Source organism: Eublepharis macularius, chromosome 4 (assembly GCF_028583425.1).
Source record: "Eublepharis macularius isolate TG4126 chromosome 4, MPM_Emac_v1.0, whole genome shotgun sequence".
Taxonomy (NCBI): domain Eukaryota; kingdom Metazoa; phylum Chordata; class Lepidosauria; order Squamata; family Eublepharidae; genus Eublepharis; species Eublepharis macularius.
In genome coordinates, this window is record NC_072793.1 from 132,516,626 (window position 1) to 133,093,341 (window position 576,716).

At 41.6% G+C, this 576,716-nt stretch overlaps 3 protein-coding genes across 3 annotated transcripts; 1 reads left to right on the forward strand and 2 right to left on the reverse strand.

Moving 5' to 3' along the window:
• Nucleotides 1–72,800: 72,800 nt before the first annotated feature.
• On the reverse strand, nucleotides 72,801–355,614 carry ITPR1 (inositol 1,4,5-trisphosphate receptor type 1). Its single transcript, XM_054975949.1, has 57 exons — nucleotides 355,494–355,614; nucleotides 326,657–326,764; nucleotides 307,751–307,821; nucleotides 252,025–252,140; nucleotides 241,649–241,735; nucleotides 240,770–240,928; nucleotides 237,236–237,334; nucleotides 236,214–236,297; nucleotides 235,977–236,123; nucleotides 232,184–232,279; nucleotides 226,150–226,304; nucleotides 223,089–223,188; nucleotides 222,188–222,348; nucleotides 221,730–221,871; nucleotides 220,060–220,218; nucleotides 219,409–219,581; nucleotides 218,272–218,391; nucleotides 217,680–217,874; nucleotides 216,802–217,053; nucleotides 214,809–214,950; nucleotides 213,117–213,270; nucleotides 208,686–208,873; nucleotides 207,532–207,667; nucleotides 204,406–204,457; nucleotides 203,220–203,388; nucleotides 202,953–203,123; nucleotides 199,479–199,544; nucleotides 198,455–198,592; nucleotides 194,838–194,963; nucleotides 191,396–191,596; nucleotides 190,583–190,834; nucleotides 189,123–189,248; nucleotides 186,828–186,956; nucleotides 184,543–184,663; nucleotides 182,728–182,912; nucleotides 181,728–181,876; nucleotides 180,717–180,828; nucleotides 156,754–156,886; nucleotides 155,371–155,561; nucleotides 132,678–132,858; nucleotides 131,219–131,475; nucleotides 130,090–130,290; nucleotides 128,113–128,223; nucleotides 121,967–122,062; nucleotides 119,857–119,979; nucleotides 117,953–118,057; nucleotides 117,251–117,443; nucleotides 115,205–115,327; nucleotides 112,312–112,487; nucleotides 111,717–111,881; nucleotides 109,739–109,934; nucleotides 107,336–107,440; nucleotides 104,331–104,470; nucleotides 102,112–102,277; nucleotides 100,824–100,984; nucleotides 76,977–77,138; nucleotides 72,801–74,209 (listed from the first exon to the last, which is right to left on the reverse strand). Exons 2-57 carry the CDS (start codon nucleotides 326,746–326,748, stop codon nucleotides 74,123–74,125), a joined length of 8,097 nt encoding a protein of 2,698 aa, XP_054831924.1. The 5' UTR covers nucleotides 326,749–326,764; nucleotides 355,494–355,614; the 3' UTR covers nucleotides 72,801–74,122.
• Nucleotides 355,615–370,606: 14,992 nt separating this feature from the next.
• Nucleotides 370,607–464,605, forward strand: SUMF1 (sulfatase modifying factor 1). The gene is made up of 9 exons (XM_054976235.1): nucleotides 370,607–370,886; nucleotides 385,213–385,386; nucleotides 388,341–388,415; nucleotides 407,715–407,797; nucleotides 412,620–412,742; nucleotides 414,480–414,594; nucleotides 419,552–419,665; nucleotides 446,495–446,554; nucleotides 462,694–464,605. The coding sequence occupies exons 1-9, from the start codon at nucleotides 370,635–370,637 to the stop codon at nucleotides 462,808–462,810; spliced, it is 1,113 nt and encodes a 370-aa protein (XP_054832210.1). The 5' UTR covers nucleotides 370,607–370,634; the 3' UTR covers nucleotides 462,811–464,605.
• A 7,666-nt stretch (nucleotides 464,606–472,271) lies between these two features.
• On the reverse strand, nucleotides 472,272–482,893 carry LOC129327508 (histone-lysine N-methyltransferase SETMAR). Its single transcript, XM_054976236.1, has 2 exons — nucleotides 482,813–482,893; nucleotides 472,272–473,812 (listed from the first exon to the last, which is right to left on the reverse strand). Exons 1-2 carry the CDS (start codon nucleotides 482,885–482,887, stop codon nucleotides 472,997–472,999), a joined length of 891 nt encoding a protein of 296 aa, XP_054832211.1. The 5' UTR covers nucleotides 482,888–482,893; the 3' UTR covers nucleotides 472,272–472,996.
• Between the last annotated feature and the right edge of the window lie 93,823 nt (nucleotides 482,894–576,716).

Here is a 576,716-nt window from a genome sequence, read left to right on the forward strand (position 1 = left end):
GGAGGTGATAATTGCTTAAAAGAGGAGCCTCTGACTCAGAAAATGGAAAGAACTTGCACTTGCATTAGGTCATTCCAATCAGACTCTACTGAATGCAAGGTTTTTAAAAAGTTTCATGTCTCGGAAAAGACTATGAATATGCCCATGTTGAGCAAATGGGCGTGTCAAGATCTAGTTCCTTTTAGTGTTAAAACAACTTTATATGGTTTTCTGCAGGGCTTTTTTTCTAGGAAAAGAAGTGGCGGAACTCAGTGGGTTGCCCTCGGACAAAATGGTCACATGGCTGGTGGCCCCACCCCCTGATCTCCAGACAGAGGGGAGTTTAGATTGCCCTCCGCGCCGCTGCGGCAAATTCCCCTCTGTCTAGAGATCAGGGGGCGGGGCCACCGGCCATCTGACCATTTTCAAGAGGTTCCAGAACTCCGTTTCACCGCGTTCCTGCTGGAAAAAAGCCCTGGTTTTCTGATAATAAAGAGAATGGCTATGCCCAGGTTATTGTTTGTAGGCAGATGATGTAGTAACCTTGCTGCAGATTATCCAACGATTGGGTCACATCAACTTGGATGGGATACTGCAAGGGAACCCCTTGTATACTGCTTTGTGTTCCATCAAAGATACGAGATTTAAAAAAAAAACAGTTAAAAATGAACAGCATGACAAATAAATGCATTCATGCCTTTGATTACAAGATATAATGGGATTTGGCAAATTTTTGGGTGCTGGGTCGCCATGATGCCTAGAATTTCTATTGCGTTATATTTCTGACAAACAGAAATCTTTTAGCTCTTATTGTTTTTTGACTTGGCTGTTGCTACTTTTGAGAAATCTTGTCCACTCCCCTTCCTCTCTCCCCACAGACTTGGCTAACTTCAGAAACTTCTGCCCCACCCGTAGAAATGAGGATGGGGTGATGATTTCTGGAATTATACAATGAGACACACACTATGAACAGCTGACTTGGCTGCTGCTTTCATATCATCTTATTCAAAGGGAGCCCTCAGCACTAATGTGGCTGAAATCAATGAGAATATGGTTGATGAGACTACCTTATCACTAATGATACTCACCATTCATGTAGCATTTCGTACTGTTCAAAGAGATTCAGACATATTATCTGCAATCGTTGGCTTGGATCCAGCCAGCTTTTTCACTCAGTCTAGCCCCGTTTCCCTGTACTACCTTCTTCAACTCACACAGCTTTTGTGCATACAGATCCCACAACCCCCAACACAGCCCTTTTTGGTAGTCAAAGGGGGTATTTCCTTCTTTTTTCACCAGCAGAAAAGCTGGCTGGATCTAACCCCCCATAACAATCCTCTGCGTAAACTGGTATTGTTATCCTCAAATTTTAGAAGGAGGTTGAGGAAGCAGATTCTTGACGGAAATTGAATTAAGAAGGACTTCTTGACTTGACACTCTTGGTACTTATGCTACACCATCTTAAGAGTGCCTAAATATGGATTTCCAAAACATCTGTTCTCTTGATCAGGGTTCCCCTACATGGTGCCCTGTGCCCACTAGTATTTCACTTAACGCTCACAGAGTTTTTCAGAAAACGGGCAGGTCCTTTGTTATGGACTGCCATAATTCAAATGAAAGGGCTTTCTAAGGATGCAAGAACAGTAGCTCTCACTGGAGGATCAGGTTCCCTTCCTCTTTCAGGCTTTCTTTTTATTCCCCTTCTCTTTCTCCCCTCCCCCCACCCCGGGTTTTCCTTCATTTCTTTTTATTCTCCTATTATTCATTGACAAAGTGAAGAAGGATATATTGTGTCTGGCTCCATCTCCTGTGGCAGCTATTTGGGGTGGTACTCACCCCCCCCCCCTCAAAATTCCAAAGATCCTCACAGGCTCAAAAAGGTTGGGATCCCTGTTTTTTTCCTAACATCTTTGGTACTAAGTGCCTGACTTCATCCTTCTTTAAGTCTTAACATTTTCTGGGTTCCCCCCCCCCCCATATCCCAAGCTTCATTGATAGTTTATAGCATAAGTCTCTGCCAAGTTGCAGTTATGTAACAGTGTCATCATTTGAATGATATAATCCTTTTTATAAAATTCAGGAGGGTGGAAATTAACAGTAGTCATACTGTGCCATTAGACTGTAGATTTGGCAGACAAGGTTGTTTTTCTGCCTTAGAGATCCAATTTATGTAGAATCCAAACAATTAGTTACTATGATCATTCATATCAAATCATGAGGCTTTGGGGCTTCTTTTCTTTTAAAAAAAGTGTGACTCACTAGCATGTGTTGTGTTATGCAGGCAGCAAAAGTATATGTCTAGTTTTTTCCTTTTCTTTCCCCCTCTCCTCGTTGCCTACTTATGGTAAAATTAAGAATTAAGGTGCAAGAAAGGAAAGACTATCAGTACCACCCTAAGCAGTACCACCCTGAAGACAGAGGTTCTGTGTCTGGGTCCTGTCCATGGGGCAATTGAGCTGGGGACCCAGCTCCCAGCCCTCGACAGGGTACAATTGAAACCTTCGCCGACAGTGAGGAGGAGCCTGGGTGTGACCTTGGATGCCACACTTTCAATGGAGGCCCAGGTCACGACCGTTGCCAGGTCTGCCTTTTTTCATCTTCGACAGGCCAGGCAACTGGCACCCTATCTTTCACCCCGGGACCTGGCCACAGTAATCCATGCAATGGTTATCTCCAAGCTAGACTACTGCAATTCACTCTATGCTGGGCTGCCCTTGGGCCTGACCCGGAAGTTACAGCTGGTCCAGAATGCAGCGGCTCGCATCCTTACCAGAACGCCAATCCGAGCGCACATTCATCCTGTGCTGTGCCAGCTGCACTGGCTCCCAGTGGAGTTCCAGATCTGGTTCAAGGTGTTAACCTTGGTGTTTAAAGCCCTTTATGGACTGGGACCTGCATACCTGTGGGACCACCTCTTCCAGTACGTCCCCTGCAGGGTGTTGCGCTCTGCAGACAAGCAACTCCTGGTGGTCCCCAGCCCTAAGGACATCCATCTGGCTTTTCCTGCCCAGGCCCCAGCCTGGTGGAACGCTCTCCCGCTGGAGATCCGGGCCCTGCGGCGCCTGTTACAGTTCCACAGGGCCTGTAAAACGGAGATGTTCTGTTGGGCCTTCGGCTGAGTGCCACCGGGTGTCCTCCTTCTTCCATCTAAGACCACCACTTTTTCTAGGGTTGCCCTCGGCCATCTGCTATGCCCGTATACGGACTCCCAATATTTGTTTAAATAGCCTGCTCCTGGACTATTTTAATGATTAAAAAAATATTATTGATTTTATGTTTTTGTGATTTTAATGCATTTTTTAATGTTGTTAGCCTCCCTGAGCCCATCTGTGGGGAGGGTGGGGTATAAATCGAATAAAATAAATAAATATGCTGTGCCAATGAAGTCATTGAACTTAGAAGAATATCAGTATTCTGAAGCATTATGAGAGCGTGCAACTTTTTTTTTGGTCTCAAAAGTGAGGTCACAAGATCCTTAGTATTAAACAATATTAGAAAAACGGCAAGTGATTGCAGAATTACTCTTCTGACAGTAGAAGAGTGGGTTTTGGCTGTGCTTCTCAGACATTCTTGGTTTGTAAGGATAAAATCTTTATCTGATCCACTGTAATTTCTGTTCTGTGGAACGGCCTCCCTAAGGGCCTGATGAAGACTCCCACTCTGATAGCTTTCAGATAGGATTGTGAACCAGTTATTCAAGAGGGCATCTAGGATCTTTTGAGGGCATGAGTTCCTAATATTTATCTAGGCTGGCTCTGCATTTATTGGATTTTCAATGTGTATTTATTGTTTTTTAAAATTCCTGTTATCTGCCCTGAGTCCTGATAGTTTAAAGGATGACATATAAATATTGTACATTAATAAATAGTTTGTATGTAAGAGAACATTCTTCATGTGAACTGCATTGAGCTTTGCCCACATAAGTATTACAAGTGCACAAATAAATAACCTTGTGTCCTACTCAGAAAGATCTAGTCTATAAACAACATCCATCTGCACTCAGCTTTTGAAATTGCTGGTGTAAGAATGCAAAAAAATGGAACTGGAATGGGATGTTCAGCAGGGACAACTGGTGACTTAATTTGTTCAGATTATAAAGCCAAGTCTAAAGTATTGTTCACATCATTGTGCATTTCCTCCAGTGAATCCAGTGTGGCCTGCAGCCCATTTGTACTACCTGTCTGCATTTCCTTGGTTGCTATCCCACCATTGTATGTTTGTTGACCTTCCCTTTGTGCTATATCCTTTCCATTCGCTTTTTATGTGGCATTGCAAAGATTTCATAGAGATAATACAATGATTATGGTGACTGTTCATAGATATTGGGAAAGATTCACAAAGAATATCACAGGAAATCTTCATTGTTCACATACCTAGAACTACATTAGCTGTATTTCACATTGCTATATCTAATAACAAAGTGTCTGGTGCCCGTGTCACAAAAACCGCAAAACCAGACTGCCTACAAACAAGGTAGGAGCCTCTACACACTTGGGGAACACCCTGCGTATGCAGAAAAACATGCACATTAAAGAAAAAAACATGCTAATGAGAGATGCTCCTGAAGCACAGGATGTTGAGAGCAGTTAAGTCATTGAAAGGGGGGAAAGAAGTGCAATTAGCTTGTTCAACCTTATAGAACTCATCAAAATCCTGGAAGTGGAGATTTTGGGGACTGGGATTACCAATTTCTCCCCTCTTCCTATGATTCCTTACTAAACTTAATTTTCAGCCTTGGATTATAGCTATAGCTAAACAGAAGAGTCATTTTTCCTGACAACAGGGCCAATTGCAGAGGTACTCCCAGGGGATACTTGGTCATCGAGAGGGATTAGAGTTTCTTCAATAGTGATCTCCTTTCTGATAAGCTTTTGGGCTGTCTCAGCCCAGAATAAATTTGGAGTTTGCTTTACTGCTGTTTACTTTCCCATTCAATACAAAACAACAATGGTCTCTTCACGGTCCTTTTTGCATTGAGACTTTTAAGCTATTCAGTGCCTGTTCTGCTTCCCATATTTGCAAGGTAGTCATAGGACTACCTTGCAAGGTAGTCATGGGACGCAGTACCAATGTTTGCCCACAGTATCCCCGATTCCCCCCCCTGCAGATATACTACAATGTTATTTTAATAACAACAACACCAACATTAGATTTATATACCGCCCTTCAGGACAACTTAATGCCCACTCAGAGCGGTTTACAAAGTATGTTATTATTATCCCCAAAACTAACACTCTATGAGGTGGGCGGGGCTGAGAGAACTCCAGAGAGCCGTGACTAGCCCAAGGTCACCCAGCTGGCTTCAAGTGGAGGAGTGGGGAATCAAACCCGGCTCTCCAGATTAGAGAGCACTGCTCTTAACCACTACACCAAACTGGCTGCCGAGTCGTGTCTGGCCCAATTAATGTCAGTGCAAACTCCATACTCCCCTTCTGCTTCTCTTCTCCCCCCTCTTCTTTTCCCCGGGAGCTGATTGGTCTGTGAGGAATTAACCACTCCCACCCTCCTCAGCTCTCTGAACTCCTTTCCAGCCATTTTTATCAGTAAAGCGAGGTAAGGGTCATAAGTCTGCTTCTCCATTGACTTCTTTCCTCCTGGGTATGCATGCACTCTCTTATTTCTTTTTCAATTTCTAATGTTGCTGCTTAATTCCCTGATGACTTTAAAAGCCAAGAAAAGGTTAAATGGCTGCTTTTCCCTTCCTCCCTTGGGATATGCACACACTCTCTCTTTTTTTCAAAGGCAAGAATGGGTTGTAACATTGTACCATTGTAAAGTTACTGCAGATTCCTCCTGGGTTTAAAACCCAGGAAAAGATTAAATGGCTGCTTTTCCCTCCCTCCCAGGCACGTTTTGGGCTTTGCCAAAAAGAAAAAAAACCAAGCAATTTGCACAGCCCTTTGGAAACAAAGCGGCAGGGAATCTGCCAGGAGGGAATGAAGCAGCAGCATTTTAACTCTTTCCTGGCTTGGCTTAAAAAAAATAAGAGTGGAACAAGCACGAAAAGTACGTTTCCCCCCAGAACTTCACCACCAATTGCCTCTCCAGCGGGCATGGGACAGCCCAATCAGCAAATCCGGGGTGGGGGTGGGGAATGGGTTCCAACATTGCAACATTACTACACCTGCTCAAAGGTTTTTTTAAAGAAAGTGTGACATGAATTGCAAAGCCCCAAAAGTCCGAAATTGCACAGAGGCTTCAAAGCCTGTCTAAAATGAAAAACAAGATGCCAAACTGAAACTGCCTCAGACAGTGTGGAACGTGAGAATGCCATGCTGAAGCCATTGTGATCGTGGCTAATGCTCATAAGTGGCGGTTTAAACCATAAGTGCGAAAAGGACCCACATAAAGTATAGAAACAACATTTCCTGTTCCATGTGAGCTCTGCTACAATAATTTTATTATGTAACATGTTCCTCACGTCTCCAAGCTGCAAGACATTCAGGTGACACCTGATGGAAGAGGAGGATTCAGCGCTGTCCTTTTCCTCAGGTTTCAGAGGAGGACAAACCAAAGAGTTAGAAAACTAGAGAGGTCAAGGCACTCTGTTTACTGTTTACTGTTCTGACTGTCCTTTGATATGTAGATTGCTATTCTCAGGATTTCTTCCTCTTGACTTCCTCCCTCTCGCTTCTTCTCTTCTTGGCATTGTTCCAAGCAACATCTCTCTCCTTCTCCTTCTTCCATCTTGGCAGCATGGATGAAGGACTTGTGCTAGCATCCATGTCCATCCTTAGACTAGATAGGTAGTTAGGATCTATCTATCCTCCTTTCCTATCAGAATATGGAGTTCCTAAAATAAAGAACTCTTATTTCTTTTCTAAATATAAAGCAAGTACATGATTGGTTATTTTCTCTCCTGCATACACACCAGCCAGCAGAATCATCTCACAACAACCTATAATCATACTTCCTATGCCAAATGATAGACTCTGCTAATGGCTCAAAAAATGGAATCCTTCAATTAGGTTTCTGGGGCCTACATATGATTTATTTATCAATGCCCAGAAGTACACAGGTTTCATTTCCTTTGGATGAGATAGCACAGAAGATTTAGAGCATTTTTGAGCTCAGATAGATGTAAGCTCTCCTACAGGAAGCTGATCTACTACACCACATCAAAGAGAGGAAGAGGTGCTTCATCTTCAATTGGTCACCTCATAGTCTGTTTGCTCAACCTTTCTGTCTCTTCTAAACTCCAGACTTCTGTTTTTTCTAGGCACACATACGCACACACCTCTGCCCCCCTCTCCTAAACTGGATGTGTGTGTGAGAGAGATCCTTTCCAGGCTCTGACAGGTAAATCATTTAAACACACAGTCTCTCCACATATTAGGAAGCAATCTCTTAACATTGGCTGACCATTCTGGGCTGTTAAAGAAATGGTTCCCTCAGTAATTATAGTCACATTATAATACCATTTCCATTTATCCTTCATAAATTAATATTATCCAAGAAGTTCAGATTGGCATATATTGTCTCCCATTTTATTCTCACAACCATGACAAGCTTCAAGGCTGAGCAAGAACCAAATCTCCTAAAATTCTAGTTTAACCCTGTCCATTGCACCACACTTGCTCTATGCAATATATGTTCATATAGTTCATGTTCAACAAGCAACGTTTTCCATGGCTCCTTCATTTATTTATTATTCAATATATTTTCATTTAAAGCATTTCTGTGCTGCCTTTCCACCTAAATAGGGTGACGAACATCAAACGTTAAAACATTTCAACATTAAAAACATTTAAAATAAATTATATATACAATAATCCAACAAAAACGTATAAACAGACATAACCCCCAAACCACGGAAGTAGCCAGTCACAGTTATGGGGGATATGCCAAACAGAACAAAGAAGTCTTCACCTGCTGGCAGAAGATAAAAATAGTAGGAGACAGAAGAACCTCCCTTGGGAGGATGTTCCAAATTTGGTGCCATGACTGAGAAGATCCTTTCTCAGGTTGCCACATCTAGCCTCAGATGGCATGGGCACCTGAAGCCACATTTGCAGGAGTACCTCAGGGCCTAGCATGCATTGGCTGTCTTCTGTTTGTAGAAACGGCATGTAATATGTGGATTTTTTTTCTCATTCTGGACAAGCGCAATGAAAAATTCGTGGCTGTATTATGTATGGTGATCTACACAGCAACATGCAGCTATAATATCAGATTCAAGTTTTTTTTAAAAAAAACTTTCTTGAGCCCCATCTCTCTTTTTTTTTGTCAGATACAGTTTATAAAGAACAAAACTATAAATATCAGAACTAAAATGGAAGATGGGAGGAAAACTACAGCATGGTGTTGATTAGAAAACACTACAGGTTCTCATTAGAGTGCAGATCATGTAATAATTACTTGAGAAAGCATTATGGATGACAGGCACCATTTCCCTCAGGATCTCACAGTGCCTATAAACTTGTTCTGCTGTGTGTTTTCTGCAGGCCTTAAGTACTGTACAGTTAAAAAGATCCTAAACGCTAGTTCTCCCAACTCAAGGGTGCTTTTGGTAAGACAATGTGGTGAAGAAGGGCTGCTTCAGCTGCTTTCTTTCCCAAATGTAATGGGCAAAACACAGGATGATTGACTTGAAGAAAGCAGAAATATGCTGGGGAAGCCCTCAATGTCACTAAGGAACAACCTGGAATGTCTGTTTCAAGGTCAGCCATACGAGTTGTGGCACAAAGTGTTTACATGGAGTAACTCAGGGCAACGGGGCATGTGGTCTTCTTTTGTGGCAATCTCTAGTGGACTTAACAATGATTTTATTGTGTTCAACTCTTGATAACAAAAAAAAAAATGTACGGCTGTTTTAAGAGCAAGATTATTCAGTCTAGCCATGGTGACTCCTGTTTCTTCTGCTTATGGTAGTTTCCCTTTGTGACAAAGATGTCTGTTTTTAGTCCTTCATGCACAAAATAGGGTTTCGCACACCAGCATAAGAACATAAAAAGAGAGTTGCAACTGGACTCAAACAGTGGCTAACTAGGTAATCTGCAGAGCCAACAAAAGGGCATAGAGATTGAAGCTTCCCCTGAAGTTACCTCTTGGCACTGGTATTCAGAAGTTTGCCACCTCTGAATGTGGAATAGTAAAGAGTCCAGTAGCACCTTTAAGACTAACCAACTTTACTGTAGCATAAGCTTCCGAGAACCACAGCTCTCTTCATCAAATGCATCTGAATGTGGCAGTTCCCTTTAGTCATGGCTAGTAGCCACTGATAGACCTATTTTCCCTAAAACGGTCTAATTCCCATATAAAGCTGCCTGTGCTATCACAAACTCCTCTGGCAATTAATTCCACATTTTAATCATTCTTTGAGTAAAGAAGTATTTACTTTTGTCCATCCTGGATCTACTGCCCATCAACTCTACTTGGTGACAGAAAGTTCTAGTATTTTGGGAGGTGGGGGGGAAACATTATCTCTGTCCAAACCAGGCCAGGCTTAAACTTTTTGACAAAGGATCAGCCATTAACATGATGAGACTATCCTGTAATAATCCTCTTATTGGTAACAAGCTCAACTCTGTGTATAATTTTATAAACCTCTATCATATTTCCTGTTTTCTAAACTGAAAAATCCCATACTCTTCAGACTTCCTTCATAGAAAAGATGCTCCAACACCTTTGTTATCTTGGTTGCTCCCATTTATACTTTTTGCAGCTCTGCAGTGGCCTTTTTGAGATACAGTGATCAGAACTGCACATAGTATTCCAAATGAGCCCGCACCGTCAGGGTTGCCAGGTATTTTTACCATAGATTTTCTGATGATTTCTAGAGCTACCCTATGTCCCTTTTTTAAACCAGAAGTGATGTGATGCCAAACACAACACTGAATTTTATATATTTTTCTCCCACTGCCACTTTGAATGGTGGTGGGCAATGGAAACAGGGTTGGGGGATCCTCCCCCTGGGGGCCAGACAGCCCTACCCACCATAGATCTACTCAGAGGTATTATAACGTTGGCTGTTTTATTCACAATCTCATTTCTATTAATCCCCAACACAGAGTAACTTTTCACCACAGCAGTACACTGGGTCATCTATCCAATAATAATAATTGAGCTATCCAACAACAACAACAATAGTGAGCTATCCAATAACAACAACAACAACAACAACAATATTCGATTTATATACTACCCTTCCAGACAACTTAACGCCCACTCAGAGCAGTTTACAAAGTATTTATTTTATTTTATTTTATTTATTTATAGTCCGTCTTTCTCACTGAGACTCAAGATGGATTACACAGTGTGAGCTTAGTACAGTTAGTTTCAAGGACATTTCCATAAACAATGCCATAGGGTAAATAAACACAATTTTACAAAGACATAGCATTAATAAGAATCCAATACAGAGTTGAAGAAATGTTGAAACAGAATGTAAGCAGTTCTAGGGCTGACATTAGACCACATGAAGCACAAGTAGCTCATAGGAGCACATATTTAAGACAACAGGTAGTATGTAAGGCAACATAGTGATGAAATCTATGAACCTTAAAGTATCTGAGAGCTCCTCCCTACAATACAAAAGCTTTTTTGAATAGTTCAGTTTTGCATCGTTTGAGGAAAGCTAGGAGAGTGGGGGCTCTCCTGACCTCCTCAGGCAGGCCGTTCCACAGGGTAGTGGCCAGCACAGAGAAAGCCTGTGTATGGGCTGCTGTTGATTTCACCCATGTGCAAGGTGGCACCTGCAGGAGACCCTGTTCAGATGACAAAGCTGCCATGAAGGAGCATAGGGAGGGAGGCAGTCCCTTAGGTATGCCGGGCCAAGGCCGTGAAGAGCTTTGTATATGATAACCAATACCTTGAACTGAGCACGGTAGCTGATAGGTAGCCATGCAGTGACTGCAGAATGGAGGTGATGTTCATGCTTCTTCTGCTCACTCCTGATAGCAGTCGTACTGCAGTGTTTTGCACCAATTGGAGTCTCCTAGTTAATTTGGATGGGAGACCTATGTATAGTGCATTACAATAGTCAAGTCTTGATGTTATTATTATCCCCACAACAATAATCACCCTGTGAGGTTGGCAGGGCTGAGAGAGCTCTGGAGAGCTGTGACTGACCCAAGGTCACCCAGCAGGCTTCAAGCGGAGGAGTGGTGAATCAAACCCAGTTCTCTAGATTAGGGTCCCACCGCTTTTAACCACTACACCAAACTGGCTCTCCTAAAGGTCTCCCTCTCACGTGTCTGCCACATAGGGATTGGATTTTGTAGTTCCTTCATTGCTGGTGCAGCTGCAGATTAAGCACAACAAAAATGGGGCTTTCACGTGGCAGGTTTCACTGCCCCAATACTCTAGAAATGGCCATCCTCCCCCTCTCCTGGGTCAACAGTACTTTTGCAATTTTTTTTAAAAAAATCAGTACTAGAATATTGTTATATCAATATGCCATTGTAGCAATAGGTGCAGCTGGTTCTCTGAATTCTCAGCTTTGATTATATAAAAAAATAAGTGTCTAGCCCTTTTTCTTCCAAAGCTATACCTTTTTCCTTTTTATCTCCACAAGGCAAGGGGCTAGAGACTGACATTTTTATATAGTGAAATCTGGGAATCCAAAGAACCCACTGCACCTGTTGTTACAATGGTGTATCAATATAACAATATTTTAGTGTCAATTTTTAAAAAAAATAAAAAGCCATGGTCACGGGGAGGAAATGGCTGCTGTGGGGACAGTGGTAGCTGCCATGTGAGTTGGACTTCCAAATTTTCCCACACACATTTGGCAACCATCTCAGCTTTACTGCAGTCTTTCCCAAAACTTCATAGCAAAGCACGTTTGAGAAAGACTAATCCCAGGAGGTGCACGATCCTGGCTGATTCTGCACATGTTGGATAATGCACTTTCAATGCACTTTAGCTATCGTTTGGAAGTGGATTTTTTGTTTCTCACTTGAAAAATTCAGTTCCAAATGATCTCTAAAGAGGATTGGAAGTGCATTATCCAACGTGTGCGGAATCAGCCACTGTGGGGAAGCAGGAAAAATCTCACTTCCCAAAAGCAGTGAACTCAGGGCATATAACCCAAGTGGAAGACACCTCAGTCTCAGCAAGTTCAGCCCCCATAAGCACTGGATCTCTATTGTAAAGGGGGCTAGTCTTATGTACTGGCCAAATTGTGCCTGTTTGGGGTGACAAGACCTGCTTTCCTCACTACAGTGCTGCACAGCAAGAACATTAAAACACGTATGTGCATAATTTTCATCCACTGGGTAATTTTCAGTTGTTACAAAAAGTATTATAAATTAGCAATAGTTGGGAAGCTCTTGAACTTTGGCGCAAATTAACAATTTTTATCAACAAAACTCAACAGCAACAAGCGACATGTCACAATTCTGGTTAGGTGGAGGTGAAGTATCAGTTGAGTGTGGGTTGTAGGTTTGTTTTGTAAGGTCAGATTCATCTTTCTCAGAATAGAGAACAACAAAATCTTATTTCTTAAGCTCACCAAAATGAATGGGGCAGAGAGGAAGAGTTCCTCCTTTTTGCCTCTGTGGTATTTCTAGAAAGCTGCTGAATCACATCCTTATGGTTCATTCCCGTGGAAATTAACTCACAGAAGGTATTCCATTTAGAGACAGTAGTATTTTTAAAGGTTTTGGGGAGGATCACTGTGATGATACACTTTCATTTCATATTGTGTATATTACCCATAACATCTGTTTAAACTACCTTCCCCCCCACACACACACTTAAAACTTTTTCTTGCAGTGTGGCCTGCCTCTGTCTTAATACTGATGTATCTCAACCTACAATAGCTGACAGGTTACTTCATCTTGGACTGCTAGATGATGCTATATAGGGAACCGCACCAGAGAGACAGCCTCTCTGCCTAAACAGTTCTCCCCAACATACCAGCTAGCTAACTGTAACCCAAACAGGCCAGAACCAACCACAGTTAATCTGCTGAAACGCTGGGGCTCATATATACACACAAACACAGCACTGCTCTCACTTGCACTGATTGTTTAGTGGAACTGACTCTGTGGTGGATGAGGTCAACATTGCCAATGTATATAGGCCCTTAGACAAGAGGGGCTTTACTCTGTCACTCATTCTCCATGAGAATGAGAGTTGCTGGACTGGCTTCTCTGGAAAAATAGGTCATAAGGGGAAAGCAGGCATGTTTGAAACAAATTTCCAGGGCCACCAAGGGATAGGGAGACAAAATTCCAGGGGGACCTGGCTATCCTCTGGGGCCATACAGCCAAGCAAACCATGTGATGTTTTCAGATAATATAAGGGAGCCCAGAGGAAATCTTTGTCCAGGGAACCATGGTGAATCAGCAGCAGCTTTGCAAATTTTGCACAGGGCCACAAAATCCTGTTGGCAGCCCATAGTCAGTGTATCAGATAGTGATACTGGAGGTCTAAGGGTCAAATCAAGTCCCCTGGGAAGTATCACTTACCACTCCCAATTGCCAACACAGAGGATCAAAAATGTGTGGTGTAAGCAGAGTAAAGGTGATATGAAAGTAGTTACTGACCAGGTGGATAGGGTCCTCTTGGCAGCATGAGCTGAGTTAGGGAACAGTTTTGCAGACTTACTGTCATACATTTATGTTGAAAATTTGTTTCAGCAGAGATGACTCCATCAATCATTTTCATTTTTACTTCTCACAACACAAAATACCAGTGGGGGCAGGAGGTTTGGGTTTTTTTATTATTGTGAGAGGATATGTCATGTTTGCAATAGATACCATGTTGAAATTTGTCTGCCGGAACCATGGAGGAGGTTTGTTTTTATTTAGCTTGATCTTCCACCACAGAACCTCCTCCAGATTTCCAGTGCATCCCATGTCACAGCAGATGTCCTCCTGCTGACTCAAGGCAGCCCTTTCACTTCTTGCCTCTCAGTTATGCACATCCGAAGCCCAGTTAACTGCTGCTGTCCCATACTGCTTACAGACTAATCTCAAATCATTTTAACTGTCTAAAGAACCCCATACTATAGCGAGGATGCTGAAAAATTTCTGGTGAAGATCCCACCTCTCCCCCAACCCCCCCCCCCCGGCCGCACTCTCCAGCCCCACAGAGCTATAATTTCCAGGGTTCACTGAGGAGAGAACAGCGTGGTGATGAATCTAGTTACAATATAAAGTAGGCAAGGGCAAAATCCATCACCAAGTTTTCCTGCACTGGCCTGAACTGGAGACGTCCTAAAGCATTATTGTGTCAATTCACACATTTGGTGGGCCTGCTAAACTGTCAACAAGTGAACATCCTCTGGCTTGTGACTGCCACTTTAGGAGCCAGCATGGTGCAATGGTTAGAGTGTTGGACTAGGATCTTGGAGACACAGGTTTGAATCCCCATCCTGCCGTGGAAGCCTCCTGGGAATCCTAGGGCCCACACTCTGCCTAACCTACTTCACAGGGTTGTTATGGAGGAAAGGAGAAAGATGGAAGCTGCTTTGGGTCCCCATTGGGGAGAAAGGCGGGGTACAAGTGAAGTAAATAAATAAATAATACATCTGGACAAAGAAGAGAAGCAGAGGTTTCGGGGTGGTGGTGGTGGTATTTAAACATATAAAAGGTGCAACAAGCCCACAATCATGTCCACAATTATCATTTCTAAGCAAAAACATGTGTCTTGAAGTTAGGCGCTAATAAAGATTGGCACATTGTTCTATATTTGGATATTTTTACTTTACTAAAGCACATATTTCTGTTCTTTTTCCCTTATCTGAGTGAAGCAAATGAGCATGCTAAGACATGATGGGACATTTACTTAGGTTAAGATCACAGTGCAAGTAGTTGGATGGCAGTTACTAACGACCATTTTGAAAGCTGCCATGATTGCTAGAATCACAGCAACTGTACATAACCAGGTTTGCATGAACTTCCTAGTCACTCAATGGTGACTTCAGATGGCTCTGGGCAAGAAGGATCTTGAGGAAAGCACTCATGTTGTATTGGAAACTTCACAATGACACAATATATATTAAATGGGCCTGAGATCCTAATTGCTAACAGTCAGAGCTTCCAGTACTGGGCTAGATAAATTGATGAAACATTTGGCTGGGTAGTACCAGGCAGATTCATATATTATATTTATCAGTGCACATTCCTGACAAATAAATGCATGAGTCAATTGGCCCCAAACACTGCCATTCAACCTATGTTTTTAATGTAGTGTTTCCTGTATGTTTATTAATGCCATTGTTGCAAAAGCTAGCAGTTGTCATAACAATGGTTTGGTGCAGAATTATTTTGGTATAGGTTATAACACTGCTGAACTACACATTTCTCTTCCTGTATGAATTAATGAAACAGGCATGTTAAGCCATGTTGGGTTCAGATTCATAAGACTGAGGAGGGTCCATGGCTCAGTGGTAGACTGTGTGTTTGGCATGCAGAAGGTCCCAGGTTCAATCCCCAGCATCTCCAGTTAAAATTAGCCAATAGCAGACGATGTGAAAGACCTCAGCCTGAGCCCTTGGACAGTCACTGTAAGCACACAATACTAATCTTGATGGACTAATGGTCTGATTCAGCATAAGGCAGATTCATTTGTTCAACAATCATCCTGCAAATTCTTTGATTGAGGGTAATTCCAAGTTATTTAACACAAAGTGAGTGATTTATTGATCACTTACACTGGTGAACATCCAAGTAAGACAATTTATCTGCACAAGTGGTTTTTGAATCATTACCCCTGAACAACCAATTCACTTGTGAATGCAGATAAAAGACTCCCATTTGTTTTTCAGCAGCATACAAGAGGTTGGAATGACGGAATCTGAGGTTCATATGAGAGCAGGGAATGTAGATGGGTAGTGCCCTGCCTCCTGCTGCAAGGATCCTCCCTTAGTCTGAGATATCATTCCATTTCAACATTTGCATTCAAACAACAGGGAAAGGTTTTGAGGTAAAGCTAATGAAAGGAAGTGACTCAGAGGCTTGTGTGGAGGGAGAGACTACCAGACAGGGCAGTAGGAGCCAAAGGCCAAACCCTTTGCCTCACTGTGGAGAATCATGACCGGATGAGAAAGGAAGGAAGTGAAAATTAGGGTAATGGAGTAAGAAAGAGGAGTAGATGGCGCAGGAGCCTAATTTATGTGCTCCATTTACACCTCATGACATCTTATCGGGATAGCATCTGAAAATGGAGCAATATGATCACACTAATTTTCTTGCCACATTTATTTGTTATGTCATTGCAATCTTCCCATCCTTCCTCTAAGCACCATGAAGCAGTATCTTTGTTTCACAACAGTGCTATCAAGTAGGTAAGATTTCACCCAGTCAGCTTCATAAGTGAGTGAGAATTTAAACCTGGACTTTTCACATTCAGAGCCAATTTTGTAGGCTCTTCAGTACACTAACCTTTCACAGCAGTTTGAGGAATTACAGCGTTTCCTGATTTTTTTAAAAAAAAAAACCTATGCAAGGTTCAAGCAAAAGAGGAAATTATATCTGTATATTTCATTTTAATTTTGTTTTGTGTGCCATCAAGTTATACCAGGCAAAGTATTGCTATGAATTGCTAAAGAGTTGCACTTCTCTCCTCATATTGGTCGTTCAAAAATGTTCATCCTTGATGTTCTGATTTGTAGAGTTATGGTTAGAAAATAAGGTTCCTCTCATTGCCCAAATGCACATTACATGCAAAAATGTGTAATATATCAGTGTAATATATCAGTGCCAGATGCTTCTTTCCTGCAAAGCAGTGTTGAGAGGTGTGATTTGCAACAAAGATATGGGGGGAGGGAGTGTTTAACTCCTCCCTCCCGTCTCTTCCTCATTCCACTACACAGAGAGAGAGAGAGAGAGAGAGAGAGAGAGAGAGAGAGAGAAATAGCCACCTGTGTTTTGTTACATGCATTTGCCTATGGTGTTTAATTTGGCCCTCACTCCTGTGCATAATAAACTTGGTAGAGTAATAGCCCTTGAAGCCAAGGTTGATTATTTACAAACATCAGAAAAAAATGTCTAACTCTGTGTAAGGCAGGTCACCTCTACTAAATCCCAGCTACTTGGAGCGGCCAACAGTTCTGTTATTGCCATCTCCTCTAACCAAGAAAGCAAGAGAAATTTGCTTTCAAATAAAGTTATTTTACCCACACATTTGAGGTTACGGTTATTTTGTCTGCTCTTTTGTTTCTAAGATTTTAGGGCAGGCATTCCAATACATTTTCAGCACAGTAATGAATATAAGAAATGTTAGTTTGTGTACAGGGCCACCATAAGTCAGCTGCGATTTGACTGCACATATATGCGCGCGCACACACACACACACACACACGCACATGCACACACACTAACGTGGAAATATACAATCTTGTATTTAAATGCTCAATTACAGCTGTGAAGGACTCCAGATTAAAAGAGAGGCATACAAGATACACTCTTGCACGGTTCCCCTAACTGAAACCACCAACACTTAATGCTCTTATTAGACGTTAAAAAGATGTTAGCCTTGATGGCCTTTGAAGAATCTTTACCATGGCATACTGTTGGGCGGGGGGGTGCCAACCTCCAAGTGTAGCCTGGAGATTTCCCAGAGGTTCAACTGATCTCTAGACTGTGGGGATCACTTCCCCTGGAGAAAATGGCTGCTTTGCAGGGTGGCATCTGTGTCTTTATATCCTGCTGAGGTCCCTCCCCCTCTATCTCTCTTCCCAGGCTCCACCCCCATATCTCCAGAAATTTCCCAATCCAGAATTGACAATGATGACGTTCCCTTGACAATGATGATGTTTAAATAACAGAAATGGCATCAGAGGCTTTTTAAAAAATTCCAATAACTAATTTACTTTAGGAGGGAAAAGTCAGGTGAAATCAGGGGCTGAATATTTCTGAGGTAATTCAACATAGAAGTATCTGAGGTAAAATCAGAACACGCACAGACTTCAGTTCTTATGTTCTTCCCAGATACTTAAAGGCTTCTGTTTTGAGGCTTTGGTTTCCTTGTTTTTCTCCAAGCACTATAGTATACTTTTTTTTTAGTATTCACTTTCTCTTCTGGACTTAGAAATGCTGGTACCCACTTTCTAGTACCCCAAACTAGATCTTCACACATCAATACTTTCCTTCAGCCATTAACTGAATCTGAAGGTCTCCACAGGCAGTTTCCAACCACACCCAGCTAGGGATCTCTTCACTCTCCAGAGCTACCTCCCTGTTTTGACTGGGTAGGGAAATTTTCCTCTTCTTAGAAGATCCCCTTTCTTTGGCCCATTTGGGAGTCTACATCTACTTCCCACACCTCCTTACCAACATTCCCCAGTTCTCTTGTCAGTGTTAAAAACTGCTCTCCATTAGGACTTTGTCTCCCAACTCTTCATTTTTCTCAGCCAGGACTGAATACAGCTCTTAACAGTCCTGCAGCTGTGTGTGTACAGCCCTTCCAGACTTTTTAAAACATGCAATCATATCACTTGGTAAACTACATTGCAGTGATATCTAGTAATGAGACTCGTGTATATTGTGGAGGAGATATCTAAGTGGGCTACTGCATTATGCCAGCTTCCAGTCGTTGATCATCTAAACAGTATGTGTGTTATGTGCCTTCAAGTTGCCTCTGACCTATGGTGGTGACCCTGTGAATGAAAGACGTCCAAAATCATTAACAGACTTGCTCAGATCCTGCAGACTGGAGGATGCAGCTTCTTTTATTGAGTTAAGCCATCTTGTTTTAGGTCTTCCTCTTTTCCTACCGCCTTCACTTTTCCAGAGAATCTTGTCTTCTCATGATGTGACCAAAGTACAATAGCCTCAGTTTTGTCATTTTAGCTTCTAGGGAGAATTCAGGCTTGATTTGATCTAGTACCCACTTATTTGTCTTTTTGGCTGTCCATGGTATCCACAGAACTCTCTTCCCTCCAGCACCACATTTCAAATGAATCAATTTTTTTCCTGTCAGCTTTCTTCACTGTCCAACTTTCTTATCCATATATAGCAATCCATATTTAGATTATCTTGATCTTGGTTCCTAGAGAGACATCTTTAACTTTCAGGATATTCTCTAGTTCCCTCAGAGCTGCTCTTCCAAGTCTCAATCTTCTTCTGATTTCTTCATTGCAGTCTCCCTTTTGGTTGATGATTGAGCCAAGGAATAGAAAATCTTGAACGACTTCAATTTCCTCATTGTCAGCTTTAAAACTGTATAAGTCCTCAGTAGTCATTACTTTTGCCTTCTTGATGTTCAGCTGTAATCCTGCTTTGGAGCTTTCTCCTTTAACCATCATCAGTAGTCATTTCAAGTCTTCACTGTTTTCTGCCAGTAATGTGATGTCATCTGCATATCTCAATGATTAATGTTCCTTCCACCAGTTTTCAATCCACCTTCTTCTAGATCTAATCCAGCTTTCCTTTTGATATACTCTGCATAGAGGTTGAACAGGTAGAGAGATACTAAGCATCCTTGTCTGACACTTTGGCCAATTGGAAACCATTCTGTTTCCCCATATTCTGTCCCAGGGTTCATTTCCAGGGGGAATGCACCAGAATGGTGTTCTGGCAGTTCACCCATCAGGTGGCCCCGCCCACCTGAATTTAGGGCCATTTAGGCCTCGATTGGGGCCAAAATGGCCTGAATCTGGGCCAAAACGGCCAGGATCGGGTCGGTGCCAGACGGGGGAACTCTCCCAGCCAGCACCAACCCGATCCCGGCCATTTCGTCCCTGATCCAGGCTGAAACGGGCCCAAAATGGCCATTTTTGGCAGGTTTTGGCATGGATAAAAGCCAAAACGGCCCAGATCAGGGACGAAATGGCCCAGATCAGGTCAGTGCCAGGTGGGGGAAGCCTCCTACACCTGGCACCAACCTGGTCTCAGCCATTTCGGCCCCGATCTGGGCCAAAATGGGCCCCAAATGGCAATTTGGGGCCATTTTGGGACTGTTTTGGCCTGGATAAGGGCTGAGATGGCCTGGATCGGGTCAGTGCCGGGTGGGAGAACCCTCTTCCGCCCAGCACCAACCCAGTCTCAGCCATTTTGGCCCCAATCCGGGACAAAACATGCTAAAAATTGCCATTTGGGGCCCATTTCAGCCCGGATCGGGGCCGAAGCAGCCCAGATTGGATTGGTTATGGGTGGGGGAAGCCTCCTCCACCAGGCACCAACCCAGTCCTAGCCATTTGGGCCCCATCCGGGCCAAAATGGGCCCCAAATGGTCATTTTTGGCCATTTTTGGCCTGGTTTGGCCCGGATCAGTGCCAAATGGGCCCAGATCGGATCAGTGCCATGCGGGGGCAGCGGCCTGGCCCTGATCATTTTGGCCCCGATTCAGGCCCAAAAGGGCCATTTTCAGCTCTTTTGGGCCCGGATCAGGGCCAAAACAGCCCGAACCGGGGCAGTGCCAGGCAGGGGAGGGAATACTCTCAGAACAGACCACACATTTTAACTTTAATTGGTTTATTAATGAAACACAATTTGTTAAATGTTTCCAGTCAAGAAAATTAAATGATTGAAATTGTTCCAACTGCAAATACTTGCCCTAGCTATACAACTAATACAATAAGCAGAAAGGGCATATCTTATACAGCTGCACAGGAACTATGGCAAAAAATGCAAGTGAAAGAATCTCTCTGACTTTGCAGTAAATGTATCGTGGGATCCCAGGAGTATATACATTGCTTACTTACACTAAAATGGAGACTGTTAGGGACAAACTAGATGTTATATTGTCCCCAGATTTGTCCCAGGGGTGTGCATCCAACTGTAGAGTTAATCCATCTGTAGAGAATGCCTTTTACAAGCAAGGCAGGGGACCAATTCTGGTCAGAACCAACACAGTGTGGGGTGGGTAGGAACTTTCTCCTTTCCCCATGTCTTTTTTCTGACCCAGAGACAGTATCTTATCTGCATTGGACCTTAAACAAATACTGAGCTTGTCACAGCAAATCTGGGTTTTCATGGTCCATTAAGAGTTAATGAACTTTTCCTGTTAAGATTAAGGTTAGTTGGCTCATTCCAATATAATTATATGTACTACTAGCAACAAAGCTCATTATAGGAAAAAATACAACAGGCTCTAGAAAGTGGAGGGTGGGCAGGCGGGCATTGCCTCCTCCGTAGCTGATACTGGCCAGATGAAGGCAGGGGGTGGGCATTGCCACATCCTCTGTGCCTGATCCTTGCTGAATGAAGGGGGGCAGGCATTGCCTCCTGCTCCGCTCCTGATCCCAGGCAGGTGAATGGGGGCCAGGCATTGCCTCCTGCTCTGCACCTGATCCTGGTCGGATGAAGGCGGGGGGCAGACATTGCCACCTGCTCCGCTCCTGATCCCAGCTGGATGAGGTCAGTGGGCGGGCATTGCCACCTGCTCTGCTCCTGATCCCAGCTGGGTGAAGGCAGGGGGCAGGCATTGCCACCTGCTCTACTCCTGATCCCAGCTGGGTGAAGGGCAGGCAGGCATTGCCACCTGTTTCACTCCTGATCCCAGCTGGGTGAAGACAGGGGTGGACATTGCCACCTGCTGCACTCCTGATCCCACAGAAGCAAAAAAACCTACGTAAACTTACTAATAAAGCCTTTTTATCAAAAGTGAAACATATCAGGGCAATAATTTATTGAGCAACAATACATAGAAACTTATTACATACACAGTGGAAACTATAACACATAGCCTGGGCTTCCTGCTGTGGCACGTTATCTGGAGGTCTGGCTGCCTCAACTGGCCTTCCCTCCATAGCAGCGCCCTCTAGTAGCACACCAGGGTAGGAAGTGAGTTGTCTTGAATATGCTTAGCCTTTTATATAGTAGGATAATTTCACATTTCTATAATGCTGATGCTAGGTATCAAATAGCTACTGCTTGCTGATGATTCTAGATAGTGCCAAATCATATCAGATGTGTTTTGCCCTGTTAGTGCAAGCCTAAACTTGGACAGGTCTACAGTTCTACTTTCTTGAATTACAATGTGCCTGGGACCCATATCCTGGTTATTTTCCTTTAAGAGTACTGCTATGGATGTTGTTGCCTTCTGCTAAAGCTAACAGAAACTGTGATAAATGAGCTTCATGTGGCATTCACATAACCATATACATAATAATAACATTCAATTTATATACCGCCCTGCAGGACAACTTAATACCCACTCAGAGCTGTTTACAAAGTATGCTATTATTATCCCCACAACAAACACCCTGTGAGGTTAGTGGGGCTAAGAGAGCTCCAGAGAGCTGTGACTAGCCCAAGGTCACCCAGCTGGCTTCACGAGGAGGAGTGGGGAATCAAACCCGGCTCTCCAGATTAAAGTCCTGCACTCTTAACCACTACACCAAACTGGCTCAAACATGTGGCATGCCATACTGATCTGGTGTAATGATTAAAGTGTTGGACTAGGATCTGGGAGATTCAGGTTTGAATCCCTGCTCTGCGATGTAAGCTTCCTGAGTGATGTTGGACTCGTCGCACACTCCCAGCCTATCCTATCTTACAGGGTTGTTGTCAGTGTAAAATGGAGGAGAGGAGAATGATGCAAACTGCTTTGGGTCCTCATTTGGGGGAAAGGTGAGGTATAAATGAAGTAAAATAAAAACAAATTTCTGCTGAGAAAGTAGAGAAACATTTAATTTCTAATCCTAGGAACAATCACTCCTGCTATGGATCTCTAGTAACTAAGGCTGCTTCCACACAGGGACAGTTCTCCATTGTGCACTTGTTGTTGCAAATGCATAGCTGCAACAAAATGTTGGGGGGGGGGGTAGATTCTCCATTTTTCCATGGTACTCCCTCATGCCCACAAGTTCCCCCTCCCATGACACTACATGACTTTTTGCCAGATTTTTGTTTTTAGAGAAAAACAACGGGCAACCCCGGTGACTACAGACAGAAAAACAACAAGACCAGGGAATCACAAAGATGTACAAAATTGATATTAGTAGTTCAAAGTGCAAACGTGCAAAATTGTGTCAAATTTGAATAAATACAGTACAGAGTAACAGAGTCCATCAATGACCAATTCATACAATACAAAATAAATAGTCCATAACGTTCATTAGTCAATTGTAAAGTGCAAGATGCTATCAATGAAAAGCCGCCAGTAGGTGGAATGCGGTGCAAGATGTTATCTCTTAGCAGTCCATAGAATATATAAATGCGTAGAAAATCGCCGACGGGAATATGCAGGCAATTTTTCAATAACCCGTTTCGTGAGTACAAACTCACTTCATCCTGGGCGTACAACAATTAGGACTGGGCACAATGGCCTCACCCAGTACAGGAAAGGAGGGCGCCATTTTCGCAGCCCCCCAGCCGAGCGCTCCTGCAGCGAAGAAAGCGTTCGGAGTGTCCCCCACTGAGACGGCCGCATTCCACCTACTGGCGGCTTTTCATTGATAGCATCTTGCACTTTACAATTGACTAATGAACGTTATGGACTATTTATTTTGTATTGTATGAATTGGTCATTGATGGACTCTGTTACTCTGTACTGTATTTATTCAAATTTGACACAATTTTGCACGTTTGCACTTAGATTTTTGTTTTTAGCTGTAGTAGTTATAACACTATAGTGTTTTATCAATATAGTGAGTGTTATGGCAACTACCAATGATTTTTAAAGTCAGTAAAAAGACCTCAGGGGTGGAAGTGGGAAATGACAAGCATTATAGGATAATGAGGTAAAATGGTGTCAATGTTGGTGGGGAGGACCAGAAATCACATGGTGACTAAACTCACTTTGAATAAAAACAAGCATGGCTATTTCATTTATGGAAAGTACAAAGTTAAAAACAACATTCTGTTTTTTATTTCTCGGACTGCAATTTTATGATCCTTATATATGATAAATTAGGAGTCCCCAACTTTTTACAGCATGTGGACACCCTTGGAATTCTCACACAAGGTGGTAAACACGGCCACAAAATGGCTCTGAGAGAGGCAGAGCCAACCACAAAATGTCAGGAATAACATTAGATTTATATACTGCCCTTCAGGACAATTTAATGCCCACTCAGAGCAGTTTACAAAGTATGTTATTATTATCCCCACAACAAAACACCCTGTGAGGTGGGTGGGGCTGAGAGAGCTAGAAGCTGTGACTGACCGAAGGTCACCCAGCTGGCTTCAAGTGGAGGAGTGAGGAATCAAACCCGGTTCTCCAGATAAGAGCCCCACGCTCTTAACCACTACACCAAACTGGCTCTGGAAGTAAGGACATGCATATCTCTAGTAACTCTTCAACATTTCAAACAGAAGCTTGACTTAACAAGATGCCTTGTGAAATGAACAAATTAATTTAAAACATTTTCTTGCATACAAACAGCTTACCTTCAGTCACACAATGAAAATCCTTGTGCTGTGGTGACAGCTGCTGCCAAAGAATATTCTAAAGATCTGCATAGCCAATGAAATCTCCAGTGGCCAATCAGAAGCCCTACTGGGCAAAAGCTCCATCTGGCTCCACTAACTTTCTAAAAACACTTTGTGAATGCCAGGAAACTTATCTGTGGGAGCACAGGTGCTCTTGGGCACCACATTGGGGAACTATATGATAAATAATAACCTAACCATTTGATTACATAATCCATTATATTTTGTCATTATATTTTGATCTATGTGGATTGTACTAGATATATCTCACCCCATCTTAATACTGGCATTCTTTTGGTCGTGTTCCTAAGACAAAACCGAATAATCTTTTTTTCTAGAAATTGGGTGATGAAAGACTGGAAGGTGGCTTACAGTGCAACCCTAAGAAGAGTTACTGGAGTAACTCTTGCACTGATAGTTATAACTGGAAATGTAGATAGCTCTCTAAACCAAAGTAACTACTCCTAATACTTATTGAATCACTGTTACTTAATAAACCAGAAAGCAGTAACAGACTATCAGTTTATAAAGATTTGGAATGGATTTAATATCAAAAATAAATAAATAGATGTATCACTTCATGGAGTTTAGTATGTTGTTTCAGGTGTGCTGGGTTAATGAATGGGGTAAATATTCCAAGGAAGTCATACTGACCCAATAAATCTATTTCATAACCCCTGTTACATATGCTTATTTGATACTCAAACTGTTACCTTAAACTGTTACCTTCTAAAAACACTGGATATGATTCAAAGTGAGGCATATTTTGACCCATAGATTTCGATGGGACAGAGTGAAACATACTTAGGTCAGTGGGTTATATCGAACCAGCTTTTTTGCTTGTGAAAAAAGGAGAGATCCCCTTTGACCACCCAAAAGGACTATTCTGGGGACAAAAGCCACGTGGAACAGGCTGTAGTAAAAACAGGCTGTAGTAAATAATAAAACAAGGCAGAATTTAACGGAAAAAATAAATCTGGCTAGATCTTAAATGCTTTGGCTGGATTTTGCCTGTTAATATTTCTTGTCACCATTTTGAATTTCTATAGTTCTTTTTAATCTTCAAGCTCCTATCTCATTTGTACTTTACATAAGATAATATAAAAACAAAAGACTCAAAAAAATTTCTGAACGCTATGAATACCACATCCAGAGAGACATTGTTGGGTGATATGCATTGTGCCCTCAAGACTTTCCCATGGGGAGAGGTAAAGGTCTGATTAGTTTCCTGATAACCTCCGATCAGGAGAATATTTTCCTTCCAGTAAGCTATTCTGCTGAATAGGGTTGAATGAGGTTACCTTCCTCTGCAGATCCTAACTTGACTGGTTTGACTTAGCTTGAAATAATTCTGCAGAAATACTCTCTGTAGCAGCCTGTTCTTAGTGTGCAGCGCGCTGTGATCTAAATGCCTGCCTAGTGAGGACTACATAGGCTTCTAAGTAGGTCCATGAAAGATAAGATCTTTTTAGTCTGTCAGATGCCACTAAAATCGTTTTCAATTTTTTGTTGAAACACAGCTGCTCCTTTGAAATTATGATCTGTTTTGAATGTGTTAATGTGAGGAGGGAGGGCAGGGCTCACAGCAGAATGAAGATGTCTTCTGGTATGGTATATGGTTGAACCAGGTAGACTGTTTGCCCCTTCTATGCTTTTAAATAACAACAACAACAACAACATTCGATTTATATACCACCCTTCAGGACAACTTAATGCCCACTCAGAGTGGTTTACAAAGTATGTTATAATTATCCTCACAACAATCAGTCTGTGAGGTGGGTGGGGCTGAGAAAGCTCTGAGAATCTGTGACTGACCCAAGGACTCCCAGCTGGCTTCAAGTGGAGGAGTGAGGAATCAAACCTGGTTCTTCAGATTAGCATCCTGCTGCTCTTAACCGCCACCAACCTGGCTTTAAGAGAGATGTCATAAATTGTCTTTCTTCAGAGGACTGGTTCATGCATGCACTCCATTTCTTACTTCTTCACAACTCTCAACTGAATGTGTGAGTTACCAATGCTGCATTGTTACCAGTTCTGCAGGCAAAATATGGAAAATTGTTAATTGTTTCCTGCAAAATAAGTCCATTATTGAGATATTATTGTTAATTCCTGTTGAGATAACAATGACTAGCCTTGATTGCTTGGTGTTCAGTGCTTGGATGAAGGGATGTGTGATTTGAGTTCAGTATTTGGTAAAAAATACCGAATTTTTCCTGATTTGATAAAATTGTAAGAGTGGCTAGTCAGCCTACTCAGGGAGTGCTTGGTCTTTTGGGGGGCCATCAGTTTGGTTCTGTTAGACTGTCTGGTGTGGAGCTTGTATTTGGGAGTGTACCTCTGCCCATGGCAGCCTAGGTCCATGTGTTTCTGCAGGGGGAGTCAGCTTGGAGTTTTCCCCCACAATAGAAACATATGGAGTGGCTGAGGGCACCTTGTTCACAGTCCTACAGAACTGGCCCCCAGGGTCCAATCTCCCTGAAATTTTGGGTGGTCTTTAGAGAACAGCGATTATTAGGTCCCCTGCAAATTTGGTGGACTTTGCTTGCAAAATGTGACCCTCAGCCCCCTGGCTAGCCCGCAAATAATTTTCTCCATAGGGAATAATGGAGATAAGAGGTGGCTGGGGCACCTTCTTTGTGGGGGACATAAAATGCCTTCCGGGGTCTAATCTTCATAAAACCTGGGGGATAGTAAGGGAACAGTTAGGAGTAGGTCCCATGCAAATTCGGTGAAATTTGGTCTAAAAATGACCCTCCTCTCAGGCCACCAGATATTTCCAAATGGAGTTCGCCATAGGAAACAATAGCCAAATTTTACTGAATTTGCTCTTTATTACTGAACCAAACTGGAAAATTTGGGTAATACCATTTTTTTCCAGTTCAGCAATTTTTTTCCTGTGCGCATCCCTACTTGGATGTGCTGAACCTGTGAAATAAACATGTGCTTTGATGATTTCTTAAATTAAATGTCTTTGGGACATGTACAGTTCCCTCTATGCATTACAAGTTCATATTCTACAATATTATACCAGTTCTCTTGTCATCCCAAAATTCCACAGCAGTACAACTAGCTTGGCACTGCTAAACAAACCTTAGCTCTATGCCAAAAGAAAGTACTGGAAAAGTACAAACAAACAAAAAAGAAAGAAAGAAATCATAAGACAGAAGTCAAATATATCATGGGACCCGACCCTTAACAAGCATGTAAACTTAAGATTGATGTAGTGCTGAATTTGCCTAAAGCAAAATTACTGTAGAAATCCGTGTCACTTCTTAAATGCCAGCAGAGTAAAAACTGTAGTGTAATGAGAATATTTTAAAAACTATCTGGTACATTAACAGCGCAATCCTAAGCAGAGTTACTCCAGTCTAAACCCATTGATTTCACTGTACCTAGACTGGAATAACTCTGTTTAGGATTGCATTACAAGCATACAATAAAATTATGGACCCCTTAATTCTAAAGCAGTACTTTTAAAACTGAGCAAAGTCAAGCTTTCCTGAATGTGACCAGTGCTTTGATTTCATAACTTACTGTGTGGACCCTGTGGCTCTTATGACGAGGCTTAAAGTCCTGGCCTAGGAAAGCAAGAGCTGTTTGCTATCAAAGCATAGAAAACTACCTACACAGCTCATTGTGGTGGAGGAAAACAAAGGCTGCAATCTGTAGAATTTGGTACAAGCGATGTAAACCAAAGCCACTTTTTTGCAATAGCTTTTAGTTTTACTGATGGATAGAAGGACAGGAAGGATAGGAGGAAAATAAAAATGTTGTGTTTAAAATGAAGGAAAGACTTTTTGGAATTTACACTAGCTATCAGATTTTGTGCAAGAAAGCTACATTCTTCATGTGTGGACTAATTCCCTTGTCAAACTGACCTCTAGTTTACACTGGAATTTTACTAACCATTCCCTCAAATAGTAAACTTGGTGGAGCTGCACAGACCAGTAGTGCAAGAAAACAGAACCAACCACAGATAAAGGAAGGGCTTGTGCATACTAAGGTACTGTTTGTTTTTAAAAAGCTAACACACACACAAAACTCGTCAATGGGATCTGCACATGCACAAAGCCAAAGGAACAAAACTGTAGAAGCCCTGGCAGGGATGAAAACAATGAGAAGGGGCAATTGGCTCAGAACGAAGGCAGCCATTTTCCCCTCTCTTCTCACCTACTCAATTCAATAAATGCTCAAGCCCCAAACCTCCCCTCCCCATAACATTACAGCATGGGGAGGGGAATGGAAAATATCCTCCCTACAATGTAACGCTCAGTTTGGGGATTGTCCTCACAACCCTCCCTCTATTTTTCTTTCCCAATTATTGTTTTGGGGAAGAATGGTGGCTGAGACTGATGCATGTCTTCATGGGTCCCAGACTTTATACATAAAAGCCAGTCCTTCCATGATATTTTAGTATGACTATAGACCCCAGAAAGGACCATGGAAATATGCATAGGTGGGGTTCTCAATGGCTAGAGTACCAGGGAAAGGAATTAGGTTTAATCCCTATCCAAATGGCACACGATCTGAATACAGTCTAAAAACTGCATTTTGGGCTGTTGTTATGCTGAGGGAGGGGAAAAAAACCCTACTCTCCACACACCGAAGAATCCCTCAGGGAGGTACAATGCACCACTCTAACACAGACATTCCAGTCATCATCGGAATTTTTCTAGAAATACAGCATTGTTTCAAAATAATCCTAAACCAACCAAGGATTAAAGTATTCAGCAAATAGGGAGAACTGGGTCCTCTCAGCAGCCCACATCGCCTGACTCTATCACAAAAGTATTGCTCCTCTTCTGGATGGATTTAAAGCATCTCTTCCTTCTCCCACGCCTCCACATCATGTGCTGGCTGAAAGTGAGGCACCCCTCCCTCTTCCAACACAGCAAAGTGAGTTTGTCTGAAGAAGTTACAAAGAAGTAGGTATAACAACAACAAAAAAGAAGCTCTTTTTAATGCCACATAAATGAGCATGAAGAAATAATTGCCAGGTAACATTCAGATGACAGGTAATATTTCTGGACCATTGAAATGAAATACATTTTTAAAGAATGGAGTCATAATAGATTTTCAGACACAGAGATAAACTCTGAATCTGCCAGAAATTAGGAATGGCAGAAAGGCAAAAATTTGATCCATCAATGGCTTTATCTTTTTTTTGCCTCAAGTATCTACCTTGGCCAGGGTCTGAAGCAGAGTACTGAGCCATTTGTTATGAACTAACAGGAAAACACTGCTGATAGGACACTGATTTCTGCATCACTAATTGGCTGTTCCCTAAATTAATTGGTGTTTGCCAGTAATTATATAACTAATGAGTCCATAATATAAAACCCTGTGAGGTGATTAGCAAAATGCCCCATTAGGAAACTATTTATCATCTTAAAAATAAGTTGTGATCCTTAGTTCTTGATTTCTTGATTTAAATCGCATCACACAATGTGTAGCACAAAGCAGATAGGAAACTTCTCCGCTAAGATAGCCATGTAGATTTGTTAATAAGTTTTCAGGAAAAAAGAGTAATCCTTAGAATTTATATTCTTTGCCAAAAAAATTATTTGGCTGGCCCAGGCAAGGTCACCTAGTAAGTTTTCATGGCAGAGTAAGGATTCAACCCTGGGTGTCCCAGCTACTAGTCTAAGACTCTACCCACTACACCACAGTGTTACGTGTGGAGGCTTTCTGTGGCACAAGGAGTCTTCCTGTGGTGTAAGAGGCTCTTCAGCCAACTGAAGGCTCTGTACTGAGTGGAGTAGTAGGGTCACACTGTGCAGATTTAGGGTTTTCTGTTAGGACCCAATATATGTTTAAGTTGTTATCTCAGGGTTTTCTCAAATAAACAACTTTGGTTACAAAGATAAGCTATTCCAGGAGATGTTAACCCTACTTCTCATAAGATATGGTGTACTTGGCACAGATGCCCAAGTACAAAACTTGCTTATACTGCATCAGTTATAAGAGGTACATATGCAGCGTTCCACTTTTAAACTACACAGTTGCAGTAAAACTTTACTTCCATATATGTCAAAAGGAAAAGCTGCATTTGAAACATGCAAAGACGTAGAAGGCATGTATTTTGTTCTCAGCATCTTATGAGAACCAGTCCTCAGCTTTTTACTTACACATCGTGGTGTGAGTCACAGAGCATCATATATTTCTAGGGAATTTAGAACTCTTAACTAGGCATCAGATCAGATTTGTTTTATTGTATATGGCCATTGACCTTCACAATATCAAAACACTCTTGAATGTCAGTATAATGCATAATCAGAATGATCAGGAAATCAAACACTTCAAGACCATATAAAATGACCTACTAAAAAAAACTTTAAAATTAATAAAACCTTCTAAAAGCAATCACAGCGAATCAATGGCTGATTCCTCTGCTCTGATCTTAGTTTCCATCTACTGAATAACAAAGATAATTCCCACCTTCAATTTATTAACTACACTGTTGCCAGATATACTATCCATGATGATCTATTGCAGCCCTCAGGGAATAGCTTTGATCTTCACGATTGGGTCCATAGAGAAGATGCCCTAATTGATGCTTCTCTGATTTCTCTTAACTAGGCATGTGCGGTTCGGGAATCCAATTAGGAAAAAATGGCTCTGGCCCTGCACGCCACCTGCAGGCTGCGGAACAGCAGAGAAAGTGGAGAAAGCCCTTCCTGCCCCTCAAATGGCTGCGGTGCTGTGGCGGCCATTTGAGGGGCAGGAAGGGCTTTCTCTGCCTCCTCCGGCCCTTTCTGCTCCTCAAATGGCCAGCGTGGCACCGAGGCCATTTGAGAGGCAGGAAGGGCCGGAGGAGGTGGCTCCGGCCTTCCCCACCACCCTGCAGGCTCAGGAGGCGGTGTGGCAGCAGAGGAGCCGGCTGGCTCCCCGCTGCCGCCACCACTGCTGCCGCCGCCACCACCACCGCCACCACTGCCACTGATGACCCTCCCGCTCTCCCTCAAACCAGGTAAGTGGGTGGGGGTGGAGGGATTGCCCCCTTACTTCAGTATGCTCCAAATATTTACGGAGCATACTGAAGCGAGTAAAATACCATAATTCCAAAGTGGCTTGCCGCTTCGGAATCATGGTATTTCTGAAATTTTTTCCCGAATCTTTTCAGGCTGCACACCCCTACTCTTAACATGAAATTGAAAAATTAGAATTGATCAGTGTGATAGACAGGACTGGCTCCGGCTTTGCCTTTCCTGAGAGACAGCCAATGGGAGTGGGTAGAATGCTGGACCAACAGTCCATTGGAGGGGAGAAAGGGCTTTTGAGAGGCTAAGGGAAAGGAGGGTTTGAGACACTGCTCAGAGAGGCAGCAGGAAAATAGAGGGCTGTTAATCTGTTCTTTTATTTTGAAATCTTTCCTTTTAACCCAAGTATGTATTTTAGTTTAAAATTCATTCATTTCTTTGCTCCTTCTTGTAAATCAAGTTTGTTTTCTTTTTGTTTAACCCTGGCTGGCCTGAAGTTGTTAGCTGGGGATGAAATAAGACACACAAACACTCTGGTCACGTGGAAAGGGCCTAGTGCATTATATGGTGACAGCGGATATTGAGGGAAAGTAACCTTTAAGTTCCCTTTTCCCCAGTAGCCCTGGGCTGTGGCTGGGTGAGCGGAGACAAACACAGGGAACTGGCTGCCTGTCTAGGGTTGCTGTTTCCCCAGTGGGGTCACGATATCCTCTGCTCCCACCTTCTGCCCCCAGCCACCGCTCACCTGGCCGGCAGGGGGAAAGGCAGGGGAACAGGCCTCCAGAGCACACTCCCGGGGTGGTGCAACCACATCACTGCCAGGAGTGATGTCATCATGCCACACTAAGAGCACTCCTGCACTTTGCGCTGGGCCGATGTGGGCCCCAAACAAGCCGAATTGGGCCCATTTGGGGCCCAAATCAGCCCAGGAGCACTTGCACTTTGTGCATGTTCAAATAAGGTCAATGTTGGATTCCCCCTACCACCAGGATGGTAAGGTGACCTGGAAACACTATGCATGTCTAGTGGAGCCTCTGGAAGAGGAGAGAGGGGACCCTGTGAGGATTTGGGTCAGGTCTCTCTGCCTGCTATGGTGGAGGCTAGACAAGTGGTGTGTGGCAGAGGAGTCCTGGCCGTTACCTATCTGGATGGTAGGATTGTGAAAGGCTTGTATGTGTCTGTGTGAGGTGTGGAGGGGTCAACATATATAGGTTTTTTAGGGGTCAAAAATGGAAACTTATCCCATCATTTATGACTAGAATATGTCAAGGATATTTTTGGTCCACACTCTTCTTCTCAAATAGCATCCGAGTCAGAGCAGGTTCCAGTGACTTTATCTGCAAAATACCTAGCAAATGCATCAGAGCAGTCTGTGGATAGTTCCTTCATTTCACAGGGGGCAGGACAGATTGTAAAGGCCCCTCAGTGGCTGAAAGCAATCCACTGGATGACACTATGCAGATGGGATGATAGTGAAGAGGCATGATTAATTACCCCAGGAAAAGAAGCCTTTGCTAGGGCTTGTTAAGGGTTTTTTGTGTGTATCAAATCTCTAAAACCTTGATTATGTAAATAAATCAGAGATTAAACTATGTAAACAAATTTGTATCACTTTGAAGCGCTTGGACAGGAGGTGCCTATAGTACAAAGATGTATTTATACAGCTCTGATGGATCCTGAAGTGACTCAGTAGGATGTGCTCTTCAGGGTAGCCAAGGAGGTTTTAGGCGTACCCATCTGCATTCATTTTTGATGACCCCTTTTCTAAAGAAGCTTAATTGGAATTAAAAGTCCTTTAGGTGATTTATTCCCCCTCCCCCTTACTTCTAACATTTTTCTGCCTGCGTAAGCTCCCCTTTTGAAGCTAAAAATCTGCCCTCTTGGAGAGCAAGGTAAAAGAAATATAATTAATGTTTCCTGGATACCCTGAAGCTACCACCATGCTTTTGCTTATTAGACAAGTGACTTTCTCTTTCATTAGTCAGTTACAATCATTCTACGAGCAAGAGAAAGTAGGGGGAAGGTTTTCTTGATAAGAGTTTTTATATTTCCAGACAGACAGATGTCTCTTTCATGAGGGATCATGCACACATCCACTTAGCTTTTCGTTCCCTTCTTTTCTTTTCCCCTTGGTTTGACCTGTTCTTGGCTTTCTTTCTCTTTCTCCCCTTGTTAACTCTTGCCAACTGAATAAAGTCCTGCCACTAACCTTTATGGGCTTCTTCAGACTTTCTTTTGTTCCGGTTAACCTTCTGTTTCTCTAGCTAATTCTGCAGCCAGGAGGAGGTGTGACTCCCACGTTACAAGTCTAGCTGTGCTGTTGACTCATGCTCTGCGCTCCAACAGCCATATGCCTGCTAATGGGAAGGCTTATACAATGCTGCAGAGCGAGGTCTCCCAGAGCAATACACTCTTACAAGAGCGGGTGAGGTTTCTGCTTGTTCTCCCCATTAATTGAGTCTGGTGATGATGCAGTTCAGCACAGCAGACGCATGCAGTTATGTAAGCCTGTACTACAGTCCAAAAATATACATTCAGAGGAGTCACCTGTAGGCTTCAGAGGGCTGGCAAGAGGGGCTGTCAAGCTGACAGAGGCATTACTGAGGCACTTCTCCTCACAGCCAACTGGAATTAAAGACTCCAGGGCAGTATGAAGATCTTTCCAAGGGACAGTTAGGGAAAGCAAGTGGAAGATTCCTTCGCAATGTATTGGGAGCCAGTCAGCATGAGTCACCCTATCAAAAGTATAGCTCTAAATATCGAACGAGTTGTCTTGTAAATGGCGCAAGCCCTGATATGTAAACAGAGCCTTGTAACAACATGTGGGGACAAGTTCTGATGATTTCAAATGAGACTATTAGCCACAATAACTAAACCTACACATACAGAGGCAGTATATCTCAGAAACCAGGTAATTGAGGCAGGAAGTATAATTTTAAAAAATCATTACTTGTGCTTATGAGCAGCAAGAGGTTATGCTGGCAGAAACAGTAGCAAGAATTCTAAAGGGACCAAATCAAGCCCAAGAGACAATCAGTGTGAGAGATGTTTTTTAAAGCAGTGGAGTGAGTAAGGAGAAATGAGCCATTAAGCCATTCCCTGCCTGCCACCCCGCTCTCCAAACTGTCTCTCCAAAAAATTCGTCTCTTCAGACCCCCTACCCTCTCATTTCATACAAGGCTATGTTAAACAATACCCCATGTGAACTGACTGTGCTTTCCAGAATATGTCTCAGGGGTTTCTACAATGCACAGGGTTTGCATAACAACCACGCAAGGATTCCTTGGCAAGCAAGTAATTGTAGAATGATTCCGTGAAGATAAAAACTGTAAACCATGTTGTACTTGATAACTGGCCATGAGTGCCCCAGTTTTGGTCTGTGAATACATGAGATTGCTATTCACCCCTCATGAAATTGACACAGGACCGCTCTTAAATTCAAATAACATAAATTTTTCGATGAGATATAGTTAGTAAACAAAACTAAGACTTCTGCTCTATTGTGTCCCATCAATTTCAAACGGGTTACATGCATTTTATATATAAATATCTCTACATTGTAAGATGTTTGAAATCTGTAAGGGAAACATTAAGCAAGAATTACAGACTACCAAAAAAGTGAGAAAGAAATTGAATCTCCAGTGGTACTGAGTCACCAAGGCTGAGAATTCTCAGGAAAGCAAACTGAAATATTAACCTGAGGCACATTGAAATGTTCCCTGTGGCTCCCTTCCCAAAAGGAGATTAAGCCAAACAGCTGCTGATATGGAAACCAACTGTTTGAACTGCAATGCTCTTACATATGTTAATCGCGTCAAGGGACTGACTCCTTGCAAACGTGATGCAGGAAATGACTAAACGTTTAGTGCTTGTTATTTAGCAGTATTCCTGGAGACACGTAGGTGGTGTGGACAACATGGTATGTGCATTAAAGTGCAATTTAGGTCAATGATTCTTGAAAGGTCCAGTTTATCTTTCTTTTCAGAAGCAGACAAAGTACAAAGATCATCTTGGAGATGGTATATGTTCCACCACCCAGGCTAGCACAGATCAGAACAAATCAAAACACAGGGAACTATCATACAACATGAACTTCTTCATTTTCTCCTTGCCATTTTTAAATAGTTTTATTACAGAATCTATGGATACTAAGCATAAAGCATCACAAGCCTACTGTTTTTGCCCTTCTGCATTGGTGAAAAACAATAATATGAAAGTAAAGGTGCAATAAATTTGGGAGTAGGTGGAACAATTAAATAGTCCTCTAGCTCGACCCTTTTAAATGCCCAGCATACCTAAAACAGAGCATCTTATACCTAGAGACATGCAGTACAAGGTTGTCATGTGTTGTACTTGGATGCCCTGGATCAGATGACATTTGTACCCAATACTGGCTGGAGGCAAAGCTTTTAGCTGCAGCCTGTTTGGGAGAGAAGTTCCACAGCCTTCCCTTTGAAATTGCCTTTCTATGGGTTTTGGCGCTTGGTATCACATAGGCAAAATTGCTCTTCTTGGGGCCTCTTCTCCTCAAAAACAGCTGCTATCCCATGGGCATTTTTGAAAAGTGAAGGAGCAAGAACACCCAGGTTGGATTCTGGTGTTTGGTGGAAGGGCATCATTATATAACAAGCATGTAAACAAGTAAACTTTTAGAACAGGGCACTCCTGGAATCTGAATACATTTAGACTGAAATAAGAGAGGATTAGTGGTGGGTGGGACAAATTGTCCCTCCCTATCCTACGTATCATTCATATAAAGAAAAAAAACCACCCAAATTTTAACGTGTGCTCATGTTTGCATAGCCAGTTTGCTATAAACACAGTTCTATTCAGGCTGAAATAAAAGCCTGAGTATAGTATTTGTATAAACCAGCCCTTTCTGTCAACATTTGATACAATGTTGCAATGGCAATATCCCTTCTTCATTCTTTACTTTTGAACATTACCTTGACTTTCAATGGTAATGTCTATGGAACTGACAATTTCCCAGTTCACGTTTCTACCAACAAAAATTGAAATAATAAATGGTTAGCTCTTTTAAAATAGACAAGTGTATCTGGTGGGGAATCCAAGGACAACAGTTTTACAGGGTCAATTTCCTTGTCAAGAGTGAGTGCTGGGAAATTGGAGTAGCACAGGTCACCACGGGCCATGAATTAGGACACTCTTCTTCATCAAGTGTCATGCTATATCAGAAGTACCCAGAAAGAGGAAATTATTTTACATAACCTAAAGCACGCTTTGAGACAATTCACAGAACTGGGGGTGGGGTTTTGTGCTGCTTAGCCACTGTGAATGGTTTATTAACTACATTATTCCTTTCTGGGAATATAGACTGGTTTACCTGCCCTGGAAAGACACCCTTTAAGCTTGCCTCCTTGGCTGCCAACAGGGCTTTCCAGTGTTCTCAAGGTCTGCCTACATATTTGCCTTTCTCATGACTTTTTAATGTCTTGAGTGCCTGACTCCCAGCTTATCCTTACTCAACGGTGACCCAACAGTTAAGATTGCTCTTTTTTGGAAACTACTAGTTCTAGTCAGAGGCTAACCATTTCCAGAGAGTTTAAAGAAACACTGTGTTTCGATCATATGAGTGACCACTGTGACCATTTCACAGATTGCTTTTCCAGATTGCTGCCCCAGCATTTCCCATTTTACATTAGAAAAATGATTGCCCTAGAAGATGCACTGTAAAAAATATCAGCAATTATTTATTTGGACACTTATTAACTTTGGGGCATAACTACTTCTTAAAGCAAGCATGAAAATAAAATGTTCTCCATTTCCTAAAGTCTACTGTCAGACTCACAGCAGCATCTTGAACATTATTTATTGACAACCTGATAAGAAATTGGAGAGAGTATTTCATTGCCTTTCTTCTTCATCTTATGATGCTACCTACAAAGACACACAGTGATTCGACTCAGAGGGAAACTACATGAGACAGCCAGGCATGTGTCAGGTCCTGCAAGGTATTACCAGAACTGCTTCCATGGAGGCAGGGGGAACAGCACGTAAAACACAGTCCATAGCAGGGAACAGGCACGGTCCGTGGCAGATGTCAATGCAGGCACGGGGCACACTTGTAATAAAGTCCAAACACACACTGGGAGGTCTAGATATAGGTCTAGGCAGGGCTGCCCAGGAAGAGAGTCCTTTGTGCAGTTATCCAGACATGGTGTCAGGAAACTAACACAGTCTATTGCAGCAGCAAGGTAATCAACAAGCAGGCAGGAAACTGACATGTGTACCAGAACACGCACGTGCAGGGCAATCTTTGTGTAGCCGTAAAACAGCAATGCAGGAAACTTCAACACAGTCCATGGCAGGCCTTAAAGCAGGAGAGGGGGCCTACTTGGCAACAAAGGTTCCGTGGGTAGTGTAGCCTTACAAAGAACAGCTGCTCCATGTGATTCTCTGCCAGGAGAAGAGTGATGGGGGGGGGGATTCTTTCTCTGTCTCTAGCAAAAAGCCTCCAATCAGGTTTTCCTCTGGGAGCTCGGTGGCAGGATGAATGTAATAGGAAGTGGGGAAATCCAGGGTGGCTTTTTGCAAGACAGAAAGATAATCCATGATAAGAAGAGCAGGGAGGGGATTCTCTCCCTTTCTCTCTTGCAAAAACTCTCCCTGGATTTCCTGCCTCCTGTTATGTCCACCACCACCCTACCCCCAAACTCCCAGAGGAAAACCCGAATTGAGGCTTTTTGCAAGAGACAGAGAGAGAATTTCCCCCATCGCTTTTCCTCTGGCAGAGAATTGCATGGAGCGGCTGCTCTTTGTAAGACTACACTACCCAAGGAACCTTGCAGGACCCAAGACATGAAGATAACATGCTAGGTGTCTTGTGTAGTTTGGCTCCAAGAAGAACATGCATTTCCCTCAATATGGGGAAATGCACAACATGCATTTCCCACAATTCCTAGCCCTTTACTGTATTTCCAGTCATCCTAGAGCAGTACCTTCAGTCTGCATAAATGCCAGACTTTCTGACCTTTTTTGCATACTTTTGGTGCACAAAGCAATTAATTAGTAGCCCTGAAATTTGTCAGTTTAGTACCATTGATTATATCTCAGGTCCACAAGACTTGAGCTACACAAGACATTGCAGATCTTTGACTGACTCATTTCTTTAATTGCACAGGTGGGGGAGGAGGGACTCATAGGAGAACTGTGACTGTATTGAAATGTAATAATATGTGATGCATTAATAAAAAAAATTGGGAAAAAAAAGGTGGGGGAGGAGGGACTTACCTTAAGACCATGGTGCTGGGCAGGGGAGGATTTAACCTTATCCCAGTACACTTTCTGCAGTGCTAATCAGGCCCCTCCCGGTAATATTTGTTTCAGTGGGAAAAATGTGAGAAAGGCATAGATTTAAGCTAACCCATCCCATTGATTCAGAGTGTTTTGATTAATCTGAGTTAAGGGCTAGGTTGTCAAAAAAGTGTAATGCAACATTTCCCCCAAAGTGGGGAGATAAGGGAAAAAACAAGTATAATTTGACGTAATTAAATTATGAGCAACTTTTTTTCAGGAGGAGAATGTGACTTGCTTCCTAACCTAGAACAGGAGGAGTGAGCTCTTTCATCACTGATGACCCAAGAAAATGAAGGAAGACTCATTCCTAATCACTTACATTTTCTGCTCCTCAGTTTCTTGATTTGCAGTTGAATAAATACTCTTTCACTTGTTCCATAGCTACTGTGGCACTTTCTGACTCATAGTGCACTCTCTTGATTTTCACATTCTTTTCACTACAATCACTTATTTTGGGGTATCATTATCAAAAATATTAATCATTTATAAACTCTGTCAACAAGGGTCACACAGTTCAGGTCCTTGACCCTAGGACTGCTACTCATCCGTTACATGACTATGAAAGTTATTTTAGTCCTCTTATCAAATATTTTTTCCCTAGACAGATCTTCAGAATTTGAAAATTTAATATAACCTCATTTTCATCTTAGGAGACAAAGATTCTGGTTTATTTATTTGTATTTACAAATGCAAGCTACTTTTCAAGCATTTCAAAGTGGAGTGCAAAAAGAGAAAAATGAATAACATTAATAAAAATTATAAAATCAGAATAATACATAACAATGATAATAAGACAGTGCCAGTAAAAAGACAGGAACAAGGAAACATTATTTAATAGGCTATCCTAAACAAAATGTCTTTAGGGAAGGAACAAGGTAGATTTCATGGGGAAAGTGTAATCTCATGTTCTCGAGAGAAGGCCCTGCTACATGCAGAGGCCAGTCTGGTGACGGAATTTAGAGCAGGAACTTTCTAATTGATCTTAGGTCATATGGAGGTTCATATGACAGTGGGTGCTCTTTGAAATACCCTGGCCCCAAACTGTATATTCGTTTGTTTAAAACATATTTATCCCACCATTCTCTGCAAACAAGCTCATAGTGGCTAATAACCAGTTCCACAAATATTACATAAAACCAAGAATCACTCAACTATCAGGCGTGATGGCTCATGCCCCATAAAAAACTCCGGCAAACTTCACTGGGCCCCTTCTGAGCGTGAATCTCATGAGTCCCCCAACTAATTCTCAGCATGGCCCAATGTTTGAATCCTTAAATCTACTTATTAGGGTGATGAAGAGACAAGATAGATCTTTCTACAAACCTGAGAAAAACTCCAGCTTTGCAGAAAAATCAGAACCCTTAAAAATCACATTGCAGGGAAACTCCTCAAAATAATTGAATCAGCACCTGTAGGTTTAAAAATGAATGCCCTCTGAGATCTCAGAGGATATTGTGGAGGTTGCTAAGCAACTACAACAATATTGCTCTCATTCAAGCCTTGGTTTCTATCAGTTAAAGGCAGAGGGCTGAACCCTTTCCAGCACTGTTCGGCCTCCCAGTCCAACCCTACTCTCCTCCTTGATGGGATATGTCATCAGGGACAAACCCAGAAACAACCATAGGGAACTAGCCACCATACAATTTGAGTGACTCACTCAGGCCCGGTAGAAACAACCTGGGAACTTGCTACTATGTGACAGCAGCCATAACACAACTCACCTCAGTAACTTGCTGTCATGCAACTTGTGCAATTCAACCAGCTCCAGCAGTGGCTACCATCTGTCCTGATGTTACACAATGCTCCTGGGCCCACCAGCAGCTATCACAAAATTTACATGACTTGGTTGGGCCTGGCAGTGGCCACCACATAACTCACTTGAATAACTGCTACTGCACACTTCTGAAACTTGCCTGGACTTTTCGCAGGAAAAGGCTTCAAGGTAGAGGGAAGGAGGGTCAGCTGAGAATCAGTGTGGTGTAGTGGTTAGAGTTTCAGTCTAGGATCTGTGAGACCCAGATTCAAATCTCCACACTTGCCTGGAAGACTGCTTTGTGACCTTGCACCAGCCACTCTCTCTCAACTAAGCTACATCAGAGAGCCGTTGTGAGGATAAAATGGAGGAAAGAAGAACAACGTTAATTGGCTTTGGGTAGCCACTGGGAAGAAAGGCAGGGTATTCATGAAATAAGTAAAGAAATAATAAAGCTGAAGATCTAGTTCGTGGGTGAGGAGGAGGAGAGAAGGTAGCAAGGAATGGAGAGATGATATGGAGGCTGCTAGGATGGAAAAAGAAAATAGGGTAGGGAGAGGGATAATGCAGAAAGTTATGTGCACCCCTCAAATCTTTGGGGATTCCCCACTTGTTCTCCCAGTTATTATCCCAATGCAAGTCATCCATTAGAGCAGTGTCTATTCCCAAATCCAGGCTAAACCCAACTGAAATGGACATTGGATTTTATCTAGGAGTACTTGGAATTAAACAAATTATTTTCTTTACCATATTTGAAACTAGATTGTAGGTGTTTAGATAGGTCATATCTAAACATGAATTTTTAAAGACAAAGTCTGATGACTGCCTTCTTTAGGACAGCTGACAGAATACCTTCTGAAAATGAGGAATTTACCATTAAACTGCCCCAGGTTAACTTTACTAGCTTTTGTTTCTTCATAACAACTTATAAAGAGATGTTACATCAAGCAGGGATTTATATTGTCACAGCTAGGTCAGTTAACCAGGCAAGGAACACCATGAATGAATATGATATTCCAATGAATTGGAATATGAATATGAAAGATAACTTAGGTCATCTTTGCAAAATTTATTTAGTTATGAATTTGCAGGTTAAAGGAAAATAATGTTATGAAAGCACTGGAAGTTGCTATAACTGGAAGCAGTAGCCCCAATTAGGTACAGATCCCCCCCCCCCCCAAGTTCAGAGCATATTGTCACTTCTATTAATTCCCCCCCCCCTACAATTCAAGACAGCTAGTTAAAAATACTATCAATTTGTAGACCAACATCTGCAATATCCAGGATAACTTAAAAATGTATTTTTGCACGTGACATCTATCACCATGTCTTCACTTCTCCTGTAACCTTATTGCATATGTTTTTTAAATGTACACAAGTTTTCCCATGAGGTCTCTCTCTGAACCTTCCCCTTGCCTAGTCAATCCCTGTCTGAGAACACCCTCTTATTTTCATCTCAAAAGGAAGCTTACCCCTCAGCATTCCATAACTGCTGAACAGAAAAGCAGAATTTTCCAGCATCAACACTAAGTGATAATAAGATGACTTCACACCCTAAGTTCAAATATCAGACTTTCCTTTTTATACTAAAAACTAAGCGCGTGATCTTACTTTAGAATAGTGTTACTATTAAACAGATGTGAATCTTATTCTGTGTATGTGACAATTATGCTTAAACATATCATTAAGCAATGGCAAACAGGGTGGAGAAAGTGGATTGAGAGAGCTTTTCCCCTGCCATATACTAGAATCATGGGGCATGAAGTTGATGTGCAATAGGTTCAGGACAGCCAAAAAGAAATATATCTTTATTCAATGAAGAATTAAATTGTAGAAGTCACCTGGCAGTGGGCATAGCGATGGCCACAATTGTAGACGGCTTTAAAGGGAGTATTAGATTCATGGAGAAAAGGTCATCAACGGCTACTAGCCATACTGACTGAAGGGAGCCTCCCTATGCAGAAGAAGCAAACCTTTGAATACCAGTACTGGGAGGCAGCATCAGAGGAAGAATAGTCCAGTATGCTGAACTAAATGGACCAGTGGTCTGATTTAGCAAGGCTCTTCTTATGTTCTTATGTACGATACCTCATCCCACATCCTCCAGATCTTTTATTCTTTGAGCATGGTCTTCACTTTAATCAGAGAAACAAAACATATGGTTGGGATTTGTTTAAAATGGGTGGTAATATGATTTAAGCAATCTTTATCATAGCAAACGTTAGATGCTTGCAGACAAACTGGTAAGATCCACAAGTATATTTGTTTAAAGGCCCTGGCTGTCTTTACACTGGAAAAATGCAGATTGATTCATATTCTTTACCCTTACCTAAAGCTGTCAAGTATATGCCATGTCCCTTCCGAAGCATGGCAAAAACCAAACAGATATTTCCTTGCACTAATGGAGGTCATGTTGTTTTTATTGGCCTGTTATTGTAAGTAAAGTATGCATTATATCTTTGTTGAAAAGCCACCCTCTCCTGAATAAGACTGATCCAGTGCTTTATTTACATATAAATATTTATTGTTTAATAAAAGTTTTGTGGAGGAATAAAGGAATTGAAGAAAGGGATCTTGTTTCCATGGTAAACTTTACAGAACAGTGAAAAACAGGAAAACCAGAGGTACTGAAATGTATTTAATTCTATAAAGCTGTGTCTTTACACTCAACATCATACTTTGCCTATTTTACCAAAATTGGCCATAGTAGCTATTGGTCATATAAACTTATTTCATTGTAATCTTCTAGAAGTCTAATAATTTAATTGGAATCACACTCCTGCAATAGGGAAGAGTGATGGTAGTACATTAACTCTAGAATAATGGGAGGTTACATAAGAGTACAATAATCATTTACTGGTGTCATTTTTTGGCTTATGGCAAAATGATGAAACCTTATTGGCTGATTTTGTCTCAAGATGGCTTAACTTGGAATCTCATTTCAGCATCAACTGTCTCATAGACATGAGGGAAAAGTTCCTCAAACTTTTTGCTGGGACTTTCCATGAATTCATCAGTCACCAGAAGTTAATTACAATTTTGAATGCAACCAGTCCCTTAAGTGGTGTTACTGGCATACTTTGCTCTAGGTTAGTATTTATTTAATTTATCCCATGTCAGTGGCATCAAGGGAGCACCTTATGCATGTGCATGTATGATATTGTGAAAAAGTGTTCCAGCATGGATCAATGAAAGTATTTTCTCTAGATCATATACCTCTAATAAAGCTTGATAGATCTCTGCCTAGCTAGTTATGACTCTTTAAAGTGGGTTCTCTCTCTCTTTCTCACTCATACACACACACCATAAGAAATCTATTCACAGTTAAGTTCAGCAAATCCATTTATCTGGCCAGGAACTGACCTCTGATCATGCTGTTTTAACACAACTGCACACGACAAAAACATCAGCTGACAATCCCCAGAATCTTCCAATATATAAAGCTGAAAACAGTGTGGGATGAAGCCAGGCTTTCTCCCAATCTTTTAAAGTAAATATGCAAACTGTGTAAACTTTAGGTAACCATTTTCCCGTTCTCTGCCTTGCAAAGAGCAATCTTACAACTTTGTTGTGATAATCCACTGTATTTACAAAATAGCAGAAGGGTGTAAGGATAGTCTACATGAATTGAGGGAACAGTTGCCTCTGAAGAGAAAAGGGGAAACTAATTTACTGCTACTCAAGAAAAGCACTGTAGGTCCCATGGTCCTGTCCTATGACTGTCTTGTGTTAGATCATGGGAGAAACATCAGGGAACTGGGAAAAAGGAAAGAGCACCGTACGTTCCCATTCTTTTGAAATCTAGAAAATCATTTGTATGAAGAAGAATTCTATCTAACAGAACTGCATTAGTAACAGTGAAAACTTGGATCATTGAGGTTCAGAGAATGGCGATTGTGCTGTATTCCATAATTGCTCTGTAATTTGCTTTGTGCCCCTGAAACTTCCAAGACTGGATTATTACGCAGTGGCAGGAACTATTTCCAATACCCCTAAACATGCCTGGTCTAAGACATTTTTGTGCTCCAAAGTGGCTGCTCTGCTTTACCTGAGGGATATTGACAAGGATACCTTGCAATGCAATTCTAAACAGAATTACTCCAGTCTAAATCCATTGAAATCAATTGGCTTCAATAGGAGTAACTTTGTTTAGGATCGCATGGGCTGCCATGCAACTCTTAAATTGTGTGAAACTGCATAAAATCTGAGAGTCAAATTCTGGACATACCTTTCCCATTTTGTACTGCTCCATAAGCCTCAACAAAAATATTTTTTAGGTTACCTATATGACCTATATGATCAAGCTAGCCTTTCCCTTTTGCTGCCCAATGGAACACTGAGGGGGGAGAATTTTAACTCTGAAGAAGGATGTACTTTGGTATGCCTCATCAAAGTTCAATCCCATCCCAACCATTTTCTACACAATTCTCTACAATCAAATCAAAATCCTCCATTAGCCAATGATTTGTCTAAGTAAATAATATTTTGGAAATTAAAACCTAAATTGTGCAGTTCCTTAAAAAGCTAACCTCATTTATGCTGGAATAAAATTTAGTCTTTAAGGTGCCACTAGACTTCTGTTTTGTTGTAACAGATTACATGTAGGACTGCCAACGTCCAGGTGGGGCTTGGAAAGCTTCCAAAATTACAGCTAATTTCAAGACAACAGAGATCAATTTCCCTGGAGAAAATGGCTGCTTTTAAGGGTGGACTGTAGAGATGGGCACAAACTGGAAAAAAACTGAACCATGCAGTTCGTAGTTCATCGCATTTCACGAACCACGAACTTTCACAAACCTGCCCCAGTTTGTGAAACGGTTCATTTGGTTCGTGAAAACATCATAGCCAGGTCAGCAAAGCACCACTTCCAGGTCAGCAGAAGGTCACTTCCGGGCCAGCAGAAGGCCACTACTGGGTCAGCAGAAGGTCTGCAGGAAGTCCATCCCCTGTTGCCTAGGAAACACGCTGTCTGCAGTGATGAACCTAAAATGAACCAAACGAGCCAGCCTAAAGTTTGTGGCGGTTCATCAGAAATGGGCTCTAACGAACCACCAGTTTGTGAACCACGAACCATCCCGGTTCATGCTGAACTTTGGTTCCTATTTTGGTTCATGCCCATCTCTAGTGGACTGTATGGCATTATACCCAACTGAAGTCCCTCCCTTCCCCAAACTCTTCCCTCCCAACCTTTAGCTCCAAAGCGCCAGTCAGAAAGGTACCAAAATAATGGCTACATCTGAATGTTTCATAATGTTGCATACTATTATTATAATAATGATATTAAAGAATGGGATATATTTGGTTTGGGTTTTAATTCATTAAGGTTCATGTCTGCAAGCAGTAGGGTTCCTTCCTTTTCTATGAAATTTGGATTTTTCTAGAGTATATTGCAACCCGTAATTTATATGCTAGCTAGTTATTTGGGGTGGAACTGTACATTATATCAACCAACACATCCCTCAGCTTATGTTTTCTGATCTAAAAGAAATGTGAAGTACTTGGAGGGGAGCTTGTGCATGTATGCCTAAATAGTTCATTGCCCAGTGATTTTCCACTGCTTTCCAAAGCTTTGTCCCCATTGTTATGAATGGAGGCTGCTCTGATCTTAAAATAGTACAAGTATGTTGGTATATGCTGGAATGCCCTGATCTAGATGGCCCAAGCTAGCTCAATCTGGACGCTAAGTGGAATGGGGGAAGCTCTGGTTAGTACTTGAATGGAAGACTACCTGGGAAGTCCAGGGTCACTGTGCAGAGGCAGGCAATGGCAAACCACCTCTGTTCTTCTCTTGCTTTGAAAACCCTGTGAGGGGTCACCATAAGTTGGTTGTGACACGATAGCACTTCACACACACACGCACACGCACACACATTTGCCGGGATACATAACTGAATCGAATCCCCAGTGGAACTACAGGGGACAATGTTGCATTTTTAGTGTGACACATGACTTGGGAAAACCAGGTAGGGCCGATAAAGCATCCTCTACCAATCATTCTCATCTGCTGGAAGATTCAGCTTTCTGCTAGGGTGGAAATTGTCCAAACACCAAATTGAGGCGTAGGGGCCAAGTGGCCACTGATCTTTTACTGGAAAATTATTGGTGGATAGATTTGTGGCAGAAACTGAAGATTAAGGCTTCAGTTGTTCCCCATCCAATTGTCACTGGTCCAAACACAGGGGTACCCCAGTCAACGTTTCAAGATACAGGGCATGCAGTCAGGTGTTTTTTGAGTAGCCCAGCCTGGTCAGTCCAACTGAGTCCTAGAACCTTGGGGAAATAAAATAAGCAGAGACTGACACATCCCTCAAATAAGGAAGACAGGGAGATGCAACAGAGTGTAAGTTACCCGCAGACTGTACTTTTATATTTGTTTTCTCTAGCCAAGCCTGCTACATTTCCTTTCTTGGTAAGTTGCTTCCTAACTATTTGTGCTTCCTATTTAACTAGCTATTTAGTGGAATAAAGCTGTTTTAGAAATCAAAGGGCTTGATCCTGGGGGTGGGGTGGGTGGAATCACTTTTAGATCAACTCAGACTGCACAAGTACACATGTTCTAACAAAAACTCATTTCTAGTTGAAGAAACCCAGAAGGAAGCAAATGGAAGGGACTTGACAGGCACCATCTCTTCTGGTATTATACTGGGAAAATTCCAGTAACAGGAACTTTTCTGGTGTTGGTGGCCACTACCGAGTTTAGATCTAGCTGGATAAAAGGAGCCCAAACTGGATAAAGGTTTTCCCCAGGAATCCCATCACCTTGGTGACACAGAATGGTCGAGCTGGCAAAAGTAGGTGAAAGGGAACAAGCAGAGTGCCAGGGGAGAAGAAGTTCATGATACTCCTCACTTAGGCTTTGTTTCCTGATCTTGAAGCCCAAATGGAGCATAAACAAGTGTTAAAAACATGAGTGAGGACACGGGAGGGCTAATCACCCCCTACCCACACATCTTAGGTCTCTCCTGCAAAACTCTTACCATCTCATTTGAGAGACAGGAAAACATGGGATGGAACCTTGTGTATGTTTTAAGTATAACTCCACTTTGGGTCTCACCCTCCTCCATATACATTCTTAGTGTCATACCTAAGTAATTATTTTACTCCTATCCAAGTAGCTGCACTCAGAGAAGATCAGTATTTTTTTTCTGGAATCTAGAAATTAATACAAACAAAATACTGCAAAATCCAATCAAAATAAAGTAGCTAATGGAGCAAGGAATCAAAACTTCTATATTTACATCCCATTGAGCTGAAGTAGAGAAGTGTTGATTCTTAAGAATGGAAATCTAATTTTAGTTGGGTCCATTGTGAGGTGTGTGTGTTAGTCAGAAATGATGGTGTGATGTTACATAACCCACTGTATGTGCTGCATTTCTTAAGCACAAAACACTAGAGAAGATAGTGTTTTTGCTTCTTCCTTCATACCCCATGAGTATAGTGGTACTTTCATTTCGAGAAAGACCCCTTATGCCTTTCAAATGCACTTTAAAAATGTAATTAAAAATAGCAGTGGGCTGGTTATATAATGTGATTAATTGCAGCATTAGGAGAAAAAAAGCCATAGGCCTTAAATGAGCAGATGCAGTCATACGTGGGAGTAAGAGACGCAAGGGTGAAATGCATGACTTATCTATTTCATTATATACATTTCACAGGGCTTTGATTTATTTCTTGCATAATTTAATCAGTTTAAGAAGACCCTAGATCAGTCTATGTACTGCCAAAGTAAGCACAAGAAACATGATCAAGAGACAGAAACATAAACAACAGAATTCAGGTGTTATTTGGGTTCTTTACTAATGTCAATAGCAAAATAACCTTTTTTTTATCATATGAATTCCTGACTCGCCTGTTTTAAAAGAGGATCTGTGTCCCTTGCCTAATAGATGGAACTAACAGTTCTCGTGAACAGGAAGGCTTGCAACATGTCTGAACTCTCCCAGAACGTTTTCAGTCCCACTATCTGAAATTCTGGGATCTTTATTTTGCTGGGTGTTATCACAGAACTGAAAAGCTAGTAATCCCCCACCCCTGTGATTGTCACAAAACAAGTGTGTGGATTAAAAAATATAGTAGGTACAACATTCTGACATTTTTCTTCAGGTGTAAAAATGTTTGTAGGCACTGGGCCCCTTTCTATGCAACACAGCAAGTTCAAAATGCTATATAGTAGCTTTGCAGGGTGATGGCATGCCATATCTGACTAAAGTAGTTTTTTCCAATGTAGTAGTAGTGCTAACAGGGGCTGTTGAGTCCATGCAATATCCTTGAATGCTGTATAATATTAGTGCAGTGCCACAAGTCTTGGCTTCCCTTGGCACTGACTTGTTGCACTTAGATTATAAACAATTATTTGCCAAGCAGCAGCTCATAGGATTGGACAATAAAACCAGTAAAGTTGATCATAACAGACTCAAGGACAAATGTAAAGAGATCATTAAAATCTCCCTGCTTCAGCTGCTTCAGTCCATAGGACTTGCAGTCTCATAAATATAGTGGTATAATGAGTGTTCATTGAGATATTTTCCCCTGTACTTTTCTCTTCAACACTCAGCAAGGGTTATAGCTTAATTAAGTGATATCAGAAGAAAAGGACACTGCCCTTGGGATAATCACTGACTGGTGTTAGATAAATAGTGATCTGAAGACAAGCAAAAAAGGGCGATCATGAAAATGATAACTTATGGAGACTAAGGAATGGATGACAGTTAAAAAACACAACACTTTTAAAAAAAATTTATCAGGATGCACAAACTCTCTCTGAGAGCATGATCTGGGACCAATTAGCACCTTAAAGACCAACTAGATTTCCAAGGTATGACCTTTCAAGAGTCAAAGCTCCCTTTGTCAGGTAAGAGGAGTGGAAACAAACGAGTTAGTGAAACTAATTCTTTCTGAGTTGCCTTTTGCAGGTAGACTACAATGGCCCTCTCTCTCCGTTCTTTGTTACTCTCATATACGTCATGATAACTTTCAACTCTTATGTTGTTAATTGGAAGATGTTTTCATTTTCATTCATGTATATTTCTAACAGCCTTCTCAATATTTTCACATGAATACATATTCTACTGGATACTACATTCATTTACTCTCATTGCACATACACAAACACCCTGATCTCTTTCCCTAAACGTTGTGGGAGGTTATCTTACTTTACTTTAGTTTTAATCTAAAAATGCTGTAGAAATGCAAGGAAATTCTGTATGTTGCTTATGGTAGTTTCATACATTGGGCGCGTCACAGGGACCACACGTTCCAAGTATGCGCACTTGGTAAGCTCACAGTTCATGTGAACATAATTCCTGCAAAAGCTTCTGTGACTGGCCAAGGACACCCAGCAAGCTTCATGGACATGATGGGATTTGAACTTAGCTGTATGTTTTTTCCTACCCTTTCCTTACGCAAACCAAGTGTTTTATCATGAGAGAGCCAAATAAATGCTGAGAAAAAAATGTGAGCTGACTATAAATATCGCACATTTTGCAGTCAGTCTAAGCACTTTGTGGTTATTAAGCTTTCTGAAGTGGTCATTATACAACCTGAAATTCAGACCATGTCTCCAATTACCTCCTTTAGCGATGGCAATGCCCCTCAGAGAACTTTCCATAAATACCTTCTGAGGAGAGGAAAAAAACCCTACATTCATATTTTTCCCATTTTTTTATTTTTTCTAAATTTTTACAATTTAAAATATGCATTTTGCAACAAATTAAAGTCAATTGCCAGTTTTTATAGTAAGTTTTGAGGGTTCATTGGTTTGCATGTACAGCAGAATCTCTCGCACAGACACCATTTAAGATTTTGTAGACTCTGGTTTCCAGATGTCAATAGATACCAGAAATGTAGTGATTCCAAATTTTACCTAAGAACCTAGGATTTGTCTTGCCTAGGTTTGTCTTGCCTAGTACACGCCCTAAAAGTTCACAAGTAGAATATAAAGAAGGGCTTCAACTACTGTTTTGTCCTCAGCATCAGGCACTTAAATAATACTGACCAATGACAATGGACCTGTCATAGATTACCTGTCATAGATTATACCATTAGACCTATGCTCAATAAATGTCTATAAGCTGTTTTTAAAGCCATCTAAACCTGTAGCCATCTTCAAGCTTTTGGTGATTTTTCACAAAAGTGGGGGGGCAGGCAGCTTTGTACATCATTATCTTCTTGCTTAGTTTACCTAACAGGAAATCCTCATGAGGCTAAAATAAGAACAATTCACCTTGTATGTGAAATGCTGCTATGGAAATTAATAAATACCATGAAGGCCCTAGATTCTGGATGTGAGTGAAATGTGTACAACCACACAGTGTTACTCTGTGGAAGATTCTGCATACCAGATTATGGCATCATAAAAGTATCACACATCAATTAGACCAAAAAATTACAGGAAATCCACACAACAGTAGCAATAATTTAGCAATAATTTATTTGGACTGACTAAAATACTGCAAATGAGTGAATTCTTTAACTGATGAAAGTTTTTACCCTGGAAATCTAGTTGCTACTGGACCCAGATCTTGCATTAAAAATTTGTCACCACCACATAATTAATGACAATCACACCTTCCCCTTATATTGTTTTAAAACACTTTTTAGTTTTGAATTCAATGCATAATCTAGACAAAGTAGTATACTGCCTTTTGTAACAGTACTGATATCCTTACTTCCCATTTCCACCCCTTTAAAAACCAAAATCTTTCCCAGTTTAAATTTGGGAAGGAGGCTGTGATAGTTTACAGGATCCAAAATAGTAAGTCTTGCAACATTTTAAAGACTGATTTATTTGGGCATAAATGTCTGTCTTGAAGATGTGGGTTCTGGTTCATGAAAGTTGTGTCATAATAAATTGGTTCATTTCAGGTAGAGAGTTGTGTTGGTCTGCAGTCCAAGAATAAGATCCAGGTCTGACAGCATATTAAAGACCAACTAGATTTCTTGTCAGGTCTCAGAAACTAAGCAGGGTTGGTGTTGGTTAGTAATTGGATGGGAGACCTCCAACAAAGACCAAGGTTGCAGAGGCAGGCAATGGCAACCCACTTGTGATAGTCTCTTGCCATGAAAACCCCATCAGGGGTTGCCATAAGACAGCTATGACTTGAGGGCAGTCTCCACCACCAGATTTCCAGGGCATGAGGTTTTGAGTGTCAAAGCTCCCTTTGTCAGACACTGTAAAGCTCATACCTTGGAAACCTAATTGGTCTATAAGGTGCTACAGGACCTGAATAATTTGGTTACTTTTTAAAAGGTGCTACAAGACACTGGCAATGGCAAAGAACAGCTTTGTTACACTTTTGTCACCTTAAAGACTAACAAACTTCTATACCTGCATAAATCAGACGCATCTTATGCCGTCTGAAAAAAATGGGCTCCAGTCCCCACGAAAAGAAATGCAGGAATAAACATCTGTTTCTCTTTCAGGTGCCTCAACACTCCTTTTTTTCTTAACAAGGCTCCGTGCTATTGCCGTTTTGACGGTTTCGTGACTTAAATGTTTGATCACCTGCCTGAGAGAGAGGAACCCACACGAGCCTCTTAGGAAAAGGCAGCTCTCCTTAGTGATTAGCCTCGGCGTGTGTGTCCGCGCGTGTGTTTAGCGCCAGGGAGATAGAGGAGGCGGGGAAAGGTGAGCGCGGGGGGTGGGGTGAGACAGACTTGCACTCCCCCCTAAGTAATTCACCCCCCCCCCACTTCCTCCTCGCAGCGCGCCTGCGCCACCGTCCTCCCAGGCCTAACTGTTCCTCTCGAGCTCTGCCTGCAATACCCGTTGGTTCCGCCTCCCAGCGTGCGGCGCCGCGTGAGGAAGGCGGGGCCCGCGGTGCGAGGGGACCCACGCGGAGGGGAACGTGTTCGGGGCGCGGCCTCGGCACTTCCCCCTCCTCCTCGGCCTGGCCCGGGCCTGTCCTCTGCCCTTAGGCGGAGGAGGCCTGACCGCCTCGTGCTCTTCCTCTTTCTCGGTTGGCGTCCAAGTCCCGCCCCCGCCTAGGTGGCGTGTGGGACGGCTACGCGCGGGTCAAGCGCGGCGGGGAAGGGAGAGGCTGTCTGGGCGGGCGGAAGCAGACGCCAGCCTGCAGCTCGTTTTCCCTCGTGGAGGACCGTTCCATAATTTGAAGCGTTTATTTGCTATTTTAGGAAGAAATCTAGCCGGGCAGCAGTGGTGGGGAGGCTAGCCCCCTTCCCCCCCCCCTAACTGTTTACCCAAGCGAAAGCGTGACGTTTTGTAAGGGCTTGTGCGAATAATGGTGCTACGAGGATGACTGGAGAACCTCTCCCGCCGGTTCCGCGAAGGCAGGCACCGGCAGGGGTGACGTCGCATTCCCAGCGGCGGGGAAGGGGTGGGAAAGAGGTGCGTTCGCTTCTTCAAACATTGGTGTTTGGTTGGAAAATTCCCCGGGCGGCCCGTTCTTCCGTATTCCCAAGCCGCTAGTGTGGACAGAATGGGGGGGGGGGATGCGCGCAGGCGCTGTGTGGCGCCCGCCGCAGCAGCAAACTTGCCGCACTTCATTATGCTGCGGAAGCGCCTCCCGTGCTAAGCGTTAGCCCAGGCGCAACTATTTTTCCTTGGCACGCAGGAAACGGGGACCGTTCTCCTTTTTCATGTTGTGCGTAGTGGGCGCCGGAAGGAGGCGGGGCTTAGGTTTAGTCCCATTTCTGTCTACCTAGGGCGGTAATTCCTGACTCGGCTGTCCAGGGGATCTAGAGCTCGAAAACTAAGCAAGGTCGGCCCCGGTCAGCAATGGGGTGGGATACCTCCAAGGAAGCCCTGGCAGAGGCGGGCTATGACTAGCCACCCGTCTCGCTCTCGCCTTGAAAACGCTGCGCCTACTTGAGCGGCCAATGCGCCAGCCGGAAGTTTTTCTTGCGATGCCCTGGAGCCCTCGTTCGGCTCTCCCTCCGCCCTGCCGCCCCCCTGTCTGTTCCTGTTTCCGCCTTCTTGGCTCTCTCCCTCGGTCTTGACGCAGGCTGTGGCGTCGCTTTCCCCGCCCCCTCTCCCGGGCCTAGCCCAGCTCCTTTCCCAGTCTGTCCCCCGCCCTTTTCGCCCACTGCCAGTTTGGCGCTTTCTTGCCTTGTCATCCGTTCCAGGCCGCCCGGGGAATTTTCCAAGCAAACACCAATAATGTTAAAAGAAGCGAGTGCTGCTCTTTCCCACCCCCCTCTTGCCCGCCGCTGGGAATGCGACGTCACCCCTGCCGGTGTCTGGCTAAGGCAGGCTGAAGAGAGGGCTCGCGTTTGCAGGCGTCGGCGCTGGCTTCAGGCAGATCTGGAGTGGGAAGACCGAAGCAAACGAATGGTTTCAGAACCAGCCGGCCTAAGGCAGCCCTTAAAAGGTTGCAGTAGAATGTGCGAGGCCCGGGTTTGCATCCCCGCTTTGTCCTGGAACTCCCTGGGTGACTTTAGGTCGAGGAGCCTCTCCTTACTTCGTAGGATTGTGAAAACAACTTCGGGACAAGAGAGGCATGTATGCTGCCCGCAGCTCTTCGTAGGAAGGGTGCGGTAAAAATACACTCTTAAACGGAAGGAGATAGAGGCGTTCCTTGGATTTTGTTCAACAGCCCTGTAAAATACCTGAAACATTCAAAATTGGTCATGCAACCATTTTTTTCCCTAACCAGTTCCCACTATATAACTCAAATGGTCCCTAAAGTCCCTAAGGAGCTTTCTAGATAATACTCTTTAAAACATTTATTCACAAGTGTTTCAATATAGCCTAGTCTTCCTGTTGTGGGGCCTACTGAATTACCTGTCCCCACTTTTTTTAAAGGGGTTGTATGTTCAGGTAGCATACAGACCCATACTAAATTAAAAAAAGAAGGGGGGTATGGAACAGCTGAAGGAGTTTGCAGGAATTTAGGCTTCCTCTTTGCCCTGTAGTCTTTTTTAATGGCTACATAAGCTGGAATTGCACAGTAGGGAGCATCATTCTCTAAAGAAGAAAAAGATAACTAAAAACTACAAAACGATATTTGTAGGGAAGAGTTCTGTTCATCATTACCAGTGAAGACACAGTGATAACCTCTACTTTCCACACACCACTCCAAAGAGAAATTAATTTCCTAAAGGGGAGGAGGATAAAACTGCACTATAATGTTGCTTGAGTGCTTTGAAAAATAAAGTATGTGCCGCAAGTTTAGTTTTCAGGATATACGTGTCAGGTTCTGACAGGAGACCCCCCAGATACTTCTTGGCCTTTTGGCTAAGATCAAGTGTAAAGCTCTTTATTAGAGGATCACAAGTTCATGACTACAACTGGTCATTGACAGGAATGCAGATACAAAGCAAAGCATCTACGGTTATACTCTCCTCTTCCCCCTTGTCCACCTCCCTTTTTCTCAGCCTGGGCCATTAGCTCTGGCATGAAGCTTCTAAGCAGGAATTTGTTAGTCTGCCCCGTGGGAAGAGTTCATCAAGGCCACCCTTCCCCAGACATAGCAGGAAGGCATAAGCAACAGTAAGGCACAGATAAGATGGTAGAAACTAGCAGGAGGTTCCCCTTCCCCCACACCCACAGAGCCCAGTTAGATCACTTAGATGCGTGGCAGACATCTAGTAAGCATGTCTGACATTCGGCTCCCCCAAAATCTATCCCACCCCCAGTTTATTGGGAAAGCGTTTGTAAAAAGCACAAACTAATCTTCTAGCTTTGATATCAAGAGTATTTGAGCCATTTGGTTTGCCCCTTATCAAAATGCTTCCACTGAATAAGACAGTATAATCCCCCCTGTTTCCATTTAGAATCAAGGACAGAGTCCACTTCATGATGAGGCTGCCTGTCCACCATGATGGGGGGTGGGGGCAGTGTTTTGTTCAGGGTATCATATATCCAGTTCTGGGGCTTTCTTCAGGAGGTTGAAATGAAATGGGATGTACATGTTTCAGATTTTTAGGCAACTCAAGTTCCACAGTTACATCATTAATCAGTTTGCGTACATGGAAAGGGCCCAGATATTTCCATCTGAGTTACATGGCTGTTCTCTGAAGTTCTTGGTGGAAACATATACTCTATCCCCTGGCTTCAGGGCCCACTGAGGGCAGCGTTTACAGTCTGCATGTTTCTTATAGTCCAGTTTAGCTTTTTCCAAAGTCTGTTTAATCACATCACATTGCTTCACAATGTTGGACCATCAGGTGTGCAGATCCTCTCTACCTTGAAGAGATTCAGTCAGGAAGGGCATGCTTAGCCTTCAAACCCTTGGGTGGTTTGAAAGGAGGGATGCTCCAGTAAAGCTATGGATCGAATTATTATAACAGTACTCAGTGGCGCAGAGTGGTAAGCTGCAGTACTGCAGCCCAAGATCTGCTCACAACATGAGTTCGACCCTGGTGGAAGCTGGATTCAAGGTTGACTCAGGCTCAAGGTTGACTCAGCCTTCCATCCTTCCAAGGTCGGTAAAATGAGTACCCAGTTTCCTGGGGGGAAAGTGTAGATGACGTGAAGGCAATGGCAAACCACCTTGTAAAAAGTCTGCCAAGAAAATGTTGTGATGCGACATCCCCCATGGGTCAGTAGCGATTTAGTGCTTGCACAGGGGACTACCTTTACCTACTCAGCAAAAGGCAAAAAATCAACCCAATCTGTCTGTTGGTAATTAATGTAGCATTGTAAAAATTGTTCCAGCGCCTGGTTAACCTTTTCTGTTTGTCCGTCTTTCTGTGGATGGTGTGAGCTACTCATTCCTGCTCAATCCCTGTCACATCCAGGGCTTTTTAAAAGGGGGAACGCTCCAGAATGGTGTTCCAGCAGCTCTAGAATATGCCCGCGTGATTCCTTCCTCCTTCGGCCCCGCAGGCTCCGCAGAGGAGGTTTACCTGCTTCGAGTTCATTCTGCTTTTTTTCCTATTCGTGAGTGAGAGAGCGAGCAAGCTGGGGCCCAGCAGGGGCTCTGCAGAGGAGGCTTAGCTGCTTTGAGTTCATTCTGCTTTTTTTCATTTGTGTGTGTGTGTGAGAGAGAGAGAGAGAGAGAGCAAGTGCAAGCAGAGCTGCTGGGGCTGGTTCTCCAGAGGAGGTTTAGCTGCTTTGAGTTCATTCTGCTTTTTTTCCATTCCTCTGTGAGAGAGTGAGAGCAAGCTGGGGCCTAGCAGGGACTCTGCAGAGGAGGCTTAGCTGCTTTGAGTTCATTCTGCTTTTTTTCCATTCGTGTGTGTGTGTGAAAGAGAGAGAGAGAGAATGCAAGCAGAGCTGCTGGGGACAGCTCTCCAGAGGAGGTTAAGCTGCTTTGAGTTCATTCTGTTTTCATTCAGGGGTTTCTGTGTGTGTGTGTGTGTGTGTGTGTGTGTGTGTGTGTGTGTGTGTGTGCTGCTTTGAGTTCATACTGTTTTATTTTCATTCATTCTGTGTGTGTATGTGTGCTGCTTTGAGTTCATTCTGCTTTCTTTTCATTGGGGGTGGGAGCTGTGAGTGTGCTGCTTTGAGCTCATTCTGCTTTCTTTTCATGGGGTGGGTGGGGCTCTGCGTGTGTGTGTGTGTGTTCATTTCATTCTTTTGTTGACTGATGTTGACATTGTTATGGTTTCCACAGCTTTTGAATGCAGATTGGTTCTGGGTTAGTTAAATATATCAGTTATGGTTATTTGTATTAGTTAAAATATCAGTAGCTAAACCTCCTCTGCAGAGCCCGCAGGGCCAAAGGAAGAAGGAATCACATGTACAGATTCTAGAGCTGCCGGAACGGTGTTCCGGAGTGTTCCCTCTCAAAAAAAGCTCTGAGATTTCCCCTTTGGGTAGGTTTTGCCCTGGGATCAGCTCAATGGTGCAATTGGTGGCTCAATTGGGGGGTGGCAGTTCATCAGTCTCTTTTTCCTCAAACACATGGCTTATGTCCTGGTATTCAGGGGGTATTCCTTCCCTCTCCTCCTTGGTCAGGCACATTAGCTCCAGAAGGGGTGGGGATTCTTTCCCCACTTTGCATCCCACCCATGTTTTTGACACTCCTCAGCCAGGAAACATAGTTTGCCTTCCTTCTATTTTACATACGGATCATGATCATAGAGCCATCTCACCCCCAACACCAGTGGGCACTTTGTGGTGGGGCCCACCAGATCAAATACCTTATGAATTCTTTGTGGCTTTTCCGGAACAGCAAAACTAGGGTAAGAGCTAGCTGAATGCAGGTCATATAACCCAAGTGGAGTTGAATTCTTAATTTTATACGTATATATGTAATTTTATATAAAATAAGTAATTTTATATGCAACTGGAGATAAATTGTTAATTCAACTAATAGGCAGTTGCTAGCTTATTTTCAACATCATCACCACCACCATCATTTATTATTATTATTATTATTATTATTATTATTACTACTACTGCTGCTACTACTACTACTACTACTACTTGTTTTGGTGAAAAGGTACGAAGGCATGGTCACCTTGCATTTTTTATATGTATTTTGACACTAATGGATTCCTAGCCATTTTGGTCTGGCTTTTGACATGGATATAGCTCTGCAATTTTGCATGGTTAGTCTTGAGTTGGGGGGACATCCCACTGAGCTATGGAATTTGAGAACTTCCAGAGTCAAAGCACAAGTAGTTTCTTGGAAGTGCTGTAAGGACTTTTTAGCAATTGATGTGAAATACAAGTGGGAGATCAGCACCTCCATCAGTTAATTCTTGTTTTTGTTACATCAACATTCAGAAATCCCAGATTGTCCAGTAGTACTGCCCCCTTGGCCTCCTGGATACAGAGTATGCTGCATTGAGAAGCAAAAAACCCCATCTTGATTACCTAGGGTGCTTTCTTGGCGCATCCTTCCTCCTGCCTTCTCTCTATGTGCCATGCTAGCTGTGATTCATCAAGCAGACATGCATGGCTTCAGCCAGCTTCTCCTAGCTTCTACAGAGGGGGAATTTAAAAGGCAGCCGGACAAGAGATCTCAATTATATGCTTTTATTTAGTTTGCTAATACATGCAGAAGAAAATCCTCCTTACAAAACATTGCTACAGTCAAAAACAGTTCACTCTAGGGGATAATGAATTAGTTACCTTTCTGCACCCTTACATTTCTGAGAGAGCTTGATTGGGAAACATGAGAAAACAGCAAAAGAGATTGGGGGGGGGGCTGTAATTTATTATTTTTTTGGTTCCAGAGTAAAAAAAATAGAGAATGCAATGAAGAGACCACACAGAAAGACGGGAAAGAGTTGCTAATGCCCATCTTACCAAAGAGCAGCCTAAAGATCTCTGAGGAGACAGTTTCCCTTAGAAAATCTGATACCTTAGGAAGATTATTGGTTTCAAAGATGACTAACTTGAAACACAGAGGTAAGAGATATCCAGTACATTAAGTACTCTCAAGACAGTACCATTGAGTCCAGTGGGCCTCACATAGTCTTAATTTGGTAAAAGTTATTGTAGAATATAAACATTTCCATATGATAAAAATATCAAGGAAAGTTTGTCACATGGCAGTTTCAATTGCAGAAATGCTTCATTGGATCAGTTTAACCAAAAGATTTCTGTTGGCGAAGTATGGCTTTGTCATTTTGTACTGTTGCATCCCGAGAGCCCTCTGAAGTGCTGTTTCTGTGGGATCCTACGTGGGCTACATTTTGAGCTGCAGAGGTGTGAGGGGGAAGTAAGAAAGTCACTCTTTGCTGGCAGAAATCCTCATCAGGAGCTGTGGTCCATTGGATCTAACTATTATTTTCCACAGCGGTTATTTTCATACTGCTGTTCCAGAAAAGGCAGGCCTGCTTAGGGGAAGCTCATCCAAATTATTTTGTAACATTCCACAAATTGTTCTGCTTATCATATATTCATGTTTGGTGAGCTAGAGACGATTTTATTCACAAATTAACTGAACAAGACATTGGTGTTGGGAGGAAACATTTAGATTTGTTTGGCAATAGGAGCGTTTGGGGACAAGCTGATAAAGATATGTACCTGAACTGAAATGGAACCAGTACTAGTATTTAATATCAAACTCATCACAGGGCAGCCTTAAGCTGTCTTCGCAAGAACAGCTCATGAGCTGGAAAGCATCCGGTCTAGGATGACTCATCTCTTAGCAATGGTGGTATAAATGTTTCAGGTCTTCAAAGGAGACAAGGTTAAGCTTGGCAATGAACAAACAGAAACAAACAACAGCTGTTTAAAGAGATGCAATAATAGTGGGTAGAACTGTGCAGTCAGAAGGGGGCATTTGGACAGGGATACAGTGTGCTTATGCTAATGCCAGCAGCCTGAGAGAATGAGGAACTTGGAATGCTTGATACTAAAAGATGAAAATAGATATATGGTCATATGAGAACTTTGGTTAGCCCAGATTTAAATACTATACAAATTTGTCCTAGTTTAGGATAAATGGCTTGTAAATCACACTGTGTCCCCACTGGGAGGGGAGGAGAGCAAAGGAAAAGAAAGCAAAGCAAAGCAAAGCGAATCTATACAAAGTTCATGGGAAGGCAGACTGGAGAATACGACACACACCACTTAAGAGGAACAGAGTCTACAAAACCATTATGATTGGAAATATTAAATAGAAAGTAACTTAAACTTTTCTTAACAAGATTCTGGGAGAATTTGATATAGAATTTAAAAAGTCAGGGAGGCAGTCAAAGGAGCAAAATGTTATAATAGTGGGAAACTACTCATTCATTTGTACAGATATGACGTTTCTAGATAATGTAAATATAGGGATGTAATTTTTGGCTTAATCCTGAGTGGTACTGAGAACCTGATATAACTAGTAATAATTGTTGATTTACTCAATATTACAGTACTTTCAGATTCAATATGTATGTAGCTGAGATTCAAGACAAGGAACTTCTTAAAAAAAGACATTTAAGAGGCAATTGAAGGATAGAATCATGAGAGTCACTTCTCTTCAGATGCTCGGTATCTTTTTTAAAGCGTTAAAACAGATAAAAATGTCACATAAATTAGGAAAAAGAGAAACATGTTTGAGAGGATGCTAGCATGCTTAAGGAGCATGGTTAGGGAAGCTATAAAATGCAATCCAGTTTGGCTTTAAAAGCATGTCTTGCTGAAATGGCTATTAAAGTGAACAGAAACTATAGCAGGACAAATATAATTTGCCAAGGCCATAAAAAAACTGAGCATGTTTTTAAACATTAAGAGAAGCATTTTTCTTTTTAAACATCTTTAAATAGATCTAAGCTATGAACCTGGGGTAGCAGTGGTTTAATTATTAGATAACAAAGGTGTGAATTACTGAAGGAGGAAATAAATTGCAGAAGCAAAATAAGTTGTTTGCATCAGTCTTTGCTATGGAAGAAATTCTTCTTTCAGTATTTCTTTACACTGAGGTAGCTTACAATTATTGCAATGTGCCTGTACAGTAAAAGATTTTCTGTGCAGATCTGCAGATGCACTAATATCTTCTGCAGGTTTTCCTGACACTGTATAGCAAGAAGAGTACAAGGAACAGAGAATTTTCAGTGGTTCTGTCATGGGCTGGGCCAGCCCAAGCAGGGTGGTTCAAGTCCAAACCTTAAGGCCAAAGTCAAAGGGGAGTTCCAAGAGCAAAAGCCAAGTCAAAGCGGTGGTCAGAGCACGAGATAAAGCCAGGAGTGAGTCCAGAGTCCAAGAGCAAGGTCAGGCACAGTCCAAGGTCAGTCACTGACAGTGTCAGGTCCAAAAGCAGGCACGGGCAAGGTTCACAGAACACAGAGCGGCTGCAGGCAGTAGACACATTGCTTCCACACCCAGCAGTTCCTCCAGACTGGCTCTTATAGCCAGGCGTGGTTTTCAGCCAGCTGCTGGGGCTCTATCCTGCCACTACTCATCGTCACTCTCCAGCAGCTGGCGTTGGCTCAAGAGGCGAGCACTGCGCCGTCTCTCCTGCAGTTCCAGTCTCTGGCGCTGCCTGCGGCGTTCCTTGGGCGTGGGTGAACCTGGGGGGGTGGAGGCTCTTGGCTGCGCTGCACCTGTAGAAGTCCCTGGCTGAGCTAGAGGGTGCTGGTGCCTCAGCTACTGGCTGTAAGCTGTGATCAGCCTGCAGCTGTTGCTCCTGATTGCTGGCTTCTGCCGAATCAGGGCTAGGGCTGGCTACACAGGGCTCCTCTTCTCCTGAGGAGTCCTGGCTGGCTACATGAGGCTCCTCTCCTCCAGAGGAGACCTCACTCTCAGACTGGGCCACGACAGGTACCTTATTGGCTTTTGAATTTCCTGATGAGGGAAGTTCACTCAGCCTTATCCTTATTGGTGCTTAGAATGATGCATGATTAAAACTGCAGAGTCCAGTGGCACCTTAAAAGTCAACAAGATTTTCAGGGTATTAGACTTCAAGAGTCAAAGCTCCTTTCTTCAGAGCTTTGACTCTTGAAAGCTTATATCCTGGATTCAAAATCCTGATGTTCTCCTACAGACCAATATGGCTACTTACCTGAAACTATGTTAAAGCTGTTTCATGTGGGTATTTGGCAATATCGTTTTAAAAAAAACTTTTGTTTTCTTGTTCAGTTGAACTGGTTTTATTGTTGATTTAGCTTTTAGAAAGACGTATTTGACCAAAAAGCAGAGAAGATTTTTTTACATGCCATAATGATTAGAAAGCATCAGAAGCTGAGCAGTCTCACAGGCGGTGTGGATGGGGCGGAGGGGCAGGTTGTGTGTACATAAGCACTTTGTTTTCAGTAAGCATCATCTTATTTAAATTATGTCATAATAATTTCTAAAATTACGTACCTTACAGAAGGCTATCTAGTAGTTATATTTAGAAATATGAATTGATATTTTGATTGAGCATTGAATTATAGGCTTAAGTAGAAATTGACTTTTTTCCTCCTTCAGGGGCTTTCTTTGCTTGGGGTCTGTTTGTGAAGCTGTTTAGCAGTTATAAAATGAGCAATATTTAATGGACCTAGAAATCAAAGGCATCTTCTCATGAAAGTAGTAACTGTTCTTCACTAAGAAACTAAGTCATCCACATTAGTTTGGGTTAGATTTAATTTTGATCAATAATGTGGTCCCAGTGGAAGCACACTTTCCTGAACTAACAAGTTCTCACAACCCCACATTAGTCAGATTTGGTGAATTGTGTTGATTAAACTTTGCAGTCTTATTGTGCATACTTACCACCAAAAACATAATGACTTTCCCTCAATGGCTTCTTGTTTTGAAACTAGTCATATTTCACAAAGGAAATTCCCAAAACAATCTAACATATAAGCCTGGTAGAATAATCGTGGAAGAGGCTGTACAAGACATAGCTAAAAGCACATTAAGATTGACAATCATAGGGTAACCATCAAGTCAGCTGTGCATACCATAGTCAGTTCAACAGGTATAACCTAATGAACTTTGTATATCAAATGAGAATTCATTTGTAATGACTACTGAAACTTTATTTAAATTTTCCTAGAAGGGAAGCCAACTAGATCTATGCTAATTTTTGTGGAATTCCAAAGTCTTTGATGTCTTCTTTGTAAATAATGGGGTGATTTATTCCCCCTCCATGCAATCTGAGACTCATGTCATCCACTACAGCGTGGTTCTTACGACCATATCACTCCAGTCTCGTTCCAACTACTCTGTCTCCATATTTGCCTCTGAGTTCAATTCAAGGTGATTAAGAGCCCTATATAGCTTCAGCATACCTGAAGGACCTCCTTCTGTCATATAAACCTACCCATCCACTCCACTCATCTTCAGAGGCTGTGCTTCAGGTGCCCCAACCATCTGAGACTAGATGGGTGGCAATCCGAAAGGTCCTTTTCTGTTGCGGTGCTGAAACTCTGGAACTCCCTCCCCTGGGAGATTTGTTTGTCTCCCTATATTGTTGTTGTCCACCCGTAGTTGAAGCCTTTTTTTATTTTGGTTGGTGCACCCCTAGAAACTCTTACTGGCTCTACTCTTTGGTTTTGTTATGTGTGTTATTTGTCTATATGTTTTTATTGAATTGTTTAAATATATATCTTATTTTAAAAGTTCTTTTAAATGTTTTGATGTTTGCTGCCATGGAGACCATATTTGGGAAGGAAAGTGCCATAGAAATAAATAAATAAATATAGGAAATAAAGTAATGACAAAAACAATCCTCAATTACTGCCTACAGAAGAATGGAGTAGACGTTGATGGAATGTTGGATTGTTAAGCCTGAAGAAGCTCCTTAGCTGACAGAGAAGCAGCTTTTCTGTTTTGGAGGTAAATGTCCTAGGCTAGCTTGTTTTAAAATACTTAATCACTTTGTGAGGTGTCTGCTGATTTGAGCAGCAAGGAGAAATTCATACATTTATAAAATGATGTACCGGTGGTATATGTCTCCACTGATAAATTTGCTAAAACGGTATTTTGAATAAATGTTGGAAATGTGAACAACATTAAGAGACATTTTACCATCTTTGGTGAACTTGTCACAAAGCAAAAAAAAATTGGTTACAAATCCATATGATAATTCAGAAAATTTTGAAGATTAATAGCTGGAAAACAATCATGGCATCTTGTTTTTATATATGATCACAGCATAGGGTTGCCAGCCCCCCTCAATCTCCTGGCAGGGGACAGGGGCCTGGCACTTACCTTTGGGGAGAGGGGGGTGCACGCACCCCCACAGGCACGATGGCATCACTTTGGGGGGTTACGTCATTGCGTGGCCGGGCGCTGCAGAATGCGCCTGAAACAGCGTGTTCTGCCACGGATCAGGCCCGGTTTTGAGGTGCTGTGGAGTGCAGGAGCGTTCCTGCGCTCCGCAGCACCTCAAAACGGGCCCGATCTGTGGCATAAGGGGCCCGATTTGCCATGGATTGGGCCCATTTTGAGCACTGCGGCATGCAGGAGCGCTCCTGTGCTCCGCAGTGGCCCCAATCTGGGCCAAAACGGGCCCGATCACAGCAGCTGTGTTTACAACAGCAAGGCTTTTATATGCACAAAAATGGAAAAGTCCAACACTGACTTCAGTAGATGACTGGATTGTGAAAAGAAAGGAGTTAGCCAAGATGGCTAAACTTACAGCGTTGATTAGATATAGAATATTTTCTATGTTTATAATGAATTAGAAATCCCTTTTTGCCTTTCTGCATGAAACAGAAAAAAAATGAACTGTTGATCTGTGGATTTGATTTTTAAGAGAACAAATTTGGGAAAATTAAACAAAAGGGGGGGATACATAGGGAAGGTTAAGTTTATGTATCAATAAGACTACAAGAATATTGTTTATAATGATATTATACATGTTGTAGAGAAAACTGAAAATGGTTTATTATACATATATTATTTTTTTCTTCTCTTATTTTCTTTACTTATTATTTTCTGTTTCTTCCCTTTCTCTTTTTGCTTTTTTCTTCTTATACTTTCTTTTCCCTTTTTCCTTTTCCATTTAATGGGATTTTAATCTTTCTATTAAAATTAAAAAAATTAATCAAAATTGAAATTCATACATTTTTAAAAATGCTTAATATATATGGCAAAACAGGCCAACACCAAGTCGAATTGTAGCTGTAAAGCATCATTTTCAAAGTACTTTTTGCATGCCGAATTACAGTAGATTTCAGTGGGCTTAGACTAGAGTAACTCTGTTTAAGGGTACACTGTCATTTACTGATTTACTAATATTCTCAAGTCAAGTGTGCAATGGAGATGAGCATACTAAATTTCTATATAGCAGGTGGTTGCAAAAAGGCTATTCTTTCAGAGCTAGAAAAGGCGCTGTAGATTTGCATGCAATACTAGCTCTCTGTTAAGATGGAATCCTAAATTCTGTTCCTAGGAATGGAATTCATTTGAAATTAATGTGATTGGGTAGGATCAGTGATTGGATAGAGGGAGTACAGGAAGAAAAAATTCTGGAAGTTATCTGCATCCATCACTAGTACTTCTTTAATCTTGGATTTACTTCCAAATGAAGGTGCCTGTCCCTGGGGTGGTAAATCATGCAGTCCTTTGCTAGTTATATAATTAAGGCGTGATTCCAACTCATCCCTAGCTTTGATCACTAGCAACAACCACCAGAATTTATGGGCTCTTTCCAATACATTTCCTTTCATGGCTTTTTTCTGGGAAAAGAGGTGGTAGAACTCAGTGGGTTGCCCTCAGAGAAAATGGTCACATGGCTTGTGCCCCCCCCCCCCCGATCTGCAGACAGAGGGGAGTTTAGATTGCCATCCGCACCACCAAGCAGTGCGGAGGGCAAATCTAAACTCCTCTCTGTCTGCAGATCAGGGGGCGGGGCCACCAGCCATGTGACCATTTTCAAGAGGTTCCGGAACTCCGTTTCCCCACGTTCCCCCTGAAAAAAAGCCCTGTCTCCTTTCATTTAATTTTATTTCAAATTTCAGTTCTATACCAGCCCAAATTAATGTTTTCACATTTTCAGTAAACTTGCATTTCCTTTTCCTGTTTTTTCTTTTTTAAAATGTATAAACATCCAATTTTTGAGTTGATCTGCTCACCTCTATAACACTGTTCAACAAGTTCTGGTGCAAGATGCTGTAAAAAATGGTGGTGGAAGAAAGTAAGTCTTTGCAAGCTAGCTTCCTGAATTTTAGAATTGCCTTGTTCAAGGAACAGAAATATAAAAAGGAGCAGCATTTGGTAGAGGATCAGTGATTGGGGAGAGGGAGTTCAGGAGGACAATCTACTGGAACCTGTCCGGACCCATCACTTAATAAGCTTGTACTTTTTAAATCTGATGCATGGTTTTGTGTGAGAAAACTAAATATGAAGCAAGAAACAGTGCAGGATATTGAATGGAGTCTCCCACCCCACCTCACAAATACTAGCACCAGAGCACATGAAAATTTCTAGTCTGGGATCCAAAGAAAAGCAAGGCTTCTTCTTTATAAACACTGGGACTTTCTCCCTTCCCTTTATTTCTGGAAAAGTTATTTATGAACGTTGGAGAACCTTTCAGTGCAGCATCTGAGGAAGCTCACTGAGCTACAGTAGAAAGCAAAAACTAACAGTATCTCATATATGCACAAAAAGATAGCAGCCTGCATCCTACAGCTCAACAAAATCCGAAACCTTCCAGCCTAAGTGGCTTTCCTAGGGTTGTCGACCTCCAGGTGTTGGTTGGAGATCTCCCAGAATTACAACTGACCTCTAGGCCATAGAGATCAGTCCCCTGGAGAAAATGGCTACTTTGGAGGTGGCCTCAGTGGCATTATACTCCACTGAGGTCCCTTGCCTCCAAAACCCCTATCTTTTCGAGGTGCCACCCTTGAAATCTCCAGGAATTTCCCATTGTGGAGCTGGCAACCCTAAACATTCCTCAACTTCTTCCTCTGGTGGAAGAGCCACTGAGTTGGAGGAAGGTTTCAAACTTTGGTGAGCGGAGCAGTAGAAAACAAGCTAACAGCCCTCATATGAACATGTGAAGCTGCCTTCCACCAGATCAAACCATGGGTCCATTTATTCCAATACCATCTACTCTACTCTTGGGCTCTCTAAACTCTCAAGTCTTCTCTAGCCTTGATATCCAAGATCTTTTAACTGGAGATACCAGGGATAGGATTTGAGACAATATGCATTTAAAAGGTGTTGAGGGAGTGAGAGAAATACATCTTACATTTGTACTGTTAACAGACATTTTAATTTTATAGCAGGACATAAGGCTCCTCTTCCTGAAGATTACCACACAAAGCTACCTTACACAGAGTCAAGCCATTGATCTATCAAGGTCAGCATTGCCTACTCTGTCTCGCAGGGGCTGTCACAAATCTTTCATCTCACCGACTGTCTGAGCCTTTTAAACTGTGTGTCCGGTGACTGAACCTGGGAACTTCTCCATGCAAAGCAGATATTCTACCGCTGAGCCACACACCATCCCCTAAAACCATAGTCAGTAATGTGGGAATATGCCAGTGCTTCGGCTGTGCATTGAATTGTAATGCAAGCTGTCGTACACCCTGTAGTGAACACAGAAAGGGAAGAGGAAGTCCTAAGTCAACATTCAGAAGCAAGTAGTGGAGATGTTTTGCTTCTGGAAGAGAAGCCCTCAGTTCTGTGACGAAAATAATACTTAATGCATACCTGTAAAATGAAAGCAGTTGTTTATGGGAATATGAATCAAGAGAGGAATTAAAATAAAGAGCACCACTTTAAATGAGAGTTAAATATTTGCAGTATTCAGCCTAATTCATAATTATTCATCCTTTTAAATCTTCCAAATAAAGTAGGTGATTTGCCTTTTAAGTACCCTTGGGCCATTCAGGTCAGGGACTCAAAATATTACTTAAATGAGAACCATAGGCACAGCTGCTGTACTCAGCCAAGGACATCGGCAGGCATTACATTTGTGTTAACTATTCTCTTTTCTGCCCATTCATTTCACTTTGGGCCACTTATGCTTAGTGTGCAAGGTTAATAGCTTGGAAGGGTGGGGTATGCGGTTCAGTGTGTTAACTGATGGGAAGATATTTCTTAGCATAGATTTCCCTTGCCTCATTCAGACATGACATGCAGATTTCCCTTTTGATAGAGGATAAGTCATTTTGAAAAGCATCCACCCACAAAAGCCACAGACATCATGTTTTTACTCAAATCTTTACCCACTGCTTTGCGATGCAAAACTGGTGGAGTTTTTGGTACTTTCTGTTTAAAGCAAAAGTATTGTTAGGGGGTTTTCCAGCATCTTAGATGCATGCTAAAAAAAACAAATCAGCTGGGATTAGTGGAGGAGGGGAGAGACATAATTTTTCTCTGGTTATGCTTGATAATCCATTTAAAATGTTTAATCTGAAAGAAAGTACATGTAATAAAAACACTGGACTTCCATACTGGTGTCTCCAATCATCAGTATCACTCTGGCTGATTAAGTGCTGTAGTAGAGGAAAAATACTACAAGAAAAATACCACCAGCTTTGGAGTCAACTACTTTTTTGGAGGTGGGAGGTTTGGCACCAATGCTGGTGTGACCCTTTTACACACTGCCACCCACAGTAAACCTTCCTACAAGTTTGGGGCTTCACAGGCAGTCTTTGCTCCCTCTCTACACACTGCTATCATTTTATTAATCAGGTCCATTGGTCGTGACCAGAATGCTTGATGTTTGTGTGTGTATATTATTTTCTCTCAGCCAACAACTTTTAAGCCAGCCAGGATTAAAACAGAAACAAGAGTAACTTTTATTTATCAGATGTATAACACAGAAATCAATTAGTTAAACATATAGATAACATTGTAAGAACGGGATGGTTATAATATAAATTAACAAGTATCAACAGTAGGGTTGCCAGGGGCTAAAGTGGGGTACCCTGGCACCTATTGCTGGTAATGTAGAGTCCAAGTCAGTACAGATGCAAGAAACTTTATCTGGAAAGTGTTGAACAAAATGGTTGCAGTCCTCAGGGACTACTACTAAGCAGTCCACAGAGACTTTTAAACTCTCTAGCCTTTTTCATTGCGGAGAGATTGCTGGAATGAAAGGGGCTCGAGTAGGGCTGCCAACCTATAGGTGGGGCCTGGACATCCCCCAGAATCGTAACTGACCACCAGAGTACAGAGATCAGTTCCCCTGGAAAAATGGCTGCTTTGGAGGATGACTATGTGGCATTATATCCTGTTGAGGTCTCCCCAAACCCTGCCTTCCCAGGTACCACACCCAAATCTCCAGGAATTTCCCAACCCAGAGTTGGCAATTCTTTACCTTTAGAAAATGAAAGCTTAGAATTCAGAGAACATGACAGATTGGTGTATTAATATGCCAACTGCAGATCTTCTGGTGACAGGTGGAGACATAACTGCGTGGGACCGGGGCAGGAGAAATTGTGGGACTAAGAAGACTCTGTATTGTCGAAGGCTTTCACGGCCGGAGAACGATGGTTGTTGTGGGTTTTCCGGGCTGTATTGCCGTGGTCTTGGCATTGTAGTTCCTGACGTTTCGCCAGCAGCTGTGGCTGGCATCTTCAGAGGTGTAGCACCAAAGGTACAATACAGCCCGGAAAACCCACAACAACCATAAGAAGACTCTCATCCACATGGGTGCCAGTTTGTTTTTGCTACAATCTTTCTCTAAATATAGCAGCAAGGGCAGGTTTGGGAAAGATTGTACAAACGGTGGGGAAAGCCCTGGAGGTGCATGAAGCACCTCAATGCTATAGGGAAATGGGGAAAAACACACTTCCCAATAGCAGCCAAGCCAGGGCAAACAGTCCATGTGTAAGTGGCCTGAATCTAGGATCAGGTTCACTTACACGTGTGTTGCTGGATAACTTGCTTGCTACTGAATATGTGAACAGCCTCCACTGATACTTAAAAGTCATTGCTTTTTAAGTTGATAAGAAACCTGGCTGCGGTTTTTGTTTGGTGGTGGTTCTTTCACATGTATAAATCGCCACTTGTTTTTTTTGCTATTGCCTAACAATGACTCACCTATGAATTTGGGAAGGATTATAAATAAATTGGTGGAATTATAAATAAATTGGTGATCCTTCAGGCACTCTTATTTTTAACAGATTAAATAAGAGATTACAAGTCTGTGTCAGAAGCAAAAAGTATGTGTGACAAAGTTATGCTACGCTGGTTTACGCTTAGGAAAATATACACTCATATGGTACATATCTGTTTGTGTACACATGACAGCAAAAATTGTAAACAAGATCTAGGATTAAAACCTCCCCTCCCCCATGTCTTAGATATTCTACACAGAAGACAATCTGTACATATAAATGATGCTTAAAAATGCTTTCTGCACCAGTTCACCTTATCCATCACTGAATTTTTTTGCTTTCTAAGAGCCAGTCTACAAGTGATGTCTGACACAGGTTGGACACTTGTCAGCTTCCGTCATGTTTTGATGGGAAATGTAGGCAGCTTGGCGGAATGTTGGACAGGTGACAGTTGAAAAGTCCATTGGACAGCAGTCGGAGAGCCAAGCTGCAAGACCAGGATGCCTACATTTCCCATCAAAACTTGAGGGAAGCTGACAAGTGTCCAACCTGTGTCAGGTGTCACTTGTAGCTTGGCTCTAAGATAATACACTCTTACCAGCAGGATTTGAGTCCAGCGGCACATTAAAAGCACTACTCTCTCTCTCTCTCTCTCTCTCTCTCTCTCTCTCTCTCTCTCTCTCTCTCACTCACACACACACACACACACACACCCACACCCAAATACTCTTTTTACCTTTCTTGCAACTAGCCACTGTTAGAGCTGAAGTGAGCTGTTCAACTGGTCCAGGAGCAAGTTGACCTTGAGCAGCCCTGGCACAGGCTGCTCAGCATCTTGGACCCAGCCAAGCAGCCAGTAGCAAGTAGCAACAATGTCAACAGGAACAGGCCCATCCATCATCGTTCCTGCACTTCCAGATCCACACCAAGAGGTCCCTGCAGTGCTATGAATGCTGCTGGCTACTCAGTTTGCTCCTGAAAGCTAAGTTCTCCAGGATAGTGGCCCACTAGGAATATTCCCAGCTCTGGCCATGGTCAGCAAGATACAAAATATCCTGTGGCATTTATTTTCTTTGTTATTCAACACATAAATAATATTCCAGAAAGAATAAACTTATTAACAGGAAAAGTAAAACATGTATTGATACAAATTATGCCATATGGAATGTTTTGGCTTCTGACTGTCAAAGACAGATTGGTTGTAATACATTGTCTGCTGAACTCAAAGCTGGAAGTACAGAGTTCATATTCTCAAATCTTGGGATGATCTATGAATTGTCTGCCTTACTGTTTTTGCTCCACAAAATTGGATTGCTAACCATGGTGCAATGTGAACCTATCCATGAGTTGCTTGTTTCGCTCCAAAATACAGGATTCAGACATCAATGACTGACCCAAATGCTGCTGATTTTACAGGATATATATTTAAATTTTATACATATTGCCATTGTTTTAAATTCCAGTTTATTTTAATTGCTATAAGTTATATTTGGGTGTAATCTGCAAAAGAATTCTTTCGAAGCAGGTTTTCTTCTGTTCCCTTCCACAATGAAAGAACTCTCAATTTAGCTTGTATTGTATTTAATGTGTAAACTAAATAATGAGAAACTCAAATAAGGAAGGAAACCAGTGTAAGCTTAACTTGATTGTTAGACCTTTCAATGAAATTTAAATGATTTGCAGAAGAGGAACATAGTTATTTTTGTTTAGTAAAATAGCACCTAATGTAAGAGACGGAAAGCATGAAAAGCATTCAAACTTTTGCATTTCATATTAATACTAGTTGGTGGTTTAGAAGGCGGCACATCACCATTCTCTGTACGGATGATGTAGCAATGAGCAATCAAACATTTTTGAAGCTGAAATGCACAGCTTGTGTTTGTAGCGCTTTATTGGAAAATAGATTCCCCCCCCCCTTTTCTGGTACCCAGCTTGTTCCCAATGACAGCGGAAGCTGAACGGACAAAGGATTAGCAATGCATGCCTTTCCCATGATCTCCTCTTATCCAACACCATTCTGATTTATTTCATTATGTTAAATGTGGAGGAACAGTCTGTATGGTGGAGGGGGACACTGATAGTGATTCCACAGTGGTGCAGCGTCTCTCTATGTGATAGTGATCCCATGGGTCACTATCAGTTATGTCAAGGCACTATTTGATCCAGGTTACTCCAATTTTTGAGCCAAGGGTTAGGCTTTACCCACTCTCATCTGTATCCCAGATTGCAGCCCATTTACTTTGAACCAAGCTTGTCACTCTTTGCATATACCAGCTGCACTGTGTGGTTTACAGCCCGAGAGCACTAGCAGGGCATAATCTCAAGGAAACTTTTTTTTAAAAAGTGATAGCAGGTAAAAAGAAAAAAGCTAACAAAATGGAGGGCCATTGGTGATGTCAGAATCTCATCAACATTAGTCAGAACCACATTTCCACACAGCACTCACTTCTGCAACTTGCTACAGAAAGCCTGCATTTTCCTAATGGCAAAATATTGTGATAAGAAACCTGAGAAAATATCGCAGGATTGCCATTGTGTCAAATAATCTGTGGATCCCATCCAAAATGGTTGAATCACTGCCCACTAATTGAGAGAAATTTGTATTCTAGAAAGGCTAGACTATGTCTTCCTTATTGTGCAAGAATCAGCCTTACCTTCAAAGGTAAGAAACCCAACCCACTTACACATTTTTCACATAGATCACTGAAAGAATGAAGAGAAATGGGGGTAGATTAAGTGATTTTTAATCAAGGCAATTTATAAATTATGAGAGGAATTCAATACTTTTGTGGGCAAACAGGAGTTTAGGTAACTCCTTGCAATGGCTCTTGACAGTAAGTGAAGGAGAATTATTTTATATTGCTCATTTTACCTTGCAGATAAAACCCTGAATCCCAGACTTCTTTCCCTGGCAATTAAAGAAGTGGTACACAGCAAACAGGAATCCCGCCTAACTAATATTAAAGAGGTAGCTGATGGCCATCAGGCGCAAGGGTTTGATACCTACATGTTGGATACCTATATCATAAATAAACCTATATAAATAAAGTTGACATATGGAGTGCTATTTTTATACCTAATACTGGGGAGAGGCATTTGATGACAATGTTGTGTACTTTTGGTGGGTTCCAGTGGATTAAACATTAAGGACTGCTGGGGAGATAATAAAGTACTAGTAAGAAGAATGAGACTACTGACATTGAAAGCACTGTACATTATTCCATCATCATTTATTTAAATATCTTTGTATTTATGCATTTACAAACTTTAATAAGCATTCTTTTCATTAATTCTGCTTCTTTAAAAAAGCAGAGAGATAGCCTCTGTAAAATGAAGACCACATACAAAACTAGGTGCCAGATATATATATATACATATATATATATATATATATACACACTTACATGTATATAAAAACATTTCATATTTTTAGCTTTCCAGAACAACAAAAAGAAAGATAAGTGATCAAGATGGAAGAAAAACTAAAACATGATCCATGCCCAGTGGCTCTTTTGCAATGGCAAGTACTACAAAATCAGTGCTCAGCTAGGAATCCTAAAAGGAATAGTTCATACTTCAGTAGGTGCAGTGAATGGCTGAGAGGAATATTCTTCAGTAAAAACACACACACACACAATAGTAAAGTGTATAGATATGGTCTGAGGTGGTAGAGCCTGCCAGCTCTTATAAACCAATATGGCACAAAACCCCTCTAGAAGATTACACTGATCTGCCAGCAGTGTACAACCATCCCAGCTGTCCTTTATACAAAGAGAAAAAGTTTCCTTTGGGAATTCTGATTTCTTCATGAAAGGAACATGTAAGCCTCTTTCACAGTCTGTCTGGGATTTAAATGGAACTGTTGACTAAGCCAATGCAAACCAGGAGAGAAATATCACTAGAACATTTAGGGAATAATTATTATTGTTTTAAAGGAATATGATCTGGAGGAATTGCGGGGGGGGGGGGGGGGGGAAGAGAAAAGGCACAACTGCCACTATCGACAAGATATGTCAACCTCTTGGAATTCTATATGTTAAAAAATGCCCTGGAGAATGAGCCCTTCCTTGGACCATAGTTTGGCAGCAGCCTTGCTTGGCTGTCATTCGATGCCATTTATAAGACGACACCAGACTCAAAGATGTCCACTCCCTTTAGGACACACAGGAGTAAGTAACACATAGAGTGTGATTGCATAATTCATATTGCACGACTGTAGAAAAAACATAAATACTAGTTACCTGAAATTTAAATACAAAATACAGATCACATACTATTTTAGTCAATAATCTTCAAGTGCAAGTCAGGTCCACCCCACACTCATTCCTATAAAAGGTATTTTTGGCACGAATGTACCAGCCTCCCAGGATGTGCCAATATACATAAACCCATTCTTTCCCATGGTAATCCTATACATACAGTATAAAACCCAGGGTTATTTACATAATGAGCTACACATACACAGAAGCAGCTTTAAGGGTTGAATCTCAGCTCTTGTTATGAAGTGGGTGTGGAGGACAAGCTACCCATCCAATCTATGCTGGTTGCTGTGGGTTCACATTGATAGAAGGAGGATGTCCTAGGAGACCAATACGCTGCTTTTGCTTCCTCTGTTCTGTCATCTGGAAAATTGAAAGATTTATTCAGTAGGCATAAATGCTTCCTGTACGTCAGCCCACAGAATAAGCTACTGCTGTTATACTGTGGTCAAAGTTTATTCTGAAAGCAAATTTTCAATAGAGCAAACTCTTGTCTGATATGCTAAAGACTTTTAAAACATGTACCTAGCCCCATGTCTGGAAAATCCAAAGAGAAAGGGAAGGGACTGAGCAACCCAGTGTGAAGTTTAGTTTTAACTTTCCACATAAACAAACAAGCGATGTGGTGGAATGGATAGGCTTGGACATAGGGTGGCTCTAAACAAATCAGTAAGTGTCAAACTAGTTGAGATGCAAACATTTTTTTATTAGCAAACTAAATTGTGTGTGTGTGTGTGGCATTCATGGTAGATTCATAGCACAGGGAGAGGCAAATTAACAACCCTGTTTTCCTAACTTCAAATAGTCCTCTGGATTTGCTTTTTGAGTTGTTGTGGAAAACATGCAAGTGGACTTTCCCTCATCTTGCCAAACAGGAGCCAGGGCCAGAGAGAGGTAACCTGGGGCCATTCTTAACCCTCCCCGCCATGCAATCAACAGATAACATAATGTGTTTAAATATACAGAATATAAACTTCATAAATGTATTATAGTCTAGTAGTTATTGATGATAAATTCATTACCAATAATGAATGCTGGTTTACTAGATAAGCATAGGTTTATTTATTTATTTAAAATTTCTATTCCGCCCTCCCCACGAGCGAGCTCAGGGCGGATAACAACATTTGACTGTAAAGATCAAAGGTCAGACACGTGCAACTCTGCCCACTAACTTTAAGCAATATGAGTCAATATTGGGGGTCCTCAGTGTTGAGGAATCTGGGGCAGTTTGTCCCCTTTGCTCCCCACCAGCCTCAGGAAACCATTTTTGATCAGGAAAATACTACAGTGGGACTGAATTAAATGCCCTTTTTCCCAATAGCCCAGTGAACATTTGGGAGAGCCATTCAAAGTTCTTCCAAAGCACTGAGAGATAAACAAAAAGCTAGCTTGGTGGCAGGAGAATGCTAAACCATGGGGAAACTGCTTTTCGTGGGAGTTCTCGGGGTACAGCAGCTCACTATGCGAATGATTCAATCAACACAGGTGCAAGATGACAATCCTGTAGTTTGGTTGCTACAGCTCTCTAGCAGTCTCTGGAATTTCCTAAAAGCAGTTTCCCCAGTTCCCTGCCTGATGGGCAATCTCCCTTGGAATGACAGTAAGTTTTAAAGTAATAAAATACTGTAAATCATAATATAGAACTCAATGGGTTCCACTTTTGTGGTATTTATGACCTCCTCACAGTCAGAGGACAAAAGGTTCATCCTATTTCCATCAGAAGGGAACTATTTTAGCAACTTAGGGAAAATTCCAAAGAATTCTCTAACATTAATGAATCCCCCACTTTTTGTAGAAAAGAAGCTCTGTCAAAGCTAACATCCCTTCTCATATTCAGAAGGGCAGTACACAGTTTGAAAGCTCAGCCAGTAAAAAGTGGGACAATGCTTTTAAGATAAAGACTGCTGAAGCAAAGATGGGGGTTAGAGGGTAGGGTCTCCTACTGGCTGTGTATCAAATTCCATTCTGGATGATTTAAGTCAAATGCATAAAGGCACTGGCTACTAATCAAAAGAAATGGAGAGGCGTTTTGTTGTTTACACAGAAGAAAGAGAGGAAAAGGTGTGGTCCATGCCTTAAGATCTGAGAACGGTGGTACTTTTGTTCTGAGCCTTCACAGTGTTGTTGTTCTAAATGTCTTAAATAAATTATTTTTTAAAAACACCTTAATGGCATTAATGTGACTACAAAGGAGGCCCCATTGTAAGTCGTCACACTTGAAGCATGCCAAGAGACAGGTTGAAAGCACCTGAACGTGTGTGTGAGAGAGAGTGTGTGTGTGATTTGGTAAATGCCACAAATAAAGTTTACTAAGGAGAGGAGGAGTTTGGTCTCAGAAAAAAAAATGTCTTTGCTTATTTGCATTTGTCCACTGACTCGGGTGAAGTTGAAAAAAGAAAGAAATCTGTTTGGAAGCAAATTGGAACACAACACAACACAGAAAAACTCTTGCTGGGCCAGTTGAAACAAGCCTAGGGGATAGCAATCTCAAGCAGGGTGTGCGTATGCATGTGTTTGGTCTTCTACCTAGACAACTAATTGCAATGACACTGCCAAGCAAGCCAAGAGTACTACTACTGCTGAATATCCTTACAGTATCATATCAAACAGGGATGCTGGTGGTCTGCAGAGTTTATTCTGAGCTGATATATGCACAAACATGGCAATATATGCGCAGCACGGGAAATCTGAAGCCCCTGTAGACCACCACTGGGGGTTTAACTGTGGATTAGATGCTTTGAAAAAACACAACCAACACTATCTCTTTATATATCACAGGAAGTTATATTTCTGAACATTTAGAAAGGTAGCAAGGAAATTCTTGAATTTCTACCACTTGTGAACATTTCATAAAGAATGATGCACAGTAGCTTGGATCCACCAAAGTTCTTCCATGAGGAAAGAGTTTCTGCCTGCAATGTGCAACTATCTCACCTCCCTCCTTTCTAAACTCAAATTGTCTCCCTGTAAATGCTGTTCCTGGGGGAAGGGGCTTCCCAGCATTTTAAGTGGTATTTTGATCTGCACTGGGAAGAGGATATGAGAAAGGAAGAAACCCTTCCATCCACAGAAATGCTCCAGTGGATCCAAGCCCCTCTTTTCAATAACAATTTCACTGAATGTTCCTTACCTGATCTTTAAGCTCAGACAGCTGACTAGAAAGGTTGGATACCAGCTTCATTGTAGATTCAAGCTTTTCTTGCAAATTTCTAAGTTCATTCTGTTCTCCTTCAGCATCACTACTCACAAGTGACATGGCACGCATCCGTGGGAACCAATCCAGATTTCTTTCCTGAAATTCAGATATGGTATCAATGCCAGATATGGTTCTGTACCAGCTGGAGTATCCAAGTGGACTTTGAGGGAAGACCTATGTAGAGTGTATGACAGTAGTCTAGACTAGAGATGGGCACGGAACAAAAAAAAACCAACGGACCAGGAGGTTTGTGGTTCATGGGGTTTAAATGCCCCTTTCCGGCCTTAACAGCGGCAGGGAAAGGGGCATTTAACAGTTTAAAGGGCCCTATCCTGCCTTGTAAGCAGCAGGTCCCTTTAAACTATCAGCTGGCAGGCAGCAGGGGGGATCCCCCCTCATGCCTGCCAGCTGATAGTTTAAAGGGACCTGCCAGTGGCAGGGCCCTTTAAACTCCAGGCCCCCAGGGCAGCAGAAGAGGCCAAAAACAGCCTTCCCACCCCTCCTGGGAGGCAGGACACCGCACCGCAGGGAAAGGTAAGTGTGGGGCTGGGGCTGGGTCAGGGGGTGGGTGGGCTGGGGTTTGGGCAGCTTAAAGGGACTTGCCGTGGAAGTCCCTTAAAGGGCCAGTTTAAATGGCCATTTCCCTGGGGAAATGGCCATTTAAACTGCCCCTGTAAATACGACCCAATGAACCAGTATAGAGTTTGTGGAAGTTCCGTGAAAAGGAGCTTCTACGAACCCTGGTTCGTGAACCCCGAACCAGCCTGGTTCGTGGGTTTTTTTGGGTCCTATTTAGGTTTGTGCCCATCTCTAGTCTAGACTTGATGTCGCTATGCTATGAATCCAGGAAGCCAGATCGGCCATGTCAATCTTCCAGGCTAGTCTGAGTTGTAAGAAGGCCTTTTTTGCAGCTGCATTTACTTGCTTGTCTAGCAGCAGCGCTGGGTCTTAACTGAGTTAGCCAGGGTCAACGGAACCCTTGAATGTTCAAGATCTCTGCTTCTCATGCTGAACAGCACCCTCTTTTTGATTCCCTGGCAGTAGGTGTCCAATGTTAATTCCCCCCTCAACAAATCTATTGAGAATTCTTTTTGAGCTACCATAATGGAACAATATGGTCATTTTAATCAATGCCAATACATTTACTGTGGACAAAAATTAGAATATATTGGAATTTCAGCTTGCATTAGAGATATGAATTCCAGAGACTCAATCAAGTTTCTCTCCCAACTTAAATAAGAAGTCTGAACATAAACCATGGTAACATTCCTGTTTGCAATAGCCACATGTTCTAATGCCCTTTCAAAGCATGCAACTAAAATAATGACACACACTTTCAAGATAAACTTTAAGTTGTTTACTTATTCAGTAGCTTCAGAGATTCCATCCCAGGTGAGATGGAAGAGTGGATATAAGAATCACATGTCCTCTCCCACACCATCCCCCTCACACAAGGTAATCACTGAACTGGAAGATGCCACCTTTAATTGAGTGTGTAATTTGTCAAGCACAGCAAGCCAGAATCCACTAGAAAGGCAGGTTCTGTTTTGCAGGGTCAGAGGGAATCAGGTTCAGATAATTGTGGGGTTTTCTGTCAAACTCATTATTTTATTCCACAGGAAGATGTTTGTGAACACAAGGCCCCCTCTCACTGTTGGCCCACGTAGAATTCAATGGGCCAAGTAATGTGTTTGACTACACTGTCCAGCACCAGGAGTTATTCTGGCTCAGTATGTTGGGACTCAGCTATCTGCTGACATGTATATCTGTCTGTAAACATAACTTTAAATCATGTTTATACACATATTGATGCATCCTGTTAAGAGTTGCACAAGGAAAAAACACTGACAGGAAAAAAAACCATAGAAAAGCGTGGAAGCAGAAAGAAGGGGGAGGAAGGGGAATAGATTTCAGTTTCATAATTCACTGAAGGCTAGCACTAAGAACGGTTCAGTGCTACCATTCAATTTCCCTCTCCTCCTACACTGGGTGCATATTCTTTAAGTTCAAAGAACAGTTTGAGGAAGTGGAATTAAGAAAACCTGGGTGTGAACAGAGACGCACACTTAATACTACCTGCACTGGAACAAAAATAATCATGAGATCTATTTCGACATGACCGGGCATTAGGAAAGCTCTACCCATTTCTACTCATGGTACTCCCAGACAACCATAACCATTTTGAAGTTGCTTCTACTGGCCAGTTTATGCTTAAGAAACTAGGGTTTTATTATTGTGAAATCTCCAAAGTCAATTCCTAGCCCACCTACAGGCCCAACTACACATTAAAGGAGGGGACTAAGGTTACCAACCTCCAGGTGGGACCTGGTGATCTCCCAGAATGACAATTGATTTCCAGGCAACAGAGATCTATTATCCTGGGGAAAATGGTTGTTTTGGAGGGTGGACTCTATGGCATTATACCCTACTGAGGTTCTTTCCCTCCCCAGGCTCAACCCTCCAGAGTCTCCAGGAGTTCCCCAACCCAGAGTTGGCAACCTTAGAGGGGACCCAACTGCACTACCGTATCTTTTGGGTAATGTCTAGTGAAAGAAATGCCTGATAATGGCATCAACATTTGATCAGCATTTTCCTGGCTTCTTCAAGCCACAACAGTGAACATGATGTCACACCAAGCTAAGATATTTGTAAGCAAACATTACTGTGGTGGGATATGTATGTGTGGCAGACTCTTGTCTCTTTTAATGTGTAGGGAGGCCCTTGAGTTAGGCTGTGAGAGGAAGTTCCTATCCTCATTTCTTTAGGCAATTGATTCAGAGGTGCTAATGACAATTCTGACTTTAGTTCCTAAGGCTCCTTTGGACTCAATCCAAAGCCAAACAGACTTGAACTTGGGTATGCAATGTGTTTCTAAGCGTACTTAACATTTACGTAACATCATTCATTGTAATTTATAGAATTTCAAAAGCTAAAAAAGCATATGTCCTCTGATGAACAGGAACATATTTATTTACTCATTTACATTAATTTAGTCTGTCTTTCTCACTGAGGTTCAAGATGGATTACATAGTATAAGTTCATTTGAACACTGGCTGGGATATCCAAGGAACAATACAATAGGGTAAGAATAGCAGAAATTTGAAAACAAGCAGAAATCCAATACAGAGCTCAAAAAAACAAACCCAAAATCCTGAACAAAACATAAAACAGTATGGAACTATCTAGTAGAAGAATACTTACAGCAACGGATAATACACAATACAGTCACCATGGCAACCCTCTGAACCATTTCTTTATAGCACAGCCCTATCACCTGTGTAAAAACCCCTCCTGAGTAATTCAGTTTAACACAGTTTGCAGAAAGCTAGGTGAGTAGGAACTTTCCGGACCTTTTCAGGCAGGCCATTCCCTAAGGTGGAGGCCACCACAGAGAAGGTGCATGTACAAGCATCTGCTGATTTTGCCCATTTGCAGCGGGGCACCAGCAGAACTTTTCAGTATGTCTCTTTTTTAATATAATGAGCACTTTGAAGGGAGAGAGTACTGTATCAGAGTTCTATAACCATTGTTTCCATTTTCAGTCAGAAAATCCAACTTGCTTTTATTACATTCTTCTGCTCTAGAGCTAGCATTCTTTTATAAGGAGAAAAGGAAACTGGCACATCACTAACCAGTGCTTAAACTAATAAATGATAATAGAACAAATACATTTTAACAGAAATGCTGTAGTGTAACAACTCTTCTGAATTTGGAAAAAAAATTACTATCTACTCAAGCTAACTACCAGGCCCCCGTTCTAAGAAATCTTTTCACTTTCTAATTTAAAAAAAACTAAAAAAAAAACCCTATTAGGATACCAAATGGGACAATGAGTACTTGAGTTTTTGTTGGTTGTATTAAGCTCAACAGGGCTTTTCTTAAGGGTACCAAAGCACATAGCAGAGGGGAAGCTTCCTTGGTTTCTTAACTGTTTTGGCTCATTCCAGTGACTGTGCATATGGTTGACCTACAGACAGGGGCAGTGCTATCATTAGCCCAACTAGGCGACCGCCTGGGGCACAGACCTCAGACGGGCACAGAACTGACCCAAGGGGCACAGTATTATACAGATCAGTTTCTTTTAAAAATGTAACTGACAATTTATATTTTTTATTTTAAGATAAATACTACAACAGCACTGTGGAATAGAATTGATTATAAAGTCTTATAGAAGTTTTCTATATACTGCACCCTCTATCACTTGCAAAAGTCTCATTGGCACCAGCTACTGTAGTCTGCCTCCAGGGCAAATAGGGCTCATGGGCAGGCAGCAGTGGAGGAGAAAACTTACTGAGCACCCCCCTAACAGGGTAGGGGGAATGGTCCTCTCAACAGACAATCAAGCAGCTCAAAAGCTCATCTTAACATTTTTAACAAGACTTTTCCCAGTAGGTAAAACAAATACCCAAAAACTATACCATAAATGGGCTAGTTGATGTAAATTGTTAAGGTGAAAAAGATACTAGCAATTTGTTTATATTGTTCTTTGAATAACAGCAATAGGCAATATGAGATCATTAACTCTCAGAAAAGGCAAACCTTATTAATTACATCATCCTGCTTTGAGATAATGTTGTCAGTCATTTCTGCATCTCAAAATAATCTAGGAGATTCAAAGTTGTCCCAGAAGGTTCAATCAACTTGAGAGGAACAAGCCTCAGTGAAACTACTCCTTTTTATCTCCCCAAAGAGCTGGCTAAAAGAAGAAAGCAAACAAAATAAGTAACTGCAGAGAAAAAGTATCTCATTTAAAGTACAACATAATTCTCCCTCCCATTGTCTCATGTCAAGCATGAGAAGGGGATTGGGGGAGAAGTAGAAACCACTCTGTTGTGCCATCCAGGAAAAAAAAAGGCAGGAAAATGGCTTCCAATGCTAAAAAAAGAAACTTTTTATCAACTTGAGAAAGCAAAGCAAGAAGGGCGAAGGAAAACAAAGGGAAAAAAGGTGAGAAACTGCCTCCAGAGCTAAGAAAAGAAACCACTTCATACAGCAAACTGTACCCCAGCAACACCAAGAGAGCCAGAGTGGAAAATACTAACATCTCCACAGCTATTCTGCTGTGTCTGGAAAGAAAAGGGTGGAAGGACAGGTTCATGGCTTCAAGAAAGGGGAGGAAAGTAGGGAAATTCTACTGTAGTAATGTGCAGAGCATACTTGCTGCAGAGGAGCAAATGCAGAGAAAAAATACCTCTGCACTAAGAACTTTTCAACTGCTCTCATACCATTCCGTAAAGCTATATGAATGTCCTACTTACTAGTCAACAATAAACAACCCCTGGGACTCAGCAACTATGGCTCCAGTAGATGATCTCAACCACAGCGCTGGTTGTGATGGCAAGCTAAATTAATAAATGGTGGAAGGGCAACAGAAGGCAGACTAATACTCAGGATATAATTCTGGTAAAGTTTTCAAGGATCCTCCAATCCACTAGTGGAGCTGTTCCACCTGCAAAGCCTGGAGTGAAGGGTCATATGACATGGGTTGACATACTACTATAACCTCACTACTGTTCCCCCCATGATTGGCTAGCTTCATTCTCATGTAACATGCTCCACATAAACCCAACTATCTCCTGGTCTTGCTTGGCTTGGACTAAGTGGGTTTGTGCTAACTATAGTCCTGGCTTATCCCTGGACGAATCTTAAACTTATTTAGAAAATATAGTCATTTTTCTAGAGAGCTATGGGTGATAAAAAAAAAAATGACCATCTGGAGCTCACTTCCACAAACGAAAGACAGAAAGAGCTAAGACGTGAGCAAAGCAAGAGGGGTTCTTCCAGACACTTCCAGTGTTGATGGTAAATGATGAATGCAGTTTCTCAAAGCTCAAACTTATAAAAACGTACATATGCTCAAGAATGCTGCAAAAGAAACTAGTTGGTTTGGCAACTATATCAACTGAACATGCCCAAGCATCAGCACTTGACCTGAAGGAACTGGTGACAAAATCTGCAAAGGAAAAGGCACGAAAAATGAGACTTTGATGTGCTTGAAATGGAAACATTCAAGAGGCTTAAATTTTGACATCACAATTCACAGGATTATTCAAAATGATTTGTGATTTGTGTTCTAAAACTGTTTTGTATTTGAGAAAGAAAATCAAACATTGTATTACTTATTCTCATTTTTTTAAAAATAGTGATTTCAAGTTTTGTGCTTTTCTTTTTCCTACAATTCATCTGTTTTTGAAAATTGGTTAGCAGTAGGATGAGGGGGGAGGGTGCAAGTAGTTAGCCTTGCCTAGGGTGCAAAAAAGCCTGGCACCGACCCTGCCTACAGACTAAATGCCCCTATAACAACTGCGCTTGCACACCCTTTGAAATAACAGGAGATGGTTAAAGTGGTAACCACCCATAACCCTTTCTAGGACTTGGACCTTTCTTTGCACATTTACTTGTGCTGCAATGTCACCTTTCACTCCCCTTCCCCAAACTACTGGAGACAAGGATTGTAGATACCTGCTTGGTAACCAGTTTTTACTTCACTCTTCAAACACAGTTGGGTGGTGATCTATGGTTGCTGATTGCAACTGGTTACAAACCCAAGACAAAAAGGTGCTTCTCTGACAAAAGCTGCATCAGACTGGGCCTCCACAAACAAGTTGTAATGCTTGATGAAGTTGGAGAGTTCTAGGACAGGCATGACCTGCTGAAGGTTGTGGACACACTTATTGCACACACTGAGTGGGCTGCAACCCTGGTAGGAAGTAATTTGTGTGCAGGGGCATAGCAAAGTTTAATCACACCTGTGACACAGTGGCTGAGGAGACACTCTGTGACTCTTATTTGCATCTCTGTAGCACACAAATGAACTGGGCTGTCTCCTGAACACAGCCGTCCTATTTATGTGGAATGAAAGAGTTCTGTGGATGTCTAAGGAGTGTAGCTGTACTTTCAACATCTACTTAAGAGTTGTATGTAGGTAGAATAAGTTCCTGGCAGAAGTGGAACCTAGAGGTGGCCTTAGATAAAAGGAATCATCTAGCTGAAGGTGGTTTCAATGAGGAGATGTGGGGGGGGGGGTCCTGATCACAGAGTGCAGAGCTGACTAGCTTATCTTTCCAAAAATATGGCTTCTATAAATGACACTTCATAGTTAAGAGGCAAAGGTCACCACTAGTGGCTCAAATGATGGTTTCATGAGCCATGATGAGGTTAGTTGATGGTTGTGACCACATGATGGAGTGGGTGGGGAAAATGGAGGGATGCAGATGGATTCTCCACAGATTTGTGGGGCAACTTAAAGCATGCCAACAAGATAAAACCACTGGAAAAACTGTTGAGAAAAAAGGAAATTCTATTACCAAGGAAGATAAAGTTCTTAGTGATACTGCTGATGCTGATATGTTAGATAAAGGAGAACACAGAAGGGTAGCATAGCTCTGCCCCTCTGAGTTGCACCCTCTGCTTGGAATAGGTGGAGCAGGCACCTAAAATATTCACTTTAGAAGGTTCCAAAATCTCACCTTAAATTGGTGCAATGCCCATATTTTGCCTGCTCAGAGATGACCAAGTTGTACCATATTGGTTTCCTTAAGCTGCTCTGGTTATCCAGTGTAAAACATACCTAAATGCACTAATTCCTTACAACAGGTAAGTATTCAAGGTTTTGTACACATGGGGAAAACATAAAAAAGTAATTGTTCTGGAACAAAATGAGTGCACATTAAAACTCTAGCACATTGGATGTTCCCACTAGTCACAGTAATTAAACTGGGAAAGGAGTTTAATAGGACTAAAACAAAACCCACAGAGTTCTTTGCTATTGCCCGACATTCCTCTCTGTTCTCCCTCCTTAAGAGTTTTGACAGCCAGGGTTGTGGAACATAAAGCAGAGAAAGAATAATTATCATGGTATTGGCACCCATTCACATACAACTAATATTCAGGTCAATTTTAATAGATTTCAGGTACTTTGATAATAATATTTTCAGTCAGGAAATAAAAGATATATAATTTTTGTGCTAGAGGTAAAAAGCTAATAGCACCCCCAGCCAAGAAGCATGATACAATATTCAGCAAGAAATTATCCAGTGCAAATGGAAGACAAGCGTTAACACAGTTCACATTCAATTCAGTGGGGCTTGTACAAAAGAGCTTCCCACGAGGTAAAGCTTATGGAACAAATCCGCAGTCTGCACACAGCAAAGAAGAAAGGGGAGGTGGTTGAGAATGAGGCACATTCATAAGACAGAAGATCCACTAGTCAACATCAGATCCCCAGAGAGATCTGTACCCCAAGATTCAACTTCAGCCAACTCACAGCTTAATTTCAGTGTTCCCTCAAACAAGATCCACAAACTGCTGTTTTTCACACACACTCTACTTGTCTCTCATCCTCAACTGAAGATTCACTTTCTCCAAACTCTCACTCAAGTTCAGAGCTACTAGGAGATCAGCTCCTCATAACAGCTATGTCTAGTAAAGATGGGGTTGCCAATTCTGGTTTGGGGAAATTTCTGGTGATTTGGGGCTGGAACCTGAGGAAAGCTGGGTAGGGGAAAGGAAGGGCCCTCAATTGGGGTATAATGCATAGAGTCCACCTTCCAAGCTTCCACTTTCTCCAGGAACTGATCTCTGTCATCTGGAGATCAATTACGGGAGATCTCCAGCCACCACCTGAAAGTTAGCAAGCCTTACTAAAGAACTCTTTAACATTCTTTTGTCAAAGCTATGATGTTCCCTTGGTAAACCAAGGGTGACAGAGATACAGAGTAATCTCACAACTATAATATTCAGTTATACCAACATTTTTAAAGATCTGTTTTCATGCACAACTTGCTCCTGATTGTTTAGGTGCCCCTGGACTAAAATCTTGCTCCTGATTTGATCAGAATTGGATACCATTTTTTTAATGCACTCATGCACAGGCACTCTGTACTTTCGCCACTGGAGCCAGCATACTTAGCAGCGTGGAGTCGACTTCCAACTTCTGCACATACCTTGCCTAATTGACTGAGGTGGTATTGCCATGGTCATGACAGAATTTTTTCATTATTTTTTTCATCTTGCATGTATTGCAGCGATACCCTGATCTATCTCTGGAGGGTTCTTTTCAAGAGGACATGCACAGCTGCACATGTGCAATAATTGCCATTATCCCAACAAATGCAGAACATAAGCAGAAGTAAACAACAAGCACACATGTGAAAGAATATAATAATTTCAACTGTACACTAAAAAGCTATAGTAGTGTTTAAGAGTAATAGTGTTAATGTATTAAAAAGTAGTATCAAATGAAGCTATGATAGCAGAGGTATATCACTATGAATATCCATTCACTCCCACCTCACGAAAGGAAATTTGTTGCAAACATTTTTGCAAATCCAATAAATATGAGGCTTTTGATTTTTATAACATCACAACAGAGGGCATGCACAGCCTAGAAAAATCAACACAACAACAACACAAATGGTGGAGTATCAATAGATCACCCATCTCAGCTTTTTAAAAAAATATATAATGGGGAAATGGGAGGAACACAAAAAAGACTGAAGACCAATTACTGTTTGGAGGCGAGGAAATGGGTGGAAGAGGGTAGAACCGCGAAAATTAGAAGATTTGAGGGAAATGTAACTCACAAGGGAGAAACACCATTTGAGAATGGCTTGACAAAAACATTGTGGCAATGGCGCTTCCACAACATTCTGAGTAAATGAGAGCAAAATGGAGGCATCAGGCTATCATTTCAAATACCGTATGTAAGTTGTACAAAACAGCAACATAGAGCAGACCCAGAAGAGAAGTAAAATACCCATACGGAAAACCGTGAAGCAGTATTAAAACCAAATAAACATTTAGCCCTGCTCTCACAAGTTAACAATGAACATACGTACAATCAGTGTACAATGTACACTTGATTGTTCTTTATATGTTGAGTAATTCTCATGTTAAATTCAACACATGTATAGCTGAACGTGTGACTGAAACCCCACATTTATGCAGGTACTACTAGCACCTTGTTTCATATGTAAGTTAAACACACTGGCTCTTTCTTACAAACAGGTATACACACATACAGGCAGGTTTATGTGCATCACTGTAACATGTGAACAGGGCTCCTATAAATGCAGAAATAATAACAACAGAAAGCTATGTTTTGTGAAGAAAAAATTGTTCAGCAGAACAGAATCAATCTGTATTGTTGTAAGAGACATGAAAAAATCTATAGTTTGGCAATATAATTTGGTATGCATTAAGGATACCCTTGTAACCTGTTTGTAGCTGTTCTGGGTCATAAGAAGCTGCAAAACCCCTGGATTAGTAATAGCTCATGCACTTCAATACACTGACGCACTAAGAGAACACCGTGTTTGTGTACGGGTATTTCCAACAGACATCAGAAAGAAACTACCCAGAAACAAAAATTGGGAAAACTCATCAGTGTGCTGCTTTTCAGGTGCCTTCCTGTATCTCTCACCCTCCTCCAAAATAATAGCCAGTTTGGAAGCCTTTGATTCAAGGCTGAATAAAGGATCCAAGATCAACAGAGTCCTTCAAGGTCTCTGGCCTTGCAAGCAACAGATGTTAAGCTGCTGCAGATTTTTTGTACCCGTTAAGTGAGTTATAACCTTAAACCTTTATTTCTGGTCTGTTTCCCTGACTCCAGGGACACACCCCTTTCCTACTGGTGTCCCACATACCAATCTCCTTATGCACTGTCTGCCATGGCCCTCCTACAAGCTTGGTTGTGCCGTCAGCTCCCTCTTTCCGTCACGGCAGCAACTTCCTCTCTTTAAACAGACCAACTGAATTAAAGCCACTGACGGATGCTGGCTAACCACAAGGGTTGTGTTTCTGGCTAGCTCTTTTCTAGGTAAAGTGGGAAAAGTCCCTTTCAAGAAGCTATCATCAGAATCTCAGACATGGGGGCGGGGATGGCCAGACCCTTAGAAGTGTCCAGGATTGGTAAAAAAAATTTAAAAGGAAGCTGTCCCTTGTGATGGAAACTGTAATTCATTCTGAGAAGCACTTACAGTTCCTTGCTTTCACAGTTTGTTGTAGGGGTCTTTCCAGATGATTAAAATGCCTGGGATTTTCTCTTTAATGTTTCTCCCACACAAGCAGCAACGCAGAATGTCATCACAACATTCCATTCCAATTTGTAACTGATCGATAGGAGAGCAAGGATTGCTGCCCTTCTGCTCTCAGGAGTTTTTAAAGCAGAAGAACCCTGTAGCACTGGAGAGGCAGAATGTACATCCTTCAAGAAGTTTTTTTTTTATTTAAGAAAAAGGAAGACCACAATTTTCATAAAAGGCTTGAACTGCTGTGGAGGGAGAAAAAGTAGCTTTGCTCACAATCGCCATTTTTCTTTTTAAAAGCTATACAAATGCTGCCAAAAATCTAAAATGAAAAGAAACCGTAGACATGCTATCAGAGGCAGGGAAATTCCAATTTTGCCATTAATAAAATATTGGAGTGCTGGGAATGTACAGTACCCCTAACTGGAAGGAAGCCATCTCATTCCCCTACAACAAACGGGCATCATAACCTGGTCAGTTGGAAGAAGTGCTTCTATGACTAATAACCACATCCAAGGCACTTAACCACATTTCAGTTTTTGTTCTTAGCACTGCATATACGAGACACTTCCATGTTGAAAACTCATGTGGTAAAGAAGGCAGCTTAGAGAGGAGGTAGGCTTAAGAATCCTGTAGTTCAACCTGCAGCTGTGACAATGGCGTAGAAAGAAGTTGAAGGCCTCTCCATATTGCTCTAGCACTGTGTGTGTTTTGAGGGTGCAGTAAAATTGGAACTCCTTTTAAAAGTACAAACAAAGTGAGAATAGCAGCTGATATTTCTCTGTTTGACAAAAATTGCTTGAACTCTGGGCTCGGGGCTTAGTGTCTCGTATCATACCTCCAGCATAGTTACGAGTCTTAAAATTTCATCTACAACTTGGTTATGAAGTTACATCCGTGGTAGAATTAAAACCACCGTTTTTTTAAAAACCAAGAACAGCAGGAGCCCCCCCTCCGCAAACTACTACACTTTGAAGATTTAGAAATGATGTTGCTCAGAAAACAAAAGGGAAGAAAACTTCCACAGGCATCACAGAAGCCTGGATTAATTTAACATTTAACTCATTTGAATGCTTCTGAAGTGTCCAGGCAAACTGAAGAACTTTAGAATGGATCTAACAAACTATGAGCACAAGACACTTGCAGAGGGAGATCTTCCCAATCCTCCTGCACCACTAGCAATTTACTGTCATGTCATGTGGGACAGGGGCTTGTTTAATTAGATCTGGTAAAGGAAAAATGTGTTGAGAAAGAAAATTGCACAGACACTTGTTCATTTTCTCCCTTAACTTCAAAGCCAGGACATTTGAAAAAGTCCTGTCAGCTTCTTCCTCTGGAATTTATTTTAGTCTTCTTATTAATCACCTTTAACTGCCTGTACAGAATGCCTGTACAGAAAGTGGCAAAACAATACAGCCATCTGTCTGTCTTGGTGGAAATGTAATCTGTCCAGGTAGCAACAGCTTTGTATTAGGAGAAGATGAAGCAACTGTAGGGACCTCTCTAAGCTATCCTGCCTGCTGGAAGGCAGAGCAGGAACTTATGCCAAGAAGAAATATATATATATATTTCAAAATAGTTCGGTGGCTACAGGGAAATTCACAGCCACCAGCTGTTTCCCATGATGCAGTAATTCTCGTTACAAGCAAACACTGCCCAGCTTTTACATAACTGGTGATGAAGAACTACTGAAGGATTGCCCAAAGGAGGTTCCCTCTTGCCTTTCATGCTATGACAATGCCACCCCTTCCGCTAACCTAGTTCTCCTTCTTGTTTGGTTCTATAGGATTACATAAGTAAACCAGGACACATTAGATCACGAGCAGCTGGACTGGAATTAATTGGCCAGGGATTGCGTAAAATGTATCATTATAGGAGACACACATACGCACGCTGATACTCTACAACCTGCTCCTGGTAATGAACTCCACCCTAATTACTGTGCAGTGGCTAAAGAGCACATGACCAAAGCAGGTAATGTAGAGCCTCAGGGTCAGTGTTTAGACTAAGGAGCCATCATGGAGCCTCTGAACTTTTCAGCCCTGATTTTGGTAGTGCTTCAAAATCTGAGCTCTCTTAAAAATTAAACTTCTAGCATTTGTGACTGCAAGAAAATCAACTTGCAAATGGCACAAATTCCAAAAAGTCTCTCTTAGCAGTTTCTAGGGGTCAGAATATTGGTTTTTCACTTATTATCTCTCTATTACAATCCTTAGTCATTACTCCACTCACAATCCCTTTTGGACTTGTTTTTCACTCAGGGGCAGAGGAACTGCTCTTAGCCAGTCAGCACAAGCGAAACCTGCCAGAGTTGCAGTGATCAATTCTGATGTTTTCATTTTATCAGAGGTATGCGGGTAGCTTCTACATGTGTTAAGTGGCCCCAAACTTACTCCTCCAAGGTACATTCAGTCAAAAAAGAGAAAGAAAGGAGACCATATATATTGGAAATGCAAGTCCAAAATCTATAGGCGATGTGTTTTTAATCTAAAAAATTCTAGCAACTGCTTCCTAACCCAATTCTGGAAACAGCAGAATGAAGTGCAACAATAATGCAGATCTATTAATAATGAAAGGAGTGTAATTGTAGATGCCACATTTTTAACAGAATTTTCTTTGCTATCATTCTACATTTCTTTATCATTGATAGCTATATTTGTAGATCCAACAAATGCTGAAGGTTCAATACTGCCATGTATTACAGTTTGTTCATCCTTGTCTTTCTAGGTTAACAGATCCAGAGGAGTTAGCCGTGTTAGTCTGTAGTAGCAAAATCAAAAAGAGTCCAGTAGCACCTTTAAGACTAACCAATTTTTTTTGTAGCATAAGCTTTCAAGAATCAAGAAGAGAACTTGATTCTCAAAAGCTTATGCTACAATAAAATTGGTTAGTCTTAAAGGTGCTACTGGACTCTTTTTGATTAGGTTAACAGAGAATCTTTATGGCCAATAATACTAGTTGAGATCCACAGGGCTATGTGTACTGTACATGCCTAGGAACTTTGCAGCCCCACCCTTCCCTCTACAGCTACCTGCACTGCCTTAAGTCAGGCAGACACTGCAGGGCAGCTGTCCCTGAGGCACAAGGAAATGGTTCAATTCTCCTATGTGTGAAGAAGTGCCTTGCATGGGCATAATGGCATGTTTGGATCCCACCTACTGAATTCTACCCCTTCCTGCCTAAAGGAAATGCACTTTTGTACAAATCAAATAAAAGCACCAACAGCTTTAGAAAAAGGACTAATATTCAGGTTTCCTGGCTAAACATGAAAACAGCTGGTAAGAGCAAAAGTTTAAAATGAAATTGACATGTGTGGGAAGCATAGTAAGTCATAGTTGAAAAAACAGACACGTGCCTGAATGTAATAGATAAAAAAAGCCCACATGTCAGTGAGGGATAAAGGGCCAAGTGAACAAATAAATCAGAACTTTACAGCAATGAGGCAGACACAGCAATACAGTCTCAGGCTGCAGTTACTAAATCTCTTCAGTGCTACCACAGCAAAAGCTCACCTTAGGGTTTCCACCGCAAGACTCTGTAGACTTCATTAATATCTCGGCTTGATTTATTTTAATGCAAAGAGGTCTTTACTGTTCTAGTTCCATTAATCCTCATGACCACTAGCAGAAGAGGATAATTTATGTTCTCAATGACAGACAATGAATTGGTGATTGACAAAAATTACCTGCCCTGCTCCAAGGCAAACAAGTATATCCATGATTGGAGACAGACATCAGAACTTGGGCCTTCTCATATCCAAGTTCAGCATTCTATTCATTTGATTATGTGAGCTTTAAAATGTGAACCTTATTTTTTCTTCTAAAAACTGTAGAAGCAATGACTGAACAACAGGAAGACACCCCCCCCAACCCCACTTCAAATCCATCACAATTGTAGGCACTAGGTGTGCCTCTAGAGGGCACAACATACTAGATGTCAATAGGATGGACTTGTTTCCTTCAGCAGCGGTGGCTAATGTACAGGTACACCCACTTTCTTATGCTGTTTATTCCAACCCTCAAATTATCTACGTAAATTCAACTTTCAGGCCTGACAACACCCAGTTTCTAGCAGCCCTGTGACCTGGTTTTAAATGTACAGCATAGCTTTCCCCTGCTTCTGCTATTATTTAACTATGTCATCACATGAACTAATTATCTAGGCATTTGGCAACACACATTGTATGGAGACACTGCACCAGTTATAATCAGAACTGATGATAATTTTAGTCACTTGTCCTTCCTCTGCATGGGCACAATGATGGCTGTCCTTCCTGGTTAAAGATGTGTCACATGCATACCAAAGATAGACACAGCTGAACAAAATAAAATACTCAAGCACAATACCTTGTGAAAAGCCTTGCACAAGACTCATGGAAACTAACTAACTGGGCATACAAAGGTGCCATTTGTTTTATGGGAACTTGTCCAGGAGAAGAATTGGGCAAATTACACTCTCAATTAACAAAACAGCCATTACTACTTTAGGTCCAATAAAATATGTTAGTTTTACAGTTATTCTGAGTAGTGTGCAAATCCAATACAATGTGTAGGTACAGTGATAATGACATCCTTGCTTCCAACATTTTTGTAAGCTAGCCCTCATTAATCCTTGCGAAGTCCAAGGTCTTATTATCTAGTTAACTGAAACCAAATTTATGTCCCTGCTCTTTGCAGTGTGCCAATCAGCTACTGTGCCACATAACTGCAAAAGGCTGCGATTATAAAGAGTGTTCAGCTTCCTTCTTTACTCAGATCCAACAGAAATGCCAAAATTGGGAGAACAGGCAGTTAAACAAGTGATGGTGGGACCTTCCTAGTGCAAACAACAGCATAGTCCTGGTACTTGGTCATCCCTATGGCGCAACCAACCACCCTCTCCCCTAATACGGTCTCTGGGCCAAACATGCTGTTTTTGGTCCAACAGTTGCTAAAAATGTTACTGATTTTAAATATATTTTATCATGCAGATGTAAGCTCATGAGGCCGCCATATGGATAGACTCCACATAGGTATGAGGACATTTGAATGTTCTTCTCACATGGATCTATCAAATCACAAGGGAAATTACCATACTTGCAATTAAGCTTCCTGGAGCTTAGTGATTATTTCCTTTACAGTTGTGTTGACTTGAATGATAAAATGCTTTTAAGCATTTCTCTCATCTTCGTGAAACCCCTGACCACAAGCCCGTGCCTTCCATTTGCAACCATGCTGTAGAATATTTCAATCCAGCCTCTGAATGACTCTGGACTTTCAGAGATGGGAACGTAACAGAAAATTGCTTTATGCTTCCTGTTTCATCATTTCTCCATATCACTTGAAAAAGAGCTTTCACATTTCCTCCCACACTGAGACTTAAAAGCCTTCCTCTACACTTTGAGCATTTACATCTCACTGCAAAGATAATTTCCAGTTTAGATGTTCTGGAGAAGCAGGGAGAGCAGGAAGCACTAGCAAAAGCTTCCTGTTATATGTCTGCATCTCTAATCATCTGAGGTAACTCTCGTCACCTGATGAAGTACATTCTGGATCACAAAAACGTATGGCACAATACATTTGGTAGCACTTAAGGTGCTACAAGACTTGGTTGTTTGGGCTGCAGTGCAGCTCCCCCTCTGGAATTAGTCTGAAAAGATCACCTACTAGACATATCAAGTGATCTTACTTTCCAGGCAGCACATGCTTGTTAAGAAAGCACAACTTTCTTTTCACATGGTTTCCATGCAATATTTTACAGGTGTTGCAAGTGTGAGACATGCTAACATCTGTGAAATCAGCCTTCCCTCTCCTTTCTGGGAGGAATTCAGGTTTTCACAGCTTCATAGTGGAAGTATAGTGGAAACTTGTATGAATTATGAACAGATCCCACAATGAAACAGGAGAAGTTTACACATGTATCATGGGCAGTAATAATTATTAAACCACCCTCCCTACTCTGATATATTTCATCTCCCATGAATCTATTCTGACTTGTAGAACTTCTATAGCTTTGGTTCACACATGCAGAAGAATGAGATGGCAATGAGTGGCAGAGCTATGAGGTGCATTGCTTCTGACTCCAGGCAGTGGGAGAAAGGTTTAATCCCCCCACTCTTTGCATGCTATCTGGGAAGTTTTCTTTTCAACCCTCAATGAATCAATTGCTATTGCAAGTGCTATACAGAATGTGGTTGTATGAACATCAGGGACATCTAATGGCTGCTGCCTGGGATACGATTGCCCACAATCACATATTTTAATAGATTTTTAAAAATTTTATTTTATTTTATTCAATTTATATTCTGTTCTCCCTACAAGCGGGCTGAGAGCAGATCACAGGCAGTAATAAATACAATTAAAAACAAATTGCATAAATTAGATTCAAACATCAGTCAAAGCCTAAAACGGACATTCGCGCCCATATTACACATCACCCAAGCATTAAAACACATCCGTGGGGCAGGGTGGCCAGCTACCAGATGACAACAATCTGGGGGGCAATACTCCCCGCTGGTAGGTGGCCAGTTTTTCAGCCCACCTGCCTCAATGTCCATATGCCTGGTGGAACATCTCTGTGTTGCAGGCCTGGTGGAAAGATAATAAATCTGACTGGGCCCGGGTTCCACAGACAGGGTTCCACCAGGTTGGGCCAGGACCGAGAAAGTCCTGGCCCTGGCTGAGGCAAGGCGAACCTCCCTAAGGCCAGGGACCACCAGTAGATGTTTATCTGCTGAATGGAGTAGTCTCCATTTTGTTGTTATTGTCCGGGGTCAGCAGCCCAGCCCCCGGACTTGCTGACAGACAGTGGCAGGGGGCAGCCGGGAGACAACAGTTCAACCGCTCTGGCTGGCAAACAGAGCCAGAACCTGCATACTCCAGGGGGAAGGGGCGAAAGGCCTAAGCCTCAGAAGGCTGGAGGGAGCAGGGAGAAGCCAGCTAGTCCCACCCTCCAGGAGGAAGAGAGGGGGCTAAGCAGGCTAGAGGAAAAGGGCCAAGGCAGGGGGAATAAGGGCTCAGCAACAACCCAAACAGAGCCCTTACCTGCCAAGGAGGAGAAGCAGCTACTACAGCCCAGAGCCACACCCTGGCTAGAGGACAGCAGCCTGGCTCAGGAGTGGCTAGGAGCCAAGGCCCCCAGGTGCAGCTGCCACAGGCATTCTGGGGGAGGAGATGGGTAGCCCCGCCCAGCATCAAGGAACAGGCAGCCCAGAAGCTGGCCGGGGCAGCTCCTCGTGAGCAAGGCCAGGCATACTCAACAGCACAGAAGCCAGCTGGGGCAGCTCCTCGTGAGCAAGGCCAAGGAGACCTCAGCTGGGGATGGCTCGCATTCAGCCCCACCCTGCCAGCAAGGCAAGGAAGCCAGGAAGGGATTAGTGGTAGGAGGGAAACACCTGAGGGAAGGCACAGCTGGGCCAAGTCAGGAGAGGGAACAAGCCTAGAAGGAGGGTGGGGCGGGGGAAAGGAAACCCTATATAAGGTGGCTAGGAAGAGCTCTGAGGTGGTGGGTGTGAGTAAGGAGTGATGATGTGGAGTGAGAGCACTGCAATGCAAGAGTGGAGGCTTGGAGGAGAGTTCTGGAAGGAGGAGATGATGGAGGACGCAGAGGGTAAGCAGGCCAGGCTGAGCAGGCCAGCGAGTGGACTGAGAGGGAGTCTGGGTGATGAATACTGCCTGTCCTTCCACAGAGCAGGGTCCTGCAGTATCCCTGGTGCCCCTCTGATGTCAGGGCTGGCCCAGCTGGGGCCCTGCCCAGCGGAGACAGCGACAAGCCCTGACAGTTATTATTGCTTTTAAAAAGTCTCTAGGGATGAAGTGGCTCCAACGTTCAAGCAGAAAAGTGTTCCTGAAACCCTTCACACAAACTAGCCAAGCTACTATCCCATAAATCAGAATTTTATAAAGCTTTTACTTTTCAGCTATTTTTATTCCTCTTCTTTAGCACAGGATCACACATCTGATTAATTTTTATAGAGTGAACAACACAACCCACCCACAGCAAAGACATCCCATTCTCTTCCCATTCATCAGAAGCCAATAAATTGTTGTTTTTGAACTAGGACCCTACAAGATACTCATGCAGAGAATAAATGTGTGTAGGGCCTGTGCATTCACTAATCACTTGATAGTTAATATTATATTTATATCCCACTTTTGCTTTGAAAGCTTGCAGGAAGCTCACAGTAATTTCCCCTTGGAGCCCTGATCAGGTCCACACCTTATCTTCAACAAATGCTACACAGCATTAAGTGTTTCTGGATCATTCAGTCAAGGCAAGCCCAACAAGGAGCATCATAAGAGTCAGTCCATAGCATAGTTCTTTCAAAGTCCTGATTTCTTATCAAGATTCCTGTGTTTCTGACAGACATCACAAAAGGTTACAGCAGGCATAATCTTAAATCCAGTTGTTTGGGCAAGAAGGACACTACTGCTTCTCAAAAAAGTGTTTGATGCACGCTACAGACATAGCTTATTAACATTCCATCACCAGCACAGAAGGAATTAAATCCCAGCACTACAATGAATTTCTCAAGCATTAGTAATTTGAGCTCACAGGGGAAGCATATATTAGAGTGGGAGAGTATGCCTACAGTAATGTGCTCTACCACCTCACTTTGTTAATCCTCTGTCAGGTGACTGCTCACAAGATTTCTTTAAGCCTTCCTCCTTTCTTTCTTAGGAAGTCTAAAACTAGGACACGGGGCTTCAATGACCCCAAACTAACACTGTGTTACTTCATAAGATATCTTGGAGGAATTTATATTCCCTAAAAGTTAATACACATTGCACTTTAAAAGGGAATTCCTTGCCTTTTACACAAAATGGAGGCCAGTGTTCAGATGGACTTGCCTCCAAGGGGAAAAGGTTCATGACCCATGAGGAAGAAAGCCCACAGCTCCCTCAGTCTCGCAGCCCACTAATCAACAAAAAGGGGTTTAAAAATGATCAAATGGATTTTTGCCTCCACCTAAGGCATTCAGTGGTTTCCAAGCAGATTTGCAAAAGGACAATTAAAAAAAAAACGTAAATGGAATTCAGAAAAGTATACCAACTGACAGCTCTGCTAAACTGAATAGTTTATCTCATTACATACTGTTTCAGAATCTCCCTTCTACTAGGAAGCTAGCCTCAAAAACCAACGGTAACAGCTAAAAATAATAATTTTCTCTGTGCCTTTGGCACTATCATACAAACGTATTAGAGTCTTAATAACCATAAAAGATACAGGAAGCACTCAACCTTGATCATTGCAAGAAACACTGGAACTTATTTAAGAATCCTGTGACCAAAACATTTATCTTCAACTATTTACCTTAAATGAATTTAGCCCTTCCTAACACACTGATCAGATATCAACTAGGAATATCTTTACTAATCGTAATCTAATCTGTACCACACCCTGTTTAGAAACACAGTAGAAGCTCTAAACCCAAACATTTATTCTGGTATATTTCATTTTCCCCGGAAGTTGGAGGGACAGAGAAGGGAGAAAGTGACTCAGTAAATAATCTAACAGTGAAATCCTAAACAGAGTTTCTCAATGGGTTTGGACTGGAGTAACTCTGCTTAGGATCTCACTGTAAATTACATATTGCCCAACCAGGACAGTTATCCATCCTTCCACTAAATGTGATAGTTCTGATTGGTGTTTTTATGCACAGCATTTCAATTTTCTTCCAATCAATACATTCTTTCATTGTTTTTATGAAGATGTTCTGACTTTGTATAAGCACAGGTCTTCTTTCCATGAGGTATTCCATCGGCCTCAGGATATACAAGTACTACAAAGGCAGGGGAAAGACTTTGCTTGTATCTATTGGAAGCAAGGAAAAGGCTTCAATCTCTCCTTCCCCCAGGACAGGTGGCTGGCCTTCTTTGCATACTAGATGGGAAAAAAAGAATCTATGGTTCACCTCCTTCCCAAGTACATTATAGGTAAACAGTGTGTGTCTATCCACCTGGTGTGCTTGCACACAATGACAAACAGGATGGATGAGGAGGTGATACAGAGACTATGAAAGGCAGAGAGCACCAAACAGCAAAAACACTGGGAGATGCTCTGTATATAATGGTTGGCACAGCTGCAGAGAATTGGGGAGAGGGGTACATAGAGGCAGAAGTTTAGGTCATGTGCCACCCATCAGAGGTAACCCACTTAATTGGGGAGGGGCGGGGGGAAATACAAGCAACACCTTTATTTCCCTCTCAAGAGGAAACACATGAACTGAAGGAGAAGTGAAAGATCAGTGATAAGGAAAGAATGCGTGAGAACTGCCGTTTCAGGACTTGGGATGGGCACGAATCAAAATATGAACCAAAGTTCATCACGAACCGGGTCAGTTCTTTTGGTTCACAAACCAGTGTTGTTGGAGTGTATTTCTAATGAACCGAAACGAACCGCTATGATTCTTAGGGCAGTTTGTTTGGTTTGTTTTTTGGTTCGTCACAGCAGACAGCCTGGCACCGATTAATCTATTCCCTAGGCAACAAGCGGGATGGACTTCTGCAGACCACCTGCAGCCCTGGGAACACCAATGTCAGCCCTCCAAAGCTTGATAAGCATCTCTGGTTGCCAATCAGAGAGTTCTCATTCTGCTCTATGACAGCAGAAGGATATATAACCCCCATCTCTCAGGAGAGTGATTTCAGTTTCCACAGCCAGGCTCAGGGGCTTTTATTATTATTTTGAGCACCCTAGACTCTATGGCACTGCCAGCCTCAGGAGCCAAGCCTAGTGGGTTCCTGTGAGGACTCTTCTTTAGAGCATTTATCCTGGCTGGGAAGGTGCCTGGGTGGCGGGTCAGAGCTCTGACCCCACACCAGTCTCTGTGCCACTGCCAGCCTCAGGGGCCAAGCCCTGTCCAAGCTAAGGTTAACGTCCTTGCTAGGTGCGAATGAACCTCCCCAACCCACAAGGGGAATCTTAACCTCCTTCTCTATGGGTCTTCCCATCCCCTAGTCTACCAGTGCCTGCTGCCCCGTGGCTGCATCCCAGCAGAGGGATTCAGTTATTCATAGTTGGGTTCGTTCCAGGAGGCTCTGTGCCCCCCCTTTGGGAATTCCTTGCCACTAGGCCTCGGCATCCCAACCGCTTGCTGATGCAGCCACCCACATTACCTCCCACACCCCATCTCCTATTTAACCCCCTCCAGAGCAGTTTAGCTGGTCTCAGAGACTGTCATTTCACTCTGGGGGCCATCATTCTGTTCTCAGAGGAAGATTCTCTAACTCCATCCCACGTTTTCATTGCAACTTTTTGATGCTGCGATGTATTGAAATGGAGCCAATGCAAGTCAATTGGCATTCGTGGCTCCCATTATATCTGATGGAACTTTCCTGGGGGCACCTGCTTTGGGGGTCTACAACTTGGACATCCAAAATCCAATCTTTGCCAAACTTGGAGGGTGGCTGGAAGCGAGCCTGCTGAAGACTCCCTGTGAGTTTGGCATCTCTGACTGTCAAAGAGGCTATTCCACAGCCTCTGGAAATGACAAACCATAAACCAAATGAACCAGTTTATGAACTGGGCAAGTTCATAAAAGTTCGTGGTTCGTCAAACCACAACAAACCATGAACCGCCATGAACTGCCATTTTCCCGATTCGTGCCCATCTCTATTCAGGACCCAAGAACAGTCACAATTTGGAATCCCACGTGAAAACAACCATGCATTTTTTTCCTGAAAGACCTCCTCCTCCCAAGCTACAAAGGCAACTCTTCCAGTTCACATGCATAGAATGTGGAGCTCAGTTTAAGCAAAACTGGAGCATATGGATTAGGGAGCTGTACTCCACCAATTTCAGTATTTTTTCTTCCAGCCATATCTGACTTCTGGGATCAGAAAAAAATTGAGGAAAATGCCAGTGTGGATGCTCCATTGCCATAATTTTCAAAAAGTCACGATTAGAGATGGGCATGAACCGATAAACGAACCAAAGTTCATCACGAACCAGTAGTTCATCAGGGCTCATTTCTGATGAACCGCAATGAACCACTATGATTTTTAAAGCGGTTTGTTTGGTTCGTTTTTCGGTTCATCACTGCAGATAGCCTGGCGCCAATCAATCTGTAACCTAGGCAACTGGCGAGGGGGCAGGGGCTTTCTGCAGACCTTCTGCAGATACTGGAAGTGATGTATGTACGAACCAAATGAACAAGTTTGCAAACCGGGCAAGTTCATGGCGGTTCGTGGTTCATGAAACACAATGAAATACGAACCACCATGAACCATTTTTCCGGTTCGTGCTCATCTCTAGCCATGACCATCTGCAAGGAACCCTGGTTTCTCACCCACCATTTTCACATTTTTGAAAGATTTACAAAAAGCTCCTTTAGAGATAAAATGCATCATGCTTTTTTAAAAAATAAAAACAAATAGACAGTCCATCTCTTTACAGAATGGTCACTGCCCCCTCAAGCTTGGAGCGCACAATGGTGATGTTCTTTGGGTGGGGGTTAAAAATGCAGACAACAGCCATTACATTGGGCTGGGTTATCACACTATGATAGCTGGGCAGGGAGTTTGAGAGGGTATAATGGTAAGGGAAAATACTGTCATCTAGATGAGACAATATTTCCTAGTTTACCACTTTTTGATGCCTTATGTTTAATCAGTGATTAGATGTGTCTAATGTATTGGAATTGTGGCTTTAGTGTGTGTGTGTATTTTTCTGTTTTTCCTAAGTCTTACACAACAGTATGAAATTGGGCTTCATTTGATTAGTCAAAAGCAGAGCCCGCTGGAATAACATTTCAGGAACAATATTCCATGCTTACCTTTATCATTTCTGCCACGTAACTTTCAGGGCCTGTATATTCAGTGGAGTCCTTTACTTTGACTAAGACAATGAAGAACAAATAGTGCCACATGTTGTGCTCCTCTTTAATGTGCTCTTCAAAAGTGACTGTCTTGTTATCAAACTTGTCTCTTTCCAGACCTAGTAGGAAAACACAGTCAAATTGTCATTAATGAATTTTTAAAAACAGAACAGCACTATCTACTTCACAAAGATTTATACAATTAAATCACAGACATTTAGGGGTGCATTTTTCCTGTTTACATATAGAGGACTGAATGCATGTGTAAGAAGGCATCTGACCTAGGGCTGCCAACTTTTAAATTGTCCCTCTAGCTGTCCCTTTAATATCAGCGTGATCTACAACAAATAGCAGGCGATACTACTTTCCTCCACGCCACAAAAAGCTTCAACTGTCCATTTCAGACATTAAGCCTCTCTATTAATGAGAGAGGATGATAGAGGCCACTTGGCAACCCTAATCTGTCCCTTTGGTCTAAGTCTACCAGGAGCTTCAACTTGTACTGGCCCACTATCCATCCACTAGAAGCAAGAGAAGTTACACCGTGTGCCTAAGGCTGTCTTTCAGTAATCTTTCTTGTCCCACCCCTCATGCTCCAATTTGGCTAACTTTTTCTTAGTCCAAGACCCAAGGGTGGGAGGTGGGGGGTCCAATAGCAACTCAAAGATCAACTAGATTGGTCTACTTGGTCTTTAAGGTGCTATTGGACCTGGATCTTGCTGTTTGACTGTAGACCAACACGGCTACACTTGAAATTAACTTTTCTTAAGTGTTTAAAGCACTATATTCAGTTAAATCTACCCTCAATTTCCCTTTCTATTTTAAAAATGAAAAGCTGCATTTCTTTAAATGCTGAAAACTGCTCAGATATGGGATAAGTAGGTCAGTGATCTATCTATTTTCCAGCCAATTAGCACTGTGCATTGCATGGAGAAAGAACAGGTTTCATCTGAGACTGACTTGAAAGAGAAGAATGTACATGTGACCAAGATATGGAGAATGCCTGTCCATAGCAACATCACCTCTAAATTTAGGGAGGGATGTCTGAATATACCCCAACTTTTTAAAAATTTCATTATATGACAAGAGGATAGAGCTGAGAATCAAAATAATGATCTAACTGGAGACACAATAAGGGTTTTACTAACTTTGCAGTATTCCAAAGACATATTCCATTTTTGAATATGAATTTTTTGTATCGAACTAGAAGATGTACCAGTTTTACAGCACTTGCTTTTACACTTACCACAAATAAAGCAAGTTGTTTTTAATATTTCTTCTTTCTTCTGTTTCTCACTTCTGAGATCAGCAAATGTGTCAATAATAACACCAAAAATCAAGTTGAGGACAATAATGATCACCATGAAGAAGAAGAGAAGGTCATAGATCACCCTTGCAGCAAAAAGTGGTTCCTGAAATATAAATGATTTTCAGATGCGTGAACAAATTTATAGTGAAATATGATATGATGGAAGGAAGAGAGAACTAAGTGATGGTAAGTGAAACAGAGAAGGAAAAAAGCAATGCTATGAAGAAGTGCAGCTAGCTGCATATGTAAATGTATGCTGGAAGGGGAATAACTGGGCATTCCCTCCCTTTCTCAGAAGACTTTCGATTTCCTACCTCTGGCCTTACAAACACTGTCAATAATTACTGCAAGAGCACTATTTTTTTAAAAAAAGAAATGGTTTTCCTACTGCAGGTATCAACTGCTATGGTCATAACAGATTTTTTGTATGGTCAGAATGTTATTCACAAGTCATAGAAAGTAAACCTCGTAAGGGCTTACTGCTAAGGCCTTGCACAAATAACAGAACTTAATTATCTCTTCACTGTCAACTTCTGAATCTCAAAAGCCCGTTTTTTACAAAGTAGTTTTATTTTCTGCCTCTTCAAGCGTTTGTGTTTCCATAAAATGAAAAAAACCCTGATACATCCTTACTATTCACTAGGGTCTAATCAATTAGAAGCAATTACACATAAAGGGTTGTTCTACCATAAGGCCACAGTCTGGTTTGGAATAGATGAGTGAGCTTTTTATCTCAGATTGCTGCTTCCTCCCCTTCCCCTCATGTGCTACAATTCAATTATTTACACTTAGCACAAGTTGTTGCTTGCTGTTACACCCAATCTAGCAAATGTTGGCTTGAACTTTACAGCAAGGTTATTTCCAAGCGTGGTTTGTAAGCCTGGTTTGAAAGGCAGGCCCAAGTCACAGTTTGCTGATTCAGATGTAACTACCAACTAAGATTTGTGTTAAAGTGAAAGTTACTAACTGATTTGTATTATACACAGTCAGGAAGAAAGGGAGGGTAAACTAGAACAAAGCTCATTCATGTAGCACCAAACCAGGATTAGGCATTATTAATACACACTACATCTAGCCTGACCACATTGCATTAGCTTCCAATTTGTTTTCAGTCACAATTCAAAGTGCTAGTTTTAACCCTTTAAAGTGTATTTTTAGTCAATTTTTCCTCCAAGGATCTATAGTTGTCCCCACTTCAACTTTATCCTCAAAACCATCCTGTGAGGTAGGTAAGTCTGAGAGAGGATGATTTGCCCATGTTGACCCAGTAAATTTTATGGAAAGTATTTTAACTGGTGTCTGCTGTGTCCTAGTCCAATACCCTGACCACTACACCATGCAATCCTAAAATGGTTGGGACATAATACTGCCTTCAACATACAGGCTGACCCATACACTGAGATCATCTAGAGGGGCCCTGTTTTGTACAACAACAAGAGGATTAGTGGATGGCAGCTTAAGACAGGGCCTTTGCTGTAGCAGCACGAGCAATGTAGAATATTCTCCCTCAGGAAGTATATTTTGCTCCCCCTTTCATGGCTTTCAAGAAGGTTGCTAACGCACATTTGTTTCATCAAGCTTTTGGCTTAACTTATGGCCCACTGCATATTTTAATGCTGCTGCCTCCAGATGTTAAGTTGTGTGTTATGCGTTATTTTATGCATTGTATTATATTGAAATGTTGAGTTTCTTACATAGTTTACTTGGTGAAACTGTGCACTAAAATAGGAAGATGGTTAAAAACTGCATGTCTGAATAACTCACAGAAACATTAGCACTTCTGCTACCCTTAAATGAAGTCAACTACTCAAACCTCTATGCACTTGACACTGTACAGCGATATAGAAGATTTTTAACATGGAAAAACACTTTGATTCATTCAGTAACAACAACAACATTCGATTTATATACTGCCCTTCAGGACAACTTAACACCCAGTCAGAGTGGTGTTATGATTATCCCCACAACAATAATCTCCTTGTGAGGTGGGTGGGGCTGAGAGAGCTCTGGAAGAGCTGTGACTGACCCAAGGTCATCCAGTTGGCTTCAAGCAATGGAGTTGGGAATCAAACCTAGTTCTTCAGATTACAGTCCCGCCGCTCCTGACCACTACATCAACCTGTCCTATTTGGTTCTCTTCCACAACAATCATTTACCTCTTTGGACGGTTTCCTGAGCACGTCTCCTACTCCACCCCCACTCCGCAGGCCATGGCTAAGCACAGTAACAATGCACATCAGCAATGTCTCACATGTATGCTCCTTATCCTCTTCCTCAGCTTCTTCAGAAATCAGCTCTGTTAAACACCGCAAGTTAGTACAGTATGGTGAGGGTTGAAAATCAGTCACATTTAAATCTATTCCCACATTCTCCCTCTGCTTGAACTTACATAGACAACCTATGAGAATACTCAATACACAGTATTAGGCTAATTTCTCCCTCTAATTCTACTCTTTGGGTACAGAGTTATGGTGTATGTCATAATATGAAGGAAACAAGTTTTAGGTAGGTAGCCATGCTGGTCTGCAGTAGAACAGGGAATCCAGTGGTACCTTATAGATAACAAGATTTTAAAGTTTCCCCATATAGTAGGATAAGATACGGCTTTCCTGTTACATGTTATGACACAGAAACCACCATATTCTGAGCAGCTAAGAATTGTAAAAGGAGCCCAGAACAAGGAGAAATATATGTACTTCACACAGAAGAACTATCTGTTTATACTCTTGTATCTTGAGTATAGCAAGTATAATGGTGAAAATAGACCCCTTTCTAATCTTAGAATAATTTAAAGTAGTTATAAATACAAATCATTATGGTTATATATTATAACAGAGATTATATATCTGGGAACCTCCACATTTGCAGAAAAACACAAAGATTTTTTTTAAAAGATGAGGGGGATTAAAATTTCCCCAAAATGAAGAATGCCAATGGAGATGTGGTAAAAACTCACGAGATTACAGTCAGCACTGTGCAGTTGCCTAGCAACCAAAACAGTACAGCCTGGGCCTAAACAGCTCCTGCCTGCCTGCAACTTGGAAGAAAGCAGCAGCAGTGAACACTGAAACAGAAAAAGTTGGGGTGGGGGAGGCAGGAGGGACAGAAATGGCTGCTAAGACAAAGGGAGTGAAAAATGAGGCTTAGGGAGAAAAATCTAGGACACAGAGGGGGACAGTGTGGAGGGTGGGATTTCCCTCTCCTGTGAGTTTTATATCAAATTCTGAACTGGTCAGAGAGATTTTTAAAAATCTTTTTTTTTTTTTTTTTTTTAGATTTTTAAAAATCTATACCATGAGCCAGGGACAGACAGGGCGGATTTTTCTACAAGTCTGAGGAAAATTACTAAACGTAAATTATTTAAAATGGGAGTTAGAAAAACCTAACAAATATAGAAGAAATTTAAGAAAAGTATGCCAGTGAGATTTCATAAGACTACGTTGTGATATCTCAGTGGCCATCTGAGGGATGCTAGGCAACACTGTTATTACAGGAGATTCCAAGCCTCAGACAGTGCTAATATGGCAGAGGGGGGTGATAAGCAGACTGAAAAGGTAGAAGGTAGGAGGAAGGAAAGGTAAAACTAGAAGTGGAAAAGCAAAAAAGGTAAAAAAAATACTGAAAATGCAGGAGTGGAATAGAAAAAAGTGGGAGGGTAAGGTAGGGAGGAACAAAGGCTACTAGGAGAAGAAACAGAAAAAGACTGGCAAATAAATAGGTGGGAGAGATGGGATAAGGCTGCAGGCACTGCCAGGGGGAAGGCAAAGTGGAAAGAAACAGGGAAAGGGGGGATGGGAAAATGGGATTCCCACCCCCTCCCGAATCCTTAAGATTCCCCCAAATCCCCAATTTCCTTGCCAGGTGAATAAAAATTGTTAGACAGGAGCATCTCTGAAGCCAGGCTGTAGGTGCATATGAGTGACCATAACACAAGGCTCGCAAGTCCAGCTAACTATCGCTGGCTCTCTCTGAGAATTCCAAGTATCCATGTATTCTTGTGTCTTCTCAATCTGTTGAAAAGTCCACCCAAAGAATGGGGATGGAAGAATGTTTGTATCAGTACATCTGTCCTGAATTCAGAGGTGTGTGATGATGCTGACATAAGTTGTTTTGTCAGATTGCAACTACGTGACCATGCTGTATGGTCTACATGTATATTAGAGATTTGCCTCCATGTGTGAATTGTTGGGAGTGAAAGCTTCACATGCTTTTTTCATCAAGCTCAGCAAGGAAGTTTAGAGTATGAAGTAAGTGTATGAACTGGGATGCGGGGAAGTAATAGATGAGTGATGCTGACAAAAAACTGTAGTGTGAGTGGCTTGGAAGGATGGTTAAAATTTGTAACAACCCTACCCGGGAGTGGGAGGTTTTCCCATATGAAACAAAAACAGCACCACAGCCTAACATACCATTATTACTAGCAGCCACTGTGACCCATTCCAAATCATTGTAGCAAATTCTTACAAAAAGTCTAGAGTGCAGATCTAGAAGTCCACACAATGGGGCAAAGTTCAGATAAAGAGGATTTTTCTACAAATCTGGGACAGCCCCCAGGTTTGCAGCAGAATCTGAAAGAAAAAAAATAGTAGCAAAAGCAGGACTTTTAAAAATCTCCAGAATTCCAACTTGGGGGCAGGGGATGAGATCTCACAACTTCACTTCACAATATTTTGGCTGCCACTTTGAGGGTTGCTTAGCAACCATGATAGCAGTGGATGGTGGTAGGAGCAGCAGGAACTAATTAGTGGGCATGGCACTGAGAAAGAGAGGTGGTGCAGATGAGCAAGTCTGTCAGGCAGGTAGGAGTTGGTGGTGGTGCCAATGAATGAGTGAAGTAGTGAAGACGGTGGTGGTGGTGGCACAGGTCAGTAACACAGTGGTAGTGGTAAAGGAAATACATAATAATAAGAGGCGGCAGTTCCAGGAGGATGAAGGCAGCAGTAGGGAGGAGGGGGGAAAGGAAGCAGGAGGAAATCAGATTTTCCCTGTCCTGCCTCCTTTTGTGTGTGTGTGTGTGTGTGTGTGTGTGCATACATTTGTAGCATCTGGTGGAGCTGGAGTATAAGGATTCTAGGCCAAGTAGCGCCTGGATCATGAATCATGCAATTAAAAGAGCAATTTAAAATTGTAATATGAAAACCAAACAGTGAAAGATACTTACCTGCTGAAGGAACAACTGAAGAACAGTTTTCCCCGTTCTCTATTCTACATACATCGGAATACAGGAACTCCCTGGTCATTTTTTCACTAGTTTCAGTGTGTTGATCTGTAACAGATGCATGCTTAGATTTGAAAAAATATGCTTTAAAATGATGGTAGAGTCTTTGACCGTTCCTATACATTACAATAATATTTAGTTTAAAAATCAGATCACCCAGTTCTGATACATGAGCCCTACAAAAGACTTAAACACAGAAAAATGTAATCTTATAACAATGCATGCATATCTTGCCAACATCCTTGGAAAGTTTAAATAACATTTAACATTCTGAACACTGAGAGTTTACAATACTTGAAAACTCCTTCATTGTTTCTCTAGATTTGATTCAAAATTGTATGCTTGGCGGTTATGAACAGCTGGCATTGCTCATACATGATCCCCAAAAGAGAGACAGTTTTGTGGCGCTTGCATTTTTCATACATTGAATGCCACAAAACAAAATGAGTAGTGATACGGGGGGGGGGGGGGACTTTCATGAATGTGTGGGGTGAAATCTAAAACTTATTCGTCACGCAACATGAATATTTTAAATTTCCAGTGTATATGCCAGATATACCAGACCTTGCTAAGTGAAGTATCATTCAAATGAAAAGTTCAGTGTGTGAAAGTCACAAGGGGACACTCCTAACAATTACTAGGTCTGAATTCATGTCCAAGAAGGGACTGGGACTCTTGCAACCTTCATCAAAGAGCCCCATAAAAATTACATCCTGCATGAAAAACAGACACGGGCACAAAGCGAAATATGAATCAAATGTTGTGACAAAATGGGCTGATTCATGCATTGCAAAAACACATTTCATGGGGCTGCATTTTTCATGAAATCCACAACTTTTGGGGCCGATTCATTTGATTCGTGAATGCTTCATGATGCCAGATGCAACATAGTCCCAGAATATCTGCAGACCTTTTGTTGCTGTGGAAACCCCAATCTTAGCCTGCCTAACCTTGATAGGCAGCTCTCCTTGCCAACCTGAGAGCTGAGCAATGCGGGTCTGTGCAAGTTTACTTGGGAACTGTAGTCTGTTTCCCTTCTCCATTTTTAAAAACGGGATGGTGGAGTACTGGCGGCAGTGGCAGCCTCAGCAGCTCCTTCTGCAGCTGCTTGCCAGCTTCAGGAACCCTTCCCTGACTCTCTACCTCCCATCCTCCTGCTGCTCTGACATGCCTTCCCATCCTCTAGTCCCCAAGCTCCCTGGAGCGGATCCTGAGCGGATCCACTCTGCTCGGCTTTTCCTTTGAGAACTCGGAGGTCGGGGGGAGGGCATGTTAGAGCAGCATGAGGACAGGAGGGCGGGAAGGAAAAGTCAGCAAAGAGAACCCGAAGAGAGGAAAACCCAAGCAGATCTGCTCTGCTTGACTTTTTTTCCAGCAGTGGCAAAAAGCAGGAGGACAGGAGGGAAAATTCAGCAATGAGAGCCTGAATAGAGCTACTTGGAGGGCGGCTGGAGGAAAGCCTGCTGAAGTCTCCCTGTGAGCGAGCTTAGCATCTCTGGGTATGAAGGGGGCTGTTGTAGGGCCCCGGGATCTGATGAATCATGAACCTAACAAACCTAACGAATCGTTTTGCGAAACGGGACAATTTCGTGAAAGTTTGTGGTTCATGTTTCGTGGAACGTGACGAACCACGAAACTCAGGGTGTTTTTTCCCGTTTCGTGCCCATCTCTAATGAAAAAGTCTCAGTCAAGTCTGAGAGCAGTCTGCATATCCTCAGAGCTGCTGTACCACAGCTGAAATTTCCACATAACTAAAAGCCTTCAAGTACATTTCTAAGAAGAGAGTGTTTGAAGAAGATCCCTTCTTCAAAACAAGTACTCTACCACAAATTTTGTTAGTCTTATAGGTGCTACTGGACTCTTGATCTTTTACATTGCTACAGACATGGCTACCCATCTTGATCTATCTCATGAAAGGAAGTCATTGGATCTAGTTTAGTGAAAGGAAGTACGTCAATTCAACTCACGTTTTTTAAAAGTTACAAAATCATCCTAATCACATAATTTGAAGTCATTTGGAGATGCATCTAGCTTCCAATGGGCTTTTAAAAAGTTTAGTGTACTTGCATCTTTGATACTAGTGTATTAGATAAGATAATCCCTACTAAAGTGTGTCACAGGATGACAGAACATGCACAAAGTCCTCAATAGACAAGTTCAAGCAGCCATGGCTATTTGGCAGCCTCGGCATTACCATTTTTAAAAAATCAAGACTCTATGAAAGGGAATCTGATTTTACAAAGCAGCCATCATCAGCAGAAGTAATTCAACTTCCTAGATACAGCTCTTGATGTATTTTCAGGGCTAGCCAACTTAAAAGGGGAAAAAAGTATGTTCACTACCTACCTGGCAATAATGTTTCATTAGGCAATTTATCTACTTCCAAGATAAAGTCATCCTTGAAGAACAGGTAGCCCACTATTGAGAACAGGTAAACCAAGATAAGAGCAAGAACAGCAGTCAAGATAATGGAGCGTCCATTGCGAGTGACACTTTTAATGACATTCAACAAGGTCTCCTCTCTGTACACCAAGTCAAAAAGCTGGAAAAAGAGGAGTTCATAAGATTTCACAAGGTACATCAAATTAACCACATCAAACTAGAACTAGAACATCAAACTAGAACATGCAGTAAGAGATATGACTAACCTATGGTTGTATGTACAGCTTTCATTGGGAAATGCTAATAACATTTATTTTTTAAAAAAAAGTTTAAAAATTGCTGTCTGAAGTAAGTAGGAAAAACTGAAACCAAAAACCAAAGCCTAAACAAAAGCTACAACGTTATACAATCATCTGAATGGGAAAGCCAATGATGTATCACTATTGTTCTTTCAAAATGTACATAAAAATTACAAAACACAGTTGTTTTGCATTCAACATTTCTTGATTTAGAACTGAAACTAGAGCAACACAATCAAGATATGCAACTAAACTAATAGCATATTGATCACTTGTTCACCCAACTGAGTAAGTGGCATATTCCTTTGGGTTCCCCCTTCCTGCTACCTCCACACCCATCATGTGGTATACAGCTAAAATGCAATGTAATTGCAGCTTCGGAATCAAGGAAATCCCCAGATGAATAATTAGTACATCAGTGAAAAGTGTCAGTGTGGCCTAATGGAAGATTTGCATCTTCTGTAACTGAACTAGATACGTGAAGAAGTGAGCTGTGAGCTTTCGTGAGCCACAGGTATCTGAAGAAGTGACCTGTGGCTCACGAAAGCTCATACCCTACCACTAATTTTGTTAGACTTAGAAGTGCTACTGGACTCTTGCTCTTTTCCATTGCTACAGACAGACTAACATGGCTACCCGTCTGATATAACTGAATTAATCTGTGAAGAAACTGGCCCCAAATTAAAGAAAGCTGATCACACTTATATCAAGATTAAATGATTCACTCTTCTAGTAGAACTGCATGCTGCCTTGACACATATTTCAAAACTCATATATGCCAAGGAAATATGAATGGAACAGGTGATGGAGGGTTAAGTGCCCCTGCAACCTACCAACTGGCTCCTTCAAGTATCCTTCCCTCAATTTGCCTTTCAAGGTTGGAAACACAACATGTAATTCCGTCCATAAATTAGCGGCAACTAATCTCTTCCACTGATTTTAACGTTAGCTAGATTAGGCCAATTTTCTTCTCCCCCGTGGAGTTGCACTTGACTATCTGAACAGTAGCCATTCCAGATGAAGACCCAGATGCAAAGAGAAGCTTAAATAAGCATGAGCACACTCAGTAGATGTTTTGACTTTTTCTCCCCTGTGAATGCCAAAACACCTACTATGCCATATCAGCACTTGCTTTTGAAAGTTCCCTTCATTTTAAAAATGGTTTGCCATTTGGTAATTGGTAGCTTATTTGGCAGCCCAAAAATGGTTGCACAATTCTTTGCAGCCTAATGAGAATGAACTATATGCTTCATATGTGCTAAAGCATAATTATACATCGTAAGTGCCACAGGATACAACCCTACATGCAATTGTTCATCTGCAATTCCCTTTAAAGTCATGTTAAAATTTACCATTGTTCAAAGTGAAGGATAAGTATTTATTTAGAAATATTTACACTGTGCCTTTCCTGCAAGCTCAAGGAGGCTTATAAAATATACATCATAAACATATAACAATTGCAGTTTTGAAAAAATCACAAGAGCAATATCGACAGTTACCACTTCATCAATCCAAACAAGGGCAATTTTAGCCTCAATAAGCACCACACTGTACCACAACTCCAACGGGACTAAGAAAAGCTCTGTCGAAAAAGAACTGTTTTGCACAACCATGAAGCAGTCAAAATTTCATTAAAAACTTACCAGCAAACTGTAGAAAAATTCATGAACAAACAGCCCCATTGCACAAATAAGAAGGTACAGTAGATGGTAAAGGAATTCAACATCCATGATCATGGCTTTATATCCTCTAGTGAACGTTCCACAGTTACCAACAAAACTCATCAGAAATATTATTTTGTTACAAACCTGTGGAGAGGATTTATTCATAATTAATATATTCTCGACTAAAAACAGAAAAGGTGTTTCAGAATTCATACTGGCTAGGATGCAAGTGAATTTACCAGTTTCCATCTCCCTCAACTGCAGACCACCCACTCTGTGCCTGAGAACTCCCCTCCCCTGACAGCCAGGAGAACTTCTTCAGGGGGATCAGTGGGCTGCAAGGAGGGATGGAATAGCCCCATCCCAATTCATGAATTTTGCTGTACTCGTGATGATACTTTGGATCCATCCCCACTGAAACAACACAACTTTTTCAAAAATTTATTGGAGAACTTTCTTTGTCTGCACAAATCCACAGCTAACAACCTGGGACACTATACCGAATTTTTAACAGGTATGTGGAGAATATTTAATGCAATAAGGCAGCAAAAAGTCAGAAAAACCTAATACTTACATTGAAAGCTCCCAGGAGAAATAATGTAGGCTGTAAACCTACTGAAAATATTAGCCGTAATATTGTAGAAGCAATTAAAGCTCTAATGCCATGAGGTTTAGGTAAGGCAATGACAATGGCCAATGATATTAGCATAGCTGTCCAGAGTAAGCCTGATAAGTGGGGCTCAAGAGTACCTAGGAAAGCAGAAAACCCAAATACATGAATTTATACCGTGACTGCCAATATGGCTTCATTCATTCCTTAGTCAAAAAGACTCCAGTTTTTTACCACAGACTAACACGGCTAACTCCTCTGCATTCATTCCTTAGGGCAGCTATAAAATATCAGTTTAAAATATATCAATAAGAGATATTGCACAAACTACAAATCAGCAGCAAAGAGCAAGATTCGATGAAAAATATCAACTTATTGATCAATAAGACTTGAACTCATTTCTACATTAAAGTTTTTTTTCCTCCAGCTAGGGTTGCCAGGCCCCCTCGATCTCCCAGTGGGAGATTGAGGCCTGGCTCTTACCTGAGTGACATCACTTACACTTAGTGACATCACCACGCAGCCCGTTTGGGTGCGGATCGGGCCCGTTCTGGGCCCCTGCAGAGTGCAGGAGCGTTCCTGCGCTCTGCAGGGGCCCACAACGGGCCCAATCCACGCCAAAATGGGCCCAATACGCGCCCATTTTGGCACGGATTGGGCCCGTTTAAGGCCCCTGTGGAGCATGGGAGCGTTCCTGCGCTCCGCAGGGGCCCCGATCCAGGCCAAAACAGGCCTGATCCTGGCTGCTCCTGTGCACGGGGGCGCGCAGCACCGCAGGGGGGCATGCATTGAAGGTGCGCGCCCATCCCGCTGGCCAGGTAGGTGAGGGCAGGGGTGGGAGGGTGGGGGCGGGGGATCCCCCGCCCCCACCAGGGGTCTGGCAGCCCTACCTCCAGCCAAGAGGAAATATAGGCCTGGATCCTATGTATGAGTTCCATACATGCTGCTATGGAGTCTGCTTCCTTTTCTGCCAGCACTGAAAACCACTGATGTTGCACATATGGACATTTTAGTGGAAGAGGAAGTGTGCTCCACAGCAAAACTTGTCTAGTACGCATGGAACTCAGCCACAGGATCAAAACCATAGCCTGGCTCTCTCATATTCTAACCTATTTAATATAACCAGCTTGAAATTGCCCCATATAAACTGTTTTCTGTTATCATTGTGCAATATGGTTTACTCCTGTCTAGACATTATGATTTTCAGTCTGATAAATAGCTGAGTATATTCCCTTAAGTACGCATTCATACAAATATTACTGGCACACACAGCTAATGTATGTTCAGATAAATGTATTGCTTGGGTACCTGTGTTGTTCCTTTCTCTGTTTTTAGAGACAGGTTAAGTATCATTGTCAAGCATTGGTAAAAATACATATTCTTTAGATAAAAAGGTAAAGGTAGTCCCCTGTGCGAGCAATGAGTCATTACTGACCCATGGGGGACGTTGCATCTCAACGTTTTCTTGGCAGACTTTTTATGGGGTGGTTTGCCATTGCCTTCCCCAGTCATCTACACTTTACCTCCAGAAAACTGGGTACATATTCTTTAAAATATCATAAACGTCTAGCTAGGAAAACTGTCCTACTGGTGCCTAATTCAAAATAACAAGTGCCTTAATACTGGAAACCGTATCCCCCACACCTTTCAAGAGCTGGTTTCAAAAAAATATGTTTATTGTAGTGTGTGTGCATTAATTCTACTTTCCACCTCTGGAAATCCACTTCAAAGTTACTGTAAAATTGCAAAAAAACCAGGTCTTAAAAAAACCTTGAAATATGGATATGTATAATTACTGCAGTTCAATAGCTCTTGTAGGGCAGGGAGCTCTATGAGTGCATAGGACTATTTCTCTGTTCACATCCAGAAATAACAAGTCTCAGATATATGGGGCAACCCTGTTTCCCATGGCCCATAATTCAAAGAATTCTGAAACTAGCACTTTTTTTAAAAAAGATGCTTTCGGTTGGCACTTCACCTATTACATTTTTCAAACTGCAGTAATGATGAAGGTTGGAAACTTGTATTCAAACAAGAAAGTTGGAATTCACAGAATTCTAGCAAAAGTTTGATCTAGCAACCTGTTAGGGGAAGTCACTGAGGATCAGAAATCTTCCTTGCATCTCTCCACCCCCATAGTCTCTTTGAACTTTAAACTTTAAAAAAAAGTTCAAAGAGATTAAAAAAAACCCATTCATCCACATGGGAACCCAATTCAGTCTGGGGCCAAGACGTGTGACCATGGCATGTGGAAGAAGACACCTCTCCTTGACATTTCAAGGCCAGACTGGCTGTAAATTTAAAGTAAACAAAATGAAATGTGGGGAATCAATTCATGGATCTCCCCTCATCTACTTTTGGCTCTTACACCATGTGGTGATCTACACTCCAAAGGCCAGTCAGTGCTGTTTCTGGAGGGTCATAGGATGTCACTAAGGTGAGAAAATACCACCTATACAAATCACATTTATTTATGTACATTTTTAGCTTCACCAAACCATGAAGAAAAACTAGAAACAGCTAAAAATGAATTACTTTGAACTTGGAACATGACAGCTGTGAACACAGATAGAAATCAACGGGAGGGGGGGACGACGACACTGGAATCAGAGGCTAGGTCAGCGGTTTTACTACCTGATGCAGGAGTGAAATTGCTTTCACTATTCACTGTTTGCATGTTTGTAAATGAAACAGGCATTACAAAACCAAAGGAAGTGAAGCTTTACAAGACTCATGAAGTGGAGAGCACCAAACAATATGATCAATAAAAGTCACCAAAGTTAAACAGATATTTAATTTAGAACCCCCACCCCACCCTACACTGTACTTTGAAATACATTTCATAAAATACTAGTACCTCCTTTGATTCCTTTAAATGGATAAAAAAATGCTACAAGTAGATTCATGAGGACTGCAAGGTTAAATGAAATGCTGCTCCAGAATGACATGTTGCGTGAGCACCAATACAAAATAGGCTGAGCTGCAAAAAAGGAAGTAGGTTTACAAGAGATGCGACAATACCATATACCTTTAACAAGGAAATAAATGCAAAAATGCCAGTGTATTGCCAACTTTTCCTAGAAACACACTATCAGCTCAGCTGCAATAAAGACTTTTATTATCTGCTCCATAGTGGGTTTTTTTCCTGTGTAATTGTTCTTTGAAAGTCTATTAGTTCAAGGCATTTATGACTCTTTTTTAGACCAAAGGGTACATTAAAGAGAAACTTTCTATGTACCTTTTTGTTTACAAGCACCACAAAAGCAAAAGGTAAAGGCCAGAATAGCTTGGCTGAATCCCACAGCACTTTACACATTTTGACCTTGTGTGAGTGACTTGTCTGGCTTACCAGTCTTGATTTTCTTTGGTACTAAATGAAACCGTGCAGCAGCCAAAACATTTATTTATTTAATTTTTATTTACAGAATTTTATTCCACATCAGGGTCACCTAGGCAGCCAACAGATTAAAAATGTGCATAATAAAAACGCGCCTTAAAAACATATTAAAACCAAACAATACATCAAACACTTAAAACCAAACTAAAATGCACATAGGGTACAATAAAATACACATACATAAAAACAACAATTAAAACATAATTAAAAAGGAGGGATTACTGAGGAAATGCCAGAAGATACAAAAACATGGAAGATGGCAATAGAAGGGAACAGGGAGATCCAGAGTTTTGGTGCCATGACTAAGAAGCAAGGCCAGTTCCAGAATTTGGGGGGTCCTGGGCAGGACAGTTCTCAGTGCCCCATACCCACTACTAGGCTCTCCTTCTCGTCCTCCCACCCATGTGCCTCCACCTGTATTCTACCCATTCAGAAGTTCCCCTACCATCTGCAGTCACAGCTGCTCACACTACTTGATGGTGCTAGGTGGTGGGTGCAGCTAGAAGTGTCACTGCCATGGCCACCAGGAATGCTGAAGCTTTGTTCCATTGCCTGCCTAGTGCTGCTGAAGCCTTCTTCAGTAGCATGAGGCAGCGTATGCAGCTGAGAGCAGAGGTGACAAAGTACTCACAAGCAGGCAGTGGAAGGGTGTGACTGCAGGCATCTGAGGAGATATATGTGTAGGGAGTCAGTAGCAGGGGCCTCCAGAAAAAGCCATGGGCCCTGACAGCTGCTCCACCTCACTGCGTGCTGACACAAGTACTGCCAAGAAGGCTCTCTCCTGGGTTGCCACCTGTCTAATCTCAGAAGGCAGGGGCACCTGAAACAGGGCCATGCAAGCAGATCATACCCTTTGGATAGGTTCATAAGGGAGTAGCTGGTCCTTCAGGTATGCTGGTCCGAAGGCATACAGGGTTTTAAAGGTTAATACTAGCACCTTGAATTGGACCCAGAAACAGACTGGGAGCCAGTGTAGATGGACCAAGATGGGGGTGGTCCAGGATATAATGATCGATGGTGTTGAAAGCTGCTGAGAGGTCTAGGAAAATCAACAGTCATATTCCATCTGTCCATCTCCCAATGCAGGTCCATCCACAAGGGTGACCAAGGCTATTTCAGTCCCATAACCAGGCCTGAAACCAGACTGGAAAGGTTCCAAACAATGGCAACATATGCTAGTTTTTGTATGGTGTGAAGGGACATTTTGGTCATTCCAGATTAACACTTGACTCTTCTCACTCTACAAATATTTCCATCTGTGTAAGTTTCTGGTTGCTTCTCCATGTCTGATTTCAAAAGATAAATGGGAAACGCAATTTCAATACAGGCAAGAGGTTTTACCAAGGCTTTCTAGAGACATTTAAATTATTGAAAACATATTTCTGTGTTTCTAACCTTGGATTTAAATAATAAAACCTCATGAGATGTTGAAGTTATCCATTTCACCCTGAGTAGAATTTTCCACACTTTCTAGGAAACAACCATTTTTCAGTGAAATTAGCTTACCTCTTAGCTTCTTTTGCCAGTTCATTTCATTGAATAGGTCTTCTGATCTCAAGAAGAAGTCATTTATTTTACTACCTTGCTCATCCCTTTCTGTGGTGTAGTATATCCGTAGTTTTGATTCCTTGGTGAGGAATTCACATATACTGGGTACAGGGAAGACTATTTGCTCCATAGTACGATCTGATCGAACAATCTAAAGAAAAGAGGCCTTAGTTAAGTTTGCAAGGTTGCAATTTTTGTTTGTTTTTTACTATGCAACTTCTTCATATATTGAAATGTCATTTTGATCACTGGTAGCAAATGAAGCTCTTAATGATTTCTGTTACTGTAATACAACTTACTTTTTGTCCCCACCTTTTGTTTTAGTAACATTTCAGATGGACCAATTCTTTATCAACACATTTATATATTGTTATGGCTTCTGGCTGATAATTCCTTTGTTAAGCTGATTACTAGACAACATGATGGGATAATCAGCTTATGTTTCATTTATGGAAGCTAATGTTTAGGAGATTATCTGATGTCTTAGAGAATCTCTCTGAGATAGCCATCAAAGCTCAGAAAAGGTGGATTTTTCTGAGGGATGTTTAGAAACTGGATATCCAATATCACAGAATTTGTGTTATTTTATTAGAATCTCTTAAACTCCAGGAAAAACTGGTTTAACTCTATCAGCTAATGATATTCCTTCATAACTTTTACCTCGATCTGAGCTGTGTGCTTGGCATAGAATTCCAAAGCTTCATCTCCTTCTACTTGACCTCCAGGCTTCAACATGTTCTGCAACTCTTTGTTATGACGAGCCAGCTAAAATAAATGTACAATTTAGAGGGGATAAACTATGTGGCTCCCATTTTAAAAAAACAAAACAAATAATCTACTGACAGAGCTTAAAAATAGCAGGCTTGATTTATTTCAAACCAGCCAGGACAAAGGTGGGATAGAGAGACAAGTAGTTACATTCACTCTTTTAAAAAGAAGTTTTCACCCATTTTAGCTCACATATGCCTTATTACAGATCTATTCAAGTGGCATATTCCTTGTTGCAAGATTCTCTGTATCCAATCTGACTGCTCACCTTGAAGAGATCAAACAATTTTTTAATATTCATTTTCTTTTTCTTCCCCTATACTACAACTTTGTGGAAATATGAATCCTAGACGTGAATTATGTTTGAGTACAAAGATTCACTAAAAATCACTGCTGTCTGGTAACATCCTTTCACAACTCTCTTCTTACTTGGACACTGCCTACAAGAAGTACATACTAATAGAAAAGAAACCATGAGATGTAATGGATTTCCTGTGAATATAGGGATCGTACTGAAAGGTATAAAAAAACTGACAGTCCCCATTTATACTAACAGTATGAAGCTTCCTCATGAACTTTGGAAACTCCACAGTGCATAACACACAAACAAAAACTCAAAAACAAAACTTGCAGAACAGCAAACCACACTAACCACAAACAAAATGAACAATATTTTTATGAAGAAAGATAAGAAGAGGCCTCAAATCCTAGGCTCCAACAAGGATGAATCCCTGATTTCTGATTATTTGGGGTACATTGAGATCTGTTACATGAACTTTATTGTTTTTGATAAACTATTTGCTTCAAAATAGCAGAGTGAAAACATTTGCACAATTAGGCACTCATTTTTAATATATGATCTACAAGCTTGTACCAATGTGGCACCCGTAGACACCTTGATGCCCACCTGTGTGTTTTCCTGGTGCTCACTTGCTTCTTAAGTCTTAGAAATCTATCTCTGTGGTTACACAGAGAGCTACTCCTTCTTTTCAAAAACAGAAATCAAACAACATTTCTTTCTCAAAACCAAAGTGCAGATCCCAGGTTTCCTCTACCTCCTTGGTGCAAGGAGGTGCTTCAAAAGAGGTCAGGAGGCATTAACCTCTACATCTGCCGGGACACCTATTCAGAAGCAGCTACTTTCATTGTAGGAAGATCCTTGGATTGGAGTTTCCCAACATTTTATCATGTGTCCTGCCTCCAAGCCATTCTGTGTTGACACTTACTACTCTTTCTCAAAATTCTTATTGCACCCACAGCAAGGTTGGGGACCAGCCAACACAGACAGGCATGAATAGACATGACTGAAGGCTACAGCTGACCAGACTCTCTTATATTGACTTATACTATGTAATCTGCCTTGAATTGCAGTGAGAAAAGTGGACTAATAATGTAAAATAATGTAAATACATAAATAAATTAAAAAAACCCTATACTGCAAGTTTAGTATGGTAGCAGGAAACTAAAAACTCAGGACAAACAGTGAGGGGCTGGAGAATAAGCAGGTTTTGCAGAGCTCTGAACAACATACCAGCCAGTGGAATGGAGTAGCCTGTATTGACCTCATAATTCTCCCAGACGGCTGTGTGGGCCAGTAAGATCAGTGTGCAGAATTGGCATTCTGCATGAGTGAAAGGGATCCAATTTACTGAAAATGCACTTCAATCCCTAACAAAAATTCCAAGTTGTTGTACCTGAACTGGGCTAAGGAGCTCTACTACTCTGGAGTAACTGGCTTGTGCATTCTAGACTACCTGCTTACCTGTACCCCAGAATGTGAATAAATGCAATCATACCTGATGGGCTAATATGTAAATATTGTGCCCCACATTTCTGGGGGATGCAGCAAGATCTTCCCCATTCTCTCCATCCTCAAATTCAACTTCTCCTTGCAGATAAGCCTTCTTTATCACTTCCACCTGCGGGGGTGGGGGGATATACACAGATCAAAACTGGAATATACCAGGACTGAGAAATGAGAAGTCAAACAAAGGCAAAAGTTTAGAGTCATCAGAACCACCACAGACTTTCTTGGAATGGAAACTCTTCTTGAGGAATTTTACACTGATTCCTCTTTCCCTTTGAAACAGTGGTCTCTGGTTCAAGTTTGAATTATTGTTGATTTCTTTTAATAGCAGCTGGTATTTGCTGCAAAACCTGGCCTACATTAGAAATCACTTCACTCAGTAGAATAAAAGCCAAAACAAAACCTCATCCTCAGTTTACCCCATTGTTGCTGGATAATACGTTGCATCATACTCTTGTCTCGGACTGCTGCCACAAACAGGCACAATGTGTTGAATTTACAGACTTTTGCCTGCTCTCTGGAATTTCAGGCTTCTGTTTTGTCATCCTTTAGTGGAGTGTAAAAGAGCTCTTGGAGGCTATTAAATGTATTTATTTGACTTTTATCTTATACTTCCTCAAAGGAAATCAGGGTGGAATATTCCCACCCCTCCCCCCATTTATCTTCATAGTCACAACTATGCCTGGAAGTCAACATGAACAGATGAAGCTGCTTTATACCAAATCAGACCACTGGTCAATCAAGGTCAGCATGGTCTTCTGATTGGCAGTGTCTCTCCAGGAGCTCAGGGAGAGGTCTTTCACATTACTTACTCCCTGGTCCTTTTAACTGGAGATGCTAGGGATTGAATCTGGGACCTTCTACATGCAAAGCAAATGGTCTACTAGGTTAACCATGGCCCCACCCCAAAGATTAGGCTGAGACAGTCAATCACGTGAAGTTACTCAGTGAACCTCATGGCAGAGTAGGGATTTCATCTCAGGTATTCCTGAGCCTCACCTGACATTCTAAGTTTCTAACTACTATACCACACGTGGGCCTACTTTAAATGGATTTTATTATACCTTAATGCTTGGTCATTTGGTACACAGCACTAAATAACTGAAATAATATATTATTTTCATCTAGCCACCATCATCTCTCATTAATAAATTAACTGCACAATTCTAAGCAGGTCTATTCAATATGACATAGTCCGAGGGAAATGTTCTTAGGATTGCACTGTATGAAGCCAAAGAAGGTACCAAGGAGCGCTCTCCTGGTACAACAGAAGCTTCCTTCCCCTTGGCTATCTGATCTTCACGGAAGCAGGTAGAGCTGATGGGTATGCCAGCCAACCAGAGTTTCCCAGGCCCTGGTTTGGTATTTTGGAGCCACTTATCTCCAGAGTTTTAAAGAGAGAAAGGGATATTAACAGGAGTTTGTCAAAAGGAGGAACAGCCATTTCTCAGTCTATAGGCTTCCTAGCCTTCTCAACTGCTCATCAATCCTGCGACTTATTACAAAGTAGCAAGAACATACAAGATGTTCCTTTATCTTTTAATTATAAGCCATATTTTCCCCTTCCCTGCTGTTTATGTGTGTATACAAAATATACTCTTGTATTTGTTAGTCTTTAAGAATGCCATAGGACTTTTTGCTGCCTTTGCTACTACATGCTAACAGAATCAGTTACTCTTCCAAAACACGATGCACTAACTGCAACAGAATGCAACTCATCTTCTGATTGGTGGCCAAAAAAGCCCACTGACATTATTTATACATCTGGTATCTGAAGAAGTGAGCTGTGGCTCATGAAAGCTCATACACGACCACTAATTTTGTTAGTCTTATAGGTGCTACTGGACTCTTGCTCTTTTCCACAGCTACGGACAGACTGACACGGCTACCCATCTTGATCTATTAGTTATACAGGCATTTTGACTAAATTATCAAAAGTGTTTCCAATTCACAGTTGGCATAGAACAGCTCAGTTAACGAAAGAGCTAGGTCTACAGGTTCTCAAACAGTATGATCTTAGTCATTAGCAGCAGGGCAGTTTTATGTTGCCAAGTTAATTCTTACTCTGCTAACTTTGGAAAATATGCATGGCAACTTACCAGTTCTTTGGGTCTCATGTTATAGAGGATTCTTTCTGCATTCTCACTGTCATGTCTGCTTTCCATTATTGCCAAAAGTAACTTAGAGGCATTGTTCTGATGAAAGCAAAGGAAAGATAGTTTACGAACAGTCCCATGTATTACAAGGCAGCAAGAAGAAGAAACACGCCTATAAAAGTGAAATTTGTGTTTTGTTTGGCCACAATTACCAAGGATGGTTCCCTATTTAATTTCATTCAGCAAAATTTCAATTACAGCAACAGCACCAGTTCTTCAATAACTTTCTTCTAATAAAGCATCAGGTACACTCAAATGTTAGCAAGAATATTTTTGGGGTAATGGGGCAGAGCTACTATGGGCTGCTACTTTACTGCTTAACCACAGTGAGGCAATCAGGAAACTTGACTCCCTCCCTTTTAGCTTGAACTAACAGTAGCAAGTGTTACCTGGCACTAATCTTCATGGTAATCGCATTAAATGCCGAACAATAGTTTTCAACTACAACTAAGTGTGAGTTTGCATACTATGGGATGGTACTAATGGCAGTTAGCGTTAAGATTGGTGCATATGTAATACCAGCCATAGCTGGTTCTGAGACTAAGATACAGAAGGGAGAAGGAAGAGCATAGGAGTGTTTCCTAATTTCCAAACACTGGTTGGCAATCACTGTTACTTTTGCACAGGCCAAGAGGGATGGAGATTGATGCAGGACACGTTTATCTTGTCCTTCAAGGGCAGTGTACATGGTTACTATATCCCCTGACAGATCTGAAGAGGCAACAGTGACATTCATAGCTCAGATTAACTAGAGGAGACGTTTACTATTTGCATGACTTTTTTTCATTCATAACAGAAATGTTCCATCACAAGACAACTACTGATGTACATGACTATTTCCAACTGTGTATTTTATTAAAACCTGACCGACAGCAAAACATTGGTGAGCAAACAGGACATCCTAATCTTCAGGATAACCATATGTTATATGAAGACTTGAATAAACTGTGTAATAATTTTCCACTTCTATCCACAAGTATACATTATTTCTGTGGACGTAAGACCCACTGATTCCTATCACCAACTAGGCTTATAAGTTGCAACCTGGTCAACCTTGATATTATTAATGCATGGAACAGCTTGTGCTGAACCTGGCTAGGAGGCAAGACCTACACTGAATGTTAAGTTGCAATCTCATTTAAAAAACTGACTCCAAGCTGCCTCAGTTTGCTATAACACAGCGACCAAGAGATAAGTTGTAACTCTTATAAAAGTATGTAAGTTTGTGGACCCGTAGTTAAGGGAGGCGGAGGGTAAGGGATGATGGCAGGGTGACAGAAGACACAGACAACTTGTTGGAATTAAAATAGGCCACAACATTATTGGTTACAGCTTATGGAACCTTGGTGCTGCAAGCATTGGCTGACCTGCCTTCCAGCCAACGACCCCCTCATTCCTTCAGCCCACTAGCTGAAAAAGGAAACTGCAGGATGATAGGCTGTAGGATTCTACATGGGTGCAAACCTCTGCATGGGTCCCCCTGCCACTTGGGCAGGGGGACCCATGGGCCCCAACAGCCCTTGACTGGGCTTGTCCCTGCAATGCCTCCCTCCAAGTACCTTTAAGAGGATCTCCAAGTGTGGGGAGACTGAGCATGTGGCTCTATTTCCCCCCAAAAGGATTCATGCCCAATGCCGAAACACCTGTACCCAAAGTTGTGACAGAGCTAGGACAGAAGCACAACACAGAGATTGTTAAACCCAGAAGCCATTACAACCCCCCAATAACCCCTAGAACGAGGGTGGGCTGGGTAGGAAGCTGATTAAACAGCTGAGTGTTGGAAGCCCAGTAGCTTCGCAACCATTCCTCTTAGACGGCAGCCAGAGGAAGACTGTCTTCTCGGCCCACTAGCAGGAAAGCCCTCCCATGTAGACCCAGCCAGCCCACTGCTGACTGGCTGGCTGGGCATTTGCAATGCAAGCCATCACACTTCCCAGCCCAGTCGGGCCCTGAAATTGGCAGCCACTGTGCCTTATGTCCCTCCACATCCCCGCGAGCTGCAAACTTGAGCATGTAGTAATTCTGGGGCCAGGGCTTCCAGTTAATTGCAAATGGAATTTAAGGCAGTCTTTATATATTAGATTGTGTTTATTACACAGCTTTCTAATTCTGCAACCCAGTTTATTACACTGCTGATCGTATGTAATACACTGTTTCACTACATTGTTCCCCAGTCTTAACTTCTGCTTCATTTCCTGTATTATGCTGTGTTTTAGTGCAATGTTTCTCTATTCTTTGTACATCTGCAATAGATGGAATAAGAACCCCATGGCGCAGAGTGGTAAGCTGCAGTACTGCAGCCCAAGCTCTGCTCACAACCTGAGTTCAATCCTGGTGGAAGCCGGGTTCAGGTAGCCAGCTCAAGGTTGACTCAGCCTTCCATCCTTCCAAGGTCAATAAAATGAGTACCCAGGTTCGTGAGAATAAAGTGTAGATGACAGGGGAAGGCAATGGCAAACCACCCTGTAAAAAATCTGCCAAGAAAATGTGATGCGATGTCCCCCCATGGGTCAGTAATGACCAATGTTTCCTCTAAGCGGTGCAGTGTTGTGAGCCAGAAATCCAATTTGTGAGCAGCAACTTGCAAGTTGTGAGCGCGCCTTTTCGAAAACCAGAATCCATTTGATTAAAAGACTTTTGATTTAGGTTGTCTGAGGCATTGGTATTGGGTGCCATCAATATGTTGATGACACCCACTTAGGCATGTGGTTCTCAAAAGCTTATGCCTCAATAAAGTTGGTTAGTCTTAAAGATGCTACTGGACTCTTTACTATTTTGCAACTACAGACTAACACGGCTAACTCCTCTGGATCAACGGAGAAGAAGAATTGTGCATCATCCAGCCCCGCAATGCACTCACTCTGGCTATTCCCTTCTATGTTTTATATAAAAAGGTGTTGTGAAGCATGCCTGCAAATGGCTCAGACACCATTTCTTTCCATGTGCATCAGTGTATTGCCAGAGTTTTCTTTGCATTTTGGGCAACACCAGGCAGATGAGCTTCAGTAAGGGTTCCTCTTTGCCCACAAGCAAATCCTAAACAGAATGTGATGTGCAGTCATTCCTCCCTCTACCTCTGCTCTGTCGATTGGCATTTCCTGTCTCTTCTGTGGCCAGGTCTGCAGAAAGAAGGAAGCTGGCTGAAGTTGCAGGGGGAGCACCTATTTAGCTTCCAGCTGAGAGCTGCTCATTGGAACAGCCTAGAACGGGCCTTTAGTCACCCTAGAGGCTTCATGGCTTTAAAACTCTTTCCTTTTCTCTTTGTGAGTTATGGTCATGGAATCTTTGAAATGAAATCAAGTCATAAAGTGTAAAGTCAGCATTGAAGTCCTGCCTTCTCCTTGCTTGCCATTCTGTTTTATTACACTGTATTGCAATGATCTATTCTCCCCTGAAGATATAAGCAGAATGCCATTGATGTACAAAAATACTGGTAAAACTGAGGCCGCAGCTCCCCACGGAGTAATTTAACTAGAAGACAGCCTGTCTTACCAGCACGTGTAAAATTTCCAGATTCAGACCCTAGCTCTGTCATGAATTTTCCTTGCCATGCAAGTCTTTGTGACTGGGAAGTCAATTTTTTGGTGGCATGTAAAATAGATTACCTTAGTCATGAATTTACACACACAAAAAAAGAGTATTTCCCTACCTGGAGCTGGCAACCCTAGGAGTGTGAAACACCACCGCCACCTCCTCCTCCTCCTCCAGCACCCGCGCTGGGCCAGAGAGGTTGCTCGGTGAGAAATAGCATGGGTGCCTGCCGCTGCCGCCGCCACCTTTTCCTACAGCACTGGGCCAGAGAGGATGCTTGGCGGGCTGGTGAAAGGCCTTGGGGATGCCCACCGTGCTTCCTCTTCCACACCCGGCAACGGGCCTGGGTAAGGCCGCGCGGATGCCTGCCGTAGCTCCTGCCACTGTGCCTCCTCCAGAGCCCAACGGGGGGCCTGGGAAAGGCCACGTGGGCGCCTGCCATGGCTCTTCCCCCAGAGCATGGCGAGGGGCCGGGGAAAGGCCATGTGGGTGCCCACTATGGCTCTTCTTCCAGAGCCTGGCAACAGGCCTGGGAAAGGCAGCATGGGCACCTGCCATGGCTCTTCCCCCCGAGCCCGGCGAGGGGCCGGGGAAAGGCTGCCTGGGTGCCCGCCATGGCTCTTCTTCCAGAGCCCGGCAAAAGGCCTGGGAAAGGCCGCATGGGCACCTGCCATGGCTCTTCCTCCAGAGCGTGGCGAGGGGCCGGGGAAAGGCCATGTGGGTGCCCACTATGGCTCTTCTTCCAGAGCCTGGCAACGGGCCTGGGAAAGGCAGCATGGGCACCTGCCATGGCTCTTCCCCCAGAGCCCAGCGAGGGGCTGGGGAAAGGCCACGCGGGCGCCTGCTGTGGTGCCTCCTCCAGAGCTCAGCGAGGGGCCGGGGAAAGGCTGCACGGGCACCTGCCGCGGCTCTTTCCCCGAGCCTGGCAAGGGGCTAGGGAAAGGCAGCGCGGGTGCCTGCTGTGGTGCCTCCTCCAGAGCTCGGCGAGGGGCTTGGGAAAGGCCGCACGGGCGCCTGCCGCGGCTCCTCCTCCAGCGCCCAGCATCTTCCGTGCGCTGGGGCTTCTCAGCTCTGCGCTGTGTTGTGACAATTCCTGCGCTGTAGCGCAGGAGTGCACGTTCGCGGGAACCCTGGTAATGACTCAGTGCTTGCACAGGGGACTACCTTTACCTTTACCTTAATAGACAGAATAATTGTTGCTTGTAATCCATCTTGAGTCTCAGTGAGAAAGGCAGACTATAAATTAGGTAAATAAAACAAAAGAAATAATCTGGGTGGTCCCTAGTTCAAACGTTGCCACTGCTACAAATTCATTACATGGCCTTCAGCAATCTTGCAGCATTATCACAGGGAGCTTTTACCTCACAACAGGTATATAAGAAGAGACCAGCAGGATGAGACCAGTTATCCATCTAGTCCAGCATCCAAATACCGCTTGCCCTAAAGAGCCAAGGAACAGTAGAGAGGCCAAGGCCTTCCCTTGATTCTGCCTCCTGGCATTGGTACTCCAAGGTTTCCTACCTCTGTATATGAAGGTTCCCTTCACTCACCCTGGCTAGTAACCATTGATAGACCTATCCTCCATAAATCTATCTAATCTCATTTTAAAGCCATTTGTGCTCATAGCCATCTGCATGCCCACTGGCAGTGAATTCCACATTTTAATTACTTGCTGAGTAAAGTAGTATTTTGTTTTATATGTTCTGAATCTATTTTCCATCACATCAATTTCATTGGGTGCCCCTGATATCTAGTATTCTGTGAGAAGGAGAAAAAGCTCTCTAACCACTCCCCGCCACCAAGTATTAATTTTATAAGCCTCTGTAATGTCTCCCCCTTAACCTTACTTTTTTCCTAGAGTGAAAAGCCCCAGACTCTTCAGCCTTTCTCAGAGGAAAAGTGCTCTGGCCCCTTGATTGTCTTGGTTGCCCTCCTTTGTACTTTCCCAAGATCATTAAGTAGGCTGGGATGTGTGGCTGGTTCAAGATCACTATGCAAGCTTTTATGGATGAGAGGGAAACTGAACCCAAGTCTTCTCAGTATTAGTCTGACATTCTAACCAATGCACCAAACAAGCTCTTCTAAATTTCTCATTTCTGAAACAGCTGTGTGCTTGACCAGTAAGTTTTGACCTTTAGCTGGTGATTGCTCCTAGTGCACAATGGTTGACTTGTACAGTTCTGACAATCTGACATACTGAGCCTCTGTTGTGCTGTCACAATACTGAGACCTATATTATGCCATTGTCCTGCCTTATTATTACCGTTATAACAATGATAGAACTATACTTCATGAACTTGGTCAAACTCATGTTTTTCATTTATAACAGGTGAAGTTTCACTATTTTAGCTCACAAATTAAGAACAGTATACAAAAATTAAAGTTTCACACAATTGAAATTTTTTTTAAAACCCTGAGCAATAGCAATTCAACACCCAGTGGACTATTATACAAATCTTTCAAGCCCAGACTCTCTCCCACCACCAGTGAGTTTCTGGATAGAAGCCTACGCCTTGCCACTACGGCTGGGCCTATTTTGTCACCATGCAGCCACTTACCTTCAGTTCTAATACAAGATCCATCCTCTTCTTCCCCAGAGGATTGATGTCATTAAGAATTAATGCCGTGATTATATCAATGCCATTGGACTCATGAGTAGCAATGCAGTTCTGTATATATACATAGAAAAAAATATGACAAGCCTCAGTTTGTCAGCTGAAGGTGCTACATGTTAGATACATTTTTGTATCTAAAATGGTTTCTATCAACCCTAAGAAAGTATCATTTCCTTTCCTATTGTGTGTTTCTGCTACAAACAAACTTTTTACCCACTGTCTAAGACAAAATCACTATTTCCACTCTAAAAAATACCTATCATTAATAGCACTTTTCAGTCATTATGTTTTGCCGTGCATATGGGGAGAATGTGCTACATAGGATTACTATTTTGTCAGGAAAAGGGATCTTTTCAGCCATGGTACACGTGAACCAGAAAAACAGTGTATCATGTGTAGCACATACTCTAGATATGCATGGTTGTCAAGACTCCCAGTGCACATGACTGTAATGACTGATATCACTAGGCAATCTGATTAACGGGAGGGAAGTTCCATCCTAATCCCAAATACAACAGTAACTCTGACCCCTGGCTACAAACAGTGTTGGCCATGGACATCCCTGGAGTGGGAAAGAACTCTCTCCCAAGTTAGTGCTTATTAGCCTAATGGGCTTTTGAAGACAACAAGAGGGTTTCAAGAGGTACAGTACCTTTGTCTGCTTTTCTGGTGCCTTTCCAATTGCCTTCTGGCTTCCAGGAGGCAATACAGAACCTGCCACAGCAATGCTGTGACTGATTCAAGGATGTGAAGCTGGATCAAGGAGAACAGATCAGCGGGGTTTCTGCATGGGTTTATTCCATCGGTTCTGGCACCATATCACTTTGATTTATCCCCTGATTTCCACACACATTTTTTTGCCTTTAGTTTTTGCTTCAGCTTTTTGTTTTCCCCAGTTCTTTTGAGACTACTTTTACCGCAATCTTTTTCTGTAAACCAACTTTGAGTTGATTTTTTTTCTCGTGAGTAAGCACTCCCCCCATCATCCTTCCCCGCTCCTGGTTTTGTTTTCAATCTTTTTTTAAACCATCAACTTCAAGAATATTCATCAACTTCATATTGATTTCTTGACCTACTGTTGTAATAATAGGCACAGCAGGTTCTCTGAATTCCCAGCTTTCATTTTGGAAGGGAGTCTCTACTCCCTTCCATTGTGGAGATATGCCTTTTCCCTTATATATCTGCAAGGGAAGGGGCTAGAGACTTAGTATTTAGGGGAAAAAATGAAAGGGGGATTTATGCAGGGTAACTCTGTGCCAGTGTGCTGCAACCTTCTCTATTGCCTGTAAAGCAGCCTGCACTTGCATAATTCTGATCATCTTTGTTTCGATCATGAACTTGCCCAAACTGCTGAAACCAGCAGGAATCAGAAGTTCTTTAAAATGAAAATGAATACAGCATGCATGATGCAGAGAAGTTTCTTCACCACTGTGTAAGGTGATGAGGGACCGGATCTCTTGCTCTGAAATTCAGGTTATAGACATGTGAACAAGAACGTCTATTTTCAGCTGTGAAATGTGGCAGAACCCAATTGCATCTTATTTAGATAAACATTTAAGCTGTGGAGCCTTTATCTGACCATGTTTCCATTTTCCAGAAGATTATTCAAATATGTTCCATTGCCTTCTAGCTTCTGTCCTGCCACAGTCATGGCAGTGAAATGTCTACCAACTAGAATGGGCACAGAAGTCAGATAAAGCTTGGTAATTTTTCCACTTGAACTTAGTGTAACCGTTTAAATGTCCCTGACATCTCCTACTGATTTCTGAACTGTCAATAAAATAACTACAGTTCTTGCTATAATCCTTAAGGATAGAAACATTTCCAGCACAAGAACACAAGTTCTCTTACTTTCATATTGAACATTAGAGGCTTCAAGCTGGTTCCATGCCCCGTTTTCGACTATATCCATTGCCTTACCTGGTTTTCATGGCAGGGTCCCTGGCAGTACTCTGTCAAACTTTCCAGTGTCTGGTTTATCAGTGCTACATTCTTCTCATTGATGTACAGGCCAAGTAGTCCAAGCCCTCCAGTTGTGCTTCCGCAGATACAATCCAGGAACTGGAGAGTCTCACATACTAAGTTGTAATTAGTTTTGTTGTTTTGACAACGTAGAAAGTTCTATAGAAGGGAACCACAAAGATGGAGGGGGGAAAGGCTCAAATCAGTTTTTGAACAACTGTAATTGATATACTGAATTATCATCCTAATCTTCCTTCAAGGAAGTCAAGGCAATCCAGATGGTTCTCCTGGCTTCCATTTTTTCCTCACAACAACCCAGGGAAGTTGGTTAGGCTGAGAGAGAATGACTGTGTGAGGACCACCCAGTGAGATCCATGGCAAGCATGTGCTTGAAGCTGGATCTTCCTGGCCTAGTCCAACCCTCACACCTACCACCATGTTAGAACTATGGAAATTAAATAGTAGACCGATGTTATTCGAAAACACATAATCCATTCACAGATCTAATTTCCCAAGAACATGAGTCCTGTGTGAACTCAGTGTAAGACTCCTGTAGTTTAAATCCATTGTTTCGAGTCCTATCCTCCATTGCCAACAGGAACAGCTCCCTTCCCTCCTCTAAATGTCAACCTTTTAAATACTTAGAGAGCAATCATTCCTCTCAACCTCCTCTTCTTCAAACTGAACCTGCCCAGGTCCCTCAGTCTTTCCTTGTACATATATAACTATATATAAAAAACTATATAACCATCTGTCTGTCTGTCTAAATATAAAAGTAAACTATGAACAACCTTTGAGAGGAAGCAAAATTCATGGCAGTGGTATCTCCGTGCTTCAGTTCTTAAAGCAAGTTTCTACTCAGAGAAGAAGAAACCGAAGAGAGATCTGATACTGTATTACTTCAAGTTCAGGCTACAACAATCCATCACTGGAGCATTTTGCCTCTCCATAAACTGACCATTTCCATATTTTCATTTGGTGCCTAGGTCAACATACTATTAATTGGGAAAATGTCCTCAAATGAGAGAGACTGACTTTTCTGCCAAGAATAAAGCAAAGACAAGCATACAATTTTCGTCTTGCGTACCTGCAGGTCCCGATTGTGGTTTTCACACAGCAGCTGCAAGAACCGCAGAATGGGTTGCATTATTGTGATCAATGGACTCATCTCCAGCTCATCCTTGTTCTTATCTGTTGCAGACTGTGCTCCATCCCCAGCTGAGTAATGGTCATCGGGATCAGCTTCCCTCCTGTAAGTGTTATATGCTTTCCTTGTAACAGCAGAGGCTTCGACCAACTGATCTCGTACTTCCTCCGTAATTTGGGTCATGGGTTCCCTCAAAACTAGAATATCAAATTCCGTTAGCAAGTTACTGAACAAATCCATTCACCAATTCTAGCAGGTTTCACACACGATCACAAAGCAGTCTGCTTTTTAATGCAAATAACTGTAAGCCACCTCAATCAGGATTCCGAAGAAGCGCCATAGAAATCCTTAAATAAATAATATATTTACATTGGGTATGAGAAGTGGGAATTTTCTAAGATTCCCCTTTCATCCCCTTCTTCTCAATAAGGCACAATAAAACCTTTATTTTAAAGGTTAATCTGTTATGGATTAGATTATAAACATTCATTGTCGGATGTTTCAATAGATGATTGTATGCAGATACAAAAGGCACCTGCTGGCAAAATTCTTGAAAACCTCACAGAAAAAGAACTAGTGTATAGCACACACTACCCACTATTTTGACAGACTTCCACATGCCACAGCATTAGGAAAAAAATGGTACCAAACATGCAAACAGCTTTCACTAAACGATCAGAAACTATAACTAGGCAATGATTCAAGTTGTCAAGATGAGAAGTTCTCTCATACTCCATTGTAGGGATTTGTATGACTTATTCCTATCCCTATTTTTAAAATTTTCAAAATATTAAGAATTCTGAGATAAGGCAAAAATGTAACAAAACATGTCAATTATTTTACCAAATTTCAGTAATTTAGGATGGATTCAACTCTTACTATGCCCTAGCTGTATTTTCTAATATGCACATTTGTGTCATGTACATCAATAGACATTGTTTATTACTGATAACATGCCACTGTGAAGCAATCTCTTCAGTCTCATTCAATAATATGCAACTGAAAAACAGAAATATGCACTGATGCATCTGTTATATACATCAGTATGTGAAAAGCACAAGTGGAGGGAGCAGCTTGAGGGTACAAGTGCACATCTTAAATAATCTGAAATTCCAGATTTAGAACATGGGAGGTTCTGTTTCAAGACTAAGTAAGTGCAGAATTCTGCTGTCTGTAGAGCAGCAGCATTTAATCCACACAGACTGAGCAGCATGTCTGGCTGGTAGACTCATCTTAAAAACATCAGTCACTATTTCAGCTGCTGCAGTGCCTCAAACGGGAACAACACCCTGAAAGATCTGAACTTCCATGATATGGACCAGAATATGAATGGAAGAAAATTTCTTAATCATTCCTTTACTTTGGTGTGACATTATAAACCGTAGTGCTGGAGAGTTACCTTTCCTGCGGGCAGGTACATCCCTGTCCGAGTCATCGTCTTTCTTTTTATTCCCCAAATCACTAGTGTTAACTGTGACTGTAGCTTTGATTTCTTGCTGGGCTACTTTCATACGATCATAAAACACTTTGAAGAATTTTTCTGATTTTTTATCTTCTGTTAGCCGACAAAAAAATGAATGCTATAAGAGAAGAAAGTCAGAACTGACTGGCAAATAAAATAAAAGAACTGGTTACTAATACCAGGTACATAATAAGATTTTTTAAAAGCCTGTGTTGCTTATCAGAGAGTCTTACAGCCCATAGCTGAGCTGCAACACCAAAGGAGAGAAATCAGTAACTGGAATCCCCAGGGGTAAATGTAGCCACCTAAAGAATACCACCACCACCACCCCACACACACAAAACTGCCAATCCAAAGTCATGAGAGGTATAAGAAGGGAATTGTGGTGTGGAAATGGAATTTGATGGCACTAGTCTCTGGGAAATGAGGAACGGGGCTGGGTCACCACAGTTTCCTCAGAGCGGCCTTTTAAGAGTTGAGTGAGGGGTGGGGAAAGAAGTTCCATAACAAGATATTGTAGAAAGCTAGGTAACTTCTCCTGTGAAGGATGTGAAGTGTCAGACAGGATACAGAAAAACCTCACAGATGCCTTGACATAAGATGAGGTACACTGCTGCAGAGAAAAGGGAAACCAGAAAATTGTGCCATTGGCATGCAGTCAAAATAGCAGGGGGACGATGGGGCAAAATTTAACAGACGCTAGGCCTTGAAAGGAAGGTGATTGTAGGGAAGAAGAAATTATTAGCCAGCGGTCCAATAATCTAAGAGAGTAACAGGAGGGAGCAGCAGATGGCTGAAAATGCCCACGGATAATTTTTTTTTGTATGCACTTAACCAAGGTTAGAGGGAGCATACAATACAAAACAGGTAATCAAAAGTCCAGCACTGTTTCAAGCTTATTCATACTCATTAGAGCTTGTGTAGTTAAAGCACTTCAGTACTACTAAGCCAGACTTAAATTACTTCTGCAATGTGCTTCCTTGACAACTGCTTTGATTTTTCTGAAGCTTAAATGTCATATGTAGGCCAAATTGCTTCTAGTTATGACTACAAGCAGTGTTTAATTAGAATCAGAGATCTGCCACAGGACTTATTCTCAAAGCCAAGGTTTGTTTGTTTATGTATTTGTACACAGTTTTTAGTTAAATTGATCTCAAAGCAGTTTACAGACTAAAAGAAGAATAAAATCTCCAAGAAACGTTTAGACCATCAGCTCATATATCAGCTCCAGAATAAAATAATCAGTTATTTAAAAAAAATCCAGTCTCAACAACCCATCAGTATTAAAAAGTGTTCACTTGTTCCCAAAAACTATGGAAGTGTTGAAAAAAGAGAGGCTTCCATGGGAAACAGATTCCCCAACTCTAGAATAACTACTGAAAATACCATGCTCTTTGCTTATGCTTGGGATGGCGTTTTGAACAGGGCTCAAATGGAAACAGACATTTCCAGAGAGACAACTGCTTTGGAGGCTGGACTCTATGGCATTATACCCCACTGAGGTCCCTCCCTTCCCCAAACACTGCCTTCCATGGGGCCCACCCCCAAATCTCCAGGAATTTCACAAACCTACTGAATTATGAGAACGCCAATACAGCTGTTGAAACATCCATGTTCTGTGTTCTCTTTGGCCCCAACAAATGATGGGCAACAAATTATGGGCAACAGCACTGTGGATTACCTATAGTTTTTGAACAGCTTTCAAAGAGAAGCAGCAGGCACAACAATTACTGTGTAATATTCCAATCCAGAAATCACCAAGAAGTGAACGGCAGTAGCATTCTGTTCTATTGGTGGGTGCAGCGGGCAAATCAGCCAAACTTGATTAAAACACACTGATTAGAGCAGCAGAGGATCCAGAAACCTACAAGCTGCCCCATCTGTAGAATTTCACTCATTTTGCAATAGTGATGCGGCGAGCATGACTATTCAGTGGGGTTCACTATATAATATTTACCCGTCTTACACTGAAGTAAGTGACTTATTTGTTAGTGGTGCTTTTTAGCATGGAAAAAAGCATTTTTGAATGCTACTGGTACAAGGAAGAATGCGCAGAAGAGTCACTTAAATCATCAGATGTATACTCTATTTGCGTCAATAAAGGCTTGCATCCATGTGCTAGACAGATTCTGCTGCAGACAGCACTTCCTCTTCTTCTAGCACTTCTGTTTGCACATGGACTCCCTGAAACCCAATGAACTTATGCAAATAGAAGTGCAAGTGGAAGAGGAAGAGCACTCTATGGCAGAGACTATCTAGCACACACAGAACTTGTCCATAGGATTCAAACAACCACAATATTTTTTTTAAAATGGAGTTTCAAGCATAGGACATGGAAAATCAGAAACTGTCTCTGGAACAAAGAACTGAAGGCTGAAAAACAACTGTGGACAATTCTGCACAACCAGCCCAACACATTTACCTGCTTCTCTCTCTTCATGTATAAAAGCAGTTGTTTTCCTACTTAATATTTACTATTCTAAGATAGGCTAGCAAATTAAAACTTGTCTTCTTAAAACACAGCACAGACCAAAGACATAGACAACTTGTAGCAAGGTAACAAATAGCCAGGGAATAGATCCGATGTTATCAGATGAAAACAATATGCTGTTACATAAATCAGAAATAGAGCTTAAAACATGACTGGAGGATAAACTTGTAAGTGGGTCACCTTAAGCAGAGTATTATGAAATTAGTTAGCATTCTGCAGTGGTTCGCGTTGCAACAGCTTCTTCTACGGGTTAGACATGAAGCCTGATTTACTGAAAAAGCAAACTGAAAAAATGAGGGAAGGAGAGGCACATCCTCTCAGACAGACAAAACAAGGTTGTCCCCAGGACAGTGGCCTTTGACCAGTCTCCACAGCAATTTTGGTAGCAAACTGTCTTTGAAATATCAGTAATAACATCACTTTCCCATACTTCGTGAAGTAGCTGATAGGGATACTGCATGAGATTTTGTGATTTTTGATACTGAAGGCAAAACAGATTTATTTGCTTTCCTTCCCCTCTCCTGGAATATGTCGTTTGGCTCGTTTGCCCTGGGACATCCAAAAATATTTGCTCTACCAGCATATCTCTGCAGCGCACCAAAGAAGTACTTTGGTGCAGTGTGGGATTAACTGGCCAATGGATGGAAAGAGGTGAACCTCTGCTGTTTTGCTGGTGCTAGGCATTTCTGGTGCATTGAAAGTATTGGTCTTGTGTGAGTGGCACCACCTGATGCTGAAGATACTCTTCACAATAGAAGATATTCTGTAAAGGAAAAGGGTGCTGCACAAGGCTTATCATCCAAGCCTAACTATTATATTATGATGACAAGTAACTTGGTTTTGCGTTGAATAATCTTTTTATCAATTTCTATTAACTGCTGACAACTGAAACCCCCCTATGTTCAAGGGCAATATTGCCTGGTTGCCAGGCTCTAGAGACAAACAAAGAGGGATAGTCTCTCTCCATAATTATTTGATGGGTGGCAGACTAGGTGGCCCCTTGTGATCCAGAAAGTCAGTCTCTGTATTCATGAGAATTCTTTGCCCCCAAATGGCAAGAAGAGCATCTCTCCAACTGCTGGCACAACTTTTCTAAAACGAGAGGTGAAATGCTCAGGCCAACTAGGAAGTCACACCTTCACAATTCTAGATGGTTCTTGTTACTTGGCACAAAAGCACACTGCATATGCTTAGAGGAACTTTTTGACATATTCCCTGGTCTGAGTCCCAACTGAGGCCTTTTCTGCACAGGCAATTTTTGCCCCTTTGGGCCCCATACCTCTTTGGGTTTGCTTCTAAATTCCAGATGCGCAGAAAAAGATCAGGCAGAAAACTCAGAAGAGAACTCATGACATGCTGCACTGAAATCTGAAGGGGAAGTTAATTGTCCAGAATTTGGAAGAAACCCATGGGGCCCATGGAGGCCAAAATCAATTGTGCAAGAGAGGCCTCAGACTAAGCTTTGCCTATCTGTAAACCTCCAGCAATACAAGCAAAGGCAGTCTCCAAATCCAGTTCTAAACAGACTATACCAACAAAACTGCACCATAACAAATAATTACCTGACAGGAATACATTTAAAATTGGCAGTCTGTCTTTTTTATTATCCAGAACTTATATACAAACACCCAGAAAAGGGTGCGTTGCACATCTCTGGAAAAAAAAAAACCCTGATAGCATACGGAACAGAGTTCACAACAAAACAAAACAACCTTTTAAAAAAAACCTCTCTCGATATTTTTTCAAAAATAAATGCTTCCTCAAATAAGATATCTTATATCTGAAGTAGATACCTAGCATAGAAGATGTCCCAAACTTAACCACAGTATAACCTTCTTTTCTTTAGAAAAGATTATTCCTCTTTTTCCTTATTTGGTAAGATTTCCTTCCTGCAAGTTGAATGATAAAAGACTGTGGGTGAATGGGCAGCATCCTCTTCAACATTTTAACTGATGAAAATAGTGACTGGTATACTTTTAATCTTTAATCTCACACCACAGCCCAATACTTGAGGCCCCCCTGCACTATTACAAATTAGTTATACTAGTGATTCTAACCAGGGCCATATCCCACCCTACCTCCCTCACCCCCAGTGATCTACAAATCTTGGAGAGCATTCAAATGTTCTGGGGACAAATGAAGGTACACAGATTTTTAGGCAGTCTCTTTTCACATTTGCAATTGCTTCAGACAGCCAGGAGAGAGGAGTTGTTTTATACAGCTCACCTTGCTCTTGGGATGCAATTCCTGATTCGAAATTTCTACCCCAAGCCTTTAACTCAGTGTAACAAGGCAAATAGCTATGTCCCCTCCCCTTTGGGGCAAAGCCACTGATACAAATTTTAACTCCTCCATCCATGAAACTAAATACAAGCGTAAGGTTCTTTATTCAATCTTGTGATATTCTAAACAGAGTAATACACACCATTAAAATTCATGGGGAGCTTGCTGTTCTTCCCCTTGGGTATAGTGTCAGGACTAGGATCTGAGAGACCAAGGTTCAAATCTCTTCTGTCTTGTAAACTAGCTGGGTGACCCTTAAACAGACACTCTTAGCCTAATATACCTCACAGGATTGTTGTGAGAACAAAATGGATGTGGGGAGAATGTTGTATGTCACTTTGGGCTCCCACTAGGAAAAAACTACATAAATGCAGCAAGAACATAAATCTATTACAAATTCTTTTCACGGGTCAATGTGCTTCTTTTAATGGAACTGGCTATGAGAGGGCACCCTGTGGACTCTCCTTGGAAAGAGAGAGAGAGTAAGAATGAGAGCAGCAGTACAAGGTGCACATACAGGGATCACTGTAGTAAGGAAGTAAATGGGCATTAACAAGAGCCACTTGTTCAGGAACCATGCCTGCAATTCTGTCACCATTGCGCTGTGTGAGAAGGCTGACATTCTGTAGATCCTCATGTGAGGGGCATAATCCAAGTGGTGAGGCGAGAACAATTAGATCACGTTGTCAATGCTTTTATTAAAACTAAGGACACAGAGCTTAGGTTTTGTATGTATTTCAGACAAGGAGCAGAATAACCTTCCATGTGGACTGGTTATCTGCCCTCTGTACTATCATGGGGTAGGGATGGTGTAACTTGAAGCAGTACTTACACTGGATTCTTTCCCACTACACCATTGCTGGGAGAAAAGCAAGCATTCCCCTGCCATTTCAACATAAAACAGCGAAGCTGGACCATATAGGATACCTGACATGCAGAGATGTTTTCGAAATCATAGTTGTACGCACCCTCACCAGCTCAGCATTACAACAACTTGCGTAAGGGGAAAAAAATATTTAGCTCCACTTTAAAAATGTACAAAGCTCAAGTTTGACTGTATCCTGCCTGGAAGATTTACTCAGGTATTACATTTTTAAATGGTCTATCCTGAGGAATTGGTCAACAACATCTACCTGAAAACTGAACTGTGCCATCAAGAAACAGTTCATACTGGCATGTAACCCAATAATCTACTTCTGTTTGGATATGTATTGCTTATGACCTTATTATGCATTTAGGCCATATACTGTAAAAAAAAATCACTGGTAAAAGATGTAAATGATAATGTAAAGCATTAAATATGTTTTAAACCACAATGCTCTGGAAACTGATATTTGTATACACGGTAAGATCACAGAGTCATTCTGGCATTTCATATCAGATTTTATCTGTCTAAAAGTTCTTCTCAGTGAAAGCTCCACTGCCATTTATATACCATTATCTGTACATAAACACATCTTTGGTGCAGACAGACTTAAAAGTTATCTTTTTAGAAACTGAAACAATCTTATTCCATAGCATTCCAAAACAACAAAAATGGATACGGTGATAAGGTATTTGAGTGCACATCTTGTGTTTGTATTAACATTGTCCCAAAGCAGCTAGTCTCACCACCATAAAGGGTAAGGGCATATGAATCTCTAAGCCTGAAACTGTCTGAAATCAACCAAAGGGATTAATATACTTGCCCATTTCCTCTAATGTATCTGGCACAGGCCGCACATGTGGGATATTAGTTTAGGGTGATGTGAGCTAAATAAAGTACCTTTTCTAGCTGTGACAAACAAAAAGTACTTTGCTACAATATGATTTAGGAGATGAATATGAACATTTCCCATTGACAGCAGCAAAAGCAACCATCCACCAACCTTCTTCCGTTCCAACATCCTGACACCATTTTCTAAACTTTGGACTGAGATCATGCAGTCAGTCCACCTGCTGTCCTATGTCACCTCACAGTCACTTAGACTTACAGTCCTCTCAGTTGCCTTCCCTATTGCTCTAGTAACAAGTTCCTGACAGGACTTAACCGTTGGGCAAGGACAACTTCCCTTCCACTAAGCCATTCATTTGCCCCACATTTACTTCCTCTTATCCTTTGCCTGTAGTGCCACATCACTCTGAACTTTCTCCCTTTCTGATAACCCCCCTCCTCTGGGAGTTTCCTGTCTTTAAAAAAAAAGGGAAAAGCAATCAAAAGAACAACTGTGCAACACTGTATGCCTTTTGAGGAAGAAGTTACAAAAAAAAAATAAATGCTAGACATATGGTCAAGCTGACTGCCAGTGGATAAGTAGCCTGCTTTTGGAAGTATCTCCGATAGTCTGACAGTATTTTGTTTCACAACTAAAGTAAATTTCCATAAAACAAAGAGCATCACATGATGGCTCTGATGGGTCATGCAAATTGCACAAACACCAGGTACCAGTAAGCATGGCATGCGAAGTGTACTCACGTTTCCAAAGTACAGCATTCCCCCCCCCTCCCGATAGACTACAAGCTGAATCTGAAAATTTTCTATGACGTTACAGCATATGAGATAATGGCTATGATTAATTGCTGTAGCCACAGAGTTTCAGAAGAGGCCTCAGACAGTCACATATTTGATTAAAAAGTCTCCACCAACGTGCTTGCCTTTTAGACCCTACACGTCTATTTAATCATACCAGCATCTTTGTGGACGTGTGCCTTTTCTAATTTGTTACACATTTTAAGTCTGCAGGCTTCTTGAATTGACCTTCTGAGTGGGCTCTTTTCCAGCTCCTCCTCCTCATTTTTAGATCAATGTGCATGGTTATTAATACACCAACAAGACGACAGGTTCCTGCCCCAAGGAATTTACGATCTTATAATCAAGAGTGGAGTCATCATAGGAAGAAAAGGAAGAACAAATGGCGGAAAACACAATTTCAGCTGAATTACATTTAGGCTTAAATTTAATAGAGGATGAGAATTAATAAATGCCTTTTTAAATAAGCTCTGACTGTTGAATTTTCTGGGAACATGCTCCGTTCAGATCTATGCAAAATGTGTTAGAACTGTGGCCACTGTTTTGAAAAAGGATATTTATAGTTAGCACAGAGATTTGACAACCACTTAAGGTAGTCCTTGCACGTATGGCTTTAGATACTCTACTCATATCTCTCAGCTCGCCATACTTTATTCCTCTTTTCTCTTCATCTCCTTTGCATAATTGCTACCCACTTACTTGATTATTTTTTCCTACTCCAGTCACTAAAAAGGTATATAATTGGTACTGGAATTTCCCAAATAACCAACAAACCACCTCCCACTCTGTCTTCAAATTCTTCCTTGGATCACTACAGACTCACCAGCTTGGCACTGTCTGCATGTAGCAACTTCCATTCATTCTCTCCCATCATCACTGCTTGCTATTTATACTGCAAGATCAATGTGGCACAACTCTTTTACTTCTACATTTGATACAACGGCCATGTATTCTTCCTACTAAGTAATTCAGAGCAGTGGGGAACAATGAGATGTCACAAATGTCATGTTTATGAAATTCTCCATATTAGTATTAGATGCAATGGAAAACTGACATCAGCCCCTTTCAAACTCATGGTGGTACTGAATATAAAATCACAGGTTGTGCTGACTGATTGCAAAAGGGTAGCCGTGTTAGTCTGTCAGAGCAAAATAAAAACAAAACTTCAGTAGCACTAAAAGACTAAAAATATTTATTTCCCAATGATCTTTTTAGTTACAGCCCTTTTCTTCAGATATATATGTGAAGGAAAACTGGACCAGGAGATTTTACAGGATAGGTTATAGAGGTTTGCACAACAAAAAAAAAAGTGTTCCTAAAATCTGGGTTAGATTCTCTAATCTGATTAGAGAATTCTGAATTTATTATTATTTATTATTCTCACCACTCCCATTTCAGAAAGATTGGACCTCAGGATGGTCCAGTTCTATGGGCCCCTGAACAAGATGCCCCCAGCTACTCTCCTTTGCTTCAAATAGGGGAAACATTTCCAAGGCTCTCCTGGCAAAGGGAGACCTTAAGCAAAGGCAACTCTTGGCCAAAAGCTGGTACCAATCGCAAGTTCCATACCCAATGCAAGCTGAACAAAGCCCAAGAGAACCAAATGACAGTAAAGGAACATATATCAAACCAGAGAATTCTTATGTCAAGCCACAGAATCCTCCCAAACTGAACCAAGGGGAGAGATGGCTTCCTGGAGTCCTGAAGTTTAGAAAGTGCCTGCTGGTGGCTTGAACATCTCCTTTGGCGCTCAGGCAGGGGTGGAGGGGCAGCATGGGAATCCACTCTGCTTACTGCCTCCTTTCCCCTGCTGGCCTCATGCCTCTCTCATACTGTGGTGCAAAGCTTGCCTGTGGCCAAATAATCTAACTCATCAAAGTCAATCAAACTTCAAACAATCCAATCTGGGATTCTCCAGTGTGAACTGGCATAGCCAGATTATTCCAGCTCATCATAAATTCGGCTATTTAGCCTGTTCACGAATCCTGGATCATTATTGTAGGTTACTGTGGGTGGGGAGACTTGTGAATTACACTATGAGTCTTTCAAATGTAAATTCTCAATGTAAGGAGGAAAGAGAGGAGTTGATGAAGAAAAGCTAGATATGAGTCCTATCTGGCTGATGTTTTCATACTAGATACCTCTAGAGAACTGCTGGTCACATGATGAAAAATAAGCACTATTCTTCATTTTTATATCATAAAAAGTTGCCAAACTGATAATTTGAACTTGTGCTGATTCATAATAAATTGTTCTAATTGCTAAGTTAAAAAAAAAGCTACAGGTGCAATAAAATAGGTGGCTGTGGTTTGCAGATGCCTGTTGCTTATCTGCAGAGCAGGAAGCTTGCTTCACATCTGTGCATGTACACGTTTGTCACTCATATTGGAAACTCATTAATCTCAGTTAGCTGTTAACTAGGTCTGCCCTGCAGTCACAGCTATTTATACTGCTAACCAAGGAAACAGGAAACAGGAACATACCCATCAGGTGGTTTGGCTTTGGGACTCAGTTAACAAATTACTGACTCCTCTGCATGAGCTCTGCTTTTACAAACTCCTGTTGTAAGAGTACAGCCAAGAACTGTACACAATGTACAGCAGCCTTTATTCATATGCTTTGATAAAAGGAATAGTAATCTAATTCAAGAATGCACTCATTAGGAATCTTTTAAAACTTAGCGTTTCCAACTTCCAGGCAACTGTTTCAACAGCAGTTTCTGGTCTCTGTTCTAAAAATTATGAAAAACACACTGGCAAAAACAATATATTTTATTAGATCTGTTTAAGTATGGCAAGCTTTTATTTTATTAGATCTGTTTAAGCAAGCTTTCATGTTATACAGAACTGCTTGAAAAATTCTATGCATTTCAAAGCTTGCATCCCTCTGCACCAACACTGGCTGTTCTAGTTAGAGAGATCACTGTGTGTCCTATGTATTTCAGGGCAGCAGTGGAGTGAATCACAAGGGACATGTATTTCAAATCTAAACAATGAGAAAAGGTTTGCATCCCTAGTCAGATACTTTGGTACCTTTTCCTCAAAATATATGAATGTAGGATTCCGCTCCTGAGATTGGTTCCAATAATCTGCATGGAACAAGCATTCTGACAAAAAACCCCAAACAAACAGTATCACTGGGAATAAATCAAAAATCCATTTCATTTGGATGCACACTAGAAATGCATTTTTTTTGCCCTGAAACCATTCATGGGGCATTGCCTTTTTAAGATATGCTTTATGATGCCTAAACTCTACTGCTCTTCTGTAACCTTCCAGAAAAATTATAAAATGGTTTGCTGCTGGGCATCCTTCAAGCTTAAAGGAATCTGATTAGAGGATGTATGTGCTGTGAGCCCATAAGGGTTAATTTAAGCCTTATAATTTGGCTTTTAAATAATCAGAAAGAGCCATGGAGACATCACGTAGCTTGAGGCTGTAGCCCTAATATGATTTTAACACACAGCTCAGTTGTATTACTGATGTTACCCAAAAGGCCAATCCTCAGAACCGGCTACATGGCATTTTAACAAGAAACCTGATTAAGCAGGCTTTTTCAAAGAGACAGTGCTGCTTATGGAGAGGCCTGCAGTACTGGGCTTTTCCCCCCTGCAAGCAATAAACGGATGTCATATGGGCCATCTGAGACCTTCAGTTCCTGAAAAAGTCTTATCATCAGATGGGTTTGTTCAGTTGCCTCATCTGAAATCCCAACAGACTTCAATTTAAAGCAGGATCATACAGGAGAAGAGTAAGAGAGTAACAAAAGGACCAGGGCAGTCCAGGATGCAAAGACAACAAATGTGGATTACAACAAGAATCACAGTCCTGGTTTTGCAGTTGCGGTTAAGCACTTCAGAGCAGACGATTTTGAAGATGTAGGTTTACTATTTCGATGCACTAATTTAAGCCACTTCCTTCATACATGTAACATGCCAACCTATGAACACATACACACATGCATGGGCAATCTATTATGGCAATATTTATCAGTACGGGAGAGAACCTACTTCCTTCCTGAATGAAGGAGCTGTAGGTAGGTGTGAAAAACAAGGACGCTTTACAGGAATCTGTAAGCAAGGAACCCTCAAAGAGGATATTTTTTAAGAAAGAAGGGAAATTAGAGAAAACCATAGCAACAAGTCAGTCCATCTACCCACACCACCCACCAGCCACCAGCTTCATTTGCTGACGCACTTTTTTTAAAAAGAGAGAAAAATTCAAGCTGTCTCTACCAGCTTGGGAAGGTGAGCAAGCCTTGAGAGCTCATTAAATTCCCTCCTCAGTTTCTCTTGTATGCCTGCAGCTAGTGAGCAAGTAGGATATAAATAGAAGTTATATAACATCTTTGTTGATTCCTGTGCTTACAAAAAAAAATGTAGCACGACCTTGTTTTGAATAGCTTGCTTCTGCCTGCTTGTCAAGGACTTTAATCCCATAAGGGATCATCTGAAAAGTCTAAATAAGAAGCATATAGATTTCTCAGATAAAACAGGAATAGGCGGGGCTGGGTGCCTGTGAAAAACATTATGGCCTCTATATGCTCAAGTTTAGAACCATCTCATCCACAAGGAAAGCAAGCTACTGCCATTTCTCTCTCTCTCTCAGCTGTTTACCATGGAGGCAGCATTAAACCTTCGGTATCTTATTTCTCAAGTGTACTGTTGTGTCTAGATTTGTCTCTGAAGTAGAGATACAATTTGGCGCAATGATGCATGTCTTGCATCAGAATCTTTTTTAGAAAGATGGCTGAAGGGCCATACGCATCACAAACCAAATAAAATGAGGATGGGGGGGGGTAGTTTATATGCAATGGCCACAATCCAGTGATGCAACCTCATGAAGCTAAGAATCAGTAATAGCAGGGAAAAGATGTTTGTGCTTTTAAGACGTCCTATCATTCAATACAACTTAGAAAACCCACTTTATGCATACTAGAAGCTTTACCCTCGGATTTGAAGTTGAAACACAGCGTGAAGTTTATATCAAAAAGGAAATTTTGAAGCAAGATTCTCCTTCATCCCTCGCGAAACCCAACGTGATATCGTTGTATCACAGCAGCATACTGCTTCACTTTGCAGAGTCTCAAATACTTACAAGTTAAGTAGAAATGGATAATGACAGTGTTTGAGAATACTTGTTACATACAGTGTCTGCAAAATCTAGCAAATCTGTGCTTCAGATGTGTGCATTAATATTTGTGTGCAAAATCAGGGGTATTCATCTGAGTGCATGTTGTCTGCAGGATGCCACATGTCGCATGTTGTCAGCGGCCACAGATCAACACTGCAGCATATAATCAGGCATCACCTCAAATCACTGTAGTTCCAATGAAGCGATGCACATATTTATCAGCAAGTCATCATATTATGGCAATATATCTGATAGCATGTATGAGCTCCATGCGGAAGTGAGGTAAGAAAAGGCACCCAGAATATTACAGCCATCTGGCTGATACAGAACTAAATGCTCCAAGGATGGTGATCTAACTCCTAAGATTCCAATTAATACTGGAGTTAAGCAAGGATGCATCTTAGCCCCCTTATTATTTAATCCTTTTCTAAATGACTTGGCCCCCTTTATAAAAGGAATTGATGGTCACAATCCAAAACTAGGAACAATGCATGTGCCGCTGCTTTTGTATGCAGATGACGCAGTGCTCCTGTCTGTCTTGGAAATAAGAATAAAAAGGATGTTATCTCGCTTTTTAGACTATTGTGAATTGAACAAATTGACTTTAAATTTTGATAAATCCAAAATCATGGCTTTTGGGAAAACCTGGAAACTGGTTAAGTGGAATATAAGAGGGAGAGTGATTAAACAGGTCAAAAGTTTTAGATGCCTAGGAGTCTATTTCCACCATAAAGCTAATTGGGTAACTTACAAAAAAGAAGTGATAAAATCTGTGAACAACAACGTATTAGCGATTACTCGCTTTTTCTACACTAAGGGAAATCAATATATCCCAGCAGCCCTTAAAGTGTTTAATCATAAAATCAGTGCTAAACTGCCCTATGGCATTCCAATATGGATCACAGCCTTTAATAAAGAAGTTGAATGAATACAATCTAATTTTCTAAGGAAAATTTTAGGGCTGCCATCATGTGTGCCCTATGCAGCTATTTGTTTGGAGACCAACCAAAGACGCCTAGAAACAAAAGCCTGGATTCTAACAATTAAATTCTGGCTGCGTATGCACTTCAGAAGCAGCCCCAATAGTCTTATTGCATACATGCTGTGACGGAACGGGGCCTTTCCTCCCACTGGTAGACCCCACTCTGCCTACCCCTCCCTTTCGGCCTTTGGCCAGGCACCTGAAGGGGCTGTCTCCCTTTCCTGTCTCCGGGTATTCGCTGTCACCGCTGTCCCTGTATGGGGTCCTGGTTAGGCGGGACAGCCTCCTAACTAGAGATGGGCACAATCTGCATTACGATAGAAAAAAAACCCATGATAATGGCGATCGCGACCCGGTGGATCGTGATCGTCCACAGCCAACGATCCAGCGATCGGGAGAGGCCTGGATCATTGCGTTCGGGCTCGGATGGGGGATCCAGACACTCAGGCACCAGCAATCTATTCCCCTGGCAACGGAGCCAGGGGAAAGCCTGAGCTCTGTTTGCCCTCCTTCTGTCGCCCTGGAAACCCGAATGGAAGCCCAGCTTTCCTTGATCAGCAGGGCTTCCTTCTAACCACGGAGCAGCAAAGCAGTCACAAGTTGGGAGAAGACACCCAGGGGAGGGAGGGGGAAGGGGGTGTTCTGTAGCCATGGGCACTCCAATCTCATCCCTGCAAACCCTGATAGGCAGCTCTGACGGCCAAACACAGACCTCCTGTGTTGCTGAATGGGACCTGAGGGGAGGCGGCTCGTCGCCGCCTCCCCATGCCCGCCAGGCCCGGCTGCCGCCGCCACCACCCACCTTCCCACATAGCTGAGAATAGCAGCGCGGCCCGCTTTGGCATCCATGATCCACGGCTCGGGAACGGGAGATGATCAGTGTGGATCATTAATTCGGGATCGTCGCCGGAACCAATCCACGATCAGCTGGATCATTAATTTTTTTTGTACCTTGCCCATCTCTACTCCTATCCCCTCTTCTCTGCTAGTGGGCCCAAGCGGTTGGGGGACTATGTGGAACAGAAGAGCTTTCCTCCGTCATCAGTTCCAAAACTCATTTATTGAACTGCTAACTATACACAGGTAAATAAATAGTGAACAGAAGGACTAACAAAATCTAAACAGAAACCCCTACTCTATCTCCCTCATGCTCTAATTAAATGTTGTGTAGGGCAGGGCCCAATCCTTTGATACCTGGGGTAGCACTAGATCTACCTCTCCCCTCAGCCTTTAATGTTCTTCCTTCTGCAGTACTCCATGGGAAGTTTAAGAAAATTCCTTACTCCACAAGGTATTATGCGTGTGGCTTGAGGGATATAGAATGTACTGAACATGTTCTCCTGTACTGCTTATTGTATTGTGATATTCGCCCCATTTATCTAGTGCCTTAGCTTCAAAATCATGAAGGTCAATCGGATGACAGTAAGACACGCCTTTTACTATCCACACATGACCCTGAGATCATTGAGTCTGTGGCTAAATTTTTTTGTTGTGCATCGAAGAGGAGAGGAATGGTTTAAGTGATGGGGCAAGGGATGTTTCTTTTTGTCTCCTTGCTGACTGTGCATATGTATGTTCTGTTATGCCAGTAAAGGTATTTGATTCGATTCGAGTACAGAACTAAAGTCTTCGTAACTACTCTAGTTGAACACAAGCAGTCCTTCTCAATGGTTTGTGTTTTACTTCCAAGCAAAAACACTTGTGTGCTTTTCAATTTCTGTGTTATTTTAGAAATGAACTCTAAATCTGTATTTGCATTGCTTTCAGGGGTTGGTGTAGGGTAGTGGCTAAGAGACTGAAGATTGTTTGAATCTCACTCATGAATCTATTTTGATTTCCCATTTTGGTTCTAACATGAGCTTTGGGCTAGAAAATGGAACCTGCGTCCTGCTAACAGCAGAGACAGCGAGCCACCCTGAGGGCTAGATGGCGAGTCATGAAGCAGCAATGGAATGCAGACCCACTCCTCCCTAAAGCCCATTCAGGCTGATTACACTACACTTCTTCCCAAAGACTTTGGAAACTCCTCCCAGAATAATTTGGTCCTAATGAACGACCAAGGTCTCTAAGACAATGACTGACCCCAGAAAATTCTTCCCCTTATCTTAGAGACTGTACAGGAAGATTTCCTGTTATTCACTCCACCTTAGGTGTTTCTCCAAACCTCCCCCAGGAAGCTTTTTTAACTTTTATGCAAACCAGTAAAACTCCCCTTTTCAATATCAGCCCCCTCCCCACTTTAGGGTGATTCTCCAGAAATAGGTTTTCTGATAGCCTTAATGCAGAACAGGACCTAGCAGATAATCAGCCTTAACACAGACCCAGCACCTTCCCAGAGACAGCCATCTGTCACTTCCAGTCTTTTGTTCTCTTATCATTGCCCCACCTTATGACCAACACACTCCAGATCATGAACATCTGTACTATAAGTACAGCCCACACATCCCCAATACTTGGCAGCAGTTTTTCTTGCTCCAGCTACTGCCCCTGTGTGAGTTGACACAGGCTCCTATGGAGACGCAAGCTGGTCTCTGTTTCCACACTCTTCTCTTCTGCTTTCCACATTAGGACTCTGCAGGATTTCCACCCTCTGTAGAACAGGTCTTATACTTTCACTCCCGGCTCCCCACATTTTTGTTTATTGTTTAGATGTTGGGTTTAGAATTTTTATTCTGTGTGTGTGTGTGTGTGTGTGTGTGTGTGTGTGTGTTTTTTTACAGGTGTGTTTGGATTTTTGTGTGCTTCTCACCATTCTCCTGCTCTATCAGTTTCTCAATAAAGATTTTAATTTTATTCTGTCTTCCATCTGCTTGTTTCTGGGAACCTCCCCACTCTGATATGAGGCTCTGCCCAGATCTGAAACCCTCGTATAAATAGGCAGGATCCCATAATTTGCCCAACGACATGTGTCTGTATTCAACACATGGAAAAGGCGGATGCTCTAATAGTCGAGGATCAGACATGTGTAGGCTATTTGGGTAACAAAAGTATGGTTTCACACTAATCAGGAATTGTCATGATTTGCTCATTCATTTTTTAAATAGACTGTTCAGGTGATGTTGTGGTCAATATGTTGCATTCTAGTATTTTTGCTGACCATTTCAGACCTGATTTGTGGCAATTAGTTTTACAGGCTGTCCCTGTGAATGGGTGATGAAAGTGCTACTGAGACTTCTCAGGGTTCCTATCCTGTGGTGGTCTCTCGGATCCACTTTTGCAGGGGGGGCATTACTTTAAACAGCCACACGTTTGGCTGAATTAAAGCAACACACTAATCATTAGCCAGTTTGGTGTAGTGGTCAAGAGTGCGGGACTCTAATCTGGAGAGCTGGGTTTGATTCCCCACTCCTCCACTTGAAGCCAGCTGGGTGACCTTGGTCTAGTCACAGTTCTCTGGAGCTCTCTCAGCTCCACCCACCGCACAGGGTGTTTTGTTGTGGGGATAATAATGACATACTTTGTACACTGCTCTGAGTGGGCATTAAGTTGTCCTGAAGGGCGGTATATAAATCGAATGTTGTTGTTGTTGTTATTTTTAAATCACAGTGCTGTTTGATGACTTAATGTTCAATCTTTGTAGGGTACAGCTTCAATCTCTAAGGAAGATACTGAGGTTTGTATATTTGTTTATTCCAGACTCATAATAAAACCTTGTATTTCCCAGTCAATAAACAAAGTAGTAATTAAAGCTTTAAAAATAATAAGATCACTCTAGATCCAATTAGACAAACCATTAGATACACAGAAATCAATCCTTAAAAAGTATACGTTATTCCTATTCTACCTGATTTTTAGGAAAGAGTTAAAATTTCAAAGTTTCTTACCCAGAGCTTTGCCAAAAAGGGAGGAAGCAGATTTCACTGAATTACAAATTGGACAGATTCAGATTATAGGATATGGTCAGTTTATATAAAAGCTCTTACATATGTACATGTACACATACATGTACACACACACACACAACATATTACATACAGAAGCTATTAGAAACATCTTAACTAAATCTTCTGATTTGTGCTCTCTAAAGACATGATATAAGACACCTCTGAGAATTCCGAAGAAGAATGGCTGTAAACTCTGTTCTATTTGTTCTTGGATTATTCTGGGCATAAAGCCATTTATTCATAAATTTTCCTTCAAGGCTGAAAACGGTAAGCTAGCTACAACAGTGGAAAAAATGCATGTCTGAAGGTTTACAAAAGAACCTAAAAGCAAACTCTCAGGCCTACCATGTCAAAACATTCTAAACAGTGATCTACAGTTAAAGTCTGCAACAGTCCTTTAAAAACCCTTCACCTTCCAGCCTAATTAATTACTACCTGTTCTCTGCTGGCTGGCCATTTCTGAATAAATGGTTAATCAGCAGCTCTTGGGAGAACGCGTGTATTAAGAACTGGGGTTTTTTTTCTTACTTTGTACCAGGCAAAGTCATTGATCCTGATCTTTCAAAGAAAAAAATAGTTACTTGGTAATCACACTGTTATGCTAATAAACAATAGAACAGTATGATGGGGTGATTTTGGCTTGCTTCAAAGTCGTTGCCCTGCCCCCATAAGCACTGATAATTAGCCATTTGTTTATGATCTGGGAAGGAACAGTAAGCAGTTTGCTTAAAAAAGGGATTGAAAGAAAAAATGCAGAGGACAGGACCTTTGCTGAAAGAGATTAACTTTCAGCTAGATGCACAGTATGATTTTTCCAGATTTCAAAGAGAATATGATGCACTATTAAGTGCTACATGGAACTCTTATTTTAATTCCACTTTAATGTGGAAAAGGGATGCTTCAGCAGTACAAAAAGATTGTGGTTTGTGGACACACCCTAGGTGGTCTTACAGTGCAATGCTAAGAAGAGTAACTCCAGTCACGAGGGCTACGCAAAAGATAAAAATGCAAGGGAGACATCTTGTCTACATTCTGCCCTCCGAGGGATTCACTGCCTCTGAACTCTCAAGCCCTTGCTCCCGCCATGACCCCCCAAGATCTGTTTTTCACTTTTCTTTAGAAGATTCAATCCTGCCACCATCTACCTCCACAGACAGAGCTGGAACTAACATGGGAAGTCGATCTGTTGGCCATGAGAGTCTCTCTCTTTTCAGTAGGATTTCTCCAGGAATGTCCTGCCTGGCCGCTGTGTGGTGTATTTGATTCTTTCAAATATACCATGCCTTGCTGGCTGCTATGGAAAATAAAGCAGCAACATCCCCATCCACTTAATAAGTCACAGGGAAAAGAAACAGCATATGCATAGAGTGTGGCCATGGTGGGTGCAGGCTTACATAATTAGATTTTACTACATTTTTATTGGACAGAAAGGAAAATTATAGGACTATATAGTTCAAAACTAGATACCTTTTTAGCAACCCTTTTTCAGAGTCCATTCTATCAAAGTTTTTAACTTCCAAGTAGAAGTCAGTGGCTCAGGTACCTGTATTTGAACAGCTATTGAAACGGGAGAATGGGTAGAAATAGAGTGGTATAGTGAGAAACTATCAGTGGAAAACTAAAATAAATTATAGACCTAGAATTATGTATTGGTGAATAAATGCATATGCTCTTTCAACTGGATATTTATACTGTCTTTCAACTTGCCAGCCTCCAGGTGGGGTCTGGAAATGTCCTGGAATTACAACTGATCTCCAAACTACATAGATCAGTTCCCCAGGAGAAAGTGGGTGCTTTGGAGAGTGGACTCTAAGGCATTATATCCTGTTGAGATCCTTTCGCTCTCCAAACTCCACCCTTCCCAAGCTCTACCACCAAAAATTTCCAGGAATCTCTCAAATGAGAGTTGGCCACCTTACTCTGAAAAGAGACACAGGTTATGGCAGTGGATTAAGCTGCCCTGGTAAGAACTGGGTGTGACTTGCTTGCATAGGTACATACCAGAAACTCCATAAGGCATATACTTTTCATGTGACAGAAGAGAGACAAGTGTTGGAAGAATAATTCCCTCCATTGTCACTCACTTGCCAAATGTCCTTTAAATGGGAGGAATGTATGATAATGCAACTTATGTGAGCAAGAGATGTTTTTAATATTATTTATGGAGGGGCAAAGAAGTTGTAAATAGCAAAGTTTGCATTTGAGTAGGTACCTTCAAGTACCTTGTAAAACAAATAAATTTTAAAAAACACCACCACCACCAGGAGCCACAGTCAGATAGATAGTATTTGTTATGGGAACACTATAATGTTGGTCTGTCTTAAAGCAACAAGCATTACTCTTTAGCTGGCACTGCACTTGCCAGGAAGGAGTTTTATTGATCATATTTGTATCCCATCAGAGCCAGAGGGGTACGTTAGGCCTTAACAAAGCATTATCTTTCAGCCTACTGAGTTAGATACATGGCAAAGTGCAAATTTGAATCTAGGTCTCCAAAGCCTAGATATGCTAGATGGGTAAAAACATCTGAAAAGCCAAATGGTCTCTCTCTCTCTCTTTCGTATAGTGACAAAATGCCATAGTGACCAAGTTAAATAATCAATCATTTCCTACCATTTAAGCTTGTAGCTTCAACTTGCCTAATGGTATAGCTGACCTTTACAGAAAACAGCTGATCCTAATTTACCAAAACAGGACATAACATATTTGAATTACAGGGATGGGGGGTGGTTTTTAATTAAATTTGCACTAGGGTTTGGGGATCTTTCCTCTTTGAACTCTTTTATAACACACACACACAACAAGAAGGTGATGGAGTAAGACAGGGAATTCACACCTTGCACCCAAACATGAATTAGAAATATTGGTCTTTGTCACACTATAAGATCAGAAAGAGATAGAGAGAGAACACTGCCCATGACAACAACTAATAAATGTGGTTGTTTTGAATAAGATGCTCATGAAAACTCTCTACTTCTGCAGAACAAAAATAGTTTCTCTTTACCATGTAGCTAGCCACATTTGTCACCAATGTCAAACAAAACAGAAAAAACAATAATCGACATACAAAAATAATAATGGAACTTCCCTTCTGAGATCTAACAGAAGTATTTTTGGTTTGGCCCTACTGTGTCAGTGGAAACCTTTCTGAGGTTAAGGTTAAGGTTAAGGTTGACTGTAGTAATTTCTTAAGTGAAAGGCAGAGGTGAGCAGACATGGCAGAGGAAAGGTACTTTTCAGCTGAAAACTTTGTTTGTTTGTTTGTTTGAAAGATAAATGCCACATACCATCTTTCCAATAATCTACTCAATCTCAAGAGTAGAATAAACTACAAAAGCTAATAAAAAACAGTAGGAATAGCCTACATACAGTGTCGTTACAGGGATGGTAAAAATACTCTAAATAAGTTACTGCTATTGATGTAGAATATACATTTTGAATTGCCTGCAAAGTTCTCAAAGATGCAACTGCATTTCTGAAAGAGGCCATGGGATCGTATAGCCCCATAATGTGATATATAAATCATGTCCATCATCATTCTTACTTCTACAAAGATAAAAGTTGATCTGTGTACACATTGACAAATGGTTATTTGCAGACAGTAAAAGATGATGAGACACTTCTTGAAGTCAATTCAATAGTCTTATGCAAGTCATTGTTTTCTAAATGAATTACCCAGCAGGATGGTTGTAAGGATAACATGAAATCATTCCCACTAATAGAACTTCTCCTGGTTGAAGGAAGCAAAAGCGGCACATCTGTAGACAAGGGTGGGTTTTCAGCATATTCACGATCTTCCTTAATATATAAAAGAAAGACACTCCCCTCACCCCCCTCCCCTAAAAAAGGCCTGTTAAAAACATGTACTCAGAACACAGAGAACTGTTTAGAGTCAGTTAAAGGAGTCAAGAGAAATGCAAAAGGAGATGGAGAAACTGACCTGCTTAAGACCCTAAGAATTTATAATATCCTTGAGGGGTATATGTGGGTCCAGATGTGTTGTATTTATTAATAATTAACTCTCCCCAACAGTGAATCCTTGTGAGTGCTAAATCTGTAAAAGTACATTACACAAGCCACTACAAACCATCCTGAGAGAGAAAAGTCTGAGGAAATAAATCCATATTTGTCTTTCCCATATTTCTACTTGCTTTGAAAATCTACCTTTGACTGGAAAAACAAATTTAAACAAGTATTTAATTTTCCAATTTTGCCCTACACGAGGTATGTAGGGAAAACCATTTATTCACCTAAATTTTGATTATGAAAACAAAAGGTTGGAGGGTGCCCTCCCCTACTGCTGTCACTGCCACACTAGGTTTCCTCACCACATTCTCACTGGCACCATTATGACTGGCACAAGCCCAGCCAAGAATGAGTGGGGAGAAAGGCATGCTGGGCCCTTACCTACAGCCTTGGTTTTCACCAGTTAAGGAGCTGTTGGTGATGCTGGATGGAACCCAGCCTCGGAGCAGCCCTGAGAAGGTGCAGGAACCAGCACCTCAGGAGGAGGCTGAGTGGGGTTGAAAAGAGCAGCCCAAGCACAGAGGGGCCCATCAGCAGCACATGCAATGAGGCCTGGCAGAGGGCAGGCATGAGGAAACAAGGATGGGCCCCAGAGGGTCTATGTCCAACTCCAGCCAGCCCCTGGCTCAGCCGATGCGGAGGGGGCTGCAGGAGAGAGAACAGGCAGTGGCCATGCACAGTGAGAGGGGGAAGAGAGAGGAATCACCCCTCCTGGGAAAGGCTAGGTCAGACGTGCCAAAGAAGATGACTGGTAGGAGGAGATGAGGGCTAGATGGCCCCTTGGACTTTTAGTCCAAGGAGAAAGGAAGGACACAGCTCTTCCTACTCCCAGGAAGAAGTAGGAAACAGCTGAAGCATCCCCCTTCTCTTCTGATTCTGAGGCCTGGGGACACCCACCCACGGAACCCAGCAAGACAGCCTAGAGCTGGCCAGTGGAGCTGGAGAGGCTTTTTAGTGCTGCTTTCCTAAGATTTCTCTGAGCTGTTTGGGAAAACCTGGCTAAGAAAACTTTTTAGATCTTCCAAGATAAATTAGATTTGACTCATTTCTTAACTGCCACTTGTGAATTTATCATTCTTACCACAGTGGGGTTATTTCATAGAGTAGCAAAACAGCTTAATGCACACCTAAAGTCTTCCATCTTTAAAGAACAAATAACCTTGCCCTCGGAATCCAAATAAGAGCTTTTCATCTATTGTGAGTGATTGAATATGATGCATCTGGCCTTCATACAAAGCAGCAGACTCACTGACCTTCATGCTTAATGATTCCTTATACACAAGCACAAGTTTACACACAGAAGGATACCAATACTTTTCCTACCTGAATAGTAGTATTACCACCTTCCAGAAGGGCAATGGCTAGAAGAATGCTCTCATGAAAAACTCGATCACTGGTGGCATTCATGATGAGATCTATGACCAAGTTGGATGCCCCTTCTTTGTCCAGATGACACTGAACTTCTGCCAAACTCATTTCACCACGGCTTGCTGAGCTAGAACCAGACCCACCTCCTAGAAAAAAAGGTTAGAAAATTATGGATTTCAAGGTCCCCACGTAATTATTTCTATCAGGAAACATAATTCACTCTCTCATTAAGAAGGAACTGAGTTTAATTGCAAACATATTCCCATTTATTTGCAGTTTTATTCCCTATTTAAGTGCCAGCAACATGCCTGGGTCTTTGTAATGCTAGCAGAAGATGTTGCATGAAGAATAATAATGCAAACAAAAAGTATTATACAGCAGCAAAGTCTCAGACTTTTCAATATAGTCAGTATAGTCAGAAATGCACAAACAGCAAGGCTCACTTTCAAGTCACACAGGTTTTATGGAAAGGGCATCAGAGAAGCTCTTAGCAAATTCCCAGCAATGGAAACCATGTGAGGAAAAATAACATTTTTGGAAAAAAGCTCCCATAAGGGGATAGGGGCATAGGTTGGTTCTGAAGACAGACAAAATCCCTTTGTGGAATCCAAATCTGGGAGCCAGAGTGGTATATAAAAAAGGGGATTTTACAAGAGCAGGACTGGCATTGAAATTGGGTTAGATCGCTACTAGAGAAGAGGGAAGAGATATATTAGAGGGACAGAGAACTTGTGGAGGATGTTCATGGCCAGCATCTGAGGGTCAAAACAGAGGTAATGAAGAAAGCAGATTGTTTTCAATATAAAAGACAAATTGCAGACCCATGGGGTCCCAATTCAGAATGTGGTCACCAGGGAGTGGAGTGGGGATTTAACTCCTCATCAGGCATGGTTTCCATCAAATCTACCCCCTCAAACTTTTATTAGCCCTTTAAAGGAAAGCCTTTTCCCTTCAAAAGGGCTAATAGCAGACAAAGGTGGTGATGGTTTCAATCAGCCTAATAGCTCATCTTTCGAAGAATTAGGCTTAGTAGTTTTATTGCAATTAAAATCCAATCTGGAGGAAGTTAAGAATAGTCCCAGAAAATATTGGAGATCTGTGTCACGTGAAAAGGGGTGGGGGAAAAAAATGAAGCAGCAGCAGCAGCTAATTATCAGATCCCTTCACAATGCTTTAGGAATTAACTGCTTCTGTGAGTGACAAAGAGGTATTGTGGAAAAGAAAATACCTACTGAGAAAGCTGCTGGACCCGTAGAATACACAATTTGTTCTATAAAGAAAGAGCATTCAACAGGCTGGAGGGGTAGAAACTATTGATTAGCTCACTGGATATCCTACCTCCTCCTCCAGCTTTACTAGGGCCTCCAGAAGATAAGGTGCCATTGCCAAAGCTAGTGAGGCTCTCTCTTCTTCCTGTCGTTCGGACATTGCCATAGTAACGGTTGACTAACACCTGTCTGAGTGCTTCACCCTTAATTCAAAGAAATTAAAAACAGTCAAATTCCAAATATATCAAGCCAGCAAAATTCAAATACAAAACCAGGTAAATTCTTTTCAATTTAGTTATACCACCAGAACAGAAGAACACTGGAAGCTGAAGTAACACTGAGATGTTCCTAAAACCCTTTTGCCAGATACAGGCTCCCACCACAAGTTTATTATGACTAATATATCCAAGCCATTCCACGCCAAGAGTAGTTTATGGACACAAGCTTTTTACATCCCTTGGGTGTCAATGACACCACACAATGCAACTTTAGCTTGTTATAGTCAGCAACATGAAATGGAGAGGATACAGAAGACTGAGTAAAAGATATATAGTCACTGAGTAGTATCAATGAGCTACTTATTCTAAAAGGATCTGAATATCTCTTGGTAAAGGTAAATGTATCAAAATGGAATATAAATAATCTTCCCCACAAGCCAGCCAATTTGAATATGACTACCTGCACCGGAACAATGGAAATGCTTCACGGACTTCCTGGCTTTTAAAACTATTTAAACCTCTACGCTTCTGAATTCCAAACACAAAAGATGGATTCAGTCAGCTTGTCTACCTCCCCACCAACATAAGCACTGACTTCTTAGGGTCAAGTACTGAAGGTCAAAATATTAAGGTGATACCACTAGAAGTTTGTCTCTTCTTTCTCCTTTCTTAGGGTCAAACCAGACATAATATGAGAAATAATTGGAATCTCTCATTTAAAAACAACTCTCACAACAGCCATGAGAGGACTCCTACCGGACCTCTTCCCTTGGACATTTTCCCAACCTACCCCTCCATTTCAGATGCTATGTGCTCCATGGGTGAAGACATTGCCTCAAAAATGTCCATACATGAGGATGAGGCTCTCCAGATATATTTAAAATGTCATTTACGCATAATTTCAACACTGTCCCATGTACTGAGATCAAGCTTTAAAACACTTTTCAATTTTAACTAAAAGTTATACGGGGTTGGGGAGACAACAGAGATATCATTAATTAAAGGGATCATCCCTTTCAAGCTTCCTCTTATTGAAAGAGACTTTCCAATATATTTGGAGCTGATTTAATCAATGGTGACAAACTTGCTTTACCAGGTTTGCGAATTCCAAATCTTAGACTTCCACAATCCTGGGCTGGATTCCAATGAAGAACCCCCACCCCCACCCTCAGCATTAAACTTGTGCTTCCTTCCCTGTACTTCCAACTAGGTTTGGGAGGCGGTAATGCCCATCACCAGCAATATTTCAGCTCTACGACTCTTAGCTCCCTGAAGTTCTCCTGTTCTCTCATTCTACCCAGTCTCCTTTGCTGCCCCTTATGCCTGAAAGTGCCTTCCAGAACACTTGTGTGATGCCACTTCTCTTACTTCTGCCAGATCTCTTCTCTTAGCCTATCTTTTCTGTAAGGGTCTCAACTCAATCTTTTACTTCCCTTCCCCTGCATAAAAGTAAACATAAGCATGTTCAACTTCCCTTGTTTATACTTGCCGCCGCCTCCCTCACTGCCTTTGTCATTTTCATTATGGCAAGTTTTACTTTGTAAACTCCGCTAAGGCAGAGATCTCTTCTTGAACTCTGTAAAAGAGTAACTGAGGCCATAACAACAACAACATTATTTTTTAACTGAATGGAGGCTACAAAAGGATCACATCCCCATTCAGTTACAGGTGTGACACAGTAGATTTCTTAATAGATACAATTTTCAGTCACCTGAATCCTCAGTCTTCAGTTTCTGTGAGAAAGGAGGACTAAGAAATAGAATAAAATATAAGGCTAATAAGACTTTGCTAGGACCACCTGCATTTAGCAACAAAGAGCACCTTTTGAAAAGGAAGCTGATGTGATGATCCATTTGAACAGAGAACATTCTCACTGTGTAATGGAAGGATCCCTGCACTGAAGTTACAATGTGAAATGCTAGGTGTTGTAAATTATTTGTAAAATTCAAGTCATTCTCATCTCCCAAGATATCATGAAGTAGACTGTTACAGAAATTTCTTTACCCACTAGCATTCATTACCCACGACTGAGCATTCATACCTACCACCCATTAACATTCATTTCATATTCATAAGAGTTCTTCAAACATGCCTTTTAAAAATACTAAGTTACAAATTCATTTTCTGACACAGTCCACCAAGTTTATTTAATTGAAAACTAGAAACAAGTTTCCAGGGAAGGGACAAGAAGAAGATAGTTGAGGATAATTTTCCATTGAAGTAAAAATAGCTTGGATGCAAACTATGGGACTGGGCCCAAATATGCCCTTTTGCTCATTGAAGAAGTCTTTCCATCAGCAGAATACTCTTTCTGTCAGAAGAAGGGGACCTTCCATGGATGGAAGGACATCTGGATCCTACCTAAAATCTTCTTGGAGGAGGAGGATCATTCTGGCCTATACCAGCATAAACCTGTAGCATACAGGTCATATAAAACCATATTCATGTAAATATGGATCAGTTTCTTTGGTCTTGAATGACAATCCACAGCCCTGTGTGCATTGAGAGAGGACTGGTAATTCTGTTCCAGAATTCTGCTCCTGATGGTCAACGAATGATCGGCAGCGTTATGGGAGCCAAAATTAGGGTTTGCAATCGGCAGAAATCACTATCCTTTCCTCATCCTTCTGCTAGTGTAAACTGCAACCATGATGAAATGGCACCATAGGATTCAACCCAGTAAGTGTAAGCCACAGAAGATTTCCAAGCAGCTCTATTATCTAAAGCAGAATTCATCTGGACTGTGCTTCTAAAGATGTAATTGTGTCACAAAAAAGGGCTCTTAGGGGACAAGTTCCACCCTGCAGCAAAGGATTCTACAAAAAAGTTAAGGTACCAAACTCAGATGGGAGAATGACAAATCCAGCCTGACAAATCCCCAGTCAAATCCCCAAGGATCTTTCCAGGTGTAGGTCATTTGGAAGGAAGTGAACACCACCTGCCAGCTATCACAGTTGACATCAATCCTGATGCTTATAGGACTGCAATTAAAATATCTACCAGACAGGTTAAATACATTTCAAATCAAACCTTTCCATCTTTTAGAAAGGAACCTTGTTACACATTGACATTAAAGAAAAGCTAGAGTTGTACATTTTCATTTCTACAATATTTACTATATTTGCCACAGCAACTAGGGCCCCTACCAATTATTCTATTATCAGTGGAACTGCAGCCTTGATGCTCATCCCTATAAAAAGAAGGTATGCCTTTTCATAATAATTAGGACTGGGCATCTGTGCCCATTCCCAGTTATAAATCTAGACTAATGATATCATTAACACCAAGTACTGCAATAAACAGACTGTAGATTACTGCAAAAGCACAAATCATTTCACATACTCTTCCACAGCATTTCAGAACTGGTTGCAAAATAGTTTCCCAATTTGGCAATATTAAAATAAATTTGGAGCAGGAGGAGTTATAGTGCTGGTCTGGTGAAGAGACTCCTGTTCCATGGGTTATAGTGTGAAACAGATTATACAATCAAAGCACCATACAAAATACTTTATCCCATAATTTTCCAAAACATAATGTATTGCCCTAAGCAGCTGTCCATAGGACCTCAATTTATAATGGCATATGAATTAAGTCAGGGCCTTCCAGCTGACATATTTCAAGCTATTTAAACACTATACACACTGATCCTAACAGAACGCACATCCAAACGCTTCCCAAATTATCTGAACAGGTATTTGTTATCTTCCTTCCAGAGTATATGTCTTTGAAAAGTTAAAAAAGTGATAAATGTAGCATGTTTACAAGCTACCTTATGCTATCCAAAAAGAAAAGGAAGAACAGATCACCAGTGTAATTAGAAAAGCCCGCATATTAAACCTAATGACCACCACTGAATATACATACCCTTTTATGATCTTCAAGCTGTCTCTGTATTTGACTTTGATCAAGCTCCTGGTGAGTATGCAGAAAGTCTGTTTTAAAGTCTGATACTAAAGAGACACTAAATAGATTTAACATCAATAACTAACTAGTTGTCACAATGAGCTGTATGTTTTATAGCAACAACAAAGCTGAAATCGGTTGTTCTAATAAGCCATCTCATTAATTACTGCCTAAACTTCTTCTGGTTCTGATTGAAAATGTCAAAGTTAAGAATACTGTCAAGTCATACAAAGCAGGTGTCTATACTTCCCCCCCACAGAGAATACAGAAAGGCACCACTTATTTTTACATTAACTGAAAATAATGAAGGAACAGAAATGGAAATTGCTATCAGTGACAACCATGCATATACACAGACACATAAACACACATTATATGTACACATGGTTGAATATGCTGTTATTTCAGACACAATTTACCCTCTTCCAAATCTCATTTTCAAAATGTGGAAAGGCTTGAGAAGGAAAAATTGCCGCAAGATTTTCACTTTTCTTGTAAGCAAGAACAGAGACTAAGTAGTTCAACTATAACTCTTTAATATTTTAGGAGCTCTTTTTAAAGGGAAGGATGAGGCTGTGAATTAAAATTTAGTTTCATAGTAGAGGAATATATTCTTTCAATTTCTGGAAAGGTCATCTGAAATCCAGAGGAGACTATGAATTGAAATACTGAAAATACTGAGTGCATAATGCAACACCCCATCCCAAACAAAAATGCAACTAGATGTGGCATCTACAATAAAAATTCACGCACACGAATCCACAAGGTTTTCAATATTTGGATTGCAAAATATTGAAATGCTACATGTAGACCAAGGTTCGCTTACAAATAAATCCACATACATAGTAAGAGATTAACAATAACTAATGTGTTCACTTAAAGAGACTTATCACAAGTCATATAAAACTAAATAATTAAAAAAAACCAGACACACACAGCTGAAGGGCCACCTGATCCAGAAAAGGATTAATGTACAAGATACTGTTGCTTTAACTAGGGCAATACTGTATATATGCTTTTGAAATATTGAACTAGATACATTGCAGGGTGTCTTTGAGAGTTAACAGGCATGGTCCTCCCCCTGAGTTTTTTAAATCTCATCTTCTGTTGCCTAAACCAGCCTAAATTTGTTTCCTTTGAGTCATTCATTACTCAAGCACTGAAACATATGACAAAATTATGGCTACGCTGTATAGACCCAAGTGGACTTCCAGCCACCAAAACATATACACACACTGACATTCAAACACTGCTACTTCAAAAATCACCAATATTTGTCTGTTTTCCAAATATAGGTGAGTGACACACCTCCACTGAGCAATCCGTTTCCGGTGGCTGTGCCAGCTAGTCAATGCAAAAATTAAAAGGAAAATGTATTAGTCATGAAGATTTCTTCTAAAGTCATGGTCTACAACATCTTAAGGAATGTTAAAAAGGCAAAAACAAAAACGTGGTGCTAGCCTGGCCATAGTATATAGTTTCCCATCTATTAAGAAAACATGTCAAATAAGTGTTGGAAATGTGGGAAACATATAGGGACATTTTTTCATATGTGGTGGACCTGTAAAGAGGTGCATAGATGGTTCACATATTGTTACAAACAATATGTTACAAGCAATGGTGCACATATTGTTACAAACTATCTTACAGGCTTCAATTCCCTTCAAACCAGAAACATTTTTGTTAAACTGTTTGCCAGATATGAACAAAGAACAGAAGTACTTCACAATTCATGTAGTAACAGCAGCCAGAATTTTATTAGCGTTTTATTGGAAATGTCGAATAATACCTCCGCAAGAGGAATTAATAACGAAGATATAATGGAAATCGCGGAAATGGACAAATTAACTATATTAATGAAAGGACAAATGGAAGAAGACTTTTCTGTTTCATGGACCTCCTTCTTCAACTGGATTAAAAATATAGAGACTAAAACGTATCAAATATACAAAGGCACTATTGTAATTTGCTACCAGTAACCACAGTTGAATATTTGCTAGGATAAAATATGATGTATGAAGAAATAGAATGTTTATGTAAGCAGACTCAATGAATTTTTTGTATTCTTTTCCCCTACCTTTTCTTCCCAATCTCCCCCTTCCTATTCCTATTTTTATGGAAAATCAATAAAATATTTTTTTAAAAAAAACATTTTTTTCAAAAATAAATCCTTGCTATTCTTAATTTAGATGCATCTTTCCTTTATCACCACCTGCAGACTTTGCTTTGGTTTGCCAGTCCCAGTTGTGTGTACACTGGCATTTAAAGGATAGCGGGTTAAGTATCTGACTCCCAGTTCAAGCAGTTTCCTTTTAATAATTTAATTGCACTGAATTAACATTTCCAGCTGAAAACAATACAAGAAAAAAACATTCCAGGACATATATAAGTAGAAATTTTAGATCAATTTTCACTTATTATTATATAATGGTCGTTTCCTCTTTTGCAATATAAAGGATACTGATTTCCACAATGCTTGCCATTAGCAGCAAGACAGAATATTCACAGCATTTAACATGAAATTCCAGACCAAAGCTTAAGAACATATTCAAACAGATTATACAAAATCAATTATAGACAAAAATACGCAACATAAAACGAAATCTTTATACACAGCGAAACACCTAGAAAAAACAGGGAGCTTAATGTGGAACTGGTTGACTCAAGAACCAAATTATCAGCTTTTATGGTGACTGAAATTGGGATTCTAACAAGATGCACATCAGCTAAAGGGTGCTTCTCATATTATAGTCTGAAGACATGGAATTGCTACCTAGCAACAATGCCATTTCTAAAAATACAGTAGGGCTGCAAGGCTATTAACCAACCTCTATTTGTCAAATACTAATTCCATGATGTTTGCTTACATTCTCAGATGTTAGAACAGAAAAAAACCTGCAGCTGGTTCGTTGACTTCCAAGGCATCCTCTAAAGTCATTTTTTTAAAAGTCTCTGCTTATGCGGTAAATGTAAACAAAGTGAAGAAAGAAAAACACGAAAGAGTTCTCCAAAGCCCGGGCCTTAGGACATTTCAAAATATGTGACCTACATTCCAAAAGATCTTTAGTATACTCAGGTCCCAGTAAGGAGGGCATGAGTTGTCACATTTCCTCTAATACTGAGGAATGTTCCACATTCACAACAGATTGTACTAGACTGAGAAAATATATTTTCTGACACAACACTAAATGTAATTGTTCATACTTCTACCATACTCTTATAATCAAATATATACATAAGGGAACACAATTTTTGTATTTCATGAGAGCCACTTTTGAGTAATGAAAAATATCCCAAGTTACTCCCTCTTCTTTGGCAGGTTACCAAATTCTACCATGTTTCAGAACATGGACTAGAAAGAACTTCAGAAATGAAGCTATAAGCTAAGGACCACAGATAAAAATCCTATGAAATAAAAGATTTTGTTTTTAAAAAAGGAAGTAACAAGCTAGTGCAGAACTTTTCAAAATCTTTTCCTGGATACTCTAGAGGCTGTATGAGTTATTCTGCAGCAGCAGGTGTATCCTTAATAACTGTAGGTGGAAATGCAGCCAAAAAATTTCAAATCATACATCCAGGAGACTGATTTCTTAAAAATGCATAAAGCAATGGAATGTTTTCCAGAAGAGTTTTATAATTCTCCATCTTTTGCCAAATGTTTTCCCTACTGCAAGACTGAGACTGCTACGCAGAGGAACACAATGACAAACCAGCTCTGGTCTTCTCTTGCCTTGCAAACCTCATGTTCCTGGTATTGTCATGAGTTGGTTGAGACCTTACAGCACACAATTATTTTTATTTTTTATACTGTTCTTAAGTCAAGAGCATTTCTTTTAAATACTCCCCAGACTATCAGAAATGTGGAAATACTTTTGGAAAGTAAAATTTGACTAGTGAATTAAGCTGCTTCTTTTTAAAAAAGAATTGTTAAATCTACCAACATAGATTTAATCTTTCATCTAAATAATTGCAGTTTAATGTGAAAGAATAGAATAAGAATAGATATCCAACATATAAGCATATATTCATTTTACATGGTCAAAAGGAATTAATGGGGAATTACAAACCACTTCTGAATGCCCAGCATTAAAACAGCAGAATGTATGAAAAAGTAATCACCTCAGGAAAATCTCCCAACCCCCCCCCCTTCATGGTTCTGCATCAGTATTACTAATTAGAACCTCCTTTTCGCTCACAGGCACATGGTTATGAATATTTTTTTAAAACTTCATGATTCTTAGAAGTGCAATCCTAAACAGAGTTACACACTTCTAAATCCACTGAACTCAATAGGCTTGGAAGGGTCCCATTCTGTTGAGGAACGGATGGCACCATAAACCATTCTGACAGAAATTTCAAAACAATATAATATATTATTGTAAATATGTCGTAAATGGAATACAAGCAAAGACTGAACACAAACTATTAAAGTAATCAGGAGATTCTTGGAAACATTCAGAACGTCAACAGGACTGATAAAAGTCTTTATCAGAACATGGACTAGAAGGTAACAAATAGAATTTTCACAGCAAAGAGATTGCAATTAAGTTGTATCTTTCATTACACATTCTTTAAAATGACTAAACTTCTGTCATGGTTACAAAGAGAACACCTAACAGATAGCTCTTTTCCTGTGTAATCCTACAGAGATTTACTCCAGTATAAACCCACTGATTTCGATGGGCTTAGATTGGAGTACCTCTGCATTGGATTGTACTGTTCCTCTACTTATCAACATGCTCAAGTTTTCCTAGAAGATATATCTTCTGGTCTGGTAGCCCTTCCTATAAAAGAAAGAGTTAACCTCATCCCAACAGTAGAACTGGAAGATGTCACCTAGAGAGGGCAGTTTTGTTTGAGAGTTAAACTTTCAAGTAATGTCAGACATTTGGGGGTAAGAATTCTTGCTGAGGGAAAGACACTGCAAATGCTTAATGGCTCTTTCATAACTCCATTATTCTCTGAAAATGAGTTCTTCTTAAAAAAAGTTATGAAGCTTCCCCCCAAATTCTGTTTTCAAAATCTCAACGATAAAGTTATGAGGTTTTTAAAAAGTTATGAGGTTTATATAAAAACCAGTAATAAGGTATGTATAAAATGTCCGGTGTCAGTCTAGAAATAAATAATATCGCATAGCTAATATTAAGACCTATCTAGTTCAACAAATAGTGACAATGAATAACACTGCTAGCATCATGTTGCCCACCGCTGCTCCAAGTAGCAACAGTGGAATTTTTTTTAAAAAACAAAACAAAACAGCAGCTGCGTGAGCATGATATCACTTCTGGGGAAACCCAGAACTGACATCACACTTGTGGTAATCCCACCCACCCACCCATGTCCCTAAACCCACCCCAAACCTGGCGACCTACTTACAGAGGAAACTTATGACCACAGCATGCAGTGGTTTAGGACTACTATAGACACATGCATCAAAACCTTTCTTTCATCCTTACATACTGGGTGAGGATACAATGAGTGGCTGATCAAACTGATTAGCAATTTATGATAAAATGGGCTAAAAATTTTGGGTATAATATACAAATGGACCAGTGGGAAATATCTGGGTAAAGGGGCTCAAATTTACTTTGAGTTCCACACTTAAAGAAAACTTTTATAAAATGATCTATCAGTGGTGTATGTCTCCTGATAAATTAGCAAAAATTAGTCAAACAAATGTTGGAAATGTGAGCAACATGAAGGAACATTTTATCACCTTTGGTGGGCTTGTCCTAATTCACACATTCATATGATAATATAGAACATTTTGAAGATCAATATACAATTTAAAGCCTTTTTCTTGAGACAAATGGACAAACAGTTGGAAAATAAACATGGCATTCTATTTTTATATATGACAATGGTGGCTAGGCTTTTATAGGCACAAAAATGGAAAAGTACAGTATTCCCTTCAATGGATCGCTGTGAAAATGATGGAGTTAGCGGAGATGGTTAAACTGACAGCTCTGATCAGAGATAAAACATTGTCTATCTTTATGGTTAATTGGAAACCCCTTATTGACTTTCTCCGTGAGATGAGAAAAAATGAACCGATGATTTGTGGATTTGATTTCTAAGAAGATAAATTTGGGGGAAATAAATAGAAGGGAGGCAGTATTGAAAAGGTAAATTTTGGGTATCAAAACTACAAGTATAATGTTTGTAAAGATATGATAGGTGTTCTAGAGAAAAATGGAAAGTGAAAAATGTATTATCTTCCTTTGTTTTTTTCTTTCATTTTTGTTCTTTTCTTTTTCTCTTTCCTTCTCTTCTTTTTTATTTCTTTTTCTTTTCTTTCTCTTTTCTCTGCCCCTTTCATTGGGCTTTTAACTTATTAATAAAATAAAAAGTATTTAAAAAACTGATTAGCAAATTAACAAATTCTGAATTTTGTCTGATTTTATCTAATCCCTCTATCATGAAAAGCAATGTGTTCTACCAAGCACAGTTGAGCGGGTACTCTAATACAAGCAACAAGTTGATGGAGATTTAGAAAAGTAAATTTCCAGTGAAATCTTAAGCAGGGTTAGTCTCATATAAGCCCATTGATTTAGCCCAGTAAGTTAAGTGTCCTTTAAACGTGCTCCCCAGATATTGAATGTTTCATGAAATCTAGGGCAGCATAATGGTCAGCAATTGTTTTTTTAGAAAGATATCACAGTGGTTAGACTATCAGACTAGGATCTGGGAGAACCAGGTTCAGTTTCTCACATTGCCATAGAAACTTGCTGCATTATTCAGCATCACCACAGCTAGGACTTCTTCCCAATTCCCTTGCCATGAAGGCATGAATAAGTCCCTGCATAAAAGATGGCTCTGCTTTGTCTGAATTCATCATATTCCTTCCAAGCACCCTCGAGCTGGACTCCTTTGGACTGAATGGACTTGATATATCTATGAATGATGCCAATTTATTTGTGTAAATAAGTACTTAGTGAGTTCTTGTCACTTTGGCACACAGCACTTTAAGAGGATATTGCAATAATACTATTACATTGGCACTGGATATTGTCCATAGGAATTTTGTATTGCTATATGCAACTGCACTAGCACTTTATACAGACTTGGGTGTTATTTATGCATGTCTAACTGTAAGAAGAAACTTATAAAGGATTGTATGAAGTATGAGTAAATGAGGTATTATGTTTGATGCTTACTGATAATTGTTTTAGTTAGTTTTCATGACAATTTGCTTGCAATTGTACTTTTGTCGTGATACTCTCTGGTTGGTTGGTTAAGCAGCATTGATGGGCGGCAGGAGGGGGGGGATGTTTTCTAGTTTCAGTGAACATAATGCAACTTTTTTAAAAAGTTGAGAGTTGACTTTACAGATTTAAATTAATCACAAAGCCACCTCATTACTCTTCAATTTAGTTGACCTTTAAAACAAGAACAGTACACTCCCAAGGTAACATAATCTGACTAGCACACCTGGAGCTATTCTCATGTCCATTTGGGGCTTATGTCAACTTCCTTAAAGTACTATTAGTCAGCAAGATTATAACTGTGTCCCAAAAGTGTCAGCACTCCCATTTCCAATTTAAGATCATTATTTTATTAATTTGTGAGTTGTCTTTCTGAACAGATGCTCAAGGGAATGTAAAAAGAGGAAGCAGGAAAAAAATCCACCCCTATTCATAAAACAATAAAAGCTTAAAATGATTTTTGAAAGTGATCAAAAAGCATAAAAATGGCAATTAAATAACAGCAGTTCAACCTTAAAAAGACAGCCTTAAAAAAAAAACCCAATTACATCATAACAAACATCACTGTAACAGAAGGACCTTATGGAACTGAAATAGGTACACCTTATTGGTAGAAGAAATCCAGAACAGAGGCCAAACAAACCTTTCTGCCAACCATTTTATGTGCTCTCTTCATCATCTAAGATACTCCACTGGTTTTATTCTTAGTGCTGTCCCTAATAATTTCTTACAACACAGAAATTACCTTAATTTATTTTATACCCCATCTTTTCATTCCAGAAGGAACCCAAAGCATCTTACATCTTTCTCCTCTCCATTTTATCCTCACAACAACCCTGTGAGGTAGGTTAGGCCAAGGGAGTGTGACTGGCCCAAGGTCACCCAACATGCTTCCATGTCAAATTGGGGATTCAAACCTAGGTCTTCCAGATCCTACTCCAACATTCTAACCACTGCACCATATTGGTTCTCTTTTACTTTGGTTTAGACCCCCAATTTGTGTACATGAAGCAAACCCCAATTAGAAACCTTCAATCTTGGAGCTACACGTTTTCCAACACACAGGAACTAGTTATGAAATAGTACATGGGAACTGGAATATATGGAACCTGGTACATACATCTTGTGACTGGTGTGAACTAGTCCTGACAATCAAGTTGCAAGAAAAGTTCAAAACAGACATCTCTGCCACTTCACAGTGTAACCTGCTGTTTAGATGGCTGGGTTTCCTAAATATTAGAAGAACATCTGACTGGATTTTCAAAGCCCACACAAAAACTTTGGCTCCTTTATACCCCCAAAGTGAGATATCGAAGAGTTCACACCTTTCTTATGGTTCTTTTACAAGCAACTTATTAGGAATTAAAATGAATGAAAACTACCCTCTATAGCTGAAAAAATTTTGGCATTAAGGGAAGGAGATCTGATGTACAGCATTGTAAGTCTAACAGTGCCATCCTAAGCAGAGTTTCATGCTTCTAAGTCCATCAAAGTCAATGGGCTCTGAAGGGAGTAACCATGCTTAGGATTTCACTGTAACTCCCTTATATTCAGTTTTTTAGTTGCCTTGCTCTAAAAAAAAAAATCTTTGGTTAAGTCTCTGATTTAAAATCAGCCCCAGCAAGCCAATTTGGCATGCTGCTCTTCGAAGAACATATGACCTAAGTAAAACATCAGATCAAAGCAATCACCTCATCTCAGCAAGGCATTCAACTACATTCACACCAGGACTGAATGCCTACAGTGCACGAAAGGGGAGTGGACTGACTTTATTAGCTTCAGAACTCTGGCTATGTAACGAGCATTACTGACTCATCTCCCTAATGCTGTACCGAATGCACGCAAGAGGAAGGAGTGACTGGCAAGAGCTGTTTGAATTAACAATTGTGCATCTTATTCTGAATGCAGGTCTAGAGAGAGGCTCAGAGCCTCTGTAGATGCAGTACTTGAATCGGCCCCCTTCACCACTTCTCATGGCTAAGTAAAGGTCAGAAGAGGGGGAGACAGGCAAACACTTACTTCTCCTTCCATGGGAGTGAATAGGTTACCTGCCCCTCTTTTCTAAGCAATGAGCTAACAGCAAGCTTCCCCTGTGAAGAATGGCGTCGGATATACCAACGTTACAAGACTGATCCTTCACAGTAAGAGTGGCCATCTAAAAGCAGGAGATGAGTGTGCTGCACCACAACCCCCATTACATCTGTACTTGGGATGTTTCTCTCCCCCCTCCCTTCCTCAGCCACATGTTGTTTACCATCCTTTTCTTCTGACAGGATTCCTGTGATTTAAACAGCTACAGAACAGGCAGAAACTTAGGTGATGCATGGATGGTTAAGCCCCCCCTCCCCTGCCCTTCTGTCTGTGCTTTGACATGCTTGAGCTTGGCTAGAAAATCCTCAGTACCCAACTCAGCTCCCAAGCCCTTTAGAGATGCAAATCCATCATTTATGTAAGAGTAAAACTCTCATAGCAGACACGATTTTACACACACACAAAAAACACCTACAAACAGAGCACTGCTTCAGCTTCTGGCAAAGTTCCCTGCATATTGCCTTGGCAGTTGTGTTAGCAGTTTTTTAAAAAAAATTAACAACTATACAGACGTGGTAACTGCCAGCCTAGTCTGGGATACTGACAGCCAGAGTCTGGACTGAACTAACAGTAAACAGCTCCACCACATTTTATTGGCAATTACTGCTGAAGGTCACACATCAGCAGTGAGCCTAAATTCCAGGAAAAAAAACCCTGCCTGTTATGTAACTGCTGCTTGAACACTGGCAGGTGCCCAACAGAGCAGCTCACTGCGATGTAGGAGGGAGTGTGGGGGAGGGGGGAAAGTAGGACATCTCTCAGTTCCAGTCTGCATCACCAGGACGCCCTCTTCAGGCAAGCTTTCATAGTTTACGAATTATTTGTACTACTCTCTCTTCAGTTCTTTCAATTTTGTTTCTAGTATTTTAAAACAGGAGATCAGGCCTGCTTTACCTCTGGTTCTCACTGAAGCAACATAGCAACATTTGGAGTATGTCGTATAGTTCTTGTAGCCCTATCTCAAAAATGGTAATGAAGAGCTAGGGAAGGTTAAAAAAAAAAAAGGTTCAAGGGGTCAGAAAACCTTCCCTACAGGGAAAGGCTACAGAGTTTGGGACTTTTCAGTTCAGAACAAAAAAGCAACTTAGAGGGGGCATGATTGAGGTTTATGGAATTAAGCCCCAAATACCAGAACTTGGGTGAAGCCAATGATGGGCCTTAAGACGGCTTTTAAAAACAGGATCACACAGATATGGGGGACTGATCCATCAATGGCTATTAGTCATGGTGCATATTTAGAGGAAATGTACCTCTGAATATCAGTTGTTGGGCAGCACATTGGGCTCAATCTTTCTGCTGCCTCAAACAGGGAGAGCTCAGTGTGTAAAGAGATCCTCCCCCGCCCCCAAACGGGAGGAGTATACCTCTACCAGCTCCAAAATGAGCAATTGTAGTTCACTGTAGCCAGACAGCAGTAGCTCCAATCAAAAGGGAATACGCATCCCATCCCCCTTAGGCTCCACAAAGTTGCAGAGGGTCTTCTTTACAGGTTGTTGGAGCCAGGTAGCAGTGGTATCAGGGGCATGCAACATGGATTGCCTTGAACTTCAGTGCTTTGGGGATAAACCACTACCACCACTACCACTGTGTACTCTTCTGGACAGATTAGTGCCACACTCAGAGCAGTGAACAAAGTCAATGTTATTAAAATCCCCACAATACAGTTGGGGCTGAGAGGACTGGCTTACCCAAGAGCACCTGCAGAGTTCATGGCGGTAGGGGGAGTCGAACCAGCAGGATGCTGGCTTGGAGCCTGGACACTTAATCCCTATGCCATTTAAGCACTCTGGGATTATTATTTTTTAAATGCAGGTAGAATCTGCAACCTGTGTTAGAACTTGATGTGGAAGATGATGATGACAGGTGTGAGCTACACCTCTCACCTTCTCCCAGGTGGCACCCCTTCCAATCTGTCACCCTGAGTGACTGTTTGGAGCATTTGGGTGGTGCACTGGCTCTTCTGAGGAAAGCAGTAAGGAGGGAGGCTTTGATCTCTGAGTTCCTTCTTGTGGGGCATATGATTGGCCACTATGGGAAACAGGAGGCTGGACTAGACAGACCACTTATCTGACCCAGCAGCCTTGATCTTGTGTGGAGGAAAGGAATGAAAAAATGGAATCATGAAAAAATGTAGCATCAGAACTAATCATTGATTTTTTTTTCATCACAGAAGCTCTTTTCAACATAATACCTGGGTAACAATGTGCTTTGAAACTTAAGCCAATGGGGTGGGGAGAAACCATGCCAAGAAGTTATCTTTCACTTTTCCAGTTGTTATGGTCAACATGGTTAGTGCTTAACTTGATGCATCATGCCTGTGCCTTGACTGATCGGGACAATTTTCATCCATTTTGATCATTTCCACCGAACTGAACTGCCTAAGTTGGAGAGTTCTTATCCAACTATTTTTTCTCTGTCTTCTCATAGCAATTTCATGAATTAAAGTTTTAAACAACCTGCCAAGTAAGTTAAAATAGAGGAACAGAAACCACAGTAGCTTAATTATTCTGAGATCAGTTTTACTGTTAATAATCCATCATTATTCTCTGATAAACTTACTCATATACCCTGGTCCATGCGAGAACTACAGCAATGGAAAAGGAGGCTGAAAATTCAAATAGCAGTTCCATGAGAGCGATGAGGAAGAATGTCCTTCTCTGTAGAATTCCTTAATTGCTGGACTATGACTTATCAGAAACAGCATACACATATCTAGTGGATAGGATGGGCAACAGGACTATTAAAACAACTGAAGAATAACTTGAGATCCATATGTGGATGATACACAACTCAATCTCACAATTCCAGCAGATCCCAAAGAGGCTGTGGAAACCATCAACAGTTGTCTGGAGGCAGTTTTGGGATGGGTAAGGGCTAACAAAGCTGAAACTTCATCCCAACAAAACAGAGTAGCTACTGATAAGAGGAAGGTTTAACCCAGGAATTGGGTGTCTCCTGTTCTCATTGGGGTTTGTAGCTTGAGGGTACTGTTGGACCCAGGCCTCCTGTTGACTAAGGTGGCAGCAGTGGCCAGGGGTGCCTGTCAGTAGCTGCAGCTGGTAAACTAACTGTTGCTATTCCTGAGTGAAAAAGATCTTGTCGCTGTGGGGCATGCTCTGTTAACATCTAGATTAGATTACTGCAATGCACTCTAAGTGGGGATGCCTTTGAAAAGCCTATATGGCCTGGGGCCAACATACCTCAAGGATCGCCATCTCCCATCTGAACGTACCCATTTACTCTGGTCATCTTTGGAGGCACACGCACGCATGCACACGCACACACTTTATTTTCAATGTTTATTTATTTACTTTATTTTTACCCTGCCTTTCTCCCCAATGATGATCCAAGGTAGCTTACTTTGTTCTCCTCTCCTCATAACAGCCCTGTGAGATAGGTTAAGCTGAGAGGGTGAGACTGGCCCAAGGTCACCTAGCAAGCTTCCATAGCAGAGGGGGTCACCCAGATCCTAGTTCAACATTCTAACCACTATACCAAACTGGTTCTCCACTCACTCTGAAATGTTGTTTAATGTTGAAATGTTTTAATGTTCGCTGTCTTAGGTAACCTATTTAGGTGGAAAGGCAGCAGTGGAATGGTATAAGTATCTTAGCTTACTCATGCCTTAAAAGCTTGAGAAGTTTACTCATTCAGATGGGACACAAATGAAATACAGACTGATCCAGTCTCTGCCAACAAATTCAGAACAAATAATCACATGCATGTTACTATAACCATATGCTTAGATTGCCTGCATGACCAAAATCTTTCTCAAGAAGGTACAAGTTCAGAGAAGAGCTGAACTTGACACTGAGAATAACATTGTGTATTTGGGTCCAAATTTCAATGGCTCATCATTCATTCTTATAAACAGATCTTGTTTAAACATTTAACATTACAAGGAAGAGGGAAAGCAGAATCCTTCTGTTTTTCTTGCTTCTGTGGCAATGTCTGAAGAGGCATTTTTAGAACCCCCTGGCTCATTTGGGAGATAGCCATGAATCCCTACCCGGATGTTGGCTCAGAAGGGAAGAAATACAAAATCACCCATGCTTCCCCTTTCCCCACTTTTTTATTATATTAGAACTAATTCTGGGAAATCTTAAGCCTTAACTGGCTAGAAAATCCAGAAGAGGAAAAGGAAACAGAACACTTGCTATTCCTGTTCAACACAGTATCTAGTGTTGGCCACTTTCCATGACAGAAACACCAACACAGACGAAGGGTTGGCTCCCGAAGCCTGTTCTTGTGTGCATTAAAAATTTTACTATTTGAATGTGCAGGAATATGTGGAAACTCTCGAGCCTTTTGACATCTGATGGGTGGGCCCCCAGATCAGTGGTTGAGCATCCTCTTTGAATGCAGAAGATTCCAGGTTCAACCCCCAGCAATTCCACTTAAAAGGCTCAGGGGATCACAGGTGATGTGAAAGAGCTCTGGAGCAGCTGCCAGCCACAGTAGACAATTGATAGACCAATATACTGACTCTGTATAAGGCAGCAGCATGTTTCTAAAGTCAGAAGATAGCATAATGTAAGCTAAATGAGAGGCTTTTTTTTAAAACCACCTATACTGTTGGCCATGGAACTCATGTAAAGGCTCTCATGTAAAGACTGTGGCTCCTTTACAGAATTTCCAGAGAATCCAGGCCTCTGCCAGAAGACACTTTTAATAAACAGGCCATGCTCATTTCCTATATTTATAAACACACCTGCTCCAAGCATGGAATCCTTCCACTAAAGGCAGCCAGTAAAGGTCTTACTTGTAACTAAGAGCCCATGTTCTAAATCGAGCCTGATCACTTCGCTTGATTTACTGCAAAACACAGCAGGCCACAATGGTCAGAGGCTTGGCAGGGGTGGGATGAGGAGAGAACAGCTTCATTTGGGACTATCCCACCTTCTTTCTTGCTTAAGTATATAGAGTCATCATCTACCAATGTGAGCTACAAGCCATCCTTAGGGACAGACGTCACTGCATCCTTCCAAACAGAGCTTTTATCAGCTACCCATGCGTGACATTATACACTTTAGTTTACAGTTTTTTATATGCAGCTGAATCCTATGCATGACTACGAAATTTCAAATTTTAACACTCAAGGGGACTAGCAGAAGGTGGGATACATATTTTTTAACTAAGTCAGTTTGGTGTAGTGCTTAAGAGCAGCAGGAATCTAATCCGGAGAACCAGGTTTGATTCCCCAATCCTCCACTTGAAGCCAGCTTGGTGACCTTGGGTCAGTCACAGCTTTCCAGGGCTCTCTCAGCCCCACCCTCCTCACAGTATAATTGTTGAGAGAATAATAACACACTTTGTAAATTGCTCTGAGTGATCATTAAGTTGTCCTGAAGGGCTGTATATAGATCAAATGTTACTAAATTAAAAAATGGTAATCTAGGTTTGACTCTCCAAACTTGAGGATATGCTGCCATCTATTGTTTTAGGGGATAGGTCCAGCATTCAAATTATGAAGGAGAAAGTAGGGGGAGGGTTAAATCCATACGGTACAGCTAAGGAGGCCACATATTGTACCCCCTAGTCTTTCAAAAAAAGTAGCTATTGGGTTAACATGGGCCTCTGGACTGTCCCTACAATACGTAATACAGAAAATAAGAATCACAGTGAAACTATAGATATCTATGGAGTGCACAGTCATTGAATGAATCAGAAAACCTTTACTCTTACTTTTTATTAGAAAAAAAAGAAAAACTCAATTATCCATTGACTCTTTGAAAGATTAAGCCTGTTACGACTTCAGCAGTGTAATCATATACTCTACTATAACCCCACTGAAAACAATGGGCTTACACTGGTGTGTAGCTCTGCATAGGATTGCATTATAAATCCAAAGCACTAATCAAAAGAAGTAGTAAAATAATCAGTAATATTAGTCTGCACTACTTTTAGGGACAACCTCAGAGAAAGTCACATCCATGATCAAATAAACTGTACTGATAATTTAACATGCTTTAACAGAGATTTGTGCTGACACCCATCCATCCACTCCCGGCAAACCATTTTCAAAATGTCAAGAATTTTTAAAAAGTTTGAGTCAGTACAAGGCATGGGAGGGGGGGGGGGCGCTTATGCAAAAATCATACCATGCCTTCCCATTTTATAAAAATATTTAAAATAATAAGTAATATTAACAAAGTAGCTCTTTTGATGCTTGTCAGCTATCTCCTAGTGAGACTACCATGAGATTTAGACAAAATAACAATCTTTTATGGATTTTTATTAAGAGATTTCAAAGTACCAGAACATTAATGGAGACATCTAAAGGATTTTAGCATACTTCAACCCATAATTTTATTTAGTATTCAAAATGTCCAACACAGGACAAAGGAGCAGATTTCCTACATACCCAGAGTTTCACTGCATGTTTCTAAGCACATCTCCATATTAATCTGTGGGGCAGAGTCTGGCAAGTCACCTCTTCATACCCTTCAAGAGTACAAAATGCATCGAAAGAGGACATTTAGAAAAACATTAAAAACTTCCAACACAGGCCCTTGGAAGTTGTGTTCTACTGGTTTACTAGTACAAGTACATGAACCACAAGGCTTAACACTAACAAGACAAAATGACAGACTACAGGTCTACAAACACCACAAGAGTAACACTGTAGAAAACTTTCTGAATACAAAAAGAAATGAAAAACCTCAGCATTATCCAATTCACCAAGTGCAATCAGCTGGAAAGAGAAAAAAAGAGGGAAAGAAAGAGAAATTGAAAACAAATATTAATAAGAGAAAATGACAACTAACCCAAGAAGTAAGAGTAGGGACATTCAAAATCCTAACCCTTACCCCAGCTTTAATCTTAGGATATCTTACTCTGTTACTAATGCAACAGTAAATTCAAATGTTGTCACTATCCCAAATACGCAAACGTCAACTTCAGACACTGCAAAAGCACCCCAAGATTATGTACATCCTTTACGCTAGAAAGAAAATGTGCCGGCTTGTACACATTTGGGATACACACACATCATTAAATAACAATGCACGTGCTCTTCCACCAATACAATGTCGTGCTCCCACACCCCAACTGCAACAAATTTTGAGCACCTTTTATAACAGAATCTCATACATCTGTTCTAGTATGACCATGAAATTCACTGAATTGGTTGCGTTAAAAACCACGGTATTTAATACAGGGACCATGGTTCAGTGGAAGTGCATACAAGTTCTATGAATAAGTTCAAAGGTTCAGTACAACACCGGTTTTTATAATCTACCACACCTGTACCCATCCTTTCCTTCAAGGAGCTCAGGGCATCATGTCCAAAATTATCTCCCTTGGAATTAGATGAACCATTGGTTTGATTCAGCACAAGGCAGTTTCTGATCTTAAGCATACAAGGCATCATCCCCAACATACTTCATTTATACTGTGAATGTACAACTGAGGAATTTCATTATACTACAAGTTCATATCTGTGAAAGGGTATAGAATCAGAACCATGAATCATGAGGTCAGTTAAACAGGAGTATGAAATAAACAGAATTACACAAAGACCAGTTTTCATGGAGAAATCTACTGGGAAGCTTGGGGGAAAAGAATAAAGAGTTCTTCTTTAGAAAATTTATGCCAGACACTTCTGTGCAGGAAATTTGTAAGCTGCTACTAGATTATATCTAAGGAAAAAATAGGAAGTACCAATGTGGCAATTTTACACTATCATTTCCCCATGGTTACACATTTTTCTGAAGTCACCCCCACAAAAACACTGTACAAAGAACTTGATAGCCTTCTCCTTACAACAATTCTATGAGACAGTTCATAGTGAATATTCCCATGGGGAACTGAATCCGAAAGATCAAGAAGTATGTAGAAATTAAAAGGTCTAGGAGAGGGATGCAGATTTTCCAGCTAGATAACAGAATTACTGCTACTTTGTATCATATGCACAGATCAATCTGTTTTGTTCGATTTACAAGATTTCACTGATGAGCCTTAGGGGATGTAAGAAGAAAACAGGTATTTCAAAACTTTCCCACCAAGTTACTATTATTCATAACTCTACAGATTTTGTAGGATCATTCCTATTTTGAAAGACCTTTGAAATTTTTGTATTTAATAGAAACAAGCCAGCCATAATTTCATCACAATATGCCTTTACAAAAGATCAAGTTTTCGTTAAATAACTGTAATGAAATTCCAGAACTGATGTTTTATAATACAAAGATAAGTGGGTGTCAAATATGGCACATCCATTTTCATGTCACATTGCTAGACATGGGATGGATCACATGATCTGTCAGTACAAGGATCAAGGATCTTTCTCCATCTTCATTCCCTCCACAGCAGTCCCATCCAACCCCCAGAAAGCTGATTCCTGGAGTTGTGGATGCACCTGGACTAATAACCATGAGGGCTGGGAGACAGTATATTTTTGAGAACTTATGTTCACTTGCTAGATGCTTTCTAGGAACAAAATACAAATAACACCATGTAAAAAACTGAAAGAGCAATTGAATGATCATATTTCTTATAATGTCTTCTCTATGCCTAGAAGAGGACCTAATAATCCCTGAGAGGGAAAAACAGAGCATAGGGAGAATGCTTAAAGAGTCCTGAAAAATTGAGCAGGACTACTTTTTCCTAGCCTACTATGTGCTTTCTTCCTTTCCTGGAGATTTTCAAAGAAAAGCTATAGCAAAACCTTTTTGTAAAATTTTAAAGATAGGGCATTTGGTTGTAGGAACCTAGATGGTCCTTCTAGGTCTCTGCTTCCAGAGCATGCAAAGCCTCATTCAGGAACATCCACAGAAAATCAGCCTATTCCCATATCATACAACTGCTGCTGATCTGCGATGCTTGACTGTAGCATGACCAGTTGACCCTTCTCTTTATGACCAAGTGCCTAAGGGTTCTGGAATCTTCACACAGGATATATTCAGTCTCATGGAATTTTTGGAAAGTGTGTGGTCTACATTTTTAAAATATGTGAATTTTCTACAGAAACTTGCCTCAGAACAGTAGAGACAGTGGCAACCAGTCCCTGAACACTGGCTACAACACAAGTCTCCTGTTAGCTCAATACATCTCTGTACCTCACAATGACACAATTAAAGATCAAGACTTATCCTAGAGACCAACATTTCTCGCTTTGCTATCATGCTCTCCTTTGCTTTCTCTTCTTTCATTCTAGATTTTCATGCTGTAATCGGAAAACGAAATTTGTTCTTTGTGGTAGTGCTTCGGAGGTTTCGTTTTATGATCATCTCCATTTATAATTTAAAAGGCAGTTATCCTCTGACTCTTTTCATGGAATTTCATTTTTAAATTATATTTTAATAAGAACATAATTATTAGATCCCTTTTGTGTATGAAGTAGAAGCAATATTCTTTGGATTAACATTCATTGAATGCATCCACTGTTTGTATCAGAATACATAAAACGGACACTGTATAGGGGATCGAAATTATGAACAAGAAAAAAGAAATAGATGGATAGCTTCAGAAGGAAGGAAGATCTCTTCCTGAAGATATCTTCCTGAACTAAGAGATTAGTGGAAATATGCTATAATATTTATATCAACATATTAAACTAGAGACAACTAGATGAGTCACTTTTAAAATTAACTTAGTCCTATAATTTTCCAATCCTAATACTTTCCTGTGGTTTCAAAATTCATGAGGAAGCAGCAAAAGAGATTACGTTTCTGGGGTCATGCATAATGGGGAACTTGAACATCTTTTCTGCAGTGAAACACACATGAACCAGACAGAGGAACAACCAATGCATGTTTTGACAGAGGAGATGCTAAAATTCATCTCTGGCACGTTAACTCTGAAGTCAGTTCATCATAATTTGGCACAAGCACTCATTTTAGGCTTTGTTTACTTCCAGTAAAACTTGTTTTGCAAACAAGCTTTTATACTAGTGTAGGATTTCAAGCATTCCTACTTGGAAGCTGCCCTAGAAACCAATGGGCTTATCATTAAAGGACATGTGCTTATGTTTCTGGGGTAAACATTTTTAAAAATCTATTTTCACGTCAGTTGACTCTAGTACAAAATCAGATTCCATGCTTAAGGCATAGTTTAGCTCCTGATAGATATAATTTACACAAAATCTATGATTTTTAAACTATTAATTATCCTGTGCTAGCAAACATTAATCAATTAAATACTCGTTTATCCAAAGGTAAAGGTAGTCCCCTGTGCAAGCATTACTGACCCATGGGGGGACGTCAGATCACAAAATTTTATTGGGAGACTTTGGTTACGGGGTGGTTTTGCCATTGTCTTCCCCAGTCATCTACACTTTACCCCCAGGAAACTGGGTACTCATTTTACCGACCTTGGAAGGATGGAAGGCTGAGTCAACCTTGAGCCGGCTACCTGAACCCAGCTTCTGCCAGGATCGAACTTGGGTCATGAGCAGAGCTTGGGCTGCAGTACTGCAGCTTACCACTCTGTGCCACGGGGCTCCTGTTTACACCAAGAGATAAATCTAAATGTAGGCTAAAATACTAGAAAAAGCATTAGACTTTTTTTAAAAAAATGCACACAGTATAACAAATATAAGATCCTAGGAATTCTATTCAACAAATTGAAAATACAGCAGAGAATAAAAATAAAACATTAACTGTAAATTAAAGTACCTTCTCTCCATAACCTCTGTCTTTGGTCATCATTTCCCTGAGCGTCTGCAATACTTTAATACACAGTTTCTCCTCATTCTCTTCCAGAAGCTGTTTAGTGTGTTTTATTAACCTGAAAACAATCAATTCATCATAGTTTGTTTCAGTACAGTAATTTCTAGTTAAGAAAGACATTTTTAGCTATTTACTTCAAGGCTCAGACAGAAGAAACAACTTGATAGACCCTTATACGCCACATGTATCTGTTGCTTTATAAGTAATGCAGCAACGGAACTGCCTTCCACCCTTTGTACTCCTGTATAGAAGGCACTTCAAGTGCAAAGAGACACATGTGCATTGAAAAAATAAATGATGCATAAATGTGGACTGACAAAGATAAAACTATAAACCACAATGACAAAATTGCTTTGTTTGCTGCAAGATAGTGCATACAATTCCAAACCTAGCACAAAGCATAAGAACCAGAAAATTCAGGAGGACGAGGAGAAGGCACAGGACTGCTGTTTTCAAAAGCAGCCACATGTCTCTTATAATACCTAATTCTGCCCTCATCTAACATCCAGCAGTCAGACAACTCTGTACTTGCTCCCAGATGCTACTCACAGGACTGGAAGTTATTAAGGTCTGCTAGAAGGAACATGAGATAAACCTCTGCTTCCAGATTATTTAGCTACAAATCATCACCATCTTGGTCTGTTGGGAGTCTCATCTTACACCTTACAGTGCTCTAGACAGGATGCCTATCACACTAAACATGTTTGGTTAGAGCATCTTCATTGTATCACGATTTTCTCTAGGCATGAACTGTGGGCTATTTACAGAACCTCTAAGAATTAGATTAAAGAACGATCTGATTCACACAGAGTGCTGTGAATACTTTTGCTAAAGGTAAATACACTGGTAGCAACCTGAACTTAGTACAGCATGTAGTGTGCTAAAACAATGGTCAAGGGGGAAAAGTGCATTTCCATCAGAAGAAAAGGGTTTGTTGAACACACTCCTGGTACTCACTTGCAAATGAAACCTCCACTTTCACATTTCCTTCTTGCATCTGTATTCTCTGGGAACAGCAGCTCTGGTCGATGAAGAACATCCACCAGTACAGATAATTCAGCCTGGACAAGGGGACGTAAACGATCTTCCAAAGCTGAGACTATATCCTGAATTGCAAACACAAAGTAGTTTTTCAAAGTAACATTTGGAAAAAAAAAACCTGTCTAGAATAAGGCTCTCATTCGAACCCCAAAACAGCAAGTTTAAGACTTAATATGGTTGTTGTGGATTTTCCCGGCTGTATCACCATGGTCTTGGCATTGTAGTTCCTGATGTTTCGCCAGCAACTGTGACTGGCATCTTCAGAGGTGTAGCACCGAAAGACAGACATCTCTCAGTGTCAACCATTTAAGACTTAATGACTTACTTTCCCAGTGAAAAGCACAATCTGGCAACTAGTATTTATACTTCGGTCAGAAGCAACTTGATGGCACGTAACACACACGCATCACGTCTTTATTACAAACTTGTAGAAATCAACAGACAAAACAACACTTCAGAATTTACCCTCTCTTATTACTATCATAAGCAGTAAAAAGTGGTTATAAAATACACAGACTACTTAATGACTAATATTGCAAGAGGTTTTCTGGGTATCAATATCAAAATGGGCATTAATGCCTGATCTATTAATTCAAGGAAAAAGCAGAGAGTTCCAACCCCACAGTAATGTTGATCAAAGCTGCAAATAAATACTGATACTTATTTTGATGTGCTGCATCTTGTACACTGTGCAACATGTCACTTCACAAACAGCTTCCTTCAAAGACAGGCATTTATGTAGTCCTGATAGTCAGCAACTACCATGCCATTCAAGAGAGGCCTGAATTAGGGGGGGAGGGTTCTTGTAGGAAATTGCCATTACAAAATTAAACTATACTCTTCTTAATAGGCTGCACCCACATATCCTTGTTCATAACATCACATCCTAAAAATAGCAGTTGTGCCATAAACTCACCTGTAATCTTTCAATAATGTTGCGGTAATCCCTGGAAGCAGCCATCACGGAGTCCCTCCGAGCAGCATTCCTTGCAGTCATCCTCCAGTTCATTGCTGTTTTTTGTACTATGTTATGAGATTTCAGGAACAGGTTGTTGACTTGACTGTCCAAGTCAACAGGGATAGCAATTGCTCTACTTTTTGCTGAAAGAAAAATAAGAACAGTGTTTCCTTTACCTAACAATCACGTCTTGCAATGTTTCAGAATGTTTTCTTCCAAAGTACCATTCTTAGTGAAGAATTAATCTAGTTCCAAGGGCCAGTTACAAAATGGTGCTTTGTTTTTCAGCACTGCAAAAAGTGCTAGTAAGGGATCTTATCATCACCTCTACTTTTCATACAGCTATTCCAGAAATACTGATGCACTTCCATTTCATACTGTCATGCCAGGTAAGGATTGACAGGATTCAAGCTCATAGGTGGGGGTAGAGGCTATGGAGGGCAGGGAAGGGAAAGAGGACATGGTGAGGGAGGGGGAAATGAGATGCTTCCACCACAACTCCTTGCAAGTCTCCATTCATGAACAACTAACAGCAATATTGAGCAGAATTATACTCTTCTTAGTTCATTATACTCTTCTTAGTTTAATGGACTTAGAAGGGCGTAAACAAAGAAACTTATACTGAAAATGGATGTGATTGCAGATGGAAGTAGGCTTGCCAGTCCCCTGGTGGGGGTCAGAGGATCCATGCCCCTGTCTCTGACCCCCCCACCTCTCACCTGGCCAGTGGGGGGAAAAAGGTGTGGGGACATGGTGGTAGAGGCAAAGTGCACTCCTGCGCTCTCCAGAGCACCCCGTGTTGAACCAGGAATGACGTCAGCCCCTGGCACAACCCATTACTTCTGTATTATGCCTGGAATGATATAATTCCCGACACAATGTGGGGTGCTCTGGAGCGCACATGTGCTTTACAGTGAGGTAAGTACCACCCCTATGAGATTCCCCCCCGGTGCCCCCCATACCCCAGTTGGGTCCCCCAAGGACCTGGCAACTCTTAGAAGGAAGGGATGTAACGTGGCTGTAATTCTGTTTCAAATCATGGCACACATCCATAATCCCAAGGAAATGGAAACTTGGAATGAAGACATAATGCTTTAAGCAACTGGCTGTTCATACAAGCACTCGTGTATTCATATGACACTTTCAAAAAAGATATTATAACAAACATACACAGCAGTGATTCAAATCTGCATAGACAATCGAAACATTGCAACATTATCTGTCCTCAGCACAGAAAGGCATATACATCCAGTCTTCACACATGCTACTTCTAGCAATAAAGGCTAAGCTACAATAAAACCTAGTAAAAAAGGCTTGCAGATCTCTTGAAGTGACACTGGAAAATATCAGAATGGCAAAACAGATATTTCTAAACTGAAATTATTTAAAGCAGAGTGTACCTGTTTATTTATTATTCTGCCTTTCCTCAGCTACAGAATGTGCGGCAGAGCTCTCCCATCCAGATACTGACTAGACCCAGATCTGCTCAGCTTCATCGATACTGTTCTGTGCTTTTTTCCCATCAGTGTCTTGTAACTATCTCAACTTTTAAACTTTACTTTTTTGCTTTACCTTACAAATGAATGGAACATCAGTTTAAGATGCAACATTTTGAACCAGTTTGGAGATGGACATCTTAAACCCATCTCCCTCTACCTGCCCTGAGCAAGAATGTTACAGCAAAGAATTAACTGAAATTAGAATTTGTAGTGATTTGTCCTATGCAGAAAGAGCCTGTACAGTGTTTTAAATTCATATTCTTTGTTCTCTTACCTACATCTGAAAGTACTCTGATGCAGCTCTCCACTGATGCTTTCTGGCTGGGCAATAACCAGTTGCAGTGGTATATTCGGAATACCCCTTGTAACAGTTGCACAAATACAGGTTGACGAGTCTAAAATGCCCACAAATATAGGTCCAAAGAGTGAGTAAAATGATCAGAAAGCTTCATCCTGTAGTAAAAAGTCTGTCACTACCAGGTTGTTCCAAATAAATTAATTCAATTACTGAAGAACCTAAAGTCACTTTTTAAAAGCAACATTGTCGAGGCAATCGGATATGTGTGCACCATAAGAGAGCAAAAAAGATGGAAATGATATTACAGAATTGGGTTTCACCTGAATATCCTAAAGAATAAATTACTAAACAGGGTAAAAAGCAGACAATGAGATCCAAGACCTAATTGTATTGATCAAGGTTTTGGACATGACTTGACGACATCCTCAATCTGCTCAAGAGCAATTTAAAATTCAAATGAAATTAGGCCAATCCATTTTTCACTCTGTAATCCTGCTCTATAGAGGCCACCATTCTATCTGTTAATTGGGGGGAGGGGGTTCCACTTTTTTTTCCTGTCTGTTCTGGCCCCATACTGCTTCAATTTATTCTCTGAATTCCTCATGTCTGAGTTTTTGCTTCGAGATTTTTGGGTTTTGCCATTTCCCCCAGTTCTATTCAGACCACCTTTACCATAATCTTTTTCTGATAACTGATTTTGAGTTGAGTTTTTTCTTGTGCATAATGTTTCTTTCAGTTTTGTTTGCCCCACCCATTCCCACGCACTTTCTGATGATTGGACGTTCATCATTGGCAAACCAAATCCTCTCCTCATCTCCCTTTCTCCCCTTCCTGGTATTGTTTTGATCTTTTAAATCATTAGTTTCCTATTGATATTTCAACCTACCATTGCAATAATAGGTGCGGCAATTTCTCTGAATTCCCAGCTTTCATTTTTTTTTAAAAAAGCAAGTCTCTAACCCCTTCCCTCGTAGAAATATAAGGGAAAAGGTTTATCTCCACAATGGAAGGGGCTAGAAACTTAAAAAAAAATATTATCAAGAGATTCAGCTTTCATTAAAAACCTAAGTCTCTAGATTCTTCCCTTGCGGAGATACGCCTTTTTCCAAGGGGAAGCAGGGCATTAAGAGAAAAATCTATTTACAGCACTAATGAGAGGTGCTTGGAAAACTTCCTCTACTATTACAGTGTCACAGAATCCAGCCATTAACTGTTACTGTGACAGGAGCCAAGGGATGCCTGTCAAGGCTCCCTGCAAGGTGAAAAGAGGGAATCAATCATGTACATAATTATACAGAGGAAGATGGAGACTTCTTTCTCTTCTAAAGTGCATTTCCTAGAGCTTATCTACAGAGAGCTTATCTACATCAATACACATTTCTCTCCCTCATGCACACATCACACATTCCACAGTTGTTTAGATCATGCAGGCACTTTTTTCTTGTGGACTGTGAAAGACACAAGACACACACATGGAATCTGCATGAGAAACAGAGAAATGTTGCCACATGGTTCCTCTTCTTGTTTTAGTACTGACGTACCAAAGAGAAAAATTCTACGCTGACACATCCTCTCTTGTTCCCTATCTCTATTCATTTCACAAAGACACTCTACAATGCATCATAAAAATGCTGTTTTGTTTTATTCGCACCAAGTGTCAGGTTCTGCCAAGTAACTCTCAACGACTTCACTGCATGAGTCCAGGAACTGCATGAGTTAAAGCAAGTTTATTGATAAGCTACTAGTATAATTCCCTACTACATTCCTTGCCAGGAATGGCGTTTCACTACAAGCACGTAACATATATAGGATTCTAAGCACAGCCTAATCCCCAGAGTCCCCCACTCCTGCTTTCAGGAAACAGCTAGCTAAGTTCAATAAATGAGCAACAGGACAAAGCAGAGATGATGTGTTAGACATTCCAAGGCCATGAGGACCAGCTTCTCAGGTGAAAGAGAAACAGCAAAGATAACAGCAGGCTTTCACATTCCAGGCAGAGAACAGCTTCAGCTTCTAACATCAGAGTCAAACGAATCAAACAGTACACAGGCCTTGCAGAGCACAAGCGATACACAGGACTTTGCAGAGTATGACAGCCTGACACCAAGAGCTAGGGAGAGAAGCTGCCAATGAGAAGCACTACGCAAAGACTGTGCCATCCTTTAACTCAATTTTACCATGCGCTGATGTTCTTCCACTTTACAGATGGAGCAAATATTCAAACAGAGTATTTTTCCTGCTACCCCATCCTAGGTTCTTACCTGCAGAGTGGTGCTCTGATCTGAGAATGGAGAACTGAAGAAGGTCGTAACTATACTCATCACTATTTCAGTCACGTACTTCTCTAATATGGGGTCTGCATGCTTCCTGTCACTAGTGCTGTTGCAAGCCTAGAAAACAATTCAACAATTAAAAAAATTACAATGGAATCATAATTTCATGACAAATGCAAATTATTAGAATTATATCATCAATATATCTAATTCTGTACATGGTCCACCCATATGAAGATTCTTAATCCAGATGTTGGAGCCGTTAACAAATAAAACAGGTTCTAGGAACCTTAAAAAACCCTCCAGGTTTGCAAAAAAAAAATCTGAAATAAAAAATTTTTGCCTTCAAAACTTTGGGTTTTGTCAATTAAATACAGAACCCTTTCCAGGGCTGTTTTGGCCTCGGGGAGGGGCTCATCGAGGCCCAGCCCAGCAGCAACTACTGGGCAACATGCTACATCCTGACTTGCATGACTCACCCAGACCAGGCTGCTTGCTATTGCTCAACACCAGCCACCCTTCCAAAGCCAGTGTAGGTGATGTAGTAGTTAGAGTTTTAGAACAGCATCTGGAAGACCCAGGTTTGAATCTCTGCTTTGCTGTGGAAGCTCACTAGATGACTTTGGGCCAATCACACATTCTCAGCCTAACCTATCTCACAGGGTTGTTGTAATGATAAAATGGAGGAGAAAAGAACGATGTAAGATGCTTTGGGTCCCCACCTTGGAGAATGGTGGGATATAAATGAAGTAAATAAATATCAATATAGTCAAAGATGGGGGGCAGATAATGTAGTTTGGTTGATGGGTGAGAAGGAAGCAGGGAAAGGTGAAGATATGGGGGTTGCCACGAAGAAAGAGAAAATAAAGTGGAGAAAGAGATCCAGGGAAAAAGAAGTGACCCCCCACCCCCATAAACACACAACTCCTTGTGGTTTCCCTACTTGTACCTACTGAAATATCACACACTGGATACAAATCCAACACTTTCATTACTATTTGCAGCAAAGACAAGGGTGATAGTTCTCATGTAATGATTGATGTCTACAGAACTGCCACTCTAGCTTATCTTTTTGTTTCTCCCTGGTTTTTTTATGGCCTTATATTTTTAGGTTGCAGTGTGTACACAGGAATTGCACTTTTTAATTCAATCACTGGACAACTTCATAGGCAACTCTGATTCTCCAAAGCTTATACCCTGAAAATCTTGTTGGTCTCCAAGGTGCCATTAGACTCAAATCGTGTTGAAAACCAACACGACTACCTATCTGAAAGAACCTCAAGAACAGATGTTCCAGATCCAAAGCAGCCTCCACCAATCCAGGTAATCAGGCAACCCAAATAACTCAACATGGTGTGCAAGTTTTTTAATTCTCCACACTGGCAAAATTAGTCATAATACTGATTTCAGTGCCGGAAGAGACATCAGATACCAAGAATGACATAGTTCTGTGGCTATGTCAGGAACGCATACAAATGCAGACTCTGTATTTTGTTAGATCTGGCCACACATATTTCCATTAATTCAAACAATATTTATGGCAAATGTTGACAAACTGTTAGGGAAATTTCTTTAAAAAGTACTCTGCTTTAATTTTATTTTCCATAACAGTCATTACTCTCAGACACCAAACTGTGATCAATGAAGAAATATGAGTTTTATTACATTTATTTAATAATAAAGCTCAGGTGCAGATGCCCTCATTATGACATATGCATAAAGATCAACCATAGCAGAGAATCTTATATACTTTCCAAAGTTAATTGTTTACAGAAAAGAGATAAAATTGTTAAACAAAACTAGATACAAATAATTCTTCAGAATCAAATTCTTCAGGAGACACAGCACAAAATAGGCCTGATTGACAAGACAGTAAACTCTATCTGCAATATAAACATGCTACATGTCTGATGCCACATAGGAATTTTGGGTGTCTTTCTGAGAGGGTGCTTATCCAAGGTAAATTCTTGAGTACAAAGTCACAACAAGAGAGATACTGTCCTTGCAATAGGGCTTTCTAACCTTAGTTAACCAGTGTTTGAAACTGTGTCAGAAAGAATCTGCATACAAGAAAAAGCTTTCCCCTTCTGTCCGAAAGGTCAACTCCAATAAATGCTCATACATAGGTCTTAGAATAGGGGTCATAGAAATTCCCTATCACAAACGTTCATATGTAATTAGTAGAACTTTTTCTGGCCTTCACAATTACACTCTGAATGCACTCTGAATACTAGATGATTTTTGTCTTTTAGGCCTTATATATTGTCAAGAGAACACTCTTACCCTGCAAATGTCAACAAGGAAGTTTTCAAAGAGCTTCCACATGTGATTGCTTGTGTATATTTCTTTCATTTCAACTTCTGTGTCTACATAGCAATGATTTAGGAAGTTGATATAGGCAATTTTAACCTGTAGGGGGGAAAACCAAAGCATATCCCTCTAACTTGTTAAAAGTAGATAATATACTTTTAAACAAATCTAGTATTTCGTTCCATTTTCATAAAGTGAATTGCTTTCTTTTCACAACACAAATTCACAGTGAACTAGACAAAGGTCTGCATTTAGAATAGATTATATCCAATTGAAAGTGCAAATGAGAGGAGATTAAGAACATTGTGATATTAAAAATAATCAGCATTTATGCATAACTATAATTTAGGTTAGCCAAGCACTTTTCAAAGGAAAAAAAAGCAAAATGCAGTATTTAATAACGGGCATACAACAACATGCAATCCTTCAGAGAAAAATGCAAGATTGAAAAAATGAAATCAGCAAATTGTGGAACTGACTATTACATGGCTAAACCATGCCTGCTACCCATTTTATCCTCTAAGTCAGCCACCACACGGCCCTTGTTTAATCCTGCTTCACATTCGCAAAATACAGGATTCCCACTATTTTGAAGTTAGTCTTCCTTGAAGGGACTCTTTGGTTTACTCTGCAGGACTACACAAACTGATGCCTGGCTCGATGTTCTGAAATTATCTTCTTGGTGTTACATGAAAGTATCAATGGAGATGTAATGTTGGCTCCCTGTTAATCATGGTTATTTAAGTTGTCAGTTGCAAAAACATGCACTTACCTGCTCTTTTCTCATCCCTACTCTGGCCCTCAAAAAGCAGCATTCAAGTTAACAATGGTTAAGACAAACCAGAGTTTACCAAAATCCAGGATCTAATAACCACACCAAGCCACAGTTTCAAACCCTGATTTAAGGGACTCTCTGAAAGGGGAGGGGGTATTGATTGCTCAGAGGAGGGGGTATGTCTTATTGATTAATATGTGCTATAGTGAGACAGCATTACATTTATACCAGGCCCAAGTCAAATTTAAATGCCAACTGGATGTCATTCCAAGGAATACAGCTAACTTTTAATTGATTTTTTATTTTCACATTAAGATTTCAAGCAGACAATTCGTCTATCATCTCATAAAAGCTACCTTAAGATTTATTACTGCCATGGTGCTCAGCTCCATCCTTATATGAAACTGATGAACTTGCAATATTCAAATGATGTCATCTTTGGTACTCCATGCACTGTGGTTAACAGCTAGTCAATTAGTGTCTTACACATAAACATGCATACACATGTGCGCACACATGCATGCGCGCGCACACACACACAGAAGAGGGAGTCACTACTTGTTCTGCAGCAAAGCTATCTTGTTTATTCATCTGATTCTTATTATTGTTCTAGCAGCACACTCAAACCCAGGCAGTAATAACCAATAAAGAATCTTACCTCAGGTATACAGTCCTCATGGGTTACAACTCTAACAATATCATCCAAAGGAAGAAGAGAATTACACTTAATTTCTGTGTAGACATTTTTGCCCTCAGTACACACCGCTAACAGTTCCACTAAATGGATGTGATACATCAGAGAACTGTTCTCATCCATCCTATCCCGCTCAGATCTCATCATCTGCACCAGAGTCTGGAAAGAGGCTCTGTCATTGTAGAACACAAGGACATCTTCTCCTGCATTGACAAGCTGCCAAGAGAATAGAGCATTGATTCCATCAAAATAGCAGGTTTTTAAAAACTAGATTAGTAGTTTGGGATACTACAGAACGTAAGCGCCTTCAACATTGTTCTTCTAAGGATTGCTATTAATAATTTTGAAAGCACTTTCTCTGTGTACAATATGCTACATAATTCCCATCTCTTGATTCAACTAACAAACATGGCAGCCAAAGCAATGGTGTCTTGCCCAAGGCAAAATATAATAATAAACAATATCTTATCTTATCAAAATACCACCAATAGTTTTGCCTGAGTGAAAGAGGATTAAGAGGATGTATTCTCCAGTCTAGAAATACTTGTGAAGCAACCCGCCATTGTAAGTTTGAATGGATCTGAACTAGCAGACCAGTGATTTGGCAACCTTTACTGAACTGATATAGGGTTGGTTCACCCTTTATTTTTAAAATACTCAAAGGAATAGTTTGCTGCAAACTATTCATACCATTTTAAATCACAAGCATCTCAGCCCCTACAACGCAATCAGTTTTTCTCACACCCATAATGTTCTAGGAATGTGCAGTCTTCTCACCTCAGCCATGACCATGTCCTGGCACTTCTTAATAAATTTTCCCTCAGCCTTGACTATCGTCTGTAGGAACTTTATGTACTGGACATTCCTCCCATGCGTTTCAATGCAGTGCACAAAGTGCTGAACCACCCGCTCATTTATCTCACTGCAAAGCTGGAAATTATTCATGAAGATATGCTGCATTGTCACTGCCTCCAAGATCTATTGGAAGGGACAGAAAAGATAATGAATATCCAAATTATGATCGTGTCAGAATCATAAACTCCAGAGAATCTAAATATCTGCAGAACTACTGCTACAACAATGATTAAAAGCAAATTAACTGGTAAAAGCTTTGGATCTAGGAATCCAGGATTTCAAAAATTCTGGTACTGGCCTTTGTGGAAGCTCTCCTTCAACACTTCAGCTTCTTGGACTTTCCCCTTATCTTATAAATGCATACAAGAGATCAACATAACTCTTGATTAGGGGTGTGCAGTTTTGTTCGGAATTTGGATTAAAATACTGAATTTTGGCTGATTCAGTGAAATCTGGGTATTCCAAATCAAAGAGCAGCTGTTCTGAATTTTTACCGAATTTTTGGTAAAAATTTGGTCAAATCCAGCCAATGTTCTATAAGAAAATCACCTGATGGACTATCCGGTGGGCTGGGGTGTGTGTGTGTGTGTGTGTACTCTTTCAACTAAACTTAACCAAATTTGGAAGGAACCTATTCCTGACTGTCCTCTAAATACCTCCCCCCTTATTTCATGAATTTTGGACCCTGGGGCCCCCCAAAGAAGGTACCCCCATCCACTCTCCATTATTTCTATGAGAAAAAATATCTGAGGGCTATCTAATGGGATTGGGGTGGCATTTTTAAGGAAAACTCCACCAAATTTTCAGAGGATGGTCTCTGACTATCCTGTAAAGATCCCTCATTTCAAGAAGATTGGATCCTGGGGTCCAGTTCTATAGTCCCTGAACAAGCTGCCCCCAGCCAATCCATTGTTTCCTAAGGGGAAAAGTCAATGCTGACTTCCACTGCAGAATAGAAATGGGCACGAACAGAAAAAAAATATGAACATGATGTTCATCGTTCGTTGCCAGTTTGGTGTAGTGGTTAAGAGCACGGGACTCTAATCTGGAGAGCCAGGTTTGATTCCCCACTCCTCCACCAAGCCAGCTGGGTGACCTTGGGCGAGTCACAGTTCTCTTGAGCTCTCTTAGCCTCACCCACCTCACAGGGTGATTGTTGTGGGGTAATAATAACACTTTGTAAACCACTCTGAGTGGGCATTAAGATGTCCTGAAGGGCGGTATATAAATCGAATGTTGTTTATTATTATTATTATTATTATTATTATTATTATTATTATCCATGAACAGGGACTCACAAACAACCACGAATATGGCCCTGTTCACAAACATATTTGTGGATGGCTGTTCATGGGGGCCAGCAGGCTCTCCTCCAGCCATCATCCAAGTCAATATCCCTACTGCACCACTCCCAGAAACCTTACCTGAGCAGGCAGCAGGAAAGGTACCAATAATAAATAATAGCTTGGCCCAGAGCCTGGCAGCAGCCCTGGAACTTGAAGGGGTAGATCCCTATTCCACCACAAAGAAAATTCAAGCTCTAATGCACTCTCTCTATCAAAATGCCAACAGCAACTCTCTCCCTCTCCACTGTCTGCAAACTAAGCCAGAGCTGGAAGCCCCTCCCCCCTGGTCTTTGCTCTCTTGTAACAAATTTGGAGCTCCACACTTGAAGACCTGCTTATCAAGCTAAATTGGGCTATATTGGGGTTTCCAGGGCAACAGCAGGAGTTCAGACAGAGTTCAGACAATCCCTGCCTAAGTTGCCAAGGGAATTGATTGCAGGTGCCAGACTGTCTGGCTTGATGAATAGCGACTAATAGCAACGAACGAGGCTTGCGACAACCACCTGGGCCGATTCCAGACAGCCCTCTGACATTTCGGAATGCAGAGGGCCGTCTGGAATCGGCCCTGTTCATTTAGAATGGGACCTCGTGAACAGCTTGTTCGCGAACAGCAGATTGGGCTGTTCGTAGCTTTTTTTTGCTCATATTGCTGTTCGTGCCCATCTCTACTGCAGAAGCACCCTGGCACAAGGCTGCCATGACCAAGAAACAGTCCTAAATGCAAGCTGAGCTCATCACAGAGAAAGCCCAACAGAACCAAAGTGAAGCAAGGGAATGAAATCCCTCCAGAACCAAAGTGAAGCAAGGGAACCAACACCACACCAGAGAATCATACCCATTCCACCTAAACCAAACTGAAGGGGATTCTTTGTCCTTGTGGCTGGGTACTGCTTGGTTCTGTTCTCTGGTGTTTCCCCACTGGCTGAGCCCAGTGCCTGGCTGCTGGGAATGACACTGGTTGTATGGGGCTAAGTTGCAACAGTGTCCCTACTTCAGTTTAGTTTGCATGGAATGGATGAGATTCTCTGGTGTGATGTTGGTTCCCTTGCCTCCCATTGGTGCTGGGGGGATTATATTCCAGTGCTTCAGTTTGCTTCAGCTGGGCTTTCTCTGGGATGAAGTCAGCTTGCATTTGGGAATCTGCCTTGGTCCTGCCCCAGTGTGTTTCTGCAATAGGAGTCAGCTTTGACTTTTCCCAATGGAAATAATGGAGTGGCTGGGGGCTTCTTGTTCAGGGGCACGTAGAATTGGAACCTGAGGTCCAATCTTCCTGAAACATGGAGGGTCTTTGGAGGACAGTAAGGAGTAGGTCCCCTGAAATTTTGGTGGAGTTTGCTTGAAAAATGCCACCCCATTCGCCCAGTTACCTCCCCCCCAGATATTTCCCCCCTTGTAGAATAATGTAGAGTGGGTGGGAACACCTTCTTTGGCAATCTGCAAAATTGGAGGACAGTCAGGAGGAGGTACCTTGAAAATATGGTGAAGATCGGTTGAAAAATGACCCTCGCACACCAGATAGTCCCCAGATTGATTTTCCCATAGAAAACAATGGCCTAATTTTTCCAAACTTTTCGGAAATAGCCAAATGAAATTAGAGAATCAATTCAGAATTCAGGAAATTCCAAATTTTCCTCATTATTAATAAAAGAATTCAGATTTGCTGAATTTTTTTTGATGCACACCCCTAGTTTTGATACATGAAACAAAACACCAGCCACATAGGTATTTGATGCCCCCTTTCACCATCTACGTGGTTCTAGGGAATCAGGAAGCACAAGAGCCTTAGCACATGGTCAGCAGGCTATGCTATATGTGGAAAAATCACAGGTTTTATAGGTCTCATATACACATTGCAACACTCATATACACTGCAACACATCTCATTCCTTCCAACTTTTAAGGGCTTCCAAACAGAGGAGGGAAAGCCTTGTATCAGAAAAGGGCAGGGGGGAAACCATAAAAAAGAAGATAGACTATCCTGTATTCTCTAAAAATAAGATTAATAAATACATTCTTACCCCAGGGTTCAGAAACAGATTTATATGTTTGTGCAACAAGGCTTGATTTTGTTGATTGCCAGCACAGAAGTTTTGCAGAAACTCGTGGGCAAGTTTCATGATCTCCTGCATCCTTGTATCCTCAGCCTGTAATTACACAACACAGAAACTCTCAAAGGGTTAAGAATATAGAAATCTCAGACTGAACTAAAGCCAAATTGCCTTGCAGCAGGTTTAGGTGAAAGGCTAGTCACTTTGCACAAACAGGCCCACAAAGGGCTAAATATCAGTATTTCTATCCATTTTTGAATAAACTCCAGTAGTTGAAACACAGGAGATTTTTCAAAATACCAGGACGTTTAAAACTGCTTGAGCAGACAGGAAAGCTATACGGTGTGTCATGCTTTTATTCCTGAACTTTTTCTGATGAAGGCGACCTATTTCCTAGACATTTACCTACATCCAAATAACACACAATTTATTGATCCCCACAACTCTACCACAAACATATTTTTAATTACCAGAGTCAAGGGCTCATCTAGCCTCAGAAACTATAGTAAACAAAGGTCCTGAAAAGTTATAACTGTTGAAGGTCTTCACAGACTCATTATGGAAACTGCCAATACATTTTATCCAGCTAGTCTCTTGGCATGAAAACCCTGCCAAGGGATGGATGGACAGACGCGGGCGCACACACACACACACACACACACAGAGTCAATAGCTGGGATCTCACAGAAATTCTCTTCTGTCAGTGGAGTGCAGCCTCCTTACCTCATCCTCACCTACCAGAGCCCAAATTCCCCTCAAATGTTGCTCCAGGATACAGAGGGAATTCCAAGCGGACCCCCACAGCAAGCCAACAACCAGAAAAAATTAAAATGATAATATACAATGTCTGTCTTAGGGTACCTCCCCGTTAGCTTAATAAGTACTATTACTATCATTTGCACACACAGTTTAGAAGTAGTTCCAGATAGTATCCTCATCAGCCCACTGTTCTCCTGTTGTTTCCTTATTAAGGTCCCATTTATTCTAGATTGTTAGGGTTTTTTTTGCTTTTGAGCTTCATACAAACATAATTTCTGTGGTGTGTCCTTGTACTAATTATTCTACCATGTTTTTAAGAAGATGTGGAGTTTGGCACCTGTGGAAAGCTTAGTTCCAGTTATCAGTCTCAGAACTGTTCACTCTAGTGCCATTTTAATTCCAGTTATCAATCTCAGAACTGCTTGCTCTAGCAACTGCGGGTAACTTGGGGTGGCATTTTTCAAGCAAACTCCACCAAATTTTCAGGGAACCTACTCTTGACAGTCCTTCAAAGACTCCCCCCCCCATGTTTCAGGTAGATTGGACCTCTAAGACTGCCTTTCCAACCCAGGTCCAGGAGTGGATCCTCAGGCAGCCTACAACTCAGCCTTGCTCCTGAGAAAGCAGCACAAGAAAAGGCTCTCCCAGCTCTGGTGGAGGCGTGTCCAGACACCACCCTAGACAAGGGGAATTGGCAGCCTGTGTCCAGACATCCCCATCACTTTTGGCAGTTCAATAAAGTCTGTGTTGTACAATAACTAGATTGTACAACAGTGGATCCCCTGTCTGTTTGCTTGCCTCTGGATTACATTAGTTCCACACCCCTCCCATATCCCAGTCCCTCTCCTCTTATCTTACACTTCCCCGCAGGGCTGCCCTTTCACACATATCAGAGAAAGTCTCTGGCTCTGGGCTGGTAGGGATGGGGTGACCCCAATGATGTTCTGCTGCAAAAAAGAGCAGATGTTCAATGATACCTTGGAGGATGCAGCCCCACTTAACTTCCCTCCTCCTTTCTTCTCTCTCAGACACACTGCTGGGAGTGGGGTGAGACTTGGAGTGTTGTCCATGTGCGCCTGCCTGGGGTGGGTGGGCGGGCTCTAAGGAGTTCTCACACTTTCCCACAGCATTGCTGGCATCTGATAAGCCAGGCAGATGGAAAGCATGTGGGGGAGGCGAGTCAAGGATGATGTGAAGATGTGGCTGAGGGAGATAGTGGAGCAATATGCCAGCCAAACCAAGAGATCTCAGGGGTGCCTCATTGGTAAGGCTAGCCCACTCTACCTTTTGCTGTTTGTGGGGGAGAAGACCTGGGCCTGTAGCCCACCTTCCCCCCCCCCCATTTTATTGAGATTCATGCTAGAAACACCAGGCATGATGTCCCAAAGCCTTTCCACTGAGCCATGCTGATCAGCATGATATTCCCTGTCTGGCCCCAAATAGCTGCAAGTGGTGCCAAAGTTACAGAGGGGCCTTCAGATCTGCCTGGCATATCTCTGGGGAGCAGCCTCCCTTGGTTCTCTGGTTTGATTCCAACCATGGATTTCTTGGTTCTACTGCCTTTTTACTTCTCCGAAAGTGAGGTGTGTGTGTGTCACCTGAACATGGAAGGTGCTCTCACTGCCAGCCTGGCCCCTGCGAGCAATGGGGTGGGTGCCTTTCTGCTATTTGGGTGTGCATCCCCCCTCACAGGGAAGGGTGCCTCTCAAGGCAGAAGCCTCTGTTGAGGCATGGTAAACACAAGTACAGGGATCTTTGCACATCAAGCACCCACTTGCTGCAGGGGAGGGAAGTAGCAGAGACTGCGGACCGTTGATTAGCTCCACCTTTGTTTGCCACTCAAGGGGCTGTCAGCAGCAGCTGCCCTACCATTGGAGGATGCTGCTAGGGTAGCCAGAGAAACGAGGGAGTGTGCACTGCTGGCCATGCCTCACCAGCTTTCCCGCTAGTGGAGCTTGCTTGTGAAAGTCCTTTGGGAGAGAACAAGTGGAGCTAGAGAGGAGCTGGCTGCTCTGCTGTGGCAAGCCTGAAGATTGCACTGATGTTTACCTTTTTAAATGGGTTCACTATTTCTTTTCTAGAAATATCACTTCCCTACTGCAGAAGACTTGAGCAATGACTGACACCTACATCCCACCCCCCCACCCCGACTTTTAAAAAAATTCTCCCACATCATTTTATGGGCTGACTGAAAGACAGGATGGAATTCCCTTCCCTCTTAAATCGGATCAATTGACAGTTCTGTACACCTGAAGGATGACGCATGGGACACAGCCATGTGAATAGGAGCTGGACATTTAGTCCTAAAAGAGAAGCAAGAGAAATCCTGCTGCTGTTCAAAAGTGCCTTTTCCATCACTTTGGATTCAACAATTGTGGAAACAAGGTGGTCCAGTGTGGTAATGCAAACTGATCTCAGAGAAGCTGGTGTGACCGCCAGTGAAAGTTCTTCCATTGACAGTTCTGGGAACCAATTAGGCATTTTGGTTCTCCCATCACCTACTCTAGAGATTCTAAACAGGATGGCAGTCCCTGTGACTTCAATGAAAATGATTGTTATCAGATTTAGTTTTGTGTTTGTATTACTTGAAGAGTCCCATGTTGACTTAGAAAGTAAAGAAATTTGGGGATCCCTGTTCAAGAAATTGTGGACAAAGACTTGACCAGCAACTTATGTAGGAACTTGCTACAACAAGCATCTAAGAAATAATTTTTTGGTTACGAGGTAAGTATTTTACATTTCACTGATGTTCAATACAACTTGTAAGAAGGAAGATCTAAAGATACTTTACAAATACACTAAAGGAAAAAGATGCACGCAAATCTTACTTTCTCATATGGGATTTGTAAGAGTTCTAAAACCACAGTGTGCGCTCCCATGTTTCTGAGTAACCTTTGCTGCTGCTTTCGGCTTTTCCTGACCAAGATGCTCTCTTGGACGCAAAGCTTGCTAAGTCGAAGCAAAATCTGCAAAGACATATTCGTTTGAGAACATCATGGCATTCTGATGCTTTTCCAGAAGTAATGGGAAAAGGCTCTTGTTCTCAATAGATGACAGAATGACACTGCATAGACTTTAAGAGAAAAACAATACATAATGCTACATAGTACGCAACTGACATGCAATGGTATCAGGGCTGTGTGCGAAACCAGGGCTGTGTGCTAAACCATCACTAAACCATGTAAACACAGAAACTGGAAGTGGGTAATGAATCTCAAGTTCCATTTCTAGGAAAGCAAGTTCTCTTAAGAATGTCATGACAAATGTATGGATAATGCCTGGCCAATTTTGCCTCATTTATATACATCACAGAAATCAATTTTCCTGGGTGCAAAATGTGGACTTTTTAGTAGGAAGGGAAGAAGCAAAGTACACACAGCTCTGAAATAAACCTGTAAATATAACTAATGTGAATACTTTTTTGTCCATGAAACACCACTATTACATAGCAATTTTTCCATCTTTCTGAAAAGTAAAGGAAAAGTTTCCATTGATGATTTTGTTATCAGCACTTTAACTAATTGCTGGTTGAGCGTTATAAAATCTAGTTAAACCAAATTATGACCTTTATTACTACTTATTACATTTAGATGGCACTTAAATTAAAATCTGCCTGCAATATAACCAATGATCTTATCCCAAGCTCTAGTTAGATACTGTGATCCAGCAAAGTTTGCAAACGCTCTGATACACATAGGTGTATCGTTGCATACAGGGAGTGTACTGTCATCTTCTAGCAGGCAGGGAATGTTCCATAGTCCCTGTGGACAATCTACCAGGACATTCCTCAAGTCATAGAAGAAAAAGGACAGAGCAGGGGAAATAGGACAAGGGGAAAGAGATGCGTCTTACCTCTTTTACAACCCTGTAATTATAGCTACTAGTACTTTCAGGTTTCCAGGATTTGCTGTGGCCTTCCTAGGGGACAAGCAAGATTGATTAATAATTGATTACATTTATTTCCTAAATTTTAGAGGTCATTAGTACAATTTTTTTAAAAATAGCTATTCCTCACAAGGATCAGAATTCTAAAAGCTCTACCAGGACTTACAGTTTTTAAAAACCAATGTTCAGCTTTATGACTTATAACTTAACATCAATATTTCTATAATGAGTCCTCACAAATTATCACTATTTACATATTGCATTATTCAATATTTCCAGCATGTTAGCTAACTGTTATTGCTGCACAACAATAGCAGTGTGCAGAATTTTAAAAGATTACTTGCATAAAAATCAGAGTATACTTAGTGCTGTTGCTTATAAGTAAACAGGTTTTTTTTATCTGTCATTCTCATGCTACTCAGACACACATATTTGCTCTGACTGCATCTCCATATTACCAGACTTCTATTCTAGACACAAGTCTAGTGTGGATAACTGAAGAGGAGGTGGCAAACATAGTGGGTGAGCATCATGATGAATAGAAAGCGGAAAGAACTAAATAATGAAATAGAAAAGTCCTTATAGAAAGGCTTCAGTAGTTCCATCTACTTTTTATTAATAAATGTTTATTTTTTTTCTTAAATTATGGAATAAATGAGCATATATTTCTGGGATGGGAAAAACTGAAGGGCAAAAAAGAGTATTAAAAATGTGGGGGAAATATGTGGGAGGTATGTAAAAACAAACAACGAAAAAAGTAAGGGACGAAGGAGGAGAAACTAAAAGGATATGGTTATCATTCTAAGGAAGCTGTGCAAATTCTTTTAGTATTAACACTTAAATAATTTCTTTAGAGATTGTGAATGAAATCATTTTAAGAGGAAATGTTGCTTCACCATTAGTTCAGATGGAAAAGTAACCAACTTCATTTTGCAGCTGTATATGACATTTTCAGAGATTGCTTCAATCCAATGGTTGCATTCCAGAATGTCCTACAAGTTTTCATTAATATTTTCCTGGTAATTAAGTAAATACATCTGAGCTGCAACACTGCCAATCTGTCCCATATTCATGGAAGATACCCTAAAATAGGGCAGTTAACCTTTTAGGTCCAAATACTGAAAATAAAGCACTATCAAAGTATGAAGGTGATGTGCCAGCAAACAAGTGGGATGGAGAAAGATGAGGGCTTATCCCAGCCAGACACAGTGGAGAAAGCCATGGCCAACAGCAGTCCCATTGTCTCAGGGGGTCACCTTGGGATCAGGAGGCCATGAGAGAAACATCAAGCCAGGCTCCTTCTCTCATGTCACTAGCCCCATCAGCATCTCAGGTGCTCATCTTAATCGTTAGGGTGCAGAACTAGTCTGGCACACCAAGCAAAACAGTCTGACATGCATTTTAGGGGTTCCCTGCCTCTTTTGTTAGGTAAGCAAGTTGAAGAACAACCTGTTTACAATCTAAAAACTTCCAGCCACATCAAATTAATTACAGGACACAATCGGAGCAGAACAAGTGGTGCCCACCCCTTTAGCACATATCCAATAGGTATCAGTCACATTCAGTGCTCCATTAATACAATCTGTTTGGGTTCGAATATAATTTCCAGAGTAGTTTGCTGTAACCTAATCCAACAACAACAGATTGTCTAATAGCTTTTCCATGTAGATTTAGATATTTCTATTTCCTATCCATTCCCTAGCCCCCATTGTGTTCTATGCTGAATTTAGAGTATTCTTGCAGCACAGTGACAACAGGCTTGCAAAGCCATCTAGCATAACTTCAGAAAACCCCCTCAATGAAGCAGCAAATAGTAATTAAAGTTTCTCATGGGAAATCTATGACTCTTCCAATGCACATTAGAACCAGACCTGAGTAAGACACTTTGGGGTACCATCAATGTCCTCTATACTTCATCAACCTTACAGTGAATAGATGCCTTGAGTCTGAGAAGACAAGGCAAGATAGAAACATTTCAGAGACATTAATAACAAATAAGGTTAAAGAATGAACAAGGAATAGAGAGGGTGTGAATGAAACGGGGGTGGGGGGGAGTGGAATTAGTAAGAAAAGGCAATTAATAGGAGGAGTAAGTGAACAATAAGGAATGCTACTGATTATCATCATCACGCTCAAGTGAAAATTTTGGACAGAAACCTACTAGAGATAGGAGGACCATGTTAAATGGGAAGTAATAAGGTGGGAAATGTCAACACCCACTTCCTCTGTAAATACAAACCCAGCCCATTAGGCAATACTGGAAAATATTCCATCAATGTCATCATTCGGACACATTCAACTGAAGACTAATGACAGCACATGATCAGAAATACTCAAAAGTAAACTCCCTGTTTTCAAAGCAATCCTTCATATCAAATACAGATTCCATCACTGTATTTGAAGCATGATTGTCCCAACCATAAGCAGAGCTACATGGCACACTTAAATGTCTTTTCTCAGGACTATAAAATGAAGGTGCATCCCTGGGGTGAATCTGGGAAAATGTTCACATCTAGTTGTGCCCTCTATGTCCAACTAACCATGTAAATAGGGAAATGAATGAGCAGGTAGTATAAGATGTAGGCACATCACTTTCCTACGGATGCTTTCTACAACACACACATACATGCAACATACCAAAACAAAAACTTAAACCAAGAAATACAAACATAGTTATACAAATTACTCCGTTGGACAGTACATGAAACTAATTAGATTATCCAGGCTCTAAGATTCCTGGATATATGGGTCACATTTAAAAATACTTAATTTTTTTTACAAAATGGCATGTATTCAACCATATGTATATGTTGTTTTCCCACATCCTTCTCCATTTCTCCATCCCCTTCCAATCCCTCAAAAGATCAAGTCTGGGGCCACAGGATCCATGTGAGGAAATGCTGTGCAGATCAATGGGCTGAAGAACAACCAGGGGGTGAAATAAGTCCCTTTTCTCAGCACAGTGGAGCATGCAGAAGAGGAAGGAGAAGTGATTTCACTTCCTCATTCCAGCCCCACCACCAACCCATGCAGCTATTCATCACGTGAGTTCCACAATCCTGGGAGTGATCTTTCTGAGCACTGAAGAGCTGCAGGAACAGAGAGGAACTTAAGAAAGCATGTTTCATACATGGAATGGGCAAGACACCAATGAGTTATCTTGAAAATCACATTTGTTCAAGTGATTAAAGCACATTATATTACTTATCTCAGTCGTCTTTACCAGAGCCCTGAAAGCCAGGCCACTGTTTAGTTTTCCGGTATTGCAGAAAGGGGCAGGACAGGCAATGACAGCATGTTAAGAGGCAAGGCTTGCCTAAGGCCATTATCTCATTAGTCCCAGTTGAGGTGACATTTGAACTGGAGACTTCCCATCTCTTAGCTCACACTCATAGCCACATTACACCTGCTCCAGAAGTCAAGACAAAAGGCACTTCTTACCTCCTTCTTCTTATGCTCATTTTCTCCAGCTGCAACCTCCATAGTCTCATCCGGTCCCTGGCCTTTGTACACCCAGAGCTCTGATTTTTCCACAATAGATCTTAGCTGATCCAAATCTTGCTTTATCTGCTTGTAGTTGTCAACATCTTGGCTGGTAACAAGTAGTTGAACCTTATATGAATTGCAGCCCATTAGTTGCATAACACACTTGCATTTACAGTGAAAATGCAGAGAAAATGGGGGTTGGGGTAATGGAGAGACGTTTACCTGCTTAAAGGCTTGAAGGACTTCTTGTCTCTGACTAAAATGCCTGAAGAGTAGCTGAAGTGCACCAGACACAAGCGGAGGATAATCATGCATTGTTAAGTGAAGCAATACTCTAAGGAAAGTTCTACCACCATGATCATCCAAATCTAGTGGTGTATTCTCTTCACTAAAAAAAACAGAAAAATAGAATATCATATATTCTCAAGGTTTAAGAAACTTCCCTAACTGGGACTGTCTACTGTAGGGAGAGAAACCAGAGACAGTTACAAACATGGTACAATATTATGAAGTTAACCGGAAATGGGGGATGAGAGAATGCCTTTTTTTACACTGCATTTTTTTTTGTTTTACAGTAATGAACTTAGAATATAAAACAAATAGCAAATTCAGTTCTTATCTCAAAGCCAACACCAATCTCTCATTACAATTCCACCTCCAGTTCTGTTACTTGAAAATAATTAACACAATAAAGGCTTCTTACTTCCAGAGATATTAGGTTTAGCAAACTTCTTGGAATATACTTTGTCACAGACAACACTCTCTCCTGCATCGTTCCCTGGCTTGCACCTAATAGTGTGGAAATCACCCTTCCTTCTACATTTAACCATCTCTTTTATTACATACAGAGTGCCATAGGGGATTGTACCTATGGAATCACTGATGAAGAGTGAGACCACAGCTATATAGCTGCCATTTTGTAAAAAAAAATGTTTAAAGTTTATTTTAAAATAGCAATTTATTTTTCCTGTATCAGATCACTCTTGGCTTTGCCTCTCCATCAAACTATTTAAAGTCTTCATAAACACTAGAAAAGCTCTCTCTCACCCACCATTTATGAGCTCCACCCTCAAATCATTGCTGATGCTGAAGTTGTGTAAGGTGTGAAAAGCAACAGATAACAGTTCTCTTTCAAAATTTTCCGAGCCCAACTCCATCATGGGAGGCAGGATAGTGTACTACAAGTCCTCATCTGGGACAATGCTATACATTCTGTCCCGTCCTCACTCTGCTCTCACTTAGAAAGGGCCTTAAACAGATATAAGATAATTATTTTATTATTTCCAAGTTTTGACTTGAAAATGCTGTCATGATCAGTACAAAGATTTGATCCCCCGAAGAACTGTGAATTGTGGCTCTCCAGAGGAAGACTAAAGCACATAACTACAGCTTAAGAAATACTTTCCTGCCTCCAAATATGCCCTCTGCTTGTTCTTCAATATGTTCAAAGTCAAGTGCTCCTGTAAAGGAGAAAAAAAAAAGCTGTGTTCTATGTTTGGTTGAAAACAGCTTAAATCAATGAGTAATAAATTGACTATAGAAAAATCTATCACTCTTTTCTTCTGAGAGATTTGAGTAAATGGATTAGGTGAATCCTTAGCTGAAAGGCAAAGCGGTTCTCCATGAAAGGAGATGCAAAGTAAGCTTATTTTTCTACTCCAAAGGCATAATATGAACTTAGCAGGTGGAGCCAATTCAATCCAGTTTGCATGATCTCCATAGCTAGGGAGATCATCGACCACTGAAACTATAGAAAAATTTTTCCCTGAGATTCTTAAAGAGCCTGTTGAGCGCAAAGCAGCCAATTGCCAACAGGCAGCACATCTAGCCCCACTAGCAGAACTGTGAAATTCTTCTGTGAAATTGTAACCTTACAATAAGTTTTACTAACTGCAGGAATGTTGAATTTTGGCACACTGCCAAAACTATCTTTGGGATCAACATAAATGGCTTATGATAGCTATTTATTACAAGAGAACAGACTTGATGGAAGGGCCATTCACAGATCCCAACAAAGAGAAAGGGAAGGGGGAAAAGCACCTTGCGTGATATAAAATGCAAAGTTAGTTTTGATCCTAGAAGTACATTTCTTATCAGCTCAGGGAGAAAAAAAAATAGGAATTAGCAAAACTAACTATGCATTTAGGGATATTTCTGCTTAACAGAAAAATGTATGATAAGAGACTGATTTGTTATACAAGCAGATCAATAAAGGCTAGTATTATTTCAAGGATCAATGTGCACAGAAATGTGAATAACATTTTGTAAATATTTTATAATGGTTGTAGAATCTTGAACATCTCACGGCCAAGACACTAGAAGATGTGTGAATGGCCCAGTCAATGCAGTTTTCCTATGAAAACTATTCTTCTCCAAGACCATTATTAGCCCTGAAAGGGGGATGGGGATAGGCCTTTTTTCTCTTCCAGAGCTAACACCAGTCCAGGGTGTGGGCAATGTGAAATCAACAAAATGCAAGGGTACAATCTCTTCTTTTCTACACATCCCACACAGTAACCTTAGTCTAAATCTCTCCCCTCCCCACCACCCACAGCTGCAATCTGTCTTTGAAAAAGCTGAGCATCAAATTTGATTTTGTTTAATCCTCAGTTTTTAAAAAGGAGCCTATATCTCATGACTGCAGAGATGTGAAAACTTTTTTATTTTTAGAAGGCATGTTTGCATCCTACATGTACCTCCTATATGGCAACCAGACACCACCATTCTACCACTACTTTGCCTCCTTTGCAGAAAAAAAAGAAAAATTGAAATAATGACATCATAATAAATCAAGCACAACTTTGCATATTTTAATAAGCTATATAAGCACATGCAGACTTTGAATGTAAATTCACTATTTTTATGCAAAATATTCAGTACACCAATTACAAACTAATATCAATGGGGTATATAATTTTAAAATACATATTGCAGCAGTGGAAACCACTATGCTTTTAGTAGTCCCATATGTATGTTAGTTTGTAAAGAACATGGTGAAGTTTGGGGAGCAGGGAAGAAATATAACACACAACTTGTAGCAACTTCAATTGGGAACTGAAGAAGATGGAACATTATATTAACAAACACCACTGACAAACCATATTAAGGGCAGCTTTGGACTTTTTAAAAATGCCAGAGAATGAACAAACTACCAATATGCTGCTCATCTGTGCTTTTTGTGTATTGTCCAAAGACAACTTGCGCATACTTCCCACAATAAGATTACATGAGTTCCAGATGTCTGTATGGAGCTCATATGTCTCACTGAGAGAAGATGAGAGAATTTCCCATTTGGACATTACTAAAGAAACCCAAACAGAAGATGTATGAATCACCAAGATGAATCCTGTTGCCCTTAAATGAACAAAATCAAATGGACTCCTATTGTTGGTCACTGCCAAAATATATAGGTACTCTATTTAGGCCAGAAATATCTCTACTCAATGTACAGTCATGTCCAGTTCCTTTGAGTTCTGCCATAGTGCCAAATAAGAGATTAGAAGGTTTCTACCCCAGCCCTCGGTCTACTTCAGTCCCAACACTAACATGCAAAGCACTGCAGGATCATTGATTTCTTACATATTCCATTATAGTATACACACAAGGGACATGTGATTACATTAGATTATAATATACCGATTACATTATATCACGACGGGTACGTGATTTGGTATACCCAGTCTGAAAATATAACTGAAAAATACCTTATAAGAATTTCTGGAGGATAGTTTGGAACAACAACAACAACAACATTTGATTAATACACCGCCATTCACGACAATTTAACACCCACTCAGAGGTGTTTACAAAGTGTGTTATTATCCTCATGACAATCAAATCCAAGATTCTCAAATAGAACTGTGTTGGTGTTTCTGGTTAATTCCAAAAATACTCAAAAATAATTGGGTCCATTTTCCCTATGAGGAAATCATTCTAGGGGCTGGAGAAGCCATTTTTGGACAGGGAAAAAAAGCTGCTGCAAAGAACCACAAGCTTTTGGAGTCTCTGACTTCTGCTGTCATGTTGGTTCTGCTGGGATTTCTGAATCTGTTTGGCTTTGTTAGTTCTTCTTCTGAGGCTTTCAGTCAGTGGTTGCTCTTTGTGTGTTTCTCCTGCGTTTGCCCAGGAGAAGGCATCAGATTTTTTTTCTCCATAGGAAACAATGGGGAGTGGCGGAGAGCACTTTTTTCAGAAGCCGGTAGAATTGGACCCCTTGACCCAATCTTCTTGAAACTTGGGAGGTTCTCTAAAGGACAGTCAGCCCTCCCTCTGATGTAAAGTTGTTGTTTGCTTGAAAAAGCACCCCTCCCCCTGGAAAAAATCCCCATAAGGAATACTGGAGCCAAATATCTTTAGATTATTGAAGGAAAATAAAATGTATCTGAATACTAAACTAGTATTTTGGGACCCAAATATTAGGAATGCCAGTATTTATGGCCTTCCCAATATGTGAATCTGAAAAATACCATTTTTTAAAGTGTATATCCCTAATACACAAGACACATGTAGGTCAGAAGAATATGTCATAACAAACCTGGTACATTGGGCAACTCTTGGTTATTACTTCCTGTAGGAGAATCAGGTGTCTGAGCATTACTTTCATCAAACTCGCGTTTGAATATACACAGAAGGCAGGAGATTCTGTAATCCAATCTCACATTCAAAATAAACTGATGATTCCACAATTCAGGAAAAAATGAAAACAGACAAATTAGTTTTAATAGCACAACTGTATCATATTCTTAGATTGTATTAAAAGATGCACCTTTTTTAAAAAAGCAGCAGACTTTATATTCAATAAATTTACAGTGTAAATTTAAAACATATCCAAAAGTATTTTTGCATCTAGTTTAAAGCAAAAAACCAAAATCAAATTATTGAAATTTTATATTTCTCTCTTGCACATGCACACACACACAAGTGCATGTGCCACTGCCCATTCTCTCAATTTTAAAACTGAACACAAAAGCTTAAGCTATTGTAAAAATAGTAATGGTCAATAGCTTGGTTGAATAAAGAGAAATCTGGTTGTATTAAATAAATGGCTTGAACTTTGGATTATTTCCTACTGTAATTCAGTTTAGCAGTGACTCCAAATACTGTAGAACCCTTGCTTCAGTATTAATAAATTCAGACTACAAAATTATCAGTGTCAGCCTACAATTTCTGTGGATTATCTATGACTGTATATAAGCATAATTCGTTTATCTATGGTGGATGGCAATACAGACATAAAGATTTTCAAGCCTCCTTCTGATTTATCTGGTCTATGCAGCAGTTAATTTTGTGTGAGGGAGGTACTAGAAATACACTCTCTAGTCAAAAAGCCTTGCTTCCAACCTTAGTGTTTTTGATTACTGATGATGGAAGTACAATCAGTGCTAAATCCTGGCTTTCAAAATAGTTCAGATTAAGCCAGAGAAGGTGTTCATGGGAATGCATATCCTTATCAACATTTTAAGTGGACTGTTCTGCTCCAAAACTTCTGAACAGTTTAATTTCATCTTAATGCAATGTTCTATACCATATGAGCCACTGGAAACAACTATGCTTCCAGTAAAAAGTTCCAATTTAGAACTTCTAACTTAGCCAAAATGAGAGTATCTTCTCACCAACTTTCTAATAGATGAAAAAAGATAGTGTACATAATGCAGGCTTGGAGCCACAATAGCTGTTCAGGAAGCATACCTGAAGTATTTCAATAATTTTCAGCTTAGTGTCCATTACCAAGATGTCCTCTTTCTCAGGTTCAGCCTGTTTCACATTACCCTCTGGGGCAGCAGCAAGTGGTGTTATGGGCAAGAACCCACCACCCCTGAGTACAACTTGGGTCATCAGCTCTCCTACTCCATGAATTGATCTCATCACATTGCTCCCTTCAGAGAAAGAACAAAACAGACAGATGAAGTACAGGTAAGTTTGAGAGTTCTGCAGTACTTCTGTTTATAGAAACCTGGCCTCAGCTGGAGAACAGCCGAGTGCTAGAGATGGTGACGGAGATGAGAGTGGAAGGAGAACCGCAAAGATCTGGAAGAGGGTGTGCAGAGGATATGGGGCCACATGGAAGTGGGAAAAAACGGAAGGTGGTAGTCATCGGGGACTCTTTGCTCCGGGATATGGAACGCCATGTCTCTGGGCCAGATCCCCTATTCTGAGAGATGTGTTGCTTGCCGGGGGCCAGAATTCAGGATATTACCGACCGGCTGCCGAAACTCATCAAGCCTGCTGATAAGTACCTGTTTGTGCTTATCCATGTGGGAACGAATGACATGGCTGCGAATACTGTCACAAGAATTAAAGAGGATTATGAAGTTCTTGGAAGGCAGTTGGACATTGGGGGCTTAGGTGGTATTCTCTTCTATCCTTCCAGTCATAGGAAGAGGAACGCGCAGGGAGCGGACCATACTTGAGGTGAATCGTTGGCTGAGATGGTGGTGCCGGCAGGAGCGCTTTGGGTTCTGGGACCATGGGATAGGTTTTCTTAGAGAAGGTCTTCCAGCACGATGGGCTTCACCTCTCAAGGGCAGGGAAGAAAATTTTTGGAACAAACCTGAAGAACTTCATCAGGAGAGCTTTAAACTGATGCCGCAAGGGGAAGGGGACGATCGACATGGCAATTTCAATGACGAAGTGAAAACTGTGGGGACCCACCTGGGTAGGACAGGTCAAACAAAGGTACAAGGCTATAAGTGTCTATATACCAATGCCCAAAGTATGGGTAATAAGAAAGAAGAGCTTGAGCTTCTATTGCAGAGGGCTACAATATAGTAGGAATTACTGAGACTTGGTGGGGTGATTCCCATGACTGGAATGTACTAGTGGATAGGTATGAGTTCTTCAAGAAAAACCAGAAGGGTAGAAGAGGAGGTGGAGTGGCATTGTATGTAAGGAGAGGGCTTGATTGTCAAGAAGTTATGGAGAATGGGGCAGACAGCCCAGTGGAAAGCATATGGGTAGAAATAAGGGGAGGAAGGACAAAGGGTATTATTGTTGGAGTCTGCTACAGACCACCTGACCAGCGAGAAGAAACAGATGCTGCCTTCTTTGAACAGATTGGTAGAGTATCCAGACATCAGAACCTTGTAATTATGGGTGACTTCAACTTCCCCGCTCAGCAAAGTGTCATGAATCACGCAATTTCCTGACCTGCCTGGCCAATAACTTCCTTTTTCAAAAGGTGGAGGAAGCTACAAGGGGCTCGGCCATACTACACTTGATATTAACCAACAGGGAAGAATTGGTAGATGAGATGAAGGTGGTGGGGACCTTAGGGGGAAGTGACCATGTCCTCCTTGAATTCCAGTTGTTGTGGGGAGCCAAGGAAGTTCGTAGCCAGACTCGTAGGTTAGATTTTTGTAGGGCCAACTTCGATGAACTCAGAGGCTTGATGAGAGTCATTCCGTGAGGGAGTGTGCTGGAAGGGAAAGGAGCGAGTGAACACGAGCTCTCAAACACGAGCTTTTGCAAGCTCAAGCCCTCACTATCCCAGCAAGACGGAAACATGTTAAGGGCTCCAAGAAACCGATGTGGATGTACAGAGAGCTCCAGAATAAGCTAAGGGAGAAAAAGGAAATGTTCAAGAAATGGAGAGAAGGACAGACCTCTAAAGAGGAGTATATGAGGGTTACTAGGTACTGCAGATCAGATATCAGAGAGGCGAAAGCTCAGTACGAGCCGGGTCTGGCCAGGAGGGCTCGCTACAATAAGAAAAACTTCTACAGATATCTGAGAAACAAACGCAAGGTAAAAGAGGCAATTGGACCGCTGTTGGGAGTAGATGGAGAAACTCTGATGCAGGACAGAGAAAAAGCAGACAGGCTTAATGACTTTTTTTGCCTCTGTTTTCTCCCTGAAGAATTCAGGCACATCTAGAGATAGTAGAAAATGTGCCAGGACACCTGAGTGGCTAATTGACATTGACAGAGAGGTTGTAGAGAGGCATTTGGCAGCACTGGATGAATACAAATCCCCTGGGGAGGATGGGGTGCACCCAAGAGTGCTGAAAGAACTTTCTAGAGAACTTGCAGAACCCCTGTCCATCATCTTCAAGGCCTCCTGGAGGACTGGGGATGTGCCACAAGATTGGAGAAGAGCGAATGTTATCTCAATCTTTAAGAAAGGGAAGAAGGATGACCCAGGAAACTACAGGCCGGTTAGTCTGACTTCTGTTGCTGGGAAGATATTAGAACAAATTTTAAAGGGATCAATCTGTAAGCATCTGAAGGACCGCTCAGCGATCCGGGGAAGTCAGCATGGTTTTGTCCCTAACAGATCTTGCCAGACCAACCTGGTTTCCTTCTTTGATCGAGTGATCAGCTTACTGGATTGGGGGAACTCTGTTGACGTGTTTTATCTGGATTTCAGTAAAGCTTTTGATAAGGTCCCCCCTGACATTCTGATGGGCAAACTGGAAGACAGTGGACTGGACTATAGGACAGTTCAGCGGATAGGGAACTGGTTAGAGGACCGCACCCAAAGAGTGGTGGTCAATGGCATTTCATCAGATTGGAGGGAGGTGTCCCAGTGGGGTGCCGCAGGGCTCGGTTTTGGGCCCAGTACTTTTCAATATTTTTATCAATGATCTAGAGGAAGGAGTGGAAGGGCTGCTCATTAAATTTGCTGATGATACCAAATTGGGAGGAGTAGCAAACACCCAAGAAGATAGAATTAAAATTCAACAAGACCTGAATACTCTTGAGAAGTGGGCAGCAGTGAATAGGATGCAATTCAACAAAGGCAAGTGCACAGCATTACTTCTGGGCCACAAAAATGGGAAGCACAAATACTGGATGGGGGATACACTTCTGGGCAGTAGTATATGTGAAAGGGATCTTGGGGTAAGAGTGGAGTGTAAACTAAAAATGAGCAGTCAGTGTGATGCGGTGGCAAAAAAGGCTAATTCAATCTTGAGTTGTATCAAAGGGGCCATAGCGTCGAAATCGCAGGTCATAGCCCCTCTCTATACTGCCTTGGTCAGGCCACACTTGGAGTATTGTGTGCAGTTCTGGAGGCCTCACTTCAAAAAGGATGTGGACAAAATCAAGAGGGTGCAGAGGAAAGCAATGAGGATGATCAGGGGTCTGGAGACTGAGCCCTACGAGGAAAGGCTCAGGGCCTTGGGAATGTTTAGTTTGGAGAAGAGGAGATTGAGGGGGGACATGATTGCTCTCTTCAAGTATTTGAAAGGCTGTCATTTGGAGGAGGGCAAGGAGCTGTTCCAGTTGGCAGCAGAGGGTAGGACCCGAAGCAATGGGCTTAAATTACATGCACAAAGGTACCAGCTGGATATTAGGAAGAACTTTTTCACGGTCAGAGTAGTTCAAAAGTGGAATCAGCTGCCTAGGGAGGTGGTGAGCTCCCCTTCACTGGCAGTTTTCAAGAAGAGGCTGGATGAATATTTGTCAGAGATGCTTTAGGCTGATCCTGCACTGGGCAGGGGGCTGGACTAGATGGTCTGTATAGCCCCTCCCAACTCTATGATTCTATGAACAATGCCACTGTGAGGCCAATACAATTCTGTCTAATAAAATATCTATTTTTTCATTATCATCCAGGACAAACGATGTCAACAGTTCTGTACAAAAGGGTATTCAAAGCTTGTTGTTTGAGTGCTGATAATGCTGGGTATCCTGCAGAAGAAACTTGGTCATGGAATGGTTTACTATAAATTAATAAAATTTACATTAAAAGAAACTCTGGATTTCTGACCATCAGCATTATGGAGTTAATCACTGAATATACACTGATGTACCCAAACGAAGTTGATCATCAAAGATTTAAGTTTGAGTTCCAGAAGCATTTAATTTCTTCACTCTCTACACTCTGGTTGGAACTACAGTTGAAAGAATATGCAGAAGTTTTCATGCTGAGGTTTAATCTAATCATACAAAAGTCTTAACGGGATCAAGAAACCAGAGTCACGCAATGGCTGGATCCATATCTTCCTCACACAGCTTTTTCTCCCAGTCCTGGCACAGTCTCCCCCTGTCCTTTCATTCATTCAGTTGCACCCACTCTGTGACTATGGCTTAAAGGAATGAACGGCATTCAGGCCAATTATCCCCAATAGTATTTTTATATGCACGCTGGATTTCTTTCTTCTCCTTTTGCCACTCTTACCTTTGCTTTCTTCTCCTTTTGCCACTTTAGCTATAGGAAAGATAGTGGCAACATGTACGCAATCCAAAATAGCCAGAAGGATTTTTGTTAGTCTTAGGAGGTCACAAAAATTGTAGAAGCCAAAATAAATTAGGTTTCTGGCCAAGTTCACCACCTATGTTTTAAATCAAGAGAGAGAAAAAATGCATGTGTAGAATAACTTTCAAGAACTTCCCTTTTCCCCAATGAATTCACAAAAATACATTAAAGCATCTTTAATGTTAATCTTCAATTAACATGTTGTTTAGCTTTGGAAAGCATTTCTGCATACTAATGTAGATCTGTATGTACCCTGCTGGCACTAACAAAATACATAGACAGGGAGCAGTGGATACTGTGTTGGAACAGCAACTAAGCCCCACTCAGCCATGAAGTTAAGAGCCTGGGCCAGTCACTCTCTCTTACATAATGTAAACCACAAGATTGTTAGGAGGTTAAAAATCTGATAGCCCTGCATACATGCATTGGAGAAGAATTCAGAAACTTCAGTTGGTCCAAAATGCAGTAGGAAAGGTTGCTAGCAGTCAGATGCTGGTCACAGGCTGGAAGCAATTATGTTGCCAGTGGGGACTACCTGCATATTTCCATGTACAATTCAAAGCACTGATTGTTACCCTAACAGTGCCATCCTAAGCAGAGTTACCCCAGTCTAAGCCCACTTGAATCTAATGGGCTTAGACTGGAGTAACTCTGTTTAGGATGGCACTGTAAGAGCCCTAAGCCTTCTGGGATAAGGGTGCCTAAAGAACCACCTACTCCCCTATGAAGCTGCGTTGAGTTTTGATGCCTTGATTTGTGGTCCTCCACCCTCTGAAGTGAGGTGGGTGACCAGAGGATATTTCTGGTGTTCTAACACATCTATGGAAATCCTTCCCTACCTGGCACCAAAACTTGTAATTTTATGTACTATATTTTAGTACACACACACAACCTTTATTGGCATGTCAGAGCGAAAAAGGTACATTAAAATTAGTTGATAGCTTCCCTGATACAGATTGCAGATTGAAGAAAACTATATTTTAACAGTATCTTACAAGATTTTTTGTTGCATTTTCATATGTAATAACTGCCTTTTGCTTCTTGGCATTATGTTGGATTTAAATCTAATGAAGGGGAAAAAACCTGCAATCCCTGTATAGCACAACAAGGAATGTTATGATGACATTAAGCATCGTGTGGATTAAATGTGGCAAGAGGGAGCATAGTCTCATGACAACAAAACCATGAAGCAAACTGTTTGTGGAACCTCCATACTACATAACATTGACAAGGTAAGTGGTCATTTATAAAGTTAAATCCATGGCACCTCTGGTTAAGAGAGAGAATTGGAGGCAAATGATTATATGCCTAGAGAATTGTTCATGAAACTTGCAACCATAAATGTTATATGTTGTTTTATGCTTGCTAATACCCATATATGATTATATTTAGAATCTTTTGGGATTTTTTTTCTTTATTAAATAAAAGAATAATTTTAAAAAATGGAAAACGGCAGGAAAATACTTCTGCCTGAAGCTGTGGAGAAATGCTGCCGCTTGTGGACATTACTGAGCTAAAGAAATTTTCAGTCTGTGTAAGACAGCCGTGATATTTAAGGCCAAATTATTATTAATTCCAGTCAGGGTTTTCTCCCAACTCTGCACAAAATGGTACCTCAAAAGTGAGTTTGTTTTTTTCTTTATCAGAGAAAGGGAATCTCTGGCAGACAACATCTCTTAAATATTCTTCCACAAAGTCCATGGTCTGTGCAAACCTCTCTTTAATTTCATCTTTGGAAGTTCCACTGCTATCATAGCTGGAGGGGGAAAAAAAGAAAAGCTTCCAATTAATAAACGGCACAGAAGCACACTCCCAGTTATACCACCTTCTCCCCCCCCACCACTACCTCTGAAAAGAAACATCTTGAGCACATCCCAGAAATATAGTATTAGATTAAGAGACTAGCAGGTTTTCCTGAATTTTTCATTATGAACCATACACAAACATTAAAAGTCCTGCAGGGAGCTATGCAGCTGCAGCTGCACATTTAGTGGTTAAAACATCTAGTTTGGCCCCCTAGAGATGCTTCAGCTCAAAATATACAGCTGCAAACCTCTTCTGCTCTTCCTTTACCATATTACCTGCAATTCTCTGCCCTTGCTCCATATAACTGGCTGCTACTGGCATGAAACTGAACAACATATTGTCACATCACTAGATGTAACAGAGAGGGGCTAAATATATAACTGCCATTTTCAACGTTAATGTACATTTTAATATAATCATTTAGTTCTGTTTCTTTTGTATAGTCTCTTTTATTTTGCAAATCTCCTCCTAGAACTGTTTTGATAAAGCACAAGAAAAACTGCTGTCTCTTCCCAGCAGACAGGAAACTTGCCTCTGAAAGAAGAGAAAAATGTTCTTCTCTAGCCTTCTTTTCAAATACAATGAAAAGTGGCTTATGTTTCTTTTGCAAGGAAGGTCTTAATGCTCAACTAGAATTTAATACTTTTGTGGATTGCAAAAAATTATTCAATATTCAGGTGAGTTGGTAAATGGAATGGAACAGCTGCTAAACTGAAAAGGACAAGAGGCTGACCATATCCATTCAGTAGTGTACACATTTTAAAATGGTGCAAGTGGTGCTGGGGGGAAATATCTGGAGACAGGAAATAGGTTCTCTATGAAGACATGTTATATACTGAACACATGTTGGGAGGAAATACACAAATATCATTTATACAATAAGCCAAGGTAAAGCACGAGAAGGGGGAAGAAAGACTCATCCAGAGGGAGTACTGTTATCATCCATCCAGCTCCAAATCCATGAACAAAGCCCACAACACTTAGCCCTTTAAGTGCTCAGACTTGCTTCACGTGCTTTATTTTGTATTCCTTACAACAGCCTTGTAAAGTAGACCAGTATTATTGTCTCCATATTGCAGATAAGGAACTGAGGTTGAAAGAGAAGCTTGCCTAAGGTCACACAGTGAATTGGTGTTGGAGGCAATTTTGAAGCAGGGATATCGCTGATCATATCTTATTCTTACAGCCACTGCACTACATGCACAAATTGGTCTTTCACTGAGCTGCTGTGTTATGACAGCCAGGATGCTGAAGTGATTATAGTGTCAGAGATCAGGAAGACCTGCATTCAAATCCCACAATCTCAATTAACTCACTCGGTCTCTTAGTCTAATTAACTTCACAGAGTTGTTGCAGGAATGAAATAGCAGAGAATAAATCTACGTACATCACCCTGAATTCATCGGGGAAAGGGTAAAGTAAAAATGTAACAGGGTCAAATTCCAATCAGAAGACCGATCTCAATAAATCAATATTTGAAATAAAAATGAGCTTTTCCCTCTGGAGCTTTGGCAGCTTACCTTTTTAGAAACAATTATATATAAATAGGGTAAAGAAAAAGTTACTACAAATAAATGGGGTTAAGCTGCTGCAACCCGTCAGTTCCGGAAGCAGTCACAAGTGTTTCTCAAAAAGTTAATGATCAAAGAAGTTATATAAAAACATTTATTCAGGCATCCACTTCCCCCAAGACGGCTTCGTGGCTTGTATAGTACAGTGTACAGTGTATGAAAGGAGCGCCTCAGGCCATGCTGAAAATTCTTAAAAAGACCTTCAAGTCTGACAATCATGAAATACTCACTCATCAATTGCAATTTCAGAAGGTATTTCTGACCATAATCGGGCATATTTCACTGGGGTTACTTGTTCTTGGGGATCACGGTCAACGTGCATGTGCAGCATCAGCCGGCAAAAGGAAGCCCTCAAATCGTATGGCAGATTTTCATCAGACATGCATCGAAGGATGAGGTCTACATCAAGCTGGCCAGAGATTTCATTTATAGCCAAGTACTGCCGATCAAGACACATCCTGGCAAAAAGATTCAGCTGGTACCTTTAGGGAAACAAGTGACAGGAAAGAAAGCATCAGTTTGCTTACACAGACCTCCGTATTTGAAGCTGTCAATTTAATAAAGCAAGTATTTCTGATACAACAGTAAGTATTGTTTCATCAGGCTAAACACAACACAGGAGAAAACATTAGTAAGTTATTGACTTCAACTTGTAGGCATAGTATTTTATAACAACATTTTGTATACAATCTCTGTACATCTTCTGGTCAACTAAGGGTATTTAAATCAACACACACACACACAAATACCAAAATAGAAACAGGAGTGTGTGCATTCCATAATTTCATTCAAGAAGCACCTGAATGCTTCTTGAATGAATGCCCAAGCCCCCAAACTATCCTTTTCAGCTTATAATATCAATAAGGACTTGAAAAGACATGCTCACCATGCAAAAATTACAAAAGATAGTTTGGTTGTATCAAACTGCAGTCATAGATTGGCTATCCTGGTCCTATCCTAATAGCCATCTTGTAAGCAGATGGTATCAATGAAAACTCAAGTCATCCCCTGGAAGTGAATTCATCTCATTACAAGTAGCATGAGAGGGTTAGTTTACTGAACACTTCAGGTTACACTGCCATAGCCAAGTATTGCTTGCGGTGTTAACCTGTAGTAGCTGAGTACATCCCGGTCTTCCTTCTGCCCTTCTTTAGCATCCTGAGCCAGCTCTCTGATACTCTTACTGCGGACCTCTTTGTTGCTGTCTTTCCAGAATAACCAGACTTCTTCCTCATCCTCACCAACCTCCAATGAGTTTTCTCCAGATGACAGTTCTTCAAATTCAAACCGAGACAGGACCAGCCTAAGAAATGTGCAAAGAGGAGAGAATTAATTACATAGCTCTTTTTTCTATAGATATGGACAGCTCTTCTTTATAGGATTTTTTCCTAGCAGCCATCAATACATCATCTGGCAAAAAGATGAATAGATTAGGCACTATAGAGGGGAGAGGAAATAAACCTTTTTAAATTTTAAATCTGCTTCATCAGATACCCTCTAAGTCTAGTGTGGGAAAGGTTAAATAATTTCTGTAAATGTTTCGTATTTGAGAACCATTAATTGTATACAGGTCGGAGAAATCAAAAAGTAGCCACTTCTACACCTTATCTGTACTTGCCTGAACTGGAGGCTACTTTTCTGTCTGTCTATACCCCACCATCCTCTTTTCTCTAAACATCTCGGCAAGTATCTCAACTTACTTGGTTTCAATGAGTATATCTGCATTTGCAGGGTTTAACACAGCTTTACAAATCAGTTCCTGCGTCACTGGAATAGATTTGTTCATGGAAACACAAAGATCTGAGAGGTAATCCAAGAACCTATTGGGAAAAATGATTGCTTCCATCAGCATTTTGTACAATACTAGCAAGATGACGATGTGATTTACACATGTCCCTCTCCTGCCCATAAAACTGCCCATAAAACTGGGATTAGCAATACAGCTTACAGGGAACATGTAACCTCATGATCCATTTCTTATAGCCTTTCACCCCATTTTCAAAATTCCCCTTGATTCTATAAACTGAAAATCACCATGTGTGCTATGAGGCTCGATTACTTCCAAAATCAGGAGAAGACTTCATCCCATTAATCTGTATCATGACATTGTAATTCCTGCTAGGGATGTAGCAACACATAAAAAGGTAATCTATTGGCAAATTATTGCAATATAGATTACTCGGAGTGTGAGAACAGAAAATGTTCCATTGGTAACATCTGTTGAAGCTCAAAGGTCTTGTACATTACAGGCTCCTGTGCACCTTGTGATGAAGTCATAATTAATGATGCAAGCTTCTAAGTGCAGCAGGCCCAGTTGAAGAGCCAGCAAGTTATTGCAAGAATGTCTTCTCTGGAAGAAGATAGGCATTCTTCTACAGGCATAAGATAGGTAGATGATAGGCATAGGTAGAAGATAGGCATTCTGCTTCACTAGTAGCAGAACAGATACATAGGATCCAACACACTGATAGAAACACCAATTGTCCAATTTATCCAGTGATTTCAAGTGTATCAAAAAGCTTATACAAGTTTTTGCACAATTCTGTTTTGTCTAAATGGGGGAGGATTAAAGCAGGAGTATAATTAGGACTGAGCTTGCCAGGACCAACAGCATTGGATGTGCAGACTGCTGAGCAAGCAATTTAGAGCAGAAACAATGCAGCATGCAAGGGAGTTATCAAGGAACTGTGGATATCTGAGACACACTGTCTTCCGTAGAGATCTGACTTTGCAAAAATAAAGGAACAAGTTTGGCACGTTCAAAATTTTAACATTCTATATATTTGAATAAAGAAATCCCTTCCTACTCCCCACCACTACCCAGTGGCAACTCTCACCTGGGCTCTCTGTTTTTTCTTACAAGACTAACAAAAGTATCGATCTCAGCAGCAGTGATATGCTTCTCTAGCAGTTTGCGATTGTTATGGAGCAATGCTGTTATAGTGTCTTCTGCCAAGACATCGTAGCCAATTTGTTTCTGCATAAAGCCAAACTGCTTGGCTATGTATTCCTTAGGAGTGAAAAAAAGAGAAAGAGTAACTTCACTTTAAAAATCTAAGAATGATAGGGAAGGGAAAGTTGCTGTTATTTGTTTTTCTTGTGAAACAGCTATGTTGGGGCAGCACAGATCATTTGTGTATGGCAATCCAATTAGCCTGGGGCCTTTCCCTTCCCCTCCAAGGCCATTATATTAGCCAATTAAAGCCCTACTGTATACAGCCCATTTTTGTTCATTTGCCAATAGTCCTTGAGCATGAAACATGTGATTCACCATGCTTCCTTCCCAGCAGCCCTGTATATAAGAGAGGCTACTATACAAGAGCTGTTTGAGATAAAGCTTAGCTTCTGAAGAGACATGTATTGAAAACAAAGGCCACAATATAAATGAATGGGTCAAAAACATTTCATGCTCTTGTAGGTTATACAGATCAGTAATCTTTAGAATTAAACTCCAGACAAAACAAACTAGATTCTCCCTCTCCACTCACCTGATTCTTCCTGTAGTCCTGCTGGGAGTGTCTCAATACTCTATAACAAAGACGGCATATGTGTCTGAAAGGAGCATGACGCTGATCTCCAAGTTCTTCCAGTCTCAACATTGGTCCATCTCCACAGTCAGTAAATGGTGCTTGCAATAACTTGAAGATCTGAGGAATTTGTTGATGAAAGAAAAGATTAAGAGATTTGTGTTCTGACAATCAAATATTCATAACTATCAGATGTTTGGTGCACTGTATCACTTGATGAACTGGACACGTAATAAATGGGCTTCCATACATCACTTGGGCTAGTCACCATCTCCTACGTATTTACCATCTCTTACGCATTTATTTACTCATTTATTTATAGTCCACCCTCTTCGCTGAAACTCAGAGCTGGTTACATATTGTTAGTCGGTATAATCAATAGGCAAATATGGGAAGAGTTCCTAAATTAAAGCAATTATCTCCACACGGCAAGTCATCCCAGGCAAACATTATACCACATAAAATGACAGCCTCCACAAAGTGCAGTTAAAGCAGCCTTCCTGAGGGTGCTCTACATCTGCAACGACCACTAGCGTATGTCCATGGATCATGGCATCTTTAATTACTTCAGGCCATCATGCAGCACAGAGTTAAACTGAAGATGGCTCGCGAAGCCTTGTAAACTTATCCCAACCTGAAATTCTACACAGCAGTTTTCTGTGACCTTTTTACCCTCACTGAGTTCCAGGAACTTTGCTGAGGAAAGAAGATAACATTAAACCTATTATTTCTAGAATGCATAAAACAAATATTAATTAATAACTGTAGTACTGAAAACTGTAGAACTGAAAATATGGCTAGGTCACAATATGGTAATTCTTTAGGTATCATTTTCATATTGGTTGTATAAATGTGTGTTTAAAATCATCACAGAAAGAAAAGCTTCTTAAAATCTTTCATGATGTAAACTGCAGAGAAAATGTACAGCAATCTAGTTTCAAGCCTGCCTATTACAGTCCTTGATGGCAGATATATTTGCGGTAGGAAAAAGACAGAACATCTAACCCCTGAATTGCCTGCTCTATTACAATCCTAGGGATAGATCTTTATTTTAATATTTCAGGAGGCCATGGACAATAGAATCTTTTCACTACACAATCAAGGCAAGTATAGCGCCTATAAAATAGCACTTTTCTCACTGTGGCCAGAAAAATCAGGAGGGATTTTGTGAAATGAAATGCAGAGTTCTGCTACACAGACCTTCTGAACTAAAATGTTGGATCGCCTAGGCACTCCTGTTGATCATTGGCTTTTCCACTGTAAGTAGTTTTGTCAAGCTATGTATACTACTGTATGTCAAGTGTATGCCTTGTTATGTTATGACCTACTGCTACAATGCATAATTATTGTGAAGCCAGAAAGAGATAACCAAGTTCTAAAGTTATTAGCAACAGCTCCATCTAAACCTGAAAGGCACAAGAAAGGATGAGCAGAACTGTTTTCTTCTGCTCCGTTTTTTGGGGTAAATTAGCACATACACAAAGAGACCTACTATCCTGGATGTGTTCAAAAAATGTGTCTCCAAGGGAATCTGGGGATCCAGACACAATTTTGGCTGTGATAGAGTTCTGCTCACATTAACCATTCGTTGTCAACGTCTACTTCACTAGAAACACACTTATTCAATGTACCTGTTTCAGAATGTTTTGCTCCCTCATTAGCTTTTGCCGCTCTCGATTTGGCTTTGCGAACATCACTTCAAGCACATCTTGTCCAGAATTTGTTCCACCGGTAACAAAATATACCAGATCTTCAAGCAACTTGGTAACAGATCTAGAGAGGTTTAATAAATCCTAACTGTTAAGCCAAAATGTATTTGTAGAAAAAAAAAATTAATACCACTGAGCCTTCTAATAATATATCAAGCTGCTTATAGGAGAAATTAAAGTATAAATTTAAAACCAAACCTTGAAATATATTATAAAAAGTCAAAATTCTAATTTTAAGTTTGGTAGAAATTTTTGAAAAGGAGTGTGAGAGTTACATGGACAGCAATTTGCCTCCTTTTCTTCTCAGGCTCAGCTGCTTTTCCCTGTAGTTTGGGGGCCATCTTATTCTCTTAAAAAGCTTTCATCTGCAATCCTCTCACCTCCTTTCATTCTGGGTTATTGTTCCTTTTTCAAGCTTGCCAGCAATGGAGCCCAATACTTTGCTTGCATCGTTTGCAAAGTCCAAGTCCCGAACTTCAGCAGGAGAAACTGGTACAATAGCAAAAGCTTCTTTATCCTCTTTTACTGGAGAGGTACCAATCTAAAAGCCAAGGCAATTTTAGTCATACTCTGATAAAAACTGAAGAAGCAATAAGGCCACTATGTAATCAAGGCATGGAAACAATGCTCAAATTTTAGGAACATGCATGTGAGCTTTTGATGGGGAATATTTTTTTAACAGCATTGAAAACAGGCACTTCAGCATCTGTTAATTCTCAAAGCAGAGATCAATGCAAGCGCCTTAAATATATCAGTTGCTGATAAATTGATGTGAACATGGCTGGTGAGATCCACTGTTATGACCTAGCTGTAGCTTCCCCCTCAGACCGTAGTATTAAACAGGAAAAAGGGCAACATGTGCTGCTTGGAAGAGACAGCAGCCACCACAGAAATTTAGCACAGCACATTTGTGTGGAAGGATATGCCACTTGTGCTGATCTTGTCAGCAGCCAAATAGTCAATTAAACTGCATGGAGGTGGGAGGGAGATCAATTAACGGCCTTCGCATGGCTCGCAGATGTCAACATAACCAACATTCATAAAACCTTTGTCAGAAGTGCTCTTATTTGTAGTGTTTTCTGAAAAGATGTTTGGTTTTCTTTTTATCAAAGATACAATCTCTCGAGTCATGTTTATGCACCAGTCCATTTTAATAACTTGGATTGTGCAAAAGAGGTCCCAAATCAGAAGTGGAGACCTTTCTGTCTCCACTTCCTTCACAACAACTTCACTGGTAACAAGAGGAGATACAGGATGCATTAGCTTCTTCGGTGGACTTACTTTAAGCATCACAGGTTTTTCTTCTTCTTTATCAATGGGGATATTGGTGCTATGGACCCAGGTATTTGTACACAGATGTCTAAGTCTGACATAGGAGTTCCTAAAAGAATCAAATACAGACATAATAAGGTGGATTCCTTAGTAATAATTGAATAACACTTAGTAACCTAAAACATGCATGGAAAGTTCTAGTACTTCTTCCTCTGAGATATGCCACCACCAAAAGTATCTTTAAAAGTTGAAATCCATTTTGTTAAAACAAAACAAAACTGTTTAGCGCAACATATTTCTAAGCTTTATTTTACCCTGTTTTTCAGGGTAAAATAAAGGGTTTTTTCAAAGGGTGTGCTTATGGTTGCAAGTATAAAGTATTATTTTCCAATTGGTCGCTTACGGGAGAAGGGGGGGAGGGTAACATAAAGGGGAAAATGTTGTATTGATGTAGGATTATGTTAATGTAATGGAAGTGACTATGTATGGCTATGTAAACAAAGACATCAATACAATAAAAAACATTTTAAAAAATAAAAATGAATTTTAAAAAATATTTTTCAGGGTAAAATAAAGGGTTTTTCAGGGTACAGAGGCTCTTTGTAGGTATAGGATTAGCTAGAAATCCCTGCCCCCCCCCCAGCAACTGTTCTACCTTACTTCTACTTATCTACTGTTGCCAAGTATCTGTGCTTTCTAGGATTTATGTAGAGTATTATTAACTATGTTATTATAAAGTACACCCTGACCTGTATAGCCCAGGAAAGCCTGATCCTGTCAGACCTCAGAAGCTAAGCAGGGTTGGCCTTGGTTAGTAATCGAATGGGAGACCTCCAACGAAGATGAGGGTTGCAGAGGCAGACAATGGCAAACCACCTCTGTTAGTCTCTTGCCATGATTTGAGGGCAGGATTTCATTTCATTTCAAAGTACACTCAGGAACTTTGGGGGGTATGGTTTACTAAAAACTGTTTAGAAAGAATATCACTCACATTTCACCACAGGCTGCTTTGCATTTAGTGCTAAGTGTGAGCTCCATCAGTGCTGAAGAGGACAGTGCTGATAGATACAGAGAGGGAAGGGAGGAGGGCAGTCCACATGCCTCCATTTCTTTCTCACAAAACACATGCACACACATTATTTTTTTTGACTTGCAAAAGATTTCCTTTTGCTGATGGCAGAGTTTCCAAACATGGGAGAAAGGCTCCTGGGGGAGGATGGAAAGTAAAGTTTAAAGACAAGACCCCCTTAACCCTTGGCCAACTCAGAGTAAAAGGCTGAAACAGAGGACTCTGAGAGCCAATGAGGATTTGTGACATGCCACCATTTGAGATCTGTGGGCATAGCCTTACTTCATGCTCCTTCACTTACTGAGGTAAGCCAAGACAAAGGAGAACACAGACAAGGACATAAGAGCAGTGTGCAGGAGTAGGTCAATGGTCTAACTGGCCTAGCATCCTTGATTAACCAGATATTCCCAGAAAGTCTATAAACAGGATATGGAGACCAAGGCCTCCTTTGTTGATGCTCCCCAGCACTGTCATTCAAAATGCCACTGCTTCTCGACACTGAATCTACCTAGGCCCCATGGCCAATAGCCATTGGTTGACCTAACCTCTGGGAATGTGTCTAATCCTATTTTTAAAACAATCTAATCTCTAGAAGGCTGTCGTTCATGTCAGATCATCCTGAGGCAGGGAATTCCTCAAATAAATTATGCTTTGTATATAAGTAGTATTTTCTTTTATCTGTCTTGAAAACAAGTTATACTACTAAGGAGGGGAGAGCGTTCTTTGTATAATTATATAAATCCCTATCATGTCTCCATTTAGTCATTTTTCTCTAAGATAAAGTTCCAAATTGCTTTTATTGTAGGGTAGGATCTTCAAACCCTTCATCATTTTGGTTGCCCTTTTCTGTGTCTCTTCCAGATCTACAGTGAGTTTTTTGAGATGTGGTGGCCAATATTATACATAGCATTCCAAATGTGGCTAAACCACATAAGGGCATTACATTACAGTGTCATGTCTGTGCCCATCTATGCCACTATCTAATGCTGACCTGTTGTTTCTGAACCAATGTTCCATGCTATAACTTGATGTCATATTGCCAACACCGTAACTGTTCCTTTCACAGGCTTATTGAAGCTCCAGATGCCTTATCTAATGGACTGTAGAAACTTTCAGTGCTTCTGACCTTGTATACTGCTCACTCTCATGCACTGCTATGTCTCAACTTTGATCTCTTGCTTTCTCAGTGTCTCGACTTGATAGTACAAATATGTGAGACGTGCTCAGGATGAGTTTGCACCAAAAGTCCTGTTTTACTGTTGGGAGGGGGAAGAAGCAAGCGTGTGTGTTAAGAGGAAGGATTTTCCCACAGGTTACTATTCCTGTCAACCTGTTCTTACTGCTTAGATGCTTACCTTACTTCCGAGTAATTCTATGGACATATCTGTGGAAATGGTCTGATTTCTGAATAAAGCTATTTAACCAAGAGCCTGTTCTTGTTGCAATGGTAGAGGGATCTGCCATAGCCTGTCATCCATAGCCCAACATACAGGCTGTTTTCTTTTCAATCCCTTTCCTAACAATACCCAGCATAAAAGTTCACTTTTCCTATTCAGTCATCACACTAGCTCATACCACTGTGTGTGTATAAATAAGGTTAAGATTTTTCAAACCATTGTGCATTACCTCATTGGTCAACTTTGGGCACCTTCTCTGGTAGGTTACACTCTATATAGTTTTTGCCAGCAAGTGAAGCCATTTTTGTCAACAGGCCTTTCCTGAGTACTGCCTATTCTATATAACCAAGGTCCAATCTTTTTAAGGCTTTCTGTTTTATACACATTTCATTACACCACCTCTTTAAAAAAAAATCCATCCCCACAGTTGCTTAGCCATGGAGAAGGTAAGGCAACACTGAAAAGAAGCTTCTTCCATTTGCTTCTGCCAAAATGATTCCAGTTCAGTGCCTACCCCAGAATTACCTACCATCTGAAGTCGGCATTACTATGGCTCATACTGTCTACAGACATGCCAATTCACTGATCGCATGTAACATCATACCTTGGAACAAGGCTGTCCCCCCCTCGCAAAGTAGTGGGATCAAGTTCAAAGATGGAAGATATATCATTCCCTTCCGGTACAGAAACCAGAGAGTATGCCATCTTCTCCGGAGCATTATGCAATCCCCTTCTCACTGCATCCTGGTCAGGATCCATCTGTGAACAACATTTCAAATCAAATTTTAAAAAGTGAGCAGAGTGGCTTGGCTCAGACCAAATGGCCGTGTTATAAAGAAAGCCAGCCCTATCATTCAGGGCCACAGAAAAACTAATCCAAACAGGCAGAGGCACAACATAATACATGTTAGAATCTACAATGGTTAAACAGTTATGGGTAGAAGATTCATTAAATTTTCCACATAAGAACAACATACAAGCCACTGAGAAACAGAGATATGATCTAGATCTTTTCAGCACTCATGATCTAGATCTTTCAAGGGTCAAGGAAGGAATGTTGACAATATAGTCTTTAAGAAGCCAAAACAACATCTACCAAGTTTGTTTCCCATTCAGGGCAATAGCACAATTCACAGACCATTTGATATGGCAAATATTACATCTGCAAGATGGTGAAGGCTAGGTAGTTGACTATATGTGGTTTGTGTCAAATATCGTTATCTGAAAGTACATGGCGTTTGAGTACGGAAAGCAGAGAGGGAGCATTTTAAGACAAAAAGTATTCTGAAAAAATTAGCCATAGCTAACAAACAGTCATCGAATAAATGCTGGAAATGTAAGGAGCATGAAGGTTCTCTATTTCATATGTGGTGGACTTGCCAAAAGGCTAGAGACTACTGGTCTAGAATATGTGCTGAAATGTCTTTGATATTACAATATAATGTCGCTAAAAATCCAGAAATGTTATTGCTATCTTTACATTTAGAAAAGGTCAATAGAAATGATAAGATATTGTTATATTATATGATAGTAGCAGCAAGAATTTTATATGCTCAATATTGGGAAAAAGAAGAAGTACCGAATATTGAAGAATGGACAAGGAAGCTGTTGTACATGGCCTAAATGGACAAATTAACTAGAAATCTGAAAGAGCAAGATCCAGAAACTTTCTTGGAAGATTGGAAGAAGTTCAAGAAATATTTGGAAAAGAAATGCGATGTTAAAGGACAACTGTGGTCTTTGGAGGGATTTTAAACTTTATTAAATATTAATAAACTTTATTAAACTTTATTAAATAAATTCCCTTTATTAACGAAGGGAATATATATTAAGATCTTTACCACGGTTAATATAATATAATTGCAATATAGTGTAATAATAATCTCTATGAATAAATGGGGGGTTCGAGTGTTGTTGGAAGTCAACAGAGAATAGGGGGGAGGGGGGTCATATATTTAGAAAGGCTTAATTTGGATAAGATGTATGTATTAACCAACTATTTTATATCACCTCATCCAATAAAATCTATTTTTTTAAAAAAAGACAAAAAGTATTTACAAGGTGACTATGATGTCTGCAGACTACAAAGGAAAAATCAGAAGAAGCCAATTAGGAAACTGGAGACACTTGGAGAAGATTTTTAAAAAGACAAATAAAATAGATATATCGTTTCTTCAAGACAGCATCCAAACATCCCCAGATAGCCATCTTGAATCTGAGGCAATACAGCAGGCTAGAAATGTTTTAAATAAATAAATATTGCAAGAAATTCTGGTGGTAAATAATTACAGTAACACAATATGGTGTTGAAAATCTCAAGAAATTATTTGTAAAACACTAGATTACATGAAGTAACATTAGACCTCAAAAAACATTAGAGCTCAAATGCATTTTCATATGCATACATATGAAAATAAGCTGTTCCAGTAGGCAATGCACATATCTTTTCAAAGATAATACTGAATTCCCTGAAACTTCTTTGTCTGAAGGGATCATCTGTGGACAAAGTGATAAATCTGTCCTACTCTACTTATCACAAATACCAATAGAATTTTTTAAGAAACCACAGTGGAAGAAAGCAAAACTCTGCAACAGTCTAAATGAAACTAAGGGGAGCAAAAAAAAAAAAGTCAGATGTTGGCCTTTACAAAAGGTCACAGTCTGAAGCAGCCCCAATTAATTGCCTGGTCTAGTGGCAGCACTGCAGCCCCATCTGAGACACACATGGAGGATTCAAATACCAAGACAGGAAGCATATGAGCTATACATAGCAAGGTATAGTGTAAAGGCAGAAAGGTGGTGAATAAATGCATCAAAACCAACAAGTAAGAGAGAAGACTGAACCTTTGAAGTGAAGTGAGGGGGAAATAACCACATGCATACAAAAAACCCAAACATACACACTCTATGTAATGTGGCCTGGATGGCTCTTTCCAGCCCAATTCTACCACAATATTATTTCCTTATTGAACTATGAGTTTACATAGCCCATACCATTTAATTTAAAAACTCTGTAAGTAAACGAGCCTGCACCTGAGATGTTAACTTTGCCTAATATTTATCCAGTTCATGGTCTAAGTATGCCCCCTGGTGGTGAACGGAGAGAAAAGGGAAGATCAGACAGTCTGCAATCCAATGCAGTTACTCCTATCTAAGCCCACTGGAGCAACAATGTAAGTCTAATAAGGATCCTTAGTTTTTATGCAATAAAAGCTCTTTTGCTCTATAACATATGGCATGTCTTCTCTAAAACTGTGTGGATAGTTCAGTTTGCTTGTGGTTAAAGTTCAACACTGTGTACCTGTTAACTTCCTCCAGATACTGTCTACATCCTTTTTTGTTACCGAAATGGGCAGAGGTTCTATTGAACACCCATATACCATCACAGATACTATTGAGCCTTCCATGTAATACAGTGCGTGATAAACAGCAACCTATTCTCTCCTATACCTCATACCTACTCCATGCTGCAAACTGCTGTTTAAGTTATACAACTGCTGTGCATATTTCAGCTGTGGGGGAAACTGCATGATGATAGTGCTTTTTATATTAATGGCATTATCCAACATCAGAAGCAGATCTTTACTACAGATAATTCTTCCATGCTGTATATGAAAGAGGAGCCACTTTTGCGTGTCTTGAACTTTGCACATAAATTGTGCACATGGTTGGTATCAGTTAAGAATGTGATCACAGATAGGGACCAGCCAGCCTTAAGAGATTGCAAAGGGATTCAAGAACGGCAATGTAAAATTCCTGGAAATATTGGAAGCCATGGTGGGAAAAATATCCTGATGAGATTTGCAGGACACAAGCCAATAAGAGCTTCTAAAAAATCCTTTGAAATCATATCCTTTCACTTACTGACACCACACCTGCTGTATCACACAACAATCAGGAGACAGGAAAGGACACAATATTCTGCACAAACTCGAACCATCTTCTTAATTTTTTATTTTATTTCTTTACATTATTTATGTAATGTTCTCACTGGGACTCAAGGCAGATTACACAGAATAAGTCAATACAATCATCAGGATGGGACATCCAATAGATAATGTAACACAATGCTCACCCATGAGTTGCCATTACATGTGTGAACAATGGGCTCATGCACTCCCTCTTTCCTTCCCTCTTTGCATTCTGCAAATCCCTCTCTCCTTTCCTGTTGCATGGCATACTATAGCTTGTCTTCATATCCAGACAGTATGCTACAATTTGTACTTCCCCTAACAGCAAGAACTAGAAACTACAGTGAAACCCTTTCACTGTTCTCTTTTGAAAGAAACCATCGTTTGCCAAATGCAGAGCTATGATTTGCTGACAAGGAAGGGAATCGGAGTGACAAATGGGGAGGGACAGAATACAGTGCGTGAGCATGAGAAGTGCGCAGGCAACACCCAGTCATCCATTTCTCACTTTAAGTGCTTGTATGCTATGCAACCCTCTCCCACTTAACACAGGGACAAAGACTGGCTCTCTTATCCCATATTCACCCACCATTTAGATTGTCTTGGCATAGCACACCACTTTTGATAACACTATCTTGGCATGTGCACACCTGACCGGAGCCCTTCTGAAAAAGAAACACTTGAGGACATTCATCTTCAGTCTCCTATAACCTGGACCACATTCACTGTACATGTCAATGTCTAATTCATAAAAAGGAATTGTAATGCAGCTGTTATCAGAGCACTAAACTAAGCATATGATAGCATGAGTTTGCCCATTTTGAAATTCAGTCTATAAATTCAGTCAAACAGCACTTTGATAAAATTATACAAGATCAGTAAAATGGGGAAGAAAAAACATCCTGAGAGTTTAAGCTATCTTTAGGGCACTGCAATTTCTCACAAGTAGAGAACAATTCCTGTTTATGGGCTTCAACATGAGCTGTGAGAATGTAAAGTAAAAAAATAAGCTTAACTGTTTGATCAGTGTATTTTCAGTGGGTTTTAGAAAAACACAGTGCAGTGCACTGCTGACTCAGCCTCAGATAAAGATAGTGTTTGGTTTCAGACATAATAATAAAAAAGCTATTCCTCTAATAATCTAGAAGTGGTGCTGGTGATTCTTACTCAGCAATTCCCAAACTGCTCCTAAGTGGGCTGCAAGAGGGGCAGATGTATGACTTGAAAATTTAAGCCACTTTGTTGGAAGCCTCCAATCTTGTCCATGCAGCACCAATTCCCACTCCCATCCCTCATCAATCCATAAGCACTGTTATCATGCTTTCCTAAAGCAGCCCCACCACAACCAATGGTGAAGGAGGGACACCAAAGCACCACTACTGTCCAGAAAGCAAAGATCTATATATGACTTACTGAGCAAAGGGGAGGGAGGGAGGCTAGAAGACAAATAACAGCATTCTTTGCTGCCCTTAATGCCTGGATATGCCTTTAGAAGATCCGTGATGCCACTTCTCTCACTTCCTACAAACCTCTCCTCAAAAGTCATCTTTTCCATGAGATCCTTTATCTTCCTTCCTCTAAAAAACCCAAGCCCAACCAGGTGTAACTGGAATGAATGCACAAACCTTTCCCTGCCTCCACTCACAGCAAATTTTAAAGTGTAAGCTCCTTGAGGCACAAGCCTAATTTCTTGAATTCTGTGATGTGCCGTGCCCATTAGCAGAGCTACAAGCAAACAATATATATATATGGATTATTATGCTACACTGCAGCTGCAAGGGAGAAGAGGGGTTGCCTGCTCATTGCTCTGAGAACTGAGAAAATACACATGCATCTTCTGAGTGCATGTTTAAATTCAATCCAGAAAGACAAACAAATATGTGTACTAGATATCAAGGGTATAAAAAGTTAGCATAATTCAAGGGCTACACAACATTTTGGGATAACAAAAGGTTTGATTACAACAGGATAAGCAAATTAGTTTAGTTAATCTAAAATTACTACTACCCAGTTATTAGTATTCACAGTCTCTGAAGACATCATTGGAAAACAGCACATTAAGCTTCATCAATTAAGATGGCATTTGGCAATGACGCTTTGATTTTTCTACATGCTTGCCAGTCAAAATCAAACCAGGGCTTGTATCAACACCCCTTGGTTAAAGGCAAGAGGGTACTCTTGCCTACACTTACTGATGACTGACACTCCTGGTAATCTTCCACATAGTCAGGATTTACCTGATAGAAGAGAATCACAAGCAGGTCAAAAAAATCTCCCACCCCAAGCTTTAAAATACCACGTACAGAGAAGTTTTCTTCTGTAGCATATACAATTTAAGGTAGCATTTAATATGCCATCAGAACCATCTTTCATCATTTTCAGCTCACAAACACAAAGCTGGAGATAAAATTAGTGAACGAAGCCAGCTCCACTCTTTAAAGACTTGGCTAATATTAGCAAATTTGTTTTAGAAGTGTGAATGTATCAGTCAGTTCAAGATACAAACCATTTGGCAAAATTTTCAGCTGGAAAGGGATTTCTGTAAAGTTTAGGGATGCTTCAAGCTTCTTCGGAAGGAAGGCCAACGATACTTAACAATGACTCTTCAAAGGAACACTATGATACCCTAGTTGCTTTCCTATGGTTTAATTTTGCTGTGTATACTTTGGGAAGAAGAAAAGCAGTTCACTGAGAAAAATCTACAAGCAGCCATCTTGCGATACATACCTCTGCTGCCAAATAATGTCCAGTGGCGAGATGTTTGAATCGAAAAAGGCTATTCCAATACCCTGCTCCACCTCGACAAGGATCATGTTGTACTACCTGCAAAATAACAAAAAATAAAGTTCTAGCGATTCTTAAAGGCCTGAGTCTGTCTTCGGGAAACAACTTCTCAGTCAATCTTAAGAAGGAAATCATCAGAATGAACCAGAACTCAGACAGATGGGAGAGATTATCAGGAACGTTATTTAAATTGCTAACAAAACCAAGACAGCCAATGTTGTTCCAAAAGAATTCATTCTAAACCAACCGTCCACCTTCAAAACATTTGTGCTACTATGGGGGCTATTTGGAGGGGTGAGGTGGCAAGCAAAATCTACCGAATTTGCAGGGGACCTACTCCTACCTGTCCTCTAAAGACACCCCCCCCCCCATTTCAAGGAGATTGGACCCTACCAAAGGGGCAGCCACTTCATTTGTTTCTATTGGGGGTAAAAAGTTACTCCCACTGCAGAAATATATGGATCATGGCTACCCTGGCCACAGGCACACTCCCAATTGCAGTCTACACACCAGACAGCCCAACAGAATCAAAATGAAGCCCCCCCCCCTCCAAAAAACCCGCAGCACCCCCTTACTTCATTTTGGTTTGGGTGATTCGCTGCTGTGATGGTTGGTCCTCATAGGGAAAATTGGAGAGTGGCTGATCAACCTGCTCAGGGGCACAGGGGGGTTTGGTGCTGGGCTTGGTGGATTTTGCTTGCAAAATGCCACCCCAGCCCCCCAGATAGCTCCCCTAGTTTTCCCCATAGGGAAAAATGGAGATTGGAAGTGGCTGGGGCACCTTCTTTGGGGGTGGGGGGCATAAATGGCCCCCTAGTGTCCAATCTTCATGAAACTTGTCTGTAAGCCAACTCGAGCAGATTCTCTACAAAAGCAAAAAAAAATTCTACATAGCAAAACGAGAGTCTGTCCACATGAGACATCTGGCATGTGAAGAACCTGTGTTGGAAGATGCAATGTTAGTCAGGAAGGGTAGTTTAAAAAGACAGAGCTGGCGGCAGGGAAAAGGCTTTGCTATACACTGGTGCTGTGTAAAGGAGCTGTGAAACGTCAGAAGGGAAACTTCAGTTCATTATAACCTCTCCAGGTCCAAGCCTGGCTCTGGAAAACAGCTCCAGCCCATTTCCATTTCTCGCTGCCCTCTGGTTGTAATGCCACACAGTTTTTGACTGAAGAGGTGAAATTGATAGGGAGGTGAAGATACAATTAATAAACCCTCTGAGGAGCAATCTCCACCAGCTCTGTCTTTTAAAACTACGCTTCCCAGCGAACATTGCATCTCCCTGCCCTTGATGAACATGCGGCAAGGTATATCGTATAGAGAGACTCAGAGAGAGAGGGTAGAATGATATGCCAGTGGAAAAGCTAGTAGCAACCAACTCTTTGTGTTTACTGATGCCAAAATTTAAATAGGCTTCTTGGCACCATCTGCGAACGAATGTCTCTTTCTAAGCTGTTGTTGATTGATTTTAAATATATGTACTTTGCCTTTCAATCAATTATCTCCAAGGAGGGTTTCAAGGTGTTAAAAAAATATAAGAAATATGGCATCAAACGGAACGTGGTTCTTGGCTGGTCTTTCGGTGGTGCAGGAGCTATGAAAGATTCAGGGCTGCATGTTGTTAAAGACTCCACCCTGGTGCTTATGCTGTCTTTACATGGGTCACAACGGGCACAGGGTAAATAACTTCTCCAGAATGTGTGCAGCCAAACAGAATAAGCTCTATTAGTCTCAGCCAGGGAGGGAGGAGACTTCCCAGTTTGGTTCCAACTTCATCTCTTGATGGTGAAGAAAGGCACTGAGGGCACATGTTAGAGCTCTCACTTATGTTGTAGGAAAGGTTCATGGCATTTCCAGGTAAAAGGATGTCAGAGGGCAGGCACTGGGTAAGATACTCTCCTAAATCATGGAGATTTGCTGCCACTCAGGGAATATAACACTGACACTAGACAGGCAATGCTCTGACTCAGTAGAAGGCACTTCACATGCAAGTTCAGACGAGGCAGTAAGGCACAAAGGACTACTGCACGCTATCAACTGCCTCAGTGGGAACTATCGCTTTTCCCATAAGGAAGCCTGAAATGGCAGATACACCTAATCTTTATGAAAATGAAACTGAGGCATTTTAAAAAGTAAACCACTTGCATTCAGCTGACTTTAAAAAAAAATCTGTGCTTAAAAAAACAAAAGCAATTCTTCAGGTACCTTAAAGTCCAAAATATTTATTATAGCATGAGTTTTCATGGACTAGATTATGCATAAACAAATCAGGATAGCCTTCTGGAATGCATCTGAACAAGTTAGCTTTGTTCTATTCAATCCCATAAACTTCTTTTTACTTGCTGAAGAAAACTAGGTATTAACTTGTCCCAAGAAAGGAATGTATTAAGCTTGGCAGGGATCCTGGAATTATAGTTTTAATGATCCTGGGGAGGTAAGATTAAGTTGAGAGCTTCCTATTAAACTTAATGAAAGAATAGCCACTAATGTTTACTGTGTCATTGAACAAGACAACTTGGAATGTTTACACTGACCTTGTTTGCCCTCCTTTCCCTGGGGAGCAACTTTGGCTACCAATTCAAACCAACAGACTGCCTAATTTATGAGAAGGCAAACTAAAAAAATTAATTTATCTAGGTATTTCATTTTTTTCAATAAGAGCATATATTATAAATAGGTAAAGGTGCAAGCACCAAGTCATTACTGATCCATGGGGGGGGACGTCGCATCACAACGTTTTCTTGGCAGACTTTTTTGCTATGGGGTGGTTTGCCATTGCCTTTCCCAGTCATCTACACTTTACCCCCAGGAAACTGGGTACTCAATTTTACCGACCTCAAAAGGATGGAAGGCTGAGTCAACCTTGAGCCGGCTACCTGAACCCAGCTTCCGCCAGGATCGAACTCAGGTCATTGTGAGCAGAGCTTGGGTTGCAGTACTGCAGCTGACCACTCTGCGCCACTGTTATTATAAAGAACAGTGATTTATTATAAAACATTTAACATTAGCATGAAAAGCAGTGGCCAAACCGTTCTTGCGCTCTCTCTTTTCAACCAAGGGAGCTCATGAAATTATGATTTTCACATAAAGTTCAGGGGAAAACACTGAAAAGATACCTTGTAGCCTTTCTCAAACACAATAGTTTCCCACTAACACATCTCACTTCTTCTAAAGCAATGAAGATTGTAGGCAGCGATTTGATAACTGCACCAAAGCAAAATACCACTTTCCTTCATCTTAATTAAGATAGTCAAACAGAAAGACTCATGTTTCCATGAAAATTTTGTATTTGCTGCCTTGGGACACAACATATCCTTTATGACAGTCACATCCAATTAAAACTGAACCATCTGTTCTGTGGTTGAAATTCGGGGGGGGGGGGCTTAAATCTACGCATCTTGTTTGCTCATGTGGGCACAATCTTACCTAGGTTAGATTAAAATTTATTCCACTATGTTTCCTATATTAAAGGCAAACAGTAGAAAACAATTTCCAGGGTAGAAATATCAACAGTTGATGAGATAAGAGATTTGTTTAAATTTATTATGTTAATAAACTGTGCTTGAGGGCTTCTTGGACTCTTATTAATAATCATGTCAGTGTTCCTAGCCTGAGAAAAAAATGCCATTTGTGCAGAATGGGAAAAAACACTGCTTTGAGGAGGAAAAAATGGTTTTAAATAAACATAACACTCATTACAAAGCCATTTGAACAAATCTCCATCACTATCTTTACCTCAACTTCCCACAGGGCTTTTGAGCTAGTTGCAGAAGTAGCAGATTGTCTGCCAGTCGTTCTTAGAAAGACATGCTGTTTTTTTCTGTGTTCATCACAAGTCAGAAACTTTTCCTGCTCTGCATGGAACAACCTCACTACATCCCCCTGCAAAGGCAAAAAGAGGACAGCCAGCAGGGGCTCAGTAAATAAATTTTAATGTAAAGGTTAGAGAATGAGATGCACTGTTAAACTTACCCCTTTTAGGATATCATCTTTATTATCACTCCATTTCATAAAAAGGACAATTTTCCAGCTCGTAGTACAATTCACAGAGTTCACCTACAACATGATCATGATCCATTAGAACAAAGACATATAGAAAAACACAAACAAATCACCCCAAAGTTCTTCTGTACAGCCCAAGTGTTGTGAGTGACTGAAATAAGCTTCTAAAAATAAAGGCAGGTTGTAGTAAAAACAGATGAGGACAAACATCAGCACCCACCTAAACCACAGTTAACACTCACTTTCTACTAGTGATCTATTACATTTCTATCTTGCTCTTTCTTCAAGGAGCACAAAGAAGTATGCATGTTTTTAGCTCAGAATGGTGTCTATGTTTCTCTTTTTCTCCATTTTTTTCCTTCATAATACCTCTGTGAGGGCCAATAAGCTAAGTGTGACTGGCCCAAGGCAATCCAGTAAGGTTTGTGACCAAGATGTAATTTGAACCTTCCCAGCACTATTTAAGCTCTCTAACCACGATAACTACACTAGTTTTCCCTAACTAGGATGTCCCAATCCTATGTAGGGCTATTGTTAGAAAAGAAGCTTACAGCTGATAACAGAAGTGTTGAGATGAAGGGTGGAACAATTCACAAAGCATTTATTTCCTAATTTACAGCATTAAAACCCCACCTTTTTCTAACAATGGATCTAAGACAACAATTGGCCTTTCCAATAATTTAACCATGGTTGGGAGATGGAGGGCCTTTATCTGCACCACCCACCTTACTTGGTGATCTTCAACAAGTCACACTCTACCAATAAAACAAGATTTAAGTGAATTGTATATTTGGCAAAGCTTTCTGATCTAGAGATGAAAAAAACACTGCTGCATAAATAATTACCTAACAGTACTCTTCCAGGAGAGCATGTGCTTTAAACACTTTATTTCTACTCTCTCAAGAATCCCATTCAGTTGTATGTAAATCCTGTTTATTCCACTACTGGTCCTTTTACTGCTTCTTTTTAAAAAATAGAGTACAACAACTTACTTCATTGCAGCCAGGATTGTCCACTAGTTGATGAGTGCTGGCATGCAGGGGCTGCCCGGCATTCACAGGATTCAAGACCACTTTGTCACCTATGACCACCTGAAAAAGTTCAAGATGTGCGGCTTGATTTTCAAGACATGAAACTGACACAAAAGGTATCCTTTAGTGGTTTGGGAATCATCAAAAAGTCACCAAAATGAGTTTTATTTTTCGGTTTATGATGCTTTGTTTTTATTCAGTAGTCATATTTCCTTTCCTTTCCTTTCCTAACCTTTCTATGAGGAACACATGAAGTTGCCTTATAATGAATCAAACCATTGGTCCATCAAGGTCAGTATTGTCTACTCTATTCAAACTGCCAACAGTTCTCCAGAGTCTTAGGCAGTGGTCCTTCACATCACCTGATCCTTTCAATGGGAGATGCCAGGGATTGAACTGGGACCTTCTGTGTACAAAGCAGATGCTCTACCACTGAGCCACGGCCTAGAGTAATCCCACTGGTAATTATCGATTGGTAATCCCATTTTATTCTCACATTGTACTAAGGTGCTTGCCTTCTTCCTACTGAACCTATTAAAACATTGTATCTTTTAAACATAGTCATGCCACTAAAATTCATAAATACCTGGTTTTGAATATGAATTTGCACTGTGCAAAACACTCAGAAGCATTATCAATCAAACATCTTTTCCTTGAAAAGCTCTATTACATTTTGGAATGTAAAGCGAGATCATGCATGTCCAGGACATACTTTTAAGTTTAAAGTCCTGCAGGTTCCACCCTGCACATGGGTGAAATCAACAGTAGACTGTACATGGGCTTTCTCTGTGGTGACCCCTACCCTGTGAAACAGCCTGCCTGAAGAGGTCAGGAGAGCCCCCACTTTCCTGGCTTTCCACAAATGATGCAAAACCAAATTATTCAAAAAGGCTTTTTATTCAGATAGGAGGGCTGTATTGTAGGGAGGGGTCTCAGATGCTCCGCTAATGGGTTAGGAACCATAGAATTCACCTCTGTGTTGTATTGGATTCTAGCTAATGCTGTCTTTGTGAACTTGTACCTATTTACCATATGGTATTATTTATGGAAATGTTCTTGATATTGACTGTACTAATTTCACACTGTGTAATCTGCCTTTAGCCTCAGAGAGAAAGGCAGACTATAAATGACATCAATTAATCAATCCATAGAACACACCAAGCCAAAAGATGATTGTATTGCTTTATTATTTTCTTAGTTTTGTTTTTAGACAAATGTATTTTACATGGAAGATTCTGGGACCAGGTGCCTCCTCACCATATATAAAAAATATCAATAAAAGAAAGGCAAAAAGTGAACAACAGACACACAAATACAGCCTAAAAATAATAAACACTTGCAAACTCAACAATTCCAAAGTCCATCAAGACTCTGTAGACTGCCTTGCTGTTCCCTAAAGCCTTAAGCTCACTCATTGGGAGTGTTTGCTTAGCAGTTAGCTCGGTCAGAGCAGTTTTGTATCCAGGATTGAGATTAAAAATAGATTAAAGCTGACAGTACATTCTGCAAACATGCCAAATTTCATTTTATATTTTAAGGCACAGAAGCAAATCTAAGGGAAACGAAGTTCAAATTTGCTTAATTCAGAATGCTCGGCTCCATTATAAATTGCGTTCTGAACCAGGTAATTACAAATTACCCTTTGAAGGAGTCTCCATAGCTCTGTCTGAACTATATTTTATGCTGAGGTCTTGGACTAAAAATATATTTAAACTCAAAGTATGTCTTGTACATGTACAAAAGCTCTGCCTCTTTTTGGTATTATAAGTCAGTTTAGAAATTTCTAGAAAAAATAAGGATTTCTCTCCCACTTACTATTCTCCAATTATGCTCATAATTACTGATTCAATGCTAATTTGAAATGAAGGTTTTTTTCTTGTCAGTACTAAAAATCCTAAATGTTTCAGGGCCTGCTCCCATATATCCTACAGCAGCCTTTGATGGTGACCTGTGCAAAATCAGAATAATTGAAGTTACTTATGGCAGGCAATCTCCTGCCAATCACCAGCTCATTGGTGGGGGGAAGCAAGCAGGGGAAATGGGGATGTGTGCCTTCATCCCCATGCAATTACATCACTCCAGCCCAACCTGGAAGTGCTGACATTGAGCGGCGTATTCTTTAGGAATCGGCCCCAAACAGCAAAATGCTATGTTTTTGGTCAATTGCTAAACGGCCCCAGTGTAACACCCTCAAATCCAGGGTGTGCTGGAAATGATGTAATCATGTGGGGATGATGGGGACACAGACACATCCCATAAATTCCCATCCCCATGGCTCCCCTCACCACCCACCAGTTGCTAAGGAGGGGGGACCTGGTAACCCTAGTAGCGCCACTTTTGGGTTTCTCACTCCTTTTTTGCTACTGTATAGCATAGACTGAATGGTGCTAAACATGGATTGCAGCAAACATTCTGACTGCATTTAAAATGAAAATAAAACGGAAAATAAAGGCACACACTACATGAGTAAGCACAACAGATGAAATAAGAGTAAAAGGAAGGGCAAAAGAGAGATGGTCTCTCCCTGGCATATTCTTATCTCTAAAGAAGATAATAAGAGAGAGGCTAATTCTTAAATGATTGCAACTTGAGGCTCATTCGTTACCTTGGTTCCAGTATTCATGGATAGTCCCTTACCATGTGCTCATGGCTTCTCCCTTGAGCTAAGCTGATCTTCTTTCTCCCCCTAATTAATAAGATGGTTTCCTTCCTCTCCCTAAATGTGGGTAAAAATCATCCTTTCTTCAACATGCTGTAAAGTTTTATTCACGCCTTTCCTCACCCCCAGCCCCCAGCCAACTATGTTCCTCTTCCTGTCTACCAGGAAGTCCAGTTTTACTTTGGCCTCCCAGGCTCTACAGCTTAAGTGTGACTCGGGATGCCCATTGGCCTCCTGTGACCAAGGGAATCTACATTTCCATGGTACTGTACTGTGACCAGGGGAATCTGTATTTCTATGGTACTGAAATGAATCTTTCTCCCCTTACCTCTCCACTTTTCCTCTATTAACCAATAAAAGTCCCTCATAATCTCTGTGCTTGTGCAGAGAGTAAACACAAGAATTATCCTTTGAGTATGCAATCTTTGGCACTAATCCTAGGGTGGAAGGCAGTTCACCACAACTTTATTTCAAATTTGCAAGCTTCCAATGCCCATGAAATAAAAAGGCAAAAAGCTTGTCTGCATGATGCTATAATCTGCAACATTTTAATACATTAGTATGTTCTCAAGTGAATGAAGGGATTTTCATAACCATCTAAGAGTTAGTGAGGATTTAAATGGCTACTGTTCCAGTCTTACAAAAATGTTCCCTGTTTCCAAAACATTTGTTTCCATGGTAATTCATCTCCCACTCCTTTCAGTCCAAGAAAAATGTACAGTACACTATATAAACTATGGTGCATTTAATTAATCATAAGAAAGTAAGCTACTGATGAAAAACTTTTCAATATGTTATATCACACATAATTTCCTATGGCATTCCTGTAAACTTACACTGTCTCCTATGGAACGCAATTTGTAGAATGGCTGTATATAAAACCAAGAACCCTCATTACCAGCTTCATCCAGCGTCACCCTCATAGCATTCTTCTCTAGCAGAGCTGGAAGCCTTTTATTTACTGTCAAGTATTTGTTGCTTTTTAAGTGCAAAAGCTACGAGTAAAAAAAAAAGAGCAATAGAGAGAGATAAATACATATATTTCTGTCCCTTGGAATCACAATGTATTGGAAGAACACAATGTTCACATGAATCATGGCAAGCGTATTTAACGCCTTAATGCTTCCCCTACAGATCATATTTACAGTGAAATTGGATGACCACATATCTCATGATGCTCACTTATAAATATATCACATTTCCTCTTAACATGTAGCATTCATACAATAAACACATTTCATCCATGGCTGTAGAAACACTGCTCTATGGAAGACTTAGTTTTGAACCCAACATGGGACAATTTAGGTTGTAGGTGGGTTATATATAAAAAGGGTAGATGTTAAAGGCTAAAGATGGCTAATTTAAGAATATTCACAAATTGGATTGGGATTGGCATGCTATTTGCAGCTTTATGAACCCTACAGCATAAGAAAATATGCACAAATGGAGATCCCAGCTGGCATCCACACATCGTCGGATACTGTGCTATAGCAAACATTTGCAGCTGTACTGTCCTGTTCATGCATCCGTACACTCCTAACACTTGGTAGACCTACTGTATGAAGAAATAGTAACTAACCGGTTCTGGGTGCTAAAAGAGGAATGGATTTGTCAATAGGTCAATGTAAGTCGGTCCAAGCACCGCCTCAGTTACATCTGCCTATTGAATGAGGTGCTAGTATTATGGAGACATTTTGACACAAGCCACAACATACCTGAATAACATTGCCATATTGGATAACTGTACCCAGCAGCTTCTTATTTTCTGTCTCATTCTGCTTCTTCTCCAAATCTGCTGCATGCTATAATCAAAAAAGATGTGCTGAAGTGAAATAAACTACTTGGCTTAAGAAAAACCTGTCTCTTCCCTTACAGAAGGAAACAGCATGGCGGAAGTGGAAATGAGGAAGGAAGAGAGTTTCAATGCTGGGGGACGACGACAAACAACTACTTTCATTACTGAACTTGGGACTAAACTGTATGCAACTGCAGCAGGTCCCTTCTGCCCCAAACATTTGTTTAGTGGTGGCATGGGAAGTGATTTAAGCACAAAAGGAGAAAATGAAGTATGGGCGCTGAACTGGCCCACCAATTCCCCCCCCCCCACACACACACCTGGTTCACGTCTTGAGGAAATCTCAGCCATTGCCAGATATCTGATGTGATCTCAATTGGGAGAAAGTGAACCATCAGGCAAAATGAAGATTCAGCAGTCCCCATGCACCCAAGCCCCCTTTCACATTTTAAATCACTCCCAGCACTTAACACATGAGTAGGGCATGTCTGTATTTAAAGGTAGAAGTATGCTAGTAGGCGTATACAGTTTGACTCAAAGTGTACCAGTATAGTTTTAAACAGGTTCTGGAAAAATAAGAAATTAGCTTTACTCACAGGGGGAAGAGAAAAAACAAATCTGTGAAGAAAAGTATAGTTAACTATTACTGTTCAGAAAAAAGAAAGCATGTGAGACTATATTCATTAATAACATGTAATTTCGTTTTTATTCTGAAGGCTTGTGAATGCAAATAGTGAAGCAATGACCAATAAAACCAGTCAATGGATGAAGTTGAAATAACTTATACAATAGGGGTCCCCAACTTGGTGCCCTTTCCTGGCACCCACCAAATGTTTTTATAATGTTGGGGGGGGGGGGGGACACGCAGGGCTTTTGTCCAGCAGAGCTTCCAATTGGTCACTGGAGATGTGATTAGATTTATAGATTCAAAAACAAACAGCACAAGGATCTTCATTTGATGACTGAAGGTAAGCTGTATGCATGCAAGAAAATATTTAAAATAATATGTTCATTTTAAAAGGAGCACCTGCCTGAAATGTTGAAGAGTTACTAAGAGAATATGCATAACCTCACACCCTGACATTTGGTAGTTGGCAGCAGATATTTGGTGATGGTACCCGCTGCCTTGTGTCAGAATTCCAAAGAACCTCCAATCTACAAGAAAAGAGACTTCAGGACTATAGCCACGTTTTAAACAAAAATGCTGCCACACACTTTTAAATGCCCAAGATGTCCTATAAACTAATGCAAACTCTAAGCAATGCATACGAGAGGTCTACTGATTAAAAAAAGTAAATTACCACAAACTAACTTCAAAGTAAGGAGCCTAGACCAAGAAAATGTTTTGAAAACTCTTCCTGCCTGCATTTACGCATCTTTATTATATTATCTGGAATAATGTCTTGTCAACTGCTGCCAGTTCTGTCTCTACTGCTGACATTTCATGTTGGCTTTTGTCCTTTTTCCTCCTCAATTACTACAATGTACTTCTTTCTGGCCTTCCAGTTTTTCCATCTCCAAATTCTTATTTCTATTTTATTAGACTGCTATAGTAAGAACAATGTGGTGATACAAGAAAAACCTCATCGTTAAAAACAGGCCACCTCCTAAGTGATTAACTCCCACCGTGCTCACTTGCTGTACAGGTAGCTGAAGGTCTAGAGGAAGCTGACACAGGCACAGAGCTAAGATAAGCACTGAAGGAGCACCTGAGTTCCAAAAGCTGGTGTCCTAGTACCAAAAGTGCTATCTTAAGCTGAGTTACACCCTTCTAAATTCACTGGATTCAATGGGCTTAGGATGTCTCTGTAAAAAGTTCTATTTCTATATCTGCAAATTCAATTTTGCTTTGTGACCCTACTACCCTCTTCACTTAGGTAGACTGTGGGACAATGTAATCCTAGAATCACCTTTTTCTCAGCCATTATTATTTATACAAATATTTTGGATCTAAGGTAACAGAAAATTATTGCTATGCAAATAATAACAACAATAATAATAACATTTGATTTATATACTGCCCTTCAGGACAACTTAATGCCACACTCTTGAGTGGTTTACAAAGTGTGTGTTATTATTATCCTCACAACAATCTACCTATGAGGTAGGTGGGGCTGAGAGAGCTGTGACTGACCCAAGGTCACCCAGCTGGCTTCAAGTGGAGGAGTGGGGAATCAAACCTGGTTCTCCAGATTAGAGTCCTGCCACTCTTAACCACTACACTAAACTGGGGTACACTGAATATTATGTTCCTGACATGCAGAATATTATGTGAAGCCATGTAGTATGGCATTCATCTACAAATGTCCTGCGTAATTTGTTTCTTGTTGCTTGTCCATGACCTGTGAGAACCTACAAGTGGTATGTACCCAGACCCAATGTGAATTCCGTCAGAAGACTGCAATTAAAGTCAGACCATAGATCTGAAAAGGAAGAAGACTACTGTTTTTGCTGTATACTGTAAAAGATACATGCTCATTTTATTTAAAAACTAGAACAAAACTGAATGCAGGGCACATTTCTTCAAGAATAGAGCTTTAAAATCCAACAGTTACCCAAATATCTGAACACAGACATTATGAATGAAGTGCTATGTATAGAAGATGATTAGTCCCAAGTACTTACAACCATTTTAGGAATCATTCCCATGTGTATGAGAAAAGACTTGAATGTTTGACCTAAACAAGAGTCCAAATGATGTACAGCAATGGCCTACAGTGTATGCAGCCCTGCAGTTTGGAAGAAAGTAATTAGTCTTATTTCGAGGAATGCATCTTCAGTCAATTCAGTCTCTTTTGGCAGCCAGTTTTCTAGAAGAATATACTGTGAAAAGGCCCCTATATTGTAGACTAGTAGAAACCATCCAATGCACAATATTTTAATACAGTGCACAAGTGGAGAAAAGAAGGGAAAGAATACAAGACAAGGAAGCATATATCTTGACCCACCTTTTGAAAAAAGGCTTTTTAAAGTATGCTGTGAAAAGACTGAATTTTTTAAAAAGAATGCTTTATAATTCAGTTTTTTTAAAAAAAAACCCTTTATGACTCTTTTTTAAAAATATCCTTTCCAAGATACATGTTCCCTTCCAAGGTACATGTTCCCATAATCCTTCACACTCCATATCACAAAACTTGGAGATTGCTTTAATATAAATCATTGCATGCAGATGGCAAAGCCATTAAAAAGAGGAGTACACATGTTCTGGACTTAAATATGCAGTATGGATCAACATGGCCCAAAATGATTAATAATAAATGACTAGTTTGTAAATCTGAATGCTTCTGCTCTTTCAGTTTTATTGAATGAGACAAGCAAAATAATTCCATGCATTCACCTCTACCTAGATGCATCTAAATGTTCACCATATTTTCCAACTCTGCCAAGCTAGCAAGACATAGACATTCAAAATAAAAGGCAGACTGGAATTAAAAATATTAATGCATCTCTCTTCATCTCTCTAATCAGAGCAATGAGCTTTCTATGTAATGAACACTAGGTGTCAGCTTTCCAAAACGAGCACTGATTTTTTATGCTGGCTCAAAAAGAGTCAAGTGTCCCAGATTCCTAAATCCCTTAAATGGCATTAGCTTAAAATAACCTGACCCTTAGCATGGGTTGATCTAAAGCAGTAGATCCTAAATTCCATCAGTGAACACACAGGCCAAAAATGCAAGTGATTAAATACTGTAAGCAAATGTTTCCTTAAAGATTACCCCAAATCACTTGATACAAGAGGAGTCAGAAAGGAAACTAGCTTTCAAGTTTTCAAGCTTTGCCATGAATTCTCAAGAATGAGTTCAAATTAACTCAGCAGTCTTACTCTATCAGAGACTGCCCAGTGAAAACATATTACAAGAATTTTCAGTTCTTAGGAAATATTACAACTATTGTCTGTAATCCCAAGGTTTGCACATCAGCAGCCCAGAAGTTTTTCCGGCCAGCACTTATCCCAACTAGTTCTTCTGAGTGTTTTTTAAAAAACGAACATTTATGTATCATTTCAGGGATTTAACAAAAAATGAAATATTGAGGTAAACTGCTTAAGTAATACACACATATCTTTCTTCCTTAGTTTCCCTTGAACAATTCTTGGGTGAAACTCAACCTGCTTTTCATACTCAGCATGGTTTTTTTTGGGGGGGGGGAGGTTCTATGATGGTAGCTGACAAGAAGAAAAATATTTAAAATTCTGGTGGCATGTGGTCTGCTCAGATTCCTATTCCAAAAAAAATCTCGAGAGTGGAAGAAATCTGTTGTTTGAACTTTACCATTCATTTCATTGCACTTTGGCCAGAATGCCCTTAGCACTAGAAGATTCAGTTAGAAATTGAGGGAGTGCTCTTGGACCCCATGCAAATAAGAGATGCAGGACAGTGCTGTTGCTAGGAAACTCTTTTTGAATTACACCTGGCTTGAAAACTGCATCCTTTTTTGGATACAGCTGACCACGCCATGCTGATGTCTGCTACTGTAACCTCAATGCCAGATTACTGCAGTGCACTCTATGCAGGGTAGCCTTGAAGAGAATTTGGAAACTACAATTGGTACAGAACATGCAGCAGCACATTTGTTGACAGGAGTCAACCAGACTAGCCATATCCCAGCAATCAATTGACTGCACTTGTTACCAATTTGTTTCCAGGTTCAATTCAAGGTGCTGGTTTTGATTTTTAAAGCTTAGGGCCCACATACTTGAAGGCCAGCTCACCCCCACAGATGAGCACAGGCTGGCCTTATGATCCTTGTGCCAGGGTCTGCTTTCTGTTCCCTCTTTAAAATGCTCTCTGGCAGGGCAAGAAAGTTTTCTGCAGAAACTTCATCCCTATGGAACGGGCTACCAAAAGATGGCAGGGCCACATCTTACCTTTTGCAGTTCAGAAAGTAATACAAAGCAGAGCTTTTTAGATGGGCCGTTGACTGAAAATACTTCTTTGCTGGCTCTTTTAATGGTTTTGAAGATATTGGTTTTAATTAGGAATGCTACAAATTTCACCATGAATGTGTTAGACAACTGAACTTACCTTGTTCAAAGATGTTGCTCAGACGTTACCTGATCACTCAGCCAAACAATGATTGGCCTGTTCCAAACAACTGTGAATGCCTACTGAACAGGTTTGTGTTGGGCTTTTACAAAACTCCACACGCACAAAGATGCTGTTGATTCAAACCATGACTGATTGATATGACTTGTGGTTGACTTAATTGTCTATTTAAGCCAATTGACAGGTGAGCAAGACGAGGATGGGGAGTAGCAGAATTCAACTGGGCAAAATGAGAACATGCATGCACAAAAAACAAATTGTGCTGTATTGCATTGTTAGAAAGGAATGCAGTGAAAAAAATCTGTCAAACAGCCACGAATACATCAACAACCATTACACCAATTAATGAAAAAAAATCAGCTCCCTGTTTGCAACTGGCAAACACTACATGAGTCAAATGGTAAGCACTTAAGCATTCTTAGTCTTAATTATTCTTCGGAAACCACTTTGAGCTTATTTCAGAAAGGTAGTATATAAATATAAAATAAATAAATAGGGCCATATGAAACACTGGTTGGGATTCAAGGTATTCCACCAACCTGTTCATTCTTTTTAACTTACCTCCATGCGAACAACTGACACCTCCCCCCACCCAACAATAATTATTGAAACTGCTCTCAATTTCAAATATACTTAATATTGAAGCCTCTCAAGCTGTCAGAGAGACACAAGTGTGGACTTTTATAGGGGGCAGGATATGTCAAGGATCATCCAAAATAACAGAGTAAGGATGGAAAGGAAAAGTAGTTACTTAAGGTAACTTTAGAATTAGTATATAATATGTAATATTGTTAGACCTTTTCAAATAGAAAATTGGTATGTATTCCTATTTATATATGTATATATTTTTCGCTTTCCCTCCTATTTTTCTATTTCCCTTTTTAAATCTTTTTTTCTTTTTTGTTTGTATGTTTTTTATCTAGTTCTAAAACTCTAATAAAATTCCATTTAAAAAGAAAATAACAGATTAAGGACAAAGTAGTAACGGGTTTAATATCTGCTTTCTTAGAAAGAACCCTTTCTAGCAGTACAGTATAATAAAGATTATAACTGTAAAATGTACTGTTGTTTGATCTTTAAAAGAACCCTGTACAAAGTAGAGGAAGAGTTTTCGTCGCTTTCTGGGCTTTATATGAAAATTTTAGTATATATTTCAATCAACTCTAAATCACAACTGTATAGTAATTTAAAAAGGATTTGGCCTTCATTTAAATGCTATTTTTTAAGAATGTAGATATATAGCTTATTCAAGTTCTCTTCCCAATCTACTGTAAATAGATTTCCCCCCCCCAAAATTCTCATCTGTTGGGTCATCCAGCAGCATATTTGTATAATAAGAAAATAGTTGGGCTGGAACAGAAAGCAATACTAAAGAGAAACTATCTGTCTAACTTCTTTAAAAAGCAAATCCCAGGCACATTCAATGTGGTCTGCAGAGTGACTGCTTGCAGAATACTACATAAACCAAGGTTTGCACATCTGCTTGATTTCTATTAAAGATGCTTGTGTCAAGAGTGCATCTTGTTTTATTTCAAAGCTCCCTATCATGTAATATTTGCAGAAACTTATCAAGGGCTCCTCCCTCTCTCCTCTTAAGAATGTTATGGATTACTAGCTGGTCAGAATTTGGGTGTCCTGGTCACTTTTCCTTGTGTAAAGTAGGGTACAGTAAGAAATTTTCACATTTAGAGAAGGAAGCTAGTTTGGCTTCCTCCTACCAGTTTTTCCTATTTCTTCTTTGCTATCACCCCTCTTATGTCTCTTTAAAAACAGTACAACAACTTTTACACGCCCCATAAATCTTTCCTAACTCTTATAAGATTCCTTCCTCTCATGAGAGCTTGGCCACCTCTTTGGTTGATGTTGGGAGCCCTGTCCATCCAGCATACATGTTTTTAAAATAAATTTCCATTGAATGAAACATTCTTCTTGGGGTGTATGCGTGCAAGGTTTTACAGAGGATCAAGACATTTTTCAGGCAGTGATATTTTATTAATTTATTTAGGATATTTCTATGTTCCTCTTTAGAGTCCTGTTGAGTCAGCTTATAATTAAAAACCAAAATATATTAAAACACAAGTCATTAATATGTAAGTGGCATAAAACCTATCTATAAATAGAAGCAGACTATTAAAACCCTGGTAGGGTAAAATTTCAAAACAAAAGCCTGGGTTAAACGATGTGCTTTAGCCTGAAGCCTAAAAAAAGCAAATTAAGCACTAGGTTAGCCTTAAGGGGGAGGATGTTCCTAAAGGTGAGGTGCCACCACAGAAACTGCCCTGTCTTTAATCGCCATTTGCTTCACCTCCGAAGGCAGGGACATAAAGAACAGGGCATGAGAAGCAGATCTTATTTTGTTGGGTGTACAGTATGGGAGGAGATGGTCCTTTAGGTATCCTGTCCCAAAGCCCTTAAGGTTCTTAAAGGTAAAACCAGCACTGTGAATTGTGCCCAGAAACAGATGGGTAACCACTGCAGATCTTTCAGCACAGGGCTGCTATGATCCCTAACCAACCCCTGACAGTAGCCTGGCCATCACATTTTGAACCAGTTGGAGCTTCTGAACCTTTTTGAAAGGCAGCTCCACATAGAGTGCATTACAGCAACTGAACATGAATGTGATCAGAGCACAGATCACTGTGGCCAGATCACATTTTCTGAAGAACAGATATAGCAAGCAAACCAGCCACAGAGGAGACCTGAATCTCTAACCGTAGGCCAGGATCCAATAACACCCCCAAGCTATGAAGCTGCTCTTCAGAGAGAGTGCAACCCCCCTCCAGGACAGTCTAGCTCCACAATCCCAGAACAGCTTCTCCACTGATCAACAGCATCTCAGTCTTGTCTGGACTGAGCTTCAGTTTATTAGCCCTCATCCATCTGTTCAGAACTTCCACAGACCCACCTGGTGTATCTGTTAAGGAGAAACAGAGCTAGATGTCATCTGCTTATTGGTGGCATCTCACTCCAAATTTCTGCATGATCTCTCCCAGTGGTTTTGTGTAGCTGTTAAATAGCATGAGGAATAAAATGGAACCCTGTGGGATCCCATAGTATAAATTCCACAGGGTCAAGCAACAGCCCCAGGATACTTCCTGGAATCAGCTGGTCAAGTAAGAGCAGAACCACCAAAGCACAGTGCCCCCTTCTCCCAGCCCAGCCCCGCTTCTCCAGGAGGATACCATGGCCGATGGTATCAAAAGCTGCTGAGAGGTCCTGGAGATTCAACAGGGATGTACTCTTCTGTTACTCTCCTGGGGAAGGTCAGTCAAGGCAAGCAAGGCCATTACTGTCCCAAACCAGGCCTTAATCCGGAATTGAGGCCTGAATCCAGAGAGTATAAATTCCCAGGCTTACTAAAATTTATCCAATTGAAACAGATTGTGGTGGGTGTCCTTAATTACCATCTGGAAATTGCTGCAGGACAGAGGACTAACAGAAAAATCCAGCTGAAGTCAATACTGTGAGGTATTTTATTTGATGTATGTGAAGATTCTGGATTTGGCATGTGCTAGGAGGCTGGGATGGGTTACCCCAGAGTGAGATAAGAGAAGCATAAATCCTCCACTCTCTTCTTTCCTTATCCAGCTCTTTGTGTTTCCTTTTGCTTCTCTTAGTGAGGGTCTCTCTTCTGTTCTGCTGGCAGTAGAGCTGTTGCGACAAACTTGTTTTTTCACCTCTAACAAAGGATGACACAACCCTATTATCCTTCCATACATGCTGTAAAGGCAAGACTCCAGATGTATAGCACAGCATGCAGAGAAGAGAAAAGACAATAGGACTGGTGGAAGAATTAGCAAAAGAAACTGCTTCATCTCCCACTATATCAGGGATATTAAAGGTACAAAGGAGATCTCTGGGTAACATGCTGGCAACCCTGCCAATTTTTATTTAACATTTTATAAATCTGAAAGAGCTTTGCTATGATTGGCAACAACTCTGAAGCAGGCTATGCCACAAACCCACGCCAAACTCAGGCTTGGGCTGACCTTCCCCTACCCTGAGGTAAAACTTCTCCTCTTTAAGCCTATGAAGCTGTATACTGGGCTGGGAAGCCTCTGGTAGTGTGGTTGACGTGTAGCTTCAACTATCTTTCTTGTCCCACCCTTAAGGAATATTAAAAATGGAATGGTTACCCAGCCAAGTCTTAATAGGGGACAGATCAGAGGTTTGTGCTTCTCTTAAGCAGAAACTGGCACACAAGGCTTGGGGAGGTTCAAAATGTAACAGAAGGTTTATTTACAGTAGGTGAAGTCAGAAGGCAGGTAGGTAGGTGTTTGAACTGAAGTAACAGAAAGGTTTTTGTACAGCAGCGTCACTGGTGTGAGGCATAAAACATTTGGTTTCTTGGAGAGGTTGGCACTGCTTCACAAATGTTTCACTTTTTACACACAAACACACAACTTTCCCTCCTCTCCAGACCTTAGGGTGCTCCACTGAGACAAACCCTTCCTAAATACTGGGCAGGCATTACAGTTATGAGCTATAACCCTTTTCCTGGCACTGAAGGGGAGACTCCTTTCTACCAACTTCCTTGGCCCACAATAATTCCCAGATCTCTCAAGTCTAAGCAGGAGTTAGTGCTGTTTTCCCCCCGCTTTAGTCCAAAGACTAAAAGTGCTTCATAAACATTACTTCCTCTCACAGAGGATTCTCTGGCTGACCCTCTCTGGTCAAAAGCCAGGCTTCAACCCCCTTTCACTCTGCAGTTCACTCTCCAACTCCCAGCCCCCTCAACATTCCATTCCCACCTGCCATTTCAGGCTAGCCACATGGGGGGTGGGGGAACATGTCAATCATACCCTTACTCTCTGGCAATCTCAGCATCTGAAGCTGAGTCCATCACAGCTACTATTATTCCCAGAAGATATTATCATTCCTAATCCTCTATTTCCCAGAAATTAAGGCAAAGGCCAGGGTTGCAGAGGCAGGCAAACCACCTTCGTTAGCCTCCTGCCATGAAAACCCCACCAGAGGTTGCCATAAGTCAGCTCTGACTTGATGGCACTCTCTACCACCAAGGCAGAGGGGGAATAGCCAAGCTCATCCAATGAATCCATGACATAAAAAATAGCACTCAGATAAGCCTTCATGTCTCTAGCCACTGTTTCTAAAATGTCATACAATGTAAAGTCACACTTCTCATTTAACCCATGTGTTTTCTGCACTCAGTCCAGAGTGAAACAAAGCTTTAGGAAGTTATTTGAAAATATCACATGCTACAGTTTTAAAAACTAGTCTTCATACTCACATGCAGTTTGTTGAGCAACACTGCATCAGTTGTGCTGTTTGCTCCTGGCTTTGCAGCTTTCCAAAACTGCTTCTGTGCAGAGTAGCGGTTCATAGGGCATAATTTAAAGAGGCAATCTACAAAGATACACAACAAAAACAGAAACTGGTTTAGTAATTCATTATTATCCATAATTTTACTTTCCATACTGAATGCTAATCTGAAAATTTAGGAAGGCACTTAGAGTCACAACATAGACATGATATAAAATCATGTTCTGAGAACAAATTTAAGATAGCTTTTTGCCAGTGCCAGGTGGGCAGAAAATACTGGTTTCAATTTATGGCAAGAAGATAGTCTTCTGCCATGTTCTATTGGGACCATTTTTACTGGAATTATTTGCAAAGCTCACATGATATACTGATTTCCATACTGCAGCTTAGGGAAGAGCTGGTTTTGCAATATTGAAGAGATACCTGGGGATCTGCTGGAAAAGGACTATAGAGTCACATAGGAATAGAATAAGGAAAGGCGTTTTTTAAAAATCCTAGGAACCTCCATTAACTTATGAACTAGGCAGAAACTACAGACAGCATCTTCCAGAAAGAACAATATCACAGGACATGGAAGGAAAATAAACAGCACAGAAAGTAATCAACATGACAAAGTTAAGTAGATAAGAAGCAATACCACAACCAGCCTTTGCAATCAGCCAATTCCTTCTAATTGAAAACTGATATCCAGAAACGTAAACAATTATGTCAAAAAGAAGATGCAAGAGAACTTGATGAATTTACATTGTTCGGCTAGCAACCTGAAATAAAAACAACCTCAAAAATACATAAAAATGTAACATCATGGCAGAAGTCCATTTTAGAGTATGAAACATCTGAATACAAAACAATTGTGTTCGCAGTTCACTATCTTGGATGTCATTTTCAGAGCATGAGAACTATTGTTTGATCTCTCTGAGACCATTCATTACAGATTATGTTCCTCTTTTGCTTCGCATGGGTTACTAGGTGTGGAAGATGCTGTAAGGATTTATCCTTTTCACAAAGTTTCAGTTCACTAGTAGCTAGCCTTATGCTTCTTCTTTCTTACATCTCCTGACTTGTTTACGCTCTTCAGTCAATAGACAAAATAAAGCTTTTTCTGCTTTGGTTAAGACTGACTTTGGTTCTCACTTCTGTAGGAATTTGGTGTATAATCAGGTCAATAACAGTATGCTTTCATTGGAAGGGGAAAGCGCATAATACCTTTGTGAGGGACTCTCTATAAAATCCTGAGGAGTTAGCTGTGTTTGATCTGTAGTTGCAAAATAGTAAGGAGTCCAGTAGCACCTTTAAGACTAACCAACTTTATTGTAGCATCCGACGAAGAGAGCTGTGGTTCTCGAAAGCTATGCTACAATAAAGTTGCTTAGTCTTAAAGGTGCTACTGGACTCTGTACTATTCTGTAAAATCCTGTGGATGATCAGCAGGAGTTCTCTAGAGATTCAGTGGAAACATGCACTAGCACTCTTGTGAAAACAAATCTAAACCTGAGTATTTATGCAAACCCTTTCCCCTCACCTCATCTACTGTGATTGGCTATAAAAGCCCAATGTCTGAACTGTAACTATATTTGAATAGGCCCTCAATATGCCAGACTTAATTAATGGAAGGAAGATGTTTTAAAATCTTGCAGATCTTTGCCAAGCGCACTGATGACAAAGGGGTTTTCTGCAGAGAATTTTCTTCATAACTGGTGCAACGAATTGCCTAGAGAGGGAAAACACTCTACAGGGTTGTGTTATACAGCAGTTATAGCTGTTGTGGAGGTGGGCTGTGCCTGAACTATTAACTGATATGAAGTAGATCCTAGCCAGAGTAATAACTAAAGCAGAGACAGTTTATACATTTGTTAACCTATGTCTGAGTGCCATTTTTCCCAGCCTAAATAATTGCTTTGTAAAGTTACTCATGTGTTTCACTTGGATGGCTTTTTAATGGATTACTTTCAAGGTATGCAATTTCTGGCTGCTAGACTGGAGTTCAAACAATGCCTCAAACACTCCAGTAACCAAAAAATACCTTTATTGGCAGGAGTTAACACAGCAAGCATCCTGGTACAACAATCAGTGATGAAATGTCCATCTTTGTCTGGAAATCTTTTTAACAGAAGTCGTCAAGGAGAGCTTTAACACTTCTGTGTTTTTAACTCAAGCACTCTGGAAGGTATGCTGTTGTGTTACCTCAGAAAATGTAACCAATACATTCCTTCTTAAACTACTGAAAGATTGCAAACATTTGTCAAGCCAAACACCAGCCAATGAAAACAAGGACTTTGAGCCAAACTACCCCTTCTGCAAAATGGAAGGTATTTCTGCCCTTGAAAGTGAGGAGAAAGTTTTCCACCACTTCTCTCTTTCTACTACAAGGCCCTACGCCGTATCTCATAGGTCACTCAACCCCCAAGAATAGCCCATTGCAAGGGGCTGCAATGGGAAAAGTGGGGGGAAATCCACTGCATGAGTGAATATTTATTTATGTATTTATAGTCCGCCTTTCTCACTGAGACTCAAGGCAGATTACATCGTGTGAGATTAGTACAATCGGTACCAAGGACATTTTTATACAATATCAAGGACATTTCCATAAACAATGACAGAGGATAAACAAATAAAAGTTTACAAAGACATAGCATTAGCTCACAGTACTTTGAATTCAATTCAAAAGGCATTACTTGAACCAAGGCAACATTGGCAACTCCAAAACTATGAGAGTTTATTATAATATAGTTTATGATACAGTTTATTATAATCAAGATTCAGGCTCTCAAAAAACTTTCTTCCTTAAGAGTGAATTGCATTATAAGTAGGAGTGTGCAGCCTGAAAATATTTGGGTTTCCTGCTTTGGGTTTACTCAAAGCGGAGGAGGCTGCAAAGGGCCCTCCTGCAGCCACAGCTGTTGTTTGAGGGTGGGAGGACCCTTTGCAGCCTCCTCTGCTGTCCTGTGGGCCAGCAGGGCAGTGGAGGAAGCCTAAAAGGGCCCTTTCTACCCCTCAAATGGCAGCTGTGGCTGCCATTTGAGGGGCAGGAGGGCCCTTTGCAGGCTTCTGCCCTGCCCTGCGGGCCTAGAGCAGAGGAAGCCAAAAAGAGCCCTTTCCACCCCTCAAATGGTGCCTTCACTGCCCGCCCCAAACATCAGAGGTAAGTGGGGGGCTGGGGCTGGGCGTGGGGGCTAGGGCTATGGGGTTGGGCTGTTTAAAGGGCCCTGCCGCTTGCAAATGGCAAGTCCCTTTAAACTATCAGCTGTCAGGCAGCTGGGTGGGATCCCCCACCCCCGCCGCCTGCCAGCTGATAATTTAAATAGCCCTGCCAGCTTGCAAAGGCAGGACACTTTATACTATCCGCTATTAGGCAGTGGAGGGGGGACTCCCCCAGCCACCTAACAGCTGATACTTTAAATGGAACTGCTGCTTGCATGGGGCCCTTTAAAGTTGCCCAAAAGCTTCTGAAGCAACTCGAATGCTTCGTAGAAGCTTTGATTTGGGAATCCCAAATCTTTACAAATAGGGTCCGATTTGGGTATTTTACCCTAATCAGACACCTGAAGCACACACCCCTAATTATAAGTTTTTAAATTGGCGGTTATGCTTTCTAATGATTGCCTGGGATTTATTTATTGTTTGAATTGTTACGTTGGGGGGGTGGGATTATGGTTTATAGTTAAAATAAATAAAATAACAATGTGAATTGCCTTTTCAAGCAGCTGGAATAACTGTACATTTGTGTCTAAGAGAAAAAACGGAGAGCAGATGCTCTGGTGTCAGATGAAAGGGGAGATGCCACTACCATTTTAAAGCTCAGTGCTGCCAAACTTAAAAACACCGGGGGGGGGGGGCTGTTTCAGCACTTGAAGAGGTGGGAAGAAGCCCCCGGTCCTGCTGCACTGTGGAATCACTCATGTTAGGCTTTAAAATGCTGGCAGCATCTTTGGGTCCAACCCAGGGATGCCATCACATCTAGCTTGGCTCTGAGAGTCAACATAGAGTAGTGGCTAGAGGGTCAGCCTAGGATCTGAGAGAACAGGCTCAAAGCCTCTCTCTGCTATGGAAAGTCACTTGGTGACCTTAAGCTAGTCACACTCTATCAACCTTACCTAGCTCCCAGAGAGCTTGTTGTGAGGATAAAACAGAGGAGGGGAGAGCAATGTTGTAAGCCACTTTTGGTTTCCACTGGAGAGGAAAGTGGAGTATAAATAAATTAATACATATAAATCAATACAGCTTTTCAACAACAGTTCAACATCCACAGGAATCCAGAAAGGCTCTCTCTGGATTTATCATTATGCTTATGATACTCAGTTCCATTTCTCCTACTGTTGGTTGTCAATAAAGCCCCTCATGGATTGCAGATTCAACCTGTCCTGGATGAGATTACACTTGCCTTTAAAACAGGTTCATACCTTGCGAGGTGCTATTAAATTTGTGCCTTCAGATGGAGAGGCACATCTCCTCCATAAGACATGACAACCTTTAGTGAGCTTTCAGCTGGTGCACTAGCTGTGACCCTTGCCTGAGAGGCATAATCTAGCCATAATCTCAGGTCAGATGTCTACTGAAATGCAGTCTAGACAGTGCTGACTTTGTAAACTGTTTGGAAGCCTTATGACTCAAAATGCTATACTGAGATTGAAACTGGTACAAGATATCGGGGACATTTATTACCAGCTTTCCAAAACCTATACTGCCTGCCAAATGGCTTCCATTCAAGACCTGATTATTACGTACAAGGCCTAAACAGACTGGGACCCAGGCATTTGAGAGACCAACTCCCATACTGTAAGGAGAGGTGAAACACTGAACTCTCCCCCACATCGGTTTGCTTGGAACCCTCCCCAAACCACTGCCTGTGGTACCCATTTCATCTGTGTGGTGGTATGAACTCCCTCCTCACAGAAACTAGCAGATCTAATTAATTTTCATATTTCTTTTTATTTTTTAACCTGTTTTATTGTTTAGTGGTAGTTGTCAGCCACTGTAGAAGTAGTTAAAAAATAAGGCAGTGACAGCGTCTATTCATGTGAATGAATAACATGATAAGGTCTTTGAATGGCTATAACACAGAGGATGGAGCAGAGTTACTTTCTGTTGCTTCAGAGGGTCGAACTAGAACCACTGGGTTAAAATTAAATGGGTTAAAATTAAAAAAAGTTTTGGCTCAACATTAGCAAGAACTTCCTGACAGAGGTAGTGGGCCTTCCTTCTTTGGAGGTTTTTAAGCAGAGGCAAGATGGCCATCTATCAGCAATGCTGATTCTGTGACTTAGTATGAACTTAGGCAGACTGTGAGAAGGAGAACAGGAAAGCCCTCTTGTGGCTGATCACCACTTTGGGGACAGAAATGAGTTGTACTCCAGACCATATTGGCCAGGGATCCTAGAGGTTTCTTACCTTCCTCTGGGCATTGAACAGAGGTCACTCGAGGAGTAGGGGAGGGTATAATGCTGAATGTCCTACATTAGATAGGGGGTGGCACTAGATGACTCTTTGGGTCTCTTCCAGGTCTATGATTCTATGAGAGTGAGGTAATCCAAACATCAAATACAGCTTTGCATTCTACTGGGTTGAAATGCTGGGGCAATAAGCTAATTTCTGCACTACCATATGCAGAGGCATTTGTTCAGGATAATCTTCACTTTGCCTTCCTTCACAGCAATAACAATGAAACAGTGCTTATATATCACTCTTCTAGACAGATTAGTGCCTACTCAGAGTGGCAAACCTAGTCAGTGTTATTACTATCCCCACAATACAGCTGGGGAGCTATGGCTGAGAGGAGTGACTTACCCAAGGGCAGCACCTGATTAAGTCATGGCAGCAGTAGGATCTGAACAAGCAGAATGTTGACTTACAACCCAACCACTTAACCACTATGCTGCAGTAACAACATCATCAATGCTATTTTGGTCTTCGGTGGCCACAAGGATTACAGCAGCCACTTTAGCAGGATGCTTTTCAGTATGGAAGAGAGGAAACTATAGATATTGGCTAGTATATCAAAAGACCTATATATTTTCTCCAGTTTTGCGTTTTCCTTCCTTGTTCCTAGATATAGTTCCCACTGGAACTGTATCTAGTTCCTGTTTCCTGCTGACGCTTCTGCAGGTATTGGAAGAAAAATAGTATTTGAAAATTGAGCTATTAGCAATGGCATGATGTCACTTGGGGGGGGGCAGAAGTGATGTCACACCCCTCAAGGAATCACCAGAAGCTCTACGGTAAAACCAGGGAGTTTCTGGCTATTCCTAGAGAGGTGTGACATCACTTCTGGGTTTTCTCCAGAAGTAATATCACATGTTCACCCAACTGTACCCCCTCTGGACTTCCACTGGTTGCCCTGCTATGCCTGTTAATCTTTTTCCTAGAACAGGTACTGTGCAGGCTTAGGGAATTTAACAATTTATGTGGTCTGGCAATAGGGTTGCAAACCTCCAGGTGGTGGCTTGAGAGCTCTCGGAATTATGACTGATCTCCAGGCCACAGAAATCAGTCCCCCTGGAGAAAATGGGTGCTTTGGAGGGTGGAGTGTATGGGATTAAATCTTGCTGAGGTCCCTCCCCTCCCCAAACCCTCCCCTCTTCAGGTTCCCTACCAAAAACTCCAAGAATTTCCCAACCTGGAGCTGGCAACTCTATCTGACAAAACGGAGAGCATACAGATAAGTAACAAGTGATACGCTGACCTTCTTTCTGCTTGTAGACTGTAGGCTGCCAGTTGCCAACTACTAACATTTCCTTTGTGACAGAAAACTTCATAAATAGTAACTTGGTGCAGAGATGGTTTTCAATAAAACTGTTTTACTAAATTTTGAGATTCTATTTACACTAACAATTTGTGAAACCACAATTGGATACAACTGCTTGTGTTGGGGGGGGGGGACTTAATAATCAGAACGAACTGCATCTAATTTTCCCCTCATCAGTTGCTAGGCAACTGATAATGCAAAAATTAAATCAAGCTCTTTCAAACTGCATGCTACAAGTAACTATTAGAACTACTAGCTGCCAGAAATGCAAAAAATAGAACAGCTGTTCCAAGTGCTTCTTTGCAATTATGCAGAAATTAAACTTCAGCTTGTTGTTATGTAATGCAACAGATAATGCAGTATTACATACAGTTGCATAATAAATTTCAGGACCACTGTTGTTTTAGTATACAAGAGAGGAACAGTACAACATTCCATTAAGGAGAAAAAGCCTAGTTCAAGATCAGGCATAACACCAGGCTTACGAGGAGGAACAAATGGGCTAATCTAGCCCATTATGCCATTTTGCCCGCCATCCAGTTCTGAATGCTTCAACAGAATAATAGGTTGGTAACAGAAAGGCTAAGGATAAAACCTTGCTGGGGTCTCAGCAATAGATTACCAGAACAGAAGCCAATCATACAGCCAATATTACTTATCAAGGGTTAAATCTCATTCATATTAAACCCTCACCAAATGCATCATCTTCATCACTTAACATCTGAAAAGGTTTGAATTATTTGGCCTTCTCCTACACAGAATGTTCTAGATACCAGACTTGAATTGCCTTCTCTGTTCCTTCACACTTACTATGTAATCTGACAATTGGAGATAACTATATTCACTGTACAAGAGTACCATTAAATTCTTCAGAACTATTATTCCTCATTTTTTTAAATATCTCAAGTGAGTGTCAAAAGAATAATTACGAACTGTTGCAATAGGCAGGAGATTAAGTTCTCAGGTTCATTTTTAAACTTAAAAAAACCAGGTAATTTTAAATCAGCCCATGCACTTATGTTGGAAAGCTGTAGTCGAGGCAGAAAGAAAACGGAGTTTTTATACCTGAAGGGTAAGATGTAAAAAAAAGTAAAGTAGCTATCTGGCATCTTTTATTGTAGTGATATAAGGAGTAGTGCATATCTCCACAACAGAATTTTAATTTTTTAGACTTTATATCAGTATAGTGCTATAACTGCCAATCTTTTTATTGAAAAAAATGAAAAAAGCCCACCAGTGTTTGGGACAATTGCAATTGTAGGGGGGAAGCAGCATGAAAAACGAAGCCAACGTGGCAGAATGTGCAAAATGTGTACTTTCCAGTCTGTAAGCCATACAGACATGTTTTGACTGTGATATTTCCCAAAAAAATAATAATAATCACAGTATACCACAGTAAATTGGACTGGTGGGGGGGGGTGTATGATGAGGGGATGACATTATGTGAATGCTAAAAAAAAACAAACTGGAGCAAAATCACCATGATGAAGCAGCCTAGAACTCAAGTAGATAAAGAGCTCAGCTGAGCTCATTTGAAGGCCTTGTCTGTGATGGTGATAATACTAAAGGCAGCAACGAAAATTTTTCAGGCAACAACTGCCCCGAAGTTTGTGGCTCTTGAATATAGAGCACCAGCTGACATGTTAAAACCCTTGGCTGCCTTTTATGAGGCATTTACTGAGATTTTGTCAGATAAAAATCACTCAAACCTGCTTTGACTTAGCTTCAGGTTGAACCGGGAGGGAAGGCAGTACAGTACAGCCTGATCTCACCAGATCTCAGAAGCTAAGTAAGATCAGTATTTGGATGGGCAACCACCATGGAAGACACTATGGAGGAAGGCAATGGCAAACCACCCCTGCTTCTCATCTGCCATGAAAGCCCCTTTCTGGGATCACCATAAATCAGTTGCAACTTGGCAGTGCACATAATCACACAGGATGAACCCAATACAAATGCAAGACATTCCATTAGCAATGAATCACTATTGGTTGTTATGTTCTGAAGATGCTGACAGGGTAATCAGTGGAATAAATTATATGGCCTGTATGCTTGGTGCTTGTCCATCATAGGAGAACAACTGAGGGGAAACAGCAAACCGGGTCCAGGAGTGACATCCTCACTAAGCAAAGGAATAGTCCCAACCATTTTAAAGGAGGTACTATGAAACCACACCTAAAGAATTCCCCCCAGCAATATTTTGAACTGTCGGTCAGTTACGAGCATCTACCTTTTGGGGCAAAGTGCTTGACTGGGTGACAGCAACCTAACTCTAGAAATTTCTAGATAATATAAATTATCTGGACCAACTTCAATCTGGCATATATACTAGATTTGGGATTGAAACGGCTTTGTTTGCCCTAGTGGATAAACTATGCCAGGAAACAGACAGTTGGAGTTTATTCTTTTCAGTTCTTCTGGGCACAGGAGTATGAGGCACAACACTCCAGTGCTTAGGCAGAAAGAGAGTAGACCAATGTCACTTAGTGAGCTTCAGAGCTAAGGAGTGGTTTCAGCCTGGGTACTCCTAATCTTAGTCCAACAGTGTAACTGTGACACTATATAGGCCCTCCAACTGGAGATACTTTGCAGATTTTCAGACTGCATTCCAGTGCTGCCGGACAGAGATGCACTCTGACTTAAAGTTATTTTCTGTGATTGCACCCTACTAATCTTTCTACAACGGATGATTGCTTGGCACCACCTTTGAGGTGCCAAGCTGAATCTTTCCTGTTTACCAAGCCTGTGGAGGCTGTTTTAATTATTCCTAATATTTAAAAATTGTTTAATAGTGTTATTTATACTGTTATTTAATGTTAATTCAGTTGTATTTGTAAAACAGATTTACAATTCATGACTTTCACACTTTCACCTGCACCTAACGATAAAGTGCTATCTGGGTTGATGCGGTTACATATACAAATGTCAATTGTTGCAAGATGGAATATAAGAACATATTGCTAAATATTAGCCATTTCATTGTATCAGGAGTTTTAGTACTATAATTCAACAGAAATGCTACAGTGACTGAATTAGCAAATGCAAGAGGGGTTAACTTATTGAGGTGTGTTCCCTCCCAGACAATTTTATTTTTAATTTACATAAATACTATTCACAAAGATTGACAGCTGTGACTAAAATTCAAGGTACACTTCAGGCTGGTATTTTGAATTGCTAATTATAATCAACATGCAAGCCATAAAGAATCTGCACCTCTGAAAAAAAATCACTGTACTCTCTGCCAGCAATTTGCTGACACTTCCAGGACTTTAATAAAGAAATTTGGCAAATCAGAAGGCAAAAGCATTACCTGAACATATGGCACACATTTCAGTTTGTACAGTGTTTAAACTTTTATATTACTGTCTAAAGACTGGCCAATTGTCCATCTTGCTAAGTTTTGTTCAGCTATATTAGGACGCAACCTCATATCTTATTAGGGGCTGGGTTCAAGGAATCACTGTTATAGTCTAAGATATATGGTTGCTCATATAACTTGTTCTGCTCCAAAAGATAATAAAACCAGTATGAGCAAAGTCCAAAGGAACTGGAAAATTATGCAATCTGATTAAATCATGGAAGCTGCCCCAAATAATATGTATTTTGTATAAATAACTGATCCCCCATTTGCTTGGAGTTGGAGAGAATCTTGAACATTCTGACAGGCCCAATTGGTAGAAGATGATTGGTAGAAGATGATTAATATAGTTGTTGTGTTTTTTTTGAAAATTTTTTTATTGGGTTAGAATCCATTATTTTTACATTACATTCAATTATCCCCAGTTTTTCATTTCTAACCCCCTCCCTTTCCCCCCCTTTTATTGACTTCCAACAGCTTTCCAACCCCTTGTCCCTTTTCCCTTACTTCTATTTGATTCCTCTATCTAAAACAAATATATATTCTCCTTTATTCTAAGCAGTACATCCTTAACTATTTTTAATATTCTATACCCAAACTGTAAGTCCTTATTTCCATCTTGGATAAACAATTTATCCCAATTTCTATAATTCAAATATTTCTATAAACCATAAACCATGTAAATCATACATTCATTTAAGTCAAACAATTTAACTTATACTCCATATATTGCTGTCTTCTTATAATAATTCAATATAATTCAATATAACTCTCATCATATAATCAATCAATTTGACTCATCTTTATCCTTAGACATTCAGTTTGGTGCATTATACAGATCTTACCAAAGAAAGAAAATATTATTGGTTACTCAATCCTTATATTTAATCCTTATAGTTAATTATTTTCTATCAAAGTTCTATTTGTTAACCTTCATATATCTATATATATATCCATCTATTAATCTAACTGCTTATAGATTCGCTTTTATCTCATCTCCCCCCCGGTAAAGTCACCCTCCTCTGCACTTTATTATACATCAGTAGTTCTCAAACTGCCACAGTTTTCCTCCCACCTCCCATTTCTTCTCCAAATATTGTTTCAGCTTCTCCCAATCTGTGTTAAACTGCCCTGAGTCCAGATTTCTCAGTTTTCTTGTCATCTTGTCCATTTCAGCCATATACAGCAATTTATAAATCCAATCTTCAGTGGTTGGCACTTCTTGTACTTTCCATTTTTGCGCATACAAAAGTCTAGCCGCTGCCGTCATATAAAATATCAATGTCCTATGATGGGCTGGAATTCCCTCCATTCCCAAGTTTAGTAGCAGGAGTTCTGGGTTCTTATTAATTTGAAATTGTAAAATTTCACTCATTTCCCTTATTATTTCCCCCCAGTACTGCCTAGCTACCTCACACGACCACCACATATGATAGAGGGAGCCCTCATGCTTCCTACATTTCCAGCATTTATTAGACATGTTCAAATTCCCTAGCGCAATCTTCTTTGGTGTCATGTACCAACGATAAATCATTTTGTAAATGTTCTCTTTAATGCTAGTACATGTCGTTATCTTCATTGTAGTCTTCCACAAGTATTCCCATGCCTCCATTGTTATTTCTTTGTTAAAATTTATAGCCCATTTCACCATTTGTGTTTTAACTGTCTCATCCTCAGTATACCATTTCAACAGTACTTGGTATACCTTAGATATTCTTTTCTTATCTTCTTTAAGAAGGGTCTGCTCTAGTTCCGAATTCTCTATTCGTATACCTCCCTTTACAGAGTCCGAATTATATAAGTCTCTGATCTGTCTATACTGGAACCAATCGTAATGAGGTGATAGTTCCTCTTGCGTCTTTATTCTGAGTTTAGATAGTTCAATTCTAGTTATTTCTTTATAAGTTAAACATTGTTGTTCATTATCAACAGCTCTCGGGTCTATCACCTCATATGGAACTACCCACAAAGGAGTTCCTTCTTGTAGATAAATTCTGTACTTCTTCCAGATTGTATATAGACTTCTCCGTATAAAATGATGCAGGAACATCGAGTTGACCTTTACTTTGTCGTGCCATAGGTATGCGTGCCATCCAAATATTTTTTTGTATCCCTCTAGGGCTAATAATTTCTTGTTCTTTAATGTCATCCACTCTTTCAGCCACACTAGGCAGATTGCATCGTGATAAAGTCTCAGATTGGGCAGTTGCATTCCGCCTCTTTCCTTTGCATCTTGTAAAACTTTCATTTTCACTCGAGGCTTCTTGCCTGCCCATACAAAATCTGATAATTTCCTCTGCCATTTTTCAAATTGTTTAGAGTCTCTGATGATTGGTATTGTCTGTAGCAAAAACATTACTCTTGGTAACACATTCATCTTAACTGCTGCAATCCTACCCAACCATAACAGATTCAGCCTATTCCATTTAATCAAGTCTCTCTCTATCTGAATCCATAGTTTTTCATAATTGTTTTTAAATAAGTCTATGTTCTTTGCAGTCAGTTCAATTCCCAAATATTTCACCTTGTTTGTTACTTCACAGTCCGTTATTTCCATTAACAATTGTTGTTTCTGCTTAGTCATGTTTTTACATAGTATCTTTGATTTCTTTTTGTTAATATAGAAACCTGCCAAGTCTCCAAACTCCTTAATCTTATCAATCACTTTTGGCATGTTCTCCAGTGGGTCCTCTACAATTAACATTATATCATCCGCAAATGCTCTGACCTTGTATGAATAGTCCTTAATTTTTATTCCTCGAATTTCCTCGTCTTGTCGTATTTGTGATTAATATAGTTGAATGGATAGCTGCTCCAAATCTCCTACTCTGAGTTCTGACAACAGCCACTCCTGCAGTCAGTCAGGCAGGACACACTTCCCTTTTTACTTTGTGAGATTGAGAACTTTGCCTTCCCAAGGCCTTGGCTCTCGAAACTTCGGGTTCATTTGGGGGTGTACCCACACCCAAGTCATGAATTCAAGACTCAACTTAATTAAAAGTATATTTATTAGTTTTGCAAAGCATAAAGCACTCAAACACAGGCAACAGACACAAAACAAGAAAACTTTATTGTTACTAACTAATATCTGTCTATCTAAAAACTTAAGCGCTTGCTACCTTAACCATCTCTGGCTGGGATCAATCTGTCATTCATCTTACCCATCTGGTAAAATGCGTGCCCTCTCCATGTTCAGCTGGTCTGGCATAGGGACATATCAAGGTGGAAGAATAGAGAAGGGACTGAATAAGCTGAGAAGCTATCTTTTCTAGAACTCAGCACATCACCCAGCAACTCAAGAGCCGATCAGGGCCAAGCTGCTAATTAGCATTATGGCTATGAGAACGTCTAGGGAGAATAGACAGAGCCTCTATGAGACAGTCTCCCAAGTTCGAATCACTCCAGAACTCAGCAACTACTTGCAGGTGCTGTTGATCAGCTTAGCCAACACAGTTTAGGTTAGGCGAGTGCCTGAAACCTCTCACAGACACTGGACCAAAGTTCAGCCATTCTTACTATACCCCTGGCTTTACTGGCAACTTCCATACAAGAGCAGAGCTCAGAGGCAGGTACAAAATATTCAGCAAATATACAAATGTACTTTTGAGAATTATACTTAAACTGCCTGTTTTCCAATGCATGGTCATTGTGGTATAAAAGCCATGAAAGCAACCATTAAAAAAAAATCTTGCGTAGTTATGTCCAAGAATCACTGTAGCTAATTTACGAAAGAAAACCATTTATATTAAGTTGTTCAAAAAACCTTTTTCAACTGGTTGAAGAGATAAAGGAGCCTCCTATGATAATTATTCTCTATGAATAAGTGAGCATATTGTTAAAATGCATACTTGCTTTGCTCCTTCCCCAAAGCCTCCTTTTTATTTTTTTTAAACCACTGAAAGAACAAAAAGCGTACTGTAATAAAAAATAAAGCAAGAAAGTGAAAAGTTTCTTCTAGATAACCTCACTAGTTAGCTGCAGCAGGGCCAGTGCCCGGTGCACTTCTGTGACGTCATCACACAGGGCGGGATGCATGCCGCATGTGCGGCAAGCCAGCCACCCCAGCGTGTGCCGTGTGCCGTGGAGTTGGCGTCAGCGTGAGCATGCGCTGGGGCGGGTGGCTTGCCGCACGGGCGACTGAGCACAGGGCTAAGAGGCCCTCCACTTGGTTTGCCTGCCCCGTGCTGCCCACGCAGCAAGCTGCCCGCCCCAGTGCACGGTGTGCTGTGGAGCTGGCAGCGGCACGGGCATGCGCTGGGGCGGCCAGCTTGCCACACGGGTGGCTGAGTGCAGGGCTAGGAGGTGCTGTGCACACAGCAAGCCAGCTGCCCCGTCAACAGGGCAGGCAAGGGCCTCCCAACCCTGTGCTCAGCCTCCCACGTGGCAAGCCATCAGCTCTAGCGCACTCCCAGTGGCTGGCAGCCGCGCTTGGTGCCCCCTCTTTGGTGGCGCTGGGGGCAGGCTACCCCCCCTGCCCCCCTTGATCTGGCCCTGAGCTGCAGGTGTCAGGCTGCAAGATGCTTTAGAAATTTGATGCTGGTGGGGGGATGGGGGGGATGGAAACATTTGAGGGGGGGACATTTCCCCCTACAAGTTTTTCTTTCTCTTCTATTTTCCAGTAGAAAAAAAAATAGGAAATTTTGGGGAGCATTGAAAAAAATAACATCTGTTTTTCAGAATGAGGGAAATGTTTTTCTCAAGGCTCATCTCATTCAAGTTTTTAATAGTAGGGGTGCTACATATTTGTGTTCAACAGTTGAATTTACCATGTTCAAAGATGGCAGTCAAATGTCAGTTGATCTCCCAGTCTGTTCAATTTGTGCTGAACATCTTTGCATTGGGTTTTTGCAAAAAACTGTGTAACCCCCATGAGCTACTTGGTTTAGCCCAGTAAGGTGGAGTCAGTGTATGCAACTGAGTAGCCAAGGAAAAGTCTGGTTGCTAGGGAGCTTAATAAAGTTTATGAGCTTTTATAATCATGAATAAGGGAACTAGAAACACATTGCATGTGAAAAGTTATGAGTAAAGAGGGGGTTACTTCGACCGGGATAACCCAGGCAAGCTCATTCTCCTCAGATCTCAGAAGCTAAGCAGGACCAGGATTGGTTAATAATTGGATGACCAGGGCTGCAGAAGCAGGTAATGGCAAACAACCTGTTAGTCTCTTGCCTTGAAAACCCCAGCAGGGGGTCACCGTAAGTTAGCTATGACAGCACTTTCCACCACCAAAAGGATGGTTAAATTTAGCTAGATATTATTACTGGAATCATGCTATTTTTGCAGGGCTGGATTCCAATTAGGGTTGCCAGGTCCCCCATAGGCCATAGGGGTGTAGGGGCCGGGGGGAGTAGAGTACTTCACACAAGTTAAAATGTTCAGTGGCTTCAATGCTGTACAGTTTAATAATGTATTAATCATTAAACATATTATAGCTTTTGAATTGCTGCGAACAATATTCACATTTAAATTTCTTGAAAAAGACAGTACGTTGTATGTGACTACAGTATACACAGGAATTATCACTATCTAAAGCTTTAGGTGATTTGATATAAAATATTTCATACTACTCATTTTTAGTAGATACTTGCTTTAAACATTTCACTCACTCCAAAAGGGGGAAGAATCATAACAGAGTGTGTTTTAGTGCTTCCCCGAATTTTTCAATTTTCTATAGGAAAAACTCAATAGTCCTTAGACTTTCTCTCATGCTATACATTTTGGGATGCTCATCCATCACTAGTTTGGGTCATATCCAGTTGCGAACAGAAAGCTTTTGATGAGTGGTTCAATTGACCCATTCGTGGCTGTTCATCAGGCTGCTTCACTGTATTCCTTCCTAACCCCAAGTAGCGCAGAGCATTCGTCTTGTTGTGCATTCATGCTCTCACACAGCTCTACTATGCCCCATCCTTGCTGCTTAGCAGGCAATTATTTAAGTAGAAAATTAAGTCAGCCACAAATCATATAAATTAGTCATAAATGTGTTATATTAAAAATCTGACCTTTTTGTTCATCTAAATAGTCCCCAGTAACATTAACAGTTGACTATCAGTTTGACTGTTTTTGTTCATATGCAGTTACAACTTCTTTCTCTACGGGTTCCATGGGGCTAAATTTGGAACCGCATGAGCGCAAATTGCACACAAGCTCGTGCGCTCCCCTGTCACACCAGAAAATGTCGTATTTTCCAGCACGGTGGGGGAAGCTGAAGACAATTCATTAAAAATCGCCTCCAAAAGGGTGATTTCTAATGAATTGGACCCCAGCACAACCCATAGCTTCCCTGTTGCACTGGAAAACGATGTCATTTGCTGGTGCAAAGGGGGAGCTGTGGGTCATGCTTCTCTGCTGCCCCGTTTCTCTCCCCACCCCTGCCAGCCAGATAAGCAGGGCTGGGGGAGCAGCAGGGGAATGGCAAGCCTAATTTCAGTTTGTTCCTATGACCAAGATGACTGCAGCATTTGGTGGACCTGGAAAGTTGGACTTTACCCAAAGCGGAACCAAGAAACAACCAATTACTTAACTGAATTCAAAAAAATTAATTACTTGATTTATTCTCTCTGTTACACTTATGTGGTGGTGGTGGTGGTGGTAGTAGTAGTAGTAATGTGTTTTGTTATAAAAATCTAGTTGTATTCTTCTACTGAAAGGCTTTAACTTAAAGACATTTCTTATGTGTTACAAGTTTGGTTCCAAGGTCACCTAGTGAGTCACCATGGAAGAGTAGGAATTTGAACCTGGGTCTCCCAGATCCTAATCCAACACTCTCGCCACACCACCACATTAGTTTGCCTCCCTTGATGATGTCTAGAAAATAAACACAAGCCAATATAATTGTGCTAAATGTTGCCCTGCTGTCCTGCAATCAGGGCGACATTTTTCTTTGATAGTCATTACCAGAGAGAGACACAAGAATACACGCACTACATCTCTGTTAACATCCCAGGAGAAAAAACAGAAACCTGCATCACTGACTGTGTTCAATGCAACCCAATACATTATGTAATTGGCAGTAATACAACGTAATAAAGACCACAAAGAACTTGTCAAACATTGATTTAAAGCCTCAACATTTCTGAAAGGCAAGCAATTATGCCTCTTTTACAAATCTATAAAGTGACTCACCAAGCGGTTTCATTTATCATGTGCCTCTTAAAAATGTGTTTCTGCTGCAGTCAGGCAAGGCAAGGTTCTAACCATTACTTCTGTGAGTTAGGAAGGCTTGCTAAGGTTGTCTCTGTTTTGGGATGGCTGTGTTTCTAGCTTGCATCTTGTTTCTCACATTTCCCCATACATTATTTGTGACTGACAAAACTGAGCCTCCCTCACTGCCTCAAATTCTGGCTGTACAGGCAAGTTGGCATCTCCTAGTCCAAATTCTATCTTGTATATTAAATTGGCACTGAACATACACAGTGTCCTGGTAAGGACAGCCTATGATTCAGTGGCACCATCCGAATAGTTTTGCAAGACAACACTTTGTAGACATATTCTTAGACTTTTTTGCTATCACAACTACTATGTCTTTTATATTATATGGTGAATATAAATATATAAACCTGCCTTTCAGACCGCTGGTCTCTCTCTAACATCTCAGATGTTATTACTGTTTCCTGAGACCCTTGAGGATCTTGTGCATGCAAAGCATGTGTGCTGGCATTTGATTATGGCTTCTCCCACCTCTGGTCACTAGAGACTAACCAATGCAGCTGGTCAACCTCAGCACAATTTGCAAACCATCTGCCTTTTACTGGACTACCCTCTCTGCTTTGTTAACCTGAGAACTGCCACATAAAAAAACAGTGCCCAAAGCATACAAAGCAATATGCAGAGTCGAGTAGCACCTTTAAGACTAACCGACAATAAACAATAGTCTTAAATGTGGATATGGTAATCCAATAGAATTAGATTACTCATGAAGTGCGTTCCAACTCTAAATATTTTCAAAGTCACATGAGGAGAAGTCATCCCTGCTAGACTGGTCCAAAGGTCCATCTAGACTAGCAACCTTTTTTGCATGACAGCAAATCAGATGCCTTTAAGAAGTCCAAAAGTAAGGCTTTAGATAGGTGCCCTGCCCCAATGTTGCTCCCCACTTGTAAACTAGTATTCAGTGGCATTCTGCCATTTACTTTCCAAAGCCAATGGTGGTGGAGAACGCCCTCAAGTCAGAGAGCTAAGCTACAAGAGATGAATTACATGAGGAGGAGCACGTGAAGTGAGTTGCACTGTTAGCTGGGAAACAGAGTTTTTAAAGAGATGGGAAAGCTTTGTCAATTTCCCCTCTCTACAGAGCCAGGGAGATTGTTGCTCAGGTTTATTTCCTCTTAGCCTCTTAGAAGGGGAGGTGAAACTGACAAGAGCCTTCCAGAGGCAAAGAGGAAATTAACAAACCCTCTTAGCAGATCTTTGTTCTGTAGTGGCAGCTGCTGCCAAATCAATGTTTTTTTTTAAAATCTGCACAGCCAATCAAATCTCCAGTGGCCAATCAGAAGCTTTGCTGAGCAAAAGCTCCACTTAGCCCTGCCAACTTTCTAAAAACACTTGGCGAGCACCAGGAAAGCTGCTGGCCAGTGCAACAGTACCCATGGACACTACACTGGGTCCTTGATCTAAGACATGACTTTACAGTGTGAAAAGTTCTCTCACTCAATTTTAAATGTAATATAGACAGTAAAAACATAGGAAGATCTGTGTAGAAGGAACATATTTTCTAGTAATGAATTATCATAATGATCACCTAATATCTTTTCAGCAAGATTTCTTATCACAGAAGTCCCTGGAATGTTTGCCAAGCCTTCCAATTCAATAAATGTATGAAATGGTTGAAATAAATGGGAAGCTATTAAAATGGGTTCAGACAATGCAAAACCATTCTAGAGTACATGAACTCCTTCTTAGCTCATGAAGTAGGAAAACTACAGCTGATACACAGTGTGAGGACAAAATTAAAGCCTCGTCTCTTCTTACTGGCTTTGAGCAATTGCAAAAAACTTCGTATTAAACACTGAGAGGGTCATGAAAGATGTACTTTTATAAGGATGGTTTTCCGAAGGTATTTTGCACTCAGTATAAAGTACATAGATAAAATGTGTTACAAAGAGTGCACCCATTTTAAATACAGTTTTTCATTAAATGAAGGTGAAAAGGCAGAGACCTTATTGCTATGTTTAAATAGAAAAGCAATATTTGAAACACATGAACCCAGTATAGCAACTTTCAAACTCTGTCTTCCCAAACCCTTCATTCTCTGACGGGAGCTAATCAATATGAATCACCTGCCCAAACACAAGCACACAGACACATTTCAGTGACCATAACTACAGCTGCACAAAATTACCATACACTCTGGTTTCTATTTTCAAAGAAAAAGTAACATAACTTAGTAGTGTATACATTGCTTTCTCCAAAGCTCTTAAATTAGCAAAACATTCACTTTAATTCCAGCTGACACCAATGTTTTGCCTGGCCATATTTGTACCACCATTTTTCCATGGCTCTTACAGCTTCTCCTTTTGGGATCCTACTAAAGCAAGGATTCACGCAGTGAGAAGAATAGCATTACAACATTACATTCCCAATTGGATTGGGCTATGGAAAACTGTCACTGTAGGGGAAAGTAAGGAAAACTGAGAGCAAGAGTAAGCGAAGGCAATATGAATGAACAGGGCTTTTTTTCAGCTGGAACACGGTGGAACGGAGTTCCAGCACCTCTTGAAAATGGTCACATGGCTGGTGGCCCCGCCCCCTGATCTCCAGACAGAGGGGAGTTTAGACTGCCCTCCGCACCACTGGAGCGGAGATCAGGGGGCAAGGGCCACTAGCCATGTGACCATTTTCACCGAGGGCGATTTAAACTTTAAAAAACTCTCCCCTTGTTCCAGCTTACCCAAAGTGATGTCATTGTGCGGTCCTGGGAGCGTGCGCGCACTTTGCGCACACACATGTGGTACCCAGGGTCACTATCTCCTGCCAAGAGTTGCCCCCTGTGCTGGCAACCACTGAGTTCCACTACCTCTTTTCCCAGAAAAAAGTCCTGTGAATGAATATGTAAACATGTTAACAAAGACATCTGAAAATTGCTAGAAAGTACAGACATTGGACACTGTCAAAAACGTATGTGGAAAACTGGAAGCAGCATTGGCACAGAGCCAACCACAATTCAGCACTCAGCTCAGTAGCTGACCAGGGAGAAGACAGCTCAAGGTGAGCACTTTACTTTAGTACATCTTCTCTCTCCTACACATTTTTTTACACAAAGCACAGAGATGCATGCAGCTGTGTTGATGCTCTCTCACACTCACTCAAACAGATGTCTGATACTAGACTGAGTAACAGGGAAAGTGAAACTAGTGTAAGAGAAGAGTTAAAAATGTGAGAAGCTCTATCCTTTTATAAGCATTCATGCTTGCACAAGGGCTACTTGTACAGCCCTATGGAGGGGCCAGTTCACACAAGCAGAACTTTTATGAAATTTCTGCTATACCCATAACCCCAGATGGGCAGATCACGAGGACAAGACATGAACCAAGTGACTGCTTCAAAGGTTAACAGCAGATAAGAGTTTGTTCTTTAGGAAGAACAGAAATGGGTCAAGAGGTAAGTCTCGATATGTGGCAATTCTTCCCATTCCACAACAAGAGTTATCTGATGGGGAGAAGGAAAGGCATAGCTCGTTTATCTTTTATAATGTTTGCATGTAGAATGTATTGCCTTAACAAAAATTTAATTTAAACAGCAAAAAAGAAAGAGAGGGAAAGAAAAATCCTGGTCAGTTTTAAATTAGCATTTTTGAAGCAAGCAATGCCTCTTGGCCAATGTTACTTCCCTATATTTGCTCTATCTCCTTTTCATATGTCTGGTCTGGATAACATCAGAACTGAAGCCGCTTCTAAGGTCTTGCATAGCCTTAGTTAAATTTAGATGCTTTTTAGGGAAAGACCCAATTGCTCAAGCCTGGAGGAATTCACTCATTCTTCCCTTTCCCCTCCCAGCTGATCCCTCAAATCCTTTGTGGAGGCCCAAGACAGTCTGCTTTAAACAACTACAATCTTTTGGCGGAGGATCAAAACTCACTGTAGTATCATATGGAGCTCTACTAAGACATCTTTTCTAGACAGGTCTTTGAAACACCCCCCTTCCCCTCCTCCCCAATTCTTGAGAGAGAACTCAAGACAAGTGAGAATCGTGCTAACACTTGCAAACCCTAATGCGGTTTCAGAGCTTTAAAAAAATCTGCCTTTAAAATGTACCAAAACTGAAAGGAAGTTTATGTTTTAAAAGGTATGCATCGAGAGGTTAAAAGTGCACACAAACGAAATGTCTGACTGTGAACACTGCTGTAAGGTTGCGAGCTAAAGACAGAACCCAGGCTTTGCATAATGGCTTATGCTAAATTAATTTAATAACTCTGCTTACATACTGCTGTTCTAAACAGATTAGTACCCCACTGAGAGCACTGAACAAAGCCAGTGTTATTATTATCCCCTCAATACAGCTTGGGAACTGGGGTTGAAACGAGTGGCTTACCTAAGGCCACCTGCTGAGCTCATGACAGTAGTGGGATTCAAACCAGCAAAGTGTCAATTTGCAGCCCAACCACTCACCACTATGCAACAGTAGCTCTCATTTAAGTGAATGGAGTTTCCAAGCAGCTAATTCTGAAGAAAAGCTAAAAATGTTCTAGCCACATGGCTACCCTGTCAGCTGTTAATAAGGTAGAAGGAGGGATTATTACAGCAGCGCACATAGCAATGCTAGGTGAAGACGTAAGTTCTGCATTCTTGGTTCAAAAGTCATAAAATATTTTAATTAAGACCAACCAACATGACACAAAGAAGAGTGCAAACTTTTTAAGTTCCCCAGAATACTCTATCAGTAAATAAATAATAAACCAGGCTGAACAGTAATGAAAAAAAGGGTGGTGGGAAGAAAAAAATGTTTCATGTCCTGAGGTCCTTTGCCTGCATCCTGTGAAGACTGCCCTGCAGGCTTAGCAGGGTTTGGGTGGAGCTGCTATCAGGCAGTTCCTGAACCTCTGCAGACTATTCATGCAAATGAGCCCAGGCCAACCATTCTAACAGTATGTCCTTGAATTTGGTTCTTCAGGCAACAGCTCTTTGCACCCTTCACCACAAGAGGTAGTAGCATTTTTGAAAGCTTACAGATGCTTCTTTTATCATAATCCAAAAGAACTTATACATCTCATCCAAAGAAAGGTGTCTTATATCCCTGAATTCCACACACACATATTCTGCCCTCCCCTAGTAAGGGAGATGCTTGAAGGGTCCATCTAGTCCACCATTCTGTTTCCCTAGAGATTCACTGGAAGGCCCACAAAAGATGTACAGGTCTTTTCCGTCACTGCCTCCAATCACTTGGCAGTCATGCCTATACTACCTCTACTGCTACATGGAGGTTCCACTGATAGACTTGCCTCTGTGAATCTCACCAACTCTTTTTTTAAAAAAACATGTAAGTTACTGGCCAAAATTACAACTCATAAACAAGTTAATTATGGATTGTGTGAAATATTTTGTGTGTCCTGAATCTAGAGCTTATCAACTTCACTGGGTGCCTCTAAGTTCTAGTATTGTAGGAGAAAAGGTTTTCTTTAACCCCCTTATGTTCTTCCTCTCCTATCATCCTCCCCACCTCCCGGTTTTAATTTGCCTTGCTGTGTCTTGGAGCAATCATTCTTCCTAAGGCCAGCTGAGCTGCTCTTGGTTCTGCTTCATTCCAACCTCCCAGCAGAGCCTATAAAAGTGAACAAGAGACAGCTTCCTACAAACCAGTCCTAGGTACCACTCTCATTTGCATGTTTGTTTTTTTAAAAGGTGCAGGTACTCATATATAAAATTGTACTGATTTCCACCAATGCCCCCTTAGAACTTGGAAGAGCCCCCACAAAAGGTACCACTACTCAGTACTGGTGAATACCACCACCCAAAAAAGTGCCCTCCTTCTGCCTAACTGGGCCTGATGTGTGCTTAGGGTTGTGATTGATTTAAATGGGCTTAGACTGAAGTAACTGGGTTTACAATTGCACTGTCCGGGGAGGGGGAGGTGGAACCTGTGGAGGGTGGGTTTGGGAGAGGGAAGAAACTCAGTGGAGACGTGATGCCATAGACTTTACCCTCCAAAGCAGCCTTTTTTTCCAGTGGAACTGATCTTTGTAGTCTGGAGACCAGTTGTAATTCTGGGAAGCCTTCAGTCCCCACCTGGAGGTTGGCAACCTTAGGCGTCCATTACCAAACATAACCAAGGGACTGTCGTTTCCCCCTAATATTTAGCTTTTACTTGATGCTGTTCTTTCACCCACGGCTCAGCTTATTCCAAAACACTCGTTTTGTGAAGCACAAAAACATAAGGCTCAACTCACACTTCCTGTTTCAGCACTTCTCAAAACACCCAGAGTCGTATTCTGAGAGGTTACTGATTGGGCGTTTGTGGCCTGTGGAAGGATCGTGTCACTTGAAGGATTTTTGTTTCCATCTAAACCTGTTTCAGCAACACATTGTTTGAATGACTTTCCAGTAAGCCCATTGCTGCTCCAAAGTCTTCCAGGTTGATAATTCTGAAGAATTCTTTAACTGCTAAAAACAATCTCTTCAACTTCAGACGTAGAGGGGGAAAAGAAGGGGGAAACAGAATCCCCAAACAGCAGAACAGCTCCTTCCCGAAGCAGCGAGCAGCACAGTGTTACCAAATAAGGCAAATGAAAGCTAAATGCCAGAAAGAAGCAGGCCGTCTTGTGGTTGTGTGTGTGTATGTGTGTTAAAGATCAGACAGCTGGATAATAGAACATGCAACTATACCAGTATTATTAGAAAGGTTCTCAAACGGGAAGAACAAATGTTCAGAAACCATGAACGGAAGCAAGCACTGCCAAACAGGGGACCTAACAGGCATTTAACCCAGGCTTCAGAAAATTGCCTCATATTTTTAGACACAGAAGAAATGTTGAAAAGAATGTAGTTGAGCAATCTCTAGTCTCTTTAAATAGTGTATTTAAACTTAATATTTGCCTAGCACTGCTGCCAGTGAGATGGTTGAATATCCCACTGGAGAAACACCTACCAGCTTAAGCTGCACAGCACACCCCAGGATGACACATTGTACATTAGATGTGTTTTTCTTTTGCGGCTTTCACACCCCCTTCCTGGGCATTTAACATTTGCATGATGGCACACCAAAAAAAGCAAGAAAAAAACACTCAAGACAGAAGCATATCCCTGTCTTGAAATTCCAGCGTTACAAGATGAAAGGTTTTTGCTTTCTCTTAGAAAGAGCTTAAGGAGGTGGAGTAGGAGGGATGCATTTTAAAAGTCAGCTAATCGAATGGTGCATCGGAACTACTGCAGGTAAGTCTCCAGACTAAGTCTGTGCATATTGTGAACCAGCAAACAAAGCAGCCCACAAGCAGCTCCGTAAGGTTTTTGGTGATGCTGCCTACCTGGGATTCTATGGCAATGGTGGGAGATGCTTGAGTCCTTAGTGGAAGATCTTTGGTATGGCTGGTCAGAAGTTTCCTGCTCTAGACCAATATCTATTTATTGATGTTATTTACAGTCTGCCTCAAAGCGGATTACACAGTGTAAGATTAATACAATCAATGGCTGGTATACTCAATAAACAATACAATAGGATATAGCTAGCAGAAATCCAAATACAAGCATAAATCCAAATACAGAACCAAAACGGTGCTGAAATTAAACATAAGCATTTTGACATATTAAATGATACAGAAACTAACCAGAAAGAGCATACCTGCATTAACAGAAAGTGTAGTAGTATAGTCTACAGTCGTTTTATCACAAGCATCTCTCTGACCCATTTCTTCACAGCACAGCCCTATTACCTATGTGAAGAAGCTCTCCTGGATAATTCAGTTTTGCATAGTTTGCAGAAAACCAAGACAGTGGGAGCTTTCCTGACCTTTTCAGGAAGGCTATTCCATAAGGTAAAGGCTACCACAGAGAAAACACATGTATGGGCAGCTATTGATCTTGCTCGTTTGCAGGGTGGAACCTTCAGAAGGCCCCAGTCAAACGAGTGAAGCTGTCATGGCTGAACATAGGGAGAGACGTGGTCCCACAGATCTGAGGGGCCAAGGCTATGAAGGGCTTTGTATGCGATAGCCAAAACCTTGAATTGAGCCTGGTAACTGACGGGTAACCAATGAAATGCCTGCAGAATAGGGGCAATATGCATGCTGAACCTAGCTTCTGATAATGATCAAACTGCAGCATTCTGCACCATCTAGAGTGTTTGAATTGACTTCTAAGGGAGACCCATGCAGAGTGTGTTACATGGCATCAATCCAGCTGGCCAGATCAGCTGAGTCAAGGTAGGGAGCCATTTTCCAGGCTAGCCTGAGTTGAAAGAAAGCATTTATTGCTGCTGCATTAACTTGCTTCTCTAGAAGCAGCACTAGGTCTAACATAACCCCAAGGCTTTTCACTGAGTAAGCCAACATCAACAGAACCCCATCAAAGATGGGAAGCACAACTGTGAGCAGTCAGCCCGGTCTCCGCTGTTTTAATAGCTGCTTATGATATAAAATCATAAGCCACTGAATCTAATGCGCTTCAAATCTCATTAGGAAGCCACCCGGCTGAGCAAAGCATTGCCGGATCCCACCCAGGAGAATGAAACATGAATAGAATGTGAGTACATGCCAACTGACTGGGCATGATTGGCTCCTACCTCCACACACTGTGGACGTGCTATCTTTGACAACAGAGGTGCATATGAGTCACTGCCCTGAACATTCCAATTTCCCTTCTTCCCATTGATTAAATCATGTCCTGAAATCCAGGGCCATCAATCAGCTCTGTTAAATTTAAAACTCTTCCTGGGAACATTTAATCAAAACTCTAAATTCAGTTAGCTCCAGGAATATTTAATTAACTCTTATTTCTTTGTAAGCTACCTAGAGCAACCAATCTAATTCTTTTGTCACACCTTGGCAGCGCCAATCAAGACACTCAAGCCTTTTGTCCATCCCAGGAGACAACCATTAAGGTCTTTGTCTTAACAGCTGAAGTTACCCTCCAGCTTCCAGGCACATTCAGCCCTGTAAGAATCCTGGCTCTGCCCCAATCAGATTGAGCAGTCTGGTGGGTGCCTACTTAGCACTGCTCCCTCAGATATGTCTCTGAGCCTTACTCCCTGGCCAAAGACGCAGGACTTCAAAGCCATCTTCCTCCATGGACTAGTCGTCTGATGGTAACTATATCCCGAATCCCTCACTCTATTGCAACCTCTGGCTAATTTCCTAGGACTCTGGTGTGTTTACGTAAACCGTTTATTTGCCTCTTGTGTGTGTGTAAGTTTACCCCTTTAAATAATAACTACTTTTTATTTCAAAGACACCGATCTCATCAGTTTCCTTGGGAAGGGGACGCCGTAAAAATTGGTGGAGGATCTCGCTTGTTACCCCTCTCACATAACATTCTCCTTGCTGCTAATTCCTCCTACTTGCAAGGAGACCAATTCTGGCAACACAATGTCCTTTAAGATCTCTGCCTTCCCAACCAGCAGTTTGTTTGCTTTCAGCCATTCAACCATAGCTGTCAAAACAGCAACACTATAGCATCAAGAGGAGACGTGGATAGTGAAATATAGAGCTGGGTATCATCTGCATACTGATGACAACCAATTTCATAGCTACAAATGATTTTGGCTAAAGACTTTACTAAGTTTTGTCTAATATAGATGATCAGGAGGAGGAAAAGGAGGAATTAAAAGCATCAGACAGAACTAGAAGAAATGCAAGGAAATCTGTAATCCTGTGATCTTTTGATGGCTCTTCTTGAAAAGGCAAAACTATTTATTTATGATGCAGGGAGGCCCAGTTCCGATTGTGGCCATAGCATTGGCAGGCCCATTCTCCAATGTTCCCTGATTCCTGTGGCTGCTTCTAATTTTTTTTTTGTAAGGAAAATACAATGCCAGCATCTTTTTTGGGTTTGCCAGTCAATGAGCAGGGCAGAGTTCACAAACAAGGGTTGGACACTTTAATTAAAGAAATCAGTAGCTTAACTCTAAGCAGGAAACAGTTTTCTTTTAATTACAGTAGAAGAAAACAAAATCCTTTGCCCCGATTTTTTGGAAAGGAACCAATTAACCTTAACAGTTCTTTCAGGACCAATATAACCATCTGGCTTTAACATATCTTATTCCCTTGAGCTGATTGGGGAACCTACAACTGATTGTATTTTATGGAAATTTAAACAGCCACACTCTAGTGTGTTTCTACAACAGGTATTCCTAACTTGGTTGAGCCTGCAGGCACTTTTGGATTTTGAAAACAGGCAGTGGGCACCACCACAAAATGCTTGTCATCTGTAGGGTGCAACTGACCACAAAAGGGCCACTGACTATGGATCCAACCACAGAATGTTGGGAGATTCTAAGCCAAGTATTGACGGAGTAGCTGTTTCTGAATGCGTACTTCCCTGAAGACAAAAGGTGATTCCTCACTTTCACCCCACTCTGTTCAAAGGACACTGAAGAAAGCCAGGACTGGATCTTTGGTTTGGGGAACAGATGCTTTAGGGAAGAAGGAAGTGGGCACCAGGAAATGTGTTTGTGGGTGTAATGACACTTATGGCCACCATGTTGGGTATCACTAAAGGACTTCTTTAAATCTGAAATAGTCAGTGGTGACGGCTGGAACAGCAATCTCAAGAGAAACTAGAACAAAACCCAGAAATTATTTCTTAGCTGAAAGAACAAAATGTACTAGGAAGACAGGTAGATGTGTTGGTTTATTGAGGAAGAAAGGTAGTTTAATAAAGCCTCCCACACCCATCAAACAAAATAGAGAAATGTCATGTTATTTTTTTAAACCTAAGCAGTTAACTGCATAAAGTGGTTCCTGTACATTCACACTAATATTTCCTTCCAACAGGAAGACCAATATTGTCCCTGGCAGTTAATATCTCTACCCAAAGATAACTTGCATAAATCCCTAGATTTGAGGGGGAAAATGTTTAGTTTGCACTAGTTTAGAGGCTAGTTTAACATAGCCTTCTCAGCTGGATAAAGTTTCTGAAAAACAAGTTACATTTAGTAAACAGAATCATCCATAATTATTTCACAAGGAGACACACAGTGACTGGCTAAACTGTGACAATGAAGTGAAGAAAGAGCGTTGGTTAAAGTGTGATGCCACATCATATTATTCTCCAACACAATCATTTTGAATGTTGGTTACTATGTGGAACGGTTTTGGATGTTTGGCAAGCAAAAAACCCAGAAGTGTGAGTAAGCTTGCTCTTCCTGTTTAAACAGCCAACACAGTGGCACAGACATCTCTCTGGGTAGTCACTGGCAGCTGAGCTGATTTGCAGGCATGCAAGACATACAATCTATAAAAGATTTGAAGCAGCTCTTACACATTACAAGACTGAAGTATTGGCAGGTATAATGTTGCCATGGAGCCTGGAGATAAAAATGACCTGTCCCTTTAATAGAGGCTTAATGGGATACTTAGCAGGTGATTTTATTGTAGCATAAGCTTTCAAGAATCACAGTTCTCTTCATCAGATGACGAAGAGAACTGTGATTCTCGAAAGCTTATGCTACAATAAAATTGGTTAGTCTTAAAGGTGCTACTGGACTCTTTTTGATTTTGCCACTACAGACTAACACGGCTAACTCCTCTGGATCTATTAGCAGGTGATGTTACTTACCTCTAGGCTAAGAAAAGCTTCAGCTGCCCCATATTAAGCCCCTATTAAAAGAACAAAACATTACCCAGTCCTGTCGGAAACCCTAGGGAAGTGGTAAATGTTACCTGTAATATATTTCCCTCTTCTGTTGTAATGTGTGTATTAGTCCAAGACTGATTTGGCAATGCAGAAAGTCTGGACTAGATTACCATGAGACCAAAGACATATAAAGATGCAAATGAGATTGGTTAATATTTTTCCTATAAAGACCATGGCATACTTGAACAATGTATAGAAACAGAGGAGTTAGCCGTGTTAGTCTGTAGTAGCAAAATCAAAAAGAGTCCAGTAGCACCTTTAAGACTAACCAACTTTATTGTAGCATTAGCTTTCGAGAATCACAGTTCTCTTTGTCAGATGCATCTGACGAAGAGAACTGTGATTCTCGAAAGCTAATGCTACAATAAAGTTGGTTAGTCTTAAAGGTGCTACTGGACTCTTTTTGAATGTATAGAAAGACTCTTTCCTCCAAAACCCTTGCCCATTTTTTAAAAAAAGTACACCTGCCATCTTACCTATTTTGTATTACCAGTATATAAAGAATGTTCTTCCTATAAGTACGGAGAATTTCAAAGAAAACTGCTTAACAGCAGATTAAAAACTGTTAGCCTAAAGTAGAGAGCCAAAGAGTAAGATATTATAGAAAAAAACTCATGCCACTTACTGCTATAGCAATCAGGGAGTCAACTACCGATCCCTAAAACTTTGGAAGAAGAAAATATGCATGAGTCTTGTTTTGGCTCAGACCTTTGAATGCCCCCAAAGCACACCTTAGAATAGGGAGCTGTTATGAGGCTGATACTTTTAGGAGAAGGTGCTCAATGACAGAGCACATTGTTTGCATGGAGAAGATACCTAGTTCAACTTCTAGCATCTCCAGCTAAACAATCATAGGTAGCAGGCTTGGGGAAAGACCTTTGACTGTCTCACACTCCAGCCAAAGTAGATAATATTGAGCTAAACGGACAAATGGTCCAATTACACATAAAACTCATAGACCCTCAAAAGACAAGGGCCTGACAGTTATAACAGGAATCTTGATTTAGATTGTGAAAGTAGTCACATGGAGGACAGAAACCAGTATCTGATTACTAGAAGAAAGAGTGATGGGTAGTTTTTAAAGAAGATAATCTACCCCCCCATTTCACAAGGAGTAAGGGAAGCATACCAAAAATTAGCTTCCTGAGGATCAATGCTAAGGGAACATGAATCTCATTACAGATAATGCCTAAAAGAATGGGGAAGACAAAAGTACTGACGTCCTTCATAGGAAGGACCCTGTGTAGCAGTAGCTCTACAATTTTGGGGGGCTGGCTTTCAGCGGACAATGTCTAATTAGTACAGCAGGAGTTTTCAATTTAGTTAGAGCTCATTTCAGCTGGTCATTTCTAAAATACATTTTGAAGCCTTCTAACACACCCTAAGTCTCATCTCATATCTGTCTTTGCCCCCTGAAATCAGAGGTTTCGGGGGGGAGGGGGGCATAGGTCTTATCAGCTGCTGAACTTCAGGCCTGTGACAAGCATGTGGTGGGAACACCTTCAAGTAAACCAAGCTACCTTTCCTCTTTTCCCCTAGGACAGGATTCCCGTTTGAGCCAAACCCCTCACAGTCTATGTGGTAAATGTATTCAATGCAGTGCTTCAGAAGATACACATGAAGGTATAGTGAGTCAGACCCTTGCTCAGTGAGTATAGTGAGTCAGACCCTTGCTCAGTTCATCTCTTCTGGACCCACGGTCTTGGTTAGGGATCTTTCACATCACACGAGAGCCGTGCTTCCATGCTTGTCTTGACCATGGACAAGTTACACATACTCAGCCTGGCTTAACTCACAAGGAGGTTGTTTGGACAAAATGGAGGAAAACAATGTAAGCCACTTTGGGTCCTCACTGAGGAGAAAGGCAAGGTATAAATGAAGCAAGCAGAAAGAGGGCAGGTACTAAACTGTTGCACTGCATGTTTTACAGCTTGTTTTGTTGCTAATAATGTTTTAGCTAACTAGCAAGGTCCTCCTGCTTCAGAAATAGTCCACCAGGCCTGTATCAACAGTGACATTTGATAAATCATTGCACATGCTACTGTGCCAACGTCTGTTCTCTGCCACAGCAGAAAACTGACTTCCAACACTGCCAGAACATTAAAATGCCACCATCTGATATTAGGCCTCCCACGGAGAAGGTTTAAAACAATGCCTTCTCAGCTTCTTTCCAAAGGAAAATCTAAAAAGTAGAGCCAGAATTTGACTTATTACTGAAGCAATTAGCAAAAACAAAGTCAGCCCTTGTGCTTCAGCTTACACTTTTGGCACTAAACATTTTCAGAATGGCAATATTCTTCCATTAAATAAGATTTTCACTCTTGTGTGTATATTATTCATGGAGCTTGCTACACCCTGCAAGGGATGGAGAATTCCAACCACCGACAGGGTCATCATATTAATATATACAATGCCTGTAAGGAGACTATTCGGTGGGCAGTTAGTTAAGACATGGAAGCAGCACAAATTAGAAAGGAGAGTAAATATGTGAGAGGGTTTAGACTCATTAGCACACTGGCATTGAGGGATGAGGCAGGACGTTTAAATGTATTGGGAAGCAAGCCCAGAAGCCAAATAACATTTCCCATTATTTTCATTTTTTTAAATGTATTTATTTAATTTAATTTGTAATCCACTCTCCCCGCATGCAAGCTCAGAGTGGATTAACAACATGTAAATACATATAATAAAACAATTAAAACTCTGGTAGCAGTCACATAAATACAGCAATAAAACATATTAGGACTGCCCACCATGCACCCTACATCTGACATCCTTAAAATCCATGGGGCAGGGTGGCTGAGATTTAATAAATACAAGTTGGGGGGTATGCCCCCCCCCGCTGGGAGGGGCCAGTTGGACGATTTGCCTGCCTCTCTCAAAAAATATGGCTAGGGTGCACATCAGGCTTCCTACTGCTTTCTTCCCAGTGGTACAACACAGCAGACTGCTATGACAGCTGCAAGCTTCAATATTGTGGTGAAAAGAAACTAGTTTCCTAGTGGGACAAACAAAGTAGAATACTGTGTCCACTGCCAGTCTGTATACAGCAGCCACTGTGCTTTTGAGTGTCTTTATTTCATTTACAGCCCAGCAGCTAGCCCACAGAACAGCCCCGTGGCAGCTCTCCTGTGGGGAAACAGTATATCCTTCCTTTCTTCTTTTCAAAATTTGGCTCAGGGGATAGCACAGTGAAAAACCATTGTTCTAACTATGAATAACGATGAAAAAAACCTTATATAAATGCCTTTAAAAAAAAAAAAAGCAAGTACACTAAAAATGTTTTTGAAATCTTTGATTTGTTCATGAGTCAGCATTTTACTTGTTTCTGATATGCAGGACTTAATAATGCTACAAAAATAGCAATGTATCACCACACAAATTTATTGCCAGGAGTTTAAAAAGAATAAAACATTTTCTTCTATACACGCACGTGTGAGGTTTTTGTGCCTGCTTCAATCCCTTTCTGTATTATCCGTAACCATGTAAGGTATGAAAGCTGGAAGCTTGTCCCATCAGAAGCTAATTCAAATGGTTTAAAAAATATATGTAATACAAGTTGAAAGAACCGTTCATGAAGTTAAGATAAACAGTTAAGTAACTATGGGCATATTCAAGACCGCTTCACCCACACTTGCCTTAAAACTATCCTGTCGTACCTGCCAATATTCCATTCTCCTTTAATTGGTGAGAAAGGAATGCTGGTGCACTTGTAGTTTCCCCCTTAGCCTGTTGCAGCAATTGTGGGACAAATTGTACCTTCCAAGATTTTCCCTTCCTATTTTTATTCCATGTTTAGGGAGCACAAGGAGGAAGAAGGGTTGGATAAAATGGCCATTGCTGATCTTTTTTAGAACAGAGACTCGGCAGAGCAGAGTCACCTGGGCTCAGGAGCACATGGTCTGCAGCTGCTAGAGGAGGTAAGGGCTTTTTGCCTTTCTTGGCTGTGGTGGGTTAAGCTGAGAAGCTAAGGGTGGTCCTCTCTAGCTTTGGGGCTTTTTGTGTGTAGTTTTGTGTTGATTTGAGTGTAGTTTTGAGGCTGAGTGTGTTTGGGCTTGATTGTGTTTGAGGATGAGTGTGTTTGTAAGGCTGCTGGGGGTTGCTGGAGTACAAGCCACACACCCCCTTTGTGCTCACCTCCTGTGCTTAGCAGGAAGTGACCTTTTGCATTGAAAAGGCAACTGCTGGGCAGGGGCAGGGCAGAGCAGAGTCACCTGGGCTCAGGAGCACATGGTCTGCAGCTGCTAGAGGAGGTAAGGGCTTTTTGCCTTTCTTGGCTGTGGTGGGTTAAGCTGAGAAGCTAAGGGTGGTCCTCTCTAGCTTTGGGGCTTTTTGTGTGTAGTTTTGTGTTGATTTGAGTGTAGTTTTGAGGCTGAGTGTGTTTGGGCTTGATTGTGTTTGAGGGTGAGTGTGTTTGTAAGGCTGCTGGGGGTTGCTGGAGTACAAGCCACACACCCCCTTTGTGCTCACCTCCTGTGCTTAGCAGGAAGTGACCTTTTGCATTGAAAAGGCAACTGCTGGGCAAGGGCGAGAGCTAAAGGGCTCTTGGCCTGTGGCTCTTAGCCGGGGGATCATAGCCAGGGGATCATAGCCGTTTTCTTTCCTCTTAGTGTGTTATTCCTAAAACAGAATAATGAAGTCAGAATGCCAGCAGGGGGTTGGGGGCTTTCCAGTGTATTGCACTGAGTGTCACATGTATGACTATCTGCCTTCTGGTCAGAAGTCCTGGATGTGTGCTCGCTGCAAGGAGCTCCTGGTTCTCAGGGAACGAGTACGTACCCTTGAGGCCAAGGTGGCTGACCTGGAGAAGCAGAGACAGTTAGATAGGCACGAGGACAAGATTCTCAGGGACAGGATAGATGTGTCCCACTCTAAAAATGGCAGCGTTCTTGTTGTCAAGGAGAATGAGGATCTTGTGGAATCAGGGCACCGTACTGAGGATAAGGGGAACATTCCCTCAGAAGGGACCTCTTCTTCAGTTGGTGAGCAGGTTTCCTTTCGCATCAAGGAACCATCCCTGGGTGGGGTGGGAGGGAGGCTCTTGGTAGTTGGTGATTCGATCCTTAGACAAGTAGATAGCTGGGTGGCACAACCGCGTTCTGACCGTATGGTGACTTGCCTGCCTGGTGCGAAGGTAGCGGAAATTACGCGTGTTATAGATAGGCTGGTAGATAGTGCTGGGGAAGAGTCAGCGGTCGTGGTCCATGTTGGAACCAACGATGTTGGGAAATGCAGTCATGAGGTCTTGGAACAAAAATTTAGGCTGTTAGGCAGGAGACTCAAGGCCAGGACCTCCAAGGTAGCCTTCTCAGAAGTGCTACCTGTTCCACGCGCAGGGCCAGAGAGACAAACGCAGATCAGGAGTCTCAATGCGTGGATGAGACGATGGTGTAGGGAGGAAGGGTTCAAGTTTGTTAGGCACTGGGATTCTTTTTGGGACAAGCGGGAGCTGTACAAGAGAGACGGTCTCCACCTGTCCCGAGAAGGAACCCGGCTGCTGGCACTTAAAATCAAAAAGGTGGCAGAGCAGTTTTTAAACTAAATGCTAGGGGAAAGCCGACAAGAGATAAAGTGTCTCTGGTTCAGGATGGTTCATCTCAGAGAGATGAAGGGCTAGGTATAACACTTCTACAGGGAGATAGATTAGAGTTGTCAACTGAGATGGAGACAAACAGTGCAGATGACCTAACTACGTCTCGAGGCAAAGTGTGCCGGGGAAGTTACAGGTGTTTATATACAAATGCTAGAAGTGTCCGAGGTAAAATTGGGGAGCTGGAATGTTTAGTGTTGGGCGAATCCATAGACATTGTGGGCATATCAGAAACTTGGTGGGATGAGGAAAATCAGTGGGACACGGTGATTCCTGGATATAAATTATATCGGAAGGATAGGGAGGGAAGGGTTGGTGGTGGGGTGGCTCTATATGTCAGAGAAGGTATACATTCCAGTAAGATTGAGAAGGTAACTGAATTAGATTCGCTTCTGGAAATGCTATGGGTTGAAATTACGGGCCCAAATGGAAACTTAACTGTGGGAGTTTGTTATCGCCCTCCAGATCAGAAAATAGAGGAGGATTATAAAATGATGACAGGATTAAAGATGGCTGCTAAACAAAAAAACTGTGTTGTAATGGGTGATTTTAACTACCCACACATTGACTGGGCCAATGGGTGTTCGAATCGGGGGAGAGAAAGTGAGTTTCTAGACTGTCTCAATGACTGTGCTATGGAACAGATGGTTACAGAACCTACTAGGGGAGAAGTGATCCTGGATTTGGTCCTCAGTAATGCTGAAGACCTGGTGAGAGATGTAAATGTGATTGCACCACTTGGGAACAGTGACCATAATGTTATTGAGTACAACATATGTATAAATAGGAAATTGCCAAATAAGACCAACACAGCCATGTTTAACTTCAAAAGGGGTAACTTTTCTGAGATGAGGGGGTACGTGAAGAAGAAACTGAAAGGGAAAGTAAAAAAGGTCAAAACACTTGGGGAATCTTGGAGACTATTTAAAACTACAATCCTGGAAGCTCAAATTAAATATATACCGCTGGTTAGGAAAGGCACAAATAGGTTTAGGAAAAGGCCAGCATGGTTAACAAGAAATGTAATAGAAGCTGTAAAAGGTAAAAAGGATTCTTTTAGGCAGTGGAAAACTAGTCGGAGTGAGGTTGATAAAAAGGAGCATAAGCTGTGGCAAAAAAAGTGCAAGTCTGTGATCAGACAGGCAAAAAGGGAATATGAGGAGCATATTGCAAAGAACATAAAGAAAAACAATAAACAATTCTTTAAATATATTAGAAGTAGGAAACCAGCTAGGGAGGCAGTGGGGCCCTTGGATGACCAAGGCGTAAAAGGATTACTAAAGGGTGATAGGGAATGGCCGAGAAGCTGAATGCGTTCTTTGCTTCTGTCTTCACTGTGGAAGATAAGAAGTGCATGCCCACTCCGGAAGCACTGACTTTGGGAGGGGTTTTGAAAGACCTGAGTCACATTGAGGTGACGAGAGAGGAGGTTATGCGACTGCTAGATAATTTAAAAACTGATAAATCACCGGGCCCAGATGGCATACATCCAAGAGTTCTGAAAGAACTCAAGTGTGAACTTGTAGATCTCCTCACAAAAATATGTAATCTGTCATTAAACTCTGCATCTGTTCCTGAGGACTGGAAGGTAGCTAATGTTGTCCCCATCTTTAAAAAAGGTTCCAGGGGAGATCCGGGAAATTACAGGCCAGTCAGCCTGACGTCAATACCGGGTAAGTTGGTGGAAACTATTATCAAAAATAAAATTAGTGGGCACATTGATGACCAAAAGCTGATGAGGAAAACTCAGCATGGGTTCTGTAAGGGAAGATCTTGTCTCACCAATCTGTTAGAGTTCTTTGAGGGAGTGAACAAACAAGTGGACAAGGGAGACCCGATAGATATTGTTTATCTTGACTTCCAGAAAGCTTTTGACAAAGTTCCTCATCAAAGGCTCCTAAGTAAGCTCAGTAGCTATGGGATAAAGGGCCAAGTCCTCTTGTGGATCGAAAACTGGCTAATTAATAGGAAACAGAGAGTGAGTATAAACGGGCACTTCTCACAGTGGAGGGTGGTGAGCAGTGGGGTGCCACAGGGGTCGGTATTGGGTCCAATGCTTTTTAACTTGTTTATTAATGATTTGGAATTGGGATTAAGCAGTGAAGTGGCTAAATTTGCAGATGACACGAAATTGTTCAGGGTGGTGAAAGCCAGAGAGGATTGTGAGGCGCTCCAAAGGGATCTGTCGAGGCTAGAAGAGTGGGCATCCATGTGGCAAATGAGGTTCAATGTAGCCAAGTGCAAAGTAATGCACATTGGAACCAAAAATCCAAAATATAAATACAAGTTGATGGGGTCTGAACTGGCGGAGACTGACCAAGAGAGAGATCTTGGAGTCATGATAGATAACTCACTAAAAACGTCAGCACAGTGTGCGACTGCCATAAAAAAAGCTAATGCTATGCTAGGGGTTATTAGGAAAGGGATTGAAAACAAATCAGCCGGTATCATAATGCCTCTGTATAAATCGATGGTGAGGCCTCATTTGGAGTACTGTGTACAGTTCTGGTCGCCACACCTTAAAAAAGATATCATAGCACTGGAAAAAGTACAGAGAAGGGCAACTAAAATGATTAAAGGGTTGGAACACTTTCCCTATGAGGAAAGATTGAGGCGCTTGGGGCTCTTTAGCCTGGAGAAAAGACGACTGAGGGGAGACATGATAGAGGTTTACAAGATAATGCACGGGTTAGAGAAAGATGTGTTTTTCTCCCTTTCTCACAATACAAGAACTCGTGGGCACTCTATGAAATTATTGAGCAGTCGGGTTAGAACAGATAGAAGAAAATACTACTTTACACAAAGGGTGATAAACACATGGAATTCGTTGCCACAGGAGGTGGTGGCAGCTACAAGCATTGCCAGCTTCAAGAGGGGACTGGACAAATATATGGAGCAGAGGTCCATCAGTGGCTATTAGCCACAGGAGATAGATGGTATTCTCTTTGTGGGGAGGTGGTGCTCTGTTGTCTTGGTGCTGGAAGGAAGGCAGTGGGAGGGCTTCTGGTGTCCTGGCCTCACTGACAGTCCTTTAGATGGCACTGGATTTCTAGCCACTGTGTGTGACAGAATGTTGGACTGGATGGGCCACTGGCCTGATCCAACATGGCTTTGCTTATGTTCTTATGTTCTTAACATAGAAACAAAATGCATTCTTGTTTATAGTACTCCATCCCATTCCTCATTATTTAGGCTGCGTTCTCAGCAGCAAAGCACACGGGTCCACAAGTATACTTACACAGAGAGAGAGGATACAAGCTGTATCCCACTGATCATTTCTGTGCACGTGAATTTGTGTCTGTGGTAAAGTGATATCACCAATCCACCACTCCCACAGCAGACCTCTGACTTGCCCTTCACGCTATTCCTAGTAGTTCCTTGTGTCTCCCCTGCTCCCCATGCAGCATTTCAGGCTGCAGCTGGAGGGAAAGGAGGAGAAAGCACAACCCAATAACTGAAATCCTTCCACCACTAGAGATTTTCTGGAAGGATCGAAGCCCACATCTGAAACAGTAATTCTTTCCCTATGGAAATGATAGCACTGCTCTTTCCATCGCTTTCAATTCCTCCCCCCCCCCCCCGCCCATCTACCTAGGTAGGAGTTTTCTATAATAAACTCAGCTGTCACACAAGAACCCTTTCTTCATTTTACATTGTTCAATCAGCTGTTCATGTACCTAAATGAATCATTTGTTAGTACTGGAAAACTATTCCACATGAAAGCTCATCTTTCCCCACCCCACCCCTTCTATAAGTGTCCTCAATGTATAAAAAGAAACCAATTTCTATTGCTGTACACAGAATCAATAGTACATTGGTAAAAGAGAATGGTGCAATAACCAATTAGTATTTCTAGGAGAGGTGGATACCAAAGCTGAAGACTTGGAAATGCCACCCTTTGTATAGGAAGACTTTTCCTATAATGCCCAGTATCAACAAAGAAGGAAAACTACTCTAATGGTTGGTTCAAACATAAAGCCAATCCATGATTTATTTTACGTACCAGTAGTCTGTGAAGCAAGGGACTTGTCCACAACCAGTCATCAATTCCTGGGCTGTGTTGCCAATTTCTAGCCTGAGTGCTATGGCTCTTTTCTCTCCCCTCTCCTGCCCCCACTCCAGTAACCCAGCTGGTATCTCAGCCTGCTTCACAGCACCCAATTCAAGGCAAAGCCTCATCACATCACAAACTCTCTTGCTATGGGCTAGCATGAATGAGAGGATAGTAAGCTGTACTGCTAGCAAGAACTTGCTGAAAAAAGAAAAGTTTCTTTCTGGAGCTGCTCTTCCTCATCAACTGTAAAGGTGGTGGAAGTACCAAGTAGCAGCAGAAACAGGTTGAGATACTGCATTCATACATCTGACGAAGAGAGCTGTGGCTCTCAAAAGCTTATGCTACAATAAAGTTGGTTAGTCTTAAAGGTGCTACTGGACTCTACCATTTTGCATTCATACATAACATGAAACTGTGGTTAAGCTTTAGCTAATACATCAGTTTCATATCCTTACTTAAAGTACCCTAACCATAGTTAAAGTAGTGGTATGAGTTCATTTGATCAATGATCTATAGTTGGCTGACTTAGCTTACGGTTTGGCATTAAGCCTCCTTAGTGACATTTCTGTCTGTTCGTATATTCCAGAGACAAGTCCTGGCACTGAAAACATATGCTATTGTTGAAGCCTGACACAAATTAAACCTGGTCCAACTTTCCGATGATACCATACAAACAAACTTTGAGGGGTACCATACCCCACAAAACTTGTAAAAGACGGCCCTCAGTGCTGTCTCCTCTCTCCCACCTAAACATCATCTATCAAGCATGTAATGCATCTCCCTATTCTCTGCATTTCCATGTAGGCTTGGACACTGGGAACAAAGATATTTGCTCAAACTGATGTAGTTGTTTTTTTAAAAAAATAAATAAGCTACATACTTCTAAAAGCTACCTTAAGCTACATACTTTTAAAAGAAGAAAATGTTTTTGACATGCAGTAACTGTCTATGGTTGTTGTGGATTTTCCGGGCTATAACTGTCTATGTCTTTATCCCTACAAAAGCCTCCTCTTTGACACCAACAGATGTATGATTAAAGTTAATGATCTTTAGTTCAAGTACTAGATTTAGACACGGGAGACGGGTTTGGATTTATATACTTAACTGTACCTTGAGCCTCTTGCTATTTGAAGTGGCTCACATCAAATAAAAGCATCCAAATCCACTAACACACAGGATGCACCTCCTGAACTCAGCTGTTTGTATTCGAGGTGTGTGTAAAATATTTCCCCTTTTCTCACAGACTCCAAAACTGCTCAGTCAGAGGGCATCAACAACATCCCTCATGCTGGGGTACGGTAACTAGGGCATCCAGGGTCAGGGACTATAGGTTAATTTTGTTCCCAATACAACATTGTTACCAAGTGGAGGGTGGTCTTTTTATCATAGTAGAATAGTTTTGTAACCAAAACTGAACAGCTGGAAAGATAAGTACAGAAAACAGCCCCAAAGTATGGCATTTGAACAGTCATCACAGAAAACCGTAAGGTATTAAAGATATATATTCCAGATTTTTCAGTTGAGTTTGCTTTGGCTTTATATGAAGCTCATGCAGAGGATAAGTTTCATTCACAGCAACCTTCAACACTGGTTTATCAGAGGCTGTACGTGAGTTGGTATCAACATTACAGTAAATTACCAGAGCTGAAAGGAAACCAACTGGGAATTTCATCGATCTTCACCTGCTGAGGTCTAGCCTAGTTTTCTAACTAACACTACAATCAATTCACTCATTGGGGATCAATCTACCTTGTCAATACTTTTCCTGCTTTTACTTATTTTCTGATCATTTCTTTAGTACTATAGGACTCACTTGTTTAGCAAGTTGTTCCCCACGTAGTACAAATAAAATCAATCATAAACATAGTCTGTTAAAATCTTTTCTTTTAGGCTAAAATTTGAGCAGAACATACTTAAGAGGCTACATTTCAGGACCATAAATAAGGTAATAAAACCTTAAAAAATAAACACATTTGACATCCTTCTAAAGCAATAAGACAAAGAGCAATTTTTCCCAGGAGCTAACAAGGGCCTTCTCCACCTCCGCCAATACTCACATTATTTTAATGGGAATATACAGTATTATACATATTAAGAGTATATATTAGAGTATATCATAATATTCTCTATGTATACACGTGTATTCCAGGGAACTGCATATTAACTTTAATGTACTTTGTCAACAGGTTGTATAGCCAAGGTGTGTGTGTGTGTGTGTAAAACATCCCTCATGTTGGGGTACGGTAACTAGGGCATCCAGTGTCAGGGACTATAGGTTAATTTTGTTCCCAATACAACATTGTTACCAAGTGAAGGGTGGTCCTTTTATCTTTGATAACCAATTAAAAGTAGAAGACAAATGATTTTTTTAATTGCTAGAATGGACCAGTCATGATCTCTTCACTTGACTTTTTCTCAACTATTAGAGATTTATGAAATTTATTTTGCACCTGCAATATGGCTTGGCAGAGTGTTACATGACTGAAAATCTGAAGGATCAGCTAAATCTAAAACCAATCGTATTTCTATATTGCTGTCCCATGTGAAAGATCTTAGATTTTGTAGTAGATAGCACATATCAATTACTATAAGCGATGCCACCCAGATAAGAGATTAGGGTTTTGACAAAGGCAATCTCATGAAGATCTAGGTGAGAAGTATATTTGTCAGTATGTTTATTGAATACAGTAGATCTGATTTTAAACGATCTTAGATTTATGTGAGAGATGTTAGGAGAGCTACTCTTTCTTGCATGTACTTGTTCATTACTTATAGGTTTCATTTTAATAATCTTTTATATTTTAGTATTTTGCTTAATTAAAAAGATTAAAGTTTATTTCAATAACGAATACAGTTTAAACTCTAAAAGAAGTCTCTCTGTGCCTTGATGGGAAGAGTTAAAACAAGGAGAACCCCAAATTATTTATACTAAGTAACAGGTTCTTTAAAGAGGGATTTCTGGTTTTAGGTCTCATTATCTAAAGCCTTCAGAGCCATTCAGAGTTGGGTTATAAATTTCAGAAATGGACGGTTCGGAAGCTTTAATGAGGCATAGATAAAAGATTCTGTTGCATTATGTTAGCCCTTCCTGCTACCAGACTAATAGAGGTTGGTCTGTTCCAGATGGTCCTTTGCCATTTAGGATCAGCTTGCCCTGATCTCATCGTTTTTCAGGGATTTCCAGGTCTTTCTACAAAGTGTGACCAGCAAAGCCCAGAAAAGAGACATGTACCGTACAGTCCTAAGCTAAGTGACACCTATTGACCTCAATGGACTTTGAAGGGTAGGACTGCGCCTAGGACTGCACAATTAATCTCTGTTACACGAGCGCTCGCAAATTCTAGAAAAGAGTACTGTCAATGTGCTTTCTTTATTAAAGACTGGGATCAGTACCAGGCACTGTTCTTACTATTTTCAAAGAGCAAAATAACAATAATGGCATTACATACCACTCTTCTAGACAGATTCATGTCCACGCAGAATGGTAAACAAAGTCAGTGTTATTATTATCCCCACAATACAGCTGGGGAGCTGGGGCTGAGAGGAGTGGCTTACTCAAGGCCACCTGCAGAGCTCACAGCAATAGTGGGATTTGAACCAGCAGAGTGCTGTTTTACAACCCAACCAAAGATATGCCAGTATTTGTTATAAATCCATTTAGGACCTCTGGCAAGACCTGCTCAAGATACCCTTCTTTCTGAAGTTATCTACAGCCCACTAGGAACAGGCTTTCTTCAAGGCTCATCTGACATAAATTTAATATTGCAGGTAAACTGATGGTTAAACATATTTTGTACTCTAACTGATTTTGGAAACTGAAAGTTGAAGATCACTGCCTTATGATTCTATTATTGTTAATTTTTCATTATTGATTATTGTTTTAATGTATTATTTTAAAACATTTATCTAAATGATTTTAAAGACAGTTTCCAAAATCTACCTATTTGGGGCATTTGGTGGGGGGAAAATATTAAAATGTAAAAAATAAATTTGAAAGGGAAAGGGAAAGCCTCTATTGGAGCAAGTAGTGGATATTGGGCTTGTGCAAATCCCAGCATGACCATAAACTCTCTGGATGGATTTGAAATCACAGCATGCTGTAAAACAGGAATATCAAAAGTGAAATGAAAATTACTGGAATCCACTTCAAAAACATGTCATAGAACTTTTAATAGAGCCTGCTGGAAATGAGGGGAGGGTGGAATAAAAGTTCAAAATAAATAAATAAAATAATATTGTTATTAGTTCTGTTTTTTAATTATTGTGAATAGGCCTATACCCTGTCAGCTAATAGATGTTGAGGCACTTTTTGTAAAAGGTGCAATGCTCCTTAATAGCTGGAACTTGCTCCTGAGCATTCTGGAATGTCTCAACCTCCAGCTAATGGGAGGGGCAGACACAGATATCAGTGTTTTTTTTGCTGGAATTTACTTTTAAAATGAAGTATATCCATTCTGGGACTCTAGCAATTGATCAGATATCTGATACAGAAGATCCTGCACTGGGCAGGGGGTTGGACTAGATGGTCTGTATGGCCCCTTCCAACTCTATGATTCTATGATATCTGCTTTAAGAGCAAGTGTGCTTTCACTACTATGGGCAGAGTTGCCAACTCCCAGGTAGAGCCTGGAGATCTCCTGGAATTCACAACTCATCTCCAGATAAGACCAGATATCTGAGAGAAAATGGCTACTTTGGAGGGTAGACTCTATTATACCCCACTGAGGTCCCTCCCCTCCACAGGCTCCACCCTCAATCTTCAGAATTTCCCAACCTAGAATTAGCAACCTTTTATTTGGTTGTAAGTGAAACACCATTACAAAGACATCATAGATCTCCAGTGCTCATTTTCCTTACAAAAAAATAGACCTTGTAAAAGATGCCTCCCATGGAATTCCCTATTGCTTGAACAAGAGGTGTGAGCAGTTCATCTTCCTTATGATACTATGCCTGATCAGAAAGAAAATAACACAGAATCTCATCTCATTAAGGTATTTATTTCTTTAACATACACTCACAACAGGGTGAACAAAGAGAAAAATGTCACTATGTTTTAGCAAGGAAGTACATGGCAGCGCAGCTACAAATCTTCCTGGGAGGTAAAACTAATTCCACTCTTCTATTTACTCTGCTCACTCTACCCAACAGTTATTCTTTAGCCGAACACTGCTCGCAACAAAAGCGGTGCTATTTTCTTAATCCCTAGCTTAATGCACAAAAGATTTAACACAGTACCAACCCCTCAAAAATTGTGTTTACTGTAAACAGAACTAAAAGAGCCCCACCTAAAACCATCCCCTCCCTACCCTCCAAAGTACAGAAACCAGAAAGCAGGCAGAACGAACAGCCTTCCTCTTCTGTCCAAGTAACAGATACGTGAATACAATTGGAAACCAACATTACTTCAAATCCCTTTTTATAGCATTTATGTAATGGACATGGTCTCAGCAGATCACCCAGAGAAAAAGATTATAAATCAGAGGGGGGGCAGAGAGACAAAATGACCCCAAAAAAACATCAACTCACTGCAAAAAAGACAGTGAAGGCAGCATTCTACTTAAAGTGGAGACTCTCCCCCCCCCCCGCCCGGCCAGAAAATTGAAGGCAATTAAAAAGAGATCACTGCTTTCCACAACAAGTATGATCCTTTAAAGAAAACAATGCACCTCCCCATAGAAGTAAATGGGAGAAACATCACAGAGCAGTTAAACCATAGTGAAAAAACACCCAGAATTAAGCCACAGGCAGGTCTGTCTGTACTCCACAATGAAGTATTTAATGTGTCTGAACCCCGCTAAATAAACTGCTTCAGGGGCACGAAAATTATACTATGATACTTTCCAGATGACCCTCTAAATTACACAACAGCCTACTAGCCTAATCTGTGCTTGGGAAGGGAAGATCTGCATGTCAGATCTACACCAGAAATCCGTATCTACCAGGGGCTGAGACACCTTTCTGGAGATATTCAAATCTTTGTTAATGTCAATGTTCACTGCCCTTACATTTCACCCCCCTTCCACTCTAGAGACTGAGCTTCAGAGTGGGGTATTAGCAAGTCTTGCTCAAGTGCGCTTACATGTGGTCAACACAGAACACTCAGGCCCTTTTCACATAGGCTTGGTAAACCATTTTGGCTGCTGGCAGGCTTTTGGGTCCATTTCAGAGGCAAACAGTTTGGCTGCCAATTGCTGATTTTTTCTAAACCTTCTCAAACAAAGCCAAAAAATCCACAAGCTCTTTAGTTTTTATTTGGAAACTGGTTTCTAGCCCTTATTTCAGAATAAAGCTTTTAAATTCAAATGCAGCATTTGCTGTAGAAGTTTCAGCCATATTTCCTGATCCACTAACAAAAAAAATCATTCCTGAGTTTTGTCAAGTTGTAGTTCAAAATTTTTTTTAAAAAATTGTGAACTCTTAGATTATTGAGATTCAGAGACTGCTGCTGAAGCCAAATATCCTCCAAAACTTCAAATCTATTTGTCAAATGAACAGTTTTGCCCGACAATTGACACTAAATCCCCACAGCAAGATAGAGAACAAGCAGTTCTAACAACATGCTGCTTCCTCTAGGTCACACTGGCAGACATACCTTATTTGAAGTTTTGGAAACCTTAGATGCAACATTTCTTGCATAGCTTGACAGGAAAGAAATAATGACAAGTAAATTCTCTGGTGGGCAATCTAAGGAAGGTTTACATCTCCTCCATCCCCTCACAGTCATAGATGAATAAGTAAAATAAGCAGGTTTGATGTTTGAAATGTTCTATGAAGCAAACTGGTGACCCAGTTCTATAGAAAAGTCAAATCATTCAGTATTATGTTCAGTAATTGAAGCATGCTTTGCCTTTAAATGGCAAGCAAAGTGAAATGGTTAAAGACATGGTTCTCCCCACCTGACCCCTTATGGGCAATACTGTCTCATGTTTTTGCTGTGTGAAAGTATAAGTAGTAGTAGCAGTAGTATAAGTAGTAGCATTTATGCAATTAGCACAATGCTACTCATGGAGCAACCCGGTGGGGTTCAAATCTCTGCTCACCCTGAAACTTACTGAATAACCTCAGGCCAGCCATTCATTCTCTCTCAGCTTTACAGGGAAGGTCTGAGGATGAAATAGAGGAGAGGAGAACCTTGGATGCCATCCTGAGTTTGTTGCAGGAAGGATGGGAGGAAAATGCATTAAATAATCTTATTTATTACAAGCCATCACAACACAAGCCAGAAGTTTTTGGCATGGAGGAACTGGACAGGCAGGTTTTCACAGCTTGCATAACAAAAAAACCCACTGAGACTGGAAAACTCAAGGGCATAAGTCAAGGACTGAAAAACTATACTATACAGACAAACTGACATGGTTATAGTTTTACCTACAAATAGGCATGCTTGATCTTTAAACAAAAACAGAACTGGGAGGGGGGGCTATTTTTAAATGCCTCATGAGCAGAATTGTGCTAATTGCACAAATGCGACTACTTTTGTTTTAATAATCACACAGCAACAACATGAGGCTGTGCTACTCATAAGGGGTCAGGTGGGGAAAGCCAACTCTGTATGTGTGATCTGACAAACCTCCTCAAACATGTAGTGTTGTAGTATTCAAGACACTGTGTGCTTTTATAAGCAAGGCGCTAGCAAGACTGACAAACAGATCCTCTACTGCCTTATCAAGGGAATATTCTCGACCTTTCTGCTTCATGCATTCCAAAGCATGACAAAAGCAGTAACTAACACTGCAGTTCTAAATAGAGTTAAGCTCTGTCATACTAAATCAGCTGAAACCAATAGGCTGAGAAGGATATAACTCTGCTTAGGACTGCACTGAAAACTGCACTCTGGAAACAGAAGTTTCTAAGTAAAGTAAATCAAAAAGTAGAATCGCCAACAGGCAATAGTAACTTGGTTTTCCAGCTCCATACAGAACCATGAAAACATGTAAGCCTTTCAATAGTATCCTCATATTGTCCAAAGTTAAATTGTCAAGAAACTGGCCTTGTCTAGTCAATTTCTTGGCTTTTCATATTTTGGGGTCTGGTCCAGCTGCAGGAACAGAAATCTCTGGGAATTGGCTGGCTGTGCTTTGAGCTAGTCATTCTTAGTGAGACAGGATGAAATACAGGTGTGAGTGAGCTCATGGGATCAGATCAGATCATGGGCTTTAAGGCCGTAGACCAGGATGGGAGGCTCTCTACTGCATTCCGACTAATTAGTGCAAAGAACAGTGGTTGGGGTAAGTTGCTCTGATGGTGAACTTGTCCCAGCTGCAAAGAGATGTGGTCCGAGGTCCTAGTAACACCCCTGATTGGTCAATCAAGATCAGGACATGCTGCAGACAGCAATGTGCTTCATTCTATTCTGCACACTGTGGATACTAGCCATTTACATGCCATCTTGACATTTTGGCTCTTGGGCCTTTGGAGTTTTGATAAACTCTCTGGTTTGACCTAACAAGGTAACATCTGTGTTAGGGAACCAAAGCCTGCACAGTATTTGAGGCTAGTTATATAGTTCTATTATTTTCTTTCCTGACTTGTATATTTTCTATAATTGTACTCTGTTGCACTATTTTTAATAAACTTCATTAATTATGCTTCTCTGGTGTTATCTGGGTTTTTGAGCTTCAATCTAAAACCAGTACCTTTGCCTAATGTGGCCACAGCTACCAAGTAATTGTTTTGTGGAACTCAACCTACTGGCATCCAACGCTGCAGGGCTAACTGCTTGTTTAACACTCTGTCGGGCTGGAGAATTCATTCCTCAGTTTCTAAGCTTAGGGTTAATTGAGAGGGACTGGGGGTAGCTCCCGTTACCCTGGGAGGTGAGGCTTTTGCCCCCCAGTATTGAATTTTTGTTCTTGACCCCACTCTAACTCCTCCCCCACCCCCCAGGACTTGAGAGGTAATGACATAAACAATGGCAACTAGATATTGACGCAAACATACCAGATTTGCAACTGGGGCTTCTGGTCAGAGTCCTTTAGGAGACTGTCACCTAGGTCGTGTTAATGCTCTTTTTTTAGAGCTGAACTTTATATTTTTCCCTAATGTATTCTGATGCTCTAAATATTCAGAAGGCACAAATGAGGCGAGGCGGCCCTGATCTCAATTCCCCACAGCCTCATCAAGATATTGCAGTCCCGTGACACTTTACAACTAAATATAATATTTCATTATATACCTTGCTCATACTGGCTTATTAAGTAGGGAACACACTAATTTTAGAAAACTGATTACCTAGTTCTTTTGAGCACAGCATTACTGCCGCTAAGGTCAGATTTTATGTTGGAACTATGGCAACAAAACCACAGTATTCCTTTGTCTACAATGTTGGGGCTAGTTTTATTAGCGGTAGTGTTCTACTTAATAACTAACTCAACCTTTTGGCATGCTTGCCCTTAGCTCTGTATGTTATTTTCAGAGGATATAAAGGTGGAGAAGGAGTTACGGTAAGCTCACAGATTAAAATAAAACATATATGAAACTAGCCAACACTAGTCTTCCTTGATTTTCAGTACTAAAGAGTACTGGCTCCATTTACCATGTACTGTATGCATACATTTCAACTGCTGAGCTTTGGGCAGCTTCTCTCTCTTCATCTTTAGAAGCTAGAGCACAAGTATACTTCCCCCTAGTTAGTACCATGGAACTTATTTTGAGGGAAGGTGGCATGGTATAGCCTGATCTCATCAGATCTCAGAAGCTAAGGAAGGTCAGTACTTGAATGGGCAACCACCAAGGAAGACTCTGCAGAGAAAGACACAGGATAATTGCCTCTGCTTCTCACTTGCCTTGGCAGCCCCTTGCTGAGGTTACCGTAAGTCAATTGCAACTTGAACACACACCATGGAACTTGGCACATGAATACACACCATGGAACTTAGACCAGAGATACCCAAGTTTGAATATTCCACTCAGGGCCCAACTATATGATACATTTTCCTTGGTTACATCCCAGTTCATATTGACAGATGTGTTTGGGGGGTTCTCTGCTTTCTAGGCATACAGGGACCTGATCCAGTCAGGGGTTTAAGCTTAAGACTTTCCCTTGCACTGAAATAGCCTTAATGTGTAGAGACAGGCAACGTGTTAAGTTTTCCAGGGGTCAAACAGCCGTTCCCCAGGGTCATTTAAGGTAGGAGAAAAAAGCACAAATAAGGGGGGGGGGATCTTAAACTCCCTCTCATTATGTGCCATTGTCCCAATCCAAATTAGGCCCCTACATACCCAGGAAGCATGAAACTCAGTAGATACAATCCAGGTGTATCTAAGAGAGAAAAGTGTATTGTATTGGTTTTTTTTTTCTTTTTCGTAACTTATTTTATACCTTACCTTTCTCCCCAATGGGGATCCAAAACAGCTTACAGTTAGTAAACAAACTGGTGGCTGCAGGCAAGTCACGGTCTTTCATTTCACAACATTTCACAAAAGGTTGGCACAAAGAAAAAATGAGATAATCCGATGTACACTACCCTGAATACACTGTAAGAAGAGCACGAGATATAAAGTGAGATAACGTTCTCTGTTTGCAACCTATAGGATACAGATGACAATTGCATATGGATTTATTTTTAGATATTTGGGAACTTTTTATATTTGATTCTGTGTGGATCTGCCACTATTGTTGCCATAGTTATTTCTATTTTCAATGGTTTAATTTTTAAAAAATAAAATAAAGGGGAACAAAATCATCTGAATGCTAGTCTCTCCATACATCCAGCTTTCATTTAAGAAAAAAATGCCAGAAGTCTAGAAGCTTCAGCTGTATTAAACTGGACCTTCAAGTGAATTCAGCCAAGACCCAAGCTATACTTGTTCAGGGTCTCTGAGAACCAAAATTGCATGCTTGATATCATTTTGGTGAGAATCAGATATTTACAGCTACTGGCTATAATTTTGTCATATGTGGCGCTTTGATTTTTGATGCCACTGACTTCTGGAGACTCAGTTTACAGGACAACTCACTTCTATATAGGGTTGCAAGGTCCCTTTACCTTCCTGGTGGGAGGGGGGACCTGGAACTCACCTTCTGAGACTTCTTGCATGTGCGAACACACTCCCAGCAGGCATGATGGCGTCACTCCCAGAGTGCAGTGGGAGTGAGCCCACTGCATGCTGGCCCAGGAGGGTTCCCCAGGGCCTTTCCTCCCTGCGGGCCAGGTGAGTGGCAATGAGAGACAGAGGCTGGGACAGGGGGATCCCCAAACCCCACTGAGGGACTGGCAACCATATTTCTATACTGAAAACATAAGAGAGCACTGCGAGTTTTAAAGTGCACTGTGAATACATGCTGAATACTTAGAAACTGACAGCAAAAATTTATGGAAGGTGTGATGTTCCCATTTGGGGACAATTTGGTGGCCACTATGTGAAACAGGATGCTGAAGAAAGTCAGAAAATACAAGTGACAGGTGGGCAGCCACTTCAGTCTGCAGCAGAAGATCAAGATTCAAGTCCAGTCTTTAAGGTGCTACTGGACTCAAATCTTGCTCTTTAAAAAAATGTAAATGAGAAGGTAAGACGTAAGCCACATCAAAATGTAACAGAGGAATGCTGGGAACATAGTTGTGGTAGTTAAATGAAATCTGAGCCAAGCTTCCGTTCCTCTTCTGTGGCAGGTATTTAGCCTGAGCATGGCCGGAGACATGAGCCTTTGGCACAAGCAGAGGGACAAGAGCCCAGCTGTTCTTGGCAGCTTATCGTCTGTGATTCTGGGCGAGCCAGGTCAGTGGATCCCCAATTAACCCACGATATGGAGTTTTGCACTGCTTTTTTTCCCTGTTTCTTTAAATTGTATTTTATAAAGTGCTTTGGGCCTAACAGCATGATAAAGAACAAATAATCTTGTCAAGAAGAATCCAGCGCTACCCAGCAATTCATAATCTGAAGCAAAGCTGCAGCCAAAATTTTACAATGCTTGGCCTCCTTAAAAAATAACTATATTTCTGATAAAAGAAGAAAGATAAAATCTTCAGATTTAAGAATGCTTACTCCGACATTGATGGCCCAGGCTAGCATGACCTCATCACATCTCATAACCTAAGGAGGGCTGGTCCTGGATAGTTCTTGTAACAACAACATTCAATTTATATACCGTCCTTCAGGAGAACTTAATGCCCACTTAGAGTCGTTTACAAAGTATGCCATTATTATCCCCACAACAAAACATCCTGTGAGGTGGGTGGGGCTGAGAGAGCTCCAGAGAGCTGTGACCAGCCCAGGGTCACCCAGCTGGCTTCAAGTGGAGGAGTGGGGAATCAAACCCAACTCTCCAGATTAGTGTCCCACGCTCTTAACCACTACGCCAAACTGGCTCTGTACAGGATACCATCAAGTAAAATGGGTTGCTATCCAGAGGCAGGCAATGGCAAACCACCTCTGGTCATCTCTTGCCTTGAAAAACCCATAAGGGGTTGCCATAAGTTGGCTTGACAACACTTTGTGCACACTCAAATATGCTTACCTGCTTGACCTTCCAAGTTAACATTTGATAGGTTTAGGCTGAAAGGTTTTTATGTGAAAGCACACAAAGTTCAATTTTAGTTCATTCTCAAATGCTCCTTCTCTTCACACTGAATTATTTCACTGTTCCTACAGGAAGCTTAGAGGAGTTTACAAACGGTTCCCAAGTGATCTAACCTCTAGGCCCTCTACAGTGTGACAGACCTGCTTAGCTTCAGCAGCACAAAGGCATCATGAACTTTCTAGACCATTTTCTGGAGCTACCGTTTCTTACACCTCATTCATGTAATAAAGTAAGGAAGAAATGTATTCAGTTTTTGGAAACAATTTCAATATGAAAAGTCACACAGAGTTCAATACTTTCATTTGTGAGGAAACTGAGTAAATGGCTTCAAAATACTTGAAGCATGTTTCTCCTCTCAAAAATGTGGTCAAGGAGTCCAAATGTGTTACAAGCTGTATTATGTAGCAATGTTGGAACTAGTGTTTCAAGTTTAATTTTTTAAAATTTCTGTACTGCAGTATTTAAAGTCGCTTTTTTCCACAGAGTTGGAGGTTTATTGTACTATTCATTATGGCAATGTTAACAGCTATGTTTAAACCTTTACAGAAGATCTGACAGATATCTCACCTAGATGTGAAACTTTAAATATGAATATGGGTTGCTGATCTGCTAGACAGTGACATATGAAACTCTGTCCTTTACCATGAATTACTGAAAAAGTATTCATAAATGGGCCTGCAACAGGACTTTTAGAATAACTATTTTGATATGTACAGTTACTTCTGATCAACTTGGCTGATAGCTGTGGAAGACTCAGCCATGTGAATCAACAGCTATGGACTGCTGTGAGAAGGAGGAAAGAGCAAAACTTCCCTTCCCACCTCTTGTCACCATAGCTCTGCTGATGGGAGATGCAGTTCCACTAACAGGAAAGGGGGAGGAAGTGATTTTGCCCCTTCCACCTCCTTACTGCAGTCCACCAGTCCATGTGGCTATTACTTCCACAGGCCTTGTGATCTTGGGAAGAGACTTTCCCTAGACTTGGAAACTGCTGGAGAAGGAAAAGCAGGGGATATAAAACAATGCTTGCACAAACCTTCATGATTCTTGTACAGTTCATGACTGCAATCAACCCCACGGCACATGCTTCAACCTTAAAAACAGAGCATGTAGGCTGGTGCAATAAGTCAGGTTTGGAGGTGTGAAAGCCAGCTCCCCAACCCAAGTTTCTATTATCATACCAACTTTGTGTGTGGCCATCCCTTAGGCATAGCAATTAACATTAGGGCAACAAAACGAGGAGGGGGGGGAGGAGGAGAAAAATCACTTTCCATTTCAATCCAAAGGCTTTTTTTTTAGTGAGTGCTAAAAGAACCCTTGTATCATAGACCCTTATCTCTCCCATATCCAAGTGTACATTGGCAGTGATGTCACTGCTACCCAGGCTACAGAGCAGACTTGTTGGTCCAACACTCAATGTCCCAAGAACTAATCTTGCAGCTCACCACAGGCAGATTTCATGTAATTCAGATACTGGTGCCAAGACAACGAATGAGTGGATTTGTTGAATAGAGCCAGGTTAAAAAGAATACAGAGAAACCACTGTCTTGTCATTCAAGGCTCTTGAGATTAATCAAGAGGCCTTCTAGAGAGATCTGTAGACTATGGTGTGTACATTATATAGCTCATAGAAAACATTTTTTTTTACTATAAGCTTTTGATTTTGCTAAAAGCTTTTGATGCTTTAAACAGCCCTAAAAATAACATGGCCCCAAATCTTTGATTGCAAAATCTGCTGAACTGTGTATAGCATATAAAACAGAGCAGAAATTCTCCATACAACCTATCATTATGTCACTTCAGCTAAATATGACATTTTTGTACAAAGACCTGAATTCTCAGCAGTAGTTATAGACCAGCTACCCCAGATAATTAAAACACTCTGAGAAACCAATACTTGGAAAGTAGCGTTCTTAAACCTAGAACATTCTACAACATGGATTCTTTCAATCTGTGTATCTGCCCAGCTGCTGGCACTACATCATTCAACATGTTTTGACAGAATGTCTACACTTAATGGGAACTCAAGTTGGCAATTTCCATGTAAATAGGGGTAACTGTCCCTATTATATTTTGAATGCCTGTAAGACACTAAAATATTGCTTTACCTTACAGATACAGAAGGTTTTCTTATTTAAGAGAGAAGAGAGAAGAGATCCCACGTCTCTATCGCTCTTCCTGTATGCTTCCCCTTCAAATTTAATTATAGAAGCTAAGAAACTTCAGTTTTACCACTCTGGTCAGACAAATGCTGAAGTGGAGAACATCTGCAAAAATGAAACTTCCTTGGGCTACTGACTGACTAAATGCTTTCTTCTGTGACTATCGTATTTTAGCTACAAATTCATGGCTTAATAGCTTACCTGAAAGATTTTCTTTTCTTTTTATAAATTTTTCCAAAAAATTTTCATAACAACATACAACAAAAAAAAACTATTGACAAAGTATAGAGCGTAAGTATGTCTTAGAAGAGAGAGCAATAAATATAACTTATGCATATGAATATGCATATGTATATTATATAGATTTTCTGTACCCTCTGTAACAAAATCAGATTATAACACACTCTGCTCCAATCCAGACCATTTTGGGGTGTAGTGTGAGTCATATGGAATTCCTTAGAGAAGCAACCACACAGAGAGATAGGAAATGACTAGTTCCCATTATGAGTAATTTGTACAATAAAAATAGTTTCATGAATCCCAACTGTAATGTATTGGATGTGGATGCATGCACAATGTAGCATTCTGGTCATAACACTGCAGAGCTATACCACTACATAGACCTTCATTCGAACCAGCAGTTACTAGGCACATAAGCAGCTGACACCTAAAAGTCTTCCAATATTTCACACAGTACTTTGCTAAAATGGATACAAGTCAAGTTAGTTCGTTGGAGGGTGTAAAGTGGCTGCATCATGCACGAAGCAGCCATTACACCTACTCGAGGATCTGTTTATTTGATGATAGCCTTTGTAGTCGATGGCATCTGATAAAACAGAAGTAGAAAGAATCCACCCACCCTTTCCTCCCTTAAATATCCAAAGACACCAGAAAAAGCTACAACGATGGAACTTGAACACATTATGCCACCTCTTCAGTTCAACCACTTCTCTGCATGCGCTGGTTGTTTTGTAAATGAGGATGAGAGAACCCTGTTACACCACAACTGACCAAACATGTTGTGTTTCTCCATTGGCCATTTGGGAACAATCTGCGGGATGGATCAGAAGCAAATGACAAAACTGCTGTAGGGATGAGCTCTGGGCTTGCAGGCTCTGTCCTCCCCTCCTCTTTGCATCTACAGTCTACTAGTTGGAAAAGGAAGAGCAACCATGGTCTGCCAGTTCAGACAGAACAGCAAACTATTGTTTACACTACACTGTTCCATTCATAATGGACTCCAAGCATACAAGTACAGAGGAAAGGGACAATGCATGTAGCACCAAACCATAGTCTGGAACTGCCTCTGCACAAAATCTATGTTTTACTCCACAAGAACAACAATTACTGTATAATTTAATTTAATTTATTACATTTATATTCTGTCCTCCCTGCTTTCGCAGGCTCAGGGCGGATAACAGAACTACAAATATCAAATGCCATTAAAAAATTTAAAAATATTACATCTAATACTGTCTGGCATTTTACATCTAATACTGTCTGGCATTTATGGTATGTGACACAGTAATGTTTTGCCGTAACAGCAGATTTGCAATGACTCTTCAGAGAAGCAAAACTAAATACACTTGATAACAAACTTTGTACTTAAATTGATACATAACTTTCCTGAGTGACCATATATCTATCTAGGCTACTATTCTTTTTCAAAGCATGAACATACAGATGCTTCCAGAAAGCCACAAGCAAATGGCAAGGGAACAACTTTGTTTGATGCTGCTATGAGCAGAAAGTTAACACTAATTATTATCCTCTAACCAGAAGTCTTTCTGCATAAGTTAAGACTGATGTATCAGTGAACATCAAGATCCAGTACAGACAGCACTAATCCCAGCGGCACCACTAATACATAACATCAACTCAAAGTTTGTCTGCGTGCATGTGTGTGTGCGTGTGTGCATGAGCAGGCAGAGGGTTTTTTTTTTTTAATTAAACTTCCATGACAAAACATGTCATTTACAAAATACCTTCCAAAGAGAATGGACTTTAGGTACACTAAACACTGTTGGGATCAATCTAGAAGCCACATCTGGATCAGTTAGTGCTCTGCCCGCCTTTTTCGGCATCTGTTTATTCAATGCTAGGAGCTATTTAAAGCTTACAATCAGTATTCGAGTCCAGACACCTGGAGGAAGAGAAGTGAAACTACACAGACATCCTGTTCGTCACAGGGATTCCGAGTTGTGTATTCTCAAATTCAGGTTGGCTCTCATCTGTGCTAAGCCCATTTGCTACAGTAAAATGAAATGAAAACAAATGTCCAATGCTTCTTCGTGCAAGGCTTTTAAGTCCACACATTAAAGCTGGTTTTCCAGCCACATAAAGCACTATCCTGATTACAAAACAAACCACAAGCAACTAAACCACTTGCTACGGCATCTCACATTTGCAGCTGTTATTTTGAAGAAGATTTATCAGGACAGAAAGAATGATATATGAATGCTTAAGTTCAACAAAGAGAAGTGACTCACCCCTGAATTTCTTAGGAGGGCTGTTAAGATCACCTGCTTCTGGCTGTACAACACACCGATCGTCCACAAGTCTGGAATAGAGATAAGAATATAAAAAAATAAGATTACCAGAAACAACCTAAAACCTTAGCAGTATTAAATCTGGATCACCCAACAGAAGGTATTGCCCAGCCATGAGCGTCTGTAACTCTTCAAGAGAAGCAAGTAACACAAGTGAGCACACAGGACTAGCTGATATACTGCTCCCAGGACACATTTGCTTTGCTCTTCTGATTATCATTAGATTTCCTTGGAAATCAAGGCATAAACCAAGATAACTGACAAAAATTAGGAAGTGGAGTAGCAAAGTGTGCAAAAAGCTCAAAAAATGACAAGTCAACATTAAAAGCCTAAGTAGACATTAGTTTAAATTAGTGGTTCCCAACTTTTTGTGTGACCCACAAGTCCAAATTTATTTGGCACAGTGACCCATTCAGGGTTAGCCCAAGGTTTTCTGGCACCCTAGGTGAAATTTGACGTTGGAGACCATTTAGTCCAGCATTCCATTTTCTACAGCAGCAAACCATATGTTTTTGAGAAACCAACAAACATCATACCCTACTATGAACCCCAGAAAAGCTGCCTTTGCATATGAGGGCTACACTTCAACCTTTGACTATCCTCTTCTTCTCCATTACTCCCTCTAATCCCCTTTACGATCCTAAGAAGCTAACTGTAGTAGCCATCAGGACATAGTTTACTTGACTCTTTATCAATGCACATGCATATGCAGTGAAGAAAAAGAAAACCAACTAATGTGTGACATGGAAGATACTGTTTCCAGGGTCAGGTCTTAATTTCCAAAATAAAGGCCAAAGCCTAGCCTCAAATTAAGCACCAAAGTTGGTTCTTACAGGAGCCACTTCACATATCATGACTTTCCTATTTAAGAATTATTCTATGTAAGAAATGTATATACCTGTAAAGATAATAGTTGCCAGATAGCTCCTCACCCCACTGCTGCCATTATTGTTGCAAAGGGAGGGAGAGGCAAAAATGTGAAAAGTTTATTGGCAAGGAGAAAGAGGAGAGAAAGACAGCAATGCAAAGGGCAGAGGTAGCCATTAGGGAGGGCTAGCCTGAGACCCCCTTCCAGAGGCTTCACAACCCACTTCTAGGTCCCAAACCGCAGGCTGGGAAATACTAGTCTAAATGACACTTTGAGATAGTCAGGAGAGTGACCATGGTCTGTGGTCACACCAGCCAGCTGGAAGTCTCAGATAGCAAGACATAAAGAGCACAGACAACACTTTATTTGACCTGAGCTGTCGAACGGTTGCTGGAGTTTGAAGAAGTCCCCACTTATAAGATTACAAACTACACTATTCTTGCTGTCCTGGAATCTGTGTGTAAAGTGTCATCATGTCACAACTGACTTATGGTGACCCCCAGCAAGGGGCTTTCAAGGCAAGTGAGAGGCAGAGGTGGTTTACATTGCCTTCCTATGCAGAGTCTTCCTTGGTGGTCTCTCATCCAAGTACTGACTCTGCTTAACTTCCACAATCTGATGAGATTAGTCTATACCATGCTGCCTTCTCTCCCGTCCTGGAATATGCTGACCTACAATAGTAGTGGCAATTGAGTCCAACTGCAGTGCACAGAAGTCAAAGAATATAGACATTCAGATTTCAACAGGTTTTTACATGCACTTATTTTGCAATGTGTTTTGCAACTTGGCAAACAAAGAGGATGATTTCAGTTAAATGACAGACAAATTTATTGTATGTGGGCATAAGCCTTTACAAGTTAAAAACATATTTACAGCTCTAGAATCTTAACATTTCTAAAATTACATCCTTCTCTAAAAATTCACATTCAGACTCAAAGATTAGATTTCATTTCATCTGGCTGCTTTCTTAAGAACCACATTTGCTCTAATTTTCCTAGTGGCTAAAACAAAAAGTGCCATCCTGTTGGAAACAAGGGGATCCACATCTGAAAGCATAAATTCTAGTTTGTCAAAATAGGAAAAGGAATATAGGCTCTCTGGTGTCTTAGCCAGAAATTTATTTCTGGGCTCCAAGTATTAAGGGCAAACCAAAACCTAGTGGAGAAGAACTTCCATCAAACTTCTACATATACAAATGCATTGTTCCTGGGGTATTTTTAAATATTGTCCAGTAAATAGCTCCATTGGCATAGTTTGAAAGCACATTGATGTAAATGCTCTTCTGAGGTCACATGCTGTTATAGCTACCAAGTACAAGGCTCTGAAATGATCTTTTTTATAGTTTTATATCATGGAGCAAATTTGGAAAACTAACAAACTATCAATTAAGGTGTCTCCATTATGCACCCGTACCCACAAATCAAAATTACTCTCTAGAGGTTGCAACAAGTCCAGATGCAAGTCATCTGGAATGGTATAAAGAGAGATAATATTGTTTCCAAAGCTGTGAGTAGTTGTTCTTTCCAACTCCATACTCCAATGCCATACAACAGCAGACAGATAACTTTACTAACATACAGTTTTATAACCAGATCTACAAGGAAGCCTCCCAGGTATATTAGAATCTCATTATTACTCCGATAATCTTAAAGGCTGAGGATTTTATAGATGCTAGATGGACATTCCAATTCAAGAATTCATTATATATTAAAACCCAGGTATTTATAGGTTTTGCATTGATCGATTGGAGTGCCGTGTATATACCAAATAAACTTTTTCCAGAAAACCATTACTTTAATTTTCTCTTCTTTACAGTATTCGGCCAGATTATACAAAAGCCTCTTTAAACCTATTAGAGAGATTAGGACCATATCATCCACGTACAATAAGATTGAAATTTTCTGATAGCCTATAATAGGCGAGACAAATTCTGGACCAGATAATCTTGGTATGATGTCATTTATGTACCAACTGAAAAGTAAAGGAGCCTATACACACCCTTGCTTTACCCCCTTACCTGCTGGAATCTCACTGGTTAGGGAGACCGAGGTGCCCACTTTGACTTTTGCATGTGTATCTGAGTATAACTTGCGAATGAGAAGCAGCAGTCTTTTGTCAATATTTGTCTTTGCTAATTTCTCCCAAAGTCAATCTCTGTCTATAGAATCAAAAGCTGTGGTAAGGTCAACAGTTTAAGTTTAAATGGGTCATATACAAAAATATCCCCAGTGCTTAATACACAGTTTAATGTAGCCATTGTGACTTGCATCCTATATATATAAATAGTCTTATCCAGTCTCTTTCTGTTGTATCCAATGCTTAGATTCTACATATACAGTACAATCCACTATTTTCAACTGCAATCTCCCTGAAAGAGAACATCCTCTGGACTGCACACAAGAACCACTGAGACTAACCAACTTTATTAAGGCACACGCTTTTGAGAACTAGAGCTCTCTTCGTCAAATGCATCTGACGAAGAGAGCTGTGGTTCTCGAAAGCTTATGCCTCAATAAAGTTGGTTAGTCTTAAAGGTGCTACTGGACTTTTTACTATTTTGCAACGACAGACTAACACAGCTAACTCCTCTGGATCTAAAAACCACGGAGGCATTCTTAGCCAGTGTGCCACAGTAATTTATTGTCTTCATTGGAAAGAAACTGTCAGCCTCAGAGCCTCATCATCTTCCAGAAGCACCTAGCAAACCAGAACTATGGATAAACATGCATCTTCTCAAACACACCTCATTATGCAAGTGATAGCTTAAGGTTTATTTTTTCTCCAAGTTGGGAACAGAACGACCCAGATGGCAAGGTCAGAAAGCAGTTCCCAGGAAGTGAAGATTTCAGGTAATCTTCATTGTTGTTCTGCTTTCATGATCTACAGGACATCCATGCCAACCTCAGCTGTGCTAAGTAACAAGAAGTCTTCATAAACATGCCCACCACCTCAGCAGCAAGCATACAGCCAACATCTGTCAAGATGAAACAGCTACCAAGACATTACATAGGCTTAAACATTGGTGATCCATATTTAAAGAGATCAAAGCATTGTCATTATTGGAAACAATGGAATGAACTACTGATTTGCCTGGAAAGAGTTCTGGAAAAATGAGGTAAAGATAACTCAACCGCTACTATTTTGGCTTGGTGGTAGTGGAAATTGCCATCAGGTCCTAGCTGGCTTATGGCAATCCCTGCCAGGGTTTTCAAAACAAGAGACTAACAGAGGTGGTTTGCCACTGCCTGCCTCTACAACACTGGTTTTCATTGGAATTCTCCCATCCAATTACTAACAAAGGCCAATGTGGCTTAGCTTCCAAGATCTGATGAAACTGGGCTTGCCTAGACTATCTATGGTGGAGAGAGCCCTCAAGTCAGAGTTGACTTATGGCGACTCCTAGTGGGATCTTCATGGCAAGAGACTAACAAAGGTGGCTTGCCATTGCCTGCCTCTGCAAACTTGGTCTCTGTTAGAGGTTTCCCATCCAAGTACTAACCAAGGCCAACCCATCTTAGCTTCTGAGATCTGACAAGATCAGGCTTACCTGGGCTATCCAAGTCAGGGCAGGCTATCTATATCATGGCTTTTCTTTCTTTCTTTCCTTTCTTCCTTTCTTTGCTTGCCCACTGTTTTCCTAAAGGCAAGTCCATCCATTACACAGGTTGTGAATTCTGGTAGAACAGAAATTCATTTATTGCTCCTGATGACATTTCTGTGATTGGCCATGAGCTCCCAGTACAATGTAGCAGACAGTGAACACAGTAACACTTCTAGCACAGAGGATCCTTGACAATGGCATTGTTGGTAAATAATGCCTATATGATAGATGGGGCAGGGTAAGACATTGAACGAATCTAAAAAGTTTTTTCAAATTACAATATTTATCATATCAATCATGATAATTGCATATTATTATATGCCAATTATCTGAGATGGCTGTCCAGTGAGGCACATGATGCAGACAGATAATTAAAGTGCAGGTTAACTGTTGTTCAGTACATCTTACATTTCCACTAAGCTACATGTGTGTGTCTTTACCCTACGAATGAAAGACCTCCAAAACGTCCTATCATTAACAGGTTTGCTCAGATCTTGCAAACTGGAGGACGTGGCTTCCTTTATTGAGTCAAGTCATCTAATTTGGGCTATTCCTTTTTTCCTACTACCTTCAACTTTTCCTAGCATTGCTGTCTTTTCCAATGAGTTTTATCAGCACCTGAAAGGGAAAAAATGGGTGGGGATTAGGACACACAGTGGCGTGCACTGGTATCACATCTGTTTGCACAGCAATCACACTGCCACAGGAATCAGGCACCAAAAAGGAAAAACATAGGTGCAGGCTTTTTTATGAAGAATTCATTTGCTTAACTTGAATTGCTAAACTGGGGCAAAATTAAATGCAAAGCCTTCTTCCTCTCCATAATGTGCATCTCATCATCTAGCACCAAACAGCTCCAAGAGTGAAGAAAGTCCAACTATTTTGCAAAGATAAAAAGGTGGCACTAGGAGTGAAGGTACTGCAGGGTTAAAGTGTGTCTTTTGTGAAGGTTTCTGTGTATGGTCTGTATTCCCTACCCACAAATAAAAAATTAATCACCAAGGACACTGTCATGTTTAAGCACAACTCCTACTAAGTATTACTTCGTGGGCCTGCAGAGGCTTTTTCAGTAGCACATGATTAGGAAAAAGAAGCAATCGCCTACAAGATTTCTCTTCAACAAAAACTACTCCATAATTGCATCTTGGATCCTGATAGTTCGTAAATAACAAAATAACACGTGCATCTAATGTTACATTTCTTATGGTATCAAAACACATTAAAAGCTTTTTGTTTCAGTGTAAAGCTAGGTGCAAGACTGGCAATATCATGAATAAGTTGAATAGCAATATGGGCATAGTATAACAACTTAATTCCAGAAAAAAAGAGACTAGCAAGGGGCAAGAAGCGGCATATTTGTATCACAGACCATACCCACAACAGGAACATTATTAGTCACTGCTAGTACTAGGGTTATCAGGTGCTCACCAATGGCAGGCAAACCCCTGGGGGATTTGCCTCGTTGCCTGCCGATCCACCAGCAATAGGGAGGAAATGACAAGCCCCCCTCCCTGGAGTTTGCCTGCTACCCATAGGCACCCTAGAACACGCCCACTGTGCACCCAACCTGGGGTGTGCAATGATGTCACTTCTGGAAGTGATATCATCATACTGGCGTGGGAGTGTTCTCACACTTCATTTGGGGCCAATTTTAGCACTAAATGGACCCTACACAGAACATGGGGGCACTTCTGCGGTTGATGTGATGATGTCATTTCTAGAAGTGGTGTTATCATGCAAGCAACAGGGCATGCACATGTGAAGATGGAGCACATGACGGACATGAGGTAAGTGCCAGGTAGGGTTGCCAGGCCCCCTCAACCTCCCAGCGGGGGATAGGGGCCAGGCACTTACTTTGGGGGAGAGGAGGGTGTGCGCATGCCCCCACAAGCGTGAAGACGTCATTTTGGGAGTGACATCATCGTGCAGCCCCTGGGAGCGCACCCAGGCTCCACAGGGGCTCAAAATGGGCCTGATCCACGCTGAAATGGGCCTGTTTTGAGGTGCGCAGCAGCTCTTCTGTGCTCCGCAGTGCCCGAAAATGGGCCCGTTTCGGCGCGGATCAGGCCTGTTTTGAGGCGCTGCAGAGTGCAGGAGCATTCCTGCGTGCTGCAGTGCCTCAAAACAGGCCCGATCTGCACCGAAATGGGCCCGTTTTGCCACAGATCAGGCCCGTTTTGAGGCACTGCGGAGCACAGAAGCATTCCTGCACTCCACAGTGCTTCAAAACGGGCCCGGTCCATGCCGAAACGGGCCCATTTTGAGGCACTGCAGAGTGCAAGAGCGCTACTGCACTCTGCAGCACCTGAAAACAGGCCCATTTTGCCACAGATCGGGCCTGTTTTGAGGCACTGTGGAGCACAGGAGCACTCCTGCGCTCGCAGCTGCCCCAATGCGGGCCAAAATGGGCCCAATCCCAGCAGCTGCTGTGCACAGGAGCATGCAGTGCCACAGGGGAGCACGCAGGGAAGGTGTGCCCCCCCACTGGTTAGGTAAGTGGGGACAGGGGGTGCGGAGCATGGGTGGGGGATCCCCCGCCGGGGGTCTGGCATCCCTAGTGCTAGGTCACCCCACTCCCGCTAGGTGGGGCCTGGCAACCCTAGCTAGTACCTACATGAGGAAAAGTACTTTTAAGTAAATATCAACTAAACTAGCCATAAAAATGCTCCATTATTTGTTAATAGCTAATACACAAGTTTTCCTACAAACCCCAAACAAATAAAGAAAAAAACCACCACATCTGGTGCCAGTTTTGTACTTCTGTATTATAATTAGTTTTTAAAAAATTCTTTTTAGATTTTGTATATGGTCTGCAGGGAGGGCAGTTTATAAATTTGATTAAATAAGTAAGTAAATAATTCACATGATAGGTTTAGCAACTTCCAGATGAGGTCAGGAGATCTCTCAGAATTACAACTCATATCCAAATGGCAGAAATCAGTTCCCATGGGGAAAATGGCCCGTTTATAGGGCCCTCCCCAAACCCTTCCCTCCTCAGGCTCCACCCCAAAAATCTCCAAGAATTTCCCAAACTAGAGATGGCAACCCTAACATACCACCAAGTCTAAACAGCCAGATTATATTCTTGTGGGACTCCTTAACTGTAGTAATATGTTTCTTTATTTTTAACATATAATATTTTAATGTATAATATGTATTGTGTTTTTAATCATGTGAACCACTTCGGGCCGCGTTTTGAGGGAGAGGCAGTCTAAAAAAATCTAAAACTTAAAATAAATAAATAAAACAATAATCTAGTGAAATGTAGCTTCAAGTAAAACTTCAGAACAAACCACTCTTTCATGTCAACAAATAGTTATGAAAGTAACTTACATATAATAAAAAAATTGAATAAACCAACAGAACACAAAATCAGTAGTTTCCGTGGATTCCTAGGAACCAGCTCAGACAACTCAGAAGAAGCTACATCTGGTAATCAATTTTGTAGAAACAGAGGTAAACCCATAACTGATTTCAGCCAGAAACCTGGAACCCAGTTTCAGTAGGGTATTTCCAGAGCAAAATCCTGAACTGCTACATTTCAGTAGGCTTATTTTAGTTCTAGAAATAGCAAAGAAAGGCATATTGCAGACTGTGTAAACATTGCTAGGCCAACTAAGTGTCACCTCAGGCACTCCAAAGCCTCCACTGCATCAAGAATGAGTGTTATCACATCATCCTGCTGATAGATGTTTCCACTTTTAAAGCAAAATCTAGAATGGTCTTATGAAACATTTCAAACCATGCCTTGCTTCAAGTTGTGACACTTTCAGCAGTTGAAGACTTATGAGGACATTAACTTTTTGCCAAGTCTAAACAATAAAACAGTCTATGCAATATAAGAGGCATCCCAAAGGTACACTTAGTCTTGGTATACTTAGGGTTCCCAGGTGCCCACCAGTGGTGGGCAAACTCCCAGGGGTTTGCCCCTTTGCCTGCCAATCTGCCAGCAATTGGCAGATGTCAAGCCCCTGGAGGCTGCCCATCACTGGCAGGGACCCCAGGAACACACGTGGAACATGCACTCCCACGCAGCGCAATGACGTCACTCCCAGAAGGGATGTTGGTGTGCCGCTGTGGGAGTGCTCCCACACTTCGTTTGGGGCCAATTTTAGTCCCAAATGGGCCCAAACAGGCCTGCACAGAGCGCAGGAGCACTCTCATGGCCAGCGCAAGTTCTGCGAGTGTTGTCTTCATGCATGCATGAAGATGACAATGCCACCGGCACAAGGTTAGTGCCAGGTTCCGCTCCCCCCCCCATGTGAGGGTATAGAGACCAGGGAATCTTACACTAGTAGCCAAAATTGTGCAAACCTTTTGGGAAAAGTGTACTTTTGAGGTCTGATGGCTCATAACACCACTTTTTTTTGGAGTAATACCATAAAATTATATATCAATGGAAATATAATTTAATCAAGAATGCAATGCAGTAACTTTTATGAAGGAAATTTTTTTAGAACAGTAGTTATAAAGAAGAAAATTGAAACATAGAAAAAATGAGTTATACAACAATTCTCACCATGTCAGTTAATACTTAGTTGGGTAACCTTTTGCTTTACTTACGGCCTTACAACGCCTTCCCATGCAGCTGTTATAATGTGAGTTATTGCTTCTTATTAATTGCGGTTTATTGCTGGGTTGCTTCTCACTAACCAGTTTCTTTAGTCGGCTCCATAGATTTCCGATGGGGTTAAGGTCTGGGCTATTCCCAGGCCGTTCCAACAGTGGAATATGATTATCCTGAAACCACTTTTTGCACACAGCAGTAACATGACATGGAGCTGAATCTTGTTGAAATATAAATGCTTTATTATCTTGGAAAAGATCATGTGTGGAAGGCTTCAGTTTGGGCTCAAGTATTTCATTTATGTATTTTTGGGCATTTATATTGCCATTTATCATGCAAATTCTGATGTCATACAACCCCATATCATAACACTAACTGGGTGTTTCACGGTAGGTGTAATGCAATCAGGATGCAAATCTCCGATTCTTCTTCTCACATATTTTATGCCATCACTACCAAACAGGGAGATTTTGGTCTCATCACTTCAAATAACACTGTCCTATTGTTCCGCTGTCCAGTTAACATGGGTTTTAGCCCAGTTTAATCTTTTCAACCTTTGTTTGAGAGATAATGTTTTTTTACATGGAATTCTAGCATTAAGACCAAATTCCTCCATTCTGCGCCGAACAGTCCTTGCACTCAACTTCACAATGAATTGCGCCACTTCGTTCTGTATACACCCCAATGATTTTCTTCTGTCACCTAGGCTCAGTCTCTCAGTTCTTCTATCATCCCTTGCTTGCGTGCACCTTTTCCTGCCTTTAACAGTCTGGTTTTGTAGTGACTGAGTAGCCTTATACCTCTTCAAAAATTTAGAAATGCCACCTTTGGTTAAGTTTCCACCAATTTTTCTTCTAATTTCTTCATAACTGTAGCCTTGTTCACTTAATAGTACTATTTTGCATCGCTTTCTGGGTGAACAGTCAACTATTTGTGCCATTTCTTTAACTGTATTATGTTGAATGGCTACATTCAAATGAAGGAAAACTACTTCATGTCAACCTAAGCAAGTTGTGCTTCCTTTTCCTGGTTATTTGGATATAACATTTGATAGAATACAGATAATTGAACAAACTTTGTTGCATTACATTCTTGATTAAATTATCTTTCCATTGATATATAATTTTATGATATTACTCTAAAAAAAAGTGGTGTTATGAGCCATCAAACCTCAAAAATGCACTTTTTCCAAAAGGTTTCCACAATTTTGGCCACTAGTGTATACATACCAAGGCTTCCATCCAGCGCAGATCTATCCATTATACCCAGCGTTCAATATGATGAACACCAGCTATGTGATTAGAAATAAAGGGAGGGGGAATTATTTCACATTAATTTAGGGTTGCCAACCTCCAGGTGGGGCCTGGAAACCTGGAATTACAACAGATCTCCTCACAACAGTAATAAGTACCCATGGAGAAAATGGCAGCTTCAAAGTGCGGACTGTATAGCATTATACCTGCTGAGTTCCCTCCCCTACCTAAACCCAGCGTTCCTGTTGCTCCACTCCAAATCTCCATGAATTTCCAAACCTAGAGTTGGCAACCCTACCTCAATCCCACAGAAAAATCCCATATGGATGGGGGGAGGGGCAGACAAAGCCCTTACATGGAAAGAGGATATATTTCTAAATGGTCACAAACAATCTATAGTGTCTAAAATAAAATCCCTTGGTATTGACCTGGATTCTTGGGCTGACTCTGGAGAAATGGACATTTTTCGGGCAGTTTGAAGGAGGATGGGGGACACTGAAGTCCAAGTAATCAATGCTAGCTGCTCTGGAGTTTGTTCCCCACGTTTTTTGGCCTTTTCTTATGAATCTATGGCCCAGTACTTTTCTAATCTGGTATCCCCCCCTCATCGTAGAGCCTTCATGGTAGCCAAGTTCAATCTTTTCCCCTCACCTGTCTTAACTGGCAGATATAAGGGTATCCCCTATAAGGAAAGAGTTTGTTCTTGCTCTTATAATGAACCTGATTCTGTTCAACATATCCTTCTTCATTGTACCCAGTACTTTTCCTTACGTCACCATCTGATTCACCTCCTTTTGTCTTCTGCAAAATCCACGATTGATAACCAATATTTTTTTGTTTTCTGACAAGTCCCACAAAATCACTGCATCTGTTGCCGAGTTCCTCTCCCATGTATTTAAGTTAAGGGTAGGAGTTTACAATACTTAGACCTTACTGTGTATCTTTTTACTGTGTTTTTTATTCTATCATGGTCCTTGCCTGGCTGAGATTCTATATTACCCTCTTGGTAATACAGGCTACAGAGATCAATTCCTCTGGAGAAAATGACTGCTTTGGAGGGTGGACCCCTGCTGAGGTCCCTCCCCTCCCCAAATCCTACCCTCCACAAGCTTTACCTCCAAATCTCCAAGAAATTCCCAACCCAGGGTAGGCAACTCTTAGTCTAGCGCTCAGTATCAAAGTAGTCCTGTTTACAGGCCTTTGCTCACATAGCCTATGCTCTACTCCCATGCATGAACACTGACAGGCAGAAAGCGCCAAAGTTATCCAAAGCAATAGAGAACTGGGCTTCTGCAACTGTTACACTTGTATGGAAGAGAGACTTTCAGTCTCTGCAGCTTTTCTGAACCCTGCAGCTCATGAGAAGGTGGATCTGCTAAAATTCGTTCTCCTACACAATTATTCAAGGCCCTTTGGATTTGGCCACACAAAAGCATCAGCAAGGGGTGTGGGGGAAAGATCAGGAAAGTAAAGAGCTCAGTAGTAAAGTAAAGGCCACATTATTTGATTAAACCGGATACAAAAGGGAACCAGACAGTTAAGTCTCAGCACCGAAAGATTCACCTTGTTCCAAAATTAGGTCGCAGGGAAAGGAGAATTACTCTAGACAAACCGATGATCAAAATAAAGATTGTACAGCACGCACAGAGCTCAAAAGGTAATTAGACAGAAGACAAAACCATCAGAACTCTGCATTTGGAAAAAACAGAAGTAATATGATGGTTAAGCAACAAGCCAGCACCACGCTGGAATATTAAGCAGGATTCCACTTCAAAGAAATATTTACTTGAACAGACTATCATTACAGTTTATAACTATATTCAGTACACAGCATTCATGAGCAAGCACTAATGCTGAATCCCTTGCAGCCAAAGGATGTACTCGGTGCTAGCATGATACCAGGCTGAGAGCAACTGACAATGAACTGTTTCAAAGAACTTCCTTCAAAGTGCTTATATTTTTGCCAGGTTAATACTAAATTAAGATATGGGATTAGAAAGCTGATTTGATTCTCGAAGGGGGTTTCATTGTTAATGCCCTTCATGTTTAACAAAGCTAGCAGGCATCTGGAACATGAAGCTTATCTTCCTGCATAATTGCCCCAATGCAGTTAGCACCACATTTAAATGATGGACCCTCGTATCTTTCAAGAAACGGGACCTGTGAGCCACAAGGCCATTTACATGCTGCAGACAGTTTTCACAAGGCCACCCCTGATCCACCTGGGCAAGAATTTATCAAGGATCCAGGCATATGCTATTCTGTGATTGTTTTCCTATGGCTTGAACAAAGCCAAGCCGTTTGGATGAGATCTTCTCCTCCCTTGTTAAGTAAGAACAGTGTTATATGCTCAAGGGAGGGAGGACTTATTAAAGCTGTTTTACTAAAGTACATGAAACAATTATTACTGGTTAACAGAGGCTGAATCTCCTATTTGACAAATGCCTGAAGATTTCTGAGAGAGATATACATTACATTATTTAGCTCATTCTTTCACTTCACTCTTCTGACCAGTATTTCTTTTAGCAGATAATGGTGGTGCAAGATAATGGTGGTGCAACTTTAAGTAACCGTTTCCTTCCTCTCTCCTCTACCCCCAGTTCTTATTCCTCTTTGAATTTGTTTTCGTTCTTCTCCACTGTGCCTCCACTCTCCTTTCTAACATTAGCAGAACTGCCTGCAGAAAAACACAGCTTTATTTATTAAAAATAAATATGCCCTGCCTTTCCCCTCCAAAGAGGCTCACGGCTGTTTGCAGAAGAATAGCTTAAAGATTCACTCAAAAAGCATTTTAAAGACACAGGCTTAAGACAAACCATTCATAAAACTTGGCAACAAAAATATAAGTATGAACTTATTAAACTACCAATACTACAGCTTTCCAATAAGAGTCAAATCCTCAAATCCTGCTATTATAATTCAGCCTCCTTTAAATAGTACTTCTCTACACAGCCTTCTAAAAAATTTTAATATTAGGTACCTTCTTCAGGGACACCTTAGGGTCATCATGGCTATGACTGAAAAAGACCTTTGACCGGGCTGGAGTAGATCTTACAAACCACACTAATGAAATAGATAATAGGAGCCATTGAAAAGAACAAAGAGTAACACAAAGTTACGATAGAGAGAGGCTATCCTTTCAGTAAGTGGTAAAAAGTAATATCTAGAATTAAACCTGGAAACAAATAGATAACCTTGGAGATATTTTAACAAAAGGGTAATATGTCCAAACTGACTACCTCCAGCCAACGTTGAGTTGCAGCATTTTGCACTAGTTTAACTTTTTTCCAAGATGTCTTCCTGTGCAGGGCCCACATAGAGCACACTGCAGTAATCCAACTTCACAATTACAGCAGCACCGGACTGGGTGGTTAAGTCAGCTGAATCTAAAAGAGGCAACAGGTTTTTCAGCTGCATCCAACAAAAGAAAATGTAACCTTTGTTACCTGGTTGTCCAATCAGAGAGCTAGATATTTCAGAGAATGCCAAAAAGGAGAAATTCCATTTAAAACAGCCTTACCAATAAGCCACTTAACCATGGCATTTTAGTACTGACCCAGGAGCAAGACAGCTGCTGCTGGAGGTTTCTTCAAGCAACTATGCAGCTGAGCATCAGTAAAAGTCAGACTGAAAACAGTAAAGGCAGATGTGTGACCCAGGAAATTCTGAAGCTATTCCACCATCACTTCTCAATTATTTTCTCAGGAAGGGCAGGTTGAATACAAGCCCGTAATTTGCCAAATCCTCCTTATCTAAAGAGGGATTCTTCTACAACAGTTACTGCTACCTCCTTCAGAGGTTTTGGAACTCTACCTTCCTATGGAGATGGATGTATGATGTCAGTGGTACTTGCTGCACGGCTCACAGGGAGCCACATTTGCTGTTACCATCAACCAAAAGAGCCAAAAATGACTACTGTATGTCCTGGGCACAACCCTCACCAAACACACACATAAAATTATATAAGATATAACTACTAACATTAAATATACATCTGTAAGCTTCTTAATTACCAGAGTACCTCTGAGCATGCAATGTTCTCACTTCCCACCACTGCTGAACCTCAGCCAGCCCTTATGCATCTGTAGTGACGGGAAGGGCTTCCCTCTCTGCCTTCTTGCTTTCCCCTCAGCATCAGGCACAGTGGCTCAGATGTGAAAGTGAGATTACCAAGGAGGCCAGAGGAGGGCCAATTGGCTTGCGGAGAAGCAGACTAAAATCACCAGTACCCTTCTGGAGACAGCTTGCTGCTTTCCTGGGTGACTGCCGTGTTGGTGGTTTTACCTTTTGTGCCCAGCTCTCTCTCCTTCAGACAGCCACTTGGATGCTTGGATGAGAGCACACAGACTGTGGAGTATGGCTGGGGGGACATTGAAGAGGATAGACTCTTTATATCCATCCCTGACCCCCAGATTAGGGAGGTTTGTAGTTTACCTGTCCTCCACTCCCTGAGGTTTTTCAAGGCAGTGACCACAAGTCTGACTGGGCAATGGTCTTATATTCTTGGGGAAAGGGATGCATCATAGGTGCCAACACTGGGAAGCAGTACTCACAAGAACCCCATGTAGCATGTCAAATGGCTACAAGTGTCTCCTGAGCCATTAGACAGGGTTATACTTCTCTTGAAAAGCCAGATTCATAGCTTGTGAGTATTGTTTGGCATAGCAGTCCCCTTAGAAAACCTGCGGGCAGAAGTGGATTGGAGTACTTGAATGTGTACATCAGCTGAACCCATTCCTGGCTCAGAGCCGGACCGCATGATACGAATTACACGTGAATGACATGAAAACAAACTTACACGTGTTCCAATGTTGTTTTCAACTACACGCGCCAGGACTGCAGGACCTCCTTCGAACCTGTGTTCATGGTGGCACGGGTTTTCTCTGCGTACCGCCAAGATATCCCATCATGCATCTCCACTTTGCACAGATAGGAAGCGGAAGATATAGGAAATAAAGACGCTCTGCATTGCCAACTTACTGATCGTGACTGCATACATGCACCATCGCGGCTACACTGGAGAAGAAAATTTTGAATGTGTGCCTGGACCAGGACACGTGTTCATCGACAGAATGCTGGACATGGGCATTTGGGGTAAGACAGGACTCCTGACACTCGCTCGGTCTCGTGTAATTCGTATTGTGTTGTTTGACTCTCAGTCAGATCTAGCCACAGAGATCCATGCCTAGCTTTCATCAAGATTGGACTACTGCAATCTTGGGGTTCTACTTGGGGTGAACTGCAATCTTGGGGTTCTACTTGGGGTGAACTTTGAAGAGCATTTGGAAGCTGCATCTAGTGCAGAAAGCTGTGGCTAGACTGCTGGTTGGGGCCAGCTATTGGGAGCATTTGACCCCGCTACTACAGCAATTACACTGCCTATCAATCTGCTCCAGAGCACAATTCAAGGTGCTGGTTTTGGCCTTTAAAACATAACATGGCTTGCGACCAGTCTTCTCCCATATGTTCCTGCCTTGGAATTAATTTCACAAGGAGAGGCCCTCCTGATTGTCCCATCAGCTAATGCAGCACTCCTGGTGGATACATAAGAGAGGGCTTTTTCGATGGTGGTAGCTGATGGTGGCTGCTTTATTTAGGGCTGTTTTTAATTAACTTGGTTTTATGTTTATTGGTAGTCCTGAACTGTGTTTTAAAACTTTGTTTTATTTATTTTATGATTTCTATTTATATTCTAAGCTACCTTGAGTTCTTACAAGGCAGATAGGCAGCTAATAAATAAATGAGTGAGTGAGGATCATTCAATACATCTCAAGGCCTAGGTTGTTGTTTTTTTAGATTCTAAAACAGAGCAGTCAAAAAGATTTAACAACATAGTAAACTGGATGCATCAGTACTATACTGTACTCAGCTCAGGGCCTTCTTAACAGTGGCACCTAAACTATGCATTCTCTCCCCTCAGAAGCTTGTCTGGGCCCAACTTTGCACTATGTTAAATTTTTTTTTTTACTTAAAAAAATGCCAGACCATTTAGAAATTTTCTCTCCCTCTGTGCTTTGATGTTGTTTTGTTACCCGCTTAAACATCACTGTCCTTTTAGCAACCTTCTTTTCATCTGTGGCTTTATCAGTCACCAATCTTTTATGTCACTGTTGTTTTAAGGGCTTACTCCCTGTTACTTATGCTTTTTAGAGATTTACCCTGTGTTTTTACTGCTGCTGTTGTGACGTTGTGTATGTCTGTTGTTAAAATATTTAAAATAAATAATTCAAACAGAGGGATGTATCTCAGAGATGAAGTTAATGAGAGCATGCCTTCACACCTTTGATAGTCTAGCATGATGAAAGAGAGTGCATGGCTCAAGGGTAGAACATATTCTCTGAGCTCTGAAGGCTCCAGACCCAATCCTTAGCAAGCATTCAGAAAGACCTCTGATGTCTGAAGAAGAGAGCTCTGACTCTTGAAAGCATACACCTTGAAACTCTTGTCGGTCTCTAAGGTGCCACTGGACTCAAATCCTGCTGTTCTACTGCAAACCAACACAGCAACCTACCTAAAACTAAACTCTCTTGCCAGAGACCATACAGGGTCAATTTCAATCAAAATAAATAATAATGAGCTAGAAGAATAAACGGTCTGATTTTAAACACAAAAAACCCCACTTATGTATATATATTTTTAGACCGAGGTAGATGAGCAAGTAAAAAATTCTGGAGTCAACATTAAATATGCCTTTCCCGTGAGAGCTCCAACTTCAGAAAGTGTTCTATACTTTTTCTCAGTGGTGCAGTGGCACAGCCTGCGCTAATGCATACTCCAGGTTAACTGTGCTACAGTAACTCATGTTGTGGTAACCAATGACACTCAATTTTTATGCCAGTTGATCTGGAGGTCACATTTTTATCCCACCCTTCCACAAAGGACTCTACAGCAGCACACAGGATTCACATTCCCCGCCCCCCTTTATCCTCACAAGCTTAAGCTGAATGGCTGACCCATACAAAATCTCATTTTCTACCACCTCACCCCAGCGCCTCTCTTTCAATTCTATTTATATATCCTTCTAGTGGTTTCTCTCCCACACCTGGGACTTTTTCAGAAATTGGTGGCATGGCAGCAGTTCACTGGATAAGGCAACCAAAACCCAGATTACATATTCTTACATTGCCCATCTTCAGAACATCCATCCAATTTCTAGAAGTAGTCGTTGGTTTTTAATATCTGTAAGGCTACATTGCAGGAAATCTCTCGGAATTTAATAACAGGGGCTCCACACAACCATTTGTTTGAGGATCCAACTAAAGTTGGCCCAAAGTTAAAGCTAACATTTGCTCCAGTGAAATCTCAAGTGAAATTAGCTTCCTCTTGATATCTAGCTTTGGCTCTGCTTCTCTCATCTTTGCACTATTCTAGGAGCTTTTAGATAAACCATTTCCAATACTAGTAATATTTTTCAGTTACAACCATGAATTATGGATTTTAAACTTTATATGATTCTACTGCTTGTTATAAATGTGTGAAGTATTTATTGTCTTTGGTATATTTTTAAATTGTCCTGAATTGATGAGCAACAAACAAGTTGCTATCTTACCACCTGTCATAAGTCCTGCTTATTAGACTACCTTGCATATGTATACATTTTGCCATGTTTTTATCTATTCTCCTAGTCTCACTTACTCACAAGGTTCCAGATTTCAGGGAACATCTGAGAACCTTATGTTCAAAAAAGGGCTGAACCACAAACCTACTAGGAAATACTAACCCCAGTTCACAACAACAATCTTGCAACAGTTGCAACCTGATAGCAAGCAGTAACAGTGAGATTTACTTCTATATTTTTATTAGGTAGTAGTACACATAGCTTCATCAGCAGAGATATTCTTGGCTAACACTACAAGTTCTCCCAGTCTAAAGCTGGCTGAAGTTTGAGAAACTAAAACTAAGAATTTGGTTATGCCCATGAGGCAGCAAACCTAGACATTTATCTCCATATGGCTATCCATCCAACTATCCCTCGTTTGCCTCTCATACAGGACTTCTGAAGTAGGGTTTCTCAGTACATTGTACTTAATTGTGTCTAGGTTCTTATCACCACCTTTGGCACTATGACTCTCCCTGCAGCCTTCCACAGGGTGATATGGAAAATTACCCCAGTCTTGACTATTAATATTTATGTATGGTCAATAAACTCCAATACCTCATCTCATATGCCTCCCTGCTCATCTTTCTAAGCAAGAGAAGATACTGATGTATTATCCTTTCACTGGCCTCTGCTGCCAAAATCTTCATCCAGATAATAAACTACACACCTCCAGCCTCCGATATTCCTTTGAGATTGCCCTCAGTAGCAGCAACAAAATGAAGATGAAGAGAGTATTAAGGGTGTTCTTTTTAAGTGATATGTTTAACTTCTTCTGAAATGGATTCACTCACCTGGGAAACTTCTTATCCCAGGATTTATAGCTGTGGGGAAAAAAGAGACACCCAGTACTGTTAAACACAAGATGACTGCATCAACTTCTAGACGACTAGTCCTATCTTTCTCTACTGCCAAGCTCATTAGACACACCCTGCAGCAGAAGAAAATTGCCACCCTTACCCCAAAGTGCTGATAAATCCATTTGTTGAGCCTTCAGCATACAAAGAACAAATGTCTCCAATGTGCAAGAAACTTGACATCTTGTCGGACATCTCTGGCTTGGCAGCCCTAAAGGAGAGACAAGAAACCCATCAATATTTACTGGGCAGAGATATTATCCAAGATATACTCAAAAGCTGGTTAATTAAAATCAATAGAAACTATGCCACTGGTTGTTGTTGGATGTAGGTTTCAACCTGAAGAAAGTTTACAGCCCTAGGTATCCCACCTAGAAGAACGGAAGAAATCAGAAAGAAACTAATCTGCTAAGTGAACATACTTTTAAAATTTAATCCTGCTTTTTCCACCAGGAAAATTTGCATCATTGTCAAGGGATCTAGTTTTAAGGAAATGTAGTCAGCACAAGCATCTTTTAAAATCTGTTTTCTTTGACTGGCATACGAGCATAGCAAAACTGCCTATGACAACTCAAAAAAGGATTCGGAAGGGCTAGCAGTAGAATCTGATATAATTATTGTCATGCAAATCTGATAAAAATTAAGAGGGTTTAATACTTTATATAACAATTGCCTTCAAATAATAAGATAAAATGAGATAAATTGATTTGACCATTGTTGTTCCTTGTAAGAACATTTTATATGAATTTCAGAAGAAGATTCATATCATTTTGTTTACTCATTTCATCATTTAACCTCACAGAGACCTGAAAGTAATTAAAGAATTTCAGTAACAAGTCTATAGTTTCTACAAAGTGTGATCAAATCCTTCACCACCACCTCTTCCTCACCTTTAAACTAGAACACAAATTAGATGTACAAGTGTTCAAATATAAAAATGTTCAGATAAAAAATAGCATTAAGGGAACAAATGGGAGTTTAAAAGTTGTCCATAACTGGCATCAACAGCGGCTACAGCATACTCTTATGATTTGGGTTAGCCAAATGCCAACTCAGTCTTTGGCTTACTGGTTGACTTTGGATCAGTGACTACCTCTTCGCTCACATATACTATTTTGAGGACAAAGAGGATAAAGGAAGAACTCTATACAATGCTCTGAATTCCCATAAACACAGAAGTGGGACATTCAAAGAGCTCCTTTGCCTGGAACTCTGGAATTGGAACCACAGAGCTTCAAGGCACTAGCACGGTATAAGCTCAAATCTTCAAGACCTGTTCATGAACAGTCAAGGGGGGAGGGGATATACAACTTCAGGCTTTGTGTCTCTTTGAGAGCACGAAGTCCCTGGATCAGACAGGCCTAGTATAAACACTGGGAGACTATTGTAATCAAAAGAGTATCTTCAGATTCTAGTTCAAGTCTTTGCTGTGAGCTCAGCCATTTCAGACTTCGAACTGGTTCTAGCAGGTGATCTTAGAGGCTGGGTTGGCAAACACGTATTCCAGATCATAATTCAAGAATGAACGTCCATGGCCCTAGTGTAGTTCTGTAATCTGTCAGCTCTCTGATGTAAGAAAAAAATTAAGACTTCTTACCACTCAATGATAAACTTAGAGCAGAACCACAAGTGACAAAAGGCACAGATTGGACACTTGTCAGCTTCCCTCAAGTTTTGATGGGAAATGTAGGCATCCTAGTCTTGAAGCTTGGCTCTCTGACTGCTGTCCAATGGACTTTTCAACTGTCACTTGTCCAACATTCCGCCAAGCTGCCTACATTTCCCATCAAAACTTGAGGAAAGCTGACAAGTGTCCAATCTGTGCCTTTAGTCACTTGTGGTTCTGCTCTTAGTATCAAAGGAGAAATGTGTGGCTTGCTAGTGCCCTCCATAGCGATTTTGATCATAGGGAGAGTAGGTTATCAACACAGGAATGCTGGTGGTAGGCCCTACTCAAAAGTGCTCAAAATCTGGGAAATTATGTGGTGGTGGCATTCATCCAACCACAGGAAGCCTATACATAGCCAGCTCTCCTTAAGAGTTAGAACTGCCACACTAGATGCCAAAGAGATGGTCACAGTGATTAGGTCCCAGGCTATTCTTGACAGGGCCACACTTCCATTGTAAAAACAGGTTCACTGCTTGGGAGTACTTCTGGACTGAACTTTGCTCTTTCATACTCAGTTGGCAGCTGTGGCCAAGGACAGCCTTGTCCAGCTATGACAATGATATGTTTGGTCAACTATAATGTACTCAGCACACATGGCTGCCTCTCTTCAGACTCCAAGACTTTGTGGCTGCAACCCGCAGAGATCATTAGTCACCCTGCTAATTTTGAAATATCTGTACTGATAGCGACATGTTTCTGATCTCAAAGTGTTGGCTTCCAAATCAGGAGAACTCAGAGTATTAACTTTGAACTCAGACTGCTGGCTCCAGCAAAGCAGAATGAAGGGTACTGACTAGACTGTAATTGTTAATGATGTTAGGAGTTCAAAGAGTAGAGGCAATTAACACCACCTGAAGTGAACACCAATCACATCATTTGGTCTTCAGATAGGCTCTACTTCTTTCTTATTTGGGGAGCACAGACAAGAGAGGCTAGGTTTCAGCCTTCTCTGTGATGCCACTCTCTTGAGAAAAAATGAATATGGCTTCCAGAAATTTTTACAGGTTAGCTAAGACAGCCAGTTTGGTGTAGTGGTTAAGAGGAGTAGGACTCTAATCCGGAGAGCCGGTTTTGATTCCCCACTCCTCCTCCTGAAGCCAGCTGGGTGATCTTGAATCACTCAAAGCTCTTCCAGAGCTCCCTCAGCCCCACCCACCTCACAGGGTGATTGTCGAGAGGGTAATAACAACACACTTTAGAAACCTCTCTGAGTGGGCATTAAGTTGTCCCAAAACTTTAAAATATAAATCAAATGTTATTATGTATTGTCGAAAGCTTTCATGGCCGGAGAGTGATGGTTGTTGTGGATTTTCCAGGCTGTATAGCTGTGGTCTTGGCATTGTAGTTCCTGACGTTTTGCCAGCAGCTGTGACTGGCATCTTCAGAGGTGTAGTACCAAAAGACAGAGATCTCTCAGTGTCACAGTGCCAAGACCACGGCTATACAGCCCGGAAAATCCACAACAAGCAAATGTTATTATGTTATTAATCCCTCCCTTTTCAGGAAGGCTTTGGCATAGGAGAGAACTATAGTCTCTGCTTTAATAAATCACTTTCCAGTAAACTTCCTCAGTCTTATACAGAGTTTTCGCAGCACTCCTACACAAGATACTTAAAATGAGCAATGCCAGGAATTGAATCCAGGATCCTGTCTGCACACTCTGTACGTGGGTTTCCAGGAACCACTATGCAAAACTGGAAGCTGGAGTAGAGGATCCTTTTGTCTGGTTCAACTTTTATGTCCTTGGTGTAAAAATAACATGCTCTACTATAGTGTGGGGCGAGTATACAAATGCATAAAAAGAATTCTGAGCAAAGAACGCACACTGTTGATTTTACCATTTAAATCCAGTAAAGCAGAACGAAGTATACTGAACGGACTGTAATTGCTATTGGTGCAAGTGGTTTGAACAGCTGAAGCAGTTAACAGCACAATCCTGAGGATGGGCAAAAGTGCTCAGGGAGCTGACGGGCCACTACACTGTGTTGCCAAGGTCCCGCTCCTCTTCCTGCTATGAGGCCTGCCATGAACTGTGTCAGTTTCCTGTGCTGCTGTTTAAAGATCTACTAAAGACTCTGTTTTGGGGCAGCATTGCCCGTGCCTATTTCCTGTTCTCCTTGCTGCAATGGACTGTACCATCCATGTCTGTCTCCTGCCTCCTTGGGCACCTATCTCACCTGGGCCCAGAGCCATGCTGCCAGCAGCACAGTGCCAGCCACAGGGAGTCTCCATGAGCCTGGCCAGGCACCCCCTGGTCAGTTCCCGCGGAGAGCCCCTTGCAGGCCGGTCACTGAATCTGCCCTCATCACCGGGCAGCCTGCTAGCAAGCCCAAGCCGTGCCAAGGAAGAAGCCATGTTCCCAAGCAGTAAAGAGCCAGCCTGGACAGTTTACTTTAAGGCTGCCATTTCGTGAAAGCGAGCTGGTCACGTCCGCAGCGGCCGACCTCACCCCGCTCTGCATATCCTGGAAGCCGCCCCGAAATGGAAGCTAAGTGCCGACTGTCCAGAACAGCTAATGGACGCATCTCAATGCAGCCACTGCATTCCAGAGCTGATGCCGTCAAGACAACACCAGCTTCCTGGCCAATCTAATCAACCCACCCGGCACTCCCTTCCCCTCCTTTGTCTCCTCTTTCCGAGGTGTCACAATCATACAATCAGGCCCTAAAGTGGCCCATCTAGGGTAGTTGTAGCCATTAAGCCTTTGTTCCCCTTTTGAGAACCACAGGGAAAGGCACCAGCCCCAGGGTACGTTTGGGGGTATTTAAGCCGGCCTCCCTGGCCATGAGGGGCACGTGCCATTCCTGTCCTGAACCGCCGCTGCCTCTCTCTCTACAGGTCTAGTACAGGCATTAGATACCACCACGCTTTGCTGCTACATCTTTCTTCCACACCGTGACCAGGTGAGTATACCCAGTTCCATCGATCTCAAGTGGGCTCTCCTGCAAATGCAACCGGCTCTATTTTTCCTACTCTGTATTTCTTAGTTTCTTGTGTGTACCTTGTTTGTGTATGCCTGCAGACCCCTGTAGATACAATCCCCCCAGAGGGGCCCTTTATTTATTTATTTATTTATTTATTTATTTATTTATTTATTTATTTGTGTCATTTATATAGTCCACCTTTCTCACTGAGACTCAAGGCGGATTACACAGTATGAGATTAGTACAATCAGTATCAAGTACATTTCAATCAAGGACATTTCCATAAACGATGCCATAGGAAAATTTGATACGTTTAAAAAACATAGTATTAGCAAGAATCCAATACAAAGTAGAAAAAATACTGAAGCAGAACATAATCAATTCTAGGACTAACACTGGACAACATGGTTACTGATGGTACATAGGAGTACATATTTAAAGCAGAGATAATATGCAAGGCAATATAGTGATGAAGTCTATGGTCTCTAACTCATTAGCGAAGCATCTAAGATCCCATCCCTACAATACAGCCCTCCCATTTGAATAAAAAGCCTTTTTGAATAGTTTGGTTTTGCATCATTTACAAAAAGCCAGGAGAGTAGGGGCTCTTCTGACTTCCTCAGGCAGGTCATTCCACAGGATATGGGCCACTACAGAGAAAGCCCGGGTATGGGCTGCTGCTGACTGGGGATGCCAACACTGTCATGGCCTTTGTGGGCCCACTTTGTGGCATTTGCCTGGTCCTTGACCTCTGTAGATTCCCCTTAGGGAATAGAGCAGCAATGCCACTGTTTTGCTAGCAGCTGGCCGCCTCCACAACTGTAAGAGTAACTCAGGCAGGCTCAACTTCATTTGAACCCCAACTGACTACAGGACTTAAAAGCCCAACTGTATTTGTTCATGTCAGACACTTACATACACTTACTTTGTGTATGTTCTGCAAACATTGTATAACTGTCCCCCCCCCCCCCCAACCCTTGAGCCTAAAGATTCTGGTGTAGCAAATAGTACGAACAGAATGTGAAGTACTTCTACAGCTGTACAACCAACTTACCCCCAGCAGAGGATGTCTCTGCCGTTTTGCTTTGGGATACTGGAGGTTTCCCACCCACTCCCCATGATCTAGCCCCGAAGAATGCAAGAGGTCATACTTATTTCCGTTCAAGGCAACAAGAATCTTTCTTGGCATAATATCAGAAGGGAGAGACGTGCAGGGAGAAACAAACACTATCTGGAGCTAAGCTCAAGAAATATCAATACAAACCCATTCAGACTAATATTTCACTATATTTCCCTTCTACAAACAAGTAGGCTCTCTCTTCCACCGGCAGTTTATATGATAAAATCCAGATTATTTTGCAGAAACAAAACTTCCTGCATCCACACCTAAACACTTAAGATGTGGCATACCAAAAGTTACTTGTGTGCTACGGCTGAACAGTCTATTCTGTAAATATAGATATTTAGAATAAGAATACCAGTTAACTTTCTGCAAGTCTTAGGAGAAACAGTCTGGTTTTCACTGAAGGCTTGCTCCACTAGGAAGCTACATTGGGAGAATAAAGTGATAACAGACCATTATTTAGGAGGACAAGAATTTTGCTTTAAGAGGGGAGGAACCATGGACATGGTCGCAGAGCATGCCAAAAGAAAGTTCCAGACTCAACTTCTGGCACCTCCATTGAAAAAAGATGGAGAAAAATCTGGAGAGTCATTGCCAGCCAGAGCACAAAAGAGTGAGCTAGGTAAACTAATGGACTGACTCAAAGTATATCATATTAAATATACTTTATGGAAGGGAGCTAAGTGATAGTTAATAATGTATTACCTGCTGAACAAAAGCTGGTGGCCACATCTATTTTTGTGAGAACTAGCCAGCTTGTATAAAATGCTCTTCAGAGCATCTTGACCCTTCTTTTCCAATTGCCCTCAAATCCAAGTCTGCGTGTTAACATTTCCTCCACCACCATTTCCATCACCTTATCAAGGTTCTGCTTCTAATTCTTCTGCCATACAATCATTATCTAAGAACTAATTTGGAAGCAACTCCAGAAAAGCATTTGTCCTACTAATTTGCCCCTAATGAAGCCTGTTTCTACGGAGCAGAAGGCAGCTCTTGCTCAATTTTAGAATGTTGGTGTTTCCTTGAGGTATTTTATTCCCCTTAAAAGCTCTGAAATTGTTACTGGTCATTTGTTTTGCCCCAGCTCAAACCTGCCAGGAGAGATGAACTGAAAAAGAATTGCTACACTGCATCTCCTGTACTCTCAACCACTTGAGTGGACTCATCCAGCAGTGCTCTTGACCAGGCAGAGGCAGTGCAGGGAGTGCCCTAAGCTAGCTACAACAATGACTTCTGTGTGCTGTTGGATTGAAGGAAGGCAGCCTTCATAGCTACGGCCGTGTCCAGTCTACATAGCCTTAACATACTAGGACTGAAACATGGGGAGGGGGGATATTTGGGAGGAGCAGCCTCTACCCTTTACTTGTTGCACCTCTTGGGATTAAGTCTCACCTTGTATGAACAATATCACCCATCTGCAGTGGGTTTGTTTGTTTTTTACTTTAAAGAAGAGTTATAGCTAGGGATGTTACAACAGCATAGATTTTGGCATTCAGAATCTCTATAGCTATTAAAGTAGGCATTTTTATATACACTAACCCTCAGAAACTGTGGTAGTGAGAGAGTAAGCATCAATGGTCAGAATATTAGGGCCAAACGTATTTCCTGTGTGTCCCAAATTTGTCAGAATTGCATAATCATGATTAGGCAAAGCGGGTAAATAAGTTTATTTTGCATAACATGTAGGAAGTTATAAACATTAACTTTTTATCTTGGTGCAGAATTCTATGAAGGGTACATTTAAGCACATAGCCCTGGGTAACTGTCACTCTGCAGTCACACTACACAGTTTCACGGAGGATCATCACAATTACCACACAACCATATTGCTCTATAAATTCAGGACCCTACAAAGGTGCCTGTGACCTTGTGCTATTTTTTAATGAGGTTCTCCTGTATGGGAGCTATGACTGAGACACACAATCAATGGTAAAGATCAACCACGGGTCAGCACTGACAACCCACAACTGTGTCATTCAACAAAGCCCCCAGCCACACGGACATGCATAACTGAAAAGCTTCCATGCACCCACAGGGTACACCTACAGGGCCCCTTCACTGAAAGTTCAGAATATACTCACCTCTATCACACCAGACAGGCACAAAATAGCTTGTTGCTCCCATTTCTAGACATTCCAACCAAACCCCTTCATATCAAGCTATGGTTTCTTCTAAGATCCAGATTTTTACAAGTATGCTTTCCCTTGAAGTTTCAGGACCCTTGCCAGCCTTCTAAAAGTGGAAACTCTACAAGACAGGGCAGCTTAACCCCGTTTAACTCTACAAGACAGGCCCGGTTTAACTCTACAAGATGGGATGCTATTTTTCCCCCCTCACTTGAGGCACCTCTATGCTTCTAACATCTACAAAGCTTTTCCTACCGCTTCCATCAGTTTACAGATTCCAGTACAATAGCCGTGTCAGTCTGTTGCAACAAACTGAAAAAGAGGTCACCTTGTAACATTAAAAAGTTAACATATTTATTGAAGCACCCACTTCTGAGGGCAGGTTCCACACTATCAGATGCAAGTGAACCATCCCCCGTGAAAACTTATACTTGTCTTCAGTAAATCTTGTCTTCAGGGTGCCACAAGATTCCTTGTGTTTTTTATCTGTTGCCATCTGTTTGTCATCCAGATATTAATTATACTAGAGGCTCCTATTCACTTAAAAAAAAAAGAAGAGAAAGGATGGCCAGCATAGCATCAGGAAATCAGTAAATATTTGCAAATGGGAAAGGACGCTTGTTTAAGGAGGGACAACTTGTTAGTTGGTACAATAAATCTATTAAAAGTTAAGGCAGAGGTTTTAAGCAAACACCGACGTGGATACTCAATATCATTTGAAATAAACCATTCAGAACAATATTCTTAGCAACCTTTTGTACTAGGTGCTCTGCCTCAATTCCATGCAACAGACTTGGTTGCTCAGTTATTGGTTATTTTATGTACCTTGCTGCATGATAAGGAACTTAAATTAACAGGCAGTGTTACCCTAGAGAGAGTTAAATGAGCTACAATTAGAAACCCAAATTGTATTTAGCTGCTTGAATGTCATCTCAATAGATGAGGGGAAAATACAAGAAGTGTGACATTATAAATGCTCTGCCCAAATGGGAAAAAGTAGAATGCACAATGCAGACATACAGAAGCTCTAACTGAGTCTGGCTGCGTTGTTAGCCAACCAGCATTCTAGAACGGAAGAAAACATTTTCAGCAACTGAATTCCATTACCTCTAATAGCTTCAGCAACTGACCATAAAAAAGCCCTCCTGGATCTGATGAAGAGAGCTGTGATTCTCAAAGTTGGTGCTACTGGACTCTTTACTATTTTGCAACTACAGATGGCTAATTCCTCTGGATCTGCTGAATCTAGTCCAGCATTCTGTCTCAGTGTCTAACCAGTTAGCCTGGACTCGAGGGCCAGCCATAGGCCAGCCATGTTTCCCCTGAAGTTGCCTCCTGGCGCTGTATTCAGAGGTTTGCTGGTTTTGCTTTTTAGGCCTTCACAAGCAGGACAGGATGGTTAACAGCCCTCCCTGCTTGTACTGCTTTTCAGCATGAATGCTCCATTGGGCTTCTACACATTGATAATCTTGCCTTCTCTAAATACAGCTGACCCTTTTTAAAATGCTAAGTCGGTAGCCATTACACATTTTGTGATAGCAAGTTCCATAATTATACGCTGCACAAAGTATACCCTTTTGCCAGTGCTGAATCTATTGCCAATCAATTCCACTGGATGACCCTATTAGACTCTAAAAGGCAGACCCATAGTTACAGAATTTTGGGCTGTAATTCTAAGCAGGAAAATGTCTGACTGAATTCAACAAGATTTACTTCTGAATATATATGCTTAGGATTATCATGTGTCTGCTGTGGGAAGAAATCATGTTTCATGTGCACATGTGCACCATCCTTCCACCAACACAAATTTTTAGACGTCTGAAATGTGGTTTGGAGACCTTTTTCTCTGGTTTTTATTTTTTTATTCAGGAAATAAATCAGACTTTTTTGGCCAAAAAAAGGAGAGAGGAGCAACTAGTATGCAAGACTGAAGGTCATACCTGTGGCAAAGCAAGTCACAGATACCTGCTGCTTTAGTCCTTTCATTGTAAAGCATGGATACTGACCTGAAACTATCCATGTTAATAAAAAACTAATGGCACTTAAAAAGACCAGTGGTTATTACTAATTCCTCTCTCACATTGCATGTTCCCACCGTGTTGTTCCAAAGGATTGAAGGACTCACAAAATTTAGGAAAGGGGTGAATGAGTTGCAGCAGGTAGGGGAAATCAGTAAAAATCACCACCTCCTCTTGTCGGAACAGTGTACCAATGTGTACAGTATCAACATCTTAAGTCCCCTTCCTTGGCTCTCTAAAAACTGTATCTGACAGACATTTTTTCTTTATACATACATATAAATGCATGTGCTTGATACTAAGACACAACATAGCATTACACGGTATATTAAACACGCTACAAATGCAAAGGTATACTTTAGACCTGGAGGGCATATTAAATTAAAACAACGAACAGTCCATCATCCTTAACCTAAAGCACAAACACAGGCCTATTCTCTTTTAAGTCTCAGTGGAGGACTTGTAGAGTAAATGAACTCTGCACCGAGTACAGGCTTTAGTTATCCATAATTGGGAGGTGGCTCACTCAGGAAGCAGTTTAAGAACAGTGGGGTTGCAAGAGTATGTACATTATTACAACCTTAAATTATCAACTATGGACTTTATACAAATCCTGCCCCGAGAGAATTTTTACAGTCATTACGGAGATTGTAAGCTCTGATATGTACGTCTTTTCAGACTGCAAGTGATATAAAAACCCACACAGAAGACTAGATGTCAAAGGAAAAACTAGAGTACAACCCTTCTATCAGGCAACTTATTTTCTATGGAGGAACATTTTAAACCCACATAGAGGCTTACTACTTTAAAGAAAAACAGGTCTAGGAGAAACAGCTGAAAGATTTCAGTGATAGGCATACTATCTACAGATCCCCAAAAGAGGGACCTATCAGGTTCATCAAAATGTTGTCATTTGGGGAAGAAGGCTGATGCAATATGCAGTCTCTTTAATTCCACGAATAAAAGCCGCTTACTCAAATCGGCACTGCTGGCTATGAAACTCAGCAGGTAGTCTTTAAAAAAAAAAACTTGGTAAGCCACAGTCTTACTGGAATGTCCTTAATAATACTAAAGAAGAAACATTAAGGGCATGACAGAAAATAAAACAGAGCAAATGATACCACCTACCTCCATATATAAAGAGCCAAGAAAAGGTACACACTGATCTCTTCTTTCATTCATAACCAAAGACTTGATCTTAAACCATGCCTGCTGCCTCTAAAGCCATACAAACCTGAATTGCATTCTCTATCTCGCATTGCTCTTGCAAATGCAAAATGTGCCTAGTAAAAACTTAATATTACGCCATTAAATCAATCACCCGGCATTGAAGAAAAATTCACCATATGTTCTCTTATACCAACTTATCTTGCTTTCCCAACCACTTGCACGCCATCTACTATGTCCAGCTACCCATCCCCCCAGCTCTTCCACTTTGCCCCAAAGCACCTCATTTTAGACATAGCTGCGACTTTCTTCAGTCCTGGGTTCCGGAACAGAGGAATGGTTCCTTGTTCTTTCAAAGCCTTTTGCCAATGTCCCACTCCTCTAAGAACTAGCCGTCCGCTACAGGATAACAGCTATACAGTTGTCCTTGGTAGAAACTGAAGATGCCCTTAATATAACAAGAGAAACTAGCCTCTCCCTCTTTACAGTTGCTTGTTCAAACAGCCAAGCTCCACAATAAAGTATCAGTATGACTGCGTGAAACAGATGTGCAGCATTACCCAGGCAGCACGTGCTTTATGAAGGGTGCCACGGGTGGCTAGAAGACCTAATTTCAAAAAAAGGAAGGGAGGAATCCCCATTAGGATTTTAAAAATTAAATTAGAAAACTCCAGTTTCTACTTTTGGCCCACATATACTCACTCCCCACATTGCTCTGTGTTTGGTACAGGACACAAAATTCTCCAAGCAGCTCACCAACTTGCACCTCTCCTCCTAAGCAGATTTAATTGGAAACAACTGAAATAAATAGGACTAGTTTCCAAATACGTATATTAGCCTCAGGATGTCAGTACCAAAAGTATCTTAGGCCTGGTCTCGATGTCACACAGAATAAGGTGATGATGAAGTGGCAAAGTAGTGAGTGTAGTAGCATGGACCACACCACATTACATTTTACAGATTACATTTTACAGATTTCCTCCACATTAGTAATTCCCTGTAAATGTAAAATTAGCATACCATATGAAAGGCTAGGTCAGAATCTCTCTCCATGATGTGCTAATTTTTAATCTACAGCAAGTTTTTATTTGTAGAATATTAAGAGTATGGCTTGTTCCATTTTACACCTCAGAATTGTACCTCCTTTCATTCTGCTGCATGTGTAGACTAGGCCTTAGCATAGGATTCCCAGGTCCCTATACCCTCCTGGGAGGTGGGGGACCTGGGACTTACCTTGTGTTGTTTCCTAGCTCCCGGACAGGTGTGATGACATCATTTCCACACTTACCTTATGCTGTTTCCTTGCTCCCAGACAGGTGTGATGACATCACTTCCAGAAAGTGATGTCATCATGCTGGTCTTGGGTGTGCTTCCATGCTTTGCATGAGGCTATAATTCTAGCCAGTTTGAGGCTAAAATTGGCCCTAACGAAGAACAGGAGCATGCCCGCAGCTGGCATGATGATATTATTTCAGAAAGTGATATCTTTGCACCCTGCCAGAAGCATGTCCAGTGCATGCTTTCCCAGGTTGCTTGCCAGTGGCAGGCGATCACTGGGAAAAGAGGCAAACCCCCAGAGATTGCCCGCCACCAGTGGACAACTGATAAGCCTACCTTAGTAATAGAGTCCACTTAACTTTTACTGCAGCAATAGCGTCTAAGGATTGAAAAATTATTCTAATCCATAGGAAGAATCCAGTGAACACTTGAAGAAAATCGTAACAATTTGAACACAAATCCCAATGAAACGAGTCACGTATTTCATTCCATTCAGGTGTGCTTGCCAATCCAAGGATTTGAGATGTCAGGTTTTCCAGCAAAAATTAGAGTTGCATTAAATGATGGATAGTTCATAAACTACAAAAGAACAGTACTTGCCCAAACTTGGATAAAACAGGCACTACATACAACACACGATAATGAGACCGTTACTCTATGTCTATGTTTTGTACCAGAAGACTTCTACACTGCTACATGAAAAGAAAACAAAGAAAAATCCACATGACCTGGATGTAATAAAGAATTTCCAGTTCCAAAAGCAGACTTGCATAATCTCTTTACTGAGGAAAGGAGAAAATGAAGGTATTGTTCTTGCTAATCCTTCATATTCTATAAGGCTTTTACAAAGGGCAACAACTTCTAATCTTGTTCTTTAGGGCTGTTGCTATGTTTGCTTGTGAAGGAAAATTCCTATCTATTCCGATAGCTTTAACTCAACGGAAATTGCTTTCTCTACATCCATCTATTATATGCAAGTTTTGACAACTATATTTGGTAATGCCAATATTGTTTTAGCATGTACAAAATAGCCACATGCTAAAAAAAAGCAATATATGAAATAATTCTTAATCTACAGCCAATGTAAAGAGCTCAACACCACATCGTTTCATAGTACGTCTCTCATGGTGCCTGGTTTTAAAGTTACCTGGCATTACAGTCTGTCTTAAACATGATTGGTCAGACTAATACATTTGATTACAACTGAAAGATAAATCTTTGCTAGTTTCACAAAAGAAGATACTTATATTTGTTTTCCATGCAGTTGTGAATTCCCTGCATTCTGCAGGAAATTGTAGAGGTCCCTTTCAACCCTATGATTCTATGAGCAATGCAAAATATAGTCCTACTTCAGCCATCAGAAAAGACTAAGTTGCCACAGGTCTACAACAAAGCAGTTTGCAGACCTAAGAGTCAGTCCGTCTTGGAAGGGGTTACACTGCCCCTCAAGGAACAGGTTCAGAGCTCAGGTGTGCTGTCAGATCCTGGCCTATAGCTGGAGACTTAATTCCTTTTGCATTTTATGCAGCACCTTTTTTAAACTCTGGCTGAAAAACCAGCTACAGTCATTCCTTGAAAAACGTAATCTGGCCATGGTGACCAATGCTCTGATCACATCCAGGTTAGATCATTGTAATGCAATTTACATGGGCCTGCCTTTGAAAACTATCTGGAAACTTTGGTTGGTCAGCAATCAGGCTATCATTAGGGATCATATACTGGGAATTTATCAATCCTGTGCCGACAGATTTGCATTGGAGGGCCATCTGTTTCTAGGCCCAATTCAAAGTGCTGGTTCCTACTTTAAAGGGCCCTAAAAGGCAGGTTACTTGAACAGCCACCTTGTTTTTCAAGCCCTATTCCTCAGTGCCTCTACTCGCAGTGGTAAGGCAGGTAGTAACCTGAGACAGAGCTTTTTCAGTGGTGGTGCCTCACCTTTTGAGTGCTCTCCCCCTTGAGGCTTGCCTGGCACCTACCTTACTTACACCAGGCAGCCTTAACATTCAAGCAAAAGTAGGAGGTACTAAAGAAATAAATTTAGGATCCACAGTTACATATTAGATAATTGAACATTTATAAATTAGCTTAGGATTCTACCTTTTCCTCTTGACATGATGAGTGAGAAATAACTTCATTTCAGAGTCAGAGTCAAAAGTAGATATAATAGAGGGGAATCGTTTCAAGCAAGAGGGGTGTGGGTAAGTGGGTGTAAGCCATGCCTCTCCATCCTGAGCTCTACTTAGTTTGTACTGCTGGATCAGTATATGACCTCAATTAGCATCAGCCTTCCAAACTAATAGTTCATTAATGTCAAATACTCATTCGGCTTGAGACCTATTGCGATCACTAGAGAAAACTAAACTTCCAAAAGCAACCGTGAGAAGTGTTTAATAAATTCAAAGTGATGGAAGTCACTAAAAGCCAGCACAATATAAAGAAAAACACATGAGACTACTGCCAAAGGAAAGAAGACCTACAGTTGAAGGGCAGACACCAAAGATGGCTCTTTTAGACAGAAAACCTGAAGCTGCTAAATTACAGCACTGGTCTATCTCAATATGACTGGCATCGGCTCCCCAGCTCAAATATGACTGGCTGCCTCTCCAGCTCTCTCCCAGCCCTGCTTTCACAATCCTTTTAAGTGGCAATGCCTAGGACTGAATTTGGGATTTTCTGCATGCATTATACCTCATTTTCCACACTGAGAGAAGAGTCAGAGGATTTCCCAAAAGAACTGATGTGAGAATAAAGATGAACCACAGGAAAGAATGACAAATAAATAGACAGCATGCATTTTAGACAAATACTGAGAACTACACAAGAGTTAACTTTCCAGGACATATCGTATTACTGAAATCTGACCAGAAGCTCAGTGAATGCACCTCTGGAGAGCCCTTCTCCAAAGGAACAGACCTTTAAGAAAGGTGATATCTTAATTATAGGAATATATATATTTAAAACAATAATATACACATTGTTCTGGGAGGCGCTCGTAATGAAATCACAATCTCTAGCCTGTAGGTAGAGGGAGATGGAACATTCATTCTATACAGTATGTACAGTATAGTATGTACAGTATGTATAGTTTAAACCAGGCTGAAGTAATATCTGCCCCAGGATGCGTGAAGGAATTGTCCACATTTTACTAAACTTTCTAAACCAACTTAAGTGTGTGCTAAAGGAAACAAGGAGAAACCCAGATAATTGGCAGACTTATCCTAAAGAGAGATGAAGAGTCAACCACCTCAAAAAGATAGCTATTCAGAAGCTAATTCTGCTATATCCATAACAGACTTGCATACTGTTGCTTGGGTCGCTGCAGGAGACATGAGTCGTTTCCACACTGGGACAGACTTGTATAGTTTCTCTGTTGCGGATGCAGTTACTGATAAAGCAAAGTGCCAACAGGGCTTTCACATGGGAGGTTCCTTGCAGTTGCCTTCCCCCAGTCACCCAGCAGTGGCCATCCCTCCTGCTTGGGTCACTGGGACTTATCAGTATTTCAATATCATATTGATACAAGAGGTGAGGCCCCATGAGAATCACCTGGGGGGATTCCCCCTCAGCCCACCTAATCCCAGCCTCACCACTGGAATGACAGCAGTGCTGTCTTCCCATCCCAGCAGACCATAGTGTTGCCACTGCAAGGGTGGCTGTGGTTCCTGGGGTGACCAATTCCATGTTCAGTGCCTCATCCGAGGCAGAAGTGAGAGTGACATTTGTGCTCTCCCCAGGCCCAGTGACAGTTGTTTTTCCAGTGCAAAGGTGGCAGTAGAAGCAAGCTGTTCCTTGACCGACCACCCAGTAGCATGTTTGCCATTTCAACAGAGGTGGTAGTGGTTCCCCCCACTCAGAGCCTTGCTTCAGCAGCAGCAGTGGCTTCCCTCTGGACTGGAGCTTCATTGCTGCCTTGGCAGCAGCTAGGCTGGCTCCCCGCATCCTCCTTAGTTGAAGAGGCATGCTTACAGTGTGAGGGCCAGGCACGTCTCCTGAAGGAGAAGGATTAAGTAAGTGTCTGTGCATGCCCCAAAAAACATGCTCTTGGGGGGTGGGATTTAAACACCCCAATGTAAGGGGTTTTTCAGATTTTTTTTCTGCAATGCTGGTTGAGTTTAAGCATCCACACATCAGTATTACTTGGGAATCAGATATATGATATAATAACAATAAGAGTAACAGTCTCTCTGGATTCCCAGCTTTGATACAAAAGGTCAGTCTTTAGCTAGACTTACTCCCCAGTGGTGGGGAAAGGAGAGCGCTGCTCTGGGAACGGAGTCAGCAAAAATGGCTGCCATAAGAGCAGGAAAATCTTATGCACCCAGCAGCCATCCAAGCTTTACCACAACTTCAGAGCAAAGCAGGTTGAGAAAGATAGGAGAAAAGCCAGGAGGTACACAAACGCACCATGATGCTGTGAGGAAGCAGAGGGGCAAAAACTTCCCAGTAGCTGTGAATCCTGGGGGATAACTTGCATGGAAATGGCTGTATATCCTCAGTAACCACATTGAGTGCAAGACTGCATACTTCCCATTCTGATGTTTGGACCAATGCCATCATAAAGCAATCAGTGTTCAAGTTACTGTTAACTCAGATGTACTTCAGTTTAACATCCTAGTAATTTGGTTTTCAGCAAATCCAGCTTTTGTATTCAATTAGCCACCGTCTCAGCTCTATGCTGCTGAGCAAAGCTGTTCACCAGTGAATGGAAACTGTGTTAATCCACAATATTCAAAAGCAAACTTAGGCAATTGTGAGCAGAAGGCCAAGCCATTTTCTGCAGACCGCTCTCCTAGTCAAAAAAGGAGAGTGGACATCAGATTTCAGGGATGAGCCTTCCTCTACTTGCCTATACTGTTCTATAGTTGGCATGTTTCATTTCCTAAATATTTTTATTATACAAAAGGCATTTAGAAACAGAGCTCAGCTCTTTGCAAATAAGCAGCACAGAGCTTTAGTCTCATCTTTCCAGCCTGACACCCAACAGGAAATACAGAGGACCGGTGACTGACAGAGAGGGGCAGGACATTTCCCCATCCATCACAGCATGAACTTCCTCTGGTGTCTTATGGTCTTTCTATGATAATTCATTTAGTTATAAATATACAGGAAGGGACAACAGACAGCGCTGGTCTTGAAGACAGCATCAATCCACCCACCCCAATAAACTGAAGACAATCGGACTTTTCCAGGGCTGCTCCTTGCCAGCTAGTTGCTAAAGGTCCAGCTCTGTGTCCTTTGCTGGTTAACTTCCAACTTCCCACAGTTGCTCTCAGTCAAGCCCCATATGAGTGGGATTAGTAAAATAGCTGCAGCCATTAAGAAGGGACACTGTTGTTAAGTATGATTATTATCTTCTATCAATGAGCAATAAAACATCTCGAGCCACTTGTTAAACAGAAGGCTCTTACTGAATGGCCCATGACAATGCATTTTAAAGAAGGAACGGAAGATTTAGTTTGAACAAGCAGATGTAAAATTTCTGGGGTCTGTGGTAAATATGGGCTGCATCTCATCCCACACACACACACACAAACGCACACTCCTAGAACTGAACTTCATGCTTCCCCAACACAATATTTAGGTGCATTGCAACAGAACAGCTAATGATTGCCTCGATTTCTTCAGCAGCTTGAGCAACAGCCCTCCTACTCTTCTCTCAGACCAGCTGGAAGAGGCGACTTGAGTCAGAAGTACACCAGCCAGAGCCCCCACAGAGAATCTCTCTTCTGAAACATGTTGTGGAGTACTCACATGCTGCATCATAGGAGGAAAGTCATGGTTGATATGAAAAGAGCTCAGCACTAAGGGAAAAGGTATAGTGAAACCTGTTCAGGATGTGAAAAATGAGGGGCTGAAACTGGTATGCCCATTTTTCATTACCCTAGACAACAAACTCTCAGGTGCGAGATGTTCTTGTAAGTGACTGATAGAACACATGCACTTTTCAGTCACTGTGAATGGAACATGCTCCCATGTGCTCATTCGAGGGGAGGGGGGTTAAACAATACACTGTGCCATATTCTTCCTTTTAGCAGCAGGAACCAAAGGGAATGAGGAATACAGGGTATGTAGACACCCCTGCGCTCTGCCAAACACATTCACAACATGTATATGCCAAACCAAAACTGTGACTAATATCCATGCCAACACTTTTTGCATATGCATATACCAGTATCTGAGACGTCCCATGGACACATTGGCAAGAAGAAACTCATACAATCAGCCAAAAGATAAAGAAATTACCACACTTCAGCAAATCTGAAATAAACAGAGATTTTAGAAGTAAACACAATATTTGTAGCCTGATTCACTTCCCTTCGTCTCTCATCCTTCCCTCAGAATTTTTTTTTAAAGTTCTGAAACAAAAAAGAGCACAAAAATAAAGAATACACGTATATATCCTTGAAAGCCCAATTTATGTCTAGCAGCTCTTCAGAGACTTAAAAAAAACTTCATATGATTTCTCTTGATCACAATGAACACTCTACCGCAGTACAAAATGTTGTCTCTAGGATCTCTACAGCAATACATCTCCTTAACCCTTTCTATAGAAGCTACCAGATGAACTTCCTGAAACTAAGGGCCAAGCTACACATGACGAATGACACTTGAACAGCAAGTGGAGGGCAAGTGAACAGGGAGAAATACACTTGCCATTCAAGTGTCATTCATCATGTGTAGCTTGGCCTACAGTTAATAGGCCAGTGATAAGCATCAGAGGGTGATTGGAGGGTGAGTGGGGGGAATATTGTCTTTAACTCTTGGGATACAATAGTCCATATTTGCTTTAGATCAGGGATGGCAAACAGGTAGTTCATGGCCTGGCTGCCCTATCAATTTGTTGTGGTAAAAATTTTGCTCACAGTTTCACTCAGGAAGAAAAGGAAATTGTTTTCAAACATGTTTGATGACTGGGAGACTGCAGGGATACAGTTTAGAGACATTCCCTTATATTTAACAGTGTTGGAGCAACTGGTAGTTTGAGGACTTGCCTTTAGTTCTTGAACTTGAGACAGCTGTACAAAATGCTTTAATTGCTCTTTCTTTTAACGTTTTTAAAACTATCTCTTATTTTCATAGTCTTCCGCTTTGGGACCAGAAATATTACAGAAACATTTCATGCTTTAACATTCATATTCTTGCATATGGATCGGACACTTTGGCTGTGCTAGCTACTCAGAGAACTTTTCCAGGAAGCCTACCTTAGAGTCAGGTTGTATGGCAAAATATTCATCAGAGAGGGTTTTAAGGGCTAAAACACAGCAGCCCTCAAGAATACAAAATCAATCATTTTAAGAAGCCCCTCCCCTAATCCTATGCACAGTTCTCAAATAGACCCACTCCACCTTTTTACATTACAAAATAGGAATCCAGGCTGGAGTGGGGGGCTTACATAATCTGCAACAGAGCAAGCCAAACACAGCTTGCCAAGCCTGCAGTGCGGTCTACCAGGTATTTGACAGCTTCTCTGTTCATGCAAATCCTTGGTGGGCCATCACATAGGGCTGGCAGGCTGTATTCAGTTCGGCAAATCACAACCTATGTAATCTGCTTCAGAGTTCTCTAGTATAGCCCTATAAATTTAATATTCTTCAACAACCATTTAAAAGCATTTTATTTTCAAATACTAGTAACTTTTTAAAGTCGATGATATACTTTGTTCCAATTCTACTTTTGCTTTTTAAAGCACTTCTCCCTCCCCTCTCTATAGTTAACAACTTCCTGATGACAAGAAGTGCAACATACATCACACCTTGCCACACCAAATATTTTTAGCATGTGCTCCAGCACTCTATCACATTGTCAGTACCTGTGAGACTCAGACACAGGCACCACAGAGTAAGCACAAACTAGAATCAAGATAATGCACGTTTTGTAGTCACAGGGACAATTCCTTATTTAGATCTTGAAAGCTTGTCAATGTACAAAGATTAGCTCTGAGAAAAGAGAACTGATGCCTGGAATAACAATAGGTCTCCCAGCTGATAGAAGATGAACTGTTTCCCTTGCTACAAATAGGTTGTAAGATCAGTCCAATCTTTTGAGATGTGGCCAACTGTCCACCACAGCATTTTGACAAGTGCACAGCTGGTACATCACAACTTGAACAAAAACTTGAACAAAAACAGTTTGACACTGAGAGATCCCTGTCTTTCGGTGCTACACCGCTGAAGATGCCAGTCACAGCTGCTGGCGAAACGTCAGGAACTACAATGCCAGGACCACGGCAATACAGCCCGGAAAATCCATAACAACCAAAAACTGGATTACTTTTTATTCTAAACCACAATTTCTAGAATTTTTTATAGCCTTAGCCACCAGGATTGCCAAGTCCCCCAACTCAAAAATGGGAGGTTAGGGGAGCGCAGAAGCCCACAGGTACTCATTTGTGCATGTGTATAAAGCGTGTGTGAGAGCTCCCCCCCCACAAGAGATTACATCATTTCTGGCATGACTTGGAAGCAATGAGTCATGTCAGAAATGATGCAATCACTGGGGGACACAGGCATATGCCTGAAGGCCTGCCTCCACCATTCCTCATTGCCACTTCCCCCCACTGGCCTAGTGAGTAGTGGCAGGGGCCAGAAGCTGGCAAGTGTGGAGGATCACGTGCCATAGTGGGTGACCTGAGGACCCACCTCACCAGGGGAAAATGCTCATAAATAACCAGTAAATACCATCTCATAAAATATACTATAATATAAAGTGTAGAACAAGTGCAATAGTAATAAGGTGCTACAGTTGAAAAGAGTCCAGTAGCACCTTTAAGACTAACCAACTTTACTGTAGCATAAGCTTTCGAGAATCACAGTTCTCTTAACCAGAGAACTTTCCTTTTAAGGGCAAGGAAACATTCGTCAGAAGAGAACTGTGATTCTCGAAAGCTTATGCTACAGTAAAGTTGGTTAGTCTTAAAGGTGCTACTGGACTCTTTTCAATTTTGCTACTACAGACTAACACGGCTATCTCCTCTGGATCTAAGGTGCTACAGTGCTATTCATAAGGCAATAAAGATTTCATTTCTGAACATTGCAATAATGTAGTAAAGCCGATTCAGCGGTCTTCTGCTCCATGAAAGTAAGTACAGCCTATATTCAGGTACAATGTAAGTTCAAACTCATCCGGTGTGTCATAACAGGTAAGTAAGCACAATCTGGCTGCCCTGTTCCTGTATCTCAAAGGTAAGTGCAGCCTATAATTCAATGCCAATCTATCCTTTATTTCTTCACAGGTATATAAAGTCGTAGGGGCACGGAACACAGTCCGGCTGTCCTACCAGCCCAACAAGCTGTCACCCAAAAGTTCACTTGTTTTGGTCCACTTTTTCAAGGGCAAGGAAACATTATAAAAGTCTACTGCATCTCTGAGACTTTCTTACAGGAGTCAAACAAGACTTGTAGACAGGCCATCTCCCATGTAACTTGACAATCCGGATAGGATATATGGTTTCCTGGATTAAAACTGGAGGCACACTTCACTTGCACGCTAAAAAAAGGTAGCATTATGTGAACATACACATAGAGCTAGTATATTTCAAATTCCTTTCACCAGAAGCTCTGAAACGGATGCGTCTTCCCCTCCCCAGTGTAATGGTATAGAAATGAACCAAAGTATTGACTTGCCAGACCTTAAACACCTGCTGATGCTGCATGGAGCATCTGCTTGGCACATAGAAAGCCCCATGTTTAATCCCTGGCATCGCCAGTTAAAAGGATTCAGTAGTAGGAGATGTGAAAGACCTTCGCCTGAGACCCTGGAGACCTGCTACCAGTTTGAGAAGACAACACTGACCTTGATGGACTAGAGATCTGATTCGGTATAAGGAAGCTTCATGTGTATGAGTCAGTACTGAGTAGTAAGTGAAATCACTCCATACACACTCAAAGGTATAGAAAAAAGTAATGTGTTTATCAGATAAACAGGTGGCAGTAGGCTGCCTTTCACCAGCTTTGGGTGGTGAGCCCACTGTGGCCCTTCCTAGGCAGGAAAGATCTTGCTACTGTAGTACATGCCCTGGTAACATATAGATTAGATTACTACAAAGAGCTATATATGGCGCTGCTCTTGAAGACTGTCCAACTCTCCCCTGTTGAGGCTGGAATCTGAGTTGGTTACACCCTCCTGAGGCACCTTCTCCAGCCATGGGACAAAGATTGGGCCTCAGAAATGTGGGAGGGTACGGGTTCTTGCGGACACACATACCGCCATCTCCCTGTTGTGCTGAAGTCCCCAACCTGCAGTGTGGGAGGAGGCCTCGTTCTTCTTCCCTAGCCTCACCCAGCCCGACTTTTAAAGTAGGCTTCCTAGGTCTCTTCTCAGGGAGGGCACCAAGATGTAAAGGTACAATGCAGCTTCATTAGAACTGCTTGGATAATGTGTACTGTTTAATAATGTGTGTGTTACATGTTGAAAAGCAAATCTCAAACTACAACTTAGCAGATATTTTTACTTCAACTAGACAGTCAAACTTGCTTAAGACTCCCATTCATCTATCACTTATATCAGTGGCTTTCAGCTAGAATCCCATATCAAGCCCTAACCAGCGCTTAAATTGTCCCTCAACCATTCTCAGTATGTAAAAGGAGACCAGAGTGCTCTATCCTTCTCAGATCTCTGGATGCCTTCCTGGGCAGATGCAAGTAGCCTTCAGTTACTGAGCCTCAGCTACACTCATATCTGATCCTACCAATGAGACTGGTTAAAGCAGAGCAGTCTATTGGTCGCTCCATTACCTTTTCACAATATATTGAGCAGTGGCCACTGTCTTTGTTCTGCTAGACCAAGGGAGGATTACCTTCCAGCATTAATGCAATCAAGAAATTTATGGATACTCAGCAGGGCGGGTCTGAACTTGTTCTGTCTTCTGACCCTACCCAATATAACATCCAGACAACTTATGCCACAAGCAATTACTTTCAGGGGGAGCATTAGCAGGATAAAGTGGATCACCCCAAGCAGTACTCTGGGTGAGGGGTACCTTTAAAAGCCAGCAAATGACCGCTTTAGCTCATAATGGCATTTTTGCTGGCCTCAGGATTGTCATTTGGCTCCCAAAATGACTGACCATCCCAATGTCGTAATTTTAAAAAGACGCAAAGAAAGAAACAGGAAGTTAAACAGCACACAACTGTGAAGTATGTGGCTTAAAAAAAACAAACCAGTTATTGTAGTCCAGGAAACAACTAAATATTTAGACTGTTAGACTAGTTAGCAAGACCCTCCAAACTAGCCAGCTGCAACTGCCCATCTTTTGACCATTTAAGACCATCCACAGCCAAATCTGCTACAACATTCGTATGTGTTTACATAATACAGCTCTTTACTTATGTATCAAGTATTTTTAAAAGCTTGGGAGAAGCAAGAGCCAGTAAACTCTCAAATTACTACTAAAGAGGCCCACCTCTGACAAAATATTACTTTCTAAAAACCATCACCAGTGTTTTCAAACAGATTTTTTAAACTGATTATGTTATTTTGAATGTTTAGACTTGCAGTGACCATAACAATACCTAGGCTTGCTATGAAACAACTTTAATCATTGTTTTGGATTCTTTCTTCATGTTTGGATAACTCAGGCATAGGATATTAAAGACAATCCAGAACTGCTGTGCAGTGTTAAGAGCATGAGCTGAGAAATGTCTAGTCCAAATACCACATAAGCCATCAGTTCACTATATGGCCTGATCTCTCAGGCTTCCAATTGTAATATGGGAGAATACTAACCAACCTTACAAAAAAAGAACCAATCTATTCAAAGCAACTTTTATCATACATAAATATTGCAGGGCTTTAGTGTGTGTTCCGTGCCACAAAGTCACTTCCAAGATATGGTGATACTATGAATGAAAGACTTCCAAAATGTTATATCGTTAATAGCCTTGCTCAGATCCTGCAAAATGGAGACTGTGGCTTCCTTTATTGAGTCAAGTTACTTTATTTTCGGTCTTCCTCTTTTCCTAACATTATTGTCTTTTCCAGTAAGTCTTGTCTCCCCATGATGTGACCAAAGTACAATAGCCTCAGTTTCACCATTTTAGCTTCTAGGAAGAATTCAGGCTTGATTTCATCTAGAACCCACTTATTTGTCTTTTTGGCCATCCATGGTATCCATAAAACTCTCCACCAGCACCACATTTCAAATGAATCAATTTTCTTCCTTGCAGGGCTTACTGAAACCATTTTGTGAAATACTTTGAACAACAGACAAATTCCATTATCGTTACTTACTTAGCTTACAGGCAACAGAAGAGATTGTGATTAAAATTATGGCTTTCTTGGTCATTACAATTTTGCTGTTCTTATCTTGTGTACCAGGACAGCATGCGATGTGTGATCCTTCTCTGTACACACAATCAGCATTTTGTGTGAGTAGCACATTGTGCGTGTTTTCCAGCTATAGTAGACCAAATGCTTACCCTCAAAAATATGGGTTACCAATCACATGAACCAAAGCTGGTCACAAAATGGTGAACAGGGATATTCAGAAGATCTCTCACATAGCATATTCTGCTAGTATGTGAGGTAGTACCAAACCCATAACTGAAAAGGAAAACACTACTTTTCACTCTTTCAATCCAAGTCTTCAGTGAACTTGACAGCTTCCCTCACCTCACTGCCAAGACCCACTGGTCACAGAACCAGAACAGACCCTAAATGGTAGTTTATCCTGGTATGAGTCATAGTGCAAAAGAATCTTCTCTGTATGAGGTGGAAAGGGGCAAGCAGCCCATCAATTCCCTCTTACGCATATTCTCTATGTATGTATTATCAACGTGAGGTGATATTGCCTACCCCTAATTAAATTCGTTGTGAGCCATTCAGCAATCAACTTCAAGCATCCCTATAACCAAAGAAGAAGAGTGAAAGTGACAGAAGAGACAAGCAGAGGACCCACAAGGACTTGCAGGAAGCATCTCATTTTCCCTCCCCCACTATTTCATCTTTCTCTTCCCTGACAGCTCCCATAGCATCTCTCCTTTTCCTGCTTGCTTTCCCACCCCACCACCCAATCTACCTTTATCTGCCCTCTTTCACCTTTCCCTCCTTACCTCCTCCTGGCAGCCCGTCACTGGGTAAACTCTGCACAGTTGCGTGATGAGGAACTCACAAGCACTTCCAGAGAAGCAACCTCACTTTCTCCTGCTTCCATATTCCAACCTTTCCCTGCTTCCTCCTCTCCTGCCCACCCACCTATCTTTTAGCTACCCCCACATTCCGCTATATTTAATTCATTTATACCCTGCCTTTCTTCCCACTGGAGACCCAAAGCAGCTTACATTATTCTGCCATTCTCTTCTCACAAAAACCCTGGATGTACATTAGGCTGAAAGGCTGTGACTGACCGAAGAGACTTGCACACTGAGTCTCCTCACCAGAGTAGGGATCTGAACCTGAAAATCCCCCAAATTGTAGTCTGAAACTAATTATAACGACTACACTGAACTGACGTTCATGGAATGGCTGCTGCTGAACAGTAGCAAGCAGCAGGGCCTGGGTAAATTATGCAAGACACATGGCAGCAAGTTGCTGGCCCTGGCCCCAATTAGTCCTCCCCCAAAGGCCAAAACAGCCTAGGAAAGGTTCCTGCTCCTTCTCTTGCCTTTTACTGACCAAAAAGAAAAAAGGCTTGAAGGCTGGCAATGCTGTTGTGGTTCCCTAGCAATCCCCACAACAGCAACGGAGAAGGCATTCATTTCTTAAAACTACAGAAGCTGTTTCTATTAATTTGGAGGATGTTAACACCCCCAACCATTTTGTTTTTAATATTTCACATATTTCTGCATGTCTCATACTTTTTTCAGATTTATAGACAGATTTGTCTGTTCATAGCCTCAGTTCTGGATTTAAGTATCCACAGATGGGGCCATGTTGAGAATTAGATATATTGATGACAGAAGGCCGCGGTAGGTAGATTAAGATTAAGTGATTTTATAACACATTGGAAGTTAGACCATTGTGCCCAACATTTTAGTAGTCCTTTCATAACCTCATCATAACAGCACAGCTATCCAGTAATGGATAGCCAGCAACCTTATTGTATGTATTTTAGCACTGTATGGAGATTATAGGTTCTGGCCATCTATAAAGGAGTAGGAGACGGCAGAGTAATTCAATAAACCCAATATCTCGATGATTTGAAAACATCATATATCTGGGCGTCACTGATAAAGTGATAAGATAGCTGATGGTGCAGTCTAAAAAATCCTGCTCACTTTTTCTAATCCTGGTGATTCATTACATCTAAAAAGACATGACACTCATGTGGTCACTTCATTTGCAAACAGATCTTTGATCAACATGGTCAACATCTTTGGCCCCACAAATAAAATGCCTACATTCAGTTGCATCTCTGTTCTTCACATCCCCAAGCAATTTTAGGAGCACTTAAAATGCAATCTTATGGTGAGTTACTCTAGTCTAAGCCCATTGAAGTCAATGAACTTAGACTGAAGCAACTCTCCACAGGATTGCACTGTTAAAATATGTAGAGGAATCCCTGAGATTAAAAAAAAGAAATGGAAGCAATAAAGAAGTCATTGGCAACTTAGATTTCACTTTCTTCTAAAAACGAACACACACTAATTACCAACATACTTGGTGACTACTCTTGTCTAGCAGGTATCCTCAGTGACAAAAATCACTGCTTAGTCACGGACTCATTGGGTTGCTTCGGAGGAGCCATCCTCAGTTTTCAGGATTCAGTAAATGGGAAAAACATTGCCCTCTCTCACAGGATTCTCATGTCAAAAAGTTAATTATTGTAAAGCTCCTGGCACACTATACATGCAAGACAAGCATCACCACTACTGCTCTCATTAACTAAAATTGGCCTCTTTACCAAAAGGTTAGTAGGTACCCAAGATAATACCAGCTTTTAAAAGTGTGCCCATAGGGCGATCTGGGAAATTACAGGCCTGTTTGTGTAATATCTGCTTTAAGAAAGTTAGTGAAAAACAATAGTCAAGCAGGAATAATTAAACAAGCTGAATGGAAGTTTGCTTAATTGCTTAAGAGGTTCTCTCAACCAGCTGTCTTCAGCATAAAAACACAATAAAATAGGATAAATCTTTTATCAAAAGATCCTGAATAAATTTAATACTCTGGAGTTCAGAGCAAAACCAGGAAACAGACTATAGACTAAGCACTCCCCAAGGACCTGTAATTGGGGAGATGCTAGTTAATTTATTCACACATGAGCTGAAGTCACAGGTGACTAGTGAGGATGTCAAGTTTGTGGATTACAACAATTTATTCAGAGTATCAAAAATGCAGGATGACTGTGAAGGGATCTATAATAACCATTCCAAAGTGGGTGAATGGGTAACAAAAAGGGGAAATGAGGCAAGCGATGAGTGACACCCACTGAGGAAAGCAATGCCATCTTCACAGTATACTCTTGGGGTCTGAACTGGCATTGACTCAGAAAGAGGTACTGGGGTCATGGTGGGTACCTCAAGTAAAACGTATGTGCAGTGGGAGGTGGTGGTTAAAACAGCAAATTCCACACTGGGGATTATGAAGCCAGAGACTGAAAATAAAATAGCACAGACATATCTAGAATACTTTCAGTGAAATCCTAAGCAAAGTTACTCCAGTCTAAGCCCACTGAAATCAATGAACTTAGACTGGAGTAACTCTGCTTAGGATTTCACTGTTTGTGTATTGAAACAAGTTGCTTCGTTTCCAAAAGCAAATCATAAAGCACTTTGTACATGTAAATAAATGATTATGATGATGCATATATAAAGCCTTCGCCTGGAATGGGATCGGAGTCACGGATGTTTGTGCAATTAAACTATTACTCTTTGGCAGATTCCCACGATGGGCCACTCACCCAGAGAATTTGCCTCAAATGCCTAATCTGGAAAGGGTTTTTTGAGATTCTAGATATCTCTGATGTGGGAGCACTCAAGCATCAGACAGACATCTCTATGCATGAACCCGAGCTGAGCGTTGCCAGCTTTCCTCCATTCTATTAGATGCAAAAGGACTTAGGAACACCTTGAGTCAAACTGTCCCCCACAACTTTGCTACCAAAGAAGGGAAAAGGCGAGAGCAAGTATTTCAAATGGCTTTGCACAGGAGACAAATTAAAGCTAAGAGGGATCTGTCTGCGTTCCCACGAAAAACAGCCGTTTCAAGCTAGAAGGGCGAGGATGTCAAGCTAGCATCCGAACTCGGGGCAACGTCGGAATCAGTCCCTTTCTTCTCGCAAGCGCCAGCCCTCGCCCCATGCACGCGCACTTGCAACCCCCTATCGTCCTGACCCTTATCACACATCGGCTCGCTGCATCAGCAACCATGAGATGGAAGCAGCTTCTTTCTCAACTCTTCCAGCCTTCCCCTCCTCTCTCCTCCCCGCAGATGTCAAGAAGTGTTTTCCAAGCCTGGCCGGAGTTGCAAACTTGGGCGGAGGGGAAATGGAAAGAGCGCTATGCGATCTGTTGCTCACTTCCACACAGCCACAATCCCCTCTGCAGAAACAGGATCAGGCAGATCCGGTGAGAAGAGGGACACATCAAAGCCGGGGCTGCGAGGAAAGACGCGAGCCGTGCTTGGCAAGAGCTCCAGCCTCCCTCAGAAAAAGTTCCGCTGCTTCGAAGCTCTCTCCCCGCCACCTCCTTTGCTTTTTACCTGCTTTCATAAGGGGCTCTGCTCGCCCGGGAGCTGGAGCGAGGAGCGGGCTACGAGCTGCTTTGTAATCCCATAGTCCGAAGGCAGCCCAGACTCCAACAGAGCTCCGCTAGGGATGGAGAGTCAGTAGTCCCGGCTCGGGCTCCGCTCGGAGCGTTCACCAACACATCCACATGCTTACTGCCCTTCGCAGGCTCGCCGCCGCTTATTATATACGCGCCCTCGGCTGCATGGGCAATGTAGTTCCAACCGAGGGGCTCAGGCCGCCCACTGCCGGCATAGAGAGCTCTTCGGAAGAACTACAACTCCCACCGTGCACTCCGCTCCGAGCCTGGGCGGCTCAAGAGGGTTTGCTAAGCGGGGAAACGTTACTCTGGGTCGGATGAAGAAGAATGTGTTGCGAGAGAGCGGGGAAAACGGATAGACTTTCTTAAACTCCCATTGGCTGAGTTCCTTCTCTCCCCCCCCGCCTCCAACTACACGAGGGGAAACACTACTTTCTCCAAGAGGTAGTGGAGGACCTAACCCCGTCTCCCGCTTTTCTTGGAGGAGAAAATAATATAAAATTGCATTAGATTGCAGAGAGATGCTTAAAGAAGAATTTCGTTTGGGCCGTTCCTCCCTCACCCCGGCCTTTGAGCTTACTTGAGCCAGCCAAACATTTCAACCAACTGTAACATAAAAGAGAGAGAAACTCTTGTGGTAAAGGATTAAGCAATGTATATCTAACCCTCAACGCAACAGCAAAAAAAAGAAAAGAAACCGAAATGGGAGAGAAGAAAGGCAGTACATGGATCCAAGATGTAGCCATGGAAATCACCAATGTCAGAAACAAACACAGACATTTGACAAACCTAGTCTGGGGAGAAGAGATCCAGTCCCTGGTGAGGACAATGGGAAGGAGATCCCAGTTGGATTGCCAGCTGATCAGAGGAAAATGCTGGAGCAGGAGTTTGATCTGAAGAAAATGAGTAGGCGCACCTTCATCCCCATACTGTGATTTTTGTAGTTGTTTATATCCCTAGATAAAAATGTCTAAGAGCCAGGCAGGCCACTTGGTGGGGGAGTGGGAAGGATGTTCAGTTTTAGACTCTGAAAGAGGAAGAGAGGATGTTAATAATGTTTAATTAAACTTAATTTGCCACAGACTACTGTTTATTGCCTACTGCTTGTTCTCCTCTGGAATCAAGGTTCATGTTTCCCCACAAATCACCTTTTCAGCTCTTAGGCTGCAGTCCTAAACACATGAAATTTACTCTGAAGTCAGTGCTAAGATTGGGTGCCAACATGGTGGCTGTTTGTTTTTGTAATCACAGGGCAGTATTGGGCCATCATTCAGTGTGGAATAGTGGGACACAGACAGATGTGGCCAATAGAGTTGCCAACTGCCTGAGAGAAAAAATGTCCTATCCTTTTAACAGAGGCTCAATCAGATGTTATTTATCTCGAGCTTGAGCTGCCCATTTCCACACATTAAGCCTCCGTTTAATGGAACAGGACATTTTTCTCCAGGCTTGTTGGCCTAATGACCAAGGATCACAATTCACCAAGATTTCTTTTGTACTAGACCTGCAAAAGACATGCCTATTCTTTGAGCTCATACAGGACAATTTCCTGGTAGCTTATTCTTTCTGTTAATTAGTGAGAGGCGCGAGGCTGTCATTTTGGTTTCCTTTCTGCCATCATAATGTCTTGGGCCAGCCCTATCCATGATACCTAAACAGTAGTTTGTCACAAGCACACAAGTTATATAGATTTCTCTGTAGGGGACCAGTGAAGATTCCTTTGTTGGACAGAGGCTTATGAGAATTACCTTAATTTCTAGCAAACATTTCATGGTTATAAAGCCATGGTTACAAAGCCAAAGCAGAGCATGTCCAGCAATCTCAGTCCTTTTGCCATCAAAACTTTCTGGTTTGCCTGTAGTGAACTACATAATAAACTCAATTAAAAAGATGTTATCACAATGCCTTTAAAAATTATGTTAATCTTTACAATTTTACAAAGCTCCTTTTTGTTGTTCTGCAACAGAGTAATACACCTACCCACCTCCGTCCTGAATGTATAGCTGTACAACAAGTTTCATAATCAGCAAAGGTGATATGCCAGTCTCCAGATTTAATATTTACACAGCTCCATCAGCCATGGCAAAGTTATCTCACCTATCACAATCATTAAAAAAGCTTCTGCTATCTATCAAGAAAGGGATTGGTGTTAAAACAAAATCCAAGCACAGAAATATTCTTCTTATATATTAAGGTATCTGCTGATAAAATACAATAGACATTTATAAAAGAATAACATAGGTTTGTTAATTACCTAAACATTATGTTCAGATAAAACTGATTGAACTTAAGATACATGGGGTTCACCACACACATAACTGGTTGCAGCATCCAGGTACATGTATAGTGTATATAGGATGAGAAAGGGACATACGTCATGTATGATTGCCACATGATGCAATAGTCTACATACTGTTTTCATGCTTCCTTCTCAATTAGGTGCTTTCATGTAGGAAATCAATAACATTCCAATTAAGGACCATTCAAATGAGCAAGTAGACCACTATGGTGCAGTGGCTATATCTGACCTAAGGAGAAGTCATAGATTAGTATTAAGATAGACTGTTGTTTTGTGGTTACTGTCAGATAAGGAACTGAGAGAACCAGGTTCAAATCACCAATCTGCCATGGAAGCTTACTGGGTAACTTTGGGCCAGTCACATACTCTCAGCCTAACCTACCTCACAGGATTCTTGGGAGGATAAAATGGAGAAGAGGAGAATTATGTAAGCCATCTTGAGTCTCCTTTGGGGAGAAAGTAAATGAAATAAAGATAAAATATATAACAGCAGATAATGTGATTTACATTCAGAAATATTCAGTCCCAGCATTTCCAGCTAGAAGGACTAGAGAAGAACTCTGCCTTAAGCCTTGGAGAATAGACGATGCTAAATAAGAGTAGATATACTAATTCAAATAAGGCAGTTGTGTTTGGTGGGAGGAATTCAGGTTTAAATGCCTGACATAAAGTTCACTAAAATGCCTTGAAAAGGTTAGGAGCACGAGTTTCACCAGCCTTGTCAAATAAATGAACTAAAAATAGTCAAAACACTTTGCAACTTCAAAGTGCTACTAAAACACAGAAGAAAAGCTCTTTCAGGTCTGCATTATTTTTATATCCCTCAAATCTTACCCTCATTAGTAATCCAAAGAGGTGCTCTAGTTCTTTAAAGCAGTCATTCTTTTTGTAATAAGACATATTTTGCAACCCATCTGTAATACCCAGACCATTCTAATCTTACATATGCTCAAAGAATGAAGACTGCAACTACCCAGAGTTATATAACAACAAAGTGATCCAACTGTTGGAACTGACTGTTGTTTAAATATGCATTTTATCGTAAATCCCATTAATAAGATTAGAATCCATTAAGGTAGCAATCCTATTACAAATTGTTCACAACACACACTTGAGCTCAACTTTAAATTTCCCAGGGATGGGGGAGAGGAACATGCTAAACCCTTCGCTCCCTGTTAAAGAAGCACTTAAATACATAATAAATATCCTGTACAAATAGTTTGTAATATTTTATCAAGTCAAATATCTTATTAGAAAACGAAGATGCTATCTTAAGAAGGAATTTTTGTACAGAATTTCATTTTGTACTGCACTGCACTCTAGATACAGTCTTAAATCACAGTGCTGTTACTTAGCTATGTATTTATAGTGTGTGAAAAACCAAGCCAAAACAAAAATACACATCATATACTGCATTCTCTCATAAACAAACAACCTTTTTTGGTTCAGCTGATCACTATTGGGTTGAAGCCCTGCTAAAAGAAAATGATTTTTTGTTACTGAATTCATTAACTAAATAAAGCATCAAGTATTCCTAATGCTTATGAAAGAATTGTACCCATTACTAGAATGCATGCCCTAATATCACTAACTTTTGCATGTGAAGGAGCATCTCTTTAGTTCCTAGCTAAATGAATGATCATTAATAGACTACAGTCTTGTCAAACTTAGTCAGAACTAGGATCCAAAGGTCTTCACAGTCACAATGTAGATAGTTTTATTGTTGGTCTGTAGTAGAAGAGCAATATTTGGGTCAAGTAGTACCTTAAAGACCAACTAGATTTCCCTGTCACGATGTAGTAGGGTTTGCCAGGTCCAGGTTTGGAAATTCTTGGAGATTTTGGGGGTGGAGCCTGGAGAAGGTGGGGTTTGGGAAGAGGAAGGGCCTCAGTGGGATATAAATCCATAGAGTTCACCCTTCCTGGAAGCCATTTTCTCCAGGGGAACTGATATCTATTGCCTGGGGATCAGTTGTAATTCCAGGAGATCTCCAGCTACCAACTGGCAACCCTACAATGTAGTTATGCTCTTCCCATTTTTGAAACAAGTAGCTAAATCTGCTCTCAAGGGTAGAACTAAGTGGATTTGCTTCCAAGTAAACATGCAGGAATAGACTGCGCATGTGCTTGGGGTATTAGTATTCAACAGCTGCCTGTCCAAAACCTTCCTGGGCAAATAGTCATTTGCCCTATTATAGACTGGCTCCCAAAGTCTTCCTGAAAAACAACATGTTGCCTAGATATCTTGATTGGTTTTAACTTGCTGCCTGCCTTTACAGGAGCAGATCGCTAGTTACATCCTCTAAGCCCTTTGACTTCAATAGACTTAGATGGGTGTAAGGGCTGTACTGCCAGATTCAAATTACCACTCCACCAGGAAGCCTGCTGGATGACCTGAGGCCAGTCACTCTCCCTCAGCCTAACCTACTTCACAGGGTTGTTATAAGGATAAACAAGAGGAGGGGAGAATGATGAATACAGCTTTAAGCTCCTTATAGGAAGAGTAGGATAAAAATATACTAAACAAACTAAAACTCAGGGTGGAAACCCTACCCAAAAGGCAACTGCCAAAAAGCCACAAAGAACTAGATACTATCATTTTTCATGGCCTCATGTCAATTGTTTTCAAAAGCAACGTGCATTTTTTTTATTCAGCTCAAAGATCTGCAGGACTGTTGGAATCAAAACGCACCAGATGGTTGTACAGACATGTTCTCAGGAAGGAAACTTGGGGAACACAGTGATGGCAATTGATAAAGCTGCAGATTTAGAACTCTATCTGATTTTTACATACATTTCAGCAAAATAAATAGGACAGGAGCTCAATTTTGTATAAATGCCACTGAGTGTTAATGATGACAGACTTCCATTTTATCTTCCTTCTAGAAGATGTGTGTGGCAAAATCTCCCTTGCCAACTGGCAGCATAATAATTCTTTAGTGCCCTGGATGGGCTTTAGACATTATCTTTTCCCCTGAAGACTGCTTGCTTGCTTATTTATTTACTTAATGAGTAAATAAACTTATTAAGTAAAGTAAATAAACTTACTGTATTTTTCCTCAATGGTGACCCAAAGCAGCTGACATCATTCTCCTCACCTTTATTTTATCCTCACAAAACCCCTGTGAGGTAGGTTAGGCTGAGAGTGTGTGACTGGCCCAAGGTCACCTAGCAAGCTTCCACGGCAGAGTAGGGGTTTGAACTTGATTCTCCCAAATTCCAGTCCAACCACAACACCACACTTGGTAGAGTTTACTGGAAAAAGAGGTGCTTCTAGTTGTTCTTTGAATTTCAAACTGGAAATTATTAGATAGTCTGCTTGTGATTACAAAATGCAAGAATCGTAAGTACAGCTTGACCTCCCAGTCCCAAAGCAGCATGAGAGGTTTGGCTTCCTAATTAAATTTGAGCTCATTTGTTTTTATGTTACTTTCTTGCTTTGCTAAGTACGTCACAAAACTGAAGGGACCCGAGGCTGATAAATGGAAACCATGCTTAGAAAAACTTCAAGCACTGTATTCTTAACTCACTGGAACTTTCTAGGCTTGGGGAAAGGACATTGTTCGTATATTCCTATCCAGACTGTAAAGACAACAAAACATTCCTAGGCATTAATTACAAGACATTGCTTGTTTTGTTTCACAGGATGAAATAAATAATCCATAGCAATTCGGATGACATTTGATATATCTTACTATTAGAAAATGAATTAATGAAGCTTTCTTTTCGTCCTAGAGCTGAGCCTGCATTCCCACTGGCTGGCTGCTTGCCTCCTGACCCTTCAACATCTTCCATCTCCACTATAGCCTTCCAAACTATGATCCAAAACCCTTATTTGGAAGTAAGTCCTGCTGTACTTAATAGGACAACTTTTAAGTACAGCATTTATAGTCAGAGTCGACCTTTCTCAGTAGATACCATCAGTTTGAGGCCCAGTTTAGAGACAGACTGTGCAGTCCTAAGCAGAGTTACACTCTTCTAAGGCTATGGACTTCTGTGGACTTAACTCTGCTTAGGATTGAATTGTAAGCAGAGGTACCAACAAGCTGAAGAAAAATGTCCTGTCCCTTTAATAGAGGCCTAAAGCGAGGAAATGGGCAGGTGAAGCTTTTTGTAGCATAAAGATAAATAACATTACCCTGTTACTAGCATCCCATTAAGTCTCTGATAAAGGGACAGAATACTTTTTATACAGTCTCTTGGCAATGACAACCCCCCAAATAAGTCAAGCAGTATGATTACATAATTTTTAAAAAAGTTTCCTGATTTAGTCATGTGAGGCTGAATGGCTACTATTCACGATGTCTTGAGAGAAGAGCAATCAGAACAACCAAAAGTCACTGTTAAGATGGAGTGCCATGGAGGACGCCATCACCAGAGATGAGATAGCCTCATTGCTCACTTCTCCCTGCAAAAGCACTCATCTGGAAATGTTAGAAGAGAGAGTGAACGTAGAAGAGAAGGAGAACACCTTTGTTTGAAGAGAGGGAGAACATAGACCCCACTCTAGGGCTCTGGTTCTTCAATGGGCATGAAGGGAGCTGGCTTAGTGTCCTACTTGCTCTTCTCATGGTCTAGGTAATTTCATTTCATAGAAAAAGAGCTGGAGGAACTCATTAGCATAACTCATTAGCATATGCCATGCCCCCTGACATCACCAGAAGTGTCATTAGCATAACTGATTCGCATAAGCCACACCCCCTGACATCACCTATCCTGGCTGTTTTGGACCCAATCCTGGCCATTCAGGGCCAAAATTGGACCCAAAATGGCAAAAAGGGACTGAAAATGGCACAAAGGGACCCAAAATGGTCAGGATTGAGTTGCTGCTGAATGGGAGAGTGATCCACCACCTGTCAGAGGCCCAATCCGGGCCATTTCGGCCCCAATCCAGGCTGAAACAGGCCCAAATGGCCTAGAATCAGGTGGGCAGGGCCACCTGACATGTGACCTCTTTGGGGAACTGCCAGAACTGCATTCCTGAGCGTTCCCCCTCAAAATGAGGGGGACATGCAGACACGTATAAATGCAGTGGCAGAAGTGAGGGGGACATGTCGAGATACGTTTTAAACTGCCCAGGTGAGCTACCCATAGTAGCAGAATTAGTGATTCTAAGGCCTGCAGTAAAAATCCAGAAACATGGGGAACCAGAATCATTGCTACCACCCACTGCTGGGCCCCTGCTGCACCTAGACCTATATACCCTACCATTTGGGTCCAAGAAAGGGGCAACCCCTCTCCCCATGTGAGGCAAGTGGGAGCTGCTGCTGGGTCAGCTGCTTCTGTTGCCCTTTGCTTAGGACAGCCCCTAGTTACTCATATGTAGTAGCTTGATAGAATATTATAGTATGTCTTTTGCCAAATAGGGCAGTAGGGTGGTGCTTAAAGCAGAAATATTTAGGATGGAAATAAGGAGAAACTTGATGACAAATAGTAAAAAGTGAAAAACTGTAAGATGGGGAAAATGATGATAAATAGTAAAAACATGAAAAAAACTGTAAGATGGGGCAAGTACTTTGTGGCTGGATAGACAGGCTACATTCAGACATCTTAAACATGAACCTACTTACCTGTCCACTCTGGTCATCTTCAGAGGTCCTATTTTAGGTGCATCTACCATCTGAAGCTAAAAGGGGGAAACCCAAGAAAGTGCCTTCTCAATTGAAATTTTGGAACTCCCTTCTTAGGAAATGTGTCTGTCTTCTTCTATTGTTGTCTTTTGCCAGCAGATGAAGACATTTTTGTTTGGTTTGGTGTGTTATCACTAACTCTTATTAACCGTCCTCCCTGTTTATGTGTTTATATGTTTTAAATTTTATATGGTTTGATTTTGTTTTATTTGTTAACAATGTTATGTAAGTACTAGCAACAAAGCCCGTTGTGGAAAAAAATACAATGGGCTCTAGAAAGGGGAGGGAGAGCAGGCAGGCATTCCCTCCTCCTCCATCACTGATCTTGGCCAGATGAAGGCAGGGGGGCAGGCATGGCCACCTCCTCAGCACCTGATCCTGGCTGAGCGAAGAAGGGACAGGCATTGCTACCTGCTCCACTCCTCATCCCTGACGGGTGAAGTTGGAAGCAGGCATTACCTCTAGCTCTGCATCTGATCCCCGCTGGGTGAAGAGGGGTGGGCATTGCCACCTGCTCTGCTCCTGATCCCACCTGGGTGATGGCGGGGTCTGGGCATTGCCACCTGCTCCTCTCCTGATCCCAGCTGTGGGAATGAGAGGGGCAGGCATTGCCACCTACTCTGCTTCTGATCCCAGCTGGGTGAAGGGGTGTGTGGGCATTGCCACCTGCTCTGCTCCTGATCCCACCTGGGTGATGGCAGGGTGTGGGCATTGCCACCTGCTCCTCTCCTGATTGAAAATGGGCATGAACCACAAAAAAACCAAACTATGAGGTTCGTGGTTTGTGGGTTTTCACAAACCAGGAACCACGAACTGGCACGAACTGGGGCAAGTTTACAAACCAGTTCGTGGTTTGTGGTTCATGGGGTTTAAATGCCCCTTTCCAGCCACTTAGCAGCAGCAGGGAAAGGAGCATTTGACAGTTTAAAGGGCCCTTTCCTGCCTTGCAAGGGGCAGGTCCCTTTAAACTATCAGCTGGCAGGTGGGGGGAATCCCCCCACCTGCCAGCTGATAGTTTAAAGGGTACGCAGAAAGAAAAGAAGTGGAAGAAGCACAATCGTAATCACAAAATACAATTATATTCCACAAAATTACATTTGCAAACTCCACAAACGTGCAGAATCACAATTCTTCCGCTACAATAGGTAAATGTGATACAAAAAATTCAAGCTGCAATACATGTAGGCAATAGGCTATGTGAAGGTACCAGTCAAGAGTCCAATTAAAGACCGATCGTGGTCGTATTAAGTAACAGTGAAGTGGGATAGTTTAAAGGGACCTGCTGCTTACAAGCGGCAGGGCCCTTTAAACGGCCCAAACCCCAGCCCGCAGCCCCCAGCCCCACACTTACCTTGCCCGGACGCCCTGCCCAGCTGCCCTGAGAGCCCACGGAGCCCCCCATCTCCCATGAGGGGCAGGAAGGCCATTTTTGGCTTTTTCAGGTGCCACACGGCAGCAGAAGAGGCCGAAAATGGCCTTCCCACCCCTCAAATGGCCACCGTGGCCATTTGAGGGGCGGGAAGGCCATTTCTGGCCTCCTCCGCTGCCCTGCGGGCCCACGTGGTGGCAGAACAGGTCAAAAATGGCCTTCCTGCCCCAGGCCCGCAGGGCAGCTGGGCAAAGTAAGTGTGGGGCTGGGGGGGGGCTGGGGTTTGGGCAGTTTAAAGAGCCCTGCCACTTGCAAGCGGCAGGTCCCTTTAATCTATCAGTTGGCAGGCGGCAAGAGGGGATCCCCCCCTGCCGCCTGCCAGCTAATAGTTTAAAGGGACTTGCTGCTTACAAGCGGCAGGAAAAGTTTATATGGCCATTTCCCTGTAGAAATGGCCATTTAAACTGCCCCTTTAATACAACCAAAACGAACCAGTAGACCAGTTCGTGGAAGTTCATGGAAACGAGCTTCCACGAACCACTGGTTCACGAACCACGAACCAGCCTGGTTCATGAGGTTTTTTTGGGTCATAATTCGATTTGTGCCCATCTCTACTCCTGATCCCAGCTGAGTGAATGAGAGGGGCAGGCATTGCCACCTACTCTGCGTCTGATCCCGCTGGGTGAAGGGGGGGTGGGCATTGCCACCTACTCTGCTTCTGATCCCACCTGGGTGATGGCGAGGTGTGAGCATTGCCACCTCTCCTGATCCCAGCTGGGTGAATGAGAGGGGCAGGCATTGCCACCTACTCTGCTTCTGATCCCGGCTGGGTGAAGGGGTGCGGGCATTTGCTCTGTTCCTGATACCAGCTGGGTAAGGTGGGCAGGCATTAACACCTGCTCTGCGCCTGATGTCACCTTGGTGATGGTGGGATGTGGGCATTGCCACCTTCTCCTCCTGATTCCAGCTGGGTGAAGGTGGAGGGTGGGCATTACCACCTGCTCTGCTCCTGATTCCAGTTGGGTGAAGGTGGGGGATGGGCATTGCCACCTACTCTACTCCTGATCCCAGCTGGGTGAAGGGGGGCGTGCCTGCTCCATGCCTGATCCTGGCCTGGGCTTTCTGCCATGGCACGCTCTCTGGAGGTCTGGCTGCCTCATCTGGGCTTCCCTCCCCAGCAGCGCCCTCAGGTGCTGCACCAGGGTAGGAAGTGAGTTGTCTTGAATACACTTAGCCTTTAATATAGTAGGATATGTATTTTAAATGCTTGTTGATGTCTGAAACCTTTTAATGTTCACAGCCTTGTTGGGCTGTTCACAGCTAGAGTTAAAGAGAAAGGTAGCATAGGAATGTTTTAAAGAAAATTATAAATAAATGAACCTGGCTTACTGTTGCATTCACTCGGTTGCCTTACTCCTCCATTCTTTCCCCCCAGCCCTCACCCCTTCATGTACAAAAACTCCAGGTTAGAAAAAATCTCCAGTGACCTTTGATGTGTGAAGGCAGGTATGAAGTCAACTGAAGTTAGTTTCTCTGTGCAGACTGAGATTCTAAGCTTTCCCTTGTGCAGGAATGAGCTCTGGTCAAGCTTTGTGCACCTGTATTCAGATACCATCACGATCTGTGGAAGATTGGAGAAGGGAGAAAGATGCATATGAATCGCAGCAATAAACTGGATTGGCTTAATAACCAAAACTTACATTGGAAAACAATATTACAAATGAAAGCACTGCAGTTAAGTAATGTAAACAAAATGAAAGAACTAGTAACGAAGATACAAGTTTAGACCCCAGGAGACCATCCAGAGAGGCAGTGTTACTCAACCTCCAACTCTCACATTTCTCATTGCTTTCTTATGCGCTATTCTGCTTCTCTGAACAATTTTTACTTAGTTCATATTACATTTAATCTATGTATTTTAATATATCTTGAACAGCCAAATAGCTTGGTAGTTCACTCAATAAAACACTTGTTTATCATTTAAATGTGTATGTATATTAAGGTTACCAACCTCCAGGTGGGACCTAGAGATCTCCTGGAATTTCAACTGATCTTCAGACTATCTGTTCCCATGGAAAAAATGGAAGTTCTGTAGAGCAGACTCTATGGCATCAAATCCCTGCTTGAGCTCACTTCCCTCCCCAATTCCGCCTCCCTTCTCTGTTCTGAAATATCCAAGAATTTCTCGAGCTGGCAACCTTCGTATTCATTCTCAGTAAGTTTTATGTTCTTTATTTCATTTTAAGTTAAACCTTGATCAGCACCAAGTGGGAATCACTGTTGGGACTCTAAGGAACTCCTTCACATACTCATGAAAGCTCGTATTGAAATAAATGTTTTTAGTCTCTAAGGTGATGCTGGACTTTTTTATTCAGCAATCTGGAGATACATTATTTATTTCACGCAGTTGTATAAATCACTTTGCTTCAGCTAAAAAAATAAGCCAGCTCACAACATGTACACCAAAATATTAACGATTTCCCTTGATTATGTTTTATGACCCTGTGGTCTTTTATAAAGTTTTAATATCATCTGGATGGCTGGGCAATTAATGAAAATCTGAGCTATTTTTACAGCGATTCACTCCAAACCAGCAAGGGACATTTCCTGATGTTGACGGTATGAGGCTTGAACACTAGTAGTTCATATGCTGTGCCACTCTTAAGCAGTTGCACTATTCTATAGGCTTAGAAGGGTGTGTAAATATGTATAGAATGGCACTGTCAGAATAGATACACATCCTCATCCACATTGTAATGATCACCTGAGTCCCATTGCTCTATCTGGATGTGCCTTTTTATTTTATTTATTTATTTATAGTCCATGTTTCTGACAGACACTCAAGGCGGATTACATAGTGTGAGATTATTACAATCAATATCAAGGACATTGGGCCCAAAATGGCTGAAAGGGGCCCAAAATGGCCAGGATCGGGCCTGAAATGGCTGAGATTTGGCTGCTGCCAGATGGGGGAATGTTCCCCCACCTGGCAGTTGCCCGATCAGGGCTGTTTTTGCCCCAATTCAGGATGAAACCACCCAATCCAGGACAAAATGGGCCCAAAATGGCTATTTTGGGCACATCTGGGCCTTGATCGGGCCCAAAACGGTCCAGATTGTGTCAGTGCCCGGCAGGGAAGGGGTCCTTCACCAGGCACCGTTTCAATCCTGGCATTCTTGGCCCTGATCCTGGCCAAAATGGGCTACAAATGGCCGAGCCGATACGGCCATTTTCCTGTGTTCATTTCTGCAGTCCCTTTTGACCCTAGAAAAGTCATTTCTGGGGTTGCTGGACCTGAGCAAAGGAATAGCCATGAGAATCAGGCGGCTGCAGTAAGGAGGCCAAAATGGGGCTGAAATGGCTGGGACCGGGTCGGTGCCAGGCAGGGGAGGGTTCCCCCGGCCATTTCAGCCCCAATCCAAGCTGAAACGGGCCCCAAATGGCCAAAAATCAGGTGGGCAGGACCACCTGACACGTGACCTCTTGGGAGAACTGCCAGAACTGCGTTCCTGCACGTTCCCCCTCAAAATGAGCCCTGGCAAGGATCCAATACAGAATTGAAGAAATGCTGAAACAGAGCATAAGCAGCAAATTTAGGACTTACATTAGACAACATATAGCTACCCAGTAGGATCATACTTGAATCACAGGTAGCACATAGGAACACAGATAGGACATAAGGCAACATAGTGGTGAAGTCTATCATCCCTAACTCGTTAGCGAAGCATCTGAGACCCTCTCCCTACAATATAGCCCTCCTATCTGAGTACCTTTTGAATAATTCAGTTTTGATACAGATGAACATCAGTTGCTAAGCATGACTATTTGAGTAAAACTGGAGCTGCAGAAAATAAATTCCAAGTGTAAACTCTGCAACATAGACCCAAATTAGTGCTTCCAGCTGGGCTGGGTTTTTAATTAAAGCTCTCTGGTATAAAGGATGAGCTTTCATACCTAAACTTTTCAGACTTACAGAACACAGTGGTATATCTCTGTAACTGGCGTATGCTGCAGTCTTTTCCTATACGTTGCCTTATAGATTGTGTTGATAAGATAACCACACCCAAGGTAAATGAAGAGTTTTCAGTAACTGCAATCCTTTGTACACTTGTCTGAAAGTAAACTTAATTATATTTAATAGGACTTATGAATAAACATGCATAGGATCCAGTTGCAAATGATGATTTTTGAACTGGTAAACTTGCAACCAAAGCTAATTACCATCTGTACAAGAAAACTATAACTGAGCAGTGCTGTCAAAAATGATGACTGTGTTAAGCTGTAGCTAATTTGTTCATGTAGTTCATGCCAGATGTAAAAAGAAGTTATCAGATTGTACATGTATTTGGAAACAAGGGCTGTTAACGTCAATGGGATTTTCTTTTACACATCTTATGTTTAAAATTGCAGCCTGGCAATTCATGGGACCATTCCCCCCCCCTTCTGTGACATAAAAGAATAAAAATCTATTTTTTATCACTTGCTCTAAAAATCTGGATGTCTGATCTAGACTTTTAAGTAAAATAGTTCTGGTATTCTGATAGTTGGATTTATTCAGATAAAGGTTGCAGCTGCAACTAAGCACATTTATAAAGTACTAAGTCCTTTTTGAACCCCATAGGATTTATTTCCACATAAATGTGCCTGAGATGGTGCTTTTACACGCAGAGAACCAAAGAGAGGTAGGAAAAGGAAATGAAAATTATCTAATGCATATATAAAAACAAAACTTAAAATTGCACAATACTGAAAATATTTCTAAAACAATGACTAAATGCATAAATTTTGAAGAGAAGACCAGGTGCATTTTGACAACAAAGCCCACAATTGTAAGAACTTTTTCCTGGGAATAAACCCCGCAGAATAAAATGTAATTTAGGATTGATTCCTAAGTGTTGCCCTATCAAACAGCTGCACAAGGGTTCAGGCTCTTTTGAGGACACAAGCTTTGCATGCGGTTCCTAGCATCTCAAGTTAAAATGTCTCACGGAAGAGCTGAGGAGCTTGAAGTGGTAGAAAGCTGACGATGCGGTAACATACCCACTGTCTGGGTCAGTATCAAGTGCCCTCAAGTCATAGCTGACGCATGGCGACCCCTAGTGGGGTTTTCATGGCAAAAGACTAACAGAGGTGGTTTGCTATTGCCTGCTTCTGCAACCCTTCGTCGGAGTTCTCCCATCCAATTACGAACGGAGACCGACCCTGCTTAGTTTGTGACATCTGATAAGAGCAGGCTCACCTGGGCTACCCGGGTCAGGGTGAGTACTAACTAGCTTTGCGGTCAAGACAGAAGAGCCCATCCCAACTTGAGTGACCAGCCGCAATGTCAAGCGAGCTCTGGTATCGATTATGCAGAAAAAGGAATTTCAGCAAGGTCGTGGGTTTTTGCCTAAAGCAGGCTCGACCTATCGCATCAACCGGTTTACTAGTCCAGCTCTCTTGACGGATTTTATACAGCCAAGTGGAGTGCGACGACCCGACCCCCTAAAAACTGCACGTCCAGTGTGGAAGGAAATGCAACAGAGGTGTGATTCTTAGATGAAACAAAAGCAGGCTGAGAGACAGAGGGGGTGGGAACAGATCGTGTCTCACAGAAAAGGCATGGGATGTATATCTCTAGTTCTTTTTTGCGATGGTTGTAGCAGAAAACTTCTAGCTTACGGCTAGGGAGCAAGTTCCCCGGAAACCACCGTTTCCGAGCAATGCCGCCAGCTGGAAAGTTGCTTGCCTTGAACGAGGTCAGCTGACGGCGTCTCTCCCACGTGATTCTTTGCTGAGTATGGCTGCGCCCAGGCAGGGGCTCTTTTGGGCAGTTCTGACTTGGGTCCTCTGGCTGGGGTCGGCGACGTGTCTGCAGGCCGGCGATGGAGACGGCAGGCTCGGAGAGGGAGACCGAGGAGCTTGTGGCTGCAGCGGCAACCGGGCTAGTGGTGGGGAAGCGGCGGCACAGAAATACTCTCTGGAAGCTAGTGCTCCCCTGCAGCGAAACCAGGAACTGGGGACCGTGCAGTCGAAAGACGAAGGTGGGCAGGTAAGAGAAAGGCGATCGTCGGTCGATGGCCTCGTGTGGGTGTGAGGAGAGAAGGGGAGAACAATGCAGAAACTAACTGTTCCAGGGGATTGTATGGCTATTTCTATCACCCTCCGGTTATCGACCGCAGGGTCAGTGGATGTCATACCCAAGTTCAGATTCTATCTCTAGTCTCTGTTAAATTCCCGTCGGGATTTCCTGAAGCAGTTGGAAAGAGATGGGGAAAATCATTGGGATAGTGTCTAGCTCCCCGCAAACACAACAGTTGTGATGAGGGGCCAATATGGTGCAGTGGTTGGGGCACTGGAGTAGGATTTGGGAATCCCAGGCTTGAAACCCCATTTTGCTATGGAAGCTTGCTTGGTAACATTGGGCCTGTCAGCTGAATCTACTTCACAAAGTTATTGTGAGTTGAAAATGAAGGAGAGGGAAATTATGTAAGCCCCTTTGGTTTCCCTTTGTGGAGAAAGGTGGGGTATAAATGAAGTTAAAAAAGTAAACATAAATGCATTGTGAGGAAGTCATGTTTTCACATTAATGCCGTCAGTGCCTTACCACCTTTTAACATTTTTTGGAAAAGGTCTGATTTGCACTTTCTGCTATGGTAGTGGAAAGTGCTATCGTGTCATAGCTGACTTTGGCAAGCCAAGCCCTGCTCTCAAGGAAAGAGAGTAGCAGAGGTAGTTTGCCGTTGCCTTCATCTGCAACCTTGGACAGCTTTGAATGTCTCCCGTCCAATTATTAACCAAGGCTGATTCTGCTTAGCTTCTGAGTTTTAAGGAGGCTTACTTGTGCTGTTCAGGTCTGGGCATGTAACACTGTAGCATATATCAAACTGTTTATGTGTGGTGTAACATGTACCAACAGTATAACTCCTGGTAGCTTGATTTTTCCAGTACTTTGTGCTGCTCTGTGATCTTGATTATGCACTTGAGTTTTCTTATATAGCCATATGCGACCAAACTGTGATTTGTTGTGGATCAACATAAATTAATGGAGTATCCTACATGGCTGACATTCAGATAGTCAGGTACTGCAGCCTCATTATGACTATCGGGGCTTTCCGGGACCTTAGGTGGTTGACTTTTTAGTGGATAAACTGGAGGTCGCAGTTAGATCCATCAGAAAGCAATATCTGCACACTCGGTAGAGATGGAAAATTCTCACAAGATCTAAATGACATGCTGATGTCTAGGAAATGAAATTGTGACGTGCACATTTTTAAGGCCTGACATTTGATTCTGTTGCCTAGAAATTTCAAAGGCGTTACTGCTGAGTGTGATCTCTCTTCACAAAGGTTCTATACACCTAAGTGCAGATTGAGAAGGTGTTCTCTAAAAACTGAAAACTTTGTGTTACATTCCTAAAAGCAGAGCCAACATCTAAGAAGTGTAACTGGGCAAAGGGTAACTGCTATCAGTGCTTTAAAAAAAAAGTCAAAGGTCACTTCTATGCCATTCATGTACAGTGTAGCTATTCCTTAATTTTTTTCACCTAATTTGTTTATTTCCAATTCCAAACAAAAACTAAATACAGATTTAAACAGATAAGCATTAGCTTTACCCAAAGGGAGTAGGCTTATACAGATTTACTTCAGTAAATTACTCAAGCAAAGCATTCTTTGCCAAAACTGTACAACTTCCTTATGTTCATTGGTTCCTTAACATTTTGGTAAAATATTTACACTGTCGATCTTGTTTCGGTTTTCTTAAAAGAAGGCAAGATGGCTGAACATAGCGCTGCTTTTTTGCCTGATTGTGTGTATGTTACTCTTGGAAGTGTTCACAGAACATAGTTATCCATGAGATGAGAGAGAACTCCTGCCGAGGTCAGCATAAACTTTATTATTGACAAGTGCACTGAGTTCATTCTTCATGCGTTGTGGCCAGTCCACAAAGTACAGTAATTTGCTGTCATGTGATGGCCACTAGCTGTTAAAAGGTCTTTACTTTATTTGGTATTTAGCCTGCCCTCCCCACAAGCAGGCTCAGGACAGGGTAGAACATTCATAAAATATATAATTATATAAAAACAATTAAAATCATATAATAAAATAATAACTCAGATGGCCTATTGCACATTCCAACCCTCAAATACAAAGAGGGAGACACCTGGATGGACGAGATGTCATTGGATAGGAGAAGGCGATGGGAGGCTCAGTGATGGTCCTGATACTGGCCTCAACCATATGCCCAGTGGAACATATCCGTCTTGCAGGCCTGCCGAAATGATACCAGATCTTGGCGAGCCCGAGTGTCTTCAGACAGAGTATTCCAGCAGGTTGGGGCCAGGACCCAAAAATCCCTGGCCCTGGTTGAAGCCAAACGAGCCTCCCTGGGGCCAGGGATCACCAGCAAGTTCTTATCTGCTGAACAAAGTGCTCTCCGGGGTACATACGGGAAGAGACAGTCCCTCAGGTATGCTGGTCCCAGTCTGTTTAGGGCTTTAAAGGTCAACACCAACACCTTGAAACGGACCCGGAACTCCACGGGAAGCCAGTGAAGCTGCTGCAAAACTGGTGTAATATGTGACCTGAATGGAACGTCCATCAGGACCTGAGCAGCAGCATTCAGGACCTGCTGTAGTTTCCAGGTCAGACCCAAGGGTAGCCCTGCATAGAGGGAGTTACAGTAATCTAGCCTAGAGGTGACTGTTGCAATTTAGGTGAATGGAGGATTGGTCCATTGATGGCTATCGGCTGCGACAGCTAAACAGAATGTCTGAATGCCAGTGTTGGATGGAGGGACAGCAGTGGGAGGTTTTTGCCTCCATCTATGCCTTGCTTTAAAAGTCTTCCAGTGGTATCTGGTTGGCTGCTGTGTGGAACAGGAAGCTACTTTGAACTACTTAAGAAGACTGATACAGGTTAAATATGGGGAGGGACGCAAGAGCGACGCAATGAAGGAGATGCCTTGGTAAAGTTTAGGAATCTCATTTCAGAAACGTTTTCTGGAACAGGTCTGGTATCTGCCAGGAGTGCTTGTAGGTATAGAACGTTATTTTGGCTTCTCACAGAGTGCTGGCTCCTGTAACTATTGTATTGTTTCCAGCTCCATAATTCTGTATTAATACTAATTTGGCACAAATACAGCATGCATATCCCTCTCATTCTGCAGCTACTCTATTGGCTTCCCATCAGTTACTGGGCTCCGTTCAAGGTCACAACTATTACATTCAAAGCCCTTCATGGCCTCAGGCCCTCATATCTGTGTTTTTATAAAGTAAAAAAGGCAGATCTACACAGATTTTTGGATCATTTGTATTCTCCCCCCCCCCCAAGAAGCCTGCATCAACTCAGGGTCCCTTATCATCAGTTTTTTTGTAAAAACCACACCACACTTCTTACTCTCCTTCATCAGACCAAAAGAACCAGAAAACAATCAATTCCACATATCATCATCAACAACAAACTCCTATCCCCCGTTATTCCTTACCAGACAGCACAGCAAAGGCCCAGATCCTTCCAGAGCGACACAGACAGCACAGTACAGTAGAGGCCCTACCTGAGCAGCAAATAGTTGCCAGGTCACCCTGGCAACCAGTAGGAGGGGAAGGGGGTGTGGTACTCACTGTGTGCATGCTTCCACCCTTATGTGCCATGATGTCACTTCTGAAAGTCATGTTATTGAATGGGGCTTAGGAGTGCGCGTACACTTCGCACCAGGGCTGATTCTTAATGATGTCACTTCTGGAATCGATATCATTGTGTGCGGGGGCCAGGAGCTATTGTGCACCTGTTTGCCAGGCTGCCCACTGTTGATGAGCAATTGGCAGGCAGAAGGGCAGACTGCTGGGAATTTGCCTAGTATCAGCAGGCACTCGGCAACCCTGGCAGCAAAGCAAAACCACACCCATTGACTTTTCTTACTTTCTAGTGCTACACTTGGAAATGGGGCTGTGGGTTCTGCTACCCTTGTGGTGAGTAAATTCCAGTAAGGATTCATTGGCCAAGCCTGCCAATCTTGAATTTTAATTTGCCTCATCCTTCTTCTGTATTTGCATTGGGCAGTCATGGGCTTTGACCCAGAAAAGAGACTGTGCCTTTAAGAAGGATGGTGAAAAGCCCTCTGGTTTGAGTGTAGGAAGGAATGTGGCTGAGGTCCAGAGAGACACACAGGCAAGGTTAACATTGAATAAGGAGGGAGCTGACAGTCTGCAAGCCCTGGCTGGTAGTAAGTTCAGTAAGGCTTTTGTTTTACTTCACTTGTACTGTAAAGGAGGCAAGCAGCAAGGAAGCGAGCTTGGTGGGGCATGGCCCCCTTTGCCCTAATGGATCAGCTTCCCCTGCTTGCTTGGCTCAATTTGAATTTATAAAAGCATAGCTTTTTCCTAATGGCATGGCAACTGGGGATAGTAGATGTATGTTTTATGTGTTTTTTTCTGCATCCGTCTGCTTTGTGTGCCTGAGGCAAGTATGCCCTTGTTACAGCTCTGGTAGCAGGCATTTCTGTAAGCGTGCTCTTTAGTGCCATACTTGTCCATATTGAATGTTCCTGGCTTTTATTTCACAGGAGCGTTTTAATAAATGCTTCCCTGAATTACATGCTGAAACTGAGCATGCAACACCAGTTGCAAGAATTTCACAATTTCATAATGCTAAGTTTATGAAGTGTATCTGCTCCTGCTTTCTTTCCACTGGGGACTTCAGCCACAGAGCTTACAATTTTTTAAATAAACTGGAAAGTACAAACAAGACAATATGGCAAATCCTTGGCTGGTCCTGGATGTACTTGTCGGGTCCACTTCACTATGAACCGGAGGCAAAGACCCTTTAGCTCTTACCCCACTGCTTGCATCAAATACTTGTGCCTCTGGCTGTGCCTGGGTTATAGATACCTATAACAGAGGAGGAACAGCAACTTGGCCCAGATGTCATTGAGCTGGCAACTACATTCAGCTGTAAACTTTATTTACAGCACAATCCTAAGGAGAGTTACTCCAGTCTAAGCCTGTTGATTTCAATAGGTTAGGATTGCACTGTTTATTTATTTAAAACATTTTAATGTTTCCTTTCCACCCAATTCAGGATCCTCAAGCAGGCAAACAGCCAAAATATTAAAACAAATATAAAAAGGCATGTATGTACACAGACACACACTAAAAACAGTTCAGCATATGCATAAACAGGAAGGCACTGAGGGGGGTGCCAGACAAAATAGAAGAGTCATCACCTGCTGGCAGAAGACAGTGATAGAGGGGGACATCTAATCTCTCTGCGGAGGGAGTTCCATAATTTCAATGCCATGAGTAGGAAAGCCCATTCTTTGGTTGCTACCAAATAGGTGGCAGGGGCACATGAATCAGAGTCTCCAACAATGACCGTAGTGGTCAAGTAGGTTCACATGGGAGCATTTTTTTCCCTTAAGGCATTATGGCCCCCAAGCTGTACAGGTTTTTAATGTTCAGGCCTAGAAGCAAATTGGGAGCCAGTGTGGGTGGAGCAAGGCTGGAGAGAGAATTTCCCTGTGACCCACTCCAGTCAGCATCCTGGCCACAGCATTTTGTACTCAGTTGTAGCTTCCAAACTTGGCAGTGCAAGGGCCCTATTGCGCACTAGCAGTGCTAGACCTGTGAACAGATCTCTGTGTTGGAGACTTCACCACCACTTATTTGATTGGGACATGACTGATAACAGTGTTGATTTCTTTAAAGTAATCTAGTGAGAAAATATATTAGACTTCTGGGTGTTCTTTGTAAGAAATATGTTGGAACATACACAAGATTTTAAAGTTTTGAGGCAGGAAATTGCAGTGCCTAATGGATGTGAGAGACTTTAGGGCAAAATTCCTGTTCCTGACTTTCATCAAGTGGCTTTGGTGAGTCGCTGTTTCTCAGCACAAGTTGCCTTAGGGTGTGCCTGTAAGCATGAGTTAAAGACGAATTGCAAACTACTTGGTACAAACAAAGGACAAAAGAGGTGATTCCCAATAACTGTATTAATAATATGATTGTCAGAAGTTATTAAGGCAGAGCAACCCTGTAGTGTGTCAACTACTACTATTAAACTGTTTAGTTATACCTGGAGTCCCCAACCTTGTTGAGCCTGTGGGCATTTTTGGAATGTTGAGAAGGGGGAGAGGATGCCACCACAGAATGGCTGTCAAGGGCAGCAATTACAAAAGGTTGGAAGATTCTAAGCCAAGTATCATCCTGTGATGGGAGCAGGAATTTCTGGATTGGCACTTCCTGTGGACTCAAAGGTGATATGTGTTGCGGTCTTCTGAAGTACCTCCTCCTCCATTGTGGTGGAGCAAAGCTAGGATTGGCTTTTTATTTGGGGAAAGAAATGCTTTGGGGAAGGAAGTAGAGGGTGCCAGGAAAGACCTCAAGGAGCACCGGGGTGTCCATGGCTGCTATGTTGAGGATCACTGAGATATCTTACATTGAGAGTGGCATAACTCTAGTGTTATGCCAGGAAGATATTAATTAGTTGGCTCTCCGAGCTTCCATTATTCATCTGGCTGAGAGAAAAAGCATTTGTGAATGTATTCCCCCATCCCGTTATTTCTCTGTGCTGCTGAAAGCAGCATGGAATGTAACCTGATATACTGGGCAAAGGAATCCAGCAAACATAACTGATAGAAAATGAAGTAAAAGAAGCAGCAGCGATGGATTTTTTAAAATGGCCCTTTCCCTTGTCTGTCTCTTTAGTCACTGAACGAGAGACATTAGAATGTCAAGGTCCCTCTGAAACTCAAGCACTTGGCAACTGCATATTTTACGAACCTCAAGTCCTTCTGTGAAGGCTGAGCTACAACTTAGTGTGCTCATGCCTATTTCAGTGCTATCCAGTAAAATTTCTCATTAGTTATCTAATGTACTCTTTATTAATCTTCAGACTTGGCTGATGTGAAATTTAGCTTTGTGGCATGATTGCCTCTCCCCGACTGGAATCAATAAAATTTGGATGCCTCTTCTCATGTGTGTCATCCAAATGGTGGCCATCCTTCCATCAGCATCCACTTGAGAATGGTGCAAGAACTCTAGCATAAGAAGTACTTATACGTTGAGTGACCCATGTGATATGAGGTTCAGACGTTACAGAAGAATCATGCAAACTTGTTCACTTGGAAGCAGCAATTGTGCTTTGATCTTGACCTTTGATTACTGAATCTTAATCCCATTGTCTGCAAAATAGCATTAACAACACTGATGATGATGATGAATGGGACTTGATTAGCATCTTAAGTTGTAGGTTATTTATTAAGACTGGATCACAAGAAGAGAAAGCTCTGTGTCTCCATTGATCATAACTGATGTGTTATAACAGGATCTTTCTTAGTAAACTGCTTCACTATGTTCCTAGACTGACTTAGTGGTAGGTTTAACTTGTGCATGCACATGCATATGCAAGTTCTATCCAATGGTTCCTTGCTTTCTTACATGCCCACCACATATGATAAAATGCTACATCTGTGTCTTGGTATTTCCAACAATTTCCATTATAATCCTTGTTAGCTTTTGCAATGCCATTGTGTATAAAATATAAAATATTTGGGTATAAAATATTTTATACCAATTCATAATATTTGACATTCTGTAAATTTGATTTCTTTGGTCCATACATTTCCCCGCTGGCTCATATGTATATTTTCTCCAAAGTTTTGCATCTTTTTTATCATGCAGTTTTTAACTTGCTCTGATTCTGTATTGTATTACAATAAAATTTTGTTTTTCCTAATAGGTTTTGAATCTCCAATGATTAGTTGTTCAAAAGTCGTTTTCTCTTAACCATCCTCCTCCTTTAACTAATTGATCTTTAAGTTTAGGCACCATTTGATAATACAACAACCATGAAATGTTTTTTCCTTCAACTTGAATTTCATGCCATGTTTTTATTTTTTTCTTGTTTGTCTGTAATATATTCATAATTTACATAATCAGTTTTATTTCTTGTGATATATCATAGTAGGCATCTATAGGTGATGTCGGTGAAGTTGGCCGACTTACAGTGCAATCCTAAGCAGAGTTTCTCCAGTCTGTCCATTGAAATCAGTGATTTATACTGGAATAACTCTGTTTAGGATTGCACTGTAAATCTATTTCTACGTTGAAACCATGTTCTTAATAGTCCATCCCTCAAAATATGAATAATTGTTAGTAATTGCTTAATCCATAAATAATTATGAATTCCTTCCTTGGTATCAATTGTCTCCAATTTTATGTTTCTTCTATTTGAGTTTATAATCCAAACTGATATCCAAACTAGTGTTACTGCTTGGTGATACAATTTAATATTTCGTACCACTAAGCCTCATTTTTTTCATCTTATAATATTTTAAATCTTATTCTTGGTTTCTTTTCATTCCATACAAAATCATTTATTCTATTCTGCCATTTAAAAAAAATCTTTTCATCTATATGGATTGGTAACATTTGAAACAAGAAGCTCAGCTGGGTAATATAGTCATTTTAACAACAGAGATTCATCCTAGCTGCAATTTTCAGCTTTTCCTGTCTGTGCAAATCTTCAATAATGCTTGTACAAAATTTTTGATAGTTACCTTGATATAAATTATAATTTTGCCTCGTTACATATATTTCCAAATATTTATTTGGGGGGGGCAATGCTTTTATTTTTTCTGTCTCTTCTTCTTCTGTTCTGGTTGCCACGAATAACATTATGTTAGTCTTTTTCATTTAATTTATATCCAGAACATGATCCAAATCTGATTTTTTGTTCTATTATATATTTAACAAATTGTATTATTCAGTGTCTTGTTGATCTGTCATAATAGGTAAGAATGGAACTTCCATGTTCAGAAGTAGAACAGCATCTCCAATTATCAGATGTATTTATTTACTTCTTTTATATCCTGCTGTTCTCCTCTATGCGGACCCAAAGTGTGGGGATAATTTTCTCTTTGTCACTAGGAAGTTTACAAGCAGGTTTTGATAATTATCTCTGTGTTTCTAGGAAGTTTACAAGCAGGACATCTGGCTGGCCTCTGCTTGATACAGAGTAGGAAACTAGTTGGGCCCTTAATCTGATTCACTAAGGCTGTTCTTAGATAACAGGCATTCAAATGCAACTTGCTTGCTGGAATACACAAAGCATAACCAGTTGGGAAAGAATCAACAATACACATTGCTAGATCTTGCAAATTGTTAGCTATTGTAATGAATTAAAATCTGCAGTTTTTTTACTCCAGTTCTCCTTCTCTCCCTCTCTGTCTCATTTAAAAACAACAGCATTGAACATAAGCTTAGAAAAAGAGGGTGAACGGGCATGCAGGTCTGTATTTATGAAGTATGATAAAATACAACGTGAAGAATCTAGCGGCTCATTTAAAAGTAACAAGATTTTATACCAGCATAAACTCTTGAAAATTGCAAGGTCTGTAATGACTCTCGAGGAGCTTCCTTTGACTGCATATGGATAAGAGAGTGTCTGTGTCATTATGGGACGATACAGTTTGCTAAGCCACAAAAGGATTTTGCTTTGCCTTAATACTTGAAACTATGTTTTCCAGAGATAACTGAGAAGTGGGCTATTCATCTGTGATTGCCAAGCCAACTTGGAATAGTTTTTATGGTTATAATGACTCAGCAAGAAATTGAAAGATGGTCAGTCCTGTAGTACATATCTCTGCCAGTTTGTTTTATTTAAATCTAAAGAAACTCTGGCACCCAGACAGTACTTCTGCTGGAAAGATTTTAAGCAGTAAGAGGACATACAACTCCAGCTGGTTGGCAATGATCACTACTCATTTAAACACCTGCTCAGTTTGAAATGATGCAGGAGGTATTGCTAACTTTGAATCCAGTCAGGCTTAGGACTCAAAATTGTGTTGAAAACGCCAATGTAGGCAGGTCTCTTATATCAAAGGGTTTCCCCCCCCCAGGACTGTTCTTGCAATCCTACTTGATCCACATGCGTAAGAGGTGAGGTAAAGGAGTCTCATGGGGATGGTGAAATCAGGAACTGAATAAAAAATGGGTCATAAATGAAGTTGTTCTTATTGTTGTATGTTTATTGTGGAAAGGGATTTATTTATTGAATATCTGCTTATCATGTGGCTGTTAAAGGCTTAAGAGTCTGGCATAGAAAACATGCTCGATCATTCTTGAAGCAGAAGGGAGACCTGACAGCACTATGCGCTCAAACTACTCTCTTCTCTAAAAATATAGACAAACTCTGTAAAACAGAGTTTTAGTCTGTAAAACAAACTGGCAGAGATATGTACAATGCCAAGACCACGGCTATACAGCCCAGAAAATCCACAACAACCATCTATCTAGAATACATTTCCAACCTAGCATGGATGGAGCTCCCAAGGTATGAACCCTTCATAAAACGAATGGACAGCTACAATAGTGCTGCTGGCTAGGTGATGTCACCATTCGTTAGGAGCCAGTAGATCTCTCCGGAGGGAACAACTTGGGACTTAGACTGTGTTGCTGGGTCAGCAGAGACTGTTTTCCATGCACCCAGTTGTCCTTAATGTGTCATATGCTTGTGCTGAATTTTAATTGTAAGCCACCTTGATGGCAAAAAGTGAGGCATAAATATAACAAGCAGCCCCTCAACCATTTGGGGAATTCTTCCCTTCCAAACACTCCTGTCTTTCCCTCCAACACCTTTGCCTGTTCTTTCCTCCCTCCTGAACACCCTTCCCTGTTTGTAACCTTTGGGGGGGGGGGTGTAGGTCCACGATGGCTCGTAGCTGTGGTGGCTGGGGCAGGGAAGCAGCTGGTGACTGGGACAGGCTCTGGTCCTCCTACAGCAGTGGCCCACCACTTCCAGCCTGGCCATTTGTAACCCCAGCAAGGTCGTCTGGAGTATCCTGCCATCATGCGGTTGCTGTGAGGCTGTCCACTCCCCCTGTAGTCTCTGCATGTGCAGAGTAGACTTAAGGCAAGAGGTTTTTTGGTAGTTTAAACTCTCCAGTGTCTTTTTGCTGGGGTTTGGTATTCTTCTTAAGCCCTGTGAGGTGCCCCAAAGTTGTAGAAACATCTCTTTTGTATCCTGCTGATGTACGGGTTTAAGTATCTGTACATCGTGAGCACTTGACTATTGGATATATATATCTTCCACTTGTTTCTTCATGAAGATAAAGCCTGTTCTCTTCCCCAGATTAAGGGGTGTAGGCTTCTTGAAACACGAAACTGCACTGAAACATATTCCTGTCCAAGAATTGTTATTATAAGTGCATGGACAAAGGGTAAGAAACCATATCTAGCTTTGGAACTCTGGCACCTCGCTACTAACTTATCTCAGTATACCAGTCTCTTAGTGCAATTCCTCTTAATCACCAGTCTCCTGTTAAGCTAAAGTCTAAACTGTGAACTGCCATTTGGATCTCTTCTGTTGTCCTGATAGAGGCTTTTTTAAATTTTGCAAAGTGTGGCCTTTCTAGTGCTTAAGAAAATCCACAGACACACAGCCCTGACATATTGTGGGTGGGTGTAGTGCAAAGCAGCCTTTGACAAACACCCATATATACACTCATTGGATTACTTGGTCGCAGATGGTGAGTGCAGCAGTGCCGTGATTCTTAAAAGTGCTGCAAAAATCTGACCAAAAGGAGAAGGATACATCAGTGCAGGAAAGAGGTGTTCTTCTCACAACTTGGCATGATCTAGTGCTGAATTGAGCAAGTCTTTCTGCTACTGCTGTGCTGTGTCTTCAAGTCTGATGCAAACGTTACCAGTTTTTTCCATCAGTGGAATGAAACTTGAGGGCTTGTTGTATTCTAACAAATTTCAGTATATGGGGAAGATGATGCTTCGGATGATACTACCTGGGTTTCAGTCCTAAAACTACTTATTTTTAAACATTTGTCCCCTGCCTGTTGCTAAAGGACTTACAGTGTGAGCATAAAAACAATCCAAGAAAAAAAAATTAGCCACCACCCAGATCCCACAGAAATGGTGTTGCCCTCAGAAATACAATCACCATTGAGAGCCAGTTTGGTGTAGTGGTTAAGAGCAGCGGGATTCTAATCTGGAGAACCGGGTTTGATTCCCCACTCATCCGCTTGAAGCCAGCTGGGTGACCTTGGGTCAGTCACAGCTCTCCAGAGCTCTCAGCCCCACCTACCTTACAAGGTGTTTGTTGTGAGGATAATAATGACATACTTTGTAAATCGTTCTGAGTGAGCATTAAGTTCTCCCGAAGGGCTGTATATAAATTGGATGTTGTTGTTATTATTATCATTAAACAACAGAAGTAATAATAATAACCTTCCAAAAAGACAATGAAGGTGAAGCCTGCCATATAGCCCCAGGAGGTTTAAGTGGGGTTTTCTTTTATCATGAATGGGTTTAATTTGGAATAGTAAGCCCCTCTTTAGCCACAAAGGAAAAGTGAGATATCAATATTTTAATTAATACATACTTAAGTGCTGGGGCTGCCCAGGGAAAAGCTTGACTCCTGCTGGGGGTGGGGGGTCAGGAAGGCAAAAAGGGAGTGGGGCAAATCAACAGCAAAGAACCATGGGCAGATTTAAGGTAGTGCACAGGTTATTACCACAAAATCAGGTATGTGGGCATTTGGCCATGAAGGACTCAAAAGTAACAACCAGTACCTTGAATTGAACCTGGAAATGAGTAGGCAGCCAGGGTAGTTAAGTGCAGGTGTTGCATGTGCAGGACAGACAGAACTAGTCAATAAACAAGTAGCTGCATTTTGTACCAATTGATGCTTCCATGTTTGATTTCCTGCTTCTGGTTCAGCTTGAGGGCAATTAAGCTTGTTTAGAGTTTAAACCGGAACACAACCAGGAAGATAACTGTTTGTCTCCAATTTCTGGAGATAGAAAAAACTCTGTGATAGCTAATTAGAAATATCTGTTTTCATATGCGGTCTCCTTTATGCCCTGCTGGTGAGCTTCCCAGAGGAATTTGCCTTTTGGAAACATATTTAGATCATGGCCGTTTTCACACATCTTACTGGCCACACAAAATCCCGCAAAACACCTGGAATGATGGCATCCCGAAGTGGAGACATGACAGGAAATCGCATCAGGAAGACACCGTTGTTCTGGAAGTTTTGCATGATTTTGCGTGGCTGATAAGACGTGTGAAAATGGCCTTTGATGCATTTAGATGCCACGAATGATCACCGATCTGCTTGCGACAAGCTGGACTCTGGTTGTTGATACTTGCCCCCTGCTTCCTCTTGAGCCAAGACTGAAGACTTCCTGGTAGTCCTGGCAGTCTTCAATATAACTACAGTTTGCGATGACATCCAGTTCTATGTGCTGCCACAAATCAGTTTGTTTTTTGCCCACACACTGCAAGTAAGCCAGACTTGAGCCTGTCGCAAAGAAATTGAGTCTCTCTTCCCACAATGTCTGAACATAGCCCTAAATGAGAGGGAGCCTTGATTTGATCTATGGGGTTCTTCCAGTTCAGAGGCAGGATTGTGTGGCATGGACCATAAATCTTGCTGAGTAAAGTCATTTCTTTGAGCTAATCCTCTAGAGAATGCTAATAAGCTTCTCTGTTCTTGCTTTCAGTATTTCACACCAAGGAAACAAGCATTAGTTCATGCATTTGAGAAATGCCAAAATCCCTACTCCTCATGGAGTGTGTGCCTGTCATCTTTTAACATGTATGAATGGGGGGTACTGTACAATACATTATGTCACAAAAGGTGGCAGGCACCTTACCAAATCTGTTTAAATTTTTGTCTTAAGTGTGAACCTGCTTAAACTCCCTTATCAACATCCCCACCCCACCCCCGGGTAGTTTCTTACAGTTTTCATTCAGATCAGTTATACCTTTTGAAGTTCATTGAAGTAAAAAGGCTCCATAGGGTGTAGCTGCTTAGGATTGCATAGCTGGTCTCTCTGCTGTATCAATCACTTCTCTTTTTTGCTTTAAAAAATAGAGAGCCAAGATGGTTTAGTAGTTAGAGTGTCAGAATAGGATCTCGGAGAACCAGGTTTGAATCCCCACTTGGCCATGGAAACTTGCTTGGACCAGTTACACACTCTCAGCCTAACCTACCTCATAGGGTTGTTCTAATGATAAAATGAAGGAGAGGAGAATGATGTAAGCCACTTTGGGTTCCCTTTGGGGAGAAAAGTAGTGTACAAATGAAGCAAATAAATGCCTTTTCATCTTTTCCTGAATTGCCCTTTCATTTATGTGTTGCTCCACTGATCTTCAGGTAACAAAGCATTGTTGATAATCATCTGTGCCCTATTTGTTGAAATGAGGTTGCTTTACAACATGTGACCTTGGTACAAAGATGATGGTACCCCACGTCAACTTGATAGACGCAGCCTTAAAATGTAGCATAAGTTACTTACCTCTACAACAGGTGAACGGACAGTTTCATCTGGGAATGCTTGTCACTGTCTCCTTCTAATTGCAGATGGCCTTGATTCCAGCTGGAGTATTTACAATGGGAACTGATGAGCCAGCTATACAACAAGATGGAGAATGGCCTGCAAGGAGAGTTCATGTGGGTAGTTTCTACATGGATCGCTATGAAGTCAGTAATGCTGAGTTTGAGAAGTTTGTGAATGCAACTGGCTATCTCACAGAGGTAAGGGGTGTTTAGGTCTTTTGCAATTATTGTACTTCAGTCAAATAGAAACTGAAGCTCATTCTCAAAAGAAAAGGAAAATGCGTAAGCATGCAGAATAGAGATGATAGAAAAATGCAATCTCTTTTTCTGACACCTTTAAGTTATCTAGAATGATGTGTACGGGTTAAAGTGTCAGATTAGGATATGGGAGACTCAGGTTCAAATCCCTGCTCTGCCATGGAAACTCACTTGGTGATCTTAAGCTAGTCACACTGTCTTGGCCTAGCCTACCTCACAGGGTTGTTGTGAGGATAAAATAGAGGCAAGGAGAATGTAAGCTGCTTCAGATCTCTACAGGGAGAAAGTGAGAGTATAAATGAAGTCTTCTCCTGGCTTCTGAGATATTAACAGGCACTACTGATGTGTTCTCTACAGCCATAAGGAAGAACTGAGGTTCTCGGAATTCAGAACCTGACAGATGCCTAACTCCATGCTTATGTTCTGTAGGTGCTCAAAGTGTAAGGTTTCCTGCCAGTAATCTTTTATAGGGTGGACCTTACCACCAGACTGGTGAGATCAGTGTGCCAAATATAATGCCACCGGCTAATACAGTGGAAGTATACTAGGTCTTGAACTGGTGATTGTGTGTTTCCGAAAGTGTGCTAGCAGAATTCCTTCAGCCCAGCTGGAGTGACTGAGAATGAGCTCAGTTTAGAAGCAAATGAACTAGATCCAGCAGTAGTATATATGTTCCCGTGTAGACAAAGTTAAGAATTCCTAAAGCAATGAAATAAGCATAGCTTTGCTGTGATAAACTGAATCAGTGCAGTACACTGAGAAATGTCTCAGTAGAGAACCCCTCCCCCCTCCCGGATAAAAACCCAAATGATAAGTGAGAATTCTAATTGCTTTCTAACAAATGTCTTCTGGGTTTGTGAGGGGGCTGTAAAACAGACAGACAGCTGGAGAAACTGCAGACTCTTTCAAGGCAGCTATTTTCTAGCACTCTGTAAAATGAGATCTTTACTTGTTTCTTGTTTGGTAGAACCTTCCACTGTCTGCAAGTGCAACACTACAGGCTTAAGAATTAAATGCTAAATCTCAGCCAGCTCTCTTGTTCTTCTCTTAGTGGAAAAAGGTCGTACCGGAGTTTGCACCTCTCTGGATAGCCGAGAAAGTGTGCATGAACACACATTTCAGGCTTTTCTGTAATATGTTTAGAGGACCACAGCATGTCATGAATGTATCAACTAATGGAAAAGTTTGGCTTCCAAAGGACGGCTGCTGGCAGAGGCCATTTGGAGCAGGAAAATGGTTGGTGGGGAGAGGGTTAAATACCTGTCTCCCTATATCTGTTCCTGATCATGCCCACTGGAAGCATATTTTCTAGATTTTCTTTTTTAAAAAGCACGTTTGCTTATCACTCAGTTTGGGCCTAAGAAGAGTAATTAAGAGACAGTTAGAAGGTTCAGTCCTATCGGAGCCCCTGCTCTTTTATGCCTCTAGCAAGGTTAATATTGTTCTTCCCTGGCTGATCGTGACTCTCCAGAGTCTCAGGCAGAGGTCTTTCACATCACCTACTGCTTGCTCCTTTTATCTGGAGATGGTAGGAATAGAACCTGGGACCTTCTGCTGGCAAAGCAGTTGCTCTGCATTCAAGCTTTTCCCTAGAGGGTTAAGTGTGTAATACCAGATAAAAGACAACACCTTCTCCTCAATTTATATAGGCCCAGCTTCTGTGCGTACATGATAGCTGCATATTTGCTTATTTTGGTTCATGTATTTGGCTTCTAAAGTCTTTGAAAGGATTCTGAATTTACATATCTAAGGCCATAATCCAGCGCAATAGTTAGGTGTACCTTTACTTTCTGTTGGAGTATTCTATAAAACTTTAGCTGCTGCAGATCCTGTTGTATTTGTTTCGTTTAAAGGATTGGCAACCTGTCCTCTTAGGCCACAGGCTCCCAATATAATAATTAAAAAACTGTAGGGCAGAAATCACTAAGTACAGCAGCTGAAGAGCAGTGCCCAGTCAGCCATAGATGATAAAAGAATGAGTGATAAAATTAGCGATAAAATCACAAGAAGAGCATAAGGATAGGAGAAGAAAGGAGGAAGAAATCTCACTGCCGAAATATATGGAGAAAAATAACATTTTGACTCGCCCCCAGCAAACTTGGTGCCTGGAAAATAGTTGTGGCCAGGGAGCTCCAAAATGGAGGTACCACTGTGAAAAAGGCCATGCCTCTAGTAGTCCAGCTATCTTATGTCTGAAGATGGAAACATGCAGAAGAAGATCTCTGTGGAGGCTCTTAATTGCTGAGCAGGTTCCTATGGGAATATGTAGTCTTGTGGGTACTCTGATCTTGGGCAGTTTCGGTTTGCACATGCCAAAGGTGCCTGGCTAATCTCAGAAGGCAGAGAGAGACTGGATGGAATGGTTCTGTTTCTTTTTGCTCCTTGTTCCCATCCCAGACAGTTATGCATCCTTCTGGTTACTGTAATAATCTTACCTGAAGCTGCCTTGTGTTGAGTAGGACCAGATTGTGAAGTAGCAGATGCTACTGTGCCTGGATGCTTGCCAGCACCCCATCATTCCCATGTCATCTTGAGAAAAATGGAGTTCAGGGCAATTAAAATGATACTCCCAGTGAATGACAGTAGGAAATATTTGCAGAAGTGTTCACTGCTGCTCTCTGTGCTTCTAATAAGAGCTTACACTTTGTCCCAAGGACTTATTTGGGAAGGAAGATCTCCTTAAGCAAGGGACCTTCTTTATGCAACATGTGCCATAGCAAACATATCATTTCCTTTAGCAGACTCTGAATTGCTATTAGAAAGGATTAGCCAAAGCACATCGTGTAGGTAATTTTCTAATTTGATGGGATTTTTTTGGTAATTTGGGAACAAAATGCAAAGAGAACTTGAAAACCTGACTGACTTTGTACGGTCCCTCTTCTCTCCCCTCTTAGGCAGAAAGATTTGGAGATTCCTTTGTGTTTGAAGGCATGTTGAGTGAACAAGTGAAGACTGGAATCCAGCAGGCAGTGAGTCATACGCTTTTCAGCTAATGTGCTTTGACCTGATAATTCAAGGTTGTGAACAAATTTTTTAAACATAATAATACTGTCTGCCACAGTACCACCATCGGAGTACAGTGGAACTTGCAAAGAAGTGTTGGATTTCAATGCAGAAACTGCACAATAAGTAATGTGCAGGACTGGGTTAGTTCTGTGAATTAGGGCATGATGCTCCTTCCTGGGTGGAATGGGGCGAGGGTGGGTAGGAATATATACATTGATGAAAGGGAATAGAGAAAGCTTCTTTTGGATTCCCCCCACTCCTTTGGGGACAAGTCAACAACTCACCTTCATTGGAGGAGCTGTAGGACTATGTCCTTCCTTGTAAGTGGCAAACCTTGGCTGTCTGCCTTCACAAGTTCTGAAACTGCTCAGTTGATTGACACCCTCAAGGTGCCTTCTGAAAGCCTGTGGCATGCCTGCAGTACTTATATAGGGGGTTGGACCCTGAGTTGGATCCTATGCACTGCAAGTGGAAGCAGTACACAAAACTCTCACACCCTTTCCCCTTACAGCCTCCTTTGCCCCTTTCTCAAGCAGCTTGAAGGGCAATCTGCAGAAATTGCTTCCTGCCCCCCTTGTGCGAGTTCTTCTGCAGCCAGAACAAGAGGGACAAGGGGTAATTCTGCCTGTTCCTTGTTGCTGGAACTCTCTGTGCTGTATCCTATTTGGGTTCTGAGAGTTCCCAGGTGTTCTAGAGAAACTTCTTTTTGGGGTGAGCGGGGGACAGGAATCTGCCAAGGGAAGGGAAAAGATCCTTTCTACTAACTGTGTTTGTAGTATCTGACCCACTGTGTTTATTCCCCACCCTAACACTCAACTTCTAAGCATGGAACATGAGCCAAATCATAAAATAGAAAAGAGGAAAGAAGTGGACTAAGCAATAATAGTTAATCATTAGTCTTTGGAATATGTACTAAACCTCCACACATCAAGACATTCCCTCCACTTTCCAAGTCTTGAGGGACCTATATCTCTGCAACTGAACTTGCTTGCATTGTGCTAAGTCGATAATGTCTGCTGTCACTCCCTTGGGCCTGGTCGAGTTCTTGGATTTCAGGCTCTTGGCAGCATCCTAAAGAAGCACCACTTCTTAAGCAAAGACATTGGCCCGAGTGCTGCTTCCCATAGTTTTGGAAAGATCTATGTGCTAAATTCCACTTAGTGTGTGATGCACTATCCAAATCCTGTTGAGAAGTCATATTGGTAGGTATATAAAAATCCTGCAGGCATGTTGATTTTTGTGTTTGGAGTCTCAGCTGGAATAGTCATATGATAGACCTGCTGTCTCAGAATTACACTGTCTGGCCCACGTTCCATATTTAGCAAATATGTGCTGTACATAGTTTAATCCCACTAAAGTCACTTGCTGGCCTTTCACTTCTATGTTAGTGGTGCTGTTTGCTGAACTTTTTGGAAGCCAGGGTCCTTCTTAGCACAGCTGCCTGGTCTGTGGCAGCCAGAGGGGCATCAGTGTCCCAGCCCCATTTTGACAACAAAGCAGATCAGCCCAATTTATTAAGAGAAGTGGAACAAGGTCTTGGAGGTGAGGAACACATCCTGTCACACTGATGGACCTTTCTGCAAGTCACTGTGACCTTGTCCATCTCTTGTAAGTGGATTGCCAGAACTGTGCCTATGCCAGCGAAATCATTGCACATAAGCAGAAAGTACCTGGATCCACCTTTCTTACAAAAGCCCCTTCTCTGGAGTTCTTACAAGAGCCCCTTCACTGGAGTACCTGTTCATCCATGACCAAGAAAGGAAGGGCAGGAACTCCAGCCACACCAATCTGTCCAACAGATAGCACAATATGTAAAAGAGGAGGTCAACTTACAGGTTGTTCTTGGGAAGTTGAATAGCAGCTTGCAAGATTCTGGTCAGTAATGGAGCAGCAGATGCTTGGGACAAACCTGCCAAGTTTTCTTCTACTTCTGCTTGTGTTAAGTATAGCTTACGATGGATTCCCATGTTTATACTTGCAAACCTCAGTTGTACGTGCATCTGCATCTAGTTATGTAAGTCTAGGTCTCTCTGCTTCAATGTCTTTATTCTTTTAATACATACCAGAACGCCAGTCCAATCCCACGAACTTGGGTTCAAACATCCCATACATACCGTGACTTACATACAGGTCTATGGGACTATTTGTATGGTGTTAAAAAAAACAGGATCACCCCCCACCCCCCCAGATTGTAGTTTGAAGATGGTAATTACAGCTGTGTATCAAAAATAAATGTGATTGTGAGGAAAAACAAGACTTCTCTTGGTAGGTGATGAACAGTGCAGTCCTAAGCAGAGTTACATCCTTCTGAGCCTGTTGAAGTCAGTAGGCTTAGAAGGGTATAACTCTGCTTAGGACTGCACTTTGAAAGGCTTAAGGCTACACTGGGGATTGTGTACTCATTGCCTTATTAAGGGACAGGAAAATGGTGTTTTGCAAGGCTGAAATGCTGCCTCTCTGTTCTGCTACTTGCAGGGTGCTCCTTTTTAACTGAGCAACACAATGTGCTATGAGGAGCAACAGCACATTAGTTTTCCCTTAAACATAGGTAGGGAGCCACTTGTGGGTTTTCATTCTCACTTTTGCAGACTGTTAAGGGAGGGGAGGGTGCAAGGTAGCTTAGTATTTTCGTTTCTAATCAGTTTAACTTTCACAGAAGTGATTCATCTTGCCGCATTCCCACTGTGATCCCGAAGGAAAATGTTATGCATTGGAGCAATAATAGTACATGTTGGCTTACTCTGCATGCGGGCTGCTAGGCACAATGAAACCCCACAGACTTTATACTTCCTTTCTTGTTGGAGGAAGCGGGTGCAGTGAACAAAAGCAGAGGGAGGGAGCTTAGCGAGTCTGTTTAAGCCACAGTTTAAAAAACTGATGGGGCATTTCAGCAAAACAAAGCGTCCCCTGCCCCCCCTTCTGGGAAATGGCTGGTGCTTTTGTGTCAACAAATTATGAGAAGGTATGCAACCTGTTCTTGTAGGCAGTAGGGGTTGCCTATTTTTATATTCAGTCAGGAGGAAAAATGACTGTCTGAGTTGGAGGGGAAGGAAGAACAACGGATTCTGTGATAGACTGGTTTGCCAGGCAGAAACTCTGCCAAACAATAGGCAAAACTGGCTGCTTTCCATGTATTTGATTCTGTCAAGAATGCAGGGTTAGGAACAAATTGCTTTGTGGATGCTGCAGAAATCAGCAGCACCAAGGAGAGACCACCAAGACTAAGAGACAACATGGTGCTGGTCAAAAGAGATGGGTAAGAATCATAGTTGAGGATCTGAGGAACAGAGATCAGTTGCTTCAGTAGAGGCCAGAGACAACTGAGCTTCTTATGGGGGCAGGTAGATTCTTTTTCTTTCACTCTTGGAAATCCTGATTGACCTGGGCACTGATAAGCAAGGCAGCCCAGCCTGTTCTTTCCTGTGCTCAGGAAGCTCTACTTACTGAGCCTGGAAATGGTTCCCTGTTGCTTAAAGTAATCAGCAGGGTACAGGTCACAAGGTCCAGGACACCTTGTAGTCTCTCACTTTGCTACTGTTATTTTCCCTAAACCTGAAAAATGACTTTATGAACAAGCCCTGAAATTATAGCCAGCCATAGGTAACCGATTTATTTTGGAAATAGAGATGGGCATGAACTGGAAAAAAACCTAACCGCGCGGTTCATGGTTCGTTGCATTTCATGAACCATGAACTTTCACAAACCTGCCCCGGTTCGTGAACTGGTTTGTTTGGTTTGTGAAAATGTCACATCCAAGTCAGCAAATCGTGACTTCCAGGCCAGCAGAAGGTCACTTCCGGGTCTGCAGGAAGTCCATCTCCTGTTGCCTAGGAAACTAATTGATTGGCGCCAGGCTGTCTGCAGTGACGAATCAAAAAATAAACCAAACGAACCAGCCTAAAGTTCGTGGCGGTTCGTCAGAAATGGGCTCTGATGAACTGCTGGTTCGCAAACCACGAACCAGTCCGATTCGTGTCAAACTTTGGTTTGTATTTCGGTTCATGCCCATCTCTATTTGGAAATTTAAAGAAATGAGACTTACAAAAAGGATTCCCCATTGAATGCAGATCAGTGATCAGCATGAAAGGGAAGGGGTTATCTAAAGCAGGCTATATTGTACTAGTGGGGAAAAGAGAACCATTCTGATATTTGTCTTGATGAGGCCGTTCACTCACTGGTGAGGGGGCAAGAAAGAACTGATATATCTGCCTCTTGTTGCTTGTAGCATCTTTCCTTCAGGGGAATTGTGATGGATGGCATGGAGGAAGAGATGCTCTAACCAGAACCTTAGATGACTCCTTTGACATGCCTGAAAACAAAAACACATGTATTATGCAAAATGTGAAACGTTGCAGTGAGCATTCAGAACATCTGGAGCTGGATGTGTATTTTTAAAAAATATTCCTTTTGACAATGTGTCTTTTGTTGGTCTTCAGGCCTCAGTGAAATGGCAAAATGCCATTTTTTTAAGCTGATATTCTGTGTGCTGTGGTCCTTGGCCCAGCTCAGAGGCATTGTCTCTGATACTCATGTAAGAGAGAAGTGGGAACTGGCCCACAGCCGAAAGTGGTGTTCTCTGCTGTTTCCTCTTAGAGATTTCCCCTATTTGGTTAGAGTAATTTTGAGAGGACCATCCTTTGCCTTGTTTTGCAATATGTATTATTAGGACATCCTGGCATGTAGAACATCGTCTGGGTAGGCATGGAAAAACGATATTATTCTGATGACTTTGGCAAGCTGCCTGGTGATGCAGAGATTTGCTTTTCTTGTGGCTTGGCATATCTTAACCTACTGTTGAACAGTTGAGCCAAAAGGGGTTCCCCCCCTCCTATTTCAAAATATGTACGCTGTAAGAGGGAGTGCAAAACAACATCTGGATATGTAATTTTCATCTTTTTTTTAAAAAAAAGCCTAGTGTTGTATAGTGATGGACTAGAACTAGGAAGATCTGGGTTCAAATCCAGCTTGGCCCCGATAGGCTGAAGGATTGTGATCAGATCATGCAGAGGTTTGTTCTGAAGATAAAATGCAGGAGGGGGAGAATCATGGCTTGGACCTCACTGGAAATGTCCCCTGGCAGAAGATGGCCCATCAGCAGAGCATTAGGATTTGAGTCCAGTGATACCTTGGAGAGCAACAAGATTTTCAGAGTGTAAGCTTTTGCGAGTCAGAGCTCCCTTCAAAGGGAGCTGTTCTTGTGGAATAGGAGCCCCCAAGGAACAGCTTGGGGTAAGAGATCTGCAATGAGAAGGGGGATCCAAACGTGTGTACTGCCCAAAGCTCCTTGGAGGAAGCATGGGATAAAAAATGCGATGGATATCATTAAATCCATTTTTTTGGTTACTTTTCTCAATGGCAAACTTCCCATTATGTATGATTCAAGATAATAATTTATAGGGCTGAGATTTGTAAGCAATATTAGATTCAGCTTCATGGGCACAGCATTCATTGTTAAGATCTAAAAGAACAAAAGAGGGCTTCCTGGTTTCCAGCTCAATTGCCTAGTCCCAGTCCTGCAAAATAGCTTGTGTTCCACAATGTTTACATAAGTCCAGGCTAGAGTATGGGTCAAAAAGGAAAGAGAATGGTCATTCGGACCATTTCTACTGCAGTGGTTCCACTGTTAGACTTCGTTACAAAGAACAGTCATAATATTCTTTTTGGATATTCTGCAGCTTCTCAGAGTAAATACCAGCCAGGCATGAATAATAGGAGCTGTGCTTATTTGCTGTAATACATAGGTGGTGCCAGAGGGCTCAGACTATTGCCAGATGTGCAGCCATCTTAAGACCTTTTTACATAATGGAGATGGAATGGGAACAGTTGCCTCACAGCTCCTCCTACTGCCAGAGTAACGTTAGAATTATAGGCTGTGCAGGAAGAAGGTGCCATAGGCCACCTGTGGCTTCTCCTTACACCTGAATGTCCTGGTGGGGATGCTCTTCGCCATGGGCTTCTGCCACATCGTTTGTGGTTTCTTGTATTTTTCAGTGGCACAGAAAGTGGCTCCTGCACTGCCAGCTTAACCTGTGCATTAGCACATTTTCAGGAAGTTCTACTTTTGAGACGTCTTATGAAGCGAGTGACTGTCTTGATATACAGTGTTAATCCTCACAATTTGGGGTTTGGATACGCTTTGCTACCCTGACAATAAGTAACTTTTTTAAAGAACAAAGTTTGTCTAAATGGCAGGATGAGATCAGCCGGAAGTGTCTTTTCCAAGCAGGTTGGGGAAACCTTGACACCAATTCTTGAAAAGGCCCTTTTTATCCTGAGCTTTGAAACACTGGACCTTTCAGTATTATTTACATTGTGATGTTTCTGTGGAGTTAACTTCCGCTGTTCTCCATAAACGTAAGGCAGTTGCTATGGAGGCAGAATGTTGAAACAGAAGTAGGTCGCTTCAGCACTGTGTTTGATGTTCTTAGGAAATAAAAAAAAATCCTAGCTGGTGAAAATGTGGAGAAAGGTGAACACAGAAAATGCATCTCCATAAGGCCATTCAGCTTCCTTTTGGCAGAATATATTTATTAGCCTATTCTAGTTATAATGTCCATGCCCTGCTAAAGAAACTAGAGTGGGCAGGAAATTCATTGTGAGATGAGAGGGACGGCAAGGTTGAAAGACTGACTTATGCTCTTGATATGACTGGAACACCAGGTTGGGCTTGAAGTGCTTGGTTCTGCTGCTGCCTTTGGGATCAGTGTGTCTTGATGGGGGACAATAGTCTTCCGGCATCTGGATGAGCAAGAACGGCAAGCAAAGTAGCTGCCTCTTCATTTAACAGCCACACTGTGAGGGAAGCTTTGTAGGCTCACAGGATGACGTCAGCCCAACCCGTTGTTTTGAAATCAAGGATGGAATAGATGCTGGCAGTTACATAAGGGCTGGTGCTTAATGGCATAATGTGGAAGTTGGATCACACACTACTTGAAAGAGGAAGACAATTGAGTAGAAGAAACAAAATGGTGGTGCACCGTAAGAGATGAGTTTCAGGTAGGTAGCTGTCTTGGGCTGCAGTAGAGCAGCAAGATCTGAGTCCAGTGACATCTTAGAGAACAGCAAGGTTTTTCAAGGTACAAGTCTTTGGAAGCCAAACACCCTTCTTTAAAGGGTGTAGGGGATGAGAACATTCTTCAGAGATGGACAGTGGTAGTCTACAAAAGTAATACTGGCATCCTGAAAGAGGTGTCCATGTTGCTGCCACTCTGTCATGCCCGTACTGGTTCGAGATATCTTTTAAAAAACACACACGTTGACTTGGAGGTTGAATTCTCAACTGAAGACTGAGAACACTCATGTAACTTAACCATCTCTCTGCTGCAACAATTTCTCTGTCATGCTCTGGTTTTCTTTTTAATTTTTTTAATTTAAGTTTTAGAGGCTGTATGCCTTCTGTTTCTAGCATTACAGTGTATTTAATATTAGGACATTCGTATCCTGCCTTTTTTCTAAACAAGTAGTGCTCAAGGCAGTTTAGGTTATCAAGTTTTTTCAGCCTCCTAATAAAACCAGGCAATAAGAACAAAATAACAAACTGAAACCACAGAGATACTTCAATAAAATAGCAGCTTCGGACAATGTCGAAGGGTTCCCTGTCTGAAAAAGTCTCTGAAATAAACACGTCTTAAGTCAGTGAAAGGTAAGGGGATTAAAGGAACCTCCTAGGGGACAGCATTTTACAATCAGTGTGCAGTAATTGACAGAGCCCGTCTCACAGGCCCGTCATTCTTTCTTCTGTGGGTAAGAGCATGCTGGCAGGGCTTCAGCAGGAGATCGAACAGCACAGGTATAGGGCTAGAGGCATCCATTGACTGCATTGATTCTAAGCTATTCAAGACTTTGAATTGGGTCTGGAAGCATATTTGCAGCCAGTGATGCTTACACTACGCTGTGGTTATATTTTCTCCACAGCAGGTCCCCTTAAAAGCCTCTCTGCTGCATTTTGCACCTATTGACATTTCTCTGCTCTTTTCAAAGGCAGCCTTGCAAAGAGTATGTTAGAGTAACCTAATCTGAATGTCCCTAATACAAACAGAACTTACTGTTCCCATCTTTATAAAAAGGTCTGTAGCTGGTGAATATTTATTTATTAATAGTCTGCTTCTCAGCCAGATTGGCTTAGAAGATGACCCTTGTCTATGTTGCAAAACATATTCATCCCCTCACCCCACCAGATGTTGACAGTTGATAGTGAGGATTCCTCATTTAGACCAAGCTGGTGATTTGTGGGGTTGGCTGTATCCTCCTGGGTGTTTTCCCTCCTGACAATAGCAAAGAGGCTTGGGAGGGATGGACAGGTAATGGTAATGAGCGTTCTCTCACCAAGCCTCAAGCTGACCCACCTGCTATTGCTACCAGTGTTGTTCTTTCTAGTTCTTTTTGTGTGTTGACAGTGGCCTCCATGCTTGGACTTTGAACCAACAGAAGATGCAGCTGTGTTTGGATCTGATGAAAATGAAACCTTAAGTTACTGAAATGGATAATTTTTTGACAGAGTGAAAATTTCCCAGAACCTCTGGATTAAAAGATGGTTTCTTACACAGTAGAGGTGTCACTACCATTTTCCAAGATGCAGGGATCTTTTCTTTGCATCCAATGCAGTAGTAGTTACCTCAGAAGGAATACCACTAATAAGCTGAGAGAAGCCAGTCATCTGGACATCTCTGGCTCAGTCTTAAATGCCTGTTGTAAGTCAGGACTTTGTATTGTACGGTGGATGTACAATGTATGGTGTTTTATATTCAGTAGTAGAAAGTCCATGAGAGAGTGTGCAATAAAGTAAATTTTGTTTCAGTTAATAGAATATAAACATATAAGCTTGGAACAGGTCCTAAAACTTTTTACAAGCAGGGTAAGAAAGGTAGTCAACCTAGCTATTACGTTTTAAATGTGCCAAAATGCGTTCTGCATACATTAAGGAATATCCAGTATTGAGCCAACCTACCTCCACGTTACATTAAGTCTCAAAAGCAGGTTGTCTCTGCCCTGATGCATGGATCAGAGGCTGAGGAAGAATGAGGTGAATCTCAGTTCAGAGAAGACAGACTGATGCTGGTCAAGAAGGCCAGTGTTCTGAAAGGAATTGATCTGCCAAGCCTGAATGCATGAAGCTGCCTTATACCACGTCAGAGCATTGGTCTGTCAAGGTCAGTCTCGACTACTCTGACTAACAGCAGCTCTCTGGGGTCCCAGGCAGAGATTTTTCACATCAACTACTAGATTGAATCTGGGACCTTCAGCACACAAAGCAGATGTTCTACCACTAAGCCCTATTCACACCATGGAATTAGTATGTCATATTGAACCATTGTGGGGTGCTTCTAAACTCATCCTTGTTGTCAGTGTAGCAGGATGGAGTCGCTGCCCAAAGTGCCTTTTATTAGAGCTTACTAATAAGTTGCCATCCCTTTGAACTCTGCTGATCTAGCCAAGGTTATTTATTTATTAAGCGTTTTACCCCACCTTTCTACCCTCACAGGGCCACTAAGACAGCTAAGAGATTTAAAATATACAAATTAAAATCTCATTTTAAAAGCCATTAAAACCAACACATAAAGCGATTTAAAACCAGAATTTAAAATAAGTGCAGAAGGTAAAACAATGGTTAAAATTATTGGGAGGAGAGATCATTGAGAGAATGCCAAGCAGAAAAAACGACAACAGAAGGGGACAGGTGAATTTTCCTGGGGAGAGAGTTTCAGAGTTTTGGTGCCTTCTCCTGCGTTGCCACCTGCCTAATCTCAGAAGCAGGACCTCCAAAGATGACTGAAGTGGTTGGATCAGTTCATAAGACAATGGGGGTTCTTTAGGTATGTTGATAACAAACTATAAAGGCCGTTAAATGTCACCACTAGCCCCTTGAATTGTGCCTAGAAACTGATTGAGAGCCAGTGTAAATAAGCCAAGACTAGAGTAATATATTTCCTGTGGACCCCCCCCCCCCCCCCAGTTAATCTCCTGGCTGCACCAATTGCAGTTTCCAAACACTTTTTCAAGAGCAACCCCAAATACAGCGCATTGCAGTAATTTAATTTAGATGTAACGAGGACATGTACCACAGTGGCCAGATCGTTCCTGCTCCAGAAAGGCCACAGCTGGCAAAGCTGGTAAAAGGCACCCCTGGCCACAGGTGTCACCTGCTTATCCAAAAGTAGGCCTGGGTGCAAGAGCACCCCAAATTATGGCCCTGTTCATTCAAAGGGTGTGCAGCTCCATCCAGAATGGGTGATACCTTAAATCCTGGGTCATTTGTACTTGTATGTCTAAAAATTCTTAACCTTACTGTGTTTTCATCTTGATGGATAGGGGAGGGTAACATGCAGGCAAATGCACTTACTTTGGATTTTCAGTTCCTGTCTGGTATGTAATATGTATGAGCTACTCTGAGTAAACAAAGATCACTAGAGCTCTTTACACAGACAAACGTAACTCCAAACGTGAAAGAATTTCTACATTTGGAACACACATGCTTGCCAGCCTGAGGGAATTGAGGTATTTCTGAGATTTTGTAAACAACCAACACGAAAGCATTCAGCTTCAACGCAAGTACTCCCCAGTGATCTTTGTTAACATAGTAAGTATAACATTGCTATTTGGTAGATCCACTTGTATCTAAACTAAGCTCCTTAATAGTGGTAAGACAGTGGGGCTGAAAATGTTTGATGTCATCAGACTTTTCAAAAGTTATCTGCAGATGAAATGTTTGAGCCTGGAATTAAGGCAAGTGTTCCAAGATATGTACAAAAAGAAATGCTTGGATAAATATTGCAATTTATTTAGATTTTTATTGTACTTCTAAAAATATGCAGAATGCTATGAATGGTTGCAATGTATGTATGTGGTGTTCTCCCAAGAACTGAATATTGGGAACTCTGATTGTCAGGTGAACAAATATTTATTTTATTTTATTTATGTCATTTATAGTTCACTGAGTCTCAAGGCGGGTTACGCAGTGTGAGATTAGTACAGAATAAGCAAAAGAAAGAATAAACTTGCTGCAAATCACTCACGGCTGAAGGAGGACGTGGTCCCGGGTCTCTTGGGATTGTTTCAAGCCCAATTTTGCCACTGCTTGTTAAAAGCCAGGGCAGAGCTGTGTCGAAATCCAGCTCCTTGTTAAGTATACATATGATACAGATGAAGCATACACATTTCCTGCATTAATTCTTTCTATGTTCCAAGTGTGCACCTTAGTTACAGTAGGATAGATGTAAGTTGAAACTAACAAACTTCCTAGTGGTATAAGCAGTTCAGAAGCGGAACCAATACTGTGAGGAAGGGGTGCGTGCTTTCTCTCTAGAGATCTTCCAGTTGAAGCTGGACAGCCATATGTCGCAGATACTCTAGCTTTGGATTTTCTGCACTGAAGAGCAGGTTGAACTGGGTAGCCTGGAAGCTCCCTTCTTACTGTGCTTCTGTGAAAATTACATGGCCTGTTCCTCTCACTCAAATGAGCTCCAAGGGAAGAGCCACTTAACTTGGAGGAAGGCTCCTTAGCTAGAGGAAGCTTCTGCAGCCTAAGGTAGGATACATTCCAATGTGTGAAGCAGTACTTGGCACCAATAGCAGCACATTAGCCTAGCCACTATTATAACAACACTGACTCCTTTAATAAGTTTTAGATGTGCTTGGATTTTTTAAAAAAAACCATACTGTTGAACATTTGTATTTCTTGTTTTTCTAACAGCAGAGTCCTTCCTCTAACTGAAAAGGCGCTAATATTATAAGCACAAACAAGAAGATTGGGCTGTTTATCAGATTAAGTATCACATTGTACTAACAGTTCTGTCAGTAAATTCCAGCACAGCAAACCATTTACTGAGAGCAAATTGTAAGCAATTTAAACCTTTTACAGTAAGCCAGGGCAGGGCAAAGCTATCCTGAAAAAGGCTTTGGGATAATTAAAACTCTTGTAGTAACACAGGCCCTAGTTATTCAAGCAGAGATTATTAACAGCAGTGTATCATTTTTTCTTCGAAGGGTTTCTTAAATCAGGGGTGGTTCCCTCTGGTAAAAATGTCTTGAACAACAGACACACACCTTGATTGACCTTCATCAACCCTTTCACTGCCTTGTGTCCTTATGCCTGTGACATGATTGAAACATAGCCTTGCTTTTATGGAAATGAACCCGAGTGACCTCCTGGCTCACGTGCTAAATTCCCCCCTCATCCGTGACTCAATATTTAAGACTTTGTTTTCAAGGAAACCATTGTAATCTGCCTTGAGTACCAGCAGGAAAGGCAGAAAAATAAAAACAAACTGTTGTTGTTGTGCATAAAGTACAAATGATAATTTGTACTTGTCCCCGTAAACAAAGGTTCTGTGGTTTGACACCCTCATTTGTAGGGTTTGGATATAATTACAAACAATCGTTTGTCATAAAAATACAAGAGGACGGTTGTGTGTGTGGGAGGGGGGAAACTCTCAAGTTGAGTCACATAATGACCAATTATGAGTTGGTTACTTGAATACAAGTTGAACCTCCAGGCAAAGAAAACTGTTCTTTGCCCAAATTTCTGCTTATCTGTTTTATTAAGCCACTTTTCTAAATTTAGTGTTTGTCTACCAGGCACTACTAACATGAGATACTTGGTTGCTGTTGTTCCTCTCTTCAGCATAGCATGATACTCTGGATTATTTATCTGTCCTATTCATTGTGCTGGTATCCCACCTGTCCCCTCCCCTACATCCTTTTTATCCTTACCACAACTTTGTGAAGATTAGATAGTTATTGGCCCATGGCTAAGGGGGAATTAAACATGCATCTCCAAATTTGGAGCTGTATCCACCTTTGTACACTGGCAGAGTCTAGGTTAATTCAGAATTGAAGCCTCCAACCTTGTGCAGAACGTAAACTTCTATGACCTTGCCCTGGGTCATCAGGGGAGAGACATGTATTCAGAGAATGTAGGCTGCAGCTCCTCTTCTGTCCCTTTCTCCTTTTTACATCTGTCCTGATTTCTCTAGAAGACGTCTTTCTTGCTTCAAACTTTGAATCTTCAAATGAAGGAGAGAGGTGGACTAGAAGACAAATTTGGGATCTCCCTCCCCCCAGAAAAGTGTGTGATGATTTGTCTTTACAAGCATTTGATATGTTGCTGCCAGCTTGTTACACAACTGCCCAGAAGATAAATTGGTTTTACAGAAAGTATTGCTTTTATGGAAATGGGAGATTCTTATGGTTTAAGAGCTATGGACTTTTCAAAAAGACTACTGTTTGTAATGGAAGCTTGACAATGACTTCATGACTTGGCAAGATGAATGCATCTTGGAGATAGAGCACTGATTCCTTTGCAAGTCTAGTGTTGCTGCTATGTTCAGCGACAGCCATGAGGGTTTGTATGGTGATCATATAGAAAAGAATGCAAAACAAGGGCTGCTTTCTGTCTGCAAAACGCATCGTCCCATATATTTGCATCTCCAGTCAAACAAGAATTTTCCTCCTAGATCTTGAGCCTGTGCCATTTAATGGAACAGGGTTTGGTTAAAGAAAGAAAGGAAATAGAGTGGGGACAGGACCAGGTGAACAGACTGTGCCCTGAAATATGTGAAGGAATAAGAGAATGCATGGAGTTGTCTTTTCCTCCACACTGAAGGAAAGAAACTAGAGGCTTTTTTTGTGGAAAACACCATAGTTTGGATGAAATGGCTTGTTGCTAACCAGCTGTCTCATGTAGAAGAAATAAGAGGAATCCTGTGAGCATACCTGAAGTGTCAGTAGTTTTGCCATTGCATTTAGGTGAAATGAATCAGTGGACTGACTTAGGCAAAGCAGATTGCTGTGTTCATGTTAGCCAATGAGGAAAGACTTTTGTTACTATCAAAGGGGAATGGGAATGTCTGGAGAGAGCTCAGAATTGGTTTGGACTAGAATAGCTTTAATGAGCTGAACAAATTCAGGAAGTGCATTGTTTTGTAACTGTGATATCATTAAATTCCAAAGATACTCATAAGGCACAGAATAAGGAGAATCTTTGTGGAAATTGTAGGCTCTGTTATAGGAATAAAAAGTTGAATTTGGTGGCCTATTGAATCCCTTTAAGCATAGCCAATCAATCATTACTTTCCTATACAATGGAAGTACGTACTTTTCTGTCTCCAACTCGTCCTCTGTATTACTGCCCGACTACTTCCTTTGTGTACTTCTACATCTGTTGCTACTTCCAAATGTGGAACATATTGCCTTTGATCCAAAACATGAGAATGCTGCATATTATGAAAGTAATTAAGCTCCTTAGCTGGAAGAGAAGGCTTGTGGCATTAAATGATGTGGGGCTCTTATATCTCTCACCTCATTAGCCTTTGTGCTAATTAGCTTTATTAGAAGCTTTTCAGCATTCTGAGAATTTTTGGAAAACATGTAAGTTTTGGACAGCTGATTTATTTTGGGAATGAGCAGACTGAAGTGTATTTAGAAGATGTTAAATGATTTACTTGGCACTTGGAAGCTTTCGTTTAAAGGGTGATGCTTATATCTCAGTTTTGCTGTGCTGTGAATCATACTTAACACATCTCTTGGGGACTCTGTTATCTGCCGAGAATGACAGGCCTCTTGCCGTTCATGACAGTATAAAGTATGAATTGAGTCTCTAGATCAGAGAGTCTCCATCTGTGGAGCATCATCCCTGAGGCAGTACTGGAAGGTATTGAGGGATCCCTAGAACTGAGAGGCACTTTTGTTTAAAACAAGCAGGTTTGCAGTCTGCATTATAGAGGTACATGTTATGAGAAAACAGAAGGACTTGGGGAAAGGGTCACAGAGAGAAAATGTGAAGCCGGGAAATGTAGGAGAAAATAATAATACTTATTTAGATGTCTGCAGCCTCCTTTTAGCTTTAAGGCTCAAGTTTAGGAACAATGGGGTGCTCAGCCAAGACTTCTCCATCCTGGAAAGTTTTCCGTATCTCTGTTGCTGCTTTTTAAGGATCGGGAGTTTCCTGACTGCAGGGAACAGAGTGGCAGCAGCTGGTGCAGAGCAGTGGGAAGGAAAGTGAGAACTGGAAGGGTACAAATCCCTCCATCTGCTTGTCAGGGAAAAAATGCTCCTCTTTCCAGACAAATAAGGAAGTGGCTACTAATGCCTCTAGTTTCTGGTACCCATTGCTTCACCTTTCTTCTCTTTTTTTTATAGTGGTGGTTGCAGAATAACTGAGCTGACTTTTGTGTACCCATCCATTGAATATACCTGATCTTGAGCTGCTTCACCCTAGCCCTCATCTTTTTATATTTGCAAATCCCTAAAGATAATGTTTCGGACTTACTGGGTTTTAAGTACTCGTGAGCAGTTCATTATAGTGAGTACCTGAAGCCACGCTAGAACCGAGTAAACAAAAGTTCTAAAATGGGTCCTGTCCCAGAAATATGCTAGCATTGGACCCCACTGTCAAAGCTGCAAGTACATCCTGTATTTAAGGTCATCTTCCAAGGTCTTCCTCTTCTCACCTCTGCTTAGCTTAGCTGCCGATCAGAGCTGTGTCTGCTGTAATGCCTCCAGGAGATCAGATTGTTTCTCTCTTGCTACTAGTGAAAGCTTTTCTGTTTGCCAAGGGATTTGCAAGGATAGGTTGAACTTCCTGGCTTCCCTGTTGTACCTTGGCATTTCTGTGGTTTTAGATTTTTATTTTAGGTTGTGTTGAGTGCTACTGAAAAGGTGATTGAGCTATTTAACTTTTTAAATGTTATATATAGTCTACCTTTCTCACTGACACTCAAGAAGGATTATACAGCGTAGGTCAATGCAATCAATAGGGTGAAATATCTAATAAGCAATATAATAATAACTGTTAATACCGCTCTTCTAGACAGATTAGTGCCTCATCCAGAGTGATGAACAAGTTAGTGTTAGTATTATCCCCACAGTATAGCTGGGGAGCTGGGGCTGAGAGGAGTGGCTTACCCAAGGCCACCTACTAAGCTCATAGCAGTAGTGGGATTCGAACCAGTAGAGTTCGAATTTGATTTGCAGCCAAACCACTTAACCGCTGTGCTACAGCAGCTCTGGATCTGGAGAAATATTAAAGCATAACAATTAAACAGGACATGTTAAACAAGCAGTAAATGACATTAAATAAGCAGAAATATGATGTGCTGAGAACAAGATAAAGCATACAGCAATCGATAACGTATACCACATAGAGAAGTAAAATCCACAGACTAGTTCTCTTCCTTGAGCCATAATTATAGCCTTATCACTTTTATGAAACTGCCCTCCTGAACAATTCTGTTTTACATAATTTGCAGAATTCCAGATGTATGAGACCCTTCCTGACCTCCTCAGGCAGGGCATTCCACAAGGTAGAGGCCACTACAGGGAATGCGTGTGTACTGGCAGTTACTGATCTTGCCCGTTTGTAGGGTGGTACTCAGGTGAGCAAAGTTGTGGTGGTAGAATATAGGCGGGGAGGCAGTCCTGCAGATACAAGAGTCTAGGGCCATGAAGGGCTTAATATGTGATGGCCAGTACCTTGAATTGGACCAAGTAGATGATGGAATAACTGCAGAATGGGGACATAATATGGATGCTCTGACTATCTCCCGATAATAATCAAGGTGCAATGTTCTGCACCAGCCGGAATCTCCTAGCTGACTTTGAGGGAACTGCATTACAGTAATCTAGTCTCAATGTTACTGTGATGAGAATCCAGGTGGCCAGATTGGCCATGTCAAGGTAGGGAGCCATCTTCAGGGTCAAACTGAGTTGGAAGAAAGCATTTTTTGCAGCAGCATTAATTTGCTGCTTCTGCTGTAGTGCTGGATCCTGTACAACCCCCAGGCTTTTAACAGAGTCAGCAAGTGGCAGCCGAATCCCATAAAAAATAGGAAGCACAATGTTCTTCAAGATCTGGGCCTTGCCAATCAGTATTACTTCCATCTTATCCAGTTCAGTTTCAATTTCTTCTCTTTCAGCCATTTGATCACGGCTGATCAGCAGGACTCAGGACCTCTGCTGCATCACCAAGAGATTGGGATAGAGGGATAGAGAGCTGGAGAGCTGGGTGTCATCCACATATTGATGACATCCAATTCCATAGTTACGAATGATTTCTCCTAAAGGCTTTAGATAAAGATTGAATAGAATGAGGGATGACTCTTTCCCTGTGGAACCTCACAGGATAAATCCCACACTGATAACTGGTTTCCAACATCAACCCTATGAGTTAATAGATGAGTAAGTTAATACATAAATGATCCCAAGTCACATTTGAACCCCAGTATGGGGAGGTATTAGTTAGCATGCTGCAGGATCACAGTTGTACCATTAGAATGTAGCTTTCTATGAACAGATAAGAAGTATGGAAAAATGTGCATCTGGAGAAGTTTCTAACGTTCGATAAGTACGAGGTATTTTTTAGTAGATAACTATTTCTATTTTTATTGAGGGAAAGCTTTATTAAACTAGCAAACCCATATTAGTAACCTGTGGTTGCTAGCCAAATCTCCTTGTCTCATAAAGCATATTCATTTAAAAAGGGCTGCAAGCTAGGTTGCCGTGTTCCCTTATTGTCCTGGCAGGGGGGACCTGGCACTTACTTTGTCAAGCTTCTTGTATGTGTGTTTTGCATGCGTGTGCTCCCGAGGTGGTGCTATGATGTCACTTCCAGGAGTGACATCATTGCGCAGGCCCCAAGAGCACTCCTGTACTTCACACCAGTCCAATTTGAGCCCCAAATGGGCCAATGGTGTGTGCCCAGGAGGCCTGTTCCCCTGCCTTTCTCCCCTCTCCCAGCCAGGTGAGTGGTGGTGAGGGGCAGAGGCTGGGAGTGGGGGATCCGCCAGCCCCACTCTGCAAGCAGCTATGTATTCTATAAACTTGTCCTTTGCCAGTCTATGTATTGAGGCCTGCAATGTGCAAGTTTGCTCTTAATGCTACTGTTTTCTCTCCAGATTACTTTAAATTGTGAGAGGTAGTATGATCGTTTAAAATTTCAAAAACCCATTCTGTCATATAAGACTTGTACTGAAAATCATTTTGCAGCACAACTCTGGATAGTAACAAAGAGCTCAGAAAATGTTTGTGACAGTTCTGTCTCCATCTTCTGGAAGTTTGCAACAATACATTGGAAGAAGATTAGCAAGTTAATTAGCCGAAAAAGATTACATGTATGAAGGTTGGGGTTTGACCTCAATTAAATGTTATCACAGGGCAAAAAAACCCCTCTGAACACACAGGAGCAAACTGTGAAATGTACTGCTTGTACTTTTTGGATGTGATATTGTCAATGTTCTGTACCAAGACGATTGGGGGCAAAAGTAGTAAAGCGGTTAAAACTAGTCCTGTTGACAAAGAAAACATTGCAGCCTTTTCAGCATACTGACAGGAATCCTTAGTTTCCGGAGCACTGACATTTGTTTATTTGAAAATCTGTCTTGTTTTTTCTGTAACAATTAGAGCAGTGTACAATGAAAATTAAAACACTTCATACAATAGTCTTATCATACAGCAGAATACAAAAATACAATAAAAGCCATAATGAATGGGAAAGATTAGTAAGATATGCTTGATGCATATTTGGGAAGGTCTGGGACCAAAATATTGAACTGGCAGCCGTAGAAGTTTTTTGTGTGTTTAACATTTCTTGCGGAAGCACTGAAATTAGTCCTAGATGTCTCCTTGAGCTGAGGGAAAGTGATTGTATCATTACTGTCTTTCCCATGTGTCCAAAACCCTGGCACAAGGTATTTCTTCTGATACAAATTCAAAACCAATTGAATGAAACCATGTGAGCCACCTGTACATTCCATTTCTCCATATGAACGTTATTTCATTAAAAATCATATTAAAGTACTCTGTGCCGCAAATTGGGAGTGAAGCCATTGCACCACTGCTTGAGCAAGTGGATCTGCTTACACATTGCTGGATCCAGTCCATCAGATTGGGAGAGAACGCTCATGTCAAACATAATTGTTGGTGCTGCTTCCTTATGACTTATAAATACTGTTTACAGCATTGAAGGGGAAAACCAGAGGTGGTCAAGAAATTAAGATTTTGTTTCAATTAGAGCACAATTTTCCTATGACCTTTGGAAGGTCACGTGCAAATTGATCACTGATATTCATTCTCCCACTTCTCAAGGGCGTGGACATTTGATTGACTTTCAGCTGGCCTGCTGCTTACGATAGATGACCAGCCAGACAGTAGGCAAGCACAAGCTGAGAACCATGGTGCAGCTGTGCTTTCACCGCTGGTATCTTTCTTCTAGAATGATCCACAATGGTCTATTATGAAGGACTTCCAATATTTTTTGTGCCTGTTTTTAGGTTGCAGCTGCTCCCTGGTGGATGCCTGTTAAAGGAGCTAATTGGAGGCACCCTGAGGGCCCTGATTCTGATATCTCAAACCGGTGAGTTTCAGACAGCTAATGAATTTCAACTCTTATGCTTAAGACTCCTTCAAATGTGGTGTGTGTTTAAAACTGGAGAAGTTTACCCCTTTTGTAATTCATGCAAGATGTATGAATTTTGAACTCTGTCTCCTGGTACAGAAGCTGCTTTTAAGTTTAGTTCTTTCACAAACTCTGCTTATGTGTACCCTGGGATATTTACTGTCTGCTATTTTTGCCTCTTTGTTTCCAGTGCTTTCCTTCCATCTTGCTCTCAGTTTCTATATTTTCTTTCAAGTGTGTAGCAGATATGAATACGGACTCATGGATGTTATTTGTGTGAGGTGACTTTGGCCTACTAAAGCCATGCTCAGAAAGTGCTATGCCTGGTGCATTATCTTTATCCACACTGCCACATAGATGTACAAGATATAGAAATATGGGTGCAGAGTTTGCATTGTTCAATAATTCATTTTCTGCTTAAAAACTTCTCCAGTACACTACAGAAAAAAACCCCATCTATGTTAGGTTCACTGGAAAATTTCTGGAGATTTTGGGCGGGGGCATGCCTGTGGAAGCGTGAATTCTAGAATACACTAGAGTTTTCCCTCTGAAGTTGCCACTTCCTTCAAGGGAACTGATCTCAGAAGTCTAGAAGTCAGTTGTAATTCCAGGAAAACTTTAGGCCTCTTCTGGAGGATAGTAGCCCCAATCTGTGCAAAAGCAGGTTTTGTAGAGGATGGAAAATGTGCATTTTTAAAATACTTTTTCCTTAACAGGGCTGCTGTTTTGTATTTGGAATCTACCAAATACTATATTGAAGTAACAAGCAAATGAACACTGTAGATGTATTGTCGAAGGCTTTCACGGCCGGAGAACGATGGTTGTTGTGGGTTTTCCGGGCTGTATTGCCGTGGTCTTGGCATTGTAGTTCCTGACGTTTCGCCAGCAGCTGTGGCTGGCATCTTCAGAGGTGTAGCACCAAAAGGCTACACCTCTTTTGGTGCTACACCTCTGAAGATGCCAGCCACAGCTGCTGGCGAAACGTCAGGAACTACAATGCCAAGACCACGGCAATACAGCCCGGAAAACCCACAACAACCATCGAACACTGTAGATATTGTTTATATAAGAAACGCTTATACCTTGGAAGTGGGGTATGGTAGTGAATATATTTGGTTTTTATTGAGTCGTAGTATTTCCATTCTGATGTACTAAGCCACGAAGATTAGAACAAAAGACCATCCTTTTCTGTTGGTATACATTACCAGTATGAATTTGATCCTGTTATTTTATATTATTAAAATGAAAGAGCCAACATGGTTGAAAGTAGTTTTTATAAATTTGTGCCACGGGGAGTGATAAATGGAACAGGGGAAACAAATAAAAGCCTTCATAAGTTTATGGAAATGTTTATTCTAATATTTGACTCAGCTTCCCCTTCTGTTCCTACAAAAACTATTATACTTTTGCATTACAGTGTATGTTCTTCTCTTTCTCCCTGAGATTGACAGTTTGTTAAAAGCAACTGCTTATAAAATGGCCTTGAGTCTGTCATTAAAGAATACTAATAAGATTCATTCCCTTGGAGTTGGTAATCTGACCACATCATCCTGTGCTAACTCCTCATGACAATACAGTCATTTGCTCTCGAATGGGAAGGAATAAATGCTAGTTTATCATGAGAGGATTTTTTTTTGAAAAGGTCAAAATCAATGCTAAACAACAGTCTAAGGAATCTGCTCCCTTTAGCAATACATTGTGGAGGTTTATGAACCAAACCTGGGAATAGGTTATAAACACATTAACCAATTATTCTATAACAATATATAATAAGAAATATTTTAAAACCCTGAGGATCTAAACATGAATAAATTAAAGGAACTACTGAACTTGTGTGTCTTGCAGGGAACACAAGATTTAGACAAATAACTAGTAGTGAGGCCGCTAGACTCTGATGAGACTTCACTGCCACAAACACAGTTTGGTGTAGTGGTTAGAGAGTTGCAGTGGGATCTAGGTGACTTAGGTTATATTTCCTGCTCTGCCAAGGAAACTTGCTTGGTGGCCTTGTTTCACACTCTCTCAGCCTAACTTACCTCACAGGGTTGTGAGGATAAAATGGAAGAGAGGAGAATGATGTAAGCTGTTTTGGGTCCCCATTGGGGAGAAAGGTGGGCTATTAAGTATGTAAGTAAGTAAGTGGCTGTGGGTCAGTAAGTGGCCGTTGGTCTGCTCGACATGCAGAAGGTCCCAGGTTCAGTCCCCATAATCTCCAGTTAAAAGAACTGGGTAGTAGTAGATATGAAAGGCCTATGCCTGAGAACCTAGAGAGCTGCTGCTAGTCTGACTTTGATGGACCAATAGTCTGATTCAGTATAAGGCAGCTACATGTGTATAAATAAATGAAAAACAATGCATGTATCTCAGAGAAAGGGAGATGAGCAAGAAGGCAACAGGTACATGAAGGAGATGAAAGGATGAGATTCTCCCATATTTTGCCAGTTTGGGTACCCATGTGGCAGGTCAGAGGAACAAATCTTATATACTGATATCCAAGTGGCCCCAATCTGCAGATACTTAAACCCAGAGATCAGGGCCACTTTGACAGAGTGAGATTTTTCTCCAAATTTGGGGAGCTCTCTAGGCTTGCAGAAAAATGTGAAAACTAAAAAAGGCAGATGGTGTTACAAAAAAGCCAAAAACATAAAATAAGTCACTACACAAGCACTGTGAGTTTGTTCTTGGCAAGAATGCGAGGAAGAGGAGGGTGGGAGGGGAAACTCTTATCTCAGAGGCAAGCCAAGTGATAAGGAAGATGCCATGGTGACCAGAGGCCCAGCGGGATTACCTGCCACTGTGAAGCTATGGAGTGACTGGAAGAGTCATTGCCACGGCTGCCAGGGTGAAGCTGCTGGGAAGCATGGAACGTTGCTGGCAGTAGTGGCAGAACTCCAGGCAGGTGGAATGGGTGGGAGAGTTTTGCTGCCACCACTCTGTTAGTGAAACTGCAGGGCAGCTAGGAATTTTGCCACCGCTGCAAAGCTGTGGGGCGGCTGGGAGACAGCAAGGACTTGAGAAAATGGCAAATGAGGTGATTCTGTCTTTCTCCTCCCAACCCATCTGAATCCAGCTTCACTGTTGCAGCCAAGCTAGGGTCAGTTGGGCTGGAACAGGAAGAATGGAATTCCAACACACACACACACACACACACACACACACACACACACACACACACACACACACACACACACACACACACACACACACACACACACACACACACACACACACACACACACACACACACACACACACGATTCATTGGTCCTCTCTTGTAACCCTATAAAGTCTTCATCCTTTGGGCTCTTGTGTCTCTGTAGTCCATAACACTTAGAGACCTGTACGTCCAACAGAAGCTGTATGACCTATACATCCAACAGATGCTGTATGATCCATTTGTCTGTCTGGATCCCCTGTGATGTTATCTATGATATCAAAGCCTTTCTCTTTTTGTGTACTGTCATAGACCTCTGCCATGAGTATATTTTTGAAGGCATTTCCAGGATTCAGTATATTGATATAAATCCTTATGGCATGTTGCATGGTTATTATAATTGTGTGTGTGTGTGTGTGTATTATGTGCCATCAAGTCGCCTCTGACCTATGGTGACCCTATGAATGAAAGACCTCCAAAACATCCTATCATTAACAGACTTGCTCAGATCCTGCAAATTGGAGGACGTCGCTTCTTTTATTGAGTCAAGCCATCTTGTTTATGTCTTCCTCTTTTCCTGCCTTCTACTTTTCCTGGCATTATTGACTTTTCCAGAGAATCTTGCCCTTCTCATGATGTGACCAAAGTACGATAGCCTTAGTCTTATCATTTCAGCTTCTAGGAAGAATTCAGGCTTGATTTGATCTAGTACCCACTTATTTGTCTTTTTGGCTGACCATGGTATCCACAAAACTCTCTTCCACCACCACTCCTCTCTTCTTCTTATGAGGAAATCAGAAGAAGATTAAGACTTGGAAGAGCAGCTGGGAGGGAGCTAGAGAAGATCCTTAAAGATAAAGATGTCTCTCTGGGAACCAAGATCAAGATAATTCAAACTGTGGTATTCCCCATTGCTATGTATGGATGTGAAAGCTGGACAGTAAAGAAAGCTGACAGGAAGAAAATTGATTCATTCGAAATGTGGTGCTGGAGGAGAGTTCTGCGGATACAGATTTAATTGCACTCTGTGAAGTACAACTATTTTCAGGACCTCTGTGTTAGCAGCTCAAATAAGCATGATGGAACTGTCAAACTCATTAGAATCATATTTGAGGTCTCATTTTAGCTGTGCAAACAAGTAAAGGACAGTTTCAAAGGTCTTTCAGAAAGTGTTGCCACAAACCTTTATTGATAGGTAGGTCACATAGCTTAGGTCCCTGTGCCCTTTAGTGCGCTCTCTCTCTCTCTCTCTCTCTCTCTCTCTCTCTGTCTCTCTCTCTCTCAATTCTACTTAGAAACACACAAAATATCTTGCTTCTTGCTTCTTGCTATTTCCAACCTTTTCCCACCTAAATACTGCTATTGGGCTGATGTGCTTTTTTCTCTTCAGTTGATTTGGGGTTCTGCTTTTATTTTTTACATCTTGTATACACTTTAGTTTATACCTATTATAACTTTCAGGAAGTTTAACTTTTGTTTTGTTAAATATATATGTTTGTGTACTCTGTATTGAGTCAGCCAATTTTTTGTTTTGGCAAGAGGTTCTAGCTCTGTTCAGGACTTAAACTAAGGTTGGTTGGCTCGATTTGCATTGATTTTTTAAAAACATTTATTATTGTGTCTCAGAATAGACCATCCAGTTCTTCATGTCTCTTGGAATGATGCTGTAGCATTTTGTACTTGGGCAGGAAAACGGCTACCGACAGAAGCTGAATGGGAATACAGTTGTCGAGGAGGCCTTGAGAACAGGTATTCACCATTCCTTCCCCCCTTTCCCTTTCATTTCAATTTAGCTCCTCCTATTTGAGGGCTTGCCAAGGCATTCTGTTACCAACGTTCCCTGTCAGCGTGAATGCAAATGTGTAGTCTTTATTCCTCATGATCTATTCATGGAGAGGTTTTTTGGAGGGGGGGCATTGTGTTTTCCAATTACCACCTCCCCATTACTGCAAGAGTAAGAACCCTTCCCTTCCCTCCCTCTCCAACCCCATTTTTAATCGGAATTTGTCTACAAACAGACTGCCACATACTGGGAATGATAAATAGCGATCAGAATAACTATTTTTGAAACATCCGTTTTGAAATAGTAAAAACCTTGTGTGTGAAATATAACATGCCTTGGACCCAAAAATGTTTGTGAAAAGACACAGATGTCTGCCATTCAAAGAACAGAACTCCCAAGTTCTCTCCATACTTGCCCAAATTTTTAGATCTTTGTCTCTCCTTAGGGTTGCCAGGTCCCCCTGTCCTCCCAGCGGGAGGTAGAGGAACCGGCACCTAGCTGCCTTGTTGTCCTTTGAGTGCATGCCTGGGAAGTGACAACATTGCATGGGCCATGGCCACCCTAGGAGTGCTCCCGCACTCCACGGGGGGGGGGGGGAGAATTGGGCCCAGAATGGGCCGCTGTGAAATGTACCCTAGAAGTGCTCCCGTACTCCACAGCAGCCCAATCCAGCCAGATACAGGCTGATTTGGGCCCTTTCGGGGCTCAAATCAGCCTACTTTGTGCCCAAATTGGGCCAGATTGGGCTGCTGTGGAGTGCGGGAGCACTTCCCCACTCTGCAGCGGTCTAATTCGGGCCTGATTTGACCCAATTTGGGCCCGGATCGGGCCCCCAGGAGCATGCCACGCCGCCCAGGAGCATGTCCTTGAGAGGCCCATGCCTCCCCTGCTGGCCAAGTAAGCGGGGGTGGGGGTAGAGGGTGAACGCTGGGGATCCCCTGCCCCCAGTGGGGGACTGGCAACCATATCTCCGCTAGAGATGCTTTAGATGACATAGGTTTGCAGCTTGTGTTACATAGTAAAACGAAGGCTCTGAAAAAGTGATAGACTACTTGTATCTTAAACAAATATCCTGTCTCTGATTTATAATCCCCAAAAGTAATCCAGTAATTCCTTCTGTTTCTCTTAAAATTTCATTAAAAGGATAAATCCTTAAATTACAAGGATATTCTAGAGTCCCTTTTTCTCTCTCCACAGAAATATCCATCCTCATCTCTTAATTGTATATCATGTAAAATAAATTCAGCTTTGTATAGTCTATTCATGCAGCTTTCAGGCTCTGATCTGTACAGCTGTATTTATATTCTTACAGTGCTGTCCTAAACACAGTTATACCCTAAGTCTTTTGAAGTCGGTAGACTTAGAAAAGGGTAACTCTGTTTAGGATGGCACTGTTGAACATCTGGTTTTTGTTTTTGTTTGGCGATAAGATTTTGGAACAATTTTCTTTGTAAGATCAACAGGGTTTCTTTTTAATATGTACATCTGCCTGGTAAAACTACCATATAAGTGCAAGATACTGAACACATTTTTTAAAGTATCACTATGTGTGCAGCACATAGCCTTATACAAAACGATGCACAAAAATAATCTTTTGAAACTGGTAGCCACTGACCCGTACTATCTTTGATTTTCTCTTGACTCCAAGCCAAAAGCAGCCTACTGTTTTCCTGGATAACATTTGTCTGTGCTTCTTTCAACAGACTCTTCCCATGGGGGAACAAGCTTCACCCAAGAGGTCAGCACTATGCTAATATCTGGCAGGGAGAATTCCCTGCGAGCAATACTGAGGAGGATGGATACAAAGGAACTGCTCCTGTATGTATGAGTAGAGCAGACAAGCAGCATCCCCAGAGCCTACAGATAACATTTTGAGTGCAAAAATAAATGGAAATGTTGTGGCAGTCTTTCTTTTATTCCAGCCTAAGTTTTCATAGACTCTCAGAGTTTAATTTGTCTGATGCACGTAGTGGGTCCTCAGGGTGTAGATCATGTTATCTATCTTGCACTTCCAACAGATCCAAAGGAGGCTGTGGAAACCATGAATAGATGCCCGGAGGCAGTTTTAGGATGGATAAGGGCTAACAAGTTGAAACTTAATCTCAACAAAATGGAAGATCTACTGGTGGGGGGAAGGTTTAACCCAGGAATCTTCTGTTCTGGATGGGGCTGTGCTCCCCCTAAATAAACAATTTTGTAGCTTGGGGGTGCTGGGCCTCCTGTTGGGTAAACGTGGTAGCGGTAGCCAGAGCCATCTTTCACCAGTTCCAGCTAGTGAGCCAGCTACTGCTCTTCTGGGGCAGGAAAGATCTTATCATTGTGGTGCATGCCTTGGTAACATCTAGATTAAATTATTGTATTACTCTTTATGTGAGGCTGCCCTTGAAGACTGTCCAGAAGCTGCAATGGGTATAGAATGCTATGGCCAGAGTGGGTTGTGAGAAACATATCACTCCATTCTTGTTCCATCTACGCTGTCTCCCAGTTTGCTTCCAGACCCAATTCGCGGTGCTGATATTGACCTTAAAGCCGTATACGGCTTGGGGCCAGCATACCTTAAGGACCACCTTCTCCCCTACTAACCTACCCATCCACTCTGATCATCTTCAGAGGCCTTGCTTTGGGAGCCCCTGCCATCTAATGCTAGCCAGGTGGCAACCTGAGAAAGAGCCTTCTTTTTTGTGGCACAAAACTGGAACTCTCTTCTCAGGGAGATTCACTCATCTCTCTCTGTCATGGTTTTCCACCAGCAGGTGAGGACTTTTTTGTTTCCTTTAGCATACCCCCAGTAAACTCTTATTGGCCCTTGTCCATGTGTGTTTGTATGTGTTTTTTTGTTTATATGTCTATTTTTATTGTATTTATAATACACGTGTTATTTTAAATTTTTAAATATTTTAGTGTAAGTTGTTTGCTGCCTTGTGGACTTATTTGGATGGAAAGACAGCGTACAAATGTTTTAAATAAATAAATAAATCAAAGGTGGGGGAGGGGTGGCAAGCAGTGCAGCAAACTTGGGAGATTTGGTGAGGACCTGTTCCAGAACCAATTCTTCTGTGTTGATCTGTCCTATCTTTCTCCGCTGGTACTGGCCTAATATGCTGATCTGCACAGAACTGGAATGGACCATATGTTTATACATTCTCTCTCATCTTCAGCACAAATCCCACCTCCTTTTGTTTGTCAGCATAGTGCAGTGTACATTGGCATTAATCATAGTTAAAAGGACTTACAGTGAGACTAGTGATGTATGTACAGCTGCAGATTGCTTCAAAGATCCCCAGCATGGTGTTTCTTTTTATAAGTGGCATGTGTAATAGTAAGAATGTAAAATAATAATAATACGTCAACTGTTTGGATCAGCTATCCAGCTCAGTATCTTGTCTACAACAACAGGTCAAAAACCAAGAGATCTGAACATGATGATGATAACCAATTCGGTATAGAGAAGTCTTCTTTAAACTCAGCCTTTCCAGATGCAATACCCACCTTTAATGCCCAGATGCCACCCTGGGATCCACTGTATTGAAAGTACATTATCGAAAGCCACATGCCTTCTTTTGTGTATGGATTGTATGATAAAGCAAGCTTGTCTTTAGTTGGCAATAAAACCCCAGGCTACTTTCCCCAGGATGGAGATGGCAGTTTTATAGTGATTGAAGGTGGAAGAAGGACATACTCATAACACTGTTTGGTCATCCTGTTACTACCTCCAATTCTCTGCTCTAGAATTGATCGGACAGACATCTCCTTGGAGGGTGTTTTGAATTTCTATTCCAAGTTCTAATTGACTCAGAGTCGAACCACATGATACGAATTACACAAGACCAAGCGAGTGTCAGGAGTCCTGTCTTACCCCAAATGCCTGTGTCCAGCATTCTATTGATGAGCACGTGTCCTGGTCCAGGCACGCATTCAAAAATTTTTGCTCCACTGTAGCCATGATCAGTAAGTCAGCAATGCAGAGCGTCCTTATTTCCTATATCTTCCGCTTCCTATATGTGCAAAGTGGAGATGCATGATGGGATATCTTGGAGGTATGCGGAGAAAACCTGTACCACCGCGAATACGGGTTCGATGGAGGTCCTGCAGTCCTGGCACGTGTAGTTGAAAACAACGGAACACGTGTAAGTAAGTTTTCGTGTCATTCATGTGTAATTCGTATTGTGTGGTCCGGCTCTCAGTAAGAGAAATCCAAAACTTGAGGGAAAATGTAAATAGGGGTCTTGGGTACAATCCTTTGCCAAACCTTTGTCAAGGTATCGTGGCTGTGTGGGAAGCCTTGCTCCACCTTTTTTTAAAAAAGTATTCTATAGTATTCTGTCTAGATGGTCCTCAAATATCTTGTTTTTAGTAAGTATGCTTAGTCAATAAAGTGTATAAAATCTGATGTCTGGTCTGGAAGGAAACTCTTGCAGAAAACTTACCCATTAGCTACCCATTCTGGTCACAAGTCTATCTTATAAGTGCTGAAAGAGAAGGGAAAGGTGGAGACAGGTGATGGCAGCAAGCAGCTCTACCTGGGTTCAGAAGGCAGCTGTGCGTGTTCATTGGGTTGAACTCCTAACATTTAGTGTGCAGATCTGAGACCCCAAGACAACTAGGAAAGCAAACAGCCAATTTTAAAAGGGAGAACTTTCAGCCAGTCAGTATCCCTAGGATAGCCTACCTTACAGAGTTGTTGGGTGGATGAAATGAATCTGGAAGAAGCCATGTACAGACTGTATTGTCTGTAAAGTCTTCTAAGATCTTTGGAGGAAGCAGCTGAAAATATAATAAATTGCTATTTTTTATTTTTCACCAGCTAAGAAATTTCCTTTTTAGTTTTGATGACTCATAGCCAGGTTCCTCCATAATTTTTGTTGAAGCTTTTAAAAGTATGTATCCTTGGGAAAAGTTGCAGAAGGATTCTCATTAGCTTAGGACAGCAGTAGCTTATAAAATTTCATTGATTCATACTGTACTCAGGCTTTGATGAAATTTGATTCCCAGGAACTAAAGCGGAGGAGTTAATTTGTGTTCCTGTTTCTGTACATTCACTAGAGGAAAGTGGCCCCTAAAGTTTTTCAGGGTACCCTTCTGAATAAGTCTTAAGAATGTCTTAAGAATAAGTCTTAATTCTTGTAAAATCCAGATTTTTCACACATCACTTTTGAGCTTTAATATTGTAGTTTGTGACAATGGGGAAAGGGTGGGTGTCAAAATCATGTGGTATCATGCAACACTTGCATCAGTAAAATTTGTTAGGTGGAGCCTTGACAGACTTTAAATTGTAAGCAGAACCTCTCTCTTTTTAGGGATTGGTAAAGAAATAATTAACCAGTCCAAGATGAAGAATATGTAGCCTCCAAACTAGTTCTAATAAATCCTGAGGAACAAAGACATCTACGGATCAAGATGATAGGATACATTTCAGCTTTAAGTGAAAGGAAATGGAACCTTATCTCAAGATACACATACATACATACATACTAGATGTGTCTATGTGTGGGTGAGATTGAAAATTTTTGTATCCTGATAACCTTTAGTTTCTTTTCTTGATATGATAACCTTTAGCCTTACTACCTTGTAGTTCTTTTCCTCACCATGAGATCTTAAAAATAATCGTAAGCCATTAATACATTTTACAAGAAAGGGGAAAGCAGAAATTTGCTGAGAAGAAAGACTCTTTTCAGTTTATTTGGTGGAAAATCAAGACATCTGTTTAAAGAGCAAGCTATTTGCTCTGTGAGTTGCAGGGAAGCTTGTTCCCATTAATGCAGTTACAGGACACGTTGATTAGAAACATCCGGCTACTTGCCCACTGATCAGGGTGGAAATTTATTGTATTGCAGCTAATTAGTCGACATGAAAGCAGTTTACCACTGAACAATAGGATCTATAAATATATTAAATTTTTAAAAACCTGATGAAGTCTGAGAACAAGTTGTCCTCATCCATAACAATGAAGCAGTCATACTGTCACTTAGCAAGAAAAATGTCAGTTTTTTTATTGGGGTTCTATGACTGCTGAAACTAGGTGAGCAATAGAATGTGTAGAGTTGGTTAAGGGAAAAGATGACCTTCAAATAGCTGGTAGAGCTGGGGAACTGAAGGCCAGAAGTAGGGAAATACCCAGATAGCTAAGGGTGAAAAGGCTTTGAAGGTAATGAGATAGATACCAAGGTGGAGCTGTGTAGTATTTTGTCCTAATGAATATTTGTTACTTGCTCTTCAGGAGCAAGGCACACTACACTGCCTTTTAAGTAAAGATTTTTGTAATGGTGGAAATGGGATCAGTTGATTTGTTGAAATGTTTGACTCTTGTCAAACAGCAGGTATTTATTGAAGCCAAGAAAATGTGTTCTCCTTGCTGGATTTAGGAAATGGCCAGTCTTTTCAGTGTTAGCAATGGCAGGAGTCTTTGACCTTATCCCTTGTTGGACTAATAAGCTCATTTGTATAAGTTGCCTCAGGGATGTTGTTGGGTCTAAAGAGGGGGGCCGTGTTGAAATTAACTGAACAACTATATGCCTGTTTTAAAAAAGAAAAGAAAAAACTAAGCAAAAGCCCAGCTTTGTCTTCCTTAATGCTTGGAGCAATTAGCAGCTGCAGACAAGGACTGCGGCCGAAAGGCCAGAAGTGATGAGAGTGAGAGTTGCGAAGACAGGAGAAGCAGAGAGGCAAAACAAGCAGTCTATAGATCGTGCACTCCTCTGGTTTCCTCTAGACTACTCCACTGGTTCTTGAGGCATTGAACTGCAGACCATACTCTTTGTCTTGTATTTTTCTGTAGGTGACAGCATTTCCTCCAAACGGTTATGGCTTGTACAACATGGTGGGAAATTCCTGGGAGTGGACATCAGATTGGTGGGCTGTTAATCATTCTGCAGATGAAACATACAACCCAGTGAGTATTTTGTTAGTAGTAAGTGAGATGGGAGATACTCTTTTTCCAACTAAACACCCTTTGTAACTCATGTTCAAGCCCCTGAGAGCCCATAGAAAGATTGAGGGAGAGATGAAGGAAGGCAATTGTTCTTACAGACCCCAGGTTTGCAGCAAACTCTGCTGTTTGCCAAAATGTAGCTAAATCATTTCAACAACAAAGGTAAAGGCAGACATTCTGAAATATGATAAAACTCACTTGAATACATACTTGCTGCATTCTGAAGCATTTGTTTCCAGGGCAAAGCATGTGTGTGGTACATCTATCTCCCATGTATGATGGAGTGGTTGGGCCTTACCTTAACAGAACAATTGCACAGACTGTGGGCCAAGCTACAAGTGACGAATGGCACTTGAACGACAAGTGTATTTCTCCCTGTTCTTTTGCACTCCACTCAATCCACTTGGTGTCATTCGTCACTTGTAGCTTGGCCCTGTGTTTATATTTAATTTAGGGCAGCTTTTGGAGAAGCCCGGGTCTGCCTTCTATCAATCACATCTGATGACTGGGTCTCTTCTTAGAATCCTGGGATCTTGCTGTAGTCATCCATGCCTTTGTAACTGCTATGATCACCTGTTGCAATGCATTTGACATGAAGTGGTCCTTGAAAATGTTCCAAGAGTTTCCACTGGTTAAGAGTGTGCAGCCTTCCCTCCTACCTGATATAGCGAAGTAGGAGGTTACTCAACCAATAGTGGGGCAACTGCTCATTTTGACCCTGTAAAGCTGTTCACATAATCAGAGTGCAACATACTCCTGTAAGAATCTATATGTAGGCCCCTCCTGACCACCAGTTGAGATCTTTTGATAGACCCCATTCCATGTTCTCTACTTGTGTGAAAACAGTCATCATAGCACATAGGGCCTAGATACCCACAGCTCTGAGGTTATGGAACAATCTAGAAGACTGAGCTGGTACATTTTTCTCCTGACTTTGAGTGGCAGTATGATTTATATTATCTAACTACAACTGGTGTCTTCCTTATTTTTTACGATGTTGATTGTATTAAGTGTGGGTTTTTTTACTGTCTTATATTGCTGTTTCAACTCCAATGTCTTTTTGTTGTTGTTGTTGTATGCTGCCTTGAACACAGAGAGGTGGGAAGAAAATGCTTTAAATGAAGAGGGAAAACAGAAGGGGAGGTTGTTACATTTAATAATTTCTCTCTTGACAGTGGTTTGTTAAACAGCTTATTTTTCTTAAAAATATTACAAAACAAAAAGAAAGCTGATTGTTAACAAAAAACCAAAAGTGCAAAAAAGATCAATGACTATGCTGTTGTTTTTTATCGATTATAATCTGGTGTTAAGGGACAGTTTTTGATAAGGCAAGACTCGTATCGTGGCTTTCATCAGGCCAATTCCTAGTCTTGGTTTTATTGGCAACCAAAGTGGAAAAGCCTGATTCACATAAATGTGGTTGCAAATGGAATCAGAGGGCTCAGTAGGGATTTCAACTGACATGTCAGCTTTCTCCAGAGCATCCCCCACCCCCCAGCAAGACGATTTGCAAACGCTGCTGTCGTAGGCTTTCTCCGTCTCTTCAGGCAGCCATTCTAACAGAGAGGGGAAGGAACAGAAGGAAAAGGGGTGGGGGAGAGGGACTTCAGTTCCCAGAAAGACTTGTGAAAATGATCAAGTGCCGTTCGCATGTAAGATGTCACTTGTAGCGAGACTCGAGCCTTCTGGTGCTCCTTTGGGAGCACCAGAGATCACCAAGACTTTTCACACCAAAATCCTGCTTCAGCATAATTTTGCTTTGCAGATCCATCAGATCTAACTAACTCGTGGCGCCTCCTTTGTTACAAGTTAGGGTAAATGCGGATTTCTTTCCTAGTATTGAAAATTCACCATTATTGCAAATTGACCCCAGGTTTATTTTCCAGTCCAACTGATGATGTCCAAAAAACTCAGTGATTATTTTGAACGCATCTAAAGCCTTTGTGGTAGCTTTCAAAAGCTCACAAACTAAAAATTGCTCTTTGATTGAAGATTCTCTGATGTACACAAAGTTGACTAAATTGAGCCTCATCTGTGGTTTCATCAATCTGCAAGGCAGTGGGGAAGCCAGTATTTCTTAGTTCCTCTGCCACTTGCCTCAAAATGTCATCTAGCATGTTGATAATTTGAGAGAAAATGATGTCATTTGAAACTGGAATCTCTGCAACAAGTTTTATCTGCAGCTTTCCACAAACCAATCCAACCACTTCCAAGGCACATGGCTGAATCAGAGTTTCACCAATTGTATGGGGCTTTTTATTTTTCGAATGAAGTAATCGACTTTGTTGGATGCCTCCAGAGCTGGCTTCTGTGGTGATAAAAATCACAGTTTTGGCAGTGTCCCCAGTGACTGGAACAGAGCTGCCTTCTGCTTAAAAATATTGAGGCTATCTTGAGAATTTTTTAGAGACTTTTTTCCCCTGAAGTTTTCATAAAGCTTTGAAAGCTTCATGGTGTCATTGTGGAAAACTTTACCACATAGAACACACTGCGGCTTTTCTGTTCCATCACAATTGGCTGAACATATGAATCCAAACTTCTTGTATTCTTCCAAATATTTTCCCTTCTTTCCTGACATGATAAGACTAGAATTTTCCCTGTTAGGCACAGATCTGCTGAATAATTGACTCCACAGCTGGATTTCAGCAGAAGCAGCTTTAATGGACTAAGTCCATACAGAGCAAACAGGAGCAAAAGAACTCATCTAGTCTCCAGGATGTAGGCAAAAAACAATTATGTAATCGATGGTTACCAGGGCAACATCTGCCTGGGCCTAGTTACTGGACAACTAGAGGCCCAAGCAAGATATTCCCCAGTAACCAATTATTACAAGTCTAGTTTAACTAAACAAATGCTTGTAGTCTCAAGTTTAGATCAGTTTTCATATTAAAAACTTTAAATCTTCAATATATCCCAGCATCTTATAAATCACTCCCCGACCCCCTTCTGTCACCCCGGGAGTAAAATCATGTCTGGTTAAGAACCCATGATGTAAACCCACATACTGTTTATTTTTATTTATTTTTATTTTATTTATTTCAAATTTCTATTCCACCCTCCCCGTGAGCGGACTCAGGGCGGATAACAACATATTAAAATACAATTAAAAATTCATCTACATTAAAACATTAAAATAACAGTGTATTAATACACATTTAAAACAGGATGGTGGATAGCCTTCACAGGGAGGGTTAAGATTTTATACACTCCTTTTTTCAGGCCAGCGGAGGCCCACCACTTTACCACAGTGGTGGAAACATATTCTTCTCAAAAGCTCACAAATGGCATGAGCATAACAGCAGTCCCTGTGGTGCATTGCCAGTAAACTGGTCTTCAGAGGCATGCTTGCTTTAAGTGTGGAAGTTTTATGTAGACTCTATAGGTAGTATATTTTAATCTGTGAACTTGGCTAGGCTATATTAAAGGCATCTTAGGGCCAAGCTACAAGTGACGAATGACACTTGAATGGCAAGTGTATTTCTCCCTGTTCACTTGCCCTCCACTCAATCCACTTGCCATTCAAGTGTCATTCGTCACTTGTAGCTTGGCCCTAAGTGAGTGGCTGTAGCTTCATTTTGAGCTCTGCTGTGTTGTGTACTCCATGTTCCTGTTCTCCATAAGGCATGAGCTGTGCTTCTCCCCCCCTTCCTCAAATAACCTGTTGTTGAGAGAAATGAAAACAAGTAGTGTGACTTGTCAAAAGGGTGCCCCCCCTCCCAGTTTGCCAGTACAAAACAATGATAAGATAGATATGCATGTTGTGCTTGTACTGGCAGCACAGCATATATTTTGATACATTGAAATATGTGACAAAGTTCTCTCCCTCTGCCGCCATATTTCTGTCGTACATATAGCAATTCTCTTGCTTGTTGGCTCTTAAACAGTTAAGGTTATAATACCAATGAAGAACCTCCCTAAATGTATTTTATCGCTTTATGGTACTCAAATGTTGGCTTGTTCCTGATGCTGCAATTCAGTCTCTCTACCGTTTCCTGTGCCGTTCCTTAGATTGTGTGTTGCTGGAAACCAGGTGACCTGCTTCAAAAGTTCCTTCTTCAATATTTATGGGATGCTCTTTGAATGAAGGAAAATAAAGATGTAGCGTCTGTGATTTTTAGGTTGAAACAGATTGAATGGTAGACACTTAACATTCCTAAGGCAGCAGGAAGATCAGATGATGTAACAGAGCGATAAGTAGAATCCAGGTTTTTCTAGTTCTGTTGGAACAGGCTACTGGGAAGAATCCATTAGTTAAGATGTAAAGACTGTAGTTTTTTCTTTCAGTGAATACAAATGTAATACTATTCTTTTACATGTGTATTTCCCCTTTTTTTCCTATTGTGGCTTTTTCTTGCATGATAGGAAATAAATATTATGAATGTTAGGATTTTTGAAAAGGTTAAGCTGCAAGATTTTGTCTCATATATATATATGAGACAAATTATATTTTACAATATACATTTTGTATAATCAAATGCCATCTTGTTCATGCCTTAATTCATTTCCTTTCACCTTGAGGAAATGTTTTCATAAGCTGTAACAACTAGAAGTTTGCTTATTGCTTAAATATTTTTAAACGTTACGTTGTTGTTGCTTCTAATCTGTTCTCCCCACAAATGGGCTCAGAGCAGAATACAACATATATAACATAAACATATTAGCTTTAAAAACAGACAAAAACATCAATAGACACAGCAATACAATTTCTAAAAGGCAGTGACACATATTATTCGACCCAACAATAACAGTAACCTGTGGGGTTGGTGGCCAACTGCTAGATGTTAACAGAACAGGAGCAGGAGGCCAGTTAATTAGATTAGCTATTTCTTCTTTCCATGTCATGTTAGTAAAAAATGTTCAATTTGACATCTATTTTTTCTTTTTTTTCCAAGACAAATGAAACGTGTCAACAAAATGCTTGTGTGTGTTTGTGCATGTGTCAAGTCACAATCAACTTATGAAGACCCCAGACAGGGGCTTTCAAGGCAAGTGAAAAGCAAAGATGGTTTGCCAGTGCCTTCCTCCGCAGAGCCTTCCTTGGCAGTCTCCGATCCAAGTACAGGCTCTGCTTAGCTTCCAGGATCTGATGAGATCAGGCTATACCATGCCGCTTCCCCTTCAACAATTACTTTGAACCCCTTTATTTTACACCATTTGCTTACACCTATAAACAAATACATTTGGGAAGGTTAAACCAAGGTCACCCCCCCCCAAACCTGCATACTCCCACACCATTTAAAAGAGTCAGTGTGATTGAGTGGTTATAGTGACAGCGTAGGGAAATCCAGGTTGAAATCCCTATGTAGCCATCAGCTGCTCTTAACAGCCTCAGGCTATTGTAAGGCCAGGACGGAGAAAAGGCCATATATGCTCTCCTAAACTTCTTGTAGAAAGGGTAGTGAAAACTATGTATATAATACACTTTTTAAAATCACCAAGTATCACATTTAGCTTAAATACTCAAGGGTAAAGAAAAGTCTGCCATAATTTAGTCTCATCACTTAACTACGTTAATTTGAATAACACATCAACCAAATTTAATTAGGACAAATTCTCCTGGAGGCAAGTTTCCGTTGCAGAATTTGTGTTACCTATATATTTATGTAGTGCATAAGAAAGGCTGCTCCATACCATGCTGCTTAAATTCTTGGTTATTTTAAAATTTGTCAAATACTATTTTCTGAGATACGTAGCATTTAGCAAGAAAGAAAGTTGTTTCAAGCAGATTTTCACAATTATTAGATTCTAATGGAGAAAAACTGATAAAATAACATAAAACAGCAAGGATTACCCTAGGCCTGTATGAAATTACAAAAGATGCCTGTATTATTGCTGTTTGTATAAAAGATTTCCTTCCCAGATGTAGCTGACTATGAAAAAATATGGGACTCCCCACACACACCAGATTCGCAGCCCAAACCTTTCCCCACACCAAACTCACAGCTGTGGCTTAATTCTCGTTCTAGTGATGGAATCAGGAGCAAGGAGGAGACGCACTGACTCAGTGATGTAACCATGCTTTGTATGCACCCAAGGCACTCCAGTGCAAAAAGATTGCAGATAGCAGGACTAGGAAAGGTCTTAGGCCTTGGAGAATTGCTGCTAGGTTGAATAGACTGGGATTAATAGCCCAAGGTCTGATTCTCCATTAATTGCCAGGATGAGCTTGGCAACCAATGGGAGGAGGGGGGGGGCATGATGTTAACTGCAACACTATGTAAGGTAGCTTTAGAAATCACCAGAAAAAAAATTCCACCAACTCTGTGGCAAAACCATAGAATTTCCAGCAATTACTAGAGCTATGCAATGTCACTGCTGGGTTTTCCCTGGAAGTGACACCTCCAGCACTGCCATTTAGATTGTTTTCTCTCCCACCTCTGCTGCCAGTGAGAGACCTCCCACTATAGCAGGGAGCCTTTGGTATGATCATGTTCAACAACAGCTTCTGAAAGTCAGTCATTTTTTGAGTGAAGAAGTATTTTCTTTCGTCCGTTCTCCCATCTTGCTGTCCTGCTCTGCTGCATTTCCTACGGAAATGTGCTGCATTTCCGTAGGACTGACCCTGTTCCTTGCCTGAAACACGAGCCAAGGTATGGGGCAGCAGCTTACCAGCTGAGCACTATTTGCTGAAAGAAAGGTGTGGCTCCAGAGGCTGTGAAATTAAACTTCAAAATAAAGGCCTAATTCTAAAACAAAAAGTGGCACCAGGGAGTTGTATCCCAAGTAAAAATGTCAGGACAGTTATGGGGGGAGGCAAGCTAATGTTCTTCCCACTGCGTTTTGAGGAAAACATTTTTTCAAGGGCTAAGATTAGCAAAAGTAACATTTACTCATAAGACAGTGTGAATCTCACATAGCCAGAAGTCCTCATTTATAAGCTCGATTAATTCAAGGCATGTAGAATTATCTGCTCTCTGAAAAGATAACTGCAGCTGCCAAGGTGTTTTCTGAGGGGCCTCAAGAGATGCGCAAATGCTTTGAATCATCTGAGTGTAAAAATGAAAGTTTCTGGTTCTATGACATTCAGACAGCTTTCAGACAACTTTCTTGATTAAGTTTTACATTACTTGAGTCTTGTCCTTTCAAAATGCATTGAAAGTGAATAATGGGGTTGAATTTTAGTATATTTTTATCCCACTTTTCTTCCCAATAGGGACCTAAAGTGGCTTACAAAATATGCTTTAAGTAAATTTACTTACAACATAGTATGAAAACAATCAAAATAAACATGACATCCTGGGCTGATGGCTAACAGGTAATCTACCCGACAAATGCCACAGGCTGTGACCCAAGAGCCCTTAGGCTCTTTCCTTTTGGCTCATGCTCTGGCCATGTCCAGGCAATAAATACATGCAGCAGGAGAAAGAAAAAACACTCAGCCTGGGTATTTCAAGCTGGCAGCCAGTTGTTTTCCTTTCGTTGGCGTCTCCATGTCCATAGATTGCTGATTCCTCTGAAGGCTAGATTTGGGAGACCCGAAGATGGTGATAATATTTAACATTTCTACAGAGTTTTCAAAGTTCAAAAAAGTTTTTCTGTGCATGATCTTGTTGTGGCCTTATAAGATATACCAGTATTATCTCCAAATTGAGACTGATGGCAAGTATCACCTAAGGGCAGACTCTAGCCACTTTTCTGTGGTTGTACTCATGTTGAGGAATAGCCTTCCACAGGAAATTACAAGATTTACATCTCTTTCTTTACAGTGTTGTTGAGTCTTCATTAGAAGAACCTTTAGCTTTCAGGATGATCGCTGTGTGGTGGTTTGTGTTGGCATTTGACTGTTCAAGTTTTTCTGCTGGTTGTTTTTAGTTCCTCGAATTTGTGTTGATTTCACTGATGTACTCGCCTTGAGTCCTTGTTGTCTGGGAGAAAGGCAAGCTTATAAATGTTTGAAATAAATGGTTTGTAGCCAGTTGGTGTAGTGGTTAAAGTGCAGGACTCTAATTTGGAGAACCAGGTTTGATTCCACTCCCCCACTTGAAGCCAGCTGGGAGACCTTGGGTCAGTCACAGCTTCTAGGCACTCTCTCAGCCCCACCCACCTCACAGGGTGTTTTGTTGTGGGGATAATAATAACATACTTTGTAAACCGCTCTGAGTGGGTGTTAAGTCACCCTGAAGGGCGGTATATAAATCGAATGTTGTTGCTGCTATTGTCATTGTTGTTGTCATTGTTATTATAGCAGAGATAAAATTTGACTGGGGACATCCTGGATGACAGCTCAGTATCTAAAGCTGCAATCCAAAGAGCAGTTTGTACAAACTAACAGAGCAATCCTAAGAAGAATTACTTCAGTCTAAGGGCCAAGCTACAAGTGACAAATGACACTTGAACAGCAAGTGTATTTCTCCCTGTTCACTTGCCCTCCACTCAATCCACTTGCCGTTCAAGTGTCATTCGTCATGTGTAGCTTGGCCCTAAGTCTATTGATTTCAGTGGGCTTGGACTGGAGTAATTCTGTTTAGGATTGTGCTATAAGTCTTGTTAACCTTGGTAGGATTTACTTCTGAGTATGTCTCCTTAGAATTTCACTTTTAGCCCTAAACTATACTGTCTCCCTATACATAGCTCAGAATGTGCTTAAAAAGGATTAAGCCGAAGTCTTCTCATCTAGCGAATATGAAGATCCTGCAGATCACTTCTATCTGGGGATAGTTAATTATAATAATAACAACATAATAACATTCAATGTATATACCACCCTTCAGGACAACTTAATGACCACTCAGAGCGGTTTACAAAGTGTGTTGTTTTTATCCTCACGACAATCACCCTGTGAGGTGGGTGGGGCTGAGAGAGCTCCAAGAAGCTGTGACTGACCCAAGATCACCCAAGTAGAGGAGTGGGGTCTCAAACCCAGTTCCTCAGATTAGAGTCCTGCCACTCTTAACCAAAACAGAGTCAGCATTTGTTTTGTCAGGTCTCCAAAACACTAGAGCAGTAAAGACAAATTCTCCAAGTAGTGCAAGAGTAACAGTAGTGCTGGAAACTTTGATTATGGTAGTATTATCCAGAGTGCTTTTTAAAAAACATGTCCAGTTTTGGAGCTTGATGATGTGTGGAATTGCTGATGGTTCCCATGGTCTAGAGTAGTTCATTCTGCCACTTGTATGTGCATAACATGTGTGGGGGAGAAAGGAGGAACTGCTGCCCAGCTCCTGTTTTGTCAACTGTATCTTATCGGCTTGCGGAGAAGCAGCCAAGCACGATAAATGAGCTGTTTGGCTTAACCTAGAGACTGGTTGCTGGGCAAAACTGCATCTTTCATCACCCAGGGGCTAATTTAGATCTGTGGCATCACAGGAAGTTGGAGCCTTCCATTTTACGTACATGCAAAGTTACTGATCAGTGTCTCAGTGAATTTCTTAAGTGTTAGCAGATGTGGACTATTTAAATGTTTGAAGAAGCACTAGTTAAACAAGTTTTTATTACGCTGTAATGTGGCTTGTGTTACCTAGAATCTTTCTTTCCTTCTTATTTGCAGATTTCATTGTAGTTTCTTTCGGGCTATAGATTGGGTTGGCAGTCCATCTTCCGGTCTATCGACTTCTCTCACTTTCTCCTCCTGGGTCCAGGTTCTGGATGGCAGGAAGAAAGAAGAGAGAGAAGCCAGGTATTATCATATCCAAGGGAAGGGAAGAGGCCAGACAGAAGCAGCTCTGCAATCTCCCAGCAAAAGCAGTAGCTTGTCCCACTTACACACTAAATATACCCACTGGATCGATGAATTGCAGCTCTTCCTAGAAGTTAGATAGTCCAGCCTCTAGCCTTTTTACTGCCTCTTTCCTTCTCCCAGCTTATTTCCATAGCCAATGTCACCACTTGGACAAAATAGGCAGACACCCAGCATGCCATCCGCAGCTGGCCAGCCTGGTTCCAAGGCCATATAAGCTTCTGCTGTAGTTCCTCTTTCCTTTGGAAAAGCCATTGTGTTTTTGGAAGTTGTTCTGTGTTGCTTCTCCATGCTCTCTAGCTGGGGTCTTGAAGCTGAGTGCAGGAAACATAGGGCCAAGCTACACATGACGAATGACACTTGAACGGCAAGTGGATTGAGTGGAGGGCAAGTGAACAGGGAGAAATACACTTGCCATTCAAGTGTCATTCGTCATGTGTAGCTTGGCCCTAAGTTCTGCCTGTTTTAGATTCTCATGGAAAAGCAAGCAAGTGGTGCTCTGCATACGTGCATGCACGCAGCTTATGATTTCTTGATGACCTTTCTGATTCTTACAAATAACTTGAACATGAATACACAGACACAGGCACCTACTGGGTTGGATCCACCCAACCTTTCTGCTGGTGAAAAAGAGGACTCCTCTTTGAACACCGAAAAGACTATACTATGGGGCAGGGCTATGACTAAGTGGTGGGGCATCTGTTTTGTGAGCAGCAGGTCCTAGGTTCAATCTCTGACATATCCAGTTGAAAGGATCAGGAAGTAGGTGATGTGAAAGACCCTGGTGTTTTGATGATCTGATTTAATATAAAGCAGCTTCGTGTGTTTATTTATTTATAGTCCACCTTTCTCACTGAGACCCAAGGTGGATTACACAGGGCAAGTGAAATACAATATAACTAACAGCTAGGACATTCACTATGCAAGATATAATATGATTCAACAATTAGGACATTCAGTGAACAGATACAATAGGATGTGGTAGCAGAAAACTTGAAAACAAGCTTAAAGCTGAGCACAGAGATGAAAATCTTTCTTATAACAAAAGTAGAACTAATTAACATGACAAAGATGTCACGTTAATTAGTTCTAGTTTTGTTATGTGCCGTCAAGAAGCCTCCAACCTATCGTGAGCCTATGAATGAAAGACCTCTAAAATGTCCTGTCATTAACAGACTTGCTCAGATCTTGCAAAGTGGAGGACATGGCTTCTTTTATTGAGTCAAGCCATCTCATTTTAGGTCTTCCTCTTTTCCTACCACCTTCCACTTTTCCTGGCATTATTGTCTTTTCCAGAAAATCTTGTCTTCTCATGATGTGACCAAAGTACGATAGCCTCAGTTTTCCAGAGGAGTTAGTCGTGTTAGTCAGTAGTAGCAAAATAGTAAAGAGTCCAGTAGCACCTTTAAGATTAACCAATTTTACTGTAGCATAAGCTTTCGAGAACCACAGTTCTCTTTGTCAGATGCACCTGTTTGGTGTAGTGGTTAAGAGCATGGGACTCTAATCTGTAGAACTGGGTTTGATTCCTCACTCCTCCACTTGAAGCTAGCTGGGTGACCTTGGGTCAGTTTCAGCTTCTAGCTCTCTCAAACCCACCCACCTCACAGAGTGTTTTGTTGTGGGGATAATAGTGACATACTTTGTAAACCACTCTGAGTGGGTGTTAAGTCATCCTGAAGGGCGGTATATAAATCGAATGTTACTATTATTATATTATTATAGAACTGTGGTTCTTGAAAGCTTATGCTACAGTAATGTTGACTAGTCTTAAAGGTGCTACTGGACTCTACTATTTAGCCTCAGTTTTGTCATTTTAGCTTCTAGGGAGAATTCGGCCTTGATTTGATCTAAAACCCACTTATTGGTCTTTTTGGCTGTCCATGGTATAAAATCTTTAGCAACATCGAAATTCCCCAGTAGGAGTATATTTACAATCAGGAGACAGTACCCAATAGCATAGTCTATAGTCCCTTTCCCTACTAAGGCATCTCTCTGAGGTATTTCTTATGACACAGACCTATAATCTGAGTCAAAAGCCCTCCTGAATAATTCAACTTTGCATTGCTTTTTGGAAAGCCAGGAGAGTGGGAACTTTCCTGACCTTGTTAGGTAGGCCATTCTATAAGGTGGAGGTTATCACAGATAAAGAACATGTACAGGCAGCTGTTGATTTTGCCCAAATGCAGGATACTATCTACAGAAGTCCCTGTTCAGATGAGAGAAGCCATCATGGTGGAATAGAGAGAGAGAGAGGCAGTTGCACAGATAAGAGGAGCCAAGGTAATGAAGGGTTTTAAATGTGATAGTCATCATGACCTTGAATTAAGCCCAGTAACTGATGGGCAGCCACTGGAGTGACTGCAGAATGAGAATGATATGCATGCTCTATCTAGCTCCTGAGAGTAAATGAGTGTAGCATTCTGCACCAGCAGGAGTCTCTGAATTGACTTTAAGGGGAGACCTATGTAGAGTATATTACAGTAGTCTAGTCTTGATGTTACTGTGGCATGAATCCAGGTGGCTAGATTAGCTGTGTCAAGGTAGGCAGTTGTCTTCCAGGCTAGTCTGAGTATGCTGGGGATCATGAGACCTGCATGGACAAAAGCTGGGGACTGTAGCATGCAGAGGAATTTGTTGAGGTTGAACTGAAAAGCAGGCAGGACCCAACTCATTGCCTGTCACAAGGCAATCTACATTGGTAGATTGTCCCCTCTCCCCACTTTATTAATGCAGGCAAAAGTGTTCCTCTAGTGGGTGAAAGGAGCACAGCTCCTGGCACAGTCCCTACAGGTTGTTACACTGAAATATTGTGCAGCCCTTCATGAATGCTTGTTGTCAAACACCAGCTTAGCTTGTATTTTTAAAATTATTATACAAAAGTTTTGGTTTTTTTTAAACTTTCAAGAACCAATAAATAGTATGGGAAATTTAGCTAAGATTTCATCTTCAGGTGAGAATGAGAGGACTCTAGCATTGTTTGTTGGATGTTTCCATGCTGTTGGTCGGATTGTATTGATTTACACTGTGTAATCAGCCTCAAGTCTTGGTAAGAAAGATGGACTATAAATTACATAAATTTGGGGGCCAAATCCTGGCTTCTTTGTTCTGTTCTGTCTATCCCTACTGAATCTTTGATCCATGGAGTGATGATTCTGTATCTTGATCATTATAACTGGCCTTGATCATTATAACTGGCCTTTCTTGTTGTCTCCAGAGCTTTGGGCCCAGAATTATCCATTGTTGCATCTGTTGGCCACACTGTGCCTCTTCTTTTGGGAGGAGCCATTGCTCAGTGGTATATCCTGGAGAGTGGCTGTCTTTGAGAGTAGACAGCCATGACCTAGATAAAGAATGGTGAATTGATTATTTGAGGCAAATTGACTATTTTTCAGCCAAGCAGTTTTGTCTATGTTCTTTCTTTTAATACCGTCTCTTCAGTCACATTGGTTTTCGTTACATGATACATTAAAGCTGTGGTGGGAGAGACAAGCCTGGGCACTTTGTATTACAGTGACTGCTTTGTTCCTGTGTTCTCTAAAACTGAGGTAGGTGACTATCTAAATGGGGCCATCAGTGCACCAACTCCAGGAAGGTTTGAGAACTACAGAGAAGTTTTTAATTGTGATTGTGGCGGTTGCTTCTCTAGGGACTCAACAAAGCCTGAGGATCTTCCAGAAGCAATAAAAGTACTTCCTATTTGAGCTGGTCTTTCATGCCTGTGATTTTTGCTGGGGAATGAAGCTGCACTGGAGTTCTGCCATCCTTTTTGTACATTGTATTCTGCTGTTATATATTTTTAAAAATATACTTAAAGCTGTCAAGAGCCTGCAGACCAGAATGGAATCCAAAGCAAGAACAAATGGAATTACAAAACAACAAAGAGGCTTGGCTATAAAAGATAACAGATTTTCTGTTCAGATTCTTTCAGGGTTGTTGAGAGAAAATCAAACTGAATTTCTAAATCAGTCTATATTCTTGGGAGGCTGTTGTGTGTTTGGCTTCATGGTCCTTCTCTTCCCTGCTTAACTTTTCACTTTGTTTTAGCAGCTCCTTGTGCGTTTTTCCTTTAACAAAGCAAGCCCATCCCTTTAAAGTTGTATTTATCTAAATGACTCTGTCAAGACTTTCTGTTAGTGGAATTCTTTACAAGCATTTTTTAATTTACTAATTTAGTTATGAAAGATTGCTATATGAAGCCCATTTCGCATTCTGTTTTAGATACAGATTTACTGAAAAACCTCCAGCAGAAATCTGTTTTCATGAAATTGGCATTGTGAAATTGTATACAACCTGTGTGTATACTGGCAAGATTGAGGGTGCTGGTACACTGTGAAAGATTCCAGGGATCTGGTGGAAGAGCTGCTCTCTTGAGGTTATGGTAAAAGCAGCCACCTGTATGAAATCAGCATATCTGTGTTTAGAGCTTCATTGAATGGGATGGTTGACTGGATCCGTTACAGTTCAGTTTATTTAGCACGTGATCATCTACTTGAATGTATAAAGTAATAGATATAATCAGCCATCATGTATGAGAAACATCAATAAAGACTGTCATTAATACATTAGAAAACATTTTGCAAAAATCAAATGGTTATGGCAATCTAGCAGCCTAATTGCCCAGACTAGTCCGATCTTGCCAGAGCTTAGAAGTTCAGCAAGGTCAACCATGGTTAGTGGTTAGATGGGAGACCACCAAGGAAGAAAAGTTGCTATACAGAAAAGGGCAATGGCAGACCTCTAGTCATCTTTTGCCTTGAAAACCTCATGGTCCTGGAGTCACATGAGTCAGTTGTAGCTTGATGGCACACAATTAATATTATGGCAACCTACTCTACACCTGCAAATTTCACTTGGGATCCTTTTAGGCAGTGCAGTTCTGAATACCAGTGCACATTGATGGCAACACACCCATATTGCACTGTATTAAAATTGTCTCTCAGAATCCTCCCTTTAGAATACTTGTAATCCAGTGCAGGGTATTAATGGCACCATAAACTATGGTGTGAGTTAGAATGGTGCATTGGCTAGAGTGTTGGACTCCAGCTGGGGAAACTCAAGTTCAAGTCTTTGACTGAGATGAAACTCACTGGGAGGCCTTGGGCCAGTCATTCCCTCTAAGTCAAAACTGCCTCATAGGGTTGTTGTGATGATAAAATGCACTTCTGGAAGAAGGAACAGGACATAATATAGCAAATACATATAAATAAGAATGGATTTAAAGTCAAAAGAAGTTAGAATGACAGGAGATATGCCTCATGCATGCAGAAAGCTCATTTTTAATGTATTTGCCTTGGTACACACAGATGTTTTCACACAGATAGTAAAACAAAGTAAGGGTTGAATCCAGACAAAATGTTCTGTTAACAGAAGGTGCTTGTGTAATTAGAAAGGAACTTTTATGCTTTTCCCTGCCCCACACTGCAACCTGCTAATCTGAAATTACTGTTGCTGGAGTTTAGGGACCCATTTTGGGAGCTGGAGAAGGAAGGAGGCTGAACAGTTCCATTCTGCTGATGGAAGTGCTTTTCAATAATAAGCACCAAACTTTAGATCCAACCCTAAATATCCATTTCCACTGAGGAGCAGGGCTAATTCCTCAGTTGAAGGGGGTGTGGCTCAGTGGTAAAGCATCTGGTTTGCATGCAGAAGATCCCAGGTTCAATCTTTGGTATCTCCAGATGGAAGGACCAGGTAGTAAGACCTCTGCTGGAGATCCTGGAAAGCCACTGCCAGTTATTATTGATCTTGATGCTCCAATGGTCTGATGCAATATAAGGAAGCTTTATGTGTGCTCATATGAAACTAAGCAGCAAAACTACTTCTCAGGAACTCTTTCCAGAACATGTTTCCCATTCCCCCTGTTTACTAAATAATAATAATAATAATGGCAAACTTGGTGTAGAAAAGAAGCTCTGAGCTGAAATGTTAAGAGGATTTTGTTAGTCTCAGGCTTTACAGGACAAATAACAACAACAACAACAAAACATTTGATTTATATACCATCCTTCAGGACAACTTAGAGCAGTTTACAAAGTATGTTATTCCCACAACAAACACCCTTTGAGGTGGGTGGGGCTGAGAGAGCTCCAGAGAGCTGTGACTGGCCCAAGGTCACCCAGCTGGCTTCAAGTGGAGGAGTGGGGAATCAAACCCAGTTCTCCAAATTAGAGTTCTGGCACCCTTAACCACTACACCAAACTGACATAACAGTTAAAAGGGAAAAGACAGTTGTCAAAAAACTGATTCTCTTCAAGGCTGCCTGATAGATTTAGAGGAGGAAGGAGCAGAAGCATCCAGTTATTCATTCCATGGAAAGCCCTGTACATATATATTTACTGTCATCTTGCAGTTTGCAGACATAGATCTATAACTGATCCTTTCTCTGCCCATTATACTTTTCATCAGCACACTATTTGCTTCTATAGATGGATGATATGAAATGGCCTTTTGCCTGATAAAGCCTAAGTATATACTGTAGGCATTTTTAGGGCTCCCAAGGTCATATACAAAAAGTAATAGCTCTCCATTCAAACCACACACAGTGAAATTTTTCTTGAAATATGTCTAATTTCTGAATACATCTATGGCTGCATTCAAACATCACAATCAGAAGTTTGTTCACAACAAAGATGAACCTGTCTTGTTGCCACACTTCTGCAAGTTTGATAGAAGACCTCTCAGTTTTGAAAACACTCAGCTAAACTCCATTTTGTCATAATGTTCAAAGATGGGCACCTTGACAAATTGGAAGTTTGCCTTTTCCCCACAAGACGGGATACTAGACCACAGTTTAATCCTGGTTTGTAAGAAAGCTTAAGCTCCAAGTTGAACATGTGCATGCATTTAGACATCATGGCAAACTGGAATTTAATGGTGGACTTCAAAATCTGGGAAGTCTTTCATTGCACTTTGTGCACAAGAAAAGTAAAGAGTGAATGTGAGAGCATGGTAACAAGCCATGTTCATGCCTGTCACAAAGTAATTGTTTTGCCATCTGAATGCACCATATCTAGCTTAGGCAACCTAAAGGTACTGAATAATTTGGAGCTCATATACCACATGGAATGCTTCTACCACTGCATGAGCCCCCACCCAGCCTGATCTATTGCAATCTCCCAGAGCAGACCTTCCTCCATGACTGAACTGAATAACAAGAGGTGGGGAAGAATGGGACTTTGTTCTTCTACAGTGGACTTGTAAAAACTTGCTGCATCAGGACTTCCGGTTTGGGATCCATGGAGGTCTAACGCAGCTCTAAGTGCAGAGCTGACCGGGCTGCCGTTTCAGCGGCCGGAGGGGCACAAATAGCCCCCGGCCACCTGCTCTCAGGCGGAGAACAGGCAAAGAACACTCAAAGACCTCAGGGCGCGTCAATCTCGGGCGAGGGGGGGTTCTGCGCTAAGGACTCTCTCTCGACCCTTGAGGTCCCACCCTTCGACAGGTCGGCATAGATCTCTGCGGCAGACCCGGGGCCAGTGCGGCTGGCATAAGACCTTTGTGCCCAAGCTTCAACAGGGGGAAAACAAACGGAAAGAGAACTTAAGATTGAAGCAGTGATTACAACCCAGAAAGACGTTTGAAAAGGTAAAGATCACTATCTCCTGAATTGGGATGGACTGTTAAGAGTAACGAAGTTTTAAAAGGACTTTTTAAACTGCAACAGACTTATTATAAGGAGGGGGAAACCCGGCAAGAAATAGATTGGAAAAAGGACTAAGTAAAAAGAAGTAATTTAAGAAAAGGGACATTTGTTTATTATACCTGTGGTTGAGAATCGATAGCAGGCTGTGGGAAAATTTCTACCATCGCGAGAGCTGCAGCGGAGAGTCGGGAAACAGGAAGTACGTAATAGTGATAGAGTCGTCAGAAGGAGACGGCCCCTACTGGAAGACAGGAAGAAGGGCATCGCCATTTTTGAACAGGGAAGGGCTTTGGCTTCAGCAAGGGCGGAAGTAGGACATCTTGGATTGCAAAAGGGTACAGAGAAACCATAGAGAAAAGACGCCCGACATTTTGGATTTTCGGAGCGATTTTTGTTTATTTAAAGGACCGGGACTTTTAAATTAGTTAAAAGGATTATCAATTTGGACGCCACGGAGCTAAGAAAACGTGCAGACTCGTGGGAGCGAGGTAAATCAAGCCCCACGATGTCGAAGAAAGAGTGGCAAGCAGCCATAGAGAACTTGGACAAAAAATTCTGTGAAATGCTAAAGGAGCTTAAAGAAACAAAATTGGAGTTGGTGAAAGAAGTCAAAGATGTCAAAGAGACAGTTAAAAATGAGCTGGCAGAAGTAAAAAAGGGAATGGAGACGATACAAACCGACTTGCAGGCAGCGCAGCAAAAAGTTAACGATGTGGAGAAGGCGATGGACAACCTTACAGAGACGCAGCGAACGGATATGAGAGTAATGAGGGGAAGAATGGCAGTTGCGGAGAGTAAATACATGGAGAAGCAGCTGAGGTTTCGAGGTTTGCCGGAAGTAGAAGGAAAGACAGCACAAGAACAGGTGACTGAAGTGTTAGCTGAATACCTGGAAAAGGAGGAGGAGGAGGTTGTGGCTTTCCTGGATGTGGTGTACCGAATAAATTCCAGATTTGCGACCCAGAGAAAGGTACCAAGGGATGTGATAGTGCAATTTACGACAAGGAATGTAAGGGAAATGATAGTGACCAAGCAATTTCAAGATCCACTGATAGTTGATGGCAAGACAATTATCATTATGAAGGAGTTACCCAGATCGGTGCTCTTGGACCGGAAAAAATACAAAGTGTTAGTCCAGACTTTGAAAGATATGAAAGTAAGATATAGATGGGAATTACCGGAAGGGATATCTTTTGAATTTGGAGGAGTAAGAAAGCGCATCAGATCTGAATTGGAAATGGAAAGGTTCATGACGGACAATGAAAAAGACTTACCAACAACAAGGCTTTGAATATGGAGTGCAAAGTTTTATCGTGGAATGTAAATGGACTCAACTCACCTAATAAGCGAAAAAGTATTTTCCACTGGCTATTAAAACAGAAATGTGATATAGTTTGCTTACAAGAGACTCATATTAGAAATCAGGACGTAAAATACCTTAAAGTAAGTAAATTGGGCATTGAATTTGTAGCGGCCTCAAAAAAGAAAAAAAGGGGAGTGGTATTATATATAAAAGAAGAGCTGCAGCCAAAGGTGATAATTAGAGATGGGGAAGCCAGATTTATAGCAGTGGAATGTATTTGGAATTTAAAGAAAGTGTTGGTGATTGGAATATATGCACCTAATGGAGCTAAAGAGTGCTTTTTTGAGGATTTAAAGAAGCAACTAGATGAACTTTCATATGATCAGATAATACTTGCAGGAGACTTCAATGGAGTTACGAATTTGGAACAGGATAAGAAATCAGCCACTACACAAAAGAAAAGAGGACTATTACCAAAGACTTTTTTTGGATTAATGCAACAGGAAGCGTTGGAAGATGTGTGGAGAACGCAGAATCCCATAAGCAGACAATATACCTTTTTCTCTGCAAGACATTCTACCTTATCGCGTATTGATATGATCTGGGCCTCAAAGGACTTAGTACTTTGGACTAAGGAAGCAGAAATAATGCCCATGGTAGGCTCAGATCATAACCCAATTATGTGGAAGTTTGGAAAAAGAATTAAGAGAAAAGGATGGAGAATAAATGAGGATTTGTTGCAAGAGGGAGAAAATATGGAAATGTTGAGAAGGGAGACTAAATTCTTCATACAGTACAACATGAATCAAGAAGTACCAACCAATAAGGTATGGGACACGTATAAAGCAGTAATCAGAGGTGTATTAATGGACTTAAATGGAAGTCTTCGAAGGAAAAAAGAGGAGAAGAGACAGGAGATTATGGAAAAAATAAAAGCCAAAGAAATACAGCTGAAGAAAAGACCAGGGAAAAAGAAAATATATCAGGATATTAAAATCCTTCAGGAGCAGTTGACGGCTATGAACAATAAAGAACTGGAATGGAATCTTAAAAGACTGAATCAAAAGTCGTTTGAAGGGGCGAATAAACCTGGGAAATTTTTGGCATGGCAATTGAAGAAAAGAAAGGAGAAAAAGATAATAAATAAAATATGTGATGACAATAAAGTACACTTGGAACAGGTCGCTATTAGCAGAGCCTTTTATAAATTCTACGCTAAATTGTATGATAAGAAAGAAGTGAATAAAGATGCGATAGCCGCATATTTGGAGAAAATGAAGCTTCCAGTAATTTCCGAGAAGTGGAGAGTTAAACTAAACAGCGAAGTAACAGAAGAAGAGATAAGGAAGGCAATACAGTCAACAAACTTAGGAAAAGCACCAGGGCCTGATGGACTTACAGCTAAGTTTTACAAGGCAATGGCCAATGAACTGGTACCGTTTCTAAAAGAGGTGATCAATGGTGTTTTGAGGGACCAAAGGATCCCAGATACCTGGAGTGAAGCAAATATATCATTGATCCCCAAAGAAGGACAGGACTTGACCAATGTCAAAAACTACAGACCTATCTCTTTACTCAATAATGACTATAAGATTTTTGCAAAGATCTTGGCGGAGAGAATAAAGGGATGGCTAGCTGAAGTTATTGGAGAAGAACAAGCAGGCTTTTTACCAAATAGACAAATTAGAGACAACCTAAGGACAGTTATAAACGCTATAGAATATTATGACAGGCGATGTGATAAGGAGGTTGGTTTCTTCTTTGTAGACGCTGAAAAAGCATTTGACAATTTGAACTGGGACTTTATGTTTGCCACCATGGAACAGCTACAAATGGGGGAAAGGTTCATAAGAGCAGTGAGAGAAATTTATAGAGACCAGAGTGCAGCAATTGTGGTGAATGACGAGCTGACTAAAAAACTGATTATTGGAAAGGGTACAAGACAAGGTTGCCCGCTATCCCCATTGTTGTTTATTTTGGTTCTTGAAATTTTGATGATGCAGATTCGAGAAGACAATGCAATCCGTGGTATAAAGATAAAAGACTTTTCCTATAAGGTCAGAGCGTTTGCAGATGATATAATGTTAATTGTGGAAGATCCAATTGAAAACATGCCTAAGGTAATAGAAAAAATTAAAGAGTTTGGAGACTTGGCAGGTTTCTATGTAAACAAAAAGAAATCAAAGATTTTATGTAAGAATATGACCAAACAAAAACAACAGTTATTAACGGAAATAACAGATTGTGAGGTAACAAGTAAGGTGAAGTATTTGGGAATTGAATTGACTGCAAAAAATATAGATCTATTCAAGAATAATTATGAGAAATTATGGACTCAAATAGAGCATGATTTGATTAAATGGAATAGACTGAACTTGTCATGGCTGGGAAGAATTGCAGTAATTAAGATGAACGTGTTACCAAGAGTTATGTTTCTGTTACAGACGATACCAATCATTAGGGACTCCAAGCAATTTGATAAATGGCAGAGGAAAATATCAGAGTTTGTGTGGGCAGGCAGGAAGCCTCGAGTGAAAATGAAAGTGTTACAGGATGCAAAAGAAAGAGGGGGAATGCAACTGCCCAACTTGAGACTTTATTATGATGCAATCTGTCTGGTATGGTTGAAGGATTGGATCATGTTGAAAAATCGCAAACTGCTGGCCTTAGAGGGATACAAAAAATTATTTGGATGGCATGCATACCTATGGTATGATAAAGTAAAAGCAGATTCTATGTTTCTGCATCATTACATTCGGAGAAGCCTCTTCACAATTTGGAAGAAGTATAAAGAATACCTACAAGAAGGAATTCCCTCCTGGGTGGTTCCATATGAAGTAATAGATCCAAGAACGGTCGACAAAGAACAACAGTGTTTAACGTACAAGGAGATAACACAAATAGAATCTTCTAAAATAAGAATAAGAACGCAACAAGAGTTGTCTCCAAATTACGACTGGTTTCAATATAGACAAGTTAGAGATCTTTATTACTCAGACTGTGCGAAGGGAGGGATAAGGATGGAGGACTCAGAATTAGAGAAAGTAATTTTACAAGAAGACCAAAAGGAAATTTCTAAGGTTTACAAAGTGTTGTTAAAATGGTATACTGAAGATGAGATAGTCAAAGTGCAAATGGTGAAGTGGGCTATAAACTTTAACAAAGAAATAACAATGGAGGCGTGGGAATACTTGTGGAAACATACATTGAAAATCACGACATGTACCAATATTAAAGAGAATATTTACAAAATGATCTACCGTTGGTATCTGACGCCAAAGAAGATTGCGCTAGGGAACTCGAATATGTCTAATAAATGCTGGAAATGTAAAAAACATGAGGGATCAATGTATCACATGTGGTGAACTTGCGAGGTAGCTAGGCAGTACTGGGGGGAAATAATAAGAGTAATGAGTGAGATTTTACAATTTCAAGTTAATAAGAACCCAGAACTCCTGCTACTGAACTTGGGAATGGAAGACATTCCAGCACAACATAGGACATTGATATTTTATATGACGGCAGCAGCCAGACTTTTGTATGCGCATAAGTGGAAAGTACAAGAAGTGCCAACTATTGAGGACTGGATTTACAAATTGCTGTACATGGCGGAGATGGACAAAATGACAAGAAAACTGAGAGACCTTGATCCAGGGCAGTTTAACACGGACTGGGGAAAGCTGAAACAATATCTGGTGAAAAAATGGGAGGGGGGAGGAGAACTGTGGCAGTTTGAAAACTATTGAGGTACATAGGAGGAGAGAAGTGACTATACCGAGGGGGTGGAGAGTTAATGGAAAAATTCTAAGCAACTTTATATGATTTTTAAGTATTATATTAAGTAGTGTTGATACTATGAGAATTATTGGGATAGAAATTAACTAATCTATATTTTTTGGAAAGATAACCGTATAACATAGAGTGAATATATACATACATACGTAAATTTAAAGATAGGTCTAATTGTTAGACTTATGGTATATGTATAGATAAAGAACAATATATAGAATAGAAGCCTAAGCAAATGACAATAAGTGTGTATAATAAGTATGTGTATAGCAGTATTGGAATTGATGTATAAAGGGGGGCAAATTGTTTGTCCCATATCGAAGAGAATAGAAGGAGTAAGACAAAACACAGGTTATCAAAATGAATATTATTAGTAGTTTTAATGAAGAAGATAGATTAAGAGGTTTTTATTTATATGACAACTTATATGACAATCTATATGTGAAAGGAAGTGGAAATAGTGCTTAGAAGAATCTGAAAGTATATTATAATAAATAAATAAAATAAAATAAGTATGAAGGGAGTAGAGGGAAAGTGGATAGGGGGTTGGAAAACTGTTGGAAGTCAACAAATAGGGGGGGGAAGGGAGGGGGTTAGAATTAGAAGAAATTAAAGAATGTGATTATAATTGTTATTATATGTTTCTAATCCAATAAAAATTTTTTTTTAAAAAAAAAATAAAAACTTGCTGCATCTAAAGAGTTGTCAGGGCACCAGTTGGTGGACTTGTACATAATATTACAACATGCGTTCATTTAGTAAACTTTAACAGACGTGGTATAGAGTTTTTTTATGGTGAATGATGTTTTAAATTCTGATATATTGGGGTGGACTCTAACTACTACCAACAGAAAGCATCGTTGTATTCTCCTCCCTCTAGCACTCTTTCCCAACCCTCAGAAACTAGATTCCAAGGACTGCAGGACCCATGTGGGGTTAATAGTCATGGGGGTCAGGGAACTGCAATAAGGACGAGCAAGAGGGCAAAATTGCTCCTCCATCCTCCACTGTCAATGCCTAATAAGAGCTATGTCTTTCACTAGCAATAGTTAGGATCCAAACCACTCTATTTCATTTTGTTGTTGGCTTCTACACATTGATCCTTGTGTTCAAGGGTTTTTTGTTTATTGTTAGCCATTGAGAATCCAGAATCAGTCCCCAAACTTTTAACTCTTCATCAGGGGAGATCATAGAGGTGGTCTTATAAAATATGGTGGAAATAGTGGTCAGATAGCTGAGAAAAAGTAACAGGAGCTAGGGAGGAAAAGAATATCTGGCTAGGAAAAGAAATGATTCCATTGTGAAGTTTTTCTGCTTCCTAGAGAATTTCTGTAGATCTAATGAAAAAATATTTATATTTGAAAAGGATTCTATTAAGAGGATAATGTTGTGTAATGCAGTAGATGGCTTGGGAGGTTATAGCTCAAGTGATCCAATAATGTAGCGTTGTTTACTAATCCTGCTTTTCAATCTGCATTTCACTTTAATTCATCCTTTTTCGCCAAAACCTCTTTCATTTTACCTTGTGCTACCCTTGCATACTTCGTATATTCTTTGCAACAGAGTGTGAGTGTGTGTGTGGGGGGGGGGGGGGACATAAAAAATCCAGTTAATCAAACCATTGTTTTAGTAATGAAAGTTACCATTTTTATAAGCATAACCACAGAGGAAAACTCTTTGTAGAACTGGAATACAGTCTATTCATTACTTTTCTAGTATTGGAGTATGGTGAAGATGCTTATCAAATTAATACAATGCAGCTGCAAGGTACCCAGTTCAAGAAACTGGGCCTGTAGAGGTTCCAGGCAAGCCTGCCTGGGTCCCCAGGGGGGATGTTAGTCCCCTATGGGTGTTGAAGGGCAGAATTTCATGAAAAGACTGGCAAGTGAAGTCAAAAAGGCTGGTGGCAGCTTATTACCCTGGCAAGTGAAGTCTCATTGCCAGGGTAATAAGCTGCCACCAGCCTTTTTGACTAACCCCACAACTGGAGATTGTGCGCTAAATAAACAAAAGTCAGCCCTGCAAGGTAGGCACCCAGCAGGCTGAGTTCCAAAATCAATTAACCAGGTTGCATGCAGCAAAGTGGCCAAAGAATAGGATTTGGATTGAAGCTACAACTCTTAATAAGTCCACACCAATATAGGAAAAGCCATTTATTAAAGAAAACTGCAAAGGCCTACAAAAATAAACAAAGAAGTATATGGAGAAGCACAAAACAGCAACAGGCTGTATAAGCTAGGCTACAATCATTCGAAATCCCTGAACTTGTTCCAGATGTTACCTTCAGCAAGTTTCAGAATCCCAATGGGAGCTTAAGCGCTTAAGTCCAGAGGTCCAAAAGACAAAAGCACAGTGATTGCTAGCCCAGAATCCCACCAGTTGCATAGCTTGCAGGAGCAGGAGGAAGGAAGGTCATATAGTCTGAGAAACAGCTCTTTTCAAGACCAGCTGCCTGTAGCTGGCCTAAACTCTTTACGGTTAAGTATTTTATGTATTTCCTTAGGTCAGGAATGTGGCTGCATTGCTGTAAGTAGTTCCTTTCCCCTTCACATGACTAACACAATAAATTATGCAAAATTATTATTAAGGTACTTAATTTGCATTCTGTTTTGGTACAGAATGTTTACTTCTCTAAACTACAAAGCTGAATATTAGAATTAGAGCAGTATATCTCTATCCTTTGCTTATAGTCATACGGCAAACCTGTTATGCCTAAAGATTAATTCTAGGATTAGCCGAATATTATAGTTTCTGAGTTGGTACCTTCTCACAATGAAGAATAATTTTACCTTAATTCTCTGTTAATGAAATGCCTTACTGGGTTTGGCTAAATGACTGAATTTGGCTAAAATACTACTGCTTGACCAGTAATCCTTATTAATTAAAGCCCAAAGTCCTAGAGTGGTTGCACTTGGCAAATGTTTGGTCTAAGGGAAAAGATGCTTTTCTCAGTGTTGCACTTTCAGGATTGAAGTGTCTTGTCCATTAGAAATTGTGCTGAAGATTTCTTCCCAGGGCACCCACTAATGATCATTCCCAAGAGAGAAGCTGAGGGTGTGAGAGGCTTTGCAATGGATCTTCCCTTCCAATTTACAGGATGAAAGATAAATAATCAGTGAAGCCCTATGGAAGCAATTTTCTGTCTACTTGAAAAGCAAGCTACATTGGGGGGAGGGGGGAATGTCTGCATTTTTAAGAATGCTGTGTTTTCTGTTACCTTGTGGGCACTGTGGAAGACTCATTCATGAAAATATGTGTGCCTTTCTATTTGGCTAATACAAGGCTTCAGGGTGGCTAACAACAGAAAATTGTAAAACCACAACAGCAAAAACAATGGCAGCAATTACCATATTTATGCATATTGTTCGTTATTTGTGGATAGCAGTTCTGTGAGACCAGATTTGACTTGGGACAATGTTGTAGGTAAGAGGAAGTTTAATCTGTTGCCTGTATGTTGCTCTCTCAGTGGGGCAAATGGAACCTCTCTGGAACCACCCCCTCCCTTGTGCCATGGTCCTAAGATGAATCTCACAAACCCACATAGTTACCATTTCAAAGAAAAGCATTGGAATGCTCCAGGCCTGGATTTCCATTTAGTTAGGCCCACCTCTTTCTCCTTGTATGTAAAGCTTCTCTGGTCACTGTGCATGTGTGTGTGTACACACATCTGAAAATGTGTGTCTGGTAGCTACACAATTGTTCCTCAAAGCAGCTTTTTGAGTGACTTTCAAGGACATTCTAAAGACCTATGATATACACTTCAAGAATCAAGTATTTGTTAGGTGTTATCCAATTGCTTCATAGCCTCCATGTTTAATGAAGGTAGGCCAGGTCTGAAAGTAGAGGAAAGTGAGATCTACATATTGCTGAACCCTCTAAGTAGTATTCTGCTATCCATCGATTAAATTGGATTTTGGCATCAAATAAATTAACCCCTGGGATGATACGGCTTTTGGTGAGCATAAAATTTTGCATCTCCAAGCTAGAGATCAAAAACAAAATGCCATTCTGCTGATTTCAGTACATTTTTCAATGCATCATCACAATTTTATTCTTGTCACTGAGTTATTAGCTGTACATGGTAAGCTTCTCTAGCGCAACCAAAATAGCATGCCACAGTCTTGATGGAAGAAGGCAGCAATTAGAAGCTGAAGTATTCATTGCTGTGCTGAAGCTGAGCAATTACACACTGGACTATCTTCCAGTCTTCCACATTGTAATTATTTTCAAATCCCCCTCCCCCCGCCCAGTTTAGGAAGCAGCTGCAGTTTGAAGATTGAGGCTCCCCTACTCTTCTATTCCTAATTCATTTCCCATATGATTGTTATTCGCTATTGTATCAGTGAAAAACAGTAATCCGTGTCCTTCCATCCACAGAAAGGACCCCCAACAGGGACTGACAGAGTGAAGAAAGGTGGATCTTACATGTGCCACAAGGTAACGTGAAAGGCTTCCCTGTAATCTCTGAGACAGTTGTCAGTCTGAAGTTATGATGGTGTTATTTCATTTATTTTATTTATACAAATTGTCTTAAAGTGGCTTATAAAAACTAGTAAAAACTGAAAACATAAGTAATGACTTGAGAGGTCTCTTCATGAATGTAATTTGATCCTGGCATGATGGAAGGGTGTCTGGCTATTGCCTCCTCTCACTCTGAAGGCCCCATCAGTGGCGGTTGGGGCCTAGAGAAAAGTGTCCTTTAACTGGGCCAAGGTCCAGGCCTAAGTAAAATAAACATATAGTAGCTTGTCTCATAGTGTGCATTGGATGACAGTAATTTCAAAGCACTTTTGGATGGATACATTGAAGTATATTTGATGGAACAATGAGCTGGTAAATTAAGTTCCCATTAACATTAGCTGAAATAAAATAACATTTGTCTACTAATTTTAGCATGATAGCAATTTAGGTGTCCCACTTTTATATACTGAGAAAGGAAGGAACCTGACAATCTCCCTTTACTTTCAAATGCTGGCATTTTATAACATTGTTTACGAACTTCTGTTCTAAATTGTTTTCTTAAGTGAAAGGGAGAAACTATTGGTAACTTATATAATTGCAACTAAAGCAGGAGCAAGTTTGGTGACACTTATTATTGCCATTACCAAGGTGGATAGATAAAATTATGGGAGAGGAAAGAACAATAACCAGTACCACAGGTAAGCAGAAATGTAATGGAGGGGGAACAATCTGATACCTGACATGTTGTTTATCCTTTGTGTCTGCTCAGGATGTGGGAAGGGACCTATTGCGCTGACCAGATTTCTTAAACCAAAGTTTCCTGATTTATTTTATTAATTTTATTACCTTCATTTATATCCTGCCTTTCCCCCCATGAGACCCAAAGTGGCTTACATTCTCCTCTCTTCCATTTTATCTCCTCTCCTTCATTTTACCTTCACAGCAACCCTGTGAGGTAAATTAAGCTAAGAGAGAGTGAATGCCTCAAAGTGACCCAGTGAGGGCCAAGCTACAAGTGACGAATGACACTTGAATGGCAAGTGGATTGAGTGGAGGGCAAGTGAACAGGGAGAAATACACTTGCCGTTCAAGTGTCATTCGTCACTTGTAGCTTGACCCTGAGTTTCCATGGCAGAGTGGGAATTGGAACCTGAGTCTCCTAGATCCTAGTTTGGCACTTAAACCACTACATCACACTAGCTTTAACCAGTAGTCATACATAAACAAACTGGGTATCTCCTGTGCCTTCCCTTACAGCTGCCCAACTTTCCTTGGGAATGAATGGCAAACAGATTGGCTGACCAGTCTATTTAGACTCAAGTAGTGCGGTGTTCAACATGAAAATACAGCACTACTGAATGAAGGGACTATGTATGCATGTGTGCCCAATAGTATTTCTGCACTTAAAGAAATTGAAGATGACCTTCTGTGGATTAAAAACATTTGTAATGACTAAGTGTGAGGCTGGCTGTTGCTGCCACAACTGTGATGACAGAGCTTGGGACTCAAGGAAACTGTGTGTAAAGCTGTGGTTGCCTATCCAGAAGACACACAAGTTATCTCTTTGGCTTCCAGCTGGAAGCTTGAGTCACTTCCTTTCAGTTCCCCGATTTCCACACCCACTATGCTGATACTATCCTGGAGTCTGAGGCTATGAGAAATGAGTTCTTATAGAATTAGCAGCCCATCAAAAAGTAAAATAAATAAATAAAAGAAAACAAGTTGGTGATGGTCTCTCTTGTCTGCCTCTATCAGTTCCTGACCCCTGTAACAATATTGTTTTTAAAAATATTTGTAATCAAGACAATAGAGTGTGTACTATATGAGCTGTGCAGCTTTGTTGACCTTGCAGTCTCTCAAATCTAAAACCTCACATCTAAAACATCTGTTTAATTCTGTTTTAACCAGAAAGAAGACCTAGCCAAAGTTCTTCTTTCATTGTTTTTTTAAACCATTCTTTCTAGGCAATTGGAAAGATAAAGGGGGCAGAAATTAAAACTTTCTAAGCCACTATGCTCTTAATTCCTTGCTACTGATTGTGCTGATCTCACACTGTGTAATCCACTTTGAGTCTCAGCGAGAAAGGTGGACTATAAATAAATAAATAAATAAATAGCATCTCCATAAGAACATAAGAACATAAGCAAAGCCATGTTGGATCAGGCCAGTGGCCCATCCAGTCCAACATTCTGTCACACACAGTGGCTAGAAATCCAGTGCCATCTAAAGGACTGTCAGTGAGGCCAGGACACCAGAAGCCCTCCCACTGCCTTCCTTCCAGCACCAAGACAACAGAGCACCACCTCCCCACAAAGAGAATACCATCTATCTCCTGTGGCTAATAGCCACTGATGGACCTCTGCTCCATATATTTGTCCAGTCCCCTCTTGAAGCTGGCAATGCTTGTAGCTGCCACCACCTCCTGTGGCAACGAATTCCATGTGTTTATCACCCTTTGTGTAAAGTAGTATTTTCTTCTATCTGTTCTAACCCGACTGCTCAATAATTTCATAGAGTGCCCACGAGTTCTTGTATTGTGAGAAAGGGAGAAAAACACATCTTTCTCGACCTTCTCTAACCCGTGCATTATCTTGTAAACCTCTATCATGTCTCCCCTCAGTCGTCTTCTCTCCAGGCTAAAGAGCCCCAAGCGCCTCAATCTTTCCTCATAGGGAAAGTGTTCCAACCCTTTAATCATTTTAGTTGCCCTTCTCTGTACTTTTTCCAGTGCTATGATATCTTTTTTAAGGTGTGGCGACCAGAACTGTACACAGTACTCCAAATGAGGCCTCACCATCGATTTATACAGAGGCATTATGATACCGGCTGATTTGTTTTCAATCCCTTTCCTAATAACCCCTAGCATAGCATTAGCTTTTTTTATGGCAGTCGCACACTGTGCTGACGTTTTTAGTGAGTTATCTATCATGACTCCAAGATCTCTCTCTTGGTCAGTCTCCGCCAGTTCAGACCCCATCAACTTGTATTTATATTTTGGATTTTTGGTTCCAATGTGCATTACTTTGCACTTGGCTACATTGAACCTCATTTGCCACATGGATGCCCACTCTTCTAGCCTCGACAGATCCCTTTGGAGTGCCTCACAATCCTCTCTGGCTTTCACCACCCTGAACAATTTCGTGTCATCTGCAAATTTAGCCACTTCACTGCTTAATCCCAATTCCAAATCATTAATAAACAAGTTAAAAAGCATTGGACCCAATACCGACCCCTGTGGCACCCCACTGCTCACCACCCTCCACTGTGAGAAGTGCCCGTTTATGCTCACTCTCTGTTTCCTATTAATTAGCCAGTTTTCGATCCACAAGAGGACTTGGCCCTTTATCCCATAGCTACTGAGCTTACTTAGGAGCCTTTGATGAGGAACTTTGTCAAAAGCTTTCTGGAAGTCAAGATAAACAATATCTATCGGGTCTCCCTTGTCCACTTGTTTGTTCACTCCCTCAAAGAACTCTAACAGATTGGTGAGACAAGATCTTCCCTTACAGAACCCATGCTGAGTTTTCCTCATCAGCTTTTGGTCATCAATGTGCCCACTAATTTTATTTTTGATAATAGTTTCCACCAACTTACCCGGTATTGACGTCAGGCTGACTGGCCTGTAATTTCCCGGATCTCCCCTGGAACCTTTTTTAAAGATGGGGACAACATTAGCTACCTTCCAGTCCTCAGGAACAGATGCAGAGTTTAATGACAGATTACATATTTTTGTGAGGAGATCTACAAGTTCACACTTGAGTTCTTTCAGAACTCTTGGATGTATGCCATCTGGGCCCGGTGATTTATCAGTTTTTAAATTATCTAGCAGTCGCATAACCTCCTCTCTCGTCACCTCAATGTGACTCAGGTCTTTCAAAACCCCTCCCAAAGTCAGTGCTTCCGGAGTGGGCATGCACTTCTTATCTTCCACAGTGAAGACAGAAGCAAAGAACGCATTCAGCTTCTCGGCCATTTCCCTATCACCCTTTAGTAATCCTTTTACGCCTTGGTCATCCAAGGGCCCCACGGCCTCCCTAGCTGGTTTCCTACTTCTAATATATTTAAAGAATTGTTTATTGTTTTTCTTTATGTTCTTTGCAATATGCTCCTCATATTCCCTTTTTGCCTGTCTGATCACAGACTTGCACTTTTTTTGCCACAGCTTATGCTCCTTTTTATCAACCTCACTCCGACTAGTTTTCCACTGCCTAAAAGAATCCTTTTTACCTTTTACAGCTTCTATTACATTGCTTGTTAACCATGCTGGCCTTTTCCTAAACCTATTTGTGCCTTTCCTAACCAGCGGTATATATTTAATTTGAGCTTCCAGGATTGTAGTTTTAAATAGTCTCCAAGATTCCCCATATTCCCTTTTTGCCTGTCTGATCACAGACTTGCACTTTTTTTGCCACAGCTTATGCTCCTTTTTATCAACCTCACTCCGACTAGTTTTCCACTGCCTAAAAGAATCCTTTTTACCTTTTACAGCTTCTATTACATTGCTTGTTAACCATGCTGGCCTTTTCCTAAACCTATTTGTGCCTTTCCTAACCAGCGGTATATATTTAATTTGAGCTTCCAGGATTGTAGTTTTAAATAGTCTCCAAGATTCCCCAAGTGTTTTGACCTTTTTTACTTTCCCTTTCAGTTTCTTCTTCACGTACCCCCTCATCTCAGAAAAGTTACCCCTTTTGAAGTTAAACATGGCTGTGTTGGTCTTATTTGGCAATTTCCTATTTATACATATGTTGTACTCAATAACATTATGGTCACTGTTCCCAAGTGGTGCAATCACATTTACATCTCTCACCAGGTCTTCAGCATTACTGAGGACCAAATCCAGGATCACCTCTCCCCTAGTAGGTTCTGTAACCATCTGTTCCATAGCACAGTCATTGAGACAGTCTAGAAACTCACTTTCTCTCCCCCGATTCGAACACCCATTGGCCCAGTCAATGTGTGGGTAGTTAAAATCACCCATTACAACACAGTTTTTTTGTTTAGCAGCCATCTTTAATCCTGTCATCATTTTATAATCCTCCTCTATTTTCTGATCTGGAGGGCGATAACAAACTCCCACAGTTAAGTTTCCATTTGGGCCCGTAATTTCAACCCATAGCATTTCCAGAAGCGAATCTAATTCAGTTACCTTCTCAATCTTACTGGAATGTATACCTTCTCTGACATATAGAGCCACCCCACCACCAACCCTTCCCTCCCTATCCTTCCGATATAATTTATATCCAGGAATCACCGTGTCCCACTGATTTTCCTCATCCCACCAAGTTTCTGATATGCCCACAATGTCTATGGATTCGCCCAACACTAAACATTCCAGCTCCCCAATTTTACCTCGGACACTTCTAGCATTTGTATATAAACACCTGTAACTTCCCCGGCACACTTTGCCTCGAGACGTAGTTAGGTCATCTGCACTGTTTGTCTCCATCTCAGTTGACAACTCTAATCTATCTCCCTGTAGAAGTGTTATACCTAGCCCTTCATCTCTCTGAGATGAACCATCCTGAACCAGAGACACTTTATCTCTTGTCGGCTTTCCCCTAGCATTTAGTTTAAAAACTGCTCTGCCACCTTTTTGATTTTAAGTGCCAGCAGCCGGGTTCCTTCTCGGGATAAGTGGAGACCGTCTCTCTTGTACAGCTCCCGCTTGTCCCAAAAAGAATCCCAGTGCCTAACAAACTTGAACCCTTCCTCCCTACACCATCGTCTCATCCACGCATTGAGACTCCTGATCTGCGTTTGTCTCTCTGGCCCTGCGCGTGGAACAGGTAGCACTTCTGAGAAGGCTACCTTGGAGGTCCTGGCCTTGAGTCTCCTGCCTAACAGCCTAAATTTTTGTTCCAAGACCTCACGACTGCATTTCCCAACATCGTTGGTTCCAACATGGACCACGACCGCTGACTCTTCCCCAGCACTATCTACCAGCCTATCTATAACACGCGTAATGTCCGCTACCTTCGCACCAGGCAGGCAAGTCACCATACGGTCAGAACGCAGTTGTGCCACCCAGCTATCTACTTGTCTAAGGATCGAATCACCAACTACCAAGAGCCTCCCTCCCGCCCCACCCAGGGATGGTTCCTTGATGCGAAAGGAAACCTGCTCACCAACTGAAGAAGAGGTCCCTTCTGAGGGCATGTTCCCCTTATCCTCAATACGGTGCCCTGATTCCACAAGATCCTCATTCTCCTTGACAACAAGAACGCTGCCATTTTTAGAGTGGGACACATCTGTCCTGTCCCTGAGAATCTTGTCCTCGTGCCTATCTAACTGTCTCCACTTCTCCAGGTCAGCCACCTTGGCCTCAAGGGTACGTACTCGTTCCCTGAGAACCAGGAGCTCCTTGCAGCGAGCACACATCCAGGACTTCTGACCAGAAGGCAGATAGTCATACATGTGACACTCAGTGCAATACACTGGAAAGCCCCCAACCCCCTGCTGGCATTCTGACTTCATTATTCTGTTTTAGGAATAACACACTAAGAGGAAAGAAAACGGCTATGATCCCCCGGCTAAGAGCCACAGGCCAAGAGCCCTTTAGCTCTCGCCCTCTCGCCCTTCGGCTCGCGCCAAAGGCTCGCGCCCCTGCCCAGCAGTTGCCTTTTCAATGCAAAAGGTCACTTCCTGCTAAGCACAGGAGGTGAGCACAAAGGGGGGGTGTGGCTTGTACTCCAGCAACCCCCAGCAGCCTTACAAACACACTCAGCCTCAAACACAATCAAGCCCAAACACACTCAGCCTCAAAACTACACTCAAATCAACACAAAACTACACACAAAAAGCCCCAAAGCTAGAGAGGACCACCCTTAGCTTCTCAGCTTAACCCACCACAGCCAAGAAAGGCAAAAAGCCCTTACCTCCTCTAGCAGCTGCAGACCATGTGCTCCTGAGCCCAGGTGACTCTGCTCCATGAAGCTTCATTTCTGTTAAAGCTGAACTATGGCAAAAGACATGTATATTTTAACTGGTTTTAATGATGTAAATTGCTCTGAGTCCTTTTTATTGGAGGGAAACAGGATATAAATACCAGTATTGTTCTTGCATTAAAATATAAAACATGACAGAGATGTTGTAAATGTTTTGTAAAGGGCACTGGAATGTCTTATTTTTTTAAAAAAACAGATTATTACCAATGAATAACTGATTTGTAACACGTAACTCAGTGTTGTGACATAACTGTTTAAACCAACTGGTTGTTTCCTAATGTAATACAATACAAAATTCATGTAAAATTCTCTGTAAGCAAAAAAATGTCCCACATTTATTCTAATTAAAAGTGAATCTTATTGATTATGCCTCTTTTTTATGAGTTGGAGGGAGATGCTATTTGTTATATACTTAAGTGTTTTTATCTGCTAAATTACCCACTGTAAGAAAATTTAATTTCCTACAGTGAATTCACAAGCTATGGACTGGTTTTATTTTGGGGTGAAATCAATGTCACATATTAATTAGTAGATTTCATTAAATTAACCATTGGATAATGGTTTTCTTTACAGATGAGTAATATGACCCATTTTAAAGTTTACTAAAGATAGCTTAGTTTTTTCTTTCTCTCTCTGTGTGTTAAATAATAAGTCTGTAAATGAAGTATGAGTAGGACTTCTGAAGATGGTGGTCAGGTTCACAGGCTCAGGGATACTTCTTGACTTACTACTTTCTTGAAACTTAGCTCAGGGTAGTTAGTTGGGGTACTTTTATCTGCTTCACCTGAATGAGAGAGTTGCAACTCTCTCCCCTCGCCCCCATAGATTTCACGGTCTCAGCATAATGAACTGCAAAACAAGGGTTGGATCAAGAAATGCAAAAAGAGCAAGTTCCCTGTTCCCCCCTTTCCATTATAACTTCCTAGACCCACCAAAATATGCATATGATGAGTCTCCAAGTCAGTAGAAACCTGGAGTTTCTCTGTGGGAGGGCCCCCTGTACTGCCTTTCCATGATGCACACTTGATCCTGGTTTGATATTAAAGGGAACAAGTTGTAAGCCTGTGAAAAATTGTTGAGGATGAATGGGTGGGCTGAATGATTTAGAAATTTCCCACGTACCCAACTCACTCTTTTTCCAGGATTCTTTAAGCTATACGGGTCTTGAGTTAAGGGGACCAGTTTCTTCATCCCCCCCCCTCTTTTTTTACCTTTAACTCGCTCAGCTTCTCTCACCTTTCCCTGCCTCTTAGATCATCTTCCATCTTCATCAGGTTGTTCTCCCCTCCCCTTTTCGGTTGATTTAGGAAGCCATATTTTTCGGCACTGGAAAAATCTCCCAAGTATGTAGAAACTCTTACCCTGTCTTTGGTTTGTCTGGTTCTACTGCTATGAATTTGCACTAATGCTGTTGTCATTGTTTGACAGAATGTTAAAAAAAATGGACAAATTAGTGTTAAAGATACTTATGCATCATGTGCTAACCAGTTGCTTGACCACACATTGTGGTGGATGGGAGTTATTTTTTTGCATTGTGTAGTTTGACACATTTGTTTAACATATTAAACAACAATATGCAGCTGGGTACTCATAATATTCATATAGCATCAACAATAGATAAGGAGCTAAGGTGACATGCAACCAAATCTACATCAGGTGACATATGGTTGATGACTGTACGAGAACCACCACTAATGAAACTGTTTTCCTCAGCAATAAGAATAATAACCCAAGGTTTATAAAATAGTTGATATCTTGCATGAGTAATGCTGATTTTCACATTAAGTAGGCAGATAGTCATGCTGTTGAGATTGCTTGTAGTAGTTATTGTGTAGCCATTGTTGGCAAGGATGTAGACTGATTTGCACTGTTCGTAATTTTATTTATTTATTTCAAATTTCTATTCCACCCTCCCCACGAGCAGGCTCAGAGCAGATAACAACATATTAAAATACAATAAAAATTCATCAACATTAAAACATAATTTAAAACAGCAGTGTATTTCTATTAATACACATTTAAAACAGGATGGTGCACAGCCTTTACAGGGAGGGAGGGTTAAGATTTTCTACACCCCTTTTTTTCAGGCCGTCAGAGGCCCAGCCTTAGCCATATGCCTGGTGGAACAACTCTGTCTTGCAAGCCTGGTGAAAAGACAGTAGGTCCTGCCGGGCCCTGATTTCAGCAGACAGAGTGTTCCACCAGGTGGGAGCGAGGACCGAAAAGGCCCTGGCTCTAGTCGAGGCTAGGCAGGCCTCCGTGGGGCCAGGGACCACCAACAGCTGTTTGTCTCTTGATCGGAGTGTCCTCCGGGGAATATATGGGGAGAGGCAGTCCCGTAGATACGCTGGTCCCAGTCCGCACAGGGCCTTATAGGTCAATACCAGAACCTTGAATCTGATCCAGTACTCCACTGGCAACCAATGCAGCTTGCGTAAGATCGATGTTATATGCATCTTATTTGGCACTCTCGTAATAACACGCGCTGCTGCATTTTGTACCAGCTGTAATCTCCAGGTCAGGCTCAAGGGCAGCCCTGCGTAGAGCAGGTTACAGTAATCTAGCCTAGAGATGACCGTTGCTTGGATCACTGTAGTTAAGTCACGGGTTGACAGGTAAGGGACAAGTTGCCTGGTCTGCCGCAGATGGAAAAAAGAGGACCTGACAACCGCTGTGACCTGTGCCTCCATTTTCAGGTAGGCATCCAAGATCACCCCCAGGCTCTTAACCCTCAGAACTGGCACTAACGGTGCCCCATCGAGGGCCGGGAGCCGAAGTCCCAAACCTAATCCCCCATGGCTCAAGTACAGGACCTCCATCTTCGTCAGGTTCAGTTTCAGCCGACTGCTTCAACCAACCTGTCACGGCTGCAAAAGCATGTCCCAGGACATCTGGGGCTGAGTCAGGTCAGCCGTCCATCATCAGATACAACTGGGTGTCATCTGCATATTGATGACACCCAAGTCCGAAACTTCACACCAACTGGGCAAGGGGGCACATATAGATGTTAAACAATAATGGGGAGAGTATTGCTCTCTGTGGGACCCCGCACACCAGAGGGTGGCAGGATGACAGTTTCTCCCCAAGTGCCACCCTCTGTCCCCGACCATGGAGAAAAGAGACAAGCCACTGCAAGGCTTGTCTCGTATCCCCACATCAGCGAGGCGGTGAGTCAGATTGTAATCATAATGCATGCATATTTGAAACATGAAACATACCTGTTAAAGCCTAGAAAAACCAACGTGCCAGATAGCATTTATAGCTATGAGTATTGCAAATTGGAATAGAAGTCTTGTGTACCCAGAGTCTTTTTGTATGCTGGGTATGATATCACCAATATTCCTTTGAGCAAAAAAAACTCCCCCAGGTCATTCAGACTCTTGCAGAAAGACTTAAAACTACATGAAAAGTTTTCTGTAATCTCAGTGGCCAAATTGATGTCATATCAGCTTTATTATTCCTATCTGTGGCCTGCAGTGACCAGACTTTGGACGATGCCACATACAATGCATTGTGGAGGACCATTTCTTGATAAACCCAATCTATGTCTTCCATAAGTATCCTGTCATTTATAACTTTAGCAGGCACATGACAACTTTCAGGATCAGCTGGTGCATATGAACCAGCTGGGTGGAGTGGAAGCTCTCTAATGAATACTCAACACCAATACATTAAACCAGCTTTCTTGTGAGAAATTTAAGTAATGGTGGTTGTATCTCTATATTCATACCCTGTGGTTCCTTGGACCGGAGCATTAACCATTCATTTATTTGTTTATTCTCCCCAAAGCAGTTTAACAATACAAAACAATACCACAGAAGTGAACAGAAAAAGGAGAAAAGGCTTCCGAGTACCCAGCAGATCTGTCGCTGCTAGCTGATCTTCTGCCAAGCTCTAGGCTACAACCCTCAGGCTAAGAGCTGAAGGTCTTAAGTACATGTGAACAAAGGAGAACCAACTCAGCCAGATAATAATAATAATATATAATAATAATATTCTATTTATATTATTCAGGACAACTTAACACCCACTCAGAGCAGTTTACAAAATATGTTGTTATATTATTCAGCTGCAGTATGTTAGGTTATTCTGCTGATGTTATTCAGCTGCAGCTAGCTAGCAGGATCTTCCCCAATTCATCTCTTGTCATGTTTGAATTGCCTTGGCAAGCCATTCAAAAATGCATATAATTTAGAGATGATGACTCTTAACAATGACAACTAGGTTATAACCAGAAGAAATAGTCTCCTGGTAGCTCTCATTGGGAGCCTCATTGGGGTCTCTGGTAGGCCCTGACAGAAATCGTTGGAGATGTAGTTCTCATGGTGCCTAACTGGCATATCTCAGGATTCCTAGTAGTGTCAGATATTTTATGGCAGCCTCTGGAAACTAATAAGGTTCTTTCACTGGCTGCAAGGTCCCCTGCTACCACCTAAATCAAAGGGAAGATAGAAGACATTCTTATTCTCTGACGCTTATGTTTAATTTGTGCTTAGTTCTTAAGTCTTTGTTCAAGCCAGGGATCAAACAGGAACTTGGGCAAGACATCTGGATGTTCTTCCAGTTTCAGACATGCCAATAGCATAGATCATGGGTTTGATCCAACACAGCATTTGTCTAGGTAGAGGGTCTTCTGCCTACAGAGCTCACCTTTGTCTCCTCTTTCCCTCCTGAAATGCCACTGAAATTGTGTTCCTGGAGGTCCCTTCTCTCCCAGGCACAAGACGTAGGGGGAGCAAAGTAAGCTGAGCTCTATGGGTGGTAGGGCTGCCAGGCTTCCCACTGACAGTCCTCATTGACCGCTACAACTAAGCAGCAGTAGTGGGGGTGGGTGGGAAGAGTCAGTATTTATGCCAAAACACCAGAGAGTTTCTAGCAATTCCTAGAGCTATCCAGCATCACTTCTGGGTTTTCCTGGAATTGACGTCACGTTGCAGACAATGACGTAGCCTCTAATGTTACCACTCCTGAAGCTCCTGCTGGTTGCCAGGCATGACCTGGCAACTCTAGTTGGTGGAAGACCTTGCACCTGCTGAAATGCTATTCTGGATCCAAGTCTGTATCTCCTGGTCAGCCTTTCTGAGGCACAGCTGTACTGAGCTGCCTTAGAACTTCTGGATGGGTAAAGAATGAAAAGTAAAGGCTAGAAGAACAAGGGTTAAGAAGAGAAGGAAGCAAGCTGCAACCATGTAGCTGTGAGGACCACAGATAATGGCTCGTAGGCATTGTGAAATGAGCTGGAGTGAATGGATTGAGAAGTGAATTGCCTGGAGCAGAGAAGGGAGAAACAGTAAGGCTCTGAAGAGGGTTTTTTTTTAAGCCTTAGGAAAGAAATAAGAATTGCAATAGCAGCAGCTAAGAAGGCTTTATGAGAGAGATGGATATGAAATTAAAGTGTCATATCTGAGGGTTTCATTAGCATGTTGGCATGTCGTTTTTAGCTCATCCTTGTTATTTCAGGATAATTGAATTCTTACACTGACTTGCAGAGTAGAAATCCTAGAGCACAGATACATGTTTCTACCTTTCTGCCTCGCTCCTGGAATTTCCCACCATATTACATAGGATTCTCCTAGACATATGTCAGTCCTTCTCTGCTCTGTGTCATCTTAATTTCAAGATAGTCACTGACTATGATGCCTGCAGACTGAGCTTTAATGCAGAAGGGAAAAGAGGCCATGGCTTCCTTGAGCTGAGGGCTGATTTTGTCTAGTGGGGAAAGTCATTTTAATGTCATGCATTGCAACAACTGCTGACTGTGTCAATTTCATCAGTAAAATAAGGCAGGTGAATGGCTTTTCTAGATACAGCACTGCTCACAGAATGAAGTACTGAAAGAAAAATTGGAACGCTTTGCCTTATTAGGTGTGTTTCTATATTTTTCTACGAATTAATAGGGAGGAGGTAGGCAAGCCAAATCCAATTATGAATTTGACCTATAAAGTACATCAGGATCAGAACATTGTCATTAACAAAACATTACCAACAGAAAAAGTTGATTCCATTTAACAAGCTTAAGAAGTGGGGGAAATTCCTGAGTAGTCCAGATGTAGTGAGTGATACCATGGTATACAATCAGGGGACAGATGGCCCTTGTATTTCCAAGACAAGATAAATACATCCAGTTGTCATTTTGCCCCCATTATGCGTCCTATATATTGCTGTCTCCCTGATTTCCTTAAGGTTAGTCTTTCACTTCCACCAAAGGCTTTCGCCTTAGTTCTCCCTCAGTTTGACTTTTAGTATAGGATGTCTTAGCTTTAGATAGTGGTATGACAGAATGGTCAGTGCATGTGGGTAGCTATAAGATAAAAAAGGGATCCTGTATTCTAGGTGAAACAGGCATTTTAGTTAACCAGAAATAGAGTTTATTATGTAAGTACATATGTGTAACATTTTCAAAGTAATTTATAAGCAGAATAGTTTCAGAATAGTTTATACGCATAGTGATCTCAAAATAGGCATAGATCTTTCAATGTTAATGCACAGACCCAGTCACAAAGATTAATATTTCCCACAACTGACACAGAGGCTAAAAATATCCTCATAAGAGAAGAGTATGGAATTCTTTGAGTTCCCAGAAGTTCACTTTGCCAATCTGCCACATAGGCTGATTTCATCCACAATGTAAAACGCACTGACTTCTCTCAGCTCTTCACTCACAGAATAACTCCTTTCTCTCACACACGCAGACACATGGACTGACTGACTGACTACTTTCTGTCTGATCTCTCTAAACTGCAGTTCACTTTGCCCCCTAGGATACAGCGACCATCCAGGCACAGCATGTTTCACTCATCCATCCAGCCCCCCTCCTTTTTTTAGAGGCCTGCATTTTAAACCATAGCATCATAGAGCTGCTGTAGCATAGTGGTTTAAGTGGTTGGGCTGAGAATCAGCACCCTGCTGGTTTGACTCCCACTACTGCCGTGAGCTCTGCAGGTGGCTTTAGGCAAACCACTCCTCTAAGCCCCAGTTCCTCAGCTGTATTGGGCTCGTAATAACACTGACTTTGTTTACCAGTGTAAGTGGGCATTAATCTGTCCGGAAGGGTAGTATATAAACACACTGTTATTATATTATTATATATTCAAAATCGCAGATTAATTAACTGGGAAAAATGCACAAACTGTTTACATGGCAGAATATTACAACAAAGCCTACTCAAAATGTAAACTGTTCGGCTTCATTGTACGAATAGATATGAAACTTGGTTCTTAAATTATATTCCAAGGTAATGTTTTGGGTGCCTTTGCATCTGGGGAACTGTGGAATAAAAGTTGGGGTACTTCCAGTATTCATTGCACTAGAGAAAGATACCTCTCTTCAGGCCTTGCAAGGGGGAACCATGCAAATAAAGATGCTCAGCCTGTAACTCCAGGAGTGTCCTTTGCCTCATGGTCAAGGACATGATATATAAAAATGGTGCAGATCTCTCCTACTTTACCATCAGTAAAGTGATTGCCACTGCCATCCTGTCTCGCATAAATTGTGTCACACATATATCCTTAAGATTACAAGGCACTGAGATCACTATAGCAACAAAGATCCTATCATTCTCCTACTGTCTTCGTACTCAAATGTGGTGACAGCCTCCCTAAGGAGACTGAAACACATGCTAGGGTGACAAAATCAGAAAAGGGCAAAAAGCATGGAGAAAGAAAATAGAAAGAAAAGGAAAATTCTCGTTGAAGCTGCAGCAAGGATGGCAAACCATTATCACTAGGACTTCTGAATATTAAAGGTGTTACCTACTTGTTATATCAGACCACATGCAAAGAAACATGTGAAAAGCAGACCTCCACTGATCACGTGTTCCCAAGACTGCTTTATGTCCTTGTTAGGGGGAAATGGATTTTCCTTTTCTATTCATAGTAAATTTTGCAGTGCAATCACAAGCAGAGTTACCACGTTCTAAGCCCTGAGTGTAACTCTGTTTAGGATTGGACTGTTGGTTTAAGGGTACCACCAAGACTCCCATGGTGAAATTGTAGCGTTAGAAAGATTTAGATCAGTGAGCTGTAGAAATTTAATGGTTTGGTTTTATATTGTTACATTATTTTAATTGAACGTTGCCTTGAGCAGAGGGAGCATAGAAATATCCTAAATATACTAGAGAACTTGAAAGCTGTTCAGCAGCATACCTGGTTTCTAATAAAGAGTAATTTAAATCTAATTTAAAAGTACATTGGAAGTTGCATTGCCAATGTGAATAATCTCTGATATTTCTGCAAGTGAACACCATGACAAGAAAAGTGGCATAAAGTCTTGAAGCTGGTTATGTGTAGGGAGAGTTGGCCATTCCCCCCCCCCTCTTCTCCTAGGGCTTGTTTACAGGGCTAGTTCTACAATTAGACAGGGAACTGCTGTCTTATATTGATTTTGAGGCACCATCAAATGACAGCCAATTCTCTAGTATAGATCCTATGGAAAGCTGTTTTTTACCTGAGCGCAAGGATTCTTCCCCTGTTCTGCCAACAATTCGCTCCTTTGGTCAAGGGAATATTCTTTGCCCTGGAGGAAAGCACCACCACTAACAGAATGAATCTTCTTTGGGTGGCATTTTTTAGTTTTTCTGCCTTAGGCCAAGACATTTTGTTTCTATATATTTGTTTCTGAGAGACTGTGACTCAGTGATAGCGCTCATGTTTTGCATACATACTTTGTGATCCCTCGGATCTTTATTTAAATGATCGTAGGTGGTGGTATGGATCTTTCTCTGTCTCAGATCCTGGACTACTGCGATCAGTCAGAGTAGACAATATTGAGCTAGTTGGAGCGGTGGTATAAGGCAGATCACTATCTCTGCCCACTAAAGTCATTCTTCAGTCATTCTTGTAGATATTTTATCTTCCCACTGGAGAGCTACAGTGGCATGTTCATCTAACAAAACTGTTCACCCTGGCAGCTAAGAAAATCTGGGCTCAAGTTGTGCTTAATGGCTGAGACTCCTTTACCTGCGTATAATGAAAGTGCTAATGTATTTTAATGAACTTCTATGTCTTTTTAACATTATAGTTTTATTGTTTATTGTTCATGTTTTATTTGTGTTTTATTTGCTTAATTGTGATGGCCTTTTCCTGCATGCAATAAACATTATTTTGATTCTGATCTAAAATATCTGGAGACTTTAATGGACATGTGGTAATGTTCTCTTCTTCTCTTTAGTCTTATTGCTATAGGTATCGATGTGCAGCTCGAAGCCAAAACACTCCTGACAGCTCTGCTTCCAACCTGGGATTCCGCTGTGCTGCGGACACCTTGCCCGACTATTTAAAGGGATAAAGTTGGCAGTGATGGAGGAGTAAAAAATCTCACCAAAGCAAGAGGTGCTCCAGGGGAGAGGATGCAGCTTACATCGAGATCATGGATTGTGCTGGAGACATTTTTTTTTCAAAAAGAAGTTGCTGATTCTGAAAATATCAGCTGGCAATTTTCTTCTGTAATGTCTTCCTGAAGAAAAGGGCTGGATTTCTACTTTAAGCATAAGAAGACCAAACTTTAATACTCCAGATATTTAATTGCTGTACATGAAATCAGTGTACAAACTCAGCAAAATGATGACATTTTTTTTAAAAGTAAGGAATTTTGAGGGGGAAAGCAGAATCCAATAGAAATCATACAAGTGTTCAGTAATTTAATAGACGATATTAGGAAGTAAAATCATAGTATATTTCTTTTTAAATTAAGTATATGGAAAATCACGAACAAAGAAGACGACAATCATGGTGCTTGCAAAGCAAACGAGCCTCATTCAATGTCTCCATTGAATTCAATAGACTTAAGTATAATGAACTTGTTCTGGTTGGAACCAGCAATTTAAAAAAATGTATGTATGTATATATATATTATCTTGGTCTCTATAAATACCTATGAAGATTTATTCATGTGTTTTGGTTTGGATAGTACCTCTTTTTTTCTAGCAGCCTTAGAGGTTGTGCAGTTTACCAGAGGCCTTCATTTTTATAAAGACAGACAGAATTCTGAGAGTAACTGTATATTATTCATATTAGGACAACACCCATAAACAATTTGTGTAATAGTCCCAGTTTATCTTTGTGGTCAAATTTCAGTTACATTTATGAAATCTGGTTAAATATTGGCATCTTTCGATTATGGAAGAATCATTGAAGGAAAGCACTTTGGTATTAGATAGGTATTAGGTAGGATGGGGGAATATTATGCACACATGATTTTATTTCTTTTATTTTTGAGATCCTTTCTGGTTTCTGAGTTGTAACAACCTTCACTTTTGTTTGCGTCAGAAATCTTACTCAATGGGTTTTGGCTATATTGATGTGAGTTCATTGTTCTGAGAAATGATGAGCTATTTATAAACATGATTAAGGTACAAGAGGCAGGATTACAATAGAACAAACAGATTTCTTTATTTACTTCCTTAGCAATGTTTAACACTCATGTTTCACAGTATCTGCTGTCTGGATGTTACGGCAATAGATTTCTGCTGAGAAAAACCTCTTTTTCAGAGAATTACTGTTAAAGAAGTGTTTAAATGCAAGTTAACCCAATTCCCTTCTGAGCTTAAAAATGCTTTCAACCCTGATAACCAGCATCTGACAGCTTCAACCTCAGGAGTTCTTTAAATCACCGAGATCCCACAGTTATCATAGTCTGGGTATATTCAGTCTACTTCTTTTAGAAGATAGACTCACTCTGGAGTAAAACCACTTCCCTTCTGTAACGTTAATCAAATAACCATTCTCTTCTACCTGACCCAGACTTCTAGCCCACAGATTCCCTTATCGATCAGACCCTTTCTGTCCAGAACAACTGTTGAAATCTTCATTTCCTCTCCTGCTTAGATGTTGCTGTGGCTCTTCACATTCAAAACTCTGTGGCAAAGAATTGGTACATGATTCAAAGAAGGGCAGGGTTGCCACCTGTCTCTCTCCTGAGTCTACATGCGAGCCCTGATGGATCAGACCATTTAGTCCAGTATCCTGTTTCTCACAGTGGCCAACCAGGTGTCCTGGTTTTCAGCAAACACCATCAGTACATACTAGCTTTCTTCATATCCTCAAATGCTAGGAACAAGCAAGCTGCAATTCATAGCATTCTATACCTGCTACGAGATAGTGGCTTTGATCCAGTGAATCATTTGGGAACAGCCTGAGTGGGGAATTTGAAAGTCCCTCGCTGGGGTCACCAGAAAGTTGTGACTTGATGGCACTTTACACACACATATTGCTCTACAAGGAGTGACAATCTCTAGTATTTTCTGGGTATTCCATACTTATAGAATTAGTGTAGTGCGCTGGATAGTGCTGAATTTAACTATCTAGATTGTTTGGTATTGTGATAGTTTTGGGGAATACTCACTCCCTTTTCTATTCCTTATTTATAAAATGGGAATTGGAAAGAGCTGCCTAATAGGAGGTTGTCAAGGAAGTGAATGAGGTGAGGGTGTGCTTTCATTCTCCAAGTGTAAGGAAAAACTGTGAATTAGAACTTGTACAGTACAAAAATGCTCCCCAACTAAGTTCAAATGAGCAGTTAAGTGTGTTGATTGGAATGCAGGTTTTTATGTCATCAAGACTTTAGTTTAGTTTGACTACCTCGATTTCCACCAATTTCCCCTCCCACAGCAGACTGCCTCTTTGTCTCCATGCTGAGGGTCCTTTGCCCCCCCCCCCCCCCCGCCCGGAGCAGAATTCGGCAGTGCTCAGTGGGCTGCAGTAAAAATGGGGGAGCAGGGAAGTCGTGCTCAGTGGGCTTCATTCCACTGGCAGTGGTTAGGAGGATCCAACCCCAATGTGGTTCTAATTCTAGTTTAGATATTTGCTGTCTGAACCTGTCAATGAGTTCCAACATTTCTAAGAATTACTAAATGAAGAATTTGGTAAATTATTCCTTTGTTCTTCCAGAGAAACACTGCCACAACATGGTATGGAAATGCTGAAAGCCTGGAAGTTGGGGCTTTTAAAAAAAATTGTTCCAGAGAAATTTATTTTTAATAATTATAGTAAGCAATTAGTTACAGTGCTTTTTATCATTTCCCATAGTCTTTAATTCCATACTCTGGCACTCTGGTTATCATGCAACACTTTCCTGTTATGTGCTATCTCATAAAACTGCAGGAAACTGTGTTGGGAAGCATATCCCATAGGAAGGCTCCTGTTATGAACACTTATCAACTCTATAGAAACTGAGAAGTGACTAGGTAAGTTCAGCCTTGGTACTTTTCCTTAAATTCATTCAGCTACACTTTGATATATGAGAGCCGATATGTAGTCTGATCCTATGTATGGTTTATTCTGAAGTGAATGTCATTGTGTTCAAAGGAACTCAATACCAAAAAACGATGCTCCTTGAAGAGCACCATCTCCCATTTGATTAGGATAGAGATTATTCCCCCATACACACACACATAATGCCTGTTAGCCTTTGTCAGCAATTAACACTATTTTCAGGAGTGCAGAGTCCACCCTTCATTTGCTCTTGAAATACACTGCTATTGGAATATGCAGATTTGATTGCTTAGCCCACAATGCATAACCCTGTAAGTCAAGGCTCTTTTTGGCATAATGAGAACAGGGTGGGAGATGCTAATCATGCACTGTGCAAGTAAATACCCCACTGCAGTGGCATAGTTGCGTAGCAGTCTGGTGTTTACATTCTCCAAGGGGTTCCCTGGGTGTGTAGAAAAGTATTACTTTATGAAAGGAGTGAATTAAGGGGAGAAACCTTTAAAAATGATGAGAACTGAAAATGTTCCAGAAAGGTTGGAATGTTGAGAAGCAACTGTCAATTTCAAGTGGTGTGCGGTGTCCCTCAGGGGGGCATACTCTCCCCACTATTGTTTAATGTTTATATGCAACCCCTCGCCCAGTTGGTGCAGAGTTTCAGACTTGGGTGTCATCAATATGCCGATGACACCCAATTATATCTGATGATGGACGGCCGGCCCGACTCTGCCCCGAATGTCTTGGAGCGTGCCTTCGAAGCTGTGATTGGGTGGTTGAAACAGAGTTGGTTGAAACTAAATCCCACAAAGACGGAGGTCCTGCATGTGGGTCTGGGGTCCGTGGGTATAGGACTCTGGCTCCCCGCTCTTGATGGAGCGCCATTTGTGCCGCTTGCAAGAGTGAGGAGCCTGGGGGTGATCTTGGATGCCTCCTTGACTATGGAGGCACAGATCGCAGCAGTTGTCCGGTCTTCATTTTTCCATCTGAGACAAGCCTGGCAGCTTGTCTCCTACCTGTCGACCCACGACCTAACAGCAGTGATCCAAGCAACGGTTACCTCTAGATTAGACTACTGCAACTCACTCTACGCAGGGCTTCCCTTGGGCTTGATCCAGAGATTACAGCTGGTTCAAAATGCAGCTGCGCGGGTGATTGCAAGAGTCCTGATAGGGGAACATATAACACCTATATTACGCCAGCTGCATTGGCTACCAGTTGAGTACCGGGTCCGGTTCAAGGTTTTGGTGCTGACCTATAAAGCCCTATGTGGACTGGGTCCAGCATATCTGCAGGACCGCCTCTCCCTATATATACCCCAGAGGACACTTTGTTCTACACACTAAAAACTTTTGGTGGTCCCCGGTCCTAGGGAGGCTCGCCTGGCCTTGACCAGAGCCAGGGCCTTTTCGGTCCTGGCACCGGCCTGGTGGAACTCTCGGTCTGATGAAACCAGGGCCCAGCAGGATTTATTATCCTTCTGCCAGGCCTGTAAGACAGATGTTCTGCCAGGCATATGGCAGAGGCTAGGCTGGGCCCCCGCCGGCCATACTTGACTTGAAAAGATCTGTCCACCACCCTATATATATCTATAGATATGGATATATGGGCCAAGTCTGAAATGAAATAACTCTTCCATTGCCATCTGAGGAGAAGTTTTTATTGTACGTAGTGTTTTAAATTTTATTGTAATGTTTTTATCTGCTTTTATGAGTTCTTATGTACATTAAAATGTTGTGCTCCGCCCTGAGCATGCACAGCAGGGAGGGCGGACTAAAAATCTAAATAAATAAATAAATAAATAAATAAAGGGGGGAAGGAAAAGGGAAACTTAAGTTCCTCTATTTCTAGAGGAACTGAAAGAAACACAATTATCATTAATTTTTCATTTCAAATATTTAGAAACGATTCAAAGCACTGATTTCCTGATGTTTTCTGCTGTTTAATATTCCATCAGTGAACAAAATGTTCCCTTCAAACTCCTGACATACAATAAACAAATCTCTCATATGAAACTGAAGCCCCTCAAATGTATTGATCAATCTAAAAAATTTTGCTCTTAGATTGAAGACCTGAAAGAAAAATGTTTGACATCCTGATCTAGTAGCTGTAATGATATGCCTATGGAGCTGGTAAATGCAGCAGATCATCTCACTTGCTCCATTAGGATTTTCTCTATATGAGACATCTGATATGTGAAGAACGTGTCAGGAGGTGCAAGGATGAAATTAACAAACCCTCTGATCGATCTCTGCAGGCTCTGTCTTTTTAAACTACCCTTCCCAGCTAACATTGCATCTCCTTACACTTGATGAACATATGCCGAGGTGTCTTGTGTAGAGAGACTCAAGGCACCTAAGAGAATCCAATGCAGGTGGCTCTTTGGTGCCCAGAATGGTTTCATGATGAGTTGTAGCTCTTCAACAATCTTGATCCCTCAGTAATCTTGTTGAATTAAAAACATTGTTCTGAAAATATCGTAAGAACAGACTTGTAAGTCATAGCAATTGTCCATCAAGCCCAGTATCTTGTTTCACACAGTGACCAATCAGAAGAGCCACAGCAGGGCCACAAAGGTCTACGCCTCCTCCTGTTGCTTTTTTCTTCAATTTGTACTCCGAGATCTCAGAATATGGGAGTTTTATTTAGTCATCGTGACTAATAGACAATGACAGGCCTACTCTGAATTTGTCTAATCTTTTAAAAGAACATAATTTAATGGAGCTGGTCCCTTAATAATTGTGAACCTTGTGCTAGGCCAGGGGGTAAGTCCTAGTAGTTTCCAACACAAACGAAGATAGGTTCACTAAAAGTCATCAATGGTACCGTTTAGAAAACATTGATAAAATATCTCTTCCATTTTACAACTAGGAGAATGCTGAAGTTTGTTTTCAAAATGTTTTTAAAAGAAGGTGATCTTGGAGCCAAAAGAAAGCGACTCCCTTTGTCTTCACCGTGCTGATGTTCTTGCTGCCCTTCCTAGCCTCAGGGTAGTCAACTTCATTTCAAAAATTCTGGTCCTTGGCAGGAGACAAGAGGAAGAGTGTGGCAAGTGCAGACCCCATGAAAGATTTCTTCTTGTGCAAATGGAAACTAGCAAATCGTTGCAAGTAGCCCTTTCACTGTGTCAATTGACCAGATCCATTCTGGTTTTTTTCTTGTTCAAGACGTAACAGAAGGTATATTTCAGCAGAAACGCCCCTCACCCAATAATGATATTCTTTAATCAAATCATATCACATTTTCAAACTGGACTGTAATGACTGCATCACACAAACCCTTTTGCCTTCTAACTTTTGTACACATCAAGAATGATTGGAAATAAAAAGTTGGTGCTTGATCTTACAGGAGGTCCTGTGCAATGTCTGTTAAATACAACTTCTTCCATTGTAACTTTGCATCCTGATGCCCTTCTTTGCTACACTCCTACCTTCTAAGTGGGATATGAAGGCTTGGGGGGTCTCCATTCCTACTTATATCTGACAAAAGGAGGATTCACTCTTGAAAGCTTATACCCTGAAAATCTTGTTGGTCCATAACGCACACGGGTAATAACAGTTTTAGATGTCCAAATCTAAGAACACAAATAATGATGAATTACTTTAACAATGTTGTAAACCACATGTGCAGATAGCTTTTCACAAATTCGTGAAAAAAATTGCATCCCTTTACAAAGAGTTACAATATAAATCAACATTCCTTTTCAAAGAAGGAAATGGTCCCTCCCCAAAAGCAGCTATTGCCTGAAGTAATGGTACCCAGCTTGATAAAGAAAAACAATAGAGACGTGTAAAACATAAAATGGAAGGGAAACACTTCACAGGGCAGGGAATCACAGCAACTCCAATGGCGCCTGAAAAGGCAACATTAGCAGCCCTGCTATGATAAGATTAGCCAACACTTTCATCAGTCAACTGTGACCGGTGGTTTTCCCAAAATTGCCGTGCCAATGAAGAGAGTAATGAGTAAAATAAACTTGTCACAAGCAGGCTGGGAATAACAGCAACACCCATGAAGGAAGAGAGCATTTCCACTGTTTTATTGCTAAAGAAAATGACTTCCTTGTTCATTTGATTATTATTTATTAACTGGGTTTTGAGTTCAGAAATCCAAGCCATTTAACACTAAGGTATTTTTGTGATTGGGATGCAAAGTTCTTAGTAAGCTTAAAACATCACCTAGACCTCCCTTCAATAACAGCGTTATTACTGTTGTAGGCAAGTTGTATTTTCCCATATGAAACCTGAACAGCAAGTTGCTCAGAAAATGCAAGTTTTCCTCCCACCCATATCTAGTTACTAGCCCATTACAGTAACAGTGTAGTTTGATGTGTGATGATGGTTATGCCCTGCCTCTGGAATTAGCCTAGGAGGTTAAGCACATGGACATAAATGTGTGCGGAGCTATTACTGGAAGTCAGACCACTGGCCTATCAAGGTTAGTGTTGTCTATACTGACTATCATCAGCTCTTCAGGGTATTTCCTATCTAATTCTTTTAACTGGAGATGCAGAAATTGAACCCGGGACCTTCTGCATCCAAAGCTGCTGCTCTGCCACTGAGCCACAGCCCCACGCCCAAATAGAAGACTCATGTGTAGGCAAGGCTGAATCTTCATTTTGTTAACTAAGCTTTTGTGACACAAAATATAAACAAAGGGGGAAAGTGCAAATCCATTAATGTACAAAATCAGATGGACAAAAGCCATGTTAGCCTTTCGTAGCTGCTATATGTACAAAAGCCTTCCAGATGGTATAGAAGTTCTGAGTTTATTTGGAACCGCAATGCATGGCACATAAATGACAAATTACAGCACTGGCGAGTTCCAGGTCACAAAAACGATGAAGATAGAATTTCATTCTGGAAAAGAACTGAGTTATTTAAAATTGTGTCTCGTCACATTTATGTGATAGGATCAGTTTCTGAGCTGATTTCTTAGCCAATTACAAAGCGAGAATCAAACCTGCTCATTTTGGGGTTTTTTATCATGATGTATTCTCAGACCAAGAAACTAAACAAGGAATGTTATATTCAGCATCCTTATGTAAAAATGCCACTGAGATTAATTTATGTCATTTATAGTCCACCTTTCTCACTGAGACTCAAGGCAGATTACACAGTATGAGATTAGCACAATCAGTATCAAGTACATTTCAATATAGTATCAAGGACATTTAATAAACAATGCCATAGGGTAAATAGATACAAGTTTAAAAGACATAGGTTGTTTCCCCACAGTCTATAAATAGCGCAAGACTCATGGAAGGCTGCCGGCTTCCTCGTGATTTTTGACGCCATCCGTTTACGAAACGCCACAAACGTGATTTGTGGTGTTTTGTAAACGGATGGCATCAAAAATCGCGTGAGGAAGCCAGCATCCTTCCGTGAGTCTTGCGCTATTTTTAGACCGTGGGGAAACGGCCATAGTATTAGCAAGAATCCAATACAGAGCAGAAAAAATATTGAAGCAGAACATAATCAATTCTAGGACTAACATTAGACAACAGGGAGTACATAGGAATACATATTTAAATCAGCAGATAATAGGTAAGGCAATATAGTGATGATGTCTATGGTCCCTAACTCATTAGTGAAGCATCTGGTGGAGTAATTCCAAGGAACCATTTCCCCTTTCCTATTTGTCCCATGGGACAGAGTTTGGACAAGGACTGGAAGGCCACCCTACTGGGGCGGCACCTCTGCCCCAGGCTATGCTAGCATGGGTACTAGGTATACAGTTGCTCTCCAGTGCTGCCTGGCACCCACAGAGAAGAACTGAATCATGTCCTTAGTAGATTTTTTTGAAGTTGTTGACCAGACTGTAAGAACTGAAGAGTGAACACTGATCTGTGCTCTGTTCAGACTCAATGGTTCATTTATACAAGAGATCTGTAACCAATAATTAGGCTAATTGCCCTAAGTTGTTATCTGAAATCCAATGTCATTTCCCTATTCCACCCCCACCCCCACCCCCAAACAGAGCCACTCAAATCCTTTCATAGACAAAACGAGAACCAGATGTAGAAGAGGTATTTTCTATCTATGGTAGTAAAGGCTGTTGATTGTAAAACTAAAGGAATTGCCTGGTTTTCCCTGGCTTTTCTCAACTTTAAGCAGGTGCAACAACTCATAAGCAACATTTCCCAAGCATTAGAAGACCAGTCCTCCCGGCAGAGCCAAAACTGATCTCTTCCTGCAAAGTCATCATACTCCCACCAGCCAACCATGCAGCAATAACATCCAGACTCTTGGCACTTCAGTTTTAAAATGACTTACAGTGTCATCCTACACAGAGTTGCGCCCTTCTAAGTCTACTGAAGTTAATGGACTTAGAAGGGTGCAACTCTGCTTAGGATTGTACTGTTAATGATCCCTGGTAATCTGCCAGGGCAACACGGTGCTAGATAGATCAGTGGTCTGATGTGATATAGGTGTAGAGTTAAGGCCTTGATTCTCAGTATCTGAAGTCATCCATTTAGGCAAAATACAAGGAACCAGTGCAGGGAATGTAATTGGCGGGGGAGGTATCACGGTCTGAGGAGAGGCTGCAGGACACAGCCATCTCATCTCTACATCCAACTGTATAGAAAAGTTAGTAAAAGGGCTTCTAAAGCCAGGAAAAACACTGCCTCCAACCCCTCGACAGATCGGACACTAGAAACATCAGTGGTTGTTGGATGAACTTTAGCTGGGAGAGGAAGAACAAAGTAATTTTCAAAAAAGGATGCATGAGATGACAGTGTTTGATAACGCACACAGATAATATATTATAAAAAAACCTTTTAGATCGACTGAGTCTCTGCTGAGGAGGCTTGGTCATAAGGCGCTAATTGGGCAATCTGTCCAAGTTACCCTTCCTTTGTTTATTAGAATTTTAGTCATTTACTTCAGAAATCTTGTTGTTTCTGTGCCTGTGATGCTGGCTCTACTCATATAAAGATAAGCTTCTGTGAAATCTGGCTTTGCTTCCTGGAAGATGAGTTTAAGGTCAGGGTATGAAAGCCATTTATGTGGGTGTAACATCTTTTGGAGTTCCATTAAAGACAAAGTTGCTCCGGACAAAGTCCCTGACCCAGCAACCAGCCACATACAACTGGTGCCTCTACATAACACAGATCATCCATGCAGTTCAATGAGTTATTGTTGCAGCATGGATAGTGATGCCTACCTGAGGTGCTTTCAGCTACAGGTGTGGAAGGTTGTCTCCACATGCTGCTCTTCCATGCTAGATCACAGCATAAGAGTTTTTGGAATGAAAATGGAAGCCACCTAGGTCTTTCCTAGTGTTTCTTCTGTGCCGCTTGCAATGTCTTGTCCATAGAATAAAGAACCATCATAAGGCAAGAAACCTGTACATGTTTTGCCCCCACAATAACAGGGCTTTTTTTTCAGTTCCTCCCCATGTAGCTTTTCCTGATCTCTCTGCAAGTCTGGCATGTAATTATGATGTCTTCCAGAATAATCGTACGAAAGTTCTTCTTCTGCACAGATATGACGATCAGCAAAAAGTGCCAACTTTGGCACCACTGAGTCTATGCGGACAGGAACCATTACGAGGTTCGGCTCACAGGAGTGGTTCAGGAACCGACCAACGTTACCTGTGTGTGTGGGATCAACAAACGTCTCCATGATCTGTCCATCACACAAGTGTTCTCTTATGGCTATTATGTAATTTGAATCAGTTGGTGACTGCGTCTGTACCCTCTGACATGCTTCTCTGAAATCTAGGATTTCACCAGCGTATTCACACACAAATCTTCCTTTGGGTATGAAATCGAGAGTGCGAAGTCCCCATCCTTTCTTGGCTGTCTTAAAGACTTCCAGTCTGACTTGTAAGCCCCGTTGAATCACCCGGTTTTGGCACGACTCTCCGCAATGGCACATAGTATTGCATTCAAAAATAGGCTTTGAATAATCTAGTTCACTCCATTCGAAGTTGATGCATGAATTCTTATAGTTTTCTCCATAAGGAAGACATGAACAAATGGAAGGCAGGCAGGAGGCAGACTGGCAGCTGCATCCAGGAATGGAGATTTCAGAGGGGTCTGGTCCACATCCTGCAGCAGCCACATGGTCTGGACTGTACTGTAAAAGAAATATGAGCAAAACATTGTAATAACCAATCATCTGCTCCATGCAGGCAAGTGACCCCATTTTATGCTATTACAAAGCAGCAAACTTTGTTTGTTGTTATCAACAACAAACTTGCTGAATTATCAACCAATGGAGTGCTTAAATTTCACAGAACCTATACAGTGTAGTGGTTAGAATGGTGGACTAGTATCTGAGAGACCAAAGTTTAAATGGCCACTCAGCCATGGAAGCCTGCTGGATGTTCCTGGGCCAGTGTAATACTCTCAGCCTAACGTAATGCACAAGGTTGTTGTGAAGATATAAAGGAGAAGAAGGGTGAATGTTGTAAGCCATTCATTTGGCTCAGGATGATATTTTGAAACAGTTTAAACAACTAGCCACCTAACGCACATTCTTCTTAGAACGTATCATGAACTTTTGTGATTTTCAGGTGCTTTTCCCCCCAGCACTTTCCTTCAGCCCGAGCCCTTGCTTATTAAGATGATTTAACATTGTTATATTAATAAATATTCTTATTTTTATTTATGTATTCAGTATACTTTGATTTCAATATCACAAGTGCTTTACTTTTTAAAGTTTATATCTTGTAGGCTTTCTTCTTTCCTGGTTTTATCTGATTTGCTCACTGTTCTGGGGGAAGGTCAAACCGAGGATACAAATTCATGCTCATATTTACGTACCAATAGCAATCTTTTTCTTAAGCAAAATAGTTATACAGGGAAAGACAGTGCAGTTGATTTTGTTTTTTGCTTTTCTTTTATTTGTTCCTTTGATTTCTTTAGGGACCTATTTTTACAATGCAGGTGCTAGTCCACATGGAATTGGCAGAGTATGCAGTAATTTAATTCTTTTAAGGCTGCTCATTAGTCAAAGCAAGGATAAAATTGTCTTGCCAGCCCTCACAAATCTCACACTTCTAATTTCATCTAAAGTGACCCTTCATGATTCAGCATATTTTTGAGAAATGCATCCTTTAAGAACTGAAGAAAAATGTTAAACAAAGTTGGATTTTAGATGCAGAGGAGTTAGCCGTGTTAGTCTGTGGTAGCAAAATCAAAAAGAGTCCAGTAGCACCTTTAAGACTAACCAATTTTATTGTAGCATAAGCTTTCAAGAATCAAGTTCTCTTCATCAGATGCATGATACAGAGACTGGTCAAATATAGAAGAGGAGGGAGAGAAGGGGAGGGGAGAGAAAAGAGGCAATTGGGGGGGAAAGGGGAGGGTGCAACCAAAACATTCCTTTGCTAGTATATGTAAACATCTCCTTTTGGTGTGTGGATCAGTTGGCTTCAAAGGAGTTTGCCCTGTTAGTTTGTAGCAGCCAAAATGCTAGACCATCCAATTCCAATGCAGTATGTGCCTTCGATAACCACTGCTCTCCTTGCCAGATGCATCTGACAAAGAGATCTGTGGTCCCCGAAAGCCCACGCCAGGTGCCACTGGGGGAGCTCAGTGGCACCTGGTGTGGGCTTTTGGGGACCACAGATCTCTTTGTCAGATGCATCTGGCAAGGAGAGCAGTGGTTATCGAAGGCACATACTGCATTGGAATTGGATGGTCTAGCATTTTGGCTGCTACAAACTAACAGGGCAAACTCCTTTGAAGCCAACTGATCCACACACCAAAAGGAGATGTTTACATATACTAGCAAAGGAATGTTTTGGTTGCACCCTCCCCTTTCCCCCCCAATTGCCTCTTTTCTCTCCCCTCCCCTTCTCTCCCTCCTCTTCTATATTTGACCAGTCTCTGTATCATGCATCTGACGAAGAGAACTTGATTCTCGAAAGCTTATGCTACAATAAAATTGGTTAGTCTTAAAGGTGCTACTGGACTCTTTTTAAAGTTGGTTTTTGTGTACATATTGAAACAAGGACAGAAGCATATGGTGAAAGATTAAAAAAGCAGCTTCCTATTTACTCTAAATGCTAAATGGTTCTTAAGAACCTACATACTGTTTTAACAGAGCGCTGCTAATTAATCAATCATAACATTACTAGGCAATTTCTAAAGTTATCACAGCTGCAGTAAACATGAAAGAAAATCAAATAACCTCAAGCTTCTAAGCTCCTTTTTTTCAAAGCCTGTCCTCAAAACCATTTACGATGGATGTGTGAAATAGAAAAGTATAGTGTTAGACCTCGCGGTTTAACTGATATTTCTCCCAGATACTTTGCTGATCTACAGGGAGACATTCTAGTAGTATTTCATCCATTTTAATAAAAGTTTGTCATCATTATCCCAGATAAGTTTATTTGGAACAAAACCTGCAAGTCAGTGGAACTTACACCTTGGTAAGTGTTATATGCAGAGTAGCATCAATAGTTTGGGATGATCACAAGGTTTTTTTAAATGATCCCCTAAAAAGATGCAGTGTCAAACTATATTTTAATTAGTTACATACCTTTGTGCTATAGTATGAGTTTTGATCAACGTTTAACAATAGATGTGTGGCAAGAGTAATTGAAGTGTTGGATTTGGATGGACACAATAACAAGACAGTACCAGTCAGAGGAAAGACGGAGTAGTCGAGCTACAAGTAGATGGGATTTTGGAAAGGAGCTGAAATGCTTAATTTCAAGTATATTTCTTTGGATCTGTGCTTTTCAGTTCCTTTCCCCTCTGTATTCCAAATTTAATCCAATTTAAAAGGAACAGATGATCTTTTTGGACAGGGTTCTGATTCTTTATTTAAATAAGAAACTGAAGCTCCATAACAGCAAGGTCTCCAAAGAAATACTGAAGAGTCATGCAGTTCATTGTAAGGACAAGTGCAGTCCAGCTGGAAGCCCATCAGCCAGATCTGGTCTGTAGTGTTTCTGACTACAAACTGAACAGGCCATTCTCTTGTTCTGTTTCTTCCACTACCCAAGGAAGTCACAAAGCTTAAGATCACAATGACAAACCAATTCAATTGGGACACTTCTCCAAAAAACATTTACTCTGCCTGCATTCTTGTAGAAATAGTCCACTTAAGTGGTAAGACCTCCACAGGTGTTACACAGTTCATTCATACACTGCCGAGTCAAGGGAAGATTCTCTTATTTTAAGAGAGATTTCTAGTCTGCATTAAGGTTTGCAGAAAAATGCCATCAACAATATTAAACTAATATTAAATTAACTCCTCTCTAACAGCAACCAAAAGCCATGCATGCATTTGCAAGGGAACTATCTTTTCCAAAGAATATTATCGTTCAAGCAACAAAACACTTTGCCAGAGACAAGAGTGACCTCTAATGGAACATACCGAAAAGTACAGTTTAGGCTATAGTGCTAACTTACTGTCTGGAGGCAATTACTTTAATATCTGAACAAAAGGTAGAAATTCAACATCAGTGAGCAAACCTTTATTAGTTGGACTTCTACCTGTTATTTTCAGGATGCACTGACAAAAGCTATTGGTACAATGTAGCCCTAAACAGCTTTACACCCTTCTAAGCACACTGACTTTAATGGACTAGAAGGGTGTAACTCTGTATAGGATTGCACTGCCAATAATCTAAAATTTTGACTGTGATGTAAAGCATACATTAGTGGCTCAAACTGGCATCAAAGAGGTCTGCTTCTTCCACTGTGGCATTGGTTCACAGCTAAGTATACCACTATTCAACCTACACAGCTTTCAGAATTGCTTATGCTTTGTTTAGCATTTCTTCGACTGTATTAGATTCCTGCTACTTTTAAAGCTTTTCATATTTGCATTTATATACCCAATTACATTGTTTATTGAACTGTCTTTGAAATAGACTGTAATTACACACTGCAATCCACCTTCAATTTCAGTGAGAAAGATGTAAATAAAAATAAATAAATAAAAATCGCAAGGTTAACTTAATATATTCCAGATATCTTGAGGGAAAACTTTTGAGAAGTGTAATAGTGAAAGGAAAATGAAAGCAATTCACAGAATGCAAGAACAGGACAAGAAGTAACTCTCATATGTGATCCCGAAAGAATTACTAGACTTGACAGATGTGAAAAATTACAGACCAATTTTGCTTATAAATAGTGACTATAAAATAATGGCAAGAATACTAGCAGACAGACTTAAAATATGGCTAATGGACTTTATAGGAGAGGACCAGGCTGGATTCCTACCTAAAAGACAACCTGAGAGTGGTTATAAATGCCATTGAATATTTTGACAAGCGATCAGACAAAGAAGTTGGCCTTTTCTTTGCAGATGCAGAGAAGGCCTTTGACAACTTGAACTGGGACTTTATGTTCGCATTAATGGAAAAGATGGACCTAGGTAAAGAATTTATAGAAGCAGTAAAAACAATATATAAGGAACAAAAAGCAACAATCTGTGTCAACGACGACCTGACAGAGAAGTTTGAAATAAGAAAAGGTACAAGACAAGGATGTCCACTATCACAGTTGTTATTTGTGATGATCCTAGAAATATTACTAAGGCAGATCAGAGAAGATGATAATATAAAAGGAATAAAAATACAGGGATCTTCTTATAAGTTAAGAGCGTTTGCAGATGATGTGATGTTTATAGCAGAAGATCCACTACAAACTTTGCCAAGATTACTTGATAAAATTAAGGAATTTGGAGATTTGGCAGGCTTTTATATAAACAAAAAGAAGTCAAAAATAATAACCAAGAATATGACCAAGAAGAAGCAACAGGAACTGAGTGAATTAACAAACTGTGAAGTGGTACACAAGACTAAATATTTGGGAATAGAGCTGACAGCTAAAAATATTGATTTATTTAAGAACAATTATGAAAAGCTCTGGACACAAATTGAAAGAGATATGATAAAATGGAATAAATTAAACTTATCGTGGTTCGGTCGGATTGCCACAGTCAAAATGAATGTGTTGCCTAGAATTATGTTCCTAATGCAAACAATACCAATTATAAAAGACAAAAAAATTGAAAAATGGCAGAAGAAGATATCGGAATTTGTGTGGGCAGGAAAGAAACCAAGAGTAAAGATGAAAGTACATTGTGATGCTAAGGAAGGAGGTGGAATGCAGTTACCTGATCTTCGACTTTACCACGAAGCAATATGTCTAGTCTGGTTAAAAGAATGGGTGTCGTTAACCAATCATAAATTACTAACTTTGGAAGGTTATAATAAACTATTTGGATGGCATGCATATATGTGGTACGATAAGTATAAAATGGATGCAATGTTTCAGCACCACTATTTGAGAAGAAATTTACTGTTGACTTGGCTAAAGTACAAAAAATTTATATAGATCAGAAGGAACCACTGTGGATTATACCAGCTGAGGTGGTCAACCCAAACCTAGAATACAAAGGAAGAGAATGGCGTACCCTCAAGGACCTAACAGAAGTAGCAGATAAGGAGGTGAAACTCAAACCAAATGAGGAGTTGCCATTCAAATATGGTTGGTTACAATATAGACAAATTAAAGACTTATTTGACTCAGACCAAAGAAAGACAGGTTTTAGAACCAAGAATTCAGAATTTGAAGAACTATTGTTGGGAGATAATAGTAAAGCAATTTCTAAAATGTACAAATTGTTATTGAAGTGGTTTACAGAAGATGAAACAGTCAAGGTACAAATGGTAAAGTGGGCTATAAATTGTAATAATGAAATAACGATGGAAGCATGGGAACAACTATGGAAAAATACCTTAAAAATATCAACATGTACCAGTATTAGAGAGAATGGCTATAAAATGTTATATAGATGGTATTTAACACCGAAAAAATTAGACATAGCCAATAAACAGCTATCTAATAAGTGTTGGAAATGTAAGGAGCATGAAGGTTCTCTATTTCATATGTGGTGGACTTGTCGTAAGGCTAGAGACTTTTGGACCAAAATATATCCTGAGATGTCTTTGATACTTCGCTATAATCTTGCTAGAAATCCAGAAATGTTACTATCTTTGCATTTGGAAGATGTTAACATAAATGATAAGATATTGTTATATTACATGATAACAGCAGCTAGAATAATATATGCTCAGTACTGGAAGAGAGAAGAGATACCTGAAATTGAAGAATGGACAAGGAAATTGTTGTACATGGCTGAAATGGACAAACTAACAAGAAACTTTAAGGATCAAGATCCAAAAGCATTTTTGGAAAAAGTTGAAAAATATATGGAAAAGAAATGGGATGTTAAGGGACAATTATGGTCTTTTGAGGGGTTTTAATGATACTAAGTAAGATAAGATATAGTTAAGATCTTTACTAATAACAAGATAAGAACAATTTTAGTATGGAAATAATGTGTTACTAATAATGGGGGTTTGGAATGCTGTTGGAAGTCAACATCAAAAAGGGGGGGAAGGGAGGGGGTGGGGAAATATATTCATGGGAATTGAAATGGATTATATTTGTATTTTAATTTGACTATATATTGACCCATCCAATAAAAATTTATTATAAAAAAATAATAATAAAAAGAAATAACTCTCATATGGTCAGGTAGCTTCTTCAAACATGGATGTCACGAGTCACAGGAACCTGGATGATCGAAATTCTGCTATATATTGGTTACTCCTGTGACATCCTTTTCAACATGTATAGTAGCTCTTGGGGCTGGAGGGAGAAGGGGATATCTCCTATAGCAGAAGACCTCTTGCTGACTACCCCAATCCCTACTGGAACTTCTGAAGCTGGGATGGGGTGTACTTTTGTTGGTTTGGTGCACAATGTCACTTCTAGCCCCAGCTGAATTCAGCCAGGCAAATCCTAGAGCTTTGCCCCAATGTGACGATGGCTGTACCAGTTTTGCATACCATACCTACCCCTACCCCCAAATTCTTCCTGGAAGGTTGCAGTTTTGTTTCTGACATAGGTATTTGTCATTCCTGTAAATAATATTAATATAGGACTTAAGACAGGAATAAAGTCTTTACAGTTTGAATCTATTAATCTGAATTACCATTTTCTTCCTACGGAATTTTCCTGTCCTTGTAAAATGGCACATCATTGCTGTCAAAAATGAAACATTCGGGTTCTCCCTTTCTGATCCCCAAGAATATTACTTGGATACTGGCTCTTTGTTAAGGCCCCAACAAAGTTGTTATGCTATATTTTATATTAGAGATGTGCCCAGTTGACATATTTAATGGGAGTTTGAATACTGGCTGAGCAGTTCTGCCTCCAGCCTGAAGAGTTATTGCAATACTGAATGAAGCAATTGCAATACTGAATGAAGCAACAGCAAGTTTTCTGTAAACTGTAGCCAAAATTAGATTTATAACAAATGTCATACCCTATGTTTCTCCTCAGTGTGGACCCAATGAGGCTGAGAATGTATGACTGGCCCAAGGTCACCCAGCAAACCTCTATGGCAGAGCAGGGATTCAAACTTGAGTCTCCAAGATCCTAGTCCAGCACTCTAACCAATACACCTTAGGTTCCATTGCAAATACCATGTGGGGTAGATTTCTGGACCTAATGTAGGCCAGGCGGTTCTGAGCCTCTTAAGGTGCAATTCCCATGATCATCCTGAAGCTTTTGGCCAAGAATGAGATACATAGCTGTATTGTCTGAAGAGTCATGCCTGCCTGACAGAAAACCTCAGCTTTCATTGAAGATAGCGTGGAGGGTAGGTGGGTTCTGGTGATAATCTGGGCCAGCGTGGTGTCCAAGTCCCTTCATTTTTTGGCACTGCAACATCTATGACAGCTAGTATGGTGTAGTGGGTAGACTGATGGACTAGAATGTGGGCAGTCCAGGTTTGATTCCCCACTCTGCCATGGAAGCTTGTAGGGTGACCTTGGGCCAATCACACACTTTTAACCTAAACTATCTTGTAGAGTTTGTTGTGAGGAAAAAATGGAAGTGAAGAGAATGACATAAGTTACTTTGGGTTCTCATTGGAGACAATGGTGAGGTATAAATGACATAAAATTAATAAAAAATGATTATCCAGACTCTGCTTGGCCGATTCTGTTTATTTAATTCATGGGGGCCAAAAAATCATTTATATTGTTATCCTCTCCTCCACTTTATCCTCACAACAACCCTGTGAAGTACATTTGGCTGAGAATGTGTTACTGGCGCAAGGACACCCAGCAACCTTTCTAGGGCAAAATGGGGATTCAAACGTGGGTCCCCCAAATCCTAGACCGACACTCTAACCACAACAACAAAATGGCTTTTGAGACTCCAAGCTTCATATTCTGATGAGTTGTGCCTGCCACAGATAAATCATCACTTATTACCTTCCTCTCAAAATAAGTGTTGTTTACATCTCCACTTTATTCTGGGTTTTGTATTTTTTTGCTGATCCCTTTAATACAACAGGAAGCTCATGTTTCTCATGTTTTATGAAACAGAAAAATGAAACCTTATTTTACTTCATTTATATGCCACCTTCCCAGTGGTGACCATTTTATTCTCACAACGAATCTGCGAAGTTAGGCTTAAAGTGACTAGATCAAGGTTAGGCAGTAAACTTGCACGATTCGAACCTTGGTCTCCCAGATCCTAGTCTGACACTCTAATCTTTATACCACACTGGCTAAAGTTAAACCACAACTGGGAAGAGAATCAGTATTGTGAAAACGATGTAAGATGACACATGTGGATGTTTGTGACACGTGCAAACACCCCGTGAAAAACAAGGGAGTGCGGTATTGCAGTGAAATTGTCCCAAGTTTCTGACGTTTGGGGGAGAAGGAAGCCCAAGTGCATCGTCACAGACTAACGTTACAGGACTTAATAGGGATTTGAACTTGGGTCCACCACTGCACCGACAAACATACACGCCAACGACTGGAATAAAACAAACACTCAGCTTTATGTACGCTTCAGGCGCAAAATAATGTCTCCCAAGAATTCTGGGACTTGTAGTTTCACGAGAGTCCACAACTCTCGATTAGCGATACTTTTAGTTTTCGCAAAGGACTACACTTCCCAAACATCATGACCAGGGCCAGTTCAGGAGCCCCGAGACGCGTTTTGCCCTGTGGATTCCCTCCGTCCAGTACTGCTCCCCGCCAGAGTCTCTGGGTCAGTCTGACTGACAAATTCCTGCTGTCACCTGGAATCCTGGAGGCTCCTCCAGCCGCGGCCAAACACTCACAGGCAAGTTCTCCAGCCCTCGGCTCGCATCCATCACGCCTCGAAGCACGACAGCGCAGTCCCACATCCTGTCCCGCCCTCCCCTTCTGGGATTGGCTCCTGGACAATGAGTGGCCAAACGAAATTGAATGGCAGCCGAAGACGCTTATGAGAAAAACCTCTTGAGCTCTTAAAGGAACAGTAGGCGTATTTCCTTGGTATCAACCTGGGAGAGGAAAGAGGCGAAAAGATCGTTTACGTACCTTGCGGTTCACCTTCTTCATGCCCCTCCCCCCGTTAACATATGAACATGAGTTTTAGTCCTACATATGTGCCATCAAGTCACAACCGATTTATGGTGACCCCAGCCATGGGCCTTTGAGAAACACAGGTTGTTTGCCATTGCCTTCTGAGGCTAATACTCTAACCGCTACATCACAGTGGTTCAGATATGAAATCGCTTTAGATGATCATGGCATTAGTCTGTGCACAGCAAAACCATATCGTATATCGCCAGTTTCTGATACTACCTGATGGAGCTTTTGGCTGACGGCACATCCCACAGTTCTTTGTGGTACCACTATTCGTTTAATGCCCGTTCCGGCTTTTACCCCTTCCCTTTATTTAGTACCTATTCCGGCTTGTTCTGTGGTGTTCTGGAAAAGGTTAATAAAAGCATTCCATTTCAATACTTACATTCCAAAAATATTGTTCTAGGGTGTTCTCGATGCTTTTTTAAAAATGGTACTAGGCATTTCTTTAATGCCCATTTTGACCTGTTCTGGGGATTTCCAGGAGCATTTTGGCAGGGAAAGGGTTCGTAAAAACATATTCGTTCAGTGTTTTCATTTCTAAAATATTGTTTTCCAGTGCCTTTAATGCTTCCCACTGTTTTTTGTGGTACTAGCATTTATTTAGTGCCCATTCCTGCCTGTTTCGTGGTGTTCTGGGAGTATTTTGGTTGGGACAGAGTTAATAAAAGCCTGACATTTCCATGTTTTTATTTCTAAAATATTGTTCTCCACTGTCTTTAACACATCCCACTGTTTTTTGTGGTATCACTATTTGTTTAATGCCCATTACTTGCCACTAATAGACGCACCCTGCATGGACTCACCTAATCTCGATGAATTAATCTGAGTCAGTCTTTTAGTTGGTTTAAAACTTTCTCTCTTTTCAAGGTATGACCTCAGATATCTTTATTTGGATACAGAATGCGTAGTCATTATGCAGGGATTTTAAAAAAGTGATTTTCTACGCAAATTCCATGGAAGAATGAAACAGGAGGTAATGGTAGAGAGGGTAAGGGCTGAAGAATGACTGAAAATGATTGCTTTGCTTGATTTTCATGCTTCAGTAATTACCTGTCAAAGTTCCCTCTTCTCTTTCCCATTGTAGCTATGAGGAGAGAATACTCGGTCTATTTTCCAAGATGAATTATTGCTGACTGTTAATTTCAGACATACAAGCCGGTCCCAGGCATCTTTTCAGCTCTATTAATTATTTTTATAACTTACAAGGTAACTGGAAATACTTAATAGCTCATTTTATGAACTTCTGTGTGGTACCTCTACTGTGAAATATAGCACAGCTATAGGGCTGACAGCCTGGGCCTCTTTTAAAGGCCATGTTCATTAGCTGTATGGCAGAGCTGGGCAATTCTCAATTTAGAAGCAAACAGAATGCCAAAGATCACAAGGATGGTTGTGTTTGGTAGGGATATCCTTATGTTTACTCATGAGAGGGGTAACCCCAGGTATAATACTGGAGTTGAGGACACACAATCGTATTCACAGTATATATCAAAGAACTCAACACTGCCTCCAATCTGACTTTTTCTGCAGGACAATAGTAACTGGGGTTGTCAACTCTCAGTTAGACTCCTCTATCCCACCTCCACTCTGGCAGATATTGCACCAAGCTCATATTAAGGTGGGGCCTGGAAATCTCCAAGAATTACAACTGATCTTCAGATGACAGAGATCCATTACCCTGGAGAAAATGGCTGCTTTGGAGGGTGCACTCTATGACATGATTCCCTGCTGAAGTCCCTCTTCAGGTTCCACCCCTCAGATCTCCAGGAATTTCCCAACCTGGAGTTTGACAGGATTTGAGTCCAGTGGCACCTTAGTGTAATCTTTTGAAAGTCAGGGTCCCTTCTTCTGATGAGGTCTGAAGAAGGGAACTCTGACTCTCAAAAGCTTATACTCTGAGATTCTTGTTGGTCTCTAAGGTGCCACTGGACTCAAATCCTGCTATGCTATTGCCAACCAACATGGTTACTAACCTAAAACCAACCTGGAGTTGGCAACCGTAACTCATATTGATGGTGATTCCATGTTTATGGAGCAATTATATTATTGACACCTAAAGAAAGACGTTTGTTTTCTATAGCAGAAAGCCAAACCCTGTATTATTTGTATCTAAATGCAATGGTACCAAATTTGCTACAGCATCATAACTAGGCTTACCATTTGCCTGTTTCAGGAAAGCAATCTCCAGCAGACAGCCCCTCCCACCCACCCTTGCTTCTTGCCTGGCAAGAGAAACTTGTAGGGTGGAAATGACATTATGTGACATGCCTCTGTCACTTCCTGCTGAAACCTGGTGTTGAGTTTGGAGGGGAAGTCCAGAGTGTCGCCTGGCATGCTAACATCTCATCTGCAGTTTCCCCTGGAATTGACAGCAGCACATATCATTTCTGTACCTTGCCCTGCCTCCTAAGCTCCCAGGGATGCTGGGCAAAGGCCCAGTATCCCTAACAGCAACTCAGCAATATCACACCAAATCTCTCTTTAGAGGCTTCTGTTGAAATATGATGGTTTTAAGACAGATTTGCTAGCTAATACATTTTTATTCTGCCATTCTTCCAAGGAGCTCGGGATGGCATACGATATTTCCTCAAACCTCCATTTTATCTTCACAGCAACTTGTGAGATAGGTTAGGCTGGGAGGAAGTGATTGGCTGGAGGTATTCTGGAAAGCATCCTGTCAGAGTGGGCTTTTGAACCTAGGTCTTATCCAACACTAACTACTAATCATACTGCTGTGTGAGTTTTCTGCAAGGGACATGTCCTTTTTCAACATCAGTTGGAAATGATAACAGATTTTTGAAGAGCTGGCTAAGAAACATTCTAAATCAATCATCCTGAAAGTACAACAAGGAGATATTTTAGCTGGGAAAACAGGTAACAGCAAAGAATATTCTGTCACTGTCTCTGCTGGGCCTGTCCCATAAGAGGTTAGTTTATTCCTGAGCACCAACTGGCATTGTCAGTCTGTTCCTTTACTTCATTTGGTGGGTTTATGTTTTAAGAATGTCTGACATAAGTCTTTCAGATGTGACTCTGTCTCTGAGGAAGTCCAGTTTTATCAGAAACAGCTTACTGTAAATAATGGATTAGATGGTCGCTGGTCTAATCATGTACCTCTACATAGTAGTTAGTGGATTTTCAATGTAAGGTTGTAACTGAAATCTAAAAATATGTCTGTCACATGGTTGAAATGTGATGTCCAGAATATGAGATGGTGAACAATTCCAGAATCATGTTAATGGTGCAGTGGAAGTAATTAATATACTGGTGACATTTCTCTACAGTTTCCTTCTCATGGCTTCAGATGATGATGCCATTAATGTATCTCAGGAAGCCTTGAAGGTTAAAGCTGGCCTGGATTTTTAGTAAACTGATATACTGCAGACCTCAAGGCATGACGCTGTACATGACACAATTCTATACATGTATAGAAGAGTGGAATGGAGCATGCAGGCCCCTCTCTCTTATGAACAAGCATGATGACACTTCCACTTGCCAACATGTGTTCACCCCACAATGCTGTGGGGTACAGGGCTAGTACCGTTGACCTGAATGTAGAAGCTATGCACAAATCAGAAAAAAATTGTAGTAAGGGCAAAGCTGAGTCATTAGAATTGCAGTAAAACCATCAAGGATAACATTCCTGACGGTCTGTAGTCCATCTTTGTGTGGGATATTGGGACTTCACTTATCAAGGTTCAGGGATTCTCTACAATTGTGTAATGTCCTGTCTTTTTCTATGACCTTTAACTAGGGTTGCAGGTCTCCTGGGCAACCAGTGGGAGGAGGAGGGTGGTACTCACCACTGTTCTTTTCCTCACACACATGCACTCCCTGTTAGCAGTCAAACCTGCCTTCATGTTAATAGGGAAATTTATTAATATGGCTATATCATAAGCTCCTCTCCTCATGTGTTTTAAACAGAAAAACTGCCTGGCAAGGCAGGAAATGGCTGTCAACCCCTGACTGGAAGCTTAGTCATGAGGCAAGACTAGATTTCAGCCCCACACCCCTGGAGATGTGCAAAGATCCTAAGACAATAGGGTCTTCCAGGAATTCCTGAATTAATCACCTCCTCATCCTTATCCAATCTTCCTTACTACTCTCGCATTCCAGGCTATTCAAGGATCTGATAAGCCGCACCTGTCTGAGCCATTGTGGGTCAGCAAGCACCTTGTTTACCTTTAGAAACAACCAGGAAGATTTAATCAAACCTTTCCCACTTTTATTGTCTCACCTCTGGAGATAGCCATTAAGTTATTGTTTTTGGGTAGAAGATGCCATCCCGTCACAGGGTACGTTCCATACTATAAGGGGACTACCCTGTGCCATAGTTCTGTGTGTGAGTTCTGGACTCACGCACGCACCCTCAGACTGCATGTCTGAGCCCCCTCCTTCCTGCTGCGAGGTGCTGGTCGCTCAAAGCTGCTATCTCACAGGCATCCTCCTTCTTCAAGACTTCAAATCCTTCCTGGACTTGCTGTCCCATTTCCTCTCTAACTTCCTAGTTAGCTGTGTGTGGTGTGTGTGTTTTATGCAATTGCTCTTTTATTGCTTCCTTAATAAAAACCTTCCTGTTGAACATCCACCTGTTTATTAAAAAGTTCTCTTGAGGAATGATCCCTGTATACATTGGTGGAAGAATCTCGCTAGTCACCCCCTGTTGCTGCTTCTCCTTGTACGCTAATTCCACCAGGCATGTTTGAGGCTGGCCCAGCAATTATCAAGAGAGCCTCCCAGACAGCCTCTTGTCGGGGGGGGGATTTGATTATCTGGCCCCCTATATGAGTTGTAATGCAATCTGTATAGCCTCTCCTTCTTCCCACCTCCTGTGTATTTCTGGCAGGAGTGGGTTGTAGGGTTGCTGTCTGGGGGTGGTATTTTTATGGCAATGTTGTGATTTTATTGTAAATTATGTTTTTATTGCTGTATCTCACCCTGAGCCTGCTCATGGGGAGGGCAGAATAGAAGCCCAATAAATAAATAATAATTCTCCCAGCTATCGTGGGCTGGGACAGCCCAAACAGAGTTGTCCAGGTCCGGTCTGAGGTCAGAGCACAAGTCCAAAGGCAGGAGTGAGTCCAAAGTCCAGAATCCGAAAGCCAAGTCAGGAGGTCCGTAGGTCAGTTACCAGTCAGAGTAAGGGCGATCCAGAAACAAGGTCAAGGCACAGACCAGGGGTCACACGGCAAGGCAAGATCCAGCAGAGCGGTCTCAGTCAGAGCAGAATTCTGATGTGTTGCTTCCATGCCTCCTGGTCTTCTGTGGCTGGGTTTTATAGACAGGCTGGGCTTGCAGCCAGCTGCTTGGGGGCTGTCCTGTGCTCACTCCTCATCACTCTCAACAAGCAGCTGGTGTCGGGCCAGGAGGCGAGCACTTTGCCACCTATCCTGCAGCTCCACACGCTGCTTTTGTCTGCGGCGCTCTCTGGGTGAGGCTGGAGGTCTGGGCGTCCTTAGCTGTGCTTCACCAGTGGTGTTGGAGCTCGAGAGCATTGGTGCCTCTGACTCAGCTGCTGACTGAGGACTTTGGGCAACTGGTGGCTGGGCTTCACCGGTGGTGTTGGAGCTAGAGGGTGTTGGTGGTGTTGGAGCTGGCTCAGCTGCTGGCTGTGGACTCTAATTAGCCAGCAACTGTTCTTCCTGATCACCGGCTTCTGCTGAGTCAGGGCTGGCTACACGAGGCTACTCTCCTTCTGAGGAGTCCTCACTTTCAGTGAGCCCAGACTGGCCCATGACACCAGCTCTCAAGGAGACCCCCCCCCATTTAGGATAACATCCCCGTCTGTGCACGATGACGTCAAACCTAGAAGTAACAAATGCACTGGCTGTGGGAGTCCTTCCATACTTTGCTTATGGATGATTCTTGAAGAATTGACCTGTTTGGGGTTGAAATTGGTCCCAGATGAAGTGTGGGAGTGCTCCCACAGCCAGCATGATGATGTCACTTCCAAAAGTGATATCATTGTGCCCAATCAGAAGCATGCACACTGTGTATTTGCCCAGGTTGCCTGCTGGTGCCTGGTGATCATTGGGTGGCTTGCCCCCACTCACTGCTGGCCAGCAATTGGTAAGCATGGGAGTAAACCATCAGGAGTTAGCCCAGTATCTGTGGGCACATGGGCACCCTACCTTTAACCCATGCTCATTTATTTTCATGTTCTCCTTCTGTTTCAGGTCTTCGGAAACCAAATTACACTTACATTAAAATGACAGCAACACCAGTTCTTTAAAAGTTTTTAATATTATAATGTTTTGTTATTTGTAGCTTTCTTTTCAATCATCTGTTGGAGTTATCTGTTTATATCATTAAGAAATGCATGTTTTTGCCAAAACAAACAAAGTTGCTCAATTTGCATTGCTCCTCTATCACTATAATGAGGCTTAATTTAAACCATAAGTTTCACTTGTTTGAATGGTGACAGAAAACAAAGGTGAAATCGACAGCAGAATGTGGCAGATTGTTGTATGCACGCACTGGCAATAATAGAAATACCTGGTTTGGGTGATTATAGAATAATAACTCATCTGGGAGAATTTGGATAAGGAAAGAAATATTTTTTAAAATGCATTTCTTTAACTGTATTCCACTGATAGCAATAATCACCCTCTTTAATGTATCTCATTTAAAATATACAAGAACTAATTAATTATAGCTTGGGGGAACCTACGAATTCCAGGGTTTTGACGGAATAACTTATTTGCATCACACAGTTTGGGGAACTGCAGGCCTTTAGTATCAGCAGTTTGCTTAGTTATGGTTTAGGGAAGTGATCCTCAAATACTGAGTCAGAAATATTCCTATTCAAATAATTGAGGACCTCCACCAACTATTTCTCTTACTTTTTAAAAAAGAAAGGTATTAAATAAATCTGTGTGTCTGGAGTAGAGGTGGGCATGAACAGCAATACGAACAAAAAAAAGCCACGAACAGCCCAATCCGCTGTTCACGAACAAGCTGTTTGTGCGGTCCCATTCCCGGCGAACCTGTGTTCGTTCCAAGCCCTGTTCATGGCGCTCGTCAGCCATTCGTAAAGCCAGACAGTCTGGCGCCTTTCAATCAATTCCCTTGGCAATGTAGGCATAGACTGTCTGAATTCTGTCTGAACGCCTTCTGGCTTTCCTTCTGGCTTGTAACCCCTCAAAGTAGCTTCCAGCAGACAGTCCAGTTTTTGCCACTGTGAAGAGAAAATGACAGAAAAGGGAGGGACCCATGGATCGTGGCTTTCCCAGGGTCCAATCTCTCTGAAACTTGGTGGGTCCTCAGAGGACAGTGAGGACTATGTCCCCCAGTGAGGACTATGTCCCCATACAAATTTGGTGGGTATTGGACATTGGGAAGGTCAGTTTGTAACCCCTCAAAGTAGCTTCCAGCAGACAGTCCACTTTTTGCCACTGTGAAGAGAAAAGGACAGGAAAGGGGGGGACCCATGGATCATGCCTTTCTCGGCTCAAGTTCAGCTAAGTCCCAAGGAGGCCGTTCTGGCTCCCACAAACCTCCAACTACGAACATGTTAATAAACAGGTCATGGTTGTCTATGTTCATGAATCCCTGTTTGTGGATGGCAACGAACAACGAACATCGTGTTCATTTTTTTCCCCTGTTCGTGCCCATCTCTAGTCTGGAGTTCAGAGTAGGGTTGTCAGGTCCCTATACCATCTTGGTTGTGGTGGTGGGAGGGGGAACCTGGCACATACCTGGAGGTGAAATTCCATGTGCACGCCTGGCATTGATGTGATGGTGTCACTTCTGGGAAGTGATGTCATTGTGCCAGCAATGGGCTTGCTCCCGTGCTTTGCATGGGGCCAGTTCAGCCCATTGGGAGCAAAAATTGGCCCCTGCGAAGTGTGGGAGCATGCTTGCCACCAGGCGCGATGATATCACTTGAAGAACTGATGTCATTGTGCCCGCTGGGAGTGCACCTGTTGTGCCTTTCCCTGCGCCTTTCCCCCCCCACCAGTCACATAAGTGGTTGTGGGGAGCAGAGTCTGGGAATGGTGGATCCTCCATACCCACTGGAGGAATGGAATCGTTAGTTCAGAGAGAATTAAATCATAATATGAAAAACCTTAATTTGTTTCATACTATCTTATATAGTGCTTTCTCTGACTTTTAAGTATTTGACTGGAATGGTCAAAAATAATAGTAGCAAATTGTTGGAGACCTTAGGATCAGTAACAGATTTCAGCAGGACCGTTTGAAATGCATTGTTTGGAAATATGCTTTTAACATTTATCTGTAGGAGCTTCCTCTAGCATTTAGACAGGCAATTTTGGAATGAGGAATCATTTCAGCTGTGAGATCCTAAGAATCATAAAGCTTGCTCCACATGACCGATATAGCTTTGCTTTTTAATCATTTTTATTATAATTGTGACTATTATGGTTGAAAACCAATTCCAAATATTTTAAGTAAAGTAAAAGATAGCATAAGCGTAGGTGTCAGGCATCTCTGTTAAGTTAACATGACTAAAATAATTTATTGTCCAAAAATAGCTCCGGTTGTTCCTCAGTCTGTTCAAGGGGGATGAACTATGCAGTTATTACTCTGTATCCAGCATAAGATTATAAAAAGTGTTACCTTTGCTTTACAACTGTTCTGTGGGTGTTGTACTGATAAATATTTAGCATTTCTCCCTTTGAAAACATTGACCTGAAAACTCCCCACAGAAATCTTGCTGAATCTGAACTGAAATCTGAGAATATTTTACCTGGTTTTATTATATTAAATGCTTGAAGTAAACACATGCTTATAGCCTTATATGTTCTTAGTGTGAACATGTGAATTAAAAGCTGTAGGTGAAGTGTTAAGACTAGTCTTCTGAAATTGTATTCCAATTTTATTCAATAAGGCAGCAAGAAAACTTAGTTAAATTGTATCTTCAGGTGAGAACTGTGAGTGATCCAACAAAAGTTGATCACGATTTGCCCCTGTACAGCTAATGGAATGAGATGTTGTGATTAATAAGTGTTAATATTTTCAGTGGGATCTAGTTGTGAATGTTGCTGGATTTTGACCTCTGGGTTTCCATATGAAGTCTTTTTAGCTACTAATACTACCCCCCCCCCTCTCTCTCAGGAGCCATGAATGAAAGTAAAGCAACTTAAATCAAAGCAGTTTGTCCTTCTTTACACCAGCAGCCTTGCTTGCAAGCACTCTCTCTCTCTCTCTCTCTCTCTCTCTCTCTCTCTCTCACTCAAGAGCCACGACTGAAAGTAATGCAAATTAAATCAAAGCAGCTTACTCTTCTTTAGAAAGCCAGCCCCAGCAGCCCTGCTGCTGCCTCTGCTTCCTGCTGCTAAAGAGACAGGCAGCAGGGAGGCAGCCTTGAGGAAAAGGAATCACGTGGGCAGGGCCAAAACCGATGTGATCTCTGCTCAGAGCTACTGGCTCTGCTCAGAGCTTCTGGAATGCCGTTCCAGGCATTCCCCCTCCAAATGAGCCCTGGACCTAGTGATCGGTGACTTGGCTTGCGTGCCCACAGAGAGGGCTCTGTGTGCCAGCTGTGGCATGCATGCCATAGGTTCGCCATCGGTGGACTAGATATATCAAGGCCACATCATATGTCTAAATTTTAAGTTTCATAATACAGTTAAGAAAACTTGTATATTCAGCTTTATGCATGACTGAGAGTACAATCCTAAACAAGTCTTCTCAGAAATCCTATTGAAACCTACTCTGTGTGCCTTTCTCCCAAGAATGTGTTCTTAAGATGGCACTATGAAATACAGGTCTTTGACCTGGATAGCCCAAATGAGCCTGATCTTGTTAGATCTCAGAAGCTAAGCAGGGTTGGCCTCGGTTAGTAATTGGATGGGAGACCCCCAATGAAGACCAGAGTTGCAGGGGCAGGCGATGGGAAACCACATATGTTAGCCTCTTGCCATGAAAACCTCACCAGGCATTGCCATGGGTCAGCTATGACTTGAGGCCACTCTCCACCACCTTGAGATACAAGTAAATTGGTTTATTCATAGATTCACTCTGAAATATCATTGCCTTGAAAATAATGTTTTCAAGTATTTAATTATTACTTGGGGATGTACATTTTTAGTTATTTGGACTACTTTTATAAAGTGTAGCCTCAAGTTTTATCAAATATTGAATCTTAATGATTCCTTCATTCTTAGTTAGTCAGGCTTTACATTGAACAGTACAAGGTCTGGAAGGAAATGTTCACTGTTACCATGGTGAATATTGGGGGTATACTGTTACTATGGTGATAGAAACAGAATTTAAATTTGTCGAATAATATGCTTAGAAGCATATTAGACTGAGGAGAGCACAGTGCTTCTCAAGTTAAAGTTTCATAAATGTGAATTTTTTCTCTCTAAAACATTGTATAGGGATTGAAGTACATAAGAATCTAAGAGAATTCTGACAAACGCACTTTTCCATAGCATTGCCAGCTCCAGTTTATGAAATTCTGAGGGTGGAAACCGGGGAGGGCGGGGTTTGGTGGTGGAGGAACTTCAGGAGGGTATAATGCCATTGAGTGCACACACTCATTTTCTCTGGAGGAACTGATCTCTGTCACCTGGAGATAAGTTGTAATTATGGTGTTTCTTATCAGGATCCATTCTTCAATGATCAGAATAGTTATGTTCCCATCAGATGAAATTTTTGTGAGTAATATAGGTTGGTTTCATTTCATCAAATCAATTTGATCGTTTCAATAAAAGGAAAAAAATATATAAATAGCATGGAAATAGCGCAACCATCAAACAAAGAAGAAAATGATCCATCTTCAACTCTATCTCATCCTTAACTTTGGAATAGCTGATTAATTTTCCTGAAGTTTACATCAGCCTTCAAAATAAATACTCTTAGTTTTTAACAAAAACTGTTTCTGTGAGACACATAAGCTGTCTCTTGAGATCTTGCAACTCATCTAGGTAACTGTTTTATTATATTATTACTAGAAACAAAGCCTATTGTGGGGAAAAATACAACAGGCTCTAGAAAGGGCAGGGCAGGTGGGCCAGGCATTGTCCTCTCCCCAGCACCACAATGGGGGGGGCAGACGCCATGGTGGCTGCCTATGAACGGCAGTGGCCCGTTCTGGCCCCATTGGGGACAGATCGGGCTGCTGGAGGCAGGGAGTGCCACTGGGGAGGGGGGGTCTGGGTGCCCTGGTGGGCTCCTGCACCTGGCAGCAGCCTGTTCCAGCACCTTTAGCACTGGATTGGGCTGCTGCAGGTGGGGAGTGTTGCTGGCCCTGTTGGGGTTGGAACAGGCTGCTGCCTAGGCCACTACAGGCAGGGAGTGCTGCTGGGGGGGGGAGCAGTGCGAGGTGCCCTGGCACCTACTCCTAGCAGTGGCCATTCCAGGCCCCAAGGTAATGGAGGCCAGGTCTACTGGCTGTGTAAAAAAATGGGAAATAGACCTGGCCATTATACTCCTGGAGGCCAGGTCTACTTGGCCAACAAAAGAATGGGAGGTAGATCTGGCCTCCTGGAGTATGGCGACCAGGGCTGATTCCAGATGGGCACAAATAAAGCGAGTGCTTTCGCTTTTTCAGCGACAGCACTAGTAAAAACCCGCAATTTCCCATCCTGGCTTACCTGCGGTCCATGGCGCTCAGTTGCGCTATATAAGCGGATGGTGTGAACGCAGTATGGCGGGTTTGCACACTCCCTGGACGCTTCCCTGGCCCTCCCCTTTCCCTCCTTCCTTTGCTGGCCGGCCGGCAACAATATTCCCTTAATTTTTTTTTTTAAAACCGGGGGCCATTTGCGCAGTCGCACGTTTGCGCACATCAAACTGCGCAAATGTGCACAAATGCACAAAAGCGCACAAACGTCGATGCTGCGTATTCGCATACCTGCGCGTTTGCGCATTTGCGCAAAACATGTAAAAAAATTTTTTAAAAAAAACGAAATGCGAACCAATGAAGGCCCCCGACATCAACTGTGACGGGGAGGAAACAACCAATCCCGGGTACCTCAGTTGGCCGTGCGAACATCCAGAAGCGGGATGGCACGGCACGCTGCGAGACAAAGCGGATGGAGATGAAAGTGAACGCGTGGCCGGTAAGCGATTATTTCCACAGAAAAACCGCAATTTCTGGCCATCTGGAATCAGCCCAGGCCTACGTGACAAGCAAGCGAATAGGAGGTAGACCTGGTCTCTGCAGTTCTGTAAGTCAAGTCTACTGGCCTGCCAAGGCTATGGAATACAGAGGCCAGGTCTACCCAGCTGGCAGAAACATGGTAAGTAAACCTGGCCTCCACAGCTGCAGAAGCCAGGTTTACTGGACCAGCCAATGAAGGGGAGGTAGACCTGATCTCTCCCTGCCCACTTGAGCAGTGGGCCAGTGGGAGGGCTCCACCGCTGCCTCCCGTTGCCTGTGGATCAGGTGGGCATGGAGAAAACCTTCTCCTTGTCCAACTGAGCAGCAGGCAGGTGGGTGGGCTTTGACGCCACCCCCCGTTGCCTGCGGATCAGCTGGGCAGGGAGGCAGTGGCGGTTTGCCTGCCTTCTCCCTGCCCAGCTGAGTGGTGGGCTTCGCTGCTGCCCTTGCCCACATCAGCTGGGCAGCCCCTGCAGCTGCAGCAGGCCCTGAAGCAGCAGGAAGTCCTGGGGCTGTGGCTGCTGGTCTTCTCCTTGCCGCTCAGAGGCAGTGGCACTGTAGTGCAAAGCCTTCCTGTTGCTGCACTGGGTCTTTCCAGGACTGTGGAGGCCTTGAGGAGGTAGTGGAGAGGCAGATTGTTTTGTCCTCGCTCCCTTCTTATCCCCTCGCACTATGCATATGCAACATACTGCGCATGAGCGGGGATAAGAAGTGAATTGTCGGCAACTCAGTTTGCCTTTTATGTCTTAAGATGTGTCCGAGGGAAGCCCCTTGGCAACCCTTGGATTTACCCAGCCCCCAAACACCCATCCCAAGGGCCCGTCGAAGCAGCACTCACCGAGCCGACATCCAGGCCATCGGGGAATGAGCTGTGGCAACTTCCCTCCTCAGGGAAGCCCTGGAGTATGCCATGCCGCTGAAAGGGCTTGTGGCCACCAACACAATATCCCGACTCAAGCCCCAGATGCCAGGGTGCTTGGAGAAGTTGCACGGAGGAGGAAGACAAGGCGGCGCTGCTCTGGGAGACGGCCTCCACGGCCGGCCGTCAGTGAGAAAAAGTGAGGGGAAAGCCGGCAGCGTCTGGGAGAACACGCTGATGCTGGTGTTGGCGCAGAGAGGCTCACCCCGTCCTGGTTGCCCAGCAACCAGCTGGTTAGGCCCGAGTCAGAGGTCCTGCCCCTCCGAGGGGTGAGGGAAGCCTCTGTCCAAATCGTGTGCGAATAGGCCAGCCCTCATGCCCATCAGGCAGGGAGGAGAACACAGGGGAATGAAAGGGGAGGGAGGAAAGGATGACGGCCAACCGCCAAAGGCAGGGTGGGGCAAGCAGGTGTGGCCACACCTAGCCCAGGTGGTGGGATTGGCTCTGGGGGCGGGGTCATGGGTGGCAGGGTGGAATTGACTCTAAGGAGGGAGGGCTATATAAATAGGGCTCCAAACCCGGGCCAAGGAGGAGAGCTGAGGTGCGGCCTGTCCCTGATGCTAAGGGACAGTTTACCTGGGGGAGCCAAGTGGAGGGAGCTCAGCCTGCTCCATAGTGGGCTCACCCTTTCTGAGGCCTTCAGGGGGAGCCCTATGGGATCTTGGGACGTCCCGTCAGGGAAGGCCGATCAGGTGGCCATTGCCAGGGACACAGAACGGACCCGCTTGACCCCCCCCATCCTGGAGTTGGATTCGCCCCCGTCCCCGCCCGCAGGGGGCACCAGGACTCGTGACAAGATGTAATGTTATCACAGTTCACCAGATGTTTGGGCTGGAACTTTTTGGTCCTTCACCAACTCAGATTTTATTCAAGAATCTAGGAATCAGTGAGGTATCGCCTTAGTACATGGCATGTTCTGAGTGGGCAGCTGTTTGCAGCTGCCCCGTCCTTTGTCTATGCTGATACCATCTAGATATTTAGTTAGTTATTTTAGAATTGCACCTAGTGCTCCTATCCTCCTCTTCCTTCTCTAAGTTGCTGGTACCACTACTTCCAACCAAAGGATGCTGCTTAATTTCCAATGTAAAGTTGAATTATTCTCTGACAGAGACAAGTTTTTCCTGAGCTCTTTTAGTATCTGGTGTGAGTAGCTATTGGTAAAGGAATAAATTATGAGGTATGAATGAATGTTGAGCTGTATTCAGATGTCTAATTTATCCACAGAATGCAGTGGTTAAGAGCAGTTAATTTCCTGATTATCCATGCAGTACAAATGCAGACATGAGGCTTATTCTGATGTAGTTTTCCTTCCAGTAGCTGGAATTCTAAAACAACCAAAGTGGGAGAGTATCACAGTAAGGAGTAACAATGCATTCTAAAACGGGATTCTAAAACAGACATTATTAACCCCGACTTGTCTGTTGTAGTGGCAATCAAAATGGTGGCTGAATTCTAATGAGGGGAAATAATCTTGTAAGAGTTCAGGAAGCCCTGAAGGTGTTGCTGAACTACTTTTTAAAGGGAGCACAGGCAGCAAAGTAGTAAAGAAAGTTATGTCCTCTTGTTCTGGGATGGAGTGCAGGTGCAGCAGCAATGAGTTATGCCAGGGTGTGTGTGTGTGGCAATGGCGGCATGGATGCGACATGGGATAGGGTGCTGCTGCCATTGCTTCAGTCACCACCTCAGGTGGCAAAAAACTCTGAGCCATCACATGACACATGCAAGAGCCCTGCACATATCAGGGTCGGTCCTGCACTTTTTTATTTGATGTTGGAGAGCGCTGTCAAGTCATAGCTGACTTATGGTGACACCCCTCCCCCACTGTGATTTGCAAGGCAAGAGACTAAGAGAGGTAGTTTACCATTGCCTGCCTCTGCAGCCTTGATCTTTTCTTTGGAGGTCTCTCATCCAGTTGCTAACTAAGGCTGGCCCTGCTTAACCATGGTTAAACCCGATAACTGAATATAGCCTTGTGGCATTTGTGCTTGCTCCATAGTTCCGTGGATCAGTGTACTTCTGAACAAAGCACACACTCAGTTCTGGGGTTGATCTCATCTTGGATTGATCTCATCTGTGCTGCTGTCATATTTACACTGTTGGAAGTGGCTGTCATTGTCCAAACATGCAGGCAAAACTGCTGGCTGTACTTTTTATTTTTTTTTGTTATGTGCAGTGGTAGCATTTTTCTAATCTTGATGTTGCATGTTATCATTATCAGCCCTTTAAGTAGGATAATGAAATTGTTTGCTTCTTTTCTTGTTTTCCCTAGGCAATTTTCTGATGTATTCTTTCCTTGTCCAGTAATAAAATTTAGTACATTTTGTCCATTCATCATAGTGATCAAAATAATGAGAGATGTCTGCAAGATCTCCACCTCTCAAATTCCTCAGCTGATTAGGCCATTTAAAGAAGATTTGGACCAATAGTGTCTTACAGTTGTACTCTAATTTTGTCAAGACCTTAATATACTTTTAATGACAGACTCTAGTAAAATTAGCAAGATACAAATTAAGCTATTAGGAGGGATGGCCTGTAAAAAAATATCAGCCAAAGAAATGTTTCTGGAATCAAGCCAGTTATCATACTTACAGTGCTATCCTTAGTAGAGATGGGCACGAACAGCAGTCTGAACTCCTGCTGTTGCCCTGGAAACCTCAATCTAAACCCAATTTAGCTTGATAGGCAGGCCTTCCTTTCAAGTGTGGAGCTCCAAATTTGTTACAAGAAAGCAAAGAGCAGAGGGGAGGGGGGCTCCCAGCTCTAGTTTTGCAGACAGTGGAGAGGGAGAGACAGTTGTTGTTGGCATTTTGAGAGAAAGATAGGGAGAGTGCATTGGAGCTTGAATTTTCTTTGTGTGTGCTGGAATAGGGATTTACCTCTTCAAGTTCCAGGGCTGCTGCCAGGCTCTGAGCCAAGCTGTTATTTGTTACTGGTACCTTTCCTGCTGCCTGCTCAGGTAAGGTTTCTGGGAGTGGTGTGGTAGGGATCTTGATGGCTGGAGGAGAGCCTGCTGGCCCCCACGAACAATGAACATGTTTGTGAACAGGTCATGTTCGTCCATGTTTGTTGTTCGTTGTTTGTGGATGGCAACGAACAATGAACACCATGTTCAGGTTTTTTTCTGTTCGTGCCCATGACAAATCCTTAGTAGAAATGGACTTAGAGGGATGTGACTTTGCTTAGGGTGGCATTGCTAGCAGCGTAGTGTTTGTTATATGCCTATATGCCGTATACACGCACACAAAGCAATGTGTGTTGACTTGAGTATGATTAATAAAAAGAGGTTGTTGAGCTGATGGTAAGTTGTAACCCATTTGTGGTGCAATGGCCCTTACCTGGATAGCCCAGGTGAGCCTAATCTCACCAGGTCTCAGAAGCTAAGCAAGATCGGCCTTGGTTAGGAATTGGATGGGAGTCCTTCAACAAAGACCAGGGTTACAGAGTCAGGTAATGTCAAACCAGCTCTGTTAGTCTCTTGCCATGAAAACCCAGCCAGGGGTTGCTATAAATCAGCGATGACTCAAAGGCACTTTCCATGGTTCAATGGCAACAGTGAGTGTTTCGGGTTTAGTAAGTCTCTTCATACTTCACAATTTAAAAAATTGGGTGGATACAATGATGGCCTTCTGGATCCAGAAAATGATTCTCTTCTGCTAATGTTTTCCCCAGTGGCAGATGTATTTTTCTGCTGGTGGAAGATTTAATGAAATGTAACCATTGCATCCTGTTCATTATCTTCTTTGGAGCCAAGTAATGGTGGTCCTTTCCTTCAATGGTACTCCCCTTTCATACACCCCTTATTATGAATCAACCAATATTGGGTCAGGCTAGACCCAGGTGGGATATTGCTCCCATTGCTTCTTGGAAATAATCTTCTGTTCACAGTCACTGGCCTCTTCTGCATGCTCACTTACAGTGGGCTTTCTGGGTATTTGGCCCATGAGTATCAGATCTGCACTGGGCTTCTGTAGTTCTGAATTTGAGGGAGTCGAACTGAAGTGATGTCTAGTTTTTAGTTCTGCACTTTAGTTCTGCAGGGGGATAAAGGGTTTAACAAGGTTCAACCAATCAAGATTGAGTGGTAGGAGACTTTTCTGTCTGCACCCTTCCCCCTACAGGCCTTCCCTGCTGTGGTCATCCTACCCTCCCTCGCAAAAGGCATAGCTGGTTGTTGATAGGGGCTGAGCAGGAATTTTTTGGGGTTCCACCAAATTGGCAGAGGTGAGGGCCTTTTTTGCCTGCTATGTGGTGATAGGAGTTATTTAAATAAGCCTGGTTTAAAACACTGGTTAGGCCACAACTAGTTTGGCAGGAATAGGGCAGGTTGCTCAGGAGAGGTAGGGTTAATCAGCAAACACCCTGAGGCACCACAGTGATGGGGTGTGTGTCTGGAACAGGCCATCACATACTCACTGCTGCTGCACCCCACCCCAGAGCAGCTGCAGAAAACCCAAGGAAAGATCATTTCTGCAGTGGATGCAGCCTTTCACCATGCAGAATTTGAAAGCCTATGGGGAGCAATTTGAAGACTGCACAATTGTGTGTGCAGAACTCAAGGGATAAACTGAAGCTGTATGGGGGCCAGGATTGACAAAAAAGCTCTGGGTGGAAAAAGACCATTGTGTTCCACAATTGCAGTTATCTTTGACTTTGCCATCTGCTTTGGTGACTAATGGTTATTTTAATTGTCATCTTAATAGGTATTTTCTTCCACTCCAAAGGCAGATTGTACAAATCCTGAGTACATTATAAACTCTCCCTCTTGTTGTCTAAATATTATCCAACAGATGGCAGTAAAATCATGTTGAATAAAGGAGCTACATTAAGAAGGAATAACTTCCCGGATGGTTCATAACCCTCTTGAAGTGGCAGCTTCAAAATAAAGCTTCTTGTATGTGAACTGACTATCTTTATGCCAAGTATAATTTGTACTGTTTTAGCTAATACATTTTATTACAATGGTTTTCTTTCTTTTCAAGCTATATTGTGTCTTCAGTGTTTATTCTTTATTCATTATTGTTTTTCTATTGTACACACAAATGCAGAGGAGATATAATTAACAGAAGTCATTAATACACAATGGGCCAAATGTTGTATTTGAGAATATATTTATTTTTATAGCGCAGTACTGAGACTAATCTCAGGTCCTTGTTCCACATGTTAAAACAATAACAAAATACTCCCATTTGCTCATCAGCAACCATCTGTGCTAGTACTACTGATTCTCTTTCCAGCAGCTTGTAATATATGAATGAAACAATGTGGGTCTAATCCCATTTAATCTATAGATAACATTAGGTTTCCTGAAGGATCAATGGTGTAATTTCAACAGAGCACATATTTCCCCATAGATGCTGAAGGGTTTAAACTAACTATGAGATCTAAAGTTTGTAGTTTCCAATGTTTTCTTTTTAAAAAGAAAAGAACTGCCCAGTCTTGAAATAGGTTGATCACCCTTCATTTTCGAGGTGACCTACAACAGACTATGTATTAATCGTTAACCTTTACATTCCCTAAGGAGGCTGATGATGGTATATGTGGAGCTATCTCATTTTAACCTCATAATCCTGTGAAAAAGCTTGAGATAATGTAGGTGCTCTTACATTTCGTGAGTGGGCTTTTGTGTGGTGGAGAAAGAACTTTGGGAATGTAGGCTGTTGGTTGTAGCAAAGCAACTACTTAATTTGCATGCTGGGTGGAATGTATATAGCTACTTCGTTCATTGTAACATTGGTGGGTTGTGGTGGAGCATGATGACTGTTTGTTTTGAACTGGGAAAGGGGAGTGGAGAAAGCCTTTTGGAAACCGCTGTGCTTGCTTCAAACAACTGTTATATTGCTGGAAAGGCCTCAGGTGAAGAAGCTGCAGGCAGGAGCGATGACGAAAGCAAGTTCTACTGGACTCTCATTCAGGACTTTGCTTCTGAGCTCATTTCTTCTGGTGCAGGCCTTCCCTCCAGGCCTCTCTTTGCTGAACTCAGTTCCTGGATAGGAAGTTGGCCTAGAGTTACTGGTGTCCTGGTGGGGATGGGGGATCCCCTGCTCCCACCTTCTGTCCCCTGCTACCACTCACCTGGCCAGCAGGGGGGATGGGAAGGTGGGGGGAAAGGCCTCTTGGAGTGCACTCCTGGTGCTGTGCAATGACATCACTTTCAGGAGTGACTTTATTGTGCAGGCTGTGGGAGTATTCCTGTGCTTCATGCTGGGCAGATTTGGGCCCCATGGAAGCACTCCTGTGGCCTGCACAATGATGTCACTCCCAAAAATGATGTCATCATGCTCGGAGTGCATGTGCATGTGGACCTCTGAAATGTGAATGCTAGGTTCCCCATTGCTCCCACTGGGAAGGTAAAAGGACCTGGCAACCCTAGGGTGGCCCCCAGATGGCCTTTAAAAAAATTTTTTTTGGAGCTTATTGTTTCTGGCGTGGGTCCTCCTAGTCTCTGTTGGCTGAACTCATTCCCTGGGAGGAAACTGAAATCTGGCCCTGAGATCATCTCTTCAAATTGGTGGCCTGGAACTCAGGAACTATACAGATTCTACAAGACAGCAGCTACAGGGCAACCATGGACATTAGTTGAGACTTGCACTCTTAGGGGACTGAGAGTAATGCCTTGACTTATAGGCCATTTTTAACCTTGTGACTTTGGAGGGGGGTAGTTCCATATCCAGCATTACAAGTTCTGTTTATCTCTGTCATAATAAATACAGTTGTAGTTAACCAAGGTGTGTGAGCACAAAGATGAATACTTTAAGAAAGGAGAACATAGACCTTGAACTCGGCCTTAATTACAACTGGATTATGTGGGTGAATGCCTAACTGTTCCAAAGTAGATCCATTTCATGTAATTTTTCAAAAAAGAAGTGTCATATATGAAATTCTTATTTACCTCCAAAGTGACATTTACCCCAACAGCATTGTTGCCATTTCCTCCATTTTATCCTCACAAAAACAATCCTGTCAAGGTAGGTGAGGTTAAGAGACAGTTGCTGGCCCCCCTAAGGAAGAACAACCTTGGTCTCCAAGATTCTAGTTAAACTCTCTAACCACTTGACCACACTGGCTCTCTTGTACAACAACATGGAACCTTATCTGACTGTTGCAGGGGGTGCCCAGAACTCTCCCATTACATGAAGATGATTGTTTGGTGACTGTAAAAATGATCCATTTGACTTGAACAAGGCCACCCATTAAGCTTCCCAAACAAATAGAGATTAGAACATAGGCCTCCCATAGCATAATAAATATTTTAATCACTGTACAGCACTGGCTTTCAGATAGATTTATGTGACGGTGAAGAAAAGCTTCACTGTATCTTTCAGTACTTCCTCAGGTGTTAACAACATGGTTGTGATGTCCTTAGTATTTAAGATACTGTGCAAGTATCTTAACAGGTGATGATACAAAACAATCACTTTCACTTCCTTGCAGTATTCAGGCTAAAGAAGCTACAGTAAACTACTCGTTTGTAGATATCTCCAAATATTAATAGTATGGTATGTATAATGAATCAGACATCCATGTTTACAGACATGCCCAGAAACCTTTTGATGTATTTTGAATAATGAGATAGATATCTATTATTATTATTAGGGTTATTTTTGGTATTAGTTTGGTAGTCTTTTCTAGATTGTATCCTTCAATTTTAACTTTTTATATTTTGCTTTGACATATTTCATTGCAAAGTATTGTTTTTTTTTATCCTGCCCTTACTCCAAGATGCTCAGAAGACAATACATAATTCCTTCTCCTCCATTTTTATCTTCACAATAACCCTGTGGGGTAGATTAGGTGAAGAGAGAATGACTGCCCTAGAGTCAGCCAGAAAACTTCATAGCAGAGCGGGAGATGAGAACCCACGCCTCCCTTTTCCTAGTCCACTACCACGTACCTGTCTGATAATGGACATGCAGTATACAGGAAATAAGAAGCAAATACGCTTCTTACATAACACAACTGAAGAGCAAAACCTGTTTCATTTCCAAGGTTCTGGAAGATATGCAGTGCAATCTTAAGCAGAGTTACTCCATTCTAAGCCCATTAAAATCAATGGGCTTTGACTGAAGTAACTCTGCTTAGGATTGCACTGATGGACATCTATTCCTTCTGGAAAACTAACAAACATCATTATACATCACCAGAAGCCATTGCATCCTATTAAGTTCAACTCAAACATAATATAAACCAATTTTCCAGCCTACTGGCTCAGAGTGGAGTCACTTTCTTTTGAGTGCACAGATATTCATGAAGAAAGTACTTGGTAATTGCCACAAAACACAGCTACTGGGAGTTACATAACACAGTGCCTCTGAATAGGAATAGTGGTTCAACCACAAGACTGCGGCTTAGAATTTTATTCTGCTCTCTGCTTTTGATATGGTGTCTTATCACTGGTTATGTTCCTTAGTTTCCTGCTAACAACATACCAATCAAATGATGGGAACGTGTATGTATAATGGCCTAGAAATCTTTGAGTAATAAGCAAAATCATTTTTTCTCACTGTTTATTCCTGATTGGGATTTTTTTTAAAAAACTGCAGTCTGACTGACCAAATGCCCTTGAAGTGACTGAGAGCAAAAAAGAAAAAACCATTTAAAGCTATAGATTACAACAGTGGCTATCAGAATAAAACAAATGAAGAAAATGTCAAAAAAAACCTAGAGCAATCAATCTAAAATGTCCAGTACAAGCAGAAGAACTGAGATCAGAGATGCCAACTTGCCCTTGTAAGAGGATAGTCTTAACCTTAGATATGAACAGCAGGATGGATCGGGCCAAGCAGCACTTGCTATACAGGGAGTTCTAGATTTTCAGTGCCCACTGGAAATGTCTTGATCCGTGGATTCACCTGCTGCACTTTGACAGCAGGAAATATGGAGCAGGCCATCTGTAGAATGTAGGCTGGTTTGGGAGAAGGCAGACCTTGAAAGAGGCTCCAGACATTTTAGGTCAAAGCCTGCACCTTGCATTGGGCCAGAATACAGTTAGACAGAACTGGAGTGATATGATCTATCAACTTCTTCCTGGTAGTAACTTGGCAGCTGTGTTCTTGACCTTTCCGAGCACTTTTCAGAGGTAGCCCCACTTAAAGTCCATACTACTAGTTATATCTGCTGGGCAGCAGAACATGTGCAACTGTGACCTCCGAGGTCCTTCTTTTCCAGGAAAGAGCATATTTGGAATATCAATCATACCTGATAATATTTATTTTTAATTTATTTTAATTTATGTCATTTATAGTCCGCCTTTCTCACTGAGACTCAAGGCCGATCACACAGTGTGAGATTAGTACAGTCAATATCAAGGACATTTCCGTAAACAATGCTATAGGGTATGTAAACACAAGTTTACAAACTCATAGCATTAGCAGGAATCCAATCCAGAGTTGAAGAAATGCTGAAACAGAACATAAGCAATTCTAGGGCTGACATTAGACAACATGAAGCGCAAGTAGCTCATAGCAGCACATATTTAAAACAACAGATGATATGTACGGCAACCTAGTGGTGAAGTCTATAGTCCCTAACTCATGAGCGAAGCATCTGAGACCCCCCTCCCTACAAGACAAAAGCCTTTTTGAATAGTTTGGTTTTGTATCATTTGTGGAAAGCTAGGAGAGTGGGGGCTGTCCTGACCTCCTCAGACAGGCCATTCCACAAGGTAGGGGCCACTACAGAGAAAGCCTGTGCATGGGCTGCTATTGTGCAGGGTAACACTTGCAGGAAACCCTGGCTGAATCCACACTTACCGGCACAGCGCTAAACAGACAGAGTGAGAGCATCTTTCTGGCATGTTTTCTGATGTCATCGTGCCATGATGCTGCTATCGTGGCGTGATGACATCATAAAACGTGCCAGAAAGATGCTCTCACTCCGCCTGTTTAGTGCTGTGCCAGTAAGTGTGGATTTGCCCCCTGTTCAGATGAGTGAAGTTGCTGTGGAGGAACATAAGGAGGGAAGAGGTCCCGTAGGTATGCCGGGCCAAGGCCGTGAAGAGCTTTGTATGTGATAACCAATACCTTGAATTGAGCACGGTAACTGATAGGTAGCCAATGGAGTGACTGCAAAATGGGGATGATGTTCCTGTTCCTGCTCACTCCTGATAGCAGTCGAGCAACAGCATTTTGCACCAATTGGAGTCTCCTAGTTAAATTGGATGGGAGACCAATCTATAGTGCATTACAATAGTCAAATCTTGATGTTACCATAGCATGGATCCAGGTGGTCAGGTTGGCTGTGTTGAGGTAAGAAGCCAACTTCCAGGCTATAGTGAGGTTGTAGAAAGCATTTTTTTGTGGCTGCCTTAACTTGTTTTTCTAGTAATGCATTCCTGGCCACAGCCAACATCTAGGCATCCAGAGGATAGGGTTGCATGCCTTTGTTTCCTTGAATCCTGCACTCCACTCAGTTCTGCATCCAGACAGTAGCTGTGCTAATTACTGCTTGCTTTTATATGCCCATATTCATTCTTGGCTGTTTCTGTAACCCTTTCCAGAGGTTCCAGTTATGCACAGATCAACCTGTAAAGGAGGAGAGGGACCACATCCTCTGTTTCTGCTTCTCTCAACTCCATGCACTAAGTGGCTCTGTGCAAACAACTTGCAGTTGGGAACTCTGTCAAAGCTTTGTTCCTGATGGTCCTACAACTCATCCAAATGTAGGTATAGTACAACTAGAGCACCATCAATTGGTCAGAGTGTAGGGTTGCCAGGTCCTTACGTCTTCCTGGTGGGAACAGGGGGACCTGGCAGTTACTGCAAGGTGCATCCTCTCAGGTGCAAAGCACGAGTGACCTCCTGGCACCGATGTGATAATGTCACTTCTAGGAAGTGACCTCATTACATTGGCAACAGGCATGCTCCCGCATTTCGTGAGGGGTCTATTCAGCCTCTTGGGGGCAAAAATAGGACCCTGTGCAGCATGGAAGCACACCTCTGCCGGCACAATGACACCATGTGAAGAAGTGATGTTGTTGCACCTCCCCAGGAGAGCATCTGCCACGTGCTTGCGATCACTGGGTGGTTTGCCCCCAAGACATTGCCCACCACTGGCAGGCAACTGGGAACCCTATCAGGGTGGTATCTGCAGGTATGGTTTCTCTCCCCTTCAGTGTGCTGCCGAGTCTGTGATTGAAGGCCTGAAAATGGTTTACATCTAATTTGCATTACAGGTATTGTCCCTGTATAAGAACAGGCATATGTGTCCTTTTCTCTGATCTTTTAGCATCTTGATTAACAATCATGCTGGGTATGTGATCCCCAGTGTGCAAAACATGTGACTTGGTTTGCTTGCAGATGTTGGGGGCTTAAATCTTTGATTTAGCAGTCTGAAAAGCCCAGCAACTTCTTATAAATTAGTATTGGAGTTATGATGATCATGCAAACGGTGTTGAGACTATGGAGTGGATGGCTATAATAGTTGCTGATGTCACAAAGGGAGACAACAGTGCTTCTCCTGAAGATTCATTGAGGAAGAAGCATTTTAAAGAGACTTCTTTAAACGATGGCATCATGGAGCCAACCACATTTGTGCTGTCTTTAAATTATTTAGTTTGCAGTAATTTACATGGTTATAGATCCCCAGAAGTTAACCATGTTAGTCTGTAGTAGCAAAATAGTAAAGAGTCCAGTAGCACCTTTAAGACTAACCAACTTTACTGTAGCATGAGCTTTCGAGAACCACAGTTCTCTTTGTCAAATGCATGGAGGGTATGAAGAAACCGGCCAGATATATATAGGTGGTGAGGAGGGTGGGGAGTAGATGCAAATCAGTTGCAAAAGTCATGAAAGAGGTGGAGTGCACAATCCAGGCTGAGTGTGATCCCTCCCCTCTATAGCTGAATCTGAATAGAATGCCCGAAAGGCAGTTACTTCTGGTAATGAGATAACCATTCATAGTCTCTATTCAATCCAAGTCTGACTGAGTCAAATTTACATTTGAATTCCAATCCAGAAGCTTCCTGTTGGATTTTGTTTTTGAAAATTTTTTGTTGAACTATGGTGACCTGCTTTAAGTCCTTGATGGAATGTCCTGGTAGATTGAACTGTTCTCCCATTGGTTTCTGGATGTTGCCATTTTTAATGTCAGATTTGTGTTCGTTTATTCTTTTGCACAGAGGTTGGCTGGTTTGTCCAATGTACAGAGCAGATGGACATTGTTGGCACATGAGGGCATATATCACATTGGAGGATGAGCAGCTGTAAGAGCCAGAGTTAGTGTAGTTGACACCATTGGGTCCTGTAATTGTATTTCCTGGATAGATATGAGGGCAGAGTTGGCATCTGGATCTGTTGCAGGGTCTGGTACCTGTGTTGGTGACTCTGCTAGCCAATTCATGGTTGTTAGTGAGAAGTTGTTTCAAGCTGGGGGGCTGTCTGTAGACAAGGAGAGGTCTTCCACCCAGGGCTTGTGAGAGAGAGGCATAATTTTCCAGGATGGACTGTAGATCACTGATGATACATTGGATGGGTTTGAGCTGGGAACTATAGGTGACAGCCAGAGGTATTCTGTTGTTAGTTCCTTTAGGTTTGTCCTGGAGCAGGCTGTTTCTGGGTACTAGTCTGGCCCTGTTGATTTGTTTCTTCATCTCATTTGGTGGGTACTGTAGCCCCCAAAATGCTTGGTGTAAATCAAATCTAATTGGTTCCATGGTAATATTACTGATCTGCGGCAGGGCCTTTTTCAAAACAAAAATTGGCACCAGATCATCAACCAAAGAGACAATCTAGAATGCTGTCAATGCCAGTTACCATAGGAAGGTGCATAGATGGATCCTAACTGGGGGATCAAAGGACCTACTCTTCCTACTTTCAATCACCAAAATTTTCTTGGGGGGAGCACTTTTGAAGGGGATAACATTTTTCACAAAATTCTCACTTTTTTTGCTCAGTCTTAGTATTTATAAACCTGAAGCAAAAGAGAGATTGATTCTGTTTGAAGTGAAGAACACTTTTATGTAGCCCACACCATTCACTACAGAACTTATTTTCTAAGTCTTGTCTACTCATAGAGAAATAAATTGCTTTGCTGCTGGCTTCATTGGAAGCAACAGTGATGGTAAGTGGAGTTTCAAGGGATCTCTTCTCCTATGAAAATCAATGCTGTTTCTCTCATTGATTTCAGTAAGTTGCCAAGTAAAAATGTATTTGCAAGCCCTCTCGTTTGAGAATGAGCTCCAAAGCTTACTCATTACTTTGTGACTCTTAGCTGATACTGAAACAAAAATTAATAAAAAATGTGCTGCTGTTATTGCTTGGATCTCCCCCCCGCCCCGTTTTACCCTTGGGGATCCCTGCATTTTTATTTTCCTGTAGACTATCTCTGTTTCCACTGGAAGTCTAGCTATTCAAAAAGATTGGAATGAAGTCCATTGGCTTCAGTTATCATAGCTTAGGATTCATGTATCAATGTGCATTCAGAAAACTCTTCATTTATCAGAAACCGTTAACCTAAGCTTGATATTCCCCCATCAGAAGCCTACCTCCCCCTTAACAGCCATAAAGAGGGAAAAGAGAGCATGAACTCAAGACAGATAAGAGGTTGTGAAATCACAGGAGGTAAATTTGTATAGGTAAAGCATAACATTTTGACTGAACCAGAGGCTTGAATGAAGAGCACTGATCCAAACAAGGATAACAGAGAAAGGGCATGAAAGCCATCATTGATCAAAATGGAGGCTGAAGTCAATGTAGAAACTTTCCAAACTACTATAACACTAATTTGGAATAATAAATGATTAACGACACACAATCCTCTGAAAAATGGCTGAGAAAATATAGATTACATTCTCAGATCAAAGGAATAATACCTGGCAACATATGGACAACTAACTCTGTAAGAAAAGCATGTAGTATGTATCTATTTATGCCACCGTAACATCAAATGTAGACTACTGTAATGCACTCTACATAGATCTCGCCCCAAAGTCAACTTGGAGACTCCAGTTTGTACAGAATGCTGCAACTTGTTTACTATCAGGAGTAGGTGAAGCGTGCATATTACTCCCATTCTGCAGTCATTCCACTGGCTACCCATCAGTTATTGGGCTCAACTCAAGGTTTTAACTATGACATACAAAGCCCTTAATGGCCTTGGCCCCTCATATCTGCAGGACAGCCTTTCTCCCTATGCTGCACCTCAGCAGCTTTGCTCATCTGAACAGAATCTTCTGCAGATGACAACCTGCAGCTGGGCAAAACCAGCAGCTGCCTGCACGTGCACTTTTCTGTGGAAGCCCCCACGTTATGAAATGGCCTGCCAGAGCAGGTCAGGAAAGTTCCCAATGGCCTGGCTTTCCACAAACTGCAAAAATGAATTATTCTGGATGACTTCTTTACTCAGATAACAGGGCTGTGCTGTAAGAACTGGTTCAGAGAGATGCCTTCTAGGCTATTCTACTGGGTACTTTTGTTGATGTACATATGCTCCTACTGGGTAGTTTCCACATTGTTAAAGATGCCATGATTAATCACTGTATTTCTGATTTATGCCCATTTCAAATTTCTGCAACCCATACCCTATTGTGTTTGTTCATTGAATGTTCTAGTGGTTGTTTTTATTGACTTGCACTGTGTAATTGATTGTGTATTGACTTGGGTCTCAGCAAGAAAGTGGGCTGTAAAACAAACAAACAAACAAACAAACAAACAAACAAACAAACAAACAAACAAACAAACAAACAAACAAACAAACAAATGCAGGTGGCCATGTGCCTAATAAGAACAATACATAGTGCTATAATTTCTTCAAGGGTAGGAGGAAGTGTAAGCAGTCAGCCTGGCCTCCACCATCTTTAATAGCCATTTTAACATGGCTGCCAGTGATATTAAATGGCACCAGGCCTCTGGATTTAAAATGGCAGTTTGTATTGCTACCAGAGGGCCTCCAGTGAACAGTTGCTGAGTCCTGCCCAGGAGATCCAGGCATGAATGGAATGCCACATAGGAATACAGAGTGATTAGAGGTGATTGCATTTGCAGTCCCTTTAGCCTCTAAGAAATCCAGTGCAACAAAGGTCTCACAGAGTCATCTTCACTTAACACATTCCTTTCCCTCCTTCCCTAATGAGATCTCCTGTCCTTGACTGAGGAGCTAATCAAATGACATTTGTAAGTATTTGCAGTGTTCCTGGGAGAGTACATTCCCACACTTAAATTCATCAACTTCAGTGAACTTCATTAACAAACTTTCCCTTTTTGTGCAGCGCTAGAACAAACTTTGCATTTGCTTTCACATGCCCCAGCAGCTACCAATCAAGGCAATCAAACCCTTTGTCAAACCCAGGAACTGACCATTGGAGTCTTTGTTCTAACAGCTAAGTGGGTTCTCCCACCTCAGGTCATGTTTTACCTATAAAGATAGAGCCCTGGCCTCATTCAAATTGTACACGCTCCCTAAGCCTCTCTCTCTCTTTGTACATGCTTACCAGATCCAAAGCGCTGATCCCTTGCCCTAAGCCTCTTGCCGTCCTGGCCGAGAATGCTGGCGTTTGAAGCTACTCTCTTCCCCTGTGGACTGAACTACTCTTCGGATAGGTAGATATACTTATTCACTCTCTCTATTCCCAACTTCTGGCTAAACTTTCTAGGACTCTGTGTGGGTGTGTAACCATTTTGCCCCATAATTCTGTGTGCGTATGTGCATGAAGTCTTGTTCTTTAATAAAAGTTGTTGTTTGACTTTAAGCACCAGCCTCATTTGTTAGAATGGAAGGGACCCTGTAAAAATTGGTGATAGATCCCTGAGGTTACCGGCCTCTCACATAGCTGTCTTCCTTGCTTGCTAATTTTGCCCACAAGTTCGTTTACTTGCAAGGAGGCCAATTCTGGTAACAGCAGTTTACCAAGGGTCTGGAAGCTTTCCTGATGTCTCATGAGGATTTTCTAGTCAATAGGGTTGGCATTCTTGTCAAAGTTTTAGCCAGCCTTTAGAATGCAGAAATGACCCGGGTGGTGGATGCCTTCTCCCCTCTGGTAGAACCTTGGTATTGAGATGGTTAGGCAAAGAGGTCACAAGTGGAGAAAAATTCAAAGTGAATGCAACTGAACTCAGGTGAGAGCACATTAGCATGCCTGTTCTGTGGTGGCAATAGCAGCATCTGCACAATGCTATCCAGCAGAGCTTTTCTAGGTATTGATGGGGCTTGATTCTTAGGCCTCTGAGGATGTAGACTCAGGAAATGTACAGGCTGCCTGTGATGCGTTTACATTTTTTGGATAAAGTCACTCCCATTTATCACCACAAAGGTGCATCTGAGGATGCTATTGGAATTGCTAGAGTCTTTCCTAGTTGATTGAACCTGTCTGCATAGCTGAAGTGGGTGGTGACCAAAGATGTGGCTTTTGAGCGTGTGTGTCCTCATCTTTGGAATACTCTCCAACTTGATATGTGTCTGGCATCCAAACTGTCTTTTAGGTGCCAGGCCAAAACATTTTTAGCCTTATCTTTATGGATATTGTTTTGGGGATGCTAAATGCTGTTTTTATCCCCCCTTGCAGGCTCTTGGCATGGTTTATAGTTGATTTGAATGTCTGTTGTTTTCATTATTCCATTATGCTGTTGTTTTTAGTTTGTAATCAACTTCAAGCAGGTCTCTGAGGAGGCAGCGTAAACGTGTGCTAAATAAACATATAGAATGGAATTGCTTGACCAGATATCCTTGTCATCCAATAGCACACTTTTTTTGGTCCAAATCAAAGAAGCCCAAAAGAGGGCAGGGACGACCTTAGTGATTCTGGGGCCCTGCCCAAAACTTGAGGAACCACTCAGGCAGTGTGAGGGGAGGCGTTATCAGCTGTAGTGTGGTCAAGGACCCCCTCACCATACAGCTCAATTACCCTCCCCGCCCCGTGCTGGGGATCAGCAGTGACTCCGTGGCAGTGGAGCCTTCAAGGCAGTGGCTGGGCCAGCTGGCTGCAGGGTGGTGGGAACTCCTAGCATGACTCTTCTGATATAGTATGCAGCCTTCTATTTAACATTCCCCCATTCCCTCACTAGTTGATTTCAGTGAGCACATGGACTGCAGATGCACAGAAAAATGAGGCACTTTCGTTCAAACAAAACAGGGTGAGGGAGAGAGAGAGCTCTCTATACCCTGCTGTTCCACGTTTGTATCCTAGCGACACCTTCACTGTCCACATAATACTTTTTATTAGGGCTGACTAAAGGACACAAAACAGTGCTCATGCTTTTGAGTTCACCAAGACTTTTTTTCTGGCTGAATGTTATAATGTTTTAAAAAGTATACCTGCCTGCTTTGTATCACAGAAAATAGCTCCTTGCCACCAATACCTATAAAGGTGAACAGTCTGCAGAAGGCAGAGTGAGTAGACCAAATGGAAATGGCAAGAGGTCTTCCTTTGTACATGCTGTGAGCTGTGAAGTCCATGGTCCAAGTCTCACATCAGCCATGAACTTGCTAGATGGCTTTAGGTAAGTCACTGTCTGTCATCCTTCATCTATAACATAAAGATCATTGGTCTAACTTCCAATCTGCTAAATCAGAAAGGACTCTTGTGGCAACCTGAAGACTAACAGATGTGGTGATGCATACATTTTAATGGACTACAGCCTGTTTCATCAGATGCATCTGATGAAATTCCCTACTGGAAAGTTACAGAAGCAGTGTATGGGCTTTCAGTATTTTGGAAAATCAGTACATAATTACTACTTTGTTGTTTTTCCTGTCAAACAGATTAATTATTCTATAAAGATGTGGTTGGTAGCCAGCTATCTTGATTACTCTTTTATAATAGCATAATATAAATGTTCCAAATTCTAAAAATAAATAAATCATACGTGTTTATCAGCTATATCACACTTTTATATTGGATTTGAGTTACATATGTATTCTAGGGAATACTTGAATACATAGCCTCTACATAAATCTATACTGTATGGTTTCTTTTATCTTTCTCTGTCTTGGATGATATACCTCTCATAAAATTGTTTAAAATAACCCAAAATCTTCTACAGCAGCACTTCAGTGGTAAAATAATTCCTTAACCTATTCAAAGCCAATGAGCTGCAACCTGCTCACTGTCAGAACTGTGGCTAGATAACGTCCTTACTCCAGACTACTTTCTGCAATCAGACAACAGTCCGTTGTTTTAAAAAGTTTACTGAAGAAAGAATTCATTATAGTCCACTGGCCCAGATACAATATCCAGGCTGGTACACGTGTATTGTTACGAATGACAGGCAAAGCATGAGGTACAAAGTATCAAAACCCAGCAGGCCCAACCTCCCCCCACAGTTCTCAAAACAATCCCTTTGAAGCTGAGAAAGCGAAAGTTTCCCAAGGCTGGAGAAGCGATAGCCAAAACAATCCTCTTCCGTGAGATAGCTGCTGGGAACATCTTGGCACCTGTGAACAAAGCACTTAGAATACTGAAAGAATTAATATGGAGTCTCTTTAGTTACAAACATACACTTCAACCCTGACATTTCAACCCTGACACTCACCTCCACAGCTTCAGAATTTTGTCTTGATCTATGTACTTTGGTTTACTTACTAGCCTTGTCTTTCCATCTCTGACCCTTGTCTGTAGCATTTCTATTATATGTCACAGGGTCCTTCTCATAGAGCTTGCTATTACTGATACCTTTTAAAATATTCTGCTAGATACTTGAAGGAACTGGCTTCATATTTATTATTTCAGCTCCTGTTGCCTAGCTTTATTTCCTGAGTAAGAAATTGCTTCCCCATTCTTTTATACAGAACTAACTTTTTTTATATTCTGACAATATCTGTATGAGATAATAGCTCCTGATTATATCCTTCTTCCATTTGTTTGGGTTTGTGGATTTTTCTTTCTTCCTTTTACTTTTCTGTCTGAATTTCTGTACTGAGACACAGCATTCCTTCCCTCTCTTTTATATCATGAAAACAATTGATACTTTAAGACATTTTTTGTCCCTCCATTGTGTGCCCTCTTAGAAAAAGAATAGTTTCTGGAATATTGTCCCCTAATACTGGTCTCAGTAGCCTGTAAGTTTTAGAATGGTATGAACTAACTGCTGCACCAGAGCAATACTACAAGCTACGTTGCACAAGCATAGCAAACTGATATGCCAGAGGCAAGCATTTACTATTGGGCACAAGCAACAACTTAGTGTCAATTGGGTCTTTGCAAGGGGAGACCCCTCCCTGCCAATCAGTTTGGAGGCATTTGGAAAGGGGAGTGTACATCTTGGGGGGGGGCACTAGCCTGTCTCCCCCACCCCTGTCAGGGCACTTGGACAGTCAATTGCTGTGAGGAAAAGTTCCACTGGGATGTGTGTGCAAGTGGTCTGTTCAATTGATTGACCTTGATGAAAGCTCTGGAAGACTTTGATAATAGGCTGCAATTCAAAAGACACTTCCCTGAGAGTAAGCAATACTGAATAAATTGGGACTTACACCTGAGTGGAATAAATTTGGACTTACATCTGAGTGGAGGATAGATGGGGGGGTTGCTTCCTGCCATCTATCCTCCTCCAAAACTTTATTTAAAAACAAATTCTCCACATCAAGCTTAAGTCAAGCTCTCTGCAAGCCATTTGCTTATTCTGCCTATTCAAATACAATCCTGCCTGCCCACAGCAAAAGGAGAACTTATGGGGAAAAACCAGGTTGATTTAGTCTGGGGTGGGTGGGTTTTATGCAAACTTGTTGCTGCCTGCCTGTTCTTGGGTGAGAACATCTCATTTTGCAGCAGAACAATGATCTTCAGAAGGAAGTATTTGCCCCTCATCATGGGAATGAAATTGCAAGGCACAAGGAAACATGGCAGCAGCAGCAGGAGGCAACTGTAAGTGAACGTGAAGCAGGATAGTTTTTAATGCTGTTGCCATCTCACTACTGCTTTGCTGGCAAGTCTTCTGCCACACCTATTATTTATTTATTCGATTTATAGCCGGCCGTCCCCATGAACGGGCTCAGGACGGGTTACAATAAAATGTTCAATCAGCATTAAAACATATAAATATGGTTAAAAACCAAAAAACAAACCATAAATACATACAAAACAGCATTTCAGATGGCGGCCCCCCTCCAACTCCCCAATCATTATATAAACAAACAGAACAGAAGAGGAGGGGCACAGTTTATAATAATCTAGTGACTGTGCTTATAGGGGCAGATGATTTCATTGCTTCCCTGGCAGGAGACAAATAGGGAGACTCCTAAGATGATCAAAGACTGGCCTCAACCATACGCCTGGTGGAAGATCTCTGTCTTACAGGCCCTCTGAAAGGATATAAGATCTTGGCAGGCCCAGGTGTCCTCCGACAGACAGTTCCACCAGGTTGGGGCCAAGACTGAAAATGCCCTGGCCCTGGTCGAGGCCACCCAGGCCTCCCTGGGGCCAGGGACCACCAGTAAGTTCTTATTTGCCGATCTTAATGCTCTTTGGAGTACATACAGGGAGAGATGGACCCGCAGGTATGCTGGTCGCAGTCCATTTAGGGCTTTAAACCTTGAATCTGATCCAGAATTCTATGAGGGGGCCTGTGCAGCTGCTGCAGGATGGGAGTAATATGTGCCTTGTATGGTGTGCTCATCAGGACACGTGCAGCAGCATTCTGGACCTGCTGTAATTTCCGGGTTAGATCCAAGGGAAGCTTTGCGTAGAGCGGAGGTGACCATTGCATGGACTGCTGAAGTTAGGATGCAGGTCGACAGATAGAGTGCAAGCTGCCTTGCCTGTTGAAGATGGAAGAATGCAGTCTGGGCAGTTGCTGTGACCTGGCCCTCCATCGATAAGGAGGAATCCAGTATCACTCCAAGACTCCAGACCGATGAGACAGGTACTAATGGTGCCCCATCAAAGGTCGGGAGTTGGATTCCCAAATCTGGTAATCTGCGGTCCAAGTACAGGACCTCCATCTTTACCGGTTCAACTTCAGCCGGCTCTGCTTTACTCATCCAGCTACAGCCTCCAAAGCTTTTACTGGGACATTGGGGCAGAGTCAGGCCGGCCACCCATCAACAGATACAACTGGTGTCACCCGCATATTGGTGACAACCCTGTCCAAAATTTTGCATCAACTGGGCAAGGGGGTGCATGTACTGGTTGAATAACGCTTGCCTTCTTTGAGGGTTGTTGTGTATGTGTGTGTAGTGTAACTGAGGAAAAGTTGGGTGGATTGATGGTTTAGAGAGAGGGGACTAATGATCAATGCAGTTTTTGGTTAAAAGCTAAAATCACCCCAAAGCCTCATTTCCCCAATACCCCCTTGAAAAGAACAGTGTGCATGAGCACAGCTAACACTCACCTAAACACTGAATCCCATTGTTGTGATCAAACTTGATGGGTCAATGGCTTAGAGGGAGGACTGTGTCCTGTGTGATTTTGGTGCTGTTAGTTGTAAAAACAACTGCCCTAAAGAGCCTTGAAGGTCTCATTGCAAAGCATGGATCCAAAACTCACAATAACAAAAATGGATTAGATCAAAACTGGCCGTGCTCCAACTGGAAAAAAAGTAATAGTACATAGTACTGATATGAAACGGAAAGGGGAATTTTCTCAGTGTATACCCCTAGCAACAACATTGTCCCAGTATTGCACACTACACTAACAGTACGATTGTGGGTATAAAACGTCACACGTCTGCTTAGGCTGGCACTATTTAATATGCTAAGAATGTATTAAAATATATTGTTGTTTGTTTATTAACAATATATGTGTGCTACTCATATTCCATGTAAAAAGGCATCCAAAGTGACTTATGAAAGCAACTAGTGCACACAGAATCCCAAAGTAGCTGAATAACTATGGCACCTTTATGCCCTTGTTTATTCTGAGGAAGAAAACAAGTAACCATCAATCTCTTTTCATTCAGAGCTCATTCACACAGCCTTTCTTTAGCCAGAAGATAATTTTATAGCAGCCTTCTCACTGTAAACATCTACAGTGAGCCTGTTCTTAAGAACGGGGTTTGTAAATGTCAATGGTACTTGTTTTGCAGCCCTGTGGTGCCAAGACTAAGGCAAAAATCCTGTGCTTACTTAAAAGCAACCAATGATTTTGATCCCACCTAACATTTCCGTGCACACAAGGGGGAGGCTGATTTTTGCTGATTGGTTCCCCCTGCAGCAGACCAAAACACCCTCCAAAATACTGCTACTTGGGGATGGAGGATCCCCAGGAATAGCTTAGAGGAGGAATCAGAGGTCTCCCATGAAATTAGGGAATCATGGTTTACCACCTCTTTTCTGTGAGAGTGGAAATTCTAGGCATGATCCAAATAAATCTGCATAGTTTATGCAGCACAAAAGCTATTGATAATGTTTGGATGGTCAGATGGCTAGATCATAAAATCATAGAATCATAGAGTTGGAAGGGGCCATACAGACCATCTAGTCCAACCCCCTGCCCAGTGCAGGATCAGCCTAAAGCATCTCTGACAAATATTCATCCAGCCTCTTCTTGAAAACTGTCAGTGAAGGGGAGCTCACCACCTCCCTAGGCAGCTGATTCCACTTTTGAACTACTCTGACCATGAAAAAGTTCTTCCTAATATCCAGCCAGTACCTTTGTGCATGTAATTTAAGCCCATTGCTTCGGGTCCTACCCTCTGCTGCCAGCTGGAACAGCTCCTTGCCCTCCTCCAAATGACAGCCTTTCAAATACTTGAAGAGAGCAATCATGTCCCCCCTCAATCTCCTCTTCTCCAAACTAAACATTCCCAAGGCCCTCAGCCTTTCCTTGTAGGGCTCAGTCTCCAGACCCCTGATTATCCTTGTCGCTCTCCTCTGCACCCTCTCAATTTTGTCCACATCCTTTTTGAACTGAGGCCTCCAGAACTGTACACAATAATACTTCAAGTGCAGCCTGACCAAGGTAGTATAGAGAGGGGCTATGATCTCCTGCGATTTTGATGCTATGGCCCCTTTGATACAACCCAGATAAAATACCCAGTTGCTTTGTCCAGGCATTTAGTCTAATATATCGATGAAGAATTTTGCTAACCCTTGAAAAATTGAGTATGAGTGCATGATTCTATGGCTATGTAATTCAGAGGCTCATATTTGTATCCCAGAGAGCATCTTATCTGATGCTACTGAGCATCTTCAAGATGTAGTTGCTGTCACATGAAAATAAAAAAAATCTTAGCAATGGATGATCTAGACACATTTTAAGCAGCAGTTGTTTAAACTTCATTCTGCTATTTTGTTATTGTCCAGATTTGGGTTTCTAAGCAACACCTCCTATGCTCTTTTCACAATGAGAAACTGACAGAAGGTCCATATGCTATTTTGGCTGGGATGTGAACAAACTCAGGCATATTTGTGATCACGAGGCATGCTGTCAGAAATGAGTAATATCAAAGATAATGCCCAGAGTAGAGGTTTGGGGCAAACTGTAAAACATAAGATGAAGGTAAAAAAGTAAATGGTCTTTTCAAACCATACTGTTGGTTCTAGTGTTTGGGAATTTCCACCAAAACAGATTATCCCTTTATTGACCCAGTTCAGTGGAATGCAAATATAAGCTCATAATGTGCACTGAATGGACACTTGCCATATTTAAAAATCTAAAGTAGGGAAATAAAGAACTGTAAACAGAGTTTCACTCTCCCACATCCCTCTTCTTAGCTACAGCCCCTAGTACCCTAAGAGAAAATCAACTCCTCAAAGTTGCAGAACCTTAAGGAATGGTTTGGGATGTGTGGAGGACTGTAAATGTGATGGTTAAAGATTTAGGACCCCTTTGCATGGTTATGGGAACAACATTGTGGATCCAAACCAAAGCCAAGGAAAAGACTTTATTTGCCTATTTTGGATAATCTTCAAATCCTTTCCTATTGTCCTTACTGCTTCAGCCATAAGAAAAGTGAAGAAAGAATATCTATTTTTATTTTAAAAATTGACAAATCTAACTGGATGTGAAATAGAGCTCATTTTAGAACCTATTCCATAGTAGTAATGGAAGCAAAGAAAGTGCTTCTCTGACACCATTGCATCCGCATAATGCCATCCAATTGTTAAAATCTGGTTTGCAGAGAAACCATTGGTAGCTCATTGTAACAAGTTTACAATGTGCTTTGCTGATGTTCTGACTTATATTCCATTTGATATACATATGGCTGATGTTGTCCCTTTGGTATGCCCTATTTTATTGGGTACATGTTTTTAAAAGTCTAGCCTCTTAAGCCCCTGCTCATAAAGATTATGGAAGGAATTGGAAGAGGGTGGCAGTATGATTTACAGAGCTGCAGTTTTTGGAATGTCTTGGATGCTTCCTGCATATTTTGTTCCACATCCTACTTCATACGAATAGGTGAGAATATCCAAGGTCTTTGCACAGGCTACAGCCCTTTCCCACCAGTACAGGATGATTCCAGGTGGTGAAAAGGTTCCAATTTGCATGTAACAAAGATAGAGTTGGTATTTTTTGCCAACTTCTTACTGATTCCCACATGCACTTATCAACAGATTGATCTGTTGATATTAGCATGTGATAATGGTTAACTCCTTGCCATGCAAACGCTTTATCAGATAACTTCTGTAGTTGAAGCTGGTGTTAAAGGCACAGAAGACAGGCATGTTTCTGAACTGCTGGCAGCCTTAAGTGTCTGAGGATGTGATCAACCTACTCTGGTACCTAATATGTCCCACCATATCAGAGTGATTTACCAGGATAAAATAAATAGCAGTAAAGTCTGTTGTTAATTCATGAGCAATTCCATTTGGATGGAATTTTAATGTGTGGTTTGGGGAGAATTCGTCTTCATCTCTGGAATGTAGGAACTTATACTGAAATTCTAAATATAGTTTCAACCTATATACATAGCTGGTAGATTGCTAGTACGTTAAAAGAGGACAAAAGAATCCTACCATCTGCTGAAATCAAGACATAAAACCAGGATGTCTTAGGATGGTCATAGACGAAGATATGTGGTTTGGAGAGGTTTCATTTATATGCCAAGTATAAAAGAAATTTAAGGAGAGAAATAGGATGAGGTGGGCTGAAAGGTCATAGGGAAGCAAAGTAAAAGTGCCCTATGTCAACTGCTCCTTCCCATATTCCAAAATGGCTTCCATGTTGGGAAGTGTCTTCCAATGGTTACGTGTGAATGGGGCCTAAAGCAGGCTGGGAAAGCAAGGGTAGCCAGTTAGAATGAGCAAGGGGGAAAAGAGCTTGTTTAGTTTAGTTTATTCCATTTATATCCCACCCTCCTTACAAACAGGCTCAGGGAGGGTCACAACAACACTTGGATACAAAAGTTTAGACATAAACTTAAAACAGCAATGAACATATAAGAACCAACCACTAAGTAAAGGCATCAGTACTCATATAAAGGCTGTAACAGAGCCATAAGATACAAACTGTGAAAGAATATAGAAATCATCTTCAGGGCGCCTTGGGAGGATATGGGCAGTCAGAGGGAGGGACAATCGCAAAGCCTCAGCCATAGGCTGGTGGAACATTTCCATTTTACAGGCCCTGTGGAACTGTGACAAATCCCACAGGGTCCACGCCTCCATTGAGAGGGAGTTCCACTAGGCTGGTGCTGAGAAAGCCCTGGTTGAGGCTAGACAAATGCCCTCGGGCCGGGGATCACCAGCAACTGCTTATTAGCTGAACACAATGCCCTTTGGGCGACATACTGGAAGAGGCGGTCCCGCAGGTATGTTGGTCCCAGTCCATGAAGGGCTTTAAAAGTCAAAACCTGAACCTTGAACCGTATCTGGAATTCAACTGGTAGCCAGTGCAGGTGGCATAGCACCCGATGGATTTGCCCTAAATGGTATCTCTGTAAGGACATGTGCAACTGCATTCTGGACCAATTGCAGTTTCCGGATCAGGCACAACTGTAATTATGTATTTGAGGATAACTTTACCTGCATGAAATACAGCAATGTGACCATTTATCCTACTGCTAGGTATTTATTTTGGCTGACATAGGGAGAGTGAAATTATTTAATGGTGGCAAGATCTATAAAGAATACATTTTCTCATATGAACACTCTTCCCTGCCCCCCTTACCAGACCATTCCTAACAGCACAATCCTATGCAAAATTACACCACTCTAAGCATATTTAATCCTGACCTAGATGGCCAGGCTAGCTGGATCTCATTTGCTCTTGTCTGCTAAGCAGGGTCAGCCCTGGTTAGTACATGGATGGGAGACCATCTAGGAGGTCCTGGTCACTACGCAGAGTCAGGTAATGGCAGATCACCTCTGTTTGGGGTGGCAAGCAAGTGTTCATAAGCAGGAATTTTTAATATTTTAACAAAATGCATCTTAAAGCTAACAATGTGGTTATTTCATCACAAAGCAGTAGAACAGATAATAATTACCATATGAATCATTTTAGTAAAGAATGCTAGAGAGTTGCATGAGAAATATTGAGAAAGGATGGCATAGGGTTTTTTTAAAAAAATGTCAAAGGAATTAATTGCTCATCCAAATTGCCAGTCTGCTACCTTTTAAGATTCATGGCCTTCTGCTTGTTAACACTTACAGTCAATAGTGTTGATTCTATTATGTAGGCCAGGCTGCATTCTGAAGTCACGTTTGCGGCAGATGTAATTTTCCAGGTGTGTAATTATCTCTCACTTTTGCAGGCTTGCAAAGATATTTTGTACGGTTCAGGTTATGAAATGAATAGTGTTGAAAATTTCCCTCAGGCGCAGAAGTCACCCTCAGTAACTGTGGCAGGCCGTTTTTCACAGAGTTTTTGGATAGCCCCATATAATATTGTCAACTGATCAGAGAAAAGGTCTGATCTCCTCCTATGTCTTAAACAGCAGCTTGACTGGCATACATTAGCAGCCAGAGGCAGGTCAACAAGAGGGGCTTCCTGAGGCTGCTACCTCTGGCTCCCACCTCATGCTATCATCATCTATACAGCACTACCCAGGCACTAGAGAAGACAGTGCTTCTTTCCTCCACAAACATAATGTTTCCATAAATTACTTGAGATTAGTATAGAAAAGGACACAAAAACTTTAATTCTAAGAATGGGTTATTCTGCACAGTAATAGAAGTCTACAATTATAGTCTCCTTTTTGGAAATGGATTGTGCTTTATTGAGTTTCTTGTGTATGTGTGAATATTGCCGTGTTTTTTGATGTAATCACATCACATGTTCCCATTCATCTCATCTTTTTGTCCTGCAAGTGTGGGTGTTAGACAAGGATGGTGTGCCTCATGCTTTACTACCAGTGGCAGTGTTATCGTTACTCCTTCTTGTAATGCCACCTCAGTTCACTACCAGGTCCTGTGGTGCAAGAATGTACTGTCTTGGTGTACACTGGGTTTGGTCCTATCACTCCTCACTGTTATATGTGAAGACTTCCTCTAACACAAGGGTATTTCTGTTGGAATAAGAATCTCTTCTGCCCCGGGGAATGCCCTGCACTTGGCTGTGCAGAGTGGATGGATCCAACCAGAGAACTGAGACTGGGAAACTCTGGAATTTAGGTGGATTTAAAAATCACATTTAGCTCCATAAAGTTCTTCCATCCCATGTGGAATTTTATATGGAGTTGTATATAAAATGGTGAACTCTGGCTCTTGTACTACACAGTCTAATCCTCAAAGCATTTGAACTAGTAGAAGCCCCACTGAAGTCTACGAATATTTCAGTGCAAGGTCTTTGAAGACAGCCCATTTTCAGAGGGTTTTTAGGAGCTCATCGTCTTTCTGAAAGTTCTTCTTTTAAACCTAACCTTTGAGTATTTAACAGACCTACTTACAAATGTAATTCGTCTGAAATTTTTAAAAACCCTTGCAGATATTTTTAAAATATGTTAGAGGGATTTTTCCAAAATTGTTTCAAGTGAAACTTCACAAGTAAGTTTCACTTTGTAGAAAATGCATTAAGAACTAACAAATCAAGTTTATGTGGCACAGAAAAATTTAAATATGAAAAGATGACTTCAAAATAATCTGTATGTTTAAAAATGTGCCACATGAGTCAGCCAAGCTCTCTTTCTCTCTCTGATTTCCCTTCTGCTGTTTTGAAGACCATAGGTTAACTAAGACGTAAACATTTTGCTTTTCATTAAATGAAGGGAAGGATAAGGAGTATCTGGTTGATATGGAAATGGCATTTTTATTTCAGTAATTCCTGTGGTATCCATATGAGTTGTTAAATTATTGCATGATAGTGTGCCACATAACATAATAACATTAATAATATTTTATTTATATACTGCCCTTCAGGACAACTCTTAACACCCACTCAGAGAGGTTTACAAAGTATGTTACAACAACAACATTCGATTTATACACCGCCCTTCAGAACAACTTAATGTCCACTCAGAGTGGTTTACAAAGTATGCCATTATTATCCTCACAACAAACACCCTGTGAAGTGGGCGGAGCTTAGAGAGCTCCAGAGAGCTGTGACTGGCCCAAGGTCACTCAGGTGGCTTCAAGTGGAGGAGTGAGGAATCAAACCTGGTTCTCCAGATTAGAGTCCCATGCTCTTGACCACTACACCAAATATTAGGCATCAATACATCTGTAGAGTTTCTGCCTGAACGTTTACTGCCCTTGTTTGTGTGCTAGAACATAGTGCTGTTCAGTGCAGTTAAGCAGAAATTTATCAGATATTTATGTAGCAAGGATATGGAAAAACTGTGCTTATTTTTGCCTGGATGCATCCCCCAAGCCCTATGTAGAGCTGAAAGACAAAGGCAAGATGTGGTGGACAGAGCCTGATTTGTCAATGAACACCAATATGAAACTGTTCATTGTGTTTAACAACAACAACAACATTCGCTTTATATACCACCCTTCAGGATAACTTAACACCCACTCAGAGCGGTTTACAAAGTATGTTACTATTATCCCCACAACAAAACACCCTGTGAGGTGGGAAGAGGCTGAGAGAGCTTCAGAGAACTGTGACTCGCCCAAGGTCACCCAGCTGGCTTCAAGTGGAGGAGTGGAGAATCAAAACCGGCTCTCCAGATTAGAGTCCCATGCTCTTAACCACTACACCAAACTGTGAACATGGCACGAAAGCTCCACTCCCTCTTAGCTTACAACTTCCATGTGTTTTGGAGTTCATTTGGATCTCCATGTCCTTAGTGCAAGGATAATTCCCCTTCCAAATATGCCATCTCCCATTGACATGACTGAAAATAATGACACCCCCTGTGATACAAAATCTGTAGACCTAGATTCCTTGACTACACGTGATAAGGGTGCTATTATGATTTAGCATTTCATTGTCCCTCAGAATGAGAGTTCCTTTAACTTCCATGCTGATTATTGCCCATTGAATCAATGATCACCAGATGGGATGCAAGTTGAAATTCTGTTGATATCCGTTATTGAATAATCTAACATTTGTGGTTCTTAAAAGTCCATTAACAGTGATTGCATTGTCTCTGGAATATCCTGGGATGAAATAACATGACAATGTGCTGCATCTTAGTTAATGCAAGTCAATCTTTCTTATTGCCCTTAAATCAAATAATAGTTGAAAGGATTTAGAACACAGTCTTCAGACCCTCACTATAGATTTTTCAATCAGGTATATGAACATTTTTGCATAGTAGTCTGGCCCCAAGCATACTGATGAAACTATGAGGCAATTCTCTTCCATTTGATTTCTGGAAAGAAATAAGCTCAGTAATTTGCAATGTCATACAGGCAGTAGTAAAAAGGAGTAAAGGAGATGTGAGTTTTCTAAGAATGCATCTAGATGATAATCAGGGCTTTTTTCCAGCTGGAACGCTACAGCGGCTTGGAGGGCAATCTAAACTCCCCTCTGTCTGGAGATCAGGGGGCAGGGCCACCAGCCATGTGACCATTTTCTCCGAGAGCAACCCACTGAGTTCCACCACCTCTTTTCCCAGAAAAAAAGCCCTGATGATAATGTAGAAATTTACATTTAGCATTGTTCAATCCATAGGCATATGTTAAAGGATCCATTCTGTGCTTTTCTTCTGCCTGTCCTTGCTCTTCTTTAGTGCTGGTGTAATCCATACAGTAGGAGTCATGTAAAATTTTGCAGGTACTTGCATTTTACAAATATCATGCTTTTCATGCTTTTTATTCAGAATGTACCATTACCAAAGCAACGACTTGTAAAGCTGCCATTTTGCCAATTTGCTTTGAGGCCCAAAAGAAAAAAAAACAGGAGGAAAATGATGCAGATGTAACTTGTGGTGCCAAACCACACATGACATTGGGGATATGTGACTGAACCCCTGAAATTTAGCCCTTAAGCTGCCAGTGTTGAGGTCTGATATGAATCAAGGAGGTGGAGAGGGACTTTGCCCTTGCACTGTTTCTTCAACTGAAGCTGTCCCCAATCTGCTTGTCATTCCTTTAGGGGGGAAAAAGATAGGTACAGTATCTATATTGTGTCTGTCTTTTTTTTTTTTGGTATCTGGGTTTAAAACAACTCAAGAGTACAGTTTTGGTCCAGGAAATAGCACATGGACAGTTAATCCCCTAGGCTACAAGAAGCAAACAGATATAGAAAGAGAGAAGGAAAGGGTGAACACACACACAAAAAAGAATCAGAAAAGGAACAGTGCAATCTTAAAGGGAGCTATACACTTGTCATACACGTGTGCAGTCACTCCACTGGTTACTGTCAGTTACCAGGTCCAATTTAAGTTTCTAGCCATCACCTACAAAACTCTTCATGGCCTTTGACACACATGCCTGCAGGACCACCACTCCTGCTATGCTCCACCACAACATCTTTGCTCATCAGGGCAAAGCCTTGCCTTACAAAGTCTAGTTATTCACATTGTTTTCTTATTTTATAATCCCAATCCTATTGCATTGTTCATTGAATGTCGAAAAGAGATCGATAAATAAAGTAAAAAAATAAGTCCATTAGCAGGGTATAACTCTGTTTAAGATTGTACCTTAAGGGAAATGGAGTACACAAGAGTGAAGGAAATGAAAACGCAGTTGTGGATGAACCCAGGGAATACTGAAAGGCACTACTCAAAAATATAGAGAGAAGCTTGCCATCTAAATGTAAAGATGTCAGAGGTGTCTGAGTTATACATGATTTTGGAACCACCCATATTGCAAGATGATTCTTTTGACCAGCAAAGCAGCTGTATGAATCCAAAGGACCAGATTTTCAGGATTGTCTAAAGAGTAGAGCAGGCATATATCCTAGGATTCATGTATTATAAATAAAATGCATTCAAGAAGACAAAGGACGATTAATCCCAGTTTAAAACTGTACAGTTTTATTGTACCCTCCCAAAACAAAGAAATGTTTCCCACTTTTCCAAAGTATTTTGTATCCCTGTGCTTACCAGTAAAGATGATTTATGTATATTTATGGACTCTTTCAAAATCAAGAGGCTTTGAACACATCATTTAGGATATTCACAGAAATATCTCCTGGCCCATGCATATAATATGATCTTTTCTTTTTTTGCATTTTCTTTCAGCAGCAGAGCCATAATGATCTGTTGTCACTTCACTTTCTTGGGAGGATAAAACATCCTGGGCAAAGTAGAAGCAAAATATGCCAAGAGATTAAATCATTTCTGTGTAATTTACTCAGGGAAAGGATCAATAACCAGACAGGGTAAAAGTTAATGGCACCGTTCAACTGGTTGGTAATTAAAATAATACCATCAAAGGCAAGAAGAGCACATGAACTTTGCACAGAAAAATATAGCTCCTCATAGTGTGATGTAGGACAAAACCAAACAGCTAAGCCCAAAGTAGACATAGGAAGATGTTGCTGTGCTAATGATTTGCTTATTATGTGAGATATTTGACAGTTAGGTCCATAGTTTAGTTAGGCCAAGGCTGGTGAAGTCACACTACAAAAAACAGGACATGCTTAATCTAATTGTCCTATTCCAGGCTGGTAATTTCTATTCTGATATTAAGGTAATTAAAATTAGGGTTCATTTCTCCAAAATGACAGTTCTAAAATGTGCAGAATACTGTCCTTAAAATCCTGGTTGTAATTAGAGATGGACACGAATGGCAATACGAACTAAAAAAAGCCACGAACAGCACAATCGGCTGGTTGTGAACAAGCTGTTTGTGAGGCCCCATTCTAAACGAACAGGTGGTCATTGCAAGCCCTGTTTGTTGCTGTTCGTCAAGCCAGACAATCTGGCGACTGCAATCAATTCCCTTGACAACTGGAGGCAGGGACTGCCTGAACTCTGTCTGAACTCCTGCCCTGGAAACCCCAATCTAAGCCCAATTTACCTTGATAGGCAGGTCTACCTTTCAAGTGTGGAGCTCCAAATTTGTTACAAGGGAGCAAAGAGCAGGGGGGAGGGGGGCTCCCAGCTCTGGCTTAGTTTGCAGACAGTGGAGAGGGAGAGAGTTGCTGTTGGCATTTTGATAGAGAGAGTGCATTGGAGCTTGAATTTTCTTTGTGTGGGGTGGGATAGAGATCTACCACTTCAATTTCCAGGGCTGCTGCCAGGCTCTGGGCCAAGCTATTATTTATTATTGGTACCTTTCCTGGTGTCTGCTCAGGTCAGGTTTCTGGGAGTGGTGTAGTAGAGATCTTGACTTGGATGATGGCTGGAGGAGAGCCTGCTGGCCTCCATGAACAGCCAACCATGAACAAGTTAGTGAACAGGGCCATGTTCGTGGTTGTTCATGAGTCCCTGTTTGTGAATGGCAATGAACAATGAACATCATGTTTGTTTTTCTGTTCGTGCCCATCTCAGGTTGTAATGCCCCACATAAGATGAAGAAAATGGGCTAACTATATAAGTTAAGAATTGTAGTAATACTATTCTGATTGTCACCCATTGTGCCTTCTCTGTGACCAGCACCACCACAGCCAATGAACCAGATGCAAAACACGATCCATGAAGGTGATAAATTTCTTCATGGAACATTTTAAACATAGAAATTAAGGGTGAGTGTGACAAAAGGAAAGACTTAGGTCATTCAAAGTTCATCTTGCATCTTGGTAGCACAATATTTCAAAATGGAGTCCCTCTCATGAAGGGGTGAATTTGGTTTGGAAATTTAGTGCATAGTAATGGCTACAGTACACTTAATGATCCTCTGTTCTGGTGAGTCTCTGAATATACTCTGTATCTGGAAAATGTATAAGCCACCTCTCCAGAGACCTGCTCAAGATGCCTCTTGAGTATAACAGTACAATAAAAGTATAAATACAACAGCATAAAATTACCAATAATAAACCACACAAACAAGCCATTAAAAAAGGACATAAGACCATCATAAAACAGCCTAATAATGATATTCATAGGACAGTTCTTAAGCTAGAAGCTGATTTTACAAATCCCTTTTAAAAGGCAAAACCTCTCAGTTGAAAACCTGTGCAAAAAGAAATGTTTTGGCCTGGTGCCTAAAGGAAAATAAGGTAAGCACCAGGCAAGCCTCAAGAGGGAATGTGTTCTAAAGGTGAGGCATGAGGTACCACCACTGAAAAAGCCCTGTATCTCTTGCCACCTGCCTCACCTTTGCAATTGGGGACACAGAGTGCAGGGCTTGAAAAGAGGGTCTTAACTGATAGGCTGAACAGTATGGAAGTAGCACTTAAAGTACTCCAGCCCTAAGCCGATCAGAGCATTAAAGGTAAGAACCAACTCATTAAATTGTACCTGGAACACTTTCTGTTAATGAATGAGAAGTGGTGGAACAGTGGCCAAAGGAAGTATATTTAAACGGATTCCAGCAGTGAGGGGCAATGCTTTGAGTTATATTTAAGGCCAGATATATGTACGGTTAGATCACAAAAAACAGTATTTTTCTAATATTTGAGTCCCTCTTCACAACCTAGGGAACCTAGTCAAACTACTATGAAAGGCCTCCATAGGGTTCACCCAATATAATTGTATTGTTCTACTAAAACCACACTTCACCCTGCATTTACTAATCTTACAACCATCATTACTAGTGTTTTTAAGATTATTTAGAAAATTGCACATCTATCATGTCTATTTAACAAATTTCTACTGGAGCTGAAATGAATTGACACTGGAATTCAAACATTTTGAGTGCTCATAGAAACCTTTTTGAATTTTTGAAATGTAAATTTCTGATGATAAACCAAACAGAAACCCAGTTTTTATGACCATTAACCAACACACAAATATTTCTTGTGAACTTTTATATGACAATGTGTAGAATTATAGGGTTGGATCCAAAGATTCTTTTCTCTCAATGCAATAGTAAGTGGAACAGCATTTCTTTTAGGGCTGGAAAGAAAGGCAGTTTATTCCCAGTTTCCCCCTTCCCCAGTATGTTCCTTTGGTGCCCTTTACCCTGTTCCTGATGGTCAGTTGACTCCCTGCAGTGTCAGGTCCAGTGTATATATAAACTGTACTGACTCCATTTTCTAATGCTTCTAGTGCTTAAGTGTTTTCCCACAGGTGCACCGGTTCCCAGGCCGACTTCTCACCATGCGAGATTGTTATGTCTAACACCGTTCCACCAAAGATTGGCCTTGAGAGAGAGAGCAACTTTCCCGAGACTGAAAGATGTTGTTTTGAGAACTATGGGGGGAGGCTGGCGCAGCTGGGAACTGTTACTTTGTACCTCATGCTTTGCTCTTCATTGGTAACAATGATCTTGTACCATCCTGAGTCTCCTATTCAGGACAGTGGACTATAATGAACCATTTCTACAGTAAAGTTTCCTTATTCAAACAATGGACTCTTGTTTGCTTCTAAGGGGAAACCTGGGAGAAGGACATTATTTAGCCACAGTCTGACATTTTGTTACCAATCATGCCTGAGTCGGGCCCAGCGGAATCCAAGGTAGTCCCGGACAGGGATCCTTTGTTTGATCCGTATGCGCCTCCCGACGAACAACCAGTGCAACCCCAGGAGCCTGTACCACCGGGGAACGGAGCTTCGACTACTACCCCGCCTCTCATCGATCTCGGCCGTGGAGGGGAAAGGCCGACGGCCACCGCCCTCCCCTTGTTCTCGTTACCCACACCGTCGGAGTGGGGACCCAGACCCCGAGAAACGAGGGAGCGCAGGGCCAGTGGGGTGCACCAACAATTATCCATGGACGGGCGCCGGAGCCTAGAGACAGTCCCTGAATTTGACAGCAGCCAACCGTGGCTGTTTTGGAATAGAACGACCGAGCACACGGAATGGGACACGTCCCGCCGCGGCGTCCTAAGTTGGGATTATTCGGAACTTGCCCAGTGGAAGGAGCCACAGGAGGTTCCTGAATCAAGTTGGGTGCAGATGCAAAATCGCACCCTGGCTGTAGATTCCGGCATTTCGGCAGTGACGGGCCTAGCCAAAGGAATTCTAGCAGCGAGATCGCAAGACGATCAGGGAGACCCTCCACCCTGGGGGCTGTTTTCCCCGGTAGCCGCCACCGCAGGAGGTGCTACGATGGGACAATCGGGTCCAAGTCGAATCCAACAGCTGGAAGCTAGATTGATCGACATGGAGGACAGCCTAGCTCATGCCATACATCTGCTCTCGGTGATGGTAGCAGGCGAGAGACCATCACCTGAAGAGATGGCCGTACAAATAGCAACACTACAAAGCGTTATTCCCCATATGAGGGATATCGTCCCGTGGCAGCCGCCGCACTCAAGTTACCCTGCTGAGAGTGAAGAAGGATCCCGCCTCACTGGCGAAGGCCCTATCGACCCTCCCAGATTGGAAGGAGAGGAGGAAACCTATCCTGGGGAACCGGGAAAAACTCCCTCGGAACTCCCTAGACTGGATGAAGTTCCGCCTCCCGGGGATACTCCAGTTGAGGTGCATGGAGAAGCTCCAACGGAACCCCCTAGACCGGACGGAGATCCACTTCCCGGAGATACTCCAGCTGAGGTGCCTAGAGACGTTGAGGAAGGGCCAACCCGTCCGACCACGTCACCGGTGATACCCCCTCCAGCTTCCCCGATAACGGTCCGGCCGGATCAGTCAGAAGAGCCTCCAGCTCCTCCAAGGGAGGGATCGCCACACCAACCGCCAGAAGTGGTTCCCATTCAGCAAATCCCAAGGGAAGGTCTACCAGTGCCACAGGAACAGCCCCTGCTTCCCAGAGTAACGCCGCCGGGAGGGGCAAGCCCGCGCGGCCCAGCACCCATCAGGCCTTCGCCGCTGCGGCCCCTCCCGCTTCGACCGCAACTAATACCTCTACAGCAACCGATACGTTTGCCTCTAGACCAACCAATATTGCCACCTCCTAATCAACCGGTGGGGCCTATACCACTACGACCCCGCCGACCCGCCCCTCAGCGGCCGATCATGGCCCAACCTCTATGGCCACCTCCACCTCAACCGCTACGGCCGACGCCTCCGGTGTTGCCACCACCAGCCCGGCCGCGGTTGCCGCCTCCAGCCCAGCCGTTACTACCACCACCAACCCAACCAAGACCACCGCCGCCAGCCCAGCCGGTGTTACCGCCGCCAGCCCAGCCGGTGTTACCGCCACCAGCACAGCCGGTGCCGCCGCCACCAGCCCAGCCGGGGCTACCGCCGCCAGCACAGCCAGCACCGCTGCCACAACCATGGCCCCAACAACCCCTCCTCGTGCCGCAAGGGCCCTTGATGGTTCCGATGGACTTTTACCCAGCACCAGCTCCGAGACAAGACCTCCCCATGGGCTGGGTGAAACTAGAAGCTACTTTTGACGGAGATCCCTCCAAACTGGGATTTTTCCTAGTGCAGGTAGTACAATTCTTCAACCGGTGGGGACACCTCTTTGGTTCCGAGGCCAGCCAAATTGAGCATCTCGGTTCTCGTTTACAAGGCAAAGCAGCAGACTGGTATGTAGGACTATACAATATTGAGGCCCCGGAACTTAATACTCTTCAGGGGTTGGTGGATGCTATTCGAGCACAATACGAAGACCCCTTAGAGGAAACTAGGGCCCGAACAGAATTGCAAGCCGTTAGACAAGGCAGCATGTCGGCAAGAGACTATGTTACGAAATTCCGACAACTAGCTGCTAAATGCCCTAGGTGTGAGGAATCCACCAAAATTATTCTGTTCAAGCAAGGGCTGAACCCGAGGCTTCTAGATAGAGCCCTTATGCAGGACAACCCTCCTACCCTATTGGGCTGGATCCAACTCGCGTGCGAAGTTGAAAATCGCATTTTGGAAGTCCGCTTGGTTGAACAACAACAACAAACGGGACAAAGACGCCCTCTGACTTTACAGAAGGGAGGACGGGGTGTTGGGTACGCAACTCGCGGAGCGAGAGATGCTAGATGGCAGCAAGGGTTGTGTTTGCAATGCGGACAAGCCGGTCACTTTGCAGCACAATGCCCCTACCGGCCTGTGCAAAGACCTCCACTCCAACTACGGCGTCCAACCCCTACCCCATTTCCTCCATTCCAACGCCCGACACCGGCTCCCAGAACGGGCAGAGGTCGCGGCGCTCCCCTGCGGCCTGCCTCAGACAGGGGGTTAGAGGCGGAAGAAATCATGGAATACGATCCCGCTTCCCCAAATGTAGAGGGGAATCCAGAAAGCCCTCAGTCGGGAAACGAAATGGATCTGTCGTAAAAGGGCCCAAACGACAGATCCACCCCAAGCCCGTCCCTACGCGGGACCGGCCGCCTGGGTCCATATTATTCATGCCTGTGACTTTGCTTAACCCGGAGAGGAAGATGCACATCCGCGTACAAGCTCTCATCGACTCGGGCTGTTCGAGAGACATCATTGCCCCAGCCCTAGTCAATGGACTGGTTCTACCAGTCCGCGAATTGCAAAACCCGGTGATTTTTGAACAAATGGATGGCACTAACATGAACCCTGTTACCACAGAAACAATTCCAGTGGTCACGGGCATGGGCCAACACTGGGAGAAAAGATCTTTCGTCATCAGCTCTACTGCCAAGTACCCCTTAATTCTAGGCAGCAAGTGGCTTTGTGATCACAACCCCCACATAAATTGGGCAGAAGGGTGCGTCACCTTCAATCATGCCAACTGTAAAACCCATCGATGGGACCAAAATTGGGGCAGTGATCCCTCCCACACCGAAAAGGCTCTTCTCACCCAGGAGGACATAAAACAAATACCTGAATATTACTGGTCTTTCTTGAACGCTTTCTCCGAAGAAGAAGCCAATACCTTGCCCCCGCACAGAAGAACCGACTGCGCAGTCGAGATATTACCCGGGGCCTCACTGCCCAAAGGCCGACTCTACCCTATGAATCCCCGTGAACGGGAAGAGCTCAGGAAATTCATCGACACCAATCTCCAAAGGGGATTCATCCGCCCAGCCAATAGTCCCCATGCGGCTCCGGTCCTCTTCGTGAAGAAAAAAGATGGGGGACTCCGGCTATGCACGGACTTTAGAGGACTTAATGCTGTGTCAACCAACAACGCCTATCCCATCCCGCTCATCCGAGACCTCCTCAACGTTGTGGCCCAAGGTAAGATCTTTACGAAATTAGATTTGAAAGATGCTTACTTCCACGTTTGTATAAAGGCAGGGGATGAATGGAAGACAGCGTTTAATACGCCCCTCGGACAGTTCGAGTATTTAGTTATGCCGTTTGGGTTGGCGGGAGCCCCTTCCGTTTTCATGTCCATGATAAATGAAGTCTTACATGAATTCCTCTATAAAGGAGTTGTGGTGTACCTTGATGATGTGTTAATTTACTCAGACACCGAGGAAGACCACATTCAACTAGTCCAAAAAGTTCTGGCTACATTAATGAAAAATAAACTGCCCATCAAGTTGTCCAAATGTGAATTCCATAAAACCGAGCTCACCTACCTTGGTTACTGTATTTCCTCAGAGGGTTTGAAGATGGATCCATCTAAAATACAAGCGATCCAAGAATGGCAAACTCCCACCACCCGTAAAGAACTACAGTCCTTCCTGGGTTTTGCCAACTTTTACAGAGACTTTATTGCAAATTTCGCGCAAATCACGCTCCCCCTAACAGAACTATTAAATACCAAAAATAAAGGGGACCAGGCAAAGAAACCCTCCTCCAGAATACAATGGACATCCGATTGCCAAACAGCCTTTGAATGCCTAAAAAGGCAGTTCATTACAGAACCCGTCCTCTCCCACCCCAACGAAAACTGTCCTTTCGTAGTACAGGTCGATGCCAGCGATACAGCCATTGGAGCGGTATTATTGCAGAAGGGGGAGGATGAAAGGCTGCGGCCTTGTGCATTCCTATCAAGGAAGTTCTCTGAGGCTGAGAGGAATTGGAATGTATGGGAGAAGGAAGCCTTCGCTGTCAAAGCAGCCCTCACTAACTGGCGGCATTGGCTAGAAGGGGCGAGGCACCCTTTCGAAGTTTGGACTGATCATAAAAATCTGGAGGCCCTTCGAAGCCCTCGCAGACTAAATGCCAAACAATTGCGATGGGCAGAATTCTTTTCCAAATTTAATTTCACTTTAAATTACCTCCCGGGCAAAACTAACTTTCTTGCAGACGCACTATCGCGCATGCCCCAACACAAAAGCAAAAGGGAGGAGACTATAGACACAGTCTTCTCACCTACGCAATTGGGAGGCGTGGTGACTACCCGCAGCCGAGCAAGCCAGCCCCTCCCGCACAGCCAAGAATGGAAAACGAAACTTAAAGCTGAAGTGGAAAAGGAGGGGGGTAAAGCACCCAAAACTAAACTGATTCAATCCCCACAGGGGGATTGGCTAGCCGGAACCAAATTTTATGTCCCAGACAGCCTCCGGCGGGAGGTCTTGCAGCGATGTCATGATGCCCCCACGGCCGGTCATTATGGATACCTAAAAACGTTACATTTAATACAACGGCAATTCTGGTGGCCGGGCATGCGCAAGGACATTTCTCAATATGTTGGTTCCTGCCCCGTTTGCCTCAGCGCCAAAACTCGGAAAGGGAAACCTCCGGGTCTCCTACAACCATTAGAAACACCAAACCGACCTTGGGAAATAATATCCATGGACTTTATCACTGATTTACCCAATTCAAAAGGACATAATTGCATTTTAGTAGTGGTAGATCTGTTCTCCAAACAAGCGCATTTTATTCCATGTACTGCTGTGCCCACTGCTTGAAAATTGGCGGATTTATTCTTGAAACACATCGTAAAATTACATTCTTTTCCGTCCAAGGTGATTTCGGATCGCGGCGGACAGTTCGTTGCCAACTTCTGGCGGGAGCTTTTACAAATGTTGAATATTGAACAAGGGATCAGCTCAAGCCACCACCCACAAACCGACGGACAATCCGAAAAAACTAATCAGATCTTAGAGCAGTTCCTTCGTTGCTACATCAATTTCCAGCAGGATAACTGGGTGGACCTTCTCCCTCTAGCTGAGTTCTCATACAACAACAGTGTACATGCTTCCACTGGGGAGGCTCCTTTCAAGGTTGTATATGGAGCTCACTTCAACCCTTTCCCGCTAGACGCTCCCCCTCTTCATTCCTCTAGTTCGCCGGATGTATCCTCATGGTGGGGGGAGGCCGCTCACCAATGGACTCTTATAAAACAACACCTCGAGAAAGCTAAGCAAGATTACAAAAAATACGCAGATCGCCATCGTGCGGCCGATTGGGATTTACATCCTGGAGATCATGTCTACATTTCTACCAAGAATTTGAAACTGGCCCAGACCAGCCGCAAACTAGCATTGAAGTTCCTCGGACCTTTTCCTGTGCGCAAAGTAATCAACAAAGTGACTGTTGCCGTAAATTTACCCAAAAATTTACGCCATGTTCATGATACATTCCACGTCAGTCTCTTAAAAAGAGCCCCAACTGATGACAAATGGCACGTCAAAGCTCCACCCATCCCAACTCTAATAGATGACCAAATACACTATGAGGTACAACAAATTCTGGACTCTAAATTCAAACGTAACCAGCTTTTTTACCTCATTCGGTGGAAGGACTTTGATTCTGGTTATGATGAGTGGGTGAACTCTGTACATGTTCATGCTCCTAGATTAACTAAAGCTTTTCATACTCGCTACCCATACAAGCCAGGGGGGGATTTGTTTTAAGGGGGGCAGAATGTCAGGTCCAGTGTATATATAAACTGTACTGACTCCATTTTCTAATGCTTCTAGTGCTTAAGTGTTTTCCCACAGGTGCACCGGTTCCCAGGCTGACTTCTCACCATGCAAGATTGTTATGTCTAACACCGTTCCACCAAAGATTGGCCTTGAGAGAGAGAGCAACTTTCCCGAGACTGAAAGATGTTGTTTTGAGAACTATGGGGGGAGGCTGGCGCAGCTGGGAACTGTTACTTTGTACCTCATGCTTTGCTCTTCATTGGTAACAATGATCTTGTACCATCCTGAGTCTCCTATTCAGGACAGTGGACTATAATGAACCATTTCTACAGTAAAGTTTCCTTATTCAAACAATGGACTCTTGTTTGCTTCTAAGGGGAAACCTGGGAGAAGGACATTATTTAGCCACAGTCTGAATTTCTAGAGGTTTTGTGTGCTGCCGTAGAAGGAGGGAAGGGAAGTTCCACTCCACAAACTTCATTATTCTGGCAGTGCTTTGGAACTAACCAACATTTCCCCCCACTGAAATTCAATTTTTAAAAATGCTCTCCCCCAGTGTCTCCCATTTGATTCAGAATAATTTAGATTTAAGGCAAAAGTGCTGTTTTCTCCTGTGATTAACTTTATGAAAAGCAGAATGGTTTACTTACAGTTTCACATTTTATGGCTACAGATGGGGAAAAAGGAGGGAGAGAAATCTGTATTTAAAAACATCAATTGCAGGACATGTACATGTGCATTGTGACTCCTTTCCCTTCTGCCCATTGCAGTGCTGAAACTTTGCTTTGGCACATCAAGTCATTGCTCCACACCATGTATAAATTGTGGTGCTATTCTCATAATAACATGCATGTTTTAGCATTAGCAATCCTGGAGTTTGTACCACTGGGAAAGGGGTTCTTAAGGAAGGGCAGCTCGAAGAAAAACTGTAGCTGTAACACAGGATGCCGCTGTCACCAGCAAACAACCTTAGCATCCCACATGGAAGGCAACAAACTTACTCTTAGACCATGTGAGGGGAAAGAGGACTCTCAAGCCTTTGCTTCTTCCTTGGCTCCCAGTATCTTGTTCTCTGTCTGGATGATTTTTACCACCAACAGCTAGTTAATTACTAGGCCACTTTCATTCAAAGGACTAGTACTCAGGAACTCTGATGCATTGCTGTTGAGAGGCTCTGTTGCAGGGTTGCATCACTGGTTACCAGGGGACTGACACGTCTGGTTAGATGCTCTAAGGTGATAGAGTTAAGTACTGTCCTTCCCCTCTCTTGTCCACTTTTGGTTCACATAGATCTAACAGGGATTTGCATGGGTCTCAGAGATCAGACTGACTAAATTCAAAGGAAAGGAAATGTATTAAGAAAATAAAAAGCACACACTGACTATATAGACACAACAGATTGAACATGGACAGAAGAAAAGGTGACACAACTGTAGTCTTTTGACTCTAATATTCTCATACCTTAAATTATGGAAAATTAGAATAGGCTACTGATTTTTGGAGTGGCAAGTATTTCCTCCATTATGTTATCCCAGTGTTTGGGGCTTCCCCCTTGCGGTGTTCTGAGCCACGTGTGCTCCAAATGGAGCCCAGTTACAGAAAGGAGAAAGGTTTAAGCCCGCAGAGTGAATGGCCACCAAAGAAAAGACAGCTGATAGCATGTCTTTCTCATGTCCATGTCCATCTCCTCTCTCCTCTCTCTGCAGACCCTCCTCCTTTTCCTGTCCCCAAAGGAAGCTTCACTTTTCTTTGGGCCTCCAGAGCTCTGTGGGTTTAGGTGTGACTATAAGTGAGGTGTGTTGTTTATTATCATTCTCCTGGCTAGATCCATTTGCATTTCTATGGCTCTGGATGGCTTGATGCTTGGGGTATGAATCATGCCAACCTCTCTTTCTCTTTATAAAGCAAAAGGTGCTTTATAAACTCTCAGCCAGTATAGAGTATGGACTTAGTTATAGACCTTAGTACACACTTTGGGGTGTACATATTCTGGGGTGCAAGGTATTTCACCACATCATGGAAAAACAGCAGATAATTCACTATTTTGCATTGGTAGTTGAGATTTGCATCACATGAAGGACAATTGGATGAAAAGCTGCAATTATTTCTCTTCTAAAGACACTTCCAGTGCCTTTCTTATTGACATTCTTATTGCTTTCCTTTAATATGCAATTTCGATCTGATAGTGCTGAGTGGAACCCTTGAAGTTCGATATTTGAAATGTTCTGAGCAAGAAGGCGGCAAGAATTAGAAACAGAGCTGCAAAAATGCCTCCCTTTCTTAGGAAAACTGCATTCCTGCTAGCTCCCTCCCACCCAGTCTAAAACACTTCAGACTGTATATAAATATGTTACTGGAAAGTGATGTGTTATAAAGATTGTTGTTGAGGAAGTGAAACTGCTTACTGTGTTTTTCTTTTAAATCACCCCCTCAGTTAAATGTTGTCTTAAAAATCTTCAGATTTTCTCTCTCCTCCCAAAGTTTTCTGAATGCTTATTCTTTAGTAAACCTTCTATAAGCCACATTTATTGCAGGGATGCTTCAGTAATTTGAAAAAAAGACAAGAAAACTCAACTTTCCATGATAATTTTCTGCCAAGTAGGATCGAACTTATGATTTGTAGCCGCATTTGGAGTAGTCCTACATTTTGAGTCCTGAAGCTGGCCAGATAGCCACTGATGCTGGATGCTCACAATTTCCTAGCTTGCTTGGATTACATAAACTCCCAAGTCATACTTGTTGGTAATGCATCATTTATAATCAGCTACATTTTGAGTGTATCTGAGCTTTCATGCCTGAGCAGATGGCAATATTCATTTCCTGGTGGAATTTATCAGATTAGTTGATGTTCAGAATTTATTGGACTAGAGTTTTACGGTCAGCCATACAAGCATACACAAAATGTTTTGGTCCATTTTACAATACTGGATCAACACATACATGTTTGTGGCTACAATTTGTAAGAGGAGACAGATAAGGAAGAGACAGGCATTTAACATCTTTTCCTGTTGACTATTTTGAAATTGCCACCCCACACATCTCTCCCCAGTGTTTTCTCCAGTGGAAAGCAGCTTGGGATTTCTGCAGGAAACTGGGAAAAAATGACCCTTTTTTCTAGGGCCCTTTTAGCTGCAGCCCAAGCTTGGGGAAAAAAAAATCTTAAAATTTAATCCTGGATCTTGTAATTCCATGCTGAGTGGAAATAGTTTAAAAGTTTTATAGTTACTGAACTATTTAGGGCAAGTAAGCAATCACTGTTTCCTATTGCCTTAAACCAAGTGCTCTCAGCCTCTGTCATTCATAAGCAGCCCCAAGTGCCACTCATTTGTAAACAGCAGCAATGCGCCTCATCCTTCTAATATATAAAGTGCTCCCCAGACTGCAGCAGTGTGAAGCACTGGACAAGATCACTATGGCAGGGATCCTAAGGGGACTTGCCTTGGTGTAAGCCCCATTAAACAGCATGAGATTTACTTCCAAGTAGACCTACTGAGGCATGCTCCCTATGTCACATATTGATAAAGGAAGAAACAGTGCTGGATATTGTCCTCCTAATTACAGAGATTATGGGCAAACCCAAGCCCACGTGTGGTAAAACAACTCCACATGTGGGTTTATTAACTTAAGATGACAGCTAGAAACCAGTGGTCACTCTGGCTTGTAGTGGACAGTATTAGTTCAGCAAGGAATGCACACTTGTTTGCCTAACCAAAAAAAAAAAAGCAACAAGACTGTAGCAGAACAAATTTGTTTTGGGAAAATCCTGTAAACATTTAGCCTGTGAAGATGGGATATGATTTATTTGGAGTCTTCAAGTAAGTTAACCAGCCCTATCTGAAACAATTCTACGTTAGTTGGTCCTTCCAATAACTTGAAATGCAATTTCAATAGTGTTTGCCAAATTATGAGTTTTTCATGGTATGGCATAGGAAGGAAGGGGAATTCTCATAATGCATGGAGACCCAGTGAGATATCGTGGTGATGAGCATGTTGCTCACACATGAAGCTGCCTTCTACTAAGTTAAACCATTGCCCTGTCAAGGCCAGCAATTTCTTCTCTGACTGGTCACAGCTTCCCAGAGTCTCAAGAAGAGGTCTTTCAGTTAACCTACTGCCTGCTGCTGTTGTTGGAAATGCTAGAAATGGAACCTGGGACCTTACAAATCATATGCTGTATCACCAAGCCATATGTCCCCCCTCCTTTGTTGAAACCTTGGAGTAGTGCTGGGGAGGGCTTTAGTTTAAATTCCTGCTCAGCTGTGTCACTCCCAGCTTGATGCAATTGTGAAGATAAAACGAGGAGACATGTGCTACCCTGAGCTCTTTAAAGGGAGGATAAAAATATAATAGATGTTTGAACAGCCAGACGTGAAGAACCCTAATATCTATGTGCATGTATACCTGAAGGATAATTTTTTCTTGGTAGTTTTTTGTAATATAGATGCAAAATAGACATTAGTTGAGGAATGGAGCAAGCCTAGGCCTTGGGTTTTTTTTTTGCTTTTGTGTGACAGCTGCTTGTGTCTCTGAATTTTCACTCTGGAGTTTTGAGTGTTTTTCTCCCCATTGATGCTTGTGGAAGAGGAGACAGCAGGATGAAATAACCTGTTATTATTATAGGCCCTGGCAGAGCGTGACTGTGAGAAAGCAGTGAAAATTCACACTGACACTGGCACTGAAAGATGAGAGTACTGAGGGGTATAGGCTATGCTATGTACCTGCGAAAACAAATTTGTTAATTCAAATGGAATATATTTGGCAGCCGACTCCAAGATGTACGACACAGGACATCAGTGGGCTTGTGTTGCAAATCTGATGGCTGTTTCTATTCTGGATGATAACTACATTGAAGTTTGATAAAGGAAAATAAGAACCCGGCACAAATAACCTCTTTGCTGAAGCAGAATGCAGAAGTTTGTGAACAGAGTTCAATCTGTTATCTTTCCCCTGGAAACTATGCATAGGAAATAGACAAAAAGAATCACTTATTTTAGTTTCTGGGGTCCTTTAACTACCAATAAATTATCAAGCACCACTGCACATGAATTTGGGAGAGGAGTTGGACAAAATGTGGTTCTGTTAGGGCATATCCAACCCGGGGTGGGGGTGGGGTTATATCATATATCATACCAATGATCCCTCCTTCTTGTCGTGTTTTAATTTTTGATTTTGTGTGTGTTTTTAAACTTGGTTTTAATGTGCTTTTGTTTAGCTTTAATAGCTGTTAAGATGTATATGTATTATGTATGTTTCTAAACTGTTAGCTTCCTTGGTGTCCCTGAACAAGCTATAAATGCTCTCGACTTTAATTACCTACTTCTCTGCGGTTGTTACAGGTATAATAAGTTTTCCTGACTCTGATGTGATGGACAGGAGAAGATTCTGCCCTCTTTTCTTCCTTGTTTTGCTTGAACAAATTACTTCTGAAATGCTGAAATGGATGTTGGAGTGAAAAACCACAAGCCTGAGGTAGTTTGTTATTCAATGGCCAACTGAAAAAAGGGAGTTGAGTTTTTGAAGGGAGAAGGGATAGAAAGTATCCTGGAATAGGCAGGAAGTCCAATGTGGCATTTAGAGTATTGTTTAGACAGGCAGGGGTTGGGTGCTGTTCCTATAAAAAACAGTGAAGTGTTAGTGCTTGCAGTGGTTATTGTTTCCACATTTGAGCCTATTAGAGAATATACTTTGTAACCACTAAGCATACAGCACTTCCAAGCTTGGGTAACTTGTATCATTTATCATAATACAGTGGGGAGGCATTCTCAGTGCAATCCTATGTGTGTGTGGGAGTGCTTAGGAAGCCAGCGAGCCCTCATGGTGCCATATCTGCCTGCTACACCAGTGTAAACCTAATTTATATTGGTGGTTCTCTTTGGCTGCTCCTGGTTCCTCATCTGTGACTGGCCACTGCAGCCAGGCGTAGGCAGATCTGCGGCATAAATCCTCACGGGGTGTGAGTTAGTCAGCTCCCTAAGCTGATTCAGGCTTGGGAACACCCCTTGCAGTGACATAATATTAGGTCATGAAAAATGATGTTGTAGCCCATAGGCACCCATTGTAAGGGAAAAGTCACCTATCCTCCACGCCCAGCCCTGCCCAAGTGGCCTGGTGGAACATACGATGCTGACTACAGCCAGACCAATCTGCTCATGCCCCCTGCAGTGGCCAAACCCCCTTCTTGGTGCCCAATTATACCCCACCCAAATTACATCACTTCCAGCCCAGCACCAATGAACCCAGGTAAGTAGGGACAGGGCTAGAGGCTCTGCCTGAGAGCCCTCTGCTACAAGGGCTTAGAGCACGAGGTGGAAGAAAGTGCACAAGGTGGCAGGGCAAGAGTGTGAAGGGGAAACTTTGTGAAAATCAGGGATTGCTTTGCACTCACATGAAAGGAGAGCTTAATCGAGAATGTCTGATTACCATCTACCACCCAAGTTCTCTTACAGGTTACCCATCTCCTGAGTCCTTGCTCAAGGAGGGGCAAGGGTGGACCAACAGGTAAGAAGGATCCAGGGAGCATTGTTTGGTTGCCAGCAGCACCTGTGATGATGGAGTGGCTGCTACTGCTCCCGGCCATGGACACTCTCCAAGGACATGGCAGACCTGGCTGTGGCTTGTGCAAGGCCAGCCCCCTTGCCACACATGAGCCTGGCTGAGCTTGCCATGCTGGCGTTGAGCACTTGCAAAAGTCGTTTGGGTGGAAACAAACAGTGCCAGGGTCCTGCAAGCCCCTTCACGATGGTGGGGAGGTGAGGCTTACAATTGCACTGCCTGTGTCATGCCTACAAATTAAATAAACGTGTGTGTGTGTGTGTTATCCTTGACGCCTGTATTCTGATCAATCTCTACAACCAACAGCAAACTGTAGAGGATCGTGGGGAAAAGGGGCCTGATCAGTATCTGCTGTTTGTTCTGTGTTAAGGATTAAATGATCCTTAAAGAAAAATAAAGTGATCTTAAAGAAAAATAAAACTAGAAGAAATATACTTTGCCTCACACTCCTAAAGCTGAGGATGGACCTTGTAATAGAAAAGGAGGGTGCGGGTGGTGAAGTGGTTCTGCCTGGGGGACGTATTTTAGGATGGTTAAATAATAAATGGAAAGGCCTGGATCAGAGGAATTGACACATAGTGCTAAACCATTTACCTCAGAAAAATGAAAAAGTGTTTCTTATCCTGCACCACATTATGATGTAGACACTGGTTGCATTAGAAATAATGTTTATTCCAGCCCATCAGGATTATATCAAACATAGCTTAATCCTAAACTCCCAAACCTAGCTCAGGCTTTGGCAAGTTTTTATGAGGAAGATGTCCCATGCTTGGACATCTTGGGATATCATGCCCCTTGGGGTACCATGCCCCTTTCTATAGCAGCTCTTTCTAACAGCTATAATATCTAAAATTAACGGAAAGCATCATGTTTGCTTGATATCATCAATGAGTCAGGTTCAGAGTGTGCTACTCCGTGATCTGTCCATGGTACTGAAGCCAGGCCTGCAATACTGGAATTTGTCCCAACTGTGTTTACTAGTTGCAGATATCATAACCCCTCTGGATTGAACTATAACTGCAACTAACCTATCAAAGACTCTCCACCCATTACAGATGTTAGCTAACTTAGCATAATTGGTGAATGGATTCTATCTTTCTTATTAGATTTGAATGTTACTTAATTACCTTTCACTCTGTGCTTCCTGCATTTCACGATCCTGCTTTTTTCTCCAAACCTACATAAAATGAATGCCAGCTGAGGATCCATTTATAGCATCTGAAGGAGTGGACTGTAGTCAATGAAAGCATTTACTGGAACAAAATGTCAATAGATTCCTGACTTCTTCTCTTCAAAGAGACTCTCAAGGCAACATTCCGTTTTGAGAACTCACGTCCTCTTGGGTTCACAGAACCCTAACTGGTGGCTGTGGCTGGTCCTGTTGCATGGATTTGGCACTCTGCTTGGAAGTGAACCTTTGTTATTAGATTTCTGGAACAATCCTAAGCCAGTCTACTCAGAAGAAAGTCCTATGTTATTTACTGTGGCTTATTTCCAGGAAAGTGTCCTTATAATTGCAGGCTTCTTAATGTAATTAAAAAAAACGCTAGGCCTCTATGTTTTATTTAGAAGATACTAAAAAATGGTTACAAATGCACTCTTTGGGCTGGTATCTCCATTTCCTATTCGGTTTTGTAACAGACCCCTTCCCAGGGTTCAGCAAAGGCTCTGTACTTGAGCCATATAGGTTTGGAGTTTAGTTCTGGTGAATTCCCTGCCAGTCTTATGAGTACAGTAAATGAGAAGAGAAGTGCAGCTGGAGAAAACAGTGAGAGGCACTTGGAGGCAGACTTCCAAAAGAGTGTTCTTCTAATTGCTACAGCTGAACACACAAGAGAAAAGGCAGAGCTGGAGGGAGGTATATTTATTTTTTTAAATGGCCTTTTGTTAGCTGGCTGTCAGCATCCTAGCTATTAGTACGGCTACTGTTGTGGAGGTACTGCTTCTTAAATTTCATTTATGACGCCCATATAGTTAACATAATTTAATAATAGTAATACTAGCAAAAGTAATATAATAATCATCATTCTTGGTAACAACCTTTCAGAGTAGTTGTTCATTTTGTAGATTCATGGTTTATAGGGTCCTTAAATTGCCTTGCGAGAAGAAAAAAATTAAAATGAAACCCAAGCTTTATAAAAATGGCTGGGATGCAGAGAGGTCTGTATTGAAAATATAGGGTGCTCCTGAGCATGTGCAGAGGAAATGATGCTTCCATTAACAGTTCCTCATTATTATGGAATCCTGACCGCAACATCCCTCAACGTTGGGGGAGGGGGTTGGGGGGAGAATGCTTCCAGTGCTATCAACAGGTCTGGAGGAAAATGTCCTGTCTTTTTAATAGAATTTTAATGTACGAAAATAGGCAGCTGAAACTTTTCATGGAACAGAGGTAAATAACTTCCCATTAAAGGGACAATACATTTTTTTCTCGAGGCATTTGGCAACCCTAAATGCAACCATATCATGGGAATGCATGGCTATAAAGTTAGCTTGTTGCTGAGTGCCAGCCCATATTTTCTTCAGAATGGGCTTTTCTTTCCACTTGAATCCTGCCTCCTCTTTCTTCATTTTATCAGCTATCCAAGGAAAATGAATTTGTATGTAGTTCTGTCATAGGCCCTTTGTCCATTTAATGCCTTTACCTGTATTCTTCCCTCAAGAGGTGTTGCAGAGCATTAAGACTTGTGGGGCCAGGATTCAAAACCATTTTGGAAATGGTGGGGAATAGAGGAGATGGCAATTACTCAGTACTTTAGTTACTAAAATGGAAGCCTCCAGAGTTATACCTGCCACGATGGGGCTTGATGTTGTCTGGATAGTATGTCCTCTCAGCTTTTTAGCCAGATGCACTGAAGTATTTCCTTTTCTCTAGTGAGCAGGGATCCTCTAAACATGGCAAAAATGTGATTGATGTTTGACTTGAACATGATTGAACATACAAGTCAATACCCTCTTGAAGGTTTTGTCCATAGTTCAACTTCAATGCCATATCTAGCAGCTGGATCTACAGATTTCGTGCCCAAATTGCTTGATACACTGCAAGTTTGTGGGCAGGTCATGCCTTGGTAAAGAAACTACATTGCCAAATTATGATTTCCAACTTGTGGTAGCTTTTGCATGCACGTAGTCAGCAGACAAAGCATTCAGTATACCGGTAAAGGTATGTATCTCCCCCAGGGTCATTAAAATGACCTACTTTTCACAGATCACTACGTCTTAGCACTTGGTGAAATCAGGATGCATAATTTAATTGACCTATGGGTATGTGGGGATGCATATAAAGAAATCTGTTGCTTCAGATCTAAACAATTTGCCTACCTTTCCTATTAATGGACACTGAGTCAGCCATAAAAGACAGTGAGATACCTCACATCTGTGAATATAAACGTAAATGTTATTATGTATTTAAAGACTGTGGTGAACAGCAGATGAGAAAGGGGAGGTAGTGGTGGCACACAGGGAGAGGGAAGCAGTGGAAAATCAGTGACAGAACACTGCTTTTTGCATGACTGAACATATACAAACTGTTTGAACATTTGTCTGTGCTGACTGCAACTAGTGGACAGATCAAGAACGAATCCAGTGGTTGATCAAACATGTCTAGTAGTAATGAGAGGTTCTAATTACCAGTTAAACTATGGACAAAACCTTCAAGAGGGTATTGACTTGTATGTAAACTATCAGTTCAATCATACTAAAGTCAAACATCAATCACATTTTTGCCATGTTTAGAGGATCCCTGCTCACTAGAGAAAAGGAAATACTTCAGTGCAGCTGGCTAAAAAGCTGAGAGGACATACTGTCCAGGTAACATCAAGCCCCATTATGGCAAGTGTAACTCTGGAGTCTTCCATTTTAGTAACGAAAGTACTAATTGCCATCTCCTCTATTCCCCACCATGTTTCCCTGAGCATTATGCCTTCTCACTACTTTAGCCCTAATCCTAGATTTTGAGGAAGATGCATACGAGATCCTGATAATGGTTATTCATTGGTGATTAAGACAGTTTGCACATGCTATCCTCCAGGTGGTGGCTGGAGATCTCCTGGAATTACAACAGATCTCCATCTGTTGGAGATGCATGTGCATCTTTCTTCATCATGCGTCTGACAAAGAGAGCTGTGGCTCTCAAAAGCTTATGCTACAATAAAGTTGGTTAGACTTAAAGGTGCTTCTGGACTCTTTACTATTTTGCTACTACAGACTATCACGGCTAACTCCTCTGGATCTATAACAGATGATCTCCAGGAGACAAAGATCAGTTCCTCTGGATAAAATGGCTATCTTTGAAGGTGGACTCTATGCCATTGTAGCCAGCTGAGGTCCCTTCTCTCCCTAAACCCCATCCTCCTCAGGCTCTACTTCCTACATCTTCAGAAATTTTCCTACCCAGAGCTGGCAACCCTACACACAGACATTCTTCCACACAGAAATGTTGCAGTAAGGTGTCTTGCAAGTTTTGATAAAAATCAGATTCCTGGTTGAATGAGAGAGGGTTCTCATTTTAAAAAAATGCTTGCTCATGGCCCACTTACCTCTGAGGCAAATTGAGGTTATAGAGCAGAGCTGATGAGAATGAACATGGTCAGTAAGGAGTTAACAACTCAGCACAAGCACTCCAGAGCTGCATTGCAGCTTCCGTTTCCCCATGCCTTCTGAGGCAATCCAGTGGGAAAGGAAATGCTTACACATTTCCATGGAGGAAAAAAAGGCCTTTTGTGATAAAGCTCCCAGTTTCAATCCCTAGAATTTCCAGTTACAGGATTGCATGTGTTGGCAAAGACCTTTGTCTGCCTGAGAGCTGCAAAACAGACTACATCTGCCATGAGTTGGTTCATGGTTCCCGACCTGACTTGCAGATAGCCACTACATAGGGAAACTATTGTTCTGGGACCAAATTTGGCTCAAGAGTGCAGTGCAGCTGGTCAGAGGGTCTTCATCATTCTCTCTTGTGTCATATTTATGAGCCAAAATGGCTGCAGAGAAGCCCCTTTTGCTGTTACGGAGCTCTATGAGCCGCAGTCAGCCCACAGTACAAGTCTAAATCTTCAAAGAAATGATGCATGTAGTTTTTGAACATTTACAATCAATCAAAGTTTTATGTAGCTTCATGTTCCACTGAATGTGTTCCTTTAAGTGTTTTCTGAATCATGGGAGCCATATGATATTTCTGAAGAGATCTTTTTGTTTTCTGTTTAAATCTTTTGTTCCTAGTAGTTTTCAAAATGTTAGAGATTAATGTTTTCATCACACCATGTGTCTAAATGCAGAATGGTGTCTTCATAGCTGATACATCTGTTTGTTATCTCATATGAAATTATTTTCCCTCTTAGAAGTGAATTTTTCAACTTTGGTAAGGAATAGGAGAAGAATATATAGTAGGGCTTTGACTCTTTGACAAAATGGGGTCATTGTACTTTAAATGAAAGAACAAAAATAGAATATTATAACTCATGGTCCACTGATGGTTTCATGGGGGAAACAATCAGGATTATAGCCTATTCCATCCAAATAGCCTAAGGGGACATGTCAAACATTATGTTTGGATAAGTGAAATTTATATAAATCACCAGTAGCTAACTGAGGGCCCTTTCTGGATGCTGTAAATGCACATTTATTTCTCAGCTCCACACAGTCCTTATACTTTCCCCTCAACTTTTATGTTGATCTGCAAATGCTACTACCCCTGCACTGTGGCATGCAAAACCACCACCACAACCCTACTATGCTTTGAGGGACATGTGACTCCACGGAGGTAAGAAATACATAAAGTGTTTTTGTCTGATTCCATCTATCTTCCAGGTGTTGTTGAAAAATAAACCAGCACTCCACTTTTTTTAAATATGAAGATTTCTTTAAAGTAGTGTAAGACAAGAGAATTAATCAGAGGCAGGCCTGGAAGCAACCACAGAGCAATTTGCTACCACGCGATTTGCATGACTCACCCAGGCCTGTCTACTATTTGCTACTATTCGACAGCAATCGTCCCATGATAACTACTGTAGTGTAGTGAATAGAGTTTTAGGTTAGGCCCTGGCCGACCCAGGTTTGAATCATCATTCTGCTATGGAAGCTCATTGAATGACTTTGGGCCAGTCACACACACTCAGCCTAACCTACCTCACAAGGTTGCTGTGAAGATATAATGGAGGAGAGGAGAATGCTGTAAGCTGCTTTGGGTTTCAGTTATGAAGAGAGGATGGTGTATAAATGAAGTAAATAAATAAATACAGCTGAAGATAGAGGGGGCAGACAAAATATAGGTTGGTTGGAGGGTAGGAAGGAGAGAAGGCAGCAGGGGAAGGAGAGAGGATATAGGGGCTGCCCGGAGCAGGGAAAGATGTAGTGGGGGAATGGGATAAAGGGGAAGTGAGTTCCCCTGCAAGTCCTTGCAGGTTCCCCTCCATGCACCTGGGCCAATCCTCATTGGCAACATACAACTAACCCTAGCCTGGTGACTGGCACCTTGCAAGTCGGCTAGATTTTCCCCAGGAAGAAACTGCCTGGGGAGAGAAGGAGGGAAAGCTGAAAAGGAGGGGGGTAGATAAGTTGGCTGATGGGTGGGAAGGAGATAGGGTTGCCAGTCCCCCTCTGGGGGTGGGGGATCCCTGCTCCCACCCTTCATCCCCTGCCCCCGCTTACCTGGCTGGTGGGGGAAAAGGCGTGGGAATGCGCCTCCAGGGGCACACTCCTGGGCAGCATGGGGCTCTCCCATGTGCTGTAGCAGCCTGATTTGGGTGGAATCAGGCTGCTACGTAGTGCAGGAGCACTTCAGGGCCCGTTGCACCGCCCTGGCAGCTCTCCTGCACTCTGCAGTGGCCTGATGTGGCTGGATTTGGGTTGGATTCATGCCAAATTGAGCCACTCTTGAGTGCAGCAGCACTCCTGTGCTCTGCAGAAGCCTGATTTGGCCTGAATCTGGCCCGATTTGGCTTGAATCCAGCCACTGTGGAGTGCAGGAGCACTCCAGGACTTGTCATGCTGCCTTAGCAGAGCTCCTGTGCTCCACAGCAGTCTGATTCAGGCCAAATGAGGCAGATATCATCCCATTAAACCTCTATTAAAGGGACAGGCATTCCCCCCTCCCCCCGCAAGCAGTTGGCAACAATATTGCCCATTCTTCAGAGAGTATCTTGCTTGTCAACTGTTCATCTTTGTTTGTGGGTAACTTCTACCTGAAAAACTTGGGTATGCCTTCTGACTTGGTATTGGACTGGTGTATGGAATATGAATTTCAGAACTGGTAAGCCCTTTTGGAAATCAGTGACCCAAAGAAGTTTAAAGTTGATAGAAACTGTATTATCTCTCCCCCTAGAAAAACAGTTGCTACGCTAAGCTGGATATGATTAGTTTTCACAGAGTCAGGATTTCTCAGATGGCAAATTCTCCAGCGTTCTGAAAGGCAACATCAAGTACTGCTGTTTTTAGCCCAAGTCAGCCTATTGACAGCACGGAGGTGCCCACAGATAGAATGTCATTGGCAATGCATCACTGTTATTTCCCCTGTGCTTCCCTACTGTTTTCATCAGCTGCGTAATGCAGTTTTCTTCCTCTAGATGATTAGTATCCTGCTGTTCTCTGTGTTAATTGTTCAGTTTGGTTTCTGTTTTAAAAATCCAGATAAGGATTCATATTCCTTTTTCTGAAATTGCTTAGGCCCTTAAAGAGTCATTCTGTTAATGGCAGGCTAAGTAATGCTGCCTACTTGGAGGAAATTTTGAAAAGCAGAATAATTTACGGAGCATCCGCCTACTACGCTTTAACACACAAATTATACTGTAACATAATTCTGTCTTCTAATATAGGGAGAATAAAATCGGTCCTCATTCCAAATCTGTTTGCTGTTTGCTTTAGATTAAATGACTGCTGTATGGAAATGTCCCCCATTCCTCTGTTGACTTTAGCCTGGGGCATGCCAGAACCCATCTCTGACAACTCAGACATAAATATTAAGATCCACAGTATGCTGTGAAACTGAGTTCTTCTATGTTCGAGTTCTTTTCTTTACCCAGGTAGAAAGAAGACTCTCCCTGCAAAGTGCCCTGGAGCATTCAAGAATGTCCATCCTTAAATTTATTTTTTATTTAAACATTTTTAGGCTTAAATAAGAGCTCAAGAGGCTTACAAAAAAGAAAAGAAAGTTCCGAATAACACAAACAGACAGACAAACAGAGAAAACACAAATGAATCTGGGCTGGTTCAGGTTCCCCCAGCTGATTACCACAGGTCCTAGGCAGCGAGCCATGGGCCAAGAGCCCTTTGGGTCATGCCTAAGGGCTCATGATGACTCTTACTTGACTCAAGTTAAGTACCTGCAGGTAGAGAAAATAAAGGCAGCATTATAAAGAACACTTAGCCTTGTGTATCTAGATATGCCATGGAATCCAGCTTCATGTGCCTGCCTAAGGTAGATCCAGCCATCGGCAATGCAGTTGCTGTTCTGGAAGAGCGATATCTTGGGACAAGATAGCAGGCAGACTCTCATCTGAGTAGGGGAAGTTTGGGGCTATGTTCTGTATTAGTATTCATGGCAGCAACAAACAAATGAGCAGTCTTAACAAATGCAAGGTGCCAGATAGCTCTGTGGTCTGCTAATACAGCTTGACCATCGTCTGGTGCTTCAGTGCACATACTCTTCTCGCTAAATGTCATCCCACATAATGCTTCTTTGCATATGTGTGTATTTAGAGGAAAAAGGTCTCTATTGGGATTTTGGCTTTGCATACTCTAATTTAGGCATCCTGCCAAGAAGATAAAATGCTGGAATAGCAGACTTAAGCTTGTCCCCAATCCTTTATGCTGCTATAGTGCCCATTATCATTAGCATATATCCTGTGTGGCTGCCATTTTGAGGCACTAATCACACTGCGTTAAAAGGTAAGAGCTGCTGTAGCACAATGGTTAAGTGGTTTGGCTGCGAATCAGCACTCTACTGATTCGAATCCCACTGCTGCCATGAGCTCAGTTGGTGGCCTTGGGTAAGCCAATCCTCTCAGCCCCAGCTCCCCAGCTGTATTGTGGGGCTAATAATAACACTAACTTGTTCACTGCTCTGGGTGAGGCACTAATCGCTCTAAAAGAGTGGCATATAAGCATAGTTGTTGTTGTTGTTGTTGCTGCTGCTGCTGCTGCTGCTGCTGCTGCTGCTGCTAATAATAATAATAATAATAATAATAATAATAATAATAATAATAATAATAATACCATCACCAAAATTAGCATTCATGTTAAAAAAACGAACTGTTCCCTTTCCCCAAATTTGCTATTCCAGTCAGTACATTGGCATGTCCCACAGTTTGGACCATGGGCATAATAGAGGGGACTGTGGGCATAATCCTTTCTTATGGGGGGTGGGTAAAGATTCCTAGAATTACAAATGGTCTCCAGACTACAGATACCAGTTCTCCTGGAGAAAATGGCAGCTTTGAAGGGTGAACTCTATGGCATTATACCCTGCTGAGGTCCCTCCCTTCCCCAAACTCTGCCCTCCCCAGGCCCCACTCCCAAATCTCCAGGAATTTTCCAACTTGCAGTTGGCAACCCTATCTAGGGGTGGAGATTTAATTTCAGATGTGCCCAGAGTTACCAACCTTCTGGGGGCCTGCAGTTCTTCCCAAAATATTACTGATGTGCAGGCTGAAATATCAGTTCCCTGGGAGAAAAAAGGCTACTTTGGACTCTATGTACTCAAATCAAAAGACTTCCCTAATTAAAAAATAGGACATGGCGAAGGATGGTGAAGGAAACAAAAAAGACTTCCCTAATTAAAAAATAGGACATGGCGAAGGAAGCACAAAATCTGGCCCAGCAGATTTCCCATTCTAACTAGGCCAGCCCCCATCTGTTAATCTACAAGCTCTACCCTTGAGTTGCTGTATGCTGTAAAGTCACTAAAGGTGGAGGCAGAGTGGCGATCAGATGAGGGAGTGGAGTCCATCAGGAGTGGTCCCTTGCCTTCTCCTGCCTATTCCTCAACCTGGAACTCAGCAGAGCCCAGTCAACACCCAACAGTTGCAGAATTCCTTTTGTCTCTGATTCAGTACAGGATGTACAGCCTGCTGGAATATCCTGCTAGGGATCCTGATGGTGTTTTGCCATCTTCAGGGAATGGAGCAGGGGTCACTGGGGATGTGGGAGGGGAGATACTTGTAAATTTCCTGCATTGTGCAGGGGGTTGGTCTAGATGACCATGGAGATCCATTCCAACCCTATGACTATATGATTCTAGGAGATATTTTAATATGCTGACCAAGAGCCATGGACTTCCACACCAGGGCATTTAGTGATATTAGCTTGTTGAAAATTGAATGCTTAATTGTGATAATTCCTTGATAACATCAATCTTATTCAGGGAAAGTGACCCAATAAAAATATACTATCAAACGTTGACATGCTTATTCCTTTTCTTCAAAGTCACTAGGCAGAGACAGAAATGCTGAGCCATCTTAGCCATGGTTCCTATTGAGGAAGAACAGTTCAGTATGCATGTGTCAAGTGTTATTATGATTTTGAAGTGTACATTAAAGACGAACAGATTTATTGTAGCACAAGCTTTTGTGGGCTGGAGCCCACTTTGTCAGATTCATGGAGCAAAACCTCAGTTGGCTTATGGTTCAATAAATCTGTTAGTTTTTAAGATGCCATAAGAGTCCTTTCTGTTTTTACTACAGCTGACTCATACAGCTGCCTCACTGGATTTTATTACTGTTTTATAATTCTGTATTGTTTTTAACTACCTAGGATTTTTGTCTATACATTTATCTAGATAGGCACTGGAAATGTGGATTATGAATACCATAAATAATATTACAGGATCCCCATTTATGCTTAATTTTTTTCTTTGATTTTTCTGGGATCTCTTTCTGAGATCCCAGAAATACACTCTGCGCACACACACAAACACGCACTCTGCCTCCCAGTTTTTGTTTTTATACAATTGATCACATTACTGGTCTTTAATATTACACACATAATATTTCACCACTTCTCTTTGCTTCATGGAAAGAGCAAGGCCTGGAAAATTGTGTGCATGTTATATTTGACATCAGTTTAACAATCTTACATGGATTTGGAAAATGTCTGAAATTAGGCCAAGTCCATTATAGGGCATTTTCATGCCCAGATTTATATTCTGTAACTCTACTAAAGTAGTGGGTTGGATCCAGATTAAATTTCCAAATGGCAGAATAGAACTCCCTAGGGTTGCCAATTCTGGGTTAGGAAGTTCCTGAAGTTTTGGGTGTAGAGCCTGGGGTGGGTGGGGTTTGGGACAGAGAGCAACTTCAGCAGGTATAATGCCACAGAGTCACTCATCCAAAGCAGCCATTTTCTTCATGGGAATTGATCTCTGTTGTCTGGAGATGTTGTAATTCTAGATCTTCTCCAGACCCCACCTGGAGGTTGGCAACTCTATACCACATCCCACTACAGCACACGGATCTTCATGAAATTCTTCTCCTGGGGGATAGGGGACCCAGAGGAATGACATGAGGGAGCTCTGCAATCAGAATAGGGGGAGCAAGAGAAATTGCTAATTTAGTCTACTTCTAATCCAGGGTTTAATAATACAAGTTTGTACAGCTATGTTGCCTCAATAGTAATATTTTAAGCTTCGCATTTTTGTACTGATCACACTTTCAGACAAATTGGGAAAGAAGAAGTGCACTGAGATAGCAGAGAAAGTGGTTCTGAATTTCCTCTGTTCATCATGATCAGTCACTTGACCTGGTATTGTGCTATGGGAAGGGCCTGCCATTATTGTATACAGTTCTTGATTCTTGCCTATCTGGATGTCAAACACAAAGAGCACATTCCTGTTATAGGAACTGCAAAACAGCTCATTTTACTGCAGCAAATTTCTTGCAAGCTTGGTATTTGCGATCCATGATGTCACTGTTTCCCATTGTCTGCAATGGTTTTTCTCCTTTACCTCCACATGATGCATGATATCCTTTGTGTAAGTGCCTCAGTACTCAACTCAATGCCAAATGTCAAGCAATCAGTCCATCAAGTAGCCGATGATTCTAACTGTATTTAATGGCTTCTTTAAGGCAGTTTGCCCGCAAAAAAGAAAAAGAAAGAATAGAAAGGAAAAAAGAGACAAGAAAAAGACAGTACTATATCAGTGAATAATACCCAACACTAGTCTTTTTTAAAAAGACATATTTGGTATCATCAACAATGTGCATAAAATTGATCCAATATGATTATGCTCTAGAAAGACCTGGTCAGCATAGGTATCTTTTCCTTGTCTTTAAATAAGTGACTGGAAACTTGGTAGAAAGTTCAGCACTAATATGACCTTATCAATTGCCATTATTTAGATCGGATTATCATTTGTTGCAGGTATTGTGATAGTCAATAATATATTCATATTTAGAAATCTTATATCTATAATGCCTTAATACAAGGAACTGGTATATCTTTTTATTTGCTTTTTAAAAAAAAACCATTTTGTGTTTTAGCCATTTCATTGTCAATCATGAGTTCTAGAAACCTAAAAATTAAAATCAGAATCCTCAGTACTACAGTAATGCCCAGTGGGCTGCAAGAACCTTTGAAGATGAGCATGGTAGAATAAGATGAAAAGCAGTAAGGAAGGAGCTATGTCAAACCCCCTTACTGCACTCCGTTAGACTATCAGTGCCAAGATTGTTACTAATGATTAAATCACTATCCTCCACAAAATCAATGCTACCTTACGATCTTTTTTCTAACCTCTTGGTATCATAGACAGAAACAGCTTGTTTGCCGTGTGTGCTAATGTCTTCTTTATAGGTCATCACTTAATAGGGGAGAAGGGGAAAATCCCACCAGCACCTAATGAGTTAAAGCATTTTCATGCCTCAATAAATACAGTAGTAGTTAATTGCATAGAAGTCACCAAGGTCACACTTCTCCTAGCATGTCAATGCTAATTTCAAGTAGATTCAGTTGAGCCTCCTCTTGGACGGTAGGGAATTTAAGGCAGAGGCTGATACGTACTGGTAACAGAACAAAGGCACCAATACACAGAGGCTGCCTATATATATTTTCTTAAAATGGAATTTGAGGGACATAAAAATGAAAAAAGGAGCGTTAGCTTAAAATGTTGAAAGAAACTGAAAAGCATGGTTGTGGGGCTCTGATGAGTTTGGAGTAGCCAAATGGTAAAAAGTGGATTTTTTCTGTATGGCTGTCAAACAAAACTAAATTAAAGTTGATGGGGGCATCGAGGCAGTAATAATTCGAGGGCCCCCTGGAGTACAGGGATACACAGTGGAATGTTTACTTCGGTTAAAGGAACCTTATTTTTCTTCCTTTCACTTCCCTTCTGCTGTCAACCAATTGAGCTATAGTTGTACTTAGTTCTGCTGTAAAGAACACTCTCTGTAAAGAAAGCAGCTCTGATGGAAGTGCCTTTAATAGCACACAGAATTGGGGTGTGGACACACCATTGTACTTGGGTATAGGTTAACCACAGTTCAGACGTCATTTCTGCATAGCTTCTGTGATGCCCCCCTTTCTATTTTTTAAAACAACCTAAATAGCAGTAGAGGTGTTTTAAAATTCAAAAATAAAATATTTTATTTAACATAGAAGGGAAAGGTCAGGTGAAATCAGGGGCAGAAAATTTCTGAGGTAATTCAATATAGATAACTCTGAGGTAAAATCAGTACCAGACTTTAGTTCTTATGTTTAGACTTTAGTTCTTATGTTTCAGATTAATAAGAGTTTCTTAAGCTCCTCACAGTTACTTAAACCTTTATGTTGGGAGGATTTTGTTCCAGTGTTTTTTCCCCAATCACTCTAGTACACTTCCTGTGAGTATTCTCTACTCTTTTGGTTTTAGGAAGGCTTCTACCCTCTTTCTAGTGCCCAAACCCTTCGCTTGACACACTAGCATTCAGCTTCAATTTTTAACTGATTCTTAAAGTCTCCAAAGGCAGTTTCTAACCACACCAGACCAGGGATATCTTCACTCTTCAGACCGAACTCCCTCTTTGACTGGGTAGGGAAATTCTTCTCTCACTGGAAGATCTATTCCCTTTCAGTGGCCTGATAGGGTGTCTGTGCCTCCTTCCCAAACTTCTTTGCCAACTTTCCCCCAGTTCTCCTGTTTGTGTTAAACTGCTCTCAGTCAGGGCTGAATCTCAAAACTGTCAATACTTGACTCCTCTCAGCTAGGGCTGAAATCAGACTTCTCTCTCCCCAGGATCCAGTTCAGAAGTCTTTCTCTGTTCATCTCATGCTACCCAATCAGATTCCTTGGAGTAGCTTGCCCCTCAAGGGTCTCTGTTTCTGTGAAGAATTGACCCTTAACAGCTGTTTGTACAGCAATAAGCTTTTAAAAAGTGCAGTCCATCACAGCTTCATTGTATAGTCTTGGTCAAATTGTTGTCTCTTCTACCCCTGAGAAATGGGAATGATATTAACAACCTATCTCAGATGTTGTGACAGGAGGTAGTTCTTGCAAGAGACTCAAAACTTTCAGACATGGATGAAAGTTTTTGATTTGTTTCTCTTCAAACAGTCCCCCCTGCTGCTGCGCTAGAAACCACTTCTGCAATTCTCTTGAGACTTAACAGCAGTGTGTTATGCTGACAGAGGCTTAATTTAAGGGGAAAAGTCAAGGACCTAATGAGACATACAGAAGAAAAGTTCGCTACTCTCTGAATCACAGGCAAATGAAATGAATTAGGGATGTTAGTGGGATAAGCTTGTAATCTATAGGTCTTCCTATTTTATAGGCAAACTTTCCAGTTGTCCTATTAAAAATCTTTCCAATTTGCCATGAAAGAGAAAGAAAGAAAGAAAGATAGAAAGTCATTAAAACAATGTTTCAGTATCTCAACCCAGTATAGATATTGTTCTCTGTGTACATCAATATGTATATACATTTGGTCCTTAAATCTGAAAATAGATCTTATATGGTCTCCAGAGCAGAAAAAGATGGTGTCTGCACTGTGCAAATATTGACAGTCTTATATTCATGTTGTCAGTGCTGAATTAACTTTGATCCTTTTCTTATAGAGCAGCCAAATTGGGGCTTCAAAATCTGGATAGGTGTAATGGGGATTCATATCAAAAAGGGAAGATGTGTTGTTAATTTATAGAGGCATTTAAAACCAAATTCCTTTTCTGTTTATCTTAAAGAGCTGGTACAGAAATACAGCATGAATTTAGACTGTTTGCTTGTGTGAAGTCAACATACTCATCAACTCCAAAATCTTATTGCTAGATCTGAATACAGAGAGGAATTGTTTGAGATAGTATCAGAAACATAACTAGTGAATTACAGGATGATAGCATTATGACTAGTGGCAGTTTCCACACGTCCTTAAAGGGATGGCCCACTCACAGAATGCTTCCAGCTTTCCTGCTTCATACGTCTCCAATTTCAAAACGATAGCAGGCTGTTTGGCTTCCATTTTGTCAGCACCTTTTTGGGGACCGTGGGAAAGTGCGTTCTTAGGAAAGGTGCTGAAAAAATGGAAGCCAAACAGCCTGCTACTGTTTTGAAATAGGAGACATATGAAGGGGAAAAGCCAGCAGTATTGAGTGAATGGGCTGTCCATTTAAGGATGCATGGAAATGGCCAGTGATTATTACGTTTGGAGAACATGGTGTATACTTAGTCAGCTGATGTGGCATTGTAGCTAAGAGAATGAGTGATGACCCTGTGAAGTCCCATTTTAAATCTTACCTCTGCCATGAATTTACTGGCCTTAAGCAAACCAGTTTCTTAACCACAACCTTCCCCTCAACTGCAATATTGAGATAATATTGGCCTATTTTATAGGGCTGATGTGAGAACTGCAATAAGATAACGTGTATGAAGCACTGTGGGATAAAAAACTGGGGAAAGTGCTCCAAGAGGAAACTCAGATTTGGAAACTTCCTCAATTGTGAATTTCTCTTCACTATTTTCCTCAGGGAGAGTTTGTTCCAACTCCCTGTCACTTCTCCTCCTCTCACTGTTAATCCTTCAGTCACTGATACTCTTATAGCAAGTGAGCTACACAGAGTCTTGGTAGGACTAAATTTAAAATACTGATTGTATTTAGGTAGGTCTCTTCACAAAATCCACAACTATGAGTAAGTTGATAACCATAAGTACAGATGACAATTTAGAGAGCTTTTCCTGTAATAGGTGGGTTTGGTATACATCATTGAAACGGAGCTCAGCAGCTTTTTGTTTATTGTATTGGCCTTCATACAACAGGTAACTTTTTTGCCATTTCAGAAAGAATTGGTCTCATGTATTGAGAACCAACAAGTGCCATGGAATTGATGAATGCTGCAGTGCTGCCCGGCACTTCTACTTAATACCTGCTCCGTGTGGGAAAAATATAGTCCTATTCTCCCAATGTAAATCTTCTTCATTTGAACAAAAGGTGCTTCCTGAAAGCTATTAGTAGCAGCAAGACTGCCATTGGTTCTCAGTAGAATGTCTTGTCTCAGCACAAAAAAGCTGAAGTTAGGGCTTGTGTACAACCACACTAAAAAAGCAGATGGTGCAGGATCCTGATGGAGAGTGGTTGGGGCTGGGCTGCTAAGCAACCAATTATGCTGGCATGATTTATTCTCATGACAAGATTCCACACAAAGCAATTAAGCAGTGTCAGTGATGCACGCTATCCACCTCAGGGGGACGTGATTATCCATTCATTTCCTAGCTGGTGGGAGCAGGCACATTTAGAGGTACGGATTTTTTTTAAGTGATGCAAAGAATTCTTAGACAATGATTAAATCATGCCTATTGTCTGCTACTGAATGACGCATGGTTCTAGTGTTTGCAAGTATAGGTTGCAAAGGGGCAGATTTCCAGTGCCAAACCAGGCTACCCAGTGCCTACTGTCTTTACTATTACCAGATGTAAAGGGGGAACCAAAGAAAAGATCAGACTAACAGCCCAATTCGATGCAAAATGCTCCAATCTAAACCCATTGAAATTAAAAGGCTTTAACTCGATTATGTCTATACAGAATGTCACTGACTCATAGTCTACAATAGGAGGACCTGGAAGATGCATAAGGTCAGGCTGTGGGAGAAAGTAGAAGGACTCTTATCTGGAAGTTATCCCGTTAGGAAGTACTGATTCCATTCAGGAAAGATAGGAAGCAGCCCCCATTTCAATCAATATGGTTATTTCTCAAGAGTGCCTCTATCTCTGCCCATTTCACAGGATCCACCCTCAGAAGGGCTGTTGATGTAAACAATTAAATGTGTACGCTAGCTGTTTATTCCCCAATCCTTTTACTTAAAAATAAAAAGGAAATTATTGTGCTAACATCAGTTGCAGCGCTGTAAATAAAGTCCAAAATTTTGGTAGTTGCATATATTGTCATTTATGCTGTATCTGAAAGCTGCCTTATACTGAGTCAGACCATCAAGGCCAGTGTCATCTACTCTGTCAGGTAGTGACTCTACAGCAGAGGTTTTTCCTGTCACCTGCTAAATGGAGACACAGGGGGATTGAACCTAGGACCTTCTGTATGCAAAGCAGATCCTCTACCACCTGACCATGGTCCCTCCCCTGCAAGTTATTATGTGTGTGCCTATATGCAAAGACACACACATAGAGACTACAGCTAATATTAAATTATATTGGTTTATTAGACTTAACAAGTGGCCCACTGTATACTTGCTGCTTTTCAACTTCTCATATTTTTGTGAAAACCTATGGATTACCTCAAGACAGCAAGAAGATATACACTAACCCAGGGTGCTCCACTCCCCCCTTGTAGATTTTTTTGATCCACTTGGGAGGGTCACCAATTGTTATTTGATATATGATGATATCCAAGAGGAGACCATTGAAATAAACTGTGACTCTTTCCCATCTACCACCTCAAGGTAGTAATATCTCTACAGGAAACTTGGAGGTTCTGAATTCATGTGGTGCTGCTTGAAGAATTAGGGAATAACAAGGAATCTAATGGCACCTTTCCCTGATTTTCCTTTGAGGAGTTCTTGGCTTCTGCTGGGATACAGCTGAGGAACATGTGTTAGTGTCCTGCTCACTAGGCTGGAGGCAAGGTCCTGGGCAAGTGTAGAGTTCTTCAGTAGCAGTACTTGGCAGGAAGGGTTCAGTAGCCTGGTTCAAGCCATTGGTGGCCTAATCAGCAGCGTTTCAGACAACTTGATCTCACACCAGTTCCAGCCTCACTGCAGGCTTATATAGGGCACTTCCCTACAGGTGATGGTGGATCTGCCATTTGGCTCATTTTGCAAACTGAGTTAGCTCTTCTACTCACCAGGAGTTGCAGGGCCCAGATCTTGCAGTGTATCTTGTGTTGCTTCCTTAGTAGACAGGAGGCTTTGGGCAGCCAAGCAGGCACTCCTGTGCTTGGTCCAGGCCTTAGCCATAGCTCTTTGCCTGCTCTGCTTCTGAGGTCCTAGGGAGATCATGGTGGGTCTGGCAGCAGGTGGGTCTATGCTGGGTCCTTTTGGCTCGAGGGTCCTGCTGGCTTAGGGGGCAGTGCTGGTGCTGGTGCTCCTTTGGGGAGGCATTTAGAAATCCACCACCAAGACAGGGCTCAGGGATAGGTCCTCTTCATCCAATGAGGACTTTTCCTGCCATAATAAGTTGGGACAGTCTATGATAGTGAGTAGTTACCTGTCATCATGTGTGATGAAGCCCATTTCAGGTATTTTTTCTCTTTTGAAAAACCAGGATAAAGTCCTTTAGAGTATGCCTTTCTTAACTGTCAAGTAGATAATTACATACAGTAATGTATTCAACTTATCTAAGAGCCATTATCTGTGTGTGTGTGTGTGTGTATAACATATATATATATATATATATATATATATATATATATATATATATATATATATATATATATATATATATATATATATATATATATATATATATATATATACATACATGTACATATATATATATACATATACATATATACATATATATATATATGTATATAAAACATACATATATACATATATATATATATGTATATAAAACATACATATATATATATATATATATATGTTTTATATATATATATTTATATATATATATATATATATATATATATATATATATATATATATATATATATATATATATATATATATATATATATATATATATATATATATATATATATATATATAAAACATATATATAACATTTTTATATATAACATTTTTATTTTACCATCCCTCAAATGACTCAGGGCAGTACACATCTTTCCTTCCTCCATTTTATCAACGCAACAACCCTGAGATGAATCTAGGACTGAAAGAGAGCAACTGGGGCAGTGAGCTACATTACTGGGGATTCAAGCCCAGGTCTTCCCAGTCAGTCTGGCTCTCTCACCACCACACAGTACTTGCTCCCTCTGGAGTTGCCTAGATGCCATCCTACTAATTCCATCATTCTGTTTTGGCTCTGCTGCAAGTGATTTATGACTGCTTATTCATTGGGTCTCCCTGCATATTTCACAGCTAGCTTTAACTAGAGGCAATTCCAGAATATGGCATCTGTGGGATGATTTGAGCCTAAAGGAAAATCAGAAGATATCAGTTATTCCATTAATCAGTCATGAACCTTAGGGGAAGAAAGCTCTTCACTTTCAGCTCTGGAGTTCCTTGAGTGAAAATTATGCAAATGCATGGCTGTACTTTAAAACTGGGGAAAGAATATATAAAGTGTAAGTGAAGCCTTGGCTGCTATTGCTTGGAATGTGCTCAGAAATTTGGGGTCTGTTTAAGAATTTATCTTTATTATAGTTATTACACTTATATGGCCCACATTTTCTTCATTATAATATATATTTGTTTGTAACAGCATGAATAGATAACACACTTCTGGTTATAGCTCTTCCTCCAGCTGAAAGGAAATTCTGATGGTCTGTATGAAGGGAATGTTTAAAAATAAACAAAAACAGATCATGCTGGTGAGGAGACCTAAATCCTGTTCCCTCTGCCATCTAATTTTGTTGTAAGCTGACCTCAAGTATCAAAGCTGGACTGGAAGAAACTGCTGAAATGTCCACTAGTAAGATGGAGGAATAGGGTTACCACCTCCAGACTGTGGGGTTTGGAGAGGAGAGGGACACCAGTGGGGTATAATGCCATAGAATCCACTATCCAAAGCAGCCATTTTTTCCAGGGGAACTGATCTCTTTAGTCTATTGTAATTCCAAGAGATATCTAGGATCTACCTGAAGGTTGGCAACATTATGTGGGAGACGGGTTTTTCTCTTCTGAGCTATATGAACATTCCGTGTCTGTTTAAAATAAAACCTCTAGCTTCTTCTTTCTGTATATGTGAATGGGAAAACTCATCCATAAATTTCTGAGGCTTGTCCTCTTTGACTCTGAACTAAAAATGTCGTGTGTCTTCAAAGCTCCAGTCCAAATCAGACTCCTTGGTAGTCTGTGTGGTATCGATTTTAGAGTATTGGAATAGGATGTAGGAGACCCCGGTTGCAGAGAGACCTTGGCGAGTCACTGTCAGCCTAGTCTCATAGTCCCATTGGGTGGTTGCTATGAGAATAAAATGGAGGAAAGAAGAATGATGTACACCACCGTGGGCCCTTTAGAGGAAGTGTGGGATGAAAACATAAATGCTGTATTATGATTGCTTTTTGAAGCTCTTTGCTAATAAAATTTTCTTGGACCACATACTAAAAAAGTGTAAGCTTAACAAAATTAGTCAGCACATTTTGACAGGGCCTCAGTCTAGACATGGATGAAATGTACTCAGCAGGGGGAAAAAAGCCTTGTTTAACCTCCTTCCTCTCCTCACCTCTTTAAAGTGCTTCCTCCCACTCACCATTGTTCTGCTTCTCTAATTCCAGCTGGTATTGACATTAAAAGCCTCACATAGAATCTGCGTACCTGAATGTTCCAGACTCAGAACTACAGAACAAAAATGGTTCACAGGAAATTTCTTTGAGAACAAGTGTCTGGTTGAGGGACATTGAAAAACTCCCCTTACAAATTGCCCGCCAGTAATAAACTTGGGATGCTTTTTCTACTGTGTTAAACAAGTTTTTGACTACCAATTATAAGAAAGGAACTTTTGAGTTGTGGCCATGAAAAGCTAGGAATGTATCAAACGTTCACCTATTTAGATTTCTGGAACCAAAGTAGTGCATTCAGAGGGGCAGAAATACTTTCCTAACAATGCACAAAATGTGCATCTTTTAAATCCCTACCCCCATCTTTCCCCCAAAGCCTTTCACTGGCACTGGCTTGTATCCTCAGGTCTATTTCCATCTATGGAAGACAGTTCCAAGTCTGTCAGCAGAGGATATGGAGATTCTCCCCCCCCCCCAGTGCAGACCCCCACTTTGTCCCCATGCTGTCCAGGAACAGAATTTTGAAGAATTACTGGGCTGCAGTGGGAGAAGGAGACAGGAAAGGCCTGCTCCACAAGGTTGGCTCAGTTCAATTATCTCCTAGGACACACATTAAAGTTTCCCCTACCCACTTCTCCTTCAGCATCATTTTTGCCTCTGCTCAGAGCTTTGGTCTCTTTCCTGAAATGATTTTAGCCCCTCAGGAATCAAGTACAGAAAGATGATGTCACCATCCTGTTGACCCAGTTACATATAGCTTCATGCTGAGGACAAAAGGAAGCCAGTGATCCTAGTTAGGCTTACCAGGTCTTCCACTGAGGTGGAAGATCTCAAACCCTCCTTCCAAAGTCCTTGCTGGATGAAAAATTGGGGAAGAGGAGTGTCATTGTACATTGTACATTATGCAACACCACTGTCACCATGTCCTGTGGCTTCAGACCAGGGCCTTGCCTCTAGAGAGCTGGCTTCCAGGGTGAGTGCATGTGGGATGCTGCACTGGCCCTAGAAGGCTGCCTCATTAGAACCACTTCAGGCATAAACCTGGAAGTGACTTCACTACATCAGAGTGACACTCTAGGATCCCCGCAAACTCCAGGGTTTGATGGAATCCTCAAGTGTTATGCTGATATGGTGGTGTCAGTTCTAGATTTATGTTGGAAGTGATATTGTACAAACAGCATGATATCATCCCCCCATCCATTCTCTCTCCCACTGGTTGCCAGAACAATGGCTGGTAACCTATCCAGTCTGGGATCATAGAACCTGCATGCTATGATAGCCACTGCAACCTCCCAACCCACATGGCTATGACTCCACACAGGTCCCACAATCCTGGGAATAAACTTTCCTAGGGTTGAAAATGGGTGCTGGTGGGAGAGAAGAGTCAAGAATATTAGGGATCCTTGCATAGACCTCACAAAATCTTTGAGTGGGATCCAACTAAAGTTGGCCCAGTATGCCTGCTTTAGTCAGATAAGAGAATATGTCCTTTCCTAGTTCTTGAACAACTCTAGGGTAGGAAAAGATTTGTCCACCTTTCTTCTCTAATTATTAATGTGCACAGCAGGGCTCCCCAATATGGCATCTGTGTGCACCATTGTACTGGCTGATACCTTTCCTGGATCTCACCAAGTGTTTTTAGAAAGTGGATGGGGCCAGTAGGGCTTCTGATTGGCCATTAGAGATCTGATTGGTTGTGCAGATTTTTAAAAATATTGTTTTGGCAGCACAGGCACCATAGCACAAGAATCTTCATTGCATGACTGAAGTTAAGCTTTGTGAATACAAGAAAATATTTTATAATGATATGTTCATCCTGTTAAATACAGCTTCTGCCTAAAATGTTGAATATTTACTATTGCAAAGGGTTTTTTCTGGGAAAAGAGGTGGTGGAACTCTTAAGAGGGAAATAAGGGAGAATCACATGGGCCCCCTTCAAAACAGCCATTTCCTCCAGGGGAACTGACCTCTGTCTGGAGATCAGGGGGGCGGGGCCACTGGGCATGACAGGTGCCACAACTCCGTTCCACTGCATTCCCACTAAAAAAAAAGCCCAGGCAGTTATATATAACCTCACTTACTGATATTTTGTGGATGGCTCTGCCTCCTGTGGCATCCATTTTTGGTTGTGCCCATAACCCTTGACAGAATTGCAAAGGTGTCCACAGGCTCAAAAAGTTTGGGGACGCTGGCCTACAGTATGGAAGATATGATGAGAGTGTTCTTTAACCTACCTATGCTGTGCAGTCAGTAATAAAACATTTTTTTAAATTCAACTTATATCCAGAGTACTGTCCAAATCTTGATATTTGTTCCATTATGTAAGTCAGGGAAACGTGCCGGTTTGTCACTGATATGACCACATAATCTGGGCCAGCTGGAATTTAAAGGGCCCTTTCCCTGCCAATTGCGTGGCACGGAAAGGGCCCTTTCTGGGCTTCAGCTGGCCCATGGGGGGTGGGGTGGGGGGAATCTGCACAAGCAGCAGGGAAAGGGCTCTTTAAATTCCAGCTGGCTCGCAGGGGGGATCCCCCTGGGCCAGCTGAAGCATGGAAAGGGCCCTTTCCCTGCCACGAAAAGGACCATTAAACTTTAGCTGTCCCCCAGGAGATCCCCTCCCACCTGCCAGCTGAAGTGCTGGAAGTCCTGCCACTGCTTATTTCACCTGATGAGAGGGGGAGAAGGGAACCCCCTCCTTCCTCTCCCATCAGGTGAAATAAGTGGTGAGGCGGGAAGTTTCGGTGTGCTCTGAATCTTCATGAAGCACACCAAAGCAGGGTAGTAAGTGGTTTCTGAAGTGGCTTGCTGCTTTGGAAATCTATTATTTCTGATTCTTTTTCCTGCTTCAGAAATTCCAGAGTGGGAAAACTGAATCTTTCCATTCCTGCACACCCATAGTGGTAGGGTATGAGCTTTTGTGAGCCACAGCTCACTCTTGATGGTTTCGGATACCCATCTTGACCAAAGATATTGATGTTAGGAAATGAATTGTAAGTAGAACTAGTTCGGGTTGCGTTGACCAGGGGTGTGAATGACCTTTCACCCATAGGTAGACGCTTTCATGTTAGTTAGTTAAGAGCTTGTTGCTTAGGGCCAAACTTTGGTACATTTAACACGTGGTCTTGCTGGGGGCTTGCAGCATGATGCCAGCTGTGAAATCCCTGTGTCAATTTATAAGTCAATTTATAAGTGCTGCAGGGGCATGATTCTGGTTGGGACCATGGCACAGGAGGAGGTAGGCCTCCTGCCTTTCCCTAACAATTTTCCAGATTTGAAACAGCCCCAGAGGGTTTATTTGTGCCATGGGCATGTGCAAGTATTAGTTGAGCATGCAGCTACCTGACAGGACAAATAATGCTCTCTGGGGACATTTTGCATCATGAAAATGGCATGGGAAAAGGCAGGAGATCTACCTCCTCCTCACCTGCCCCAAAGCCATGGTAGCAACCAAAACCGAGTCCCTGAGGTACTTCTAAAATTGATTTGCCATGGGGAACTTGCAGCTACCTTATGGCTGCAAGTCTCCATGGAGATCATTTATAAAGTTTAATGTATAGATTGACCCTTACCTCCTTTTCTTTAAGAAACTCTTTAGATAACTTGCTACACTTGAAAAAAAAATTGCAGTTTTCTTTTTGCTTTGTGTTTTTGCAGCAACTCTGTTTGTGTGGGTCATATTAACAGGCAAAGCAGCCCACTGGAGCCTCCATCACTCAGCCCTTTGTAATAATACATTTGGGAGAACATACAAGGTGTTCACATGAAACTTTTAGAACTTTGAATAAGTACAGCTTCTGAATGGGGTCACATAAAATAACACAATGATAAAGCAAGTCAGAAAATTTATTACATTTGTGTGTGTGTGTTCTGAAAAGCCTCATGTTGTGCTACAGACGAAATGTGACAACCTGGAAATATCCATGATTTGTGGACTCATGCATGATTGTGTGATGGGACCATTTTTCTTCAATTGACCCACCATATGCAAAACCAGTTACCTATAGATGTTGCAAAACCATGTTGTTGCCCAGTTGCCTAAACTCGATCAAGTGATTTTCCAGCAAGATGGTGCTCTACTACGTTGGAGAAGGGATGACTTAATACAACATCTCCAGGTAGCTGGATTGGCAGGAAAGGTTCACGGCCTCCCTGCTCTCCTGACATAACCCCATTAGACTACTTTTTGTGGGGATATTTCCAGAACGTTGTACCAAAGGAAGGTAAGCACAATAGAGAAGCTGCAACAGAGTATCACTAAAACTGTTGTAACAGCAGGCACAAGCATACTTGCATAAACCTGGAGTTATCCTATTGACTTGATATCCTCTGGGCGACAAGAAGGGCTCATCTCAAAGTGGAATTTGGATAACTGTATGTAAAAACAAACCTTTTAATAAACTTTTGTGTATGTTCTAGTCAAGAAACCAAACTTCCTTCAATTTATTGTGATTCAAAGCTGTGAAGGTTTTATTTGGACAGGCTGTATTCAGTTAAGTCTAGTTCATGCTTAGTTTCCCAGTTATGCTACACATGATTCATCATTGCTGAATGTAATTGCTGGAAATTCTCTAGATTCAATCCACATGTTGCAAGCCACTAATAATATTTTCTGTCTCATATTCATAGGCTATATTTTCTTTTGGTATTCAGACTCTTTGGGGCTGCCTCTAAAACATCTAGAATGAATAAAAGATTGTTCGTATCAGTTTTCATTCTTAAATGTGTAATAGTGCACCCTTAAACAGTTACATTCTTCGAAGCCCATGGTCTTCAATAGACTTAGAAGAGTGTAACCACCTAGGATTGCAGTGTATGTGACTTAAGGAGAGAAGAAGGATACACCTCACTAGAAAGCAAATATCATGACTACAGATGGGCACGAACAGCAATACAAACTTAAAAAAGCCACGAACAGCCCAATCAGCTGTTTGCGAACAAGCTGTTGGTGAGGCCCCATTCTAAATGAACAGGTGGTCGTTGCAAGCCTCGTTCATTGCTGTTCATCAAGCCAGACAATCTGGCACCTGCAATCAATTCCCTTGGCAACCAGAGGTAGGGACTGCCTGAACTCTGTCTGAACTCCTGCTGTTGCCCTGGAAACCCCAATCTATGCCCAATTTAGCTTGATAGGCAGGTTTTCCTTTCAAGTGTGGTGCTCCAAATTTGTTACAAGGAAGCAAACAGCAGGGGGAAGGGGGGCTCCTAGCTCTGGTTTTGCAGACAGCGGAGAGGGAGAGACAGTTGCTGCTGGCATTTTGATAGAGAGATAGGGAGAGTGCATTGGAGCTTGAATTTTCTTTGTGTGTGGTGGGATAGGGATCTACCCCTTCAAGTTCCAGGGCTGCTGCCAGGCTCTGGACCAACCTATTATTTACTATTGGTACCTTTCCTGCTGCCTGCTCAGGTAAGGTTTCTGGGAGTGGTATGATAGGGATCTACCCCTTCAGCTTCCAGGGCTGCTACCAGGCTCTGGGGCCAAGCTATTATTTATTATTGGTACATTTCCTGCTGCCTGCTCAGGTAGGGTTTCTGGGAGTGGTGTAGTAGGGATCTTGATGGCTGGAGTAGAGCCTGCTGGCCCTCATGAACAACGAACATGTTCGTGATCAGGTTGTTTGTCAATGTTCGTTGTTCATTGTTTGTGGGTGGCAATGAACAATGAACACCATGTTTGTTTGTTTTTCTGTTCGTGCCCATGTCTAGTCATGACCCAGCCCCTGGGACCTTCTTACATTAACCTTGAGCCAGAGGGAACCTCAAATGTTCTGCGACACCCAAATCCATCTATTTTAAGAAGGTGCTCCTGGAGGCTTAGAAGAAGGGTAGGTTGTCGTCCACTGAACTGGCACTTATGGCTCAGATCCTTCAAAAAATAAACCTTGAAATCTTATTATACAATCCACCTAAGACTATCGATTTCAAGATCCCTGAGTAGAAAGACAACAGTTCTGTGGTGATGTCACTTCATAGACCTAGGTAGTGGGCTCTGGAAGTCATTCATTGGGCTTAGGTTGTAAAAAAGCTACCTTGAGATACATTTTGAAGAAAATTGTAGTTTTAACGCTGTTCAAGTTGTTCAAGTGCTGCAGTACCAGCTTTCAGTACTTGCTGCTCTGTATCCTGGATCCTTTGTCACCGTGTAGCCCATTCCCTTGCTGTTTAACCTGGATGGCCTTGTTCTGCCTCTTCTTGCCTTCATGCTCTGGTTACATATTCAGCCTTTCAAGGCCTATACTATGGGGTAGGCAGTGTGGCCAAAAATAAATGAACAGCTTGGGGAAATGAGGATATTTCACACTCAGCATTAGTAAAATAAAACCTGGGGTCTAAATTCATATGGAAGTTGTGTGGAAACATCTCTGTTTGCTCTAGTAATGATCCCTCTACTTTACAGAGACTGTAGTCTGGGAAGGTAATGCATGGTGGATTCCTCCACTAATTTTTAAATACATCCGTGCTTTAGGCAAAGACTTCAAACACAACCAATGACTTTCATGAGACTGTATAGACCAAATCAGGTCACATTTTAACATCAATGGGAATTTTCTGCATATCAGAGAAATAGCCCACAAGGTCAATGCTTGCTGAGCAGAGCTTCTCTCTAATGAGTAAAAGGTTACAAAATTCAAAAGTAATTTCTTGAAAATCAGAATCTGCTGAGAGCATAGAAAGTTGCCATATCTGTTTCTTGTTTTGCGCCTCATTCCTTAGGAGACACCCTGGCATGGCACAATTTTCCTGGGAAAGAAGCGTTCGAGTGCCAAGGTAGGGATGTGTAAGGGGTAGAGAGAGCTGAGGGGCTTCCTGATAGCAGCTCCGTATTCCAAGGGCTGCCAAAATATCTTCATCAGCTTACCATGAATGCAACTTTGTCTCAGCAAGAGATGCTAGCAAATGGTTATCAATGGGAGGGGGGAGGATTAAGTCTGCATTTTATAGCTGCCTTAGTTGCAGGGAACATAAATGTCTTTTCCTCCTAGAGCTGTATTTGAAAGTATCTTTAACCAGCTTTGTGTGCACAGAAACTATAGGTAGATTGTGACTGGTCCATTAGGAAAAAATCCAAAGGCAGTGAGAATATCTTTCTTTGTGGTTAGAATGTAGAACTAGGGTCTGGAAGGCCTAGGTTCTAATTCCCACTCTGTCATGGAAGCTAGAGTTGCCAACCTCCAATTGGGGCTTGGGAATTTTCTGGAATTACAACAGTTCTCCAGACTACAGAGAGATCTGTTCCATTGGAGAAAATGACTGCTCTGCAGGGTGGACTGTAGGGCATTACGCCCTGCTGAGATCTTCCCTACCTTCTCCTTTCCCTAGCAGCTCCCTGACCACCATGAAAAACTTCTCTTAAGAGTTAGGGCACCTGTATAAACACACGGAAGTGCAGTGAGGAGGAATATCTCCCCCTTGTGAAAATAAAGAACACATGGCTGCATAGTTTGCTTGGAGTATCACAACTAGGTGCCACCCACAACACTACAGCACTCAACAGATATTTTAAAAGCTCTAAAGTGCCAAGATGTTGAATTTATGTGATATGGGGACCCTGACATTACCAAGGCATCATTTGTCAGAGGGAAGCTACTTATCTTGATCATGTTGTTTTGATTGGCTGTTCAGATTCTTGTACAGAATGGCATGTAATCGGACTGTGATTTACACTTGTCACAGGGGCTTGCACAGAGTCCTTCTATTTTATTTATTTGATTTATATTCAGTTCTCAAGGGCTCTGAACTGCTTACAGCAGTTCTTTCAAAGTTCTGTCCCTCAAAGGCTAAATAATTTATAACAATCTAAATAATTTGTAATAATTCAAACAATGTAAATCTGAAGACGGGGGCTCCATCTGAGTTGTGATGAAAATGGTTTCTCTACCCAAGAGCTGAATGAATTTTCACTCCCAAGTTGTGGAGTGCCTATCCTCTCCAGCTGTGCCAGCTATCAATGGTTCTGGTTCATATGAATGGAAGCTGTACCAGAAAGCAAAATCTGTATCAGCACTGCCCAATTCTCATGCTACGAGATAGCACAAATTTTGCTTCCAAAATGTGCCTGGTGGACCCCCCCTCCACATGAATGGAATGCCAATGTAACATGCGCAGAGGGCTACAGAATAGGGCTTCTGATGGTGATATACAGAGTAGGGCCGGATCACACATAAGGAGATTATCCTTCTGGTGATATTAACTTCCTGAAATTCTTGCTGGAAGATAATTCCAGTCTAACTGGAACCACAAAATAATAGCATAACAAAACTGACGAAATCATTCATCCCTATAAGAAAAAGAAAAATGAATTGGAGGGGGCTTTAATAAAATGGTAGAGTGTTTGGGATATAGATGTGCAAGGGAAAAAATCATTGTCAGTGGGACTTACTTCCAAGCAATTGTTTGGTACATGGAGATGGAGTAATTTAATTTTGCTATATTAATTACAGTCCCAAAGGCTGGAGGCTGTGGATCTCAGAAGATTCGTTTTAATTGACTGTGGAAAACAGCTTTGAATTGTTTTTTCGAGAGGAAAAAATTCTGTTAGTGCTGAGTTACCGAAGATACAGGTTTTTGGCTTGCAAACACATCTTATGTGCCATTGGCCTCTGATACAAAGGAAGAAGGTTGCTAGTTTGCAATATAGGAGGAAACAAGTGGGGACCCATGGGGAACTCATGGGTAAGGGGGTGGGAAGCCATCCTTGCTGCAGTCTCACAACTGCTGCTCCTGCTCAGCTTCCTGCTCGACCTCTCAGATCAGGGACAGCAGAGACAGAGAAAGAAGTGCTGTGTTTGCTCACCTTATCTCAGCAGAGGTAAGAAGAAACGAAAAAGCAGCAGCAGCAGCAGCACCTCCACCTCCTCCTGGCTACCCCTACTTGCTGCCTTCTCTTCCTGGTGAGGGTCAAAAGCTGTGGAAGTAAGGAGAAGGCAGCAGTGCTGCTGTCCTTTTCAAGCCACTGCTGCTGCATTGTTTCTACTTTTTTTGGTGCTAGCACCCAGTGACTGCTGCCTCAAATTCTCTCACTGCCAGTGGATACTGAGAGCTGCCAAGAGATGGCAGTGTTTGGGCTGTGAGGGAACCTGTGAGTATCCAGGCTACCCTCCTAATCAAACACTGCCTGCATTCAGCACCTGTCCCCCTTGGCTGCTTGTCCTCACAACTATTAATGCATTTTGGAGGTTGTTTTGCAACTTTCAAGATGGCAGCTGAGATCTCATGATGGAACATCACAAGATCTTGTTTAAAGAAGGTCATTTCCACATGCCCTTAAAGGGATGGCCCACTCACTGAATGCTGATGGCTTTTCCTCATGAATCATCTCCATTTGCAAAATGGTTGCAGGCTGTTTGGCTTGTTTTTTGGGAATGCACTTTCTGCAGTCCCAGAAAAGGTGCCAAAAAAAATGGAAGCCAAATGGCACACATTAATTTTGCAATGGATCCAAGATCCTAGACTTGTTGCCCTGGTCTTTAAAAAGTGACACATAGGAAAAAGGAATCAAAGTTAACTTTAAGGACCTGTCTGATAACCGGAAGGCACCAGAAGGTTTAAAGTATGTATACAATCTGTTTATTTTATTGCATGGGAACAATATACCTTAATAAATAAAGTTGCCATGTCTTGAGTGCTGGAACTGTTACCCAAATGACTATCCAAGTTTGTTCCCTGGCCACTAGAAGTGTCCCTCTGAGCACAACCAAAGTGAAAACCAACATGATACCATCAGGTGAACTTTTATATTGGGATCTTTCCTGTCTGTACTGGGGTGCAGTGGAAGCACTGTCCCTGGTTGTCAGGGGCAAAAACAGCTTACAAAGGAGAGAAAGATCTCATAGCAATCTTGAGTTACAACTTTTTATTGGGAAATTAACATCATCTGGCCAACTTCAAAAGAACCACTTCAACAACTCATGAGCTTCTGGTACAAAAATGTTTACTAACTCAAGACAAACATGTACAAGAATAACGATGAAAGCAATAACTCAAAACCACACTAAAACAATCACAGAGCAACAACAAGACCTGGGTACAGTACAATTTCCCATTCACTAGGCAGATGTAAATGATCTAACATGAGGCTTAGTTAAAATAGCATAGGATATCAAAGAAGAAATTACTAAGGCAAAGATTAGTATCAGACATTTCTGGTGTAATTTTTCCTTAGTGTTTAGATGTCGGTGCAAAATAAGACCATATGACCTGTCCCAAAGAGACAACAACCTGTCCCAAAAGTTGTGGCTGTGGCTACCCTACACTTTCCACAGGGAATGCAGATGCAAATAATTCATTGAGCTTCTCTGCCATCTCCCTATCTTCTTTTAGCAGTCCTTTTATTCCTTGGTCACCCAAAGGCCCAACTGTTTCTCTGGCTAGTTTCCTGCTCTGGGTATATTTAATAGAATCATAGAGTTAGAAGGGTCTTAGAGACCATCTAGTCCAACCCCATGTCAAATGCAGGGATGGCCTAAAGCATGCCTGACAAGTATTTGCCCAGCTGCCCCTTGAAGATAGCTAATGAGGGGGAATCCATCACATCCCTAGGCAGCCAATTCCATAGATGAATTACTCTTTACATGAAGAAATGTTTCCTAATGTCCAGCTGGTACCTTGTTTCCTGTAGTTTAAACCCATTGTTTCTAGTCTTATCCTCTGTTGCCAACAGGAACAGCTCCCTTCTCTACCCTAAGTGACAGCCTTTTAAATACTTAAAGAGCAATTGTGTCTCCCCTCAACCTCCTCTTCTCCAAATCGAACATTCCAAAGTCCCTCAGTCTTTCCTTGTAGGGCTTGGTCATCCTGGTTGCTCTCCTCTGCACCTGTTCCAATTTGTCCATATCCTTTTTGAAGCAAGGTCTCCAGAACTGCCCACGATATTCTAGGAGGGGCCCGACCAACGCAAGTAGGACAATAGAATCTTGTGATTTGGATGTTATGCCTTTGTTGATTGCATTTGCATTTTTTGCTGCTGCATCAGACTGAGTCCTCATATGTAGCACTCATCCAACCGTATCCCAAAATCTGGTTCACACATTGATTCCCAGAAGTGTATCCCTCATCCAGTATTCATGCTTTGCAATTTTGTTACCCAAGTGGAGAATCTGGTACTTATCCATGTTAAATTGCATCTTATTCAAATTTGCCCACTTTTCTGGTGTGTTCAGATCTCATTGAATTCTATCCCTATCTTCGTGTTTGCTTCTTCTCCCAGTTTGGTGTCATCTGCCAGTTTAATGAGGAATCCCTTCACACCCACATCCAGATTATTTATAAAAATATTACAAAACTCACACCAATATTGTCAAACTCTATAGATCATATGGAGTTTGACAACTAGGTGATATGAGAGAATCCACAGTCTGGCTTGTATTACTTATTGATAAATGAGCCTTTGAAAAACTTATATTGCAAAATAGGAAGATTAATATGCTGGCAAAACCCGTTAGGCTCTGCAGACTGCTTGTTCTTCATCTTCTTAAAGAATCCTTCTGCCTCAAGAAGACCACCATCAGAAAAAGACCAAAGATCTTTGATACAGATTACCAGATATTATTGTGCATACTTTCTGCTCATGTCTTGGGGCATGAGATACAAGTAGCAGGCTTTCCTACAGGAATGCTCTTTATTTGTTGATTGATTGTACATTGTGATTTTTCACCAGTTGGATGATTGAACATAGCATTGTTCCCCATAAGGATTCTGTTTTTACTGGATGAATTCTATTTATTGTTATTTATTGAATGAGCTATTTATTGTATGAGTTTGTAAAACTAATTAGTAATTGTTGAGAAAGGAAGTGGATAACGGTGATTAAGATTGTTTTCATATAGGATGCACTTTAGAATATAGTTTTGAGCACTTTAGCACTTTGGCAATTTGAAAAATATTTTTAAAATTACATGTATTGAAACTTTTTTTACTGTATAAATAGATGCAACTACCCTCCAGATAGTTGGCTTTGTTGTTTTCTTAGACCTAGCAATACCTTTTCTAACCTGGGGAATGTATTCTATCTAGGCTTCAATTAATGTGCTTTTAAATAGCTTCCAATTGTCCCCTAAGGTTCTAACTTTTCTGTGTTTCCCTTTCAGCTTTCTTTTAACAATTCCCCTCATTTTTTGTAAAGTTCCTTCTTTTGAAATCTCCTTCTTAATTACTGTTTCCATGACTAAAGTCATAAACAGTGAGCCATTGCCTATTAAAGGGAAACCTAGAATTTACTGCCAGAGTTACAGTGTGATTTTACTACAGCTGCCAAAAAATTAGCCACACACAAAGTTACTTGTTTATCTTCATCTCTTAATAGCCAAGAGGATTTAGCTTCAAAAGAGATAAAATC

What these genes read in the sequence shown, in the direction of transcription:
- ITPR1 (XM_054975949.1), bottom strand. Translation starts at nt 326,748, where the DNA reads ATGTCCGACAAGATGTCAAGTTTCTTGCACATTGGAGACATTTGTTCT. An exon ending in ACAATCCTGGCTGCAATGAA is followed by an intron (nt 236,298 to 237,235) that starts GTAAGTTGTTGT and finishes ATCATGTTGTAG; the next exon opens with GTGAACTCTGTGAATTGTAC. An exon ending in TGTCTGAGCTTAAAGATCAG is followed by an intron (nt 74,210 to 76,976) that starts GTAAGGAACATT and finishes TCAATTTTCCAG; the next exon opens with ATGACAGAACAGAGGAAGCA.
- SUMF1 (XM_054976235.1), top strand. Translation starts at nt 370,635, where the DNA reads ATGGCTGCGCCCAGGCAGGGGCTCTTTTGGGCAGTTCTGACTTGGGTC. An exon ending in CGAGGAGGCCTTGAGAACAG is followed by an intron (nt 412,743 to 414,479) that starts GTATTCACCATT and finishes TTCTTTCAACAG; the next exon opens with ACTCTTCCCATGGGGGAACA. An exon ending in GATACAAAGGAACTGCTCCT is followed by an intron (nt 414,595 to 419,551) that starts GTATGTATGAGT and finishes ATTTTTCTGTAG; the next exon opens with GTGACAGCATTTCCTCCAAA.
- LOC129327508 (XM_054976236.1), bottom strand. Translation starts at nt 482,887, where the DNA reads ATGGATGCGAGCCGAGGGCTGGAGAACTTGCCTGTGAGTGTTTGGCCG. An exon ending in AGGAGCCTCCAGGATTCCAG is followed by an intron (nt 473,813 to 482,812) that starts GTGACAGCAGGA and finishes TTTCTTTTACAG; the next exon opens with TACAGTCCAGACCATGTGGC.